The 540,707-nt window shown below is 47.8% G+C and overlaps 5 protein-coding genes and 1 long non-coding RNA gene across 27 annotated transcripts; 1 reads left to right on the top strand and 5 right to left on the bottom strand.

Moving 5' to 3' along the window:
• Nucleotides 1-7,017: 7,017 nt before the first annotated feature.
• Nucleotides 7,018-23,111, bottom strand: LIPN (lipase family member N). 2 transcript variants are annotated; one of them, XM_035706159.2, is made up of 11 exons: nt 22,957-23,111; nt 22,528-22,829; nt 21,779-21,897; nt 21,109-21,226; nt 19,891-19,990; nt 18,126-18,235; nt 15,502-15,638; nt 13,487-13,627; nt 12,365-12,436; nt 11,778-11,849; nt 7,018-8,950 (listed from the first exon to the last, which is right to left on the bottom strand). In XM_035706159.2, the coding sequence occupies exons 3-11, from the start codon at nt 21,884-21,886 to the stop codon at nt 8,717-8,719; spliced, it is 1,092 nt and encodes a 363-aa protein (XP_035562052.1). In that variant the 5' UTR covers nt 21,887-21,897; nt 22,528-22,829; nt 22,957-23,111; the 3' UTR covers nt 7,018-8,716. The 2 variants fall into 2 exon arrangements, with proteins under 2 accessions (XP_035562052.1, XP_035562051.1); XM_035706158.2 differs by having other exon boundaries at nt 19,891-20,089; nt 22,957-23,110.
• Nucleotides 23,112-37,757: 14,646 nt separating this feature from the next.
• LIPK (lipase family member K) lies at nt 37,758-80,516 on the bottom strand. Of its 2 annotated transcripts, XM_035706156.2 has the most exons (11): nt 80,332-80,515; nt 75,283-75,426; nt 62,036-62,151; nt 59,987-60,101; nt 57,001-57,199; nt 55,600-55,709; nt 54,283-54,419; nt 47,693-47,839; nt 45,603-45,674; nt 42,950-43,021; nt 37,758-39,607 (listed from the first exon to the last, which is right to left on the bottom strand). In XM_035706156.2, exons 3-11 carry the CDS (start codon nt 62,138-62,140, stop codon nt 39,368-39,370), a joined length of 1,197 nt encoding a protein of 398 aa, XP_035562049.1. In that variant the 5' UTR covers nt 62,141-62,151; nt 75,283-75,426; nt 80,332-80,515; the 3' UTR covers nt 37,758-39,367. The 2 variants fall into 2 exon arrangements, with proteins under 2 accessions (XP_035562049.1, XP_025297249.1); XM_025441464.3 differs by lacking the exon at nt 75,283-75,426 and having other exon boundaries at nt 80,332-80,516.
• Nucleotides 80,517-107,148: 26,632 nt separating this feature from the next.
• LIPF (lipase F, gastric type) lies at nt 107,149-126,452 on the bottom strand. The gene is made up of 10 exons (XM_025441457.3): nt 126,334-126,452; nt 123,393-123,508; nt 123,097-123,214; nt 122,076-122,274; nt 121,403-121,512; nt 116,717-116,853; nt 115,094-115,240; nt 112,873-112,944; nt 111,958-112,029; nt 107,149-109,997 (listed from the first exon to the last, which is right to left on the bottom strand). Exons 2-10 carry the CDS (start codon nt 123,495-123,497, stop codon nt 109,761-109,763), a joined length of 1,197 nt encoding a protein of 398 aa, XP_025297242.1. The 5' UTR covers nt 123,498-123,508; nt 126,334-126,452; the 3' UTR covers nt 107,149-109,760.
• A 28,102-nt stretch (nt 126,453-154,554) lies between these two features.
• On the bottom strand, nt 154,555-179,776 carry LIPJ (lipase family member J). Of its 11 annotated transcripts, none has more exons than XM_049102102.1 (11): nt 179,644-179,776; nt 170,721-170,838; nt 167,407-167,509; nt 166,709-166,826; nt 164,166-164,364; nt 163,426-163,535; nt 162,805-162,941; nt 162,065-162,229; nt 158,355-158,426; nt 155,848-155,919; nt 154,555-154,904 (listed from the first exon to the last, which is right to left on the bottom strand). In XM_049102102.1, the coding sequence occupies exons 2-11, from the start codon at nt 170,777-170,779 to the stop codon at nt 154,671-154,673; spliced, it is 1,269 nt and encodes a 422-aa protein (XP_048958059.1). In that variant the 5' UTR covers nt 170,780-170,838; nt 179,644-179,776; the 3' UTR covers nt 154,555-154,670. The 11 variants fall into 11 exon arrangements, 10 of the variants coding, with proteins under 10 accessions (XP_048958059.1, XP_048958061.1, XP_048958060.1 ...); XM_049102104.1 differs by lacking the exon at nt 179,644-179,776 and adding an exon at nt 175,592-175,685; XM_049102103.1 differs by lacking the exon at nt 179,644-179,776 and adding an exon at nt 175,300-175,585.
• RNLS (renalase, FAD dependent amine oxidase) lies at nt 179,489-452,826 on the top strand. Of its 10 annotated transcripts, none has more exons than XR_007406285.1 (8): nt 179,496-179,674; nt 182,144-182,249; nt 183,307-183,449; nt 188,729-188,887; nt 369,806-369,979; nt 394,595-394,770; nt 426,608-426,742; nt 431,163-431,824. XR_007406285.1 is itself a non-coding variant. In XM_025441411.3 (7 exons), exons 1-7 carry the CDS (start codon nt 179,557-179,559, stop codon nt 420,783-420,785), a joined length of 1,029 nt encoding a protein of 342 aa, XP_025297196.3. In that variant the 5' UTR covers nt 179,489-179,556; the 3' UTR covers nt 420,786-421,121. The 10 variants fall into 10 exon arrangements, 8 of the variants coding, with proteins under 8 accessions (XP_025297196.3, XP_048958068.1, XP_048958071.1 ...); XR_007406284.1 differs by having other exon boundaries at nt 426,608-426,770; XM_025441411.3 differs by lacking the exons at nt 426,608-426,742; nt 431,163-431,824 and adding an exon at nt 420,633-421,121 and having other exon boundaries at nt 179,489-179,674.
• Nucleotides 452,827-458,633: 5,807 nt separating this feature from the next.
• LOC112656254 (uncharacterized) lies at nt 458,634-478,032 on the bottom strand. Its single transcript, XR_003134216.3, has 3 exons — nt 477,686-478,032; nt 468,267-468,398; nt 458,634-459,576 (listed from the first exon to the last, which is right to left on the bottom strand). It is a non-coding gene; the product is annotated as an uncharacterized LOC112656254 (long non-coding RNA).
• Between the last annotated feature and the right edge of the window lie 62,675 nt (nt 478,033-540,707).

The raw sequence follows: 540,707 nt of genomic DNA, 5'->3' as shown, positions 1-540,707 counted from the left end.
CATATTTCTAAAAAGTTACCTGTCTCATCCGGGTTAGGAAAGCAATTTGCACAGATTCAAATGACAAAAACAAAACGAGTCGAGGAAACTAACAAAGAGATAGAAACAAAAACAAAAATAGACCCATAAATACAGATTGTGGGGAGGGGGAGGAGGGGCTGCATGGCTTCCAGTGATGGAATCAATAGGTCCTGGGAATAACAGACTCAGCCAGAGGCACCCGGGTGGCCCAGTAGGTGGAGCGTCTGCCTTCGGCTCAGGTCATGATCCCAGCTCCTGGGATCGAGTCCCACGTCAGGCTCCCTGCTCAGAGGGGAGCCTGCTTCTCCCTCTGCCTGCCCCTGCTCGTGCTCACTCTCTGTCAAATAAATAAAGTCTCAAAAAAAACCCACAGCACAGGAAATATAGTCAGCGGTATTGCAATAGCGCCGACAGGTGGGGGCTACACATGGGGGCAGAGCAGAGAGTAGACGGTTGTCCTTCAAGTCACCTTGTAGACACCTACACTGATGCAGCACTGTGTGTCAGCTGCACGGCGATCCAAGAAGTTCTTAAATGGCAAAGGTAGGAGTTACTGAAAAAGAACATTGGCCCCTTTATTTATACGTCCCAGAAATTTTTAACGATGGCACAGTATTGTCGTCACTCTTCTTCTTTTCATCTGGACTGGCTCTCTGGGAGCTGTGCTGATGCTGATGGAGATTTTGATGGGACGAAGGCCTGTCGCACCTCGATACTGGCTGGGGAAGTATTTCATCACCATGAAAGGGCGAGTTCCAGCCATGGGTTTTCACTGCACCCCAATGCACTTCTTAAGTCACAGCAGAACTCTAAAATGGGATGAGAACCACATCCACATTTTGCAATCCCTGAATATCAGATGAAGATAAGGGTGAAGTCAATGGAAACTCGGAGAAACTGACGTTTCCCCTCAGGGCGGTACGTGCAGCAGGTGTCAGCACAGACTTCAGCGCTGGGTGGGACGAACAAGTAATTCAAAAGAACGAACCCGAATGGAGTGTTTTCTACTTCCAAGTCACCTTGCTAAGCACTGAAAAGTTAAAAGGTAGAGCCAAGCCGGAAACAACCCAGAAGTCCTTCAGTGGGTAAATAGGTAAGTAAACTGTAGTGGGCCCATACCGCGGATATTTCTCGGCAATAAAGAGGAGCAGATGCGGTATCTGTAACAGTCGACAGTTTGGGTGACTCAAGTGAGTGAAACAAGCCAGTGTCAGAAGGTCACATACCGCAAGGTTCCATCTACAAGTTACGGAGACGGAGAACAGATTAGAGATCACCAGGCTCAGGTTCAGGGAGGGCTCGGGAGTGGTGGGAGTGGTTGCTACCTACACAGGGAAAGCTCGAGGGAAATTTTTGTGGTGATGGACGGTCCTGTATCTTAATTGTGGTGGTGGTTGCACAATCGACACGTGTGATGACATCGCGTTGAGCTACACACGCACACAGGGGTGCACGTAAACCCAGCGAGCTCGGAATAAGCTCTGTGGGTCGTACCAAGGTCAACTTCATGGTTTTGAGACGACACTATAGTTAGATAACATATTACCTTTGGGGGAAACTGAATGGAGAACATGGGGGAATCTCTCCGTATTAATTCTTGCAATTTCACACCCATCGCTATTATTTTAAAATAAAGATTTTAAAGAGTTAAAAGAAACGCATTAGCTCCTGTTCTCAAGCTACTGAAAAGATTAGGGAGATAAGCTAAAGAGATCGTTCAGGGAGCATAATACAAAGCGATTTAGAAGAATTAATAATTTAGGGGCATGAAGTGCAGGGAAATGTTTTCAGAGACGGTGGTGTTGGGGCCAGACCTTGGAAGGTGTCGACGAGCGACGAGCTTCAGCCAGGAGAGCAGGGAACAAAGCCTTGGGTAGTCAGGGAACTTCCTTGCTCTTGGATTAAGGACTCTCAGAAAGCCACTGGTTAGAGTCTGGTTTCACCTCCACGAAACTAATATACTCCCTGGAAGAAACCCACCAACCACTTTACTTTTGACATGAATTTGTATTAGAAATTAATGTTGTTACTTACCTTGTTCTAAACAAAATATTAATGGGATATTCAGGCTTGAGAGAGTATAGTTCCTGGGACGCCTCGGGGCTCAGTGGGTGAGCGTCTGCCTTCCGCTCAGGGCGTGACCCCGGGGTCCTGGGATCAAGTCTTGTATCGGGGTCCCCACAGGGCGCCTGCTTCTCCCTCTGCCTGTGTCTCTGCCCGTGTCTGTGTCTCTCATGAATAAATAAATAAAACCTTAAAAAAGAGAGAGAGAGAGAGAGTATAGTTCCCTAGTGCGTCTGTTATGGGGTAATGACTTTCTTGCTTTGTGTAAATGTAAGGGTGAGAAAAATAAGAGAAACATTGTCAAATTTTCAATGACTTTATACTACAAAGTCTATAACCACGTTCAGCATCGGTGGAACTTGCTAGATCCTATGCTTACTTGGAAGTGATCCTGGTATTTCCGACGTGATGAAAAAAATGTCTTATCATTGACCTGACAAGCGATCTTCTCCTCATCTGTTTTAATCCAGCTTTGTTGAGATACCACTGACATATAACATTGTGTAAGTTTGGGATACACGCTGTGGTGATGGGATGTCCCTACACGTTGTGGAATGTTTACCGCACATCCTTCATCTCACATAATTACTATTTTGTTGTGCTGGTGAGAACACTAAAGCCCTCGTAGCAACCTTTAAGTACACAGTATAGTCATCGTGCTGTGATAGGTCCCAGAACTTACCCATCTTAGCAAAACTTTGTGTCCTTTGACCGCATTTCCCTGGAAACCATCATTCTACTCAGTTTCTATGAGTTTGATGTTTTTAGGCTCCACAAATAATTGGGCTGATACAATATTTGTCTTTCTCTGCCTGACTTACCTCACTTAGCATAATGCCCTCGAAGTCCATCCATGTTGTCCCAAATGCCAGGATCTCTTCCTTCTTTATGGCTGAACAGTATTTTACTCTGTGTGTGTGTGTGTGTGTGTGTGTGTGTGTGTGTGTGTCTGCACCACATTTTGTTCATCTGTCGATGGACGCTTGGACCGTTTCTAGGTCTTGGCTGTTGTGAAAATGCAGCAAAGGACATGGAAGAACGTAGATTTTTTTTGAGATGGCAACTTCCACTCCTTTGGATATATACCCAGAGGTAGGATTGCTGGGTCATATGGTAGTTCTATCTTTTCAAGTCAATTCGATGGTTAGAGTTAATTAATTAATTAATTAATTAATTATTTAGGTGATTTGTATTTTTTTTTTTAAGATTTTATTTGAGAGAGAGGGAGGGGCAGAGAGAGATGTAGACTCCTTGCTGAGCAGGGAGCCCAACGCAAGACTCGATTCTAGGACCCCGGGATCATGAGCTGAGCTGGAGACAGGTGCTTCACTGACTGAGCCACCCAGGCGCCCCAATGGTTAGAGTTTATAAAAAACACAACAACCTCCCTTCCCCCAAAAAACCCCAAAAGAGTTTCTCATCTCTTGGCTTAATTTTCCAATTAATTTTGGTCGAGGGTAACACAAACATGACTTTCTCCATGGTGTCCCGTTGTCACTTACATACCCTTTGAACACTTTTGTGCAGATGTGTGCTGTCGGACATCCTGGGTTACAATCATAACTCTGGGACGCCTGGGGTGGGGGGCGGACCGTCTGCTTTCAGCTGAGGGCGTGACCCCGGGGTCCCGGGATAGAGTCCCACCCACATCGGGCTCCCTGCATGGAGCCTGCTTCTCCCTCTGCCTGTGTCTCTGCCTCTCTCTCTGGGTCTCTCACGGATAAATAAATAAAATCTTAAAAATAAATACATAAATAAAATCACAACTCCTTCACCTGTGCAGTCTTAGGAAAATTTGGCTTTTATGTCTCATTTTTCTCTATGTCTCATGTGACCATAGTTCCATCCCGTAGCCTTCTAAGTTTTAAATGAGCTATTTCCTGTAAAACTCTTAGTAAAAAAGTAAACTATTCCTCAGACCTGTAATAGTCAATGTATTTGCTACCAGATACAGAGCACAAAATATCAAAGTAGTGGTATTGGTAAAAACTGTTCTCCTGTACGTTGCAGCTTGTTGATTTAAAGCGGAAGAGCGTAGAGTATTTAAAACATACTTTTTTATTGCAATGTAACCCACAGAATAGAAAAAATGCACACACGGCAAAGGTCAGCTTGGTGACTTTTACCGTGGTGAGAACTCTTAAGACCAGACCTGCCCTCTTAGCAGACTTCCAGTTGTCACAATCATATCGTTCCAAAAAAAAAAAAAGTAAAAAGAATAGAATGAGTCACTCATCATGTTTCCATCCAGACCCATTATGTTGTTTCGGTTTTATATTCAATAAAGGCGCATCTGTGCCTACTGATAGGTGTGTGTGTGCTCACTGCCACGGACGCGCACGTCTTTGTCTGCGGCTCCTCGCCTATCGCTCCAGCACGGTGTCGTCCCCGTCCTCGCCTCCCACCTCTCCTGCCACGCCTACAGCTTGGTGGGTGCTAGTCTGGGGGCAGAGCGGCTCCAAGCGCCATCGGCCTGTGGGTGCGCGGGGGTGGGGTGTGCAGAGGGTGCAGGGGGTGCAGAGGGCTACTCTAGGGGGTGCAGGAGGCTACTCCGGAGGGTACAGGAGGCTACTCCGGGGGGTGCACGGGGTGCAGGGGGCTACTCTGGGGGGTGCAGAAGGCTACTCCGGGGGGTGCAGGGGGGTGCAGGTACTCCAGGGGGTGCAGGGGGCTACTCTGAGGGTGCAGGGGGCTACTCTGAGGATGCAGGGGGTGCACGGGGCTACTCCGGGGGGTGCAGGGGGTGCAGGGGGCTACTCTGGGGGTGCAGGGGGCTACTCCAGGGGGTACAGGGGGCTACTCCGGGGGTGCAGGGGGTGCAGGGGGCTACTCCAGGGGGTGCAGGGGGTGCAGGGGGCTACTCCGGGGGGTGCAGGGGGTGCAGGGGGCTACTCCGGGGGTGTAGGGGGTGCAGGGGGGCTACTCCAAGGGGTGCAGGGGGTGCAGGGGGCTACTCCAAGGAGTGAAGGGGGTGCAGAGGACTACTCTGGGGGTGCAGGGGGCTACTTCAGGGGGTGCATGGGGCTACTCTAGATCTGGCGGCGGCCGGCCTGAGAATTGTCTGTCTGGAGAACCCCGTGCTCCGCGGGCCTTGGTCAGATTTACGGATTTGCCCGCAATCCTCGGTTAGTCCCCTGCATCCCATTCTCTGCCCAGAAGCTGGAGTGATCTTTTCAAAGTATAGGGCTTGCGTTTCCATCAGGGAACAATCCCCCGGGGGTCGTCGTGGCTCTTAGGGCGAAGGCGGGAACCCTCGGTGTTCGGACGCCACCTCAGCCCGTCTCCCTCCGTCTCCCGCTTGATCGCCGACGGTGCCTGGTGTGTCAGTTGTGCAAACTGATAAGGCCCCTCAGAGAAACCCGTAAAGGGGGTGCTGCTGGCTGAACAACCAAGCCAAGCTCCCCCCCTGATTCTAAAATGACCCTAAAGTGAAATCGATTCTGCAGTGAAGTTGAGCGACGGCGGCGGTGAGGACGTGGCCCGTAGAGCCCTTCGTGGCCGAGAGCCCGCTCACCCCGGGGCCCCGCAGGACCGAGGTCTCCGAAGAAAGCGGGGAGGAGGGATGTTGGGACCCGCCCAGCAGAGGCAGGGAACTGTCACAGTGGCACATCCTCGGCCCGTTGCCACGGCAGCCCCAGGCCTAAGAAGGTAAGACCCTAAGGGAATCTCAGCTTGGCCCTGAGTTTTCCCACTGGCGGCTGTAAGGCAAGGAGACCGGGATGCCACAGGGGTCAGGACTCATTTTCACTCCATCTATCCCACCGCTGGCCGAGACCCGCAGGAGGCCCCGGGCAGGGACGACCGTGAAGGTGACGAGGAGGCCAAGGGGCCGGCCTGGGAAAGAAACCCCATAGTTCTCCCGGAGCTCTGAGTCCGTCCGCCTTGGGACACGGTGTTGAGAGCCGTCCTGAAAGTATAGCTTTTCTGCTGCCGAAAGTCAGTCTTATCACCACATCAAAACCCTTTTTATTTTTATTTTTTATTTTTTTTAGGATTATTTGAGAGACTGAGAGTAGGAGTTACATGGAGAGAGAGTCGGCTCCAGCATCCGGCTCCGTCCCAGGACCTGACATCGTGACCCGAGCCCAAGGCAGACGCCTCACCGACGGAGCCCCCAGGAGCCCTTGCGCTTTTTACTATTGGCAGTTTTTTAGACGATTAATTTTGTTTTCCAACACTTTGATGTTCTGACGGGCGTGAGGGCGGCTCTGCGTGGGCTGGGGATGTGCGAGGTGGGGGACGCGGTGACACAGCAGCTGCCTCGTGGGAGCTTCTCCAGCAGAGGGAGGAGGGGGTCACGCAGGGAACCAAGAGTCAATAGCACTGGGAGATCTCTTAGGAAATAGGGCGCAAGATTTTTGAGAGTTTCAGCCTCGAGGTAAGGCGTCTCTAATATTCCAAGATGAATTACAAGAGTTCTCTTTACGGCCGAGCGTTACGTTGATAAAGTTGCATTCACTGCCTTCCCACGGAAACCCAAACACTGCCTCATACCCGAAGCACCCAGGTTCTCCCATTTTGGGGACGGGCACAGCCACGACACTCCAAGCTCCACCTGTCACAGGAGACGAGGCAGCGTGCACACGGGGCCTGCTGTAGAGAGAGCGATGAGCTCCACTCGGGGCCTTGGACTGAGAGACCTGCGGTGGACGTCGCGCAGAGTCGCCATCGGCGGCCACCGGTGTGGTTTGAAGGTCACCAGACGCGTTATGACTGTGTTCATCCATCTGTTCTGTTCCTTTTTTTTTTTTTTAAGATTTTATTTATTTATTCATGAGAGACCCAGAGAGAGAGGCAGAGACACAGGCAGAGGGAGAAGCAGGCTCCATGCAGGGAGCCCGACGCGGGACTCGATCCCGGGACCCTGGGGTCACGCCCTGGGCCAAAGGTGGACGCTCAACCACAGAGCCCCCCAGGTACCCCCAACAATAAATTATTTAATGCATTTTTATTAATTTGGTTAAACGTGACTTTACAAGGCTGTACTGTTTGTACGAAAACTACATTTTACTCTTGAGAAGAACTCCATAAAAGTGCCCTGAAACTGATACAAATGAGTCTAATCTCGTTACATAAAAAGTATACAAATATGGAAAGATGTGCACCTGAAATTGCTTCCCAAGTGTTTTAAAACTGTCTTTCCTTTTTTTTTTAAATAATTATTTATTTATTCATGAGAGACAGAGAGAGAGAAGCAGAGACACAGGCAGAGGGAGACGCAGGCTCTTCTCTGGAGCCCGACGTGGGACTCGATCCCGTATCCTGGGATCACGACCTGAGCCAAAGGCAGATGTTCAACCATTGAGTCACCCGGGTGCCCTGTCCTTCCTTTTAAAGACTAAAACTGAGGTTAAAAAAAAAAAAAAACGATGAAATATGGATTATCTATTGAAGAATGGTCGTGCGGTGTCTGACATCCAAAAGACCCTCGTCCTCCATGCAAATATTCGGGAGCTGGTTTAGATTCTCCCTGTTTAGGTGCGTGTATCATTTCCTGATGATTCCTTGAGGATCACGAACGTTCTCCATTAAAGAAGGATGCACCTGCTGTGTCTATAGAGAAGGTTTGCGAGTTGGCAGCACTCGCGAGTCCGGGACGGACACGGGGCGCCGTGCTGGGAGGCCTGTACTGAGCCCGGGGGTCGGGGTCTGGCCTCGTTGAGGGAATGAGATGGGGCGAGGCTTGGACTATTCCTGGTGCCTTCCTTGCTGCTTCTGAAACAGGCTTTCTGGGAGCTGCTTTAGGTGTCGCCGGGGCGCGAGCCCGGGCGTGGGTTCCACTTCGACAATGAAGACACGGCGGGCGATCAGATGAACCTCTCTTTAGAGCAAAACGAGAGAATTACGTCCCGCGTGTTGTATCTGAAGAATGACCACAGGCTCCCTAACAGTCCCAATTTTCTCTCTCTCTCTGTTTTTTTTTTTTTTTTTTTCCTGGCATTTCCGGAATATGAAACTCAGTGAGGTTCTCCAGCGTGCGGTTTCCTCCCGCGGCCGACGTGGGCCAGCGCTTGCTCACGCCGTCGTGACCCCCGGGCTAGCCGTGCGACCGCAGCCACCCGCAGGATAGTCCCGCACGGCTGCCTCTACAAAGTCTTGCCTTGTAAGAATATTCCTAATTAGGGAAGAAAAAGGCCCCTTTTGAAAGGAGAGAAAATAAGTGGGAAATATCAGAAAGGGAGACAGACCACGAGAGACTCCTCACTCTGGGAAACGAACCAGGGGTGGTGGAAGGGGAGGAGGGCGGGGGGTGGGGGCGACTGGGTGACGGGCACTGAGGGGGGCACTTGATGGGATGAGCACTGGGTGTTATTCTGGATGTCGGCAAATTGAACACCAATAAAAATAAATTTATTTAAAAAAAAAAGAAAAAAAGAAAAAGGCCCCTTTTAACTCATCTCCCAGGCGTATATTCACGGAGGCGAAAAATCGGCCCCGACGGAGGGGAAGAGACCTGGAGGTTCCGGGGGCGCCTTTCTTGGATGAAGAGCAGCCCCGTTGAGACAGTTCCTGGTTGGGCCGCGGATAAGGAGCCTCCGCGGCCGCGAGGCAAGACCTGGCAGCTGAGCAGCCCCTCCCCGGGGCCTCCTGGGCTCGCCGGGACTTGTAGCCGAGAAGCAGGTGCGCCGCGTCAGGAGTCCGACTGCATCAGCTCTATGATCTTACTGTAGACTCGCCGCGGCGCGTCCAGGCCCCAGATGAAGTCGAAGTGGTTCCAGTCGGGCAAGAGGTCGAAGTACCGGAGGTTCCTGATTTGGGGGATTGTCCTGGCCACATCCTGGAGGGTCACAAGGACGTCATTGCCACCGGCCCATATGGCAGTAGGCACCTTCATGGCACTCAGGTCGTAGAGCGGGGGACGGCTCTACGGGAGAGAGAAGGAGCGTCCGTGAGAGAAGGCTCCCCACGCAGCCGGGGAGGCCGCGGGTGAGCCCCGAGGGAAGGAGAAAGAGCGCCTTCGACGGTCCCTGTCTTCAAGGGGGCAGTCGACAAACACTCGCCTACAAAGCAGCGTGCGTCAAGGGCCACAGGACGCTGCCCCCAAACCACGGGAGGTGGGCTAAGAGGAAGCGACTTCTGGCTTCGTGTGCGGAGGAGTCGCTCGAAATGGCCCTAGAGGGACCGTGGGACTTGGCCGGATAGGGACGCGGTGGGAGGGCTTCCCGGCGGGTGGCAAAGGCATGAACAGCACGCTCGGGAAGGCAGGGCGTCCCGGGAACCCAGGGAAGGAACTCTGAGCCAGACGGCGTCGATCTAGGGTTGGAGACAGGCAAGGTCCACACCCCAGGCCCAGGTGCTTGGACACCCTTCGGAAGCCGGGGGCAGGGGGCAGGGTCTTTCTCAGAGCTCAGTCTTGGGATGACTGCAGGGCCGTGAGCCCGGGACGCCGGAGGGAGGAAGGGCCAGCTGGAGGCCGACCCTGGACAACGTAGACGGGCGTGGCGGTGGCCCGGAGAAGGGACGATCGACGCCGTCGGGCATCGGGGTGGCTTACGTCCTCCAAGGGAGAAGTGTCAGAGGCGGGCTGACAGTTAGCAGAAAGCAGCGCGTGCCGGCGGGGTGGGGACGAGGGAGGCCGTCCAGAAGGGGACGTCTGGGTTGGGGACGCGGATGGCCACCCCACGTGGAGGGTTGGGGTCTGGGAGGGGGCCGTGGGGACCCCCAGGGCAAACACCTGCAGGTGAGAGCCGGGCCCTGGGTTCGGCGACTCACATAAGCAGCTGCAGCGGAAAGAGGAAGCCCCGGGGCCCAGCGCGGGGCCGCCAGGAGGTGGGGATGCTCGCCTCGGCCCCGCGCGCATCAGGAACGCTGATCAAAGGCAGAGGGTGGGTGACGGGGGACGCGTGATGGACTCGCAGGGTGACGGCAGGTGCACGTGTTTTGGAAGCAGCAGCAGGGGTGGGGGGGTCGGGCGGGGGTGGGGGGGGGCAGGCACACCCCGGCAGTCGCGGGCCTCCGTTTTCTGGGAGAGGAAGGAAGGAGACGGGCCGGGGGCTCTTGGGCCGCGTGAAGGGACGTGGGGAATGTCAGCCACGCAGCAGGCGAGGGTCCCGGGCGTGCCAGGTCCGCGGCTGGGTGAGGAGGGCCCGGCCCCAGCACAGGCTGCCCCTTGGGGCTCGCGGGGCCAGGAGAGCACGGAGATCACGGAGATCACGGAGAGCGGCTTCCGGCGACCGAGTCCTGCTCGGGGCAGGGTCGGTGGGGACCCGGGCACCCAGGCCGCCGGGACGCCAGGCACCTGCGTCCTTCCCTCCACGGAGCCAGGGGACATGCCGACCGCCCGGGTCCAAGGGTGCGTGGGATGCTTTGCCTCGCTCTCTCGTGGACGGAAGGGCCGGAAGCGACGGCCTCCTCCACTTCCCGACGGCAACCCTCCAACAGGCCTTGCTGCGCCTGCTGTTCGCTCCCTTCTCCTCCAGGCCCGGCTGAGCGCTTGCGGACACGCGTGTCCATGAACAGCCCGGTGCGCGGGGCAGGGGACCCTGTCGGGGGCTGACAACGGCCCTGTCCCGGCGGTGGCGCCGTCACGCGAACACCGTCTTTCTCGAAACTCATCGATTTGGAGAATCAGGGCATTTTATTGTATGGAAATCGCACCGTAAGCGTAAAAAAGGATGATAATATCCCTGTTTCTCTCGGTCGTCTCAAGGGCTGGAAGAGTTATTGTCTAACAATTCAGTCCCTTCGTGAGAAATCGGCGGGTCTGGTTGGCTGACTTGATGCTCAGAAACAACTTAATTGACCCACATTTGGATTAATAATTGACCTCATGTACCCGCCTGGGAAAACAATGGAAAAGATGAATTTAATGTGCTCGGTTCATATTGAGAAGCCCAGCTCCTGACTTTGAGGGAAAAATGGTGGCAACAGGATTAATCCCAGGCCCAGGAGGCGGAGTCTACAAATCCTGGTGTGAAAAATCAGAGCGGAAAAAAGATGCTGAAAGCTCGACTTTTCATGGGTGCATAATATTCCTTTAATTTTCATGGGAGCCTATTTTGTTTTTCTGCTGGTGCCAAGAACTGGATATTCATTTTCTCTGTACATTTTTAATAGATTTTCATAAAACAATTTTCATTATTACACAGTCAACAAAATCATGCTAAAACCCAGCTCGGCAGCATGGCTGGGTCTTGCCGTAACTGTAAGTGAAGAAGCAAGATTAAAAATTGTGCGCAAAAAAAAAAAAATAAAAAAAATAAAAATTGTGTGAAAGCAGCTGCACTGAGAAGATTGGAATAAATGCAGTAAAATGTTGATACACCCAGTGTGCTTTGGGTGGAGGGATTATAAATTATTCGCGTCCCTTAGGATATGCGTCTTTTGTTTCTATGCTACTTATTTTTAGATTTTTTTTTTACAAAGGGTGCATATTTAAATTAGTCAATTTTTCAAAAGCTCTATTGATCGATGAGAATGCCACCAATTACAGGTAGGATTCTTTTCACTGTCCAATAATTTATTTTTTTAAAAAAATTTTATTTATTTATTCATGAAAGACACACAGAGAGAGGCAGAGACCCAGGCAGAGGGAGAAGCAGGCTCCATGCCGGGAGCCTGACGCGGGACTCGATCCCGGGACCCCGGGGTCACGCCCTGAGCCGAGGGCAGACGCTCAACCCCGGAGCCCCCCAGGTGCCCCCCACTCTCCAATAATTCCTTACTATAATGTCTCAAAAGCCCCAGCTCACCTGATTGTAGTGATGCATGTTCTCAGCTTCACTTCCCCAGTCATAAGCTCTGAATTCATCAGATCCATAAAGCTGAAATACATGTTTTTTTTTTTTTCAAACATCATCAGAGTAAGAATCACAGTTGCTAACAGCAGATCTTAGACAACCACCGCGCAGCGGGGCCCCTGGATCAGCAGAAGGACATGCATCCACTTTTACCACCGGACGCACGCGGCCAGCGGGGGGCGGGGGGCATCTCCCTTGGTTTGGAGGAGCAGCTAACGGAAAACCAGGACCCCCTCGGGGGGCCTCAGCCGCGGGATGATGCTCTCTGGGGAAGTTTCCATCTGACGCCTTCCCGGGTCACCTCTTGCTTCAGCTCAGGGTCTGTTCGACAAGCTCCGACCTTAACGGAGCGCTCACCTATGTCTCCTGCCTGGTCTGCACCATCCCTTCTCCTTTCCCTTAAAATCTGGGGAAACCAAACCAGAGATGGTGACAAAGACACCCTAGAAGCCGCCTTGCAGCCTCCGAGGGTGGGGCTGCTGACTCCGTCCGTTCGGAGGTGCCGACATCGGCGGCCTCTCCCGTGGCGAGGACCCTACCTGTTTTATATGCAGTATGTTCTGTATTGACGATCCGGTGGGTGCGTGGGACATGTACACGTCCATTCGGCTCTGAAGGGAAAGAAGAAGACGTGGCATAGCAGCAGCTACCCAGAGCGGGAAGCAGAGAGCGACCGAGCGAAGGCGCAGCGGCCAATGCTGGGGGTCGGGACACGACGAGGCAAGGGCCCCCAGGTGAGTCACAATTCACACCAGGCGCCGGAATGTGGGCAACGAACGGGCTGCCTGAGAGCAGGTGTGGCCGGTGCGTGGGGAGCTGGTGCACGCCGTCCGTCCCCGACCCGTGGGGCGACCCCGCGTCGTCAGGACAGACCCTGTCAGTGACCAGCTTTGGCACCTTGGCCCAGGGATCTGACACCCGCGCGTGTCCGTACTTTCGCCTGCTAAACGAACATCCCCCAGATCACACCATGCCCGGCTTTCGCGAGGATAAGACACGATCTTGCAGAAGAAAAGCGACACGTCCTCGATTCCCGTGGCGCGAAAACAATCAAGGGAGCCGCTAAAAGGATCCGCTTTTGAAGAAACGGATCTGGGGCCGAGTGGGCCGCCCCGGGGAATGCTCAGCAGGTGCAGACCCCGCGTCCTGCGCCCGGAAGTCCCCCACGGGAGACAGAGACTTGATGAACCCACCTGCTCCTCTTTTGTGGGGAAGCGTCTGTCTCCATTCCATCCTGCCTCCTGCTTTCCAGGGTAAGTGAGGTGTTTTATCAGAGGCCAAAGTACCCCCCCAGCGCATGAGGCCGCGGGAAATATGTGCAACGCTTGTCTGCACTTTTTTTCTTTTCTGGGATTTTTTATTTTTTATTTTTTTTAATGCACGAGGCTGGTGGTAAAATCCAATTGACCCTCATAATGGTGGCCGAGAGTGAATGTGTGGAAGTCCCACCCACGCGGGGACATCGGCTTCCCCACCTATGGCGAAAGCGTGAAGCCACCAACCCGCCCTTCACAGTCACGGTCCATCGGATTCCCGACCTACGCACAGCGTGCGTGTCTACACCGCATTCGTTTACACGGCGTAACAGCTGCATCAACGTGAGTCGAAGGGAAGCTGGAACCTCCTAAAGCCTCAGATGCTCCCATCACCATCATACGTACCGTATTCATGTTCTTCTTGTTGGATCCGGCCCATAAGGACATAAATTCACTACAAATCACCCACAATATTTTATTGTTGCAGATTCTGATGGAAGGTACCTTCCCCGTGTTTAGAAAGAAACCTTTGGTACCGAAAAATCTCTGTAAGAATAAACAATAATTAGCGTCTCAAGAGCTGTTTTCGGACCCGTTGACATTCCCTGCCCACCCCCCCCAGGAGTGAGGGTCCTTGGACATCTACTTGCATTGGTCTTTGCTGTTTCCGCCAAGGAGACAAGTCCCCGGGGAAAGGGGGGAGATACGAGCTAGGAAGGCGTCTCTATCCAGGGGAGATCAACAAGCACGATTTGGAAGGGACGGCCCTGCCCTAAGGATCTTGGACTCAAGTCCACTCTCCTCGGTGAAGCTCCCCCGTCACGTGCAATCAGTAACTCCCGAGGTTTCTGATTTCTCATTCATTGGCCAGAAAGCCAGAGCAATTTCCCCGTTAAGGCCAAACACCGCCTTGACTAGGAAGGGAGAGCGGGGTTTTCCTGAAAACACCATCGTGTCCCAGCCGCGTCCCACCAGAGCCAGCTCTCGAGCCGGAGCGCGGAGCACGGCGTCCTGAAGGTCGGGACCCCGGACGGAAAACGCTGGATGTCACGGGAGGCGGCACGGTGCACGGTGGGGTCTCTGCTGGGAGGACTGGAGCTTCGGGGGCCCCAGACCTGAGGTGGTGGCAGGGATCAGGGACTGGGGCTCAGGGAGGCGGGAAATCGGGGAGCAGGGACCGTGAAACCGAGAGAAGCCTCGGCCCCCACCTCCACCTGCAAAGCAGTACGTATGCAAAATGATGCACTTGGAGGTAGATGTGTCCAACCCAGGATTTAATGTCACTAATTTGTCTGCTCGACTCTGCTCCAATGTGGAGAGTGTCCCAAACCAGCTGATGTCAACACACTTTGCGGCAGGACTATCAGCCACACAGAAGGGAGCCCGCCCCACTGAGCTTGCAGTAAACGGCACAGAGGAGCTGAAACCCACCATCAGGCTCCACGGAAAGTCACCCTGGCGTCAGCTCACAGATGGTGTTTCTTCCCATTCCCGTCACGTCACCCTGAACCAGGGCCTCGTTTTATTTATTTATTTATTTATTTATTTATTTATTTATTTATTTATTTTTTATCTATCTATCTGTTTATTTATTTATATAAATTTATTTTTTATTGGTGTTCAATTTGCCAACCTATAGAATAACACCCAGTGCTCATCCCGTCAAGTGCCCCCCTCAGTGCAGGGCCTCGTTTTATATACGAATCACTGTGAAACCTTTATCGGTCTCCTTGACTTCATTTTGGCCCAAATCCATTGTAGCCGACACGTTTAAGGGGCAATTTTGGCCAAAATACCATGTCTGTTGTGGCAATGGCGTTGTTAGAGAAACATAAAGCAAAGAAACAAACAAAAAAAACTTTCGATGGGTCAATCGGCCACCAAACTACTTTTTCGACCCTTGGAAAATAACCGGTCGATGCCTGGATGGATAATCGAGCTGGAAGACGTGCAGGTCTCTGGAAGCTAAAGCAAGCTCCCCGGTGGGAGGCCCTGTTATTCGGGCTTATCTGACATCGGAGTCTGAGACCTCCGGGATCACACGGAGCTTGGAAACTGTGCTTCCCCTTGGGCATTGTGACCAATCGACCGGCCCAGGGGATCAAGAAGGAAGCCAGGTAACCTGTGAGGAGACTTTGCGCTGACCCAGCACCAGCTCAGCACCCGCTAGACGCTCGGGTCCGCTCACGGCTGAGGATAATGACGTGTTTATGGGACTTGTGGCCACACACGTGGGTACGGACACGCACGCGCACACGGACGCACGCGCACACGGCACGCGGTCACAGAATCTGGTTTCTATAGATTTCACGTGAATTGCCTACTTTCCTACGTTCACTGCGTGATCGGTCTTAAAATAACAAGGGTCGACAACCCAGAATGGGATCCTCAGATAGGTTTTGGCAAAAATGAGAGCCTACCTTGATTACGGAATTCGGAAGTAGAAAAAAACTGGTAAAGATGCCCGTGGGGTATTTGAATGAGACCACGGGACCCAGGGCAAAATTCATTCTGATCCTCCGTGCCAGCTCAGGCATGCTGGAAAAGGCCACAAACCCTAAGAGAACAGGAGACAAGACGATCTCGTAAAAATCCGAAATCCCGAGGCAGCGTCCCTCCGACCAAAGGGGGCTGTGCTGTGACGTCTTGTCCTGTTGCTGCGACCCCGTGGGTGACCTGGGGCCCGCTTCTGCATTGCCCTGCAACGACAACCTGCCTTCCTTCCTCCTTGCTCTCAAGCGTCCATTTTTCTTGAATTCTGGACAATGAAGTCGCCAGAGGAGGGAGGGCCCGTGGCGGGGCTGCCATCGGGGCCCTGGAGCGCCTCCCCCCGCACGAGGGCACCTGCAGCACCGGCACAGAGCTCCCAGGAGAGAACCGTCGGCTCCCGGAGGTGCACCCATCAGCTCTTCGTGCAGCCTCATCCAGTTACTCCCCACTGATTTTCCTCACAGTGCAGGGGACGCCGTCCCTCCCGGGGCCGCACGGCGTGCTTGCCCCCCTCCAGAGTCTCCGCTGGTGTCCCTCCTCCTTCGCTGGTCCTGCCAAGGCCGCCTGCACTCGCTCTCACCTGTCAGCAACAGCAGAGCGTGCACCTCCTGCCCTGTGAGGATGGGGGTGGAGACCAGCACGCTGCAGGGGAAAGCACCTGGGGCATCTGTGTATTTGGGTTCCCTGAGAGGCCTTCCTGGGCCCCCCCACTGTGTGCGTGTGTGCATGTGTGTGCACGAGGGTGTGCACAGAGTTGTGTGTGGAGGCGTGTGCATGCACGAGGGTGTGTGTGGGTGCACACAGGGGTATGCATGGGGGTGTGTGTGGGTGTGCACAGGGGTATGCTTGGGGGTGTGCATGGGGGTGTGCATGGGTGTGTGTGTGGGGATGTGCACAGGGGTATGCATGGGGGTGTGCGTGGGGGTGTACACAGGGGTGTGCATGGAGGTGTGCATGGGGGTGTGCATGAGGGTGTGCACAGGGGTGTGCATGGGGGTGTGCACAGGGGGTGTGCATGGGGGTGTGCGCATGGGGGTGCGCATGGGAGTGTGTGCATGGGGGTGTGCAAGGGGGTGTGCATGGGAGTGTGCATGGGGGTGTGCACAGGGGTATGCATGAGGGTATGCATGGGGGTATGCATAGGGGTATGCATGAGGGTGTGTAGGGGTGTGTGCACGGGTGTGTGCACATGGGGTGTGCACAGGGGTGTGCACGGGGGAGTGCATGGCAGTGTGCATGGGAGTGTTCATGGCGGTGTGCATGGAGGTGTGTGTGAGGAGTGCCCATGCATGGGGGTGAGCATGGGGGTGTGCACAGGGGTGTGCATAGGGGCATGCATGGGGGGTATGCATGGGAGTGTTCACGGCTGTGTGCCTGGGTGTGTGTGTGGGGTGTGCTCGTGCACAGGGGTGTACATGGGGGTGTGCATGGGGTGTGCATGGGGTGTGCATGCCGCCATAGCAGACTTTTCTCTGACGTTCTCGTGGAACCACTGAAACCATCGCGGCCAGAAAGCGAACTGACGGTGTTGAGGGCCGCGCAGCTGCTAGAGGACTTCTCCTAGGACAGCTTCGGAGGCGTGTAGACGCGAGCCCCTCCGTGCCCACGCGGACTGGTGGGCAGCGGGAGTCCGGGCTGCTGACGTCTTGCCACAGAGGGTCCTGCCCACGTTACAGACGTTGCTCTGCCCAGGGCGCGGAGGAAGCTCTCTGGACGCTCGCAGGCCCAGGCGGTGCAGAGCAAGGCTGCTCGGGCGCGTCCTGTTCTCTGCAGACCGGGTGGGAGCCCACGGGCGTCCTGCCCACGCCTCTCGGGCCGCTCAGGCCATCCCTGCCCGGCCGCGGGCCCAGCACCCGCCCTGAGCGGTGGCGCCGACGGCCTTGCATCCGTGCCGCGTGTCTGTTTCCTCCTCCAGGGGTGGAAGGCGCCGCGGAATTGCGCTGACACTCCGTCGGTGCAGGGCCTGTTGGCCAGGGTAGGAGAGTGGCTGCCCGTCCGCGGCACGCTTCTGTCTGTCTGTCTCCCTCTAGATCTTTGATGTCCTTTGCGGCTTATGTCCTGCGACACTCACTGCCTGTTCCACGTGGAAACAGCCCGTCGCTGTCAAGCGCTGATAAATCCACGTCTGCCGTCGATGGCAATGGCCGTAGGGACTCTGCCGTGACAATGCTGTCCACTTTTTGCAGACTCTTGCGTGGTTTCGCAGGAAGGGACTCATCACCCTCCGGGGGTATTTCACGTCACGAGGCCGCACCTTCCTAGCTCAGCGCGGGGGGCCTAGAAACCCACGCTCTGGGATCACTTCTTTGGATCTGGGGCAGGTGGAGATCACATGGCGGGGCCAACGCGCTGCTGTGACCGGACATGGGGGAGCGACTCGGCCTACACGCCGCCTTGAATCCAAGGACACCACCCCGTAGGGCCGCAGGACAACGTGTCCCGCCCAGGACGGGGAAACTGAGAGCAGACTACATGGCGGCGACTCTGCTGCCGTCTGAGCGCGACCTGCCGCGAGGCTCCGCCCCTCGCAGGACACAGCCGTCTGTGCACATACCTATGGTGGTGCCCAGGGAGTGTCCGATGAAGTACAGCCTCTGCTGCCCCGTTTTGTTTACGATGAAGTCTATTATTCCTGGGAGGTCGTATCTGGCCATCTCGTCGAAACTGCAAAATAAAACGGGGGCTTGGACACCCTGGCGCCCGAGGTCAGGACTCGCGCATGTGCCTACTTTATTTCTTGCCTGCGGGGTTCTGCGGCGTCACCGCTGTGCACCTCGTTATTCACCCAGTTACGTGCAGGCTGGAAGGCGACAGGACTGGTTCCGGGCACGTGTGCGGCCTCCAGGCCAGTCCCGCCCCCTCCTTCCCTTCTCCCCCTGCCCGCCCCCATCTGCCTTGCCCGCCTCTCCTGCAACCCCCCACGGGCCACCTCAAGATCCTCGGGCCGTTTCGCACTCAGCCATCGCGACCCGCTGCGGCCGAGGAACTCGTGGCACGTTAGCGAGTGCCCTGAGCTCCAGTTTGCTCGTCCCTAACGAAGCCTGTGCCGGGGCAGGGCAGCCGTGGGGACCGATGGCAGGCGCCGCAGCGGGTGCACCTGTCACCGATGCCTCCTCCGCTGTCAAGATCTGTCCCACGTGCACCAGGCCGCACAGCAGCAGCTCGGCCGGCAGCATGCGGGACAACAGAAAGACCTGCGTGCTGTTTCGTAGGGCCGGGCCCCCCGCGCTGGCGCCTTGTTACAAGAACGTTCGAGGAAATCCGTGGGCCGACGCACCCGAGTGTGAGCCCATCCTCGTGATGCCTTATAGTAAACAAGCCCCGAGCTCCGGCCGAAGGCCAGTGGCACCAACTAGTCCCTGATGTTTGCCGCTGCCCGAAAGCTCTGGCCCTAACCGCCCCTTCGTCCCCAGCCTGTCAGTGGGAGCCGGGTGCCCCCTCAGTGTGGCAGGAATGCGCCGGCGCAGGCTTGCAAACAGGGCCTTAGCCTTGCGGGGGGCGGGGGCGGGGGGAGGCCTGCCCTCCATGACCCCGCGTTCACTAGCAGCAGCGGCCGTGGTTGCCTGGGTGGCCCCATTAACAGTCTGCCTGTGGATGGGGTCCCGGCCCAGGTCCTGGGATGGGGCCCCGCATGGCGAGGGTCCCTGCTCAGCCGGGAGCCTGCTTCTCCCTCTCCGTCTCCCTCCCCCTTGGCCTGTTGCTCTGGCTGCTTGTGCTCATGCCCCCCCGTCTCTCATCCTCCGTCAAGTAAATAAATAAAACCTTAGAAATAAAAAAAAAGAAGCAGGTAGCATGTGAGAAGATGGTTCTCCGTGGCCCGTGAGCGAGGTTTTAAAGGCCTCATGCTGGAGTTGCCCTGAAAACGGCGTCCGATACCGTCTCCACCGGGGCTTCTCCTAATAGAACCCGGGCCGGCCCGCTGACCGGCTGGCCAGGAGGAGACTCGCGGCAGCAGCAGGATGAACGCAGGCCCCGCAGGCCGGGTACCTGGCTCACGCTCGAGTGCTCGCCCGGCAGACACGCTCAGCACACGTTGGCCAACGGGTGCACGCCCGGTCACGGAATCCCCGGAACCATCCCGCGGGACGTGCCCGCACATCCTACCGGGGTGAACCGGGGGTTAAAATCACCCTGTTACCGCGATGTACCCGCTGGTGGGAGGGTCGGAGAAATCAGACCTCCCGCTATGCCTCGCTCGGAGCTCCCCGTAGAAACCGCAAGGACCCAGGTGACTCCCGAGGTGAGAGGTACCGTTGGCGTCATGCGCGCCAAGGAACGGTCTCCAACTTTCCCCGTGATGCGTCTTAGATTCAGTTTACCTGAAGGCCCAGAATTTTTCCTCGGTCGCTGAGAGCGTTCTGTGTCTCCTCGACCAAGTGTTCCCCCGACTGTTTCCCATCCAGACGTCGTAACCCGCGTCTGCGAGAAGGAACCCAAGGCTGCCGTTGGCGTAATTCTCAAGCCAGGAGGCGTTGTCGGCAAACAAGGCGTGCTGCAGGTAGACAACGGGCCGGGGACCTGGAAGGAGGGGGACGGGGGCAGGCAGGCGGCTCAGGTGTCTCGGCGCGCAGGGCCCTGCTACGGCCTCAGGGTTCCTGTGTCCCGGAGCTGCCCCTTGTAGGATCCCCGCTGAACGGACGCAGCGACAGCGCTTCTCGGCCGCTAGGAACCTCCCAGGGCCGCCCCGTTCCAAGGCGCAGGGCAGGACTCGAGCCCGAAGCGGGTACTAGGAGGAGCGCTCGCCTTTGCGTCTGTCCGGGGTCTGCTCGCGGAGGCACGGGGACCATCGCGTCTGACCGAATCCTGCGCCCCGTCCCGGCGGGAGGAAGGGCGAGCAAGTGGACAAGGACGGGCTCGTTCTGCAGCCCAGGCCCCGGCCTCTGCCCACGGACGCCTTGGAACCCCAGGATCCGTTCAGCATCCCCGTGACGACTGTCGGGAGCCCCCATTCCCGCGGGAGAGAGGACTGAGGGAGGCGAGGAGAACCAGCGCGCACATTTCCAAAAAGGCACCATAATTTGGGGCGTAAGGGACGGGCTCTGGAGCCAGGCTGGGTTTGAATCCTGATTCCATTGCTCGCCGGTTACGGAGCCCTGGTCCATCCCCGGCAAGACACCGACGTCCTGGGGATGCTCAGAGGGTCCCTGACGTGAATCAGTGTGAAGCTCTTAGAATAATCCGCTTAATACACGGGATGGGCCTTAATTCTGAGCCTCCCCGCGACTCTCCCTCCTTAAGTAAAACCTTTCCTGGAAAAACTCCCTCCTTCCAGGGTCCTCAGCCGCTGCCTCCCCCCAGGCCCCGTGTCGCCAGATTTCTCAAGGGAGACAAAGACCCACACAGGTGAAACGGAGACCGAGAGTAACCAAAGACGCGGGATGCCCTGTTCATCTGAATTTCTGATAAACGGCGAACACGGGCGTGTAAGCGCGTTGCCGCGTGGGGCCTGCACGGAGACCCGACCTGCTAGCGTCACCCGGGCGTCTCGTGCTTCCTCGGCTGCCCCCCCAAGTCCTTCTCGCAGAGGACAAGCCTACCTGCGCTCCCGGCCTCCGCCCGGCCGTGCGGGATCCTGTTGATGCTGAGGATGTACCCGTCCTGCGTGGTGACCTCATACTCCTCGCTGGGGTAGCCGTTGTAGGTGATGATCTCGCTCTGCCCGGGGGAAACACAGACGTGAGCTCAGCGCCGCCTCCCCAGGTCGGCACCCGGGCCGCGGGCGCCTCCTGGGGTGACTGATCTGAAACCTGTGGCCCCGGAAACGGTGCCGTCGATTCGCTGCGTAAACCCCTGGCCCGGAATCAGCAGAACATTCTCCGCTGTCTGCTGTGGGCAGGTCTGGGGTCGGGGGGCCGCGTGCGGGGCCGAGCCAGCCTTCTGGCAAAGCCGCGCGGTCACGCGCATTCCCGAGACCCCTTTCTGTTTGGTAGAAGGCAGAGTCATACATGTCATCCCAAGGGCTTAAAAATACAGATTTTTAACGCAGATTCAAAAGAGGAGGCCGCCCACCCCTTCTGTTTCGCTTTATGTTACTGGGAGGCGTCGCTTATTTGGCCAAACGGGAGGCTGTCCCTGGCTTGACTCTCAGAGCCGGGCAAGCGTCGCCCACGGCGTGTCTGGTCCCTCATCTGAGATTTCTTCCCTGCTCTCACGAGGCCACAAACCTGCCTTACGAGACGTCCTTTGGGACTTTGCATGATGACTTACAATATTCATCCACACTTCAGGATTCGCTTCGTTTTCCAGATCGAAGAAGCCGCCAGCATTCAGAGTTCCGCAGATCAAACAACAGGTCGTCGTTAAAAACAGCCACATCGTGGGGACGCCTGACGGAAGACGTTGAACGATCACAGATTAGTTTTCAGACATCAACGTTGACTGAGAAATGAAAATAGGGCGAAAGCCTGGCCGGAGGTCGCAGGAGCGGGTGGGGAGCGCGGAGGGGAGCGGGTGCCGCGGGCCGGGGCTGAGCCTGCGAGGATGCTCCTCCCGCAGCCTCCACCGCAACCGACTCTCGCCTCGTCGCTCACTAGGACCGAGGCTCATCTCTGGGTTTCCCTTCACTCCCAGGGGTTCAGGCCTGTTGAGTCTTTGCTCACCTGCGAATCGCCGGATGCCCGAGGACAGGCGTCCAAGCCGCGGCCCAGCGGCCAGTGCAGTCACATACCCGCCCTCCCCTTGGCTTCCCCCAGGGGAAGAGGAACGACTCGAGGACGGGCTGACACCCGGCTTCCAGGGACGGGATTATTGCTCTTGCAGACGCCCGGGGCCGGGAAGGACGGGGTAGGAGGGGGTTGTCACACTCTGAACCGCGACCGTTACAGCACCGTGACGGGCTCAGAGCTCCAGCCTTGCCACGGGCAGGCGCTCCGACCCCAGGGCAACTCACGTAGCAGCTCCGTCTCTCGGTTTCCTTGTGGGTAAAACCAGAATAATAACCTAACCAGCCAACTTACCGGGTTCCACTGAGGATCAGGCGACCCGACGAAGTCAGAGAGCTTTCGCTGCGACAGACTGACGACTGACTTCTAGAGATCTCAAGATTTACTTCTTGAAGATCTTACAGAGCTTTCCGCGCATTGATGTCTGGTTGAAGACGGTTTTACACCAGCAAATGTCGTAGGATTTAAAACGTTTTGAACGCTGGAGACAGCTAGCGTCTGCTGGCACCGAGCAAGAGTGGAGAAGGTTCCTGACGCCGCAGGTGTGTTGTTTCAATCTCAAAGAAACTCCGCGGAGCGGGTCCTGTCATCCTCGCCTTGGCAATGGAAAAGCAAAGCAAAGCAAACCAAAAGCCAAGGCTTGGGGAGGTTTCCGTCCCGCCCCAGGTCTCGGAGCCCGCAGCCGCCCCGCCCGCTCCCCGTGCTGGCCGAGCTCCCGCTTACCCCGCTCAGCCCCTGCCCCCCAACACTCCCTACAGGCTCAGGAACCTCTAAGCTTTTGCAAGTGGCGCCGGGCTGAAGAACCAGATGTGGCTGCAGTGACAGTTAGAAGAGGCTGGAGAGAGGAGAGGCAGGAAGCCGGCGGGAATGAGGAAACCCGGGGCCGCAGCACCGCCCAGGGCGTCTCGGTGCCGCCCCGAGTGCCCTGATGTGCTTGCAGATTGGGAAACAGTGGTCTGCAGCATGCCACGGAACCAGTCAGACGGACTCCCGCCCGTTCCCACGGAGCGCCTGCCCGGGCGGGAGGGCGCAGGGCCTCGCACAGTCGGGGAGTGGGCTCAGGGGCCCCGGACACGACCAGGCACCGAAGCATCGGCCCTGTCAACGCCGTGCGGGGGGGGTCGGATGGTGCCATGTGGGTCACGGCACCGACGTCGGTCGTGCAGCGTGGACGGAGGTGCCTGAGTGCGGCTAAGCCCAGGCGGCGAGGCCGGATCCAGAAGGAGTCGCGTGGCCAGGGAGGCTGACCCGCGTGCCCGAGGGACTCGGCCTGCCGTCGGCTCTGGCAGCGACCGTGCGGTGCCAAACCCAGGACCCAGGAACCTCTGCTTAAAGCAAAGGACAAGCAGGGGCGCCCGGGGGGCTCAGGGGGCAAGCGTCACACTCAGCTCAGGTCACGACTGCAGGATTATGGGATCGAGGCCCACGTTGGGCTCAGCAATCAGCGGGGAGTCTGCTCGAGACTTTCTCCCTCTCCCTCTGCCCCTCCCCACCCTGCACCCTCTCACTCTCTCTCAAATAAATAAATAAAATCATAAAAAGGAAAACAACCCAAAGTCGAAGCAGAGGCCAGAGGAGAAGGAAGACCATCCGGGCCCAAGCTCGAGTGGGCGCGAGCGTCTGGGGCCCCGACGGGTCGTGGCCCACCCGAGTCCCAGAGCTCTGCACCGCCGGCTTCCCGGATTCTCTCCTCCGCGCACTCAGCGCCCGGAAGGGAGTGAGAAGGAAATATCCCGACTTCTTCCTGGGCCTGTGAACACAGAAGCACAGCTCCCGCTCCACAGAAACTCACATTTTCACTGCTTTTTTTTTTCTCCCCTCCGCCTCCCCCCCCATAAAATTGGGTGATATTAGAGCTGAAACACCATCTTGGGCAAAATGCAGATAAGGGCGCGGCCTTTCCCAAGCCCCGTGGTATCTCGGGATCCTGATCCAGAGGCCGCTATCGTGGTCCGGGCAAGTGTCAGCGAGGGCGGCCCGGTCAGACCTCAAGGCGGCCGAACAGCCCGCGCTCGAGCATACGTAGGCGTGGACTCGGCCTCGGCGTCTGTCTGTGGCGATGGTTATTATTTTCCTTCCAACGTCCGAATTCAAAATACATCTGCTATTACGTTTCATCTTTATTTTGTTTGTTAGCTTCTTTCTCTCCAAAGACTGATTTATTTATTTATTTTTTATTTATTTATTTATTTATTTATTTATTTATTTATTTATTTATTTACTGGTGACCCGTGACTTTGCATCAAAGGGGGGAATCCGTCTTCCTTGAAAGCCACTCCAGGTTAAAAACAGAAGCTAACGAGAGTTTTGGAAAAATAAATTCTGGAAGCCTTACCCCCTGGAGACAAATTTTTGCCCTGGAATGAAGGCCTTTGCACGACCAAGAGCAGAGAACTGGTTGCTTGCTCACCAGGTAGCTTCTCCGGATCATTATGCATCCCCAGATCCAAGCAGGGCCCAGGCACGGTGTGCACGTGTGCACATGCGGACACGCACATCGGCTTTGGGAAAGGCATGGTGAGTTCCATTTCTAATTTCTTTACCCAGAACGCAGAGCTGGCCACGCTCGTGACCCTATAAGCATCAGCGCTGCTCCTGGAATCACGCACCGGAGGGGAGCACGTTCTGTTTCGCCGGGTCACTGAAGCCCCGTCAGCCCCCTTCGAACACGAGGCGGCCCCCGCCGGAGAGGCAGAGGAGACCGCGAGGCGCTGGGAAGGTTCTGTCATAAGTGACTGGACATGAAGGTTCTTGGAGGGAGGTCGGACAACACTAAGGGAACGCACGCTCATCCCGATGCAAGACGTGCAAAGGGAAGATCACTTCCTTTTAAAGAGAAGTTGTTCCCCGCAGCGCAGGTGCTGGCCCTTGACGACGGCACAGCCCGGAGCGGCGGGATCAGGACCATTTGGCGGCCAAGGTCAGAGCTCCGGGAGAATGGAGACGGGGCCGTGGCTTCCCACCCTCCAAGCCGGCCTCCTGCCCAGCTGCTTACCCGACGTGTGGAGTTCACGCGGTCTGCTCGAAGCTCACCTCGTGTTCTGGTTCCTGCAGGTCGTATGTTCCAGCGGAAACACTTCTCTAGGGACCCCTGGGGGGGCTCTGGGGTCCCGGGATCGAGTCTCGCATCGGGGTCCCCGCAGGGAGCCTGCTTCTCCCTCTGCCTGGGTCTCTGCCTCTCTCTCTCTGTGTCTCATGAATAAATACATACAATCTTTAAAAAAATTCTAAAAAAAGGAAATGCTTTTTGAGATGCACACACACACACAGACACACACACGGAACACTTGGCCAGAAGTTCAAGCTGAATCCAGTTTTAGATACAGTCTCACCAACTCGTGCGAGTGAAGGAACGGCAGTTGGAACCAGGAGCAAGATGACGTTGGCGGGTCTTGATACGAGCTCCTGTTTCTCTTCTGAATTAATGTTCTAGTGGGTTCCATGGCTGCTAAATCACCTCCAAGGGGCACCTGGGGGCTCGGTCGGCGAAACATCTGCCTTCAGGCCGCCTCAGGAGCCCAGGTGGGATGGAGCCCTTGACAAGGGCAGGTGCTTCTCCCTCTCCTCCCCGCTTGTGCTCTATCTCCTTCTCTCTTGCAAATAAATAAATAAGTAAACAAACAAATAAATAAATATAAAAATAAAGAAATTTTAAAAATAATAAATAAAAATAAAATAAAATAAACAGATATAAATATAAATAAATATAAAAAATAAATAAATAAGAATAAAAATAAATAAAAATAAATAAATAAGTATAAATAAATAAAAATAAATAAATATATATAAATAAATAAAAATAAATGAATAAAAAATAAAAATGAATAAAAATAAGGATAAATAAATAAAAATAAAATAAATGAATAAAATATAAAAATAAATAAAAATAAGGATAAATAAAAAGAATAAATAAATAAAAATAAATGAATAAAAATAAAGATAAATAAATAAAAATAAAAATAAATAAATAAATAAAAATAAATGAATAAAAAATAAAATAAATAAAAATAAAGATAAATAAATAAATGAATAAATAAATAAAAATAAATGAATAAAATATAAAAATAAATAAAAATAAAGATAAATAAATAAATATAAGTTAATATAAATAAATAAATAAAAATAAATGAATAAAAATAAAGATAAATAAATAAAAATAAAAATAAATAAATAAATAAAATAAATGAATAAAAAATAAAATAAATAAAAATAAAGATAAATAAATAAATGAATAAATAAAAAATTAAAAATAAATGAACAAAGATAAAAATAAATAAAAATAAAGATAAATAAATAAATATAAATAAATAAATAATTAAAAATAAATGAATAAAGGATAAAAATAAATAAAAATAAAGATAAATAAATAAATATAAATAAATAAATATAATTAAATAATTAAAATAAATGAATAAAATATAAAAATAAATAAAAATAAAAATAAAAATAAAAAAATAAATAAAACCTTTTTAAAAAATTGCCTTCAAATCTCCCTGACGCCCGCCGGAGATGGGTCCATGGCTTTGATTCCATCCCTCTCCTAATCACCGTCAACATCTAATGTATTTGCCGGGTGAGTGAATAAACGAATGACTGGATGAATCTAGAAGTCCAGAAAACATTTCTTAGTCACCGAGGAATAATAATATCGTCAGTCATTAATATAGTGAATTCTTAGGTATTCATTGAGTGTTGGCTCTGTGTTAGGTGCGTTACCTTGTTACTCTACCGGCTTGGCTATAATTCTACTGGATCTCTTTGCTCTTAAATATGCTTCAGAGGACATTCTCCTTAACACGGTTACATAGTAAATTTAGTAAGAGTGAGCTCATGGGAAAATCCAATCTTGTTTTGTTTTTGTACAAAATTGGAATAATTCCACCACTAGTCATAGATTACGTTACATACTAATACAATAAAAAATTGCTACTAGATAGTCATTTTTCTGCTATTGTTCAGGTCTAATGTATCCTTAAATCTATTATAAATCATATATATAAGATTATAATCTTAAATCTATATATCCTATAATCTATTATAGTGCAATCTGATAACTTTCACACAATCTCTCTAATTTCTCCATACATTAAAAAAAGTCTCATAAATGCGGAATCATTCAAATTTTTTTCTACAAATAACCAGATTTCTTGGGAGATAATAATCTAACTCTTTTTCTCTACTCCAGCAGTGTCTAATAGAAATGTGTTATGAACTATGTCTATCATTTAAAGTTTTTTATGACCACATTTTTTAATGTGTAAAGAGATTGGTGAAGTTAATTTCTATTTTATTTTTTATTTTATTATTTATTTATTTTTTTGTAGTTAATTTTTATATTGTAGTTAATTTAAACCAATAGACCCAAAATATTACTATTTCAACATGTAATTTAATAGTATTAATGAGAGATATTTATTTATTTATTTATTTATTATTATTATTATTTATTTATTTATTTTATACCCGGTCTTGGAAATCTGAGGATTCTGTGACACTCAGCACATCCCCATTAGGACTGACCACGTATGGGAGCTTAACAGCCCCATCTGACCAGTGTCCGTGTATTGAAGCGTATCCTAACGGTCTTGTGCTTATTCTTTTCTTGAGACTCTTTTCTAACCAGATCCTTAATTTTTCATAAGGGACTCCCCCAAAATGCATAGCCGTCATGTATCGGACCTGAATTCCATACCTGCCTAACCAAGCTTCCTATTCTCTGAACCATCAAACACATCTTCTCAGGTGCTCGGCCTCTGGTCCCCCACCTGAGCCTCAGTCTTATTGTCCAGCCAAACACTGTGCTCTCCAATATTTAGCTACAATACTTGATTAAAAGCACAATGATCCCTGGTTTTCTTGAGGTCACTACATCTACAGAGTTTGTTATACTGAGTCTACTCCAATAACAAATGCCAAACTATTATTTAAAAGGCTTTAAAGGGATCCCTGGGTGGCGCAGCGGTTTGGCGCCTGCCTTTGGCCCAGGGCGCGATCCTGGAGACCTGGGATCGAATCCCACATCGGGCTCCCGGTGCATGGAGCCTGCTTCTCCCTCTGCCTGTGTCTCTGCCTCTCTCTCTCTCTCTCTCTCTGTGACTATCGTAAATAAATTTAAAAAAATTTTAAAAAAAGGCTTTAAAAAATGATTTCATAATTCCTGGTAAAGAAAATGTCACGAAAGGGGCGCCTGGGTGGCTCAGTCGGTGAAGTGTCCCACTCTTGATTTTGGCTCGGGTCATGATCCTGGGGTCCTGGGATCGAGCCCTGGGTCCGACTCTGCGCTCAATGGGGGTCTGCTTCTCCCTCTTCTGCTTCTGTCTCTACCCCTGCTTGTTCTCCTTCTCTTCAAATAAATAAATAAAATCTTTAAAAAAGATAAAAATGTCACTATAATAATTATGCCATCATTTAAATTCATTTACAAGCTTGACAGCTTCCTGGATTTACCTCTTCTGGGCGTTGGTTGAATAAACAGCAGTTACATATGTGTGTGATTAGTGGAGCTTTTTTGAGAGATGTTTTGCTTTGAGACCAGGGGTATCAGCACAGATTCACTGATTATCCCTGAAACACAACTGAGTCCTTCATGTACACCTGAGAAAATATTTGTCCGTGCCTCGCCTTGTGGTTCCCGCTAGCCGTGGGGTAGCCGAGCAGCCTCACCCCCAGCGGCGATGTGAGAACCTTCTAGCTCGATTCCCTGGATCGCTCTAATGCCTCACTTGGTGGCTATTGTTATCCTTTTAGGTTGCACCCCCTAGTCTGTCTTAAGCACTCTTGAAATTAAAACTCTTTAATGGCTCAAAATTAAATTTGGAACTTAATTCAAAATTCTGTGACCTGGCCAGGAAAGCCCAGAGCGCGGCTCCGTCTCCAGGTCCCGTGCCCCCCCCCGCTCCCTCTCCCCCTGGCTCCCTGCGCTGAACTGTCTCCAGGAAGCCCAGCTCCTTGCAACCCCAGCCACCCCTGCCTGCGAGTCCCGAGGACTTGATGGGAGGTGAAATCTTGTTTGCTCAGAGAACACTTCTTTCCCGTCCGCCTAGCTGGGGTGCCCTTCCCGTTGATAGATTCATCACTATTATCGTTAAAGATTTAATTCCGTGACTACGCGGCTGTCACATATCCGCTTTTTCCACTCGTCTCCGTGTTTCACTCGGGTAGGACCCGCGTCTGCCTTATTGCTGCTCGTGTTCCGAATGCGCAGGTGGGTCAGAGTCGGTACTCAGAGCATCACAACAGAAAGATTAGGAGCTTGGTAAAGTCAAGATTCCAAATTTTGGAGAGCTGCTATTTTGGGGAAAGTTGCCCGATCTTCACAAACTTCAGTTCCTTAATCTCTAAAGAAGAGATGAGAAAAGTGCCATTTTACAAGACGGTTATGAAGATTAAACAAGATGATGGATGGGGTGACTGGACGTATTTGCGCGTGGGAAAGGCTCCGGGTACATGAGGGACCTGTAGGTGAGGGTTTTTGTCAAACCGTGTCCTTCTTCTGCGTTCTTTCCCCTGTGCACCAGGGTAACAATCGCTTACTAGGACTTGCTATGTGTTTTATTACAGGGAAAGAATAAAGAATTTCCCAATTTGGCCAAAAAGTCGACATAGTTCCTCTGATAGCTTATAGTTCTCAATGCAAACTGTAGACACAATGTCCTGACGTAGGTTTTGCATTTTCTTGTAAACTTCAGTCACGTGACTCAGCTGCACTAACGTGTTAGTGCTGACGTTTCTGGGACACCGGCGGGGTCAAGAGTCAGGATGTGCCTGCCTGATATGCCATAATCAGCACAGAGGTGCCTCCCTAGGAAGCCTTCCAGGGCCCTGCCGGCTGACCTTTCCCATGCGATACCCTCCCCTCCATATCTAAAGCTCCTTCACATATGACAAGAAATTCTTAAGAAATGAGTCTTCGCCAGAGTATACTAATTACGTGTCTTAAAAGTACCCCAATTCCTACAGGACCTAATCCAGCACTTGGAGGACAGAGAGGACACTCCTAGCCATTCGGCAACTACTTATTGCTGATTGACTTTGTGCAATCATAATGAGACACCTCCACTGCCATTAGGCAGCTGGGCTCCCGCCCAAGTTCATTTGGAAACCAAATGAATCTCTCATGCCCTGTCCCATCCTTTCTGTGGGTTCCCTCGCGGCTTCCTTTACAGCTCACACCATTCCTTTCCTCCTCCGGGATGTCCTCTCTACTCTCAGCCTTCTGTGATCTTTCCTTCCTTTGAGGTTCAACGACACTTTGTACCTACGGTTCACGGGGCACCTGACGTCTGTTACGATACGCAGCCAACCCCGTGTACACACGGTTACGTATCCACACGTGAAAACATATGGAAGTGCTCTTGGGGATTCGGGCAACCAGCTAGTGATTGGTTATTTGAACCTTGGGTACCTTCGTTAATGATTTCTGGTACTGACCTTCCCGTGCAAAGTGGGTATATCAGTATCTAAGTTGTCACCTACTATAAGGCTGGAGGGAGATCATGTGTGTCTGGGCCAGTGCTTGTCACATAGCAGGAACTGAGTAAGTACTAATCCTCATCCCCGTGTACACACTCCGTTCCTCTTCCCCTTCTCCCTCCATAGCATTGGAGAGTAGAGCATCAGACCAGGTATCAGAGATTATTCAATCGACCGTGTGAAGAAACGGGAGCAATTGATTGACAAATGCAATATGTTGGCAATACTACAGTGTGCGACAGCACTGGCTCTCGGACTGAGACACGTTGGGTTTACCCCCATCCCTCAAGCATGACTCCATCCCCTCAGGAGGTTATTAGCTTCACAACACTGAACGTTTTTTATCTGTGAAATACAGGAAACACGGAGTCCATCTGCAGGGCTCATATGCGAATCCAAAGAAAGAACCATATAGAAATCACCGAGCCTAGCGCTTGGCAAGGGTTAGTGTCGCAAAAAATAAGTAGAGACGACTTCTCCTAACGTTACTCGGATAAACGTAGCCGAGTCTCAAGAGGGCAAGGAAACCAGTCTTGTGATTAGATATGACTTCCCAGGTGCCATGTAACGTCTTGGTCTGCCTAATGCCTATGTGAGTTACGAATTCTACGCTTCCATTTAGGATAGAGGCCGTGACTGGAAACATGAAGCCTCTGTCTGTCCTCAGCACATTATAAGTAATAATATCTACCAACGCCTTTGTAGGGAACTGGCGTTGTGTTAAATTCCTTTGCAGTACCTCATGACAGCTCAGTAACAGAGCGCTTAACGATATTTCCATTTCACAGATGGGAAAAGTGTGGATTGGAGTGATTAACTCGTCTGTGATACGAGGACAACAGTGGAGCTAGGAACCCAACCTAAAGACGTCAGAGCCCATGAAGTGCTGTACTCTACAAATATGCTTCAGGAATGAGTGTCTATCTCCATGTTTTTTTAAAAAAAAAAATGAGAGGATTCCTGGGTGGCTCAGCGGTTTAGTGCCTGCCTTCAGCTCAGGGTCCTGGAATCGAGTCCCACGTCCGGCTCCCTGCATGGAGCCTGCTTCTCCCTCTGCCTGTGTCTCTGCCTCTCTCTCTCTCTGTGGTCTCTCATGAATAAATAAATAAAATCTTTTTAAAAAATGAGGAAATAGCTAGAATCAATGATAAATGACTTTTCCAGGGTCACACATCTAATAAATAGTGGTGTCGGCTCTGAACTTCCGTAGTCTACTGCTGCCGCGAGGATGGTTTCCATAGCAACTCCACACCATCGCCCAGCCAGGAGAAAAGGTAATTATGCCTGTGAAAACGCTGTAAAATTTATTTTATTATTATTTTATTGTGGAAGTAGAACTGCCACGCAATGTCACAGCAGCGTCCGAGGTTCGGCTCGTTGATTCGGTCATCGTGTAGGCGGCTCAGGGCTCACGGCGCACGTGTACTTTGAAAAGAACACGAGGTGCCGGGCGAATAAAGGCAATGTTGGGTTAGGATGATCTTCAGAACTGTAGGTCGTACCCGCGAGATCCTTGCGAGGCAGGGCCGAGAACTGGTTCACTTCGCTAAGCCGACGGCGTCCGTCTGACTCCTACAGGGCAGGATTCACCGGGGCAGGCGGGCCCGAGAGGGGGCCTGAGATGGAAGGCCGAAGCTGCGGGGACAGCCTCACGTAAGGGAGCTCAGGGGGAGAAAAAGGAAAAGCCTGTTCTTACGGAGGCTGGCAACATGTCAGGACTTCCAGCTCTCCCGACCAGCAGGGAGGAGTGCTGTGCCGGGGCTTGGGTAACCCTCGAGCCTGGCAGGGCCGGGCCGGCTGACGGGAATCAGAAGGCGTGGGGTCAAGGGGTGGCTCCTGGCTGCTGCCCTGAAGGCTTGAGGCTGTGACTCGGCCTTCGCAACACACCTGTCAACAGATTTGTCAGAGGAATACCAACCGGGCGGGCGAGCCTGGCCCTCCCTGCCTCCTGCCAGGCTGGTGTGCACGCACGGCGTGGGCAGCCTGTTCCCACTCTCCGTATGCCTGTCCCGGCCTGGCCGTACCCGTGGCCCCTGCCGCCCCGCGCCGGTCGGGCCGCCCCCTCTCTCTTGTTCCCACGATACAGATTTTGCTTTCGTTTCTCTGGACTTTAAATGCATATGAAATTCTGGCCTTGCCCACTGCACAGGGCCCCAGGAACCCCGGGACAAACAGGAGCCTCCCTGACCATGTCTCTTGGGCTGGCTCGTCCACGTCTCCGGGGAGACAACGAAAGAAGTGTTAAGGGGTGGAATCTGGATCCCGAGAACTCTAGCCTCAGGACCCACGGATTTGCTGCTAATTGGTCTGAGCTGGCGCACAAGTCTTCTGAGCATCTGTGGTCTTTAAGATAAGATGAGCATAGGAGCTTTATCACAGAGATAGGAGCAGGAACAGAGGGTTTAGGCCGGGCCTTGGCCCGAGAAGTGCGTGAGTGCTACACAGTGTTGGCTATTTTCATTGCTACCCTCATTGGGTTGAAACTCCCCAGCAAAAAAAAAAAAAAAAAAAAAAAAAAAAAAAAAAAAAGAAAAAAAGAAAAAAGAAACTCCTAGCATATTTGAAGCTCAGTATAGATCATAAGATGAGGACCACATTTTCCTGGTTCAACACCTCATCCTCAGCCTCTAGCATATAAGAGATGCAGAGTAAATTTTTAAGAAATCTTATTCAGGGAAGCCTGGGTGGCTCAGCGGGTAAGTGCCTGCCTTCAGCCCAGGGCCTGATCCTGGAGTCCTGAGATCGAGTCCTCACATCGGGCTCCCTGCACGGAGCCTGCTTCTCACTCTGCCTGTGTCTCTGCCTCTCTCTCTGTGTCTCTCATGAATAAATAAATTAATCTTTAAAAAAGTCTTATTCATTCATTCATTCATTCATTCACTCACTCATTTAGAGCATGAGGAGGGGGGGAGGCACAGAGGGAGACTCTCAAGTGGACTTCACGCCCAGTACAGAGCCTGTCTGGAGGCTCCATCCCATGACCCTGAGATCATGACCTGAGCCGAAACCAAGAGCCAGACATTTAACTGGATGAGCTGCCCCAGGTGCTCTGAAGAATAAATTACTTTAAATAAATGACTTGTAACTCCGAGGAGCTGTTTGAAGATTTCTTTGGCAAGGACCACAAAGACTGTCCCTAGAAGGAGACCTCTGAATGCTCCAGTCCTGCACAAAGTCAGCTGCTGGTGGAACCAAACAGTGGTTCCTTGTTAAAAGTTTCTCCCCTCGGGAAGCTGCCGATGTCCAGGTTCCTGAACATGTGATGCAAAACCAAACTAAACACATTACACTTATGTGATTGACGAGAATGTTAGTGATGTACCCGGAGGCTTCTACGGAAAACAAATCGTAAATTTAAAAAGAGTATTTTTACGATATGGCACTGAAGACAAGAAAATCCAACCTGATTAGGAAATGCAACATTGTGACTTAATTTTAATTGAATTCCATTCAGTTTAAGGCAAACAGTGTGGGCAGATCGTGTCGAGGAGAATGAGGAAGATGTGTGGGAAGACTTAAGTATATAAATCATATTTGAATAAAAGATGTGATGTACATCTGGGTAAGGAAGCGGAGGCAGATGTAACTAGAAGAGGATGTGAAGTCAGGTTATGGCAAACTTGAAATATAGCCGGGGAGTGAGGGTTTGGTGGAAGAAAATAAAAAAAACAGCAGAGTCATGGTAAGTTCTGGTACAGTGGTATTTCATAGTGAAAACACCCTTGGAAGGAGGAAGAGGGGAGATAATCAGAGGAAAAACTCAGAATTAAAGGTATTACGGAGAAAACAATAAAGCTTTTTAAAAAAGATTTTATTTATTTATTTGACAGAGTGAGCGAGAGAGCAAGAGCAGTAAGCAGGGGGAGTGGCAGAGGAGGAAGCTGAGTGGGGAGCCTGACGTGGGGCTCGACCCCAGGGCCCCAGGATCATGACGTGAGCTGACGGCCCTGGGCACACCAGCAATAAAGCTTTTTAGACAGGGCAGCCCGGGTGGCCCAGCAATTTAGCACCGCCTCCAGCCCAGGGTGTGATCCAGGAGACCCGGGATCGAGTCCCACATCGGGCTCCCTGCATGGAACCTTCTCCTCCCTCTGCCTGTGTCTCTGCCTCCCTCTGTGTGTGTCTCTCATGAATATATAAAATCTTAAAAAAAATAAAAAAATAAAGCTTTTTTTAGAGAAAAACTAACGCAGTAAAAATACTACATTGGCTCAGCATTTTGGAGGCATGGTTCCAATGCTGCATTACTCACTAACTCATACACCTTGGGCGTGACGCTCCTAAGAGACAATTTTAGGTAGAACATAGAGGAACTGTAAAATTCTTAATAGTTATGCTTTTTAAAAAAATGACTTTATGTTGAGTCACAGTAGCTCTGCATCAGCACAATGTTATAATCTTTAAAAAGAATTTTGGCTTTTGCTTCTAGCCACGAGGTCTGGAATCACCATCGTACCATCGACATTAGGACACTGGAGCCAGAGTGATGGACAACAGACTTCCGACAGTGGCAATCCGGCTGCCTGACGCTGGGACCGCCAAGACGAAGGAAGTGAATGGAGGTGATCTCCAGGAAAGCCTGAAGGTTCTGCCCACTAATCATTTCCAGATCACAGAAAAAGTTGGGGAACCCAAAGAAAGCTCGGTGGGAGTGGAGTAATGCCGTGGGTGCCAGGGAAGCCATGTGCTTCAGGGAGGAGCCCGAAGCGGGCCCTTTGGATCTGTGTGACCTGGGTTCTGCTCACACACACTCTGCCTCCAGGACTTCCTGCAGAGCCGCCTCCCAGGTGTGGAGGGGAAACTCATCAAGGAGATGGGGGGCCAGCCGGCTCACCTCCACAGGCTGGTGCCCCCAGGCCAGCTGGGTGCGTGTCTCTTCAATAGACTCACCCGATGCATAACAGGGAGCCTCCAGAACCCAGTAACCTGTGAAGGGTCCTCCTCACATCCCCCTGGTGCCACAAGGCTTACCGGGAAGTATCCAGAGCCTTCCACCTGAACCGAGTGGCAGCCAGTACCCACTGAAGGGCCCTTTGGACCCACGTAACCCCGTGAAGCTATAGCTGTTTCCTCGAGGGATGGATGGGCTCGGGAGCCAGAGCTGAGGAACAGACGACATGTGGGGGACAATCCAGGGACGCAGGGCAGGCTGGCTGGGGGTGGGGGTGCAGGTGGGGGGCGGTCTACAGGAAAAGTCAGGGAATTGGGGCCATTTGTGTGCAGTGTTGCCACGAGAAGCACGAGTGACACATGAGTATGTTTCTTCTCTTGTGGTGACTAGTGCTTGAGCTGTGACCGGCACGGGTCTCTCGACCTTCATCACCGTTCTGAGGATGGTGCTGGCGGGCAGGGATGATCCATCATCATATTAAAGCATAATGAGCTTATAATCCCTCCCAAATAAAAGCTTTTTAACCACCTTTAACCACCTTAGAGCGCTCCCCCAAGCCATGGGCCAAGTGGAAAGAGTACAAGCTTTTTGCAGCAAAAAAAAAAAAAAAAAAAAAAAAAAAAAGAAAGAAAGAAAAAAAGGAAAGAGAAAGAGACAGAAACAGAAAGGGAAGAAAGAAAGAAAGAAAGAAAAGAAAAGAAAAGAAAAGAAAAGAAAAGAAAAAGCAAGTCCCATGGTCTAGATGATATACGGAGGCAGAGACTGGACTTCAGAGAAGACGAGGACGCTAGCATCCGAGTCAGAAGACCAGAGAGAAGAGCGGTAGGGAGAGGAAGGGCTTCTGAAATACGCAGGGGACATCTCAGTGCGCTTCTGGCTAAAGAGCAAGGTGCCCACGTTAAGGGTAAGAGTCCCCCCGAGGCGGACAGGGTAACACTTTCAGAGAAAAAAACAATTGCCAGGAAAGAGGCAGAACAATCCCTAGCGTGTACATAGTGCACATAGGGGCTCATCTGAACTGCCACCTGCCGGCCGAGAGACCTTCCTGAGCACGCGGGGCCCAGGGAGGACCCGAGAGCGTGCACGCCCGGAGCAGGACAGAAGTCCCTTAGAGGAGACATCACGCTAGACCCGCCCTGAAGGAGACGGAAGACAAATCGGAAGCAAAACCAAGTCTCAAAACAATCAGACTTAGCTTTAAGCAAATGAACTGACTGCCGAAAACACAGTCCAACCCTATTGAAGACGAATAAAATAAAACCTAGCACTCAGTAATGCAAAATTCAACGTGTGGCGTGCAGTAAAAAGTTCTCAAGCTGGGCGGCCTGGTGGCTCAGCGGCTTAGCGTCACCTTCAGCCTGGGGCGTGATCCTGGAGACCTGGGATCGAGTCCCACGTCGGACTCCCTGCGTGAAGCCTGCTTCTCCTCTGCCTTGTCTCTGCCTCTCTCTCTCTCTCACTCTGTGTCTCTCATGAATAAATAAATAAAATCTTTAAAAAAAAAGAGGTTCTGAAGGATGCTTACTATGCTCAAGGATTTAAAGAAAAACATAAAGTAAGGAGGGGGAAAACAAGATATAAAAGAGCCCTAACTAGGATATCTACAGATGAAGAATATTGTCTCCAAAATAGAAAGCGCACCAGATAGGATTGCAGCAGACTAGACGTTGTATATGAAAAAATTTGCGAGTATGAACACCCTCGACACTATCCAAATGGAAGCACACAGAGGGAAAACACTGGGAAAATAAACGTACAAAAAAATAAAAATAAAAAAAATAAAAAAAATAAAAAAAATAAAATAAAGAAAATAAACGTACAACTTCAATGACCTGTGGGTTAATAGCAAGTGGTCTAAGGTATAAATGAGAGACCCAGAGAACGTGAAGGAACGAGTGACATTTGGAGGGGGAAAAAAGGTATTTGGAGAAATGAGCAAAATTTTTATGACTTTGATGAAAAGTGTAAGTCCTTAGACTCAAGAAGCCTGCTGAATTCCAAGCAGAACCCACAACAAAACCATCCCAAGGTTCGACGAAATCATATTGTTGAAAATCCACTGGTGAAAAGAGAATTTTAGAACAAAGGAAAAAACATGTGCAGTAAGTACGAAGAAGGAGTATGAGAGCTCTAAGGGGATATAGATTTAGAAGAAAGTTTATTTATTTATTTTTTTAAATGTTTTTTTTTTCTTTAAACATTTTTTTAAAATTTATTTATGATAGTCATACAGAGAGAGAGAGAGGCAGAGACACAACAGGCAGAGGGAGAAGCAGGCTCCATGCACCGGGAGCCTGATGTGGGATTCGATCCCGGGTCTCCAGGATCGCGCCCTGGGCCAAAGGCAGGCGCCAAACCGCTGCGCCACCCAGGGATCCCTAGAAGAAAGTTTAGAAATGAAGGCAAATACTTTCTTTACCAATCAATCTAGTTGGAGATTCTGGGGCCTCTCAAACCCGTTCTGAGGATGTACACGCAGCATCCCCGCCTCCTGGGGGACAAGTCCCACGGCCGTGCACCTTCTCCACTTGTCACTGACCGTCACGGAAACGCGAATCAGAACCTCGATGACATATCCCCTCACGCCCCATAATTCTACTAATAAGACAAAACAGAAGTGTTGGCGAGGGCGTGGAGACGTTGGACCACCGTGCACCATTGGTGGGAACGCAAAAGGGTGTGGCCACCGTAGGAAACGGCTTGGAAGTTCCTCAAAACATCGAAAGCAGAGCTGCCACGTGGCCCAGCAATCACACAGCCCGGTACATATTCAAAAGAATCGAAATCAGGATCTTGAAGACATACACGTGCCTCCCGACATGACCCACAACGGCCAAGACAGGAAACCACCTAAACGTCCACTGGTGGGTGAGTGGATAAGGAAGACCTGCTTCACGCCTGCCTGTAACGGCACGTGGTTCGCCCTTACGCGAAGGCAAAGCAAAGACTTTTTCAGACAGACGCTGTGAATCGATCACCAGCAGATCCGCAAATGTTTAAGGAAGTTCATCGAAACGAGAAATAAAAAAAAAAAAAAAAAGAAACGAGAAATAAGGACATAAAGGTAATGAGGAACGAGGTCTCCTCGTTAGCGACGGAGATGAGGTCAGAATCACAATAATGATAACAGTTTATTTTCGCTATTAAGGCTGGTTTGCCGTGGCTGCCAAGAAATCACAAACTTGGGGGTTCAGAAGGATGAACATCTATTTTCTCACTCTTGCATGGGGTCATCGGGCACGCAGGGCACAGCTAGTTCCTCCGCGCGGGGACTCCCCGGGTTGGCCAGGCTGCATTCTCAGCTGGAGGCTTTACGGGGCGTGGCGGGCTCCCCAGCTCAGGATTTGGATGTGATCCGTGTCGCGGGTGTGTGTTTGCTGGTTCTGGGCCGGAGGCCGCCTACAGACCCTACGAGGCACACGGGTTCCTTGCCATGAAGGCGGCCTCCCCACGCCTGTTTAGCTCATCAGGCCCACAAGGGGACTCTCTTCTCCAGTCTGTTTAGGCGGCTTCTCGTATGATATGGTGCAACCAGGAAGCGACGTCCCGTCACCTGCGCCGTGAACGCGATCTGCCCCGGGGGTGTGACACCGTTACCTTGGCCCGTTCTGTGGGACGAGGATGAGGCTCAGGGCCCTCCCCGACTCCACGGGGAGAGGACTGCACCAGCACACGGACGCCGGGAGGTGGAAGTCACTAGAGGGCTCACCTTAGCGTCCGTGCGCCCCGTTATTTCAAAAATCCACTTGCTTAGAGAACGGAGAATGCTATTTAATTTTGCAAATGTTCGTCCATCAGCTCTATGAGGTCTTGGTAGATCTCCCGGGGTGCGTCCTGTCCGAGGTAAAAATCCACGTGATTGTAGTGTGGGATCAGCTTGTAATAAATAAGCCTGGTGATGTTAGGGAGGAGATTCTCAACGTCCCTAGGATCGGCCACACGGTCACGTCCTCCACTCCACACGGCGGTCGGCACTTCCATCTTGGTCACGTCGTACAAGGGAGGCGTCCGCTAGTCACGGTGGGAGACAGAGAGAGAGAAGAAACAGTTTTCACAGGGAAGCACATCATGGAAGAAACACCAACGACCAGCTGTTAAGCAAGGTCTCCAAACGCGAGACGTGTGCGCTTCGAATACGCCCAGCGATCCGCGAGCCTTAAGATGCTAAGGGTGCTTGCAAACACTTCCGCGGGAGCACTTGGGTCGTGAACAGAAACATAAGCCCGTAACCGTCTCATCCCTGGTTTGCACTTTGGGGGGAACAGGAAAGAATCCCGGGGAAGGGGGCCCTTATTTCACGAGGATCGTCTTCCTGGTAGCCCTTGCACGGGGACTACGTCCCTTTCGAACAAAATATACGTATTTACGCGTAGGATACACGTAAATACCTCTTCCCATTTGCGGGAATCGGGGCAACGGGGATTATTGACGCTTGAGCAGACTCTCTGGGGAGCATTGAGGCCAATGGAGGACGACATCGGGAAAGGAGGCGAAGAAGGAGCAGCCCGTCCCCGAGAACGTGGCTGTGCTGTTGATGTCCGGCCCCTTCTCTCGGGTCCTGCGGCCTTCCTCGCGCAGACCCAGCCCATCCCGGCCCGTCGTCCCCCGGAGGCCCCGGGTGACCGGCAGGTGCAGCAGGCCCTTATGCTTCTGGCCTCAGTGGCCGGAGGACAGAGGCACACACGGCACCCCAGGCCCGAGGCTCCCTGCAGCTCTCCACCTGAGCCCCCGACAGACAGGCTGGCTTCTCCGGGACTGCGGCTCAAAGGACGCTCGCTATGAGCTAAGCACGTCCAGTCACCCCCTCAATGATGCTTTTAAAGTAAGCCTAAGAGGGAGGGGAGCGCCGAGGGCGGCATTTCATTGCCCACGTATCGTGAGTTTACCTCCACATTTAAAAAAAAAAAAAGATTTATTTATTTGAGAGCGAGAGAGCGAGCAGGCTCACGAGGGCTGGGAGGGCAGAGGGAGAGGGAGACTCTGGAGCTGACTCCCTGCCCCGCAGGCCGACCCCTGCCGGGCTCCACCGCAGGCCCTGAGGTCGCGACCTGTGCCGAAATGGGCCGGATGCTGCCCAGGTCGAGACCCCGGCGCCCCGGCCGCCCCACTTTTGAGGCCAGTGAGGCCGTATATGTGTTCTGAGCCCGCCCTAGAGCTGTCTTCTGCTCCCTGCCACCGGAGCATCCTGACCAGCACCGCAACCCGCAGAGCAAATCGCGTCTTCTCGGAATTCCCGCGTGGAAACCCTAAGTCCTGACTCGGTCGTAAGTGGGGATAAGGCTTTCCTGAGGGGTCCAGGCCGCAGAGCTTATAAGGCGGGTCCCAGGCCGGGAGGCCGATGGGAAGGGGAGGAGCGCTCAGAGGAAGGAAAGGCTCCGTGCGGGGCCTCCGCCGGCCTGGGAAGGCTCCTCGCCAGGACCCGCTGCTGCCCCCGAGCTGGGACCTCCGGCCTCCACGACCGCGGCCGATGGGTCATGTTGCGGCAGCCCCAGAGGTTCATGCACCTCCGCTGGGGCCCCGGGGGTGCGCTCACTCAGGCGACCAGCCCTTGGGTCCGGATGTGGTCGTGATCCCGGGGACGTGAGACCGAGCCCTGCGTGGGGCTCTGCACTCGGGTGGGTCCTGCCTGAGCGTCCCTCACCCTCTGGCCTCCTGCCGTGAGCTCCCCCCTCTCTCTTTCTCTAAAAACGAATACGGAAATAATGAACAAAGAAATCAGTAAAAAAGAAAATATATCATCATTCATTTTGGCGGCAAGATCAGGAATGAAAAGGTTATGTGGGGCAGCCCGGGTGGCTCAGCGATTCAGCGCCGCCTTGAGCCCGGGCCGTGACCCCAGGGTCCTGAGATCAAGTCCTGCATCGGGCTCCCTGCATGGAGCCTGCTTCTCCCTCTGCCTGGGTCTCTGCCTCTCTCTCTGGGTCTCTCATGAATAAATAAACAAATATTAAAAAAAAAAGTAAAGGTTACATGGACAAGGGGGCAGAGCTGTTGGCACCTGTCACCTTGGCCTGGAGGTTTCCTAGAGCAGGGGTGTGGGGGGCTGGGGGGGCCCGGCCGCCCCGAGGGCACCGAGCACCCGAGCAGGGGCTGAGCTCTGTCGCGGGGAGCTCACAGCAGGACGAAGAGGCTGGGATGGGGGTGCGGGGGAGGGACAGCCCGGGGACGGGACCGAGGAGCGGGCTCGGGGGTCTGGGCGCAGATGGCAGGCCCAGGGAGGGCAGCGTGAAAACAGACGTGGCAACCAGGATGCCGGCGAGACACCGCGGCTTGGGGCCAACATTTTTTTTTTTTTTTTTAACATTCTTAGTAGTAACGGGTCGGTGATCGCATCGCTCATCCCGCGTGCCCCGTTTGTGGTCACCACGTACGCTTGGGGCACAGGGGTTTGCTTTCTGCACATGCACGTTGTTCCCTCTCAGTCTGGGGCCTTCCGCGCCCCCCGGGGTGCTGAGCCTCAGGCTCGTCCGTGCACGCGAGCGGCCCTGCTTCTGAGGAGCTGCGGGCTCGGCGGGAAACCCAGAGGCGCGGCCGGCCCGGCGCACCAGGTGGGCTCTGCGGTCACTCGCTCCTGCCCGACGGGCTTTGGTTGCAAGGGTGGTGGGCCCTGGGGTGCAGGGGATGGGTCCGCGGGGGGTTGGTGTCCGGAGGGAGCCTGACCGTCCGGGGGCAAAAGCCAGGGCCGCAGTGCAAACGTGCTGCTGGAGTCGCCAGTGTCCCCGCCCCGACTTGACCCATGCGTCCTTGGTGACTGCTGGTTTCGTTTGGGCTCAGTCCCCTTGCACGGAGCCGAATCACGTATGGTTGGATCCCTTATGAACACGGGAAAGAAGAGCAACACACTTCACGCTGCCATTTAACACAGAACTCTGGTTCCGACGGCGTGGGTGACCGACACGCCGTTCCCTGACGGACGGCGGTACTTCTCCCCAAGAGTGGCATTTCTGTCCGCTTTATCTTTGATCATCCATAGATTGTTTGTTTTTTGTTTAAATGAGTCGTAGATGTCATCCCAAAGAATGGTCCCCAAAGTGCTGAGCTTCTTTTTTTCCATTTCTTTTCTTTTTTTTTTTTTTTTTTTTTGGAGAAGGAACAAGGGCAGTGGAAGAGGAATGGATGTAAAACCCGGGAACCCCTGGGTGACACTCTGACCCGTTAGCAGCTAAATACTGCGGACAATGGACTTGGACTTCTCTGCGGAAGCGAAGGCGGTGCCATTGGCCTTGTAGGGTCACAGTGAGGATCCCGGGGAACGACTCGGAACCCGGCCAGACACCCCGATGGACTCAAGTACGGGGCGTGGGGCCGCGGCTCAGTGGGCCGACCCTGCGTGCTTAGCGGCGCCACCTGTACCTGGTGGAAGTGCCTCATGTTCTGAGCGGGGTTTCCCCAGTCAAAAGCTTGGAAGAGACCGGAATTCGCAGCCTGGGGAAGACAGAAACAGAAAAGGGTCACGATGCTGACGTGCGAAATCCGTGAACGCAGAGGCTGAGCCACCGCCCACGGCCTCCGGGCACAGGAGCCAGAAGCCAACGGGATGGTGAACCAGCTCGCAGAGCCGCCTTCTCATCCCCCCGCCCACACTTCTCCCCCAAAAATGCTCAGACGGCAGCGTCTCTAAGGGACCCAAAGCTGTGCGGAGAGACGCTTACAGGGACGCCTGAGCCAAGGCTTCCTGGACATCATAGTTCCAAAAATTTTAGTATTTTTTCAAAAGGCACCTGCTGTGCATCTCCTGCCTTGAAAGGTGGCTGTTTTATTTTATTATTCTTTATTTTTTAAAAGATTTTATGTATTTATTCATGAGACACCCAGAGAGAGAGAGAGGCAGAGACGCAGGCAGAGGGAGAAGCAGGCTCCATGCAGGGAGCCCGAGGCAGGACTCGATTCCGGGACCCTGGGGTCACGGCCTGGGCCGAAGGCAGATGCTCAACCGCGCAGCCACCCGGGCGTCCCCAAAAGTGACTGTTTTAATGTACAAACGGCCTCCTTGTCAGGTGTCTAGGATGTTATGACCATATTCCCTACTCTCAACTATTTTTGTTGCTATTGAAAGGAACGTTGGGCTGAGAGCACCGTCGGGGCCTCCACGTGGGGCGGGCGCCGCTCCTCCCGAGGGGTCCACGCAGCTCGCCCCTGTCGCCAGGGAGGGGGCACAGGCCCAGCCTCTGACACACCGCGCTGCCCACTTTTGCATTTTAATGTTTAGACCTCGGCTATTAGGATGCAAGCGTTCACCCCGCGCTGCACCCGGGGTTCCTTCCACCGGGACCTGCCCCTTACATCGGAGGGAGGAGGCAGGAGACGTTCGCATGTGCCCCAGGCGCCTCGCGAGGTGATGCTCAGGCTCTTCCAAGGGGTTTTGTGGGTTTTGTTTAATTTTCAGTCTCAGATCTTTTTTTTTTTTTTTTTTTTTTTGCACGCCCAGCGATTGAATCCTGATTTTTAGCTTAAGACTCTCTCCATCCGGGTGTGACGGACCGAGGCAATAGTGTGCTGCGGCTGCAGTTCTGCAGGTTGGCAGCATCGGGAAGCAGAGCGCGGACCCGTCGGGCCGTCGGCTGCCGCAGCAAGCGGACCCGGAGTGAGCGCAGGCTTCCCGGGTCGTGCGTCTCTCAGCAAGTCACCTGTCTCCCGAGTTCTCGTCTGTGACACGGGAGTGGTAACATGCTCCTCGTGGGGGTGGGGGGCGGTCAGACAGGGTAACGCAAAGCAGGTAAAATGACACAGAAAGTGGGAACGCTGGGGACGCTCAGAACCCGTCCTCACGGATATGACCACTGCCGTCATCGTCGCCCTCGCCTTAGCCGTGTGCGTGGCCCGCGACCACATCTTCCACCTCCTCCCGACGCATCCTCCTGGTTCTGTCCTCAAGACGACTTCGTGTCACAGGAGGAGAGAGCTATTGAAGAGCAGCCCGCTGCGAGGTGCGTAAGGGACAGGCGGGGGCGTTTGTAGAACGGATACCCATGCCCTCCCCGGAAGCCTGTTTACCAGAATCCGGTGAGACCGAGTGAAGCCACCCGCATGAGTAGACGTGGAGTTTGAGGCCGTGCCCACCGCGGACTCCCTGCCTCCTCCCTGGAGGAGGCCCTACGTCCTGAGCATCCTCCTTCCTGCAGGAATTCGGAGGCTTACCTCCTGGGCGGGTGGGACTCGCCCCGGGGTTCGGAAGTCCTCAGACCATCGACAGCAGCGCCCCTCAGCCGTGAAGCACGGAACCCGCTTATTAGGGTGTGGGATAAAGTGCAAATTCCTGGGGATCCCAGGTGCACTCAGTCTCTGGAAAGATCTTTTGTCTCCCCTTCCCTGTCCGCTCCCCAAACACACACACTCATACTTGGCAACTCCAGGGACGCGTGGGGGGCTCGTGGTGGAGCCTCTACCCTCGGCTCAGGGCGTGACCCCGGGGTCCCGGGATCGAGTCCCGCATCGGGGGTCCCTGCATGGAGCCTGCTTCTCCCCCTACCTGGGTCTCTGCCTCTCTCTCTGTGTCTCTCATGAATAAATAAGTAAAATCTCTAAACGATAAAAAAAAGGCGACTCCAATTGGATTTGACGTATCTCTGAACTTGCTGGGTGTTGAGTAAAGCGGTAGGACCAGAAAAACCTCAAGCCGAGGGCACGGCCAGACACCACTGACCCAGCGCGGCCCCTCTCTAAGGCCTCGTTTGCTCACAGTGAAGCACGACCTGCACGGCCTGGAATGGCCCGCGGGGGTACGGGGATGAGCAGGTCCTTCCGGAGCCGCTTGTGTCATGGTGTAGAAGGTTCTCTTAGAACTGAGGACCTTCCAAAAGAGGACATACGAGCTTTCCCTAGAAAAGGCGGTTTGGGGCAAATCCGGAAGCCAGAGTTGGGTCGGAACACGCGGGAAGCAGCCAGTACTGAGGGCGACGGGGGCAGCGAGGAGGGCGGGAGGCGAGCGGGAGCGGCAGCGCGGCTTTGGGCTCTCGGAGCTGCTCCTCCGGCCTGCGCGGCTCCCCGGCCGGGAAGGGGCACCCACCTGCGCCCAGTGCAGCATGTTCTGGACGGACGTTCCCGCGGAGCTCTGCGCCAGGTAAACATCCAAGCGACTCTGCAAAGTAAAGAGAGGACTTGTCACCCGGAGCCCACCCTAGGACCGCGGGTGCACCTGAGGGTTCTCGCTCTCCGGGGAATAAGCACGTCCCCGCTTGGGCCAGGCCCGTCCTGTGCAGCCTTCACGGAGGCCCGAGGACAGCCTGCTGGTCGAACATGCTAACACCCCTTTTCTCTCCGGCCTCACCTCGGACAGGTCCCTGCGACCTTGCTCACCCTGCATCAAGTCCCCAAGCACATGGCAAGCGGGCGGTTTATCACGAGACATGGAAAAAAAGATCTGAATGTTTCCTTTGCTTTCTGGTTTAAACGACGTAGTAAATACTCCATGGGGCTCCCTGAAAGTTGGTGGAACATAATCCTCCCAGTATTACGACCTCCATTAACATTCAGACTTTTTCTGAATTAAAAAAAAAAAAAAAAAAAGGTTTTTTCACATTTTCCACTGCTTTTTTTTTTTTTTTTTTTTTTAGTATACAAAAGAGTTATATTTTTCCACCAAAGTGAGTGTAGAAACATCATGGCACTTAAAAAAAAAGGGGTGGGGGGATCCCTGGATGGCTCAGCGTTTTAGCACCTGCCTTCCGCCCAGGGTGTGATCCCAGAGTCCCGGGATCAAGTCCCACGTCAGGGTCCTTGCATGGAGCCTGCTTCTCCCTCTGCCTGTGTCTCTGCCTCTCTCTCTCTCTATGTCTAAAATAAATAAATAAATAAATAAATAAATAAATAAATAAATAAATAAAATTCTAAAAAAAAAAACAAACAAAACCCCACAACCCCCATGAGCTACCCAAGCCGACTGAATCAAGACCAAAATCTCTAGGGTTGAGTTCTGGACGTGTGTATGCCTTCAGGGCTCCACAGACTCTACGCGTGCACCCCTGCTTATCCTCCACTAAAATAAACATCCTTGCAGAAACTGCAATACCCCACAGGATGGTCCCCAACAGTGGGGGGGAAAAGAGGGCAATCTGACTGCACAAATGTACAACGGAGGCCCTCGGTGAAGGTTCAAGGGCGTCCTGACCCGAAGTCTTCCTTGAGCAGACTCTTAGGCCATGTCAAGAGGGTGCTTTTGAAATTGTCTCCATTGAGTTTGCTTACATGGTTTTTTGTTTGTTTGTTTGTTTTTTGCTTAAAGGTTTTTACTTCGCTTTGCCCACCTGATAGGCTTCCATCTAAGCGATGGGCGATCCCAACTGCCCCGGTGGCTGAGACCGGAGGGAAGGAACATGAAATCTGGTGCTAAGCCTAGCTTCCCATACACCGCCTTTTATGAATCTTGCACCAAAGCAAGACAAGTGTTAATCAGTGTTTTCCACTAACAGAGGGAGACGAGGCTGTGGGCAGAAGTCTGTGAGGGAGGCGGACACCATTTTTAGCTTTGTCCTGCTTCCTCTCTGGCTGGGGGGGGGGGGTAGACAGTGGCTCCCCCCTTCTCCCTCCCACTCTCTGGGTCAGCTCGTGGTAACTGGGGAAGAAAAGATTTCAGCTGGAGAGGACTCGCCAGGAAGCCCAGCTACTCCCCTCTCAGTGGCCCCTGAACTGGGAGCCCGTACCGGTCACTGGAAAGCCGTCCCTTCATCCCTCTGGGTTACAGAAGTAAGTGGTTCCCATGATGACTATTTCCAAACCACTTGTGAAAAAATGGAAAACTGGCTTAAAAAATACAGATGCCCGAGCTTACTCCCCGAAATCCCGCCTCAGTAGGTCTGAGCGAGGGCCTAGGTGCAGCGAGATAGATTCCTAAAGCTCAGCCTTTGGTAAGCAAGGGGTTTTCCAAGGGGGCACGTAGGCCAACAGCAAGCGTTGGGGAGGATGCTCAGGGCCTAGCGCTCTTCTCAGGTCCACCTGGTGGACTCCCCAGCGTTGGTTGGAAACCACCAACCCGTAACTTCAGTTCAGGAGACCCCAAAAAGGCGCTCGAGATGTGGTTTCCACGCGATTCAGGACAAGCTCTCCTCACCTCTGCGCAACAAAACAATCCGTGCCTTGGATCCAACTACTTACGCGTACCATGTTTAAGTTTTTCGGATCAAATCCACTCAACGCGAATAGGAAGTTGCTGCAAATGTGACGAAAGAGCTTCCGGCTGCACACCTTTGTGGCAATGAATTGGTCAAAAAACGTATGAGGGTAGAACATCTTGTCACCAAATAACGCCTGCAAGTTAATAAGCTACCGTCAGATCTCACAGATGTGGATGTCGAGCGGGGAAAGGGAGACAAGGACTGCACCGTGGTGACCCCTGCCTGGTGCCGGTCCTCAGTGACACACGGAGGCCGGTTAGATTTTGTCTTCGGTTTTCCCAACACACCCTGGTGGTCTTCCCAACTCTCCTCTGGATGCCTTTTTCCCAAGAACGTCTACTTGGGGGTGTTTTTGGAATGACTCCTGAGAAAGTGGTCCCCGTAGGAGATCGTCAGGGCTTTGGAGTCAGGGGTACCTTGCTTCGATTCTGGACTCCGTCTCTTAGGCCTCCAGGAAGTATTTAATTCCCATTATCCAGAACTTTCTCAAGCATGAAGCGGAAGATTAATACGCAGCATGTTGCACTGCTGTGAAGACAATCGGCCACGCTTCAAGGTGCCTACTGCAGTTTCTAGACCCTAGTAAACGTCCCCAAACAATAACGACTCTGATAATTGAAGAACGATACTAAATGAGCCACTTCTTCCAAAATCTTTCAACAAAGTCCTCCAGAGGCAAAAGCCCAACCTCCCCCAAACGGATCTCTACTAGTGGAGTTTCAGGCCACGTTGCCATTTAGTTGAACTTTACCTTCAAATTGGAACGTGAATTCATATCTAATTCCTGGGCATAGAAGACGAATCTTGCCTTTGTCTCACAATAACTAGTTTTATCATCTCGGGATAATATACCAGATACATAGATGAAAAGGCATATTTTATAATGATTTTATTTATTTATTAGAGAGAGAGAGAGAATGAGTGGGAGGAGGGCAGAGGAGGCAAGCAGACTCCCCTCTAAGCACAGAGCCTGGCGCAGCTCGATCCCAGGACCCTGAGATCCCGATGGGAGCCAAGGGCAGACGGTTAACTGACTGAGCCACCCAGGAGCCGCCCCTGACAAGATATTCCTTGATTCTTAAAACTTTTGGAAACATCTGTTTACTGTAATAAACACTGGCGTATCTTTCTCCTGGAATCCTTCATCGACAGCCAGTTACAACCAAAGACCAATCATAATGAGCATTTATCTTTTTTTTTTTAAATATTTTTTTTCAATTTTTATTTATTTATGATAGTCACAGAGAGAGAGAGAGAGAGGCAGAGACATAGGCCGAGGGAGAAGCAGGCTCCATGCACCAGGAGCCCGACGTGGGATTCGATCCCGGGTCTCCAGGATCGCGCCCTGGGCCAAAGGCAGGCGCCAAACCGCTGCGCCACCCAGGGATCCCTGAGCACTTATCTTTATTTGCGCTAATGCATGACAAGATCTCACCCTCTGTTAAACTCGAGCCAGTAAATTCCTACTGGGTATGGTTGGTGGAATTCCGAGTTTGAAAAGTGGTTACTCTATATGGTCAAAGGTCATCTTCATTTAACGGGATATTTGGTATCTGTGGAATATCGATAGAATCTACGACGTATCGTGACTTCATACGCCCGTTCCTGCCAGAAAGAGAGGCTGCAAGGTGTTAATCTAGTTCACACCATATTTCTTTAGGTCTGGAAGGCAGTAGTCAGCCACGGCAGACGTAATCTGAGTCATTCCGGCCTCTCATTCATTTTGTCACAATCACTGGGACCCTTCAACGATCTACTACATAATGGATTTAACCTACTTATCAAATTGTAACTCTCTGTGTGTAGCCGTCTACGTGATAATAATTAATTAGCAGCCACAGACACATGAAGTCAACTTTTTTTTTAAAAAAAGAATGGCTTCCTCTTCCTTTTTAGAAAGATTTTTTAAAAATTTCAAACAATTTTTCTGTTTTTTTTTCCATTCTACTAAGAGAATTTATTTATTTTTTATTATTTTTTTAATAATAAATTTATTTTTTATTGGTGTTCAATTTGCCAACATACAGAATAACACCCAGTGCTCATCCCGTCAAGGAAGGAGAGAAAGCATGTGCACGAGTGGTGGGGGGAGGAGCAGAGGGAGAGGGAGAATCTTTTTTTTTTTTAAAATAAATTTATTTTTTATTGGTGTTCAATTTGTCAACATACAGAATAACACCCAGTGGAGAGAGAATCTTAAGCAGATTCCACGCCCAGTGTGGAGCCCCCCGTGGGGCTCGATCTCACGACCCTAAGATACTGACGGGAGCTGAAATCAAGAGCTGGACGCTCAACCCAGTGAGCCACCTTAAAGATTCCATTTTAAAGTAACGTGGGGCTTGAACACACAACCCGGAGATCGAGAGACACAAGCTCTTCCGACTGAGCCGGCCAGGCGCCCCTGAACGTACCTTTCCAAAGAAAGTTTGCATCTATTCTATGTGCTCAAGTGTGACCATCTAAACAGGCTAGCACACGGGTAAGTGATTAAAATAGAAAGAAGGGTCTGATTCTAATTAGTGAACTTTTATTTTTCACCACCAGTATCTTCATCATCCACACTTGGCAGAAAATCCACGTGAGAGGGAAGTGCCAGTTTGTAGATGTGACCGACCATCAACGTACGATGTGAAGAAGGAGGTCACATCTGCCACGAAGGGCCTTTGCTCTTTGTCCTGGCAGCTGGTGGTGAAAGAGCCTGGAGGCCTCTGACTTCACTCTACCTCCACCCGTGCACGCGTGATGCAGCAAAATGACCACATGTCAACCCAGGACAGGTAATGGCTCCTTCATCCTTCCCTCAAGAGAGGGTGGTAGCGCAGGCAGCTGGCCACACATGGCAAGGTACACAGGACTTGGAGGCTGTGATTCCCAGTTAGATCTGGAGGGGGCGTGCTCGTTACGTACGATTCTCCCATCAGCTCTTCCAGTAGCTGAATTTAAGGTTTCCCTTCCTGGGTACGGGGCCCCAGGCCAGGTCACATGGCTTGCCAAGCAGAACATGGGCTGGATGCAGCTCTCAACGGCCTGCCGAGCTGGGCACCATGGATCCAAAAAGGTGGGGAAATAGCTACGTAATGGAAAGAGCACCGACCAGAGAGGGCCTGGCAGATCTGGGTTCAAATTCTGGCTCCACTACCCGTTAGCTGGGTCATGTGGGACTGGACGCTTAGCCTCTTGGAGCTTTAGGTTCTTCTTTTAAGGAATGAAGACAGGGCACCTGGTGGCTCAGTCGGTTAAGGGTCCAATCTCGATCTCGGCTCAGATCATGATCTCAGGGCTGTGAGATCAAGGTTCGCCTCAAGCTGTGCGCTGAGTGTGGAGCCTGTTTGGGATCCTCCCTCTCTCTCTGTCCCACCCCCTTCTCTCTCTTAAAAAAAAAAAAGGAAATGAAGACAACACGGACCATCCTTACGTTATAGATAACATGTAAAGAGCAAAGGGTCAAAGCAAGCTGTAGGTCAGAAAAAAGAGAAGAACATAAATGCCCAGGGGCAAACAAGGGGTGGGGGGGGAGGAGCAATTGGCAAGCAGTCCTGTTGGCACCAAGTTCTGAGCTTTTGAATCTAAAGCAAATTCAATGAATAAAACTAGACAATATTCACTAGGCACCTGCGATAGGCTAGATGTGATGCTTCAACTACAGCATCTCAAACATGTATGGTCTCAGCGAATCTCCCAAACCACTTGAATCGTACGCATCTTGCACTCATTCATTCATTCATTTTCAACTTTACTGAGGAATAATCGACACTGTAAGATGTGAAATGTCTAATAAATGAAAGTTGGTGCGCTTTGACCTACGTCTCCCATTTCCGCCTCCTGTAGCCCTCAGTGACCACCATTCCATTCTCCTTTTTGGTAAAATTATTATTTTTTTAAATATTAGATTCTACATGTAAATGATTCAGTACAGTGTTTGTCTTTCTCTGTCTGGCTTATTTCATTTAGCGTCACGCCCCCTAGTTTCATTCATGGTGCATGTGGGCTGTATTTCTTGATTTTCTTTTGACCTTTTCATGTTCTTTAAAATTTTCCATTTTAATTTGTCTATTCTGTTTGTCACAGGGGCTACACGAATTGGCATTTCTGCCAACAGCACATAAGGGTTGACTTTTCTCAACATCCTCGCCAACACTTGTTATTTCTTATCTTTTTTTTGATAATAGTCACCTAGTGAGTGTGGGATAATACCCTACTGTGGTTTTGGTTTGGATTTTCCTGATGATGAGTGGCATTGAGCATCTTTCCATGTACCTATTGGTCATTTGCATGTCTTCTTTGGAAAAATGTGCATTCTTGTCCTTTGCCCATTTTAAAATTCAATTTCTTGCTTTTTGGCCATTGAAATGTATAAGCTTTTTATATATTTTGGTTATTAACCGCTTATCAGATGCATGGTTTGCCAATACTTTCTCCCATTCTATAGGTTGCATTTTCAACATATTGATCGCTCCCTTTGCTGTGCCGAAGCTTTTTAGTTAATCCCGTTTGCTTATTTTTGCTTTTATTGCCTGTACTATTGGTGTCTTATCCAGAAAGCCTTTGGCAAGAACAACGTCGAGGAGCTTTCGCCTATGTTTTCTTCTAGGAGTTTTATGGTTTCATGGTCTTCAGTGTAAATCTTTAATCCATTTTGAGTTAATTTTTTTGAGTGGTGTAACATAGGGGTTCATTTTCATTCTTTTGCATGTGGCCTTCCAGTTATCCTACCACTATGTATGGAAGAGACTGTCTTTTCCCCATTGTGTGTTCATAGCATCTTTGTCAAAGATTAGTTGACCATAAGTATGGGTTTATTTCTGGCTTCCTATTCTATCCCACTGGTCTATGTACCTGTCTTTTAAAATTATTTTTATTTTATTTTATTTTATTTAAAGATTTTATATATTTATTCATGAGACACACACAGAGAGAGGCACAGACACAGGCAGAGGGAGAAGCAGACTCCCTGTGGGGAGCCCGATGTGGGACTCGATCCTGGGACTCCGGGGTCATGTCCTGAGCTGAAGGCAGATACTCAACCACTGATCCACCCAGGAGACCCTATTACCTGTTCTCATGCTAGTATGATACTGTTCTAATTACTATAGTTTTTAATAGAGTTTGAAATCAGGAAGTGTGATGGTGATGCCTCCACTGTTGTTCTACTTTCACAAGATTGGTTGGTCTATTTGGGGTGTTTGTATCTCCACGTAAATTTTAGGATAGTTTTTTTTCTATTTCCATAAAAATTGCCATTGGAATTTTGATAGGGAGAGCCCTGGATCTGCAGTTCACTCTGGGTTGTATGGACACATTAGTGATACTAATCCCCCCAATCCATGGACGCAGGGTATCTTTTTATTTATTTGTTTCTGTTTTTTTCTGGGTTGCATAGGTATGAGATTGAATCACTATAGGCTAATTTACTTATTTCTCACAAGCTAGAATCCCTGACTTCTATAAAAATGGTCTTACTTTCGTCTGGCTTAATTGAAGTCACTGGACACAACGATCAGTGTTAGCTGCCATGGGGGAAGGCCTTGTCAACATGTAAGAGGAAAACACACTAAGCCACATGGACCAATTCACTTCAGTTGAGTAACTGGCCAGATTAGTTAGCCGTCAGCTTGCAGAGAGAATCTGGAGTTCGGGATGTTGCCCAGATTTTGAGGAGCTGACAGGCTGAGCGTCTGTGAAGTGTGGGCAGTTGAGTAGGGTTGGACTTTCAGTGGGTGGTGCAGTTGGTTAAAGATCCGCCTCTTGCTTTCAGCTCAGGTCATGATCTCAGGGTTGTGAGATCGAACCCTGCATAGGGCTCTGTGCTCAGCAGGGAGTCTGCTTCACATTCCCTCTTCCTCTCCCTCTGCCCTTCCTGCTCATGCTCACTCTCTTTCTTTCTCTCTCTAAAATAAATACATTAATCTTAAAAAAAAGTTGGGCTTTCAGTGATGGGGGAAAGTATGTTCTAGGCAAACCATGACAGCAATGAGCAGCTGACATTTATTAAAAGCTTATAATTAAATATAATTTTATTAAGACCAGGTGCAAGACCTGGTTCTAAGGGATCCACATGTCTGAACTCAATCCTCACAGCAGCCCTATGAGTAGGAACTATCATTATCCCCACTTTAAGGATGAAGGAAAAGATTCACAAAACATTTATGATCTTGACCAGATTCACCCAGCCAGCTAGGATCCAACCCCACGCCGTCTGCTCCATGCTGTGACCTTAACAGTAGTTACAAAGATCCATATTGCTCCTCAAAAACCAAGGGCCACTAGAGAGAAACTTAACCTACTAGGTTAAACAAATCAATCAACTCAACATTTGCTTTCTCTGTGAGTTGTGGAATGACATAGGATGGAAGCCCTGATGTAGATTTAGACAACAATGTCGGATGGTATCTGAGTGAGCTCTCTGAACCCTCTTGGTAAAATCCCATCACCGGTAGCTCTACATGGACACCTTAGATCTGTTATAGCCTCAGAAGCATGTAAAATGTCATTTGTCTAAGGTTCTCTTCTCTTGAAATCAGTGAAAATAGAGCTCGTTTTAGTTACTACATATTTAAACTTGGAGAAGTCACATACCTTGACTACTTCCCTGGAAAGAGTTGTAAATTTTTTCAGAGGACTCTGGGTGTATTTCACTGTGATGACTGGAGCCAATGCAAAAAATATCTTAATCCTTTTAGCCAGCTCTGGATTTGTAGAGAATGCTATGAAGGCTGAAAGGGAAGAACACGTTAGTTTATAGATTTAAAACAATTCTTCATTCATCGTAAATGATAACAAAAGTAATCACATTAAGAACAATAATGACAGAAACTAAAAGAACAACTCAGAGTAAGTACCATTTGTAGGGAAGAATTTCCTAAACTTCTCAAGGATACAACTGGCTAATTCAAAACACAGTGACTTTCCTGTCCCTGGAGAATTTAAGTCTACTCGTAGACAGTGTTGCAGAAGGGGTTCAAATACGCATTGTGGGGCACGTCTAGGTAAACCCCGAGGGCCATGCTCCCTTGACCGTACTTGGTAATATCAGACAGCACTGGGTTGCAATTTGGGCTTCCTATTCACGGGCTGCGGGACGTCTCTTAGTTTTCTCAATTTGCACACGTGGAAAATAGAATCCTTAGAGGAGGATTCTTCTGAAGGTTGAATTACCCGTGTCTGTAACTGAAGGTATTATTTGGCGTTCTCACCATTCGAGAGGATTTCCAGATTCAGCCACTTGTAAGATGTGGATGATAATGGTCTCAAGTGCTTGTGGGTTGCAATGAGGGACACACGGAAGCTGCATGGCATAGAGACCTACTCTACGCCAGGAGCCTGATTAGGATCCAGGGAGAGAACAGGGACTGGTGGAGATGTTCTTGGCATCGTTGGGGTGGCTAGCTACGTGGGGAGCAGGGAAGGGAACAAATGCCTCACGGCATTGTCAGCACGGCCCACTGATCTCTAGCCCAACTCGATCCCCGTGCCTCTGGGAACTAAAGGAAGCATGGATTGTGGCATATGACCTCCATGCTTTGTCATTCTCTGCTTTCCTTTTGATGTCCTCCTCATTAGACAGCAAGCTCTTTAAGGGAAAGACCTGTATCATTTTTATCTCAGCCGTCCCAGCCTCTAAACGCGAGTCTGGCGACTATGCGTGTGTGTGGTGTACACACGCGAATCATTCCCTCACCCTCCGGCTTATCCATCAATTTCCAAATTCAGTCCTGGGACAGCAGAAATCCCTGTTGTCATCCTGGTTTTATTTACCCTTCGGAAAGCGGTCAGAAGAAATATTTTCCCAGCTCAAGTCTTCAAGCTAGAGGATGCCCAGAAAGAAGAAGTTTTGAGCCCTTCATGAATATGGAAGGTCCTGGGACACTCAGATCACCCCTGCCCCAAACACACCTATGGTGGTGCCTTGGGAGTGGCCCACGTAATAGAGTTGCTCTTGTCCTGTTTTCTCCAAGATAAAATTGATTGTGGCCGGGAGATCATAGTTAGCCATCTCGTCCAAGCTGTCAAAGAGAAAGAACAACACAGTCGGAAGAAGAAGAAAAAGGCAAAAGAACATCATCTCACTGTCAGGCCTGCGATGGTTAAGCACTTACAGCAGACAGAGATACCTGGCTTTTTGTTGACTTAAGACTAGAGTCTATTTAGAGCATTAGGCGTCTCTGCAACTTTGGAGGATGCCACCTTGATTGCAAGAGTAACATGGTTAAGAGATGAGAATTAGAAAAATCCGCTTTGCAAAGGCCCACAGAGGATTTTCCTACAAGGCTCATCATCATTCACTTAATTATAGATCAGATTTACCAAACTCCCTTGAAAAGAACAATACCTGCAGTGCTTATTTTCAAAGCAGATTTGTTGACGTCGGCCCAGACCCACCGAACCCGAATTTCTGGGGAAGAGGTCTGGTGATCCGTGTGTTTATCAATCACCTCAACTGCTTTGGTTCTGGTCACAGCCAGGAAATACTCTCCAGGGAATCAAGGTGATACTTGTAATCATGCCAGGACACGATTGCCCTGGGTGTGGACTTAGGAAATACCAAATGGCTTCTAGGAAGAAGGAGGGATGAAGTCAAGGCACGAGGGCTTTAGTGACCTTCCAGGCACGCTTCCCAGCTCTGGCGGCCCATAAGGGTTGGCCCCGGGATGCAGCAGGTGCGGCTTTTAGAGCAGAACCGGCCGGGGCATCCTTCTATGGTCAGGCTTTCTCTCTATTTCCCCAGGACCTGAGTCCAGGGACCCGTCTTGGCCCTGCCAGCCTGTGATTTACTCGCAACCTCGGCAGACGGACATTTGGGGCGTCATCTGTGCAGAGTCCCCCCAATCCAGGCTGACTCTTGGCTTATCATGAGCGTCTGGTTCTCAAAAATTGCACCCAGAACCTAGGTTCTGGTCCTATGTCCCTTTCAGTTTCAGTTTTCCTTTTTAGCAAGCACACCAGGTAAACGTCCTTTGGGGTTGACACAGGCAAAGCGGTTGGTATTGCTGGAAGTCACCTTTCTAAACGTGATCTTTGCTTTCGAGGCTCTTTTCCTTTGCACACACAGCAACAAGTGGGGTTTCTAAAATGAACAGCAATGCCACGAATAAGGGCATTTCTCCAGAGCCTGTGAAGAAAGCCTGGGTAGGGAGACGTGTGTTTCATTCTAGTGGATTCTACCGGTGAACGTGCGCAGGAAGGGGCAAGGCAGCGGGAGCTCAGCCACACACATGAACAATGCCCCTGTTTGACTGTACGCGACAACAATCGTATAAGTGGCGACTGGCTCTGTGTGAGTCCGGAGCTTCTTACCTGAAGGCCCAGTACTCTCGAGACTTGGGGGAAACCTTCAGGTGTCTTCTGGACCAGGTGTTTCCCCGGCTGTTCCCCATCCACACGTCATAACCGAAATCTGCCAGAAGGAAAGCCAAGCTGTTGTTGGGGAGGTTGCAGATCCAGTTAGTGGCAGACGCGATCAAGCCGTGCTGCAAATACACAACAGGCCTCGGAGCTGAAAAACACGTGGGCACCAAGAGCTTCATGACTGGACTCCTCCGTGTCTACAAGCCCCTCTCCGTCCCAGCTGCCTCTGCGGCAGAGCAGAGGGGATGGCTGAAATCGGCCCCAGGCTACCCTGCCTTTGCGTCCTGTGTCAACTTACTTGGGGGACTTAACTGTCTTCTCATGTCCTGTGTGTCTCTTTGTAAAATCTGGATTAATTATAATGTTTTATGCTGTGCTGCAGGCCCTGGAGTCGGGCCGTACTCGCTCAAAGTCTGTGCTGCGACACATCAACCCCTTTGTGCCTCAGTTAGCTTATCTGTATAATGAGCCCTAATAAGAAATGCTACCTCCAATGTAGTCATAAGAATTAAATTAGAATTAAAATCCATAGGGGAGCCTGGGTGGCTCAGTCAGGTGAGCAGCTGACTGTTGACTGTGGCTCAGGTCATCATCTCAGGGCCCTGGGATCGAGCCCTACGTTGCGCTCTGAGCTCAGCAGGGAAACTGTTTCAGGTTCTCTCTTTCCCTTTGCTCCTTTGCTCTTTCCCCCCTCATTCTCTCTATCTCTCTCCCTCTCTCTCTCTAAAATAAATAAATAAATATTTAAAAAGAAAGGTAAAAAATAATAAAATAATATTGTATCATGATATTATATCATAAATATAATATATTATTATATCATATTATAATAAAATAATATTAATAAAAATAGTAAAATAATAAAAGACTATCCAGCATAGTAAATTCTTTCTCTATTATTATTATTATTCATATCAATAACATTTTACTTCTCAAGAAGCATGTGATTACAAAACTACATTTTTCTCAAGGTAATAACAGAAACATTAAAAACGCCATTTTTGAATATCGACCGAGCGCCAGGCAGTGGGCTAGATTTTACACACGCTGCATCATTTAATTCACATTGTCAGAAAGCAGAAAAACAAAATGCAAGACGCTCAGTGAAATGTTACACAACGTAAAATTGTGAACTTTATATACAAAAATCCTGTTCACAATGTGGAATTGGAATAGCTGGACCGAGAAAGCAGGGAAATGGAGTTGAGACACAGGAAAGAGAGAGAAAGCGACCACTTTCCCGACTTTTACAAACGGTTTGTGGTGCTGGGCTGGCACCCAGGGCCCTCGGCTGCCTCGCGGGGCCAGCGCTGGAGGTCAGGCTGGCTACCACTGGCCCCTGGAGAGCCCTCGGCCACCCCGACGCAGGAACTGGGTCTGTGTCCATTCCAGGCACCCAGTGGCTCAGGGGTGGAGCGTCCACCTCTGGCTCAGGCCGTGACCCCGGGTCCTGGGATCGAGTCCCACATCCGGCTCCCCACAGGGAGCCTGCTTCTCCCTTTGCCTGGGTCTCTGCCTCTCTCGGAGTCTCCATGAATAAATATATAAAATCCTAAAAAAATAAGGTCTATGTCCATTCTGTCTACCTTTGAAGGAAATAGGAAGAAGAGCTGTTACCAATTCTGCTAAATTATCGCCCAAGCGCGGTCACCGGCCGTGGGCCCCCTGTGATCCGGGCCCCGCAGCCTCTGTCTATACCTCAGCGGGCCACCTCATGCCTCTTGGCAGCTAGCTGGCAGAGCTGGAATAGAAGTTTGGGCCAAGTTCTCACGAGGATGTCCACAGGCACTGGAGTTCTCCGGGGGGATGGTTGGTTCTATAAGGTCAACGACATCTCTCTCTCTCTTTCGGAATCTAGATTTTCCTCCTTACATGATTAACCATTCGGATGCCGGGAAGTTGTGTTATAAAGACTCCTAAGTGGCAGAGGGGCCAAGAGACGAGAGAGGAAAGCAAACAGTCCTTGCCAGGCGGATTCCCCTTTTCTCCACGGGGATCAAGCTGCATCACAGGAGCTAGAATCAGCTCATTAATTAAGCTTAAGTATAGCACTAATCAGATTTACTTAAAACCTGAAGTCCCGATGACTTAAGGACTAATTACAAATGAAGTAAGTTGGAAAGCTGTCATGGCGGCGGAAGCCAAAGAGGGTGATCATGGCCAAGCCTGAACTTGAGTAAAATTGAGGCCGAGAGAAGTTTTCAGATGAGAGCAGAACCTGGAGGCCAAGTTGAGAGATGTTGGCGATTGGCTGGATATAGGAAGCGAGGGAGAAAAAGACATCAAGATGCCGCCGAGGGCCTGGTTGTTACGCCCGAAGAGGGTATCTCTAGAACAAGACCAGGTTTTCCTTTGTGTGATTTTCTTTTTTGGAGGGACAAAGTGATGGAGGAAAGTAAGACTAGATAAACAGTGTACAGTGGACCTTTGAACGACACGGTCCACTTAGATGTGGGGTTCTTTGACAAATACAGTGCTATAAATGTCCTTTCTATTCCTTACGGTTTTCTTAATGGTTTCTTTTCTCTGCTGACTTCACTGTAAGAACAGAGTATATGATACGCATAACGTACAAGATATGTATTCATTGACTGTTTACGTTACGGATAAAGCTTCTGGTCAACATTGGGCTATTAGTAGTTAAATCTGGGGCGAGTCAAAAGTTCTATGTGAGTTTTCAGCTGCTTGCAGTAGGGATAGCGTATCCCTAACTCCTCTACTGTTTGAGCCAACTGCGTATCTAAACGCTTTGAAGACTCCAAAGGATCCCAGAAGAGAAATGAAGCAGGACCAGTAGAGGTGAAGAGTTTCTTCCTCTAGTGGAAAAGACCAGGCTCTATTTCAGAACGAAAGCTGCCCAGCTGCCCTCAGCACACCTAGGAATTATTCTGCTCTGCTTTAGGCGTTATTCTTTCCATAACGAAACAAACCCTACTTTTTCTTGGACATCGTCTTCCATGAGGAATCCTGTAAATTCCGAGGACATAACCATCTTCGGTCACGACGTCATACTCTTCATGAGGGTAACCCCAGTAGGAAATAATCTGACTCTGAAAAGAAGAGAGGAAAAGAGACACATCCATGATGTCGGCTCTTGGTTTTTATGCCTACGTTGCAATGTACTTTAAGTTGTACGACTGACTGTTCAACGATGTACTGGGACAGAATGTATATGGCAGGAAAATCAGGATCACTTGAGGAGGGTTTAGAAGAAGTTGCATGCAGAGGCATGGGGACGTTTGCCTGGCTTGGTATTATTGATGCATCCGGGTTTGTTCCCAAACGTTTGGGAAAAAAGTTGTATGGTCAAAATGAGGGAAACCGTGAAAGACTGTGAAGGACCCTGTGACTAGTAACAAGTTACATGCCCAACAAGCCTTTGAGATGGGATTACACCCATTAAAGTGGAGAAAACAGAGTTTCAGCAAGATGAAGACTCTACCCGAGATTGTCCACTAGGAAGAGAATATGACAACATCAGAGCCGAAATAAGTTCAGCTCCAAAGCTCATGTCTTTACCACAGGATTGTGCAGTTGCCCATGCAAGGTGCACGACAGGTGTGCATATATTACGGGGCTATTTAAAGGGGGTGGTTATGAGCCTAGACTCTAGAGACAAACCATATGGCATCGAAATCTAGTTCTTTCTCAGCTGCGCAACTTTGGGCAAGTTATTTAACCTTTTTGTTCCTCAACTGTAAAATAAAAATAATATGAGTATCTCTTCACAGATTTGTACTGAGGATTATACATAAAGTGTCTAGAATAATGCCTGGCACAAAATAAGTGCTCTGTCGATGTGTATTATTCTTAGTATCTTTATAGAATAGTTAAGAGCCGAAAAGCGCCCAGAACAGGAAGAAAGAGAATGTGTGTGAATATGAGAACAAGAGGGAAGTTTTGATATGGAGACATATCGTCACGGACTGTGGGTTCGGCACCGTAGGAGGTTCGGGGTACCTGCTGCTTACTGTGGAGAGAGGAACGACAGGAGACGCTAATTAAACTGTGACACTTTCATTCTTATGGTTCTAACACAAACTTGGCTTGGGGGGAGGCCAGCAGTGGTGCACCATGTATACAAGAAAATGGGATAGCCCGTTGGGATGAGGCCCAAGGTAGAAATTGGTCATTTGACTTTTCTTTTTTCTTTTGTTTTGTTTCACTTTTTCTTTCTTTCTTTCTTTCTTTCTTTCTTTCTTTCTTTCTTTCTTTCTTTCTTTTTTTCTTTCTTTCTTTCTTTCTTTCTTCTTTTTTCTCTTTCTTTTCCTTCCTTCCTTCCTTCTTCCCTCCCTCCCTCCCTCCCTCCTTTCCTTCCTTCCTTCCTTCCTTCCTTCCTTCCTTCCTTCCTTCCTTCCTTCCTCTTTTGACTAGCACTATCCCATTCCACTCTATTCCATTCCATTTTTTATATAAATTTTTGCATTAAGATACTTTCAGTTCAAAACTTCGAAACCATGTCTGGCTTATTAAACTAAAAAAATAAACCTGATACAACTCATAAATTTAAGAAATTGTTCTAGAAAAAGCTTTAGGGAGAATGCAAGGAAATTCTGTAGAGGTCATCTGTATGAACTCATGAAACTTCTGTTCAGGAAACCACCATCAGATGGTAGTTCAAACCACCAGAAAAGTGAATATTACTGCCCCAACTTGGCTCAAGTCTTTCAAAGTTTAAATTAGGGACCCCTGGGTGGCTCCTGGGGTCCCAGGATTGAGTCCCACATTGGGCTCCCTGCAGGGAACCTGCTTATCCCTCTGCCTGTGTCTCTGCCTCTCTCTCTGTGTTTCTCATGAATAAATAAATAAAATCTTTAAAAAAAATTTAAATTAGCAACTTTCAGCTCCTGGTTAGCCATGCCAGGGAATAGGGGAGCAAGCAGATTTAGTCAATGTAGAACTGGGTGTAGACAAGCACACCAATTATATCTAATTGATGACAAATTAATAATTTCTTAATGTTTTTTCTTAATGAAAGACTTACAATATTCATATTAGCTTCAGGATTTGTGATACTCTCTTTCTTGTGATAACCATATATAGGTCCAAGAAGAAGCATCCAGTATGCTGCTGCTAACAGCTGCCACATTTGCGGTCTGCCTGGGAAAGGAAATATTAATATATTTGTCATCAAAGAGAATTCTACAAATGAACTTTGATGTAATCATTCTATAATACGACTGCAGGAGAGAGTAGAAACATACTTCTAGGTTGTGCTTTAGCCAGCGATAAACTTAATATTCAAGACTCATTCCATGAAAAATCTGAAATTATGAATTTTAGTAAGAAAAGAAAGAATGAAGGGAGGAATGAGGGGAAGAAGGAAAGAAGGAAGAAATCAACATCAAATAAGTCTCTAATAGATAGCTGGACAAAAGAAGGGAATGTAGAATTTGCAGAGAAAGAAATATAATGGCCAATATATTAATAAAGCACATTTAGTATCTCCAGTTATCAAGTAAATTGATTCCTTTTTTTTTTCTGATCATGGGACTAAGCATTGACACAACCTTTATGGAGACAAATTTATTAACATGTCTTACAAATTTAAAAATATCCATACTTTTCACTCAATAATTCTGTTTCCAGCAGTCTATCCAAAAAGAAAAATAATATACATAATAATAAAGAAATAAATATTATAGAATCATTCCTGATCATATATCTTAAAATAGTGAAATTTACCAAGTAAGAGATTGATAAAATAAATTATGGGAGAATGGTATTTAGCCACCAAGTATAATGTTCATATGTGTTATGTGAAATCTCTATTATAGAATATTAAGGGAAAAGCAAAGTAAGTTGTGTACATATTTTAATTTCACTGACAAAACAAATGATAAAGAGGAAAGAAAAAGACTAAGTGTCACCTGCCAAGCCCCTCGTGATTGACCTCTAGAGCTGACCCTGACTGCCCACGTACATGTACCCACCTACTGTCGTCCCACATTTTCCTTAAGTTCTTTTTTCTAGGTTATCTCTTCACTCAGAAAAAAACATGAGGGGCACAGCATCCCATGATGGAAACCAGAACTACCTCGCAAGCAATAATGAGGGGAAGAGCTCTGGTGGCCTAGAGCATCCAGGCTGGTTTGAGCTCAACCACAGATCACGCCTGTGCAGATGGACCATGGAGTGACCCACAGTTACCTCGACCTCATTATAATACCAAAATCTCCTCCCGAGGAGGAGTGCAACCCTATTGACATAGCATGCAATGTGTGTAGAGGCATAGCTCCTTCCCGCCCAGCTCGACCTTACCCCTGCCTACACATCGGATGACAAGGCTCCTCTATCTGAATATTCATTCTAACCCCGAATAAAAGGAACCCACCCACCCACCTTTGCTGGGAAGTCCCACCTTTGGAAGTGGTCCCCCCGCCATCTGTTTATTTGCTGCAAATAAAGTTTCCTTCGTGCTACCACTCCAGGTGCTGTGGTTTCTATCTGTGACTCACCAAGGAGAACACTCCACATTAGGTCGGTTACATAAATGCCAAATTTTATTTACTTTTATTTTTTTTAAATGATGGTGAATATGTGGGTGATTATTTTCTCATTTTCCAGGACTTGCCATGCTTCATAATTTTTTTAGATCCAGTATTACGTTATCATAAGAAAGTTACTTTTCAAATAGAAAATTGTCAAATTATGGGAGAGAAAAGATGATTATATTCCCCATTTGGCTTTGAAACCACCTAAGTTTAGGAACACCTGGATGGCTCAGTGGTTGAGCGTCTGCCTTCGGCTCAGGGAGTGACCCCGGGGTCCTGGGATCGAGTCCCACATCAGGTTCCCTGCAGGGAGCCTGCTTCTTTGCCTGTGTCTCGCCTCTCTCTCTGTGTATGTCTCATGAATAAATAAAATCTTAAAAAAAGAAAAGAAACCACTTAAATATAAAAGCAAAGAACAAGAAAACGACCATAAATAACATAGGGTGACTCTTTGCAGGAGACCTCCCATTCACTACCGTCTTTACAAAGTGGAGATCTTCAAATTATGTTGGAAAACACACTCTAATAATGCATAATACTCTGCTAATACATTCTTTTTTTTTTCAATATAAGACATGGTAAGTCTCACCCTGTAGGAAATGGATTTTTCAGAAGATGCCTCCAGTATTGTTCTAGAAAATTCCACGAATTTCTCTCTTAGCTTCCTCAGGGTCATAAACTCTGTTGACCATGTGTATTAATATAATTAGCATATCATTATTAATATGATCAATGGAGTATATATACTTTATATTAATGTAATATATTTATATATAACTCATATTGATTGATAGAGCTTAATTCTGGTGAATCACATTGGTAGAGATAACACCACCAATAGTGATAATTATGATTACTAGTGCAACTATCCATTGGGCACCTATTATGTGCTAAGTTAGGTACCAGACACACATGACCTCATTTTAGTCTCAAAATGATCCCAAAGGATAAGAAATATATCTCCATTTTATTTCAAATGAGACTGGGTCTTAAAGAGTCAAGTCATTTCCCTGGAGTCTGGCTCTTGTTGCCAGGCTCTGAAGGAGATGCTCCTGAGAGTTAGGTTCTTAATCACTCGGTCCATCGGGAATAGGCTGACAGGGCCCTCTGGCTACTATGTGCCTGATTAGTGTCACATAGAACACAGGCATCATAATTACTCTAAAAAAACAATGAAGACGCTTAGAAGTCACCCCAGCCAACGTCAATGAGACTCTGTGGGGGCGTGGCCAGGGGTCTGCATTTTCAGCCGTGATCCCAAGTGATTCATGTGCATTCCAACCTGGGAGGAACAGCTAGACCGCCTGGATTCCTTGAGAAAAGAAACTTCTTATTTCTGTCCCTCTGAGAGCTAGCACGGGGGTTCCTATAGATGTCTGTCAAGTAAACAGATGGGTAGGAGACTGAGTGAGCACGTCACTTCATCTTAAAGATGACCCCAAATTGACTCACTCTTTTGCATCGTATCTTTCTTGCCTAGTTTCATGTTGTCAGCGAGCCCTCTTCCTCACCTGTAGACCCGCAGACCCCAACAGTTAAAACTAGACACACGCAGGACACCTCAACTCATACTCTAACTAAGATCTATTGTGCTTGTTCCTTATCACACTTTCTTGGGGTATTGATGAAATGTGCTCTCTGCCTGCGCCCCTGCACATACCCCCCCACCCCCAACCTCTCCTACAAAACTCCAGGTGTTCCTTCTGCTGTGAGGCTGGTTGTTAAAACAGGAGCATCCACCCTCTGCACCCAGTGGCTGGCACCCAAGATAAACTCTTCTCTCTTTTCTAAACCCGTGTCTCTTGAGTTATAGACTTCTCTTGAGCCGAGTTTATCTGAGTTTGTTTGGCAGCAGTGCTGGCAACCCAGCCTGGAGTATGCTTTCCTCTCCTCCAGCCCCTTGGAGTCCCCGAGAGGCAGCAGCTGTCAGGCCTTGCAGGTTGGTTTTCTGAGTCAGCCATTGTCATAGACAGGTTACTAACAACTTCACCCACTTATTGGTCCTCTCTCACAGCACAGTTTGAAGTGAGTATGTCCTTAATTCAGGATTATCTGACGGGAAGGTGTTGGGGAAATTTTTAAAAGTGGTCTTTCCCCTCAAAGCACTCACGACTCAGATGCTCTGGTTTTGGTGGAGTGGCCAGCGTTTGGGCCTCGGAGTTACACTCACTACACGTGAAGATTCCCCGCCTTAGAGCACATCCAGCTCCCTCTGTAACGGGCCCGCTGGAGAGCCTCTGGGCCTGTGCTGGCGCAGAGGGGCTAGAGCGTGTGCCGCCTGCAGGAGGAACTGGAGACTTGTCCCCAGGGATGCTGCAAGAATGGACTAGTCGTGGCTCTGTTGTGCGGCCCTGACTCAGAGCCCACTGGGCTGCTTTGTTTCATGCCTCTGTGTGCTAGATCCTGCTTTGGAAGGGTGACACGCCCAGGCAAGAGAAGCCTCTGTCTTCCGTGATTAGTGGTTCTAGCCAAACAGACTTTCCTCAGGCGTTTCTCATCAGGGCTGCACTGAGCTGCACGTTCCAGGGGTGGCCTTAGCTGCTCTTCCCCATCTGAGCCTCACAATATTCACTGTAATGGTCGGGTGAGGCTGACTCATTGAGACACTTCTTCTCCATGATACCAAGTGGCCTCTTAATTCTTTGCCCATTTGCCATGACAGCTCCCTGATGAGTGCATCTCACGCTGACATCCTGCTGGTGCACACGAATGCAGAGAAGGATGATAGACTAAGGCAGGACACATGATGAGCTCCGGAGGGCTCTCAGTCTTAACGATGAGGTCCCGGGGCCTCAAGTCTCCAGACTTCTTCAACATAGATTATATATATATTTTAGGTTTATATATACATAATCTCTATATACATAGATATATATATCTATATATACATATCTATATAGTCTCTCTCTATATATATAGATAAATTATATTGGTTTATCACTCTAAATCAGCATTTCACACTCCGTTCTATGAAACATGACTCCCAGAAGATGCTACTTGTTAGAAGAGCTCACAGGAAAGCATGTGTTAGACTATTCATAAATGCATAGTTTACATCTTATATAAAACTTATATACAATAGGGGTGTCTTGTGGCTCAGTCGGTTAAGCTTCTGCTTTTGGCTCAGGTCATGATCCCGGTGTCCTGGGATTGAGCCCTGCATTGGCTCCCTGCTCAGTGGGGAGCCTGCTTCTCCCTCTGCCCCTCCCCACTAGTGTTCTCTCCCACTTGCTCAGCTTTCTCTCTCTCAAATAAATAAATACTCTTAAAAATTATATATGATAGTATAGGTTTTTAAAATTATTTATTCATGACTGACACAGTGAGAGGCAGAAACATAGGCAGAGGGAGAAGCAGGCTCCCTGCAGGGAGCCCGATGCAGGACTCGATCCTGGGACCCCGGGGTCACAACCTGAGCTGAAGGCAGACACTCAAACACTAGGCCACCCTGGCGTCCCTATGATAGTATGTTTATCATCCTTGGTTCTTGCCCACTAATCCATTAGATTATACAAATATGCCTCCTTATCTTTCCAAATGTCCCCTAGGGTGAACAATACTGCTATCATCATAAGTACATATATATGTAATGACTTGCTCTGGGAGTCTTAGCTTACAATATTATAACTAAGGGTCAGTGTAGTCCTGCAATCCTGACCAGTTTTACTGTATTCTCATTTGCTCTTAAAATTTTATTGTTTGAATAACATCAACATACTATGGCCCAAATTTTCTAAGGAACACTCTTGGGAAATATATACACATGCATATATATATACACACACACAAATACATATAGATATATATTTTTTCCTGTTCACTACACCAAAAAAAAAAAAATTGTATAATCAAGGGAAGACTAAAATGACACAAGTAGCTCCAAGTTGGAACCTCATCTTTGAAAAGTTTTCTGCAGACAGATGCTCTCCACAGGGGTGAGACCTGCTACAGACTCACCCAGCTTTGGGTGGGAAAAGGTAACACAAGGAATGCGAGTACTTGTAAGACTGTCCTTCGTTGCTCAAGAATCTTTCTCTAATGCTTGTTTTCTGTCTTTCTCCCAAGCTAGGCAGCCAGGGAGAAAAGGGAACTTTCAAAAGAATATTGCCTTGCTGCATTTTCTGTTTCAAATTGGGTTTAAATATTTTATATCGAGTGCATGTGAATTATATGTAGGCAACTCTTGCAAGTAATGCATTTTGCACTCATGGACGCGTTGGTTATGACATCAAGGATACCAATTTCTAAACAAAAACATAATAGAAATAAATAGAGATGTTTGTTCCACTTTTCTCATTGCTTCATGATAGTTGCTGTCAGGCTTATCAAGCAGCCATTTAATCAGGGCTGACGTCAATGGTTGGACAGCATTCTCAGTGAATCCACACCCCAATTCTTAACTACACTGCATATACGGGGTGAGAATTGGCCAGAATATGCCAGTAGGTACAAAGACCCCGTCATTAGTGTTATTTTTCCATTGAGCAGACAGAGATTCATCAGAGCGAGACTTAGCAACTGGTCTTTCTGTGTTTCCAAAGCTTGCTTAGGAAAATTTTTGCAATTAAGTGAATAAAAATACTACATGTAAAATTAGTAATATGTAATATAATTATGTTAACTTATAATAATATAATGATGTATATTAACGTATTAGGAGAGAGAAAAGCTAACAATCAATACTGCAAGTTTCTACCTTATTAAGTAAAAAAAAAAAAAAAGAAAAGCCCATAGTAAGTAGGAGAAAAGAAGTAATACAGATAAGAGAATATAATCAATAAAATGAAAAAAAGAAACTAACAAACTCCAAAGTTGGTCCTTTGATGAGATTAATAAAACTGATAAGCACCAGGAAGACTAATCAAGAAAAAAACAGTTATATAAAGTATCAGAATCAGAAATTTGAAAATGAATATCATGGACTGTATCACAAATAATAAAATTGTAATAAGGGAATATGGGGAGAACAACATGCCACTTAGTTTAATAAATTACATTAACTGGACAAATTCTTTGAAAAACACAACTTCAACAATTTTCATTTCAAGAAAAAATAGAACATTTGATGAGTGCTATTCTATTAAAGAAATTGAATTAGTTTTCAGAAGCTTTTACACACAAAAATCCCACTTTTGAGTATCTTGACTACTAAATATTAGTCTTATCTGTTAAAAATTTTTTTTGAGTTGAGCCATGTTCTACTTTGATCCTAAAAAGACATGAATAGGGCCGCCTGGGTGGCTCAGTGGGTTAAGCTTCTGACTCTTGATTTTGGCTCAGGTCATTATCTCAAGGTCATGAGATCAAGCTCTGTATTGGGCTCTATGCTGGGCGTGGAGTCTGCTAGGGTTCTCTCCTTCTGTCCCTCTCTCAGCTTACACTCTCTCTCAAAAAAAAAATAAAATAAAATAAATAAATAAATCTTTTAAAAATATAATTTCTTTAAAAAAAAGACATGAATAATAAAAAGAAACCTCAATGGTTTCCTTACTGAGTATCCCATTTAACATTTAAGGAAGAAATTAAACCAAAAAAAAAAAAAAAGAATGAAAGAAAAGGAAGAAACTCTTCCCAACTCATTTTATGAGGCTCAAATAAATTTACATTATATTGTGAAGTGACCTAAAGAGCCAAAACATATTTGCAAAAGAAACAAAGTTGGATAACAAGTACTACTTGATTTCAAGATTTCCAAGCTATAGTAATCAACACTGACTGTGTGGTAGTGTCACAAGATAAATATCTAGTACAAAGGGATACAACAACTGGTGCACAAATATACACATACCCAGAATCAACTGAATTTGCACAAAGCTTATAATTCAGTAACAAAGAATCATATTTGCAAGAATGGTCCTAGAACTGTGCATAAAAGAAAAATAAGTCAAGCTCAACCTTTAACTCACACCATTTACAAAAGCTAAAAGTAAATTATTGGCCTAAACATAAGAGCAAAAACAGTAAAGTTTAAACAAAAACACAGAAAATCTTTGTGACATCAGGGTAGGCAAATATATCTTAGGACACAAAAATACATGAAAGACAAAAATGATAAATTGTATCTCACTCAAATTAAAAACTGTACTGCTAAAAAGACAACACTAAGAAATTTAAATATCAAGCCATTGATCTTAAGAAAATATCTGTAAAACAGAAATCTGACAGAGAAATTTTATCCGGAATATATAAAAATAGCTTGCAATTCAGTAAGAAGCCAAATAGCCAATAATAAAATGGACAAAAGTTTTGAACAGGAGAAGGCATGTGAATGGCTAATAAGTACATGAAGGGGTGCCCCATGCATTTCATCGTCAGGGAAATACAAATTGAGATAACAGTGAGATAGCGCTTCCCACCCACTAGAACAGCTGGGATTTAAAAGGCCGATGGTTGGCAAGGACTTTGAGCAACTGAAACTCCTGTGCCTGGAATCCGGGCACCTGGGTGACGAATATTTAATATCAACACTGATCTTCTGGCGGGCGCCTGGGTGGCTCAGGCGTGAAGCATCTGCCTTCTGCTCAGGTCATGATCTCAGGGTCCTGGGGTGGAGCCCTGCTCAGGGTGGAGTCTAATTCTCACTCCTCCTCTCCCCGTCCCCTATGCTTGTGCATGACCCCCCCCCCCTCCGCCTTTCTCTTTCTCCCTCAAATAAATAAATAAAACCTTAAAAAAAAAAAAAAGACTGGTCTTACAACAGTTACATGGTTTTATTTGTCAGGGCTCGTGCCTTGCACTTTTACAACACGGAATCACATTACAATATACAAGCCACACCTCAATGAAGTGTTGAGAACAAAAAGAAGCAGCAACCACAGTGGCCAATATCCTGGCCCTGTTGGTACCCTCCACTCCCTTTCTCAAACCTCATAATCTCAAATACTGGGGCCTTCAACCCTGTCTCCCAGAGAGTCTGATTCTAAGGTAAAGCAGAGACTCAAGAGCTGCATTTTTCTTCTTTTTTTTCTTTACTTATTTTTTTAAGAACTGCATTTTCAATTAGTGCCCCCAGGTGGTTCTCCGTGTAGGTGGCTCCAAATTCACACTTGGAGACACACGTCACTAGACAGATTTAGTCCCTAGTTCTCTGTGTCCTTGTTCCCCGCACCTGCGATGTCCCTACTGTCATCTCTCCGAACTCTCCCTCTTGCCTGGTTCAACTCTTTTGAGTCATTCTCTGACTGCCCTTTGCTCTGAAATCTTCTTCTAACAAATTTGAAGATGACATCATTTCCCAATGGCTTAATTTCTGTTGTCTCTTAAATTACACAGCAAGCTGCCTGTCGTAGCCCTCCTTCATAAACATTCCAAAGATGAATAGTACATAGTTCAGTAGTAATTGGGAAAAGCTTGAATTGTCAGCCTTTTCAAAGGAGATCCGAATGACAACGCCTGTAGAAATAACCCAACACTCCTCCGGAGCATCAGCTCAATTTGCTCTTTTGTTTTGCTTCTTGGCTGACATTTCTTTTTTTTTTTTAATTTATTTTTTATTGGTGTTCAATTTACTAACATACAGAATAACCCCCAGTGCCCGTCACCTATTCACTCCCACCCCCCGCCCTCCTCCCCTTCTACCACCCCTAGTTCGTTTCCCAGAGTTAGGAGTCTTTACGTTCTGTCTCCCTTTCTGATATTTCCCACACATTTGGCTGACATTTCACTTAACTGTGCAACAAGAAAATATCTTGGCACTCTGCTTTGTGTTTCACCTCTAAGTCCTCATTTTAAGGGCAGATTTCCAGGCTTCGTTTTTGAAAGAGAACTGATGATATTTGGCATATATTAGATGCCTGATAATATTGTTAGATTCTAACTCAACTGACAGGTCACAGAGCCAAGCTCATGCCATCTGCATGTGCTGTTATGTCATTCAAACTGATTTCTCTTTCAGATATAACCTTTATAGAGAAATCATAAAACCCTGAGATCATGACCCAAGCCAAAATCAAGAGTTGGTCATTCTGAGCACCCCAGGTGGCCCACTCTTGTTTGTAGTATGCTTCCTGTGTAATAATAATTTTTGAAAATAACTTTGGACCAGGAACTTTTCAAAGCAGTTTATATGAATTAACTTATTTAATCCAGAAAACAACTTTATTAGTGGGTCGTACAGTCCATCACTACCCTGTGCTGGAGCATTCCTTGGATCAGTTCATTTCACGACTATTGGCGAGACCACATTTCATAGAATTGTCAGTCATTTAATATAGAAAGATACAAGCGAAAAATTGACTTCAAAAGAAGTTGGTCACCTTGTCACTTCCTCATCCTGGCCCTGTGGTAAAAAATGGGATAAAATTCTTTGTTCAAGAGAAGGAGAAATTATTGATCATTGATGTGCACCACTCCAAAGGGTCTGCTTTTTCCCTCTCTGTCTCTTCCTCCTTCCCTCCTGCCTTCCCTCTCTTTTTCCTCCTCCTTTTTCCTTCTCCCTACATCATTCTCGTTCTCTCTTCCACCTTCCTTCCCACTGTAGCAGAAAGAATCACACTAGCAGTTAGGTTTTAAAGGGCTCTTAGGGGCACCTGGGTAGCTCAGTTGGTAAGTGTCTGACTCCTCATTCTGGCTCAGGTCATGATCTCAGGGCTGTGAATGGAGCCCTGCATCGGGCTTAGCAGGAAGTCTACTTGAGGATTCTCTCTCTCTCTCTCTCTCTCTCTCTCTCTAAGATTGATTAAATAAATAAATAAATAAATAAATAAATAAATAAATAAATAAATCTTAAAAAAATAAAGGGCTTTTAAAGAGGACTTTTCTGAGGCAAATAAACAGAAGTGTAAACTGCACAGGTAAATCAGATTTAGATCCCCGCCAAGGCTGTAATTAGGCTGAACAGGTGCTGTGGTTAATGGGAAGAGGAAAACAAACTTTAGCTCAAATGACTCACAGTGTGGGGTCTGGAATAATAAAAATACGCTGTCTGGCTTAATCGAGGATTATTCTGAGCAAGCTGTGATGTATTTACAGCAAGTACTTTATCTGTTCACTATTTACAGGAATTCAGGCCATTAACACGTGGCACCTGGTAGGCCCACAATATGGATTTGCTAAATAACATGAGATTGGTAAAGAGGTAAATGCAAATCACTTGCTTTTTTAATTGTTGTTATTGCTGGTTTTAACTCTTTTAGTTGAAAATATTACTGAAATGTATATTTCCCATATATTTAGAAAGTGACAAAAGAAAATTATTTTAACTAAAGAGGCTCAGCTGGAGTACTTTCCTTCCTGATAAATTGTTCTTAACCTTCTGGGTGGCTCCTCGGTACCCAAGATTATTAGAAGAATATGGAAATTAATCAAATTAGAAAATAAAAGATCAGTTTCAAAACTGGAAAATATATTTGACAAAACTCGACTCCTCTTCCTAACCAAAAGTAGAAATAGAAATTTCTCAATTAGTTGAAAGACTCTTACGAAAAATTCTCCAGGGACGCCTGAGTGGCTCAGCAGTTGAGCACCTGCCTTTGGCTCAGGGCGTGATCCCGGATTCTTGGGTTCGAGTCCCACATCGGGCTCCCTGCATGGAGCCTGCTTCTGCCTCTGCCTGTGTTTCTGCCTCTCTCTCTGTGTCTCTCATAAATAAATAAAAATCTTTTTTAAAAAAAGGAAAAATTTCCAGCTGTGATTATTATAATCAACAGTAAAATACTCAATACTTTCACTTTAAGAATGGGACAAAAGACAGGATATCTGCTCGTATCACTTCTCTTCAGCATGATGCAGCAGGTGATATTAAATAAAATAGAGTGAAAAATGAAAATGGAAAAACAGAAAAGCATAAAGATGGGAAAGTAGAAGTGGAACTATGTCTGCAGATGACATAATAATGTATTTAGAAAATGCTAACTAATGTGAACAAAAATTACTAGATCTAATGAGTAAATGCAGAAAAGTATCAGCACACAAGGTCAATATAAAAAATATGCTAACAAAAATATGCTTAGAAAACAAAAATTTTAAAATATGAATTAAATGGCATAAAAAACAAAACTAATAAGTAACAATTTGAACAAAAGGCAAGATCTTCACACTAAAAATTGCAAAGCTTTGAGAAACCTAAATAAATGGAGAGAAATCACCTACTTTATATATAAAAGACTCCATATTGCTAAGCGGTAGTTCCCAAATTGAACTATATATGGATTAAGTTCCAGGGACAATTCCTGCAGACTTGTTAATAAAAAATGACAATCTACTTTCTTAAAAATAAAAAAAAATATTTTTTAAATTTATTCCTGAGAGACACAGAGAGAGGCAGAGACCCAGGCAGAGGGAGAAGCAGGCTTCCTGTGGGGAGCCCAATGGGGGACTCAATCCCAGGACCCTGGGATCATGCCCTGAACCAAAGGCAGGCACTCAACAACTGAGCCCCCCCAGGCATCCCTGACAAGATGCTTTTAAAATTTATATAGAAATATAAAGACCATATGATAGCTCAAGCTAGTTTTAGAAAGAATAACGAAATTGGAGGACCTATATTGTAAAATTTCAAGAATTTGCTATGTAACCACTGTAATCAATGCAATGTGGTACTGGCAAAAGGATTGAGAAAGATCCATTAAAAGATTAGAGTACAGGAACAGACTAAATTACATGTGATCTAACAAATTTTGACATATGCTCTAGTGCAGTTCAATGAGAAAAGAAAAGTCTTTTCAATAATTTTACCAGAATAACTGAATATCAATTTTGGGGAAAAAAATACCCAACTTTGCTACATTTCTCTAACCAGGCATAAAAATATACTTGAGATGCATTACAAATCTAAACGTAAAAATTAAACTATAAAGCCCTTAGAAGAAGACAGAAGAAAATATCTTTATGAATTTGAAATAGACCACTAGCTATAAAAGGAAAAACATTATGAACAAGGCTTTATTAAAATAAGCTTCTGGCCATCAACAACACCATTAAGAAAATAAAAAGGCAAATCACAGACAATAGGAAAACACTTTCCTCAATATCTGGTAAAGCACTTAGGTCTAGGATTTTTCAAGATATAAGTAGTAATAAGAAATAGAATGAAATTTAAAATTAGCAAAATACTTGGACAGTCACTTCACAAAAGGATACATGAAGGACTGATACACACATGGAAAGATGTCCAATAGTGTTGGTCATTAGAAAAGTGCAAGCGACTACTTCACACCCACTAGATTGGCTGATGTTAGACCACTGGGGCTCCTGAGTGGTTCATTCGGTTAAGCATCCAGCTCTTGGTTTTGGCTCAGGTCATGATCTCAGGGTCTTGGGATCAGGCTCCACACTGGGCTCTACCCTAGGTGTGGAGTCTGCTTGAGATTCTCTCTCTCCCTCTCCTTCTGCCCTTCTCCCTCTTCAAATAAATAAATAAAACTTTGTAAATAAACAAACAAGCCAATAATAGTAAATATTGGAGAGAAGGAGGAACAAGTGGTTTTCTCATACTTTGCTGATGGGAGTTTATAATATTACAACTGTCAGAAACTGGCAATTTTTTAAAACCCCATTTTTTAGCTAGTTTGCTCAACATAAAAGAAAATACAAGTCTATATAAGGACTTGTTTGCAAACTTGTTCCTTGAAGCTCTATTCATGATAGTACATTATTGAAAATAACCCCGATGTCCATCAATAATAGAAGGGCTACACAGTTGTGTCATATACAATGGAACCCATTGACACGCACGGCATAGATCAATCTTGCAAACGTTTTGCTGAGTGAAAGAAGCCAAACACAAAAGAATACTTACTTGGTAATTCTTTGTCTATGAAGATCAAGGACAGGTAAAATGAGCAGCTCCTGGCTGGCTCAGTTGGCAGAGCATGCAGCTCTTGATCTCAGGGTTGTGAGTTCAAGCCCCACGTTGGGTGTAGAGATGACGTAAAAACAAAATCTTGGGGGGGGGGGAAGAACAGATAAAATAAATGTATTGTGGTGGCATTGACTGGAAAAGTACAAGAGCTTCTGGGTGATAGCAGGACTCGGCCTTGACCGGGATTGATTGTCGAGACTCACCGAATTGCACCCTTGAGATTTGTGCATTTTTATTGTATATAATTACAACATGATTAAAAAGAAACTGGAAACTATGTTGCAAAGCAGGTGTTCTCAATGATTACTAGTTCTGGCATAAATTAGTGCAATTCAGTTGGTAAACAGCATTGCTGCATTTACCAGGACTTCTTACGACCATTCATATCTTATGTCTCAGAGGTTCCACTTAATAAATGGATACCAAGAAAGTATGTTTTTCACTTGGAACGTGGGAGGGGAGTGGGGGATCTTTCTGTACAAAGTTGCTTTTGTGCTTGTTATTTGAAATAAATAAAACTTAAAAACAGAGGTTCAGTTGTAAAGCAGTGTTTAATACAATGTATGTTAATTAAATATATTAGATGATTAATTAAATATCATAGAGAAAGCCATTAAAATGTTCATGAAAACACTCTTAGGGTATTACATCAAGTGGGGAAAAAATGGTCAGGAGGAAGAATTGTGATACCAATGGTCTTTACTCCAGGGTATGCAACGACTTTCCAAGAAATACACAGGCATATAAATCGCTTTTTTAAAAATTCAGATTATAGATATTTGTCTCTTTTATATATTCTTTCCTAAAACTAATAGAACCTAAGAATTTCTGACTTCAAGCTGGTTCTCCTTTTTCAACTCTGCAAAGGGAAGGTCGACCTCTCCCATCTCCTGAATCTTAGCATGGTGAATAGCACAGAGGAACACCCGACAGCATTGGGATTGGGATTGGGGTAGCAGTCCTTTCCCAAGAGCGAGTCACCTCTGCAAATGTGTTGGGTTTTAATTCTTTGCTTTCAAAAGATTGGAAAAGAATCTCCTTGAGTTGTTTGGAGGTAGAGCACTAAAAATAAGTTTTGTGGATGCATCGCTATGTGATTTGTGGCACTGAACTTCAGAAATAATTCAAAGAACTGAACAGCATGAAATAAACATGGTTTTTCAGCACTTACATCTGTTAAATAAATGGAAAACAACTGAAGCTGAATTTTGTTTTATCTGTCAATGAATAATAACAACTGGGTGTATGAATTAAAAAGAGAAGTTCCATTCCTTTCATTAAGAGATTCACTGCTAATAAAATTTGGTTTTAATGCCTCATAATCATTCATTAAACCTTTAATATATTTATGATCCTTTGACCAATTATATACTAATAAAAATTACAATGGCAAGTCACTAAAAAATTAAAAGAAAATGCAACTTTATGATTATAACTTGAAAATGACTTAAATTTCAATACATATCTACTGTTTTAGTTTCAGAGAAGGGTCAATTGATCAATAAAAGACTCTTCAAGCATACAAATACATTAAGATATGTATATATTTATGGAAATACATAAAACACCTGTAGAAAAATAAGTGCAATGGGAATATGAATTCAAGGAATAAACAAACAATATAATTTTTTAATCCATTGCATAAGAGATTTTTTTTTTCCAGTGGATGATCTTAGGTTTCAAATCAAATCACTATTCTATTGGACATTTTTAAAAATTGTGTAATAATTTTAATTTAAGCTATCAATATTTACAATATGTCTTAAGGTGCATCCTTACAACTATTCAAAATTATAAAAATTTTGTATGTCAGCCTAAAAATGTGTGCAGTTATGGAGTTTTGCACAATTTGTCTGGGGGGATAGAGGCAGAAACTATTTTTAAGCAACTTACAGACACATTTAAAAAATATATATTTAAAATACCTCAAGGAAATAAACTAAAATGTATAATCTTCCAAAAGACTGGGAGGTTTACTCCAAAATGATAATGATTATATTTGGATTCTAGGGATAAAAACTTCTCTTTTTGCTTTTATTGGTTATACATTTTCTTCAATAACTTTATTAGGTTGAATTACTCTTATAATAAGAATATACTTAAGACATTTAGAAATAATTAGGTATAAATTTAAACCCGATGACCTCTGAGTAAATGCCCTAATGATATGGAAACAAAGGCAGAAGAGAAGTTATTAAACTTCCTCACCACTTAGAGCCCATTGACAAGTGCTTGAAACAGGCAGAGGGACCTTCCTCTAGGGACTCAACTGCCTGGATGTTGATATTTTACTAAGCGCAGGAGGCAATCTCAGCCCGACCCCCAGGAGCCTGTAGGTTTACTTTAATATATAAAAATTATTTTGGAGGGACGCCTGGGTGGCTCAGCGGTTGAGCGGCTGCCTTTGGCCCAGGGCGTGACCCTGGAGTCCCGGGATCGAGTTCCGAGTCGGGCTCCCCGCATGGAGCAGCCTGCTTCTCCCTCTGCCTGTGTCTCTGCCTCTCTCTGCGTCTCTCAGGAATAATAAATAAATAAATAAATAAATAAATAATCCTTTGGAAACTTCCCTTATCTCTATGCCCCAAGATATATGTTGGCAATCATCTCCCAAGTGTATGACCCACCGATATAGATCCAAAGGGTCTCACTGAGTGAGGGGCAGGCAGGGCGGGGTAGGGAGAGACAGGTAGGGGGCTACATGGCCAGGCTCACAGAAATACTGAGGCATAACAAAACCAGATCACCCTGCCCTGGGCATCGGCGGGGGGCTGGGGTGTGCCCCTTTATGGCAGGCACATTGTGACCAGGCCCCAAAGAAGAAGGAAGCCATTAAAGACGTTCTCGCCAGTCCTCGCTCAAACCAACACATCACAAGACTGATAAGGTCACAGGCTCCCTGGTCAGTTCTCAGTCAAAGACTGTGGGTGGGGGCCGACGTGGGCCACCCTGTCGGGACCCCGCTGTCCTCCTGAGAGCTCTCTCTGTGTCTTTGCTTAAGAAAACCCAACCACTTCGCTCGCTCTCCGTTGTCACAGAGATTCGTTCTTCGACTCTGTGAGACAAGAACCTCCCTGTCCTGCTTCTAGAAGTCTTCTTCTGGGGCAAAGTTCACAAGGTTTAGTATTTCTAGTTTGTAGTAACCGTATCCGCAGCCCCTTACCCCCCGCCCCCGTTCTAGTTTACTACAGGAGTCTGGGCAGTGATGCCAATGCCTGTGTCCCCCAGAAGACTTGTCCGTCAAGGAAGACATTCTGGTGTTCGCCATGTTTCCCCTTCTATCTGACATAATCCCTCCCAAACCAGTTGGGGTGTTCACGAAAATTTAAATCGTCTCATCATCTTTCCCTCCGCATCCTTCACGAAGCTCTGACATTCTTATCTCTTCCTGAAGAGGTGTGACTCACAAGGTGACACACCCTGGGTAGCCAGGCGAGTCAGAATCTGGATCTAACGCGGTTCTCTGTTTTCTGAATTCCTCCACCCACAGGGTGAAAGAAGGAATCAGGGAAGAGTGAGGACACTGTCATCAACAAGTGAATGGGAGGAAATCATTACACCACCGGACGCCCAGGCCCACAAATCCGGGATTCTTTGCGTCAAGGGCAGAAGGACTCTCGCAGCTTTGACAGGACCTGCAGGGGGTGCGGGGTGGGGGAGCTGAGAGGCCAAGAGTGGGCGCCAAGCCCCGGGAACCCCCACAAAAAAGACTTGCAGGCTGCAAGGGGAATGCAATGGTCAAGGGAGAAAAGGAAAAGCAGCCAACACTAGAGGGCATCGTATTTTCACGGCTCTTCTACGACATTGAGGACTAGGCCCTTGAACTCTGGAAGGCTGTTGCTTCAAAATTAAAAAAAAGAAAAAGAAAAAAAAGTAAGACAGACAGCAAAGGAGAAGTCGTAAGGAGATCTGGATTCCTCAGTTTCTTTTACGGAGTCAAAGGGACACGGAAGAGGTCGGCGAAGACGGTTCGAGCTAGTTGAGCTAAAGCGACTCCTTGGGCACCACAGTCCCAGCCCCACACTTAGTTCTGTGCAGTATCAGAATTCTGGTCTGAAGCGTTACGTGGGCTCAAGTGACTCTGTATTTGAGCAGCTATCTTTTCCCAAACATGAAAGTCTTATAACAACTTCCTTATTTCTGAAACCAGAAAATAATAGATACGTCTATTGTACGAGCGAGCAAATAAACGCGTGGCTTTGGCAGGTAGACCAAGAGGACGGCCACTTTTGCCCTCAATGCCTGCGGGACCTGAGTCCCCGAGGCCGACCCACGCTCACCGCCCTGGCGTCCTCGCAGGCCTGCAATTGTGAGGGCAGGGGGCGCGCCGTAGTCTTATATCAGCATCAGTAGGAACCACCTTTTCACTCCCCACCCAGTGAGACTATTCATTAAAAAGCAGCAGGAAAGGAGAACGACATGTCCCCACGAACTATCGGAAGATGCTCATAATTCCCATAAGCAGGAATGTCGCTTAGTACGGCGATGCCAGCCAATCACTTGGCCCCACACTCCCCCGCAGATGACCCTGCTCGTGAGAAGGAATAATCGCGTGTAAGGCCATTGGAATGGGACAATAAAAGGCTTTTTGAATATTCCGAAGGGTTTTTAAGACATCACCCGGACAGTATTTCCCAAAGCCCTAGACGGACAGTCCAAGAGGATGATCTCGTACATCCCCAGGATCTGCCACTGGCCTTTCCCAGGTGTGCACTTACACACCTCCTGTGAGGACACTCAGGCTGGGTCTGCTTCCTAAAGGCTGCAGCTTTCAGAACCTCGCTCTCACCTTCTCTGAGGAAAACTGCACCAGAGCTGCTCGGTGGCCACATGAGTCTCTCGCTGTCTTTGGCTCCACGAGGTAGCACCAACGACGGCGAGACCCTTACCAACACGTGAAGTTCCTGCACCTCCAAATGTTTCCCATGTCTCATTGAAATGCCAGGACGCGGGCCCTGCAAGTAGATCCCTGGCCCTGCAGGTCATTACCTGGTCCCCGAAGTGTCTGGCTGCGCCGCGGGCTGTGGGGTGTGTGTGCATCTGCCGTCTTCAAGCCCTGGGAGCTTCCAATTGATTCCAGCTCCGTCCGGAAGCAGTTGCCAGGAGAACACGTTCTGCTCCAGACAGCCCGGGAGATGTTGCAACCAGAAACTTCTCAATGCGAGGCAGATTAGTCATGGCTTCAAATATGACGCATGCCGCCCAGGCAGCCTTGCCAGGTGAGTTCCTAGCCAGGGATGAAAAAAGAAGTATTAACGGACTAAAACCTTGTGCCTGCCAAGCCGGTCCCAGGGTTCTGTGCCTCAAGGGTCAGATGCATTGGAAGCTTCTCGGCAGAACACACAACTGTCCATCCAGGAGAGTTCCACCCAACGATGGATGCCATGACCCGGTCCTACCGGCATCTGCATAAAAGGCCTCACTCCCCCTGTACCATCAGTTGCGACGCCTGTAAGGTCATCCAGGTCCCCATTCGAGGTCCTGCTTTGGCTTTCCTAAACTTCCCCTACCTTCTTATGGACGTTGAGTAGCAGGACAGGCGGGAAACAGAAAGTGTCTCCAATTCTTTCAACGGCGGCCTAGAAACACAGTGTCTCCTCCAAGATGTCCAGCCGGCGAAAGCAGAAGAGGGACTTGAGCTCCGCAGTGTCTTACCTGAGGCAGAGGCAGCTCCTGTGCCTGCCCTGGGAGGGTCCTGGTGGCACCCAACCTGCAGGGCACCGTACACCTGCTCGGAGTCCTGCTTTCTGTTTTCACAATTATGGGGGTGCAGGTCTGATGGGACACCATTAAACCAAGCAAACATCTAAAACGATGCAAAAACACTACGCTTTGAAACGCTTACAAGTCACCTGAGGGGAGGAGGACTATTCCCGAAACAGCCCCTGAATGGCCACCGTTGCTTCTGGCCTGTCTGAGGCCACAGAGTGCGGATATGGGTCAGACACACTGATGGGAGAAGCTGGGTGGCTCAGGGGTTAAGTAGCCCGCTCTCGGGTTAGGCTCAGGTTGTGATCTCAGGGTCGTGGGATCGAGCCCCACGTTGGGCTCTGCACTCAATGAGGAGTCTGCTTGAAGATCCTCTCCCTCCCTCTGTCCTTCCCTCCAACCCGTGCTGGCATTTTCTGTATCTCTCTCTCTCTCTCTCAAATAAATAAATAGATAGATAGATAAATAAATAAATAAACAAACATTTAGAGAAAACACAAACAACAACAGAACTTGCATGTTGGCAGTCAGGACTTAGTGGCATGAAGCTGATTTCAATACTGCCCAGTTCTCTTCGGATCGTGTCGGTTAGTAATTAGACTGGACTCGATTCAAAATCGCAGCTGGCAGTGGCTTTGCTTCTATTACTATACTAGTTTCGACAGTTAATTAAAATGGTTGTAGATGATTTGCTTTATTAGAAAAGTCTTACATCTCTGTGCTTTCAATAGGCAATTCCACTTACGCTGTAATACGTTCCACTGGCACATGCCATTTTGAGGCTTGAAAAGGAAAACAAGGCCCACTGGAAAGGTGGTCCATGTGCTGGCAATACAGAAACAACTGGAATCTAGTCTATGCTAGAAAATCAGATACTCTTAGGCAAAAAGAAGTGGAAAGGTGAAGTTTTCAAGCATTGCATAGTTGGTATTGAACCATCTTACCAAGTCTTCCGCAGGGTATCCTTCACCCAAAGGAAATCCAAATCACTGTTGTTTGGAAACTTACACTGAATGAGTTATTCATCCATGTAAGAGCCCTTTGTGGTTTTGTTTATTCTTCTTTAACTTTAACCTTTGTCTCTGATCCCCACTCCCACACATTTGACCTGCATTATACCCCAATCTGTCACTGTCACGTATCATTAAAAAGAATATAGTAAACAACCTTGCCGTGTGGTATTTTGTAATAAATCTCATCCTGTTTCCTACTTTACACTATTCTTATGAACAGGGCTCACTGCAGATTACGTGAGAGCCAGTGCAAGATGACAGTACAGGACCCCACGCTTAAAAATGATGAAGAATTTCAAGATACACGCAGCAGAGTAGTGAACAGTATGAGAACCTTCCGAACACAGGGTCCCGCGCTTTGCGTATGTGACATACCCATGGAGTCAGCTCTGCTTGTGAGAACACAGCACGTTCCAGTCTATATGTGGTTTCTTTTTCATTATTGTCCCACAGAATTCCACAATATTTGCTTTTTAAGTATCCAGTCTCCCCCAAGTCTGACACATGACTTTATTTCCTCAGCATTCCCAGTGTTGAGAACATCAGCATTTACAACTCCCCGTTATCAAATGTGGGAGAATTTCTTTGAGATATATTTCTAGAAATAAGATCTTTCATAGGTCATAAGTCATACAGTTGCTCAGTTTTACTATATCCTGCCAGATTGTTCTACAATAAGCTATGTACGCCCATCAACAGTGCTGAAAGTCCATTTCTCTACCTATTTTGCTGATTGTGCTGTTGTAAATATCTCTGCCAACATGTTCTCTATTCCTTTGATCTATGACTAGACTTGGTGAACAGAAATCCAACTCTGCTTACATATTTACTTTTACACTAATATTTGTGCTTTGGGGATCTTCTTTAAATGTATTTCCCAACCCCTAGATCATAAAATAACAGGGCAAAAGTGCTTTCTCTTTGCAGAGGGGGTGAGGCCCATCCTGCTCTTTTGCTTCTCTTTCCTGCCTTATGCTGGAGGGGTAGGTGTTCATCCAGGAACACTTCCTTCCTCTTTTGTCATGATTTCTAAAAGCACCAGGGAGGGAAAGAAGAGAGTATTCCCTGCTGGACTTATGCTATAGGCTCATATGGTAGTAAGTGTGTTTATTTAGTGACTGTGTTCCAGGCGTTAGGAAGGTCTTAAAGGGAATGTGACATTCAAAGTGGCCTAGAGCTGGGTCCCCATTCTGAACACATTTTAAAATCTGTGCCTTGAGAGGGTTTTTAGGGCAATGAAAATACTCTGTATTAGGCTCTACTGGTAATAGACTGGATACATATCATACATTTGTTTAAACTGCTAGAATTTACAACTCCCAACACCAAGAGTAAATCCTAATATAAACCGTAGGCTTGTGGTGATGATGATGTCTCAAAGTAGGTTCATCAGTTGTAACAAATGGACCACTCTAGTGAGGGAATAATGATGATGGGAGGCTGTGCACATTTAGAGACCAGTGATAAATGAAAAATCTCTGTACCCTCCTCTCAATTTTGCTGTGAACCTAAAATTGCTCTAAAAACATTGTCTTTAAAAACATCTGTGATTTTATGTCTGATCCAGGAATCTGGCATTGTTTCCTCAATGAGATTATATGCCGGGGATCCTGGGTGGCTCAGCGGTTTAGCACCTGCCATTGGCTCAGGGCGTCATCCTGGAGACCCGAGATCGAGTCCCATGTTGGGCTCCCTGCATGGAGCCTGCTTCTCCCTCTGCCTGTGCCTCTCTCTCTCTCTCTCTCTCTCTCTCTGTGTGTCTTTCATGAATAAATAAAGTCTTCAAAAAAAGAGAGAGATTATATGCCTTGGTGTTTGCATAATGTTGTATTGATTATATGCCTGGGGTTTGCATTGTTATGGATTGGTAGGGATCTAGGCCTTCTGTAAGATTCAAGATTTCTATTTTAGGGTATGTAATCCTCCAAAGTTGTGCACTGAATACCTTTTGTATGTGCCTATGTGTATATGCACCTAGTATCTTGTTGGCTGGAGCATATTGGAGATTATGACTCACAGGGAAACAAGACTCATGGACAAAACAAACATCAAAACTCATTCCTTCTTATAATTATTGTAGTAACTCATTAAGGCATGTGGATTTTCCTAGGGAGGGGTATTAAATTTGAAAAGACTGAAGATCATACAGGATTTTGTTGAATCTAAGATGTCCTCATTTGTAAAGTGTACCTCTCATTATATTATAGACTCCTAGGAAAGAAACACAACATCAGCCATACTTGTAAGACATCGGTTATGAGATGCATTCTGAGTACAGAGGTATGAAAATGTAAAAAAAAAAAAAAAAAAAAAAAAGTGTTTCAAAATCAATGAAGTATAGTTTATTATAATACAGCCACATTGAGTTAAATCACAAAGTTTAAGTCACAAGATCTTTGTAATAATTTGCTTCATGATTCAGATATATCTATGGGTTAAAAAACTTGCATGCTTGTATATACCATGAAGTGAAATCATCTAGGATTCTGCAAGCCCCAAAGATCTCCTTTTTAAATTTTGAAGGGGCCTTAAAAGACCATAATTACTGGGGAAAGGGTCCTGAGACAGGTCCACAGTTAAACCACATTCAATGGATAAAGGTTGAAAGCTTTTCCTCTAAGATCACAAAAAAGACAAGGATGCCTATTTTCACCACTTCTATTCAACATAGTACTGGAAGTCCTAACCAGAGCAATCAGACAAGAAAAAGACATAAAAGTCGTTGGAATAGAAAAGGAAGAAGTATAGTTGTCTATATTTGCATATGATGTGTTTTTACTATAGAAAATCTTAAAGACTCAATCAAAAAACTGTTAGAGTTAATCAAATTCAGTAAAGTTGCAAGATACAAAATTAACATACAAAAATCAATAGCATTTCTTTTCATTATCAACAGATTATCTGAAAAACAAATAAATAAAAATAAAATCAATGCCCTTTACAATGACATCAAAAACAATAAAATACTTAGGAATCAACCTAACCAAGTAGGTAAAAGATCTCTATTTTGAAAATTATAAGACAATGATAAAGAAATCAAAGAAGACACAAATAAATGGAAAAGTATCCCATGTTCATGGATTGGAAGAAATAATCTTGTTAAAATGTCAGTATTGGCAATAGCTATATGTAGATTCAATGCAATCCCTAACAAGATTCCAATGACTTTTTGGGAGGGGGAAGCAGAAAAAAATAATCTTAAAACTTATATGAGTTTATATGAAACTGCAAAAGACCCCACATTGCCAAAGCAATCCTAAGAAGGGAAGATAAAGCAGGAGGCATTCTCTATTTCAAACTCTACTATAAAGCTATAGTAATCAAAACACTATGGCACAGGATAGAAACAGAGGATAGAACAGAATCAAGAGCCCAGAAATAAACCCAAGTATATATAGTAAACTAATATTTGACAAAGGGGTCAAGAATTCTCAATGGAGACAACACAATTTCTTCAATAAATAGTGCTGGGAAAATTGGATACTTACATCTAAAAGAATGAAACTAGACCTCTATCTTACACATTCACAAAAATTAAGTCAAAATAGATTAAAGGCTTAAATGTAATATCTGAAATCATAAAACTCCTAAAAGAAAATATAGGAAAAAGTTCCTTGATATGGGTCTTGGCAATGATTTTTTTGATACGACATGTAAAGAACAAGCAACAAAACCAAAAATAAACAAGTGGACTACATCAGACTAAAAAACTTCTGCACAGTAAAAAAACAAAAACAGAAACAAAACTATCAAAGAAGTGAAAAGACAACCTATGGAATGGGAAAAATATTTGCAAACTATATATCTGATAACTATATATCTGATAAGCCAACTGGCCTTTTATTTTTTTATTTTTATTTTTTTAATAAACTTATTTTTTATTGGTGTTCAATTTACCAACATACAGAATAACACCCAGTGCTCATCCCGTCAAGTGCCCCCCTCAGTGCCCGTCACCCATTCACCCCCACCCGCCGCCCTCCTCCCCTTCCATCACCCCTAGTTCGTTTCCCAGAGTTAGGAGTCTTTATGTTCTGTCTCCCTTTCTGATATTTCCCACTAATTTCTTCTCCCTTCCCTTCTATTCCCTTTCACTATTATTTATATTCCCCAAATGAATGAGAACATACAATGTTTGTGCTTCTCCGATTGACTTACTTCACTCAGCATAATACCCTCCAGTTCCATCCACGTCGAAGCAAATGGTGGGTATTTGTCATTTCTAACGGCTGAGTAATGTTCCATTGTATACATAGACCACATCTTCTTTATCCATCATCTTTCGATGGACACCGAGGCTCCTTCCACAGTTTGGCTATTGTGGACATTGCTGCTATAAACATCAGGGTGCACGGGTCCCGGCGTTTCATTGCATCTGAATCTTTGGGGTCAATCCCCAACAGTGCAATTGCTGGGTCGTAGGGCAGGTCTATTTTTAACTCTTTGAGGAACCTCCACACAGTTTTCCAGAGTGGCTGCCCCATTTCACATTCCCACCAACAGTGCAAGAGGGTTCCCTTTTCTCTGCATCCTCTCCAACATTTGTGGTTTCCTGCCTTGTTAATTTTCCCCATTCTCACTGGTGTGAGGTGGTATCTCATTGTGGTTTTGATTTGTATTTCCCTGATGGCAAGTGATGCAGAGCATTTTCTCATATGCATGTTGGCCGTGTCTGTGTCTTCCTCTGTGAGATTTCTGTTCCTGTCTTTTGCCCATTTCATGATTGGATTGTTTGTTTCTTTGGTGTTGAGTTTAAGCATTTGACAAAATACAGCATCCATTCCTGATCAAAACTCTTCAGAGTGTAGGGAGAGAGGGAACTTTCCTCAACATCTTAAAAGCCATCTACGAAAAGCCCACAGCAAATATCATTCTCAATGGGGCAGCACTGGGAGCCTTTCCCCTAAGATCAGGAACAAGACAGGGATGTCCACTCTCACCACTGCTATTCAACATAGTACTGGAAGTCCTAGCCTCAGCAATCAGACAACAAAAAGACATTAAAGGCATTCAAATTGGCAAAGAAGAAGTCAAACTCTCCCTCTTCGCCGATGACATGATACTCTACATAGAAAACCCAAAAGCCTCCACCCCAAGATTACAGCAATTTGGTAACGTGGCAGGATACAAAATCAATGCCCAGAAATCAATGGCATTTCTATACACTAACAATGAGACTGAAGAAAGAGAAATTGAGGAGGCAATCCCATTTACAATTGCACCCAAAAGCATAAGATACCTAGGAATAAACCTAACCAAAGAGGTAAAGGATCTATACCCTAAACACTATAGAACACTTCTGAAAGAAATTGAGGAAGACACAAAGAGATGGAAAAATATTCTATGCTCATGGATTGGCAGAATTAACATTGTGAAAATGTCAGTGTTACCCAGGGCAATCTACACATTTAATGCAATCCCTATCAAAATACCATGGACTTTCTTCAGAGAGTTAGAACAAATTATTTTAAGATTTGTGTGGAATCAGAAAAGATCCCGAATAGCCGGGGGAATATTGAAAAAGAAAACCAGAGCCAGGGGCATCACAATGCCGGATTTCAGGTTGTACTACAAAGCTGTGGTCATCAAGACAGACACATAGATCAATGGAACAGAATAGAGAACCCAGAAGTGGGCCCTGAACTTTATGGTCAACTAATATTCGATAAAGGATGAAAGACTATCCACTGGAAGAAAGACAGTCTCTTCAATAAATGGTGCTGGGAAAATTGGACATCCACATGCAGAAGAATGAAACTAGACCACTCTCTTTCACCATACACAAAGATAAACTCAACATGGATGAAAGATCTAAATGTGAGACAAAAGTCCATCAAAATCCTAGAGGAGAACACAGGCAACACCCTTTTTGAACTCAGCCACAGTAACTTCTTGCAAGATACATCCACGAAGGCAAAAGAAACAAAAGCAAAAATGAACTATTGGGACTTCATCAAGATAAGAAGCTTTTGCACAGCAAAGGATACAGTCAACAAAACTAAAAGACAAACTACAGAATGGGAGAAGATATTGGCAAATGGCGTATCAGATAAAGGGCTAGTTAACATATAAAATATAGAAAGAACTCATACAACTCAATAGCAAAACAAACAGCTGATCCTATTTAAAAATGGGCAAATGACCTGAACGGAATTTTTCCGAAGATTTATGAATGCTAAACATGTGCATGAAATGATGCTCAGCATCATTACTCATCAGGGAAATGCAAATCAAACCCACAATGAGGTTTCACCTCATACCTGTTAGAATATAACCAAAGGAAACAAAAAAACTAACTTGGAAAGATACCGGTCATAGCACAGTCATAGCAGCATTACTTACCACAGTTAAGACATAGAAACAGCCTAAAAGCCCATCAACAAATGGATGGATAAAGCTCTGATTTATATGGTGCCTATCAGATTCATATATAAAATACTATTCAACCATAAAGAAATGAGGAAATCTTGGCATTTACAACAACATGGGTGGACCTGGATGGGATTATGTTTAGTGAAATAAGTCGGATGGAGAAAGACAAATACTATGTGATCTCACCTTTTGTGGAATCTAGGGGGAAAATACAGGCTCATGGAGAAAGAGATCAGATTGTGGTTAGCAGAGGATGGGAGGTAGGGGCCGAGGGAATTGAGAGAAGGTGGTCGAATGGTAACTTCCACTTCCACGCAAATAAGCGGTAGGGATGTAACGTGCAGCGTGATGACTTAGTTACTGCTGCTGTACTACTCACAGGAAAGGTGTTAAGAGAACGAATCCAAGAGTTCGCATTACAAGGACAGACATTTGTTCCCTTTTTTCCCATTTCTTGTTATTGTATCTGTATGAGAGGATGGACATTACCTGGACTTACCATGACTTACTGTGACAATCATTTCACAATATACAAAAGCCAAACCTCTGTGTCGTACACCTGAGACTCATATGGTGACGACAGTCAATTATATCTCAATAATACTAGAAAAACAATTTTGAGAAATTGCTCTCACCCATCAGGTGTTGCAAGTGTCAGCTTCTTCCTTTTGATGTGTGCCATTAATGTCTTCCTCCTGTTCATTCCTCTAGCTTCCTTTTATGTGACTCAGTTTAAGTACTTAAAAGTACCAACAACTGGGTTTTCTGAAACAAATTCCTAGTGACTTCCTGATTTCAATTTTTTTTCCCTTAAGGAAAAAATAATTTTTAAGAGTTTGAAAAACAAAAGAATGAACACACATATTTAAAAGCTTGCTCAAAAAAAAAAAAAAAGCTAGCTCTCTGAGGAAAAATAATTGTATAAAATAAAGAGAGGAAAGGCAGTATACAAGATTCAGAGTAAGAAAGGGGATAGGATTCTTTGTGCAGAGAAAATCTGAGAACAAATTTAAGGGGATGTTCTTAGACATGGTGTTAATATTTTCCCAAGTGTATAAATTAGAACAATAGCCCTCAAAAAGGTTACTTAAATAACAAGAAAAGTTCCCTGGTCAAAAACGTTTAAGATCCCTGTATGTTGTACTCTTGGAGGCTCATCATGCACATTGCTTCATTGGTCCTGGAGGAAATGGAAAACTTTATAGTGAAATATAAATGATTAACATTGACTCTAGATGCAATAGAAAACCTAAATAGATCTTAGGAAAAGTTTAAAAGGTGGTAAAAGATCCCTTCGTGAAAAAGGCATCATGCTTAAAGGAGTTAGAGATCATAGTTCTATCAAATCACAAAAGAACAGACAATTCTGCTCTCTAAACTATTACAGAGCATCAAGGAGATCTTTCTAATGCATCTGATTAGAATAATCTTTATTAAGAAAAGAAATTTAAAAAAAATTAAAGGCAACTACAGACCATGATTACTTACAAATTGAGATACATTAATGTCAAATAAAAAAATAGCAAATATAATACACCAAGTAGGGTTCATTCTAGCTATGCAAAAGTACATAATACAACAAAAACTTTCAATGTGAAAATGCATCTTAAATGCCAAGACTTTGGAACACAATAAAGCCTTGTTTAAGATGTGTGGACAAAGAATTGCTCCCCAATGGCATCAGAGTAATTGACTAAATATCTGGAACACAATGAAGCTGAATACTTGCATCATTTCAAATACCATAAGAAATTCCATGTAAATTAAATTTTAGATGTAAAATAAAATTTAAGAATTTAGATGTAAGATATAATAATTAAAATCAGAAGGAAGTGTAGGTAAATATTTTTATAATATTTGAGTGAGCAAGGGCTTTCTAAATATGATACCAAAGGCAGAAATTATGACAATAAATCATTCATTAAGCCATGTAAAATCTTAGTAGGTCTGCATTCCTACATGTGGCATAAAGAATCTTCAAAAGCAATGAATTTGGAAAAATATTTACAACTTATATAATGGTCAGAGTTAATAATCTTTATAAGGAGTACTTAGGAGGCAGCAAATGAAGTCAATTTGACAAAGTGGGAAAAGTTCAGATATAAAAAATCTCACATAGGTTAAATATAAAATACAGACCATTTGTATGAATGAAGGTTCAAATTTGCTGTTAATGACGCGGCAAAATCACACATGAAGAAATCACCAGTATTGGGGCAACTCCTGGGGGGCTCAGCGGTTGAGCATCTGCCTTTGATTCAGGGCGTGACCCCGGGGTCCCGGGATCGAGTCCCGCATCGGGCTCCCTGCATGGAGCCTGCTTCTCCCTCTGCCTGGGTCTCTCTGCCTCTGTGTCTCTCATGAGTAAATAAATAAAATCGTTTTTTTTTTTTTTTTAAGACTGCTTAAAAAAAAAGAAAGAAAGAAATCACCAGTATCAAGCATAATGCTCACAGGGTGTCAGAGGCCAAGGCAGAGCAGACGGGTGAGCTCTGGGCACAGCGAGGCTGAGGATTCCCAGCAGGTGCACGCACTACATGGGCAGCACCCCCCGGAGGGCACGTGGGCAGCGTGGGCCCCAGCTGAGGCCTAGGTGACCCGGCATCCTGGTCCTTCCAGCCGCGACTCGGACACGTGGGGTGTAAGTGGGCCAACCCCGCTCATGGTTCTTACCGCCTTTATGAACCTGCCACCTGCTGTAATTATTCCCGCCTGGTGCCAGGTCAGGAAACCCCCACAACTGTTCCAAAAAGTATCACACTCCAATCTTGATTTAAGATGAAAGTTTCTGTCCCTTCCCCACTTGGGCCCGTGTCCAACCAGCTGAGACCAAGAGCCTGCGAGAGGAGAGGGAGCATGCTGGGGGCACCCAGGGGCTCAGTGGGTGAGGCGTCTGCCTTGGGCTCGGGGCCCCAGAATTGGGCCCCAAGTCGCCCTTCAGGCCCAGCTGGGGGGCAGGCGGGTGCACCCCGTCCCCGGGGTGGACAAGGGCTGGTAGTAATGCACAGCATCACATGGACCCCTTTCTCCACAAGTCCGCCCCCAGAATCCACAATCTCTGACCTCTAGAGCCGTGGGGGTGCACTGGAGGCAGGCGGCAGGAGGGAATGGCTGGGTAGGTCTGGCCCCGGGCCCCCCCTCCCCCCCCGCCGTGTGCTTGGGCCTGGCCCCTGCTTGCCCCCTCCTGGCAGCTGCCCCGGAGCCCCGGGAGACTGCAGACTCCTGCTGCACCCCAGAAGACCTCTACAGCCACTTGGGGGGTTCCTGTGGTCACGCGGGAGATGACTCACTCCCGGCTGCGGCGTCAGTCTTGGAAAGCAAGTTGCTGGCCGGCGGCCAGAGAGCAGGCTCCAAGCTGCTGGCAGGACAGGCGCTCGGGAAGTCCCTTCCCCGCCTCGGCGCAGCTCTAGCTGAAAGGAGTGAGCTGAAGCTATCAACAAAGAGCCTTCATCATGTTTCCAGAAAAATCTCAAGGAAAAGCACTGCAGGCACCAGTGGCAGGTGTTGGATCAGGCTCTGGAGGGAAGCGTGGACGAGTCCCACCTGCTAGCGTGGACGTTGGGGGTCGTTCTCCCAGAAGAAGGGGGCACCAGAGTCGCTCTAGATGAGCAGGATCATTTCCTGTTCGGAGCTGGTGACACTCTTGCAAAGCACGTGGACCAACGACGGCAGCCCACGAAGTGGCCTCTTCCACCGGATTCTGAAATCTTTCATCGTGTAAAAGTTCCCATGTCTCTGTTTTGTAACAAGCTAATGACATCCGAAAAACAAACAAAAAAAATCCAACCAACCAACCAAACAAACAAACAAAAAAACCACCCCTGCCACCTGCCAATCTACAGCGGTGTCTCCTTGTCCCCTGTGTAGGGGACCCGTTCGCAAAATAAGAGTCAAATGATTTCTCCGACCTTTAGTGCAGGTCCCACCTGGGACTCTGGCCCTTTGTTCTGGAGTATGGTTCCCATTACTTAGGTCTCGATAGAAATTTCTTTTTTTTTTTTTTTTTTAAGATTTTATATATTTATTCATGAGACACAGAGAGAGAGGCAGAGACACAGGCAGAGGGAGAAGCAGGCTCCCCGCGGGGACCCCGATGTGGGGCTCGATCCCGGGGTCACGGGGTCACGCCCTGGGCTGAAGGCAGATGCTCAACCACTGAGCCCCCGAGCCGTCCCACAAAAGAAATTTCTATTTTACTCCCCGCTGCAGCTGTCACGCATCTGAGAATTCATCGGTTGACTTGAGCCCCTGCCACCCATCTGGGAGGTCTGAGCCCCGCGATGCCAGCCCGTGGATCTGCCTTGTGCGCAGTCACTGAGCTTGTGGGGTCGCGCAAGGGGAGGCTAACACTTGACGCACATGTCGCGGGGTCGTGAGCGCCTTAAGGGTCCCGATGTGGTTCCATTCAAGTGGAGTCACGTATGAAGGCAGGAGTGTGTCAGGTGTTGAGGTTTGTCCCGTGTGAGTTTACTACAGAAAGCAGGTGAGTGGGTACCCGGGGCTCGGCAGTCGCGTTTCGGCCTTGCAGCGCCAATAAAAATTAGTTCTCGCTTTTCTTTCTTAAATTATCTGTGTGTAAACTTCACATCAAGGGAGAAAGGAGGTTTGCTTCCGAATTGAACAGTCCTTAGGAAACTTTGACTTATTTTTCCTGGTTTCTCCCGTGTGTCTTCAGGCGCTTCATCAGACTTCTCCAGGGGCACCGTGTGCGGGGCTCCCGGGGTCCTGGGACAGTACACACTCCTCCGTCTTCAGGCCAAGAAAACTGGCACTTGTAAGAGGTTAAAATTAACTGGAAGCTTGTGTCAGAGCTAAGGCTACGGCTGATTGCGGGTTTGTTATTAATTTTGCTAAATTACCGTGTCCCGTCGCTGCAGGTGCCGAGGGATAGGACACGTGTGTGGACAGGTGCGTATCACGGTGCACACACACACACACACACACACACACTCAGAATCTCCACGGACTGTTCTCAGATTCTGGAGGTCGTGACAAAACCACAGACGACCGGGAGCACGGCAGCGGCTGCAGAGGAACTGCCCACCTTCCTCCCACGGCGGGTCTGAACGCGGAGCGTGAGGCATGTCCTGCTTCATAGCTCACGCGTGTTGCGTGTATCCTTTTGAATATATCCAGTCTTAGAGGACAACGATATTCTTGAAAGACGCTGACTCATTTAGAGACTTAAGAGTTTAGAGGTAGAAATTTAGAAATTCGAATTATTACAGGTAATCACGACAGGACTCACTGGTGTGGTTTGGGCCAGGCCCGTCTACGGCGGCTCAACGGCCGGGGGTCCCTCAGGAACCCTGGGTACGCTGGGGAGCGAACAGCCACCCTTTGAAGCAGAAATTCGTCTGTGGTCATGGGAGTCGGGGGTGTTACTCGAATTTGGGCATCTTCACGACGAAGGTTTTCATTTCCAAAGCGATCGTGAGGTCCAAGCTTTCAGACTCTCTCCCGCAATGCACATGGCGGGCTTGCCCATGGAAACCCAGTGCTCGGCAAGGAATGTTCTGGACACAGCAGCATGCGGACGAGCCCAGGCTTCTGGGGCCAGGGGCAGAGCAGTGCCTCCTTGCGCCTCAGTGTGCACGACATTTCTAATAATATCCCTCCCCCCATTTTGCCTCAGATTTCTTTACTCAGGAGACGTTTTCTGAGCTGCCACAATATACACCAGATTTTTTTTTTTTTTTTTCAGACAGGGGAGATCCAGGCATGAACAGATAAAAATCTTTACCCTTGTTGGACCGACATTGGAGACGTAGCCAAAAGCACAAAGCTCATTCTCAGCCTCAATCTAAGCATAACATAGTCCGCCAGACAAGCAAACAAAAAGCACGGGTTCCGCAGAGCTGTGCTTCTCAGGCCTTGATGTGAGAGAGAGCACGTGGGGATGTCGTTACAATGCAGATTCTGATTCAGGTGGTCTGGGTGCAAATCCGAGATTCTCTATTTCTATTGAATAAGAGTGAATGGGTGACGGGCACTGGGTGTTATTCTGTATGTTAGTAAATTGAACACCAATAAAAAAAAAAAAAAAAAAAAAAAAAAAAAGAATAAGCTACTGGGCCCTGGGCCCAGGCTTTGAGTAGCAGGGGTTAGGGTGAAGGCGATGAGGTTTGGGAAAAACGTGTCTAGATTTGAATTTTGATTCTGTCGCTTAAGCAAGCTCCTCTTGGTGTCTTTTTTGTTTTGTTTTTGTTCTTCCCTTTTTTTTTTTTTTTTTTTGGATAATGAGGACAATTATGGTCATTACGATGATCTAGCTACCATTTATTGAATACCAACTCTGGGGTAGGCACTGTGCTAAGTTTTTGACCTACATATTCTAATCCTCACCATAATCCCTGCAAAGTATAAATGATGGCTCTCATTTACAGACTGAAAAACAAACTGTGCTTGAAGACGTTAAGCAATTTCTTTAAAGCCACTCACCAGGCAGGGAGGGGTGGGAGCTGCGCTCTTGCTCTTTGCACAGGAGACTCTCAATTTGTTTGTAAGATGAGGATGAAAAGTAAGTGTGATGATGCGCCCAATATGCCTGGGATCGTGCTTGGTGTTTAGTAGGTGTTGAATAAATGTCAATCCCCTCTCCTCTCTGAGAAGCGTGTAGGTATCATCATGAGTTGACAAGAACCGGAGGAAGGGGACGTCCTGGAATCCCATATTTTTCCTCCCCACTAGATCCACTCCATTTGGCTAGAGATCGCTGTGATTGGTGGGCTTATCCCCTCACTGTCCAGTCCCCACGGATCTGCTGACAGTAGTTACCAAAAGGAGCCCAACCCAGCGAGCAGCTTCTTCCCTCCGCCCGAATCCTTCAGTAGAGTAACTGCTGACGTGTCCTCCGCTCAATCTGCGTTTCTTAATCCTCTTCTATTGCCAACCCTCCCCTCCGCTCCCACCACCACGAGCAGCAATACCACTGCCAAGTGCTCTGCACCTCCCTAGTGGGTGGAGGGAGGAGAAGCTCCATGTGGCAGCATACGAGCTCCATGTGTTTGTATTTGCTGGGGATCACAAAGCTGGGACTGCTTCTGTGGCCCAAGGAGCACCAGCGTCCCTGGGAGCTTGTTAAAAATGGAATTTCCTTGGGGCCTGTTCCAGATGTCCAGAATGAGCATCCTCGACTTGGGTCTTTGTGTTTTTTTTTAATATATATATATTTTTAATTTTTATTTATTTATGATAGTCGCACAGAGAGAGAGAGAGAGAGAGGCAGAGACACAGGCAGAGGGAGAAGCAGGCTCCATGCAGGGAGCCCAACGTGGGATTCGATCCCGGGTCTCCAGGATCGAGCCCTGGGCCAAAGGCAGGCGCCAAACCGCTGCGCCACCCAGGGATCCCAGGTCTCTGCGTTTTATCAAGCTCTGCAGGAGACTGTGGTGTAGACTGAAGTCTCAGAGGCTCTGCTAGAAAGCATCATTTTCGTAGAAAATGTGTTGCAAGTTCCAAAGGAACCATTTAGAAATCAGCACGGGAGACGGCCCTTTATTAGTATAGGCAGTGCTGGCTTTATGAAGAGAAGAGACAACCCCTTCTTTAGGTAGAGCTACGGACACTGTCTCCAAGGGCCAGGTCAGACAGGAAAGCCTCCCCTCCACCTCTTCCAACCTCAAGAGTCATGATTTAGCTGTCCATCCTTGGTCAGCATAAGGTTTCCATGTCCATCTGATTTATATATATAAATAAAACTAAAGGGAGGTTCAGAAATGTTGAAGTTTGACTCTTTTTTTTTTTTTTTTTCAGAATTTAGGTTTATTCCTGCCTTAACACCCTCCTTCAGCAATTATTTTCACTCACATGATGCCTCCGTGCAGGACAGACTATTAGCAGGGTTCATGAAAATGCACATACTTATTTCTGTTGCTGCTCTGTTTTCAGCTTAGCTCACGTAACCCAACCGTTCAGTGCCACTTCCTACACAAACCCCATTGATCAAAGGCAAATTCAGCTCTTTAGGTTTGTGCGTTCTTGAAGCATTCAGCACAGGCTTTATCACATGTGGTTATTCGCTGGTTATTGATTAATAGAGAAAATGCTTGAGTTTTATTTTAGAGAGCAAATTGCCCAATGCAAAAGAAAAGCTCTTAGAAGTAATTTAAAAAGTAATAAAGTGATTCTATGCAACAACAAACAAAAAGCAAAAACAATCAACCCATAGGTTTGTTTTACTTGTACTTAATATTGCTTCTCACTACTGATCCTGAGGGGTGATATATATAATTCATAAGTAAAATGGCAGGGGATGTATCAGAATCCCCGAGAGTCAAGTGAATATAGTTTGGAAAGAAACCAACAAGTGGTTCTGTGACTCCTGGGTTGATAGTCACAGCTCTAACCAGCAATAACTTGTTAGCTATATACTAGAATAGAATAAAGTCTAATTCATGCTATCCACAAAATCATAAGACTCCACTTCTTGGATAAGAAATGAGAGAGACCAAAACAAACAAACAAACAAACAAAAAAAGAAATGAGAGAGACCTATATATAGGAAACTATATACTTTTAGTATAGGATGTGGAAGACAGCTTGAAGAGAAGTCCAGAAACACTATTTTGAAAAAGATTCTGCTTGAAAAATTATCAATTTGTAAAGAATTATTGAAAAGGCTGAATGCATTTTTAAAAGATTTATTTATTTATTTATTTATTTATTTAATTTATGATAGAGAGAGAGAGAGAGGCAGAGACACAGGCAGAGGGAGAAGCAGGCTCCTTGCAGGGAGCCCGACATGGGACTCAATCCCGGGACTCCAGGATCACACCCTGGGCCAAAGGCAAGTGCTAAACTGCTAAGCCACTCAGGGATCCCCCCAAAAAGGCTGAATGTAATTTTAATAAAAATCCCAGTGATTGTTTTTGCAAACTTGCTGAAGGTGTAAATTCTTCTGAGGACAAGGCTATTTGAGAATATTTATTTAAGACTATTTACTTAAAATTTCAAATGAGAGTAACAAGATGGGTCTTACCCATCTATATATTTTTTTAATTATTTTTTTTTTAGTGAGCCTTATACCTAATGTGGGCTTGAACTCATGACCTTCAGATCAAGAGTCAAAAGCTCTACTGACTGAGCCAGCCAAGTGCCCCTCAACTGTATTTTAAAATGGGTTTTAAAGTCATTAAAAATTAAAAACTATGGCATAGTATAAGAATTGACTATAGATCTATGAAGCAGAACAGATAGGCCAAAAACAATTGTAAAATAGTAAAATATAATGTAAAATATGTTGTGCAATATGTAATAAGATCATATCATACAATCAGTGGAGAAAGAGAATACACGTCAAAGGCTAAAAGTACAAGTCCTCTTAGAACAAAAGCATTATGCTTAGCAAGAAAGAGTCAATATAAAATGTTTTCAAGATATTTTGAGATGATAGAAAACCTATGAAAAATAGACACCGTTAGGGGCCCCTGGGTGGCTCTGCCTTTGGCTCAAGGAGTGACCCTGGGGTCCCGGGATCGAGTCCCACATTGGGCCCCCCATAGGGAGCCTGCTTCTCCCTCTGCCTGTGTCTCTGCCTCTCTCTGTGTGTCTCTCGGGAATAAATAAATAGAATCTTTTAAAAAAATGGACACCATTAGTTATGAATTGGAATCTGGATTCAGTGCAGGCTCTGAAGCCTGTGTTCTACTCTTCCTCCTTACAATAAAGACAAAAAATAAATAAATAAATAAGAAATAAATAGTGGGAGAAGAAAATCTTATCAGCTCATGTTTATATCTTCTCAGCAAACCAACCATGGTTTTAAGGCCGGTAAATATTTTAAACTATTTTAATGGTCAAGATTCTCTTCTTAAGAGCTCAATTGTTGGTGCTATTTGGCCCAATCACTTCAGACGGACAGTGCAATTATCTACATTAAGTGCTCGGTAATCAGCCTAAATGAATTTCCTCATTGTGCTCTATACTGACTTCAGCTTCCAAATATAAGAGATCCAATATCTTGGATCATTTGCAAAATAGATACTTTTGAATGAGAAAATCTGCCCAATATCTTGGGAACACATATGAATAACCTTGGTTTGGTGTGTCCTTCAGGGCCAATGGCAGACAATATGCTTCTCAAGCAACCACCCCACCGTGTCCTGGATGATCAGAGATCCTCCCGACAGATTGGTCTTTCTGATTCCACCATACTGTTTATGCACAGGGGGTAAGAGAGGTTCCTAGTAGTCAATGAGGATAGTTAGCTCCTTTGGAGGTGGTGTAAATGAAATGAAATCCTGACATGGATAAAAGAGTAACCAAACAAGTCCAAGAAGAAAAACCTCCCCATCACATATTAATTACTCTTGAAGGCATACCTTGATATTTTGATAGGAGGGTGGAAATTCAGGGAATGGCAACACCTTCTTAAATATATCCTATCACGATGAAAAAAGACCTTTTCAACAGAAATTCAGAAATAAACTTGATTCTGATTTAGGAATTAAGCCCTCGGTTGCATTAAGTGAAATGCTAGAAGGTGTGAGAGGCTCCATATGTTGCATTTGATCCCAAGAGATGGAGTCACAAAATTAAGCCTTTTAGATATTCCGGCTCTGGCATGAGGTTGAAGATGGGAGCCTTGTGGTGTTGATGTGACGTGGGAGGAGACGATTGCTGGGAGGGACTCGGGAGTGGATTCCTATTAGGAGTATAGTGCTTGCATTCACTGAGTTTAATGTGGCCATTTGGGGAAAGAAGATAAACATTAAAAGTTAAAATGGGGATGTAAGTTGGACATACTTTGTGGTCTTAGAGGAAGCCTATTGCACTTGCCACAAGAGGATTCAATGTAGAGTATTCTCAAGGATGGATTACATTGTCTGGGTTAGGGAATATCATCAGGAAACATATAGGCATAAAGAAATAAGAAAATAGGAAGGAAACTGGTGTAGATGGAGTCTTTTTTTTTAAGTAATCTCTACACCCAACAGTGGACTTGAACTCATGACCCCGAGACCAAGAATCACATGCTCTACCGACTGAGCCAGCCAAGTGCCCCAGATGGAGTCCTAAGATACCTATAAACCAGAGGCAGTGTAGGGGAGTGTTAATCTGTGGTTTGGACAAACTATAAAAAACACATTTAGGAGATAAATATGGAAATATGAACACTGTGAGGATATTTGATAATATTAAGGAATTCATATTTGCTTGGTTTTTAGGGGGTGGTTCTGATGTTGTGGTTATGTTTTTAGACTTTTTAAATGTTTTATGTCTATGTGATAAAACATTTCCAGGTGAAATGATATGATGTCTGGAAGGTTGCTTTAAAACAACCTGTTGTAGAGATGAAATAAAATTGGCCACGTAATTTAGGCTGAAATATAGATATTTTGGCTGAGAGATACTTGGGGGCTCTACTACTTTCTAATTTTTTTGTGCCTGAAAAATTCCAAAATAAAAGGTTTAAAGTAAATTAGTAATAGGATGATGAGGCAAATCAAACTCAGGGCATTGTAAGTTTTGTGTCAAGTTTAGGAATACTTTTGTGATATAAGCCAATCCCAAGTGTGTTTGCTGTTTACGTGTGCTTTTAAGAGAAACTGGCACATTAAAGAAATGGATAGGTTAGCTACATGGAAAAAAATTAATTATTTGTTAATAAGCAATTAGTCCAGGTATCAGAGGAGCACATAATGATAAGCTTCGGCGATGAAACAAGAGCTCTCACGTGTCTGCTGAGCCACGCAGCAGAGAACAGACCATGAAAAGCAGCCCGGGGTTCCCTGAAATGACAGTTTACAAGTTCGAAGCAGTGATAAAAGCTCTCCCATGTACCTGCTGTAAAACCAAGAGGGAAGAGAGGTAAAAAGGCAAAAAATGTACTTTGTAACGTAGCATCATGCGAAAGGCTGATGTGTGTTAGGACTTGCTGTGTTGGTGTGGGGCATTGACAAAGTTGGGTCGGCCGGACCCGAATTCAAGTGCTGCTCCCACTATTTGCGGGGAGAATGTGCACACACAATTTATTCTCTGCATCCTTACTTTGTAAAATTGGTGTATTACCAATTTCGTAGTATTTTTGTGGGACTTGTGATGCCAGATATAAAGTGCTTAGCACCGTGCTAGTTTTCCTGCCATCTGTTCGTGAGCGGCTCTAAGACCTAAGGCCTGTTATTATTATCTTTTTTTGGAGAAGTTTTCCCAGTTTGTAATGCGAGGCCTTAACACGCTAAGTAAAATGGGCACAAGCGCCATCTTTTGATTAAACACAGTCAGTGCCTTGGATTAAGAGGGAAATCCCAAGCAAATCTACGAATCTACGTTCTGGTGGCAAATTTGGGTAATGAGATAGTTCCTACAAAATGTATTTGTTAAAATTGACTATGAATGTGAAACTATTTTAAATAACAGTGTTTTTCTCAGAGGAATAAACTGCATGTCTGTGTGCTCATGCAATTAATTTCATAGAAGAGTTGGATTTTAGAACTATAGAAACAAAACACTGCTAGATTTGCAATGATCCTGATCCAGCTGTAAAGCGTATTTACCTATTAATGGTATAGATTTGTGGACCTGTGCAATCTGAAATATCTAATGCTATTCGGTCATTTAAAGCTCAATTTTGATCTCAAAATTTTTGTAGAGCTGCAGTCACTGAGAGTATGTCGTAGTAGACGGAAAATTATCAGTGCCCTTTAAACAATGCCAACATCTGTGCTTCCGTCCGTGCGTCTTGTAGCTAAAATCTGGAATGTCACTGATATCGACTCTAGGCACAGGGTCACTATTAAGATTATCGAGGTAATTTTATAAGCAGGATTTCTTTTTCTCTATTAATTTAACTGTCTCCTTTGATTTGAGTCTGGAATGGAACTGAAAGGTCAGTGAGCTGAACCACGTTATAAGATAGGAAAATTGGGGATCCCTGGGTGGCGCAGCGGTTTGGCGCCTGCCTTTGGCCCAGGGCGCGATCCTGGAGACCCGGGATCGAATCCCATATCAGGCTCCCGGTGCATGGAGCCTGCTTCTCCCTCTGCCTATGTCTCTGCCTCTCTCTCTCTCTCTCTCTCTCTCTCTGTGACTATCATAAATAAATAAAAATTAAAAAAAAATAAGATAGGAAAATTGTTCCTAATAATTAGAGATACGCCGCTTACCAGATTTAACAGACAAAAGATCCCAATAGGCAGAAGCAATTTAGGGCTGTGATATTTCTGATTACAAAGCAGAGTGAAATGAAAGCAGATCAGGAGCAACACAACGAAACCCGGTCTGTTTAATAGACTTAAAACGGGGACTCTGGGAAGTATGGATTCCTGACCAGGAGTATCACCATCTCCTGGGACTTCTGGAAATGCCAATTCTGAGACCCTCCTCGGACAGACTAAATCGGGACCCCCCGGGGGTTAGCCCTAAGGATGTGTATTTGAACAAGCCTTCTGATTCTGATGTTTGTTAAAAGTCGACCTTAGGGGCCCCCGGGTGGCTCAGTGGTGGAGCATCTGTCCTTGGCCCAGGGCATGACACCGGGTCCGGGGATCGAGTCCCGCATCGGGCTCCCCGCAGGGAGCCTGCTTCTCCCTCTGCCTGGTTCTCTGCCTCTCTGTGTGTGTGTGTCTCATGAATTTAAAAAAAAAAAACCAAAAACAAAAAACAAGAAACAAAAGTTGACCTGAAGAGGCTCTTCCCCAGGGTATGTGTGCACGTCTCAGATCAATGTTGGTTCCAGATCCTTTGAAGGCTGCTTGCATAGCAAGCCCAGACCCTGGGCCTTAGAAAACAGGTGGTGTTTCTTTTCAGGAGAGGGGCAGGCTTGTCCCCTGTAATAAGGACAGTGTCCCTCCGTGGGGCCAAGACTGGACGGGATTGCTTGCAGTGCGTCCAGGAGCCTGGGCCTGCCCTGTGCTGGGGTTGCTCACCAGGCGGCCCAGGTACGCGGGGTCCCCCTGGGTAGGGGTCACATGTCCTGGGACCCGGGGACGAGGCAAGGTGCAGGCGGACCCTGCTGTGCGAGGAGTGATGGAGGCCTTGGCCTCTGGCCGGGGAGTCTCCTGGGTTTTGGCCGCGTGGCTGACACTGTGGCGGCAGGGGCCTAGCGTGCAGATGACCCCGAGGTGCTCAGGTCCTCAGCACTCAGGTCCACGGGGCCCCGCACCTGGGTCCCTTCTCTGTTCAGGCCTCACTGCCCCAGGGGAGCTTTCCTGGAGGCTCTGCTTACACACGCTCTGTGCCCGTCCTACTCCCCGACCTGCTACATCTCTATTTTCACTGATAGCTTTTTTATTTTTTTAAGATTTTATTTATTTATTCATGAGAGACACAGAGAGAGAGACAGAAACACAGGCAGAGGGAGAAGCAGGCTCCATGCAGGGAGCCCAACGTGGGACTCGATCCCGGGACCCAGGGTCACACCCTGAGCCACCCAGGTGCCCCTATCAGTGATGACTATTACCTGGTACCATAATATTTGTCCATTCACAATTTACTACCAAACTTTACTGCTAAAATGCAAGCTTTCTGGGGGGCAAAGTGTTTGTCTTTTTTTCCTGTACTTAGAACAGCATTGAGCTCTACAATTATTTTTTGAATATAAATATTTGCTAAATATCAATATAATACATTGGTTGTAATTTAAGCCTATTAAATTAATATAAATATTTTCTACAAGGAGTACAGGTTTAATGGACCAAGAAGCTTTTTAAAAAACTTAACCTAATAGATCCATTTTGGCCTGTTTTAATAAGTTCAGTTGCAAATTATGATGAGATGCTTCAAAATGAAGGCGTGAAACACAGAATCTTAAGGTCATAGAAAGAGTATATTAATGCTTGGATAATTAAAATTGTTTAGGAGAGTATTTATTCAAGGGAAAATAATTCTTTTCCTGACCATGTGCCTGTGTCTGCACACACACATTCTCAGTAGTACGTGTGTGTGTAAATATATGTATGATTTTATAGATGTTTGTATATTATACAAAGTTTATTAAGTACCAAATATATATTTATACACACATAAAATATATAGCATGCATTTGTAAATAAATATATTTATACTAGATATATACTTTAAGACACACATACAAGGTGCATATCCTCTCCAGTGTTCCATAAGTTGATCTAACATAAAGCTAAGGAGATGAGGATTCACAAACAGAGCCACTCAATTCTCCACGAATATTCTTACATCCCACCTCTGTACATGACAGGCACTGACCTCGCTCCAGTGACACAAATTGACCAATATAGTGACGGTGAGCTGGGTGGTCTGGCGCTACTGAATCTATTGGAATCCACGAATTGTGTTCACTTCAATAAAGACTAGTGCATTGTTGGAATTAGTCGGGAAACCTTAAATTGAGGAACTTTAAAAAAATGTAAGTGCTCCTCTTAAAGGCTGGGCTCACAGATACGGCGAGTTAAGTGATGGAGCCTTGGTTTGGAGAGCCAACCGGGGGATACAATAGATGAGAAGGTGGGAAGAGTGAGCAGGCCAACCAAATGAGTGCAGGAAGAAGAAGGAATTTTCTAGATGCTTTTCTGTCTGGGAAATACACCTTGAAATAGTTACACCAGAGGGTTAAAATGCAGAGAGATATAATTCATCCAGAAGCAAAATGCATAATTATTAAAAATGGAATAATCAGATAGAGGCCAGCTGGTTCCTAAGATTGGCTCTAACTTGGCTCCATAATTGTGTATATAGACGTTGGCTTTCTGTTTTTATTACTGTGACTTCATCAGTTTACTTAGAGATAATCAGGCTTTGAAGAACTGATTTATGCTAACCAAGATCCTAGAAAAGACCTGATAAACCAGAATATCAATGCTTTATGTGTGCAGAGAAATTATGTGCTATGTAGTAGATCAGGCACTGACATTGGCTGCTCTATGAACTTCTTTTTTTTTTTTTTTCTCTATGAACTTCTTACTGAGTAGTTATTCTATCTTGCAGGAGCTTTTTTTTTTTTTTACAAAAAAATTATTATTATTATTTTAAGTAGGCTGTGGGCCTAGTGTGGAGCCCAACGTGGGGCTTGAACTCACAAACCTGAGATCAAGAGTCGGACACCCAACCAACGGTGCACCAGTAGTTATTATATCTTGAAGCTAAGTTATTAGAAGAAGATTGTCTGGAACATAAGAGTAAAGAGAAATGATCTTAATAGATGGTGCCTAATAATCGGTGATTTGATTGAGTGCTACCATGGAGCATACACTAGGGATATTAGAATGTCTGGCATAGAGAAGCAGCACGATAGATAATTTGTTCAATAATGAATATAGAAATCCTTACAACTCCATGAAGTAAGTATTTTCATTATTTCCACTGGAGGAAACAGCCTTGGAAAGATAACACCTTTTTCCATAAAATAAATCGTTAATCTACACTTGAACCCAGGTCTCATTGACTTCCTAGTTCATGTGCTCAACAGCTGTGTTATTCTGCTTTCTTGAAAATGTAAATATTCTTCTCTACCGGCAAATCTCTACTAGAGTATGCTCAGTTTTAGGTTCCCAAATAGCCCTACTTACCGTAGACCTTATGATGTCACCATGTTATGATACCTTAAATTATTTTACAGTTTATTTTAGCTTTAATTTAATATCTTCGATGAAGTTTTGGACTTGCTGCCATTAGTAGCGCCTATCTGAAAACTACTTTTTAGGGAGGGATATTTGAACAGAGAGCTCATCTATCTATTTTGATTTGTTTTTTTGAGCACTGCTTTCAAAAGAAAATTCTAGAGTAACATCTCACTTGTATGCCTTAAATGTTTTTCCCTGTTAGCTTAGATTATATACGGCTTTTACGACCTTTGAGTTGGACTAGGACAATGCCCAAGTGAAATACAGCAAAGCAGGTGAGGTTTGCACCCGGAGGTTCAAATCCCTTCTTGTACCTTCAATATCTTGCTCTCTTGACTATTCCTTACCTTTATTTCTTTCTAATATATTTTTTGAAGATTTTATTTATTTGAGAGAGAGTGAAAGAGAGACAGAGGGAGAGAACGAGGGTGAGTAAAGGGAGAGGTAGAGGACGAGGGAGAGAATCCCAAGCAGACTCTGCGCTGAGCATGGAGCCTGACCCGGGGCTGGATCTCATGACCCTGACATCACGACCTGAGCTGAAACCAAGAGTCTGACGCTGGACCAACTGAGCCACCCGAGTGCCCCTCTTCTTTCTCGTCCTAATATCTATCCAGCTACTTCTACTTTCCTGCACACTTTCAAGGACCTATTACATTCAGCTGGCATCTTTCTCTCACCAGACGAGTGTAGAGTCTAGGAACTCAGTTATACTGTATTACCCTGAAGAATGCTTCACAAAATCCTCAGCAGTTCTCTTCATTTCTTCCCTCAGATAACTCTAGAAACATTTAATTTGGCAACACAACAGAGCTATTTATGTCAGCTTTGTGCAGCAAAAAGAGAAGAATACTTGGATTGGGTATGTGGATTCCAGCCCCGATGGTGCCAATTTTATGATGTTTATTAAGAGACTCAATCTCTGTGAATCTTAATAGCCTTACTGGAAGAAAAAGTGAGTAGTTGCTTAGATATTTTAATTTTAAAATACCATAGTGTTTAAAAATAGAGTCATATTATTTCTGGTAAGTTTTAGATGACAGCATACTTCTCTGTTCATTTATAACTCACATGCGAGTTATGTGCAGGACAGAGAAACCTACTTGCGACCTCAAAATAAATTAGGAAGGATTTTGGAGGGGAATGTGAGCAACAATATGAAGATGCAAGTTAAGAAGTATATTTGAGACATAAGAAAGATTATTTGACTAGAATTGAGGTTATTGGTTAAAGTATATGGAGAAGAGATATTATAGATAAGTAACTCTAGATTTATGAGGAATTGGAATGGTAGGTTGAGGAATTAGAGGTTAAGAAATTGAAGAATTTGGGATATCAAATACAGAGACTAGACAAAGGACAACCATTCAAGATGTTACTGCAACAGATCAAGGATTATGTGTTCACAGATATTATGCTAGAGAAGGAGATGAAGAGGGGATATTTTAAAAAAAATTGACAGAAAATTAATATGAACATCTGATGTATTTTTATCTTAAAGGTTTTATTTATTTTTTATTTATTTAGAGTAAATGGGGGAGGGGCAGAAGGAAGGAGAGAATCTCAAGGAGACCCCGCAAGGAGCACAGAGCCTGATGCAGGGCTCAATCTCACGATTCCGGGGTCATGACATGAGCCAAAACCAAGAATCAGACACAACCGACTGAGCCACCCAAGCACTCCATGATGTAGTCTATCTTTAAAAGATTACCTAGCTCTCTTCATGAAAAAAGCCTAAAAGCAATGGCCAATCCAGTAACAATGATCACCCTCACTAGCAGAATATGGCTTCTTTTTTTAAAAATTTTTTATTTATTTATGATAGTCACACACAGAGAGAGACAGAGAGAGAGGCAGAGACACAGGAAGAGGGAGAAGCAGGCTCCATGCACCGGGAGCCCGACGTGGGATTCGATCCTGGGTCTCCAGGATCGCGCCCTGGGCCAAAGGCAGGTGCCAAACCGCTGCGCCACCCAGGGGTCCCAGAATATGGCTTCTTAAAAGGAGCCAGGACTTCTTAGAGAAAGAATTGACCCCAGAGCAGGAGAGGCAAATGCACAAGACGGCAAGTCAGAAGGACATTGGAGCCATTCATAGAGGCTCTCACAAGCAGTAGAAGGGAATACTTTAATACCGCTACGAATAAAAATTGCATTGAATTGAAACACATCAAATATGCAAAGGAACATGAATTTATTATGAGACTAAAAGAAGGGAAATTAATTTTGGAAATTGAAAAAAGGAAAGAATCATACATTTTGGGGAGCCAAACAATACATGACGAAACTTTTCTCCTATGGAAGCATCCCAGCTAATAAATGAAGAGAAAAGTGATTCGGTTAGACTAGCATTGTTCCCTAACCCCTGGTGAACAACTGAATCTGGGTCCTGCAAAGGCATGGATGGCTACTGACATCCTGAAAGATGAGCAGTTCTGCATTATAATTTTCATTCTAGAAAAACACAACATGGTTTATGAAGTAGCTTTTCCAAAAAAGATCTCACCGTGATAAAGGTCATAACCTACAAAAATGGTTCTCAGCAGGGGGGATGGATGGTTTTTCCCTTAAGCTGATATTTGGCGATGTCTGGAGACATTTCGAGTTGTCACTAATTCTGTGTGTGCTGCTAACATCAGGTGGGTAGAGGCTGAGGATAAACCCTAGACTGCCCAGGATTATCTGGGCAAAATTATCTGGCAAATAAAATGTCAAGAGTGTTGGGGTTAGAAATCCTGGCTTATGGGAGATGTTAAATAATAGTACTGGAACATAACCAGCAAAATCTCGATGTTGTGAAACCACAGGCCCAAGGTACAGTCTCATTAACAACAATAACCAAAAAATTCAAGAAATAAAAAGAAAGGGGACAGATGACCTGTAGACCTAAGGAGGTAAGAGGCAGATCAACCAACAAAAGGTGAAGTGCTTCTTTGGGTTCATATTCAAAAAAACTGTAAAAAATGTTGACATTTATGAGACAATTGGAAATCTCAACACTGACTGGATGTTTAATGATCTAAAGAAAATTTTGGATGTGATAATGGCTTTATTATGTTAAAAAAAGAGAGCTGATCGTCTAGAAGCACATCCTGAAATACTCGTGGATGAAATATGTCATGTCTCAAATTAGCTTCAAATTAACGTGGGAGCAAGGGAGCAGCTAGAGAAATAAATCCTCGGAGGTCAGAGGTGTGTTGGCAGTTCTGATGTAGGAACGGGAGCTCTTGGCGGAGCTTCTGTGGGAGCAGATACATTTACTTGTGTTCAACAACTAAAACCAAAGCTGCCCATGATTGTTAAATGCAGACCAGAGGGTGGTAGTTCCCTGGAAAAGTGACTGCGCTTCTCCGGAGGCGGCCGCGTGGATGAAGCGTCTGACTCCTTGCCCAGCTCCACCTCCGTGGGTGTCACTCGTCTCTGAGAGTCTCCTGACTTAAAGGCTGCCAGCAAAGTTTGCTGAAGTTTTGAAGTAAGGACTTTTAAATGATCTTCTTTCAGCAATTTCTTGTTGCCACTTTAATAATAAAGGGGGTAAATAAACAAGAAGACTCCAGACGTTCTAGCAAAGCTCGAGGGGCATGACCGTGTGATAAGAATCCTATTGTCGTGACCCCTCACCATGCTCCGGATACTAGTGAGTACAAGACTCTCTCGACCTCACATATTTCATACGTTAAACCCTTCCCGTAGCATGATATGTGTGACCCAGAATGCTTAATCTATAAAACATGAGGTCACAATATTACAGGATTGATAGGATTTCTCAGGTTAGGCTGTGCTTCATGGAGATTCTGGAAGTTTGGAGGAGCCATTTTTTGAGGCGAGGGGCATGTACCCACTGGTGGCAGTTGTATCTTCCGACTTACGTGGTCAGCGGAATGCTTCTGGACCCTGTGGCTGCCAGAACGGTGGCAGGGATGTAAGCAATCTTTTGATTAGCCCGTTGCATGTTTCGTGGCCGAGGTCCAGGGATGCGGAGTGGAACAGCAGGAGGGATGGAGCATACACGCTGCACCCTAGTTTCCAGAACCAGGGCTGCCCTGTTGCCTGTTGCTCCTTTCCCTCTTGGAAGTAAAAGTGAGCTGACCTTAATTGAGCTGATAGCTTAATTGGATTTTCATGAGGTCAAATATGCAAAACAGCAAGTAATATCCCCAGTGCACAGAGGGGGAGGGGGAGCAACGTACTCAATCTCAGCCATGCACCTGGGGTGTCAGTATTCAATCCCAGGACCGTCTTTGGGCCACACCCGTGACTCAGGTCTCACAATCTGTGTTGGGTTTGGCAGGTAAATGGAATGGGAGGACTGGGAGAGACATTCCACTGCCCCAGGAAGGTGTACTCTCAAGTGTTTCCAGATTCATCTTGGTGAAAAATAAAAAATTTAAAAATGATTTTATTTTATTAAGTATTTATTTATTTATTTATTTATTTGAGAGAGAGAGAGAGAGAGCGCGTGTGCACGCACGAGCAGGGGGGAGCAGCAGGAGGAGAAGCAGACCCCCGCCCCGGGCAGCGAGCCCAGACACAAGGCTCCATCCTAGGACCCCGAGATCATGACTTAAGCCGAAGGCAGACGACTTAGCCGACTGAGCCACCCAGATGCCCCAAATTTAAAAATCATTTTAAATTCAAAAATTACCAATGGAAAGATTGTTGATGCTAACACATTTCTGAAATCAAAACCATGGGAACAATCACCGTGTCTCAAACATGATAGAAAACCACGTGTGAGAGAAGAACGTATTTTGGAACAATAAAAGAATAATTCCTTAAATCTAGAACTACTTATTATCTGTTCCCATCATGGAAACAATTTCATTGTAAACCGCTTGAGGGGCATCCATGGCCCAGATAAAGTCCAAGTGATTGTAAGGAGGAATCTTCCTGTGGTAAATGAGATTGGGGAGCTTGGAAAGCAAAAGGTCAACATCGTGAGGGTCGGCCAGCAAGTCGTTGCCACCGTTCCACACTGCGATTGGCACATGCATGTCTGTCAGGTTGTAGTAGGGAGGCGTGCTCTAAAACACAAGAGAGGGAAAAAAAATAAAACACAAGAGAGGAAGAACCCGGTTTTCACAGGTGACCGCACTTTAGACCCCAATACTTCTTCCTTGGCCAGAGGCTATGACATTGGCTGATGATTTTATTTTTTTATTGAGATGCAATTGACATAAACATTGTGCTAATTTCAGGTGTGCAACATAATGATTTAATATATGTATGTGTTATGAAATAGTCGCCGTAATGAGTCTAGGTGATGCCCGTCACCCACGCGTGGTTATAATGTTTTTGCTTGTGATGGGAACTCTGAAGATCCGCTTTCTTGGCAACTCCCAAATATACAATACAGTTTTGTAAGTTGTCACCATGCTGTACTCTACATCCTCAGGATGTATTTAGTTTATAAACTGGAATTTTGTACCTTTGGACCACCTTGACCCAGTTCATCCACCCAGTATCGCTCACCTGTGACAACCACTCATCTGTTCTCTGTCATCTATGAACTCAGCTGTTGTTTTTGTTTTCAGATAAGCAAAAACATGTAAGTGAGGTCATACAGTATGTGTCTTTCTCTGACTTATTTCACTTAGTATAATGCCCTCAAGTTTGATGCGCCTGGCATGGTCGAGTTTTCTAAGCAGATTCCTACCAGTGATTGCCCAGAGACAGTCGCCTTTATCCACAGAGCAAAGTAGCTGCGATAGGTTTTAGGTCAGCGCTTTTCAAACTTGAAAGCGCCTGTGAATCACCCGGGGATCTTGTTAAAATGAAGATTCTGACTCAGTACATCTAGAGGAGGAGCCGGGACTCTGCATTCTCGGTGATGCTGGCGCTGTTGGTCCTGGACACGCCTTGAACAGCAAGGCTTTCGATGGTAATTCTTACAAATTAAAAACTTAGATTTCTACCCAAGCTCAAGGAAGTGGATTTGCATGGGTCGTAACGGTAATAGACTGTCTCTACCCAGACACTCTAAAGTATGATCTTGAAATGCCTTGAGTCATTTATTTTGGCTTTGTATTGATTTACCAGTATGGTCAGTTGGTAGGCCAGTCAGTTCACTAAGGGGTTGTATTTGTTGAATGCTTACTTGATTTTACTAATGATCCGATAAAATTCCGATAGAAACTATCACCAGTCCCATTTGCTCTTTCTAAATCACCATTTACACATAAATTTTAAGGAGGTTTATGAAGCAAGACAAGGGAATAAGTAAGGAATCACCAATTTTACCGTTATCGACAGAGAATTTTGTTAGTAATGAGAATTACTAATCCAATATACTAAGTTTTCTATATTTCTATATTCCCATCTTATATAATAGCCAACTCGTCATAGCAAGATATTTCATCATATATAATTTTCCATAGTATTTTAACCCTTCACCATGGTGGAGGATATCCATAATAATAAACCTACTTTCCTTTATTCATGCTCCATTGTTCAAAGAGTTTTCTAAATGCTACCTTCTGGCTCTTAAATTAGTGTCACTGCTCAGTTAGTCGAAGACCATCCTGTGCTGTTTTTGGCTTGGCCGGAGGGAGGGTGGGCTTGGGATTTGTTATTCCAGGTCCTCTAAGATAAATGTCTCTGATTCCTGGTAGTAGAGCCCAGTAGAAAGGTAGATACAAAGAAAGTCTGTGTCTGGGGGCTTTAAGGAGGCGAAGGTTGGGGGGAAAGTGTTTTCAACAATGTTTGATCTGATGAGGTGTCTTTAAAGACATCAAAATGTCACAAAACTGGGGGGCTTGGGGGACCATCTTCTCTACACAGCGCAAAGCTGTGGGAGAAGGGAGACGGGCTGACATCTGCGTGATGAAGGGATTCCAAGGAAATTACCGCCTACTTCCTAATTGCCTTAAGGATGAGTCTGGGCACCAACGTTCCTTTGGAAAATATACGCATGGTCATCGTAATTTCAGCCTTTTATAGCTTTGCCTTTCAAAATGTGAACAACGTCAACGTGAAGAAGCTTACCTGATGATAGTGCATCATGTTCTGAACTGGGCTTCCCCAGTCAAAAGCTTGGAACTTCCCAGACTTAACAGCCTAGTGCAGAGAAATGAAGAACACGAGTAAATAAAACCTCTCCTTGCCATGTGGCAAACAAAATTCGAATCCTTCCGTTTAGTTTACTTGCAATTCAAAAAATTTTTGAAAAACATTCTTCCCCTTCCAAAAGCTAAGACTATTGTTCATCCAGGACCAGGTACTTGTGCAAGTTTAAATGTGGCTTTGCCTGAAATATTTTTTTTCTCATGGGCCGAGTCATAAAAAGTCCCTCATTTCTTTGCTGCCCAAAGGGACGTTTTCATTAGATTTTATTTGTATTTTATTAGAAAGAATTTTTTAAAGGATGAGACAGAGGGGAGAGGTAGAAGGAGAGGAAGAGAGAGAGAGAATCTGAGGCAGGTTCCACATTCAGTGCAGACCCTGACCCTGGGCTCCACGTCACGACCCCGTGATCATGACCTGAGCCGAAAACGAGAGTCAAAAGCTTAACTGATTCAGCCACCGAGACGCCCCTTATAGGATTTCCATTCGTGTGGATTGATAGTTATTTTCAGCCGGCAGCCACATACTAAAAAAATTCCCTGCACCTGGCACTATTATAAGACTGTGCTTTAGGTAAAGTGCCAGGGGCTCAGGCACATGGAAGAAATTTTATTTTATTTTTTTATTTTAAAAGATGTTATTTATTTATTCATGAGAGACACAGGGAGAGAGGCAGAGACCCAGGCAGAGGGAGAAGCAGGCTCCATGCAGGGAGCCCGACGCAGGACTCGATCCCGGGACCCTGGGGTCACGCCCTGGGCTGAAGGCAGATGCTCAACTGTTGAGCCACCCAGGGACCCCACAAAAGAAGTTTTAACAGCATTTGAGAAATGATACCTGGGACCAGTGGAGCACGTTCTGAACCGATGTTCCTGCTGGATTATGTGACAGATACACATCCAAGCGACTCTAGAAAACAAATGCACACGCAGATGTATATTTGGTTCCTTAAAAGCAGCTAAGATTTACATTTCTCTGGTCCAGGTCAAGTGCCTAAGGGTAGCATTTACCAAAGGACACGAGCACCACAGCTCCATGCTGCTTTAGAGCTCGCAAAGCACACGTGCCTGAGCCAGTTGGGTTTGTATCCACTCAGTGAGGACAGCTCATCACCCCTTCTATCAAAAATGGGACGCGGGGCTCTGGGAAGTTTAGAGAAACGTCCAATGCCATGCAGCTCGTATTGGGGTAGCGCCAGAGAGTTTAATCTGGATCTCTAACTTCTCAGCTTTCTCTCTCCTCTGCCCAGGCACAGAGTGCAGTAAATATAATGTCCACACACAAGCCTCTTGCTTGGCAGCCCTATACGTGCATATGTAATTATAGATACGTACGTACACATCGTGTGTGCGAGAGTCGGCACACGTGTATAGGACACGTACCATCCTAGTGCTACCCTGCTCTCCTAGAAGTGCCCTAATCCACATGGATCAGACTCCGGACGACAACCTGAAATCCGTCTCTGCTGTATAGACTAGTTCGTAGTGGATCTTGGTGGCTCTGTGTAGAGGATCATGGACAGAGTTGAACGAATTGACTATCATCGCAGAAGAACGAAGTATCTCTCCACAGAATCTTCATGCAGAAGGATGAAATCGCTAATCTCCTTGGCTCCTCTTGTCTCTATTTTACTATGATTTTTCCCCAGAAGGCTCTTATGGACGCAGTGCAGTAATCGGGGCTGCGCTTTCTTAGTGTGACAAGGGTAGACGGCTCCGTCCTTTCCACATACAACATGACAGATGTTCCCAGAGCCATGGAGACGGAGAGAAGGATGGGACTTTAATTCACTACCCAAAATAGAACCTAAGGAAAGTTCCCTTCGTTCATCTATGTTTTAAAATATCCACAGATTCTGACCAGCATTGGGAAGGAGAACGGGATGTCCTTGAGTTCCACGAGGGCAGGAACGTCTCTGCTTTCACCGTTCTGTTCCCAGTAGCCACAGCACTTAGGAACGCCCCATAGATACTGTTTAGTGAGGAGGCACCTGGAGGTAGCATAGACCTTCTTCTCAATAAACTTGGTTTCCTCAGGTATTCAAGGGTCTATAACTAAACCGATAATGTTGAGTGAGGGTCATTTTCAACGTATAATAGTATTAGTAGCAAAGCATATGTTATTACGACGAGCGATATGCTTTGAACTAGGTTCTATATGCTTGACACACATTCATTCACTTCATCTCCACAATAATACATTTCGGGGACAAGGAAACCAAGACAGAGGAGTCGTGACTCAGCTCCAAAGACAGGATTCGAACGTAGGTCCCTAACCTGAATCCGTGCTCTTAAACTACTTATGATACTGCGTTTTGTCATATATGTTTTATTTTTTTATTATTTATTTATTTATTTTTATTTTTTGTTATTTATTTATTTATTTATTTATTTATTGTCACATATGTTTTAAAACCCAAACCCGATTCAAAGCAAGTGAAACAGCCAGATAAAGTATATGGACGAAAGCTGACATCCATAGTTGCTCAGAAATAAATTTTATAAAATTTATGGAAATGACTATCAGCACTAAGAACATTTATTCAGTGCTCAGACATTGGTGGAGGAGAATGTCAAAAATATCGTTCCATGACTCCCCTCGCAGAATTTAAATGTTACACCTTAAGAGGTCAGGAGTGGGTAGTGCTCACTATCTACAATTTTTTTTTCTACATGCTGTTTACTTAGGGGGAACTTGGTGCCAGCATGGAGCTGGAGGGAACGAAACTGGGAGCAATGATGTGACTTCCCTTGGGCTTGAACACAATTCTGAGGCTACTTCTACTTCTCTGGTTGGTTTTTGTTGTTGGTGGTGGTGGGTTTTCTTTTCTTTTCTTTTTTTTTTTTAAGTAGGCTCCACACCCAGCATGGAGCCCAACACGGGGCTTGACCTCATGACCCTGAGAGCAAGACCTGCATCGGATGGTTCCCCAACAGAGCCACACGGATGCCCACTACTTCTAGCTGTTTAAAGTACCATGTCTAACTGGTGGTAGGACAAGGCATCGATCAAAATGTTGCTCAAAATATTCAGAATAGAAATGTCAATGCATACAAACCATGTTCAAGTTCTTAGTGTCAAATCCACAAATGATAAACAGGGCGTTGCTGCAGAGGAGATCCACCGTCTCGCGGGAGCACACCTCGGTGGCGAGAAATTGATCGAAGAAGTGGTGTGGGTAGAATATTTTGTTTCCAAATATAAGCTGAAAAATAAAAGCATTGATAGAGGTTTGCAAAAATCAACCGACGGAGAAGACCCATTAATTCGTCTGGTTGACCGGTTCAGGGGTGAATAGGCTCACGAGATGTTCATGGCTCGTCATGTCGCTTTGGGAATCCTAAATACGTCTCTTGTTTAATTCCCACAATAAAGTTGTGGAGTGGACAGGACAGATGATCGACTTTGAATATTTATTGTTCTGCTGGGAACATGGTGGCTCCCGGGAAGTGTAAGGCCCAAGGGGTTACAGTCTAGTCGGGCAAATAAGCGTCATGAAATAAGATCATGAAACAACGTGGGAGACATGTCGTGAGTAAGAGCTAGATGCGTGACGTCAGCAGTGGAACACGAAAGGATCCGGAGCAGAATGGTGAGTCTGCGCCACGTGGTCCGGAAGCCTCTGGAAAGACAATGAGCTGAGGTGGTCTGATTATTGAAAGCGTTTGCCTCAATTCTGTGACCCCATATCGCTCAAGAGGAGACAGGAGAGAGTCAGGGCCCTGTGCTGCCTACAACCGGCTGGGCGGTTATGCACCGTACAAGCCGGCATCCGGCCCCAGGCCCTAAGCTTCCGATCGAGGTCCAACATTTGTTATCACCGGCTTTGAACCCGCTGTGCACATGGCCCATCGCCAAAGCTGAGCCCAGTAGCGAATAAACACCTGCATCCACGCGACAGTGACTCCACCCAAGGTCATCACGTGCATTCACGCTTTGAACAAGAGCTTTACAAATGCGGTTTGACTGCTAGAGAGTCTCTTGGGTGCTCGACACACAGTCAGTTCAGAGTGAAAGGAAATGAATCGTCCAGAACCACGGGAGGAAAGGGCATCCTGACTCCCCTCAGCCCGCAGGACAACGGTTCCCCCAAAGGAAGCAGGGTCCCGGCCCGCGGTGCCGGCTTCGACAGGGGGAGAAGTAGGTGATCAGGTGCTGCAGAAGCACAGAGCATCCCCCCCACGAGCCCACGAGGCATGGCTTAGTGCATGCTCCGCACTCGGGAGCCCCACGTACAGGGGAGCTCGGGTGGGGGGAAGGCTTGCAAAGCCAAGGGCCTTCCAGGGGCCTCCCCGAGCATTGCTCCCCTCCTTGTCCTTCCCGTTCTTTTCTATCCTTCCCCTTTCTGGTTTCCTTGGTGCAGGTGGTTGAGGCTTCTTCTGTGACTGCTTTTGTTCCTCTCCCCGCTTCCCTGATTGTGGTTTCCATACAACTAGGGGGGAAACGTCGGTGAAGGGGAGGAGCACTCTGCCCCGCTAACCCACAGAAGTGGGGAGACGCAGAGACGAAGGGGGTCCCGCCCGCTGGACGGGGAGCCAGCCAAGGTCGGGGAAATAAAACACACAAGCGCACATCTGCACCTTCGGCAGTGGCCCTCCACCAGGTGTTTCGCTCCCTTTCCCTCACGGCGAGACACGCGGACAACTTGGGATCCGAGATTCGGTTACAGAGAATCACATACCTTGAAGAGGAACGAAGGGACGAGCATGAGTTTGTTTAACAGGGTTTCGGTGTACTTCACGGTGGCAACGGGAGCTAATGCATAGAAGGTTTTGATCCGTTTCGCCAGCTTGGGATTGGTGGAAAAGGCGATGAAACCTGAAACAGAACAACACGGGCCAGTGGAGAAGGCGTGTGCGCGTGTGTTTTCCGAGCACGACATTATTTACTCCGAATGCCCTGTGCGAAGGAGACGCTGACAGTCTCCGCTTGTTCGAAGAGATCAGATTTTAGTATCTTTGTTTTATTTTCGTAGATTCTCTCTGGGAACAGGAGGCTAGAACTTGTAAAACGTTGTAATAGACTCTTTCATCTGACTGTAGAAAATAGGCCAACTTTACGATTCCCACGGGGGGGCAAAACGCTATTTATACTGCATGTAGGTCTTGAGGAGTTCAAATTCATGTCATTACAGTGAGATAATTAATCGGCATTTACTATGAGTAGGGTACGGAAGTGGGAAGATTAAAAACGTTTGAAATCCGACCAACTGAGATTTGAATCCTGGCTATGTGGTTTATTAGCTTTGTGACCTTGGACAAGTCACCTAAAGGCGAAGAGCCTCATTTCCCTCATCCTAAATATGGGGCTAATAGTGAGTGCTTCAGTAGGTTTTTTTGGGGGGAACCAAATGAATTATGGAAGGTATTTCCCAGGACACTTGGCACAGCGTAAATGCTGGGTAAGTGAGTAGCCACAATAATTCAAACATTTCAAACATGGTGAATATATTCAGCTCTTGTCTGTAGTTAATTCCCCCCCTTTTTTTTTTTTAGATTTTATTTATTTATCCATGAGAGACCCAGAGAGTGAGGCAGAGACACAGGCAGAGGGAGATGCAGGCTCCATGCAGGGAGCCCGATGCAGGACTCGATCCCAGGACCCCAGGATCACACCCTGGGCTGAAGGCAGATGCTCAACCGCTGAGCCCTCCAGGCGTCCCTAGAGTTACGTGGTATTATGAACAGTAGCATATTAGTAGCCTGGGCTGTGAGCTAAGCTCTATATGGTCAAACTACATAGGGCAATCTCTCCCCACGGTTAATAACATTAATTAAGACATTAATTAATTAATTAATTAATTAATTTTTCATTAAGAATGTCCTGGGGGAAAAAAAAGATTTTCAAATGTAAACACCTACCTTGGCCTAATTCTACTTGAGGAAGAATGGTCTTTGTAAGAATCCTATGTTTGGGAAGGGATCCTTTGCCTGCTTGCCCCAATCTGCAGATTTTCACCCAAAAGAAACAAGAATCACACATGAAGAGTTTGCACGGGTGTCTAGAGGTCCCTGCACTGTCAGGACGGGTGATTCTCAGAATACGCTCGCTTGCTCCCAATAAACAATCCTCTTTGAGACGCGATTCTAACAAGGACACTCCTCCCGCCTCTCAGGACGCGGAAGATTCCGAGATGCGAATTCAGAGTGGAAACACCTTCCAGAAATCTATGCGTGCGGCAATAGCAATGACAAGTCCCCCGTCAGTGACAAAGAAGAACGGAATGTTCAAAGTTCAAATGACTCCAAAGAGTGGTAGTTTGGGGTCATTTAGTGTCAGTTCTACTCATCTCAGTAAATCCTGGGAAATTGTCTGCCTTGCGTCTCGAGTTTCATAACCCTGGATCATCGAGAGAAGTTTAAACTCTACTCGATGTGTGCTGTTTAAAAAAAGCAGCGCTGCGTCAGAAGTCAAGGCGGATTTCCCTCCAAAATGGTGACATTTTGGAATGGTTTGAGAAACGGAAGGAGTCAATTTTAGCAATCTAGAACATCTCCCCCTTTTTAATAAAGGATTGTGAGGAGTTCCTGGATGGCCTGTGGGTTGAGCATCCGATTCGTGGTTTCTGCTCAGGTCGTGATCTCAGGGTCGTGGGATCCAGCCCCCGAGGGGCTCCACGCTCAGTGGGACGTCCGCTTGAGATTCCCTTCCCGCACACGCACGCGCTCCCTCTAAAATAAATAAATAAATCTTCTGTTCTTTAAAAAAAAAAGGATTTTGAGTCAACCGTTGACCACGTGTGACTGATGCTGTGCTGTAACTGCCCAGATTCCTCTTCCTGCCTGAGGCCTTTGTCCAACCCCAGGGGCGGGGACGGTTGTGACTCGTCTCTGATTTCGCTTTTGCTCAAGAGGATCCAAGGTTGTCAAAGGATTCAAGGGAATCCCTTTCCCAGGGCACGTGTGCATCAAATGCTGGTCGGCAAGTCGGGAAAAAGGCTCGGCCGCCTAGTCCCAGTCAAGACTCTGAAGAGCCACCTCCTACAGCGTCGTTGGGGCCTTCGTGGGACGGTGTCACCTTCTCCCTCTGACTACTCTCGCTTCTCTGCCCTTGGCCCCAGAGGCGCTTGTTTATAAAACGCCCTGGATACCAATCCTCATCTCCCTGGGAACTGTGCCCAACCTCACGGACCTTTTCCTTTAAAATTCTATAGGTAAGGGACGCCTGGGTGGCTCAGGGATTGAGCGTCTGCCTTCCGCTCACATGGTGACCCGGGGTCCCGGGATCGAGTCCCACGCCGGGCTCCCTGCAGGGAGCCTGCTTCTCCCTCTGCCTGGGTCTCTGCCTCTCTCTGTGTGTCTCTCCTGAATAAACAAGTAAAGTCTTTTAGAAAAAATAGGAAATGATTTTTAAAATTAAATTAAATTTTATAGGTGAGAGGCACCAGTGGATCAGTCGGATCAGTCGGTTGAATGTCTGCCTTGGGCTCAGGTCTTGACCTCGGGTCCCGGGGTGGGTCCGGCTCAGAGCGGGGTCTGCTCCTCCCCCTGCTGGTGTGCTCCCTCGCGTGCTCTCTCCTTCCCACTTTACATAAGTGAATAAAATCCTTAAAGTCCTGTAGGTGCGATGCACACACCCAGCCGCCGCTTCACCTGCTTCCCTGTGTAGACGTCTACACGGGGCTGTTCTGAATGCTTGGCTTCCCACGGGCCGGGTCAGCAGCCACGGTGACGCCTGCACACACCCGGACACACGTCGTGGCTCCTCCCCGGTGGTCCTTCCCCCTCCCTCCGTCGCTCTCTCCATCATGCTCTCGGGCTCACCTGGTGCAGCTGTCACCCGACCGGGCCGTGCGGTTGTCCCTACACCCGACCCGCTGCCAAATCCCTCCCTGACTTCAGGCCACAGGACGCCTCGGCAGCCCCCTGCACAGTTGGCCTCCTTCTCCTTCTTAGAACTCATTCTCCCCCCGCCTCCACACCAGGTCCTCCGCTTCCCTCCCAGCGCTGTCACCATCGTGTCTCGCTTCTGCACCTGATTCTTTCCCATCCTCCAAAGTAAGGGTGGCCCGGGCCTTGTCCCTTGGGCTCCTCCTCTCTCCAGTCAGAACGCGCTCCCCTGGTCGTTGCATCCTGGCTCACGTACATTTCGGGGTTTTCAGTCCGGTCCTCTCCCCTGAACTCCAGATTTGTATCGCCACCCGACTGCATAGCCCTCCACTTCGATCTCCAACGGGTGCCTTGACAGCCAGCAGCCAGAAAACAGGGCCCCCGCCCTCCAGACCCTATAGAGCCCTTGTCACTGCCGACCCCTCGGGGCTGGGCATCCCCATGGCTCCGGGTGCTCAGGCCACAAGTCTTGTGTCATCCTGGACTCCTTCCCTTATCCCCTGAACCCGATGTAGAGGCAAGTCGTGTAGGTTGTACCTCCAGAACCCAACTGTGCACCCAGGCCCCACCCGCATCCGGGTCACTGCCAGGCCTGGAGAGGGTTACTCTGAGCCCCTAGCTGGTTCCTCTATCCTGGCCTTCATTCCTCACCAGCAGCTGGAGGGGATCCTGTCAATGGGGCCGTGTAACCTCTGATCCCATGGAGGAGCCTGAGGTCGGATCCTGGAACACCTGTCTTCAGAACTGGAGTTCCCTGTGGTCCCCTTTGCATTCAGAGTGAGAGCTGAAATCCCTACCACGGCCCGAAGCCCCGAGCTGTCCGGTCTCCTCGGCCGCATCCGCACCTCGGCTCTTGCTTTGCATCCGATGCAGCTACACAGTGAGGCGCTTCATCCATCTCCATCCCTTGAACAGGCTGCAACCTCGGAGCCTGTGCACCTGCTGTTCCCTCTTCCCAGAGCGCAGTCTCTCAGGCGTGCATGGTGCCCCCCGCCCTCCCGCCCCAGGGAGTGCTGGTGCTGTTCTCGTCTGCACTCGCTGTGACCCCTCTGACGCTCCCGAACTGCCTGTCCTGATTTACCTGCTTCCGTGGCATCACCATTACCTAACCTACTCCGTATTTTACTTTCTAACCCTTGTTACTCTCCGCCTCCCCCTAGAGCATACAGGGACAGAAAGCCTCATCTACCTTATTTATTGCAATGCTCTTAGGACACATTGCGAACACTCCATAATTGTGGTTGGGTGGATGGAGTAAGTTCCGCCTGGAGGTCGTGAGGGTGTCTCAGAGCGTGGGCTCGGGGGGCCGGTTGCCTGAACTGGTGGCTCAGCTACCCAGTCCGTCTACCTGCGTTGTCTTGCACAAACTATTCACTCTCCCATTTTGTTTCCCGTACGTACAATAGGAATAATCATTGTCCCTATGTTGTGGGACTGTCGTAACCGTTACTTTACATGATGAACGGAAGGCAGTTGGCATGGCCACTGGGAAGGGGTCCCCACAGGCCAGACCACCCGCATCTGCTGTTTTTACCCACCAATGGTGGTGCCCTGGGAATGGCCAACGTAGTGTAGCTTGTCCTGTCCCGTTTTCTTCAAGATGAAGTCAATGGTGGCGGGAAGGTCATATTTAGCCATCTCGTCAAAGCTGCAAGAAGAAAAGGGACAGAATACAAGTAAACACATTTCCTCGCTGTATTTCTAAAGGTCAAGCATTTCTATAGCCAAGCCTCTCTTTGGGAAATAGAAAACCAGGCTCTCGAAGCATCGCTGCTTCTAGGCCGTTAGTGTCAGGTGCTTTGGGCAGGGACTTCTTAGAACAGCCGATGTCATTTCTGAAGCAGAGCGTCCCAGCTACCACTGGATGCAAACAGGCGGCGTCTGTAGGTGGGGATTCTTTCCATTGCTAAACACGAAAGTCAGATTTAATGCTCCTGTGTGAGCCATGCCAGTGCCCCAGCAGGGGAGTCACATCTCCCTCTCATTCACTCCCCACACATCGCCTGGAACCATCTTTGGAAATGGGAAGCGGGCTTCTGCTATCCCCTTGTGGGAGACCGTTGAATCAGGATAAAAATCACCTGTTTTTTTCCTACTCAGCGTCATACGTTAAAACGGGACTGGAGTGGCGTTCGCGCTTGCGAATCCCCGTTCTTTTTCAACTCCATGTTTATTTTTAATTGTCCGTCTTTAATTGTCCCTTTTCTTTACCTGAAAGCCCAGAATTCGACGGAGTCGGGCGAGTAGTACAGATTCCTCCTGGCCCAGGTGTTGCCCCTGCTGTTCCCCAGCCACACGTCGTACCCGGCGTCGGCCAGGATGAAGGCCAGGCTGTTGTTGGGCAGGTTGGAGATCCAGTTTGTGGCTGATGCGAGCAAACCGTGTTGCAAAAATGCAACAGGTCTCCGGCCTGAGGAAGGAGATCGTATCCAAGCTTTATAAACTCATTTCTTATTCTCAGACAAACATGAAGACGGAAACGGGCTTTCGGACGAGTAGAGTTCATTTGCTTGATTGAGTTGAATATTTGGATCTATTATCTGAATTATGGGGGGTGGTCTCTCAAGTGACAAAATGTATCAGACTGTGCGTTTCAAACCTGTGCAGTTTACTGTCTGCCAATCATACCCCAGAAAGCTATTGAAAACCTTGTATTCGGAGGAAATTCAGCATGACGTCAGTTTCAGTGGATTGTGAGTGGGAAAGTGACAGGGATCCTGCTAACTCTGCTCTTTTAGATTTCACGATTCTCCCACAATGAGAAGAAGATACGTTTTTATTTAAATCACTCCATCTGTTTAGGAAAGGAGCCTCAAGTCGCCTCCCCATCCTTCCTACTGCAACGCCCGTCCTGGCTGACTTCCTGATGCCCCAGGACTCGGTGTGGTTATTATTCCTAGAGCAAGTTCTCCTTGCCCTCCACTGGCTGAGCTGGACACTTTTGCCAGAACTCCCGGTGTAATATCCTCTGTAGAGCCCTAGCTCTAGCGTTGCACTTATCACATGTTATTCTAACCATCTGGTCACGCAGCTCATTGGCTTGATGGTGATCTCTCTGAAGATTGAGATTAGGCTTCGTCACTGTTGCATTTCCAGAATGAGCAAGACTCATTATGTCATAGGGAGCAATGAAAGGAGGAAGGAAGGGAGGAAAGGAACATGGATGGAATGCAGGGAAGAAAAGAGAGAGGGTGAGAGGAAGGGAGAAAAAGGGAGGGAGAAAGGATTATACCTATATTCTCTGAATTTTTCCTCCCATAAGGAATTCTGTCGATCCCAAGGATATAACCGTCTTCGGTCACAACTTCATATTCCTCAGCTGGGTATCCCCAGTAGGTGATCATCTGACTCTGATGAGGATAAACAAAGCTTTCCGTTTTAGCTGAGTTTTTAAACGCATCTAGTAAGTAGATACTGTTAGCTGCTCTTGATCAGTCATGGAAAAGCTTCAACGCGCCACGATTCTAAGTCATGGCAGGAGCTCTCGGTTCTGTAGGATCCCCTCCCCCCACCCACCCGGGAACTTACTATATTCATGGTCACTTCAGGGTTTGTGGGATGTAATTTTCCAAATAAACCATGTGTGGTTCCAAGTGTAGATATCACACTCGCCGCTGTTAATAGCAGCCACATTGTGGTCTTGCCTGAAACACAAGAGTAACCGGTGCCATGGGTGTTAGCCCTTTACACTTTCATGATGCTTGTATTTTGTGCTAATTTGACCTTCATGCAAACTGTACAAAAGCGTAGGTTTGATTATATTCTGTGGGGCAATGAACTGGGACGGGAGGACGGCCGCATAGGTGTTTTAATGCCTCATGTGTTTTCACTCTACTCGATTCCTTTTAAGAATGGTTCTCACTTGGTTTTCAAGTCATATTGAACACATCTTAATTGATAAAAATATCTTCAAATTCTCTGGCACTACATTCTATTATATTCTTGTTCGGCCTTATTTTTTAAGGTTTTGGCCAACTTATTTTGCGAGCCCAAAGTCCTGGGGCAGGGGGCATTGTGCGAACATTTGATTTTCCTAGATTCAGTCTCAATATAACACCCATTCCAACCCCTCATGATGTTTTTAATACAGCTTATAAATATTTATTAATCTGAGGTGATTATATGGGACAATTCCACTTCTGGGTATTTATCCAAAGGAAACAAAAAACTACTAACTCAACAAGGTATCTGCACCTCCATGTTCACTGCAGCATTATTTGCAACAGCTAAGCCATGGAAACAAACTAAGTGTCTGTTGATGGATAAATGAATAAAGAAAATGTCACACACACACACACACACACACACACACACACACACACACACACAAATACTATTATCAACCTTTAAAAAGAAGGAAGTCTTGCCATAGAGGACAATATGGATAGACCTCGAGAGCATTATGTTCAGTGAAATAAATCAGACAGTGAAAGACACATACCGTATGGTCTCACTTATGTGTCACATCTAAACAAACAAATCCCTAAACAAAAGACAAACAGCTGAACTCATGGATACAGAGAATAGATTGGTGGTTACCAGAGGCAGGGAGGTAGAAAGGGGATGAAACAGGAGAAGGGGATTAAAAAGTATAAACTCCCAGTTATAAAACAGATGTCAGGGGGATATAATATACAGCACGGAGACTATAGTTAGTGTATTACATTTTTTAAGTTGCTAAAAGAGTAGATCTTAAAAGTTTTCATCTCAGGAAAAAATGATTCTGTATGATGATGGGTATGAACTAGACTTATTGTGGAGATCATCTTGTAATACATACAAATATCGAATCCTTAATGTTGTAGACTTGAAATGGATATAATGTTGATCAATCATATTTGAATTCAAAAATAAAAAGAAAAAATACTATAACACTCTCTCCCCAAAGAGAAAAAAGTGAAGCAGATACGTTTGTATTTATATGAAAAGTTATCTCAAATGGATTGTAAAAACAAGGCACAGAACACAGTTCATTTGGTAGATGCAGTATAGTGTATGCGATACCATTTATGAAACTAAAAGTGCATCATTTGAAAAGTAAAATGAGAACACCATAATTATTAGGTTTCTTGTACCTACAACATAGTACACCCCAGTGACAAAATGTCCTTGCTATAAAATGAATGAATTTTTTGCTTTGAGTTACCTGAAAAACTGGATTGCCCAACTTAAAATTGATCAGCCTTGCTTGTCAACATGTGGTCCTTGAGGCAGCTGGTCAGCATTTTCTCTTGGACAATAAGGAATTCCCCATACACTCAGACTTATTAGAACTAAACTGATGTTCTTTTCCATTTTTACCTCTTGATTGAAATTACAATTTTAAACTTTTTCCAAATGGGCACTTTTATGGCCCACTACTTTTCTGATCTTGTGATGCTAATTATCACTTATTTCTCAGCATAGACAAAATATTTGACATTAGATCCAGAACATCTAACCTCCCTTCTATATTGTAATCACCAACCACAAGTTTGAGAATCCTCAGATATTAAGTTGCTGAAAAAGCCTCGAGGGAGAAGAGATATTTTCCCTCAAATATTTGAAGAGACACCACGTGGAGGACAGTTTTAAATCAATTCATTTTTAGTGTGTAGGAAATAAGTCTTTCCATAAATATTTGCTAAGAAACTGCTAAGTGTTGGGGTCCTGAGTGGCTCAGTTGGTTAAGCGTATGCCTTCAGCTCAGGTCATGACCTCAGAGTCCTGAGTCTGAGCTTGGGGTTGGGCTCCCTGCTCAGCTTGGAGTCTGTGTCCCCCTTTCCCTCTGCCCCTCCCAACCACTCGTGCTTTCTCTCCTTTCTCAAATAAATAAATAAATAAATCTAAAAAAGAAAAAGAAACTACCAAGTATCAGGAACAATATTTGGTGGTCACACATGGAAAGATTTTAATTCCACATAGTGAAGAGCTTTGTAAGACTTGGATCATTGGACTCAAGTGGGAATCTTTGGAAAGAGGTGATTTCTCAGTTGCTGATGTTTCGACAAAGGCGTATAACCATTTGTCAGAATTCATATCGAACACTTAGCATAGTCTCCAACCAACTAGAAAACCAGACTGAAGCTCTCAAGACCTCAATCTGGCCCTCTGGTCCAAGAGTTTGGCCCCTTACTTAGTGTAGGATTAGATAAAATAGTGTCTCTTACAAATGGATTTTTAACCATGTTTCTACAAAGATATTTTAGAAAGGGACAAACTTGTACATGAAGGCCAACCAGCAGTTTTTCAACATTCAAAATGCTGAATTAATAAGCAAATCTGTCATCTAGTAATTAATAAGTTCACAAAAAAATTCAAGAATAAATAAGACCTTAGAAGAATGATCCCTAACTTAAATAGACACATTTATATTAAGATAAATATGCAACAAATATGAACACTTTTTAAAAATGCAAGAGTTGTGCTATAGGAAATAATGAGTTCAATAATTCAAATATGAATTTTGCCCAAAAGAAGTTATACTCACGGTCTCCTCAGAAACAAGATTATGTTTCTCTTGAAGTGTAGTGTTTTGGTCAACGTTGCCTTTACTTCTTATATACAAAACTTTCCATAATGGCCAGGATTACTCAGCCACTGATTACATTTCCATAAATCTTAATATCTGGACATAATCTAAGTATCAGAGGACAAACCTAAAAATCAAATACCACATTGATTTTCACATATTGTTGAGTTAGCACCTTTAACTTCTAAGAACCACAAATATTGGCCAAAGGAGTTATGGCTAAAAATTATTTAGGGAGCATTAAAAATGATTCTTGATAAGCTTAAACATATAGAAAGTGTTGAACCAAAGGTATAAGGCAAAAGATTATGGAGTGAAGCCCAGATAAAGGGATTTAAGATGACAAAGGGCCTCCTCTTGTTCTTTAAAAATACAGTGCATAAACGATTCTGACTGGATACTTAAATGACCGCCTGCGAATGAATGTAATCAGCAAGGATTAGTATGTTATTCTGGTCTTTGACCAGGGTCTCTAACTCACCAGATAATGATCTAGCTCATATATGAAACCCAGCCACTGCCCTTTAAAAACATATGGGTGGTGTCATTTTCTTCATATAAGATCATTATCTGGAGATTGAACAATGTAACTGTGTTAATAAATGACCCAGAAAATTAAAAAAATGAGTCCTTCAGAAATACAAGTGATCCTTTGCAACCTTCACAGGCCCCTGTACCTCACAGTGAGAGGGACAGGGAATCCTGCTTGGGCTTCTTAAAATAGTTTGCCGTGTATTAGGAATCACCATTTTTTAAGAAGTCCTTAAACTGCTGGCAGAAAGAGTGAAGGAATAACTGCTGCTGGAAAGCTATAACAGCAACTTCTCGCCAAGAACCCTCATACAGCTGACTGGGTTTGCTTGCTTTGAATAAACTAGGAAAAAGTTAGGGTTTATCAAACGCCACATGTATTTGCATGTTTTTATGTTTCTAATGTCTTGGCTTCACTGAACTCTGGTTGATTGTCATCTACGGTAAGAGATTTTCAAAAGGAGAAGACAGTGAGTGACACAGCCCATGAGGGCTGTCAGGGATCGGGAAGGTTTTGGCGGCTATCCTAATGTCGTCTGAATTTACCTCACCAGTGCGTGACAAGCAGATTGACCGTGTTTCTCATGTCCTAGTTCGTGTGCATTTGAGCAGGAGAATGCAGGATGCATTCCCTTGACCCTTTACTGTAGTTGGAAAGGATTTGGGGTCAGAGTGTGGGCATATATGAACACGAGCAGTCTTTTGAAGAGATCCGTGATTCCTGCCGTGACAGTGCAGCCAAATGGCCAAACACTTCTTGATAAGTGTGACCTTAAATTCTGATTGGTTAGGGGTAATCGTGGCAGTCTTTGAAACTAGGAAAGGGGAGTAGGTTTCCGTGTGCTGGGCACATGAAGGGCCATGAGGAAGCATGTGCCTCCTTGCTGCACCAGCCCCGCTACTCTCCCTCAGCCTGCTCACTGTCCTTTCAGCCTTGCAACTGTCTTTCACGTACACACAGTTCTCAGCACAGCCTTCATTTCCCTGACACTGTTTATCATCTCTCAGCCTTGGGCTTGTCTGCGTTCTGTGAGCGTTACAATGGAACCCGAGGGTTACCCTTTTTGTAGGACTTACTGATTGACAGGCTCTTTGTTAGATCTCTTGTCTTGGCCACAACACACACATGGAAACTCCTTAACTGTGGGGGTTCCACCTTGTTTAATCAACATTCTATCTCCATGGCCTACCCTTTGCTTGGAACAAAGTACATGATCCATAGCTATTGGATGAAAAAATGATTAAAGGAAGAAAAAGAATTGCCAAATCATCTATACACATGCATGAGCATACCAAATACACTTTGTGATAGTAAACTACCCAATGGAGCTTTAAAAATCTAGGGGGACTCCTGGGTGGCTCAGCAGTTTGGCACCTGTCTTCAGCCCAGGGTGATCCTGGAGTCCTGGGATCGAGTCCCACATCGGGCTCCTTGCATGGAACCTGCTTCTCCCTCTGCCTGTGTCTCTGCCTCTTTCTCTCTCTTTCTGTGTGTGTGTGTGTGTCTCATGAATAAATGAATAAAATCTTTTAAAAAATAAATAAATAAAAATCTGATTATTTCAATGCAAATCGAATGTAGAAGAGGATATTAAAATATGCATGAGAAAAATATACATGTATTAATTTATTGCTACATCTTATTTTTTATGCTGATGATAAAAAATTTTACTAATGGTAACAAAAGGCCATTTACAAGCTACTGAGATAAAACACGTGAGTTAAGAGTCATACAAATTGTTCTTTTGAAACCATCTTGATTCCACGATCTTGGGATGGTCATTATCAGAAACCAGTGATGCAATTAATGTTTGAGTCTTTAATTAGGACAAAGGAAAACATGAATCTGGTGTGAAAAGCATTTTTGGATGAGACTATAATGTTGACAGAAGAGGTCAAGGGCAGGAGGAATGGTCGTACACATACAACCGTATGTTGGGTGATTCAAGACAAATCTCATTCACTGGACCTTAGTTGTGTAATAAACTCTATACGATAACTATGTCCACCCAACTACCTGGTAGGTTTGTCACATAAATCTCCTGATTAACTTTTGTTGCTTAGGATCTTTTCCTCAAGATTCAGGATTCACTTCAAAGGTCACCTCCATAGGAATATCTGAACCTTCCTGCAGAGTTAACAGTTTCCTCTCCTTGTTGTTCTAGGTCCTTATTCGCCCTCCCCTGGTGCTTTCCATATTTTAAATATAAGCTGTTTTCCTGTCCAGATGGTGTGTGCTGAGTGAAATGACAGATGGGTAAATGAATAAACACATGAATAGAGATCAAAGAAATAATATGAAAGCAAATGCTTTGGAAAGCTTAAGGAGTCAGAGGAGCAAATGTAGGGTAGTGTCTTCCATAGGGTTTTGTGTTGGCCTTACTGAAGAAATGTAGGATCCATAAGGTGACATATGGATAGAGTCTGTAGGCGCTGTCCCGTATAGAGTGTGTGACTTGCTCATGCTTATCTCTGGACAGAGGAAAGTTGTGCGATACCTAAACACACAGCTTTAGGGTCAAACCCCTTAGTTCAAATTCTCGCACGGTCACTTGTTGCCTCGATAGATTTACATCGGTTTCAGCCTCTCACTTCTCCCATTTGTAAAGTCAGGATGACAGTGCCTACTGCTCAGATGGCTTTTATGAATATTAAATAAGATAATTGATACATCACAAAGCGTCAGGCATGGCACAGATACTGAGGAAATGACCCTTTATAATTTTCATAATGAAAAATTTGACCAATTGCTAAAGGCCTCATTCATCACTTATTCTTCTGAGCCCTTATCATATGCTTGAAACTCTCAGGAGCTAGAAATAAAATCTTAAAAGTGGTGAACCAGGATTGTGCTCTCCAGGAGCTTTTATTTGGGGCCATAGGGAGATGACACTGAAATGGATACAAGTCTTAGTAGATTGTAAAAGGGGCTTGAGGAAGTAAGGGACTCCGTGAAAGAGAACACCGTTTAGGAGGGACAGGTCGGGAAGGTTTCTCTGAGGACAGAGCTGGGACCAAGTGACAAGAAGGAACCAGTCTTGTAAAGAGTCTGTGGAAAAGCCTTCTGGGCAAAGGTAAGAGCAAGTCCAAAGACCATGATGTGCAAAAGGACTTGTCATGTTGGAGGGACTCTAAGAGGCTGCCAGTGTGGCAGGGATCTGATGAGCAAGGGTGACAGACAGGGTCCATTCACGTGGCTCACTGAGTCTGTGATGAGGATTTAACTGATTTCACTTGAAGAGTTGAAAGGCATCTAGCAAGGGAGTATCTTAACTTGGTATTGTTTTTAATGATCAACCAAGAGGTTGTGTGAAAGAAATTGGGGGAAGAAAGGAGATTAGGATGAGGACAGGAACACCAGTTAGACGCTTCTGCAATGCTCCAGGTGAGAGACGATAGAGTCGTGATCAGAGTAGTAATAGAGAAGGTTAAGAGCTCAAGAAGTACTCTGTGCTTAGAGACTTTGCTCACACATCAGATTTGCCAGAGGTCAGGGTGAAGGTAAAAGAGGAAACATGGGTGATCAGAGCTTCCATCTTGAGAGAAGGTGGTGACAGCTACATAGACATGAAGTGTAAGGAGGGGACCGATGGAGGTTAAAGGTTGAAGGACGCCAAGGCTTTCATTTCTTATACGGTTGACACGTCACGGATGACTACAAGTAGGCAATTGACGTTCAAGAAACACCCGTATTGGAGACACAAATGTGGGCATGATTAGTGTACAGATGGCATCTACAGATGGGACCACGCAGAAGAGCAGCTCTCAGTTTAGGTTCCACAGTGGAATCATCTGGGAAACTCTTAAGTGCAGATGGCCAAACCCCAGCCCCAGTCAACTGAATCAGAAGCCCGAGGCTGCTCACTAAGCCTTGGCATTTAAAAAGAAAAACAACACTTCGTGTTCATTCTGATGCATTTGTGAGACCCGAGAACCACGACCCAGGGAGAGATTGCAGAGGGGAAGAGAAGATGGTCCCAGACTGAGCTCCGAGGCATGGCAATACCTCAAGACTGGAGTCCCCCGCAAAGGAAACAGACACAGGGCAGCCACGTAGGCCTGAAAACAGCCAGGGTCAGGCCCCTCAAGGAGATTGTTGTGAACAAGTATGGCTAGCTGGTTTCAAGGTCACTAAGGGGTCAAATATGGTGAGGGTGGGTATAATGTTCTTATATTTATTTTTCATTGAACCATATATACATACGGTAATTGTATACATCTTAGGTATACATTAGATTATTTCGTGTATATGCACATGCTGCTGTAACCACCATCCAGGTCACAAAATGGGATGTTTCCAAAATTCCATAAGGATCTCTTGTGTTCCTTGGAGGTTCCTATCTCCCTCCCCCTCAGGAAGTAACTGCTTTTTTGACTTATCTAGCTATGGGATATATATATACATACAGTGGTTACAGCAGCATGTGCATGTGTCTAATGTATATTCCTAAATTCCTCATCAGTGGATTCTATAGTGCGTCCTTCATGTTTTGCTTCTTTTGTCCAACATTATTTTTGTGAGCTCCATCCATTGTTACTTCATACATGAGTAGCTTATTCTTTTTCTAATTTTCTAGTTTGCAATTGTACAAATTGACCACGGTTGGTCCATTCTCCTATTGGGAGATAGGAGGTAGATATTTAGGTCTCTAGTTTATCAGCATTTATGAATAAAGCTACTATACATGTCTTTTGATGGACAGGTTTCCATCTTTATGGGGTCCGTTCTTAGGGATGGAATTATAGTGTCATTAAGATACGTACACCCCCTAAATTAATTAGATCTTGACACAAAGTTTTACAAAGAATTGTGCCAAATGACACCTCCTTCAGCAATAAATGAGTTCTAGTTTTTCTATATTCTCACCAAAACTTAGTACAGTCATTTTCTATATTTTTTAAACATTCTGGTGTGAAATGATATTTCACTGCAGTTTTAATTTTCCTTTCCCTGATTAATAACAAAAGACATTTTTGTAGTCTTACTGGACATTTCAATCCTCTGGTGATGTTCTTGTTTCGATCTTTTGGTCGAATTATCTCTTTTTATTATTGGTTTGTGAAAATTCTCTCTGTATTTTGGATATGGATCATTTGTTAGATGCATTTTCTCCTCATTTCTCAGGGGTTTGCTTTTCCAGTCTCTGAAAGGCATCTTTTGGTGAAAAGACCATTCATTCTGATGAAATCTAACTTGTCAATTCTTTTATGGTGCTTCTTGTGTCATATATAAAAAATCTTTGCCTACACCAAGGTCACAAAATTCTGTTTTCCTCTAAAAAACTTTATTGGTTTACCTTTTACATTTAGGTTTGTGATCCATGTCGATTCAATTTTAATACTTGGGGAGAGGAAGAGTCGATCCTAACTTTGTTCTGAGCAGATGCCTAATTGACACAGCTGCCTTCCCACTGAATCACAGCACCACCCGTATCATTAATCAAATGTGGGCCTGCTTCAGGACTCTACTCGATTCCATCCTAACAAGTGGCCATAATCTTCCTTCATCTTCTGAGGGGTTTTCCTTTTATTTGTTGCCACAAGATGGTGGAAGTGAGGGAAGTGTGTGGCTTGTGATTCCTTCACACTTTCACTGCATATTAGTTGGATCAGAAAGTCTGAGAGCTTCCACTCGACTCTGACATCTAACTGGAATGAATACAATAGAATAGGACATGATTTGCTCCGGAGGCATCCATCCTCTCCAGGATATTTCAAATTCTTTCACCGCAGAGACTATGATTCTTGGTTTCCTCCCACATTCGCTGCCAACATTCACTGTTCTTATCCCTGATCTTTCCAGCTCAGAAGGGCTTTCAACATAGTATCTGAAGACTTGCACACATGTTGTAGCTCAGCTTTGAATCCAGTATTAAGTCAGAGGAGACTGATCTGTTTTGAGCTGGTTGACATGTATGAAACCAGTCGGGGGAGCTCCCAATTTGAGTCCAAAGTGCAAGCTCAATGGTATCACCTTTTTGCTTGAAAACGTGCAATGGCTCCCACTGTCCCAAGAATGGAGTTCAGACGGAAAAGAATGTATTTCATCAATGGAATAGGCATTTTTGGAGAACTCTTTTGTTCTGGAGTAGAGTGTTCCTAAAGTTCCCAGCCCCAATTGATGTCTCTTTTTCTTACGATTTTCTGTTGTACTTTGATGACAGTGAAGTTCACTTTAGCCCATATGTCTCCCCTGTTTTGTATTGCTTCTTAATGACTTCAGAGCATGCTCTATTAATTCAAGAAGATGAACTTCGTTAGAACACATATTTATATCACTATAGAATATGGTGAAGGGCTTTTCACTCAGCAGGTGCTTAGTATGTTAGATATTAAATGAATTAGCTTATTTCCCGCATCATTTCACAAATATATGAAGCAGCTCTTGGTTCTTAGGAAATGAATTTATTTGACTGCCCTCATAAAATCCCAAAGTTTTATTATCACTTGGGGGTGATAACATTGTCTTTACAACTCCTCTTAGAAAACTAGAAGTTTTCTCTTAGAAACCTCATTATGCTGAATAGTTGGCACTGACATTATAAGAGACAGATATTCATAACCTGGGGCCCATGTAAATATGTGCATTTCTAAGGTGAGTTGTGCCATGACTTCCATTAAATTCTCAAATTTGTCCTTCACCTATAGGAAGGTTAAGAATCATTAAGACTAGGTCATGGCTAACAATCTTTCATATGACAATTGCAAAATGCTCAATAAAGGCACATTCAATAAGACTTAATGGCAATGAAAAGCAAAATATTTACAATGACAGAAGGATTCCCTCCAGGTTGAAAAAAAAACATGATACAAAATGTTATTCAGTGTGTATTATGAATTCAATGTCAACATTGAAAAAAGTAATATCAGTGATAGATACGGTCCTGATTATTTCTGTAACTATTTTGTAGAACTAAAATATTACAGCCAAACTTAGAAATACCATGAAAGAATATGGAAAATAAATGTTAGCATTAAGGAAAAACAATTCCATGGTCAATTAAAAAAATCCCAGAATTTTGCATCTGGTAAGATTTTTTTTATATGGTGTCAATAATTTTGTAAATCTCATAGCTAATATCCTGAAGTACTCCATGGCCCCAGATCAAATCCAACTGATTGTAGGAGGTAGAGACAGAGGTGAATGAGGTTAGGGACTTGACACAGGACGTTGCTGACATCCTTCGGATCAGATGGAGGCCTTTCCCCATCCATGTCAGTCAGTACTGTCAGTCACATGGTACTGCGAAGAAGTCAGCTAAAAGAACACAAGGAATTTTCACAATCTCTCTTAGAAGTAAAACTGGGTCTTCGTAAAACTATGTTTTACTAAAAGAGAATGTGTATTTTCTTGATATTATTTTTGTTATTAGTAAAAGTGAATTGGTGATAAAATGTATAGCTTCTAGAAAAAAAGGCCACTTGTGCGTTAGCCAATGTAAAGTTCCATACCAGGGTAGCCCCACTATACCTGGCAAGCTTTGGTGCCCTTCTACACACAGACAGAGATTAGGGGAGAGACAATATTTTTATTCCTAATCCTTAAAGCAACAGAGAAATATTTGGTTATAAATCAAACCGGATCTGCTCTGTTGGCTCTCACAAAAAAACCATAAAAAACAAAGAGAGGTGTGTTTTAGACTTTCTAGATAAAGACCAGTCTTGGGTTCATAGCTATTTTCCTATTCTGGCCAATTGGTCTTGAATTGATCCTTTAGGTCTAGAGATATGGGTGTTGATCTACTCTCAGGTTCAACAAGTCCCTGCCCTAAACCTGCTGAGGTTTGCCCCTGCCCTCCTCCCGTGCTGCCACCACTTGGGTTAGACGAGTTTAGAAGAGTCCTTATCAACACGATGGAGGCAAGTGGAGTCAGTCAGGGGAGGAAAATGAGGAGGCATTGGCCGAGAGAGGTATTGGGATAGAATTATGGAGAGCTACTCTTGGATATTTTAACTAAGAAGTTACAAGCAGAATCTGCTGCCTTAATCAGCATCTTCATAGAGGACAGAAGGGTGAGAACAAAGTTTTCCTTGGCTGTGTTATAAGATGCTCAGGGCAGGTTGAAGAGATTAAAAAATATTAAGACTCCCTTAGCTTCAAAAAACACTTTGTATGTTGTATATACAACCTTTAGAGCCAACCTGGGAGACAGTCAGTAGGTATCGCCTCTGATTTACAGGGGAGAAACCTGCTCAGGGAAGTTCATTGAGTTAGAGTGCACAGTTAGTGACCGGAGAAGCTGGGAGCAGGGATTCAGGCTATAGGCGTAGTTCACCTTCCAGGTGACCGTGGGGGCTCTCTGGGCACCTATGGAAAGTCACTGCATTCACTTACCATAGTGGCCATGACGAAGTACCACAGGCTGCGTGTCTTAAACAATAGAAATAGAAGTTTGACATCGAGGTGTCAGCAGGGTTGGTTTCTTCTGAGCCCTCTCTCCTTGGCTCTCAGAAGGCCACCATCTCCTTGTGTCTTTACATCATGTTCCCTCTGTCCCTGTCTGCGTCCAAACTTCCTCTTCTTATAAGAACACCAGTCATACTGGACTAGGGCCCCTATAAAGCCTGCAGGTGTAAGTAGTTCACTTGCCAGTCAACAACTTTTGAGGAAGTTTCCAAGGCAAAGCAAATGAAAGGCCAATCTCCAAACTTGGCTTATAAGCTGCCTTCTTATTATCACTTAATGAGTCTTCTCAGTATTAGAAGGGCTGGCTCAGATACCCACAATCATGGGAGCCACATGGGGTGCCTGGCATTGGAGGAAGTTAGGACTCAAGAGCCTGTGGATCTTGGATTAGTAGGCTAACAGCTTGATTGGAAATTTCGTGCCTTGGAGGAAATCAGAAGATTGGAATCTCCACATATCTCGGCTCCATGGAGGGAGAAACCAAGGGCTGTCACGTGCACTGGAGCACTCAGCAGGTTAGCCGGCAGAATTTGAAAGACTAGGAAAATTCATTTTCTGAAATATTCTGCTGGGAACAATGGAATGCTGAATAAGCAACTTCAGAGCACACACCTAGTGAGATATTTATTAATTCCTTTGTTGTCAAACAGTCCTAGTTTTGTTTCTTGAGAACACCCAAATATAGAGTTTGATATTTAACATATAATGCCTTCAGCTATGTATTCTAACATTTTGTGATCACCAGAAATTGTCCAATATTTTTTAAAAAGTAAAGTAAAACAAATCATTCTTTTAAAATTCAAGAATTACATTTTTTTCTTAGGAAAGTGTCACAAAGAAATGACACTAAAGGACTCAAACAGAAAACTGAGAAATTATTGTCCACATAGAGAGAATCTCAACTTTCCGTTCTATATTTACTAAAAAGAATAAAAGTCCACTAAAATTTAGATGCCCTCTGGGGACATTAGGAAAATCCACACTTACCTTGCATGTAGGACAATGTACTTAAGAATAGGGAAGTCCAGTCACATCAAATTCAATTATAGAAATAATTATACTTACAGGAATGGATGCTATTTAAACAAAACTCAAGCTAATAAAATGCATTTCCTTTAAACTTATTTTATTGTATAAAATATATATTATTTGATAAAATAAAATCAATGGTCAGGTAAAGGTAAACTGATTATGTTAACATATCATATAGTCCATCAGTCGAATTTTGCCTCTATAAAATGCCTGACATACCAATATCTTGAAATCTCTGTGAGATATTATACCTGCAACGTTTTTAAAGTTAATAGTTAATTCTTGTTTGCTTTATTTGTCTAGAAGTTAAGAATTTAAAAAATTTATTTCTAAGTATGTCTGATTTTTAGATGTAGATGTGAATACTTAATAGATATAGGTGTGAATACTTAACTGTGAAAAGCAGAGTGTTTTCCTCCTGAGATATGGAACAAAGCAAGGATGCCTCCTTTCACCACCTGTATCAGCATCATCCTGGAAATCCTTGCTACTGCAATATAGAAAGCCACCCCCCCCCAAAAAAAAATTTAAAGATCCTAAGATTGAAAAGGAAGCTGCAATACTGCCTCTACTTGCAGATAACTGTCATCGTTAAAATCCCAAAGAACCCACCCCAAAAAGCTATTAGAAATAGTATGTGGGTTTAATAAGGTCATAGGATGCAAAGATATAAAGTATGTTTTTATATGTTAGCAAAAACAAATGGAAGTATTTAAAATACATTTATAACACTAGAAAACAGGAAATCCTTAACTATAAGTTTTAAAAATAGGTGCAATATGCTAGAAACTATAAACAAAAGAAAGAAATGAAAAAATACCTAAATCATTGGAGAAATAAATCATATTCAAAAATAAATATTTTGTGTTCACTGTATTGGATATAATTATCTTAAATTTAATCTACAGATTCAACACAGTCTTATTGACAAAATAACTCTAAAATTTATACAAAAAAGTAAATGAACTAGGAAAGACAATTTTTTTTTTGATTTGTCTCTCAAGATCATCATCACTTTTCTTTAAAAAAAAAAATTTTTTTTATTGGAGTTCAGTGTGGGCAGGGGTTTGGGGTGACTGGGTGATGGGCACTGAGGGGGGCACTTGGCAGGATGAGCCCTGGGTGTTATGCTAAATGTTGGCAAATTGAGACAATTTTTAAAAAGAACAAGTTCAACATTTACATGACATGATTTCAAAACATCAGTTAGAGTAATCAAGGCATTTTGGAATTGGTATAATGATACACAAATTGATCAATAGAACAGGATGGAGAGTCCAGAAATAATTTCATACCTCTATGAAGAATTTATTTTTTTCAGGCTTGCAAAGACATTTCAGAGAAAAAGACAGTTGGTTCAACAAATGTTGTTGAAATAAAGTCATTTATGTATGAAACTGAATCTTAATAGGTGACATGATACAAAAATATCAGCTCAAAATGGATCATAGATTTTTTTTGGATCATAGATTTAAATGTAGAACCTAAACTATAAAAATTTTAAAAGAAAATATTGTTTAAAAATGTGATTTTGGATTAGGCTAACATTTTTCAAATACAAATACCAAGAGGTGATCCATAAAAAGAAAAATTGATAAATTGATTTCGTCAAAATTTAAAATTGCTCTTCAAGAGACACTTAAGAAGCTATGATTCATAGTCTGGAAAAAATGTTTGCAAATCATATTTGATCAAGGACCTGGATCTAGGATCTATAAAGAACACTTAAAATGCAATAAAAGGAAAACAATCCAATTTTTTAAAGTAGGAAAAGATTTGAATAGGTAGTTTAACAAGAAGACATATATATTATATATATGGCAAGTATGCACAGGGACAGAAGTTCCAAATCACTTGCCATAGGAATATAAATTGAAGCCACAATGAGACACTACTACCTACATATTACAATGGCTAGAATTAAAAAGGACCCACCATACCAAATTTGGGCATAGACGTAGAGGAACTGGTACTCCCATATACTGCCTATGGGAACATAAACCATTTTGGAGACCAGCCTCAGAGTTTCTTAAATATTTCAATATGTCCCTCCCATATACCCTGACCATTCTGTTCCTAGATATACACTCAAGATAAATAAAAACATATTTCCATACAAAAGCATGTATAAAAATGTTCATTCTGGCTTTATCTACAATTGTCGAAAACTTGAAACAACCCAGATGTCTTTCACAGGAGACTGTAGTAACAAGCTGGTATATCCACACGCAGGAATATTGCTTAACAATCAAAAGGAATGAGCTATTGGGATGCCCCGGGGGCTCAGTGGTTGAGCGGCTGCCTTGGGCTCAGGGCGTGACCCCAAGTCCTGCATCAGGCTCCCCACAGGGAGCCTGCTTCTCCCTCCACCTGGGTCTCTACCTCTCTCTGTGTCTCTCTCATGAGTAAATAAATAAATAAAATTTTTTTTTTTTAAAAAAGGAATGAGCTATCAATTGAAGGTACAACATGAATGAGTCTCAAAATGATTATAACCAAGTGAAAGAAGCCAGAAAAAATGGTTACATATTCTGTGAATCTATTTACATAAAATTCTACAAAAAGCACTAATCTATAGGGATAGTAGCAGATAGACAGTGGGAAGGGAAAGAGGTAAGGAGGTGGGGGAAGGGTTTACAAGTGGATACAGGGAAAATGTTGATGGAGGGAGGGTTTCATGGGTGTATACACACTTTAAAACTTCCAAATTGTATATTTTACATGCTGTTTATTGTGTGCCCATTATACCTCAACAAAGATTAAAATAATGATAAAATGAAATTTCTAGAACTCAGAAAGTGAAATAAAAGAGAGAAATTAAGGATTATTACGTGTATTTCTTGCCTAGGTTAGGATGAGGCTGATGGTACCAACTTAAAAGTGTGTTAGGAAAGTCGATAGGTGGGTGAGGGGATGGGATATTGGGTGACGGGCATTAAGGAGGGCATGTGATGTGCTGAGAACCAGGTGTTAGATACGCAACTGATGAATTATTTGACACGACAACAGAAACTAAGTATGTAAGTATATGTTGGCTAATTGAATTTTAAAAAAGGAAAATGGATGGTTAAGCAGATTGTAAAAATCTTTTATTGGTACCTGTATAAATAGAGAACTACAATTTAAAATTCCTGAATTGGTAGATAAAAAAAAAACAAGTAAACAGGAAAATTTCTTAATCTAACAGACTCCAATAAAAAAGAAAAATGTAATGAAGTGTGTGAGTGTGCGTGTGTGCGTGAATTTTCTGTAAGTCTTGCTTTGCATCTTGATTGAAGAGCTACGCAAGTGACTCCCGGTATGTCTTAATTTAGTTTATACTCGTTATTCCAAGTCCTCGCTTACATCAAAACAACTGTATAAACGTTTAAATAAATCAAATTTGCCCTCCTTCTACCCTCGACCACAGCCTTAGACCATATTTGTGTGCCGCTGTCTGAACGGCAGATTATTTCATGATACCTACAAAGGATTGTAACACAAGGAAATCTTCACTTTGGGGGACAAGGTTCGCTCATTCCCTTTTCTGCACGTATTCGTATATGTTGCTCATTCCTTTTAATGCTAACTATCCGCCTACACATAGGGGAAAAAATAGAATCAAATCCAAGGAGAAGGAAATGTTGGGAATTGGGACAGGCGGATAGAGGAGGGAGCGATCATTTGGCATCGATGGCAAGGCTAGGGTGGGCAGGTAGCCGGCGGCCGGACAGGTGTCCACGCCAGCGAGCGGCCGGGCTGTGGGGCACTGGGCGGACTCCGACCTTCCTGAGGGAAGGAAGACGGCGGGTGGCAAGCCTGCCTTCTCCTCCGAGTGCAAGTGAACGCATAAGCCTGGCGGGCCCTTGAACCCCAGGGCTGTTCGCCGGCTACCCCAATCCTGCCAGGCCCGCCGCGTGACCCTGATCTAGGCCGCAGCCCGCCCGGCTGGCTTCCAGCCCCAGGGGAGGTGACAGACCGCAGGCACGGGCACCACTGGGGCCTGGGGCGGGCACGGGGGGAGTCTGGACCCTCGGGCAACTCGGTGGGGGATGGAGAAGGCCTGGAGGCAAGACTGGCGTCATGTGTCCCTCCTAATTCCTCTTTCCTGTTGGCTGCCTCTCTGCCTCCGAGGAGGGCCGAGCATCCCAGATGAGCCCCTGGGTGTCCCGAGAGGTCGTGGGAGTGTCGTCCTGCTGCAGGTGACACCATCGCCATGACACACGCAGGCTGAAGCCGGCTGGCCTGGTCATTGGTTGCTCAGGGAGCGGCGGGCCGGCCCACCGCAGAGGCTGCTGCCGTGACCACCTGGGGAGCCTGGGCTCCAACTCCAGTGTCGCATGGAGACAAGGAACGGCCAACACGGGGACGACCTCCTGAGCGGAATTGCCGTCCTCCCTTCTCCAACCGCGCTGCAGGCGGATGGTCGTCGGGGCCCCGAAAAGCACCGGTACTTGCAAGGGGTGGAGACCATCTTTCCCACCGGGAAAGGGCCATGGTTCCTTGGGCTGTGCCCAGCTGCCTCTTCAGGCCGCCCGGACAGTCCTTGCAAATTAAGCGTCCTTCGTTCGTCTCACGAGACTCATGAATTCTGCATGACTTTTATGATGTGTCCCAGAGTTGCAACGACAGACAGCAAAGTCAGGCGTTTTCAGCGGAGAATTGTAAATAATCCGTTGCCTGATTGTTTGACGCCCGTGGAAGGAAATAGGATTTGCACAAGACCTAATGCAATATACTTAGTTCATGAAATGGCCAGAGACGTCCCCTATGCTTGTGTTGAGAACTCACTGTTCCTTTTTGGAAGACTATTTTATTTTATTTTATTTTATTTTATTTTACTTACTGAGCACGTGTGGGCAGGGGTGGGGGGGCAAAGGGCGAGGGCGAGCGACTCGCAAGCAGACTCCAGGACGAGCATGGGCCTCCCGTCAGGGCCCCATCCCAGGACCTGTGGTCATGACCTGAGCAGGAACCAAGGGTCGGGGCCCGACCATCTGAGCCCCCGAGGCCCTGAGATCTCAGACTTAAATGGACAAGAAATCCTCTCTGCTCCGTTGCTCGGAGGGGAAGAAGCAGTGTCGGGGAGCCCGGAGATACTTCGGAGCTGGCCGGCCCGCGATCGGAGGTTACAGAGCCTGGACAGGTCTGCACCGTCCGCCCCGAGAATCCCTAACCATCAGCACAGAGGGGTGCACGCTGCCCTCAACCTGCAAAAAGACATTAGCGTCTCCGATTGCGTGAGAAACTGGAGTAGGACCAGTGACAGGAGAGAAGACACGACCTCGGGAGCGTCTGTGCCCAGGCCTGCGGGTTTTGAGGTTAGCTTTGCGCTCCGGCTCCGGCCTCCCTGAGAACCGGCCTCGCAGCTGCACGGTCGGCCAGAGTGTGAAAGGTAATATTTGTCCTCTGGCTTTGTCGCTGCGTCACATTCTCACCCCGAAGCCCCTTATCTCGGTCCTGGCGCGGACCGTCCCCTGTCCTGCCCTCCGCCGTGGCCTTTCAAGGAGTGTGGGGCCGGGCAAACACCCGTCCCTTCCCTTCCCCGCTGCACCCAAGTGCGTGGCCGCGGAGTCTCGGCTCTGAGCCGAAGCCCCGACTGGGCGGGTGACAACGGGCTCTGAGCTGGGCCCTGAGCACTCCGAATGCCCAGTGTGCTCGCTGCTGGGCCCAGCTCACCCCGAGGCCGAGGGGCCCTGGCACCTGCTGGCCAGGTCGCTGCCTCAATGGGCCTGACCCGGAACATTTCATTGGAAGTTATCACTGGCCCCGCAGCCTCACCGTGTCCCCCCGCAGCCCCTGTACTGTGGGCTTCCTCGCCTGTCCCTGTCCCTCGCCGTGAGCCCAGCATCCCTCGGAACAGGCCACCTGCCCCGCCACCTCCCCGGGCACAGCAGAGCCCCTGGCCCACCAGCAGCGCTCAGGACGTCACTGTCGCAGGAGTTCCCCATAGGCCGGGAGGAGCTGGCAGTGTCTCTGCTGTCCCACCTGCAGCTCTTTCCCTTGTACCTGGGTGGGGGTTGCATCCTCACCGGCTCACCTCCACCACTTTGCTCTCAGGACCGCCTTCCCTCCTCTTGAGTTTCTCCGTGACCTGGCGGCCCGGCCCGCAGGCGCTCCCCTCTCTGACCCCATGGGCCTGGCAGCCACAGGACACAGTCTAGTGGCCGGGACGGGCCAGCACCCATGACCCCACCCCCTGCCCAGGCCCCTGCGGCCTGGGACCCCTCCCCTGGGTCCATGGAGACTGAGGCGGTGCCCCCTGGACAGTCCTGCAGGGCCTGAGCGCAGGGGGCTCCAAGGTGCCCTCCCACCAAGCACTTTCACCCAGAAAATCAGCAAACCCTCCAAATCAGGGTGTTTGCTTTCCCTCCCAGAGGGACAGATGTGAAATCTCGTCCTGGCACCACTATTCGGAGCTGGATGCGGGACTCGATCCCAGGACCCTGGGTCACGCCCTGGGCCTCAGGTGGTGCTAAACCGCTCAGCCCCCAGGGCATCCCAGAGTTGGGCTATTCTCATGGGTGTGTGGTGGTATCTCACGGCTGTTTTAAATCGCATTTCCCCGATGACCCATGATGTGGAGCATCTTCTCATCTGCTTATTGGCCACCTGTGTATCATCGTGGGGAGGTGTCTGTTTAGATCTTTGGCCTGGTTTTACGATCAGATTGTCTTCTTATTGTTGAGTTGGAAGAGTTCTTTGTATATTTTGGATAAGACTCCTTTGTCGGGTGTGTCACTTGCAAATATTTTCTCTGAGTCTGTTCCTGTCTTCTCATTTTCTTGACATGGTCTTTCACAGAGCGGAATTTCTTAATTTTATTGGAGTGGAGCTTCATTATTTCCTTTAAGGATCATGCCTTTGGTGTTGTATCTCAAGACTCATCTACATACCCAAGGTCATCAAAACTTCCTCTGTGATAGTTTTTAGGAGTTTTATAGCTTTCCATTTCACATTCAGGTAGGACCTACTTTGATTTAATTTTTGCATCTAGATTTACAATGTTTGTGTCTAGATTTACTTGTGTGTGTGGATGTTTGGGCTCACACCGTTGGTTGAAATGAATCTTTGCTCCGCTGCATTACCTTTGTCCCCTTGTCAAAGATCATTTGACTACATTAAGTCTGTTCTTGGGCTCTACATTTTGTTCCATTGATTTATTTATCTCTCCCTTCTCCGATGCCACACTGTCTTGATTATTGTGGCTTTATTGGAGGTACAGCAAGTGGAGGTTGGGTAATGTTGGCCCTCCCACTTCCTTCTTCTCCTTCAATTTTCTATTGGCTCTTTCGCCTCTCCATATAATAAAACTTTAAAATCAGGTTTTCAATGCCTGCAAAACAAGTTGCCGTGATTTTGACTGGGATGCATGAAAGCTACAGATCAAGTTGGGAAGAACTGACATTTTGACAACATTGAGTCCTCCTATCCATGAACATGTGATATCTCTCCATTAATTTGGTTCTTTGATTTCACTCATCAAATGTTCTATAGCCTAAGATAGATCTTGTACTGATTTCGTTACACTTATACCTAAATATTTTATTTTCGGGTGCCATTTAAATTATATTATGCCTTTAATTTCAAATCCCAGTAGTTGATTGCTGCCGAAGAGGGAATAGATTGGCTTTTGTGCATTAACGTTGTATCTTACAACCTTGTTATAATTATTTATTACTTCTGGGGTCTTTTTAATTCTTTCATATTTTCTACATAGATGGTTATGTCATCTGCAAACAAACATAGTTTATTTTTTCCTTCCCAGTATGCATACCTTTTATTTTTCTGGCTGGTATAATTACATTAGATAGGATGATAATTTGCTTTTTTACACCTGTAAACTGCTTTCACCTTGGGAAGCCATCACTGAATGCTATGTTCTCTTAACTGATTTCCCTGCTTTCACTTGTGCCTTGTCCAGTCCATTCTAATGAAACAGCCAGAATGACCCTTTTTAAGACATTTTTAGTCATACTGGGCCCGTCCCAGCTACAACGACTACAATGGCTCCTCATTCCACTCTATGTAAGACTTACATTCTAACAATGGCTTGTAAGACCCTGCACCATCTGACTTACCTCCTCCTGTCACCTTGATCTTCACACTCTATTATCTTCTCCTTGTTCATCCCATAGGAGACATGCTAGGAAATTTCCAGCCTTAGTCCTTTCCAAGGCAGTCCTGTGTTATCTCTCTGGGAGTTTAGGAGTGGAGCATAAGAGATGGGTAGTTTTACAAGTAAACACAGGCTGCAAGTCAGCAGGGGATTAGGGAAATTTAACGCTTATTTTTAAAATAAGTGATTCTTATGTAGGTCTCTGGGTGGCATAGATGAGATGGTTGACATGTATAAAATACATTTACTTCAGGGTGATTTTGTGGGAACTACTCATACCATTTGATGGAAGGAAATGGCATTGTCTACAAAAAAATGATTGAAGATGCAAAAGGGAGATGATAAAATAAATAGAACAAGATCCTAGAAGAGAAAGAAAAAAGAGAAAGAATACGGGTACAGGTCTTAGAATCAAGAGGGACAGAGACTATAATTACTCAGAGAAAGGAGAGGAGGGAGGAAAGAAAGGATGGAGAAATGAAGGGATCCTACATTTTTGAAGAAGAGGATTAAAAAGTTTTCCAACTCTCAACATTCCCTACATTCTCAGTGAGGCAGCCCAGCACCAGGGCCATATGCTCAACCAACAGAGATCTTAAATAAATGTTTGAATGTAAGAGAAAATAAATATCTATGGAAAAGATAGTGGAGGAGTAAATGTATGAGAAAAACTAAACCAAATATAAAACAACCCCTATCAGAGCAGAATGCAAACACAAAGCCCTAATGGAGAAAGTTATAACAAGCGTAGAAGAGGAAAACAATGTGCATTTGTTATGCCTGCACATGTGTCGATATAGCTTCTTAGCACATGAGCAAATAGTCAATATTTCTTAAGATAGTAATGTGATTTCCTGGGCTGCCTGGCTGGCTCACTCCATAGAACCTTTGACTCTTGATCTTGGGGTTATGAGTTCAAACCCCATGTTGGGTGTGGAGGTTACTTAAAAATAAAATTAAAAAAATAGTATTTCCTTAGTTATTATTGACCATCCTTTATTAATAGGAGTTTTGTATAAGAAGATTATCATGTTTAAGTTCCTAAAAATTCTTTTGGCCACCATTTTCTTAAAACGAGCATTAAGGGTTCTTTATCTCTAATATTTCCCGCATCACCCCACCAATTAGTTAGCTACATTCCTATTGTAACCACTCATCCCCTAAGAATCACTTAACTGATTTTTTTCCATGATTATAATTAAGGTCCTTATTTTTTATTTTTATGTTTTAAGATTTTATGTATTTATTCATGAGAGAGACAGAGAGAGAGGCAGAGACACAGGCAGAGGAAGAAACAGGCTCCCTGTGGAGAGCCTGATGCAGGACTTGATCCCAGGACCTCGGGGTCACGCTCTGGGCCAAAGGCAGACACTCAACCACTGACCCACCCGGCTGCCCCAAAGGCCTTTATTTTTTAAGTTTTTTCTTATCTCCATGGTTGGTATCTAACACAAACAGTGAAAGGTACACATCACAAGTGCACAAATCAATGAGTTGTCACACATGAACGCAGCTGTGTAACCACCAGCCAGATCAATAAATACAACACTACTGACCCCCCAAAAAAGCTGGCCCCAAGCCTTGTCCCATTTGCTCCCAGCTTACTCTCCAAAACCTTCTCTAACTATCTCAATTCTATCACTACAGATTCTTTTTTGAAGTCTATATTAATTAAACCAGACATTCTTGTGTGCGGCCTCACTGAAGATTAGACGTCTGAGACTCCGCTGCGTTATTGTGGGTAGCAACGCTTCGTTCGTCTTCATCCCTGCATATCGTATTGTATAAATGCAACATTTCATTCACACTTTCTGTTACTGTTGATGGATATTTGTTGTTGTTTTTTTTTCCAGTCTTTGCTATTAAGGATAATGCTGTCGTTTGCCTTCGGTTCTGTTGGATAGGTCCTTAGGTACAGAGCTACAGGGTATGTGGATAGTCAACATCAGCAGTCAATGCCAAGGTTTTGCACACTGGCTCTAGCAGTTTATAGTCCTACCAACAACGTATGAATAACTTCCAGTTGTTCCACATCCTTGACCAGCACTTGGCATTTCCTGGCTTTTAAATTACAGTGCTTCTGTAATTTCATTATAGTTTTTATTTTGCATCTTTTCAAAGCTTTCAAAATGCGGAACATGTTTTGAAATGTTTAATGGCATTTTAGACCTTCTTTTTTTTTTTTAATTGGAGTTCAATTTGCCAACATTTAGCATAACACCCGGTGCTCATCTCGCCAAGTGCCCCCCTCAGCACCCGTCACCCAGTCACCCCAACCCCCCGCCCACCTCCCTTTCCACTACCCCTTGTTCATTTCCCAGAGTTAGGAGTCTCTCATGTTCTGTCTCCCTCACTGATATTTTCACTCATTTTCTCTCCTTTCCCTTTATTCCCTTTCACTAATTTTTATATTCCCCAAATGAATGAGACCATATAACGTTTGCCCTTTTCCGATTGACTTACTTCACTCAGCATAATACCCTCCAGGTCCATCCACATTGAAGCAAATGGTAGGTATTTGTCATTTCTAATAGCTGAGTAATTAGATTTTCTTTTTTATGAAAGTCTGTTCAAGTCTCTGGCCTCTTTTACTATTGGATTATCTGTCATTTCTTTTTTTTTTTTTTTGATGTGTGTTAGAAGTCCCCAAGGCAATGCTTAGGCTCAGTGTTTCACTAGGAGGATTCACAGGCCTCAGAAAAAGTTATATTATCCATACAGGGAAGGGTTACAGATTAATATCAGCCAAGGTAAAGGCTGAATGAGGGTGAAGTTGAGGAAAAGCCAGGTACAAGCTTCCAGATGTCTTCTCCCAGTGGAGCTCTATGGAAGCTAGATTTAATTCTCCCGGAAATAATGTGTGAAAATGCGTAGGCACGTGGGGCTTGCATGATTGACCTTAGCTACTCAGACTCCAGCCCCCGGAGAAAAACCGGCATCACTATAAATCATGTTGTTTGCACAAACTATCTGATCAAACTCATACCACATGGCTGAGGCCTCAGGTCTACAAAAATAGTCTCATTAGGTAGATTTTTCCAAAGGCTCAGGGTTTGGCTAATCCTGAAGACAAGCCTTGCTTGGGAATGTGCAATTTGAGCTACACAGGCCTGCTAGGTTAATCTTTGCCTGTACAGATTTGTAGAAATTGTTTATGTATTATAGGTTGGAGCCCACTTAGCTTACATGTGCTACAATCTTTATCTCCTACTACAGGGTGGGCTTTTTATTATCTTAACTGTTTTGATAAGCGGAAGTTCTTAACTCTTTTTTTTTTTTTTTTTTTTTTTTTTTTGAGAAAGCACAAGCAGGGCAGGAGCAGAGGAAGAAGGAAATAAAATTTTAAGCAGGCTCCATGCTCAGTGCAGAGCCTGATGTGGGCTCAGTCTCACTACCCTGAGAGCATGACCTGAGCCAAAATCAAGAGTCAGACACTTACCTGACTGAACTACCCCCCCCGGCCAGGAGTCCCCAGAAGTTCATACTTTTGTTCCATTGACTAAAATCTGAGCTAATTATTGTGGCTCTAGAATAAGAAAATTGACATTTTACAATATGAACGTCCCCAATCATTGCACATGGTATATCTATCCATTAACTCATGCTGTCCATAATTGATCTTTCAACAGTGAGAGACATTAGAAAAATAGTTTTCTCTGTATAGAGGTCTTATACAGCTTCTATTACATTTTTTCCAAGCTATTTGATGGTTTTGTAAACAGAATACTTTCCAAAAATATACTTTATGTTTATTCTGGTTGGAAAAATGAACTGGAGACAAAAGCATTTTTTAATAGTTTACTTGCAATTCATGTAAGAAATCAGAAATCAGAAGAACCAGCTTACCAAATTAAAAAAGCCCAGTAGGTGTCTAAAAAAATAGCAAGGTCCTCATTAGACTGTTTATGATGGGAAAATAGCTGCTTTTTCACATAATTACTACTTCCACAGAGATCGTAGTATTTTTCCAGATATTAGCATTGTAGAAATTATGGAGAAAGACATCTTTCATGAGAGTCCTTTTTGTCCTGGGTCAGTGATTCTTGCCTGGCTTGGAGTTAGGCAGTCTACCTCCACAAAGTAGTCAGCTTCTGCATGGAAAATGTGCTATATTCCTGATTCCAGGTCTTGGGACGGCCGGACAAGTGTCCGTTTGTAATGATAATGTTCACTGGCTGATGAAAGACCAGAACTGTTCATCAATTTCCCGTAGAATCAATGTTTAGGAGTCATTTGTGCAGCCCTTTCCTAAGGTTCTTTTTCACATTTCTTCCAGAAACAGTGATCCCCAGATGATCAGATCCTTGAGCCAAATTTCTTCATCTTTGCAACAATAGGAACATAGTTTTAGCCACATACAAATCGGTCTCTGAACCAGAGCTAGACTGGACCATAATCTGGAACCAAATTAGAGTTAAGGGGTAGAAAATAGCTAAGAGAAGGCTTGTCTCTATGTGGGGAGCCAACTGAAGGCTCGCTTGGCCTATTGCCACTTTCACCTCTAGGAGCTGAGTCTCTCTGGACATGGATGGATGGATCACTCGGAGAAAAATGAGAGTAGACAAGAAAACTAGGGGTTTTCTTTCAAAAAGAGTGGCAGTAATTCATTTTTTTTTTAATCCCGGGGTACAAAGCCATTTTTTTTTCTTTTCAGCACCAGATGTACTGTGTATGTTTATGGACAACGGTGACGGGGCAAAGTGTCAGTCTTGCTTCCATATACTACGGTGCATATAATAAATATAGTATTTTTTGAACTAACCTTAAGGCAAAGCAACTTTGCTAAGCTCACAGATTAATTCTAAGGACTTCTATGTAAAGCCCTTTCATTTTTCTATGTATTCCATCGTGTTAACTGAGAATCCTGAGCTTCGCTTGTCATTTGACCAACCTTCATACCTTGGTTTCCTACGCTTGCCATATTGTCCTAGCTACGATCTAAGCTGCCGTGTCAACACGAATACGTGATGGGACACAATTGTCCCTCCCCGTTTCAGCAGGAAAGCTTTTGATTCCTCATCAATAACTCTGATGTTTGCTGCAGATTTTGTTCTAATTACTCTTTGTCGGATTAATGAAACTTCATTATTACTTCAAGAGTTATTATCATAAAGACTTAAAATTTTGCTAAATACTTCTTCCCATTTATTAAAATGATCATATGGTGCCCTCCCTTCCCTCTTATACTCTTCACACAGTGATTTTCGTAGACTGGTTGTCAATATTCAGGTGCTCCTGTTTTCCTTCCTCTCGAGTGAATACCTAAGAGTGGAACTGCTGGGTTACATGTCAAATATATTTTTACTTTTATAAGAAATCACCAGGCTGCTTTGCAAAGTACGAAAGTTCTACTTATCCTGCAATCTTCCCAGTACTTAGCAAAGCCTCCCTTTTAATTTGCTATTCTAGTGACAATTAAGTCCCTCCTAATGTCTTAATTCATATTTCTTTGATGACTAATGATGCTGAAAATCTTTTCAGAGGCTGACTGGCCATTCCCTTTTTCCCGCCGCTTTCTTGAAGTATGATTGACAAAAATTGTTGATATTTAATATGTACATTGTGATTTTTTGATAGACGTATACACTATGGAATGGTCACCACAATCAAGCTAATTAACATACCTATCACTTCACGTAGGTGTCGCTTGTGTGTGTGATGAGAACGCCTGAGAACTACCTTCTTAGCAAATTTCAAGAATATAATTCATCATTAACTACAGTCACCATGCTGTACATCAGCGCTCCAGAACTTACTCATCTTATCACTGACAACTTGTGTCCTCTAACCAACATCTCGTTTCTCCCAACCGCCGGTAGCCATGGTTCTCCTTTCTGTTACTATGAGTTTCACTTTATTATTTTATTTTTATTTTTTTTAAAGAATTCATTTATTCATGAGAGACAGAGAGAGAGAGAGAGAGGCAGAGAAGCAGGCTCCCTGCGGGGAGCCCAATGGGGGACTCGATCTCAGGACCCTTGGGGTCACGCCCTGGGCTGAAGGCAGATGCCTAATGGACTGAGCCACCCAGGTGCCCCACGTTTCACTTTTTTAGAGTCTACAGATAAATGAGATAATACATTGTCTTTCTCTGTCTGACTTATTTCATTTAGCATAAAGTCCTCTAGGTTCACCCATGTTTCCATGTCCTTGTAAATGGTAGGATTTCCTTCTTTTTTAGCCTGAATTTTATATACATATATAATTATTATATAAATAATGATTATATAGAAACGTGATGCTAGTACATAAACATATATCTATATATACATCTCGATAGATAGATGACCTTTACCCATCCATCCATCAACAGACATGGGTTGTTTTCATGTCTTGACCACGGGGAATAATGCTGCAATGAACATGGGAGTGCAGACATCGCTTTGAGATAGTGATTATATCTCCTTTGGTTAGATACCAGGTTGGGAGATTATTGGATTATCTGGTTCTTTTATGTTTTTTTTTTAATTTATTTATTTATGGGCAGCCTGGGTAGGTTCAGCGGTTTAGTGCCCCCTTCAGCCCAGGGCATGATCCTGGAGACCCAGAATTGAGTCCCGCGTTGGAATAAATAAATAAAAATCTTAAAAAAAATTTATTTATTCATGAGAGACAGAGAGAGAGAGAGAGAGGCAGAGACACAGGCAGAGAGAGAAGCAGACTCCATGCAGGGAGCCCGATGCAGGACTCAATCCCAGGACCCCAGGGTCACGTCCTGAGATGAACACAGATGCTCAACTGCTGAGCCTCCAGGCGTCCCGGTACTTCAATTTTTAATTTTTCAGGAACCTCCGTAATACTTTCTACAGTGACGGTACCAACTTACCTTCCCATCAACAACATATGGAAGGTTCTCTTTTCTGTACATCCTTGCCAACACTTGCTATCTGACTTTTTGATAATAGCAACCCCAACCGGTGTGAGGTGATATCTCATTGTGCTTCTGATTTTCATTTCCGTGATGATTAATGATGTTGAGCACCGTTCCCTATACCTGTTTCATTAGCCATTCTTAAGTCTTTTGTGAAGACTCTGTTTAAGTCTTTGCCTTAAATTTTCTTGGGTTGCTTTTTGAGTTATAAGAATAATTTTTATGTATTTCAGGTAAACAGCTTTTGTCAGATATATTTGTTGTATTTTTTCTCGAGTAGCGGCTTGTCTGTCATTCTCTTAAGCGTCATTTGACAGAAGATTTTAACTGTAATTATCAAAATTTCTTTATAATTGCACATGCTGTGTTTCACCTAAGATATTTTTGCCTACCTCAAAGTTGCAAAGAATTTCTCCTCTGTTTCTTCTAGAAGTTTTAGAGTTTGGGGTTTTGGAGTTAGGTCTGTGTTCATGTCAAATTCAACTTATTTGTGATGTAATGTAGACGTCAAAGTTCATCTTCTATTTTGTAATCTCATCCACCTTTGAAAACACAATCTTTTACCCCATTGAAGACCAACTGACTACATATGTGTAGTCTACCTCTGGACTCTGGATTTTTCCATGGATCTATTATGTCTTTTTATACTAATACCACGCTGTCTTAATTAAGGCAGCTTTGTGATTAAAGTCTTGCAACTAAGCAGTGCAAATCCTTCAACATTTTTCAAATTACTTTGGCAACTTTGATTGTAATTCTACAGAAAATTTAGAATCAGTAAAACCATTTCCAGAAAAAAAAAAGACTAGTGTAATTTTGATTGCAATTTCTTTGGATATATAGATAGATTTGAAGCGTGGATATCTTAACAATATTGCCTTTCAACCTGAGCATATTTGTTTATCTCTATTCCTAAGTGTTATAACTGTCTGTAATACTGTAAATGGCATACTAAAAATATCATTTCACAATTATCTGACACTAATATATAAACACACTAGTTATTTTTGTATCCGGACCTATCCTGAAACATTACAAAATTTTAGCATTATTTCTAGCATCGTAGATGACTTGATCTTCCTTCAGAGAAGACTTACTTTTGCTTCTGACAGACGGCGAGGGCATCAGTATTCCCATATCATCTTTGCATATTAAGAATTCTTATGATTCAAAGGTGGTCTACAATTTCTGAAAGGGTGACCAATTTCTAGTATGACTTTATTCTTAGAGTTTAGTACTTTGAGGTTCCAACCCAAAGCCTGAGGATCAAGGTTTATCAGAGAAACTTTTCTTTAGTAAGCTGAATTACAATTTTTTATTCTCAACTAATTGTCTGCAAGATTTTAACTATATGCCTGGAATAAGAAGGCATTGCTAGGATATAAACACCTAAAATGCCAGGCTAACTTTCCTGAGCTTTTTTTTTTTTTTTTCCCACTTTGTAATTCTTCACTGCATTTTTAGCTCTCCTTGTCTTGAAATAAATGTCCCAGGTCTGAATTACTCAGTCTACCATTACCGGAAACTTCAACTTATTTTTTAAATTTCAACATGAGCAATTCCTCTGTCCTCTGCATAATTATCCTCTCACATTTGCCTTTTTTGAAGGATCACTTGAAAACTTGGAAATAACACTTATGCTGTGCTGTATTAACATTCTTGAACTTTTTTTTTAAATTTTTTATCCATGAGAGATACAGAGAGAGGCAGAGACACGGGCAGAGAGAGAGAGAAGCAGGCTCCATGCAGGGAGCCTGACGTGGGACTCGATCCCAGGACCCTGGGGTCACGCCCTGAGCTGAGGGCAGACGCTCAACCCCTGAGCCACCCGGGTGTCCCATTCTTGAACTCTTTAAGTGTGTATATATTCTCAGTGCTCTACTTTTTTGGTACCAAGAGTTACCAAAGAAAGAAAGGACTGACTCGTAGCCTCAACCGTGACCTTGAAAGTGATGCATCTCCTCTTAGATGCATTCCCACAATCTATGTATATGTTTTTTCTCACTATGCATATTTCACTTATTTTTTTGTATAACATTTTCTAAAGCCCATAAGCATGTGTGAAGCACAGAGTTAGCAACTTCAGAGCAAACCAGATTTGACTTGGTTTTCAACCTCCATTTTGCTTGGGGCAGGAAATTTAATTTTCCAGTTCAGGAAATTATAGATTTTTTTCCCCCTGTCTTTATGTGGTAAACTTACACTCAATTCTAGAATTCTTCCTTTTCATCTTGCTGGCCCCAGGGGTTAAGAAAAGCCCATGGAGTTCTGCATTATTGAGGAGTCGGAAGGACTAGGGCCTAAGTCCTTGTACGTGATGTGCCCTGTACTGGCTGCCGACCCCATCCCTCGCCGTAGCCTGTGGCTCCTCTAAATACCTGTTGCATTTACTGACAGCATCTCTTCAGCTCAAATCCTAGGCTTCTTCCCACCTCTGTTGAACACCTCTACATTTTTCTGGTAGTCTCTGAAGGAGACTCTTTCGTGCACTAAGCTGGGAGGCTGCCATCAGATTGGTTTACCTAGAAATATGCTTCAGCCATTATTACTCTGTTTATAATTTTTTTTTTTTTAGGATTTCATTTATCTGAAAGAGGGAGAGAGAAAGCGAGGGAAAGCATGGGGGGAGGGGGTGCAGAGGGAGAAGCAGACTCCCCACTGAGCAGGGAGCCATATGCAGATGTGGGGGGCTCCATCCCAGGACTCTGGGGTCATGACCAGGGCCAGAGGAAGATGCTTAACTGACTGAGCCACCAGGTGCCCCTACAACCATTGCTCCCCTCTACACATACCTGCTGGAAAGGAAGTGAGATACTACCCTTCGGTGGCTTTTACGCTCTACTTCTGAAGCTTGGCCAGAAGTGGGCGGAAGCAGCAACATTACACTGGCATCCAGGCCCTCCTTCTTCTCCTTTTCCTTCCTCAGACTCCTTTGCACAGCTCAAAAGTGTTTCTACTCTTCATTCAGCATAGAGAAAAATTAGCTTTTGTATCAGCAAGCTTTCTCCCAAACTCTTTTTATATCTTACATGCTCATATTTCTTTGAAGAAAAGAAAGCAGCTTTCTCAAAAAAAGTCATCCCTTGCAATTGAAAATGTTTCAGACTATGCTTTTAGTCGCTTATATTGCGTGTAGACATTGAACAGCCTGCTTTGGGCTGAGTTACAATCTGTCACTTCCCCCTTATGGAATAAATGCCACTGATTTAACAAATAGAAGGCCCAGGGCAGCAAAACGAATAGGGAAAAAATCCAGACTTTATTTAAATAACTGGGAAAACATACAGAGTAAGAAAAAAATGATTGGATTTTAAGAGAAATTTTATAGCTCCTTCAGCACCAAGTACCGTAGTTCTTTATAGACTGCCTCGGATAATGTCAATGATTTCATGGTAAACTTGCTGATATACATCTAATCCGAACAAAAAGTCAATATGATTGTAGTAAGAAATAGTTTTATGGTAAATATGGTGTGTAATTTCAGAAAGCAAATTCTCCACGTCTTCAGGATCGGCCACCAAGTCATTGCCTCCATTCCAGGTTGCTGTTGACACATTCATGTCTGTCACATTATAAAATGGAGGAGTGGCCTAAGTGCAAACGAGTAAAAATAAGACAGAAAATGACACATGGAAGGTGTTCTTTACTAATTTTTAAGTGATGAATTAATGCAATTATTAAATCAACTCAGTCTAAAATAATTACCACTATGGAAGCAATGCATTTGAAAGAATCGTTATTACGATTTTCTACTTAGAAATAGATCAGATACAAATCAAAACGAGACAGTTTGCTCTAATTCAGGGTGTGCAGACATTCCACAGAGATAATTTCACTTTTATTTATAAAGCATGAAGGTATTTTAATCAAAAGTTTCTGTGGCTGTGTAACTGGCAATATGCTTATTAATAAATGGCAAATATTGGCAGTCGAAGTTAAATCTGATCGTATTGATTTTGATCTTTCTACGATCAAAACTCTGGAGTTTTACACAAGCAGACCAGATCAGGCATGGAGTTTAGCGAAGGCAGAAAAGTATGGTGAACAGGGTAACTTTGAAGATGACAGACGGGTTCTAATTCTTCAAGATTTCGGTCATCCTCCTCATACAATTTTTACCACCTTCTCATTGACTTTTATCTTTTCCCTCATTATTATGGGTTTGTCTTATCTTCCCAAATACAGTTAATAGTTTTAGGGTCAAGAACCATATTATGCCTTTTCTTTCTTCTTTAGCCAACCACAGAGCTATGCATGTTATGCACACAGAGTTTCTTCTTGGGGGAGGATGAACTGCTCTACAGCCTGTAAACTTCCCCAGGCTCATCCAAGATATTTGTTGTTGAAACATACAGAAAACCTGGAAAAGCTCATTGGGTTAGATGTGACAATATGGATCCAAACCATGGCGATCCTCATCTGTTGGTCCTTCTCACTCTGTTGTCCTCTCGGACTTTACATGAGCCTTTTTCTGTAGCAACATCCTCTGAACTGATCAAAGGGATCATTTTTAGCCTATACATAATTATGTACCTGATTAAAATGAACCAAGTTCAGAGCAGGGCTGCCCCAATCAAAAGCTCTCAAGTGACTGGAATTAAAAAGCTGAAAGAAAAAAATTTAAAAGCAAGATGACACTCCTTTGTTTGTTACAGTGCAGCTGGTAAAGTGAGGTGCTCATTGGACGTGCGCCCCTCTGTCCCCGGCCTGTTGGTCTAGGTGCAGGGGGACCTCCTTGCTCCTCCCTTCCTCTGTACAGGGCAAGAACTGGGAGGGGTGGGAGGTAGGAGGAGGGGAATCTACAGACTATGACTCTATCATCTTTATATAAATGCACAAATCCCCAAGGCCTTTTACCCTGTTAAAGGGGGCCTGTGTGCTTAGGGCCTCATCAACCTTCCCCAGAAATCCTCAGCCCCACGCAGAGAGGTCAAAAGTGAGTGTCTACTGATGTCTGGGCGGCTCAGTCGGTTGAGCGTCCAACTCTTGGTTTCCGCTCAGGTCCTGATCTCAGGGTTGTGAAATTGAGCCCCGCGATGAGCTTGGTTCTCAGATCAGAGTCTGCTTGAGAGTCTCTCTCTTCAACTCCCTTTGCCCCTCCCCCTGCTCTTTCTCTCTCTCTAAAATAATAAAGAAATCTTTCCAAAAAAAAAAAAAAGTGAGTGTTGAGGACTCAGTGCCCCAGACTACAATGACACTTCCCTAAACACCCTTGCTTCAAACAACAGTGCTCCAGAGCATGTGCCAGAAGCTACCTCTTGTTTCACCCCCCATACTTATAGCCTCACCACCACTACCTGCTTTGAGCCTACTAGGTCTAATCTGATTGTGTCCATTTTCCCCCCTAATAATGTTTTCATTGCAGGAAGATTCAGAGTCTCAGGTTACCCATCTTCTCCGGGATTCTAATACACCCCGCATTTTACCTCCTCTCAAGTCCTCCCAACTCCTAAAACTCTCTCGACCATCTGGAATTCCATCGTTGGCCTGTATCTTAGAGCCTGCCTATGGGGCTCCTGGGTGGCTCAGTGGTTGAGTGTCTGCTTCAGCTCAGATCATGACCCCGGGGTCCTGGGATTGAGTCCCACATCAGATCGGGCTCCCTACGTGGAGCCTGCTTCTCCCTCTGCCTGTGTCTCTGCCTCTCTCTGTGTATCTCTCATGAATAAATAAAAATGAAATCCAAAAACACAACCCACTACCCAATATCCCAAATCTCTGTATCTTGCTTTTCCATAGCTTCTATCCTCTTCTAAAGTTTTAATGATTTATTTATTTGCTATGTTTATTGTTTACTATCTGTGTATCTGCTACTAGAATGTAAGCTTAAGGAGGATAGGAATATTTATTTAGTACACATATATATATCCTGAGCATAGAATAGTACAGGGCACCTAGTAGGTGCTCAATAAATATTGTTTAAGTGGATGAATAAATGCAAACATTACTTAGATTTTCCTGGCCTAGATATTGTCAGGAATGACCTAAATCTAAAGATAAGTTAAAGATTTTTAATTATTTATCTCAAACAATCACCTAGGAGATTTAAACATTTTTAAATGAGAAAGCCCTTAAAGCATATCTCAGTGGTACTTTAAATTTCTAAGTATTTATTAAGTTTAAATAATACTCAAAATCATCACCCTATTGAACTCTCATAATATTTTTGTTAGAGCATTATTGTTAACTCCATTTTTAAAATTAAGGAAATTGACTTCGTAAAGATTAAATGAGCTTGCCAATGAGGTTCAGAGAAAGGATTCAGTGTCTGATATTTTGATCTGAAGTATACTGTTCTTTCTAGGGTATTATCCTGGCTCACAACATTAAGATGATATTCACATTGGATTTTTTTCATCATCAATATCATTCAACAAACGTTCTTTGCGCAGAACTCTTGGCCAAGTACAAAAGTGAATAAAACTTGCTCATGGTCCTCATGGAGCTCATAACTTAACAGAGGAGAAAGTGTAGTCTAATGAGAGGCGAGGCACTGGGACACCTGTGTTCTAGTCTTAGATGTTTTTTTAAAAGAAATAGCTCTGAGTCTTCGGCCAAGTCAAACGATGAACATGGCCTTGATGATTCCTAGTCTACTATTCTGAATTAACATTTTCTCATTTGTAAAACAGAAAATAACTATATTGCTCTGATCATTGCTTAGGGTTAGAGGACCTAATAGATTATGATATTAACATAATTATACAATTATGCAATCATTTCATTTTTTTAAAGATTTTTTAAAATTTATGTATTCATGATAGACAGAGAGAGAGAGAGAGAGAGAGTCAGAGACACAGGCAGAGGGAGAAGCAGGCTCCATGCAGGGAGCCCAACACAGGACCCGATCCCATGACCCCAGGACCACGCCCTGGGCCAAAGGTAGGTGCTAAACCACTGAGCTACCCAGGGATACCCACAATCATTTCATTTTATCCTAAATTTATCATCCTATGGCAATGGCATAACTCCTAGAATGATGGCATAAACCATGAGTAGTATAAATAAAATCATACTAAAATGTACTTGAAAAGTTTTACCTGACTCCAGTGTACCATATTTTGAATAGATGTCCCTGCTGGGTTTTGTGACATATACACATCCATACGACTCTGAGGGGTGAAAAAATTATTTTTATACTTAGCCCAACCAGAGAAAGCATGATGTTCAACATTTACTATACTAAATAATTTCAATAAAATGTAAAATTCTTTTTTAAATAAATAGTATCAATAAAAAGAGATAAAATTTTATTTTAATCAAATACATTTATTTGTATATACAAATAAATACACTCATTGAATGTGTAATTTTTGTATTAATGTAGAAGCTATTTTTGGATTTCTAGGTTATGTAATTGTCATTCCATACAGAAATCAATCAAGACTCTTAGGACACACAGACACACACACACACACGCACTCCTTTTGAAGGCACTGAAGAACTGAAAAGATAGAAAGAAAATACTAGGAAAAATGGGGGAAAAAAAGAACCACTCAAAAAAGCAAAGGACTGAATCCAGTTTTTCCTTCAAGTTATTTGTCAATTGCTGAAGATCTGAAGTTTCATTTTGAGATTAGCTCAAAATCAGCCCAGGGCCTCCCAAGGGCAGTTAGGAGATTTAAAAAGAAACCCTCTCCATGATTAACTGGGGTCCGAAGTTCTACACACTCTCAGAGAAGCCATCAGCAACACAACAGCCTTCACTTCCATCCGTCATCTAGGTTCCTATTGCCTACAAGGTCCCTGGGAGCCTCCCTCAGTGAACAAGACATACAATGTCAATGTTATCCTATCAAAATCTCAGCAAGTTATCTTAAGGATATCAACAAACTGCTTCTAGGACAGAGAGGCAGAAGACCCAGAGCAGCCAACACAATATGGGAAGGGAAGGACAACGTTGGGGCCTGACACAACTTGAAGATGTGCTATGAACCTACAGTGATCAGGACTGTGGTATTGGTGAAAGAAGAGACAAATAGATCCACAGAATGGAACAGAGTGCCCCAAAATAGACCCCCCCCAAATATAGTCAACAGATCTCTGACAACAGAGAAAGGGCAATACAACAGAGAAACAATAGTCTCTTCAATAAACGGTGTCGGAACAACTAGCTGACCATATGCAATAGGGAAAATAAAAAACAAACAAACAAAAAGAATCGAGATACATACCTCACACCCTTCACAAGACTTAAGTCAAAATGGAACACAGACCTAAATGTCAATCTCAAAACTATGAAACTCCTAGAAGACAATCTAGTTGGCTTTGGGTCTTGTGATGACTTTTTCAATAAAACATCAAAGGGACAATCTAAGAAAGAAGTAACTGACAAAGGGTTTCAGAAGGGGAGAGGGGTAAGGGGATGGGGTAACTGGGTGACAGGCAATAAGGAGGGCACATGATGAGCACTGGGTGTTGTATTTTGTTGGCAAATTGAATTTAAATAAAATAGTTTAAAGAAAGAAGTAACTGACAAGCTGGACTTGATTAAAGTTAACATCGTCCACTTTACAAAACACAATATCAAGAGAATTAGAAGATAGGCCACAGACTGGAAGAAAATATTTGCCAAAGACATACCTAGGAAGGACTGTTACCCAAAACATACAAAGAACTCTTCAAACTCAACAATGAGAACACAAACGACCTGATTTTAAAATGGGCTTAAGACTTAGATGCTTCACTGAGTGGATATTTAGGTAGCAGATGACCACGGGAAGATGCTCCGCGTTATATGTCATCAAGGAAATGCAACTTAAAAGAACAATGAGACACTGCTACGTTCGTATGAAAATGACAAAAATCCAAAACACTGACGGCACCACATGCTGGTGAGGAGGTAGAGACATCATTCACCGCCGCTGGTGATGCAAAATAGAGCAACCACTTTGGAAGACGGTGGGGTGGTCTCATAAAATAAAGTGTATCCATAGCATACAATCCAGCAATCACGCGCCTTAGTATTTAGCCAAACAAGTCAAAAACTTATGTTCACACAAAATCTGCACGTGGAGGTTTATAGCGCTTTATTCCTAATTGTCAAAACTTGAACCCAAATGTCCTTTTAGTGAGTGGATAGGTAAACAGAGGTACATCCAGACAATTGAATATTTTTCAGCACTGGAAGTAAATGAGCCACCCAGCCATGGAAAGACACAGAGGAACCTTAAATCTTTGCTACTAAGTGGAAGAAGGCCATCCGAAAGGGCTACACACTGTATAATTCCAACTATATGACATTCTGGAAAAGGCAAAAATGGGGAGACAGTGGTGTTGCCAGGAGTTGAGTGGGAGAGGGATGAATAGGTGAAGCACAAAGGATTTTTAGGGCAGTGAAACTTCCTATGTGACACTGTAATAGTAGATACATGTCATTATACATTTGCTAAAACCCATAGAATGAAAAAAAATAAAAAAATAAAACCCATAGAATGTGGAAACCCAGAGCAACCATACTGTAAACAACGGATTTGGGGTACTCATGATGTGTCGATGTAGGTTCATCAGTTGTAACAAATGTACCGCCCTGGTGGTAACTGCCCAGCCCAAGCTCATCTAGATTTTGTCCTATGTCATCTTCTTGGAGCTTTCTAGTCTCACATTTCATCTTTAGGTCTATGATCCAAATTTGAGTTAATTTTGTGAAGTATAGGAATAAGGTTTGTGTCTGGGTTCATTTTTTTGCATGTGGATGTCCAGTTGTCCTGATACTGTTTGTTGTAGACGCTATGGTTTTTCTACTGCACTGCCTTTTGTCCTGTGTTGAGGATCTGTTGATGATATTTATGGGGCCCTAGATCTGGGCTCTCTGTTCTGTTCCATTGATCTCCTTGTTTCTTCTTTCACGAACCCCACACTGTGAGGTTTAGTAATAAGTCTTGAGGTCAATAGTATCAGTCCTCCAACTTTGCTCTTTCCCTTCAATACTGTGTCGGTTACTCTGGGTTTTGCTTCTCTCTATAAACTTTAGAAGTCATCTGTCAATATCCTTAAACTAGCTTGCTGGGATTTTGATTGGGATTGCACTGAACCTGTGGACTAAGTTGGTAAGAACGGACATCTTGACAACTTCTCTTTCTTTGAATGAATAAATTGGTTCTCGCTGAGAAATCATTAAATGGTACAGGTGCAGGAGCCAACCTGGAGTCTAAACGCCACAGCTGCTTCTGCTAAATCTGGGTTTTTAATTTAATGTGCTGAACAAGTCTTAGAATGAATGCCTGCACCTGTAACGGCATCTAAGCACAGGCAGCCCGTATGGCCTTGGGAATAGTAGCCTGAGTACCTAAACAGTCTCCCACTCCAGGAATCTTGATGAACGCTGGAAGCGTGTAAGAGAACCAGCAGGCACTAATGTTGATTACAAAAGGGTCAACAAGAAAAGGTACGAGTATTAGGAAGCAGCATATAAGGGCAGGACAACTTACATATAAGAAACTTTGGGAAACTAACACCCAATAGGAACGGCCAATAAAGATACCCATCATAGCACCTCTCTCTGTCCTCTACAGAGAAAAGACAGGTGTGAACACAAAATAATCCCAGAATGCTAATTCTGATTAGGTTCAGGGTGTTGGTCTAGTCACAAAAGCAGAAAGGCTAAGAATCTATTAGTGTATGTGGATAAATCATAAAAATGACACACCGGGCATGAAGTAAGTACTATTAAGAGTTGCTTTCTAATAATTGACAAAATACATTTCATTTTTTTTTGACGAAATACATTTCAAATTCAACTTGTTCTCACCATATTTAAGTTCTCCAGGTCACATCCATACATCATAAACAAGATATCACGGCAAATCTTACCAATAATCTTCAGCGGACACAGCTTTGAACCAACAAATCTTTTAAATGAGGTATTAGGGAGGAAGTCTTTGCTGCCAAAAAAAGTCTGCAAAACAGATTCACTCTATTCATATTTGGAATAATTAATTAAGAAATAATTAATCAAGAAATGGCGTGATGAAGTCATTATATTTATAATCAAATGCACTGTCTCCCATTAGTTTAAAACATTTAAATTAGGGAGGTTCCTGGGTGTGGCTCAGTCATTTAGGTGGTTGACTCTTGATTCTGGCTCAGGTCATGATCTCAGGGTTGGGAGATCGAGACCCAGGCCGGGCCCTGGGCTCAGTGCAGTCTGCTTGTCCCTCTCCCTGTCCCCACCTTCCTGTTCAGTCGTATGCTCTCTCTCTCTCTCTCGAATAAATAATTCCATAAAATCTTTTAAAAACCATTTAAATTAAGGACAAAACTTGAAAGCAGGAGATAGAGATAAGTTGACTATTGGATTTTCCTTCACAATGAGATGTCCAAAGGTATTATGAGTACTATCCTACTATTCCTTTGTAAAAACAAAGAATCCAGTGTCAATGAAACCAAAAAATTAAATTCATGTGAATATAGTCAAGACCTTTTATTTTGAAAGGACAAAATTATTGTCACTCTGGATTATCAACTATGAGAAGGAAAGGAGTAACATACCTTTATCAATGACCTCCACCTGTATGCCATTTTAATTAAAGGGCTGTTTGAGTTTTTAATAGAAAAAACTGGAGCTAAGGCAAAAAAGACTTTGATTCTTCCAGCGATCTTTGGAATTGTAGAAAATGTTATGAAAGCTGAAAGAAAATAAGACAGAAATGAACGATTCTTACGCAATCACTGGCATGTAAGACACGACATCATGGCAATTAAGAGCGCATTCGGTATGCTCCGACCAATTCATTGACTCATTCATTTCTTAATTCCCTTATCAAACAAGTGCCGATCGCCCAGCCTGAGACATGCACATTGATCACAACATGATGCTGATGATTAGTATTAAAAACAATGCCTATTTTTTATATTCCCCAAATGAATGAGACCATATAATGTTTGTCCTTCTCCGATTGACTTATTTCACTCAGCATCATACCCTCTAGTACCATCCACGTCAAGGCAAATGGTGGGTATTTGTCGTTTGTAATGGCTGAGGAATATTCCATTGTATAAAAAATACTGAAAGGGAATAAAGGGGAAAGGAGAAAAAATGAGTGGGAAATATCAGAAAGGGAACTCTCTGGAGCTCCCCACGCAGCGCGACGACAGTCCCCCGGGGCCTACCGATGCTGGTGCCCTGGGAGTGGCCTACATAAAAGATTCCCTCCTGTCCCGTGTGCCGCACGATGAAGTTGATCGAGGCCGGCAGGTCGTATTTTGCCATCTCGTCAAAACTACAACAGAAAAAGGGAAATTGGAATCCCCTTGCCACTGATGCGATGCTAACACCTGAGGGTCATGACCCGGGGAGGGAAGGAGAATAGGTGGCGCTGGGGCTCAGCCAGCTGGGCTTGAACTCCTGATAGCCACTCAGGCCGGCAGCTCAGGGTCCTGGGATCGAGCCCCCGTCAGGTCTGCACTGGCCGTGGGGTCCGCTGAGATCCGTCCTCTCCCTCGGCCCTTCCCTCCACCCCTCTTGTGCATTAATGTACCTACTGAATAAAGACCTCTGGGAGAACAGAGTCAAGGAAAGAAAATGCCTCCAAGGTAGTCTTATAAAGAGGCTGTTTATTCTACGTGCAGGGAGATAAACATATATTTATAGGTTATGGGGTGAAAGAAAACAGTTGGGGGGGGCCAACAAAATGATTAATGCCAATAAAAGTTACTGCTGAAAAATGAGAAACGCCCTAAAATCACACAAGTACTCTAATTTTCAAGCCAACACTTGCATAAGTCTGTGATGGTCCGTGAAAAGACCTGATGGAGAGAAGACACTTCTATTCTACTTTATTTCATTTGAAAGCAAAATGCAATATTTCACACACTTACAAGGTGAAAAGCATTACTGATATCATTTGTACCTGAAGGCCCAGAATTCTTTGGAATTGGTGTTTAGGTACGTGTGTTTCCGGGACCAGGTCGTCCCTCTGCTGTTCCCCATCCACACGTCATAACCGGCATCTGCCAGAATGAAGCCCAGGCTGTTGTTAGGGAGATTTGAAATCCAGCTGCTGGCAGATGTGAACAGGCCATGCTGCAAGTATACGACCAGCCTCTGAGCTAGGGGGAAAAAAATGCAGAAAATTTCTTTTTAAATTTTGTGGTATCTGCACAAGCATCTCCTCTGAAATTCAAGCTTCTAATACACGACGTTGGAAGCTTTAAAGAAAAATTTTAAAATTTTCTACTGTATAAATAGGGTGAATCACCCACGTTTAATCCCATCGTACGTCAGAGTCGGTTAGCACGGATCAATGAAGAATTTTTTCAAGCGACCAGGTGCACGATGCGGTCACGTTTCATTTCTCTCTCCCCCTCCCTCTGCTCGCTCCCTCTCTCTCTCAACAAAGTAAAATAAAATGAAACAATAAAAACACTCAGATGTATATGAGCGCCCACATTGCTGTCAGATATGTGATTATTCTAATCCTTAAAAGTTCACGTCTCTTCGCGGGCTTCTGAAAGAGAATGAGGAGGGGACGATATATTTGGGATTCCCGTGATCACGGGACGCCTTTTGTCGGTCGCAGGCCTGTGCCCTGGCAGCTGTGCAAGGACCAGGGCGTGACCGGTCAGGGGCGCAGTACCCTTCCAGGGAAGGCCGGACTTGCCCCATCAGGGGCGCAGCTGGGCGGGCGGCCACGGGTGGTGCCACCGCAGCGCTGGCATCAGCTGCAGCGGCTCATGTCGTTCTCTGTTCCCTTGGCCTCCCTCTTGTAGGCTTCCCAGGAACGGGGCCTGCCACCCCCGGTAGCCCTGTGCTGGGTGAAGCGAGCGGGATGTGACAGACCCAGGGTCCGGGGGAGGCAGCAGGTGCGCCCTGCTGTCCTGGGGCCGCACCTGCCTCCTCCCGGGCAGCGGGGCTGGGCTGGCTGCCCTGGGCACCCCTTCCAGGTGCTCCTCGGAGCTGCCCCTCCCTGTGCCCCCCAGCCAAGGGGCAGCCCCTGAACCCACCAGAGCATCTGCCCACCAGTGGCCTTGGGCAATGACTAACCCGTGCAGCGATGCCACCCGAGCGCCCCGGCTGCAAGGTGGGGCCCTGGGCCCGTGCCTCCTGCCCTGCCCTGCACCCGCGGGCTTTCTCCGACGGCACAGCCGAGCGACCGCAGGCGCCGGGATCCTGTCTCCGGCCTGGCTTCCCGACGGCTCCGAAGCACCCCGCTGTATCTTTAAAACTACCTTTCCACATGTTATTATAGTATTCGTGAAATCAGGTCAGACGCTGAAAAATGATGACTATGATTATGTCAGACCTAGGCGAACGTTTTACGTCCAGCCGCCGTGACCTTTATACGGACACAGAATGACCTTGATCGAAGTTGCTTCAAGTTAGCATCTTCCCTGAAATGCACTTTAATGTTTAAAACGAGAACTTAAAAGGGTATTTTATGCTACGAGAAACATTCTTTTCAGGGAGACAATCTAAAGAGAAAGCCTAAAATAAAATAAATAAATAAATAAATAAAATAAAATAAATAAATAAAATAAAATAAAATAAGAAAAGAAAAGGCTGGCTTTTATTTGAGCAATTAGATGAAGAGGCAAAAGGGATCAGGACGCTCTGTGCTGGGAAGCGGCCAATACTGGATCACAGCCCTAGTGACGAAAGGAGGGCCTGATGCTTGTGAGTGCACCTGCGGATGGGCCAGGGGAGCGCAGCTGCACCACCCGGGCCCCTCTGCCATTACTGGAGGAGCCGGGCAAGGCCAGGCCGGGAAGGACACTCTAGCCAGCCATTTATCAGACCTATGGAGACTGGGGCCGGGCACCACGTGTAACCCTTCGCAAAACAAAGAGATGGAGAGGATCCCTACGTGTGAGTAAAGTGGCCAGAGGACGCTTAGAACAGCTTGTGTTCCACGACGCTAAAGCCAGCCTGTCAACAGGAGGCCACGAGAATGGTCCCTCCAGAAGGGAGGCACATAGGGCCCCCGGTGGGCTCGGCTTCGGGCATCTGCCTTGGGCCCGGGGCGTGACCCGCATCGGGCTCCCCGCAGGGAGCCTGCTTCTCCCTCTGCCTGTGTCTGCCTGGGTTTCTCATTAATAAATAAATAAAATATTAAAAAAAGAGGGGGATCCCTGGGTGGCTCAGCGGTTTGGCGCCTGCCTTTGGCCCAGGGTGTGATCCTGGGGTCCCGGGATCGAGTCCCATGTCGGGCTCCCTGCGTGGAGCCTGCTTCTCCCTCTGCCTGTGTCTCTGCCTCTCTCTCTCTCTCTCTGTCTATCATAAAAAAATTTTTAAAAATCTAAAAAAAAAAAGAAAAAGAGAGAGAGAGGCCTGTAGAGACATGTCTGTGCACGTAATCTTTACATCCTTTTCTTCTCCAAAACTCACTGAGAGGAAATGGAAAAGTTAAGAACCCCAGGCCCAGGGAGTCGCCAGTTTGTCAGAATTGAATCTTACTTGAGTTGTCATTGTTTGTCTTCCCATAAGGAATTCTATAAAGGCCGAGGACGTAACCGTCTTCAGTTACAATATCATACACTTCATCCGGGTAGCCCCAATAGGAAATGATTTGGCTCTTGATAAAGAGAAAAAAAGAAGCTGTTTAGGATAAGATAGCTGGTCCGTAATGTAACCTGATGCCAATCTGACCTATTAATGTAATAATGGACCTTTGTATTGTCTCTCAAGCTCGGGATAATTTTTTTTCCTGCTAGTTCGCTGATCCGTTCAGTAGCAGCTATTTTAGAACACCTGCCAAACATCAGTCCTACACATTACTAGTTTTCTAACTACTGATCACTCAGACTTTGACCCACTCAGCCATATGCAATTTTAAAATATACGTTGACCCACGAATGTTTGCATGTCTATGCTCATAGCTGAGCTTAGATCTGAAATCTGTGTGTACGTGCATGCACGCAAAAGGGAATTTCTAAGTCCTCTATAAAGGTGTTTGAATATATTTCCATATATTTTCATCCGGGGATGATATAAGGCTGAAGGGGAACCTGGCAGCTACAGAAGAGTAATGGGGACTATTAGTTGACCCGTATGGAAAGATTTAAATGCAGGAATATATTAAAATAAAAGCCCCCTCCCCCCAATTAAGGAGTAGCGTTTCCCAGCAGCTTAGCATTTATTTCCTAGCAACTTACAATGTTCATGTTCACTTCGGGGTTCCCAGATCGAAAGACAGCTTGGGTAGTTCCCAGAAGGAAAACCAAAGACATCACTCTGAAAAGGAAGGACACGTGGGACCTACAGAGAGAAGGAGATGCTAATACTATTAAAATGGCAGCAAGTGATACCATTCGACTGTTGAACTAAATCTCTGAGTTAGGGAATATCTCCATTTTCAGGTCAGAAAGCCAAAGCTCTGAAAAATTAACTTGTCCAAGGACGTACAATGTGTAATTGGCAGCAAGATTCCAATTCATTCCTGCTTCAGGCCCAGATCCATGCTCTTCCCACTACCCTCTTTTGTAGCACAAACCCCTCTGTGGGGTTTCCATTGTAGACCTGTTTAGCCTAGTTCCAAAAGCCTTATCCTACATTGTAAGTTGATACCTGAATTAATGATGTAATAATACTTACCAGACTAATATTTATTTAAAATATATTTAAAGGTTGTTGGTTTTTTTTGGGGGGGTGGGGTGGGATGGGTGAAGAGATTAGGAAGCTTGGATGACTTAACTTTTATCTAGCCTCTCAGCATCTAGATTTTATTGCCTACAGAAATGGGAATTTTGACAAAATCCTAAATTCTGGGAAGCTGGTAAGTTCTTTCTAAAAAAGTAAGAAACCAGGGAACCACCAAGGTCACTACCCACATTCTCTCTCCAAAAACATGGATCTCATGACCTTGTACAATAAACCAGGCACTATACCTGGAAGGGCATTATGCAGAGTTTATAAAACGTCTGGCTCTGCCACTCACAAGCTTTGCGACTTAAAGGAAGTTGCTTAACCTCTCTGAGCATCAGTTTCTCCACCGATAGTATGTGAAAAACAGCTACTCCTCTGGGCTGTGATAAAACTTAAATTTGGTAAATGTGAGATGATGCTTCGTTAGTAGGATGCTAGTCACATAGCTGACATTTAATACATATTAGATTTCTTCACTTAAGAGAACAAACGAACACCAGCAACTTAGAGAAATAATTTACATACAAATAATTGTGTGTGTCTTTCCTATACATTTTGTTAGGTTTAGTCTCCAGTGCGATAATTTAACAATTTGCTGTAAAGTAGCTAGACTTGAAAGTTCTAAACTCCATGTATTTGCTAATTGAAAGCTTTCATTTATGGAAACTGGGCTTTCCCCCTTTTGGTCTAGGTTTGTATTGCATTTGGTATAATGTGTGCGCTCTTTAGGGAAGGAGAAAAGCAAATTTTAAAACATTATCACCAAGTTTTTCTACCAGAGAAGAGAGAGAAATTTGCTAATGTAAGTGCATAAGAAAAGCATTTATAACATCTGCAGCCACAATCTAGATACTCTTCTTTGGAGATGTTCTTGGAAAAGTGCTCGTCGGGTGGGTGGCAAGGCTACTTGGTTCTCCAATCTCTCTAGTTTCTTGGAAACTGTCCATAGTAAACCGATACTGAAGCTCACTGTGTATACAGGCCTTGTTTCCTAGCAGAGAATTTAAAGTTCTTCGCAGTGTGGCTGGAACAAGTGCAGCATTTATCATCCAGAATGAGAAACTTTTGAAAACGAATTGACATTAATAACTAACTTGAAAAAAAATAATTAACTTGGAAAACAGGCGTAAACTGAACTGTCAGAATATGCGGGGCTTATTTCTGGCTCTCTTTTCTGTTCCCTTGGTATGTGTCAGTATTTATGCCAGTAAAACACTGTTTAGATGATTGAAGCTGTGTGGCAAGTTTTGAAATCAGTAAGTGTGAAACCTTCAAGTTGGTTCTTTTCATTGGAATTCTTAACCCAAGAGATTAGTACTTTTTTTTTTATTGTTCCATCCCACTGATACATATTGAAAAATGCATGTGCTCGGTTTTCTGAAGCAGACTTTATAAAAAGTGTCATGGATACAGTTGTCAAAAATCACTCATATGCATATGCAAATGCTAAGAATGATGGTCAGCTTCCATAACTCTTGAAAGAAATAGAAAACAATGAGTCTTGTGATTTTTATCCAAGCTCATTCATTGAGTCATGGATGATTTTTAAAAGATTGAGTGTATTGTCAACTCTAATTCAAGACTGCCCCGAAATAAAATTAAAACTTATCAACTATCCAGTAGTCAAAAAAAAAAAAAATGATGGCAGTGTGCCTCAATCTTTTCTCATCAATATGATGGAGGAAAAATGCTCATTTATTACCTTATTAATGTACTACAAATTATGTTTAAGTGGAAGCTTTCCGTAATGCTTATCAATAATAACAACCTCATTTTCCTAACAGGAATCAATATGTGGATTTATTTCTAACTAATAGCATTATATAAAGTAGCTACAAAAAAAATTGAAAGAACCCTTTGTGTGATACTGATAAATTTAGAGTTTCTTTTAAACTCTAAGATGAATATGATATTAATAAGACTAATTAATGTAAGCTTTCAAATTAACTTAACTTTGGACAGGTGAATTTTTAAATTGATATACTACTTCAAAGTCAAATTAATTCTCCTAAAATTTTTGTAATTGTCAAAGTAGATGCAAATTTGTAAGAAAAATAATTTATTGGTAGTGAATTCGGTTGCTGAACAACTTTGAAATATGATTGAACACCTTGGATATGTGACATTACTCTTTTAAGCATGAATTTTATGAAATCTGAACACAGACCAAGTATGTCTGATAAAAAATTTAGCTCCCAAATTGACATTTTTATAGGAGTAAATTACACACTGGATTTTAAAGGCTTAAAACAAAAAATGTAAAATATCTCAATAATTTTGTAATACTTCCATGTTGAAATGATACTCTGAATATAACAGGTCACTATTAAAGTCACACAGATGTTGTAGAATTAGTAATTCCTACCCCAATAAAGTGTTACTGTTACCTGCAATTTTGTACCTAATACAGCGGATTATCATTATTATGTCATTTTAAGTCGATCACCATAATTTTCCATTTATGCTGGCTGTCTGGTGAAATACTATTCCGTGGACCAATCACTGGTGCTTTGCTCTGTTTAGGGCAAACTTTTATAAGATATTAAAGATGAAAGTAGAATGGAAAAATTGAGTTTTGTACAAGAACATTAAAATTCAAAGCAACTAAGACTTTAAATAATCATTTTTAAAGATTATCACCCAGTTAGCAAAAGTACTTAAAATATGAAGGTACCAAAATCTGTATTATTAATAACACCCAGCTATTCTAAATATAATTCCCTAAAAGCTGGTTTGAGGGTTATTTTTCTTCAGCCTCTGGCATTAAACTGATTAATTTGACTCTAGATCTACCCCACAACAATGAAAAACATTACAGCCATACCTCTCTGTTCTTGTTGATTTTAGGTGCTTAACATATGTATCTTCAAAGTAGTCAATCATAGCAAAATTTTAGCAAAAGTTGCTAAACAGAGTCATAAGGAAGCCAAAAAAATATTATTCTAGAAGAAAAAAATAAAACGAAACTTTAACTTCAGTGCAATATCAAAACCAACCTTCTATCATTTTTTAAGCTACTTTCCCATATGCAAAATGAGAGCATATTTACAATGGTTATTAGGGTAGTTTCTCACTGCCTTCAGTTTGAAAAAAATAAAATTACTAAGACATGATTCCAATGCTCTGAAAAACCTGAAATAGGTTTCTGTTCTTCCTCCTGGCAGTTACTGCAGCAACAGCAATGAGTTTTAAGTATATATGTATGGTTGGTGTAAAGCACATCAAATATAGAAGCAATAGTCTTAAAAGTATTGCTAAGTTTTGAAGATTTATCCCTATGGACAACATGAGCAAGTTTTTAATTTTTTACTCAAGCCATATGATAGGAAGAATGACATTATTTGAAGATGGGCTAAGATCATCTTAAAATGTATATTGTAAACCCTAAGGAGATCACCAAAAATGTCTTAAGAAGTATAAATAATAAGCCAATAAAGGAAATTAAATGGAATAATAATAAATGCTCAGTTAAACCCAGAGAAGTAAAAAGGAGATAAAGAACATCTAAGCGCAGCAGCAACTTGGTAGATCTTAATCAATAATCACCTTATATGCAAATGGTCTCAGTACACTAGGTAAAGACAGAGACTGTCAGATTAAATTTTTAAAAAGCAGGACTGAACTGTGTGCTCTGTACCAGAAATTCATGTTAAACACAGATACTTAAGTTAAAGGGTAGATCAAAATATACCAAAAGAAGGCTGGACTAATTATGTTAATTTCAAACAAAGTTGAATCAGAAAAAGGAATGCTAAAAAAAAAAGAAAGAAAAAAAGAAAAATGCTATTATAAAGAGGAAGTTTCCTAATGATATGGAGTCAATTCTCCAAGATGACACAATAATCCTAAATGTCTATATCTCTAACAACAAAGACTTAAATATATAAGGTAAAAACTGATAGATCTGGGAAGAGAAAGAGATAAGTCTGCAACTATTTTTGGTAACTTCAACTCTCCTTTTTTGGTAATTGGTAGAATGAGTAGACAATAAATTAGCAAGGATATAGATAACCTGAAAAATACTATCAACCAACTTGAGTTAATTGACATGTATAAAACATTCTATACAAGAGCAGAATACATATCCATCATCACTATACAAGAAACATTCACCAACAGTCTGCCCCATAGAAAAGACCCATAGAATCCATACAAAGTTCGTGAGCCGTAACAAAACTGAGCTAACAGTCAATAATAAGAACGAATCCTAGAAAGTACACAAATACTTGGAAATTAAGTAACACATTTCTATCTAAATAACCTGTAGTTCAAAGAAGAGCAAAATTTGAAAATATTTTGTATTAACTGACAATGAAAATACAGCACATCAAAATTTGTGAGATGCAGCTAAGCTGTACTTAGAAGACAATCTATAGCAGTGACTGCTTATGTGAGAAAATAACAAAGATAAGAAAAAATCAGTAGCTGAAGTTCTACAGAAGGAGTAGGAAAAAATGCCCAACTCTCAGTCTTCCCCTAAATGAGGTCTATTTGCATACTTCAAAAGCTTCAGCCTGAGGGTCAGGTTTCTAATTTAGCAGACGTGTAGGGGCTGACTGTATCCTCCCCAGAGATCATGGAAGTGTCTGGGCACCTCCCCTGCTTTCTCTCTAGCCCGCTGCAAGTAGCCAGTATCTCCCCAGAGGAGGCTGGGACACATATCTAGCACCCCAGCTCTGTGGTTGCCTCTTGAGGGACAGGCCTCTGGATTGTTTGGCTCTGATAACAAATGGGATTTACTTTTAAAAACCCCACAGGACAGTAGCAAACAAAGAAGAAATTCTTGATGGGCTCACAAACAACCCTCTCCTTTCTTATATACCCAGGCCCAGTGTGGAGGAAACAAGCAAAAATGCCCATCCACCAGTTTCTCCCTGGAAAAGGCCTAAATACACACTTTCTTAGTTGTTGCCTAATGGTCTGGCTTGTATCTGGGCACAGACTATGATCCTTCTCTTTAGGATAGTAATGGTTTTGGGATGGTCTCAACTACTGGGAGACACCACGAACAAATAAAGTGGCTTGGGTAATCACAAAGGATATTCAGAAGTATATGCTGGGATTATCGATGAGGTTCATCTCCTATAATGAGAGCACTGTGCCAAGACTAGGAGAGGCAGCTATTTCATCTAATGCACAGAAACCAATAGAGAGAGTCAAGGAAAATGAAGAAACACAGGAAAATATTCCAAACCAAAGAATGAGATAAAACTCTAGAAACAGATCTTAATGAAATGGGGATAAGTAAGTAACAGTCATTAAAAAAAAAAAAACAGTGATAATGATAAAGAGATTTCAAATTAAGTCATAAAGATGCTCCCCAAGATCAAGAGGACAATGCATGAACAAAGTGAGAATTTCAACAGACAGGAAACGTTAAAATGTACCAAACATAAATCACATAAAGGAAGAATATAATCATTGAACTGAAATATTCAATAGAGAGTTTCAACAGCAGGCTAGATCAAGTGGAAGGAAAGATTAGTAAAGACAGGGCGGTGGAATTCATCCAATCAGAGGAGCAAAAAGAAAAAAGAATGAGAAAGATTTAGGATAGTTTAAGAGTTTATGGGACACCAGCAGGTGGACCAATATACACATTATACAGGCCCCTGAAGAAGAAAGAGAGAAATGGGCAGAAAGCTCATTAAAATAATAATAATAATAATAATAATAATAATAATAATAACAGCTATAAATTTACATAATCTAGAGAAACAGGCATTCAGATCCAGGCAGCCAATAAAGTCCCCAAAGAGATGAATCCCAAAAGACCCACACCAAGGCACATTATAATCGAATTGTGATAAGTTGAAGACAAGGAGAGAATCTTAAAACAGTAAGAAAAAACTTGTTATCAATGATGGAATGTCCATAAGACTATCAGGAAATTTTTCAGCAGGTCAGGAGAGTGGCAAGAAATATATATTCAAAGTACTGAAGGAAAGAAGGAAGGGAGGAGGGAAAGAAGGAAGGAAGGAAGGAAGGAAGGAAGGAAGGAAGGAAGGAAGGGAGGGAGGAAGGAAGGAAAATAAGAAAACCAAATCCTGCCAATCAAGAACATTCAACCCAGCAAAGTTGCCCTTCAAAATTGAAGGGAAGATAGTTTTCCAGAAAGTAAAAGCGGAAGGAGTTCATCACTAGATGGGCCTCATGATAAACATTAAAGGGACTTTTTCAAGCTGAAATGAAAGGAGGTTACTAAGTGACAGGAAATCGCATGAAACTATAAAACTGATAAGGTAAATATATAGTTAAATCCAGAATACGCTAATGTTTCATGGTGGTGGGTAAATCTTGAGATTCCTTCTGTAAAGTTAGTAAGGAGCAATTGTGAGAGATACGGTTAGGAAAGGAGAGTCTGCTGGACACAAAGCTTTTTACAGACCTATCAGTAAAAATTCCTTTCAGCGGCCGAGAATGTGGAAATTGGCTTCCTTAAAATTACAACTGAGTTACCACTTAGAAAATCTTCATTTACTCATCATATGCAGTTGGAGGACTCCTGTGCACCCAGTTGGAGGACTCCAGTCCCATGCAATTCTTCATTTCCTTCTGCAATAGCCTCCCCCTCGTGCTCACCCAGGTTTTGCCTGAAGGCGTCCCAGGTGGAGAGCTACCTCATGCGGAAACGCATTCCATTTTAAATGCATCTACTTAAAAACATTCCTTAAACATCTTCTTTGAGTTAAATCAGAATCTACTTTCTTATAGTTTTTTTCCATGGACTTCAGTACGCTGATACGTCCAATTATTTTTGTCTCTTACGGTCTTTAACCTATTTGAAGATAGTCTTCATGTTTTCCTAAAGTTTTCTCCAGGCTAGAAATCTCTAACCCTCTTACCTATTCAAATAAGGTCATCTCAAGCCTGCTTACCATCTTGGACACTTTTCTTCGGAATGGCATCAGTTTCTGAATGGTTCTCTTAAAACCACTGAACGCAGTTTTCTAAATGATCTGGCCAGTGTACGTGGTGTGAGACCATCCCCTCTCTCGATCTGCACACGCTAATTCACTCTTCATGGCTTAGGTTTAGATCTACTTTTTGTCTCGACAGCTCTCTTCTGCTGTTAACTCATCATGAACTTAAGGCCAAGTAAAATTCTTTTTTTTTTTTTTCTTAAGTAATCTCAACACAGGGCTTGAACTCACCACCCAGAGTTCAAGACCTGAGCTGAGATCAAGAATCAGATTTTTTTTTTCTAAGAATCAGATGTTTAAGTGACTGAGCCATCCCGATGCCCGAGGCCGAGTAAAATTCCAAGCCCTCTTTCCCTGATTCTGTAGAATTATTTTCTAGATACAAAGGTAAGTGTTCTAATAACCTTGTCCGTTTTTGTTGCATGATTTAACAAAACTAAATAAATAGTGACGTCTATTGAAATCTCTGAAACTCCTCACCTTACACCAACCCTGTGAGGCTATTCATCTTGATTTGATGCCATCTAAAAACTGCTACGTTTGCCATCAATGATTATCGAAGTTATCAGTAACACAGCGAGGGCAGACGGAGCTGCGCCTCATAGAGTAGACATCCTTTGCGGACTGGCATGATATTTTCATACTATTACAGTCATATCATAATATTAAAAAAGCACTCTCTGAGAAAGTATTTTCAACACTGAAACTGCCCCCTCGGAATTACCATCCCGCCTACCCTGGCATAAGCCTGACCCTTGAAAGGCCTGTATACCTTCTAGGCAGACAGCCCGGGAGCTCTGTTTCTGGGAATTCTAACTCTGATTCTAGTTGTCAGGGTTACTCTGTTGACTCTGACAATGATGCTGCCCCTTGGTGTGGAGATTCTCGTAACAATACATAAGTAAGCAGGTAAGAAAGCAAGAGAACTTGTAAATGTGATCAACTGACATGCAGAAAACAGAGCAGGTCAGTGCACTAGAGAGTCATGGGGTGGTTGTTTTAAGTCAAGTAGCTTAGAGAAGGCGCCTTTTAGGTGACTTTTAAGTGGGTCTTAAATGAGAAGGAACAACAACAACAACAACAAAAAAAAAAAAAATGAGAAGGAGCCTGCCTCGCAAGGATCAGGAATAGAAAAGAGGAGAAAAGACCAAGGTGGCTAGGAAGAGTAAATATAAACACACCCGTCCTGGCTATTTTGCAAACCTACGTTCTTTAGTTGTCATTTCCAAATTTCCCAGAAAGATACAGTATCACAGTAACCAACCATGGACCCCAACCCTGCAGTTAGAGCTCTGCTAACCCATTCTGGAGGTTGGGGGTGCACGTGAAGGTGGGGGCTATACGGTCCCTACAGACTACGGTAATGAGAAGCATGCCAAGCCAGCATGGCTACCTCTATTCAATGGTCGTAACAACCCCAAATTCTATATAACGTTCTATTTTTTAATTTTTATTTACTTTTTTTAAAAAAGATTTTATTTATTCATGAGAGACACAGAGAGAGAGGGGCAGAGACACAGGCAGAGGGAGATCCCACAGGGAGCCCGAAGCGGGACTCGATCCCGGGACCCTGGGGTCACGCCCTGAACCGAGGGCAGATGCTCAACCCCCGAGCCACCCGGGGGGGCCCCTCTCTACAATGTTCCAAGAACATATTGTTGATCACACCATTAAAGGAAAAGGGTGAAGAACTAACGCCAATGAACAGCTCCTGGAAATACAAGTTAAAATTAAAAAAAGCATTTGCTGAACACTCCAGAACTGCGGGAGTAAAGGTTTAGCACCTTTGCTCATGCAGGAGCATCAAATAATTCAGTCAGCACAGGACACGTGACGACGGCCAAGAGAAGTCAGAAACGTAGGTTGGGGGGATCCCTGGTGGCTCAGCGGTTTAGCGCCTGCCTTGGGCCCGGGGCGTGGTCCTGGAGTCCCGCGTCGGGCTCCCTGCGTGGAGCCTGCTTCTCCCTCTGCCTGTGTCTCTGCCTCTCTCTCACACATCTCTGTGTTTCTCATTAATTAATAAATAAAATCTTACCAAAAAAAAAAAAAACCCAAAAACAAATAGAGAAGCAAGAGTCTTGAAAGTATTGTTAGGTTTTGAAGATTTATCCCTATGGACAACATGAGCGAGGTCTTAGTTTTTTACTCAAGCCATATGGTGGAAAGTATGACATTATTTGAAGATGGGCTAAGATCATCTTAAAATGTATATTGTAAACCCTAAGGAGACCACCAAAAATGTCTTAAGAAGTATAAATAATAAGCCGATAAATGAGATTAAATGGAATAAAATAAATGCTCAGTTAAACCCAGAGAAGTAAAAAAGAAATAAAGAACATAAGCGCAGGAGTAACTTGGTAGATCTTTATATATATATAAACTTACTTTTTATTGGTGTTTAATTTGCCAACATATAGAACAACTTGGTAGATCTTTTTTTTTTTTTTTTTACAACTTGGTAGATCTTAATCAATAATCACCTTATAGGCAAATGGTCTCAGTACAATGGGTAAAGACAGAGACTGTCAGATTATTTAATTTTTTATCAGATTAAATTTTTAAAAAGCAGGACTGAACTGTGTGCTCTCTACAAGAAATTCATGTTAAACGCAGATACTTAAGTTAAAAGGGTAGAGCGAAATATACCAAAAGAAGGCTGGACCAATTATGTTAATTTCAAACAAAGTTGAATCAGAAAAAGGAATGCTAAAAAAAAAGAAAGAAAAAAAGAAAAATGCTATTATAGATAAAAAGAATGTTTACATAATGATACGGAGTCAATTCTCCAAGATGACACAATAATCCTAAATGCGTGCTCCTTCCAGCTCTCTGTCTCTAAAAAACAAACTGTAACAATTGCTCGAATTTAAGAACACATCCATCCGGTGGTGATTCTGGTCAAAATGCTACGTGCCCACGAGCGTGCCCTAACGCAGGCCCCGTGGATGGTTTCTGGCGGGAGTGGAAGCCGGAGGTTCTGGTGTGCAACTGCACGGCCTTGGGCTTAGGAGACAAAGGGCAAGAGGCCAAACCCAGAGGACTGACAGTCTGGCAAGAGTGGGAAAAGGGAAGGAATTGAGGAGGACCATGAGGTTTCGGGATTCGGAGATGAGGAAGCAAGAGGCGATGGTGGACGGGAGCAGAACAGACTCAAAACCCAGGGGGAACCTGCGTGGGCCGAAACCCTGATGCCGGGTTTACGGGGCTGCAGTGCTGGTGGCACAGGGCAGCCGAAGGAGCCCCTCAGGTACCCTTTCTGGACAATTCCAAGATCCTAGAACGTGGCTGGGACACCTCTTAGATGGTCCACGGCTTTCAGGCAGGGACTGAGACGCTTCCAGCTACCAGATCAGCTTTACTTTCTTTCTTTTTTTTTTTTCAGCTTTACTTTCTTTCATGACAAATAAATCAATACAGACGGCCTTTACCAAATATCTGAAACTAATAGAAAAACGCAAGTGCATCTGCTTCCTCTCATGATTACCTAACACGGCACGGGCACTCGTCTCCACGTGTATCTACAAAACTCTGGGATTTAAACTCTGGGATTTAAACTCTGGTTTCGTAGCAAGTGTTTGAGCACCACAGAAGGAGTCATTTTCTATACATCCGTAAATATCCGAAGGCCTATTTCCCCAGCAGCTTCAGGGAGATGCTCGCACACCCATAATCCGGTCGCTGGAGTCCCTGCACACTCCAGTGTCCCCAGTACCATCGAGGTGGCCGCATTTTTACAGAAATGTCTATCTATTATTTTCTCAAGATCAGAGTGTAGGCCTGGTACGTCTCATTGAAAAGACCCAGTTTTAGGATTCTCGGAGTATTATCAGACGGTGCCCCAGTTTGCTCACTATTTGCCTTCTGTCCTGTGCACTTCGTACTACACAAGCCGTGAGCAAGGCCTGCCCCCAGCGCGGTGCTCTGACCCGGGGGGGCCGCACCACCTGGGCCCCACAGCGCCGGGATGGGGCGGCGTGACCGGGTCCCCGACGAGGCCCGCAGCGGGGTCCCCAGGAGCCGGCGCTCCCTCTGCCTCTCTCATGAAGAAATAAGTAAAATGTCAAACAAATATCGCCGCGGCTGTGACACGCAGACATCACTGCACCCACTGCGCAGGGGGGTCGCACAGGGCCCGGCAGGTGGCAGGTGGCAGGTGAGCCGCTGCGCTCCCGGAGGGGGGACCTGCACCCCCGCCTGCCCCTGCGCACCCGGGGCTGGCCCCGCCTCCCGGGTCCCCGCCCCCTCCCGGGTCCCCGCCCCCGCCCCTCCCGCCCCTTTTGAAGGTCCCCGCCCCTCCCCCACCCGGGCACCGCCCCCGCCCCTCCCTCCCTCCTTCCCTCCCTCCCGCCCCTTTTGAAGGTCCCCTCCCCGCCCCTCCCCTCCCGGCCCGGCCACCCTCCCGGGCCCCGCCTCTCCCCCTCCTGGGCCCTCCCCTTCCCTTCCCCCTCCCCCCCTCTCCCCGTCCCAGTCTCTCCCGGGCACCTCCGGCCCCTCCCGCCCCCTTACCAGGTCCCGCCCCGCCCCTCCCCTCCAGGGCCCGCCTCCCCGCCCCCGCCCCTCCCCTCTCCCTCCCGCGCCCCTCCTCCCCCTCCGCTCCCCCATCCTCCCGCCGCTCCGGCCCCCTTTCCAGGCCCCGCCCCGCCCCTCCCCTCCCGGGCCCCTCCCCTCCCGTCCTCCCTCCCCCCTCCCCCCTGCAGGCCGGCCGCCGGGACCGCGGGGGGCCCTGGAGCCGAGGCCATGGCGCGGGCGCTGGTGGTGGGCGCGGGGCTGACGGGAGGCGTGTGCGCTGCGCTGCTCGGGAGGGAGACGCCGCGGCCCGCGCACCTGACGGTGTGGGAGGAGGCTGCGGCCCCAGGTGGGTGCCCGGCGGGGGGGCGGGGAGGGCGAGCACCCGGTCCAAGCGCCCGCGTCCCCGGAGCCGCATGCGCAGTGCGCGCCCGCCCGCGTGACCCGAGCCTCGGACGGGGAGGGGGAGGGGGACGGGGAGGGGACCCCGGGGCGGCGGGAGTGGGAGGAGCCCCGGGTGGGGGCAGCGGGGGCGGGGGAGGAAAGGAGGGGGACGAGGGGGAGAGCGGGAGGAGCAGGGGGAGTGGGAGGAGTGGGAGCGGCCCGGTGGAGGAGGAGCCCCGGGCCGGCGGGGAGGAGTGTGGAGGAGCCGGTGCTGGAGGAAAGGAAGGGGTGGGGGAGGGAAGAGCGGGAGGAGCCAGGGGGAGTGGGAGGAGCCCCGCGGGGTCGGGGAGGAGCCCCGGGCTGGGGGAGGGTGTGCTGAGGAGGCCCCCGGAGTCCGGGAGGAGCCTCGGGCGGGAGGAGGGGGTGCGGAGGAGCCCCGCGGGGTCGGGGAGGAGTCCCGGGCTGGGGGAGGGGGTGCGGAGGAGCCCCGCGGGGTCCGGGAGGAGTCCCGGGCGGGAGGAGGGGGTGCGGAGGAGGCCCCCGGAGTCTGGGAGGAGTCCCGGGCTGGGGGAGGGGGTGCAGAGGAGCCCCGCGGGGTCCGGGAGGAGTCCCGGGCGGGAGGAGGGGGTGCGGAGGAGGCCCCCGGAGTCTGGGAGGAGTCCCGGGCGGGAGGAGGGGGTGCGGAGGAGCCCCGCGGGGTCTGGGAGGAGCCCCGGGCTGGGGAAAGGGGTGCAGAGGAGCCCCGCGGGGTCGGGGAGGAGTCCCGGGCTGGGGGAGGGGGTGCGGAGGAGCCCCGCGGGGTCGGGGAGGAGTCCCGGGCGGGAGGAGGGGGTGCGGAGGAGGCCCCCGGAGTCTGGGAGGAGTCCCGGGCTGGGGGAGGGGGTGCAGAGGAGCCCCGCGGGGTCCGGGAGGAGTCCCGGGCGGGAGGAGGGGGTGCGGAGGAGGCCCCCGGAGTCTGGGAGGAGTCCCGGGCGGGAGGAGGGGGTGCGGAGGAGCCCCGCGGGGTCTGGGAGGAGCCCCGGGCTGGGGAAAGGGGTGCAGAGGAGCCCCGCGGGGTCGGGGAGGAGTCCCGGGCGGGAGGAGGGGGTGCGGAGGAGCCCCGCGGGGTCGGAGAGGAGTCCCGGGCGGGAGGAGGGGGTGCGGAGGAGCCCCGCGGGGTCGGGGAGGAGTCCCGGGCGGGAGGAGGGGGTGCGGAGGAGCCCCGCGGGGTCGGAGAGGAGTCCCGGGCGGGAGGAGGGGGTGCGGAGGAGCCCCGCGGGGTCGGGGAGGAGTCCCGGGCGGGAGGAGGGGGTGCGGAGGAGCCCCGCGGGGTCGGGGAGGAGCCCCGGGCTGGGGGAGGGGGTGCAGAGGAGCCATGCGGGGTCGGGGAGGAGTCCCGGGCGGGAGGAGGGGGTGCGGAGGAGCCCCGCGGGGTCGGGGAGGAGCCCCGGCCTGGGGGAGGGGGTGCAGAGGAGCCCCGCGGGGTCCAGGAGGAGTCCCTGGTCGGAGGAGGGGGTGCGGAGGAGCCCCGCAGGGTCGGGGAGGAGTCCCGGGGTGGGGGAGGGGGTGGAGCCCTGCGGGGTCGGGGAGGAGTCCCGGGCGGGAGGAGGGGGTGCGGAGGAGCCCCGCGGGGTCGGGGAGGAGCCCTGGGCGGGAGGAGGGGGTGCGGAGGAGCCCCGCGGGGTCCGGGAGGAGTCCCGGGCGGGAGGAGGGGGTGCGGAGGAGCCCCGCGGGGTCCGGGAGGAGTCCCGGCCTGGGGGAGGGGGTGCGGAGGAGCCCCGCAGGGTCGGGGAGGAGTCCCGGGGTGGGGGAGGGGGTGCGGAGGAGCCCCGCAGGGTCGGGGAGGAGCCCCGGGGTGGGGGAGGGGGTGGAGCCCTGCGGGGTCGGGGAGGAGTCCCGGGCGGGAGGAGGGGGTGCGGAGGAGCCCCGCGGGGTCCGGGAGGCGGGAGCAGCGCCCCCCCCCCCCCCCCCCCCCCCCCCCCGGGCCGCCCGGCACCTGCCCGCGCGCCCTCGCAGGGCCCGGACGCCTGGGGGGGTCCATCTCCCGCCCACCGGGTGTGCGGGGCGTGCACCTTGCCAGGACCCCAGTGCGCTGGGCCAGGCCTTCCCAGGGTCTGGTTTACAGGATCCCCTTTCTCGGGAGGGCGGATCACAGGCGCGCGCGTGGGTGGGGGTGGGGGGTGGAGGGGCCGGTTCCCAGCTCTCGGGGCCTTTCCCGGGGCACCGGGTCCTGCTTCAGTGTGTGACCTGGGCCAGGCCCCCCGCTGCCCTCTTTACCGCATGACCTATGTCCCAAGGGTCGTAGAGGACCAAGCATAAAACTAAGAGAGGAAAACCCCACAAAAGCCCTTTTAAAGAATGCAGCTGCGAAGTAAGCTGTGGGCCCGCGGGGAAGGGACAGGTGAGGCGCCGGCTGCACAGGTGAGGCGCTGAGCGGTCCCGTCCCTTCCTGCAGGGGGGAGGATGTGCACGGCCTGCAGCCCGCTCGCCCCGGGGAGCACCGTGGACCTGGGGGCACAGTACATCACCCGCTCGCCCCAGCGGGCCGGGCCGCACGCACGGTGAGTGGGTGAGTGGGCAGGGCCGGAGGTGCCCCTCTGGGGTGGGGTGCGTGGGAAGGCCTGGTTTTGCTCTTGCAACGCAGAGAAGCTACTGTGCAGCTGAGGACCCTCTACAGGTGATCCTGACGTGGTGGGGAGCTGCAGGCCAGGCCTCCTCGGGCGGGGGGCTATGGGGTGGCAGGTCGGGGGTGTGGGCCACCCGCATGAACACGGCCCGGACCCAGAGGACAGCTCCCCGGGGAGTGGGGTGGGGGCAAGGCCGCCTCCACGAATTCACAATGACCCTTCTGCCTACTGTCCTGTCTACACTGACTTACACTTTGAGATACACGAGGAAATAGGCCTTCGACTGTCAACGAGAGATGTTTGGATTCGCAAACATTCCTGTTTTTCACCTGAGTTATGGTTTATTACTTTTTTTTTTAAAAGATTCTATTTATTTATTCACGAGAAACATACACAGAGAGAGGCAGAGACACAGGCAGAGGGAGAAGCAGGCTCCATGCAGGGAGCCCGATGTGGGACTCGATCCCGGGTCTCCAGGATCAGGCCCTGGGCTGAAGGTGCACTAAACGGCTGAGCCACCCAGGGATCCCCTATTTTTTTTTTTAAGGAAGTCCAGTGCGCAACGTGGGGCTTGCACGCCAATCCGAGACCGAGAGTCCGTCCTCTGCAGACTGAGCCACCCAGGGGCCCCTGAATTATGTTTCATTGACACAAAACATATACAGAGTTGATCCTATGAAGATTTCTAGCTTCTTTTTAAATTATTATTATTATTTTTTAAGGTTTTATTCATTTATTCACAAGAGAGACAGAGAGAGAGAGAGGCAGAGACCCAGGCAGGGGGAGAAGCAGGCTCCATGCAGGGAGCCCAATGCGGGACTCGATCCCGGGACTCCAGGATCACACCCTAGGCCGAAGGCAGGCTCTAAACCGTTGAGCCGCCCAGGGATCCCCGAAGATTTCTAGTTATTAGTTAAAATGAATTCTTGGAAGAGAATATATTAAGCTGACTGTGGTGTTTGATTATTTCCCTTGTATTGATCTATTTCAGGTTTTATGACGAATTGGTGGCTCTTGGCCTCTTGGAGCCTCTGACGTCTCCTATTGAAGGGATGGTGGTGAAGGAGGGAGAGTGTAATTTTGTGGCACCTCAAGGAGTTTCTTCAATTATTAAGCATTACTTGAAAGAATCAGGTGGGGATAGGATTTTCTCTGCTTTCTTTTAAAATTAGCATTTGAAGATAAAAGCTGTGTACACAATTAAGTGTTAATGCTCTAAAGAAAGTTGTGAGATAGATGCTCTCCTCTTCACTACTCAACAGCTAATTTTCTTTCCCTAAAGTAATCCCTAATAATAGTTTCCAGCGTACGCTTCTAGGAAAGTGTTTTTGCCTCTGTCTGTTGACTTACGTGGCTGTCTCTATTTATTCTCGTGTGTTTATATTTATTCTTTTTAAGTATACAAATAGGATTATTATTATTATAGGCCTTTCTACACCTTGTTTGATCTGTTAACAATAAATCAGCCACACACACGCCCATTATCTATGTGTCTGCCCCCTGTTGGTTCTGTTTCTCTGGAGAATCCTAATACATCATCATAGACTAAATCATATCTTAGGTCTATTTTCATATCAGGAAATTGAGTATGCTTCATGCTTTTCAGTGCCTGTTCAATATCACATTATACATTTATAAATAAATGCATTGTTTATTTAGGTATTAAGTTTCTGGTGAATATTTAGGCTGGGGAGGGCGGTAAGGGGTTGTTTTGCTAATGCCAGTATTGCTACCTGGTCTAACCCTGCCGCGTATGCATATCTGTACCCCAATTTCTAACAGGACAATAGCTGTGTCGAATGGTAAATGTGAATTTTTAGTTATACCAGGTAGTGTCATCTGTTCCTCTTAACGAATATCTCATCATCAAGAGTGAATGAGGAGCTGCCTGGGTGGCTCGGTCAGTTAAGCATCAGACTCTTGGTTTCCGCTCAGGTCACGATCTCAGGTTCTGAGATTGAGCCTCACCTCAGGCTCTGTGCTCAGCCGGGGGTCTCTCCCTCTGCCCCTCCCACTCGTGTTCTCCCTTTCTCTAAAATAAATAAATCTTTTTTTTTTTTAGGCATTTTTTTTAAAGATTTTATTTATTTATTCATGATAGTCACACACAGAGAGAGAGAGAGAGAGGCAGAGACACAGGCAGAGGGAGAAGCAGGCTCCATGCACCGGGAGCCCGACGTGGGATTCGATCCCGGGTCTCCAGGATCGCGCCCTGGGCCAAAGGCAGGCGCCAAACCGCTGCGCCACCCAGGGATCCCTAAAATAAATAAATCTTAAAAGAAAATTAAAAAGCAGTGAATGAGAATTTCTCCTTCTGCAGGTCTTGATATTATGAAGATTTTTAATTTTTGCCAGTGTGATAAGTTAAAGCAGCTGTCTTTTTGTGTTTTGACATTTATATTTACATAATCATGAGTGAGTTCATGCCTCCTTTTTAAGGCAGTTCTTTTCATCTTTTGTGTGTGTGTGTGTGTGTGTGAATTTCTTATTTATAACCTTTGCCCATTTTTTATTAGGATTTTCATTTGTTCTTTATTTTATGAATGTTTTGAAAATGATCTTTTTTTAAAAAGATGATAAATGATCTTGGATGATAGATGATTTTTTTTCTTTTTCTTTTTTTTTTTCTAAGATATAATTTATTCATGAGAGACACACACACACACACACACAGAGGCAGAGACCCAGGCAGAGGGAGAAGCATGCAGGAGCCCGACGTGGGACTCGATCCCAGGACCCCAGGATCACACCCTGGTCCGGAGGCAGGCGCTAAACTGCTGAGCCACCCGAGGATCCCAATAGATGATTTTTTTCAAACAAAAGAAGATTTCTTGATGAATCATAATTAAGTTGTCCAGTTCAAGATCATTGATGACAGGTGCTGAGAATTTTTGTTACATAAGCTATTTTTAGAATAATTACTATTTTGAACCTCTTCATCAAATACTACTTATTGAGGACCCCAAGAGTCCCTGATCTCAGGCAAGGGAGAGGTCAGTGAGATTGAACACACAACATGAGAACATGTGGTAAATGCAAATAGCATTCTGGTTTAAAGCATTTCTCAATCTAGGATTCAGCCTATAATGGTGTATTACTCAGGATTTTCCAGAGAAAAGAGCCAATAGGAGATTGATATAATAGGACACGTGTGTGCGCATATTTTATTAGGATATATACATACATACATGATTTATTATAAAGAATTGGCTCGTGGTTATGGGCGTTGGCGGGTGTCAAGATCTGCAGGATGAGTCGGCAGGCTGGGGACCCAGGAGAGCGTGAAGGCTAGCGGGCTCCATATCCCGGAAGAGCTGATTTTTCAATTCAAATCTGAATACGGGGGGGATAAAACCCCCCAAAACTTGTCCCAGTTTAAGGCAGTCAGGAAGATTTCCTCGCTTTGGGGAGGGTTACTCTTTTTGTTTTATTCAAGCCATTGACGGATTGGGTAAGACCCATCTACATTAGATAGAGTAGGTAATCTGTACTCAGTCTACCAATTTATTTTTTATTTTTATTTTTATTTATTTATTTTTTAAAGTGGAACTACCTTCTTTTTTTAATTGTTTTTATTATTTTTTATTTATTTATGATAGACATAGAGAGAGAGAGAGAGAGAGAGGCAGAGACACAGGCAGAGGGAGAAGCAGGCTCCATGCTGGGAGCCTGACATGGGACTCGATCCCGTGACTCCAGGACTGCGCTCTAGACCAAAGGCAGGCGCGAAACCGCTGAGCCACCCAGGGATCCCCTTAAATTTTACTCTTATCCAAAATCACCCTCAAAAACAGGCCCAGAATAATGTTTGACCAAATATTTGGGGACTCCATGACCCAGTCAAATTAATGCATGCGATTAACCGTTACAGAATGTGATACTGTTGGATTATCTTGTGGAGTGTCACCGTCGGCTTCATGCATTGCCACCAGGTAGCTTTTCAAAAATCTCATTTCCATCGTGATTCGGCCCAATTTAGGTGGCATGTTTACGGAAATCCTCAAGCACCTCCTGACTGTATCACGGATCTGTCCACGCACGCACACATGCACGCACGCGCACATCCACTCAGTAACCACTTACGGGGTGCTTAGGACACGCCAGACGCGGTGTTAGGTGCCAGTGAAACAAGAACCGAAGGCAGCTGACAGGGCAGCCTGCCCTCTCACAGCTGGTGTTCTGGCTGGGGGACTGTCCTGGAATACACGGTACCTACGTCCTCCCTTTTGGCAGGCGTTTGGAAGAATATATGTTTTATCATCCAATTTTGCTTTGGAAGCTCTTGGAAAAAGAGCTCATATTTAATTATTTGTGGCTCACAGAATTTAACAGTAGCCTGTACCTGGTAGGTAGGTATGGTGATAGATTTCCGTATCTGCATCCATCTCTATCATCTATCTATCTATCATCTATCATCTATTTATCTATCATCTATCTATCATCTGTCTATCATCTCTCATCCATCTATCATCTATCATCTATCTATCATCTCTCATCTCTCATCTCTCATCTATCTATCTATCTATCACCTATCTATCATCTCTCATCTATCTATCATCTATCTTATCTATCTATCTATCTATCTATCTATCTATCTATCTATCTATCTACATGTGTATATTGGATGTGTTCCTAAGTATATTTAAAAGAGCTATATAAGGTGATTATCACTTTTAATTTGACCAATTCTTAGTAAAAACCTGTTTATAGATTTTCAATTTAAAGAAAAAGTTAAGAGAGAGAGACTGTGAGAGCACAAGAAGGGAAGCAGCAGAGGGAGAGGGAGAAGCAGGACCCCCCCACCCAACCGCAGGGACTCGATCCCAGGACCCCGGAATCATGAGCTGAACCGAAGGCAGACGCTCAACCACTGAGCCACCCAGGTGCCCCTGTATTTTCAATTAGTACAGTCTCTTGAGACAATGATTTTGTAGATCTTTTATGGCTCTGTAAAGCATTATTCACTTCAAAAAAAAGTAATTCTTTTGAAAAAGTTACATATTACTGGTACAAAGTTTGGAAAATAAAAATAGCAGGAAAATGTCCAGTAAGTCCATTTTGTGGACTCCTTTCTGCTTTTTTCTTTTTTTAAATGAATTTTTACATAATTGAGTTCCAGGTCTATAAAAATCTATATAATATAAATGTAATTATAAATAATATATGTAATATTTAATAAAAATAAAATACAAATATCAAAAACATAGACTGTTCTAATAATAGCTTTGTAATACTTCAGGAGTCTTTTCCCCTCTCTACCCACATCTGTTGTTACAGGATTTATAGACCTCATTTATACTATTTAAAATTTTACAATTATATCCTTTTAAACTCCTGTAAAGCTTTCTCTCCACGAAAGTGGTTTAGTGTTTTCACAACAGAAGTGAGAGAAATTTTGGAATCACAATGACCTGGACTCAAATGAATGTACTGTCACCCCTTCCTGGGTGTATAATAATAGGAAAGTTTAAAAATCTATTCCCTGGGGGCACCCGGGTGCCTCAGTTGGTGAAGCATCTGCCTTCAGCTCAGGTCCTGACCCCGGGGTCCCGGGATCGAGTCCCTGGTCGGGCTCCCTGCTCAGCGGGGCGTCTGCTTCTCCTCACCCTGCTTGTGCTCTCTGTCTCCCTCAAATAAATAAATAAAATCTTAAAAAAATCAAAATTAAATAAAAATCTATACCCTGGTTCTTTCATGGGAAAAAAAATGAGGATGATAACAGTGCCCACTGCAAAGTTTTATCATGAGGACGGTGGGGCACAGTGCATCCGTGTCAGTCCAGCAGGTCACGGGCAGGTACGGGGCAGCCTCCCGATCAATGTTGGTTTAAAAAGTAACCTCCTTGAACGAGGCTGACCTTTGTAGGTCCCCAGTGCCCAAGAACCCAAGAGGGACGAGACTACTCAAAATACCTTGGTGACGAAGAAGAGGAAGTGCAACGGGAGGACACTCGACTGTATTTCTCTTAATTCCAGCTCTTAGTAAAGGCGGTTGATCTGCCAACGAGGGCTTGGGTCTCTGCACCTTTCTCAGGCTTAAAGGGACTAGTCCTGCTCGTGCGGCCGGGACTAGGACCCTTGACACCTTCATTAGGGCGCTTACCTGCCTTACGAAGATCACGAGCTTTAGTGGGGTGGATGTGGGGCCACATCAGGGAGCGGCATCTCTGAATCTGACCCCTTGTTTGTGAGATCCACTGGCGCCAGGGGTCTGCGTGCTCGCGGGGGCCGTGCAGGTGTGGCCGGCGCTCCTAGCAGTGGTGGCCGCGGGGGACGGCGTCCGGGGGTGCTGGCAGGAGGGGGAGCAGCAGAGACGTCACTCTTTAACTCACCTGGAAGGATCCAGCTTGCGCCTCTTTCTGGTCGTTCACGTGGAAACCCGGTGATGTGAACGTGACTTCGCTTTTGGAACAGGTGCCGACGTCTGCTTCGGACACCGCGTGACCCGGGTCGACCTGCGAGATGACAGGTGGGAGGTGTCCACGGAAACGGGTCGCCCTGAGCGGTTTGACCTTGTCGTCCTCACGATGCCGGCTCCTCGGATCCTGCAGCTTCAAGGGGACGTGGCCAACTGTAAGTCCCTGCGCGAATGCGGCGCAGCACACGGGGTGTCACGGGTTCCAGCGATTTGCACGTCTCAAGCACTGATCCCGGGGCCCTGTTCACCGTCTGAGTGAAGGTCACACCGACCCCATAGCATTTCTTTTAACCGGTTCAGCGTTGGACGATTTTCTTACGTCCTTGCCTTTATAGAAGCGGGCGTCTGGGATGGACATGCAGGCGTGTGGCCCGAAGGAAGGGCCGTCCCCGTGGCCATCCTGGAAATAGGGAGGTTTCCCTGACACGAGGACCGATCACGTCCACCCCTGGCACGTCTCATCCCGATTGTTCGTGCGCGGCTCTTGGGTGCTTGCTCTTGGGATTTGTTGGAGCGCCTTTTCCCTTTTTAAATCTCACTTTACTCTTTTTTTAAAAAATATTTTGTGTATGTGTTTATCTGAGAGAGAGCAAGCAGGGGAGGAGAGGGACAAGTAGATGCCACGCTGACCACAGGGCCCCACTTGGGGATCGATCTCATGGCCCCGAGATCGTGACCTGAGCCCGAATCCACAGCCCGACGCTTGACCCACAGAGCCTGCCCGGCGCCGCGGCCAGAGTCGCTCTGTAGCAGGGCCACGTACTGCCCCGGAGTCTGTGATCGTCGGGTCGCCGTGCAGATGGTCCACAGCACGCTGCAACACTTACCTCCGACATAGCTTTCGCTCCCTGTGTCCAGTTGTGTGATAAGTTATGTTTTCCCATTTTTATTATTGTTATTATTTTTATTTTATTTCCCATTTTTAAATACTAATAAATATTCATAAAATAAATATTAATAAATATTTATTTATAAATTTATGAATATTAATAAATATTAATTCATTTATAATATTTATATTATATTTAATATATTATACATTATATATACTATACTATATTTATAATACATTATATTATAATAAATGTTTATAATATTTATAATGTTAAAATGTTATTACATATTATTAAATATTATAGTATTAATATATATTAATATAATATAATAATATTGATACATATTAACATTATCAAATATTAATTATAAATATTTATAATAAACATTTAATATTTATTAAATATATTAAAATAAATATATAAAATACATATATAATAAATATTATATTACTATATATAACATTATTAATATAAAATATTTTTACATATTTATTACTTATTTATTTCTCATTTTTAAATATTAATAAAAATTTATAAAATATTAATAAGTATTTATTTATAAATTTATAAATATAAATATTTATTTATATTTAATATTATATTTATATATAACATATTATATTCATATTATAATTTTTATAATAAATATTAAATATTTATAATATTTATTATAAATATTTAATATTTATTAAATATATAAAAATAAATATATAAAATACATTTATAATATATTGTTATATATAATATATTATTAATAATATAAAATATTTTTAAATATTTATTACTTTATTTCCCATTTTTAAAAGCTACGTGGTTTTGTGTGTAAAGAGAGGCCCCTTAACGTTGCGCTGCGAGGGTAGTTCTCAGTTACCTGTATTACCAGCGACCCATGGAACATTGCGTCGGCGATGTCTCGGGCACGGACTGACCCAAGATATTTGAGGCTCCGCTAATTAACGACTTTGTTTAGATCTTCTGTATCCGTAGTCTTTTTGCGTATTTGAACTGTGCTGGGTTGAGAGATCACTGTAATTCCATTTTATTTCTGTCTTTCCTGGGGCCGTTATTAATATTTTTTTTTTGCAGTGTTTGCTCCGTGACGTTTTGATCCCGCGGTCCTAGATTCACGCTGCATCTTCATTGCAGGTCACACTCTTTCACTTAAAAAAAGTTCTCTCCTGGGTCGTCTGCGCTCTGTTTGGCCTTCACGTTGACCTTGACCCGTAAATGAGATGCTCATTCTTTTATTTGCATTTGTCCGGTCCAACCTTTTTACTTTTAACCTTTCAGAGATACTTTATTTTGGAAGCGCCTCTTTCGCTTTGTTCATCTTCGAGTCCAGTAGTTCCATGAAGACATACACGTGCCTTATTGTTCGTTTTTTTGTGGGGCACGTTGTCCACTTGTGACTTAAAGGCTCCGCTTTCCGCCCGCCTTCGGCATGTCCTTCTGCTTCTATACCTACTTGGAGGTTCTGTTTCTGTCCCACGTGCTGTGACCTCAGAGTATCTCAGGAGCTCGACAGGCCCCCTTCCCGCATCTGCCGTCTTCGTCTCGACTCACTCCCACCTTGGTCTCTGCGTTCTTCGTACTTCCGTTCCCGGCCTTCCCGGCTGGTTTTCCAGAGCATTCCTTTGGCTCCCTTCCTTGGGCTCAGGCTTCGAAGGGGTCATACGGCCCTTTCCCCGTTTTCAGGCCATCGCCTCAATATTTGTTGAACTAATCTGCTTCCGGCCAAATTTTTCTGACACGTATGTTCCATCAGCATATTTGTTAGTTATGTCACATTCTCCGTCTTCATTATTTTGTCAGCATCGGTCCCTCTCTGATGACTGCCCATCATTCCACGGCGCCGTTTCTGTCGACTTCATGAAGAATAATGCTGTCGAGGAAGGCCGGCATTTCAGTAAAAGTACGTTGCTAGTGATCGTAATGACTGGGTGCTAGTGATGATTAATATAATAATCTAATTTTTTGAAGATTTTATTTATTTATTCATGAGAGAGGCAGAGACACAGGCAGAGGGAGAAGCAGGCTCCCTGCAGGGACCCGGATGCGGGACCCGATCCCAGGACCCTGGGGTCATGGTCTGAGCCGAAGGCACATGCTCCACCACTGAGCCACCCAGGCGTCCCTATAATAATATTTTTGTTCACATGGAAAGATTTCACAATATTCTCATATTAGGAAAGGTACGTAGATGCATCTGTATTTCTTTTCCATCTGCCAAAAATAGTTTCACAGAAACATGGTCACGTTGTTATTGCTTGAAGATGATTTTCATGTTCTCCCTTACGGTTTTTTGAGTAGTCCCGACTTTAACAATAAGGAGAGTTTACTTTTACCCTAAAAAATGGTAATGTTGGCGCAATTTAAAAAATATACCACGCTGCAAAGCAAATAGAACGTTTTTCCTTTTCCTTGGTGTCGGAGGAGCGCGGTGGGCCGCGTAGGCTGCTGCCACGGGAGCCGTTTAGGAATGATGGACGTGCTGCGCGCGGCCGAGGGGGGCCGTCGGGCTTTGTATCAGCTCAACTCAGAATTGGACCCCGGGCAGATAATCCCGCTGGGTTCGTTGTTCTGAAAGAAGCCACCCCGGCTGCAAAGGGTGCAAACACGGTGTCCGGTGATGACCACCTACGGGGCCGAATCAAAGGGCGTAGTTATTTATCTGCTGTTTGTTTTTGAGAGAGGGAGAGAGAGGGGGAGAGCGAGCGCGCCGAGGGGCAGGGCCGGGGGGAGGAAGTCCTCGGCAGACCCCACCCAGTGCACAGCCTGGCACGGGCCCCGGTCCTGGACCCCGACATCAGGACCCGAGCTGCGTTCAGAGTGGACGCTCAACCCCGGAGCCCCCGGGAGCCCCTGAAACACCGGATCAAGAACACCTGCTTCCCCTTGAAGTCGCAAACCTCAACGCCGAGCGCAGCGCGGAGACCACACTGTCTCTCTCCGGGGTCCCAGCGCTGTCCATACCCCTAGGTGACCGTCCCAGGGCAGGTCGCCGGCACCGCCTGGGAGGAGGCCCTCGGTCTGCACGGCCCCGTGCTGCCACCTGGTGGCCCTCCGGGACTGCAGCTCCCTCCGGCCTTGGGAGCGGGGCCTGGGACCCTGAGGATGGGCGCAGCCCCGAGCAGGAGCACGCAGGGGCTTGGGACCCTGGGGAGGAGCGCTGGGCCCGGGGCACTGGACTCGCCTTGGCTCCCTGCGTGGCCTTCCCGTCTGCTCCCCGCACCTTGAGCCTTGCCCGTCCTCTGGCATCGATGCACGTACCATCCGCTATGGGAAGGGCCTCCCTGTTGAGTACGTGGTCTGGGGTTCCCCCGACCGCCGCCCTCTCCTTATTTTGCCTTTTACAGAAGACACAGAACTACTACTACTACTATTTATTATTATTATTATTTTTGTCGATTAGTTATTACACTTGTCGCATTATCCCAGGGGGAGAACAGGAGCTCTTTACGGCCCGTGTAGACGGCCTCTTATAATTCGTGGTTCACCGTCTGATGCTGTGCTGCTGTCTATGTGCTAATATCACAGGGTTCTCTCACTTGTCCTCACAATGATCTGAAGGCATTATTATTATTATTATTATTAATTATTTCCATTCTTGGTGGTGATGCTCGGATGTGAACCCGTTAGTGTGAAAGCCCGCTTTTAAGTTGGCGCAGTCTCAGTTCTTGGTCTTGAGCGAGGAAACGGTAGTCAGGGTGTCCGCAGACCCCTGGTCCTTATCAGTCAGAGTTGTGTGCCTACAAAAAGGCAGCCAGAAAAATCCTGTGGATCAGTAAGGATGCTGGGAGCACACAGGAAGCATGACTTTGCCCTTCGCAAAACAGTGGAGTGTTTGTTTCCAGAGCACCGTGGGGTCCCCTCGCGTGGGAACCTGCAGTAAGGTGCAAGGAACGTCTGTTTCATTGCTCCTCTAAGCCTACAGGTTCTCCTCTCCCCCCCATAGGAGACCCTCCCTAGTCATCATTAGGGCTTCCCCCCTGCTTTGGGGTCACAGGGGGAGTCCAGGCCTCTGTAGTCCCTGGGTACCAGGGAGGCATGATGCCCAAGTGCATCCCTGCTGCCCCTCCATGCAGGCTCGGCCCTGCCTGCCCCTCCGACATCAGGCGGGACTCAGGGTCGCGTCATGGGCAGCTCTGTGCTGACACCGGGGCGGTCCCCATGCTCTGCAGGCCTGCAGCCGTGCTCCTCGGGCATTCTGCAGCAGGGCACCCCTTGGGAAGTGGGACACGCAAGCAGGAGCCAGGTCTCTACCCAGACAGGAACCCCCCCCCCCAACTCCTGCCCCTTCGACATTTATGGTCCAGCCCCTACCTTTCCATTTTCAGGGATCCACCACCTTGATCCACCTCACAGTCCTGCAAGAGGAAAGACTTTGCTGCCTTCTGTGTGTGGGGTGCGGGTGGGCGTCATCCCGACCTCAAGAAACAGCACTGAGCATCGCTTTCCTAAATTGGAGAGTAAGGAAGGGAGGGTTGGTTTTCCCTAAACAACTCATCTTGGCAAATTCTTTGCTTTCTGGTTGTTACATGACGGCAGAGGTGAAACTACAGAAGATCTCGAGGAGGCAAACTGCTAAGCGAGGGATCACACGTGTGTAGGAACATAGGCTAAAAGAAATGAAAACTCCTTTATGGAGAAATGTAGGTCTCCCTATAGCTCTACCCTGGAGACTTCCAGCGGTAAAAAAAATGAAAAAATAAAAAAAATAAAGTTCTAGAATACAAGCGCCCAAGACGGAGCCTGAAAGTAGATACTTTCAGACTAAGGATACGCACTCTAATTCACCGTACGGAAGTTTGCCGTCCTGCAAAATACTGTTTTTTGAGTCTAAATGAAACGCTTACTTGGCTTATGTCTTAAAAATTATAACACGTGTTCACCCCAAATGTCATAGTTTAAAAATGTCTGTAAATTCACAAATGGTAGGTTTGTGATGAACCATGAAAGATCTTGGGGGTACATTTCTGACTTTGTAGAGATGCTCTGGCAAATATCCACTTTCTCCATGGTGACCTGTGGCCCGTTCCCAGACCCATTCCTCACGTCGGTGCCCCAGCAGGAAGCAGGCAGCCAAAACCCCTCCGGCCGTCCCTTCTCCTGTCCAGCCTCCAGTTATGCAGTCTGGCCGCAGATACCCTAAATGCTTAAGGTGTAATTTTAATATATCTGTTATATCTAGTATGTATCTATTAACATAGCTAATATTTCTATTAACAAAGCTGATCTTTCTTTTTTTTTTAAAAAAAAGATTTATTTATTTATTCATGATAGAGAGAGGCAGAGACACAGGCAGAGGGAGAAGCAGGCTCCATGCAGGGAGCCCGACGCGGGACTCCAGGATCACGCCCGGGCCAAAGGCAGGGGCTAAACTGCTGAGCCACCCAGGGATCCCCCAAAGCTGATATTTCTATCAATATAGCTGGCATTTTATTCTTTGGGTTTACCTTGATGTGTTCAGCCAGTTTGATGGACATGTAGCAGGTTTCCAGTTCTATTAAGGCGGCTCACGGGATGTTCACAAAGTGTCGTGAAGTGCAAATCTGAAACAAAGATGTTCTCCTCGAAGTTCCTTTGCTCGTGGAAAGAATTGATCCTAATATAGAGTAGACCAAGGCCCTCTTGATGATTTTTGTTCAAAGTTTTCTTGGCTAATCTATCTTTTATTGCTGTGTGCTGTAGAGTCAGGTTTCATTAAAAACCATTGGAATACCGATTTGAGTAACATCGAACTGAAGCATTGATTTAGGGAGAAATGACACTGTTACAATAGTGCATCTTTCTATCCAAAAAAAAAAAAAAAAAAAAAAATCCCAAAACAGTTCTATATTTATTTAGGAATTTTTATGTCTTTAAGTAAAATTTTGTAGCTTTTGTCTTAAAATCTTACGCATTTCTTATTAGGATTATTACAAAATCTTTTATGATGTCTGTGGAGACTGAATAGTATCACTTTTATTCATGTTTGCTTAGGCATTTCCAGAGAAAACCCCCTAGCAGTTTTTAAATCCACCATGAAAAGTCTGTTTCTTTTGATAGTGGAGTTAAACCCTTTTACATTTATGGGGGTAAATAGTGTGTTGCTTTTATCTTTTTCATGGATGTCTGTCATTTATTTAACTTTAGGGTTCCACCCCTTTTTTTTCCACTTTCTTCTTTTCTCCAACTTTATCAAGTGTCCCTTTTTCCCTTTCTCATCCTGTATTTATAGGATCTACAGTGCTTTGTCATTCCATGAATGGTTATCTTTTTATCCTTTATCCTATTTCATCTCCCTCCTACTCCTTTCTACCTTATTCTACAAATAATTTTTGAAGGCCTGCTGTATTAGATGTTGTTGGGTAAAGTAAAAAAACCCCAAAAAACTGGGTAGTCCTTCCCTTCTCCGCCCAATTTTTTTTTTTATCACTTTAAATGACAAAGCTGATCAGTAGTCTTACAAGAAATGAAACAATCCAAGGTTGAACTAATAATTCATTCCTTGCCCTGTCCTCCCTTCCCACTCCCCAGAGGTCACTGATGTTTGTGGTATGGTGAGTGCCCTTCCACACCTTGCTCCAAGCACAGGGTGCCTTCTAAATATATTGTTTTGAAATTTGCTCTTTAAATTGACATTTCTTCAGGGACGCCTGGTGGCTCAGTCTGTTAAGCCTCTGACTCTTGATTTCAGCTCACGTCGTGATCTCGGGGCTCTGCCCTCAGCAGGGAGTTGGCTTGAGATTCTCTCCCTGTGCCCCTCCCAACCCACTTCTGTTTTCTCTGTCTCTCAATAAATAAATGAAATATTTCTTAAAAATTTGCATTACACTTGTTTCTGGATATCTGTTTTGTTCTATTTATTCTTGTGGCAATGCCATCACTATTTGAGTTCTAGTCACTTTGTGGTTGTAAGTCATTTTCAGGGAGTCTGAGCTGTATGTGTGGGGTGTAAGTGTGAGAAGGCTTTATTGTTCCCCAGAACGGCCCTCAGACTTCCATGCGTGAACTCCACGTCTCTCAACAGAGTGAGGGCCTTAATGGCATCTTGGTCATTTGTTATAACTTTCTAGTCGGACCTTCGGCTGTTGGATTAGTCTCATGTTGGTTTTTAAGGCTTGGTCGTGATTATTTTAGTCTTAATTCAGAGCTCATTTGCTCCATCCCTAATGCCAAGGAGGCCCTGTCTGGTACCAAGGGCTGGAGCAGGGTGGATTTTGGGGTCTTATTTTGAATATCCATACCCCATCCTCCTTCAGACTCTATAATCTGTGGGAGTGTTGTTCCTGTGACTGCTCATCTGTGGTAGGAAGGGAGTCTTGGTTTCCCTGCAATTCATTCCTACGGTCTGATGCTTGATGATGAGTCTACATGTAGACGAGGTGGGGCATGTTTTCTTGGACTAGAGGTGGCGATGTCTCTCTGGGCAGCCCCACCAGCAGGGTTTTGCCTCAGCAAAAAGTGGAAAAAAGTGGAAAAATTCTAAAATAGAATTTCCTTTTTATATTGACTGGGTAGTGGGACTCAAGGTAGTAAGTGACTTCTTATTCAGTGATTTCTCAGAGCTCTCTCAGGGCAGTTGGTGAGGTCCTTTCCTGGTGGCCTCTTGAACTTCAAATGTAGCATCATTAGTGCTTTTGTCCCCAGCCTCAGAGAGACCCGGGGCAATAGGGAGACCTGTTGTTGCAGTTTCATCCCCGGAAGGCAAGAATTTCCTTCCCGTGCCTTTATGAATATGTCCCGATTTAATACTAACCATGTGCCCATCAGGAAGGCTTCCTTGTTGGCTTCCCCCTGCCCTATGTTAGCCTCCTGTCTTAGCAATAAGCTGGAAATAGAGGTGCTTGTTTTATGTTTTGGGAACTGAAAATAGCCTGGCTTGGGAGAGGAAAGGCTCCGTGGTGGGGAATTTGGAGAGATAAAGCTGGAAATGCGGACTGGGGACAGAATGTGGCTGGCCTCAGATGTGAACATTTATTGAAAGAAGTCCTAGTTCATCAGAAATATAGAATCTACCTTTTAAAACCTGACTGGGTACACTGAGTTGACAAAATTACCTATCTGGATTGGGAGGAAGAAAACATTTGCAGGACTTGGGGGAATGTTGTTTGAAAGGCTTTTAATCTTAACAGGAGCGATCTCCTTAAGTAGACACTTAGCACTTCAGTAAACCGGGCGGTAAAACTACGTAATCTCAGAATTTATCGTGTACTATGGAATAAAATGATAAATACTGCTCACCATGCACACCTTCCGTCTCCTTCCTACGACTGCTAGGATCTCTCATTATCTTTGATGGAAAAATGAGACCCTATTCTTTTTTTGCTAAAAGAAGTTTAACTCCTTCGTTTTTCTTTGACATTTGGTGAAAAGATTTTGATTAAAAGCACAGGAAACAAAGGTCCTTTATTCATCAGGTAACATGCTTCATTGCTTTTTCCAGCAGACCATCTCCACAGGAGGGGAGATAATTCAGTTTCTAAACATCCTTGCATATTAGCTGCTCTATTGCTGCCTGCACACTTATGAGCTGAGATCTCAATTTTTAGAAAAAAAAAACTATTACTATTAAATTCCTTTTATTTGTTATGTCTTGATCTTCACCTTTTATATCTACCACGTCTACTTGTCTTTCTTTTTTTTTTTTTTTTTGGCTGGTATCATAAATTTTTTTTTTTATTGGTGTTCAGTTTGTCAACATACAGAATAACACCCAGTGCTCATCCCGTCAAGTGCCCCCCCCCCAGTGCCCGCCACCCAGTCACCCCCACCCCACCCCCGCCACCTTGTCTTTCTTTATCATTATTTACAAATAATAATGAGAGTGGGGGTTGGTTCTTACTCCCCAAGAGGCAACCCAAGCTAATCTTTGCTGTCCTGCAGACACCCAGCAGTCAGCAGAAACAGGAGAGGCCTGCACCCACCTTGGAGTGTTGGCACCACTCTTTGTTATGCTGAATGCCCACTCCCAGCCCTGGCGGGACAGAGTGGGCTTCCCTACTTCTGTACGTGTCCCTCTGGGGACTGACTTCTTGTGTTGGAGAGAACAGTAAGAGGGGATCTAGGAGATGATGATAACGGTAGGAAAGCAGTTGGTACTACCTACATCAATCACTTGACCTTCATTGTTTCATTTATTCTTCACAGGTGCCTCATGCATTCATTATCCCCATTTTACAGTAGAGGAAAGTGAGGCTCCAAAAGGTTAAGTTAACCTGCGTGTCTGAGGTCACGGAGCTGTTGGGTGGCGATCTGGAATCCAGTCTTCCCCAGGCTCCCGTGACGGAAACCACGTACCTTTTTGCACCTTTACCCACCACCACTGTGTGTGATCTCCTCATGCTTGATATAAATGTGTCAGTGGTGTTAATATTTCGGTCCTTTGTTCTTGTACACATGCCGTTGGTAGCTGTGTAATGTCAGAGACAAGCCCCCTAGGTTGCCACTTGAACGCAAGAAAAGATCCCTTCCTAAATCTGCCTTACTGGCTGTGCACATCCATCAGGACCCGGAGCTCTACTTTCCACGTAGAGTTCTTTGAAAACAGAAGGACTTTAAGGAGAAATGTCACAACTAGATACGGGGTGAGATGAAAGAGTGGAGAGCTGGAATTTATTGAACTGTGTCATTATCACCGAGTCGGTCACCAGGTGACTTGAATTAAACTTTTTCCCTTCTGGGCTGGCAAAGGCATCTGGAAGAGAGAAGTAATTTGAGAGCTGAGATTTTTAGCTTTCTAGCAGAAATCTCTGAACCTTCAGATAAAATGTGCTACAGACGAAGAAGGTATTCCAGCCATCAACTACTACTTTGGAAGTAGGTTAAGACTGTAAGAGAGGAAGGGAAAGATTGAAATGAAGGAATACCAGCATTCTGCATGGATACACTGTCTCCTGAGCGTGTTTTTCTTTTTCACGAATGGATCTCGTTTAAGTAGTTTCTTATTAGTTGTACCAGATTTGCAAGACATGGCTCTATGCTGACCAGACATTTGGATCCTCTGTCATTCTTCCAAAACGCTGTGTCCAGAGTCTGACATTTGCTCATTTCGACTTGAATGTTTGCTTCTAGAAACCATGAGCGACATCATCTAAAAAGCCATTTTGTGTTTACCAGCATCGAAGTCTCTGTTGGTTTGAGAAGCTATTTAAATGTTGGCCTCTCCTAAAACTTCTCCCATGACAAAATAGCCAAGGAAAACCGCTCTAGCCAAAGCAGTTTCTTTCCATTTCTGTGAGTCGTTAGTTTTTTTTCTTTTGCATCTTATGGTCTTATTTGCCATAGGCCAATGAGATGGTGAGATTGTATTTCAAGAAGGGAAATTAAAATACAGTTTTTTATCTGTTAAAAAGTGGTAGTTGTAGTCTTTTATTTAGATGTTAAAATAAGATTTATCATCACACAGATATTTACTGAACTTTGACTATGTGCCAGTATCTGGACGCTTCGATTATAGCCGTGAACCGAACAATAAAAGCATCCAGGAGCTCTTCTTCCAGTAGAAGGAGACATAATACCTATAATATCCTAGTCCAGGGGGAGGAGAAGAAATAAAGAAATGTCTAGGAGAGACAATCATAAGTTCTGGGAAAGAAAATGAAGCGGGATGGGGAGAATAAAAAATGACAAGGGGAACTACTGTATGCGGTGTGAGCAGCTCTGGGACAGTGTGAGTTTTGAGCAGCAGAGACCTGAAGGTAGTGGAAGTGTGAGCCACGGAGCATCTGGAGGGATATCCAAGCAGAAGTGGCCGCGTGTAGAAGAGCCCAAAGGATGAGCAGTTTCTCAAGGAAGCCAGCGTGGCTGGCGTACAGTCTCAAGGAGGGGCCATGGTGGAAGGCGAGGGCGGAGAGGAAGCAAGGCCTAGCGAAGGAGGGCTTTGTGCTACGACAAAGACGTTGGCTTTTACTCTACGAGAGACGGAAAGCTGTTGAAGGAACGGCACGATCTGACTCAGATCAAGGAGATCTAATCTAGGATCAAGGATCTGACTTAGATCAGGGACACTATACCAGGATCGCTGGTGTGTCGGACTGGTTACCGTCCAGACGTACAAGAATCCTTACTTTTTGCATCAGTTCTGCTCCTGATATCAGATCTCAAGGGTTCAGAGAGTTAGGGAGAACAATCACACATTCACGAATGGTGCCAAGGAAGTGTCTGAAGAAAGAGGAAGTGGTCAGCTGTGCCAAATAGTGTCCACACTTTCGTTTAGGGATTGGCCATTGGAGTTAGGAATATGGCAGGCATGGGTGACACTGACAGCAGTTTACGGGGGGCCCTGGGGATGAAAAACAGATCCAAGAAGGCTTGAGAAAAACAGGAAGAGAAGGCATTGAAATCATGGGTTTAGACCAGTGTTTGTCAAACTTGTTTTCATTATTTTATTATTACCTCCCTTAAGGAGCTTCTTTAGACGTTTTTTTTTTAGACATTTTTTTTAATTGTTCTTCCCTCCCCTCGATGAGATTCTGGTATCACTGATATGGTTTATATTTGTTACATTTTATGTATATATATTTGATAATATATATTTGATAATATATATTTGATAATATATATGTCTGATAATATATATATTTGATAATATATATATGTATTTGCTTTATGCATAAAAAGAGTAAGAATTTTTCACCCTGTAAGAGCCAGTTTTTGCCAGTTTTGAGGGGAATATCACTTGTACTGGGAATGGAATGGTTTCAGGAGTTCTTTAGAGGATGTTTCTACTGGGGGGGGGGGTGTAGGCAAGGAATCGGGCCAGAGGCTACAGAAGGAGATTGGATTGTGTCTTGTCTTGTGTTTTTAATATAGCACGTGTGTGTCCTGATGGAAGAGTCTAGAGGAAGGAGGGACCTGAGGCAGACCAAGGTCAGGCAGTTCCGTAACACGGGGTCTGGAGTCGGAGGGGAGGAGGTGGAGGACGGGGCCTCTGAGGACGGCCGGCCGGTCCCCGACTGAACGGGGCGGAGGCAGAGCAGGGGGCACAGGTGGAGCTAGGGTGGCGTCTTCACAGGGAGGCCCATGGGTGTCCTCTGGTTGATGCGTTTTCACATTAAAACCAGAAGCAAGGTCATCGGCTGGGATGGAGGACGGGCGGCGATTTTGAAGGTTTGGCGGGGAGGAGAGGTATAGCGCTGTCATCGGGGAGCGAACCGAGAGGAGCGTAGTAGGCCAGCTAAGCGGCGCGCAGGACCGCTCGAGTTAGTGGTTCCCAGCTGGAGATGAGACCCGTCACACTTAGAGATTTTTAAGTATTGGAGTCAGCGGATCAAGGAGCAAAGTGAGTTCGTGGTGAGGTCATGCTGCCTAAGATTCTGTTCCAGTTACCACTTTTGCTGGTCTTTAAAGATACTTGTTTAGAACACGAGTGAGGGGAAGGGCAGGGGCAGAGGGAGAGGAAGGCTCCGCAGCCGACTCTCCGCGGGGCACCGAGCCTGCCGCGGGCTCCGTCCCGCAGCCCTGACATCAGGACCTGGGCTGAAATCCGAGTCGACCGAGCCCCCTGGGCGCCCTGTCCACTTAGATGTTTTTAATTGGGATATTTTATGCTTGATTTCGTTAGAATTAGGGACTTCCGGTGAGAACATAGGGTCCCACGCCCTCGTTCAGCTCTTCTGGTCAAAGTAACTAGAATCAACAAGGCGCTTTGGTGCCTTCGCTTTGGTTGATGCTACTGCCAAGTATGGGAAGAGGGGGTACAGGGGATGGATAGTTTTGAATCTTTTCCTATGGATGTTATTTTCATTAAAAGGGAGAGTAGAAGTGCATGGGGGTTGGAGGATGCGCTGGTCATTGTCTAGAAATATCTGAAGTTCTGAACTGTGCGCTGCATTCCTCCGTTTACTCATCCCACGGGGATTTTTCTCAGCCTCTCCTCCCTTATCAGGCACAAAAGGACAAAACGGGATCTGGCATGACCCCTACCCCGACGTGCCTTACGGGCGTCTGGACGTCGCACTGCCTTTGGAAGAAGCGTGCATCCTTTTCTTTAGAGGATGTGAAGAGAGAGCGGGGCTGATCCATTCAGGGGGCGCGGTTCCTGCGCAGCCTGCTCTGGTAAACAGAGAATACGAAATGTGTAAAATAGCAAAATTCGAACACACATTAGTGAATTCAATCCATCATGTCTGGCATCCTCCTGGTGGATCCTCTGCCCTCCCTACAGGCAACAATATGCTCCCAGGGAGAGCTCTGCGTGAATGCACCGGCGTGTTCCGCTGACTCCTAAGCAGAGATTGTTAATTCGTAAAGAATTACTAATTCTTAAGGTTGGCGCACGTCTCTTTCTCAAGGCCAGTTGGTGCTTCGGAGCGGGAATAGCTCGTGAACCCGGCCTGTGACTCATCCTGCCTCCGGGCCCGCGCCTGCAGGCCCCACGGATGAACAGCAGGTGACGGTGTTTGCACGCTGTTCAGAAGGCCGGTGCCGCGGGCCTCACACCATCCGCAGCCCTTCCCTGCCAGGATTGCACGCGCGTCCCGGGATTATATTTCTCTTTTATATTGCCATGTGTCATGCTTTGTTTGCCAAACAGAATATGGAAAATGAAGAGGCATTTTCCTGCACGGCTCGTAGTAGATAAACTGTCAGAATGAACTCCGTTGCTGAAGAAAAGCACAGACGCGGGTGGCCCCTGGATGTGGCTGCGGGGACGTCGGCGCCGGCTGGGGGGAATTTTGCTTGGGCCAAAGGGATGTCTTTCTTTGAAAATTCTCCCCGACCACGGCTCTCTGCGTTTTCCTAATGCTTCCCTCCACCCCGCAAAGAGCAAGCTCTCAGGTCGCTGAGGCTCCCCTGCTGGACGTGGGGCTGCACAGATCCAACGGGGCCGGGGGTTTATTTTGCCATGAATTTTAAGCGAGAGATGTGATTTGAATAAAAAGAAACGAAGCTGGGAGCACCTGGCTGGCTCAGTCTGCGGAGTGGGCGACTCTTGATCTTGGGGTTGTGGGTTTGAGCCCCATGTTGGGCACAGGAAAGAAAACTAAGGTTTAGATTCACTTTTACGACATTCGTGGAGAATTTTTTTTTCCATATGCCACACACAGCAGTGTGGGTCTAAGCCGTCCCCCAAATACGGAGGTGTGTGTCTACACGGGTGGATCCTCTTCATTGCTCGCTGCGTCTTAGGGGGATGCTGGTGACTGAGGTGACCCTGTAGTGGTGGAAAGCGCTTTGGACACAGTCCTCGTCAGAGATGGACGAAGGTCAGGGCCGTCCGTGCCTGCTGCTCCTCGAGCACGGTCGCGAGCCCTCCACCACTTGCATTTACTCTTCGGCACGAGGACTCCGCTTGGAGAGGAGCTGCTTCCTCGGCCACGTTGCCACCTGCATTCCATCATGACCCACGTGTACCCACTGAGCTGCGTCCTCGGCCACGTCACAGCTGCACCATCATGACCCACGTGTACCCACTGAGCTGCGTCCTCGGCCACGTCACAGCTGCACCATCATGACCCACGTGTACCCACTGAGCTGCATCCTCGGCCACATCACAGCTGCACCATCATGACCCATGTATACCCACTGAGCACTCACTGTGTTCCAGGGACTGTCCCGGACTCGGAGTTCACGGGGCAGGGAGCCCCAGGCCCGGCTCCTCGGGAGCTCGTGCTGGGAAGACTGTCGGATTCTCATCCCCACCTCCTGACACGGTTCGTTTTGTGTGCATTTGGGCTCAGGGCAACGTCCGGTCCTTCCTTCCTCGTCTTGGCCCTGCGGCTGGTTAGCTGTGGGACCGCGGGCACACGCCTGAACCTCTTGGACTCCCTGATGTCTCTTCTGTACAACTGAGACGACACTTCCCACCCCGTCAGGGCATCCGTTCGGGAAGAGTAGACCAGATAACGTATCCGAGCACCTCGTTGGCCGCTGGCACGTGCTCGGGGGCCGACGGGAGAAGCTACGGCTGCTGCCTTTCACCTTGCGCAGGTCACCTGGCCAGCGCCGACTGCGCGGAGGGCTTAGTTCACGTTCATTCCCTTGCCGCTCATCCATCCTTCAGGCACGTGGCTGCTTGGGGACTGAGAAGCACCGCGACCAGCAGGAGCCCCGAGTCCTGAGCACTGTTGACGGGCTACGGGTTTCACGTGTCTGCAGTCCTCGGAGCAACCCAGTACTGACTACCCTCCGCGGACCGGGGAAGACCCGGGAGGTAAGGACCAGTGCCTACAGCTGCAGCATCACCTACGAAGGACCAAAATACCCACTCTAAAGCCTGTCGCCTTTTTTATCCACAGTTTCCAAGGTCCCTTTTAATTCTAAATGCTCTAAAATTCTTTCTTTTTTGAAAAACGAGTTATGCGCTCGCAAGCAGTAGGATTTCATTTGCGCGCAGGCTCCCACGCTCAAAATCCGGATGCCTGATGATGTCATTAAGAAGCTAAGACGGAGAGACCTGCGTTTTCATAAATAAGCATGACGAGTAGTCCACGGACAGGCCCGCGTTCCCCGAATAGTTCTCGGCGCTCGCCATCTGCATCAGCTGATTTTTCCGTGCCAACTGGAAGTCACATTATTCTTAAAGGGGGCGCGAGAGGAGAGGGAGTGCTTTTCTTCTTTAGATTCCTGGAAATATTTAAGCATTTTTAAAAAAGATTTATTTATTTATTTTTATTTATGATAGACACAGAGAGAGAAAGAGGCAGAGACACAGGAGGAGGGAGAAGCAGGCTCCATGCCGGGAGCCCGACGTGGGACTCGATCCCGGGACCCCAGGATCGCGCCCTGGGCCAAAGGCAGGTGCCAAACCGCTGAGCCACCCAGGGATCCCCAATATTTAAGCATTTTTGGTGCAAGTTTGTCACTTTGATTTTTTTTTTATAAAGATTTATTTCTTTATCTCCTTATTTGAGAGACCACGAGAGAGATCACAGAGGCACAGGGAAAAGCAGACTCTCCCCTGAGCAGGGAGCCCGATGCAGGACTCGATCCCAGGACCCCAGGATCACGGCCTGAGTTGGAGGCAGACGCTTCACCGGCTGAGCCACCCGGGCGCCCCTGTCACTTTGGTTTTTAATAAAAGGGTTGTTTTGATATCTTTTTTTTTTAAATTTTTTTTAAATTTTTACTTACTTATGATAGTTACAGAGAGAGAGAGAGGCAGAGACACAGGCAGAGAGAGGGAGAAGCAGGCTCCATGCACCAGGAGCCCGACGTGGGACTCGATCCTGGGTCTCTGGGATCACGCCCTGGGCCAAAGGCAGGCGCTAAACCGCTGCGCCACCCAGGGATCCTGTTTTGATATCTTGACTTCTCTTGGTGAGCTTTGAGACTCTGCGTTGGCTTTGGTGGAGAAGTTCTCTGTTCACCTTGTGTTCCTCAGTCCCCAGGGTAGCTGAGGACGTGAGCCACAAAGAGATGAAGCACTTACGGAGACGGACGGCTGACCCCAGGGGCCTGGTTGCTCAGCCACTGCCTTTTGAGTTCAGCGTGGCAAGAGTTCCCGATTTGAGGAGGAGGAGCTTGTGGGTGTGCGTCCTCTGCAGAGAAACCGAACAGACTATTGCAGTAGAATAATTAGGGCTCTCTGTAGAGTTCTCTGGCTCAGCTTCTCTATGGTGACCTGGGGCACGTGCCAGTCTATCTGGACCTCACGTTCTTCCTCCGTAAAATGAGACCATTGACTCCCAGGTCTCCGGTGATCCTTCTCTGTGTAAAACGTAGTCTGCAATCCAATCTGAAGTGAATCCGCAAAAAGGCAGTCGTGTGTGTGTGTGTGTGTGTAACCACTGCTGGAAACGCGAGTTCCTTGAATGTGGCTTGATAGGACGGAGGTGTCGGAAAGTGGGTTTATCAAATGTTCAAGCGGGCGAGGGAGAGGGAAATATTTCATCGTTGTTGACAAACACCTTGGTTAGCAAGCTTGCACCTTTCTTGAATACATTAGGTTTTGGCGGGAGGAAAGAACAGGACTGCTCATTTTCAAACCAAGATGCAAAAAAAAAAAAAAAAAAAAATGAGGGCACCTGGCGGTTTGGTTGATGAAGCGTCTGACTCTTGATTTTGGCTCATGTCAGGATCGTAAGGTGGAGCCCAGGTCGCGCTGTGCACCGGGCGCGGAGCCTGCTTGAGGGTCTCTCCCTGTGCCCCTCCCCATCCCTGCTCTCTCTGTCCGAAGAAATAAAAGAAAAGATGGTTAACTTCTTTCTTTCTTTTTTTTTTTAAAGATTTATTTATTTATTTATTCATTCATTCATTTATTTATTTATGAGAGAGAGAGAGAGAGAGAGGCAGAGACACAGGAGGAGGGAGAAGCAGGCTCCACGCCAGAAGCCCAACGTGGGACTCGATCCTGGGACTCCAGGATTGTGCCCTGGGCCAAAGGCAGACGCCAAACCGCTGAGCCACCCAGGGATCCCCAACTTCTTTTTTTTATCCACTAAGCTTGAGTTCTTGGAGTCTTACTCTAGCTCTCCCACCTTCTGCTATTCCACTGCCCCAAATAATATTTGTGGAATGAGTGGATTATGGATTGAGTGACGAGATGCCCCGCGTACCGGATTACACGCCGCGGACGGCTGTGGGAGAGAGAGCCAGGCTTCCTCACCTTGGCCTCCACTGTCCCACCACCTACTAAGGTACAGGTGGTCTGTTGAGCAAAGACAAATCAGTTACCAAAAAGGAAAAGGATTTTCCTCTCAGCCTGCTCCCTCACTGACCTGTCATTAAAGAAAAGCAAGTGGCTGTATTTTTGATGGGGAGCTGAATGATTTTTTTTTGGGGGGGGCGGTTTACAAACACAGAATAAATAAGCTTTATTTCTATAAAGCAGGTCTACTTGTACAATAGAGCCTCTGAATGGAAGATAGCAGGAATTTGGGAAGATTTTTCCATTTACCAAAAAATAATCTAAAGCAATGATTAAACATAGCAACCGGGGCACCTGGGTGGCTCAAGGGTTGAGCATCTGCGTTCAGCTTAGGTCATGACCTCGGGGTCCCAGGATCGAGTCCCACATCGGGCTCCCTGCATGGAGCCTGCTTCTCCCTCTGCCTGGGTCTCTGCCTCTCTCTGGGTCTCTCATGAATAAATAAATAAAATATTAAAAAAATATATAGCAACAACTGAAAGACACGGACGTTTGTGGATTGTGTGTGGCTGAGTGGGTAGGTGGGTAGGAGTGGGTGTGAGCGCGGATAGGACACTGGAGGAGGAGTGGAATTTCAAGACACGGGTGTTTGTGTCTATTCTGAAGCACCTCAACAGTGAGTCGCATAGTAGAGAGTTTCAATATTAGTTGTTTCAAATCTGATAATGTTTTATACGTGGAGAAGTCCAAAAACGGGTTTTTAGCTTGTGAGTATACCAGAAAAAAAGAAAAAGGGATCAAAGTAGTTCTTTTTCTGGGCCTCGATGTCTAAGGTTCTTTTTAAATGATTTTTTTAAAGATTTTATTTACTTATTCATGATAGACACACACACAGAGAGAGAGAGAGAGAGAGAGGGAGGCAGAGACACAGGCAGAGGGAGAAGCAGGCTCCATGCAGGGAGCCCGACGTGGGACTCGATCCCGGGTCTCCAGGATCACGCCCTGGGCCAAAGGCAGGCGCTGAAGCACTGAGCCACCCAGGGATCCCCTATGACTAAGGTTCTTGATGCAGGAAACGTTCGCTGATTTTGCCAAGCGGCCGGTCCGTGGGACCCACACTGGCTGCCCCAGGGGGTCCCCGCCGAGGCCTTCCTCCCACCCCGCCCTTCCCTGCGCTCTCGCTCCCTTCCCTTTATCTTCTGAAACGAAAATATTTTTTTCCTTTCCTCCTTCGGAGCTCGTATTATGGAACCAATGTCAAATCACGAGCAAACTGGATACGTCTCCAATTTATATTTACAGGTATCGGGCAGTGTTTTCTGCTTTGCCATCCTCGGGGCCAAGTTTCAGGGGTGGGGCGGCGGGAGGGCAGTGGGTGTGGAAGGAGCCCCGCGTGGCCCGGGGGCCCGTGTGCGTGTGAGTGTGGCCCAGGCCCCGCGGCTGGTTCCCAGCCGGCCTGTGTCCGCATGGCTGTGCTCGCTGGCGGCCCGTGATGCAGGCGGCCCCGGAGCAGGCCCGGCTTCCTGGCAGGCTCGGGTCTGCACGTGGGGGAGGGGGTGCTCTTGTAGCCGCGGTGGGGGAGGCTCGGTGGCCCATGATGCTGGCAGCCCTGGAGCAGGCCCGGCTTCCTGGCAGGCTCGGGCCTGCACGTCGGGGAGGAGTCGCTCCCACCCGGCCGGAGGAGGCGGCTGCCGGTGTCACTGCTGCAGGAGGAGAGAAGGTGCGGTCGGCCTGCGTGGCGAGAGGGCAGCCTGCCTGCGCTCCGACGATGCCCAGGCAGGCCACCCGCGCCTCCGGCCACTGCACCTCGTGTCCCAGATGCGCGTCCCACTCCCGGAGCCTGGGCGGCGGCGCCGGCAGAGGGGCCTTTGCGGACACGGCCGAGGCTGGAGGGGTGGCGGGCGTCCGGACCGTGCGGGCCCCACAAGGCCCAGAGGTGGAGGAGAAGGGATGCGGGGCCGGTGCAGGGCCTCCTGCCCAGGGGGAGGTGCATGGGTCCGAGCCCCCTGAGGCCCCCGCACGGCCTCGGGACGCCTGGGCGTCAGCCCCCTGGACCCGTCTCCGACGTGCGGGGCCCTGCCCGTGGCCCTGGGAGCCCCCCTGCCCGTGGTGACCTGTCACAGCCCTCGAGGCAACTCCTATTCCCGGGAATCACTTCCACTAGGAACGGTGGCTTTCGGGAAGCTCGCTCCCGCATCTGAGCGCGCGGAGCGGTGGGGACAGGACCGCGGCCCAGGACTCCGAGGCGCCCCGGGGCTCCCGCCACCTGCTGTCCGGGCGGCCCGGGAGGACCTCTGCCACCTCACGGGCCTGTGAAGCCGGGTCCCGATCCGCTGCCCGGTCTAAGGAGCTTCGGAGCAACTTACGTGCCGTGACCTACGAGTTTACCTGGGCCTTCTGATGAGGCCGTGCCTTGATTTCATTTTGCTTTGTTTTACGGTGGAAGGGCCGGCGCCTCCACGGAGGGCTGCTCGGGGCCTTCCCGTTACTGCGAAAGCCAAAATTGCCTGAAAGTCTCAAAACACTGGTAGTTTGGAAGTATATGCACTTCCACCGAGTTAAAAATCTATCTTATCTGCAATTAATTTCACTTAGCATGTTGCAGGGATGTGTCCGTCAGGACGCTTTGAAAGACCCCACTAATTATTTGAAGAGAAATGTGCCTTCCCAATGCATGAGGTTCCAGGAAGCCCACCAGAGCTGCCACGCAGATGCCAGGCAAGCGCCTTCCCATCTGCTTCCTCCCGGAGCTCAGTGACCTGGGGTTTGGAATGTGCCCTTCATGCTGGGCGCCCTCACACGTCCACGTGACAGGGGAAGACAATTTTTTAAAAAAGATTTATTTATTTATTTATCTATTCATTCATTCATTCATTCATTCATTTTGAGAGACAGAAAGAGAGAGAGAGGCAGAGACACAGGCAGAGGGAGAAGCATGCCCCATGCAGGGAGCCCGACGTGGGACTCGATCCTGGGACCCCGGGGTCACACCCTGGGCCAAAGGCAGATGCTCAACTGCTGAGCCCCCCAGGGATCCCCAAGACGGAAGACTTGAACTAAAGACATCATGTTGCTGAAGATTTTCTCTTCTGATGCCCCATTTAGGACCATTGCTTCCGAATAATGAAGTGAAAAAGCCACCGCTCACCTGTCCTCGGCCCTTCCTCCCTGGAGCCCCCCTGCGGGCGCACACACAGCGGTTTAGTGCAGCTACTGTGGACCAGAGACAGTCCCCCCAGGCCCTTGCTCGTCCCATACGTGCTGCAGCCTGTTGTCTAACCGTCGTCTTGGTTTCTTGGTAAGAAACCAACTTAGGATTTGAAAGTTCTTGTTATCCTTGAAGTCACATTGTTGGATTTTCTCACGTTATGCGGAGATTTTATTTAGCCCACATGATGACAAGCGTATGGCTAGTCAAGAAGGACTGGTAACATTTCTTGCCTGGAAAATTTCTTGTTTGATCATCGACATATGATGTCCGTTTTCTGAATCACGGATTAGATTATAACATTTCTATTCGCCCCCAACATAAAGCCGATAATCGACTATTTCTTTTTTAATCAACTATTTTTAATCTCTATCGTTATCAGAAGGGTTTTTCAGTGCGGTGTTCATTGACGTGCTCATTCTTTCGTATATGAAAGTAGGAAAAATAAACAGGTCTCTGCAATAAGCACAAGGGGACAGCTTAATTCTCTTAATTATGCTCGACGTAAATCAGTGAACTCTGTCTTTATTTGAACTGTTCCGTTTTTAAAGTCACCGTTATTTATTTTAGAATTTTCATTTTTGGTTCAAGTAGGTGAAAAGATCAGCAAAGCAACTCAAAATGGATGAAATATCTAAGTGTGAGACAAGATTCCATCAAAATCCTAGAGGAGAACAGAGGCAACACCCGTTTTGAACTCGGCCACAGTAACTTCTTGCAAGATACATCCACGAAGGCAAAAGAAACAAAAGCAAAAATGAACTATTGGGACTTCATCAAGATAAGAAGCTTCTGCACAGCAAAGGATACAGTCAACAAAACTAAGACAACCTACAGAATGGGAGAAGATATTTGCAAATGACGTATCAGATAAAGGGCTAGTTTCCAAGATCTATAAAGAACTTATTAAACTCAACACCAAAGAAACAAACAATCCAATCATGAAATGGGCAAAAGACATGAACAGAAATCTCACAGAGGAAGACCTAGACACGGCCAACAAGCACATGAGAAAATGCTCTGCATCACTTGCCATCAGGGAAATACAAATCAAAACCACAATGAGATACCACCTCACACCAGTGAGAATGGGGAAAATTAACAAGGCAGGAAACCACAAATGTTGGAGAGGATGCGGAGAAAAGGGAACCCTCATACACTGTTGGGGGGAATGTGAACTGGTGCACCCACTCTGGAAAACTGTGTGGAGGTTCCTCAAACAGTTAAAAATAGACCTGCCCTGCGACCCAGCAATTGCACTGTTGGGGATTTACCCCAAAGATTCAGATGCAGTGAAACGCCGGGACACCTGCACCCCGATGTTTCTAGCAGCAACGTCCACAATAGCCAAACTGTGGAAGGAGCCTCGGTGTCCATCGAAAGATGATGGATAAAGAAGATGTGGTTTATGTATACTATGGAATATTCCTCAGCCATTAGAAACGACAAATACCCACCATTTGCTTCGACGTGGATGGACCTGGAGGGTATTATGCTGAGTGAAGTAAGTCAGTCGGAGAAGCACAAACGTTGTATGTTCTCATTCATTTGGGGAATATAAATAATAGTGAAAGGGAATAGAGGGGAAGGGAGAAGAAATGGGTAGGAAATATCAGAAAGGGAGACAGAACATTGAAGACTCCTAACTCTGGGAAACGAACTAGGGGTGGTGGAAGGGGAGGAGGGCGGGGGGTGGGGGTGAATGGGTGACAGGCACTGAGGGGGGCACTTGACGGGATGAGCACTGGGTGTTATTCTGTATGTTGGCAAATTGAACGCCAATAAAAAATAAATTTATTATGAAAAAAATAAAAAAAATAAAATGTTGAGAATAGGCAACAATGCCAGACTACTCCTCTGCACTTACAAATGACTTGACAATAAGGTAAATATAGAAAGCGAGTATAGAGTTTTATCTATTAATAGGGATAGGCCTTCGGCAGTCAGACGTACTCACGATAGAGATTGTGCAGGTTTGGATTTTTGTTTTCATCCTTGATGTGAAAGTAATTATAGAATTCTCCTGTCATTAAAATACGCCAATACCGAACACGTTCTGCATTCTTTATAATTACTTTTCAGTAACACTACATGCCAGACATGCATTTTTCCCCCAATACCGCCACACACTTAGGACCGTTCATTTCATGTGAACATATACGTAATTTTTAATTTAGTGATTATTTGTGAGATCAATAGTGATTCAAAATCTTGGAATACCTCAGAGTGATTATCTTAGTTGACTCTTATTGTTCATTAGTGCTACCGGTAAAATGTTGTTATTGAAAATTTCCAATTAGAGTGCGTACGTTTGGATATTTTTCCCTGAAATGGCAAGTCTCACACTGTTGCTAATTAGAGATCCATGTAGAGAGATACATCATGGCACAAACTGACAAAAAAAAAAAAAAAAAAAAGTATCTTTTGACAAAATGAACTTCCTGGGAACTTTCTTGTCAGCTCATTAGCACGAAGAGCCATAATGCAGGATTGTGCTGCTCCACTTATATTGAGTCTATGTGGTTATTTTTTTGCCTTTTTACTAAAGTCTTTCTCTAAGTTCTGGGTCAGTACTCTAGGAAAATGAAGATAAAAAATCCGGGCTAAGACCCAGGAACCTTCTTAGGGGTTTGCTGCATCGGAAGCACGTGGTCTTGCCGAATGGCTGCGAAGCTGTGCGTCCGGAGCAGAGGCCGCTGTCCTCCAGCAGCGGCCAAGCCGGACTCCCCGGGGTCGCCGGGCCGCAGACCCGGGATGCGGACTCTGCATCCCGCACGTACGACACGAGCAGCATATACCATCTTTCCAACTTTTATTAAAAAACAAAAAAGTCGAAAGCCAACGAAACCTGTCTTCTATGCAAGAGCATCCTTTCCAGCGTGGTATTTCCTGCCTCTGGCATGAAAGGACCCTGCAGGTCGCCGGTCACCCTCGTACACGAGGACGTGTCCTCGCGGTTGGACGTGGCTCAGCAGCCGCGCTGTTTCCTCAGACTCCGGCAGTAGGACGTCCCCGCGTCACCGGGCATTGTCTCTGTGCCACACTTGGCGCTTTAAACTGAAGTCGTGTGTGGGTCGTCAGCGCAGGGGGACCTGGGAGGGATCCTTGGACTCAGCACCAGGCAGGTGGGGTGGCCGGGCAGCCGCAGGTGTTTCCCGCTCAGAACCCGTGGAGCTGCCCTGCAGCGCCCGGAGAACTACCCGAGCACGCGGGGAGGCCGAGGACGGGCGCCGGCGGCCGAGACTGGCCAGTCGTGGTCCTTCCACCTGGTAGAAGCTGGAGGCGGGCGAAACCAGGGCGCACCGGACTGCACTCGTCTCTGCCACAGACAGTCAGAAAGGACAGAAATAGCACCCGAGGGCTCAGAGCCACGTGGAGCATCTGCCTTTGGCCCAGGGCGTGACCCCGGGGTCCTGGGATCGAGTCCCACGTCGGGCTCCCTGCAGGAGCCTGCTTCTCCCTCGGCCTGGGTCTCTGCCTCTCAGTCTGGGTCCCTCATGAATAAATAAATAAAATCTTAAAAAAGAAAGGACAGAAATATGCAGCCATTGGCCCTTTTTTATTCCATTCGGTACTTTTAAGTGAAGCAAACACAAGATATAGAGAAATCCTATTTCTCCGAATGAAAAAAGAGAAAGAAAAAACGAGGAGTAACTAACGCTCACATGGTGCTTCCTATCAACCAGGTCCTCTCCGAATATTTTAAATATATTAACTAATTTAATTCTAGCATCATCATCCTCACATTATTGTCCCCGTTTTCGTGATGAAACAAATACAGAGAGGTTAAGGAGCTCGCCCAAGGTCGCAGGGGTGGGAAGTGACCGGGCCTGTGCAAGGACTCCCCCCCGGGCTGCCTGGATACACCCCGCGCCGTATGGTTGTGCCTTGTGTTTGTCAGACTTCATGGAAAACACATATTTTGAGGACAGCGTTGGCTGAGGAGTCATGACTATTAATATCCATGACTTTATCCCAACAGAAACAGAACTCTTCTGGTGTCTCAGACACATGCTTTTTGGTCATTGGATTTCATGTGTTCAGTCGGCCGCTAAGACCTATTTTAGGAACCGGTTCTCGTGTAGACCAGCTTGTTGGAGCCCAGGGGTCAAAGATGCTTTCCGTTGTCATTTGGACCCATTCACGGTCTTTGCATTTCGCTGTGATTAATTTACGAATATTGTAGAAGGTGTGTGAAGTATGGTTATGTGCATGTAGTCCTTTTAACGGACTGTTCCGTTAAATACGCATCTTTGCGCATTTTAGGTTTGCTTTTCCAGAGGCATTTCGTCTACTGTTGTGTCTCTATTAACCAGACGTGATTTTCTTTTTAAGACTTATTTATTTGTCTTGGAGGTGGGGGGGCTGCATGGGGGGGGGGAGAGAGAGACTCTCAAGCAGACTCCATGAACACAGCCCAACACAGGGCTCAATCTCACGACCCTGAAATCTCGACATGAGCTGAAATCAAGAGTTGGGTGCTAATTGGGCCACCCAGGAGGCCCCAGACATAATTCTTAAAAGATAATTTAGATTGTACTGGGCAACCACCAGACAACCCATGGGTCCATCTAAATTTAAAATATATAATAAGGAAGTGTGAAGTGGCACTGGAGAAGCTTCAGAAGAAGATGGAGAATTTCCAGATAACCGATTTTAGTTTGGATTTTTTTTTTTTTTTTGTAGTATTGAAGTGAATTTCTTTACAATACGATTTTACTGTTTCTAAGTAGTCTGCACACCCAGCATGGAGCTTGAACTCACAGCCCCGAGATCAAAAGTCACATGCTCTTTGCTCTTTGGACTGAGCCAGCCAGACACTCCTTTCACATGTGCAGGTTTCCATCTTCCCTTTTAGTCGTCGGCGTCTGAAGTGTCCGCTTGGCAAGTGAGAAGAGCGAGGCCCCAGGCAACACCCAGGGGAGAAATGATCGAGGGGTGGGGGGGTTGGGGAGGAGAAAGGGCAGGTGACAGAGGTCAGGGCGGGGGGCCACTGGCCGCCACATGGGGTCCTCCTCCCATGAGGAGTTAGGCTGGAAATACTCAGCAAGGGATTGTATCTGAGGCTTGAGGACAAAGGGGAGAAGCGTGGAGAAGTGGAAATGCACAGGTTGGGGTCAAGGGAAATAAACCCACCTCTTTTAAAAGCACAGTTCAAATTGAACACCGATAAAAAATAAATTTATGAAAAAAAAGCACAGTTCAAAAATAAATAAAAATAAAATTAAAAAAATAAAAATAATAAAAATAAATAGAAGCACAGTTCAAGAATACTCCACCTGGAGTCATCTGTGTCGCCAACTAGGCCTTGCCTCACTTTGGGGTAACCGTCCTCATCGTCGTGTGCTGGGAAAGGGATGGTTTTCTATCACTCAAGGGAGAGATACTCGCAAGTCCTAGGAGTGCCCAGAGCATTTTTATTATATTTTGTGATTACAGTTGAAGATGCTGCTTATCTTATTTCTTGTAAAACTCCGAGGGAAGCCTTCCAAGGGCTTTACTGCTCTTGGGTCTCTCCGTAATCAAATATGCTTCTTCAGCAGTAATTTTAGCATCTATTATCGCGCCTGAGCCGCTGGCAGCCGGGCAGCCTCACAGCTTTGACATCACTTGTGGTTTGCAGACCGTCCTGCGGCGCTGTCTCGTGCTCCTGATAATAGGTTCTAAATGCGCCGCTGATTTATGCTGCCTGGAACTGTCCCATCTCTTCCTAGCAATTGAATTTGGCAGATTAATCATTTAACCTTTTCCGCCCCATGCTCGGGCCTCATTGGGAGGTCATTGGTGTCACACCAAGTAAGACTCCGCATTGACAGAAGAAGTTTCTGCCGCAGTTGTGACTGTCACCCCCTCTGGAGGATGTGCATGTTGTGATTTCAGATGAAGAAGCAAAAGCAAATAAAAGCGTATTTTCCCAAGCGCCCCGAGCCCACCGCAGAACCGAAGAGGGAGATTCGCGTTCCTCGTTTCCAGTCACGAGCTTGGCTCCGTGGGCTTTCTTTTCTTCTCACCAGAGCTCCTGTGCCTGCAGCGCAGTATAATGATGCTTAAATTCAGCCTCACACTGAAGTTCTCAGAGCCGATTCCAAGCTGCTGGGTTTAAGGACTTGGGTGGGAGAGGGGGGGACTGTCAAGGGGGTCTGCGTTCCTCTGACGTGCTAGCTCTCCATTTGCTGTAACCTTGAACTTTTATATCACAGGGATCTCTCTTTAATCAGGCCTGGTGATTAAGCAGAAACTTAGCGGATGGAGACTCTGCATGACTGGTCCCCCAGGCAAAATGCAAAAGTGTCTCTTCCCCCTTTGCTCCTTGCATCCCCACCTCTCAGAAAAGCCTCATCGAGTCCTTGGAATGGGCTGTGCACAGTTGTATATAATGCCCTCAGTCCCCCAGGCCCGCTGCCCCTCAGACCTCCATATCTCCATCCTCGCCAGATAGACACTTGGGTCACTGAGGCTTCCTCTTCCAGAAAGAATCTTCAAATAGGGGCATCTGAGTGGCTCAGCCAGTGGCTTTGGTTTCAGCTCAGGTCATGGTTTCAGGGTGTGAGATCAAGCCCCCGTAGGGTTCTGCGGTCAGCGGGGAGTCTGCTTGGGATTCTCTCCCTCCTTCTCTCCCTCCCTCCCCTCTTATGCTCTGTATCTAAAATAAATAAGTAAATAAATAATCTTTTTTTTAAAAAAAACCTTCAAATAAACATCATCAGCAGGCAGTTCTTGTTAGTTCCCTGCGTTGACTCAAAGTGGCGCAAGGATATTTCTCTTTGCCCCAGGGATCAATTTGACCCAAACTCAGATTAGACCAGAATATAGAGACATAAATTAGAAGGTTAACAAAGGAGGTGTTGTTAGGGTCAGTTGTCTTCTCTAGCTTAAGAAAGTTAGAATTCTTTTCTTTGAGAAACATAATTTTCCTGCCTTGATTTCCTGTGCACGGTAGTACAATGTGTTCTTAAGACTAATTCTTGGAACAGTCTAGAAGGTTCATGTGCTTCTTATTTTGTTGCTACTTGTCGAAGGCCAAAGGGGTTGAATGTGTCAGATGCATTGGGTCATTTGCCTAACACTCTACATATTTAATAAAAAAGGGTATGTAGAAATTCAAGGATATGTTTCATCTTGTTTCAGCATTTAATTTCAGATCGTGGCCAAGTATCTGTTTTCATTGAGAAAAGCAAGAATCTGCCAAAAGTCAACATGAAGCAAATGAATTACATCACGGTGAAAAAGAGTTAAGACTTGTACACACATTGCTCCATTCAGTTGTTATCAGAGTAGCTTTGTTTTTAAAAAGTATTACGCTTTTCGTTGCAATCTAGAAAACTTTTAGATAATTTATTGTATTGATTTACATTGCATTCTGAAACTGCTCACAGAGTATAAATATTTCCTTTCTATTTTATAGAAATGCTCATGCAGTTTTCAGAGTCAGCCAGCCTGATTGTGGGGGAGAATGCTCTGAGGCTGAACTACATTACAACGCTGTAGTAACTAAACCAGTATGGTATTGGCATAAAAGCAGACATATAGAGGGATGCCCGGTGGCTTAGTTGTTGGGCATCTGCCTTCGGCCCAGGGCGTGACCCCGGAGTCCTGGGATCGAGTCCGTCAGGCTCCCTGCAAGGAGCCTGCTTCTCCCTCTGCCTGCGTCTCTGCCTCTCTCTCTGTGTCTCTTATGAATAAATAAGTAAAATCTTAAAAAAAAAAAAACCCAGACATATAGATCAATGGAACAGGGTAGAGAGCCCAGAAATAAACTCACACATATACAGTCAATTAATTTGTGACAAAGGAGCTAAGGATATACAATGGGAAGAGGACAGTTTTTGAAATAAAAGGGTGTTGGGAAAACTGGACAGCCACATGTAAAAGAATGAAACTAGATCACTCTCTTACCCCATGCACAAAAAAGTAATTCAAAATAGATTAAAGACTTGAACATAAGACCTGAAACCGTAAAACTCCTAGGAGAAAACGTAAGTGGTGAGCTCCTTGACATAGGTCTTGGTGATGATTTTTTTAATCTGACACCAAAAGCAAAAGCAAGAAAAGCAAAAATCACCAGATGGGAATACATCATACTAAAAAGCTTCTGCACAACAAAGGAAATAATAAAAAAAAATGCAAAAGCAACCTACTAAATGGGAGAAAATACTTGCAAGTCATGTATCTGATAATAGGTCAATATCCAGCATACATAAAGGGCTTATATAACTCACTAACAACAGAAAATTCAATTTAAAAATGGGGGGATCCCTGGGTGGCTCAGTGGTTTAGCGCCTGCCTTTGGCCCAGGGTGCGATCCTGGAGTCCCGGGATCGAGTCCCACGTCGGGCTCCCTGCATGGAGCCTGCTTCTCCCTCCTCTTGTGTCTCTGCCTCTCTCTCTCTCTGTCTATCATAAATCAATCAATCAATCAATCTTTAAAAAAAATGGGCAGAAGCTCTAAATAGATATTTTTCCAGAGAACACATACATGTAAAGCTGCTCAACATTATTAATCATCAGGGAAAGGCAAATCGAAACCACACTGAGATATCACCTTACACCTGTCAGAGAGGAAATAACAAGTACTAGTGAGTATGTGGAGGAAAGGGAACCTTTGTGCCCTGTTGGTGAGAGTGTAAATTTGTGCTATGGAAAATAGTTTGGATGGCCCTCAAAAAATTGAAAATACAACTAACATATAATCCAACAGTTCCACCTCTAAGTATTTTTCCAAGCAAAATGAAAACACTAATTCAAAAAATATTTGCACCCCTATATTTATTGCAACATTATCTACAGTAGCCAGACTATGGAATGAGCTCAAGTGTCCATCGATTGATGAATGGATAAAGATGTGGGGTGTGTGTGTGTGTGTGTGTGTGTGTAATGGAATATTACTAAGCCACTAAAAAAGAATGAGATCTTGCCATTTGTGACAACATGACTGAAACTTGATAGTATTACACTAAGTGCAGTAAGTCACTGAGAGTCAAATACTCTCCAATATGATCTCCAATATGTTGAATCTTAAAAAAAAACAAAAAAACCTCATTGATATAGAGAACAGATTGGTGCCTACTTGGGGGTGGGGGGTGGAGTGTGAGACGTGAGTGAGGGAGGGTCTAAAGGCAAAAAGAAAAAAATGCAATTGATGTAAAACAGGAATAACAATTTTGAATCACAAACAAAATATTCAATATATATTTAGAGAAAACACAATGTGTGTTCTTGAGAGAGTTTCTCTGGGAATTTGTACTTTTACTATATAATTCTCAAAATATTTTGTTGGAATTTTTGGGAAGTCTTTAAAAGTAAAGTTATTGTCAACTCTTAAACTAGAACAAAAAAAAATTTTTTTTTCCCTCAAACTACATAAGCATGGATTTAAGGAATTTGGAGCCACCCTGGAAAAATTCATCAGATTGCTGTTGTAGCCACACATTCTTTTAGATACACACCTACTTCTCTAGCCATGGCCTGAATAATTTTTGACTCTTCTCAAACTGTTTTCCACTTTCAATGGAAAAAAGATTTGCTATCCTTGCAGATATTCAAAAGAATGAGCTGCGTTCTCTAAAAGTTCTCTAAAAGTTCCAGAAGGGGACTTCTCAAAATGTTTAGAATAATATTCAAAATGTTTAGAATAATAGTAACAACTGTGGCACAACAGCATCACCTTTGAAACAGTGCAGTTGTGTGGATGTGTGTTAATTCTTACGTATTTGTTTAAAAAATATACTAGTTTGTGGCTGCGTGTGCAGTACTGAGGTCATGGATGCCTTGTTCTGGAAATTTTCATTTCCTGGGACCCAAGTACAATTGCTGTCCTCCTTGCACAATCTCTAGTGAAGTGCTTGTCTTTGACTAGTGGAGAAATATGCGATCTTGTAAATTTTCAGGAGTCATGAGAGCACAATCTAGCATAGTCGCTCCACAAACATTTTTAAGAACTACATCTTTTAGTAGTGAAAACACGTTAACAAAGCAAGACTTCACAAAATAGGGAAAAATATATTTTGAAAACTTAGATGATTGCTTGAAGCATTTTTTTTATCACAACATACATTTTATATTTGAAATTATATTGATGTTCTGGTGGAGGTGGTATCCAATTTAACTCATTTTTATTTGTGGCTTATGTTTATTTAACTCATTTTTATTTGTGGCTTATTTAAGTTTGTGGCTTATGTCGTTAAAGCGATAGCAGTATTTTGTTCATAAATGATGGTTAAGAATCTACTGATAGAGTAAATGAATGTGACTATGGAAGATTTTGATCATGGCCATTTGATGCCTTAGGATATAGCTTGATGGAATATTCAGAAGTCAACACAGATTTACTTTTGTAAATCTTTATTTTGAATGATTTGACTTTTGAACGTGTTACGCTGACTCCGAGCTTACAGATCTGAAATTGGATTCAAGAAGGCATTGGGAAAAGAAAAAAGAAAAATAAAGAAAAGAAGGCATTGGGTATGTCCATGCTACAAAGCAAGTTAGATATTTACGGAAACCAGCCTATCCAACACACGCGTGCGGTGGTTCCCGAGGCCGCCAGGACGGCAGCCAGCACGCGTCCTACGTGTACCGGCCTAGCTCCAGCGACTGCGGGCTCCGGGGGGAGACCGAGCTGGGAGTCTTTGCAGCAACTCTGTGTTCTTATTCCAGATCTCTGGGCTCTGGAGGTGTGATGAGTTTGGACCCGTGGTCTCCAAAGTCCTCCCAGATTAGAACATATGCCGTGATTTTCGGAATTCTCCTTTCTTCTTGAACGACACAGTCCCACCCACCCCCAAACTCTTAGTATTTTCAATATGTGCAATTATATGCGGATGCTCTGTGTGGAAGCATTCTGTGACCTAATTAAATCTTTTCACTCCGGGGTAGTGTCGTTGCTCAACCTGGAAACGTGTGAGCTATAGCTGGGCAAAGGGCGGCGTGGACTCCACGGTTATGCAGATGCTGCAGCAGCTAATTTGAAAGCCTTTCCCCCCCTCTCAAAAGTTGGAGCTACTCTCGCCTGAATTAGCTGGTCAACGTAGCAGTGTCCGTCTCACTTAGTCTTTGTAGAGACCATTTCTAAATCCCATGAAACTGTAGTTTAGGTCCAGTGTGGTTTAGAGATGCTTTCTGGCAGGCCCAGGATGTGTCACCCCCATTAAAGGGAGACTCTCCATATTGTTTATGGAAACAGGGAACAAAATGAAGTCATAACTCTGGAAGACACCCTATTTGGCACTGCCTTTTGGGGAGAAGTAATTCCAAATAATTAAAAAAGGGCCAGTTAACTTTTTCCTTAAACATCTTCCAGCAAGGAGTTATAATTTCCCTCAGTACCCTAAGTCAGCAGCCACGTATTCTTCCTTAAGCAGGTTGCTTCTCCTTTTTTTTTTTTTTAATATTTTATTTATTTATTCATGAGAGAGACATAGAGAGAGGCAGAGACACAGGCAGAGGGAGAAGCAGGCTCCATGCAGGGAGCTCGATGCGGGACTCGATCCCAGGACCCTGGAATCGCACCCTGGGCCAAAGGCAGATGCTCAACCACTGGGCCACCGGGGCGTCCCAAGTAGGTTCCTTCTTGAGGAAAACTGGAACAAAGGACGTGATGACAGGATAATATCTAAAACCCACCCCTGCATCCCCCTCAATCTTCTATTGCTTGCTTTTATTTTTAATGCCTCGGCCCACAGTGAAGCAATGGAATTCACTGCAACTGAGCAAGCTCTAAAGCCTCAGAAAAGAAAAAAAAAAATCAGGCTTCACAATGGGTATAAAGTGTCTTAGTATTTCTTTCAAGTTCTGCCCCCTTTGCGCTTTTCTGGAAGCATCTCTTAAGGCAGGCATTGCGAGAGATTTGGAGCAGAGATACATGGTGATCAAACACAAGCATGGCAGGAATGTCTTTTCTAAGGGTCAAGGAGGTCACATTGTTTGTTATATTTTTTGAACTCTTAGAATACTTGTGGATTTTTACTCTGATGACAAAGTGCAGCTGTTTCTAGTCAACTCTTGAATAAAGTTCTTCCGTCGCGCATCTATTTCAAGATGAGCAGACCCTGGACCCAGAGTGAATCTTGCCCTGTGTGCACGTAAGACGTTCCCGTTGTTTGTGGGACTTAATCTCCAGGTTAATCTGCAAGGATAGTTTTTTTTTTTTTTTTTTTGTTTTTTTCCCGGTTGGAATCGCATAGAAGTAAATGAAGCCCCCACCTGGATCTCTGTACCTCAGGCTTGTCTGGAATTCGTATAGGAGTTCTTTATTTCCACACAGTTGTGCTGTGTTCACCAGCTCTGAACGTAAGTTGTATTTTCCACTGCTGAAATTCTCAAGTGACTCGACAAGTGCGTCTCTCTTTTCTCCCCCAGGGTCCCCTAGGGACCCGAGATGTGGAAGGAGTCACTTATACATCTGTCATCGTTAACACCATCTTGCCCCCCGCCTCTTATTTTCACTTTTACTGAAACACACATGTAGAAAAATGCATGTGCGTTAAGTACACGTCTTGATGAATTTTGGCAAACCGAACGCACACCCGTAGAACCAGGATCCCCGCCAAGAAGCAAGACACGCTGGTGCCCTGGGAGGCCCGCCGCTTGCACGCCTGTCCAGTCCCTGGCTCGCCCATCCTCCAGTAACAATCTGCCTGACTTCTAGCAGCATAGATTTTTTTTTCTTGGCTGTTTCTGTGCTACTTTAAATGGAATCAAACAGTACATGCTCCTCAGTGTTTAGCGACTTTCTCTTGCCATTTTTTTGTGTGAAGTTATCTTATCAATACGTGGAGTTAAGATTGTTTTTTCTTGCTGCTGTGTAGTATCACACCGTACAGACCTAGCACATTTTATCCGTTTCATGTCGATGGGCATCTGGGCAGTTCCCTCGTCGATGCTGCTCCCGTAGACGTTCTGTGGGTTTCCCTTAATGAGCAAATTGTGTACATCTGTCTGGACATCTACATTGGAGATCATCAACATCTGTTAGTTTCTCAAAATTATTTTTAAAGATTTTATTTTTTATTTATTCATGAGAGACACAGAGCAAGAGAGAGAGAGGCAGAGACACAGGCAGAGGGAGAAGCAGACTCCCTGCGGGGAGCTCAATGTGGGACTCGATCCCAGGACCCCAGGATCACACCCCGGGCTTCAGGCAGCACTAAACCACTGCGCCACTGGGGCTGCCCTAGTTTTTCAATTTTATTGATGAAAATACTTATATATCTGAGCATGTCTGAGCAGCATGAATCACCCAGAGTGACTGTGTAGAGTTGATATAATTTTTTTTTTTCTAAATCGCAGAAACTTAGCATTTTAGTAGCCAGCTTCCCTCTTGGTTTCAGTCATGCTGGTTCCATTCCCACCCTGTGCACGTCCTCCTCTTGCCCTGCAGCCCTGCTTCTGTGCACTCTATGCTCATGCTTGCTCCTCCCTCTTTGCTCGTACTTCTGTCTCCTAGGGTGGCCTGGTAATAAGACTCACAGTGATAAATAACCACAGCAGCTCTATATTGAGCAGTAAAAGTGAAAAAAAGTGACAGTGTTTTTTACGTTATTTTATTTGACCCTCACATCATTTTTGTGTTACCCAAATATTATTGTCCCAATCGATCAATAATTTTAAATTATGATAATCATGATTCAGATCTGCAGAACAAGGACCGAGAACAACAGAGTTAACCTTCGTGGACTCAACTCTCGGATTTAATTTGTGTAGAAAGTCCGCGAGTCTTGCCTCAATGTTTTCCTGTCCCCAAGATTTGGAATGAGGTGACTTGCTCGAGTCACACTATTGTCAAGCGACAGAGCTGCTATTGGAGCCCAGCTGGGAGGACTGGACGTCGGGTTAGCGTCCCCGTAACCTCTGCCCTCCCCCTCACACCCTGTGTTTATCTCCGGTCTCACCTCATTCAGATGGCTCTTCCTTGAATGATTCTATCCTGATTTTGCTTTTTCCAAGAATACCAGCCAGCATGTATTCATTTAACCAACAAATATTTATGAACCGTGTTTAGGTTCCAGGAACAGTGCTAATACCTCTCCACGTGTCCTCATCCCTCCTCCAGCCTGGGAGGGAGCTACCACTAATGACGTCGGTTGACCCAAGGTGACACACAGCCAAGACCTGCATCACCTGTGTAGTGCTGTAGCTCTGTGAGGCCCCCAGGTGTGTTAGCCTCGAAAGCCAGTGCTTTTAATCACCTCTAAAAGTTTGTTCACTGGAGAAGGAATGCTATATTTTGGGTTTTTTTTGTAATTGTCGTCAGTATGAAATGCCAGCTGGGCTCGAGCCCGTCTCCCAAGTGTGTGCCGTCTCCTGTTACATGGGTGAGGATGGCCATGCCCAGCGGGGCCGGGTCACCGGCATCGGGCCACGTGGCTGCTCAGGGGAGCCGGGGCTGGACCCTGAGCTTTACGACACCCGGTCTCCTGGTTAGGGACACTGTGTGTGAACAGGGCCTTCGAACAAACTTGAACCTCTTTTGCGAATTCTCCAATAGAACCATTCCCTTAAAGTCCACTTCCCCTGACATCGTCAGTACCTAGAAAGCTGTTCTCATTCTTCGCCCCCATTAATTCAGTGCCTCCTCCTGAAGCTCCTCTTGCCCAGCTGCTCTGGACCTGAGCTCCCCTTTTTTTTTCTTTCTAACTGCGATCACCCTTCTCTCTCCTTTGTAGATGGCTCTGCCCCCTTCCTCCTAAAATACGGGCAGTGCTCAAGACTTTGTCTTGAGCTCTCTTCATTTTCTTGCTTTCTCTGTCAGCCATTTCATTCACCCGTGGACTTTCTGTGCAGAAGACCTCAAATCCTTAGTTTTAGCCCTGATTTCTCCTTTGTGTCTTAGGCTCAAGCTGCCTGTAGAGTTCAACTTAGGCAAATTTGCTCTCCTCACCAGACTTACTCCTCCCTTTATGTTCTGTGTGGGGCCATCCCATTGGTTTGTCATTCTCTATGTCAAGACCCCATGGGCCGTTGACCTCTTGCCTGCACTTCTATAAAGGCTCTTCCTGCCCCTCATTTCTACTTTGACCCATCCTCACAACTGAAACCAAAGTAATCTTCTTAAGGGCACCTCGGGTCGCTTTCCTGTCCCGGGCAGATAAACTTTGAGGGGTTCCCCAGTACCTACCAAGTAAAATTGGCCTGTCAGTGTCCCCTTTTCTATCTGATTTCAACTGATCTTTCAAACCCAATTCATCTATTTTTTTCTTCCTGACGTATCTAAACTTTACCATTTCTGAATCTTTTCCTAATGCTGTTTCTTTTTTCTAAACCTGTGATGATGGACCAAAGAGAATCCACTGCAAATAGAGAATAGGACCAACATTTTATACTAGATAAGAATAAGAGGGGTGACTTGGGGCTTAAACTTGAAAAATGTAACTAAAAATTGTAAGTTATAAACATAAGCTTCTTTTCCTTATAATTAATAAAATTTAGGTTGTAACTGAAATTATGTGCTAATTCTTGGAATGTATGAAGAGCAATTAAAGGTATTGAGTTTTTGACATGATTTTCTGACAATTACAAGATAAAATGATTCAATCACATTGACTTTGACTTTTGTAGCACAAATATACATGATTTTTTTTTTAATTTAGAAACCCAGTTTTATTTAGAGATCCTTTTAATTTAATTTGGCTTTAAAGGCACCATGTCAATCTCTTATCACTTCTTTAATTACTTGGGTTCTCTTTACCAGATCCTCATTTATGAGAGTCTTTGCAAGGAATCTGAGTGGTTCTTCCCAACCCATACTTTCATTGAACTTTATGCAACTGTGCATATGAACTTTCAGTATCTACACTTTCTCTTAGCAATAGGTTACGGTTGATGTCATAATCATCAGATGATTTGGGAGACTTCCTGTGATTACCTGAAACTTTTTCCTTAGGTTTTCTCTGGTGTTTACCATGATATGGGTGTTTAAGTATATATCTCTTCTACCAGTTTTTAGGTTTCTTGCAAGATGAGAATAATGCTTTGTTCCTTTTTGTACCTTTGTCAGAATCCATGGAAATGTCATGTACATAGTAAAAATTTGATAAGCATTTGTTGAATTCTGTTTTCTATTGGTTCCCCCGTGGAACCAATTCTTTCTTGCCTTTTGCTGCATTTCTTCATTGGACACAATACCATAAAAGTAGTTTATGGGAAAATAGGCCATTTGTTTTTTTCTATGAATGCCATGCACTAATCAGGAGTTGCATTCCAAATCAAAGACTCCGGTTCAGATGTATCCCGTAGTGTATTATAAAAGGTATAATAACTAAAATCTTCTAGGATAACGTAAGTAAAACATGCATTCCAAGTCTTATAAAACATCTATCATGTCTGTCATGTATAATGATTATTTGTGTGTTACAATATGTACATAAAATGTAAATGTGTAAGTTGGACCATTTAACATAAGTGTAAAGACCGTCATAAACATCAATTAAGATTCTAATTGACAACATCATCTTTTCTGTCCAAAGCTTAGAAGGGGCTTTGGAAAATGATTTTTTTTAAAGGTTTTATTTATTCATTCATGATAAACATAGAGAGAGAGAGAGAGAGAGAGGCAGAGATGCAGGCAGAGGGAGAAGCAGGCTCCATGCCGGGAGCCTGATGCAGGACTCGATCCCGGGACTCTAGGATCACGCCCTGGGCTGAAGGCAGGCTCCAAACCACTGAGCAACCCAGGGATCCCCTGGAAAATGATTTTAATAACCTGATTCCTTTAAAAAAAAATCTCACTTGAGGGGCTCCTGGTGGCTTAGTTGGTTAAGCGTCTGCCTTGGGCTAGGTCATGATCTCAGGGTCCTGGGAGCGAGCCCTGCGTCAGGCTCTCTGCCCAGTGGGGAGTCAGCTTCTCCCTCTCCCTTTGCCCCCACCTCTGCTCATGCTCTCTCTGTCTGTCTTTCAAATAAATAAAATCTTTAAAAATAAATAAATAAAAATTTAAAATTCTCACTCAAGTGTGCCTTAAACACTCCTAAGTAAGTGGAAATTGAGTTTGGGAGAAGCTGACAATTCTGTTGACCTTGGATCTGCCTCATCTTATTTTAGGGGTTACTCAGTACCTGTTTTGGGACATGATAATAATTTTGTTTCTACCGCCAAGAGCTGAGTTAACGTTTTTCCCCCGTCACCCTCTTCCTATTCGACTTAAAGCCATTCAATCTGAGAACAAATAAATTCTGCACAAAAGCAACAAGTAGTTATGTCATCCTACTTGATACTTGATGAGAATACTGCACACACCATTGGAAAACCGTTAAAACTATCCCCAGGTCATTGGAATGGGCATTTTAAAGGGAATTTCTGGCCGAAGATAATGCCCTGACTTAGCATGTACTGTTATATGAAAATCAGTGCGTGAATAAAGGTGGCAAAAATCCAAGAATGGCAGGAAATGTGTGGCTATGATTGAGTGGCATTGCGATCTATGAAGTGGCTGGAGGTGGTGACCACCTGCTCTGCTAACATCTAACTAGGAAAAAAGAAAAAGAATTGCCTCTGTAACTTGAATGTCTTTGCTCTCTCTTACAAAGCTTTTATCTGTTAAGTGGAGCTGCAGTGTACCTAATCTAATGTGGGTTTTTCAGATCTTCTGATAAATATAATTTGTGGCCAAATTAAAATAGATAACTTATCCAAAAGATGAGTTAAAAAAAAAGAGATGAGTTTATAAACGATTTTTTTTATGCTTCCCTTTCTTCTCAGTACCTACGTCTACCCTTTCGCCTTCGAGATTCTCTTTGTTGCCCTAGCAATGCCTATTAACTAGCAGGGTCCTTAATAAAGAAGGCTGCCTTCTGATGCGTTTCTCGATCCCTCCATGTAATCATGACAACTGAAATCAGATGCTGTTGTGTGCTCCTCTGCAGATGTAATGTTTTATTTCCTTTACCTCCCTTGAGCCGGGTCAGGTATTAGGACTGATGACTTTAGGAGCATTTATCAAGAAACATTTGCTCACTTTGCCTCCTGTTAAGCAATGCTTAATTCAGACTTCTTTGGTTTTACCCTCAAACTTATTTTCCTGGCAAATTCTCATTTGAAACAACATATTAGAGAGTGGACCAACATGCATTTCTGGAAACCGCATGTTACCTCATTCGGCTTCTTTGATGGCCCTGCCTTGGTGCTCCCCTGTTTCCTGTGGACTCATCCACTCATTTATTCTGTTATCAGCACATACTTTTTCTAGGAAAGCTTTTGCTACACATGGCGTTATATTCAGTCAGAACCAAAGCCATATTTTGTGAGGAAAAAAAGAATGCATTTTTGGTTATCCAAAGACTGAGGGATTATTATTATTTACCTACAAACACTATGAGAATTATTAAAGGATATACTTAAGCAGGAAGAAAATCAAGACCAAAGGGGAAAAAATATGACACATAAGAAGCAGTAGTGGGCACAGAGGTTTGCAAATGTGTTTGTAAATGTAATTAACTGTCAACTGCAAACAAATCGCCTTTTTTTTTCTTTTTTTTAGACATTAAACCAAAATGCTAGACAACAAGGAGATTGTATAAACATATGTTCAATGGGTGGTTAAATTTGTGGTGCCAGAAAAAAAAAAAAAACTAGATAAAATGATAGCTTCTGAGCTGGCAAAGGGAAATACATGGGATTTAGGAAACGTTAGTTCAGCAAAAGTCAGGAAAAGCGAGCACATGAACAAAGGAAGAGAAAACACCGAAGAAGATGACGGAAATAAGCTCAGTGTGTCAGTAGGCGACACCGTGTGAACACGTCGGTGCCACTGAGCAGGGAGGCTTGTGGCAGGTGTCTGGTGTGTGCCGAGATGCTCCGAGTTCTCTGCCCTCAGTAGCTCGTTGACTCTTAACGACAGCCCGTGAAGAGGGAACAGTTATCCCCCTGGTTCTGTAAATGACGATATCAAGTGCAGAGGGAGGGGGTCTCTTGCCGGAAGTCACACGGGCGAAAGGTGGGAGCCGGGATTTGATTCAGGTCAGGTGCCCTGGAGCCTGCCACCAGCATCGCCATTTAATCGGTGGTGTTGCCGGGAAACGCGAGCTGCAGGACGGCACATCCAGTATGATGCCGCTTATTAAAATGTGAAAACCAATAGAACAGCCCCAGATGGCTGATACGTACGTGTACGTTAAGGGTTTTTTGGGAAAACACATTAATCAGAATGACAGGACGATGCTTACTAACTTCAGGATAGTGGTTACGTTTGGGGAGAGAGAGACCTCAGAGGGCTTCAGCTCCGTCTCTTGTCTGTTTGTAGTACATGGTCTGAGGGGCGCTGGGTGGCTCAGTCCATTAAGTGTCCGACTCTTGATTTCGGCCCAGGTCATGATCTCAGGGTCCTGGGATCGAGCCCTGCGTCAGGCTCTGCAGTCGGCCCAGAGTCTGCTCCCCTCTCCACCCCCTCCAAGTAAATGAATCTTTAAAAAAATGATATATGGTATGAAACAAACATGGCAAAAATGATATGATCTGTTAAGGCTGGTTCACGAGTGTTTTCATAGTATTTTCTACTCTTTTTTGTATGTTTGGAATACTTCACATGTTTAGCATGTTTCCTCTTAAAGCAAAGAAGCAGTTATAGGAGGGAGTCTTTTCTCTCCTTTATACTCTAGGAAATTAGCCATTTAATCCTGAATTTTACGTACGAGCAGTTTCTCTCTCTGCACATTGCTCACTGGGTAAAATACGCTGCCGCCCGCCTTCGCACGTGTACAAGACCGTAGCAGCGCCGATGTTTGCGGGAGCGACAACTAACAGACCTTTCCCGCACCCGAATTTGGAACCAAACTGAGAAAGAGAAAGGAGCCAGGTGAACGCAAATCAAACCGTCACCGTTTCTACTTACAAGACGTCCTGGAGGGCCTGTCGGGGTGCGGGGCCAAAGGGGGCTGTTCGCACTGAGCAGGCCTGGCGAGCAGTCGCGGCCGCCGTGCAGCCTGGTGGCCCCGGAGGGGGGCCTGCCCCAGGAGCAGGTGCCAGCCAGCGGCCAGCCCAGGCCTGGGTTTTCCTGCAGGATGGAGGAAGCCGCCAAGCCCTGTGACCCAGCCCTTCCCACGGCCCCTCCGCCTAAATTCATGACGTTGGGGAGTCCAGGGCAGGCGGGAAGGTTCTAGAGGAGGTGCTCCTGGTGGAAGTCTGAAGAGTACGGAAGGGATGCTCGCTAAGCTCCAGCCCCTCGGCCGCCATGGGGTCCTGGGAGTCGTCGGGATCACGGAGGCTCTGTAAGTGTGCCTCGAGCCCTCGTCTTTCCCCGCTAGGGCCACGGCTACCAGCTGGGCCTGTGTGGGGTCCGTTCCCGCCGCGCCTTCCCCCTGCACAGGGCTGGGGTACCTCTCCCGGGGGCTCCGACGGACGGGACGCGGGAGACGCACTTTTCAACCAGGCCCCTCTGAAAGCAGCTTCCTCTCACTCTTCCCTGCTGTTTCCCACCTTTGGGGGGTTTTCCTACTTTTTAAGGCTTCCCTAATATTATCCTTATGTCCTTCTGCTTAAATTCTTTTTACTTTTTTTTTTTTAAGATTTTATTTATTTATTCATGAGAGAGGCAGAGACACAGGCAGAGGGAGAAGCAGGCTCCATGCAGGGAGCCCGATGCGGGACTTGATCCCGGGACCCCGGGGTCATGCCCTGAGCCAAAGGCAGATGCTCAACCACTGAGCCACCCAGGCGTCCTATTTTTTTTTTTTTTTACCATTTTTCTTTTAATGTTGTGTCCTTTCTTATGAAAATAAGATATAATATCTTCTCTCGTCTGAGGATAAACTTTTTTTCGAGTTTATCTTTCCTCTTGGTTCCTGCTTTTTTATGTGTTTGCTTAGGTCTTTGCGCTTTGGGTGGTCCTCACGGCTGTCACCCTTGGTTGTCCGCGTAGACTTTAGGGGCGCGCTGCCAATGTGCCAGCTCCGAGTTCCCAGTGTGAGCAGTGGCAGGAGGTGACAGGTGCGCTGGCAGATGCCTCACCGAAGGACAGTCAGCGAAGCTCTGAGCCCTTCTGAGGGGCCCGTCCGCGGGGCTGAGCTAACCCAGCTCGCTCCTCCGTGTGAATTAGGAGGAGACACCCGCCCCCCCCCCCACCCAAGGACAGGTTCATGCCAATTAGTTAAAGGTAGCGCCCGCCCCGCCCCGCCCAGCAGGTAGGGTGACGACTGGTAAGTGGGGCGGGGCTGGTCCAGTAGCCACTCACCCCCTCAGCCATGTCCCTTGTGGGGAAAACCCTGAGAAACTGGGAGGGCCAGGTCCTAGGTCAGCGTGTTGTAGGCCTTGTCTCAACACAGACCCTCACGGTCCTGGTGGCGGTGGGCGGTGGGCGGTGGGGACAGGGTGCCGCTGCAGTGCCAGGAGCCGGGGCGGGGGCGGGGGTCGGGGGAAGGCCGGGGGGGGCACCGGGGCTCTGTCCGTGGAGCGTTGCCCTCAGCTCAGGTGTCATCCCAGGGTCCTGGGATCGAGCCCCGGGTCGGGCCCCCTGCTCAGCGGGGCGCCCGCATCTCCCTCTCCCCCCAGCCCTCCCCCCTCCCCCTGTGCTTGTGCTCTCTCTCCCTCTCTCTATGTCAAATAAATAAATACTCTTGAAGCCAGGGAGCCAGCAGGGAGGGGCGAGTGTCTCCCGGGGAATGCGCAGCCGGCCCTGTCCCCGGTGCTCCGAGAGCCACCGCTTCCCGGATTCCCAGGCCGCCGACTCCGCATCGCCCGAGAGCGGCTTCAGCCCCGCCACGATGGGCCCCGAAGCCCCCCGGCTCTCAGGGGATCCCTGGAGTCCGAGAGCTCAACCTCGCTCTTGTTTCCTTTGCCTTCACTCCCCGCTTCCTTCCGACGCACGAGTTCCGGAACCTTCCTGGCCTTCCGCAACCCTGCTGGCTCCCGCGGCTCCCCGCGTCTCAAACCTAGAGCCCGGGCTGCCTCTAACGGGCCGCGGCGCCTTCCCGTCATCCGCCGGCCGCAGGGCTCTCAGCCTTCGTCGCTGTGCCTCACCGACCGTGTCCTCAAATCTTGGTCTCTCTGCGTTCGTCCCGTCTTTACGTGTATAGTGTCACGTTAGTAGGAAATCACAGAGAAGCAGAAAGAAACGTGGGCGCCCAGCCTTCGTGGGGGTGGGGACTTCCTTTCCTCCGTATCGTGTCTGTGTCGCTGAATGTTTTGCATCTGCTCCTTCCGGAGTCAGTTCTCCGCTTGGTAGTTAGGGACGTGATGCCTTCTGCTCAGGCCTGTGCTTGTCGCGTTGCCCTCACTGTCCGGATCTTTTAAAGGTAATCGGGTGGCTTACTCCGCGGGGTCCGTCTCTGGTTGTCGCTGGCAGTGGTGGAGGGGCTGGGGTCCGTGGCAAGACCACCGAGGGGACGGTGCGGCTTGCGGGATGCGCTTGCCCCCGGGAAGCACGTTCGCGCGGACCCCGCATCATCCCACGGATCTCGATGGGCCCCTGTGGGTTTTGGGCTGTGTGTGTGAGTGAGTGAGGGTCCGAGGGGGCCTGGGCGGCTCACGCGTGACGGAGCCATGCCGGGGAGGGGTTCTGGTCTCTGGCGTCTGCTCAGACCACGAGTTGGCGCTGCAAGATGAAGACAGGGTCGTGCTGGGCCGTCTCACGTCTGCTCGCCTGCCTGGGCTGCACTGCAGCCCTCGGGCCAGGCAGTGGGAAGTAACATCCTTCACCACCCACCCCCTGACCTGGGTGATTGTACTTTGTGCGTGAATAGGCACTTGTAGGATCTTAATTACAAGGCTGAATAGCTGATTTAGTGAGATACAGTGATCCAGAAGGCTGAGGATTACCTCTTTCGTCGCAGGACCTGTTGGAATCCCCGTGAGAGCGCGCGTGTGTGCAGACGTACGTGCGCGGATGCGCGTGGATGCAGATACAGGCGTCTGCGTGCGATCACGTACGTGTGGAGCCGCACGTCTAAGCTGCGATTGCAAACTGAGGGAGCACCATGTGTAAACACGGCTCTTGTTAGCGAAAATAACTAAATGAAATTAAAAATAAAAACGAGGCTCACCAGAAATCTGTTTAGAGAAGACACCCGTCCCTTGGCGCTGAATGCCTGCTGCGTCGCTGCACGTTCAGCCGCCCGGACCGTCTCCTCACGTAGGTGTTCGATGCGGTTATTAGGACACCCCCCCAGCCCCCCGCCGCGGGGCCTTTCCAGATGCGAAGAACATGGATCACATTGTGGAAGGGGGAGGTTGACGGGTGTCTCTATGTTCTGTAGGATGCATTTCACAGGAGGACGGATCACCAGGATTTTACGTAGAACGAAAGAATTAATTATGATGTCAAGTCTTCGGTGCAAGTGTGTCTTCCTTACACACACCACCACCAGCAACAGCCATGCAAGCAACATCCGCTCCTCGGATGACTTAGAAAAGCCAACTTTCTCCTTGCTGATGCTTCTTACCATCGGATTGTCAGATTATCCGAAAACAGACTGTCGTGTGATCGGCTTTCAGGCCAGGGCGAGGGTTTTTAGTACTTGAAGGGCATCGGAAGGTTAAATACAGTCAGCGTTTGGCATAAGATTATCCAGAGAGCCAATATTGTGCTGATAAATTTGAAAATGGTCTGATCCACTACTGCCCAGAACTTCGTGACGATGAGACAATTCTATACCCCCGCTGTTGGCCATGGTAGGCCTACCACATATGGCTGTTGAGTACTTCAGATATGTATAGTGTGATTGAGGAATTGAAATTTTGTTTAATTTTAACGAATTTAAATTTAAACAGCTAGTCTTTTCCTCCCTGGCTCTGTGAAGCTCGCTCGCCCGCTGCCGTCAGGAACGACACAGTCAACTATCCAGACCAGGGAAATTCATGACCCACCGACCACTTCGGCGGAAACAAATGTTCATTGGATGCTCTTGCATTGGATGCATTGGAAAGGCAACAATACCTAAGACGAAAATTCGGGACAAAACTAGCCAAGACGAAGAAGACCACACAGATGTCATCTTTGTATTTGGATTCAGGACCCGTTTTGGTGGTAGCAAGACAACTGGCTTTGGCATGATTTATGATTCCTTGGATTTTGCAAGGAAAAATGAACCCAAACATAGACTTGCAAGACATGGCTGGTATGAGAAGAAAAAGACCTCAAGGAAACAGCAAAAGGAAACAGCAAGAACAGAACGAGGGGAGTCGGGGGGGGGCTGCAGAAGCCGGCGTTGGTGCTGACCACGGGGGAGCCGACGAGCGGACGACGGAGGGGGTTGCACAGCGCCTTTGTCCACGGGATACAGTACAGATTTCTCGGGAGAGGATTAGTAAATGAAGAGCTTAAAAAATACATTTAAATCACTATAGATAATAGAGTGTATTTTTACGATTGCCTGGGAATAGTTTGCAGAATATAATTATTTTGAGTCGCGGGTCTAGTCTATAAAACAGAAAATTGCCCGTCGCTTGCCTGTGGCGCGGGTCGTTCATCCACGCGGATGCGCGGACTCACTGGTACTTCTGCGCCTCCTGCGCTCTGCTCCCTGTGGCTGCCACCAGCCCCTCTGTTGCCGAATCGGTCCCGAAACGAGTGCGGCCTGGGAGCCGCGGCGTCCCGGTTGGAGGGGCAAGCGGTTCTGCTGCCGTTAGAGCAGGACAGGAAGAAGGACGCGGCCCGGAAAGCCACTGGCACCCTCCTTCCAGCCCAGGACACGGGCGACCTGAGTTCTTGCCATGTCATCAGTTCGAAGACAGACTAGATGGTCCAGCGTCCCAGGAGGTGGAGCTCAAGACGCTCAGACAAACGGAGACGGGTGGCCCGCAGCGCCGCGCACCGCTTCGGCCCGGGACCGCAAGACCTCCCGCGCCTCCCGCGTCTGAGACCGTGGACCGTGGGAAAAGGACCAGAGAGCGCTCGCTCGCTCGCTCGCCCTCTGCAGGGCCCTGAACCCACGAGCTCCGAGCTTGGGGCCTCCCACAAAGTGGCCCCTGGCTTCTAAGGACGAGAGGACCGAGGGGACGGCAATACAAGTGGTGCCGTCCAGGCTTTGCTTTCGAGGCTGACCCTGACGGGCGAGTAGTCCTTTCAGGAAAGTTGTCACTTAGGTTCAGGGGTCCGTGAACTCTCAGATTCGTGGGGTATTGGCGGTGGGGCCAACAGTAGACACAACTGGATACAGTTCTGGTCTGAAAGGCGCCGTGGGACCTGGGTGGGACCCGGGTGGGACCTCGGTGGGATCTCGGTGGGACCCGGGCCGAGCTGAGCGTAGCCAGTCAGTAACGATGTTAGAGACCCCTTTACGAGAGGGCCCTGAGGGCTCCGTGGCTGCTCAGGCCGTGACTTCGGGGCCCCGGAGCGAGCCCCATGTCGGGCCCCCACTCAGTGGGGTGTCTGCTGCCTGCCCCCTCTGCCTCCCCTGCTCCGGTGTGCACATCCTCTCAAATAAATAAATACATAAATAGAATCTTTACAAATACATCTTTATGCTAAGCTTCAGAACTCACCCTTTTAAGCATCTTAAGAAAAACTACTCCTGAGGGACTTCTTGTCACACCTCCTGATGCCCGGGTGTGTGTGAGGATTTCAGAGGTACAAAGACAGAGCAGGATTTCTGTGTTTCTAGGGTTTCTGCTTCTTCCCTGGATGGTTGTTTCGACCTATAGCTGTACCCTCAGGCTTAGGGGGGTCCAGGGAAAGGACTCCACCTCCTGTGACCCTCGATGACACGGCGCAGCCCAGTCCCCGCAGGCAGCCAGCTCTTGGGGGCAAAGCAGTGGTGCTTCCACCGCGGGGTCTCCAGCTGTAGCGGCGGGGGGTGGGGGGGGAGTGTTGTGCCACCTGCAGGGAGGCAGGACAGCTGCTTGCCCCACGGACAAAACACTTGAACACGATTCTTTGCTTACCAGCCTCCTCTTTTTATTTATTTATTTATTTATTTATTTATTTATTTATTATCTATCTATCTATCTATCTATCTATTTATTTATTTTAATTTATTTTTTATTTATTTATTTATTTATTTATTTATTTATTGCCTCCTCTTAGGTTAAATAAACCACATTTTTTGGTCTTTCTCTTTGGGGCCAATTTTCTTATCATTTTCTTTTTTTTTATTCCTTTAATCTCTTTGATCAGTCTACTTAGGATCCCTTCCAAATCCTATAGTTGTTTCCAGTTTGCAGACCTAACCCGGAAGCTGATCACTGCCCTTACGAAGGCTTGGCCGGTACCGAGCCTGAGTGGGGGGGAGGTTGCCCTCCACCATCAGGGACATGCTGAAAAGACTCTTCTACAAATCTTGGCCGGGAAACCATAGCACGGCATCGCTGGCTCATATTTAACCCTGTTTTTCGGGGGCACAGGTGTTTTGCATCACGGGTACTCAACAGCAGGCTTGCTAAGTCTTTGCTGGCTTAGGACGGTTTTACGTAGGAAAATCTGCACTGTTGAGTCTTTATTGTTGCATCTGTTTGCCAACTTCTACGCTGTCACTGCGATTGAGAATTATATTCAGTATTCCAGTTTCTACGCCCCGTTTGTGGAAGTTTTACACATTCAGGCACTTGTTTATTCCCTCAACATAGGTTTATTGAACTCAGATTTTTTTCAGGCGCGGCCTGTCCTGCCATGGGCATTTTCTTTTTAATGATAAATTAATTTTTATTGGTGTTCAATTTGCCGACATACAGAATAACACCCAGTGCTCATCCCGTCAAGTGCCCCCCTCAGTGCCCGTCACCCAGTCACCCCCACCCCCCGCCCTCCTCCCCTTCCACCACCCCTAGTTCATTTCCCAGAGGTAGGAGTCTTCATGTTCTGTCTCCCTTTCTGATATTTCCTACCCATTTCCTCTCCCTTCTGCCATGGGCATTTTTAATGTATTGATAAATACTTTGGAATCACTGCTACGGCTTTGTTGCAGCCCAAGGCAAGAGTGCATTGGCCTCATTTTAGGGAATCGTAGCTAATGAAGTATACAAAAGTCTTCATTAGAACGAGAGACTTCAAAGACCACACGAGTCCGGGTGATGTCCTGGTGTTGGAGCAGCCAGTGAGCCTGCCTGGGCTGGTCTGAGCATTTGCCCCGGAGCAAAAGTGAAGCAACACTTACTGTTTCTTGGGTAATTCCAATTAACAGGAGTTATGATGGAAGTCGCCCTCCCGCGTCCACTTACTGGCCAAAATCCGAATCTCCTTTTTTTTCACTTTCCATTCTGGTAACTGTGGGTGTTCCTAGGGTTTATTTAGTTCTCGATGTTAGGCTCTCTCAGTTCGTTCCTTTGCTAATATCCCGAGCTACAGTTTTACCTCTTTTTCTCAGTATTTATGTTTTTATCTTCCCCGTCCGAGCCTCAGTTCTGTACCATTCGTGATCTCAGACACCATTATCTGAAACGTATTTTATCTCAAATTTAGTGCATTTTCTCCTCTCCCAAATTATTGCCCAGTTCTAATAGCTGCATTTCTTTTGCCAGCATCCATATCCTTCACTTAAAACTTTGTTTGTTATTATTATTATTTTTTATATTCTGCTGGTCTTTCCTCCTGCTCGCTCCTGGAGATCACCTGCCGTGGTGTTCCCCCTTCATAGTCCATAGTAACCATGGGGATGGACTGAATTTCGTCCTCCCGCGCTTCTCAAAAACTTCCAGCGGTTCCCCATCAGCTACGGGATGAAGTCTCGACATTTCAGGACACACAAACCCGGGGACAAAATGGGGTCAGAATATGAGACCCAAGTGTTCTAGAGCCTTGCCCCTGTCTCTGCTCCCGACTCCCTTCCAAACCATCCAGTCAGTTCTCTGAAAGGCAGGATCTCGGAATGTCGGGACAAGGAAAGAAGAGCACCCGTGTGTGGTTAGGGTCAGAATCAGAAAAGACGAATTCGAGGATAGGTGATCTGGACAGAAAAGATTGTAAGCACATTTCCCAGCAAGACGTAAAGAAGACAATGCGCGTGGACAGGAAATGAATGAGGGAGAACTAGAGTGATGGAGGAAGAGGTGAAGCACAGATCTCTAGGCGGAGAAGGTCGGTGAAAACCCCCAGGCTGCCTGGTAAGTGAGCATAAAGCATTGTTTATGTGGAATCTTGCCTCCCGATGACCTGGCTTCCCACAACTCTCTCAAGCTGGTTTTCAGCAGGGGACGTGGCTCTGCTCAGGACTGAGAACTTTTTCTGTTGGTGGAAGCTTTCCTGCACCTGTTCAATAAGACATTTAGTCACCGCGTAGCCCTGCTCGGGGTGTGAGGCACAGAGGAAGGCCCGGGAGGCCACGCGGAGGAGCACCTGCTCTTTCACCACCTCGGTAGGCCCTTTCGTACCCTCGCTCATACTGGGAAGCACGTTCTTATTGACGTTGACCTCGTGATGGGCCCTAGGCAGAGCCTAAGGCAGGCCTGTTACCCAGATGCAGACGTATCTGGGCATGGCTCACTGGGCTAGCTGGTAGACAGGTCACGGGAGACACCGGTCACAACTTCTGGAGAGAGAACGCTTTCCCGGGACGGATATGGAGTCAGAGTTAGCCTAATAATACCCCGTTGGTGATGGTTGGGAGTGAACTATGTGAGAGCATCGCGGTGCCCGGCTCTTGGTCGTCGACCAGCCCTTCCCACTTGAAAGGCCAAGTGAATCTTACAGAGACGTGGGAGGAGGGAACTCGAAAGAAAAGCAGAGAGCCCTTCACTACAGTCGTGGAAACCTTTGGGGACAATGCTGCTCTAGTGCTCGTGTGGAAAAATACAACACGGGATCCAAGAGTGGGGTATCCTCAGCCACTTTTCATGCAATGTGCGGTAACTTTTGCATCTCGTGAACCTCAGAGAGCTCACAGCAACTTTAAGTCTTCCAAGGACTCTGGCTCATCGGCACAAAAGCACCTGGAGAATGTGGTATCCGTCGGAAGTGGGCAAAATGCTTGGCAGAGACAACAGCGTCCAGCAAGTTATGGTGGCAAAGCGGTGATCTGTCCGCCAGAGGCAGCTGATGAATAGACGCTGTCGAAGAGTTCAGAGCCTGAGTGTCAGACGTCGTGGGGAGGGGCGGCAGCCAGAGCCGACGGGGAAGACATCAGGCCCCATGTAGTAGCTCGCACGGCTTGTTCAGGGACACACGAGATCCACCTTAGGGATCATAAATATTTGTGAAGGGCTTTGCGGGGGCATCAGAGATACTGTTAGTAGGATCAGGAGAGAGCACGACATGAGTTCTTAAGTGTCTTGGGCTTAGAAGGAGGCTTTGCCCAGTCGGTGGGTTGGTTGGTTGGTTGGTTGGTTGGTTGGTTTGTTCAGGAACTCTTGAAGTGGACCATCATACTTGAAATTTTAAAGAGCGAGATAAAGTGTACGTTAGAAATCAGGCACGCATGTTTTGTTTTAATAAGTTTAAAGAAATGGTAACTGGGTCTCTGTAAGCATGGATCCAACGTTTACTGCCTATTAACCAAATGCGTATCTACGAAACCCTTTTATACAACGCCTGGCACTTCAGTAGATGTTCAGGAGGTATCACTGTGCATATACTTCAAATCCTCCCCTTTCAACCACAAAGATGTTTATAGTTTAGGGGAGGATAGGGATAGAACATTTGCTAGGTTTGGACAAGAACAGAACTTGAAGCCTGAATATGCATCAGATTCAACTGTGGAGCTTTTTAAAAATAGAAATGCCGGGGAGGATCCCAGACCTTCTGAATCAGGATCTCTGGCGAGGGGGACCCAGATACTTCTAAAATGTTCCTCAGATGATTCCGATGAGCAGCCAAACTCATGAACCATTGATTGGAGGCTGGAGAAAGTGCTGGTTTTCTGCTTTATAAAAACAAACAAACGCCAAGGGATTATCTTTTCTCTCCTTGAGGCTGCACCATGGTCAGATGGAGAGAGTGTGGGGCTGGGGTCTAGTCCTGGACCGAACTCTGCTACGGGAGAAGGTCCCCTCATCTCTTTTCCCCCAGTTTTTCAGCAGCTTGAGGGAGCCCCTGCTCCTTACTGTCCTGAGCTGGATGCAGGGAGAGAAACGAAGCCCCTCCACCTGCAGGAGCTGCCCCGTGGCGGGCAATGGCCATCACCTCTTCTCGTGCGTCCTCAGCCCCTCTCCCCAGGCAAACAGTCACTCTTCAAAACAAGTGCTCTAGCTCCCCGCGTCCACAGCCTGATGTGGGGGAGACGGGCCGCCCGCCAATTACACCAATATTCACCCAATTACAATTTGGTCAGTGTCACTAATGTGAACTACATGCTACAAGGGGCTCTAATGAGATGTTCGGGCCTAATCCGCGCGGGATGTTAGCCTTCTGCTTCCGCTACAGTTTTTTCTTCATTTTGAATGTATTGAACTAGTTTTTTCTCTAGTGTTAATGCAGGAGAGCTGATTGTAGGGAATAGAAATCCCTTATCCACGAGTATAAATGAATAAACACTGTGTTTTGCCCTTGGTTATATTTACATATGTATGTTACTCTCTGTTGTGGATAAAAACGGACACGCTGAATGCCAAGCTTTGTGAAAACCCTTTTTAATGTATTTTAATAAAGAATCTAGATTTTAAATGGTGTTTAAGCTGCTGGGTTAAAGTCAAGAAGACTGGTTCTCATTATGGTCTAACTTGGCCACAGTGACAATGAAGAAAAAAGCCCAGAGTCGGTTTTATTTGGCAACACTAGAAAGAGAAATCTCTCCTACCATGTTTTTAAAAACAACTTTCAATTAAGTTTCATTTGGGATTAGGGTCTGTCTTAGTTACATACTTCAGAAAATTGAGATTTATAACAGAACGGCCCTGGTGTCCCAACACCATCAGGGAGAACTGCAATCTGGTCATTGTTTCCCATTGTGTAAAATTCAGTATTCCTTTTCAAATGGCATGAGAATTGCCTCTCAGAATCTTCCGGCATTGGCGATCAGGCCTTGTTAGGTGGGAAAATCCTTATTCAGTCTTTCACTTTTCGTAAGGAACTCAGGCATTCAGACATCTGCGTCCCTAACAAATCTAGAAGACACCTCTTCGCTGAACGGTGTGGATGCCCATGCTGGAAGATTCCTTGTAGATCAGTAAAAAAAAAAGAAAAAAAAATTAGAAGAAGAAATGAATGGCTTGTGAAAAATCGCTTCTTAAATTTGTCAACTGGTATCATGTACGTATGCATGAAACAAAAGGCCATTTCACTCAGTTTATATTGTATGCGTGTAAGATAAACATCCAAGTGAACCTCTGAGACAACATCATAAAAATTAGCACATTTGAGGCATTTAGATTCTCATAGCATTGCTAAAACATTGAACCTTTTTAGATAGTTCTCAACCAAATATTATTATCCCCATTTTATAGCTAGTGTTACAGACATCCAAGGGCGATGTCGAATTTTGTTAATAAGTGGTGCATCAAATATGTGCGTGGTTAGAAAAAAAAGAGAACGTTGACACATTTATCCTTTCCTTATTATGTAAAGTCTGTTTGTAATAAAAAGGAGTTCTGTACATAGGGCAATAGATTTATGCACAATGAATTCATAATGATTTCCCAGATGTTCATATTTAACTAGCAACCATTATGAAAGGAGTAAGGCTTTCAAAGGTCATCTTCCTGATTAACAGCTTTCACCGTCCCTGGCTGGGTGATTTTATCGCGTCTGTCAGGGAGATTAACCATGTAGCCTCCGGATCGTGGCACCGTAGCAGAGACGACGTGCGATTCCCGGGCGTCCATCGCATCTGGAAGGGAAAACCAGCCGTTGCTTGATCTCCGTCATGATTTACGTGGTGCCGTCCGTGTAGTGACTCGCCCCAAATACGAAGGGAAATGAACAGTTTGTCAAAGTTGGCGTATAGTTTTAATACAGAATTACGGCCACCATCACGGGTGAAGCGCACGGCCACAAGAGCACTCTCAAGGACTGCACGTCCCATGATTAATTCTTCTTTTTGCACAATGCCTTTGAGTGTGGCAGGGCCTCAGATTCCGTTCTCTAAGGAAAGCATCTCTTTGAAACAAACCAACCCAGTAGGAAAGAGGGAACTACTAAATCTGAAAAATACCATTCCACTTTACAGCCGGAGTAAAAATTATAGTGATTTTTCAACGGTCCCAACAATGCAGGGTTGCTGCGAACGCGTGCACCTCCTTCAGCTTGAGTGGCTTATTATAATCAGACTAAATTCTCACACCATGTAAATCCATTATAGTTTATGACTTAAATCCGTGAGAATTATAATTGAGAGAGCCTTACCCAATCAAAATCAAATTTAATTATATGTTCGCATTATAATCTAGAGAACAGAGGTTTTAGTTTAAAATCAGCCTCGTCTCTTTGTTCTAAATGGAAAATAAAGAACCGCTGTTTTTTCCCCCTCAGTTGTGATATAGTCGCCAAGACGTATGAGTCTTCCCTGTGCCTCGAATGGTCTATGCTGTGACAGGCCCCAGAGCCTCCGGGGTGCCCTTGAGGGCTGTGCCTGAGTGTGCTCGGGGCCATTGTGATACTAGGTCACACACGGTGATACACGCAGGCCGTGGGACGGGAACAACAGACATGCACTCTCTCGCCGTCCGGGAGGCCCCTAGTTGCAGGTCAGAGAGTCGGGGGGTGCTCCCGAGGCCTCTCCCGGACTGGCCCACAGCCGTCGTCTTGCCGTGTCCTCACGCGCTCGCCTCCCTAGTTCTCTTCTTACAAGGACATCAGTCAGGTTGGGTTAGGGCCTCCTTCTACCTTGATCACCCTTTAAAGACCCCATCTCCAAATACAGACACGCTCTGAGCTACTGGTCCTACACCCCCGCCCAGCCACCCGTCCCCAGGTCGCACATGCACATGCTCTTTCTCCCTAAAATAAACTCTAAAAAAAATCTTTAAAAGGTTTTAAAAAACTAAGAATTTGATAATAGAAGTGTAAAGGTAAATAGAAACAGACTTGCCTGAGTCGCTGATGGGGGTGTCGATTGTTACCACCTCAGTAGAGGAAAAGTTGGCAAATCCCTGAAAATTATCAGCACATATTCCCAACAATTCGGTTTCTGCAGAATAGCCACACGCGTGTGAAGTAGTGTTTCTCCAAGTTTTCATGGAGGCACTAACTGTGATGATGAAAATTTACTACCTAATAATAAATGGCATGCATTAAATATTTTGAGGGAGGTGTAATGAAACGTGCAACATGTTTTGAAATTAATAAAAATATGAGAGGGATGGATAGAGGGATGAAGGGATCGTTAGGCATTTGATAAAGCCAAGTATATAATAAAATGTTATTTATAGAATCTAGCTGGTAAGCATATGAGTGTTTACTGTTAAATTCAACTTTTGTTTGTATTCGGGAACTTTTATAATAACGTATTTGAGAAAAAACATGACTAGCAATCTTAAAGTCTGTCCATGGGGGAATGGCTTATTTTACTGATAGTGCGTCTATATCATGGATCCCTACAGCTGCTTTATTTTTTCATTTTATTTTTAAAAAAATTTTATTTATTCTTGAGAGACACAGGAGAGAGGTAGAGACACAGGCAGAGGGAGAAGCATGCAGGGAGCCCGATGCGGGACTTGATCCCAGGACCCCGGGGTCAAGCTCTGGGCCTAAGGCAGATGCTCAACTTCCGAGCCTTCCAGGTGCCCCCCTACTGCTGTTTTTAAAAAAGAAGAAGATGAATGGTTGTGTACACACAGGGAACGCTCTCCAAGATACATTAGGAAGTGAGAGAAGAAAGACGTCAGTACCTGTGTTTCCACGCTTCCCTTCGTGTAGAGTATTTCCAGCAAAAAGTTGGAAAAGAAACACAGCCTCTGGTAGGGGAGCTTCCTCTGGGGATGGAGTGAAGGGAGATCTGTTATTTGGTATATTTTTGAGTTTTGAATCATGTGCGTTTACTATCTATTCAAAAGCAAAGTTTAAAAACTTAACAGCTAGTTATCGGCCCAGACACTTTTGACGGCTTACTTTACGTAATTGTCACCACCGTCCTGTGGGGTATGGATATCATTGTCGCCATTTGCAGATGAGAAAAGGAGTTTCTGAGAAGCTCAGTGATTTTTCAGGGTCACACAACTAGCACACGAACAGGGCAGGGGGGAGCGAGCTTTGTCTGATTCCCGCACCCTTGCCCTCGGCATCTGCCTAGCAGTGATAGATAAGAGCACTGCATGCCGAGCCCAGGGGACAGCCGGAGCTGAGGGCACTGCAGCGGGAAGGGGAGCATTTGCGGGGGACCCGAGAGCCTGCACAATGCATGTGGCTAGTGCGAGGGAGTGGAGGGGACACCACTGGCCAGGTTGTAAAGGACCCTGAGACCCATGTCAGGAAGTGTGTACCCGATCTTACAGGGTCCTGCATCATGTTTGAGATTCCTTACATGTGATCACGAGCTGAAGGGTAGGGAAGAGGAAAACCTGACAAGTTTGGGCATCTGGCTTCATGGGGGTTTTGGTTGCCTTTGTTTTCTGAGCGTCAGTCAAGGGATGGAATGGGAACGTTTGTGCACTTAGCACTTTTTATTGTAAATGGTCTTGCCTACACTGTATCTGCCGTACAAAGAAGAGCCTACGTAAGTAGCAATAAAAATCCCCAAATACAACTTCCACAATTTACTGCAGCAAGAATTATGGCCAAAGGGAATTTGTTCCTGACGTAAAAGGGTGCAAACACTTTGTTCTCTAAATCCCACTCTCCTGTAAAAAAGAAAACAAGAATTTAAAAAAGTAATAATAATAGCTAATAAAATAGTTGGCAGTATGTAGGGATGAAATTCTAGGTGCCAGAATTTCCCTAACTTCTCTGTTACAATATTATGACTATAATTATATAATTAGTATAAATATGCTATTTAATATTCAATCATAGAACTAAATATTATAATTAAGTAATACAAATGTGACTGATGCTTATGATAAATAATCTTTAGTAGCAACATTTCCCTTGTATTTTGTGCCACGTTCACATGTGGTGTGATAGTCCCGTGAACTCACTTAAGTACGACTGATTGGCATTCAAGGAGGACTTTGCTTTATTACTCATAAAAGTAAAAAATTGGAAATAATGTAAACATCCACAATAGCAATTTGATTAAATAAATCATTGTGCATTTATAGTAAAAGATATTACATAGGCATTAAAAATATAGTTTCAGGAGTACCTGGCTGATTCAGTTTGTGAAGCACGCAAGTCTTGATCTTGAAGTCATGAGTTTGAGCCCCGTGTTGGGTGTGGAGGCTACTGAAAAAAATATGATTTCAAAGAGTGTTTAATGGCCAATGGAAACAATAGGACAGAAAATGATATGTATAACGTGACATCAGTGATGAGGTTGGATCATAATCCAGTGATCAGTCATCAGCCTTCCTCCCACTTAACACCCCCCACCCCCGGTACTTGAGCGTTGATAACTCACTCCGTCCATCCTCAAAATGCTGGCTTCACTGGCCTCTTCCATCTTTCCTGCCTCTCTCTGCATTGAGCTATCAGTCCCTCTCCTCTCCTCTCCCCCGGCCTGGTCTGGGTGTGGCAGTGACCAGGGTGCAGTCCCGCGGGCCCATCTCTACCCTCCCCATCTGGCTTTGAGGCCCTGCATCCCAAGTGTGCATCTTCAGCCTGGGTCTCTCCCCAGATGCCACCTGCTTGTCTAGAGAGCAACTCAAACACAGCTGGTCCAAGGAAAACTCCTGTTTCTCCCTTTATCATCCCGTCCCTCCCAGTTTGCTCATCTCTGAAAAGGACAGTTCTGTGGGACTCAGTTGCTCAAGCCCAGAATCACAGCGTTATCCTTGACCCTTTTTTGTCACCCTCACATATTGGTCACTGAGAACATGAGAGAGCTGCTGTAGTCACCTGCGGCCAGTACGTCCCTGAGAAAGGAGGGCCTGAGTGTCTCTGTGAGCCTGCGACAGGCCAGGGGCCCACCACCAGCTGGCCCAGGTGACAGGCCAGGGCATACCACCAGCTGGCCCAGGTGATAGGCTAGGGGCCCACCACCAGCTGGCCCAGGTGACAGGCCAGGGGCACACCACCAGCTGGCCCGGGTGACAGGCCAGGGCATACCACCAGCTGGCTCAGGTGATAGGCCAGGGGCCTACCACCAGCTGGCCCAGGTGACAGGCCAGGACATACCACCAGCTGGCCCAGGTGATAGGCCAGGGGCCCACCACCAACTGGCCCAGGTGACAGGCCAGGGGCGCACCACCAGCTGGCCCAGGTGACAGGCCAGGGGCATACAACCAGCTGGCCCAGGGCCCCACCACCAGCTGGCCCAGGTGACAGACCAGGACCCCACCACCAGCTGGCCCAGGTGACAGGCCAGGGCTCCACCACCAGCTGGCCCAGGTGACAGGCCAGGGGCATACCACCAGCTGGCCCAGGTGACAGACCAGGGCCCCACCACCACCTGGCCCAGGTGACAGACCAGGGCCCCACCACCAGCTGGCCCAGGTGACAGGCCAGGGGTGCACCACCAGCTGGCCCAGGTGACAGGCCAGGGCATACCACCAGCTGGCCTGGGTGACTGGGACAGGGACGACACAATGTCCCACTGAGGCCACAGTTTAGAACAGACAGATTTTTCCCTCACCCTGATCCATATCTCCATGTTTCCCATTGTTTCCATCCAAAGACTCAGCATATTTTTAGAAGATGTTATTTATTTATTTTAGAGGTGGGGGAGGGGGTGTCCCATGCGAGCCGAGGGAGAGGGGTAGGGGGAGAGAGAGGGACAAGCAGCTCCCCTCCTGAGCACTGAATATCATGACCTTGAGGTCACGACCTGAGCCAAAACCAGGAGTCAAATGCTTAACGAGCTGAGCCCCCCGGGCGCCCCTAAAAACCTGTGTTTTAATCTATAAGGTGGTATAATAACTGTATATGCTTCCTGTGGTCTTTGACGTGGGTTAAGGTTTTAGGTGTTTGTGAGGTGCTAGTTAACATAGTGCTTGGCTCAGGGCGCCTGGCGGCTCAGTTGGTTAAGCGTCCGACTCTTGGTTTCCGCTCAGGTCATGATCTCGGGGCTGAGGGATCAAGCCCCGCACCAGGCCCCACACTCTGTGGAGAGTCGGCTTGAAGAGTCCCTCCCCCGCCTCTCCCCCCACTCACTCTCTCAGTCTCTCTAAAATAAACAGATATTTCAAAACTATAGTGCTGGACCCATAGTAAGCCCTTAATAAACATCACCTTGCTTACCTGTTACTTATTTTCGTCTCTAGTAACGTAGCTATGTCCTCTTTATTAACAGAGGTAGGGTCACCAGCTGTTAACTACAGGGTGAGGCGTTTTAGGGCCAGGAGATGTCTGGCAAAAGCCTGATTCTGAAGCTGCTTGTGGTGTGTGAGTCGGTGGAAATTTTAATTGACACTGTTCAGTAATCCCTTGCTAGTTCGAATAATTGAAAAAAAAAAAGTTTTAAAAGCCTTCTTTTATCTTTATCTGTGCTGTTTTTCTCACGAGTTTGTATCAGGGTGGTTAGAATGGTCTGCCCAAATGTTTCTGTCTTGGTTTTTTGCATGGAGCCCTCTGCAGTGTTAGACCAGCAGTTGTGTGGTGTCCCGTGTGCGCTCAAGTCGTGCGCACGCCATGCTCTCCCGATGGAAAAAAATACAGTCCTGCATCTGAGGCTCTGACATAAATTTGACATACTTTCACGAAATGTGAAATGGTGGGGACTTCCAATCCTAAATTATTCTCTAAATGTTCATTTATATTAAAAGCCTCGGCAGGCACATGTACTCCAAACGTTAATATCCTGGGAGATTACGCGCGATGGCCATTTGGACACAGCTAGAGAGGAGACGATGAAAAATTTATCAGCGTCGGAACGGGGCTGGATAAGCCATCTTGGCAGACACAGACCTGAATTGTTCCAGGCAGGTGAGTATCACTCCTCCTGCTTTGAAAGATGCTCAAGGAAGAAAGATCGTGCGGCCCGCTGGTATCGTCCCGTGGTGTGGGTCAGCCGTGAGGGGCTCCCTCCCCGCGGCCGTGGCCGCGCTCGCCTCCCTCCTTTCTAACCTCGTGCTCTTGGTAGGGAACAGCTCACCTAGACGGTCGCTTCTTGCATTTACTTACTTTTTAACGATTTTCTTTATTTAATTACGAGGTGCGCCTGCATGAGCTGGGGAGGGGCGGCGGGAGAGGGAGAGAGGGAATCTCAGGCAGAGCGCGATGCGGGGCTCCATCCCGGACCCTGAGACCGTGAGCTGAGCCGAAGGTGGACGGACAGCCAGCCGACTGACCCCCCAGGCGCCCGTTTCTTTAAGTTTCTGCAGGGCTTTCCCCAGGATACACAAGGTCTCGGATGGGCTAGACTTTGGGGAAGCAGTGGAGGGGATCGCGGGGACCAGCCTTCCCCAAAAGACAGAGCTCCGCCGACTGCTGCCCCGGTCAGCTTCGCACGACCGTCCCTGCGGCCGACTCACAAGCTCATGACGGGGAAATGCCAGCAAAGCCCACGAGGACCGTGTCTAACGGTGACGCTAAATAACGGCAGAAGCCGCAGCCCCGGCTGCATGGACTGAGCGCTTCCTGCAGGCCAGACTCTCGCAGATGCTCCGCACACCTGGCCTCCGGGACGCATCCCAGGCTGCCGGTGCGCTGGGCCGTCTGCAGTGGCCCCATGTCACGGGGGGGGAGGTAAAGGCACGGGAAAGGGTCATGGGATTCCCATTAGGTCTGCAGCTCGCAGGAGGTGGGCCTGCTCCAGCCCGGGCTGCGTGACCGCGGGGGCGCCTGCATCACTCAGGGCCCCTCCGTTTCAAGCTACCCCCCCACCCCCCGAGTCTAACGGAGACAGCTGGCAGCTGGAGACACCGGAAGAAGAGGGTTGCTAATAAAAGGCTTCAAAAGGGCGCTGACTTACAGTATAGAGACCATTCGAGATTAAAATCCAGATTTTCAAAGAGGGGTGATTCATTTTGCAGCTGCAACCTATCCACAGGCCGATTAACTCCTCTCACTACCGGCTGTTTGCCCTATTGTAAGGTTGCAGACATATCCAGTTAATCCCACAGTTACCAGTTGTAGAGACGTTAGATTTACATATAATCACAGCTCAACATCATGCCCGTGGACGTAATAAATGGTTACGTCCTTTCATCGGTGGGTTTAGCTTCCTGGTGGCCAGTAATTTTGAAATCGCGATGTGCGCTGCCCTGGAATCTAATATTCATTATGATCTTTTGAAGTTTTCGTTGGAAAGTACTTCAAACCCTATCGGTACATCAAATTATAATGCGTTGCTTCTCTCTCTTTTTTTTTTTTTTTTAAACCTGATAGTGGTGATCCTTTGTGAATTTTGCTCTTTACGATTCTTTCATCAGTGCAGATGTTAGCAGCCCACGTGGGACGGCTAGAAAATGCCTCCTCGTAAAAGCTGTGGAAGAAAGTCACTCATAAATCACCGTGCACTTTGAATACGGGGAGGGCGTCCTGCGTGGGTTGCCGAGCGTCCCCACCACAGGGGATCGCGAAGGAGGGCTTCGGTGCGGCCACGAGCAGGGCGCCTCCCTCACTGGTTTGCTTGCAGCTGATGGGACCCCTTCTTGGAAGGATGTCGTTCCAGACCTGCGGGTTTTGTGTTTTTCAATAGCTTTTTAGAACTACCAGGAAAAGGGGGACCCCTGGGCGGCTCAGCGGTGGAGCATCTGCCTTGGGCCCGGGCGTGACCCCGGGGTCCTGGGATCGAGTCCCACGTCGGGCTCCCTGCATGGAGCCTGCTTCTCCCTCTGCCTGGGTCTCTGCCTCTCTCTCTGTGCCTCTCATGAATGAATAAATAAAATCTTTAAAAAATAAAATAAAACTACCAGGAAAAATATCCCAAGGAAAATTCTTACTCTCGTTGTGCACGGGGTGGGGGTGCTGGGAGGCCCCCAGACTATGCGTTTTACTTCATTGCACTCGGTATTTCGCCTGGCGCTGCCTGGGCTGGACGGGTGCCCGACAGCAAAGCCCGCAAGAGCCCCGTCCTGGCCTGGCCGCGGCAAGGGCTTTCGGGGCAGCAGCCCGACTGCTGAGGCTGCAGGGGCGGTGGCGCGGTCTTGGGGCGACGCTGGACCTTGCAGCCCGCGGCCGTGCTGCTCTGCGTCCCGCTCCCTGCGGAGCACAGGGGGGCGTTGGAAGCACAGGACGTCTTGGTGGCCTCCGAGCGGGCGCGGGTGGCCGGGGGGCCCGGGGCACGCGGGGGGCACTGCCCGGCGCGCTCAGCTCCGCCGCTTTGACTGAAGCTTCTCGTGGCTTCCGGACGCTTCGGTCCCTCACTTTGCAGAAATGCGTTGGCAGAATTGCTCGCTGTGTTGGCTTCTCTGCTTCTGGTTTTTTAGAATCCCTCCCGTTTCTGTTGGTTCCTAGACCTGTTTTGGGTATGATTTTGGTTCGAGTTCTTAGGAAAATCTTCAGAATTGCAGAAAAGCTGAACAACAATAGCTCAACGACTTTTATATGAATTAACTGTTAGCGTTATTTCAGAGTGAGTTTTTGTTTTTTCTACATACAGATAAAAATACAGGGATTTTAATTTATCTGTTTATTTTTTTTTTTGTTTTTATTTTTCCCAAATCATTTGAAACTAAGTTGATAAGTCGCAGACAGCTGGACAGTTTTTTTTTTTTTTGTTTGTTTGTTTCTTTTCTTTTTAATTCAGGATTCAGTTAAAATTCACACATTGCGTTTGGTTGTTCTCTCTCTTCATCTTTAATGTAAAGCTGCCTTCCACGAGCCCTCCCAGGCTCTACTTTTTGTTTTTGGATCTTGGCTTTCTTGAAGAGTTCAGGCCAGTAGAAAACCTGCTGGTCTGAATTTGTCTAATTTTCTTCTCATTAGATGCAGGTGACGTAAGGGGTTCTCAAATTGTAGAGTGCTGTAGCATCATCCGGAGGCTTTTTTTTTTTTTTTTTTTTTAAGATTTTATTTATTTATTTGTGAGAGACGCAGAGAGAGGCAGAGACGCGGGACTGGACCCCAGGACCCCGGGGTCACCGCCTGAGCCCAGGCAGACGCTCAGCCCGACCACGTAGGTGCCCGACCGGGGCTGCGCCAGGGCTCCGGTCCCCAGGCCGCGTGGGGCTCCATCCCCGCCCGGCCCGCGAGGTCTCAGGGGGCGCTGGTGCTGGGGACCGGGGGCGACGTCAGGGATGCGGCCCGCGGGGGGCAGCTTGCCCGCCACCCAAGAGGAGCTTGGCCACTTGCTGGATGCGCCCACTGCTCAGTCCTCCAGGGTCTAGGGCCACTTCCTCGGGGTCACTAACCGCCGTCCGCGGGCCGGTGCCTGTAACTCGGGCGGGAAGACGGCACGGGTCTCCGGTCTCTAAGGAAGAGGCCTCCTTGCTCCTGCCCCGTGGGCGCCGCAGACCCCGCGCTCGGCCTCCGGCTGCGGTCTCGCCCTCCTCCCCGCGCACCCGTGTCCACGCGCACGCTCCCCACTGTCTCTGCCTTCTCGTCCCTCCCCCTCTTCTCTTCTCCTCCCACCTGCCCAGCTTCTGACTTTCACTTTGGATCAACATTTTTTTTTTAATTTGACACATCATCATGTATTACTTATTGTTATTATTTTGGAGTCTTAAAAGTTTGCAGATTTGCCCGGTAACAGCCCCTCCGGGGTCCTTAGGAAACGATGCCCTTACGACCAGGCCTTGCCTTGTTTGCTGGCAGAAGGCGCTCAGACTTGCACCTGCCGCTTCTCTGGGAGCCCCGGCCCCCTCGGGAGGCGCGGCCACTCCGGGCGCGGGGGTCCTGATGCTGCTGGAGACCGGGCCGTCTCTGTGGAAGCGAGGGGTCATGCTGAGGCCGGCAGCTCGAACGCAGCCTTGGGCCCTCTCTCACCTGCCCGGGTCCCCACTGGTACCCACGTTCATTCGCCGTGAAAACTGATGCTCTGAAAATATTTTTTTTTACTTCCCTCATTTAAGAATACACACACGCCCTTGCTCATGTGCTCCGGTACCTACAGCATAGGTCCAGAATTGCAACAGCGATGCTTTGACCACCAGTCACGGAACTACTAAGAAAATGAGATTTCCGTGTCCTTTTTTGCTGTTAGAATTTACTGCAGTGTCTGGTACTTAGTGCAATAAATAGTCTGAGTTCCATGCGCTAATATTTCTTAAATTATCTTTTATTTGTGTTTGTATTATCAGTTGCGTATACGGTCTATTGTAGCTGTTTCTGTTTTTATCCTGCTTTAGAGTTTTTCCAACTATTTTGACTTGATCTTACGTTTTGAATATGTAATATATTGACATGGCCCAAGTCAAAATTATTATATAAAAATTGAAATTTTAAGCCCATTTTTATTTCTTAGTCTCTGGGTTTTAAGCCCATTTTTATTTCTTAGTCTCTGGGTTTATTTTTTCGTTTCTTTTGACAAAAATAAGTGTGTGTACATTTCCCCTTCTTTCTTATACAAAAGAATATCATATATCTTCTTTGGCATCTTTTTTTTTTGGCCATATAATCTAGGAACTGCTCTAATACCAGTGTTTAAGGATTTTCCTCATTCTTTCTCAAAAATACATATACCCCATTGTGCACTGTAGATAGTTCGGTGTCTTATAGACGCGCATCTAGCTCCTTTCCAAAATTTCGTCGTGGTGAGGAATGCAGCTCTCTGCTGGCCCCATTCAAGTCTATCGAGAGGTTGCAGTCAAGCCATGGGCCAGTTATCTTATGGCTCAAGTGAGGCTGGAGAAGCCACTTTTCCCACGTAGTTGCTGGCAGGCCTTTGTTTCTTTCCACGTGGGCCCATCCATAGGCTGCCTGCGTAGCTCAAGACATGACAGTTGGCTTCCTCCTCCTCCCCGGGCCGCGTTCTGACACGATCGCTGTCTCCCTCCAGTATGCGTGATGACACGAAGCACACGCACCCAGCCATGCACCCACCCAAGGCAGAAACCACTGTCATTTTATAATGGAATACTGGAAGTGTCATTGATCATATCTTCTGTATTTTATTAAACTAGAAGTCAGTTGTGGACCCAGCCCATACTCAAGAGAAGGGGAATTAGCTCCACCTGTGGTGGGGGGGAAGGAGTATGAGAGAGAGAGGGACAAACCAAGGAACAGACTCGTAACGATGGAGAACACACTGATGGTCACCAGAGGGGAGGTGTTAGGGGGGTGGGGGAAACAGGTGATGGGGATGAAGGAGGGCACCTGTTGTGATGAGCACGGGGTGATGTATGGAAGTGCTGCCTCACTATATTGTACACCCGAAACTAATATTACACCATGTGTTAGCATACTAGAATTTAAAAATAAATTAAGTTTAATCTAAAAAATTTGTGGGCACCTGGGTGGCTCGCTCAGTTAAGCATCCGCCTTCAGCTCAGATCATGATCCCAGGGTCCTGGGATCATGTCCCAAGTCAGGCTCCCTGCTCGGCGGGGAGTCTGCTCCTCCCTCGCCCTCTGCCCCTCCCCCTGGTTCTGCACTTACTCTTTCTCTCTTTCTCAAATAAACTCTTTTTAAAAATTAAAAATGTATGAACGTATTTTTTAAACTACCACGCCGCCTAATGCAGAGACTTCATCTCTGTGAGAGCACTTGTGCTATATGATGTCATGAGCATTATCTCGCGGAATCCTAACGACCGTCATGTACTGCTCCAGAGCTTAGAACTACACGTCTCTCAAGTCATGACTTTATAGTTTTACTGAGTTTCCTGGTTGTGAATCAATTGCTATGACTGTACACCTTATATGACATTTTGATGGGTCATCTTACATGTCTGTGCGATGTAGTGTCTTAGTTATTGTTTTATGGTTTGAGGACAGTGATTTAAAAAAATAAGAACAGACAATACCTTGTTTAGCATGGGGAGAAATGAGTGGGACAATAGGTAAAAAAGACTATTAAGTTGACAATTGTTGAAGCTGTACGATAGAAAGATGCTTTGAGGTCCATTATACTGTCCTATCTTCTTTTTTAAAGTTTTTCAATATGAAAAGTTAAAGGGAGAAAGAGAAAAAAAGGAAACCTATCCCTTTTAATTTTAGTTTTCTCTCTTGAGATTTATTGCAATGAGGGAATGTACGTTGTTGATCATTGAAAAATTAAAAAAAAAAAAACAACACAGCAGACTATCTGTTCTCCTCATAACTGTCAACTTTCCTGGTCACCAGAAAGAGCTACAGGTTTTTAACATGTAGCCCTTCTTCTGTGACAGAGTTCCTGAATTTTACCATACACAAGAATCACCCTATAGAGCTTGTTAAAATCGCCCCAGTTCCCAATACCAGCAATTATCATTTAGAAAATTTTGGTAGAATAAAAAAGTCTGAATTTTAAGCACATACCCCTGGTGTTTCTGATTCCAGTGATAGCTGGGCCCCAATTTGATATACAGTCTTCTGTGGATTTACAGCAGGGCCCCTTTTACAAGTAAAGCAGTATGATAGATACAAAGATGAATGTGGTGTTCTTACAGTGTGCTGCATTTCCTAAAAAAAAAAAAAATTGCCAACTAATAGAGAAGAAAGACATGCATAAAGCATTATAATAGGAGTATAAAGAATTAGGCTGATTCCATATTATCCTACCAGCTTACCAGCTCTCGGTAAGGAGGGAAGTCATATAGGGGCAGATTTCTTCTTTGGATGAGCAGAGTATAATAGGAGCTCTGAAAATATAGAGGAGTGTATCATTGTTTGCTTTTCTAAAGAACAGATGTTTCAAGCTGGTCTTGTCAAATGGTGAAAATTGTTCATTATGTAGATGACATCTCTGATAAGTTCCAGGGTTTTAGGTTATTGATTAGAGAGGAATCCACAGGCTCTGAATATAAAACATGCAAGTGACAAAGGTAGTGTGAAATTAAATTAATATTGTTGACATTATTTTTTTTCTAATAGCCAAGCAGGAGCAAGACACTTCAAGATCAGTAGCATCGAAATAATAATAGTTAACTTTTATTGAGTACTTATGAATTAGAAGTAGTATTCAGCATATATAAATCCATCATATGTTGTCTCTTGAGTTAAGACAATAATCTCATTATATGGTAGCTGTTCACTGAGGTTAAGGAAAAGCAATCTAATTTGTCAGTTTGCTAAACTGAGTTACACTTTTATTGCATATCTCCCACTTAAAAAAAAGATTTTATTTATTTATTAGAGAGAAAGAGGTTAGGGCAGGGAGAGAGGCAGAGGAAGAGAGAGAAAGAGAATCTCAAGCAGACTCCCCACTGAGTGAGGAGCCCAACTCTGGGCTCGATATCATGACCCTGAAATCACGATCTGAGCCAACATCAAGAGTCAGTGGCTTCACTGACTGAGCCACCCGGGTGCCCCCCACTTGTGAGTAATCTCTTCAAGAGATGAGTAAAATCAGAGGAAAAGTATAGCAACCAAGCCAAACTCTTTGAGGAAGATAATGATTTAAAATATGTCTTTAGATTAAATCCTGATGATTGGATTAAACACTCACCTGAATTTTAGAGAAATGCAAACACTAAATAGCATGATATTCTTGCCTTAGTTTCTCTCAGTAGTTTGAAGAACTACTTTTATCCTGAATGAAACTACACAAAGATAGAAGAGGGGAAGTGTATCTAAGAGTCCAGGCGACCACAGGAGCATTAACAAATCTTCATGTGTCCCTAAACAATAGGCCAGAACTAACTCCAGTAAAGCCTTAAGTCGCTCTAGAGAAAAACCTCTAGTTTAGCAAATACACGTCTCTCAAGCACAGATGAGCTCATTCAGCTTTAGAATATGTCTAACCTCCGTGCTGGAACAAGTTCTATAATGGTCCGTCTAAATCCCAATGCCGACAATGAATCAATCCCAATACCCAGAGTGAGGCATGTGGCCTTCCTTACTGCCTACAGTGATGTGGGGGAGACGACTCCCCAGTGAAATAATGAAGTGATGGCCTCCTGTTCAGACAGGAGGTAAGTTATAGCTGAAGTATTTGAAAATAAGCCCTCAAATTTCATGTCCCATTAGTCAAAAGTTCTGATTGGCACATCAACAGAAACGGCAGCTTAGAAAACACTATTAAAACTGTATTCAAAGGCAGAACTTTGCTCCCTTTAAATTATTACAAGTTCATTGTAAAGGATATTTATGATTATACATGTTCATAGTTCCGCATGCCTTGTCTTGCTAATTGGAAAATCTCTGGAAATGTGCGTATCTTATGAATATATGCAAAAAGTTACTATTTCTCCCTTTTAATCTGTTTGACACTTTCTTTTAGACCACAGTGCATCTTTCTTGCTTATCTGCTTATTTATTCTGTGTACTTCTAGGATCTCAGCTGGATGATAACCAGAAACCACTGCTGGGCTTTAGGGATATGAGGGCAAATGTGCTGGGTCAGAGCTGTAGAAATTGATTGCGGAGGTGGTGAGGGAGAAGGCTGAAAAGCTATTTGAGAAATAACCAGGCTGTGTCCACTTCTGGGATTCATGTCTACCTGGTTATTGTGGGGCTGGTCCGAATAAATCTACTTACAGAGCCACTGAGAAGCCTCCTTTCGGAGTAGGTGGGAATGCAACATATGCCCCCCACCCTGCCTTCAAGACAAAAAAAAAGCCAGTCCTGCTAAGCAGTCACAATAACAATATATTTTTTAAAAGCTTGTACCCTGTTAGCTATTACGACCACAGTCCTAAATCCTAGGGAGAGAGAGAACTCTAAGGAAATGCTGAATGGCCATTTCCACAGAATTTTGGAACTCGCTGCAACCAAAATATCCTGCTTTAAAACCCAGAGTAGTCATCAAATGGGAGCCTTTGCTCCCTAGGGATCAAGACAGTCACTAGCAGAGAAATGCTGTGCCCCACTAAGGAACAAAGGAAATACTGAGGCTGGCGGAGCAGAACAGACTGGAGAATGCTGAGCTGCCGCCGCTCCACCCGTGAGCAGCGAGGGAACCCGCTTCACACGTGGCGCTTTTACTATCGCTCCTCCAGCTCCTCCAGCGCGTTTCCTAAGACTAAGAAGATCATTCTGCTTAAGCACGCTGCCAGCATTAAGCCTGAGAAAAATCAGTTATTATGTGATGTCCCCTAATATTTTGTCTGTATTCGGATTTTCCCAAATCTCTCAAAATATTACAGCTGGTTTTTCCCTCCCTGAACCAGGATCCAAGCACGTTTTGTGAATTGTTTTAGTTTTTCTTTTTATTCTAGGGAGTTTTTCATTGTTGATTCTTTTTTTTTTTTTTCATTGTTGATTCTTAAATAACTTCTGATTTAGAAAAAGGGTCACAAGAATAGGACAAAGGATTCCTATGTATCTTTCATTTAGATTCCCTTAGCACTTTACCCCACTTGTCTGTGTCTCTGTCTCTGTCTTGGGGGGTGTGTGTGTGTGTGTGTGTGTCTTGCGTGCACGCACTCTCCTCTCTCTCTCTCTCTCTATATATATATATATATATATATAAAATATGAAATTGTTATTTCCTTCTGAATTGTTTGAGAGTAAGTTGCAGAGCAAGGATACTTCATACCGTTAAATACTTGAGCATGTATTTCCTTAAAACAAGGACATTCTCTTACATAACCATAGTACAATTGTCAAAACCAGGAAATTAGCATGGATACAATATTATCTAATATACCGACTTTCTTCAAATTTTCCAGTTGATTCAGTAATGTCTTTTATAACAACAGAAACACATTATTCTTTGTGCTCCAAGATTCAATCCAGGATCAGATGTTACATTAAGTTGTCATGTCTTTTAGTTGGATTTTTTTTTTTTTTTAATCTGTAACAGTTCCTTTGTCTTTGTCTTTCATGACCTTGGTATTTTTGACAAATTGAAAAGTACTGAACAATTAATTGTAATACAGAGTGCCCCCTGATTTTGGTTTGTCTGATGTTTCCTCTTGATTAGATTTATGTTTTGGCTGGAAGTGATGTGTGTTCTCAGAACATTATGTTGCAAGCAAGGCACACGCTGCTGCTCTGCCCCTCACTGGTTAACTTATCCCATCACTCTAACTTGGTGATGGTAACGGGTGATGATCCGTAGTTAACAGGATGTTGTCAGATTTCTCCATTGTTAAGTTATAATTTTTCTTTTTATAATTAATAAGTAATTTGCAGGGAGATACTTTGAGACTGCGTAAATATCCTGCTTCTTTCACCCACTGGTTTGAGCATCCATTGATGATTCTTGCCTGAATCATATCCGGATAAATTTTATGCTTTGACCGGGACTTTTTGCTTCCTTCTCTCCTAAATGACCTCAAAACCACTATTTTGTAACTCTACTTTTTAGTCATAGTTTCTTCCAAAATTCTAGCTGGTTGGCTGCAGATATCTTTCCATGGTATGTTCAGAGACCAGGTGGTGTTGTGTCTCTTCCTTCTCACACCTTCCCTTTGGACAGGTGCTTGTTCTCTCCCAAACTTTTATTGGCTTAAGCCATCAGTTCGTTATGTAAGACATTTCACATGACATTTCTGCTTTGTCCTAGTTTTTCTCCTGCCTGTTCCTGGTTTTAAACAAAAATCTTTTTCCCTTTAATGCCCACATCCTGAAACACATCCACTTCGGTTTCTCAAGTTTTGGCATCCAACGTCTCCCTTCCTAAAAGACTTTCCCATTGTTAGTCACTGTTGCTTTATATCCACGGTTTTGAGCTTCCAAATCTTCCATTTCCTGTGTTGCGTCCTTCTTCTGCCTCTGCTGTTAGAGCTTTGGAAGATCACCTTCACCAAGCCTTTTAAAATCTCTCTCCATGTGGACTGAGGGAATCTGGAGGCTGCATCCCGATGGATGTCATCTAAGGTCTTGAAACACTCGAATGCAAAAATGAGCACATTCTGTACTGTTCCTACCTAGCGCCTCTGCTTCCAGGGAACTGACTTGTGTCCATTATCTGTATTATTAATCTTTTTCCCCTTACGCTGTATTTCTTCAATATTTTCACCAATTTCAGCTTGTCTTCTAAAACAACTTTGACTCACTTTTTACGAATAGTTTACTCATTTTTCTGTTTATCTCAGATTGCATATCCTTCCCCCACCTGTGTGGCTGCTCACAGGTTCATTCTCATAGCGGTGGGCTGGGGGTGCCTAACTCAGCTTTCCCTTCGTTTGCATTTTGATATGCTTCCCCGGGAAACAATATGTTCAGTGTGAGATCCTCAGCCTTTTGTGCACCTGTTCTTGCCTTCATTTTATAATGTCCTGCGCTATGTGTGTGTTCTTGCAGAAGTTCCATATAGTCTCCCTCTTAAGAAATACTAGGTAAATTCGTAGCTCTCCAGCTTGAAACCCTCCCTGGCTGCACCCCACAGGGAAATGCTTTTTTGAATTGCAGCTGCCATTTCTTGCACTGTTTAGCATATTTGCCTCTCCCAGCTTTAACCATTCCCTTCCATGAAAGCAAGCGTTCTTTAGAAGAAATCCGGTTTGTTGTGTGTTGTGTATGGTGAGGGGATGTAGCACACGATCACAGGTAGCCTCCGAAGTCCTTGAAATCCTGTGAAGACTTTTGTGCATCTCTCTTAGGGGAGAGGGTTTATAGTTTCATCAAATCCTCAAAAGCATCCTGCTTCCCTCTCTGGAGCTCTGGTTTAAGTTCATGTTCCCTAGTCTAGAAGCCAACCAGGCTACTTCTGCACTTCAGCGTCAAAAGAAGTAAATCATCAAGCTCAGAGTCTTCCTCCTGCATGCCGTCCTCGTCCTCGGAGTGGGTACCGGGGTTAGCCTTTGCCAGGTTAGAAATTCCAAAGAGTCCTCTTGGACTTTTCCCATCCTTTTCTCATCCTATATTCTCCCAACAGAACCCGGCTTTACAATTTGAAAATCCTGTCAGTTCCGGGATTCCGGGGCCTTTAGTTTCGGTCTCGGATTCCTGCGGTCTAGCCTGTAATCACTCTCCTCCTGGGCAGTTGCTCTCCTGTTTCATAGGCAGATGATTACAATTGGTTTTCCCTACAGGTGTCCTTCTGGGGTACTTTTCCAAGTTCCAGAAGCTGCGTCAGTTCCCTGCCCTCTTCCTTCCTATGTGCCTTCTGCAACCCATATGCAGGACTAAATAGGTGAAAAATGTTTGCCTCCCTTCCCTGTATTGTCTTCTGCATCCCCCACCACAGCTTTGTAGAATGACTTGCCTCTGGCCTGCCCTAGATTTTCAAGTACGCTTTTCTTCCTTTCAGAATGCCCACTTGAAGGTGACACTTATCAAAATCCTGAACCAAAAGAGAAAATGCTGAGATGCACATCTCTACACTCTCCCGTGTCCACTTCTGTGGCTCTTACCCTTGAATTCCTTTGTCCTTTAGCTTTGCCCTGGCTGCGCCCAAACCACGCTTTCCTAAGCCTTCCCTTTTCCGGGTCTCACTGTCCTCCCTGCTCCTTCCTGGGCACCTCCCTCACCCGCCCCCACATTGTTCTGCTTATTTCCCTTCTGCATCCTCTTCCCACGTTTCCCTCCTCCCTCACCTCCTCTAGCAGCCCCTCTCGACTTCCCTTCTTTGCAGTGTGCTCCACTCACTTAAATGGAGATGATTTGTTTTGACACCATCTCTGCAAGGTACTGAGAACAAATGTATTATATGCTCTGATTTATAAAGATAGTAAGCGAAGCTTGAAAAGTTTAACTTAGGTGTCTAACACCACACAGCCAGTTGCCACAGACCCAGAGTTCCCTTGTCGCACTTGTTTTTATCTAGTGGTAACAGAAAGAAACACGTAATCTTTGAATGTTGCTTATTATTCTCCAGAATATAGAATATAAGTGACTTTAGCTAGTGTCTTGGTGTCCTGAAATTTCTGCTTAATTGTTTAATCGAAAAGGAATAAGGGGCTGCCCGAGTGGCTCGGCTGGTTTAGCGCCGCCTTCGGCCCAGGGCGTGATCCTGGAGTCCGGGGATCGAGTCCCACGTCGGGCTCCCTGCATGGAGCCTGCTTCTCCCTCTGCCTGTGTCTCTGCCTCTCTCTCTCTTGCTCTCTCACTCTGTATCTCTCATGAATAAATAAATAAAATCTTTAAAAAAAAAGAATAAAAAATTAAGCTTGCCTAGAGAAACATTCATCACTGATTTTGGGAGGTACCTATTATGGTTGCCCCAAATTACGCACCTGACTCAGCAGTGGGACTGCAACCTGGGCCATGTTCTCTGGTCCCAGATCTGATGCTCTTCTTCTTCTTCTTTTTTAAAAATATTTTATTTATTTGACAGAGAGCACAAGTGAGGTTAGGGGCAGAGGGAGAGGGAGAAGCAGACTCCCGGCTGAACAGGGAGCCCGACTCAGAGCTCGATCCCAGGACCCTGAGATCATGACCTGAGCTGAAGGGAGATGCTTAACTGACTGAGCCCCCCAGGTGCCCCTCTGCTGCTCTTCGACATAGCTCCAGCATCACTGGGAATATTAGCCTTTGGAACTATCCCTCTCTCAGGCTAGCTTTTCAATATGGGACCACTCACCTTCAGAAAGACCTCACACGTAATTTCCCAATAGTCTTGGGTCCCTTACAAACAATGTAAGGACTACTTTTGAAAAGTAGGCAGAGCTTCAGATAAATGACTAAATACAAAAGGGATAATAAATACTGTTCCATTAAATTCTAGAATCTTGGGGCACCTGGGTAGCTCAGTCTGTTAAACATCTGCCTTTGGCTCAGGTCATGATCCCGGGGTCCTGGGATGGAGCCCGACATGAGGTTCCCTGCTCGATGGGGAATCTGCTTCTCCCTCTCCCTCTGCTGCTCACCCTGCTTCTGTGCTCTCTGTGTCAAATAAATAATAAAATCTTTAAAAAAAATTCTAGAATCTTCTGTTAATTTTATTCATTTCTGTTTAAGCTCCTTAGTTATCCCCGTGTTCCCAACTGGCTCAAAACAGAGCCTGTTTACAGCATGACTGGAGAAAGTGTTTTGTTGAGTGGATAGATGAACAAATATTCCATCTGTATGCTGATTATCAAGAAAGTGAAAGCCACAAAACTTTTTTTTCATATTTTCACTTTTTTTACGAACAAATAATGGTCAAACATGGTACCACACAACTTCCTGTCGTGGAACTTTCTCCACCCTGAAGCTAAGTGCAGTACTGTTCAGAATCTGAACATCCCCAACTCCTGCTTTCCAACTGTTCCTCTCAAAAACCTGTCACTGTCCCTGCATATATTTTAATAGAATCCATATGTTCCTTTTTTTTCCCTCCACCTGATGTTGTGTGTGTCTCCTGTGCATATCAGGCATGGGCACCCGTGTTGTACTATCATGACAAAGGATAATCCGTTTTCTTTTAGGTTAATGTCAGAGTCAGAGGTCAAGTTGTCACTTGAATGGCTTCCAGTGTTTTCCATCTTGCTTATGCTCTGCTAGCGCTCAGAATTGTTTGGGGATTTTTTTTTTGCGGGGGGGGGGGGGCGGGTGTTTTTATAACCCAGTCATCAGAAGTGGTAAAAAAAAAAAAAAATAGACAAATACAGCTTTGAGTGACTTCACATCCCACATCATATTGAAGGACCCAGTCAGGAGAGTTAGGGTCTGTGCCTTTCAGGGTGTTGCAGTTATAATGAAAAGAGGAGGCAAAAAAGAGGACAGGGAAGGAGAGGGAGAAACAGAGGGAAACTCTCCTCCCACAGTATGAACATTCCTAATGTCATAGGCATATCCCCGCAATAATGGGAGGCAGTGGTCTTGAGCTGGTTTATGAAATGGCGAGGGTTAGTAGAGTACTCATCATTTAGAAGATAAAGGCTCAGGGAAAAACCTGGAAAACTCACAAATTAGAAAGTGATCTTGGAGAGGACAGTCTGCCGAGTGTTACACAAAATCACAGGCGTCCTGATGTCATACTGTGGCTACTCGGTGACTAATGACTGATGTTCAGCATCCACACTTCCCTCTGCTCCAGGATAGCTCCTGTTAACATCAGAAGATACGATGTGAGGGAAAATCAAGATTACAATCTGCTTAAGCCCCTATTAAATATCCACTCACTACATTTATTATCTGCTTTGCCAGGCTATCAGAATATACATCATCGATGAAAAAAATTATAATACGTGTAACTCCTCCTAAAATCTCTCCGTTTATTGTCTTTTCTAACTGTGCATCAGATTATCATAATGGTTCGTTTGAAGCTGGTTTGCAGATAAACACGTGCCAAAGCCAGAGATGACGCATGCTGGTGAGACAGTGAAAAATGAGCATCGATTTAATTTCTCGTACAACAGAAAAAGTTGACTCATGTAAAAGGTCAGTTCCTGTAGGCAGCCCTCGTCTACAAATGTTCTGAATTTTACAAGATTTTTAAATGGTTTCATACCTGTTCACTTTCAAAAACCTAAATATCCCACACTCAGAACTTTGTCCCGTGTGGAAGGAGGGCTGCCGTAGATGTAGGGAGGGAGTGGGGAATACCGTGCTCCGAGTTTGGTTATTCTGCCTCCCTACTTCTAGAAACCATCGCCAAATCACCTTTTTGTGAATATTTGGGGATGAAGAGATTGGGAATCGGGGAGAAAACCGCACACACGCAAAACTGGGCAGGAGAGTCATTTTGGACCCAGAAAAGCAGGCCAATAATTTACATGTTACTACTGTAAATACCCTCGCAGCTTGTCTGCACGTCCCACCCCAGTGCCCACCTTTTGAATTTTTCTGATATTTCTTCAGAAGACCAAATGCTGCCTCAGACATTACCTTCTAAAGTGCAGGGGGCATCTTTTCCCTGAGGGAGCCCTAGGAAATGTTCTGCAGGCTGAGGGGCGGTGGGACGACGGTGGGCCGGGGACGGGGTGTGGAGTTCCTGGTAAAATAATATTGGGAGGTTCTCACATACTCTCTTTTCCTCTTGACACACACAGTGCATACGAGTTCATGGAAAGTTCTACCGTCAAGCAAATTGTTTAACCTTGTCTATCTGGCTTTTCTCAAATTGACCGACCTTTTATGTTACTTTATTTTATTTTATTTATTTTGTTTATACTCTTAACACCATGTAACACCTCCGGGAACTAGAAATCTCCCTTCAGAAAACACTGGACTGGCCTTCACGACCCTGGTCCTTCATCACCTCCTGTCACATCATCCCTCACTCCTCAAGTCCTGCAGTGCTCTCAGGGGTAATCATAATTAACACTCCTCTCCTTCCACGGATGCCATGGACACACGGGGCTGTGGATGCAGTACTCTCAGCACCATTCGATTATGATGAGGAAATCTTCATAAATAGCAGCTTAGTAAGAAATTAGTTTGATACGTTAAATCCAGTTTTGAAATATGGGCCAGAGTACTTGATGGGCTTTCTGGGAATTGTATGCTTGTTCGCTTGTTGGTTAGCTCATGTGTATTCAAGAGACAATGGGAAATGGATAGAATAGAGTCTGTTTCAATCAGGGTTTTGGGTCCACACCCCAGGAAAGTATTTACGACAAGGGTTGGGAATGCCCTAGAGCTTTGGTGGTTTTTTCCCCCTCCTGTTTTAGGCTTTACTATCTTATAACTCCTATGTACTTTGTGTGCTGCGGCTAAATTGCATAGCTGCAGTCATTTAAAGAATTTTTTTTTTCATTTAAAGAAATTTTACAGGAAAAACAAAACGTTAAATTTTGAAAAATCCCAGTTTTAGGTAAGAAGAAGTTGATATTTTGCTGCTGTATTTTGTACCACCTTAGAATTCTGAGAATTTGAACAGGCTGTGCAGCAAAAGAAATCAAGTTTAAAAAATAAGTCTATCCTATTTTTTAAATAGGCTGCTACTGGGACTTGCAGTTTATAAAGTTATTTCTGAGAGACCTAGAATATATTCCTTCTGGAAAAAACTGTGTTTACATTAGCTAAGCATAAACAGGATTCTTGACCTTAAAAAAATAGACAGCTTTCTATATTATCTGATCTTGTTCAGTAATTTATTGCCATAGTCATGGCTAATGTTTTCACTTTGTGTGTGCGCAGTTCTGTTATGTAAAGATTGTAGGAGCTCCCACTTACCAGCTTAAAAAAGTTCATAGATAAGAGTGAAGAAAATCCTTTGGTTCAAAATTACACAGTCAGGGATTAGCCACAATTAAAGTAACTGCATACTACGTGTGCCTCTTTTTAAAAAAAACCTCCGACTATTTGATATTTAATAAACTTAGAGATTAAATCTTAGAGAATTACCTCGAGGCATTGCAAAATAACTTCACTAATTCAGTTTCTAAAAGGTAAATGTTTTGCTACAGCTTACTCTCAAATCAGCTTAAACCATGTCCTTTCGATGGTTAAGTGAACAAATTGAAATCAGCATTCTTCTGCGGAGTTTCTTCCCCCCATAAAATCTGGCCAAAAATCCATACAGAAAGGTCATTTTCAAAAGAGTTTTAAGAGACTTTTAATGTTATTCTAATCAATTTTCCAATACAGGGGGTCCTCGTAGCCAAGCAGTGGGCAGCTGTCTCGCATTATCTCACCCCTAGCTGCTCAATACAGAAAATCGGTATTTCAGAAAAGAGTTTGTAGTTTGATCAAGGCCAGACGTTTGAGTTTTCCTTCTTGTCTCACAAGAAATTATAGCCTGAATCCTCTGATTCGGTATTCTGAATTGCTCAGACGTAGAAACAGCTCTAGAATACAGATTGACGGTCTTAAAATCTCAGATGCTGAGCTGAGTCTTACGGATCCACCAGACATGGCCTGTGGTTGAATCTGCTGCCGTGAACGTCTCCGTGACAAGCCCGATCCATCGTAATGGCCCTCTCGGCAAGGGGAGATGGGGAACTCAAATGGACCAGGTCGTAGCTATTAAGTTTCAATTTGAATAACCTTGGGAACCATAAGCTCCACATCCACTTTGGCCTCCTACTTGTTTACACAGAGGGAACAGATTCAAAGGACTCATGTCCTAGGCCTCATACCGGCCTCATCACGCAGAGCTGTGGGTTTGATGTTCTTGTTCTCAATTTATTGCTGGGGTCCGAGTACCCGGGTACCATGGTGATTAAGTGCCATTGAAATACATAAGTAATCAGTCAGCCTACTGGAGGATTGATTTCTCTCTTCCTTTTCTGAGCAGACAAAAGCAGTCTTCTTAGAAGCAATGAGAATAAGAGGACACTTAACATTTATGTTATGAGGACAGCGGTGATAAAGGCAAAGATGCTATTTAATTAATAACTTCACCTGGGCAGGGACTATCTCCAGGGAACTGACAGTATCGAAAACCCTAATTGGCCTCTCCCCATATAGAACACAGCCCTCTCTTTTCCCATTTTTAAATTGGAAGATATTTAAAAGGCAAATTATTTGCTCTCAAGCTGACTTCAGGTCCAGAATGGAATTGGGACCAAGACTCAGAACTCTCGGGCTTCCAAGCAGGCCCGCTGTGTCGGGTGGGTCTTAGTACGGGTCACGATCCTCGCTTGAATCACTCAGCTGGTCTGGAGAGCAAGCACATCGTGATTTAGAAGAGGCCGTGCAGGCTGAACTAACAAATAATACTTTTTTAAGTCTTTTAAGATGCATGTACTTCATTTTAAACGTGGGCAGCTTTGCCATTCACAACTATGACCCAAATTCCTCCCTCAAACATTTTAATTGGAGCCAAATTACTTCGCTCTCTGCTTTTACATAAGAATGTAGCACACTCCTTGCTGTGACAATAGTCATGGAAAATTTGGCTTCTGCTTCTTTTGCTTTCTCAGCCTCCAGCCTCTCCTTCTTCACGTTTAGGTCTCCTGTTCAATCCGTGTTCTCATACTTTAGTTTTATTTTCTTCGATTCATTTATTGGTCTTTTCCTTGCAGTAATCTCTTTGAAGTTTTTAACAGGTAACATTTAGCTATTTTTTCTTAAATTTATTGAGGTGTATTTGACACATGATAAACACATATGTACAACGGACAGTCTGGGCACGCCCGGGTGGCTCGGTTGGTTAAGCGTCTGATTCTTGATTTTGGCTCAGGTCATGATCTCAGGGTCATGGGATAGATAGAGCTCCACATCGCACTCCATGCTCAGTGTGGAGTCTCCTTGAGGTTCTCTCTCTCTTTCCCTCCCCCCTGTGTGCTCTCTCTCTCTTTCTAAAAAAAATGCATCTTTAAAAAAATAAAGTGTACAATCTGCTAAGATTTATGTATGTGTACACTCACAAGACCGCTTACAACGGTGAGGGTACCCACAATCCCCCCACATTTTCTCATGGTTCTTGGCAGTCCATCGCATCCCTGTCACCCCTTCCACTCCTGCATCCCTAGGTGACCACTGATCTGATTTCTGTCTAGAATTTCATATAAATGGAATCACGCAGTCTGTACTCTTTATTGACTTCTTTCACTCAGCGTAATTAGTTTGAAAGTCATCCTCGCTGTTGCAGGTGCCAACAGTTCATTCCTTTTTACTGGTAATTAGTATTCATGTATGGATACATGACAGTGTGTTTATCCATTTGTCCATTGATAAACAACATCTTTAGTTGTTTCCAGTTTGGGGCTATACCAAACTGCTATGACCATTCATGTCCAAGTCTTTGTATGAACGTGTATTTCCTGTTCTCTTAGTTAAATGCCCGGGAATGAAATGGCTGGATCATGTGTTAGATGTATGTTTATTTTTTTAAGAAATTGTCTGTTTTCCAAATGGTCATACCATTTATCATTCCTACCAGTGGTGTAGGAGAGTTCCAGTTCCTCTACCTTCCTGTCAACACATGGTTTGGTCTTTTTCATTTTAGCCATTCTAACAGGTGTGTGGGAGGTATCGTATCGTATTGTGATTTCAGTTTACATTTACCTAGTCACAAATGATGTAGAGCGTCTTCTCATGGGCTTATTTTCCATCTGCATATCTTCCTTGGCAGAGCGTCTATTTAAATCTTTTGTATATTTTTTATTCACTTGCTTTTTTTAAATTTCTGAGTCTTGACAATTCTTTATATAGATATTCTAGATTCAGGTTATTCATCGTATATATTCTTCACAAATATTTTGTCTCAGCTTGTGGCTATCTTGCTATTTCCTTAACAATACTTGCTGAAGAATAGAAGCTATTACTTTGAAGGAGGACAGTTTGTGAATGTATCCTTTGTGATTATATCTTTGATGGCAAGAATATTTTTCCTCAAACTTCACTTCAGGAAGTGTTAGGGACTTTAGGTTACATTAAGCCTATGATCCATTTTGAGTTAATTCTTATAGCTAGTGTGTGGTATGGAAAAAGGTCATATTATGCATATGGATTTCCAGTACAGTTATTATTCCAGAACAACTTAATGAAAAGTATTCTTTCTCCACTGATTTGCCTTTGCACCTTTGTCAAAAAACAATCACTTGTGTATGTGTGAGTTGATTTCTGGATCCTCTGTTTTGTTCCATTAACCTAATTGTCTGTCTTTACATCATTGCTACACTGTCTTCACTTCTGTAGCTTTATAATAAATCTTAAAATTGGGTAGTATCATTCCTCCAGTTTTGTTTTTCCTTTCAAAGTTGTTTCATCAATTCTAGGTTCTTTGCATTTCCACGTGAATTTTAGAGTCAGTTTTTCAATGGCTTGAAAACTTGCTGGGATTTTGACTGGAATTTTCTTGAATCCGTAGTATCAATTTGGGGAAAACTGACATCTTTAACAAATTGAGCCTTTTGACCCAGGAACAGGCATCAAATAATAAATGCATAGGGATAAATCTGACTATGATAAATATGACCTGAAACCACAGAACATTGCTGAGAGAAACTAAATGTCTGAATAAATAGGGAGATTCGCTTCAACTGACCATTTAAAAAATATGCCATGTTTTATTTGCCTTTTTTCCCCTCTCTGTGTTGCAGTCCAACTTTGAAGAAATTAAGATATAATAACTTTAAAGGTGTGCTGTTTGACTCTACTTTTAGTGACTAATGAAAAAATGATTGATGGAAAACTTAAAAAAGTAGTGTTTACAAATAAATTATTCAAGGACTCATTAGGTGCTCTGTGTATTCTCCAAGCACTTTGTTCTTTCTCTTATTCCATTTTTCTATGTTCTGGCACTTACACTTCTCATTAGCATCTTTTGGGGTAGTAGGATAGAAAGAGGAGTGCGACTGCACTCATAAATTCTTTTGTCCCTGTTATTAAAAGCCTTTATGGAAAAAGAGACTGAATGTTGCGGTTAGGGATTTCATTTATCTTTTTGTTCCCATTCCATGTCCTGCCTTTTCATAGATGAATGACAATCGGACACCACAGGAAAGTACAAATATGCACATGTAGCTATCAAATGATGCCTTCTGCGGCTGTTAATGTGCTTTATCAGTGAATACTCAGAACATATGTGAAGTGCATTTCTTGAGGGAAGCGTATCTTTTTAAAAGAAGATTTGTCATAATAAAAAATTAGAATTGGAAATCGGTTAAATTACCTAATAGAGTTGGGTTGGTAGCTGTTGAAATTAAAACAAGCTATTACTGAGAGCCCTCGCAAACTTTTGTGTTATTCATACTTCAGATTAACAAATCTTATGAAAATTTGCTTCAGATTCTCATCTTGTCAGAACTTGGTATAAGTTACAGCTAATGTATATATGTTACCAAGACATGGCTTTTAAGAATTGTGAGATATAATAAATCAAATGTTATTTATTAGAGTATCTTCAATAAGATGCAGTTAAAACTATGGTATTCCAGATAAAATAAGAAAGAAAATAATACATATTATGATGCAATATTCCTTATTATCTTTATTATACCCATTTGATTGTTCATTTGCTAAATAGGTAATCTGCAAAAGACACTCAGTTATTATTACCAATTTGTAAGGTGTTCATGTAATTTTACTTCATTTAGAGTAAAATTGCTTGCACAGTATGTAGCATGAGTTTATTAATTTTCTGGGAGAAATTGTTGTGAACAAAGAGAAGCAAGTAAAGAAGGGAACCCAGAAATTGTCAAGAAAAATTGTATTTGGTCTTTGAGAAGTAAAAATATAAAAAACACAACTGGAATAAGAGAAGAAATAGTTAAAGAGTACCAAGATCATCATTTTGCAAATATATATAGGTAACGAATCATCATGTTATACACCTAAATCTACACAACTATAAGTCAATTGTATCTCAATAAAACTGGGCAAGGTGGGGGGAGGTACTTAGAAAGACTAAATTTATTCAAAGAAGCAAGTTTTGTGAAATGCATCATATGACATTCTGGGAGCCTAAAAATGTCATCGTGGAATCAGTAACCATCAGTTTGAAAAATCACAGGTAACAGAAAATTTTCCATGTAATGCTTAGGAAATTTATCCACCTTAAAAAAAAAGGCAATTTAAAAAGTGAACCTCTCTGCCAACAGTTTCTGCAAGCCTACTATGTGTTAAGCCCTAAAATGCAGAGATGAAAAGTCAAGATCCTGATTTCAAGGACTTCCAACTGTGACCGAATGAGAAACTTGGCTAATCTTCTTCCTGACTTGAGCAGGAATGAGAAGGGGTAGATTGTATCTTGTTCGAGCCACTCATTTATGAATCCTACCACTACTAATCTAAAAGGCAATTATAAAGCTGGAAAAATATTTAAGTGCTGTAGAATCAACCAAAGGCATATAATAATGAGAAGCTTTATGCTTGAAAAACTATTTACTGTTGGATTTATTCATTAGAGGATGGAAACTTTACTAGCTCAAGATGTTTGAGCATAACCTCAGTCCAGTCATTTGTTGACCATTAAACTGTGCAGTCGCAAGAAATCCAGGCTTAAACATTTAAAATTAAGAAAAATTAAAATAAAAAAAAAGAATAAAAAGAAAACTAAGTGTGGACATCATTAGCTGTACTCTGTGGGGAGACACATTTTACAGAGTTAGCCCAGTCAAGCTGCCAAACAAACAGTAAAAATCAACAACCACCACTATCAGGGGGAGAAGTCAGAATCCAAAGTTGCTGCAATATATTATCTAAAATGTTCAGTTTACCACAAAAAGTTAAGGCGACTGGAAAGTGTGACAAAGAAAAATGCAGTCAATAGAAATTGTCTCTGAGCATCCCCAAATGTTGGATTTAGTAGACCAATACTTCAAAGCAGCTAAATGAAATTAGTTTTAAACAATTAAAGGAAATTATGACACTATGAATCAACAAGTGATAAATCTCAATAAGCAGATAGAAACTGGTTTTTAAAAAGATCCATGGAAATTCCGAAGTTAAAAATACAGGAGCTGAAATAAAAAATTTAAAGTGACTCAAGAACAGATTTGAGATGTCAGAGGAAAGAATCTGTGAATTTGAGACTGATCAATAGAAATTATCCAGTCTGAAGCACACACAAAAGGGACTGAAGAAAGGGGACATCAAGCATACAAATGGGAGTTCCAATAGGAGAAGAAAGAGAGAAAGCAGCAGAGGAAAAAGACCAAAAAGGTTGATGAAATAATGGCCCAAAACTTCCCAAATTTGAAAACTATCTTTATAGATTCAAGAAATTCAGTGACTCCTGTGAAGAGTAAACACAAAACTATCTACACCCAGCCATATTATAGTCAAACTGTGGAAAGCCAAAGAAAAAGAGAAAATCTGGAAAGCATCAAGAGAGAAACAGCTCATTATATGAAAAGAAGATTTGGTATAATTAATTATTGATTTCTCATTTGAAAGAACAGAATCCAGAGAGCAGCCAAAGGACATAGTCAAAGTGCTAACAGGAAAAGAAAAATACCAGGAATTATATATCCAGCAAAACTAGCCTTCAGATATGAAGGTGGAATAAAGTCATTCCCAGATTTTTTTTAAAAAAAAGATTTTACTTGTTTATTCATGAAAGACACAGAGAGAGAGGCAGAGGCTTAGGCAGAGGAAGAAGCAGGCTCCATGCAGGAAACCCGATGTGGGACTCCATCCCGAGTCTTCAGGATCACGCCCCGGGCTGAAGGTGCTGCTAAACCACTGGGCTACTGGGGCTGCCCCATCCCCAGATTTAAAAAAGAACAGAATGATGAGGAAATGGAACTCTAAAGGAGCCAATTTTCTATATTTTACTGCAATGAATTGACTGTTAGTCTGCAGTTGATTGTGATAAGTCAAAATGCTTATTTTAACCTCTAGAGCATCTGTTAAGAAAATAATTCCAGGGCAGCCTCTGTGGCTCAGCATTTAGCGCTGTCTTTAGCCCAGGGTGTGATCCTGGAGATCCAGGATCAAGTCCCACGTCAGCCTCCCTGCATGGAGCCTGCTTCTGCCTCTGCCTGTGTCTCTGCCTCTCTCTGTCTCTGTGTCTCTCATGAATAAATAAATAAAATCTTTAAAAAAGAAAAAAAGAAAATAATTCCAAATAAAATCACAGAAAAGTCAACACAGGAGTTAGAATACTACACTAAAAATATACAAACCAAGAAAGGCAATAAATGAGGAATAGAAAAACAACAACAACAAAAAGACAGGATGTATATAAAAACAAATAGCAAAATGAAAAAATATAAATCCAACCATGTACATTAAATATAAATGGTCTAAACATCTTGGCAGACTAGATTTAAAAAGTAGGATCCAACTCTATGCTGTGTACCAAGACCGCAAATTAGATTCAAAGGCACAGATTTATTCAAAGTAAATGATGAGAAAAGATGTATTATACAAATAGTAGCCATAAGAAAGTTAGAGTTGTTATAATGACAAAATAGACTTTAAAGCAAAATATTGCTGGAGAGGAAAAGGAGTATTTCACAAACACAAAAGGGTCAGTTGACCAGGAAGATATGAAATTATAAATACATACACATACGTAACAATAAAGACCAAAATACATAAAGCAAAAACTGGGAGAATTGAAAGGAGGAATGGAACACATCATGGAAGTGAATTAATTTCAATCAACTACAAACATATTTGGATATGACCAGTCATGGTTTTTTTTTAAATAATGTTATACTAGAGCAGTGTAAGTCCTGTTTGTAATATATGCAACACACGCCACACATGCACACAGGTACAAGAATGAACAGTTCCATGAGAATCTTAGAAAAGTGGGGACCCCTGGGTGGCTCAGCGGTTGATCATCTGCCTTCAGCTCAGGGCGTGACCCCAGGGTCCTGGGATCGAGTCCCTCATCTGGCCTCCCACAGGGAGCCTGCTCCTCCCTCTGCCTGTGTCTCTGCCTCTGTGTGTCTCTCAGGAATAAATAAAATCTTAAAAAAAAAAAAACTTAGAAAAGCATTAATTTGACTAAAGGTTTCCCCTAAATCTTACAGAAGTAGGAATTTGACTAAAGTCTCATAATAGTCTTTAGAGAAGTATGAATTTTACAAAAGGTTTCTCCTAAAGGATAATTACCTGTGATTAGGCATCAGCTTTGAAGAACCTATAAAATCCAGCCCACAGCCATGTCAGACAACTTGTGCCTGATTGATGGCCCAGGAAGCAGCACTCAGAACTTGCTTACCAGATTTAAAGGTCCTGTAAGAGGTGACATTTCTAATGCTCTCAAAGGGTGAATTAAAATTCAAAATATGTTATTAGTAGGAAAATGAGCCTACACACATTAAACGAAGTCCTGGCAAGGCAAGTACAGTAATGTAAGAATATTCTGGATCAAGACTGACTCATCATAAATTTAAGAGAAGAGGAGCGTAAATCATGGGTCAACACTTGATGAATGTAAAAAGCTGATATGATGCAAGAATACGGTTTTAAAAGTGTGACATCCAAAAAACAAAAAATAAAAAAATAAAAGTGTGACATCCACGTTTTAAAAAGGAATCTTTTTATTAAGATCTCTTGGTGAATTTTTCTCCATATATTCATTTTTTTCTATTATACCTTTAAAAAAAAGTAGAACCTAAAAGAACATACAGAGAAGAATGGCTGATATGAAAAGACAGTGGATGGGAAATAAGTCCTTCATAAGGGCAAATGAAAGAAATCTGGGCTAGTTTTCCCCAAACGGGAAAGAGTAGGAAATGGCAGCATTAGTTTAAAGTTCTCAAGTTTTAATGTTTGTGGGTTCTTACAAGGACACTAGGGGAAAGTCTAACCAAGGTAAACATCAGTCTGTGTGAGGCAGGTGGTAGATGCGTGGCCTCATGTGGTTCCACGCGTGTATCCGATGGACACGCGCTCTGCACCCCGGATGTGTCACATGGTGGCTCTGGAGCAGAGCGTGGGCACATCCCAGCTCCCGCACTGGAGGACTGTGTGTGCCCTGCGAGGTGCTGGCCCTCTGGGACCCGGCAGTTCCCCAGCTGTGACGCAGGGACGGTGGCAGTCGCCTGCCTCCCGGGACGGTCATGGGAGTTGAGTGGGAGTGATGCCGAGGAAGCCCTCAGTCCAGCGCCAGGCCCACGGGAGATGCGTGGGTGAGTCACTGCCGCTGATATGGACTCCGAGTCCCCATCGTCCCTGTCACCCCATTGTCCTCAGTAGCCTGTCCGCCATCTTCCGCTCCTTCACCACCGTCACCATCATCCCACTGCCACCCACTGCCCCATCGTTTATGGCCTCCCGGTAGGAGTCCCGCAAGGCGACGGGCACCCACTTGGTGCTCTGCGACCCTGCGAGTCCATCTTTCCTGTGAGCAAGGCCTGACTGTTACCACCGAGGAGGCAAATCCAGGCTTGGAACGGACCCGATCTGTCGGTGGTGGTTCAGGTCACCCTGTGCCGTTCTCCGCCTTGTGCTCTAATAATAGCTGGCTATCCATCCCACGCTGACATTGAGACGAAACTATAATTTGCTTGAGTTATTCTCACCGGGGCTACTCCGAGAACGCGAGTTCCATTTGTATTATAGCAAATTAATTGCTTGAAAGAACGTCACCCTAACATTGCATGCTTGCCTTTGGTGACAAAGGGACACAGCGGAAAGCACTTTCGGAGACGTATCCCTGTTCAAAAGAGATGTAATTAAATTTGAATTCGGCAAGCCTTGCCACTCGGCTTTGCTGTTTCACCGCGCGTCGGGCTCGCACATCCTGCGAACGTCGGTGTGCTGGTAAACACGGAACGACCCCTCTTCTCTGCCTCTAACTCCACTTGTGTAGGTTTTAAAAAAATTGATAACGGAAGGGATTTGGCTGTCTTTTCATCTTTGCTAAATATCTATGTCTGTGGAGAAAGGGATTCGTGTTGAACAACGGTTTAGGGAGGTGGCTTATATTTTTGCCCAGATTTCAGCTTTGAGAGGTCATTAGGTCATTGATTTAAGAAGCGGCTTTGACCAGGATTCCTCAAAGGAAAGGAGTAGTGTGTTTCCACATGTCACAGACTCAGGTCGGTGGGTGTGGAAGCCTGTTTTTTTTTTTTTTTTTAATACACGCCATTGTCCTCGTCCTGTGAGGTTTCCAGGTTTTGTGAGCCAGCAACCAATGTCATGAGTCTTGAAACTTCCTCTCCCCCAGACTCCACCACCCAGCATTTACCTGCTGTTGGCCCTTGATTCCAGGACCCCTTCTCCCTCAAAAGGGCCTGCCTTTGCCCCTGAGTTGAGATTACCCTTTTCCAGGGTTACTACTTATACAATGGATTTTTGATGAATAAAATTAAAATGTTGAAAAAAAAAAAACAAAAAACCCTGTGCATTGCACTAAAGTTAAGGGGCGCACGGTGAGTGATTGTGTTGCTCCTCATGTGGCCTAAGAACCAGCACCTACCTGTAAAGTGCTTGCTACCGCCTACGACAAGATACATCAGGTATGGAGAGTAATGCTTAGAACCTTTCATAGTAAAAAATAAATAAATAAATAAAAATAAAAATTAGAACCTTTCATAGTAAAAAAATAAAAATAAAAATAATAAAAATAAAAATAAAAATAAAAGAACCTTTCATAGTGACTGCACGTGGCCATGGCATTCAAAATCTATCTAGCAAAAATCTTAGTTGCCAGTCGATTGAAAGTTTGGGGGGAAAAAAAGGAAAAATGGTAACGATAAACCAAAATGAAAACAAAAAAATAAATTCTGGTCCTTTGCCATATTGGTCTACAGAGTTCTGTGCCATGTGAGTAGGATCGCGTGAAAGGGCAGGACGCCCTTGGGGAGTTTTGGGAGGAAGATCAATTAAGTCGGGTGAATTCCTGTCTTCAGGGCTCCTCTGAGACCTAGGAGAGGAGAGGCGTCGAGGAAGCCTCCGGTGTCGGGGAACCCTGGATTCGTAAAGCATCTGCACCGAGGACTGTCCCATGGAGGGACCTTCATGCGAAGTTAGCATTCCATAGCTGTCTTTTTTTTTTTTTAAAAAAAAAAAAGGTTTATGTATTTGAGAGAAAAAGAGAGGATGCGGGAGAGGGAATGAGGATCTCTGCTTGAGCCCTGAGGGGCTCGATCCCAGGACCCAGCGATCATGACCTGAGTGGACATCAGGAGTCGGCCACTCAACCCACTGAGCCATGTAGGCGCCCCTATTCCTTTGGGGTCTTAAACTTTGCCATCGCTCCTTAATGCATTAGTACAGCACCGTGATTTTTCAAACTTGATTTTTCCCTCTTTTTTTTTTTAATTTTTGAAACATGAACAATGATGTTACCATTGTAATCGTGTTACCATTTTTCTGATATCATGGGTTTCCTTACATTTAGTTAAAAAAAAACAACAACCCACAACTGACTAGTTGATCAAAGAGACAGAGTCCCACCTCCTAGGAACCAGAGACTCCACTTTTCCTATGATTTCTGGTCCTTCACAGAGAATGTGGAAAGAGCCCCCCAGATCATGGGAGGAAAGACTTGGCAATAATCGTGTTGGAAAATGCTTCTGGGCCCAGGGAGGGGAGATTAGGAACTGAACAGATACTGGAACGAATCAGATACGAGAAGGGTTTTTAGTGCTACTTGCGGGAGGCAGAGGAGGAAAGACTGGGCAGCCCAGGGTTAAAAAACAGAAAAAAAAAGTTAGTGAAAATGTACTTTAAAAAAACAAACAGAAAAGTGGTCCTTGAAACGCTGGCAGCTGTCAGCGCTGTGAGGCCAAGGCCTGATGGCCCAGCAGGTTGCAGGGAGGAGAGGCCTGGCTTGGGGTAGATGCCTGGGTGCACCCCTCCTGCGGCTGCACCCCCGCCCCCGCCCCGCTGCCTTTTCTTGAGCTTGGTCCCCTGAGGGCCTCGGCTGCTGAGCTTGGCCTTGGCTTCAGGTGGGGGGGTGGGGGTGGGGGCTTGTGGACTGTGACCAGGTGAGAAGCTGGGGACATGGGACATGGCCCCGGAGCACAGATGTGTAGCCTTGGTCTGGAGCCACCACCAGGGAGCCGGCCAGCCAGTGACTTCCTCACCACCTCCGTCACCTAGTGCCACCCCCCTCCCACCGTGGGTCCTCCAGAAGCCCCGTGTGGCTTTCACTCTTCTCTCCCTCACCTCCCATCCCCACGGTGGGGAGCCCACGGAGGAGGGGGGGCGCAGGGAGGAGCCCGGGGGAGTGGGGGGCATGGGGAAGTGCAGGGAGGAGTGCAAGGGGGAGCACAGGGAGGAGCCCAGGGAAAAGTGCAGGGGGGAGCACAAGGGGGAGCCTGGGGAGGAGCCCAAGGAGAAGCAAAGGGAGGAGCCCAGGGGGGAGGAGTGCAGGGGGGAGTGCAAGGGGGAACCCGAGGAGGAGCCCAGGGAGAAACACCGGGAGGAGCCCAGGGAGGAGTGCAGGGGAGGAGCACGGGGGAGCGCAGGGGGGAAGCAAGCAATTCTCACTGTCCAGCTACTTGGCACCCCCCTGCGTGGCCTCTCGAACAAGAGGTCTCCGCCTCGCCGACCCGTCCTGTCCTTCATCCCAGGCTGCGCCCTCCCCGCCCACACCCACCGCGGCTGCCTCGACTGCCCTGACTCTGCGCCGGCGGGTGCTCAGCACCCAGTACTTGGTGCATTCTTAGCACAACCCGGAGTCAGGCCTGGGCCCTACTGTCGTGTAGCCGGTGGGATGCTCGGCGGAGGGGGCAGCTTGCTCCTCGGGCCCCATGGACCCGGCCGTGAAGCCACCCGCTTACTCACCGGCACCAGGAAAACGCTTCCAGCTTGAAGAGCATCATGCTAACCCCCGGGGCGCCTGCCCTCAGCTCGGGGCGCCCCACCACCCCGGGGGGCACCTGCAGACCTGGAGGGGTGGCGGCTACGGAAGCTGCGGTGGGAGGGACCCTGGGATCTGCTAGCCAGGAAAAGCAAGAGCGCAGGCGTGGAAGTGCCCAGAACCACCTCCCGGAACCTTCGTCCTGCCCCAAATGCCCGTGATGCCCGTTCGGAAACTATGGTAATGGATGAGGATCTAGTAATGGATCCAGAAAGCCTCACTAACTTCCCCGAACCCAGAGCCATAAATCAAACCGAGCTCTGTCTGGCTCTAAAGCTCATGCTCCGTTCACTCTCTTCAACAGAACATTAAAATATTATGTATAATTTGATTTGCTCTCCGAGTGACCATATTTTATCCATAGCATCTCAAATATAATTTATTTAGAGAATAGTCAACTAATTTCCTGATTGAATGTTCTTTTAATACATTTAATGGAGATGGCATATATCATGGTATTCGCCAGATTTTCGGAAGGATGCTGAAACTTAATGAAAGAAGCATCGACGCTCTATTAGATTAAGAGAGCTGCACGCTCTGGAACATGCTGCCTTCTGCACTGTCGACCAGGAGGGGAAAGGACCCATTTAGGAGAGGAAGAGGATGGGTGGGAAGGGAGGAGAAAGCCCTGTAAAGAGGTTTGGAGAGGGGAAAAAAAAAAAAAAAAACAAACATCCGTGGATTTTTATTGAATTCGACTTACGTACTGAGCTCCGGGCTGTGGCTTGCAGCGTGCGTGTGCTTCCTCGGAAACTTCGGCTTCAAGAGTCTCCTTCGTAAACGAGGGTTGCCCACGTTTAAATAAAATTCTCTGCTTTCTCCGTATAAAGGCATCTCTTAAATGTGCTCATTTCTCAAATGTACGCCATGTATTTTTTGTAGCGGTCCTTGGTTGTGCTGGGCGAGGACCTTGTCACTCTGGGTACCAGGGGCTGGGTCACCCCCGATTGCACACGGGGCTGCCCACGTGCACGTGCCCCCCGTCTGCAGGTTTTAGCTTTCCTCTCCTAGCAGCAAGGATTATCTGTATATTTTTTAAATTTTATTTATTTATTTTTTTTTTTTTGCCACCCAGAAAAATGCAGTAGTAGTTTCAGCCTCACCTCCAACGCCCACCATGGAGATGCCCACCCTGGATGGCCTGGAGGAAAACTAGCCGGGCCTATTGCTCTCTGCAGTTTTTCTCCTCCCTATTTTCACGACTTGAGATACGTTTAAATCTCCACTGTAGGGGATCCCTGGGTGGCTCAGTGTTTAGCGCCTGCCTTTGGCCCAGAGCGCGATCCTGGAGTCCCGGGATCGAGTCCCGGGTCGGGCTCCAGGCATGGAGCCTGCTTCTCCCTCCTCCTGTGTCTCTAACTCTCTCTCTCTCTCTATCATGAATAAATAAATAAATAAATCTTAAAAAAAAAAAAATAAAATAAATCCCCACTGTACTCCCGGTAGAGGTGATCTTCTGGGCACCGGAGAGAACAGAGGATCCCAGACTTCAGTGGCAAGAATATCCGGGGAGCTTGTTCAAAATGCAGATTTTCGAGCCCTGCACTAGAGACTTGAATTCAGTAGCTCTCGGGGTGGGGGGGGGGGGCTCTGCTTCGTCGACCAGCTCCTTGGGGGACGGGGTGCGGGAGGGCCACGAAGTTAACTTAGAGGACGATTCGCTTGCCGCCTGGTAGTTGTCCGGGGCACTGCGGCCGTCCTGACGTTTCGTGCTATCGAGAGGCCGTTCCCTCTGCCGCGTGGGTGTGCAGCCCCGGACGACGCTTCGGCAAACCCTCACCTTTGCCCACCTGTGTTCAGTGACTCCGGAAGCTTTGCTGTGGTTGCTTCTCATCGCTGCTGCTGGCTCGTCCCAGGCCCCGTTGGCAGGGTCCCCAGGCTCCAGGCTCGCCCCTCCGGCTTGCCTTTAACACCACCCCACCTCGTTACCCTCACCCCCCTGCTTGTGCGCCTTGAACGCTCTGCACGATTTGGCCCAAGCTGCTTAAACTCGACCTCGCTCGCGTTCCTCTCCTTCCCTCGGACCCTACTGGGTTACGCTCTTGGCCCTGAGCGTGGATTACGCATTTCTGCCTTTGTTCTTGCTCCTACTGTCTCCCTATGGGCAGAAAGGGCTTAACTCAGCAGGCCCGTGTGGTTCAGACCCGGCCCTTGCCAAAGGCTAGCCCTTGGCCAGCTCCTGAGAGATAACCTCTGAGCCCCTGAAATAGCCGCCCTCATAAGACTGTTTTTATAGGGACGCCCGGCTGGCTCAGCAGTTGAGCATCTGCCTTAGGCTCAGGGCGTGACCCTGGGGTCCCGGGATCGAGTCCCGCATCAGGCTCCCTGCTTCTCCCTCTGCCTGTGACTCTGCCTCTCTCTGTCTCTGGGTCTCTCATGAATAAATAAATAAATAAAATTAAAAAAAAATGTTTTTGTATACCTAAGGCCCGGGACCGTGCTGTATTTAGAGGTAGACCCTATCTGTGTTTCATTTCACTCTTTGGAGTTCATCCTATAGAAATCACACAAGGGTAAACTGTGTGTTGTGGTCTTGTTTGTTGAAGCAAAAATTGGGAATCACCCAATCATCCAATGATAATATGAATGGAATAATAATTCCTTAAGCGTAGTCGTGATCGAGCTCCCACGTGCTGAGCACATTCTGTTCCAGCCCTGGGCTAGGTGTTTTACTTACAGCATTTCACCTAGATTTATAGCGAGTCTTCTGTAGGTCATCCCCGCTTAGACGAACGCCAAGACACCTAGAGGCGAGATGAGGTCATGGAGGTCACGTGGCCAAGATCCGTGTGACTCCATCCGTCAGTCCATACTAGGCTACGAAGGAGTCATTAATTAAATAAATAATCAATAAATAATTACTTAAATAATAGGGTTGTCGAGCCCTGTGTGCTGGCATGGAAGGATGCTGATGGCACGTTATTGAGCTGAGAAAGGAAAATCGTGAAATCATTTGCATGTTACCCTCTTGTGAGCCACGCGTGTATGCATATTGTGTATGGATTACGTTCATTATAGTAAACACGGTTTTTAGTCGTAAAGAATTTAGGAAATGAAGCAAAGCACAGAGAAGAACATCGCGATCCACGGCCCGACCCATTATTTCCCCAGAGCAGCGTTTCTTTTCTGTGTTCTGAGACGGGATCTTATCAGCAGACCGGAGAGACCTCCGTGCTCGCAGGTTTTCTCAAAGGAGAGCAGCAAACGGAAAGTTTTGTTGTTTAACGATACATTCGACAAACACCACGTGTCACATCCTCCCCTTGTTCTGGTTGCAGATGCGCTTATTAAAGAAGTCCTACAATAAACCCCTTCTTCATTCAGGATTTCTCAGGTGGTGTGACTGTCTAACTCTCGCACAGGTTGGCCGTCCCTACCTGGGCAGCCCACGAGGGTGAAGGTGGCCGTTGCTCACCCCCCTCCACGTCAGGAACCTGGGCTTGAGCAACACCTGTTTTCTCCTCTTTTCATCCAGAAATAAACCAAGAGCTTCAGTTTATTTGTCCCAGGATTTGTACATTCAACATCTGCAGGAGTGACCCTAACTGGCTCCAGCTGAGCCACATGCCCCCGTGGCCCAGGCAGCGACTGTGGAGAGGGGATTAGATGCCCTGATCAGTTGACCTTGGTCAGAAACTGTCGCCAGGGCACTGAGCTCTGTGGTGGCCCAAATGGCGTGACTCACAAATATCTGAGTGGGGAGAATTAGTTGCACCAAAGAAAGGAGAGGAGGGAAAAGATGACAAAATATAAGATGTCCTTAGGCGCCGCCTTGTTCTCTTCGGTTGGAGCTCCGCTGTGTTTCATAAAAATATGTATTATGGGTACATGCCATGTATTCCTTCTCATATTATGCTTTTTCAGTTGATATGTTATGAACATTTATTTTCCATTGACCTTAAATATTCTTCAGAAACGTGAGCTTTTAGAGCCGCACCATATTCCATTGTATGAATGAAGCGTATCCATTTCTTTTTGATTTTATTTCAAGGTCCCGTATAGTTAATGTACAGTGTGATATTAGGTCCGCGTGTACAGTACAGTGAGTCAGCACTTCCGAGTGTCACCTGGTGCTCAGCATAACAGGTGCACCCCTCATCCCCATCACCCATTTCAGCCGTCCCCCAGCTCCTCACCCCTCTAGTACCTGCAGTTTGTTCTCTATAATTAAGAGTCTGTTTCTTGATTTGCCTCTTTCTCTCTCAATCTCTCTCTTTCTCTCTCATTCTCTCCTTTGCTCATTTGTTTTGTTTCTTAAATTCCACATAGGAGTGCAATCCTACGGGGTTTGTCTCTCTCTGGCTGACTTCTTTCACTTGGCATTATACTGACCTCTAGATCTCCCTGTGTTGTTGCAAATGGCAAGATTTCATTCTTTTTTTATGACTGCCTGATATTCCAGTATGTATATCTACACCTCTGCTTTGGCCACTCACCAAGTGATAGACACTCGGGTTGTCTCCGTAATTTGGCTACGGAGGGTAGTGCTGCCATAAACATAGGGGAGCATGCATCCTTTTGAATTATTGATTTTGTATTTTTTAGGTCAATACCCAGTAGTGCAATTACTAGATCATGAGGTAGCTCTATTTTTCAACTCCTTTAGGACCCTTCCTACTGTTTCCCATGGTGGCTGCACCTGTTTGCATTCCCACCATCAGGGCATGAGGGTTCCTCTTTCTCCCCATTCTCACCAACACCTGTGTCTTTTTTGTTTTTTGTTTTTTTTTAAGATTTTATTTATTCATGAGAGACACACAGAGAGAGGCAGAGACACAGACAGAGGGAGAAGCAGGCTCCCTGCGGGGAGCCCAATGTGGGACTCGATCCCAGGACCCCGGGGTCATGCCCTGGGCCAAAGGCAGTCGCTCAACCACTGAGCCACCCAGGGATCCCGTGTCTTGTGTTTTTGATCTTAGCCATTCTGACAGTTATGAGGTGATATCTCATTGTGATTTTGATCTGCATCTCCCTGATGCTGAGTGATGTTGAGCATCTTTTCACGTATCTGTTGACCATCTGGGTGTCTTCTTTGGAGAAAGATATGTTCATGTCTTCTGCTATTTTTAATTGGATTGTTTGTTTTGTGGGTATTGAGTTGTGTAAGTTTTTTTTTAATTTTTTATTTATTTATGATAGTCACAGAGAGAGAGAGAGAGAGAGAGAGGCAGAGACACAGGCAGAGGGAGAAGCAGGCTCCATGCACCAAGAGCCCGACGTGGGATTCGATCCTGGGTCTGCAGGATCGCGCCCTGGGCCAAAGGCAGGTGCTAAACCGCTGCGCCACCCAGGGATCCCTGTATAAGTTTTTTTTATGTATTTTGGATACTAGCCCTTTATCTGATAATACATTTGCAAATATCTTCTCCTGTTCAATAGGTGGCCTTTTAATTTTGTTGATTATTTCCTTTGCTGTACAGGGTTGTTTTTTTTTTATCTTTTAAATATTTATTTATTTATTTATTTATTTATTTATTTATTTATTATTTATTTATTTATTTATTGAAGTAATCCCAATAGTTTATTCTTGCTTATTTGAACAAACTACATTTAACGAGTAAACTATTCCTTTATTGTGAGGCATTTAGCTTGTCCCTCATTTTGGTTCCAAAAAAGCTCTAGTTCATACATTCAGCATCAAGAATTCTTCCTGGTTCACAACCTGCGGCCTCACAAGACCACATTCAACAGCATTCTACTCAAAAGTGAGTAGGATGGCAGCACAGCTTGCGGGAAGGGCAGAACAGCCGTTCGTGTCCCAGAGGTGTCCTGCAGCGGTCCACGGAAGCCCGTGTGCAAAGAGCTGACGCGCACGTCAAGTAAGCACAGGAACTGTCCTGGCTCAGAAGCCTTAAGCCCCCCAGAGAAGCAGTGGCTTTTGCCACAATCTCGTAGGGACAGGTCTCAGGGTCCTTGCACAGGACACGCCCAGGTACGAGAGCGCACACTCAGCGAACCTCAAAGCTCTGCTTCCTGGCAGTTACTTCTAGTGCCGCAGTCTAGGTGCCACTTAGCAGCCCAGGGTCCGTTGGGCCGTAGGTCGTCTTGACTGGCTGTCAACATGCTTGATGTGCCCCCTCATTGGGTTACAGGTAAATGAAGGTCAAATTCTCATGCAGAAATAGGGAAAGGTTTTATAAACCCTTTACCCACAAACATTTTACATTGTCCAGATATATGCTTATTTTATTCAAAAAAAATATTAAAAGTGGGAGTATTGAGTCAAAGACAGTGAACAATTTAAGAACTCCTGATGCATACAGCTCAAGCATTCGCCAGAGAGGGAGACCAAACTAAAATAACATTGCTGGTACGGCCGTCACAGTTGGGCCCCCACCTGACTTTCCAACATCATTTCTTCCACTTTCTACCCAAATGTCTCTTTCCGTCTGGCCCCATGAGCCTCTTCACCGTTCTACTTGTTTCATGTTCTTTAACGTTTCTTGCTCAGCCTTGCCCTCTGACTAGAACATTCTATCATTTCTCTGCCCAGTACCACCTGATTTGCCTTTCAGAATATTCTAGAAATATCACCTCTTCTCGAGAAGGTCTCCAAACGCTGCTTCCCCTCAACTCCTTCCTAAGTAGAATTCTTGACTCACCCCTGTCCTTCTCATAGCTTTTTGTTCTGAAAGTTACCTTAACAAGGTTGTGTTATTACTGTCTTCTGTACTAGAATATGAACACTTTATTGTTAGAAACTACATTTGCGGGATGCGTGGATGGCTCAGTGGTTGAGTGTGTGCCTCTGGCTCAGGGTGTGATCCTGGAGTCCCGGGATCGAGTTCTGCAACAGGTTCCCCGCAGGAAGCCTGCTCCTCCCTCTGCCTATGTCTGTGTGTCTCATGAATACATAAATAACATCTTTAAAAAAAAAATTGTGATTTCCCCCCTCTCAGAACACTTTGAATAGTCTATAATGGCCTTTAAAAATGTTTGTAGATGGGCAGCCCCGGTGGCCCAGCGGTTTGGTGACGTGTGATCCTGGAGACCCGGGATCAAGTCCCACATCGGGCTCCCCGCATGGAGCCTGCTTCTCCCTCTGCCTGTGTCTCTGCCTCTCTCTCTCTCTCTCTCTCTCTCTCTGTCTGTCATGAATAAATAAATAAATTCTTAAAAAATAAAAAATAAATAAAAATGTTTGTAGAGGAGCATGAATTAGTTTAACCACAAAGATTTCTTGAACAGTTACTAGGGGGCAGGCACTGTTAAAAATACCCCATCCCCAGCACCTAGAACTGTCCCTACACGTGGCCAGGAAACACCAAACACTGGTTGAACGAGTGAGCGCGTGCAGATGGAGCGCCGAATTAATACAAGGTCCCTGTTCTCGTGAAGGATGAATTTTAGAGGGAAGAGAGAACAAACCAAGTGAGAAAAGCAACAAACAAGATTGAATAAGGGTATGAAGAGAATTAAAACGAGGATGATGTCCTCAGGTGCTCGGTGGCTACTTTAGCTCGTAGTCAACGGGGGCTTTCCTGCCAGAGTGATGAGCTGCGACCGTGTGTCAAGACGTCGTCGGCCATGCAGAGATGTGGAGAAGAGCATCCCAAGCCGAAGTAAATCCTAGGGCAAAGCCCCGTGAGGGCAAGAGTCTGGCATGCTTCAGGTGACGACAAGAAACGCTCTGGGGTGGGCCAACACAGAAAAATACGGATGATTCTGAGCGTACGTAATGAGGGCCGCAGGACGACCACGGATGAGTCCTAACTCCTTTCACCCACGGTCTCCCTCTCCCTCCCACCATCCCACTTTCCGGCTCTGCGTGTGTCCCGGATCTGGAGCCCAGACGGCGTTAGAGACACCCAGCCCGTCAGTCCCGCCCTTTTGTCCTCCTCCAACTCTGAGCGCATGAAAGACTGCTCCCCATCTAGACTTATTTCGGGGAGTGTCGGACGGATCACATTTTCGGAGGGTATTTTGGAATTCCTGTGGCACACGGAGGAGTCTGAGACTGTCAGGAAGTTCTTTGGAAAGGCCGTAGTGGAGGGCACGGATGCCCAAGCGTTAGTGCCCTTGGGAGTCCCCGGAGTGTCCTATTTTAATACCGATTCCGACTCCGCAGGTCTAGGTGGGGCCTGGGAGTCTCCCTAATACCGTCACAGGCGATGTGGGCGCTGCTGGCCCATGGCCCCCGCTGTTCGCAGAGGGCCGCGGAGCACTGGCTCTGAGCCTTGGCCCCTGGCTCACCACGAGGAATCTCTTAAATCTCTTGACGCCCTCCGGCTGTACCCTGTGCTGCTTGAAGCTAAACCTCTAGGGTTGGGACTCCGGCAGATACTATTTTTTAAGTTCCCCCAGGTTAATTCCAGTCTTGGGTCCAGTCCAGGGTCTCACCCAGGCCCGTTGGTCCCAGGCTAATTCTGTAGGCATTGATGAGGCAGCAGGTGCATGTTCCGAACACAGACCTCCTAGGAAAAGAAAACCTTACCCTGTCAAAGTCCCATAAGAAGTCTAAAGATAGTTAAGATTTTTTTAAACTTTGTGTTAATTAAGAGTGCATTTGTGTTTTCTCCCTTAAGAACAAGCGGGACGTCTCTCTCGCTGTCCTAATTTAAAACTCCTGTTACTGATACTGGCCTTATTGAAAGAACTTTTCTTTTTCTGAAACTTTTAGGCAAACTGGGCTATAAAGTGAGAAAAAGAGGAGGGACCTGTACACTGGCTCTTGCCGTACAGCCCAGTGGAATGAAATAATGGAGTCTGAGGTTTGGGATAAATATGGTCACGTCAGGTTGGCATTTTCTCCAAACTGATGAAAAAAATTATACCCTTTGGAGCCCACGGTAATTAACTCTCGGACAGCATTTCCATTATAAATCCCCCATTTTAAGAGGTTTGTTACTCAGCTGTAAAATTTTGCTGCAGGCTACGGCTTGGACATAGACAATTTCAGCTTGAAAGAAGCTTTAAAAAGAAGAGGTTTTGTTTTGTTTTTTGTTTTTTTCATTGAGCAAGTGAAGTGTGGTTTTTAAAAGGAATGAAATATCCACTATTCTCAGACATTCTTTGCATCTCTCTCTGTTTTTTTTTCCTCCAAGTGGTCTTGATTTCCAACAAATGAAGCCTAGTTATTCGCATATTTCAAACCCAGTGTTTAAGCTACCAAATGTTCGAGGGACTCTTTGAATTAAGGAAATGCATTTTGAGGGTCACAACTCAGTAAAAAGGAAGGAAAATGTTCTTTCCTATTTTTCAGATGTGCAGAACTAGGGTGGAGCAGAATCCTGTTCTTTGAAGATCCTCAGTCTGTTCATTTTTAAAAGGGGAGTTTACACAAGAAGAAAGCTGAGTTGAACAACAGGAAATGCATTTGCTACGTGCGCGCTTTCACTGCACATTTCCCAAGGGGCTTCCGAAACGTCTCTTTGTCATAAGTACACGTTAAGATGAACAGTGGTCAATCTCAGGATGGAAAAAAAAAATCTCGATTTCTGATTACTGGTGTCAGGGACTTTTTCTGGGGTGTCTCTCCTTGTATTCAGAAGGGGGCTGGGGGCTTTCCCAGGCTTCTGCGGTGCTTCCCATGGTGTCCTGAGCGGCACAGTCTGGGATTTCTCCCAACAGCCTCACCTGTTGCCTCCATCGCACCCGTCTGCTCACGGTGGGCTCCCCCCACCCCATCGCCTTGTGGGTGCATCACCCATCGCCTCTACGTCCTGCCTGACCGTCGGGTAACAAGGAGCCCAGCTCCACACTGTGGGGCACAGAGCGGCTGTGTCCTGGGGCGCCGAGTCCGCGCGACCTTCCCAGGGTCGGTACTGGTGAGCCGTGGCCCGCGGGGCCTCCTGCATCCTACAGACCTGACACGGCTGTGACTGCGGCAGGTCACTGCTTCTAAGCGTACGCTGGTCACCAAAAGGAGTATTTGCGTCATAGGGCGCCTGGGTGGCCAGGTCGGCTGCGTGCCCGGCTCTTGGTTTCAGCTCAGGTCAGGATCTCAGGGTTGGGAGGTCGAGCCCCGTGGGGCCGCCTGGGCCGAGCTCACCGGCGTGGGGCGTGCGGCGGGCTCGGCGGGCTCGTGGAGGCTCCGCGGCGTCCAGGCGATGCTTGCGGCCCGGGAGCTCTGGCGTCACCCGCTGCCGCTGCGACTCGACGGACAGGGGCGTCAGCTCTGGGGCGTTGGCTTTTGTCGACTCTCGTCTGAGGGCTGCCTGCGTGCGCCGCGCGGGACATGTGAGAAGCCGGGATGCTTTGGCGAGCTTGAAGAAAATAGACATTTTTCTCGTCGTCTCTTCCCGTCCTTGCTGCTGACGGCGTCCGCAGCGCTGTCCTGGGAAGCCTGCTGCGAGTTTTCTCTCACCCGGAGCATGGAAATCGAATTTTTTTCTCTTTTCTTTGCACACAGCGGATCACGGCCAGGACCACAAGCTGCCCTGACCCGGGTTTTGCGTGAGCCGGTGGCAATTTCAAAATGAAGCGCCGGGCCGAGGCCACACGGTGTGTTGGGGCCCAAAGCGAGGCCGGACTCTGTCCCCAGACACTTAATTCCGCGTTCTCTCCGTTGTTCCACACCCTCGCGGTTTCTTTGGTTGAAATAATGGGCAATGCTGTGCCTTTGCAAGGGAAGTTCAAGAAAAATTCACTTGCTAGAAGCCAATTATGCTGAGAGCTCAAGTCCTCGTAGATTCCAGCTCCCGAAGAAGAACACACACGACCACGAGAGGGCGGGAGGAGGGTGAACACTGTGTGTTACTCTCTGGCCAAACACTAGACTCACCTACAGTGAAGCTAAAAAAAATAAAAATAAAAATAAAAATAAAAAAAGAAGAAGGTGTATTGGTACAGTTGAATGCTCTTGGGAGGGGAGGGACTACGTAGGGAAGCGGGGAAAGCGCTGGCGATCTTCCAACTCCCTTACACTTCTTTGTCCGTGGCGTGTGGGGAGGCCAGCGTGGAAGCTTGCAACCTCCCTGGCCCCTCGTGACGTCCCCAGCAGGGCGCTCGGTCGGGGTGTGCCAGGGCTACCGTCCCCAAAGCCACAAGCTGAAACAGCCGGGACGTGATATCTCAGGTTCTGGGGGCAGGAGGCCCAAGGCCGAGGCAGCAGTGGACCCCGTCCGGCGGGAGCCTGCCCCCCGGCCCACAGATGGAGGCCGTCTTCCCACAGCTGGAGGGCCAAGAAGTCTCTTGGGGGGGGCATTGCTCCCCAACCCTGGGTGTTGGGACTTCAGCCTGAACTTTGCAGGTCGCATAAATACGCAGGTCATGACACCTCGGTGGTGGGGCTTGGTGACGGTCGTGGGCGCTCCTCGGCCGCTGGAAGCGTCGCCCCATTTTCTGTCCTCATCCACACGGCAGTCTCCCCGCGTGGAGGCCTGTGTCCACAGTCGCCCCCTCCCCCTTCCGTAAAGGGACACCGAGCGTCGTGGATCCATTATGACATCATCCTGACTAATCACGTCCGCGATGACCGTATTTCCAAATAGGGGCGTATGTGGGGTCCCAGGGCTCCCGCATACGAATTCAACCCGTGACACTGCCTGTTTCGGAAAAAGGTTCACCCTTCGATTGGCTTTCTCAGCTGGGAAAAACCCGAATACAGACAATATGGTTCCCCATCTACCAGGAAACGAAAATGTAAGTGGTGAGAATTTACTTTAATCGCTTAATACCATTAAACCCATCATTTACTTTTAAATAAAGTCCCTGCCATTCAAGACCACGCTGCCCGGAGATTAAGAATGTCATGACCAGTTTCATCACCTTGAGATACTGCTTGGTTTTTACAGGCTTCCCTCTTGTCCAATCTTTTTTTCTTAGCAGAACAAATATTTTCATTTACTCTGAGTGAATTCTTGATAAGTTCTCGATCCTCTGCGTCCAACTCCAATTTATTTAAAAGGTTATTTAGAAGACAGCATCCCCTTTTTTTCTTGTTTGGTTTTTTTTTTTTTGTATTTTTTTTTTTTTAGAAGACAGCATCCCCTTTTTTTCTTGTTTGGTTTTTTTTTTTTGTATTTTTTTTTTTTTAGAAGACAGCATCCCTTTTTTTTTTGTTTTTTGTTTTTATTTTTGTTTTTTGTTTTGTTTTGTTTTGTTTTGTTTTTTTAGAAGACAGCATCCTCTGATGCTTCCTGCGCAGGCTGCTGTTCCCCGTCTTATGTGCCATCCCCCCCCCCCGCCCGAAGTACACGTCCCCGTTACAGTATTTTGCAGTCATTAAAATAATATTCTTTGTTTTTAGCCCGTCTCCTCCGTTAGACTGTCGGTCATGACAGTTTTAAACATCATAAAAAAAAGCCAGCACTTTTTATAGGACAATCATCATTTGAAATTCTCAGAAGTCTAAAATGCGGTCTTTTGAAACCCTGTGATCTTTCAAAAAGTCTAAGCATTGTAATTAGAAATGATTACAAGTTGTCTGAGATTTTAAAGCTTTTGGAAAGTCTTCACCATGACAATTTAATCTCGCGTAGTGAACGATACCCACTCGAGTCTGTCCCGAGTGCCTCTCGGCCCCACCTCGGGCAGCAGCTTCATCTTTCGGGGCGCGGGGCGTGCGACCCGCCAGCCCCCGGTCAGGGCCACCTTCCCGCCTCCCTTCCTCCGACACGCACGGGCAGCTGGGTGGTGCACCTGCTGCTTCCCAGGATCCCGGCTGGAGGGCGAGGCTCGCTGCCTCAGTGGACCCCGGCTGTGGCCACGGGGACTCGCCCCCCGAGTGGCTGCCCGGGCCCGAGCGTGGGGCTGTGCCCGGAGCTGGGACTCGGGAGAGGTCACCCATACAAGAGACGCGGACTCCCTCCAGGAAAGCCTGCTTACTTTAAATGGTCTTCTAGAAGATTCGATTTACTTATTGGGGGAGGGCAGAGGGAGTCAAGATGGGCCGCTGGACCGACGGAGCCCCCGGTGCCCGCTGCTGCTTTCCCCGGGCGGGCGCTGCCTTGGGTGCCTGGGCGGGCTCACCGCTGCTTCCTCCGGGTCGACCCGGGCCGGCGGCTGCCAGATGGGGAGATGGGGGGACGGACGGACATGGGAGGGCGATGGACAGGGGACGGTCGGACGGGGAAATGGGGGGACGGATGGGGAGATGGGGGGACGGGGGACGACCAGGGAGATGGGGGACAGACGGGGGGACGGACGGTGGGGGGGGACCGCTGCTCAGAGCCTGCCTCCGCCCCTCGGCCCCCATGGCCCCGTGCAGGTGGCGGGCCTGCTCCTGAGGCCCCCTCGGTCCCCGGGTCCCCAGGCCGAGCCCTGTCCCTGTCACGACGGACCGCGCACCCCTGCGGCCGAGGGTGCGCTGCCGGAGCACGGAGGCTACGGCCACAACTCTGGAAGAGCAGAATTAAAAGAAAAGGAGAGAAAAGCCCTCTGCAGCTCGAGTCTTTTGGAAACAATCCTTCCCCCTCCTGTCCCAGCTGCCCCCTCGCCCCCGCCCCCGCCCGCCAGGCCACCAGGGAAAGGACACGAGCTGTCACACCAAATGTTTCTATCGAACGGTGGCTTCGTGAAAATACTGGAAGCCTTGGGTTCAAGTTATCCATCTCAGGGCCCATGCCCCATGCCCTCCCTCCACCCTCCCCCTCCTCCCTCCCTCCTCCCTCTCCCTCCTCCCTCTCCTTCCTCCCTCTTCTTCCTCTTCCCCTCCCTCCTCCCTCCCTCTCTCTCCCTCCTCCCTCTCTCTCCCTCCTCCCTCATCCTCCTCCTCACCTCTCCCTCCTCCCCGCCCTCCTCCCTCTCCCTCCTTCCCCCCTCCCTTCCTATTCTTCCTCTTCCCCTCCCTCCCTCTCTCTCCCTCTCCCTCCTCCCTCTCTTTCCCTCCTCCCTCCCCTTCTCCCCCATCCTTCCTCATCCTCCCTCCCCTCATCCTCCCCCTCCCTCTCCCTCCTCCCTCTCCCTCCTTCCCCTCCTCCCTTCCTGTTCTTCCTCTTCCCCTTCCTCCTCCCTCCCTCCTCCCTCTTCCTTCCTTCCTTCCTTCCTCACGGGAAAAGCCTTCTGCTGCTGGCTTTATAAGCCACATCCCAGTGTCCCCGGGGAAAGGTGTCCCTCGGTCTCTGCCAGGGGCTCCTGTCTAAAATATCAACCAGAGCAAAACTGGAACACTGGTTCTTTCCCAGGCTGGGTTGAGGAGCGTCCCTGTGGTTTTCTCGCCTCCATCCGTACCCAGATATGTACTGGTCCCCTGGGAGCCCTGCCGTAGTCTGTGGGGATGGAGAACGGGCGTCTTAGGCCGAGTCCCCTTTCCCAGGGGGTTTATAGCACATCGAACTCAAACCACCTGCACGGGAAAGCCAGTCGGCCCAGCAGCTGGTGTGTCCGGGCCACGAACCAGTTGTCCCGCGAGGTCCCAGGAGTTTAGCAGACGGGAGACGTGTTCTGGCTCCTGCAGCTGGAGGATGGCAGGAGCTCTCCCGAGGGGCTGGGCCCGGGGCCGCGTTCTGTGATGGGAGGTGTTGGGGATGGAAGGCCGGGGAGGATGCAGGAGGAGGAGGGGGGGTCCCACCGGAGGAGGAAAGAACGAGCACACCCAAGAGAAGCTCTGTGCCCCGCCTGCGATCTGCCCATCTCGGCGGACAGAGGAGCAGACTGTCTCCTCCGGCACGTGGTGGGTTCCACAGGGCCTGCCACACACGAGTGCCCGACCTCTGCGGTGTCGGGGAGGCCAGGCTCCTGGGTGGAGTTCTGGGGGGACGCAGCTCGGACGTGCTTCCTGCTTGGGAACGAATGGGCCAGGCCAGAAGGCAAGGCCTACCCGTAGGGGCGCAGGGACTCCACTCACTCATCTGCTGATGGATGACCTGGGAGTCTGGGCTCCCCAAGGGGACAGGGACTTTGCTGTGGCATCAGGAGACACACCCGAAAGGCTGAGGGGTGCCCAGAAAAGAGCTCCGGATGCTCCAGGACAGACAGTAGGACATGAGCACGTTTGTAGCTGCGTGACCCTGGAGGGAGGCTCAGCTCGGCGGGCCGGCCCCCCGCGGTCCGCGGCCTCTGCGCTCCAGTCCGCCTCACCTCCCTCCCTGCTGCTGGGGGGCTCAGGAGGCCACACTGAGGAGGACCCCGGACCCTGAAGGCTGACGGCCAGCAGTTCGTTCTGGGAAAACGCACCTCTGGGGGCTGAGGCAAAACCTAAACCCTCGGGTAGAACTTGCAAAGGATCCCCAGCAGAGACCCCAGAGACTCCGTATTCCTTGTCGTGCAGGGTACCTCCCAGCAGACCCAGCACATGCGGTGTTCGCTCGGCAGACAGTCGGGGAGCTTCTCGGGGACGCGGGCCGGGTGGGCAGTGCCGGCCTGTTCGTGCAGCAAGGAGCCGGCCCTTGCTTTGCTGGTTCCATCGTCATCGTCATCGTCATCGTCCTCCCCCCACCCCGCCCGTGTGGTGTCGCCCCCCCCCCCCCAGAGGTGGACGGATGCTGCAGGTGATGAGCTAGCTGAGTGGGAGATTTCCTTACATTTACCACCCCCTTTAGCCCCAGAAATCCCCAGACTCTTTACAAAAGCGTTCTGCATGAGGTCGGGTGGTGTGGCCACTGGGTGTGGAACCCCGAGAGGCCCCTCGGGGAACAGCGCCACCGGGAGGGCTGCCCGGGTCCTGCTCCCCACGCCACGGGTCCTGGGGCAGGCAGGAAAACATTGAGAGGCTTCCCCCCGGGCTTCAGGGGTTACAGCTAGAGCTGGGATTGTTCCTAAAAGTCATACTTTTTTTTTTTTTTTTTTTTAATGTGGGTAGAGTAGGGAGGCAGCCTGTATTTTGCACGCTGCTTTATCAAACCACCTAGAAGGCTTTGGCTATGTAAGTCCTGCAAGTGTGACTCAGTAGGATCTTTCCAGAAGCCACTGTACTGTGCAGGGAGACGGCGAAGAAGACATGGGACATGATAGGAGGTCCTGGGGTGAGGTGCACGGGCCAGATGCAGGGCCTCCCCCCTCTCTTGAGGAACCGACCCCGTAGCTAGAACCACACTGGCGGGGTCTCTGGACATCCTTGCACCTAGTCAAGCATCTCAAACAAGAATAATGAGGCTGTTGATGGGTTCCTGGAGGTTCTGTGGTTGCGGGAGTCGTGAGCACCCCCACTAGGGTATGCTCCAGGCCTGGTCCCCCCGCACTGTACTGTACACCAAAGGCTTCCTGTCCCCCGTACTGTGTGGGTGCCACCGTCAAGTTGAGCAGTACGCAGCCCTGCCTACCGTGCCGCCGACAGAGGACCTGGTTCCTTCACCTGGAGGCTGGTCCCAGCTCTTCTGTTTCCTAGCTCCTTGGCCTTGGGCACGTCATAGCACCTCAGTTTGACCTGGGCCATAAATCTTCCCCATAGTCCCCTTTATTTCTCAGCTGGTCTCATCATCATTTTTGTATCTCTCCTCCATCTGACAATATTATTTGAGGATTTTTGAATGTGGATTTCATAGTCATTACCAAGGGAGTAGTACATTGGGTTTTTTGTTTTGTTTTGTTTTTTAAAAGGTGGGGAGGGGCAGGAACGAGAGGGAGAGGGAGGGAGGGAGAGAATCTCAAGCAGACTCCCCGCTGAGCGTGCAGCCTAACGCAGGGCTCGATCCCGTGACCCTGAGATCGTGACCTGAGCCAAAATCGAAAGTCGGGCGCTCAACCGACTACCCAAGATAGTAGCACATTGTAAGAAAACACACACACACCTACAGCCACACGCATATGTATAGAGAGCTCGTCACGGAAAAATGGAATTGCAACAAAAGCGAGCTGCCGGGATCCCTGGGTGGCGCAGCGGTTTGGCGCCTGCCTTTGGCCCAGGGCGTGATCCTGGAGACCCGGGATCGAATCCCACGTCGGGCTCCCAGTGCACGGAGCCTGCTTCTCCCTCTGCCTGTGTCTCTGCCTCTCTCTCTCTCTCTCTCTCTGTGACTATCATAAATAAAAAATAAAAATAAAAATAAAAAATCATGGCCAAGACCAAAAAAAAAAAAAAGCGAGCTGCCGTATGCCTCAGGAGACCTGCAAGGACGTTAATTCTGCTAAAGCTTGGGTGCTTGTCCAGCCCTCCTGGAAACACAGTTTGGAGTAACTTGAGATTCAGGGCCCGGCAAGGGGGAAATTGCCATGGAAATAACCATTCCTAATTCAGTTAGTTGACACGGGAAATAAGAGAGTCCCCTGGCAGTAAAGCAAACAGGATTCCCTTTCCAAATTTTAACAATTCTGATTAGGGCTAGTTTTATCAAAGAAGATTCTTGCTGGCGTCTCGTACAGCTCCCTCCGTCGCTTAAGCCCGTCGGTTAAAACTGTTTCATGTTCGTGGCCCCTTGGGACCCACTAATGGAGGTGGATTAGTATTCACTGTAAAACAAAAAGACTCAATGATGAACGGGTGTGCATTGGGATAAAGTGATCTGGGGAGGCTTGTTTGGTTTGCTTTGGTTTTGATTTCCGGAAAATAACCGAGTCATTGGGAGATGTTTCTAACTGAAATGCAAACACCACGTTAACGGCCCGTTCCCAGGTTTTTCCTCTTGTGGAAAGAGAGAAAGGAGACAGATTAGAATGAATTATAAGGCCATCAAGGTACAAGTGATTGCAGGAATAATCCCCTCCCTGCATGGGTTTTAAGACACCTGAACGTGTTGCAACCCTGGAAGGTTTAGAACTTTTATTTCTAGAGAACAGTGGAGTGTCCCCCGTCCACTTGGGTATCCATCCCTCCATCCTTGCCAACCCACCAGGGCTAATTCCACTCCGGTCGCACTCCCGGTCTCCCTCCCCCCGGAGGCCTCCCCTGTCCACGGGCACCCTGTCGCTTTGTCCGCACCACTCCTTTGATGCCTTTGGATTTTTGTGTTTCTCTAGCTACCAGTCTGTGAAGTCTTTGAGGACAGAAGCCATGTTACTTATCTTTATTCTTATTTTTTCAGTCTTTTTTCTCAGTTCCTAAAATAGCGCCAGATAACAGCACCTCGTAAGTGTTTGGTGAATTGACTTAAAAAGAGTATTTACATAGACCCCATCGTTCAAATGCAAGAGGCATGTCTGGATTTCATTAACTAAGGCTCAGAGAAGTGGGCACAGGTTGTCTGTGCCTCTGGCTCGGATGCTCTCCACCAACCCCAGGTGCACCCCCACCTGTACCCCACACCTGGGAACCAGGCCTACCTCTTCCTTCTTCCGTCACGGGGGAAGGAAATCTGATAAACCTACTCGTATGGAGCCGTATTGACTCTAATACGTCCCCTTGAGTGACTTAACCACCCCTGTTTATTTGAGCTGGGAGTAGTTCTTGGCTAGGCTTCATGGCTCTCCTAAGGCGTTGACCTGGTGGGAGGTTTGAAGGTTGTAATCATGTACCCGACCTCTCTGATTTCTAACTGTTGAAAATAGATCCGGGGAGCCACGTGGGTATGAACGCATTATCCACGGACCCCCGATAGCCTCCTAAGGAACAGAGCCCCCTGCTGAAGTGAGACTAGGGGAAGCTGAAGGTGACGCTGCGCACTTACCTCTCAGACGTCCGTGGAGCAGCCACGTAGAGGAGAAGCTGGATCAGAATTGACTCGGAATCTGTTTTCTCCTGCCATACCACCACAGTGTCCCTGGAAAAGTCACCAGTGGCTTCCTAATGATCAAATCCAATAGCCCTTTCTTGGTCTTCACTGATATACAGCGGCTATCTGCCGCTGATGAATATGGCCTTCTCGAGTTTTCCTGTGCTCTAGGCTTCCAGGGTATTACTACGCTTCTGTGATTCTCTCTTCCTTCACCAACCGTCCTCTCATGGGCGCTCTCCGAGTTCCCCCCTGAAGAGTCGGCGTCTCTCCGGGTTCTGCGATGAGCCATCTACCTTCCCCTCTCACCCTGTGGAGAATCCATCGCCGATCTCATCCGCTCCCACAGCTTCTACTCTCGTCCGTCTTCCAACAACTCCTGCGAAATCTGCGTCATCGCTCCAGAGCACTACCTATAGTCCAGATCAGGTCTTCTTTTTTTTTAATTCCACAAATATTTATTGGCAAGTTGCTGTTGTAGTAAGGTGGCGGTAGATGGTGGGGCTACAGAGACAAGAGTCCCTGCCTTTAAGAAACAGACTAGTAGTTGAAACAGAGTGCAATGGTGATAATCCAAGAGAGTATTTTGGAAACACCAAACAAGAAAACTCAGATCAAAATCGGGAGATTTAGAGAAAGAACACAGAAAGGATGCCTCGAAGGATGCTCAAATGCTGCTTATCAGTGAACATTGTTATTAATTCAAGATTCCCTCCCCTCTTTTCCTTCTCTTTCTCCTGGGTGACGGATGGTCTGAGCGCCAAGGGGGGAATTGGTCTGGGCGCCTTGTCTTTCCTCGGTGACCTGTTAGTTTCACGTGGCCTGCAGGAGTCGTGGTCCTCCCGTGACTTCTAGCCTGATACCCTGCTGAGTACTTGCGGACCCTCCATGAAAGGCTCTGAGGTCTCCGAGCCGCTCTCCCTACCTCCTGCTGAGGTCGGCAGAGTTTTGTGAGCTTGACCTTAGGTCCATCTGCGGAGACATCGTAGGGTAGGAATTCTCTGAAATGCACAGGGTTTTTAGGCTTTACCCTGAGATCTTTTTGTAGAACCTACCTCTCCAACTTAATCGTACTTCTTTTTATCATCGGAGTCTAAAAGCCTCAACCTTGGGTGGGATGGAGAGCTGATATCTAGCACCCATGTCGTCCTCTTCTCTCTTCTGTCTCTCTCTCTCTCTGAGCCCCACCCTTTGTCCTGAGAAGGGTGTTGACTTCCTCTCTCCAATCTCTGTTCCTTGCATCAAGTTCTGTAGCTTTCCCTACTGCAGGATTCTCTATACGATGTCCACGTTTTAAGTCTTCCAGACTCCACTGCGACCAACAAGTATATTTTTCCTCTCCAAAGACCCAGATCTTGCACATCAAAAGCTCTGTGGCTTTCCAAACCCACGACTCTGCCATGAATTCCAAGGACCTCTTTGGAACCTCAAGGCCAAGAATTGGACTTTCTGTTCTTGATGCTGCTTTTGTGTCCTACCCTCCCTGAAGCAAAGACCTTCAATCTTCTTCAGTTTAATGTTAAAAGGCTAAAACAGCTTTTATAATTAAGAAAAAGAAAAATACACTGGATTTTGTAATACGATTTTGCTATATTGGTAGCCATACCAGTGTTCCATAATGGATTATATGCTCTTCCATTTTGTGATTGTCCTCTAATTTCTTAACTCTAGTATGAAAAATTTAAGATTATGCAGGCAGAGCAAAAATCAGAGATGTCTTTTGTATTCCTCAGAGCACCTGGGTTCATGTTTTCATTCATTCATTCATTCATTCATTCGGCAAACATTTATTGAATACCAAGAGCTGTTGACAAAAGATAAATAACGACAGTCTTTGTCCTTCATGAGTTCATGAGTTAATAAGAATTACTATTAGGTAATAAAGGGAAAGTGGAAAGTAAACCAAGATAACTCAGAGGAGAAGAATATAAATCAGAATGAGGGAGAAAACAAAACAAAACAGCTTCTCAGGGAAGGTGACACTTGAGCTGACTTTTGAAGGTTCAGTGAGTTAAACATTAAGGAAACTTTTATTCCATCCAGAGGGGCCTGTATATATGAACAAATGGGAGCATATTTGCAAATCACAAGTACTTAACTGTGTCCAGAACAGGTAAAAAGTCTTTGGTGGTCAGAGGGGAAGGCAGTGGAGAGATGGGGTTAGTATTCACTGAACTCATCGAGAAAGACCTTTCGTGCTTATTAGAAGTCTGAACTTAACTATGAAAACTACGAAGAATTACAAAAGGATTTAAGGATTTTAAGGAAATCCTTAGAAAGGATTTTAGAAAGGTCAATCTGGCCAGTATGGAAAATGCAGAGAATGAATTGCGTTTTTAGGGGAGTCTCACACCAGAAGGGATAAAGATTAGAACATTATTGCCAAATTCAGATGAGTGGTAAGAGCCCGAATACAGACTGTGAAACGTGGAAGAGAAGGTCCGTTCAGAGGATGCAAGAGGCCTGGTCCTCCCGCCTTGGAGGATAGAGTCGCTGAGCGTCTGTGAAGCATAGTCTCGGGCTCTTAGTTAGGGAAGGGCACACGGAGGGCAAATACGAAGTTGAGATTTGGCCTCGTTAAATATGATGTGCCCACGAGACTTGAAGGAGAGACGTCTGCTGGAGAGCTTCGCCTGAGGATCCGTGGCCCACACACGCGTGGGGCGGGAAGCGTTGGTGTGATCGCTGGAGGCATGCGTGTGGAGGAGTGAGGAAGCACGGAGAACACAAGGCAGGGCAGAAAGTCCTGTGGGACAGGGTGCAGGCCCTGGAAGAAGGAAGCCTCCGAGGAGCCATAAGAGAGCGCGTGGGCCGCGGGGCGGCGGGTGACCTGGCCCCGGTGAATTAAGGACGGAAGCGTCCTGAGGAAGCGAGCGGAGCGTAGGAGTATCAGAACTCCACGGCTTCGGGAAAGGAGAGGTCGTGAGTTCTGCTTTTTCTAGATTATTAAGGAAGAAAAGCAGGAGTAGGGAATCCATGGGGATTTTTTTTCTTTCCTCTTAAACCAGATTGTCAGCATTAGAACCTTGATCAGGTGAACGTCCAACCATGGTGTGAATATAAGGGAAACCCCCCTCAGTGGCGCATCCGTATGGGCACCTTCCTAAGTGAATAAAGTCTTGAGATCATATACGCAAAGCATCCTTAGGGGATAATGTTCGGCAGCGGCCAACTCTTCGCCGGCTCTGTTCCTCCCCCCCCAAAACTAAACAACAGCAAGATCCTGCAGAAAACTGTGCTACCGTCCATGTAAGAGAGTCGACGCCTCCTCATTGAGGACCCGCAAGGATGCCTATGCCCGGCAGTTGGCGAATTCCTAAGAAAGGTCCTCGGCCTCTTGCCACGTTACGGGAGCTTGTCACTCCTGTTGCAGAGACGCGTCTGGGAGGGTGGCACCGTAGTCGGGATGGAACTCGTTTGATCCCGTGGGAAGACAGCGCTGAAACAGGTAGTATTTGTGACGCACGCACGTTCATAAAACGAAGCAGGGATTTTTGTTTCCCTTCACTCAAAATTCAATAAAGATTTCTCTGAACTCCGCATTCCTTGTGCTCACGGGGAGTTTGAGGAATGGTCCTCCTGTTCCCCACCGAGCATCTGTCCCGCCTGCTTCCGTCTACACCGAACAGGCGTTCACCTGGTTACCCGGGCCTTCCCCAGGCAGCCCCCGTCTCAGAGTCAGTCTCGAATTTCCGAGGGAGCCGGAACCGGCCCTCCCGCAGTGCCCCTTGTGGGGTGAGGTGGTGGGTCGTGGGACCGGGGTTCAGCCCAGGGGAAGGATTTTGGTTACGTACTTGGGAGGGGGGTTGCGCCTCGTGCCGGAGGAGACCCCGAGGGAGGGGACGCGACACCCGCCGCAGGAAGATCCAAGGCCAAGACTAGAGGCGGAGCGACGGAAGGAATGCAGCCGAGGGGACGTGGTGCGGCTCGGCAAGTGGCCACGCTTGAGGCCTTCCTCCCTGTTGACCGCGCACCGTGTGAGAATCGATTTCCTCCTTACCTGAGCCCGAGCGAGGGGGCTCCTCTGTCCCTGCGTCTGAAAGCATCTCAAATGACACACGTATGATGAACCGTACAGTCAGCCCGCAGACCGTGTGCGTCACCGAGGCCCCGTCCCTGCTTGGATCGGAGGGGCACCCCGCCCCGTGTGGACGACCTTCTCCGCCGGTCTCACCCCAGACCCCAAACCGCAGCTGTTAGGCTGCTTCGGGCCGCAGCACTGTGCATCCCTGCCGGTGCCATCAGCTGCCCGCGGGGACGGCACATTGAACCACGCACGACTCCCCACCGACACTCGTGGGCATGCCTGTGTGCGGGGACATCAGGGTGACTCAGCCAACATTTATCACATAGGAAATGCCAGGATCGAAGATGAAATTGCAGATGAAGGGGAACCTGAAGGACTCAGTGGTGGAGTCTCTGCCTTCAGCTCAGGGCGCGACCCCAGGGTCCCAGGATCGAGTTCTGCATCGGGCTCCCTGCAGGGAGCCTGCTTCTCCCTCTGCTTGTGTCTGTCTCATGAATAAATAAATAAAATCTTAAAGAAGAAAAAAAAGGAATTGCAGATGAGTAAGACCAAGTCCTGCTGGCAAGACATCTCTGATGGCTTCAGAGCCTAAAATTGCTCTGAGGAAAAGAGAAAGGCATTTGTTATATTTCCTACTGTGCGATAGAGTCCCTTGGAATTGTCGGGGCTCCCAATACTAGCGGTGAGTAGATGACATTAAGTGGCAACAGCGACACCCGGAGATTAAGATTCCGTGTTCTTACTAAATATCCCCCAGCAGGCCTCTGAGACTTACAGCAGCCGGGGTAACAGTAACCGCCCACCCTTTTATGACCGAAGGGAGTTTGGAGCTTGGCGTGGTTCTATGAAGCTCCGAGTGGTTTTTGATACCTGAGAAAAGAGAAAGAAAACAACGTGTAACAGGGAGAAAACTGTTGTGTTCCCCTTAAGCATGGATTGGACTGACTTGCACATACCAGGACGAGTTCACTGTTGGGCTTTGGCGCTGAGAATAGGACCTCCCCGGGGACCTGGGCCAGTCCTCGCCGTCGTGCTTGGCAAGACGCAAAAATCAGTTCTGCTTCACGTGAACGGGAGTTTGCTGGGAGAACAGGGGTGTGTACGTGGAGGGCAGCCCAAAGAGTTAAAAAGAGCCCAGAGGACCGGTTTGCGGATGTGCAAAAACCAAGGGTCTGTCAGTGAGCCACGGAGTCGGGGGGCAGCCCGAGTGTTGGGCGCACCTCCGGTCACCATGGTTGCAGTAAATGCTATTCCCCGTAGCCCTTTCATTCTTGCATTAGCAGTTTAAGGCTAAAGGCAAGGAGGTGAAACCTATGTTTGGCCAAAATTCAGATCACCTGCCCATTCTCTTGACGTTCCCGGAGAGAACAAAGAAAAGGATCTAAAAATAATAATAAAAAAAAGAAAAGAAAAAAAAAAAAAGGATCTGACCTTTTTTGCTCCTGTAGGAGGAAGCACACTCTCACGTCCCGATTACCTCGACCACGTCGGTAATGAGCAGATTTCCAAAAGGGGGCATTAGGATGCGGAAGATGCTGCGCAGGCAAAAGATGGCCTGTGACGCATTGCTCCGTTACGGTACCGTCTGCAGTTCTGCGGGAGAACTGAATTTGGCCTCAACTTGAATATGGAGGGAATGTACTAGAAGTCCAGAGTTGGGGCCGTCTGGAGGCAGGTTGAATCGGCTGCTCTTGAAAGTCACCAAGTCACAGGCGTTTCCAGTTTCCCGTCTGCCGTCTTCAGTGGGTTGATTTTGGCCCCTGGCTGGAGAGGGCAAGGTGGATGCAGCATTTTCAGGCATCACAACCAGATATAGCGAATCTGGAAAAGGGAGTGAGACCTTCTTTTCCTGAGTTGCTTTCTCAGAGTGAAGAAACATTTTTCAGCAGCACCCGGCAGACTTTCCTTTATGTCACACTGGATAGATTCAGACCTCAGGAGCATCCACAAGCACAGGAAATGGGGTGGCTGTGATTGCTTAGGCTCAATAGCATCCTTCCCCTAGTTCCTGAAAATGGGGTGAAGTCAACCTTGCATGAGTCGTGAGTCACATGTGCATTGACTAGGTATTTGAATGGAGTCAAAGTTTTATTAGAATGCAGGGGGTGGAGGTGGGGCACCTGGGTGACTCAGTCGGTTAAGTGTCCATCTCTTGGTTTCAGCTCAGGTCACGGTCTCAGGGTTCTGAGATCCAGCCCTGGCATCAGACTCGGAGCTCAGTTCAGAGTCTGCTTGTCACTCTCCATCCCCTCACTTGGGCGCACTCTCTCCCTAATAAATAATAAAATTAAAATAAAATAAAATAATAAAATAAATAAAATAAAATAAAATAAATAAAATAAAATAAATTAAAATAAAATAAAATAATAAAAATAAAATAAAAATAAAAATAAAATAAAAAATAAATAAATAAAATTAAATTAAATTAAATGAAGTTAAGTTAAATTAAAATAATAAATAAAATAAAATAAGCATAAGCAGGGTATGGGAATGAGACTTGAGAAGACTTCCGCGGGGTCTAACATAGTCCATTACCCGGGGAATCTGGAAATTCTCTGTAGCAAACCGGCCCATTGGGTAAACTTTGAATTGGATTCGTCCCTAAGACGTAAACCTCCGATACAACGATTGCAGTAATTCTTACTATCATATCACTATCTTGATTTTAAAATAAATTATTTCAAACTGCAAATTTGAGTAACGCGCTCGATACAAAATTCAGCCCCATCTCTGTGGCGCTTAAGGTACAGTCTTTGGCGGATACCCTTTCTGCATCAAATGTTAATGAAAGGTTGTATAACTGGAGGCCCGAAGAGCACCGCCTGCCTTCTGGCTGCAGGCAGACTGATGCTTCTTTACGCCACTCACAGATTGAAAGCCAACGGTCTGTTTCCCGCAAAGATACCCCTGTTACAAAAACTAAAGCTAAAATGCCTTGGTTTTATAGCTGGTATTTTCTCAGGCGGGGCCTAATGTGCAATTTTCACTCTTGCTCATGAAGTTGTTTGGTGTTGTAAATTATGCATTAGCCTCCAAACTGCTGTAAGCATCACCTCTATTATTTGTGTGCCTCATCAATAAATTATGCCATTTCAATAATATGCAAATTTCTATCAACATTTTTTGGTCTTGAAATTACAAACCTCGAGCTTGTATAAATAATATATGGAAATGTAGATGGTATCTGCAAGCCGATTTTATTATTGGGCACTTACTGGTAATGAAGTATAATACTTCGTTGGATGAGTTCTTCATAAAATGTCTAGAAATGGGTCCCTAACTGTCCTGGATCCCTCTCTTAAAAATAAAGACATTTACTTAGCTATAGGGAGTAAATGATAACGTTCTGAGGGACGATGACCAACTTGAAGCCCAAAAAAAGAGTTTTAAAGAAACAACCCTCTTAAAAGGCACTTGGGGGTTGGTCTGCATTAGGGCTTTCTGGATGCACATAATAACGGTCGGTAGCCTGGCAACATTTCTCCCAAGAAAATTGAAAACTACTTTGCTGCCAATATTCATAGTAAGTGGTAGGATCTTTGATTGATTAAGAAATTATAATTGTGAGTGGTTTCATAACCTTGATGGAAATAAAATACAAAACCTTCTTACGTCTGTGGATTTGCTTATAGGACGGACGCCTGGAATTCTTGTTCTAATTTAGAATCTCCCTGGGAGATCCATCTGCTCCAGGGTTGTCTCTGATCTGTGAGCACCACGGGGATGTTTTGGTGGGCAGGGCACAGGAAGCTGTAGGATGAGTGGAATGCTGGCCTCCTAGGGGGCATCCGATGCGTGCAGGGCCTCCACCCAGCCCCTGATCCCATCACAGTATGGTAGGACCTAGAGCGAGCCCACAATGCCAGCCCAGAAGTGTCAGGTAAGGAATTTCTCTTTACCCTTCACGCCCCTCCCTTCTCATATTCACACCTTGCTTTCTACAGTCCCTCCCCTAAACTCCTTAGTGAGGGTCGTCACCCTGCCCCAGAGTCCTGGCTCCAGGTGTCCTAGCTCCTCCCTACCTCTGTCTTGATCTCAGCCTCAACACCATCAACGCCTCCGGGTTAGCTCTAGGACCTTGCTGATAGATCAACGAGAGAGACCTAATTTTAGTGTTAGTATAATAGGCAATAACATTAGTAACCAGGGATTTTGCAGTGTGGCTGTAATGATTACAATAACTTTTAAAAAAATAGCTCTTCATTGTAACCTTCCTGTGCGACATCTACCGGACGAAGCAATCTTACATGCTTTTTCTTGCTTGATACTCTGAGCAACACTGAAGGGGGCCACTATTATTATCCCAATATTATAACCCCTTGATACTCTTTTCCTTTTGAACTCCAGCTGTACCCCATTTGCTTTCTAGCCATCTCAGGAGACGCTTTTTATGTTGCCTGGTAATTTAAAATTCCGGATTCGTGCATTGTTTCATTTTCATAACAATCTCTTCTTATTCTGTGGCACTGCTATCCTCTAGATTCCCTCCTAGGTTCTTATTTTTAGGTAAATACTGAAGTTTTCTACTAGTCCTATTGGTTCTGTTTCTTTGTGTGCTCTTTTGGGCGTATTGTTTTTCGACCTTTATTCGTATTTTTCACATGGCTTTTAGTTTACTCCAAATATTTGGTACTTTGATTCTTGTCTGTTTGCTGTGTTTGAAAGTCTTTGGCGGCTGGGCTGGGGGGCTAGAGAAGATGCAGGGTGTGGGTGTAAGTGCTCACGAATGATGGGGAAAGGAAAGACAAATGTTTGTCGTGTTGTGTTGGAAACGTGCCTTCTGGTGGCACCTGTCCTTCTAGTGACGGGGCCCTTTCTCCCTGTTTCAGCCAATGGACAGTTGAGTAAGGGAGTAAGAGGACAGCCGATCCGGATTTCATTTGCCAGCGAATCAATCACACAGACTTGTATGTGTTTGCACTAAGCACAGAGCACGTTTTTAACCACTCTCTCCTTCTCAGGGAGCTCTCCTGCTTGTGTTTTCGGGCATGCTTTCCCCAATGCTAGTTTCCACCTGATTTCTAAATTTCAGGAATGCTTCCAAACCTCTGGCCCTTGGATAGCACAAATCCCTATTTCCACATGCTGTGTGGTTAATGTTTTAAAATATCTGTTCCGTTATTTCATGAGACATCATTCATCTGGGAGGGTAGAGGGACTCCTGGATTCAGTCTACCATTTTGATCCACTCTTTACTCCCATTTCACAGATAAAAGAACTAGAATTAGCTTAAAGAACGTGCCCCAAAAATCTGCCATCCTACTTATTCTAACCAAATCCTCTGATGTCACAGCTTGTGTTCCCAACCAGTATCTATTCTGATTTTCATTATAGTCTTTCCAATTTACATAAAAATGGCTCATTTGAGCCCTACAATACTATCTATAATGTATTATGACCACTGTTTCCAGTTTATTGATGAGGAACCAGACTCAGGAATGTAAAGTGGCTAGCCCAGGAACTCAAGCTATTAGTGGCATAACAGTAGCAAATAGTTCTACATGTGAAGCCAGTAATGCTTGGCACATAATAAGAAATCTGGATACAGAGAAAAAAGTCATGCCCCAACACCCCAGGACCTCACAGAATACAACCTAAATTAGGATCCAAGTTTCCTAACGCACATCCCATCTAAAAGCACCTTTGTATTAAGCCTCACTACCTTGATTTCCTTGGTTCTGTTGTTATCCCTCTTTCAAAATCACCTTGCTAACACACACGCACACACGCCCTTACCCTATTGGGAGATTGCAAATGGCAAGACCTGGCTTGTTTTTGATATGACTACATCCAATAACATATTGATGTTTCCTGCAAGTAAACATCAGAGAATTAGCCCTTAGGTTTGCAAAAGATTTCCAATATGACCTCAGTGTTCCAAAAGTTATGCATCTTTGTTTTAAGGTAGCTATGCAATGTGCTTGGAAATAAAAGAGAGAAAACTAGCTCAATCAAACAGAATACATTGACACATCAGAAGCTTACTGAATAATCAACTGGGGAGTCCAGTAGACCAGGCTGATTTCTAATAGTGCCAATAGACAGTTCAAATAACACCAAGCTTTCGTTAAGCAACCACATCGCACGGAAGATTTCCAAGAGGCTCATTGTTAACTGGAGAAAACCTAGCAAGCCTGTAATAAAACAATTATAAGCACACTACAGATATTAATTTGATTTTGGTACTATTACCTAGGCCACTATATTCCAGGTGGGAAAGTATAAAAGCAGAAAGCATTAGATACCAGCACTGACTGGCATGGCTGACGTGAAATCTCGTTGTCTCTGCTGAATAAGGGGGTTTGATCTAAGTCCTCACTTACCGCCTTCATGAGTGACTTGTTAATAACATTAGTAATCATGGTAGCCACCATATGTTCACAGAGCTATTGAGAGGACTAACTGGGCTCCAGAAATGGAATTCTGTTCTATTCATTACTGCCTAATTTCTGTGTCTTCACTAATGAAACACAAAGGAAATACATAATAAGAATGACAATTTACATTTGATATTGCTTAATTAATCATAGATAATTATCTATAAATTGCCTCTTTTTGTCTTCATCAAAATACCGTAAAATAAATATCATGATATTTAGGCAATGTCTAAATTATGATGTTTAGATAACGAGACAAGGAAACATTCTGAGAGGTTAAGTGATTTATGCTGGGTAGCACAGCTCCCCAAACACAGATCAAGTGATGAAATGAAAACTCATATTCCATTCATCTGTCTCTGAATTCCCATGCTGATGCCACACTGCCCTGCTTCCCTAGCACACTCAGAACAAGTCTGGACCACTGGGTTTTTCCATCCCTTATATGGAGATGTTCACTTTGTAGATATGCGGGGTCTTAGGATTCACTAACACCACAGACCCTTTGGAATTTCTCTGCTCTGCTCCCAGCTCAATTCATCACACCCACATATGTGTTCAGCAAAAAATCACAGGGATATGTAATATTTAATCTAGTGTTTCCCCCTATTTTCCTGAAATAATAATTTCCCTCCTGTGACCACTAGATTAACATGAGTTCTTAGTCAGTTATTTTGAGCGCCAGTTATTAATGTTTTGCCTGGGTAAACACAATTTCTAATAATCAGAATTTAGCATGAAATTCAGCATGGCACTATGGAGAAATATACATTATTTAAAAACAAGAATTTCCAGCTGGTTCCAAAGTCTCACTTCAGCTCTGTACTAGCTATGATTGAATTTGGTTTAAAAGCAGTAAAATGGGGATCCCTGGGTGGCACAGCGGTTTAGCGCCTGCCTTTGGCCCAGAGCGCGATCCTGGAGACCTGGGATCGAATCCCACATTGGGCTCCCAGTGCATGGAGCCTGCTTCTCCCTCTGCCTGTGTCTCTGCCTCTCTCTCTCTCTCTCTCTCTCTCTGTGTGTGTGACTATCATAAATAAATAAAAAAACTTTAAAAAAAATAAAAGCAGTAAAATGTATTCTGGCATTTTAGCTTCATTTAAAATATTATGAATTGCAAACATTCATTTCAGCTTGATCTTTTCAGCCCGTTCCTTTTAGTGTCTCTCCGAAAATTGAAGATGAGATACATAACCACAGACTCCTTGCAGGGGGACATATTTATATCCTCCTTGGTATTTGATTTGAAAACTTTAACTTTAAAAAAATGCTTTATTACCACTAAAATAACAAACCAAGAGTTATAGTTTAAAAGCCAACAAAGGAGATAAGATAGGAATCATTTTTAAAAAATTCAGTGAATCCAAAAGAAGACAGAAAAAAAGAGAGATGGAACAAAGAACAAATGGGAAAAATATAAATCATATAGTGAGTGATATGCCTAAACCTCATCAATAATGACATTAAATGTAAATGGTCTAAATGTCCTCATTAAAAAGCAGAGATTGTTAGATTGAATTTAAAAAGCAGGATGCAACTATATGCTGCCAAAAAGAAATACATTTTAAATACAAAGACATAAATGTATTAAAAGTAGGAAGTATGAAAGACATATGTCGTACTAACACTAATCACAAGCTAATATAACTGATGTGGCTATATTATATAGCTGAGTGGTAATATTAGCATTAGATGAAATAGATTTCAGAGCAAAAAATATTAACAGGGAAAGGAAGGTCATGTCATAACGATAAAGGAGCCAGTGCAAGAAGACAAAAGAATCCTAAATGCATATATACCTAATGAATTCAAAATACATGAAAGCAAAACAAACAAAAAACCTGATAGAGCTTCAAGGAGAAATGGAAAAATCCACAATAATTGTCAGAGACATCAATTTTTCTTTGTCAATAATTTATAGCAAAGAAGACACACACAGTAGAAAAAAGAAGGAAAGAAAGAAACAGAAAGAAAGAAAGAAGAAGAAGAAAGAAAGAAAGAAAGAAAGAAAGAGAGACAATTTCATTAATGATGTAATACACGTAAATGTTACTTATCCACCAACTTTATCTAATTGACTTACAGAACACTCCAGCCAACAGCAGCAGAATACACATTCTTTTCAAATACACATGGAAGATTTACTGAGAAAGATCATATCTTAGGAAATCAAACATCTCAGTAAATTTAAAAGGATTCAAGTAATACCAAGTATGTTGTCTGACTACATACAGTGGAATTTAATTAGAAATTAATAACAGAAATATCTCTGGAAAAGCTCCAAATATTTGGAAACTACATAGCACCTCTGAATAGGCAATGGGTCAAAGGAAAAATCAAAAGGGAAATTATAAAGTTTTTTTTAACTGAACGAATAAGAAAATGCAACATACAAATTTGGGCATACCACCAAAACGGTGTTTAGGAGGAAATCCATAGCACTAAAGGCCTGTGTTGGTAAAGAAGAAGGGTCTCAGATCAGGGAATCTTAGCTTTGACTTTAAAAAAACAAGGACCAAATAGAGCCAAACTTAGCAAAAGAATAGAAATAATAAAGATCAAAGTAGAAATTCATGAAATAGGAAATAAACAATAGAGAAATCAGTATGACCAAAAGTCAGTTCTTTGAGAAGATCAAATAAAAATCTCTAGCAAGATTGATCATGAAAATAGAAGAGAAGACATATATTAGCAATATCAGTAATGGGAGAGCTAACATCAGTACAGATTTTACAGATATGAAAAGGATAATAAGGAGATATTATGAGCAACTTACACCTGTAAATGTGACAACTTAGATGAATGGACACATTTCTTGAAAGACACACACCACCAAAGCCCACTCAAAAAGAAATAGAAAACCTGAATAGCCCTAGACACACTAAAGAATTTGAATTTTTAACCTTCTCATGAAGAAAACTCCAGGCCCAGGGAGTTTCACTGAGGAAATTCTACCAAACATTTAAGAAATAAGTAAAATCAATCCTACATAATTCTTCAAAAAAAAAAAATCACGGTGGAGAGAATACTTCCCAACTCATTGTATGAGACCAGCATTATTACCTTTATGCCAAAAGCATGCGAAGAAATTACGAGAAAAGGAACTCCAGATTTCTTCAACATTCCTGTTTAGGAAACTGCAATCTAACATTGCCTAGCAATCCTTTTTTTATTTTTTTCTTCTTCTTTTTTTTTTTTTTTTTTTTTGGTTTGAGTTTTTAAACGTAGCAGTAATGACTACTCTTCGTACAGCACTGTTCAAGTTCCACATGGATTTTCTACATATCATCTTAATTGTACAGCAACTTTAGGAAGATAGTAATGTTCTGTTTTATGTCCACGTTACGTGTGATTAACTGAGGCTCAGAGAGATCGGTCCCCTACTGAGGGTCACACTGCGAGAAAGTGGTGTGGGCCGGCTCGGACACAGGTTCCCTGACCTTAGAGTCCGGTCGTATTTCTCCTGTCTTACACGTTACCTCTCAATGCAGAATGGTAAACTGGACCCAGATCTTTAAAAAATAAGCTATTTCTTGGTAGATGAGAAGATTCGTGACAACATTCCCTCCCTCAAGACCCCAGGATACCGTGGTAGACTAGATGTCCGTCCTTTATCTTTCAGACCTGTCATGGCTGCCATCCGGGTCTGTAAGTGGAGGCCGAAGGGGAACGGCCCATGGCCAACCACCCCTTCCATTCTGAATAGAAATATATTGGCCTTAGTCTTTGATGACGCTTTGCCACGCTGTACTCAGGTCGCCGTAAATTTATGTAATTCGCAGAGTGACTACCAGAGGACCCGTGGTGTAACCTCTTCACCCAGTAGGATCTGACCCGATATTCCTCTGACGTCGTCTAAATAGATGAGTCACTTCAGGGAGCCTCCCCTTGAATTCAGTGCTCTTGGCATTTGCCCCAGTTCTTAACAGCCACATGCCCCAGGGGTAAAGTAACGGCTCTCTGGCAATCTGGCCGTCCCCGTGATTTCTCTTTCACATTTGTTTACACGTTTGTGAGTGTCCTCTGAGAATGGCACAAAGTAGAAAGGATAATATCCTCCTGCCATCCTCCCCGAGGGTCAACGCCACATGAACAGTCTTATCAGTCTCAGTCAGGCTATTCTTCAGTTGAGCTTCTAGACCCAGCGAAGCCCTTCGAAAGCTGAAGTAGTCTCGTTAACAGGATCAACCTGAGAGCAGTCGGCCTCTTGCAAGAGACAACGTGCGCGAGAGGCAAGTGAATGAAAGGGGCCTTCCGTACTGCAAACGGCTTTACCGTTCGGCAAGGGGTGCGTCTGGGGCGCCATCCAGAAAAATGCAACCTCTACTGTCTTCTTAGTCAGTGTTAGTAATTCGTAATCCCTTCCCCTGGAAGCTGTGCTCGGTGTCCTACCTGCATGTCATCCCAAGAAACTCACGGAGCGAGACGTCTGCGGGCCTATCCCTGGAAGTGAAGTGTTGGACTTCAGGCACCACTGACTCTCACCACAGCTTACGTCCTTTCTGATTTGCATCCTTTCTGCCTATAAACCTCTATTCTTTTCCTGTCGTTCAGGGTATTTTTGATTCTTATAACAATTCTGGGAGGAATAAGGAGTTCGTTTCCCTACTTTCTCCTCAGCAGAGGCAACATAGTTAAGAAAAAAAAAAAAAAGGCGTCGATGCATCTGAGGCGCGTCGGCCACTTGTTCATTGTCAGGCCTGGAGGGAACTTACCTAACGGTGCCGACGTTCAGGGACTTCACGGGTAAGACGCTGGCACCATCCACGGGTCCTCGTGAGAACCAGAGGAGCTACCGTAAGACGCGGGAAGACACAGGCCTCCCGAAGACCTCCAGTAAGCATCGTTTTGATCTTTCCCCTTAATGAGTTTAAGAAATGACTGATTTCTCTCTGCTCTAAAGCATCTTGATATGTGGCCCTTCCTTTGGGTCGAACAGGAGGTGAGTTCTTACCCGGCAACCAGAAATCTGACAGCTCCTGTCCTCCTGATGATGGTGGCTCTCTGTTCTTGCAGCTTGACACGACATGTGAGTTCTGGTTCCCTTTCCGGAGTTTAGAACTTAAAATGTGTCAGGTAGGCAAAGGACCCTTACCTCACGAGAGCGTAGTGAACAGGTGATTATTGCATGTTAGCTACTGGAAGGAGGGCCACAGCTCCAGGCCGTGGGGAGGCCGAGGCACGATCCTCCTATGACCTGCCCAAGCGGTTCTGGTTCCGAAATCCCATAAGGCACCAGCCACCCCATCAGAGAGATACGGGCCTGACCCCTCAAGGCACAGCAGGGCTTTGGGTTTCCTAACAGACTAAGAGAAGAAAGGCAAAGCCGGAGACTCCACCGGGCCACGGACCTGGAGGTACCACTGATACACAGTGTGACGGCGACGATGGGGCCGTCGTGCCTGCGGTCCAGTCTCCGCTACCCCTGTGCGCCGTGATAAAGATGGAACAAACCTCTCTCGGCTCAATAGGAGTTCTTTCTTTTTCTTTCTTCCTTTTCCTTTCCTTTCCTTTCCTTTCCTTTCCTTTCCTTTCCTTTCCTTTCCTTTCCTTTCCTTTCCTTTCCTTTTCTTTCTTCCTTTCTTTCTTTCTTTCTTTCTTTCTTTCTTTCTTTCTTTCTTTCTTTCTTTCTTTCTTCTTTCTTTCTTTCTTTCTTTTCTTTCTTTCTTTCGTAAAATGGTGATTATAACAGTAGCCCTGTGGAGTACCAGGCACCTAAGGATGTTCAGTCCACAGTAAATGCTACTTCACTTAGTTCCCTAAAAGAAACCACTCCCTATTTCCATTTCCTTCTAACCACGATGTTAGGAAATGGAAACAAAAAAATGTAAAAACCAAACCAGATAAATGTGGTTTTACAGCATTTGCTTCACCGATTCTAACGTTTCTTAGATTTGACCGATCTTTATTGGATCTCTTTCTGGAGTCCCCCCTTTCGCGGCAGGACCGCCGCCCGTGGGATCCCCGCCCGTGTGGGAAGGCGGTGGGCCGCGCTAAGAACGTGGCTGAGTTTGAATCTTGTGTGCTTCTCTTCCTGAGTCTGGAGCCTTGGGCAACTTTATTCAACCACTAGGACGCTGTAAAAAAGGGGAAACTATAGTAGCTGTCTCCCGGAGTTGCTGTGCGAATTCAGTTAATACCTCGGGAGCACCCGGAGCGGCGCTGGGCAAGTAGCAGGGGATCTGCAAGTGCCAGCTGCGCGGGGACGTCGGCGTCAGGAGTAACGCGCCGTAGGCACCGTTTCTCTTCATCTTTCCCTCTTTCTGTTGATTCAGGAGGCCTGACTTTCTGCTGTGAGGATTGTTTCCCTTGACCTCCTTTTGTAAAAAAGTTGTTATGTATTTATTCATGAGAGACACACAGAGAAGCAGAGACACAGGCAGAGGGAGAAGCAGGCTCCCCGCGGGGACCCCGATGCGGGACTCCATCCCGGGACCCCGGGGTCACACCCTGAGCTGAAGGCAGACGCGGAACCGCTGAGCCACCCGGGTGCCCCTCCCTTGATCTCCTTTTTGCCTTTCTTCCCAATAGTAAAAGAAAGAGGGCAAAGTGTTACCTGCATACAACCTGCAGCCCCCAAAAGTTGTCACTAGAGTTGTCGTGTGTTACAATATTGCAGATAAGAGTGACGAGGAGTCCCCTCCTGACTTCCGTCTGGGCATCCTCGTTATTCCCATGAGCCCACTTCATTAAAACAGGTTTAGTAGACAAATAAAGGTGCTCCAACATATTTTTTTAAGATGCATTGATTTATTTGAGAGAGAGCGTGCAAGTGTGGGAAGGTCAGTGGGACACTGTCCCAGGCAGACTCCCCGTGGAGCACGGAGCTGGACATGGGGCTCGATCTCACTACCCCAAGATCATGACCTCAGCCGAAACCAAGAGTCAGACACTTAACCAACTGTCCCCCCCACCCGCCGGCGCTCTGAAAGGTGCCCCAATTTTGACATGGCTACGACTTCCGCCCTGAGTTGTAGTTCACTTGTATTTCTCCATATTCCACATGAGACTGTCATCTTCTCGAGGGTAGTGGGCCACATCCTAACTTCTTACAGTTGTAGCACCGAGTATGTCCACAGCCAGTGACACTCAGTGAGCTGCTCCCTGACTGAATAGTGGATGGATGGATGGATGGATGGATGGATGGATCAGTGGGTGAATGGGTGGGTGGATAAATGGGTGGGTGGATGGGTGGATGGGTGGATGGATGGATGGGTGGATGGTTGAGTGGGTGGATGAATGGATGGATGGATAGATCGTTGGGTGGGTGGATGGATGGATGGATGGATGCATGGGTGGATGGTTGGGTAGGTGGATGGATGGATGGATGGATGGATGGATGGATGGATGGGTAGATAGGTGGGTGGGTGGGTGGGTGGATGGATGGTTGAGTGGGTGGGTGGATGGATGGATGGATGATGGATGGGTGGATGGTTGAGCGGGTGGATGAATGGATGGATGGATAGATAGGTGGGTGGGTGGATGGATGGATGGATGGATGGGTGGATGGATGCATGGGTGGATGGTTGGGTGGGTGGGTGGATGGATGGATGGATGGGTGGGTAGATAGGTGGGTGGGTGGATGGATGGTTGGGTGGGTGGGTGGATGGATGGATGAATGGGTGAGTGGATAGGTGGGTGGAAGGATGGATGGAATCACATTCAAAGTATAGTATGTGAGGCCTCTGTAGGGCAACAGAGGAAACTTCCAAGTTAGTTCAGGGGTGATCCGGGAACCGCCTTGCCACGATTCATTGTCCCCCCTCAAACATGACTTGTGTTTTCCTGTCTCCATGCCTCACTCGCATGTCTGGAATGCCTTTTCCTCCATCCCTACTTACCAGAGCCTCAGCTCATGCGTCCCTCAAACCTTTCCTTCTCCAAGCCAAGCGTTTCTCCTTCCTCTGACCCCCTGTAGCAGCTGTTGTCTGAACCAACTAGCTGTCCCTTAATCCAATCCTGTTGCATGTTTTTAGTTATTTTACAAGATAAATCCTTTACAGATTTTCGATCCCTGGCAGCAGTGGCCACGTCCTACACTTTTCTTCCCAACCTTGGGGCTCACACTGGGCGCACTAACAGCCACATGATGGTTGCTGGGGTCACTCGGCCTAAACCGCCTTCAACAGCCTGCAATGCAAACTGGAAGTCTGTGTAGCAGGATGACACATTAATCTGTGGGTAAACAGGAAGAGTTGACGTGTGAACCACATCGGGACAGAAATGTCAGTAGCGGGTGGAATTGGAGCTCGATTAGTTCCTTTTTACTCTCGTGCTTCGTTTTTGTTTGAGTGGCTGCGTCTTTTTATTTTTGTCCCACCCGGGCTTCGGGGCAGAGGTAGTGGGTGAGGGCGTGTGACTTTAAGTGTCGTCGCAGCACGAACCAATAGAAGCCCTACTGCATAATTGTTTATTTTACAACGAAACATTTCAAAACAAAATATGGGACAACTAATGCCTCTCTGCCATCTGTTCTGAAGAAGCGCGGGGAGGCGTAGATGGGGGTGAAGTGTTAGGTGCACCGTTGCCTCCGCCTCTTCAAACCTTTCAGGAACACGGCGCTGATGGCTGTGGTGTGGAAACCGCCTAAATCGACAGCGAGTGCCGTGCCTTGGAGCACCTTGATGGTGACCGTACGCAGACCCCAAGCCACGTGGAGACGTGTCAGCGAGCAGGGTGCTGGGGGGTCGTGTGCATCCGTGCTCCCGGCCTTAAATCCCCGTAGGCGCATCTTTTTAAAATGCAGGCGAAGGGGAAAGCATCACCGACCGTCGCTCCCGGTCTCAGGGCGGCCACCAAGGCAGAGGACCGGGTGCCAAGGACCAAGGCCGTCCCTGAGCCCACGTGTCCGTCCTCTGCTGCAGGTGCCAGGCGCGTCCGGTCCCCAGCGCTTTCCTTACTCTGCGTCCACGCGTCGGAATCCAGTGCGTGTCTTCCTTGTCTGACCATCATGACCTGGGAAGGCGGCAGCCCCCTCCTCTGTCACCCTGGTCACATTGGCCTCGGTTGCCTCGGTTGCCTCTGCAGAGGAGCCAGTAACGCCCGTTTGGTGCTGGCTGTGACGGGCCACTTGGGGTCGCACCCAGCCTTCCTCCAGGCGGCCTCAGGGACCCCAGGGCCCCTCCCTCTCATGCGTCTGCTCAGGGTCAGGCTCCCGCTTCCCATCCCTGGGTCAGTTGGCTTCCCGAATCCCGGGGACAAACTCAGCTGTTCTCTGCTCAGCCCGTCAGGCTCCTGGCGGCATCAGGGGAACCCGACGTGCTGCACCTGGGCCTCTGCTCCCGACCTGTCGTCCCGTCGTCCGTCCCTGCAGCCGCGTCTGTGGGCCCACGTGGTTGGTGCCAGGCGCCAGCTCGCATGCTGGTGAACAAGACAAGGTTCCAGGCCCCGCGGACCTTCCATTCCGTGCTGGGGGAGCTGGGAGGGGACCACAGGGACACGTGCACTCGTGCCACGTGGCCGCAGGGCCGGGGAGGCGACCAGTGCAGGGGAAAGGACAGCGGTGGCGGTGGCGGTGGCGGTGGGGCCAGAGGGAGTCCCGGGTGCAGGGGGGGCGAAGAATTGGCCCGAGGTGGCACCCAGGGCCTGGCCGAGCCAGCTGCCCCCCAGCCCGGGCCCCACCCCTCACCCCGTTGTGCTCCCCGCCCCAGGGCGTCCCAGAGTGGACCGCTGAGACTGTCGCCAGCACAGCCACACGGCGGCAGCCAGCACCGCGTCCTAGCAGAAGGTCACACGGTGCAGGAACCCAAGGGCCATCGACTGGGCCAGCGGACAGGGCCCGACATGTCGCCAGGAGCGGCCACACGGTCCCCGCGGGGCTCCCACTGTGTCGGCAGACTTGGACCAAAGCAGTGACATGAAATTCTATGAAATTGTTTCCGATTCAAATCCGCTGCAGTTAGAAGCCGCGTCCGTTTCGGGAGATTTAAACCCCAAACCTCTGCATCCCCCTCCTTCGGGTGCAGCAGGTGCTAGGCCCTTAACCGTCACCAGGTCGGGGAAACCCGCTTCTGGACAAGGGTCAGGGGCATGGGTTCCACACGGTGTCTGCGGTCGTGCATGTGAACAGAGCACGGCCTGGGGAGGGGACCCCGAGGTGCTGCCCGCGGGTGCATGGAGCCGGCTGTGTTCCCGGCCCGGGCGTCGTCGGTGCTGGCGGCACAAATAGGGGTGGGCGCCACGTGGGACGGCAGGCAGCGGGGGACACAGGCGCCTTATGTAGGGCAGAACCGTGTTGGGGTGCCCGGGGGCTCAGGCCATGACCCAGGGTCCTGGGATCGAGTCCTGCGTCAGGCTTCCCGCAGGGAGCCTGCTTCTCCCCCTGCCTGTGTCTCTGCCTCTCTCTCTGGGTCTCTCATGAATAAGTAAATAAATTCTCAAAAAAAAAAAAAAAAAAGGAGCCAGAACCAGTACTCACCGACTTTGGACTCGTCACCAGTGCCCCCGGCGCGTCATCCAGCAATCGATCCCCTTATACAAGCGCCTCGCTGGGAAACTGGCCGTCACCGTGTGAGGCTGGAAAAGAGAGAAAGTCAGCTCTTCCACTACCTTTTCTTTTTTTTTTTTTAATCTTATCTCTTACGGGGTTTGTGTCCCACAACCTGTCACTTAAGGAGGAAACTCAGTGGACCGGGAGTGTGCCCCCCACGGGCCGCCCTGTGTGCTGAGGTCACTCCAGGTGGGGACCCGACACCCATGACGCTGACGTGCTCGATCCTCAGGAATCTCCGGGGCCTGCAGGAGACCCCAAGGAAGCCGCAGATGTCACCTCTGGGCCATCGGGGCCCTGGTAACGGGCCGTGTCTGGTTCCTTGGGGGAAATGTGGAGCAGACCTGCCCTCCGCCCAGCGGTTCGCAGCCTGCCGACAACGGTCCCCGAACTAACGGTCTCAGGCAAGGCCCCGTGCCCCCGGGACCCCGTGTGGCCTCCAGGTTCCGGGTCCGTGTCCCCCAGCCTCCGGAAGGAAGTGGCCCCGAGGTCACACACGGGGCAGAGGAGGCGGGTACGGCCCATGTGGCGGGTCCGTGGGGCCCCAGGGCCTGGCTCAGGACCCGGGATTGCCTCCTCTCGCGCCAGTCGGGAGGTCTGCACGGATCCCGAGCGCCAGGGGACCCAGGGAGGCGTCGGGGGGAAGGTTCGCAGGAGACTTCGACGGCTGCACGTGTGCAGAGACATTGGATCTAATTGCCGGTGTTCACTGGCTCCACGGAAGGTCTTTTTCTCCCAGAGGTGAACGAAGAACAGCGTCTTTCGGTTCCCAGTGAAGAAGCCTCGGAGCAGAAGCAGCAGCACCCACGGGACCGCGACCCGGGGTGAGACACCACCAGCAGGTGCCGCCCACCCCGACTGCCCGAAGCAGCTGAGGGGAGGGAACGGGTCCAGTCCCCCTGCAGGTGCTTGCTGTGCCGCGACAGGGTGGGGGCCCAGGACACTGGCCCCGTCCTCATCCGGGGCGACAGGAGTGGCATCACTCCAGCTGTGAGGTAAACGCCTGCACCCCGTTGGGGCCCGGAAGTCCCCCCAATCACGGGTGAGACGGGTTTCAGCCACATGAAGCTAAAGCAGGGCTCTAGCCCGGCTGCGGGGCTGGGGGGACCTCCGGCCCAGCCCGATGCTCTTCCTACGAAGTGACGCGTGTGCCGCGCAACAAGAGCTCAGGGAAGACGAAAACACTTCTCAAAACCAGAAAATAGAGCAATTAAGTTAAATAGGTTTCTTTCTTTTTTTTCCCAAAAGGCATTTGAATGTTTGCATAGGCTTTTTCCATAGACGTTCCCCGTCTCCCCCTTCTGATTGCTGCGTCTTCAGAAACGCATAGAATCACGCGGAACAGGAACGGGGTCTGGAAGACGGAGACGGTGATTCGGGGGAGAGCAGAAGGGGGCCCCGCCTGGTTTTCCTGCTGCTCCCTCTGCCCCTGGCCCTCCAGGGGGAGGCCACAGAGAGCTCTGGGGGGGGGCAGCAGTCCTCCGATCCTGCCCCACGGGTGACCTCGGGCACACGTCCTGCTTTCTGCCCCGGGGGCTGCCCAGGCCGGCCAGGAGCTGGGAGCTGCAAGCTGGGAGCTGGGAGGAAGGGCTACCGGGCCTCCCTGCTACGGGCCGCGTGCCTAGCAGACCCTGGGGTGCGGCGGCCGCGGGGCTGTGGGTGCCCCTTCGGAGCTGCGGCCGTTCACCCCGCTAGAGGACAGCAGACGCTGAGCGACTGGCAGGCTGGCGGGGGGCCCGGGAACGTTCCTCCGTCAGGCCCGTGGTGCAGGTGCCAAGAACCCTCCTGGAGCCGGGCCGGCCGTCGGGGCGGAACAGCCGGCCTCCCCAGGAAAGGCGGCCCGGCAAGTGCTTTGAAAGGGGGGTGTCCCCAGTCCGCTTAAGGAGCACCCTGTCCGGGAGGCCTGCTTCCCTGAGGTCCCGCCGTTGGCCATCTCGTCCGCGGCCCTAAAGGTCTGCGCGCGTCTCTAACGCCTCCTGCCGGGAGCTCGGCCCGACGGGAGGTGTGAGCCTGGGGGTTCGCATGCAGCCCTGCATCCTCACGGGGGGCGGCGGGGGGACGTGTAACCGAGCACGTCGTGGCCACCTGCACGCCCCTGCGAGGACCTGCTGGCGGAGCCAGGAGAGGCACGGTGCCCGTGCCATCGTTACCTTGAGTGAGGACACAGCTAGCCGCTCGCTCGGGAGATCCCTTGGGTCGGTGGGGGAGCCTGGGTGAGACGCTCCGGACGCCCTACCATAGCCGACAGCCAAAGCGAGGCCCCGGGCAGAGCGCCAAGGTGGGCTCCACGACGCAAGCCTTCCACCGCGCCCCCCCGCAGAGCTCTCCAGGTGCCCCCGCCAAGCCCCGTGCTGCAGGCCTGGTGAGCACAACCCAGCTTTAGGGGTGGGCTCCGTCCCCAAACGTGCCGCACCCCGGCCCACTGACCTGGGCAATGCCGTTTCGCCTCTGAAGCCTTATCCCTTAACCGAGGCACAGATTGATCATCCTCACTTACCAGGGTTGTTGCAAGACGCAAACAAGACAGCCCGTGGGAGCATCCTGCACAGAGAGGTGGGCCATAAAAAATATCCCGTTGAACCACGGGCTTCATCAAGGCAGAAATACGGCTGCTGATTTCTGCGTCTCCAGCAAGGAGTTCACCACAGAACAAAACCACAAAAAAAAAAAAAAAAAAAAAAGAGAGAGAGAGACAAGGCTCATTGTTTCCCTGAATTTACTGGATGATTACTGAACCGTGGCTTCGTTTTATGTGGATATTTTTGTGTGTTTTAAAAGTCCGTGGATATCCATTCCGGATCACTGACTCCGAAGGGAATGTGGGTGATGACACAACACATGAATATAAAATGACTTGGGGATGTCAAATAAAACTGTATTATTCATATCTGCGCCTTCAAAAGAAGGCATCTACGGCACATAAAATCACGTGGGCAACAAAAAAGCCAAAAATCGTAAAGATTCCAGAGACCGTAACCTGTTGAGGCCCTAAGCTTGAAATTTCATGACGTGAAAAAATGAAGAATTTTTTTTTTTTTTTTTTTTTTTTGAGAGAGAGAGAAGGGGAGGGAGGGGCAGGGGAAGAGGGAAAGAGAATCCCAAGCACGCTCCATGCCCAGCGTGCAGCCTGACCCGGGGCTCCATCCCGCAACCCTGAGATCACAACCGGAGCCAAAGTCAAGAGCTGGCTGCTCAACCAACCGAGCCACCCCGGTGCCCTGAAAACGAGGAAGATTCTTGATGCACTTCCTGCGTTGCCCTTCTCCAGGGTAGGTCGTGGTGTTACGGCCGAGGGCCTTGGCGTGGTCGCAATAACATAGATATCGAAATACGCGATTTATAGTTCAGGATCTGGCCTCCGAGCCGTGTCAAGATACAAGGGTACCATTTTATCCAGCGCTGTTGGCACTTTGACCTTTCTGGAAAACCTGTATCCTCCTCCACACCCTACACTCTTTGTTTGCCTGTCGAGTCAACGCAGTTGACTACTTAGGGCTGTAGTGTGTAAAGTTCTACCCATAATAATTCCCCGTAAATTTGGGTTCTTGTCATTCGTAAAAGAACCACCTCATCAATCACAGGCCTTAAAGTCCTAATTCCAACTTGAATATGGTGCTTCTTAGCAAGATTTTCTGTAGGGGACACATAAGAAGACACATTGGTTTGAAAGCTTGGAGGATCTCTTCTCAAAGCACGCCGTGAAAATCCAAGTTTTAGGCTACCAAGCAGTGACTACCTCCCTCAGACCCTGCTGTTCAGAAGCCTTTGGAAATTTAGAGACATAGAGTCTTGATTCAGAAAGCACAACTTCCCCCATAAGAATTCAGCAGAAGATAAAAATAACCTAACTGAGCTCCCACTCCTCTCTCCAGACATGATGTCTAGGAAGGCCAGATTCTCATCCTATGTAATTCTGTGAGAATTCCCGCAGGGAAACCCGCGGAAGAATTCAGAAACCTCCCTCGCGGAAATTCTCATGGAGCTATGTAGGATGAGAATCTGGTTGATAAACAATAAACAGAAAATTCCTTAAGATATGATCTTTGGCCTCAGTGAAGCCCCAGATGGTAACTGGGGAAAGATAATCTTGGGGCTCCAGGACATTGTCTCCTGGGTTCTAGAGAATTCAGTGGGCTCTTCAGCAATTCTCTCGCCATAGAGGGACATATGAATATTTGTAAAATTGCCCCATTCTTTTTTAATCCAATTTCCAATAAGGGCGCATGGGACCAACCAAATATTAGGCAGGAGGGTAACGTATTTGCATATGTGGGGGGGTGGTATTTCAAAAATGACATAGGTCTGTTGTAAAACATTTAAAAAATAGAAATGCATATAAAGTAAAAAAAAAAATTTTTTTTTTTTTTTAGAAAGCCCTGAAAAAAAAAATCTAAAAGACTTTTCCAATTAATGCAATTCTCCTATTTCTCTTCGCAGAGCTAAGGGGAAAAATGAGGTCAGATTATCATCCGGTGGCGACTGAATAATTTTGAAACCTTCACCTACTTAGAATTCACTGTGGCATTTTCTCTAAGGAAGAGTGAGTGGGAGTTTTTAATGTGCTTCAGCTCATAAGGTGGAGTTGCTGTGATGTAAATACAGCAATGGGAATCCGGGTCAGGGTCACGGAAGGGCAGGGACGGGCTTTGTCATGCTAACCCTGGCCAGGACACGGAAGGTCCAAGGAGAGCGAGGCCAGGGGAGCCCCACAGGTGAGACTCGCAGGAGAACCAGGAGTCAGGCCAGTCAGGAGAGAAGACCTGGAGGACCAGGACGGCTGCCCGCGGGCCCTTAGTAATCTGATTTCCTCTCTACCCGTTCTAGGCTTTCTGGTCGGGGGCGGGGGAGATCGTCTTGGCAGGCGGTACTGGCCGACACTAACGGGGGCTTGCTACGTACCGGGCTCCCTTCTGAGGGCGGTGGTGCACGTGCCACCGAGTCCCCGTGCGGCTCAGCAGCCCCACGACACAGGACTGCTCGTACCCCATTGTACAGACAGCAGACCTGACGCTTGGGAAGGTCAAGTCACTTGCTCAGTCGTGTGACTGATGAATTTGTCTGAAGTCAGCTCTTACTCTTTGAGTCTTTCTCTGGACACAACGACCAGTGTCATGATAGTCGCCTTACTGATGGAGGGGTGGTGAAGAAAGCCATTCAGAAAAGCACACATGGGGGCACCCGCGTGGCTCAGTGGGTGGAGCGTCTGCCTTGGGCTCAGGTCGTGATCTCAGGGTCCCGGGATCCAGCCCCACATCGGGCTCCCTGCTCAGCGAGGAGTCTGCTTCTCCCCCCTCACGATCCCTCCGTGTTTTCCCGCCCCCTTCTCTCTCAAATAAATAAATAAAAATCTTTCGGGGAAAAAAAAAAAAAAAAGAAATGCACAGGTCATCTCAGCTTCCTAAAAGGCATGGTGGAGATTTTGATTATGACGTCATCAGTCCAGCCAGTCGGGTCAAAATTATTCATCTGTTGTTGGAATGTGAACAGAACCTCAATGCGCTCTTGAATTCCAGCTCTTTGGAATGCCATACACCTTTGCTAAGCTTCATAATGAGCCCGAGGTAGCTCCAACAGGGGTCGTTCATCTGGGGAGAGGTGGGAGCCGACGTCGTTAACGGGCGAAGAGAAGTAAGTCTTTTACCATCTTTTACCCGAAACCATCTCTCACAAGTTCATTTGCCCATATGCTCATGAACTTCCCTCCTGACCCCCCGTTGCCTCTCCATCAGCCTGGAGTGTCTGTGCTCAAGTGAGACCTTCCTAATTGCTCACACACACTTACAGCACGGGTGTGCTTTCCATCGGGCTACTTCTTGGAGGCAGCCTTGAAATCCAGAGATCGGGGCGCCGCGTGGTGCAGTCCGGTGAGTGCCTGACTCTTGGTTTCGGCTCAGGTCGTGATCTCAGGGTGGTGAAACCGAGCCTGACATCGGGCTCCATCCTCAGCGTGGACTCTGCTTGGGTTTCTCTCTCCCTCTCCCTCTAATCCCCCCACCACCACAGCATGCACTCTCTCTCTTTCTAAAATAAATAAATCTTAAAAAAAAAAAAACCAGAGAGTATTTTTCATACTTCTGCAGTCTCCTTTCTACTCATCTCCAGAGTTGTAACCTGATTCCTCCTAAGTAGTCCTCCCTGCCCAAGATTGAGCTTGAGAGTGCTCGTTGCAGTAGATCTGAGAGGTACAGAGGCGACCTCATAAGCTAATCCCCAGTAATTGCACTGTTGGGGATTTACCCCAAAGATACAGATGCAGGGAAACGCCGGGACACCTGCACCCCGATGTTTCTAGCAGCAATGTCCACAATAGCCAAACTGTGGAAGGAGCCTCGGTGTCCATCGACAGATGATGGATAAAGAAGCTGTGGTCTGTGTATGCAGTGAAGTATTCCTCAGCCATTAGAAACAACAAATACCCACCATTTGCTTCGACGTGGATGGACCTGGAGGGTATGATGCTGAGTGAAGTTAGATAATCCCAATCAGTTTCAAGGACAAGTTTGTGTAACCAAATAATTCCCTAATGGGCAGGTTGACTGGAGGGGTCATTTCTGAGCAAGGTAGTCTCCTCACTACTTACAGCCCCCAAGCCCCACCCTCTATGCCATCAAAGTAAAGTTAACGAGGTAAAGTAAAGGCCCACAGGGTTGCTAGTGGATGCACTCGGCTGTAAACTTCCAAAGAGCCTTTCTGCTTCGGTGATTTTCCCATACAAACAGCAAAACGTGCGCATATACTTTAGGATTTCACATCACAGTCAAAGCTGAGCCTCTGAGATCAAGTCAAACAGCAATGTGAACCATCTGGAAGGACCTGATAAGTGGAGTATACACATACACATGTGGCTGCCGCCTTGAGATCCGTGGTGGAAGCATTTGGAGAGCAAAGAAGAGAAACAACTATTTCCCTGAACCAGTCCTTTAAAAAACAACCTCATCCTTCCCCCCTTCCCTTCCAAAATCACAGGACTTGAATTCCCCAATCTCGACTGTCCCTTCAGCTCTGGGCCTTTCTAACCAGCCTTTTCCTCAGGCTCGAGGAAGGCTTGCTTGCACTCCACTGCTGCAGGGGTAAGGACGCGGCCTCGCAGGACAAATGGAAGACCGGATCCTAAGGCTTCTGTGTGCTCCTCCAGGTGGAGCCAGGTGGCTTGCTTCATGGGAACCAGGTGCCAAGAACAAACCAACGAGACGAACAAAGCTCCTTACAGTTTTTCTTTAAACTGGAAGGCAAACAAACAAACAAACAAACAAACAAAAAACAAACAAAACTGGAAGGCAAAACAAAACAAAAAAATAAAATTAAAAAAATAATAATAAACTGGAGGGCATGCAGGGCGCCTGGGTGGGTCGGTCAGTTGAACCCTGACTCTTGATTTCTGCTCAGGTCACCATCTCAGGGGTGTGGGACGGAGCCTTGGGTCGGGCTCCATTCTCAGCTCAGAGTCTGCTTGAGATTCTCTCTCTCCCTCTGCTCCCCCCACCTGTCTAAAATAAATAAACAATAAAGCGGAAGGTGTGGATATAGAGAACCAACCTAAATAAGAAAATGGCTTATGTTATTTGTACTCATTTCCTCAGGTAGGACGTATCTTCTACACATGGACACTGTTTCCTTTTGGCGCCAAGGATAAAATGAGAGGACCAAGATCAGGTCAGGCTTCTTGGTGGCTTTACCTATTAAACACGAACGATGAGTAGAAGATATGGACAGGAGGGAATTTTATCTGCACCTGCAAGAGGAGCAGAAAGCAGAACAGGTCAGGGCTGCTCAGAGAAATTGTCTGAAACCTCCCGGAACGTGAGAACCGACGACAACGCCGAGTCTGACTTGCCCACCAGCAAAACTGCGGAAGCACAGAGAGAGAGAGATCTGAAAAAGAAAGAGCCCCCTCAACCTCGGTGGAAAACGTGACCCACCTTCACCCCTGTTCAACCTCAGTGATGCTTAATTAATAGTTGGGGCCACGCTGCTGTAATTAGGGCAGCGAGCGTTTGGTTGGCCACTGGGAGGAAGGTTGTAAGTATGGGGCAGGGATGGCGTAAGACCAAGTAGATTGGCAGCTCGTACCAGGTGTCCCCTGCTGCTCGCCGATGTTTCCCTGCGCCGAGAGCTGTGCTGAACTGGTGTGTGTCCAACGAAGGGACGACGGTCAGGGAGTGTGGGGGGAGGAGGTCCAGTGTGCTCGTGGGAAGCGAACGGCGCCGTAGGCCCACAAACGCTCTTAACACGACCAGAGAGAAGAGCCAGGTTGGGGGAAGGAGAGGCCAGAGGCAGAGGCCAAGAAGAAGGAGGAGGCGCGGGGATGTGAACGGCCCCCAGACCTGTATCTCCTTCACCCTCTGCCCCAACCTGTTCCCGTGTGACCTCGGTGAGAGAATCCGCCGTCGTTTCTCCTGTAATGACAGGAGCTCGCGGTGTCTCCCGACCGTAACACAGCAGCGCGTGAACGCTTCCCCCGGGAGCTGGGGAGGCCCTCAGCAGATCTGTGCCCAAAGCACAGAAGTTTGGTCTTTCTGGTCTCTCGTCTCAACAAGTGCTAAGGATGAACATTCATTCATTCAACAAATATTGAGAGAGCCCCCGCGTGTGACCGGATCCGTCCTCAGCCGGTTAACGTGTTCTTTAGGTTGAATTGTTCAGGAGTCTGAGGATTAATATGCAAAGAGCAACTGAGAAACCACAGAGTGTTTAGAATCCCTTTTCCTTCACTATTGCAGAGTGTCTCGAGAGCGTGGTTGAGGAACGACGTGTTGAACCCCATCCCACCCCCCGGCCCTTCCTCCTTTCTCTTCCGCCCGCCCTCTGACCTCGAGCCTCCTCTAAGGTCATCCGTGACTGTCCAAACCTGCGGACGCGGTGCGGGTCTGTCTTTTTTCAACTGAGGTTGCGGCATTTGGTATTAATGATCGTTCCCTCTCGGCCAGAACGTCTGCCTTGCGGGGTTTTCCTAGCCACGGTGTCGTGTGTCCTGAATATTTATAAAGTGAGCGTGGAACCAAGGGGATGCGGGCACAGATCTCCCCTTTGTCATCTTGTGACCCTGAACAAATTATTTAAACCCAAGGTGGTTTCTGCATCTGCAAAAGGAGGTGCTTACAGCCGCCTTCAACACGCTCCTTACGTTGTGAGGATTCCATGAAGGTAAAGCAAGCAGGGCGCCTGGGGCGTGCCCGACATACGAGTTCTGTTTGGGTTTCCCTTGACTCCCTGTGCCCCGCTACTGGTGTTTGGTCCTCCCCATCTCCTCCCTGAGTCATTGCAGGGCCTCCTCACAGTCCCCCTGCCTTCAGGGGCTCATGGCTGCATTCCATTCCTCACCTGCAGACTTTCTCAAATGCAAAGCTGATCCTATCACATCCCACGTAATAGGAACCCAGTGACCTGAAGGATAAGCAAAGTCCACACTCCTAAGGGTGGCGTGAGCCAGGCTCATGTCTGCAGCTTCAGTAACAGCCACAGGCGTCTCCCACCCCTCTCACCTGGGCCGCATTGGACTACCTTTCGTTCCCAGAGCGTGCCGTGCCGTGTGCACACCTTCCTACCTTTGTACAGGACCCTTGCTCTACTTTGAAAGCCTTCGCCACCTTTCCTGGCTGGATTAGTTCAGTGTGTTCTTCAAGATCCAGTTCGCCATTATGTCTTTTTAAATTCTTAAAGCAGACATTGTTGACTCTCCCTCTACAGCGCTTCAGTATTATCTAACGCATACATCATGTTTTCACCATTTATCTTGCTTACCTGTCTTCCCAATCAGGTGTGTGCTCCATGAAGGACTCTCGCTGTGTCCTGTTCTTTTCATAGGGCCTGGCACCTAGTATGCTTAATACATGTTTGTTGACCTGATTACATAAACGATGAGTTTATGCACCAGGACACCTGTACCCCGATGTTTCTAGCAGCAATGTCCACAATAGCCAAACTGTGGATGGAGCCTCGGTGTCCATCAAAAGATGAATGGATAAAGAAGATGTGGTCTATGTATACGATGGAATATTCCTCAGCCATTAGAAACGACAAATACCCACAATGTGCCTTGACGTGGATAGAACTGGAGGGTATTATGCTGAGTGAAGTAAGTCAGTCGGAGAAGGACACACATTATATGGTCTCATTCATTTGGGGAATATAAAAAACAGTGAAAAGGAATAAAGGGGAAAGGAGAAAAAATGAGTGGGAAATATCAGAGAGGGAGACAGAACATGAGAGACTCCTAACTCTGGGAAACGAACTAGGGGTGGTGGAAGGGGAGGAAGGTGGGGGGTGGGGGTGACTGGGTGATGGGCACTGAGGGGGGCACTTGATGGGATGAACACTGGGTGTTATTGTATATGTTGGGAAATTGAACACCAATAAAAAATAAATTTAAAAAAATGAGTTTATGTTTTGGCAGGGACAGAGTTGGAAAAAAAAAAATAGAGTGCAGCATTTGAGCCCGTTTGAACGTGAGAGTGAGTCAACCGGGCGTCATGGGCAGATGTGCGGAATCCATGATGAAGGCAGCGTGGAACAAAATCGGGGTCTGCGTGACAGCAAACGTGTGTGTGACATGGTCCACCGAGGAAACCGATTCGACCTTTTCAAAAGCAAGGGCACATATAGGAGTATGTAGGTTCAGAACATGGAGTGATGATCAAATGCTCATATGTAAATTATTCGGAGCGCACAGAATAGGCGCTCACCTTATTCAGCCACCGTGGGGTTGGCCAGCAGGGTGCACAGTGACAAGCTCCCATTGAACTTGTTGACTGAGATGAGAAATAGCAGAGGGCATTGCAGGAAATCTCCTTGTGCCCAAGAATAGTGAGAAAGTAGCCAACTTTGAGGAGGGTATCTGAGCTTAGACACGTAAGAGCTCCAATAGAAGAACGATGCTGGAATCGTCTGTATCTGTGGGCGTTGGCATGCCCTGCCTCTGCGAGAGCCATCACGTATATGAACCATTGATTTCGGTTTCAAATGATTTAAATAGAGCCCAGAAAGATTCCCTTAAGCCACCTCAATATATGAGAAACAGCCAGTGATATTGGGTCGTTAAATGTCTCAAACTATTAAATTTTAGCACTGACCACTGAGCTTATGTCTTAGACCTCATCATATTCCCGTGGAAACTAGTTTAGTTTGTGACTTCCTGGAAGCAACATTATAATTTAGCCTCAGTCCTCAGGGCACCTTTCTTGGTTGAAGTTAGCAGCATAGTGTCTAGAGAGGACAACAGGCGACTGTAAATTTAACCCTCTGGATCTTTTACACCAATGTGGCCTGAACTCAAGTTTCTTCTTCTGAAATTACAATGAAAAAAAAAAAAAAAAGAAAATGAGAAATAATAAACAGATAAGTTATAGGGCAAAATCATTAACTGTAATATTAAATTATCAAAATTTCAAGTTCTCTGGTTTAATTCATTCGAATTCGTTTATCATTAAAATGACAAATGTTTTTAGTAACTTACTGAAAGGTCTTTGTGATCTCACGTCTAAGTGGAATCTTAAAAAACCAAACTCAGAGATACAGAGGACAGATCGGTGGTTGTCAGAGTCAGGGTTAGGGGTTAGGTGAACTGGGTGAAGGTGGCCAAAAGGCACAGACTTCCGATTATAACATAAATGGTGACAATGGTTAACAATACGGTATCGTATATTTGAAAGTTGCTCAGAGAGTCTTAAAAGTTTTATCAAAAGAAAGCAATTCGTAGCTATGAAAGCTGTGCCCACTAAATTTAATGTGGTGACCATTTCACAGTATGTACGTGTATCAATCATTAGGTTGTACACCTAAAACTAATGCAATATTATGTGTCAGTTATATCTCAATAAAACTGGGGAAAAAATAAGTCTTAAGAGAGGCCTTTGGATTTTTACTCCTTTATTAAACTTGGCATAGTAAGTTTCCTGTATTCTCCGCTGTTTCATGAATATTGTCATCATATGGACCAGACGTTGGCAAACTACGCCCATGGGCCAAATCTGGCCTAACTCCTGCTTTTGAAAATAAAGCTTTACTGGGTCGGAGGCACCCTGACTCATTTGTGGCTGCTTTCACGCTGTGACGTAACGAAGTCTGTACGACACGCAAAACCTAAAATATTCACCACCGACTCTTTGTAGAAGAAGGATGCTGGTCTTTGGCGTGACAATGGTTATTAAGCCAAATAAGTAAGGCCTGTTCTTTAGAGTGTTGAACCCAGAGCTCCTGAGCCCACAGACTCCAGGGCAGTTTATCTTAAAAAGTGAAAAATAAAAAGATCTCAAAAAAAAAAAAAAAAAAGCTACCAGCTATCAAAATGAATTTTTCAGCTCTACCAGCAATGTTTTTAAACCACGAGCCGTCAGAGTTCCTTGCCTACCACCAAATATGTTCAGAAGCCTAACGTAAGGGACGTTTTATGTGCCGAGTGAGCTATTTGGCTCTGTTACTTTATGTAATCCTTTGAAAACTGTTAAGTGGCATTCATTTTGAGATACAGGGGCGATGGCTTGCAATCTAAAACTGATTTCTTGTAAGAAAGTGGGGAAGATGAAATATAAAATCACTCTGTAACTCGGGGCCCTGATGACTCATAAAATCTTTCTGGGCTCTATTTAAATCGTTTGAAACTGAAATTAATGATTCATATATGTGATGGCTCTTGCAGAAGTAAGAAAGGAGTCATGATTCATCTAATATTAGTGCACGGGCTTTGTTCTTACGGCACAGGGTGGAGAAATGCATTTCCAATGGCTTGAGATGTGTGCTCTCGCACGTGTCCTTTTGCCTGATTTTTGGATACCGAATGGAAATGAGGCTGATTAAACTAACTTCCCCATCGCATTACCATGGAAAAATTCACAATATCTGAAAACGAGAGGTCATTCCTCATCTCTCTGATGGGTCATGGTGGCCCCAGTGCACCAGACAACATTGTGTGTGGATATGCATCTGTTCTTACACCAAATATGTTTAAAAAAAAAAAGGACGTAGCAGATAGTTTCCTGAACAGTTGAACAATTTGGAATAAAGCAACATTTTAGTAAGTTGGATTATGTTTTCCTACTGATTTAAATTGTATTGCAGAAATGGGTCTTCAAATAAGGTTTCCTTTCTCAACCCACACCTGCAATTAAAACTTAAGACATGTGGAGAAATCCCATTTACTAACAAGCCACTCAGGTCCTTTCAGATTCAAGGAGTCCTAAAAAAACAAACTAAATCAAATAGATTTCCAAATTTTAAAAATGCATTATGTAAAACATCAATTTGGAGAAAGGAGTCACTATCTAAAATGTGGAAAGAGAGAAGTCTCATCTCCCTGTGTAATCCTTACGGAATAAGCGAGAAGAAAAAAGAAAAAGAAAAGGCTCTCCTGTCTAATTGAATGACTCTTCTCATAAAGCCACCGTGATCTTCTTTTTTTTAAAATTTTTTAAAAAATTTTATTTATTTATTTGACACAGAGAGAGAGAGAGCGTGCACAAGCAGGGGGTAGGGCAAAGGGGGGAGAAGCAGGCTCCCCACAGAGCAGGGAGCCTGATCTGGGGCTCGATCCCAGGTCCCTGAGACCGTGACTGGAGCCAAAGACGCTTAACCGACTGAACCTCCCAGGTGCCCCCGTGATTATCTTTTGAAGATGTATTTTGAGGGTCTCGATACCCTTAGCCGAGGTGCTAACCCACGTAGCGGTTGCGTTTCTGGGATACGTGTCAACGGGGGACGGGAGTAAGGCGAGTAACACAAAAAACCCAGGAGAGCAAAGCCGAAGTTCATCCTAATCATGGGTCCCTGAGATGGGAGCCCGTTTCTGCTCCGCGTTGATCCTTGTGGCAAGTTGTGTCACCCGTGTCCTTCGTCCCCAACAGCGGATTTGGGCGCTGCCGTGGCTGCCGGGTGCTCTGTACGGACGACCCTGGCTGTGCTGCTCAGCCTGACCGTCCCCACGGCCCCGCGGCCCTGCAGTCTGGCAGCGAGGCAGCACAGGTCCTGTTTGCATTTTGCTCCGAGCACTTCGAAAATCCTTGTTGACCTACTAAAGGGGACTCGAGTTGGCCTTTCTTCGTTGATTCGTACTAACTCCTGCTGCTTTCCCTGCACCTGCCCCTACGACACGCGCCTGTGACCTCCACGCCTGGCCGCCGGCCCTCTGCTCGGTTCTGTCCTAAGGCCGCAGGCTATGTGGCCCCGTGTGGCCCCGGCAGGTGGCCCAGGTCGTGATTCCAGGTCCTGGCATCGAGCCTCTCCCGCTCCCTCTGTACCACCCCGACCCGTTCTCATATTGTCTCTGCTCTCTTGCTCCCGGATAAATAAATAAAACCCTAAACAATCACAAAGCAGAGCAAACCACAAGGGGCAGTGGAAGCCAGCCAGGGCCCGCCCGCCCATGATACGGGCTAGCACACTCCACGGCAGCCTAGAGCTTCGGAGGGCCTTTTTGATGCGCACGATTATGGTGGTTCAAGGGAGCAGGAGACTGAAGCAACGGGAGAGGGCAATGAGGCCCGATCTACGTCGGCCAGGCTGGTGTCTGCCGTCCACACCAGGGCGATTACTCTTACCCACGACTGTGAGATCTGAGCGTTGATCACGAGATGCGTGTCCCTCCGCTAACCGTCCCGGTTTCCAGGAGAGGCTGCCCTCGAATCAGCCGGAGGTGCTTGTCTCCCTGAGCTCAGAGATCCTCAGAGAAGGGACGCTGCCAGTCTCCCGGCGCCAGGACGTTTTCGCTCAGCCCAGCAAACATCCTTTCTTCTGGAACACAAGCCCTAACTGCGCAGCGAGCGCAGCGACCTGTCTTCGTCTGGATCGTATTTCTTGGCCCCGTGGTGGGTCGAGGTCCCAGACGGCCTCCTGGCCTCCCTACTGTGGCGACTTATGCACCTTGCGTTAGCGAGCCTGCTTGTCCATTGTGTTACCATTTTGCTATTTCCCGGTAGGTTTGGGATCCATTATGATCTTCGGATCTTTCCTCTTAAACGTGAGTCCTGTTTTCCCCTTTGTCTAGCTCAAAATTAGCTTTCCTTCTTGGGTAAAGGACTCTTTTATTTTTGAAGGACTTGGCCCATGACTTCGGGGTTTAGAAGTAGTTCTAAACTCCTACCTTTCTATTTTTTTTTTTTTAGGAAAATCCTTTCCTATTTTTTTCAGCAGAATAAAATGCCCAACCCCACCCCACCCACCCCACCCCTGCAAATGCCACATATAAGAGATAATAGAGGTCTAAAATGTAGAGAAGTAAGTCCAGCTCCTTCATTATACAGATGATGACACCAAGACTTACAGGAATTAAACAGTTTGTCCCGGACCTCGGATATTCCCAGGAGCAGGGGCAGGATTGAAGGCAGGATCATCCGATTGCCCCCGACATGCTCGTCTACACTGAAGCTTTGCAGCCGTGCCTTACGTCACACTCACAAGTTCACAGGAGAGGACAGCCCTGACGAGAAAGCTATGGAAATTGTAAATCCGAAGGAATTTCATAGAAAACTGCCTTTATTGTAAATAATCTTACGGATGAATAGTACGTGCATTATAAACTAGACTCTCATGCTATATCATACTGGAAAATTTTATGTATTCAGTTGGCCAGAACCCCCCCCCCAAAAAAAAATCTGCAAAACCCTCCAGTTAATCAAAATGGGTTCTCCCTCACTGGACTGGATATAAATATGTACAAATGTGTGCGAGTATAGACAGCACAGAATGGTGAATCCAGGTTCCGTAGTTATCAGTGTGTGGTCAAGCTCACTGTAGCTGTCGTCCCGATCTCCCCCGTGATTATTTCATGGAAATCCCGGCCTCTTATCGTCTCACCTGTAACTAGTCCAGGGTGAATTTCTGAAAGATGAAGGTGCCCTTCTAAAGGCACAGCCACAATCGCTATCACACCCACAAATATTAATAATCTCTAAATGTCGAATATCCAGGCCCAGGATTGCTTAACTGCATCAGGGAGCTGGCCAGTGTTCCTCTTTTCCTAATTTTCATCTGTGTGTGTCCATGTAACAGCTTGTGCACTTGATCGAGATCCAAATAAGGTTTTACGGTAAAAGTGCATGTGCCGTGTAAGCAATCGATGCATGTCTCTTCAGTCTCTTTTATTTTTTTTTATTTTTTTTTTTATGATAGTCACACACAGAGAGAGAGAGAGGCAGAGACATAGGCAGAGGGAGAAGCAGGCTCCATGCACGGGGAGCCCGACGTGGGATTCGATCCCGGGTCTCCAGGATCGCGCCCTGGGCCAAAGGCAGGCGCCAAACCGCTGCGCCACCCAGGGATCCCCAGTCCCTTTTAAACTATGGGTCCTCTTCTCTGCCCCCGCACGTCTCCGTCAAAGAGAAGGGGTTAACGATCTCGTATAGTCTCAGCAGTTTGCCTTTCGCTGAACGCACCCCCGTGGTGTCACTTAGCGTGTTCATGCAAACCTTGTATTTCCTATAGATTGATAGTTAGGGGTAGAAGATTGATCATGGTCAGACTCACTGGGGGCAGAGAAGGCCACTTCATAGGTGCAAATGTGTTCTTCTGTTGGGAGGTGAGCTCTTACCAGCTCTTGATGGTCCGTGTCAAGATCCATTAGTTCACTAGAGAATTTTTTTTTTAAGATCTTATATATTTATTCATGAGAGAGACAGAGAGAGAGAGAGGCAGAGACACAGGCAGAGGGAGAAGCAGGGTCCATGCAGGGAGCCCGACGCGGGACTCAATTCTAGGACCCCAGGGTCATGGCCTGGGCCCAAGGCAGACGCTCAGCCACAGAGCCCCAGGTGTCCCCCCCCCAGTTCATTAGAGATTTCAAAAAAATGTGGTATTTCACTTTGTTAGCCAAATTAGTGCAAAAGAACATTCATTCATGAACTTGTGGGTTGCTCTTCATTGCTCCTGTTCTGTTCCCTTAGAGATTATTTTGCGAAAGTATAGGTGAGCAATATTTCCTGAATTCTTGCAAGGTCTGTGGCCTTTTTACTTGAAGATCCTTTGCACTGGTTATAAAATCTGTGACTCACATTTTTCTTCCTTTGAGTGTTTTAAATGTGATACTTCAGGGTCCTCTGCAGAAAATATTACTGTCATAGAGTCTGATTATCTGAATTTCTTTTTCTTACAAATGACTTGGGTGGTTTTTTGTGGGTTTTTTTTGTTTGTTTGTTTGGATACACAAAAGATTTATTATTGTGTTTTTAAAAGAAACTTCTAGCTCAAAACTAAAGTCCCATAGTTTGACTAGAGTATGTCTCAGCAATGGCTGTTCTTGGTTGATTTCTTTTTAGGGATGTGATGTGCTCGTTCAGTACGTGGTTTCAATCATATTTCTCTAAAAAAGACCGTGCTTAGCGTTTGTGCTATTTCGTTGCCCTGGTTTTCTTTGACTTTCAGGCGTCTCCCTTGCGTGCCTTTATCATCTGTCGGGAGATTTTTCTGCCCCTTTTTTTGTCAAACTCCCGGTCTTTCAGGTCTCTGTTAGTCACCTCCCTGAGCCCTTTCCCAACCTCTATCCTCTTTACTGTCATAGTACTTCTGTTTTGACACATATCAAATAATGTATTTTTATGCTTGGTTTTTCTATCAGACCATGTTTCTCAAAGCAAGGACAATTTCGTGTAAATCGGCATATGCGTTAAGCATAGGACTTGGCGTCTAAAAGACATTAAAATGTATGTATTTTGAATGAATGAGTTTAATGGTTGATTATCAACATGCCATTGTAAGTATTGAGCAATCATTGTTCATTAGTTTAATTAATCATTGAACATTAATTATTAATTTAAATGTTCATTAACATTTAAACTGGGACGCCCGGGTGGCTCAGCGGTTGGGCATCTGCCTTCGGCCCAGGGCGTGGTCCTGGGGTCCCGGGATCGAGTCCCACATCGGGCTCCCTGCACGGAGCCTGCTTCTCCCTCTGCCTGTGTCTCTGCTTCTCTCTCTGTATGCCTCTCGTGAAAAAATAAATATTTTTGAAAAACAAAAAAAGAAAAATTCAAATTATGCTAGATGTTAAACTCCAGGACTTTTCCCCCAACTCTTTCGCCCTTTCCCTATTACCCCCACGGCCACCATTGACTTGTAAGGTAACTTTTACCTTTAGGAGAGACACTTATCAGGAGAAATGTTCTCCTGATTATTCTGAGAAAATCAATTGTGGAATCAAGGTGACAAAAAAATAAAAATCAATATGCTTTGCATAAACCAGAGAGAGCGATCTGCAGAGTTACAGAGGTTGGACAGGGCCTGGCATAGAGTTCAGCGTGACTAGAGCCGAGACTCCGAGAAGAGATGAAGCTTACAAAGGAAGGTTGGAGGCAAGTTGGGATTACGGCGTGTCACACTAGGGAGCCGTGATCTTGTAGATTGGGGGTTCTCAACTCAAACGAACCCCACGGTAAGCTGAATAGTGGCCGTGTAAGTACATGGGGTTTGAATCCCTGGAACTTGCAAATGTTATTTTATGAGGAAAAAGGGTCTTTGCAGATGCGATTGAGTTAAGGATCTTTGGAAGAGGAGATCACCTGGGTGGGTGGACCCTAAATCAAATCACAAGTCTTTCTAAGAGAGAGGCAGGGGGAGATTTGACATAAACTCAAAAGAGAAGGAGACAGTGTGACCCAGCGGCAGCCACAAGTCGCCGCTGGGAGCTGGAAGAGGTAAGCAACAGCTTCTTCTCTAGAGCCTCTGAGGATAGCACAGCTTTGCTGAGAAACCGCTTTGGGCCCAGTCAGACTGCTTTTGGACCCGTAGCCTCCAGAACTGCGACAAAATAAATTTGTGTTGTCTGAAGCCACCATGCTTGGGGTATTTTATTACAGCAGCCACTGGAAACTAATACTAACCTAACATCCTCCTTTATTAATTGAGTTAAAATTCACATACTGTAAAATCCACCCTCTTAAAGTTTACAATTCAGTGGGTTTTTTTTTAAGTATATCCATAAAGTCGTGCTTTTGGTTTGTAATCATTGCCATTTGTCTAATAATTTCAGAACATTTTCATTACCCCCGAAAAGAAACCCCGTGCCTATTACTTCTCACTCCTTATTCCCACCTCTGGCAACCATCAGTCCAATTTCTGTTTCTTTGGATTTGCCAATTCTAGACATTTCATAGGAGTGGAGTCACACAATTTATATGCTTTTATGCCTGCCTTTTTTTCACTTGACATTGTTCTCAGGGGTCATCTATTATGGATCCGTGCTTCATTTTTGTTTCTCACTGGATAATGTTCCCTTGCGTGGATAAACCACATCTGTTTATCTGTTCATGAGTAGATGCGTATTTTGGTTACTTCAACTCTTTGGCTATTATCGGCAATACTGCTGTGGATGTTCATGTACAGGTTTGTGCGTGAACGTATATTTTCAAATGTCTTGGGTGTAAACCTAGGAGTAGAATTGCTAAATCATATGGCAAGTCTGCGTGTAACCTTTTGAAGAACTATCAAATTGGTTTCCAAACCAGTTTCATGTCTGACATTCCCAAGAGTGTCAATGTATGAGGTTCCAATCCTGCCACATCCTTGTCGGCACTTGTTATTTTCCTAATAACCATCCCAGTAGGTAGCCATCAAGTCGTATGATCCCAGTGTGGTTTCCATTTGCATTTTCTGACTGACTAGTGATGTGGAGCATCTTCTCATGTGCTTGTGGGACATTTGTACATCTTCTTTGGAGAAAAATGTCTTTTAGGTTCATTTGTCCACATTTCAATTGGGTTATCTTCTTACTGAATTATAAAAGAGTTCTGTATGTTGTTTGGATAAAAGTCCTCTGTCACATACATGATACGCAAACAGTCTAGCATCTGTGTGTGTCTTTTCACTTCCTTGGTGGTGTCTTTTGAAGCACAAAAGTCTTTCATTTTGATGAAGTCCAGCTTTTCGGGATCCCTGGGTGGCGCAGCGGTTTGGCGCCTGCCTTTGGCCCAGGGCGCAATCCTGGAGACCCAGGATCAAATCCCACGTCAGGCTCCCGGTGCATGGAGCCTGCTTCTCCCTCTGCCTGTGTCTCTGCCTCTCTCTCTCTCTCTCTCTGTGACTATCATAAATAAATAAAAATTTAAAAATAAATAAATAAATAAATAAATAAAAAAGAAGTCCAGCTTTTCTCTTTTTAGTCACTTATGCCATTTGTGTCTAGCATTGCTTAAAGCTTAAGTCATAAAGACTTAACACCTGAGTTTTCTTGTAAGATTTTATAGTTTTATAAAAGAGTTTTATAGTTTTAGCTCTTGTATTTAGATCTCTGATTCATTTGGGGTTTATATTTGTAGATGGTGTGAGGTAGGGGTCCAACTTCCATGAACCATGTCTTCTTTTCTGTATTCTAATGATTGCCATCTGTGGCCTTGTGGACCCTACAAGACTAGCCAGTTCCTAGCGATAGGAAGCAACTCACCCATGAGTGTTTTTTCAAATGCAGACCAACCAGTCCAGTGGCCATACACCACTGGCCATATACAATCAAAGAGGCAGCCACCTCTTTTATTAGGTTCTCTCCCTCCAGGCCACTATTCACCTTTCCTAATTATCCCAGGGCCAGGTAGCAGACAACTAGGGACAGCCCCTATGCAACAGAGCCTGCTAAAACTATCCAACTATCCAATCCAAACCTGTTTACTCTGGCTCACCCCTTTTCTCCCATAGAAACCACAGTAAAGGCCCTTGCCCACAATGTTTTCCTCTCCCTCCGCCTCTGACTGACCCTGTTGCCTCCCCAGGTGGGACCCCATAGTGTAGCATGCCAGCTTCTCTTGGGAACTGTGAGCATAACAAACTATTTTCAATTTTAGTCATCTTTTGATCTTTTGACCTTGACATACCTAAATAATGATAAAAACCTATCGAACTTCTATTAAAACGCAACTTCATCCTTTTGCATGAGGCTATCGGGTTGTCCCAGAACATATCTGTTGACAAAACTCATTCTTTCCCTCGTTGAATGATCTTGGCATCTCGTCAAAATCAATTTGTCTTAGACATATGGGTTTATTTCTAGACCCTCAATTCTATTTCATTGATCTCTTTGTCTGCCGCTAGGGCAAGTACCATACCGTCGTGACTACTCTAGCTCTGGAGTAAGTTTTGAAACCGGGATGTGTGTCTCCCAACTTTTTTTTTTTCTTCTTCAAATTCGCATTAGCTATTCTATGTCCCTTGAATTCCCATATGAATTTTAAAATAAGCTTGTCAACTTCTGCAAAACAACAAAAAGGACACTGGGGTTTTGATGAAGATTGTATTGAATCTATGGATCACTGATTTTTTTTCTCTTATTTTTGTGTTTCTTCATTTCTACTCTAATATTTATTATTTTCTTTCTTCTGCCTCCTTTAGACTTAGTTTACTCTTCTTTTACTTTGTTAAGGTCAGAGTTTAGTTCATTGATTGGGGATCTTTCTTCTTTTTAATATAGGCATTTACAACCACAAATTTCCCCATAGGTACATCCCATATACAATTCGATATGTATCGTTTTGGTTTTTATTCATCTCCACATATTTTCTAGTTTTTCTTCTTATATCTTCTCCGACTTGATTATTCGGGTGAATATTTAATTTCCACATATTTGTGAGTTTCTGTTACTGATTTCTGCTTTTCTTCCATTGTGATCAGAGAGCATACTTCGTAAGATTTCAGTCCTTTTAAATATACTGACATTTGTTTTACGGTCTAACCTAGGCTTCTAATCTGGCTCCATGTCTACTTGAAGCATGTCCCCTTTGTCTGTGAGGTCCAATTAGTTTGTATGCTGTTCCCATCCACTATTTCCTTCCTAATCTTCCATCTGATAATTTTGTACATTATCGAAAGGGGTGTATCAGTGTCACCAACTATTATTTCTCCCTTCCCTTCTGGTAGGTTTTGCTTCATGTATTCTGGGACTCTGTGGTTACATGCAATGGTATTGTTATATGTTCTTGGTGGATTGATTCTTTTATTATTATAAAATGTCCTTCGTTGTCTCCAGTAACATTTTTTTTCTTAAAGTCATTTTGTCTGGCATTAGTATGACAACTTCAGTTCCATTTTGGTTTCCTTTTGCATTGTATATCTTTTTCCATCCTTTTAATTTCTGCCTATTTATGTCTTTGAATCTGTAGACAGTGTAGTGTTGGATCAGGCTTTGTACCCATTCTGCCAATTAATTGAAGTAGGTAAACCCTTTATACTTCATGTAACTACTAAAATGGTAGGATTCATGTCTGCCATTTTGCGGTTTGTTTTCTATACATGTTATTACTTTTTTCCCTCAATTCCTCCATTACTGTCTCTTTTGTATTAAGAGGATAATCTCTAGTGGCACCATTTTAGTGCCCCTCTCATTTTTTTAACATACTTTAAAAAGTTATTTTCTTAGTGGTTTCTCTGGGCTTATAGTTGACACCTTTATTTATAACAGTCTAGGTTGGATTAATAACAACTTACTTTCAGTAGCATACAGAACTTTTGCTCCCATATAACTCCATTCCTTTCGCCTTCCTTTATGCTGTTTTGGTCGTACAAACTACATTTTACATCATGTGCACATCGACACAGCTTTATGATTATTAGTTTATAATTTGCCTTTTTAAATCAGATACAGTGGTACAAACAAAAAGTATATTTATACTGTCTTTTAATATTTAACTCTATAGTTATCTTTACCAGCGCTCTTCATTTTTTCATCTGGACTTGTGTTACTGTCTAGTGGCCTTTCATCCTATTCTGAAAGACTCCCTTTAGTATTTCTTGTAGAGCAGTTCTTCTAGCAATGGATTCACTCCATTGTGTGTTTTGTTTATCTGAAAATGCTTGATTTCATCTTCATTTTTGATGGCTGTATAATTGGATATATAATTCTAGGTTGACGGACTTCTCTCTCTCTCTTTTTTTTTTTTTTGGACTTTTCTATCAACATTTTGAATATGTCATTGCCACTGCATTCTTACCTATGTAGGTTCAGATGTGAGGTCAGATGCTAATGTTATTGAGCATCCTTTGTACAGGATGAGTCAGTCATTCTCTCTTAAGACTTAAGGATTCTTTTGGCCTTTGTCTTTCAGCAGTTTGATGATGATGTGTCTACATGTGAATCTTTTAGAGTTTGTTGAGCTACTTGGACATGTAGATTAATGGTTTTCATCACATTTGGAATATTTTTGGCCTTTTTTCATATATTCCTCCTGCTGGTTTCTCTCCTCTCCTTCTGTGATTTCCATTATGATATGTTGGCACACTCGATCACGTTCCCCAGGGCTCTTATTCTGGTTTTTTTTTTTTTCATTCCTTTTTTTTTTTTTTCCCTTTCTTTTTCCTCAGTCTTGGGAATATCTGTTGATCTGTCTTCAAGTTTGTGATCTTTCTTCTGTCTCCTCACATCTTTCAGCCCCTCTAGCGAAATGTTCACTTCTGTAATTTTCCTTCTCGACTCTAGAATCTCCATTTGGCTCTATTTTATACTTTCTCTCTATTGGTCCTATGTATTTGCTGAAAAATCATTCTCATCCTTTCTTCTTTTTTCTTTCTTTTTTTTTTTTTTAATTTGGAGAGAGAGAGTGGTAGAGAGCACAAGTGAGGAGGAGGGCCAGAGGAACAGGGAGGGAGAGAGAGAATCGTAAACAGACTTCCTGCTGAGCATGGAGCCTGATGAGGGGCTCCATCTCACGACCCTGTCATCACGACCTGAACATCAAGAATCAGATACTTAACCAGTTAACCAGAATCAGTTATGCTTCTCTTGATTTGGGCTCAGGTCATGATCTCTCTGAATAAATAAATACAATCTTTAAAAATAAACAGACAAACCTTTGTTTAATAGGTACAATGTCTGGACTTTCTCAGGAGCAGTTGACTGCTGCTTGTCCTGTGTGGGAGCCATAATTTCTGTTTCTTTGTGTGTCTAATCTTTTTGTTGAAAACTTACATTATAAATAACATAATGTGGCAATTCTTGAAGTCACATTCACCCACCTCACAATGGTGTGTTGTAGTTGTTGTTGGTTGTCGGCTGGTTTGATTTTTCTGAACTAAATCTTTAACGTCTGACTTCTTTGTCATGGGTGGCCACAGAGTCTGCTGGCTACCCAGTGTTTGCTTATGACTGGACAAGGATTTCTTAAATGCCTGCAGCCAATAAGCCCCTCAGTCACTGCTAAGCGACCCTGCGTGTGCTTGGGGCACATCTTCAGCATCCTAACAGGCACTGTGCGACTCTGCCTTTGCTTTTACTTCCCACCTGCTCAGAGCCTCAAGGTGAGTAAGAAGTGAGAGTCTGGGTCCTTTTCGAGTCCTTCCTGAACATGGACATGCTCACATCCCTGTGCATGCACTCGGCCTTATAGTTTCCCAGTAATATGTCTTTGCTTTTCAAATATCCCTATGGACATATCTTTCCATAGCTTTTCATTTTAAGCTTTTGGTAAGTCTGTTCTTTGCCCGTTATCTACTGCCTCTGGTAACTGTAATGTTAAACAATTGCCTCTGACTTTTTTTCCTACAGACAATAGAAAATTGCTTCTATTGAGGAAAAGGCTGTTTACAATGAGTGGATGAGATCTGAGTCAAGTCACTTATAGACAGTGAGCTGAACAATATATCCCAAGGAACCACCAGACAGGTCAAATAATGACAGTCCTCTGGGAATGAGGCTTGGAAGAAGCTGTAGCCCTGCTCTGCCCCTCTTTTGGCTGCCAGGCTGCTGTTTTTTCATCGTGATTGCAGGCTGATGGTTTTCCAGGTTATTGCAGAGCTGGAGAGGGTAGTGATGAGAATAGAGCAAGGTAAAAATCAAATAAGTATCACTGTTTTTACTGATATTCAGCCACTTTGCTGGCATAAGAGCTTCCCTGATTGCTGCAAGCCTGTGGTTAATTTCCAGAATTCTGCAAAATACATTTTGACATTTTTTTTGCCAGTATTTTCATTGTTTTTATGGAGGACAGGATTTTTAGGGTTCCTCACTCTGGTATTTTTCACTACCACCCCAATGTCCTCTTTTAATGACAAATAATTTTAATAGCATCCGTTGCTATCCTAAAATGAAATTCATAGATAATATAACCCACCAATACACATAATTTCAAAACTATCAATATAATGACATAACTATAACATAAGGAAGGGAAGGATATGTTAATAATAATTGAAAACGCCCCAAGTACAATTACATGAGAAGACACAACGAAAGAGTCAAAGATTTACACCTATTGGTGGGATCTCTTTGAACTGGACGTCACAAATCAAAATGGTGCTTATGGTTCTGCTCTGGGAGTACTCAAATACTGTGTGTGGCCACTGATATCACAGTTTTAAAAAAAATGCTGGGCAATTCCAAACAAAACAAAATATAATCTTGCTTCCGTTTACATGGAATTTGCATTTCTGAAAAATTAAGACCTTGTAAAAAATAGGGTTAGCTAATGACATACGGGTTTTTTAATCTACATGAATGGTTGGTGGGAAGGTCTATCATGATACTGCTCCTGTATCCTTGGCCGCCATACACTGTATGTCAGTAAGGGTCTCATCATTCCACTCTTTGAGACACCCTCCCCACAGAAAGTGGTCCCAAAACACCCCCTAGGGGGCAGTACCACTCCTTTGAGAACTACTGCTTGGGCTGAGCTAGTAGTTGTTTTTGGTTTTGTTTTAATCTGAGGTATGTTTCAGAGAAACAAGTTTCAGAGAAAGGTCCCCACTCAGAAAAGCAGCACACTCGATAAGATGTAGTGTGCTCTACACACAACTCACCACTACTTTGCCCCATACCCTACTTTTCAAGAAATTGAATATAAAATGATCACTTAATAATTTGTTTTGAGATTTTATTCATTTTTTCATGAGAGACAGAGAGAGGCAGAGACCCAGGCAGAGGGAGAAGCAGGCTCCATGCAGGGAGCCCGATGTGGGACTCGATCCCGGGACCCCGGGGTCATGCCCTGTGCCGAAGGCAGAGGCTTAACCACTAAGCATGCCCCAGGTGCCCCAATCACTAAATAATTTGCAGGCATTTCGTTGGATTAGATGTTAAACACTGGTGGGTTTTTTTTTTTCCCTCCTCTTCGATTTTTATTTGGAGCGGTGTCTTATTTGGTGCACTCAGATGAACCAGAACAGAAGCTGATCTACACACAATGACACAGCTTCTGTCTTAAGACCCTAAGTCCTCAGAGAAGGGCTTTGTTTCTAACTTCCACTGGCATCTTTCTGTCATTGGCCGGTCCAATGAGCTAAATTCCTCGGGTAGGATCCCTGTGGTATGTAGATTGTGTCCAAGAGACCACGATTTTGTCCCCTCGTGGAGATAAGTGGAAGCTGCTTTATGAAGGAGTCACTGTATTTCAGGGCGACAACAGGGCCGAGTGGCGAACACCGTGACCCTTGCCATTCTGGTGGACGCCCTGTGGTTGTATCGACCCCGTAAGGAATCTAATGACAATGGTCCTATGAATTGAATCTGGGCTGGTTCTTAGTGAACTGCAACAAAATTCTACTTCCCTCTTGAGTTCATGACTATTGATGAGTAGTATTACAAATCCTCGAAGAGCTAGAACCTTCTTCTGACCTTCTGAACATAATACCTAATTAGTCAGCTCGCGTGGAGCCAGGTGATTTGAAATGCCGTGGCTCCTGGCCTTCGTTCTAATGATGTGGAGTTACACGCATTTTTATGACGGCTCCTCCTGCAGGCTGTACCTCCGGACTGGCCGGCACGCAGATATTCGGGCGTGTGATGCCGGCAGCCCCCCCCCCCAGTAGCAGGAGAGAGCCCCGTCTAGTTTATGGACATTTTTATTTCAAGTTGCCCCTTGCGTTGCCATAACGTGAAGTGATGCCTTCTCCGCAGAGGACGCTTGTTTTACAACAGGCAACTTTGATTCCACCAGAGGGCACCATGGCAAACGTCATTTTCAAAGGTACCCGAACGGGTCAGCTAAGGGAGCCCCAACCCTGAATACGGAAACGAAGGAAAGTGAAGCAGGATACCTTGATCAAGGTATTGATGCCACGGTGATTTTGAAGGCCCCACGGATGACTCCCTTTGCTGGGGATGCGTCCCCCGGGGCAGCCCCCCGAGGCAGACGGGCCCTGGGGACAGGCCGCAGCATGGCCAGCGGGCAAGCGCCCCCGACCGTCAAGAAGGCAGCACGGCTTCTGGATCTCGGGGAGGGGGACCTGCCTCCTCTGCTCTAGGAAAGGCGCCTGCCTTTCGGCACGGGAGTCGGGAGTCGGGGTCGGGGACACCGTTACCAGAGATTCCCATCGCTTCCTGCTCGGAGAAAGGAGTGAATGGATACTGTGCCCCGTGCCCCCTTGCAACAGGGCTCAAGGCCCTTCTCTAGAAATCACGCCACCGAGAGGCCCCAAAAGTGCCCAAGTGATGCCCGCTGCATTGGGGCTTGCGTGGGCCACGGGGTGGAGGAATCGGGGCACACAGGACCCGGTCAGGCTGAGGTGGCCTGCTGTGGGGTGCGCCCCGTTCTTTCCCCTGCAAAGCTGACGCCCACTGACCACTGGGTGGGCTCTGAGGAGGCAGGGACAGGAAAGGAGGTGCCTGGGCCTCCGTGGGGCTTGATGACTGCTGGGGACAGGGCCTGTAACAGGATGATAACAGGGAATCAGAGGTCACTGGGATCCCGGAGTGAGGAAGCAGAGGGGGGGACCAGCAGATACCCCGTGGGTGAGGAGGCGGGGGGGGGCCCAGTGGATACCCTGTGGGTCAGGAGGAGGCGGGGGAGGGGTGTGTGAGGAGGCCAGGAGCATGGCACAGGCCTGCAAGGACGTGAAGCGGGAGAACGGGCCGCCGTCGAGGCTGGGAGACAGGAGCAGTGACCTGCAGGCTCCACTGTGGGAAAGGCGGCAGGTTCCCTCCTTAGGCTGGGAGCCCAGGGTGGCGAGGACTCCCAGGCTGCTCCCAGGGCACGGGGAGGGGATGGGCGGCAGGTGTGTGGGTCAAGGGGGCAGCAGATGCAGGGTGGTGGCAGGTGTGCGGGGCGGAGGGAGGCAGCAGATACTGGGGGTGGCAGGTGCGCGGGGCGGGGGGGCCGGGGCATGGGGCAGGGGGGCAGCAGATGCGGGGGGGGGTGAAAGGTGCACAGGGCGGGGGCGACAGGTGCCAGGGGGGCGGCAGGTGTGCGTGGGTTGGGGGGGTGGCAGGTGCACAGGGCAGGGGGGCAGCAGGTGCGGGGGGTGGGGGCGGCAGGTGCCTGGGGGCAGGGGGTGCGGCCCAGTCTCGATGGAGGGAGCCGGCGCCTGACAGCAGCCGACAGAGGCCCGGAGTCAGGCCCGAGCACGCGGGCGGACGCCGTCCCGGTCACCTGCCGGGGGCTGAGTGTGGGGACAGAGGGGCGACACAGGTGACCTTCAGGTCCCGGGCTGGAGCAGCCGGCTGGCGAGTGAGTGGTCGGCCTAGCCGTTGGGGGCCCGCAGGGAGAGCAGCGCGGCGCCAGCACCCAGGTGGCAGGTGCGAGGCGCTGTGACCCCGGCGGCCGGGCCTTGAGCTGCTCTGTGGGCTGGCGACCCACCCGGCCCAGGGCACCCGGACCTGGAGCGCCCTCCCCCTCGCATCACCTGTGCCTACGGACCGTGTGGCCCCCAGCACCACCCCCTGGCACCCCTGTGTCTCTACAGCCCGCCGGCGCCCGGTGGCCGGGTGGCCCTGCAGGTCCGGGGCGGGGGGGGCGGGACACAGGGTCAGAGGAGGCACGAGGCGCATGGAGCTGCTGGCCTTCCCAGTGGCAGGTGCGGCAGGTGCGGCAGGTGCGGCCGTCCCCGTCTCCCTGACATCGCAGCCGCCGCTTGTGACAGTCTGCCATCGGCCCTGCTCTCCTCCCTCTTGCCTCTCACCCGCCTCGCCTGTCTCCTGTCCCTTCTGCCACATAAATTTGCTTTCCTGAAAAAGGCTGGTTATTTGGAGACATCATCGGCAGCCAATCGGAGCGCAGCGTGGCTCCGGCCGGGGAGCCAATCCGGCGTCACCCCCGGGTCCCCTCTCCGTGTTGCTAAGGCTGCAGGTCGCCTTCCAAGGGCTGCCTGGCTTGCTCTCCGCGGTTCGTCCTCCCTGTCCCCCAACCTCCCCCCTCCCTGCCCCCTCCCTCCCTACCTCCCCTCCAGGCTCTGGAGCAATTCCAGACACTTAAGCCTCCCGGAAGTTTGGGTTCGGGATAAGCAAGGTCTGACTGTGTATTTTTTCCCTTGAGAAATAGGGAACAGCTCGTCCGCTCAGTGCGGGAGCACGTGTCTTAGCAGCTTAATGTCCCTCGGCGGCGTGACATTCTAGTTCTGTTTCCCGCAGGGGTTTTTATTGTTTTCTTTTTGTGTGTGTGCAAATCAACTTTAATTCAGACGGACCAGCGCATAGCCTGGCATTGAATTTGGGATTGAAGACGCGCCGTGTGACTTCCACCTCCTTGGGCTTCACCTTTCATGCAAAATATTTTCAGGCTCTTCCAGTTCTTAACCGATGACAGGAGATGATAAATACCTTGTGGCCATTTCATGCTCCCGTTTCTTAGACTTCCCAGTGCTGGGCTCGTGGGAGAAAACCACCCACGGTGGGAGAGCCGGGACCTGGGAACTCCCAGCTAGTCGCCACCGACCGGGCTGTCCCCTCGCTCACTTCCTGCTTCTTTTGGAAGCAAATTACCCTGGGACTAGAAGCCAGGAACCCTCCCCACCCACCGCCCACCCGGGCCTCGTCGGCTTTAAAGGCCGCGTAGCTGCGGAGGTTAAGAAGATTCCCTCAACGCAGAACAGCTCTGCCTCCCAAAACCCTGAAGACATTTGATAAAGGAAAAAATAACTAACAAGTGGTGTCTTTCTCATAACCTTGGTACCCACTTAAACGCTCACGCGGTGCAAGGAGTCGCGGCTTCGGGTGAGCGGCGCGGGGCGAGAGCCACAGTTCCGTCCCGACGGCCTAGGGGGTCGCTGCCTGGGCCCGACCCCGGGAGCTGACCGGTTCCAGCCTCTGGTTGGGCTCCTTCGACTCCGGGCCTATGGGGGACAGCAGGCCCTGGGCACCCCGACAGCCCGCCCTTCGCCGGGGGCTTGTCCGACAACGGTTGGCCCCACACACAGCATCAACAACTGTGAATTTTTTTTTTTTTTTTTTTGCTAGAGTTTCGGGGAGGCCCTCAGCGCTACTGCATATCCTGCAGGTGAAATGCATGAAATCCGGTTAACATGGTAACGGCTCTAAAAATACCCAGGCTACGGTTTAACCACAGAGTTTCCTCCCGAACGTTCAAGAGCCGCCGGCGCCGCCGATCGAAAGCGCAGCAGCAGCACCGCGGGCCTGGTGCGGGCGCCCTGGGGGACGGGGCAGGGCCCAGAGGTCGGGCCACGGCCACCAGGCCACCAGGCCAAGGCGCGGGGCCCAGCCCGGCCGCAGGGGGACCTCGCAGGGCGGCAGGGGCGCCGAGGCACCCCCCGGGGCAAGCCGGGGCCCAGGGACCCATGTGCCAGGCCGCCCTGCTCCCCTCTCCCTCGGGGCTGCAGGGCCCGCAGGACGGTGCCCGCTCCCCTGGCGTTTCCAGTGCGGCCCTTGCAGCCCGCGCGGGACGGTGGGAGCCGGGCCTGCCCTCGACGCCTGGACAGCGGGAGACTCGCCGGGCCCCAGGCATCCCGGGCTGCCCCGTCCGGGTGGGAGCTCTTCCTGGCGTCTGAATTTTAGATAAACAATGAACAACTTACTCAGTAGAAGTACCCCCCCAACTCCACACACACCCCGCAGCGTCTGTGACATGCTCAAACGAGGGATTCTCTGGGTTTCTGAAATTCAGACCTAACGGGATGTGCTGTATTTTAGCTGCCAACCCCAGTAAGGCGCCTTCGGGTTTTGCTCTTAGACTCTCTCTGTCCTCCAACGCCCAGTCAGTAAGTTGAGTTTTGTTTGCTTGTTTGGTTGTTTTTTTTTTTGTTTTTTGTTTTTTTGTTTTTTTTTTTTTACCTTGGTTTGTTTTGTTGTTTAGTTTAGCTCCACTTCGTTTGTAATCTGTGGGTCAATGTAGAAAGGCTCCAGCTCGGGGAAAATGAACTAGCATTTACTGAGCTCGTTCTCATACCAACCTTACGTTAGGTACTTTTGATGCATTTTTCTTTTGAATCCTTACATTTCTGTATAGTGGACTATTTAATCCACGTTTCGCAGACGAGGATACTGAGGATCAGAGAGGTTAAGTGACTTGACCAAGGTCATACAGCTAGCATGTAGCAAGCTGGGAATAAGCCCGGTGAGGATGAATCCTGCACACCTTCTTAACTATGTTAGTGCATCTGCCTCGGTCAGATTTATTTTTTTAATTTTTTTTTAATTTTTATTTATTTATGATAGTCACAGAGAGAGAGAGAGAGAGAGAGAGGCAGAGACACAGGAGGAGGGAGAAGCAGGCTCCATGCACCGGGAGCCCGACGTGGGATTCGATCCCAGGTCTCCAGGATCGCGCCCTGGGCCAAAGGCAGGTGCTAAACCGCTGCTCCACCCAGGGGAGATAGCGCAGATTCCATAATAAATGAAAAGCTCTAATTGCCAGCTGAATTGCAAACTAGCAACTGTTTCTAAATAATAAACTATTTTATTGATCTCTTTCCTGTTCCTGGACCTCCAGCCCAGGTCATGACTGCTCTCTCCTGAAGCTGTTCCCCTTTCCACACATCAGCTTATTTAATGCCTAGATCAGGGCAGCCCCCGTGGCGTAGCGGTTTGGCGCTGCCTGCAGCCTGGGGCGTGATCCTGGAGACCCAGGATCGAGTCCCACGTCGGGCTCCCTGCATGGAGCCTGCTTCTCCCTCTGCCTGTGTCTCTGCCTCTCTCTCTGTGTCTATGAATAAAATCTTCAAAATAAAAAAATGAAAATAAACAATGCCTAGATCAACCCCATGCGTGACATAGGTGGTACTGTAGTTATAATCCCCATTTCACAGATGAGGAAATGAGTTTAGGGGTTAAATACCTTTCCCAAGGTCACATAGCCTGGGCTCTGCAGCCAGGAAGACCAGATTTAACTCTTGGTTCATGGAGGGAGTGCCTGGGTGGCTCAGTCAGTTAAGCATCCGACTCTTGCTTTCAGCTCAGGTCGTGATCCCAGGGTCTTGGGGCTTGATTTCGGCTCAGGTCATGATCTCGAGAGCTGCGTAGGGCTCCCCACTCAGAGTTCCCGCTCCCTGGGGAGCCTGTTTGTCTCCCCCTCTCTCTGTCCTTCACCTTCCCACGCGGGCACACATGCACTCTCTGTCATAAGTAAATACATCTTAAAAGAAGAAAGTCAGGGTTCATTCACTTAGCAGTGTATCTCCTTAGGAAAGGCTCTGAACTTCACTTTCTCCAAGAATTGGAAAGAATCGTGCCTTTCCCACAAAGGAAAAGCTTCACACAGGGTAAGCACTCAACAAACATGAGCTCAAGAAATGACTTTGAGAAGCGTCTTTACTCAGCTCCTATGACAGTAAGAGACATGAGAGACTGTTCCAGGTCAAGGATTAGCGACGTTTCTCTGTAAAGAGCCAGAGACTAAATAAATCAGGCTTTGCAGGCCAAGAGGCAAAGTCAAGGACATCATGTAGGCAGTTACATAACGAGAGGGAACAAATTTCCACACATTTTTATTGGCGAAATCGGAAATGTAATGATAATAATGACGGAGTACAATTTTCTGTAATGTAGGTCTACGAATAAGTGAATGGAATTCTTTTATTCTGGGGGAGGGATAACGTTTCCCTTAATTGGGGCTCAAAGTTAGTGTTTCCTATCATCAGCATTGATTGCACACGTCCATCTGTTAATGCTGATTCATAATGAGGTTTTACATATTTCATCTTTGAAAAATGCCTTTTCATACTGATAGGCACTGCCAAATAGTGGTGTCTGTCCGTGAAAAAATGATTGTAATTGAGCACATTCATTGCTTGGAAGGCACTTAAAGGATTCCTCTCAATTCCTCTCTTGGTGTTTGCTTTTTAGCATGTCATGAAATTAATTACTTACAATTGAAGGGTAGGTGGAAAGCTCCTCAACTGCACAGTTAAATGGATTTTGAAATGTGGAAATTTCACCTGCACTTGCATCAAGGTCCAAAAGAACACCACTGGAACTGTCGTTTGAGCTCAGAAAATATGTCTGGTACACATTTGAGTGGAAATGGAGGCCTTGCTTCTTGTTCTAACTTGAGACAACAGCACAGGAAATGGGTAAAGCAAGCAGCTCAGCGTTTCATGTGATTCAACCATTAGTTGTCATTGAAATGACTTTACCACAGTAAAAGTTTCACATTTAGGTTGTTTTGCCGTGTAATTTTTGGTCACATTCATTAAGAAACTATTCAGTTCGGCAACAAGTCTCATTTCCAAAACCTTAGAGTAGCTAACAGCGGCACATGTCATTCACAAAAATTTCAGCCTTGGCTCTCAAAAAAAAAAAAAAAAAAAACAACACAGATTTTAGCAATTGATGTGTGACACGGTGAGAAATAGAATATTCAGATTCTACTGTGACACACACACAATTGATGATGCCCAAGTCCACAAAAGTAAGTGAAGCTCGGAAAAAGAAAGAAAAAAAGAAAGAAAGAAAGAAAGAAAGAAAGAAAGAAAGAAAGAAAGAAAGAAAGAAGAAAGAAAGAAAGAAAGAGAGAGAGAAGAGAGAGAGAAAGAGAGAGAGAAAGAAAGAAAGAAGAAAGAAGAAGAAAGAAAGAAGAAAGAAAGAGAAAGAAAGAAAGAAAGAAAGAAAGAAAGAAAGAAAGAAAGAAAGAAAGAAAGAAAGAGAGAGAAGCTCGCCATTAGCACTGGTCCAACTGCACGTGATGGATTTGACTATTTCCCACAAAGCACCTGCTGGTGAAGAAGACAATGAGAATCCATAGGCTTAAAACGCCTTCTAATTTTAGCTAAGTCTTTTTTTTTTTTTTTTGTCTGATTAAAAACAAACACTTTTACCACCACGATCCGGAACACATCTTAGAAGATTCTCCTTTAGACGGAACTGAATTCGTGTTCCCTCAATTTCTTTGAAGATTTTCCTGCCTGCTTTGCAATGCAAACTGCCGACGGAGGCCGATTCTTCAGTCACTCCAAAGGTAGGACTCAGTCCTCAAATAATAACAACTGAGCAGTATCAGTGACAACTGTCAACTCATCAAGAGCCAAGGAAAACCACTCAGAATCATTTGCCTTGTTGCTTAATTGACTGACAGAGTTGCTTCTGACGCTGCGAACTCTTCAGGCCGCCGTTCTCACTGAAAAGCCAGTAGTCTTAAGCAGCCTTATTTTGCTGGGACAATTTCTCTGACCCCGACAGTCAAGCACCACGTAATTTACTCCCCATCGACAAACAGCTCTCCTTGCTTTAGAAAGCAAGTGAACCTCTTAGAAACTTAATTCTGTTGCGGCCTCATTTTTCACTTTTTATCTTTGTAAAAAAAAACCAAAAAAAACTGCTCTGATGAGATATCCCACTTATTTTATTTTTATGACCACTGCTTCCCTGAGAGTTGTGACGAGTGTTTAGGCCCACTAATTCCTATGAAGACAGTATTTGTGGCGCATAGCCATGGTGTCATTGCACAATAAATGCAATGCTTTGCCAGCTAATCTGATAACCAAGTCATCTATCCTCCCACCATACATGCCATGGAAAGTCTGCTTTTCTCTTCTGGTTTTGACATGATGGATATGCAGTGGTACTTAAAAAATAATATTAAAAGATGTCCCCGTACAGCATGGCACTTGAATCACAGTCTAATTATAACTGCAGGGCAGCCCCGGTGGCTCAGCGGTTTAGTGCCGCCTTCGGCCCGGAGCAGGATCCTGGAGACCCAGGATCGGCTCCCACGTCGGGCTCCCTGCGTGGAGCCTGCTTCTCCCTCTGCCTCTCTCTCCCTCTCTCTCTCTGTGCCTCTCATGAATAAATAAAATAAAATCTTTAAAAAATAATAATAATTAAAACTGCATCAGTGTCACTTGTGGTGCATCTACTTTGCAGGGCTGCAGAGCAACCAGAGAATGTATAGGGTCTACACCTCAGCTGCTCTGCTTTGCCTCGGTAGTAGGAAAGCAACCCAGAGATAATAAAAGAACAAATGAGCATGGCTGGTTCCAGTGAACCTTTATGTATGGACACTATGCTGGAATGTTATATCATTTTCATGTGTCACAGAGTATTATTCTTATTTTGGTGGTTTTGAGTCATTTAAAAATTTAAAAACCATTGTCAGCTGGAGGGCCATAGAGCAATGGGCAGGAGTCAGATATGGGGCACGGGATATAGTTTATCAGACCCTATTCTGGGTAACTAGATATTAAAGTTGATATAAAAACCTTGATGAAAATTTTTTTTAAGATTTTATTTATTCATGAGAGAGAGAGAGGCACAGGGAGAAGCAGGCTCCATGCAGGGAGCCCAACGTAGGACTTGATCCCAGGTCTCCAGGATCACGCCCTGGGCCAAAGGCGGCACTAAACTACGGAGCCACCCAGGCACCCCGATGAAAATGTTTCTACAATAGGTGACACAGGATCTGCATTATAAAACAGGCTCTGTTAGAAGTACGTTAATCTTTGTTTTATCACAGAAAGAGGGTGTAGAGTAGACATTAAAAACAAGGGCTTTGAAATTGGTCGTGCGGGGCCAAGTCTTGCTCTGCCATTTGCTACTTGATCGGGCTACACAATATATTTAAATTTGTTTCTTCATCCACCTAAGTGGGGTGGATCATTAGAATCCTTACTGAGGTCACAAATAAGACAAAGAGACTATTGTCATCCCTGCTACTTCACATAGTAAGGGACCTACCTTTCGAAATGTGGTCTGCACCACCTGGCACTTTAACGAGATCCTTAGGTAACTTGCATGCGCTTGAAGTCTAAGACGCGCTGGGGTAAGGAGACACTGGCTAATGCAGCCGTGCAAAGGAAAGAAATCGAGGGTACACATTTTGGAAAGGAAGAGGTAATTCTGTAATTGTAGATGACACGATGGCCATCTGTAAGTCAAGGGGACGTTTAAGGGGAGTCATTGAAACCCCTTGCAACTAACAAAGAAACAGAAAAGAGGGATCCCTGGGTGGCGCAGTGGTTTGGCGCCTGCCTTTGGCCCAGGGCGCGATCCTGGAGACCCGGGATCAAATCCCACATCGGGCTCCCGGTGCATGGAGCCTGCTTCTCCCTCCTCCTGTGTCTCTGCCTCTTTCTCTCTCTCTCTCTCTCTCTCTGTGTGACTATCATAAATAAATAAAAATTAACAAAAAAAGAAACAGAAAAGAAAGCTGAATATAAGGAATATAAAATATATTTTGATACATACAGATATGAAAACACAAATACACATTTCAGTAGTTTTATTATACTGCCTCAGTGGCCAATTTGAAAACATAACGTTAAAAAAAAAAAAACACTCTGTCCACCAGAGTGACAAAAACAGTAAACTAGGAATAAACCTAACAAAAATTGTTTATGAGTAGATGAAGAAAACTCTAAAACTTACTGAAGGGCTTAAAAGATGACCCACATAAGTAGGGGAATACACCAGACTCCCCTACAGGAAGACTCTATGCTGTATATGCCAGTTGGTCCCTCGTTAATCTACAAAGTCAAAGCTATTTTCTCAAAGTACTTGGCAAGTTGATGCTGAAATTCATTTGAGAGATTAAATGTATAAAATTGGCTAAAACGGGACACCTGACTGACTCAGAAGGTGGAGCGTACGACTCTTGATCTCAGGGTTGTGAGTTTGAGCCCCACATTGGGTGTAGAGATGACTTAAAATAGTAAAAAAAAAAAACTTAGGGGCCCTCGCGGGGCTCAGTCGGTGAAGCGTCTGCCATGGGCTCAGGTTATGATCTCGGGGTCCTGGGATCGAGCCCCACGTTGGGTTCCCCGCCCAGCGAGGAGTCTGCTTCTCCTTGTCTCCACCCCTTCTCTCCACTTGTGCTCTGTTTTGCTCATTCTCTCTCTCTCTTCAACAAATAAACAAATCTTTAACCAAATTTTTTAAATAAATGTGGCTAAGAAACTTTAGGGATGAAAAATAAAAGAGGCCGGGTTCCCTGCCCTATCAGATATCAAGACACACCAAAAAGGTATAAAAACTAAAATAGCATTTTTATAGAAATGGTCAAATTAATCCATGGCTCAGAATTGAGTCCAGAAATAGACCTATGTTAAAAAATTTATAAAATATGAATAAAAGAGGCATTTCAAATAAGTGAAGAATGGATTATTAAATACGGGATATAGAAACAACTATCTAGGGGCACCTGATTGCCTCTGTAGTGTGTGGCTCCTGATCTTGGGGTCATGACTTCAAGGTAGGGTTTGCTTAATTAAAAAAACTTAACAACGAATAAAGAAAAGTTATCCATTTTAAAAGAGTCTGATTTCCCCTACCTCATCCCATAATAATAAACTCATGATGAATTAAAGAGTTGTTCATAAATAGAAATATAAAAGAACTAGAAGAAAATGGAGATTTCTTGCCTTTTTTTTTTTTTTTGCTAACCTTCGGTTGGGAAAGTTTTTCTTTCAAAATGACACGATATACCAAAATTTAAAAAGGGGAACAATTGAAAAACTTGACTAGTAAAGTTCAAACTGTCCTAATGACCTGCCAAGCAACGGGTCATATGTGCGACAAGTGTAGGATTATATGCAGAACGTACGTGCAAAACAAAGACCCTGCAAGATCCACGTGGGCGAAGCTTATGAATAGGCAAACACAGAAGAAATGCAAATGACTGGTAAACCCATAAAAAGATGATGGGCCTCCCTGGTTGTTCCTGTTTTCTGTTGCAGTGTGACAAATCACCCCCCAAACTCAGTGACGAAACCACCATTGTATCACGTCAGGAACTCTGCAGTTGAGGAGTTTGGAAGCGTGACGACGGGGACAGTTTATCTCTGCTCCATGACGTCTGGGGTCTCAGCTGGAAAGACTCAAGAGCTGGGGCATGGTAGCTTCTGGAGGCATCTCCACTCACGCGGCTGTGGCTTGACGCTGGCGTGGGCTGGAGCTGGCGACCGGCACCCTGTGTGTCCTCCCCGGGGGCCCGCGAGTCTTCCTAACGTGGTGGCCGGCTTCCAAGCCCGAGGGTCCCGGGAGAACCAGGCATAAATCCTGGCGTTTTTATGACTTGACTCAGAAGTCACCAAGTGTCAGTTCCTCTCTGGGTAGAGACCTTACTTTTTTTTTTTTTTTTTTTAAGATTTTATTTTTTATTCATGAGAGATACAGAGAGAGAGGCGGAGACCCAGGCAGAGGGAGAAGCAGGCTCCATGCAGGGAGCCCGACGCGGGCCTCGATCCCGGGTCTCCAGGATCCCGCCCTGGGCTGAAGGCGGCGCTAACCGCCGAGCCCCCCGGGCTGCCCGAGACCCTACTTCTTGATGGAAAGGACGGGAGACGAGAATGGTGGGTGAGGGTGTTGGCGCAGCTCAGTGGGGAAAGTCGGCCTGCCACACGGTTGTCAGGAACACGAGAGTCCAATAACTCGAGACCATTTATCACAGGCCAGATCGGTTGTTTTCCCAGTGTCCGTCCGTCTTCAGAAGGGAGAGCAGGGAGGGGGTGAAAAGGAAGATGAGAAAAACAAAGACATTGGACTAACCTTTATCACATGTTTTTCCCCAGGGGCCCCTGGGGGGCTCAGTGGGTGAAGCGCCCGCCTTGGACTCAGGCCATGATCTCAGGGTCCTGGGATCGAGCCCCACGTCGGGCTCCCTGCTCAGCGGGAAGCCTGCGTCTCCCTCTCTTCCCCACTCATGCTCGCTCTTGCTATGTCTCTCTCTCTCAAATAAATACATAAAATATTTTAAAAATAAATAAGAGGAAAAAACCAAACGAAGGAAAACCTTGGTGTGCAAAGAGTTTCTTTTTTTCTCAAAATGTTATTAGAAACTGACCATTTTATTCGAATCTGGAAAAAAAAAAAGTCATTGTGAAAAAATCATTCTGCGTAAATACCAGTACCTTTTCACATTTAAATAAACAAAAGCCAAAAGTTCTCTTATTTAACTTGCTCTTGAACATTAAGCCATACATTCTCCTGAACATAAAATTGCATTTTTCCCCTGGAGTAGTTACTACATAGTTGTCTTCTACTGGGGGTTGAATGAGTAAGTTTAGAAGTAAATAAAAAATCCACTTCTATGTGTGTGCGTATGAGAGATGTGGAGAATACACCGTATGTTGTATTTGAGCTTTTTAAAGAATGTTTTTTAATTATATTCAAGAAAGTAAAGAACCTCAAGTGTAGCTAATTTTGTCTGATTTTAAGGAGCCATACAGATATTATTTTGTTCCAAGAAAATTCTCCGGTATTAAAGAATTCCTTAAGCTTATTAAATGATTTGTAATTAATGGGTTGATATCCCTGGTGAAGTGCAAGGTGTTGTTATATTGGGTTTTTTTGTCATGTGCTAAGTGCATCAGCCTGTAGGATAGTATTTTTACCAAGACCATTAAAACACAGAAAAATTTTTCCAATAAGAATGTAAGTTTTGGGGTCCCTGAGTGGCTCAGTGGGTGAAGCGTCTGCCTTGGGCTCAGGCCACGATCTCAGGGTCCCGAGATCGAGCCCCACTTCGGGTTCCCTGCTCAGGAGGGAGCCTGCGTCTCCCTCTGCCCTCCCCCACCTGCTCTCTCTTGCTCTCTCTCTCTCAAAAAAAAAATAAATAAAATCTCTAAAGAAAAAAAAAAAAGTTTAATGCTCTTTACCAAAGCCATCTGGGTTCTTTTCATATCACTAATATAAATGTATGGTTTTAGGTTTATTTACCGTACCTGTGATATTTATAAATGTTAATTGTGCAGCTAACTAACTCCACAGCTGAAATATCAGAAAGGGAGACAGACCATGAGAGAGAGACTCCTAACTCTGGGAAACGAACTAGGGGTGGTGGAAGGGGAGGTGGGCGGGGGGTGGGGGTGACTGGTGACGGGCACTGAGGGGGGCACTTGACGGATGAGCACTGGGTGTTATTCTGTATGTTGGCAAATTGAACGCCAAATTTTAAAAAAAATGTAAAAAAATATAAATAAATAATAAATAAATAAATAATAGATAGATAGATAAATAAATAAATAACTCCACAGCCTGCAGCAGCAGATTGTGCGCGCGTCTCACACGCCGCTGTGCAAATGCATAAGGCCACCCTGATCTTGGCACCTGCCACTGCAGAAATGACTATGGCCGAGGATTCGGGGACCAGCAAAGAACAGTCAAGAGTTGGCGCCTTCTCCAGCCTTGCTGGAGGAGGAGACGGAGCAGCTTCCCCCACAGCGTCATCTTTTTGACACTTGCAAGAGAATAATAGATGATTCTCCTGCAATTGCTAATAAAACGCAAACACCGAGTTAGCAAATTAAAAAGTTAAATTTCTCAGAATGGCATGGACTCATCTATATTGCATATAAGAAATAAATATTTTACTCGCCGCATCACTCCATTCTCTCTCAATACGCATTATTTGAAATGGAGGTGAATTAATATTTTTTTTACGGGCTGCCCATTCTGACTTTCTCGCGTTGCACCACGTCCCTGAGCCGATGCGAGAGGACGCCCTAGCACAGTGACATCGTGCGGAGCGCGATGCTGGAGCATAAATCAGTTCCCACTCTGGGCGGCTCCCAGGTCATAAACTCTGCTGGTATCTGCTGTTTCAAATTAGGAACGTGGTGGGCAACCCTGGGTGGCTCGCGGTTTCGCGCCGCCTTCGGCCCAGGGTCTGGTCCTGGAGACCCGGGATCGAGTCCCGCATCGGGCTCCCTGCACGGAGCCTGCTTCTCCCTCTGCCTGTGTCTCTGCCTCTCTGTGTGTGTGTGTCTCATGAATAAATAAATAAAATCCTTTAAAAAAATAAAAAAAGAAAATTAGGAACGTGAATGCCCACGGAACCCGCGTTCGATTCCGCTATCATGGGCTCGCCCACAGAAACTTATTGATCACGAATAAAATGGCTGTACTTCCATTTGTGCAAATAAAACAGAGGACGGTACTGAGGATCTGACTGCTCGGGGACCCTGGTTGTGTCGAGGAGATGCCGGACCAGGACGTGGGTGGGGGCTTCCGTGACACTGCGAAGGGGACTCTTGCAGGAACGATGCTCTAGAGCTTCTGGTGTCCGTGCCAGCTGTGCGGCTTTCCTTATCCCCACGTCACCTACTAGCAAAGCCACCTTCAGTTTGTTTGGGGGCAAGGACTCAGTGCATCGGGCTGCGGTGGTCGTGGCCCCGGGTGTCGCTCCTAAGGAGAAGGGCAGGGAAAGGGGAGAGAAGGCCGGGGCTGAGCTCACGAGACTCCTTCCTGGGGCAGCAGGACAGCTCGGTGAGAAGGAGGGCACGCGGGGAGGGGCGACTGGGGTCTGCAGCGGGGAAGGCAGGTGGCCTGCGCAAGCCATCCGGGGTGCATCCGAGCAGGACGGCCGGTCGGCTGCCAAAGCTGGAATCGAGGGCAGGGCGGGTGGGGGGAAGCTTGGAAAGAGGCCCTACCGTCGAACAGGCGTGCGCGTGGGGTAGCCGTGACCAGGCATGAGACCAGACGTGTCGGAAGAGATGTCAGTAGGTCACCCGGCGATTTGCCTCTACGTTTCCTTGTGACCCGTGGGACCAGCCCCATCAGGTGCCGCTAAGCAGACCCCGATGTGCAGAAATGTCTGCTCTTCGGAATTTGCTCTTTAAATCGTGCAGTGACACGATCCCCTTAGTCACCGTCGTGGAGATCACGCCCTGGCAGAGGCACACGTTCACCTGCAAGCAAGCGGGGGTACGCGGGGGTGTGGGCTGGGTGCGTCGGGGCAGGAAGGCCAAGGACGACTTTGGGTTTCGATTCCACAAGAACCATGGGCCGTAGCCGGGAAGAGGGCTGCTCAGCGTGTCTCAGGCTGTGGAGGTGCACGGGGTCCAGTTACGTGCTCACGCCCGTCGGCGACAGGGACCTAGGAAACACAGGGCACCTGGGAAAAAAAAAATTTTTAAAAATAAAAAAATTAATAGAATCAACTTTTCTTAAAAAAAGAAATATTTATTTGATTGAGTGCAAGAGTAAGCACAGGGCAGGGGCAGAGGGAGAAGCAGCCGCCCCGCTGAGCAGGAGCCGGACGCGGGGCTCGATCCCAGGACCTGAGGTCGCGCCCTGAGCCCAAGGCAGACGTGTCACCCACGGAGCCGCTTGGGCGCCTGAGAGTAAACTTTCTGATAAAATGGTATTTAGGTAACGTCGTCGGGTGGTGTGTCAGGAGCAAAAGGCTGGAGGCCACGAAATCTCTTGCTGGAGAGGAGCGGGGACAGCGGCTCCTTGTTGAGCGTCCTGCCTTCCTGCACCGGGCGAGGCTGTCTCGGTCGCCGTCCTTGCACGGGCAGCCACAGCCTCGTCGTCTTTTTATTATTATCGTTATTTGTCCGTGCTCTGGGTATCCCACATGTGTGTGGTTTCTATAGTAGGTGCCATATCAAATCCCCCATCCAGTCCTCCCCTGCGCCCCGGGAGCGAGGTCACCACGCTAAGCCGCCACACGCCGCCGCTCCGCCCTGTGTTCGCACATCGGGATTTCTGCGAGGCTCGGAAACGCGAGCGGCCGGCGGGGGACGACCTCCGTGGCCCTCGGGGCAGACACCTGCAGGGACCTAAGGGCGGGTGGACATCGGGAGGCACGACAAAGCCGGCGGTAAGGACGCTCAGTGCCGAAGTGCGCAGGACACCGGGACAAGAGCGCACGGGGAGGTCACTCTTTTGCTGCCCTGCAGACCGGGGACGGGCCTGAGGGATGTTGAAAGCGTCGCAAAGGAAAGATAATTGTGTTGTCCTCAGCTGGCGATCGCGCCGCTGGCGGGAGCGGCTGGTTTCGGGGCCGGGAACGGGCCACCCGCTGCCACTAGCGAAGGCTGGTGCCAGGCCGCGGTCTTTCCGCGCACGCCCGGGGGCTTGCCGTGGCTTCGGCTGAGCACCGTGGGGAGTGTCACCGCGTAGGCAGAACAGGAGCCAGCGGGCTTGCCAAGTGCCAGATGAGCGCACTTCTCGGCGGCCGAGAGCTTACACCACCGGCGTCTGACATGTTCCCTCAACCCCCTGCGTCCCCGGCCTTGCCAACGTTGCTGCTTCTGCGTCCTGGGACGCTACGAGCTTGGAGTCCGAGTCTCAGTCCTCCGAGCCGTTGCTTCGGTGCAAAGTAACCCTGGCCATTAACAGACAAACAGACACCTGGAGGAAAACACGAGGGGACGCGTAGTGAGGTTTTACTTATCACGGATTCTGGAACGACCGTGTTGCCCGTGAACGGCATGCCGCGCCGGGGTTGGGAACGGGGCCGTGGAAGATGCGCGCGATATTCCGTGACGTTTTGTATAATAGCGCGCGATGCTTTGCAGTCCCGGCCTCTGCCACCTGAAACTCAGCACTTGTCCCACGAGAAGTTTTGGGGTGCGCGGCACCGGGGCTAGCAGCCCGTGAGCGTGGTTTGGGGACTTACTGTCCATGCTGTGCAAAGACAACAGGGAACCAACTACACGTCTGTTCTGAAGTCCCCAAGAGAAGCGTCCTGAGGATGCAATGGCCGCGAGGCAGCGTGAGACTGTTCCACACCTCGGGCGGGTCTGGCGCAGACTCCGCAAGGTCGCTCTCCGGGGCCGGCCGGCGCGGGCGCACAGTGTGCCCGCAGGAGCAGCGCTCGCCCCAACCCGCCCCAACCCGCCCCACAGTCTTTGGGAAAACAGCTCCGGCGTGGGGGGTCGGGGGGGACGTGCTTATTTCCCTAACCGCGAGGCCAGAACCAGTTGCCGTGGAAACAGTCGGCTCTCAGCTTCGCGGGACCCCCACCCAGATAAGGACGAGGGCGGGCAGGCGGCGGGGCTGTGAAAGCAGCGGAGGCTTTAAGGAGAGGCAGCGACGGGCGCGCGGGAGCAGGTGCTCCGAGGCGCCGGGTCGGGGGCAGGACGGGGACGGGCGGCCAGGCTGGGCTCGGACGCCGCTCGCAGCACCGCACGGACGTTTTTCGGGTGAAATCTGCCCCTGGGATCAGGGGTCGCCTGGGACTTGCCCCGACGAGCCTCGTGCATCGTCACCCTTACTGGAAACAGTCAAGTCGGCGGCAGCTCCGTATTAGCGTGCTCTGGAAGCTTCGGGTGTCTCCATGTCCTTTTCTTCCCTCTTTGATCCCGTTTAATGCCTTGATCGTTAGGAGCCCCCCAGAGTCGGGGAAACAGCAGGATGACCTGGTCTTACTAGGGAGCGACCTAAGGGCCCTAACATGCTACTGCTCTCTAACGCGTTCTGACGAGTGCCGCCAACGCGCCCCGCGGACCGACCGGATGCCCCGGGCCCGTCCACGTGTGCGCCGGGTAACCGTCAGCAATCTCCCCAAAACGTGGGGGTAAAACCAGCTTGTAAGCCTCAGTTTTTGTCAAAGGATTTCCGCCAAGCGACCGGAAGACGGTACCAAGAAAGCTCTTCCCTCCTTCGGCACCTGTTATTTTCATAGGATCGTGGCGCGGGATGAGGATTTAGAACCTGTAACGCGGGCAGCCGACCGCAAGGATCCCCCAGAGCGTGGGTCTTCACTCCTCTCAGAAGAGACGCCTGTAAACATCGGGGTCCTGAGTTCGAGCGCTAAAGAAGTCCCCAATTTATGTTAATTTCCTTAAAATCATTTTTTTTTTTTTTGTCTGAGATGCTTTGGGCACCTTCACGACTCCTTATTTTTCTTTTTCTTTTTTCTTTTTTTTTTTTGGAAGATTTTATTTATTCATTCATTTTTCAAAATGAATTCATTTATTCATTTATTCAAAATTTATTTATTCAGAGAGAGAGGCAGAGACAATGCTTGGACAGATTAGGTAACTTGACCAAGGTCACATGGATAGGTAAGTCCGAACCAGAATTCAAACCCTAATTTTTCTGACTCCAGAGGTGCCTCTCAGGATGAAAAAACATATTTCCCCAGGGAAATCCTGCTTAGATGTAACTGCTGAAATTTGTCACCAGCAAACTCTGGATTTATTGCTCGCCAAAACTATATTTGAAACTGAGCTCCCAGGCTCGATGACTTCTCCACCTCTAGAGCCCAAGGGAACATTCGGTTCGTTTCAGGTGAAGTGGCATGAGACCGAGTCTGTGATGCTCTCACACAAAAAGGCGTGACTCCTGAACGGCGAAGGTTCAAACCCCACCCCGGCCCGTGAGGACAACCGTGCGTGGAAAACGGGCCTTTCAGCACCGGTTCTGTGGTCGCTTTGGGCAGCGAGGACCCAGCGAAGCTGGCTTCGGGCCCCGCCGGGCCAGGCCCCGTCTAATGTTAGGAGCTGAGCTGGTGCAGAAAATTTGCCCTTCTTGGAATTCAGCACAAAAGATTAAAAAAAAAAAAAAGCACCATGGGGGTGTTGAATTGCTGTACTGCCTGCTTGGAATGGAAATGAAAACTTCAGGGGCGCCTGGGTGGCTCAGGCGGTGAAGCATCTCCCTTTAGCTCAGGTTCTGATCCCCAGGTCCTGGGATCGAGTCCCCTGTGGGGTCAGGCGCTCAGCGGGGAACCTGCGTCTACCTCTCTGTCTGCCCCCCCACCCGTATTCTCTCTCTCTCTCTCTCTCAAATAAATTAATAAAATATTTTAAAATATTTTATTATTATTATAATAATAAAATAAAATTTATATATAAAATAAATATATATTTATTTTTATATATAAGATATATATAATATATATATTTTATATATTTTATATATAATATATTTATATTTATATATAAAATAAATATTATATATAAATATTTAAAATATTTATGTATCTAAAAATAGATACATAAATAAAAAGGGAAAGGAAGCAACCATGAATCAATCAAGCGCAGCTAGTGTCCCCTGATGCGGGGCTTAAATACTTACGTAAATCAAGTCGACTTCCTAATTCCAACGGTCTCTGAACTGAAATTCTTCCTGCCTAGTGGCAAATCAGGAAATCAGCAATCCCCGCTGACCGGCTTCCAGCAGCAAAACTTCTAGAAGGAGGTTGAGGCTTTGAGCACCAGCCAGCAAAGTGAGCAGCGTTTTACCATTGACCCCGGTATTTAGTGAGCTGATGGTGGAGGCCGAGTGGGCGCCAGGAGGTGCCCCTTGTACTAGCAACACGCGTACTGCGGCAGCCCGGGCCAGGGCCGCCCCTAAGCGGGCGGAAGCAGGGCGTCTGGGCTGGAGGCAGGCTGGAGGGCTGCCTGGAGGGGGCTTCGGGGGCTCGGCTCTACAGCACCCGGAGCGCGGGAAGGACAGGAGCACGTGGTGTCCAGGCTGCGGCCTGTCGCCCCACCGTCGCCCGCCCGCCTGTGCGTCTCATCGGCCGCAGCCCCCGGAAAGCAGAGCCCAAGGGGATTGGGCAGGAACCCGGGGCCCGAGCGGAGCAGAGGAGGGAAGGGGCGGCTGGAGGGGAGCGGGAGTGGCAGCCGGTGTCTTCATGTTTCACGAGCGAGCAAGCGAGGAGGGAGGAAGCTGACGGACGGTCGTGTCCACGTGCACCCTCCTGTCTCTCCGAACGATGCTCCGGGGGTGTCGGCACAGAGGGAAGCGTCGGCCACGGGCACCGAGCGCAGAGCCTCCGCGTCCCGTGAGCAGAAACCCACGTAATGGTGTGACGACTCGGAGGCCAGTCGCCAGACAACATGGACCAGGGATTTCCAAAGCAGAAAACACACGGACGAAGAATGGTTAGTCTCATCGGCTCACGCTCGTGCACGTTAAACCCAAGTAAGGTGGGTCTTTCCTGCTGAATCATCAAGAAACATAGCTAACGCCTCACGCGGAAGGGCCAGCGGGGTCTTTGACACGCTCTTAGGGTCAACTGGCGCAGCCTTTCTGAAAACCAACTTAATGGTGATTCTGCTTCCGATATTCCGTCTTAAGGAAACGCTCCAAAACACAGATAAAGATGAATGCACATCTTTTTTATCTTTTTCATAATAGACCGAAAAAGGAAACAGACGTCCCACGTGACTGCAAGTGTCGAGTGAATCACACAAAGTCCATCCCATCACATTTTGTAGGGGCATTAAAAATCCTGTTCCCGGGACGTCCGGGGGGCTCCATGGTGGAGCGTCTGCCTCAGGCTCAGGCCGTGACCCCGGGGTCCTGGGATCGAGTCCCGCATCGCGGTCCCCGCAGGGAGCCTGCTTCTCCCTCTGCCTGTGTCTCTGCCTCTCTCTGTGTGTCTCTCATGGATAAATAAATAAAATCTTAAAAAAAAAATCTGTTCACAAAGACATTCTTGACCTAAGGTGAGCAGAAATGCAATATGAGAAATCACATGTGTATCAGCACGACCATGTTCAAAGAATAAAGTCAGGAAAATGTTGAAGAAAAAATATCAAAATGTCAGTAATAGTTGCTTTTTCTCTGGACAATGAGATTTATGGTGATTATTTCCCCCTTTTGCCTCTTTATGGCTGTGTGTTCTCTCCAAATATTCTAAGATGAGGAGGCATTCGTTAATATTTATTGGATGCCCACATTGTCCCAGTCACTGTTGGGAGGACCTGGACCCACAGAGCTCTTGAGGCACAGCCCCTGCCTCCATTTGCTTCCGACCTAGTGATTTTTTTCTTTAAAAAGATTTTATTTTAAAAAAAGATTTTATTTTAAAAAAATATTTTATTTATTCGTGGAAGAGAGAGAGAGAGCAGGGAAAGACGCAGAGGGAGGGGGACAAGTAGACTCACACTGAGCACAGGGCAGGATTCGGACCCTGGGATATGACCCGAGCCGAAACCAAGAGTCGGATGCTTAACCGATGGAGCCACCCGGGGGGAGCCTCTCTAAGTGATTTATTTTTATCTTGTAACTTGAAAAACTAGAGAAGAAGAAGCTCTTGTTTGTAGGTCCAAAGCCCTGTGCAAGGTAAACCAACAGAGCTTTCAGAAAAAGTGAATAAGCAAAATATCTTCAAGGCTCTGGAGGAGCTAACGCGCCCTTAAGTAGGACACAAACGTGCTGACTACAGATGGGGAAAAAAATGGCACATTGTATTGAACCAAAATCCCAAATTAAGTTCTGTTCACGCATCCCGTGATTGAGAGTGACAGTGCAGGCCCCCGAGAAGGTAGCGTACAGTTCGCATGCAAGACCCCGTCCAGAATATGTAAAGAGCTCCTCCGTGGCAATAAGAACAAGGCAGACAAGCGGGGGAACAGTGAGCAAAGACCTGAACGGGCAGTCGCAGAAGGACACCAGGTCAGCAGGCAAGGATTCCCGACAGTAGTCCCCATGCAACGCAGACCACGCCCCGAGTGGCATCGCTGCACCCCCGGGTCAGGCACAGAGGTAGCGGCCAACACGGACGTAGGGGTGGGGCAAGCGGCCCCCCGTGCTGTGGGTGGGAGTGAGATTGGCACACCCACTGGAGAAGACACCTGGCGGGGTCCGGGAGAGCCGGGCGGGGACGTTCCAGCACCGGCACCCCCGACCCACACCTGGTATGTCCCTTACCTTACATCTGTCACCGCCAAGACCTCAGCCCGCCCAGCCGTCCATCGCCAGCGGAGGGAGCAGGAACGGGCAGCACGTTCGTGCCCGCGGCTCGGTCCCACGCGGCGTGGGCGACGGGCTCCCCACCGAGCGAAAGGAGCCAACGCAGGCGCGCACCGTGTTGCTCGGTCTCCGCGGTGCTGGAGGACGACTGCGCTAAGCTGTGGGCTGGAATCCAGGGCAGGGACCCCCTGGGCGGGAGGGCAGGGCGGCGGGCCCGGGGGGCTTCCGGGGTTCTGGTCTCCCCACCGGTGGCTGCCCCGGTGTGCTGTTCACGCGGATTCACCAGCGCATACTTTCGGGTATGAAAATCAAGAACTGGGAGACGCGTGTTCATGACCCTACGTGTGTAGCCGTGACACGTACACATACATGCACACGCGTGTATACAATCCCAGAGCGGTGTGCATGCATGTGCCTTCACCCCCACACACGCATGTGTATGCATCCAGCTGTAACCCCCCAGCTGCCGTGTTATCTCCCTTCTCACCTGACTCCGGTAGCTGTTGGCCCACTTCCTCCCCGGACCCTTTATCTGTAGCTGGAATAATGGTCTTGAAGCACAGGCTGGGCCGTGTCTGTCTCTGGCTCGTGACCAGTCGCAACTACCCACGTCAATCAGAATAAAATCCTCGGAGGAGGCGTAGATCCCTGACGGCTGATGTCAGACGGTCTCACCACCCAGACCTGTCGCTTTTATCTCTTTATCCTGCTTCATGTGTCCTGGTGGTTCTCCTCACCAGCTGACATACCCTTGACGCGGTTGTGGGCTCACAGCCGGCCTCCCCGTCGCTAGTGTGTTGGCCGCGTGGGACCGGGGACCCGGGCTTGCGGCTTCGTGTCTCTGCCGGCACAGCACGACGTAGGCAATGAGTGAAGGAAGGAAGGAGAGCAGCACCGAAGAATATAGGAAACAGCAGAACGTATATGTTCCACTTTCTTTTATGGGTTAAAACAAAACACAAAAAACAAAAAAAACAAAAACAAAAAAAGAAATTACTTACTTGATGTGCTTCAGGCCTGTTTCTCTCTCCCTCTCTCCCTGTTTTCTCCCCCATAACCCCACATGACACGTCCATGCAATGTCATTATATAATCCCAGTGGTTCAGAATTAAATGAGGGTGACATCCAGGTAGAGACCCATTATGCTGGAATTCAGGATTTTTAACTGAGCCTTGTTTTGTGGATACATGGCCCTTTTGAATACTAAAAACCCTATCATTTTTCTTGCTAAAAGTATCTGTGTTTGGGACCTAGGGATGCTCCCTTCAGCATTCTGGCTAAGAAAAATTTTCAAACATGGGAACTTGGGTGGCTCAGCGGTTGAGCATCTGCCTTCGGCCCAGGGCATGACCTCAGGGTCCTGGGATCGAGTCCCGCATCGGGCTCCCTGCATGGAGCCTGCTTCTCCCTCTGCCTGTGTCTCTGCCTCTCTCCCTCTGTGTCTGTCATGAATCAATAAATAAAATCTTTAAAAAACTCTTTTTCAAACAAAATAACACCATTTTGTTAGGCTTTACAACAATTCAAAACTTTTCAGACCCTGAGGATGAATTGTTCGTAAGGGCCTGTGTCCAGAAATTGAGGTTGTCTCCATCAGAACGCATACCTCCCTGTCCTCAGGATGAACCGGGGGGCTCCGGGAGCAGGCAAGGGTGTTCACAGTTCATTTCTGTGTCTGTATAGACTGGCCAGTTACCTTTTCACAGAGCCACCCAGTGGGGTGTGCCCCTTGGCAGGCGTCTAAAAACCGACAAAATGTGCAAATGTTGGCACAGGGAGGGAGAAGTCCAGTTTGGTTGTCAACCTGCTTGGCCCTTCAATTCAAGTTTTTTTTAAAAAAAAAAAAGAGTTTCAGGCCGTTTTGGTTACACATAGCTGACGACACAGTTTTGTTGCTTTGTTTTTTAGTTGGAAAAATGAGAAACCGCGATAAGGCCGCGAGTACACAAAATGTACTCAGCTGCTAGCGAGACTCTCCTTCCCCTCCTCCCTCTGGGAAAGCAATAAGCATAACATCGAGCCGTAACTGTAACTGCAGATCAAATAATAAAATGAATCCCAAGAGACACTGAGTATGACAAGGCCAGTGTCAGATCATTCGCTCATCAAGTAGTCCAATCTTTCAATAAGGCAGGCCGGGATGGCTAGGGGAACAATGATGCTTTTAGGTCGGAGTGAGTGCGAAACAACCGCTCCTGTCAGAGGAGAAGGCAATGCCAAGGTTCATGTTGGAGTCAGACTTACAGCTCAGGAGGGCAGAGCACGGAGTAATGAGGATACGCATGTGGCTCCAGTGTGGGGATTCTGGTTTCACTGGTTGCATGACTTGGAAGAGCTGTGTAACCCAGGGCGAGTTCGTTAACCTCTCTGAATATCAGCTTCCCGGGGGTGTAACATGAGGATGGTAAAAACACCTAATCTGCGGGGCTTTTGTGACGATCCAGTGAGGTCTTGGTTCCAAAAATATTTTATTTTATTTTTAAAGATTTTATTTATTTATTCATGACAGAGAGAGAGAGAGGCAGAGACACAGGCAGAGGGAGAAGCAGGCTCCATGCAGGAGCCCGATGTGGGACTCGATCCCGGGTCTCCAGGATCACGCCCTGGGCTGAAGGAGGCGCTAAACCTCTGAGCCATCTGGGCTGCCCCCCAAAAATATTTTATAGCCACGAATACGCTTTGATAATGTATAGGATTATTAGTGTGCTTGAATAATTCCTTAAATACCTCTTACTTCCTCCCTCCCTCCTACAGTCACGTCCGCAGGGTTTAGCTGAAGTACTCCCATCCCTGCGGCCTGCGTATCCCTACTGTTGTAGATGAGGATGGATTTCAGTAATTAAATGAAAAAGTTGTCTATGTTTCCTATCTGAACCATCCTGCCTAAGGCTTCAGAATAGAACGATGGCCTTCTCTGAAACCCAGATTATTAATGCTGCACATATATAAACAAGCGATGCCCTGGCGCCCCTGAGGGTAGGAAGCCAGATGAAGATTGAAAAGTGAGGAAAATCTCCTCCTTCCCCGTCCCAGATGGAACAACTGTTTTCTTCTCCTGGGATAGGAAAGGTGGCTACGTGGTGAACACATACCCTGCGCCAAGCACTGCGCTAAGCTTTATTGGACGTGACCCTCACAGCATCCTGTGCCGTGATTGCCGCCTACAGACACGAAGACTATAATTAGAATAAGTAGCTGAACCTGGGTCACATGGCAGAGTCAGGATTTGAACCCAAACCTGCCTAATTCCTTTCCTGGTCTTTTTCTGTTTGTGAGCTGATTGATGATTTACCTCCTCTCTTTGAACCAACTTTGTGTACCTGTGCTTGCCCTTCTGTCCCTTTATCCTTTCATTTTTTTGATGCCAGTAATGAGTAGGGCAGAGGCTTATGACAGAGATGTCTAAGGTGCGGCCGCCATGCTTAAGGAATTGTGATCCCCTGCAGGAAAGGGGACAGGCGGACAAATCCCTATACGACTTGGAGGAATTGCAGAGGCCCGTAGGGGATGGAGCGTTAGCCTCCTTGCCTGGAACGTGCAAGTAGCGCTCTGTCTACTTTACTCAGCTGTTGTCAGGGTAGAGTGACACGCCTTTATCAAGGGTCTGGCAAAGACCCTGACTCCTAGTTGAAACGCTCAGTACATGGACCCATAATGTTGCCAGGATAATAACTGGGATCCCAGGCTGGCAAAGCAACTTGGTGTCAGATCTCGAGAGCCTCAAATGCCAGTCTAAAGAGTTCGGACCTTCAGCTTGATAAAAACAGTTGTGTCAGGGTCAGTAATCGTTCTGAAAAGGAATGAGAGCAGATGCTCTTTCGCACCACCTTTCAAAATTCATCGTGAATGAGGTAGAGTTAAGGGGCACAGTTGGAACTGGTTTAGAGGACTTTTTATATTTGATGCACTAAAAGGAAAGATGATGTTTTCAAGTTTTTAATGCCCTGTACTTTTTCTCCCACAGTAATTAGTGAATGCCAAAGACGGCAACTGGAGTCTGTGAGCTACTCCTCCCGCTATGCTCTGGGCCTCTTTTATGAAGCTGGCACGAAGATTGATGTCCCTTGGGCTGGGCAGTACATCACCAGTAATCCCTGCATACGCTTCATCTCCATTGATAATAAGAAACGCAATATAGGTCAGTACCCCCATTATTCCCCTTAAATACAGTAACAATGGTGGGTGTAGATCATGAAAAATGCTGTTTAATTGAGTGTTGCCATTCTGAACAGAGCAAGCATTTAACTCCAAGCCACAGGGGATAAAATTTAATGTCACATTTGGCCAATAACAAAATACACAGTGAAACCAGCAAAGTTTTTCGGAAAATCATTCCCCACATGGTTTGTATTACTGAGTTCATGAATATAGTGTCAGAAGTTTTAAGATTTCAAAATGGCCCCAGTTCTATCGCTTTAATCTGGGCCCATCTATATGCAGAAGGATCTCTCCTCCTTTGTGGCTTGGTGGAGTTTGTTTGGCTTCGTTTCTGAAATGTGCTAAGTGCTGCTCTTTCCACTTCCCAGGCTGGAAATAAAAAGCGAATTGTACTATGTTATGAGAATCCTCCACTTCAATATAATCTTATTTATTTAATTTTCATCTCAAAGACTACATAAAAACACTTTCGTGTACAATATAACAGAAATGATAGGTAAAATGTTTCATAAGAGGTTCACTAGAATGGGCTAAAACCTACACGCCACCCTTTTTTGTTGAAGGCAGTCATTAAAATTAGATTTGAATCCCAAGAATAAACATAGCGCTCGTCTTTGGAGCAAAGGAGAAAGTGTATTCTTCTTCGCAGGATTAGAACAATCCCTGAGATGACTGCTTTTTGAAGAATAAATGGTAATGATGGAAAACGACTAGATTCTTGAAGGGAGTCGTCATCTCAATTTGTTACGGCGTTTTATGGCGCAGTGACGGTTTCTCCAAGCCGTTAGTTAGAAGTCTTTCTTGATAAAATCACCAACTAACGTCTTTTGGCCTGCCAGAGCTTTATAATGATAGAATTGGGCTGGAGTATGGTTTTTATATCAGAGCACATGATCTTAGAAAAATGTTTCTTTTATAACTTAAAACTCCCTCGGGGCTAGATTGTTTATGTTCACATGATACCGCATATATGTACAATCAGCAGTTCGTGAAACGCCCTGTAACAGCAATGGACTAACCATTTTTAACTCTACAACTGCTTGGTTCTGACAAAAGAATAGCCAGTCCTTGATAGGTGTGATATCTGTTAGGGTGAAGTCAGTCGTGTATACCACAAAAACCAATTTAAACTTGTTTAAACAACATAAGGTCATTTGTTATATTACCTACTGTGGACTGCGGCGCATCCCTCCAAAACTCCTGGGCCGAAGCCCTGTTCCAGGATAACTGGCGGCCTTACCAAATGAGCGCGAGAGAGTTCTCTCCTGTGCGTTTACCAAAGGAACATCATGTGAGGTCACACGAGGGTGGCGAGAAGGCGGGAAGGCAGGCGGTCTGCAAGCCAGGAAGAGAGGCTTTACCAGAAACCAATCGCCGGACACCTTGGTCTTGATCTCCCCAGCCTCTGGAGCTACGAGAAATCGATTTCTGTTGCTTACGCCATGCCGCCTGTTGGACTGCATTTTGTTATGCCAGTCCAGGCCGACCGACACCTTATCTAAGAGGAGGAAAGTTGGGGAGATGTCGGGAATGACCGATTCAGGACCTGAGCAGTACCTTCTAGGGCCTAGAATTGCCCTTTTCTGCTCTCTTCCACTCTTGAGGTGGACCTTCTCTTCCAGGAGGATTGGGAGCAAGATGGCACTAACCGTTAGAATTACGTGCAGACCCAACGACGTGCTCAGGAAGAAGAGGGACCATTACGTTTCTGTTTCTAGGAATCAGGGATTTCTCTCCAGAGCCCCCTCAGTTGGCCTCACCTTGTATGTCATCGGTCAGATTTGGGTTGCTTGACCGGTCTGAAATCCATCATTCGCTGGCAAGGGTGATGGGACTGCCACGATGAACTCGACAGATCAAGGTTTACTCCTAGAATCGGCGTTAGGATCATCTCCCTTTACCCATATGAGGGGTAGACTCCTGAATGAAATAGGAGGGTTTTGTCTGGAGGAGAGAAGGGAGTAAGTAGCGGACGCCAGGTCGGCCATACGAGACACCCATTATTTTCAAGTAGAGTCACATCGTAGGTAGGAGGTGAAGCTCTAAAGTTGACACGTAAGGAGAAGAATCGTGTAGATTCAAAATTATCTTTGAAGATCCTTTAAAACTACATGACGTTTTGGAGACGGAGCTACCTTTCAGTAAGCTCAGGATAGCCGTCTTTCCAACATCCAGTGGATTTCAGTTTCTTTGGGTGAGGCCGGATGAAATAGTCGGCTCGCATTTATAGGACGGAGTGATCTTTCCTACTGTGAGAGACGCACAGAAAGAAAGAAAGAGCCGTCGCCGTTCTCTCCTAACAGGTGAAATCACTGCACAAATGGAGTGGGGTGGTGGGTGATAGCACCCACAGTTGTGCAAATGCAAAAGAGCACAACATAAAGTCAAACATATTTTAATTTCTCACATGATTGGCAGCCTCTGAAATAAGAGAGACAATTTTTTTAAAATTTTTATTTAGTTTTTATTTCATTTTATTTTATGGTATTAACAACCACACAGTTTGAAAGCAGGAGGGCTGAGTGGATTGGAAACCATGTTTTTGCTACAGCTCATGGCAGTGCCTCTTCAGACAGCAAAGAAATGCCTGCCTTTCTTTGCCAGTTTTATGGAAAATTAATCTTGGATTATGTGAGTTTTAAGTTATGGGAGGCCTGCAGCAATGGCATCCCCTAACATAAAATCTAACTGCCTTGCATTTAAACTACTTTTTTTTTTTCCTCCTCACTATCTGGGGCCAGGGTGCTAAGTGTGTCTAGTTGAATTCACACAATATAAATGTCCAAATAGTAAGACTCCACTGTATTTTATTGGCATTAATATTTAAGCAGACCGGTAAGAGGTGTCTCTTTATGTTACTAACACTACCCCACACCCACCCTGTCCTTGGAGTGTTTGATTGAATCTAGAATTAATACTGTAAATACACACACTCAACTAATGAGGGAGAGCGTTTCTGCTCTGTCGAGGTAAAGCAGCAACAACATCAAAAGTAGCCGGGTTGAGTCCACAAGACCCAGCTGTGTTGTTAGGTCTTGGAGAGAGCCAGAGGATGAAGGATTAGTGGCCCAGACCAGACAAAGGTCAAGGAGTAATCATGTGTCAGGTGTTGGGGGAACCTAGTACCTGCAGAGAGCCGCCCCGAGAACCAGAACCTCCTTGGCAGAGGGGCTAAACTCTAAGGCCTGATAGACCAGCTTCAGGACCTTTGTTAGAGGTAAGAGCCACTGTACCCAGGTCTGTGTTCCCCAAAATGCATTCAAGGAACACCAATTCCTTTTTTTTTTGGAGGGAGGGGGAGAACACCAATTCCTTGATATGCTCCTTGGGAAGGACTCTGTCATCATGTACTTTTGCAAAATGCTACCGACTTTACGTCTCCTTTAGAGAGTTTCAGGTCATATTGCCCTATTAGAAGACATTCCTATATATATATATATATATATATATAAACACCACCTTTCCTCTTCATTTAATCTAGAATTTCCCAAATGTATTTGACCAGGGGATCAATTTTATTTGAGCACCATACCTGCTAATATCTGACGGAAACGGTTCCCCTGGACACCCTTGAGAAACCCTGACCTGACATCACCGTTTGTGCTTCAGCCCTGAAAAGGAATCCTAGGCCAATAAAGGGGTGTGGGGTGAGGAGTGGGGTGGCCAAGGCTGAGCTGGAAGCCATCTGGAGAAAAAATACGGATTTTTTTTTTTTTCAAGAGATGGAAGAAGCTTAGAGCCAACCTGGAGCCCACCAAGAGCCTCATTAGGACAAAAGATCCTTCTATCACTCAAGAATTCCAAGGGATTTAGGGACTCTGTGTTGGGAACCAGGATCAGAGACCAAATGTTAAAACAAAAGAGGTTTTCAGTGCTCTTACCACTTGGGAAATTATAAAGGTTTCAGGGGCGCTGTGCCAGGAACCAAGGGGAGAGACTAGTTCATCTATATTCTATTATTTCACGCCTCCCAAGGTCTCGGAGATCCCTCTCAAGACCTTATATTTGGAATTAGAATGGCCAGGAGTAACGTCTTAGATTCAGCTCGGTTCTACCTCTTTATAGCTGTGTGATCTTGGATGAATTACGTAAACTATCTGTTTACCGATCAATATGACGAGGAAACAATACCAACCCCAAGGATTTGGGGATGAAATGGCTTGAACGTATGAGGAGCTTCGTATAGCACCTAGCAAGCGACGGGCCAGTATCTGTGGTCCCTGTTATCACGACCAACAATGCCACTCTTGCACTTGGATATCCTATTTTCCAAAGCTGAAGGCATAAATATAAAAAGCCTGACTTTAGTGACTCCAACCCGCTGAAATCACTGCGGAGAGGAGGCAGGGTGGCCCTAATGAGTAAGACATATATGTGACCCTAAAAATGGTTGGTCACAATTTTAGCATCCTTCCCTGTTCGCCATCTGGAAGAGTATTAATGATAGTAAAGTGGCCAATAGACAGCAACCCGGGGAGATTAACGTAATCTGCAATTCTAGAAATGCGGCGGCCAATGACCAGAGTAACATGGCTTCCGGTGACTCATCCAAGGAATCCGTTCAGTTCATCCCAAGACGAAAACAAGCAAATGAATAAACTTTTCATCATACGGGATTTACACCTGCCGGTACCTTATTGTTGGGGATCCCTGAGCAACAAACACGGTGTAATGCATTCTGCCTCTAATAACTGTTTTACAAAAGACACACAAATGTGCCTCACAGAACTGTTTATTACATCAGCTCCTTATAGGAAAAAAACGGGAGCATGACACGAAATCCTATAAATAATTGGGATGAGCCTGGGGCCTTAAATCCATCTTGGGTTCACTTAGGGGGGTTTGTGACTGTTCCAGTTAAGCAGGGAGCCGTGCAATCGACAGCCCAAGGTGGTCTGCTTCAGGATGCAAACAAGTGAGGGAGCGTTTGCCCTTAAACTTGTAAGAAATGTACTTAGGAGAGGTAGCAATTGTTTTTTTTTTGTTGTTTTTGTTTTTTAAGATTTGTTTAGGGGAAAAAAAAAGATTTGTTTAGGGGTGCCGGGGTGGCTCAGTCGGTTAGGCGTTTGCCTTCAGATCAGGTCATGATCTCGGGGTCCTGGGATCGAGTCCTGCATCGGGCTCCCTCTCCCTATGCGCCTCCCCCTACTTGTGTGCTTCTCTCTCTCTCTGTCTCTCTGCCAAATAAATAAGTAAAATCTGTTTGGGATTTTATTTATTTATTTTAGAAAGAGCGAGAGAGCATGTGCGTGTGCCAGCAGGGAGGGCGAGGGAGGGGACAGAGGGAGAGAGAGGGGGTCCTCAGGCTGACTCCCAGCTCAGCACAGAACCCAACGTGGGGCTTGATCCCGGGACCCGTGAGGTCGTGACCTGAGCCAAAATCAAGAGTCAGTCGCTCAACCAGCTGAGCCACCCCGGTGCCCTAAGGGAGGGAACGCTTCATAAGGAGATCAAAAAAGGAAGAGGGGAGAAGGAAAGGTCTAGGTAGGAGGGGAAGGAAAGGGGAAAAGGGCTGTAATCACGGAAATGGTCCTGTTTCCCGTTGGGGCTTCTGTTGTCAATACCGGCTCCGGAGCGGCGCTGGCAGGGAAGGCGGCCGTCGTCGTCTCAGAGGAACCTGCGACACCTGACGCCCGACGCCCGGCTGACCCCCAGGAGGGGAAAGATGCACGTGTGTGTGCGCGTGTGCGTACGCGTGGAGCCCAATGTCTGTCTGTGGTCGCGCACGTCAGCGGGCACAGATCACAGCACAGACTGACCTCGCGTCTCGTCCACATTTGCCAGTTCTCGAGACAAAAACGAGAAGGAAGTTCCGCGGAGCCCATCTGTGAGGAGAACACGTGCCCGCAAGGCGACAGCAAGCAGCAGATCCCTTTCAGCCTCGGGCCTCCCCGGAGCGCGAGCCTCAGTGGGAAGGAAGGGTTTACACCCGAGACCGCGTTGCCCCGCCACTCGCCCAGCACGGCGACTCCTGGGAAGAGCAATGCCAGGGGCGGAGGGAGAGTGGAAAAGGAACTGAATATGCATCAAAAACCGACTTTAAAAATGCCCTGTGGAGTCTACTACCGGGAAAAATGCCGTTCGGCCGTTGCTTCCAGAGAAACCGAGCTCCCCGACCCTGGATTTCCACGTTTGCGGAGCAGGTGGTTACGAATATGCGTTCCCTGCCCCGCGTGCCAGGCTCGGGGCCAAGAGCCAAGCGGTCTCGGTGGCCCGTCTCCCGAATCGAAGGTTGTGGCTGGCTCGGGGGAGGAATTCTGAAGAGACACAGAGGCTCTGTTGGCCTAGTGACTTGGGGTCAAGGAACAGCCGTCCTAAATGCACACGGATGCACAGACACAGACAATGTAGAGACCATCAACTCACGCCTGTCCCCAGAGCCGGGGAGGGACGCCTGGGGGGCCCAGGGCGTGACCCCGAGGTCCCGGGATCGAGTCCCACGTCAGGCTCCCTGCATGGAGCCTGCTTCTCCCCCTACCTGGGTCTCTGCCTCTCTCTCTGTCTCTATGATTAAATAGATGGGAATCTTTTTTTAAAAATTAAACACTTAAAAAAAAAAAGAAACGTCAGGCCAGCCTATTATTTCACTTTCTCGTGCGGCTGCCGAGGAGCTCGACGCGGTAAGCCGTGCCGTGTCCGAGGGCGGGCGCCCAGGGAAAGCAAGCCTGGGGCCCGCGGCCTCCCGGCCCTTCTGTGCTGCGGACGGCGGCGGATCACCAGTTCGCACAGCGGCCACGCAAGGAAGCGGGTCCTAAAGCCCGAGAACCTTCAGTTGCTTTGGGTGCCGACCTTCCGCCTTCGTGCCCTGCGCGCCCTGCCCTCTGCGAGCCCAGTTTCCATGGGGCCGTTGGCCTGAAGTCACGGCGACGGGGCCGGGGACGGGGCTGAGGCCTCCGGGGACCCTTGGGTTGGCTGGATGTGGTCCCGACGCCAGGCCCGGGGCGCGGGGCCTGAGTGTGGTTTCCTACGCTCCTGGGGGGACAGGTGGGGACGAGCGTCAGGCGGGGCCCGCGGGTGGAGGAGACAGAGGCTGCCCTGGCCGCTGCCCGCGGCGGGAGGAAAGGCCGGGAGGACGGCGTGCGCGGGCTCCGGCGCGGGGAGGAGCGCAGGGGGGACTCCGCGGGCCGGGCCTGCCTGGGCTGTGCGACCCTCTGCCACCCGGGGCCACGTGCCCAGGTGGGGAGCTCTCGTCTGGCAAAAAAACCCGCTTCCTTAGACGTAATGACACCTAATTTTGGCGACTTGTGCTCCGGTCCCCGTAAAGGGTGGTTCCTTTGTCTGCTGAGCCCCCGGAGGAGGTGGGATGATGCCACCGGGGAAACGGGGAGAGCTAAGCTGCTTTGCCTGATTGAGGAGAAAAGCGGAGCCGTCCCGAGGCGGCGGGGAGGGCGGGGAGCAGGCCGGGGAGGGGAGAGCCGGGCTGAGGCTGAGCTGACCCGCAGGACGGCGGCGTGACGTGGGCGTCTTGGCCGGAAGATTGCTCCCTGCAGCCAGCCCAGCTCTGGCTCGAGCGGCGGCTCCAAGTCCGCGCTTGCTCCTTCCTGGGGACTTGCTGAGGAAGCCCCACAGAGCCCGCGCACCGTTTGGGGTACCGGGGTGGAGCCGATGGGAACCCCGAGATTCCCTCCCCGAGCGGGACCCGGGAGCACAGCGGGCCCACATCTGTTTCGAGAAACCGTATTTTGAATCGAGACAGAACTCGTCATCCTCCCGGCCTCAAATAAAGCGAGTCCAACTTGCCGGCTCCCTCAGACCTGCAACGGGGCGAGCGCGCGGGGTGGGCCGTGGCGAAGGCCCCCTCTGCGGGACTGAGCTGCTTCCGGAGGACCTCGGAGTTGAGTCGAGCCCGGGGTCGCCCGGGGTCTGAAGCTGTGGACACTCGGGGTCGGGAGCCAAGGCTCACGATGACGTGCTGTGCTCTGCTTCCCAGACAAGTGCGTGGTTTGCATCGTTCTGGGGGCGTCTCAAAGCCTCTGCGAGCTGAGAACAGTCTCGTAAGGCTGCGTAGACGCAGCCTGTGGGCCTCAGGCCCGGGAGACAGTGTAGACTGATGAGCCGGGAGAGAGCCTGGCAGGTCTTACCTGCGGCCCGTCCTTGTCTGGGGCTCTGACGACACGGACCCGAAGAGACGCAACCTCCCCTTTGCCCCGAGCTCCCTCAGACGAGACCTCCCCGTCTTCGCCCCTGTCGGGAACCCCACGTGAGGTCCACCCAAGTGTCTCGGGGGCTGAAGAATCGACATGCTGTTTGCAGAGCCTGCTGCTTGCTCCAGAACTAGACGTTCTCTCCCGAGGCGGGAGACGCACCACGGTCCTCGGGCCGGGGCGGGGGGGGTAGTTGCTGTTCGCCCCCTTGGCTCTTACGTGGCACCGCACTAAATCTTCGAGACAGACGCCAACATCGCGGCCCCCGGGCCCAGGGCATGGGCGCTCAGTGGTTTGCCGAGCCCGTCGTCCTGCGCGTAGCTCCCAGATGCCCTCCCCCGGCCCGGGCACTAAGACGTCAGTGACACTGAGAATCAGCGCTGCGGCCCCGGGCATGCACGGAGCAGGCCCGCCGGCCGGTGGTGCATCCCAGTCCGGGGCTCCGTTGGATCACGGAAGGCCACTGAGCTGTCTCCGTAATTCCAGAATCGGGAAGCCTTTGCAAAGCACGTGCGGGTTCTTGGCAACGCGAACCACCAGAAGCGTCTCGGGGAGGCCCTCCGTGCCGTTGGCGACACTGCAGCGCGGGGGTCCCGGAAAGACCCGGAAGTTCTCCAGGGCCCTGTCCCCGAAGGGGTGCAGGGGTCCTCGGCGGCGGTGTCACCCTGGCCTCTAGGGCGTGCACGTCTGGACAACGCCCTGCCACAGACCCCGATCTCCAGGGTTTCGCTCCGAAGGCTCCCAGTGCTCCCTGGTGAAAGGAGCTTCTCCTAATCCCCGGATACAGAACCGCCGCGCTCCGGCTGAAATACCGCATCAGAAGATACGTGATAAGCTCTGCAAACGTGTCATTTCCCTGCCACAGTCTAGCAATTATGTCTGTTTTCTATCCCGACGGCACTAAGAGGTCTTGCACAGGAACCGTGCCAGGCGCGGTGGGTGCACCCTGACCCCAGCTCGGGGAGTGACGCGCCCTTTACCGTACACTCCACGACTTGGTTTCCATCCTCAAGGATGCTCAGAAACGGTTGGCAGCGTCCAGCTTCGCTGTCACAGAGACCCGGCTTCGAATCCCGCAACTCGACTCTTCGAATGTGGTTTGAGCCGTTTATATGGCTTCAGGCTCAATCTCTGTGGGTTAACAACTGGTGGCACGCCGGCCCTCCCGGCGCGGTCCTGCCTCGCAGCGCTGGCCGGGAGCGGCTCCGTGACCCCGCCAAGCCTCGCTCACCTGCGCCGCGAGTGCGAGGTCAGTGACGTCCCCCGGGAACGTTCCGGGGCCCGAGTGCAAAGGCGGATCTGACAGCCCTAGTGGCACGCGTGGCTCGTGGCAGGCCGGTCGACGCTGTCCGCAGAGCCGCTGCCCCACGCAGAGAATGATTTCACGGTCTCAGCCCCCAGTTACAGAACCGTCCTCGATGCTGAGAAGGAGAAGAGGAAGCCGCCAGGCGTCCACGTCTAATTAGATTAAATCATCTTTATCGAAAAGCGCAACGGGCCACGCCTCGGTGGGTCCGCGGGAGCTCCGTCCCGGGCAGGGCGTTGACCTGGACTTGTCCGATGCACTTCTTCTGTCTCTCTGGGGAATCTCAGGTGACTTTCTGCAAAAGAATATTCCACGAAAAAAAAAAAAAAATGCACCGCAGCACCTCTGAGAGGAGCGAGACAAGTGGGTGGCGGAGGAGAGGGCGGACACAGGCCCAGGAGCGGGCTCCCCGGTCACCCTGCGGGTCGCCGCCCGGGACGTCGCTGTGCTGTTTCATCATCTGTTTCATCCGTCGTGTTTCCACGTGTCTGGAAGCGCCAGCGGTCGCTGCGCCCAGAGGTGACGCCAGATGCCACTGTGTCACCTTGGCCCACGGGGCCCGTTGGCGGGTCCCCGGGGACTTGCCTGTTGGCACGCGAGCCCCGCCGTTTCAGCGACTGCTGCCCTACAGGCTCACGGACGTGCTCGCTTGGAAGACGAGGGGCGTCTGTGTGAACGGTGCGGGCCACTGGGTCCCCGGCCTCCTGTGAATGAATATTAAACACCGGGATCTGAGAAGACTGCGTGGAAACCCCATTAATATTTATAACCGGTCTGTGGGACTAAGGGAATTCTTCGGTATAAAATATTCCGAATCCGTGTTTGTAAGAACGAAGCATCCTTGAATTTAAAATATAGTTTTCCTCGCCGAAACAGATTCCCGCTACGCCCGCTGAAATCCGGGTTGGCGGGGCTGCATCGCCTTCCATTATTTAATAGAGACGGGAAGGGCGTTTAGAACCTTGAGCTCCACCGAGCCTAATTCACTCTTTTATTATTATTATTATTTATTATTATTATTATTATTATTATTATTATTATTATTAGTGGCTCCTTTTCCACTGTCTACATTCATGATCATGGTTTCTCAAGAGTGGCCAATGATGTCATAAGGATTATAATCCCTTGGATTTAAGAGCTGTTGCCAAAACCCAGATTCAATCTCTCTCTCCCCTTTTTTTTCCTTGTTTCTGTCAAACATGCAAGAAGAACGATTCCACTGGTCTTATTGGTAAAGGAGATAAGAGTGTCCACGGTAAACCAGTACATTTCCTCCCCGAGAAGGGCCAGAAATACGTTGACGCCGTCATCAGCGTCAGGTACCCCCAAACCCAACACTCCACACCGTCCAGACGGACGCTTCCCGGGTCGCCCCCCGTCGAGCGAGAGCAAAGCTCTCGCAGGTCACATCCTGGAGCCCAGAGATCTGTCTCGTCCGCCCGCGGGATCCTTTGCAGGGAGCCCGACGTGGGACTCGATCCCAGGACCCCGGGGTCACGCTCTGGGCCAAAAGCAGATGCTCAACTGCTGAGCCGCCCAGATGTCCCCCAATAAAATCTTATTTACCAACAGAAGGACCTTAGCTGGCCAACCCCAGACCGGCCCGTGCCGGCTTGGCTCGCCCGGCCCTCCTGACCCACTCCAACCCCTGCCCCGGTGTCGCCCACCCAAGGCCACTGTCCATTCTGTCCTCCCTGCGTGGACGGTCTCACTGTAGATGTCACTTCCACAGAGGCCATTCCTGAATTCCTGACTCAATCAGGTTTCCCGCTGGCCCTTTAATAGCTGCCTGTACCGTGACTGTCGGGAAGTCGTCACGCCTGCTTCCCCTGCAGGTTGGGAGGCCCACGGACGCAAAGCCTGGATTCGCTTCGCTCCTCTTTGTATCTCCGGCACCCGGCCCGCGGCTTAACACACGGTCGTTTCTCAATGAAATGTTTGTTAAATTGAGAATGAAAAAAAGTAATTAATTAATTAAGAATGAATTAATGAGATCTAATCAAAACATGAAAGAAAAGAAAACAATTTGGGCTCAGATTCGAGATATGAGGTGCTGTAAGTCCATTCATTTCCAACGTATTTTATTTTAAAAGTTCTGTACTTGAGGGATGCCTGGAGGGGCTCAGCAGTTGAGCATCTGCCTTTAGCTCAGGGCATGACCCCGGAGTCCCAGGATCGGGTCCCACGTCGGGCTCCCTGCATGGAGCCTGCTTCTCCCTCAGCCTGTGTCTCTGCCTCTCTCTATCTCTCTCTCTGTGTCTCTCATGAATAAATAAATAAAATATTTTTTTAAAAAAGAAAGAAAAGAGGAAATAAAAACCAGAACAATGCGGTTCAAGCTTAGAAAACTCCATCCCCATAATCTTGATTAAGCTGCGCTAAGTGCTTTCCGCGGTTTATCGCGCCTCATCTTCACGACGACCCTGTGAGGTGAGCAGCATCCCCACTCTGTAGATGAGAAAGGAAGCAAAACCATGGCTCTAGCCTGAGCTTCCTTTGTCTCTAAATCATACTGGTTTTGATAAAAGTAAACACCTCTCTCCTAGAGATCCCACCCCCCTTCAGCACGTGGAGACTCATCCATCCCTAGAAACGCGATGCTTCTTTTTTCTATCCTTCCCCAACCTGCACTTCCTATCACACGGAAATAACAGTGGCTGTTAAAATTAATTTCCTAAAGATGAGGTTATAACACCAAACGTGTTATGTGAGGTTTCACTTGCAGCTCCCCTCTCCTTCGTGGACCCTCAAGGGCACGTGTGTGCCTCCAGCCCTAGCAGTGCCACCACCAGTCCCCCCCCCCACCCCGAGAACCCCGGACACGCAAGAACTTGGAAATTCTGTTTTCCTGCCATTGCTTCCATGACACACAACATTCACTCCCACATCACACTTTATGGGGGTAACTCAGGTTATTAGGAATCCCAAGAGGCCTGTGTTCTTTCACACTCAAGATCAGATCTATTGGGGATCCTTGAGGGGCTCAGCGGTTGGGCGTCTGCCTTTGGCCCAGAGCGTGACCCCGGGGTCCTGGGATCGAATCCCATGTCGGGCTCCCTGCATGAAGCCTGCCTCTCCCTCTGCCTGGGTCTCTGCCTCTGTCTGTCTCTCTCTCTGTCTATAATGAATAAATAAAATCTAAAAAAAAAGTCGTATCTATTGAAATACACAGTCAAGAGTAATGTCATTTTCAGAATAAGCTTGAATCTGTCTTAATATATGTTCACAAAGTGGAATATTCTCAATTCTGGGTATATTTGCTTCACTCTTACTGGTCACGCAGGATGGTCCGTAGAGCTGTGACACCTGAGAATCGTTTACCGTTTCAGTGCGTGAATCGGGTGTCTGTGGTGTGGCCAGAACTGTTGGGTGTTCTAGCAGAGGTCTAGGCCGGGATGGCCCTGAACAGCGCTGCGCCTTTTCTCACCAAACTACGAGGCGGCCCGTTGTGTTTAAGCTCACAAGCGGGATGGAGCTTCAGGTCCTAGACCACACCCAAGGGCTGAGAAAGCTCCAACGAAGGAAAGTCCCATCCCCTGGGTCCTGTGGATTCCCAGTTTTGGTCTCTGAGGACCAGGAATTTGTACCACGAGGACAGCAGGAGTGGCCGGGGAAAGCACGTGTGCCCGTCTCGCTGCCACTGCCAACCAGGCCTGCATATTGTAGACTCAGTAGAGAACTACAGCTGAACGGGGCCTCAGAAGAATGGAATGGGCCCGGGAAGAGTTTTTCCCATAATTACTTGGTCAAGCTTTTTTTTTTTATGAATTTATTTTTTATTGGTGTTCAATTTGCCAACATAGAGCATAACACCCAGTGCTCATCCCGTCAAGTGCCCCCCTCAGTGCCCGTCACCCAGTCACCCCCACCCCCCGTCCTCCTCCCCTTCCACCACCCCTAGTTCGTTTCCCAGAGTTAGGAGTCTCTCATGGTCTGTCTCCCTTTCTGACATTTCCCACTCATTTTTTCTCCTTTATTCCCTTTCACTATTATTTATATTCCCCAAATGAATGAGACCATATAATGTTTGTCCTTCTCCGATTGACTTACTTCACTCAGCATAATACCCTCCAGTTCCATCCACGTTGAAGCAAATGGTGGGTATTTGTCATTTCTAATGGCTGAGGAATATTCCATCGTATACACAGACCACATCTTCTTTATCCATCATCTTTCGATGGACACCGAGAGCCAGTCATTGTAACCAGTGGAGATGGATATCCTGATCCTTTGTCCGAGCTCTAAGGCGGGCGATAGCCCCCAAATCAAAATGTGGGTACGGTTGCCGCACAAGAGCCCGTAGATGCTGAGCAGGGGACGTTCATCTCTGTGATGCTCATAACTGTCGTAGCGGGCAGGCTCGTACCACACCTTCCTTGTAAGGCCCGGAGCTTCTTGATTCTCTGAAGTAGGTCACCAGGTGCAAGACTTTGACCCTTCATGAGCTCGAGCCCCTTTATAAGACCCAAAGCCAGTCCAATAGGAAAAGACATAGTGACGCTAGTTTGTGTCTGCAGTGGGTGCTTTTCTCCCTCCTCCGGGCCCATCTTCCACACCCGGCCCCGGGGCCATCCTCATCCCTTACAAGTCCCTTCTTCCCACCTTCACCTTGTCTGTTAGGAAGCCTTGCTGACTTCGAACACGTGCCTTCTCGCACCTTCTCTCTGCTCTCAGGACTTGGGGATGCCCGTCTAACGGGCAGCGGCCCAGCCCAGGCCCTGTCCCCACCCTCCCGACCGCATCTCAAAGCCTCTTGCTCCGGCACCGACAGGTATTGCGGAAACAGGCGAGAGATGGTTCATGTTTCAAGTGGCGTGGATCACTGGCGGACGTTATCATTTACCTCCTCGGCTGGCCGGGGACAACGGAGCACGCTCTTCTGCGAACGATTTTCCACTGTTTGCTGGGAGGTTATTTCCTGAATTTGTATACACTTCCTCCTACGGGAGCTCTGGGGCGACATCTTCCAGAATCAGAAGTATGAACTTGAGGGGAATTCTCGTTTTATTTTCAGTTCGTCGTGTGGGGTTTGACACACCAGTTTATATGTGACTAAATGCCTATCAGTACGGTCATCTCAGATGGGACTGTTGGGAGGACGTCTGTGTGTCTCGCTAAACGTAAGGAATCCAAACATACGGGCAGCCCGGGTGGCTCAGCGGTTTAGCGCCGCCTTCAGCCCAGGGCGTGCTCTCAGGTCCCGGGATCGAGTCCCCCATCAGGCTCCCCGCAGGGAGCCTGCTTCTCCCTCTGCCTGTGTCTCGGCCTCTCTCTGTGTGTCTCTCATGAATAAATAAATAAAACCCTAAAAAAAAAAATCCAAACACATGTATCCTGGATAACAGGGACGACAAACATACATATGTATCGGTTATAAGATTTCCCTTCTTCCCTTTATTTCAATAGAGGCAAACGCAGGCGTCCATAGGTACATGAGCACCTGCAGGCCCAGGATAAACAAGTCCAGGACCAAGCGAGGAGCAGACACCGGGAGCTGTGCTCATTGTTCTTAAAGCCAGTCCTTCCAGCTCAGCGAGGGAGGAGTCGCCGCTGTCCGCTTTGTGCTGTCGCCGTGCCCCGGGAGCTGACCCGTCCCGTGGGTTCAGTAGACGACAGAGCCGGCTCCCTGTCTTCATGCCCCTCCCGGGGCGGGCAGCCAGCATCGCTGTTACATCCCCCACCTGCTCACCCAGGTGTCCTACGAACACGGGGTGCTTGGCCCGAGCCGATCCCGAGGGACGGATGAGAAACGTGGAACACGTAACGTGGGGCCCACAGTTCAGGTAGCGTCAGTCTAGGGAGAAGACAGGCAGGTATGTACGGTGTGGCTGAGGCCGTGACCCCTCCCGTGACGCAGCTCGCCCCAAGGTGTGGGGCACGGCGACCCCTCGAGAAGGCTCCACAGCTCCAGGCCCCAAGGCGGCCTCCGGGGGGTCAGCCTCGAGGGGTGGGCTCTCCAGATGCACCTGCGGAGCACCGGCTGCCCGCCCACCGCGGAATCCGCGCTTCTCATGGCCCTCGTCTGGGCCGTGAGGACGGCACCGTGGTACCCGGACGGGCAACACAAGGCCCCTGGAGAAGACTAGACGAAGTGGGTCTCTATGCGAAAATACCGCTTTCACGGGCAACTAACTGGACTCCAAAAAGGAAATAAGATGCAGCAAAACTTAGGGCTGGCAGGGCTGTGGAGGCAGGAGGCTCCCCTGTGCTCCTGGGGACGGGGGTCATTTTGGAGGATCCTTTAGCTGTATCTGAAATCATTTTCATCGGCTTACTCTTTGACTCGGCAACCCCATTTCTAGCGATTTATCCCATCAGTGCAAGAAAGATGCATGAAGACATGTGCTCGTTACAGCGATCGTTGCTTGTCGCGGACACTGGAAGCAAGAAATATCCAGCTGAGGAAGACCGGTAGTGAGCCGCGGTGATTCCGTACTATTGCATTAAGCAGGCGCACGTGAACTGATAAGAAGTCATCCGAGATGTGTTAAATGAACAAAAAATAAATAAATGAATAATAAAGCAAGTTCAAACAATACATAGAATAAGATGGTATTTCCATTTTGAAGAGGGGAGGAGAAACTCAGGTTCATGTGTAGAAAATTCTGGAAGGATACGCGGGAAACCATCGACAGTCATTACCCTGCGGTGTGGGACTGCCAGGACTAAGACAGAAGCAATACTTCTACGTATTTTTCACTTTGTAGCCTTTCACGGTATCTGAGTTAACCTTTTTGGTTGGTTGTTGTTGTTTTTGTTTCCTTAGAGTTTTTTTTTAATTGAAATAAAAATAGCTTTAAGCTGCCAAAAATAATTTCCTACTTTTTTTTTCCTTTAAAGGATCACACTGGGCATAATCATATTAGGGACTCTAAGAAGTCTTACTTACTTGTGTTTAAAACAAGCATTTCAAAAATATGTTTGCCCAAAGAATTTCACTGTTGCTGCTCTTTTTTTTTTTTTTAATTTATTTATGATAGTCACAGAGAGAGAGAGAGAGGCAGAGACACAGGCAGAGGGAGAAGCAGGCTCCATGCACCGGGAGCCCGACGTGGGATTCGATCCCGGGTCTCCAGGATCACGCCCTGGGCCAAAGGCAGGCGCCAAACCGCTGCGCCACCCAGGGATCCCTTTTATTTTTATTTTTTGAGCACTGGGTGCTATTCTGTATGTTGGTAAATTGAACACCAATAAAAAATAAATTCATTAAAAAAAAGAAAAAAATGCATTTGAAAGACATTCATGCTCTGACTCTTAATATGTCACATGAGTCCTCCCGAGGCAACACTGATGTGAAGAAGCGAAGGACATCGTGACCGGCCTAGAGCCCCGCCGCCCGGCGGTGGGAGACCATTTCTGGCTCAAGACCCAAAGGTCAATTGACGTCCTTCAAAACCTGACGGTGCCGTCAGGGTAGAGCCGGGGAGCGGGCTCGTTCAAACCAAGTAAACCTTGTGCTGTTTCTCGGGGGGGGAAGAGCAGTCCAGAACTTTCTGTACCTCTTAGATGGTGGATCGTAGTTTCCTGGGAGAGCGAGGTGCTCTTTTCAACAGGGATGGGGGGAAACCCCACTATTAGAGTGGGGTCACGTTTGCTGCCCCCGATGTGTCCCACATGAGCCTGTTCCCTCGAACCCCGAGGGCTTTTCCTTGGGTTTCCAAAGCGGCTGCTGTTCTCTGTTCATGCAGCCCCTTCTCCCAGGGAGAGAGTGAGGGACACATAAGACAACGCTTCTCCTCAAAGGCGAGAGGGTAAAAATGAAGTAAGTGGAGGGAGGACTGGGAGTAAGCCCGTCTTTCCTCCATGCCCGGCCCCTTTCAGCCTTCTGTACTTCCAGAACCTTCCTCCTCACTTAAAACCATAAAACTGAGTATAAATTGAGTATAAATCCTACAAAGTCCCTGCGACACTTGCCGTTGGAGGCCCTGGGGGTGCCCATGTGGGGCGCTCCCGAGGGGGATATGAAGTTGCCTGTGGCATGGCCAGGGCGCTCAGAGGAGCTGGGCCTGGGTCCCCTACACATAGGAAAGGGGTCTTGGGGCACCCGAGGGCTCAGCCGGTGAAGCGGCTGCCTTGGGCTCAGGTCATGCATGATCTCAGGTCCTGGGATCGAGTCCCGCGAGGGGCTCCCCGCTCAGGGGGGCGTCTGCTTCTCCCTCTGCCTCCGCCCTTGCCTGTGCTCTCCCCAAATAAGTAAGTAAAACCTTTAAAAAAAAAGAAAGAGGTTGAGACTATTAACGAGCAAAGAGACCCACATGTGGCCTGTGGGGACGGTGCGGCCCAGCCTGATTCCTGAAGGGCCGCGGGTGCTCGGGCTTGTGTGGGCTGGTGCTGCCAGGGGCCCAGGAGGGGGCCCGCCCCCCGGTGAGTGGGGAGGCCCGTGGGACGCGGGCACCTGCTGGGCTCCCTGTCCTGGGGCCCCCGCCCCGGGAGGGGCTGACCTGTCGGAAGGGCCTGTGTGGCCGGGGGCAGGGGAGCTGAGCTTGCCCCTAACCCCATATATGGCTTCAGAAGTAGGACCGCAGAAATGGGGACAAACTCCGGTCACAAGCAGGAGGGGAACATCCCAAAATAATTCTTCTATATATCGGATTTTCTAGCACAACAGAAGAAATTCATCTTTCTCCATTGTTTTAACTTGTCATCCACTAAATACTTAATCTATTTTAGGATTTGTTTCCAGATATATCTATTTTGACTCATTGACTATTATTATCCATCAGTATTGGGCATTTTTAATCGCTGTGGCTCTAGAGTGTATTTAAATCTACGGCAAAGCAAGTCTTGACTCATTGATTTTTCATAAGAGTGGAACTATTCTCGTTGCTTTATTTTTTCCTTTAGGGTCATTTTTTTTCAAATTTCAAAAAATTCTTGTAGAATTAAGATTTCTTCTTTCTTACTAGTTATTGCTGGTATATATGGAAATCAATTTCATGTCAGAATTTTTTAATTTACTTGAAAGCTTTCATGTTGTGTCACTGTTGTTTTCAATTGTAAAATTTTCTTTCTTCCTAGTATTATAAATTTTATTTCTATTTTTTATCTTAAGACACTGATTAGAACAATATTATATACCGCCGGTATTTCTGAGCATGTTTGGTTTATGCTGATTTTACTGTGACAAATATCTATATTATTTCATTGTAAATATGATATAAACCATCAGTTTAAGAAAGATGTTTTGGGGACACCTGGGTGGCTCAGGGGTTGAGCGTCTGCCTTCAACCCAGGGTGTGACCCCGGGGTCCCGGGATCGAGTCCCACATCGGGCTCCCTGCATGGAGCCTGCTTCTCCCTCGGTCTGTGTCTCTGCCTCTCTCTCTCTGGGTCTCTCATGAATAAGTAAATAAATAAATATATTTTTTTCAAAAAGATATTCTATTGAATTTTGAGAAAGCAATTTTTCTCATGTTGTATATTTTCTCCAATGAATTGATGTTAAATGTTAATGAATGCCTTTTAAATATATATTGAGATTATCGGGTTTTTATTAATCATGTCTACTAATATAAAAGTGTACCTTCTAATATTAATAGAAAAATAGTTTGCAGTTTTGCATATGTATTTGTATGTGTAAATGTGATGTGTTTGTCTGAAATAAACATTGTACTAGCTTGACACTTTTAAACAAGCCGCAAGTAGAGCAACCAGATCCTGAAGTCATTTTTAAAAATTAACTTTTTGACTGTGTTTTCAATTTCTTTTATGTATTTTGGTTTATACTGATTTCCTTTACGTTGAGATCATTTTGATGACTTTTGTTTTCCAAGAAAAACCTCTCTGTTTCTTCAAGAGTTAAGAGTTTATCAGCCTGGGGGGCACCTGGGTGGCTCAGTGGGTTAAGCGTCCAGCTCTTGGTTTCGGCTCAGGTCATGAGCTCAGGCTGTGAGATGGAGCCCCCCTCGGGTTCTGCACCTGCTTCAGATTCTCTCTCTCCATCTCCCTCTGCCCCTCCCCCTGCTCATGCTCACTCTCCCACGCTCTTTCTCTAAAAAGAAAAAAATAAAGAACTTCTGTGTATCTGATACATCCTATCTGGCAGACAAAGGATTTTTCTGTGGGGAACGCTTGCCTGTCCTTGAGTGGGGTGGAAAAAAAACAAAACAAAAAAAAGAAATGAAATGTCTCCCCTGAGATGCCAAACCACATATCCACCCTCAGGCAGATTTGGTGCCAGAATTTATCCTGCCAGCATATTCCAAACATCTAGTTAAAGTAGTCATGGGCAGTATTGCCCCCAAGACATCTGGCAGAGATGAAAGGAAATCTCCAGAGGAACACTCTTTAAGCTTAGGCCTCAGAGAATTTCTCAGATGAAGTTGCTAGGAATTTTGGGCCTGGCAATAGGGAAAAATAAAAAAAAAAGAAAGAAAGAAATCACAAAACACACAAGGAAAACAGCATAATGAGCGTATGGCAGGAGCCATCCCAAACAACAAAAAGGGGAGTCAAACCCATGAAGACTGTAGATTTGGGAATAATCAAACACACAGTATAATACGCTATGTTTAAAGAAATAAAAGAGAAAGGAACAATCCAAGTGGATCATGCAGATTTGAAAGAAAGAGCTTTTACGAATGAAGAATAATGTAAATTCGAGTTCAATGGACAAATTAAACATCAGAGTAAACACAGATGAGGAGAGAACAGTAAACTGAAAGATAAATGAGAAGAAGCAACATAGACTGTAGTACGGGGAGATAGAAATGAGAAATATTAAAAAGAGACCCAGACACATGAAGATAGAATCAGAGCATCTGCTGTATCTATGATCCAAGTTCCACGAAGACAGAAATGGAGAAAGCGAGGAGGATGCTTTCCAAAGTTAATGACAAACATGAGTCTCCGGGTGCAGAAAACAAAGTCAAAGAAGGGAAGCCCAAGGAAACTCACACCTCGAGGTAGGCAAGTAACGGTGAAGAACCCCAAAGGCAAAGAGAAAACGATAGAAACGTCCAGATAGAAAAGAGAAATTACCCACGGAGGGCCTGACGTCAAACCGAGTTGGCTTCCTAACAGCACCAGTGAAAGCCGACCCATATGAGCAATAGTATCTTTAAAGGGCAGAGAGCAAGTATCTTCAATATGTCACCAAATGTCAAGGAAAACTATCCTGCGCAAAAGACATTTAAAAAAAAAAAACAAAAAACCCTGCAATAGAACCTCATAAAGGAGCTTCAACATGAGACCCCGTGGGAGAAGGAAAGTGACCCTGGAGACAAGATGTGAGGCCCATGACGGGAGCTATAGATGGAGAGATACACATAAACACGAACAAAACTGAGTAAGTGAATCCTGGATGAAAACAAAAACAAAATCCAAACAGAAAAACATCCAAAAAGAAGCATAAAATCAGAATTAAAGTCTTCAAAAGTTCTCATATTATTCTGGAGAAGATTAAGATTGACTTTAATTTGGATGCTTCCGTCCACGGGTAATCGCCAAAAACAGAAACCAAGTATATAACTTCCAAACTAGTAAAGAGGAAAAATGAAATAAGGGGTAAAAGTGGTTTAAACAAAAAAGAAAGCAAAAAAAAATTTTTTTTTTAAATTTTAAAAAGAAACAAATGTTGGAAAAGTGGAATGAACGAAAAACAAAATAAACCGTAAGGCATTTCCAAATGTAAACAGCCAGACACCGGTGACATCGCTTCAATGTCAAGCAAACATTGTCAGAACTAAAAGGAGAAATTGGAAGTTTTACCGTATTCAAGGACAGATTTTTAATCCATTTCTTTCAGTAATTGATCAAGCGGACTAAATTCATAAGCATTTAGATTAGATTAGATTAGATTAGATTAGATTAGAACCACCCAACTGATAAAATTGTTTGAATGGACTGATTAAAATTTAATTCAGCAGAGGCGCCTGAGGGGCTCCGGGAGTGAAGCATCTGCCTTTGGCTCAGGTCATGATCTCAGGGTCCCGGGATCGAGTCCCGCGTCGGGCTCCCTACTCAGCAAGGCGTCTGCATCTCCCTCTGCCCCTCCCCTTGCTCATCCTTATTCTCTCTCTCTGAAATAAATAAATAAAATCTTTTTAAAAATGTATTTTATTTGGGCTCCTGGGAGGCTCAGTCGGTTAAGCATCTGATTTCATGATTTCAGCTCAGCTCACGATCTCGGGGTCGTGAGATTGAGCCCTGCGTCGCTCTGTGCTGGGCGTGGAGCCTGCCTGGGATGCTCTCTCTCTCTCTCTCTCTCTCCCTCTCCCTTTGCCCCATTTGCCCCTCCCTCCCTTGTTCATTCCTTCTGTCAAAAATAAAATAAATAAATAAATAAATAAATAAATACGATCTTTAAACAAATACATTTTATTATTCGTAGCATCATGTCTTTAAGCCTCTGTAACGCGTTAGTGCTTATTTTTGTGGCTGCTGCGACCATGGATCTGAGGCAGCTAATATCCTTGTTTCAGGACAGACTGTGGCAGGACGCAGCTTTGTCAGTGTGTCCGTCGGGAGCCTTCCCAGGCTCGGGGTTCCGCCCACTGCGGACGGAAACGCTGCCCCACTGCTAATAGTGGGGCTCCTGCCGCTGTACCGACCGTCAGCGCCTTGACCCCACTCAAAACCATAAACTAATGGCGATTGTAACAAAGAGGATGACAAGCGTTGATGGGGATGCAGAGAAATTAGAACTTTCGTGCCTCGCTGGTGGGGACAAGGAAGCAGCGCAGCCGCGGTGGGAAATCGATACGGTGATTCCTCAAATGTTTAAACATAGCATCACCATATGGTCCAGCCATTCCCCTTCTGGGCGTACTCCCAAAAGAACTGAAAGCAAGGCCTCAAATAGATCTGGGTGCACCGAGCTCATCGCAGCATTATTCACCGCAGCCGGGCGCTGGGGGGAGGCATAAAGGGTCTGCTGGACGGCGCCCCAGCGCCTGCTGCATCCCGACGCTGGAATACTATGCGGCCCTAAAGAGGAGGGGGAGTCAGACACCTGCTGCCACGTGGGCAAGTCTTATCGTGCTGGGTGAGAGAAGCTGGTCATGAAAGGACAGACATCGGCATTCCACGGAATGTCTGAGATTCAGAGGGGGAAGAACAACGGTGGTTGACGGGCTGGGGCAGGGGGAGCGAGGGGTCAGTGTTTCATGGGTATGGAGTTGGGGGGTTTTGAAGATTTTACTTATTTATTCATGAGAGACACAGAGAGAGACACAGCTTCTCTCTGAAGCTCCTGTTGCTCCGGCACAGAGGTCAGAACGGGGGCCCGCGGGCGCGTCCCAGTCGTGTGGCACTTCACAGAGAGCGGTGTTGGTGTGTCCCGGCCCAGTCAGCCCTGGCGACAGCGCGTGGGGCAAGCACCGCTGCTCCTCATTAGTGACGCGGGAAGGGGAGGCCCGAGGGGCGAGGTCGTCAGGGGCCACGGGGCCGTCGGGCTTGCCTGAGCACCTGCCTTCCCGCTACCCGGGCGCGGAAGTGGTTGTGGGCTCGTGCGAGCTCACACTTAACGTGCCCGACGCCGAGTGCCGGGCTCGTGCAACCGAGTAACGAGAAGCACAAACTGACGTGGCTGCTGCCCTCCCGGTGACCGAGAATAGTGGAGCCGGTGACTCGCCGCCCCGAGTGCTCTTCACACGCCGTGGCTCGGGAGGTGCTCCACATCCAAGCCGTAGTCACGCACCACTGGGACTTCGGCTTCGAAAGATGCCCTTTAATTTGAGGGTGGAGGGAGCTTTCCCTCCAAACCCATTGTCGCAGGTTGCAGCGATTCGTCAAAATTCTGCAAAGTGTCTGATTCCGATAAAAACGAGTAGCCAGGTTGTTCGCTCATTATGCAAGAACGGTTTCACTTGGGGCCCTAAATTTCCTTTTTTATTGTTCTTCTTGGAGGGGATGGCTAATGTAAGTGGGAGGGACCTGGCAAGGCCCCACGGCTGCCCTTAGGCATTTTACGAGCCCCCCCTCTGCCCCCCGTTCCCCGCCCAGGACAAATGGCTGGGTCAGTGCAACCTTGAGGTTCTCAGCACGGGGCTGGTGTTCACCGTCCTCGGAGGCCCACCCCCCCTCAGTGAGCTCAGAACCCCAACCCCTGTGCTCCACAGTGTCGACCCACTGGCTTTCTGTGCGTCTGGGAAGCTGTGGTTCCTCGTTTGGTGTTGACACCCCCTTGTTGGGAGCAAGCCTCCCCGAATCTATTACCTGGTTAACAGAAGTAATGTTCCCTGAGACAAGACGGCTGATGGGGTTTTTTTTTTCCTCTTAAGATTTTTTTTAAAGATTTTATTTATTTATTCATGAGAGACCCAGAGAGAGAGAGGCAGAGACCCAGGCAGAGGGAGCAGCAGGCTCCATGCAGGGAGCCCGACATGGGACTCGATCCCAGGACCCCGGGGTCACGCCCTGGGACAAAGGCAAAAGCTCAGCGACGGAGCCACCTAAGCATCCCAAGACTGTGTCTTTTTAATGCCTTGATCACTTTGCATTCAACTTAAAACTTTACCCGATTTTCCGTATTCCGTGAAAGAGCGAAAGACACAAAGCTGACGGGCATTATTTGAAACTGAAAATATAGCAAAAAAAAAAAAAAAAAAATCCGTGGCAAATCAAAATGGGAAATAGTTCCTCGTTATAGGTGAGGTCTTACTCTTAACGCTGCTTCAAAGATAAAGAAATTATGAAGTCAAGCCTATTTTTAAAGAGAGGCTTTTTTTTTTTTTTTTTTTGAAAGTGAAGTTCTTTGATTGTGGCATTAATAGAACTGCAACAGAATGGTATGTGGTCCCTTTAACGTAAAATGAGTAAGTGTTTGCTGAGCGACTCCTTTGTTCTCAGACCGTGAGGACAGCCTGCGCCACGTACGAGACGCAGCCCCTGCCCCGGAGAGCGCACGGTTCAGTGGATGAGAGAAGCGGGACACACCGATAAATCTGACCGCACCCACGGCGGAAGCTGCTAGGCGTTGCTCTTCCCCCTTCCTCCGGTTCTTTGCAAGATCTGCAAGGGTCTCCTCTAAAACACCTCGGGACTCTGTCCTCCCCTTGGTTTCCAGTTTCGGAGACGGCCTAAGCTGGCGGCCGAGGGCGAGACTGTTTTCCCTGTAGACTTACTGCCTGATGATTGTGATTCATTCAAACCAGGTGGCAGGTGCTTCCCTTCAAGAGGTGTCTTTGTGTTCCTCTCACACCAGAGTCGCCCGACGTCGGGCCTTCCCTCGTGGTCCACACCACCGTCCCATTTGGGGTCACGCACATGGAGCGCAGCACCGAGGACGTGCAGGAGCTCATCCTCCAGCAGCTGGAAACCGTTTTGCCAGGCCTGCCTCGACCAGCGGCCGCCAAATGCCAGAGGTGGAGACATTCACAGGTAATCGGGGAATCCGGGGGCGAGGGCACAGTCTCCTCCGTCAGCGCTGACCCGGTGAGCCGGCCTGACTCCTCTCTCTCATCTCCGCCACTTCGTAGCGAAAGAAACGAGCGATGTGGTCCCGGGAATGACTCTTCGGTTGCCTCAGGTGCAACCGTACACGTCCTCAGGTCGTCTTAGCCCGTTATTTCTCAACGAGAGATGCGTGCAACGTTCCCCAGGGTTGTGTTCAAAGCATCGCAAGGCGTCTACACCCTGAAAATCTGGGGTTTCCTATGCAGGCAAGGCAGGTTATATATCAAAATGCAGCTGTTTCTCTGGGGTTTTTTCCTAAATCAGTACTGTGGTTATATAGAAACCACTGGAACCTCCCAAATTTTTTTGCAATATGTCAAAGTAACCTTGTAAGTATATTTTGCTACCACAATTTTCATTTTTATTAAGTTCCCACTTTGGTTTTGACTGCCGCTGGCAAAGCTCCTTGGGAGACAAAGATGAATATGTGTATAATTCAGCTACTTGAGCTGTTTTTCTGGGTTAGATAAACCTGCTGATTGCTCTCCTCGCTCAGACTTTGAGCTCTTTACACTAAGTAAATGTTGACTTTTCTGAAAATCTCTGCATATTCCAGCAGAAGTTTGTGGGTATTTGTAGAAAAAGTCTTTTGATCTGTAAACTTCGCCGTAAAGCCATCTGGGGCCAGAGGAGCAAAGGGCAGAAGGAGAAAATCAGCGGCGACCTGTCTATTTTTTCCCAAGATTTCCGAGCCCGTTGGTTGACCGAAGTATCGGCACAGCCGGTTACCCAACTTGGGAAGCCTTTTAAAAAGATGGTATTGTGAGAAATTGCAGCAGATTTTGTATATTTTACAGGGCTTCCCAAAATCAGAGGAAATGGCAAATTATTTCCTAAAATACTGCGGCATGTCTGTGTGTTTACCCGCGTCTTCTCAAGTTCAATTATACAGTGAACCTTTGGGGAAAATATTTACTTAAACGTATCATGGTCACTTTGGAAGACTTCACTTTTTCCTTTTAAAAGCATTGAAAAATCTCATAGCTAATGTCCTTAAGTGCTACTTAACTCAATTTTAGGTTGGCTTGAAAAAGAAGACGGGGAAATCATCCCGTCGATATAATTTGAAGCTAGATGTATTACGCAGCAAGTCATTTTGCAATTTATAAATATTCCTTTAAAAGAAACAACAGTTTGTGAGTTTCTTCTTGTGACTTCCGCAAAGTAAGTTAATAAACTGAAAAGATGGGTCTTATTTCTTCAAATTTAATGTGTTAATAGAAATAGATTTGTGCTCTAACCACAAAATGACCTATTCAAAGTTGTGCAATATCACAAAATTTAATAAAAAATATTTGAACACAAAGTACATCCAAACCCTAGCCATGATTTTTATTACAGTTTGGATGTTCTCTCTTGAAATCAACCCAGGGCATTTACAGCTCTGTTGTCACAAAGTCTACGTCAGCTGCAAAGTCTAAAAGGGAGTAAGTTGTTTCATTAAAACTTAGAAGTTTGCATTTTTTCAGTATTCATACTCCTCTTAAAGTACCTTGGGCATCATTCTACAGAGCAGAACGCTGTCATTTTTGCCAGAGATCTTGCCTACACTGGGAGATAGGGGATGGTGATGTCGGATAGATAGATGCTAGGTCAGATAGATAGATGATAGGTAGATAGATAGATAGATAGATAGATAGATAGATAGATGATAGAGAGATAGATGATAGATGATAGATGATAGAGAGATAGATAAGTGATAGATAGATGAGAGATAGATGATAGATGATAAATGATAGATGATAGATGATAGATGATAGAGAGCTAAAGAGAGATGATAGATGATAGATGATAGAGAGATGATAGATGATAGATGATAGCGAGATAGATGATAGATATAGATAGATAGATGATAGATGATAGAAAGATGATAGATCGATAGATAATAGATGATAGATAGACGATAGAGAGATGATAGATGATAGAGGGATAGATGATTGATAGACAGATAATAGATAGATGATAAATAATCTCCCACATCACCTCAGAAAAAGGAATAATGAATGACAGGTCCAGAGACATAATAGGATTTAACTAGTTTTCAGTTATTGTTCCCAAGAGAACATTTCTCCAGGGCTTTTCAAAGATCCATAGTGACCTTTGAAATTGGACATAAATGCATGCCGCCTCTTGCCTTGCCAGCCCAGAACACGTGCTCTAGCTTTAACAAGCTCATCGCGTGTGTCCGTGAATGCGGTCATGGGAGCGCGTCCACGAATATGGACATGGGTGCATGTCCATGAATATGGTCTACTACATGCATGGACTGAAGGGAAGGATGGTGTAGGAACAGGAACAAAAATGAAAGAGGATCGGGATCCCTGGGTGGCACAGCGGTTTAGTGTCTGCCTTTGGCCCAGGGCACGATCCTGGAGACCCGGGATCGAATCCCACGTCGGGCTCCCGGTGCATGGAGCCTGCTTCTCCCTCTGCCTCTCTCTCTCTCTGTGACTATCATAAATAAGTAAAAAAATTTTAAAAAAGAAAAAAAAAGATTAAAAAAAATGAAAGAGGATCAACCACCTGGTTTTGAACTTCCCTTCATTTCTGAGAAGAGGTGCAATCCCCATACTGGGGAAATCCCACCCATACTTTCTTCCAGCCTGGGTCCCACACTATGTTCCTTTCTTTTCCTCCTTCCCCTCTCCTCTTCCACCCCAAACGTCTCTTAGTCTTCATATTCCATCCCCTTTCGTTTTCTTCCCCCTTTCTGATGAACAGATGATAGAGCCCTTCAAACCCTCATTTTATGAAATCCTCATGTCCCCCACCCCCGGAAGCAATAGGTGGCGTGGATTCCCCATGCTAGATCCCTCAGGGATTGATTCTTTGTTTCGATTCGTTTTATTTTCCCCCTTTCTCTCTTCTTCTGGGATCCCTGCACTGCACCCTGGCACCCAATGGCTGCGAAGGGGAGGGGAGAAGAGGGAGAGAGCGACCAATCATGAGCACCCATACTGTGGCAGGTAGGAGCTGGGCCTTCAAACGTGTGATCTCTGGACATCGAAAGCCTGCTAAGGGGGCTAGCTTTAACCCACTCTAGCGATGAGAAAACTGAGGCCTCAAAGCCATGACATAAATCCCCTGAGGTCCCCGGCTAGTAATGACAAAATCAGGCGTCCCGCCTGCCAGTCCCTCCTGCTCATCACTGACCCGCTGTATGATGTGGCTGCTGCAACAAGCCACCACAAGCCACCACAAGCTCAGTAGCTCAAAACAACGTAAATGTCTCATCTTACGGCTCTGGAGATCAGAAGTTCATGACGGGCTAAAGTCGAAGGGCGAGCAGGCTGTATTTCTTTCTGCAGTCTCTAGAGGACGACCCAGGTTCCCGCCTTTTACATTTTTTAGAAGTTGCCCACATTCCTTGGCTCGAGGCCCTTCCTCCATGTTCAGAGTCAGCGATAGTTGGTCAGATCCCGTCATGCATCACTCTGGCCGTTGCTTTTGCCACTACTCTCCCTCGAGGACCTTGTGATTCCTGTGGACCTGCCTGGATATTCCAGGAAAATCTCCCGATCTTGGGTTCAAGTGATGAGCAATGTTTATTCCAGCTGCACCTTTCATTCTGCCTGCGACGCAGCCCTGGCAGGTGCTGGGGATTAGGGTGTGGACATCTTGGGTCGGGGTGAGGGGAACATGACTTCCGTCCCCGACTTCCTCGTGGGTTCCTTTAGAGGCATATCTCCCGCTATCCTCATCAAACCTCCAGAGCGAGCATCACCCCCGTGGACGCCCCTCTCAGCAAGTGGCCGCTATCTGGAAGGGGTCAGGGGGTATTAGGGGTGGGGGCCACTTCTGGTGCCCCGCTGCTGCTCTGCTGTGCCTGGGCTGCCTATAATGTCACTTACCCACGGTGATGGGAGCGGGGAGACAGATGTCCGTTATTGCTCATTTGCTCGCTTGCTGTGCGCATTTAATGATTGCCTGCGGTACGCCCACGACCCTGCTCACGGGACCGCAGGGGCTAAGATTTGCGGACGGCCTTCTCCCAAGGCACTCAGCTGAATTTTTGGTCTTGAGTAAGATGATGGTGCACGCTTGTGGGCGCGGCTCTGCTGGGAGAAAAGAAGAAGATGAAGGAGGAAGGCGGCTCTGTGCCTCCCATTTGGGTTTGAATAAAACGCTTGAGGAGGTGGATGCAAACTTAGCAAAGCGATGGCAGGTTTTCATGGTCCCCAGTCCTCCCTTCGGCGCTCTTTGCCCTCCATCATTTACAGGTTTATGCAGTTCACGTAACTCGATGTCTAAGCTGTGATGCGTCGCATTACGGTTTCTGTAACCCGTAGGAGAGTAACGGATGCAGAGATGCCTTTCCGTGACCCTCGACGGGACAGGCGATCAGTTCAACGACCCTAACACTCTCGCTGCTATTCGCTGTGCTTTCCCCCTGTTCGGGGTCTTACCGTGATGCCTTCCTCAAACTATAGTCAATGCCTGATTCGCTTGTGAGTTTAAGTTTCCCCACCTTTCTTCAGTCCCCGAAAATGCCAGCGGCCCCCTCCTCCACTTTGTGTAGCACCCTCATGGATTAATCTCTTTAAAATAAAAACAGAGCAATGAGCAAAAAGAAAATAACCGAATGTATTTTCAAATACCAAGGGAATCAGGAGAGGAGTTTAAGATACATCGGTATCTCTGGCAAGATAAATGGATCCGGACTCACCTCTTATGCTTTGCAGCACTAAGAGGAATCAAGCGTCTTCTGTAGTTACAGGGTTTTTTGGTGTTTGTTTTTACTTAGTCTTTTGCCCTGAGAGGCAGTCTGTTCGTATTTTGTAAGGGAAAAAAATCATGAACTCCTTAAGAATCTGATAGAAGCTGGGGCGCCTGGGTGGCACGGACAGTTAAGCATCAGACTCTTGATATCAGCTCAGGTCATGATCTCAGGGTTGTGAGTTCGAGCCCCAAGTTGGGCTCCATACTCTGCCCTCAGTCTACTTGAGATTTTCTCTGATCCTCCCTCCCCCTTGGCTCATGTGCTCGCTCGCTTCCTCTCTTTCTCTCTTTCAAATAAATATTTTAGAAGAAAATCTGATAGTAGCTATGAGCATGAAGGTTCTCATCATTTCAAAATATGCATGTACATGCGATCACAAAAATTGCATACAATTATGAGGATTTCTAAACAACCTAAAGTCTTCCCATGAGTCCAGCATCAAGAGTACCTGCTATAAATGTTATACTCCTATATCCTGTGCGATTTAAGAGCCCTTCACAGCCCCGTCTTGTGTTGCAGTCAAGGAAACAATTCCACAACCAAAAGAAATTAAAATACAGGCATATCTTATTTTATTGCATTTGGCTTTATTGCATGTCATAAGATATTGTGGGTTTTGTTTTTTTTGTTTTTGTTTTTTTTTTACACAAGATTTCTGGCAACCCTCAGTGGAGCAAATCTATCAGCACCATTTTTTTTACCAACAGAATGTGCTCACTTCATGTGTCTGGGTCATATTTTGGTAATTCTCACATTATTTCCAGCTTTCTCATTGTTATTATATTGATGACGGTGATCTGTGCTCAGTGGTTATGCCTCGCTGAAAGCTTAGACAATGGTGAGCACTTTGTAGCAATAAAAATATGTTTAAATTAAGGCATGTATGCTTTTGAAGACGTAATGCTATTGCACACTCAATTGGCTACGGTGTAGTGTAAACATAACTTTCCTGCGTACGGGAAACCGAAAGAATTCCTCTGATTCGCCCAATTGCAATTCTCGCTTTTTTTGCGGTGGTCTGAAACCGAAGCCATGGTATCTCCAAGGTAGGCTTGGAACTCCAGTCTTTACAAGTACCTTCTCTGAAACTTTGAAGAATATCCAAAATTTGTCATCCTCGCCGGTACTTTTGGAAGTCTATCTTCTCACTCTCTATACCTCCTGCTTCTGGAAGCTCCCACACCTTCCCTGTGCGGTCCGTACCTCTCAATTCCCCACTGAAATTTCTCTGACCAGCAGCCCTGTGGTTTATCTCCTCCCACCTGTCCTCCCTTCAGCCTCCTCTTCACATTCTTCACTTCTGATCTATCTTTTCCCCCCATTTTGGCTTCTTCATTACCTCAGTTGGCATAGTCCTCCCCATGAGTAGAAGGAATTACATGAGAAAAGAAGAAATGTACAACGGCTTATGGCCAGAATTTTCCTTAGTGGTTGGTGTTTGGTGGGGGAGCAAGTGCACACACCAAAGAGCCTGAGACCACCTCGTACTTACACTCTTCCCCTCCGTGAGGTTAATTTCGGGTGTGTGATTGTGCCTAGGTCAGCCCTGGAAGGTCAAGTGATAATTGATATTTTCAATTTTCTTTCATTCTTATGCATTTTCTATTATATCGCCCTCATTATCTTGTTTTGCGTAGGTTGGAACTAGAAGGCAGTGATTGTATAAACATGCCAAAATTACAAACCCAAAGGATTGTCCTCTTCAAAGTAGTCGGTCACCTTGATAAGCTACACCCTTATTCCAACAAGATGGCGCACCTCTTTCAGAGCCCGGCGTGTCTTCCTTGGCCAACCATTGATTGGATCAGGCCCTTGGAATTTGAGCTTTAATTCAATGTTTTAGGAACAAAGTCACTTGGACTTAAATCTTTTTAATTAAATAAATGGCCGATTCTGACACTTTTCTTAAATGGTACAGACTCACACATACAGCTTTCCAGTTTAAGTACTTTGAAAAAATAACCGTTGTGTTTAAGAGTTAAAGTATGCCCCGGGTATTGCCTGCTAGTTTATGACCACAGTAAAATTGTGCTCTGTTGATCATTCGGCCCCTAGCCCTGTGATTTTTTTCTCCCATATTTGTGCTCTATAATTTCTGGAGTTTTAATAATTTTTTAAGATTTTATTTATTTATTCAGATAGAGAGAGAGAGAGGCAGAGACACAGGCAGAGGGAGAAGCAGGCTCCATGCTGGGGGCCCGACGCGGGACTCGATCCCAGGACTCCAGGATCGTGCCCTGGGCCAAAGGCAGGCGCCAAACCGCTGAGCCACCCAGGGATCCCCAATTTCTGGAGTTTTAATAATGTGATTATGATCTTGGACTCTGGCATCAGACAGGTTTAGGTTCAAAGGCCAGCTCTCAGTGGGCCTCTGACAGGCCAGACTGGCACTCCAGGTCCCAAGGCCCATCCATGAACGGTAACAACTGAACCTCCCTCATAAGGCTGTGGTTGGAATGAAATGGGGCAACACAGTAGAAAACATTTACCACAGATGCTAGTACAAGGCAAGTTCTCAGGAGATATTACTAAACGGGGAGGAAGAGAAGGTGGGGCCACTTCCTAGTATCTGAGCTCATGTATCCCTGTCCCCTTGTTTTCTTTTTTAACATTATTTTATTTTTTTAATTTTATTTAAATTCAGTTATTTAACATATAATGTATTGTTAGTTTCAGGGTAGAGGGCAGTGATTCATCAGTCTTACATAACACCCAGTGCTATGACATCACGTGCCTTCCTGAATGCCTATCACCCCGTTACTCCATCCCCCCTCCCTTGCTTTCTTTTCTTGACTACCTCTCTTCGTGGCCACATGCTGTCCTACTTTTTTGCTTTTCTTACTCTCTTTTCAGAGTTTCTCTCTGTCGTGTTCTCTGCTTCACTTATGCAAATAGTTCTGGACAGGCATGTTTCCGAAGGACTGATTCAATGCCAGGGACTACGACAAGTAGTCGTATCATAGGGAGTGTTGAATAACATCAGAGCAAAGTGAAACCAAAGAGATGGATTTCTGTGGACACAAGGAACTCTTGTCAGTTGGTTTTTTTTTTTTTTAAGCTTATACATTTTTCAGCTTCTTGCTATTTATTCCCAGACTGACTTGCACATTTTTTAGTGTTTGGTAGTTAAACACATTTATGCCACTTATGCCATGAGTCAACATTTCCTGGCATGAAATTATGGCCGCAGGAGCGCTCTTGCCTATGTGCCATGAGTTTCCGGTAATGTATGGAGAGCCCAAACAGGCCCCTTGGGGATCAGTGGACTGTGGCATGAGCCAGTCCATCCACAGCAGGCCACCTAACAGGTGTCGGTACTAAGTACTCCATTGCGTAATCTCCCACCTCTTTGTCACTGGCTCATTACTAACGAGTTGTTTCAGTTTATATGAGGTAACTGCATATGTGTGAGATCATTGGCTGAGAAGTTCTGATCATTGAATTAGGGATGTACAGTCACAGTTTAATTGAAGTTTATATGAGCAGATATTTCCCCTTTTGACAAAATTCCATATTATGCAAACTATTAAATGTTTTAACACATAGGAATTTAATTAAATCATTTTTTTCTGCAGTACTCATGAGACTGGCCCTACCATGTATTCAGTATCACACTTTTTCAGAACTAATTATTTTGAACAGCATTACTTTATAGAAAACTTTCTCAAAGAATCTGTGTCATTTCTCCTGGACAAATGCTATATATATTCATCTGCAGTCAGTATTACTACTTAAAACTTGATGATGACTGTTACTGTATGGGTGTGGACACCCCAGGAGAAATAAGCCCTATTCCAGCACTATTCCATAAAGCATAAGTCTACTTGATCTATTCAGGGTAGACATCAGTATTATGCTATAAAACCAACAAACAGAAAAGTTCAGTTGACAAAGGCTATTTATATCCATATTAGAAATTAATCATGTATATTCATGTTTCCATTTTTTTTCATGTTTCCGTTTAACACACCTATATTGAGCTCCTACTCTGTGCCAGACATTATGCAGGATTCTAAAGATTTTATTTATTTATTTGAGAGAGACACAGAGAGAGCATGAGCAGAGAGAGGGAGAAGCCAGCTCTCCACTGAGGAGGGGGCCCAGTGTGGGGCTCGATCCCAGGACCCTGGGGTCATGACCTGAGCTGAAGGCAAACACTTAACCCACTGAGCCACCCCAGTGCCCCAACATTATATAGGATTCTAAAGACTCAAAGACAGCTCCCTTCTTTCAAGCTTCCATATAATCAGCAAAGCTAACCAAAAAGCAGATAATCATGATGTAGTGTGGTTTGCCATAAGAAAGTCATGTATAATATACACTGTGAACACAGAGAGCTGGAGGAGAGAGTGGTAGTACATAGCTTCCTAAGAGAGGATGTTACTTGAGCTAAATCCTACACACTGAAGTCAGAGAGGCAAAAGGAATGATGTTGGAATGATGTTCCAACAACAGGTGCAGTTCCAGAGGTGGGAGAGTGCAAGGTGCATTCTTTCTTTTCACCTTGGTCTTTGCACCTGGGTCTAAAGCACTTCTATAGACATGACCAAACACATCATCATTTTATCAGTGTGTGTGTGTGTGTGTGTGTATGTGTGTGTATTCATTATATATTCTCCTAGATATTCATTCTCTCTGTCTCAAAAATGCCATTTATTTTTTATTTATTTTTTAACCATTTATTGATTTTAGAGGGAGAGCATGCATGCGCCCATTGAGGGAAGGACAGAATTTCAAGCCAACTGCCCGCTGAGTGCAGAACTTGACACCAGGCTTGATCTCATGACCTTGAGATCAGGACCTGAGCCAAAATCAAGAGTCAGCCACCCAGGTGCCCCACAAACAATGCAATTTATTAATTCTCTAGTTTATGTAGCTCCCTGGGCTTTGTACTTAACTCGCTTCACCCTCCAAGCACTGTGTGGAGTGTCTACTCCTTCTCCATTGCACAGATGAGGAAGTTGGGAAGTAGATGCTCAGTACATTGCGTGAGGTTCTTCCAGTGGGAAGTGGCAAAACTGGAATTCAACCACAGGTCTGTTCAAAAGCGAGTGCTTTCAAACACTTCACTCTACTGCCAGTAATTGTTTGAGTTCTGGCTTTCCCCCAAGTATGACACATTCTTCTATCATCATCCTTTTGCTGCTGTCAGCTAGAAATAATAGTTAACATTTACGCTCTGATTTTAGAAAGCACTTTTATACTTCTTTTCATTTGATCCTCACAACAATTCTAACCGATCAGGAAGTAAATATTACTATCTTTGCTTTAAATGAAGAAACTGGGGTTCATGTTGCATGGTTGTTGCCTAACGTGACGCAACCAGTAAGTAGCAAAATAGAGATTGGATGTTTCATTTTAGATTCAGAAGTCCACATTTCACACTGTATGCAAAAATGAACTAAACATGGATCATAGACCATAAAACCTTAAACTATAAAACTTCTAGAAGAAACCATAAGAGAAAAGCTTTACAATATTGAGTTTGGCAAACATGTGTCTTAGATAAGACACAAAAAGCACAAATTATAAAATAATAGATTGATAAATCAGGCTTGATAAAAATTAAAAACAATGTCTTTGAAAGACACTGTTAAGAAAATAAAAGGACAAGACACAGACTTGGAGAAAACATTTGCAAAAACATATATCTGATAAGAGACTAGTGCCCAGAATATATAAAGAACTGTCACAAATCAGTAATAAGAAAATGGCCCAATTATTTAAAAGTTATTTGGAAGGGCAACTTTACTAAAGAAGAGGTATGAATTTAACACTGTAGATGTAATTCTACAATGAAAACTTTGAGACATTGTTGAAAGAAATTAAGAAAGACTTAAATACAGGAAAATACACTTTATATTCATAGATTTGGAGTTTTTGGGGCTTTTTAGGTAAACTCTGTGCCCATTGTGGGGCTTGAACTCATGACCCCAAGATCAGGAGTTACATGCTCTACCAACTGAGCCAGCCAACTCTCCCAGGAGACTCAATATTTTAAAGGCAATATTACCCAGAGTGATCTACAGACTCATTGTAATCGCTATCAAGTTCTCAATAGCCTTTGCAGAAATGCCGACCCCAAAATTTATATGGAGTTGCAAGGACCCCAAATAGCTAAAACAATCTCAAAAAAGAACAAACTAGAGGACTTACACTTTCTTATTTCTAAACTTACTACAAAGCTACCCTAATCTAAACAATGTGATATTGGCCTAAGAATAGACGTATAGATTAACGGAATAGAACCAAGCATCTGGAAAGAAATCTTATGTTAATTGATTTCTGATAAGTTTCCCCAAGAAATTCAATGGAAATAATAGTCTCTTTAACACATAGTGCTGATAACTGGATATGCACATCCAAAATAATGAAGTTGGTCCCTTAACTTACATCACATGCAAAAACTCACCAAAATGGATTAAAAATCTAATTATACAAGCTAAAATCATAAAATCTTGGAAGAAAACATAAGGGTAGATCTTCACAACTTTGTATTTGGCAATGGTTTCTTAGATATAACACCAAAAGCATAAGCAACAAGAGAAAAAAACAAATAATTTGGACTTCATAAAAATTCATAACTTTTGTGCATCTAGGATTATCAAGAAAGTAAAACAACAACTCATAGAATGGGAGAAAATATTTGTGAATCACTTAGCTGATAAGGTTCTATGATCCAGAATAGATAAAGAACTCTTGCAACTCAACAGGAAAAAAAAAATCAAACAATCCAATTTTAAAATGTGTCAAGGACCTGAATAGATATTTCTCAAAAAAAGAGATACAGGTGGTCAACAAGCACATGAAAAGATGCCCAGTGTCTTTTGTCATTAGGGAGATGCAAATTAAAACCACAATAAGATACCATTTCATACCCACTAAGATAAAGATAATTTGGGGGGAAAAATGAAAGAAAAAGGCAAAGAACAAATGCTGGTAAGTATGTGGGAAAGTTAGAATGCTCCTACCTTGCTGATGGGAATATAAAATAGTTTGGACATGTGGAAAACAGTGGGCAGTTCCTCAATAAATTATACATAGAGTTGCAAGATGACCAAAGTATTCCCCTCCTATATACCTAAAAGAATTGAAAACCTGTTCAAACAAAACTGTGTCCACAAATGTTCATAGTAGCACCATTTATAACAAGACAGGCCAAATGTCCATCATGGGCATGAATGGATAAACAAAATACGGTATACCAGAAGACGGACTAATACTCAGGCATAAAAAGCAATGAATTATACCTCAATTAAAACATCAGCCCCTAAGGGGGCACCTGGGTGGTTGGTTAAGCGTCTGACTCTTGATTTCAGCTCAAGTCATGATCTCAGAGTCCTGGGATGGAGCCCCACATTGAGTTGCCCACCCAGTGGGGAGTCTACCTGTCTCCCTCTCCTTCTTCCCCCCCCCCCGTTCACTCACGCAACTCTCACTCTCAAATAAACAAATAAATCCTTTATAAAAAAACAATCGTTAGGTGGGAAATATGTCTTCAACGTATTTCTAATAAGAGGACCCATGGGAAATTACATAGAAATACACATATTAAACATTTGAAGGACAAAAAAAAAAAAACCAATGAGATATTGACAAATGCTACGACGTGGAAAAACCTTGAAAACGTTGTGTGCCGTGAAAGAAACCAGACACAAAGGCTACATCTTGAACGATTCCACTTGTATGAAATATCTCAAATAGCCAAACCCATAGAGGCGGAAAGCAGATAAGTGTTTGTCAGTGGCTATTACTAATGTCATGTGTATTTTACCACACGCAAAAGAGAAGAGTTTGGATGGCAAGTAAGCTCACAAAAAATTGCTGAAGATCATTGGTCGTAAGGGAAATATAAATTAAAACTACAGTGAGATGCCATGACACAACTACTAGAACGGCTTAAATCAGAAACTCTGAAGGTACCAAGCGCCGATGAGGGTGTAAATGGAGCCTCACGTATCACTGTGGCAACGCAAAGTGGCACCAGCCCTTCTGGAACACGCTTTCACGGTTTCTTACAAGGTTAAATGCACACTTACCATCTGACCCAAGGGCCCCACACTTAGGGCTTTACCCAAGAGAAATGAAGACATCATCCACATAAAAACTGATCTGCAAATGTTCACAGCAGCTTTATCACTAATTGCCCCGAACCCCGGAAATAACCCAAATATTCATCACCTAGTAAGTGGGCAAAAGGTTGGATATCCATAAACGAAAATCTACTCAGTGACAAAAGGAAACAAGCTACTGCTGTTTGCGATGGCGTGAGTGACTCCCAGCAGCGTGATCTCGGTGAAAGGAGCCATACTCAAAGGCTAGCTACTGTTTCACTCTACCCGTGCGGCTTCCCGGAATAGGCAAAATTATAGGGATCGAAAATGGATCAGTGGTCACCAGGGGCTGTGACGAGGAGGAGATAAACTACGACGGGACACAAGGGAAATTTCAGGGGGTGACAGAAATGTTCTCTATATTATTTCTGTGGTAGTCAACAAGGCCGTGTACGTTGTCAAAATTCATAGAACAGTACGCGTATAAAAGGGTGACTTTCACTGTATAGAATTTATACCTCAGTTAAACTGACTTTTAAAACCACTTGTTTTTATCCTCCATTGTCGTCTCTCTGAGGAGCACAAGCATTGATTCTTTTAATTTCACAGGATTCGAAGTAGAAAGGAGGGTGTTTCTGGACCTGAAGACCAAAATGGCGGCCGTCTTTTGGCCCAAATCTCACAACGCAAACAAACCAAAAGCGTTTTTTGGCCCTCCGCATCCCACGATCCCACGCGATTGGATCTTTTGAACGACACAACATTTATATTGAGATGAAAATAAAAGGATTCCAGGCTGATGGTTCACCTCTTGAGGAAGAAGTGGCGTCCATCCCGCCAGCACCCTAGGCAGGCCGCCGACTGCTGGGAACGGAGTTGAAGAGCTAATGCATGAATATACTAAACCCCACTGAAGGGCAGGACATCTCCCACAAAATGAAAAGCTCTAAGGGGGACTGTAACACGACCATCGTTCTGGCCGTTAGGACCGCAGCAGTACTAGAGGAAATAGTCTCTCATCCTTCATTGTGTGCTTATGAACAACTCCTCGCCGGAATAGACGGCTCCAGCGTTCTCAGGACTGCAAAAGCTAGAATAGATCTAAACGGATTCAACGTAGACCTCAGGAATTGGATATACAATTTCAGCAAACTATGGCCTTCGCAATTCAAGCCCCACTAAAGCTGCTCCATGGATCATATAATTGATTTGTGGCACTTTCTGCCTGCATCTACCCCATGGCCTATTAAAGTGGGATAGACAAATAACCAATAAAGCGGAAAGCTCCGCCGGGAATTGACCAGACCGCATCACTCTCTTCACACCTAGGGTGTTCCGACCAATAGTAATTTTACAGCGGCTCTCTGTAGCCCCAGACGCAGAGCCCTGCAGCCCGGAGCCCACAACACAAGCAGGCCTTTCCCTAAAGCACGACAGAGAATCGGGCTCATGAAATCACCATTATATACAATAGAGCACTGGCGACGCGAGTCGAGCACAGGCAAGAGGACACGAGGAACGCAACGCTTAAGAACCAGTCAGCAACGCACCGTCTCCGCAGGAAAGCACCCGGTGTTGATGCAGCTCTATGTGGATACGAAGGACTACGACACGGGATGATTTTTAAAAAGCCTCAAACACCCGTGGCTGCAAGAAGTGCAAGAGTTTTTAAGGAAATATACCTAAAAATAGACCGAGTAGCGTAATCAGCCGTCCCGTGCATCATTATTACCCCAGTTCTCAGTATTGCTTATCTTCCATAATATGCAGCGTACGGCTAAGAACAGCCCATATCATCACTTGTCTTAATCACACAGCAAATATATTCCATACGTGTATGACTTCGGTCTGTGCCACTAAAGAGCGCAGAGACTTGACTGTTCTAAGAGAGAATCTGTAAAAGATACAGACATACATTGGCCAGGTCACCCGGAAAATGTGGCTTCTTATCTTCATGACACCTAGAACTTTCTAGAATGTTCTAGAATAGCCAGGAAAGAGAGTTATTTAAAGGATTCTTTAGACTTTCTGTTATCTTACTTTTCAGGATGTTCTTCACAGCACCATTTTGTGAGCTGAGGCTGGATTGTCTGGGTCGTCACTTGCTGTTTGAAATTCAGGCTAATCCAGCCTTTGCCTGGTTTCTACAAAAGGTGAGCCAGAGGCAGAGAATCCCACGTTCTGGAAGTCAGAAAAAGGAGCAAGGGCACCCGAAGAGTTGACTCCTGCGCGGTGCATGTGCTGGGGAGCTGAGTTAGGGTGGGCAGGTGTCACGTGCGATGACATAGGAGGCGAGTAACGTGATGGTTCCGAAGGCAAAGGGAACTTTAGAGACTGAAACACCAGAGAAACGTATTATCATAGATGGGGAGAAAAAAAAAGTTTCTCCACGTTTTGAAGGCCATTTGAACACTGAGAATTTGCAACTTTCTGAAGTTTGGATTAGTATTTTGTTGGCCCACATGCACACATCCTCCGAGCAAACATTTATTCAACACCAGCCGCGTACAATGGAGTTGGAGATGCTGGGAATATGAAAATGGAAGAAAAGAAGAAAAAACCTACCCCCGGAAAACAAAAACAACCCTCGTGGCCCGCTGTTTCTGAGGACTTATAAGGCTTTTAAACAACAAATACTTCTTACCAAGTTGCCATTTGGTGAGTTAAGTGTGGAGGAATCAGCAACGTTTTTATTGCATTTTCACTGGCCCCAGGGGGGCTTTTAAAAAGTAGAAGCAAGGGATAGAAACATTACATTTTTAATTTGGCCAGTGGAACACATTTTTTTTTTTTTTAACTCAGGAAAAAATGCTTAGGGGCTGATGGTACTTTTCGCTCCTGACCCATCAGTGAGGTCTCCTCCTTTCCGGAGCGCCTGGGCCGGAGCCCCATCTATAAATATGTAAACAGACATTTCCACTAACATGAGCACAAGTCCCGGGCTCCCCTTCGTCTGTTTACATTTCTCCCTGTTTTTGTAAACAGGCATATGATAGATGCTTGAAGTCAGTGCCTCGGGAACATGGCAGGGACGGGGAGATGTACACATGGGATCAGCGCAGCCCACGTTTCCCTGCAGCTTCTTGCGGTCCGGACGTAGGCATTTATTCCACATTGGATGAATTCTATGCCCCTGGTGCCGACGTTGCCCTACAGCCTTGTGCGTGCTACCGGAGGGTCTAGCCGCAGGTGAACAGACGAAGGGTGTGCTAGCCCCAGATTCTAGTTCTAGCTGGATTAATATTTGGATAGAAGGGGGGATTGCACAAGTTTCTGGGAAATGAGTCGTACACAGATTTTATTCCATTTAAAAAAATTGCTCATCCACTCACCGAGTCCAAACCAAGGTTATGCGGCGTTACCTGAGATTACTGGTGGTTTTTCAAAGCTGACCTCTGCTCCCCTGCCCCAGACCCCCCTTCATGGAAAACATTCCTCGGGCTGAGCATCTCTGTGCTCAGGCCACCTTGGGCGCCTCGCCCCACAGCGGTGGTTCCAAGCGTTCTTATTTCATGGACCAGTAAAATCCCTCTAAAATATTTGGAGAAAAAAAATAAGTAATAAAATAAATAAAATAAAATAAAATAAAATAAAATATAAAATAATGAAATATAAAATAAAAATAAAATAAAATAAAATAAAATAAATAAAATAAAAAATTAAATTAAATTAATAAAATAAAATAAAATAAAATTTGGGGAACCACTATGATATTGCCATCTTTGCATCCTGCGATTAAGAATCTAAAAAGCAAAAGCACAGACATAAGCATTTAATGGAAGGAAGAACCAAAAAGCAAAAAAATAATAAAAATAAAATAAGTAAAACTATGACCTCATAACCAAGTTATAAATAGGATACATTTAGCTCTGTGAAGAAAAGCTCGTAATTGTCCTTATTTTTTCTCTTCTTGCCATAGAATGGCTTCTGGGAACCACTGCCTTTGAGGTTTGCATAAGGGCTTAAAAGAATAAGTTAAGTCAACCGAACGTTCCAGTTCTGCTGCTTACGTAGCTCACACGGGTGGCCGCGGAGAGGAGGCGTGGGGACGTGGGAATGGGCCAGGCTTCCCCGCTGCTCCACGGCCGCGGGTCCCCACCCCCCGGGGCTCGGGCGAGCGCCCACGAACCGAGACCGGCCCGGTGCCAGCCGCGGTCAGGCAGGGGAGCAGCGGGCGCCGGGGAGGCCCCGGACTCCGGGAAGGAGGGGAGGCCAGCGTCACGCTCCGGCGTTGGAGTGGTTAGGGTCGGCTTCAACAGTCGGTGTGACTGTGGAAAGCTCGAGGCGGTCTCAGCCGTGTCCCTGGTCCTGGCCGGGGCGTGACTGTCGGGGACAAGGCCGCATGGGGCGGCCGTGGAATTGGGCTTTCGCGGCACTGGGGTTGGGGTCGTTCGTTCCTTAACGTGAATTATTTCAAATGCAACTAGAAGTCGGGGATCCGGGCCCGGGGGAGCAGGTGGGGCTCCTACACGGTCCTGTCTCTGGGGCGAGCCGGTCGGCTCCCTCACGAGCAAAGAGGAGGCCTTGGCGAATACGGACAGCCTCCGGGAGCCCGCGGGTCTCCAGGCCCCTCGCCCGGTCCGGTGCCCGGGGGGCGCTGCGTTCCCGCCGGGGGCCCTGAGCCCGCCTGCCAGGGCCACCGAAGACGTCCCGGCCGTCTCCTCCCTCGGAAGGACGAGCGAGCGGGAGGCTGCGGCCTGCGTACGTGAGGCTCAGACGCTGTCCCTCCGGAGCGGCTGCCCTCCAGGACCCTCACCTCGGGAGGCAGCCTGGGCCCGGCCCTGGCGCTGCGGGTCCGTGGGCCGCGAGTGGTCCGTGCTGCCAGCCGTGGGCCGTGGCGCCTGTGGCCGCCGTGCAGCCCGGGGCACGTGGCTCTGGCCTCCCGCTGTCTGTGCTCTACTTTCCCACGAGTCCCCACAGGAGCAGCTCCACGGTCATGGGACCGAAGCCAGAGCTGCAGCCTGGTGCTCGCCCGGGGGTCACGCAGTCACGTCGTGGGGGATGAGGTCACAGGGTTTGAGGCTGTGGGGGATGAGGTTACAGGGATGTGACCAAGGGGTCACAGCCTTGGGGGACGAGGCTGCAGGGGGGTGAGGTCACAGGGGATGAGACCATGGAGGTTGAGGGGGTGGGGGCCGAGGCCATGGGGATTGAGTCTGCAGGGGGATGAGGTCATGGGGGACAAGGCCGCAGGGATTGAGGCTATGAGGGTTGAGGCCACAGGGGATGAGGCCACAGGGGATGAGGTCACGGGGGAGAAGGCCGTGGGGGACAAGGCCGTGGGGGTCAAGGCTGTGGAGACGAGGCCATGGGAGGCCGTGGGGGGCAAGGCCTCGGGGGATGAGGCCATGGGGGGTCGAAGCCATGGGGGACGAGGCTGTGAGGATGAGGCCGTGGGGATGAGGCCGTGGGGACGAGGCCACAGGGTCGAGGCCGTGGGGGTCGAGGCATGTTGTGGGGAGGACACAGGGCCGGGGCGTTACTGAGGACGTCTGGATGGTCCTGGCGCTGACAGGTTTGGACAAAGGCGCTGCACCAGGCTACCCCGGCTTCGTGAGAGAAGGGGGAGGAAGCCGGTAAAGAGTATCCGATCCGCTTATTTCTGGTTGTGGTCCCACAGCTCGGGTCCAGGTCAGGTTTGCGGGCGCCTCCCGAGGGCCCGCCCCAGTGACCACCGCTGCCAGGTGGGCAGCTGCCCGGAGGAGGAAGGCCTTGGCCCCGGGGCCACCCAATGGGGGGACGAGATGCGGGGGCTGGGAGACGCCCCACGTGCTCCAGGATCCGCACGCTCACCTCGGGCAGGGGCCCAGCGATTCCCTGGCCACCCGCCTGGCGCAGCAGCTTCACCCACGGCTGCTCCGAGGGGACCGGGGCCGCAGGGGTCCCGAAGCAGCCACCCGCGGCAGAGCCGGGCCCGAGCGGCGTCACCAGGGAGCCTGGCTCCGGAGGCCCTGCCGCTCCTTGCCTTTGGGCTTGCCGTGCATTGATCCACGGTCCGGGCTCCCACACGTCTCCCTTACCCCGTTTCTACCCTAGTTTCGGAGAGAATTCAGTGATGGATCAGGTCCTGCGACACCCGGGCTCATCCGTCAGGCCCTCCTTACCGCCCATCACCTGGGCCCTGACCCGGTTAGCCACATGTCACGGCTTGTGAGACGCGGCCGGGTTGGCACCTACACCAGGTCGGGGGGCTACGGTCGGGGGGCTGTTTCCACGCAGGGGAGCTCGGCTATTTGGCTGGAGTACAGGGAGGGGGGGCTGCAACCCCTTGATATTTTAACCGACAAATTACTTGGGACCGTTTGAGAAAAGAGTGCGAGGCACGGTCACGTCTGAGACCCTCCGTCCCCGCCGCAGAGAAAGTGCACGACCTGAGCTTGCCAGACAGCTGGCTCTCCAGGCTCAGGGAGGATGCCAGCAAGTACCGTTCCGTGGGGCGTCACGTAAGAAGCGGCCCATGTCGCCCTTGCCCCAGGGGACCCCGACGTGGGGAAGAGCGTGGAGCGGGCCCCCCGAGTGCGCGGAGACGCTTTGGGGAAGGCCTAGCCGTGTTCCTCTCATATTTCCCTCTGTTTTTGCGGAAGGGCCCCCGGCAGGCCAGCCCTGAGGCTGCAACTGCTCCGGCAAGGAGAAAGCTCCGTGTCATTCTTCTTCCCCATTGGTGCCGCCTCCGGGGACGGTGCCTCAGTGGGATGCGACCATGTGCACGACGAGGGGTGCAGGGGTGCAGTAGCAGGAGCCCGGCTGTTTAAATGCCGCCTGCGGTTTTCTTCCGAGGTTGGCAGCGCATCGAGGACTGGAGTTGGAGAGGCCTCAGCCCTCGCCTCGCTCACGTGGCAACACGGGTGACACGGGGGGCCCAGCGGGGTCACAGCGAGAACAGAGCAGCCAAAGGACGGCCGTGCAGGCGGAGCAGCAGGAGGGCCCTGCGCGGGTGGGGCCCGGCGGCCGAGGGCTGGCTCCGCTGCGACGTCGCTGTGCAAGGAAGGACGCACGTGGTCGTTGTGCCGCGGGATTTTTATTTCATTTTATTTTTCCGCTGCTTATCACCCTCCCTCGGTGGGCGACCCCCATTTAGAAGTCGCTCTAGCCTTCTTGTGCGCTCGTCTTATTTTTCATCTTTGATTTCATTCTCACGCCAAAGGGACCTTTTGCGTGTGTCTTCACCGCTGATAATCAGGATACAAAGAACCCGTTGGGCTCCGCGGTGTGAAGATGGGCGACACCGGCCATCTGTGGCCTCGGGAACCAGCAGCTCTGTGTGGTTCCACGTCACACGTGCCCCACGAGCTGCTCTGGGCCGCGACCAGACGACAGCGCCGCACCGCTCGGCCCGGGGAGCATTCTCGTAACAGCAGCTCCTCCTCTGTTTGAGTTTCTGCCCAGTGGGAGCCTCCGAATAGCCCTTCTCGCGTAGATGGTTCTCTGCGAAGACCTTCGTCTGATCAACTGTGTGTCCAGCATTGCGGTTTGGTTTCTTTGTAGACTCAGCCCCCTCCCGCCCTGGATACGAGCCAGTCCCCCCGGCCGCTGCTCCTGGACACCTGCCGTCCAGGAAAGGAGGCGAATCCGGGCATAATTACGGTGCAAAGCGACGACTAAGCTCATAGGTAAAATAACACGCTGGAAAGGCACCTACCATGCCTGGCGGAGCAAGAGGATTCGGGGGCAGGTGACATCTGTGCTGCTCGGGGGGGCGGGAGGCTTTCCTTGGCAGGGAAGAGGGGGCGGTGCAGCATCCTCGTTCGAAGTCACAGAAACACGACAAAGAAGCACGTGTGGACGGGACACGTGGCAAAGGCGAACGGCAGCCAAGACACGGGGCTGGAGTAAGACGCGGTCACACGGGCCTTCCGTGTGGCGCGGGGAGGGTCTGTTCGTCCACAGGGGCCTGGAAGGTGCAGCACCCATTCCCGTGGGGTAGATCTGCTCTCTCTGCCTCCAATTCATCGCCGAGGCAGAGAGAAACACAGCTGAGCGGCCCCGGCTCCCGCCTGTGCAGCACTAGGCTTCTCGGAGCCGCCACTTCCCGTGGGGGCCGAGGCAGCCAGATTTCCGGTGGCGGCTCAGCCCCGCCGTCCCCCCGACACGGTCCCTGAGCTGCGGGCCCTCGCTGTGGCTGGAAGGGAGCCCGGGGCGGCGTTGCCCTGAGACCGTGGCTTTGGCACCCGCGTGCTCCCCGCGGCAGGCCCTCGACTCGGGGCAAGGAGCCTGGGGCACGCACTCCGCATCCATATTTTCGTCGTTGGGTGATTGCAAAGTGGGCGAGTGCACCTAAATGCAGCGGGACTCATGTCCTGCAGGCTGCAGGCTGGCTCCTCAGCAGCCCCGCCATCGGCCGTGTGACCCAGCAGCTGGCACTGGGCGCCCGCCAGACGCAACCACACAGCGCCAGTAGATTATCAGCTCCCCCCGGGCAGAACTTTGTCCCGCGTGCTCTCTCCTGCTTAATACTTATGAACATCCAGTGGTGTCGTGGTTTATCTGTACGGGGACATCAACCGGAATGTGTCAGGACTTCCACGAATGGAGATCTATGTGTGGGGGGGTCATGCGTAGACTCACGGGTGTGTGTACATGGATGCGTATGGACCCATCGCCCCATTTGTGTGAATTTCCGAGATGCATTAAGCTGCGAGACCATCAGACATTTTTGTCTTGTTTTAAAAATCACACATATGGGATCCCTGGGTGGCGCAGCGGTTTGGCGCCTGCCTTTGGCCCAGGGCGCGATCCTGGAGACCCAGGATCGAATCCCACGTCAGGCTCCCGGTGCATGGAGCCTGCTTCTCCCTCTGCCTATGTCTCTGCCTCTCTCTCTCTCTCTCCCTGTGTGACTATCATAAATAAATTTAAAAAAAAAAAATTTAAAAAAAAAAAAAAAAAATCACACATATATGCGTACAACCGTTATTTTGTGTTATGTGTACATGCGTACGTGTATATGTGCATGGACGAGTCACCCCATTATATGAATTTTCCAATCTTGGTACGTGTGCTGCCGAAGCAAGCACTTGTATGAATTTCCCAGATGTGTGAAACGATCAGTGATTATCAGACATTTTTGTTTGTTCTACTGAAACCAAGTCTTCATGGGAAACGTTTCTGGAAGCGTTGGAAGGGCGAGTTCTGGAGTCCACTCGCTCCTTTTGAGTCTGTCTTCATCTCCTAGCTCTCTGTCCTCGGGTGGGTGGCAATCTTTCGGAGTCTCTGTGTTCTCCTCTAATAAATGACAGTAGCAGTAACCCCCTCGTAGGGCTGCCGTGTTCACCAAATGGGCGCCCGTGTAACCCGACTGGTACGCGGTGAACATTGCAGAAATGCTGGTAAGTGATACCTCATGCATGTTAGAACTGGTTCTCGGACATTGGGGCCGTCATCGTGACCATTAGGATTGCAGGGAAACCTAGCTGGCATCCGCAAGTCCGATCGAGACTCAGAAAATTATTCGCCCCTCTATTCAGTGGCCCCCGACTCTCCAGCCTCTGCGTGGTTATTGTCTGGTCTTTAAATGTTCACGTAGCGCCCCTTCTTTGCAGACTATCAGCTATCACGTTCCAAAATCATGGTTTTCTTCTTCCTTTAGTGTTTCACTGACAAATCAAATAACCCAATTTATTTAAATTCTATCTAATGTAGCAATTTAGAGGCACCTGAGGGGCCCAGTCAGCTAAGAGCCCGACTCTTAATTTCGGCCCAGGTCGTGATCTCAGGGTCGTGAGATCGAGCCCTAAATCAGGCTCCACGTTCAGCACAAAGTCCACTTGGCCCCCTCCCTCCCCCCACTCGCACGAGCACGCTCTCTCTTCTCTCTCAAATAAATAAATGTTTACTATTTTTTGAAATAAAATAAAGTAGGGGGGCACTTGATGGGATGAACACTGGGTGTTATTCTATATGTTGGCAAATTGAACACCAATAAAAAATAAATTTATAAAAAAAATAAAATAAAGTAGGAATTTAAAGGCTCTGATTGAACATCCGAGTCTGCTTTAGTGTCGTGTCTGCACGCTGTGCTGTCTGTTTTAGCCACTCAAAGATCTTTTCAGCTAATTTCAAGAGTATTAGCTACGGAAAGACAGATACTGCATGAGCTCATTTATGCGCAGCATCTGAAACAAAGTCAGAAGCATAGGAGGGAAGGAAGAGGAAGGAAGGAAGGAAGGAAGGAAGGAAGGAAGGAAGGAAGGAAGGAAGGAAGGAAGAAGGAGGGAGGGATGGAGAGGAGGGAGGGAGGGAGGAAGGAAGGAAGGAAGGAAGGAAGGAAGGAAGGAAGGAAGGAGGGAAGGAGGGAAGGAAGGAAGGAAGGAGGGAAGGAGGGAAGGAAGGAAGGAAGGAGGAAAGGAAGGAAGGGAGAGGGAAGGAAGGAAGGAAGGAAGGAAGGAAGGAAGGAAGGAAGGAAGGAAGAAGGAAGGAAGGAGGAAGGAGGAAAGGAGGGAAGGAAGGAAGGAGGAAAGGAAGGAAGGGAGAGGGAAGGAAGGAGGAAGGAAGGAAGAGAAGAAAGGAAGGAAGGAAGGAAGGAAGGAAGGAAGGAAGGAAGGAAGGAAGGAAGGAAGAGAGAAGGAAGGAGGGAAGGAAGGAAGGAGGAAAGGAAGGAAGAGAGAGGAAGGAAGGAAGGAAGGAAGGAAGGAAGGAAGGAAGGAAGGAAGGAAAGGAGGAAGGAGGGAAGGAAGGAGGGAAGGAAGGAAGGAGGTAAGGGAGGAAGGAAGGAGAGAAGGGAGGAAGGAGGGAAGGAAGGAGGGAGGGAAGGAGGGAAGGGAGGAAGGAGGGAAAGGAGGAAGGAGGGAAGGGAGGAAGGACATTATGTGAGTTGATGGGTACATTAGCTTAATTATGGGGACGATTTCCTGGGGTGTCCGTGTACCAGAACACCAAGCGGCACACCTTAGATGTATATGATTTTTATTTGACAATCATAGTTCAATGAAGCTGGGGAAAATCAAATTGCAGTTGAACGTAATACAATTGTGGCATAATTTTTAAGTAGGCTCCATGCTGACTGTGGAGCCTAATGTAGGGCTTGAGCTCAAGACCCTGAGATCAAGACCTGAGCTGAGGTCAAGAGTCGGACACGTGACTAACTGAGCCTCCCAGGCACCCCCTGTGGCATAATTGTTTGAAAAAATCATCTACAGGAGGTGCCTGGGGGGCTCCGTGGGTGAAGCGTCTGCCTTGGGCTCAGGTTATGATCTCAGGTCCTGGGATCGCGTCCTATGTTGGGCTCCCTGGTCAGCGGGGGATGCTTCTCCCTCTCCCCCTGCCCCACGTGTTCTCTCTCTCCCTCTCTCTCTCTAATAAATAAAATCTTTAAAAAAAAAAAAAAGATTACCTACAGTGCGTACAAAAGACGCTGCTGCTATCAAGGTACCTCTGGAAAAGCGAGAAGATGCTCTTAAAATCTTACATTTGTTCCTGAGCAACGCAGGATGTTAAACGTTGGTACCTTTAGTGACTCAACAAAGAACTAATTGTACCTAATCTTTTTAAAGCCCAATATGGTTTATACATTTAAAAAAAAAATCTATGCAAACTTCTTCTGGTTTTAAGAAATCACAAAAGCACGTACTAGCTCAGCCCATCCAGAACCACATCTCAGCCCCTTGGTCAGACAGCGTGTGTTATGTTTCTTGATTTGGGGAAGGATAATTTTTTTTAATTTTTTTTAGGGGGGAGGATAATTTTTAAATAAACAAATCCTCATGGGCCTTAGCTCATTACTTTCCATGAAAATATCGTGTAAGAGACAGAACTGCCACGGTGTAGTCTCTGTGAACGGCATCCCCTGAAGCTGTACAGGGATATCATTATTCTTTTTTTTTTTTAAGTAGATTTATTTATTTTATGGAGAGATTGCCCATGCAAGTGTGGGGAGGAGCAGAGGGAGAGAATCTCCAGCAGACTCCCCACTGAGCACGAAGCCCTACGCGGAGCTCGACCCAGGACCCTGATCCTGCCCTGAGCCAAGAGTCAGGCGCCCCACCAAGGGAATTGCCAGGCGCCCCTCGGAAGTAGTAACTGTATATTTTTAGTGACCCTGTGTTTATAAGTATTATATGCTTTAATTTTGAAACACTAAGTGCCTCTCACCTTGCCTCTCCTCTGATTAGCGCCACCCTCTACCCCACGCACACAGTGTGACAGTCCCACAGTTTCCAGAACACACTGTGTTCTCTCTTACCCGTGGACTGTGGGGCCTCCATGCTTGCTGCTCATTCTCTTTGGAAAGCCCTATCCCTGTTTCTTTTTTCTTTTATTTTTTTAAAATATTTTATTTATTTATTCATGAGAGACACAGACAGAGGCAGAGACACAGGCAGAGGGAGAAGCAGGCTCCCTGCGGGGAGCCCGATGTGGGACTCAATCCCGGGTCTCCAGGATCACGCCCTGGGCTGAAGGCAGATGCTCGACCCCTGAACCACCCGGGCATCCCGCGTCCCTGATTCTTAGACTCGGATGCATCCATCAGAACTCAAGTGAAACGAGGCATCACCTCCCACTTGAGGCCTCTCCATGCAGGTGTGCTGGGCCAGGCACCCCCCGGGCGTTCCCACCGCACCCACAGGTCCACCGTGTCTTAGCCCTTACACACTGTTGTGTGCCTGCAGCCTGCGCTGAGCTGGACACTCCTCCAGGACACGGTCCCCGATCTCGTCTCTGTTCGCCTTGTCTGGCACGTAGCAGCGACTCCGTAACTGGCAAATGGTTTCATGAATATCTTCCCCCTTGTGAGACAACAATGATGACGATGACACCGTACTTCCCAGTGGTGGAGCGCACGTATCATGATCCACTAAGTTTGAAATTAATGTCAACATTTGGGAACGTCGGCGTAAATGCTTGGGCGAGGGGAGGGGCCTAAGGGCTCCCGGTGCTGTGACCCGTGTCGTTTTCTCCAGGTAGGAAACTCTTTGCAGGTGAGTGTTGACATCACAGGACAAGAAGGCAGAGAACGTCAACTGCAACCCTTTTGTGTTTTATTTTGCATCGTGTTGTTTTTTGTTCTGCTTTTTCAGGTCACAAACGCTGCTGCCAACTCCCACGGCCAGCTGACCCTTCACGTCAAGCCTTTCCTCGTGTGTGGAGGGGACGCGTTTACCCAGTCCAACTTCGACGGCTGCATCACTTCGGCCTTGTGCGTCGTGGAAGCTTTAAAGAAGCATATTTAGCACCTGTGTCTTTATCCTCTACATGAGCTTCGGGGTTTTGTGTTCACAGTTTCCCGTTATTGATTATTTCGCTTTCTATTTTGTTGAGAGAAGTGACTGGGAAGTTTTCCATATGGGGTATAAAATTGATTTTTATGATTTTGGTAGTTACAGCACCCCGTGCTAGGATGAAAACCCCTTGTCCCCTACACCTTTCGCGGCGTCTTGAATTGCCGTGACGACTCTTCGTTAGACGACTGGTCCCCAGGAAGCGTGTCAAGTCGAAGGAGCGGTTCATGCTCCAAAACCTTTGCTCTTTTGAAAATTTCCATTCCAAATAAAGAATGATTATTATTATCAGCGCCTCATTTTTAATCTTCAGATGCGTCCCGGATTCGGTGTGCCTGCCTGTCGCTGAGCTACAAGGTTCCCCCAAACTGTGGACAACAGAGTGTGAGCTCTGTCTCTCTAGTTACTAAGCGATCCCGAACTCCAGGTCGTAGATGTCGTCTCTACCGTTGTGGTTTGCAGGGCAACGGACCCACAAACCTCTCTTTGAATCTTCGCGACATAACCAGATGCAACTCGACTCTCCCAAGTCATATGGTGGTTTTTTAACCTTAAAAAAAAAAAATTCAGTCTTAACATGAAAGGTAAAAGTTAAATAGAAACCGAGAGAGAATATATCGATCCTCACCCTCTGCTGCCCGTTGGCTGGTGCGTTCCCTTCACGCGCTCTCCAGGATGTGCTGTGGCATTTCGACCGCGTCGGGCTTAATGAATTTAATACAACAAGAAAATTTACTGAACTGGAAAATAGATGCACTTAAAATAGTTCGATATTTGCCAACTTACTGGTTCAGCATATCACCCACATGCTTCAGTGACCCACCTGCTTCCCGTCACTCGCTGCCTGGACAGAAATTGATCTCCGGCCTTCTAAACAAGCTACTTGTCGCTAACGGAAGAGGGCACGGAATGTGACTTCTGGGATGATGAGATGAACAATATTGAGATTTCTTTCATCGTTTTGGCCCACATTGGATTAACATTTGTCTTCCTTTTGGCTTTACCCTCAACGCGTGGCAGAAAAGACATTCAGACGTGCCAACTGTCTTGTGTTGGACTAACGTAGCTCTGGAAACATTTGACCGAAAGCATCCCGGAGCTTTAAGAACAATGTTCTATTCGTCTCACGAACGCGCATCCTCCAAAGAAAAGAGCAAAAAAAAAAAAAAAAATACTTATGTGGGGTTCGGGGGCGAGTTACTTAAAGAAAAGATTCTTCTAGGTCATCACTGAGGACTTCTATTATCCACTCGTTTAAATGTGTTTCCCTAATATTTCTGCATCTGTTTTGAGAAATCTATGGCACCTACGGGCAAAGCCTCAACCGTGCTTAGTAGGTAAATCATTGGTACTGAACTATTTTAGGCATTTTGAAAAGTCATTTTACGCGTAGATCCACCTCGGCAAAGAAAAGGCCAATTTTCTGCCGCCCGGATAAGGAAATAAAATGTATCCAGTGCTTGCGTTCTTTATTTCCATCCACGCCTGTTCCTTCAGATCTTGGAATTGGCAGAAAAATATCTTGGGCTGGAAGGCATCCCAGTGGGCCGCGAACGTCGGATGGCCGGGATGCCCTAAGATACCCAGGGCCAGGGTGTCCGGCGCCCCCGGGAAATGGGGGTCGGCAGTGTTTGGAGCAGTTGCCGAGGAGGATGTACGTCAGCCCACAGGACCACACAGCACTGCGGTATTTCCAAACAAGAACTTTTATTAAATCAAGCCAGCCAAGGAAAGCTGCTGTGTTTTGAAAGGAGCGTATTTAAGTGAGAAACGGCTTGAGCAGTGGGGTGATTTAATACTTGTTAGCTGATAAATATAGCCTTCGCCAGAATAAGACTTTATGATGCAGCGTTGAAAAGCTTAATTACTGAAGCGTCTATGCAGGTCCCTCTTGCTCAGGCAGCCAGGGTGACAAATTATAGCCATGGAAGGGTATTTTTCACCGTTGGCATTTCTGAAGCGGAGAAGTATGTCTAAAAACATCGGGAAGGCAGTAGTAATCCCAGACCAGCTATTGCTGAGGGGAAGAAAAGGACCCTTCATTGAGTCACCAAGCTTTCTGTGCAAAATGCCACCATCCCCGCCCCCTGCCTACCCACCACCTTGGTGAGTAGAAGGAACAAGGTCAGTTGTACATTCATCTGGTGTTTTACACGCATCCAAGTACATACGTGTCTATATTCACCCAAGTAGGTGCCCACCACGTGTGTTCTGTGTAAAGGATATGCTCACACATACGTGCGTGTGCCCGGACGGGGACACACTGTGCACGTAATACACTCAACGGAAACGCCAGAGGCGGAGCCCTCGTGTCTGCAGGCCGCCTCCACTTCCAGGGCACCGCGCTGCGGCAGCGGCCGGCCCTCAGGGCTGGACTGGGGTCTTGGCTGCCGCCGGTCAGGGCCCACCGTGCGGCCCACCTGCCCGCCTTCGCCTCGGGAGCCGACACGCACGCTCAGGTGATGTTCGGTGCGTCTGAAAGGGGCTAAAGGCTCCAGAAGTCCAGGCTCCGCGGCTGATACTCCGCGATTCCCACCTGCTGGCTCATTCCCTCGCTCGCTGTGAGGAATCGCCGGTCCCGGGGATGCTGTGCACCTGTCCTGCCCTCTGCACACCTGTCCCCGCTCCCATTCCCCTGCCCTCTGTCCTCTCCTTCCCACCTCTGCTTTGCCTCCCGCTTCTCCCGCCGTGCCCAGTCCTCCATTCTCAGAAACCCGGAACGTGAGCGCAATCACGTTGGCATTCCTAGTATTTGCGGTTCCCTGTTTTAGTATTTTCCCCCCCTCCCCCTCCCCTAAAATTTTAAACAATCTGACTTTTTATTCGAGTTGGTCAGACAATCCTTATTTTGATTTTCAGAAGTAATGCGAGAATTTAAAGCTGACGATCGCTCCCAGGGATCTCAGTGCTAAGAACCCACACGGGTCTACGCAAAGCGTGGCTCCGGGCTCCGTGCTGGACGCAGTGGAGCATAGTCCGCGATGTCCACCCAAAGATTCCAGGTAGGGGCGGACAAGTGCCCCCTGGAGCGGCAGGCAGGGCAAACGTACACGCGCTGTCATCACAGGCAGCGAATAAGATCCTCTAGCTCAAGAAGCTGGGAGCCGTAAAAGAAAGAACTAGGTTGCCCTGGGAAGGGGTCCCTGAACGGATGCCGACGTGTGTCCGTCAAGCACGCCCTACAGCGAGCGGCCCTCCCTGCGCCCCAAACCCCGGCTGACCCGGCTGACTCTGGTAGTCTACGCTGCCCGTGCCTGCGGTGCAGACAGGTGAGTGCCCCCAGCGGGGAAGGGCCCCGTGGAACCCAGAGTGTCGTCTGCGGGAAGAAGACAGAGGCCCGGCAGACCTCAGAGTAGCTGCCACAGCCCCGAGCTGCCCGGCTCCCGTTGGGCAGGGGCCTGTGCTCCAGCCAGTGCCATCCAGCCAGGGGAGCCAGGGAAGGTTGAAACGTGCTACGGTCTTTGTTCCCTCCTCTACGGACAGTGGCGATGATCCGCGGAAGGGTTCCCAGCGGCCTGCGGCAGGTGGGCCTGCTCGGCAGACGGAGCCCTGAAGAGCGTGTCCATTCAGAACACACGGAGAAAATTAAATTAATTAATTAATTAATTAAATTTAAAAAATTAATAAAATAAAATAAAATAAAAAATTAATAAAATAAGATAAAATAAATAAATAAAATAAAATAAAATAAAATAAAATAAAATAAAAACAGTAACACACGGAGAGTCCTAGGAACCTGGGATGTCCATGTTTGGAGGGGCTCGGAGGCCACTTAGACCAGTTCGTAGCCCCCCGGGGTGTTTGAATCTTCATGAGGAACTACAGAAAGCTGTGGATCTTCTCCTGAGAGTGACAACAGAAATGCACATAGACACATAGACTCGTCGCCCTGTTCTGGAGTCTGCTGGCCAGCTGCCTGGTTTTGTAAATAAAGTTTTATTGGAACACAGCCTTGCCCATCCGTGTGCGTTGTCTCTGGCCGTGTTTGCCTTGCAACAGTTTGCCACAGAGACCGTATGACCTGCAAAGCCTGAAAGAGTTACCATCTGGTCCTTTAAGAAAAAAAAAATTGCTGACTCCTGTTCTGGAGGGTTGCAGGCCTCGCCATCTATTTTTAGACGCTCAGAGGTCTGTGAACCCCAGATTAAGAACCTCTAAATCTCAGCCCTATCACTTTATGTAAATACAGGCTTATCTTAGATCCACACATCTGGTCCATTGTTCCTTGATCCTAGGCCTCGTTGTAAAGCCTTTAAGGCACGCGGGCAGCTTTGCAGTTAAGAGCGCATCCTCTGGAGTTAGACAGATCCGAGTTTTAATCCAGACTTTGCGCCTCATTGTGTGACCTTGAGGCCCTTAAACAACCTCGTAGCCTGCTTCATCATCTGAGGAATGAGTTCAAGGATTTTTATCTCATTTAACTCCAAAGATTGTTGGGAGGCGTGAATATGCAAACAACCCTCGCAGGGTGCTGGACACACAGGAGGGGCTTAAAAAGACGATGGGAGGAGGAGAAAGGAGAAGCAGAGCCTCCTGGTGCTTGCAGGCTCCCGTGAGGGCCAGTGTCCTTTGCATTTACGTGGGACACGGGAGAGCTGACGGCAAGGCGAGCGAGCGAGCGAGCGAGCGTGCTGAGAGCAGATACGCGGCCACACACAAGCTGAAAAGCTCCGGGTTTCTTCAAACCTTCGGGTAACGGAACGGCGGTGTCTACCTGAGACCGGCTCCGGGCCACTTTCTCTCGTTCTGCTCCAGGTTGGTAAGTGGACCCCTGTCACTTGGGGGGATAAGGTGGCTTGCTCGATGCGGACTTTGGGAGGAAGCCGGGGTGGGCGGCTCCCGGGAGTAGGGCAGGGGTACAGTGTCGGCCCATTCTCTGCAGTGAACCGTGCCTTCTCCTCCGCGAGCCTGTGTGCAAAAACCTGCACGCTTCCACGGGATCCTTCAGATTATTTACTCTGAAATGCTGTGAAAACTGGAAGTGGGTTATTTTCACGTTCTTCACACGTTTGGCCGAGGATACAGATGCGTTTCCCGTCCTTGGCCTTCATTTAAAAATGAAACTCAATCCCTGGCAGGTTCCGTGACACTGTGGTGGCTCCATGACACGTCGAAACCATTGCTTACTAGCTGTGCGATCTCGGACCAGTTCCTTAGGTCTCTAAGCCTCAGGGTGTTCGCCAGTAAAATGAGGATACTAATTTTACCCACCTTAGGATTACTCTGAGGCTTATAGAGTATCAATGTAAGGGCTTTGGCTCGTGCCTTGCAGCTAGAAAATGCTCGATAAATTTGAGCTGTCGGCGTTACTATTATCATTAGTGAACTGTGACTTAGGAAAACAGCCATCTGGCCAACCACCACTGCATTTGCAAGTAGTAGAGATGCTTTAGACTCGGCTGGGGAGCCAGGCCAGTGTTTGTGAAGCTCACTGGGGACTGTGCTCAGGTGCCACTGCAAGTTTGGGCTCAGAGTCAGAAATCCTTTTTGTTCAGAAATCCTTGTTGACTCTTGAGTGAACGAATGCATCAATGCCCTATGGCTTCTTGCTGTGCTCCTTGACTTACGGGGCACCCGGCTTCCCTCCAGCCAATCGGCTCTTCCCGCCCTGTGACACCACTCGCGTGTGTACTTACTCATTTAGCATCTACTTGCCACCCAAACCACAAGACCCACAGAAGCGGGGCCTGACATACGGGAAGTACACAGTAAAAATCTGTTGATCCAGCAAACGAATGAATTCAACTAATTAACATTTCTTATTCTAATTTTAGCAAATACCAAAGGGAAACAGTGCTGATACAGAATGATCCCGTAGAACAAAATTGTACCAGCCTTGTCCCCAGTAGAGGAGGAAATCACGGCGGTACCGACCCTCCCCCAGCATCGCTCCTCTTCAGAGTCAATAGGTGATCTCGTACTTCACGCTGCCTGCCGGTATTTGGCAAGTCCTTATTTGGAGGTGGGAAGATGTGGGAGAGCTGCTCTACCATTTGAAACTGCCTAATAAACACTTGCGCTTCACTTCTCATCATTTTGCCTACTATTTAAAGGTTTCTGCCTACGAAGCCAAAAATTCGAGCAAAGTAATGAGCCAGATTACAGAAGCCTGCTGAGTCTGTTTTTAATATCCTACCTGAAAAGCTGGAGACCTATATATTGGAATTCATTAAGACTACAGATAATTGAATTACCTGGAGAGGGAGCTTATGTGAATTTCAATTTAATAATTATTAAGCCACAAATCCCTTTTTTTGTACCAACTTCTACACTGATGTCTTTCCAGAATGCTTGGTTCACTTTTTCTTTTCTTTTCTTTCTTTCTCTTTCTTTTTTTTTTTTTTTTTTTAGTGCCTATACATCACATATTATGGTATATGGTACACGTAGCATATGAAAGTTGAATAAATCTTGCAAAGCTTTAGAACTGAGATTTCATTAGAATATAGCAAGCTCCATGAGGACCAAGATTTTTGTCTTTTTCCTTCACTATGGAATCCCCAGTATCCAGAATCATGCCCGGCACATATTGAATGACTAATTCAAGAACATTCAGACCATCAGCAATTAGGAAGCTAGATTATATACTTAAAACATGTAGCAAAGGAAATGGAAAACAATTCATAAATTCTGACAAGGTACAAAAAATGAGAATGAAAAAACTTTGGGTCTTACTTAGGAATATGTAAGCAAGTTCTGTAAGGATAGTGATCATGTCTAAATTATCTAAAATATTTCCCCAACACCTAGCATATGGTAGGTCACATAGTAGACCCTGAATATATTTTTGTTGAATAAGTAAATGATTAAAAGAGCAAAATGCTTTAGGGGCAGCTGGGTGGCTCAGTGGTTGAACATCTGCCTCTGGCTCAGGGCGTGACCCCAGGGTGCCGGGATCGAGTTCTGCATCGAGTTCCCTGCAAGGAGCCTGCTTCTCCCTCTGCCTGTGTCTCTGCCTCTCTCTCTCTGTCTCTCATGCATAAATAAATAATCTTTAAAAAGAAGAAGAAGAAAATGTTTTAGTGAAGATGAGCACTACATTCTAAAAAAGCCAGAAGGAACTTCTGGAAATACAGCATTTACAATGGTCCATCTCTGTGTAGTTGGTGTGCTTGCACCAGAGTGGGGGACGTGATGCTTTCCCCATGCAAACAGCATAGCTCCCATGGCAGCGAATGCTGCTACTGTGATTTATTACCTACCTGCAACGGACAGTGAAAGTCTGTTGGCTTACATTTTCATTTTCTTGGTATTCTTTCATTAGAATTGATTTAAAGATGAGAGTTAGACCTAGTGTAGTACTCACTCCTGTAAGACAATCACAACCTCAAACGCACACACCGTGTCTTAACCACTACAACAAGCCATGCTTATTTACCCTTTGGAAAACAAACTATCTGATGCAAACCAAAAGATGGCCAGAAAACAAAATGTTAATGGTACAGGGACCATGGTGGAGAAAAGAAATCAGCAAATGTCACTTAATTGAGAAAAGTAAGTTCTACGTTATAGAAAGGACCTAACAGGGTATGCCTGTATTTAGGAAATCCATTCATTAAATTGGGAAGAAGTCAAAAACCCTCACATCAGCGTCTTGAAATTTCTAAGGATTGCATCAAGGCATGGAGCATAGTTTTTTGTTTTTTTTTAAATGTGACCATATGGAAAGAAAGACAAAATAGGGGCCACCTGGGTGGCTCAGTCGGTTAAGCTTCTGACTCTTGGTTTCAGCTCAAGTTGTGATCTCAGGGTCCTGGGATGGAGCCTCACCTGGGGCTCAGTGCCCAGCACAGAGTCTGCTTGTCCCTCTCCCTCTGCTCCTCCCTCTGCTCTCTCACTCTCCTTCCCTCCCTCCCTGTCTCCCTCTCTCATAAATAAAACAATCTTAAAAAAAAAAAAGGAAGAAAGACAAAATAGTTAGATTTGCCATCAATATGATTATACTCCTAGAAAATTCAGGTGAACTAACTTCTGGAATTAATGAGACATGGCTAGGGATCCTGAATTACATATATTCAAAGATCTGTAACTTTTCTAGACGGTATGATAATCAATGCAAATATATCTTGTATATATTGTTATTAACAACAACAAAAAACCAGAGAATACAAAGGAATATCTCTGAGAAGATATATCCAGAATTTATACAAGGAACTGTTCTCAAAATTTTGCCAAATGATATTTTTTAAATATTTGAATAAGTCGGAAGATATACCATATCCATGAAGGGGAATAGTGAATATTATTAATTTTTCACTTTCCTCTAATCAATTTATTAATTAAACATAACAACAATGGACCTTTTTAAGACAAAAAAATAATTCTAAAGTTCACCTGGGAAAGATGAACAGGTGAAAATAGCTAATAGTTTTTGAGTAAGAAGGTCATATATGTGGGACTTATCAGCTCTTAAGATATATTGTAAAATTGGATAAATAAAAAAGTTGACCATTGGTTCTAGAATTGACACAAATCAATGAAAATAATGGCTGTAAAAGCATTCAATGTGAAAAGGGAGCATTCAAAACCAATAAGGACAAATTATTTAACAAATGATTTCAGGAAATTTGGTTATCTCTTTGGTAGAAAGAAAGAAGGAAGAGGGAAGGAAGGAGAAAGAAAAAAAAAGAAGTCAAACGTGGTTCTATCCTTATACCATGCATTACAATAACTTCCAAATGCATTAAATGGGTAAATATAAACAAATATGCATCCCCCCTAAAAAATAGAGGAAGACATAGATATTTAAAACTCTTAGAAAAAGATACTAAAGGTTTACAGACCAATTATTAAAATACCACTTTGAAATGATTAATAGTAAAAGTATAATATCTTTAATATAGAGAAAACTCCTTACCAAAGGTTAAAATTTTGGTATTTTCATTTTATTTTTTCAGGAATTACAAATTATACAGATAGAAATCCTGTCTCTATTCCCTTTTAGTTGCTCTCTTCCATCACAAGGAAACTACTCCCATATTTTAAAATTGTATCATTTTATTTTTTATTATTTATATGTTTTTTTCAAATTATGTTGGTACTTTTAAATTATGTTAGTATATTTATACTTTGCTTTGTTTTCATAAAAATATGGTAATGTTCTTTTAGTTTCTAAATTACAGCATAATCTATATAGTCATTTAGAACTTTCCCCCTCTGTTATATTTTTGAAATTTTTCCGTGTTGATATGCATAGATTAGTTTATCCACTTTCATTACTGTAACACTCTTCCATTTTATGAGTCTATGAGTTTATTTTTCCATTTCCCCATTGATGGACATTGAGTTGCTTTAAATTTTTACTATTGCAAACATCATAATAAATACCCTTGCATGGGTCTCTTTTATGCTTGTATCTTTTTTTTTTTTTTTGCTTGTATCTTTTTTTTAAGTTTTTTTTTTATTTATTCATGAGAGACACACAGAGAGAGAGAGAGGCAGAGACATAGGCAGAGGCAGAAGCAGGCTCCATGCACCAGGAGCCCAACACGGGACTCGATCCCGGGTCTCCAGGATCGCGCCCTGGGCCAAAGGCAGGCGCCAAACCGCTGAGCCACCCGGGTTGCCCTGCTTGTATGTTTTTTACAAAACATGATGTTAAAATGTATTAAAACTGAGTTGTGAGTTCAAGGGAATATGTTGCATTTTTTTCTGTACCCTCTCTGTCTTAAATAATAATTTGAAAATTAATAAAAGAGAAATATTATGAGACTCCCTTAAAGCCAGTTGATAAAGTGTTCCCATGATTAAAATAGGCGGGCCCAGGTTGGGATGAGAGTGAGATTGGAAAACCTACGTGATGAGAGACCCTCAGGGAGATGGCCAGGCCCCTGTAGAGCCAGAATCCTGCCTACTTCGTCTACACAGCTTCCCTGGAAGCCAAGAGCCTCTGAGGGTAGACAGGGAGCTGTCAGGTTATTGTGGTGGTTTTGAGTTAGAGACCATTCCTCTAATTTCCCAGCTCCAGGCACTGGTATGATTCTAGAAAGTGGGGAGAGCAATCTCTACAACCTCCCACCAAATGACGGATTGAATTTCCCCTCTGGCTGCTGAAAATCAGGGCAAGCTGTCATATTTTATTTTATTAAAAAAAGAAAATAACCACCATGAGATGCCACCTCACAGCCACTAATGGTTGTTATCCACAAACATACCAAAGCAAAACATACCAGAAAGTAACAAGTGCTAGAGAGGACGTGGAGACATTGGAACCCTCGTGCACGCTGGTGGGAGCGCGACGCGGGGCAGCCACGGTGGAAACACATGGTGGCTCCTCAAAAATGTAAGCATAGAATTACCACGTGACCGAGCTGGCAATCTCTCTTCCAGGCATATGCCCAGAAGAAGAGGAAGCAGGGACTCGGGGAGATGTGTGTGCACCCAAGTCCACGGTGGCCTGAGTCGCGGTAGCCAAGAGGTGGAAGCTTCCATGACGGATGAAGGCGCGAAGAACAGGAGGTGCCCGCGGACCACGGACTGTCTCGGAGCCTCCAAGGGGAAGGAAATGCTGACCCAGGCACAGCGTGGCCAAAAGCTTACGCTGGGTGCAATAAACCAGTCATGAAATATGTGCAGTCCACCTAGACGAGGTGTCTAGGGGAGTCCAGTTCATAGAGCTGGACGGCAGAACGGTGGCTGCTGGCGCTGGTGGGGAGAGGGGACGGGGGCTGGCGCTGAGCGCGTGCACAGGCTCAGCGAGGGAAGATGGAAGGATGGTGCCCATGGCTGCAGGACAGCTCAAGTGCGCTTCCTGCCACAGAGCCGTACGCTTGAGGGGCGCCTGGAGGGCTCGGTCAGTGAAGCATCTGCCTTCGGTTCAGGTCATGATCTCGGGGTCCCGGGATCGAGTCCGGCGTCGGGCTCCCTGCCCAGTGGGGCATCTGCTTCTCCCTCTCCCTCTGTCCCTCCCTCTGCTCGTGCTCTCTCTCTGTATCTCTGTGTCAGTTGAATAAATAAAATCGTTTTTTAAAAAAGAACTGTACACTTAAAAACGGTAAGTTCGGTGTTGTGCATATTTTACCACAATTTTTTTTTAAAAAAGGAAAGAGGGCAGCCCCGGTGGCCCAGTGGTTTCGCACCGCCTTCAGCCTGGGGTGTGATCCTGGAGACCCAGGATCAAGTCCCATGTCAGGCTCCCTGCATGGAGCCTGCTTCTCCCTCTGCCTGTGTCTCGCCTCTCTCTTTCTCTCTGTGTCTGTCGTGAATAAATAAATAAAATCTTTAAAAAAAAACACAAAAAAATAAAAAGAAAATAAAAAAAGAAGAAAAGAGAAAAAATTGATATTTCTTACGAAACCGGGAGAAGGCCATTTTTACAAATCTATGAGAGTGAGGCCCCCTTTCATTATGTTTCTGTTCTACTTAACATCCGATTTAACAGAAGTGGCCAAAAAAGAGGAACAAGATACACACACAAATAAATATATATAAACACGTTTTGCCTAGTAAGTAATCAATATATATACACATGTGTATGTGTATATAGAGAGATGTAGGTATGTGTAAACATATACTTTATATACAAGTTTATATAAATAGTATATACTCATATATATACATAAAATCACGTTCTGCTTCATGAGTAAACAAAAGCATGCAGGTTAAAAACCCCAGTGAAAGGCAGATTGGCATCTTTTTAAAAATTACTAAATTCTAAAAAGAGATCAAAAGTGACAGAAGTTAAATTTTTCACAGCCTCTCTGCGTCGTAAGCTGGGAGTACGTATCCAATGTGGTTTCTTAAGCATGTTTTTTGACTCAGTAATCACACTTCTAAGAATCCGGCTCAAAGGAATCATCAAGGATGCAGACAAAGACGTATTTGTAATATGTGTAATTCCAGTATTAATTATAATAGTAATAGTCTAAGTCAACACTACTAGGTTGAAAAAATTCTGATAGATCAAAGCAGTGGCATGGAGGGCAGTCACTTGAAAAGCACACTTGCCCATCCGGAATAATCCTTACGATGTATTGTTAAGAGAAGAAACCCAAAATACGTAGCATTCAGGCCAGAATATATTTTGATCTTCATTCTTCTAAAACATAAGGTGTGTGTCATGTGCATTTGGGTGTAGATGTATGTGAAGAAAGGAAATATCCTGAAATCCCAATGATGGTGCTCACGGTGGTGGGATTTTAGGCGATTTTTGTACTTTTTTTGTTTTCTATTTTTCTATTTTATACTTTTTCTATAGTTTTACTATGAACGAACAGGCAGCTAATGGACTCTGTTTTAAGATGCCTCCGAGGGCAGGCCCAGGCCCAGGAGCAGCAGGAGAGCAAGTGAAGCTCGTAACAGCTGGGAGGGAGGCGGGAGTCACCAGAGACCAGCCTTGCCCACCGGGCCTCGTCCTGTAAACCTGCAGGAGAGAAGGTCTAGCTTCTTAGAAAATACACCCTGAGTAGAGTAAATGGGCGTTTTGTCCACAGTGAACTGAGATGGCTCAGAAAAAAAAAATATTAGGCCAATAGGTAGGGATAGATACATAGATACACAGATGGATGATAGAAAATTGATAGACGATAGATAATCGATAGATAACTAAATGGGGGGGGTGGAAGGGAGAGCGAGAGTATACAAAAGGAGCCAAAGTAGAAATTTTGGTGAGAGATAACTGGGGATCTTTGTTCTACTGTTGCATCCTTTCTATGAGCTTGAAATTATATTGAAGTAAAATGTGACTCCACAAAAATAAAAAAAGAGAGAATTAAAGGCCTGTCAAACCCAGTGATGATGACTAAGGCACGAATCTAAATCACCAGGCCTGCTTCTCCGTCCGCTCATTTATTTAACCAGCATCAACTGGGGGCCTGCTCTGCGCCAGGCCCTCCATTCAAACACTTGGGGACGCGCAGGGAGGAAAACCTGCCGTCACCGCGGTCCCCAGGCCTAACGCACGGGTCTGGGGCCCCGAGACTGAGCTAGCGTCTCCGGGCCCTGGGGTGCTGCTTATCTGCACGGACGCAGTGTCGCTCTTCAAAATACGGCCTTCGACTCAGAAGTGGTTTGTGACAGCCATTTGTGGGCCAAAAAGTGGCTTCATTTTAATTAAAATGACAGAAAGAGAAAGAGCGGGACTGCTGACGCCTGCTGAGGAGCGGCCCTCCTTGCGTGACACGTTGGCCCTGGCGCCCTGGGTTTCGCGCAGCACATCCTGCCGTCGCCCTGTTCAGCCCCGTGCCCGACGGTCTCACCCCGTCCCACGCCGGAGGGGCCGAGAGGCTGGGGCAAGTGGGCTCCCCAGAAGGGCCGGGTGCCTGGGACTTCTCCCGCCAGCGCCCAGGCTGCCTCTCCCACAGAGTCCCCCGACGGGCGTGCCCGGGCCTGTCCTCGGGGCAGAGGGGCGCATGTGCCACCGGGTCCCGGACCGGAGGGCTGCGGGCTTGGCGCAGGCCCGGGCAGGTGAGGGTCAGGTGCAGCCCCGCTCTTCTGCCCCAGACCACGGTGCCGGCTGTCCGCAGCCCGCGTGAAGCCAGCTGAGCCACGAGCCCGCCAGCGACCGGGGCAGGGCCGTCCCGCCGTGGGGCCGTGGGGCCGTGGGGCCGTGGGGCCGCGAGCCCCGGGGAAGCTTTGCCGCAGCCCGGGGGTGGGGGGTGCAGAGCTGCGCCGGCCCGTGAGCTCAGCGGCCTCCCCTCCCTCTCGAGCCCCAGGAGTGTCTCCCCAGGAACCGAAAGTGGAAGGACTCAAACGAAAAACTGCCAACCTCACCGAGACGACGATTCCTGTCCGGACCCGAATCTGGGAAGCGCCCCCGACGAGCCCCCAGACATGAGGCTGCTCGTCAGAGGAGGAGAGAATTAGCTCCTCTCAGATTTACTCAGTGACGCTTCCGAGCGCTGGAGGCCAACCCTTCGCCCCAAACCAGAGCACCGAAAGGCCCGACTCGGTGCACTCGCGGTGGAAATGCCTGCTCTCCAAGGCGGGCTCCGACGCCGACACCGCAAGCCAAAGATAAATAACAGAGGAAATCCTTGAGACCACGACCTCCCGGTGACCCCTGAGAGCTAAATCTTTGCTAGACCTCAGAATATCAAACAGGCCACCAGCCGGCCAAGAGCAGTTTGCGCACGAACGGCCTGGAGGCCACCTCGGCACGCAGGAGCCTGGCTCTCTAGAAGCCTGAGAAGAGAAACTCCGAAGGAATTTTTGTTGTATTCCCCAAAACCAAGGTTTGACGTTTAGGGGAAGAACCCCTTCCGGGAGATGAGCTCATTCCTGGGGCTCCGCTGGGGTCATCGGGAAAGGTGTTTGCTTGGGTGCAGGGATGGGACCTGCCCCTGTCCAGTGGTGAGACTTTAATCAGTATTTGAAAAATGTGGTCACTCGCCAACTGGCAGGATGTCACAGGGCTCCTCGGCCTGGAGGCGTGGGCGCCGGGTTCCAATCAGCAAACGGGGTGGAGCGTTGGCTGTAGGACCAGTCGTTGCACAGAGAGTCCTAGGGGATGCTGAGCCCCCCAGGCTCACCACGGGGGGCGCACGGAGCCGGTCAGCACATGGGTTCCCCACTCAAGACAGCTTCTCCGTTCACAGCCCACGAAGGAGACGCTTAGCTCCCCACTTCCAGTTTAGGAACCCCTGAGATCCAAGACAGTAACTGAGGCAGAGGGACACCAGCCTGCCCTGGGAGGGCCCGACCTGAAGCCTGCGGCAAAGCCAGCGGAGTCCCCAGAGCGACGGTGTGGGGAGAGGCCAGAAGACCACACCTGACCTCGGTCCGGTAGACGGGGTCCTGGCAACAGGAGGGCTCAGACAGGCCGAGTTTGCATCCCTCCGTGAAGACTCACCAAAGAGCTCCAAGGTCAACCGGTAGAGGTTGCATACGGAGAAACGGACGTCAGGGCGTGTCGGGCCCCGCTGTCCTCTTGTCGAAGACCTCATCTCTGTCCCAGAATCTGAAAACGGCCTCGAAGTTTGGAAGGCTTCTGTCTTCAGCGGGTGTCGGGGCCCCTCTCTCAGTCCTTCACCAGAAACATGAAGGGTTCTAGTGAGGTCAGAGGACGTTACGGAACAATGTCTACTGTCGTGGATGTAAGTCAATGTCTTCCGGGAGGAGCACCTCTTCAGGACACAACAGGCCTCCCCTGGGTGACCTGTTGTGAACACCCCGCGGACGTTCGTGGCTTCTGTCCCTGGACCTTTGTGGGGCAATCACGCAAACGGCGTATCTGACCCTGAGGACCCAAAGTCCCCCGTTTCGGCGCGAGCTAGGCCAAGCCTCGGGGTGATGACAGGTGAGAATGACAACCCAGACTTGGCCAATGTCACCATCACTTTGGTTCTCTGCCACCGCGTCCAACAAGCAGTGAAAAAAATGAGTTGAGAAAGGAAGAAAACCTTCATGAAAAGCTTTCAAGCCCAGGCCCTTACCTCACACCCTGGTCCTATTTACACGCACGGAATCCGTCCTCGGGAATCCCGTCGTTTATTTATTGGGAGAGCGGTCAACTCATGGCCATTCTTTGTGAAGCCAAACGAGGGTCTTGTGCGTGGAAACGTTTTTTTCGATCTCACGGTTACCATTATTTTTTATTATTTTTTTATTTTTATTTTTTTTACCAATATTTTTTAAAGTGGCCCAAGAAGTCTGATATATTTGACGCACCTGGAGTTTGCATTATATTGTTTTTTTCTCCAAGGAGGATATGGTTCCTGAGGTTCGCTCATCTTTTATCACAGACTCCGGCAACTCGCGGACTCTAGTGAGCATTTGTCAGTATCTCCCCGACCTCGACTGTGTTCCCTTCCGAAGGCTTCGCTTTCCCTATCCCAAGTCTCTGTAGTGTAGAGCGGGCTGTGCCCTGGATGAAGACAGGGTGAGTCCTAGGCCTGAGCTCATCAGCGCTTCCCACGGGCTCGGCCACGCACCTGGTGTAGGGGTAGGATGAGCCTGAACTCATTCTATCAGGTTGAGGCTCAGGGCCTTGCAAGAGTTTCCCACCGGACTTAAATTGGGGAAGAGCAGCCCCTGGAGCTGCCGTAGCTGCGCCACCATGTAGGACAGGCTTAGAGCTGGTGGGGGCCCCACAGGAAGGGCAAGGGTGTGGCCAACAGAGTGGACGGTGGAGCCAGGAAACGGAGATAAATTCTGACCCGAAGACATCATTCGAGCTTTGAGCCCTGCCCTGGCCTTTTAAGTTCTGCAAATTGATAAGTTCTTGTTTGGCTCATGCCAACCTGACTCAGTTTATTTAAGTCTCTTGAAATTGGAACGCAATGATTGTTCTAATTTATGCAACAGTCGTGGAGCTATTCCCAGAAAGGAAGAATTTTTGCCTCTGATTTCCGTAGGTTTAGGCCACTAGCAATACTGTAGTAATAACGGCAGTGGTGGTAGCAGCAGTAAATCCTACTTATCGAAGACTTTTGCCCCCAGGCACTACGCCTACAGCTTCATGCACATCATCTCGTTGGTGCTCTTTTTCTTTTTAGATTTTTAATTTTATTTATTTATTTTAGACAGAGAGAGAGAGAGAGCCTGCATGAGCAGCGGAGGGGCAGAGGGAGAGAGAATCTGACGCCGACTCCACACTGAGCGAGGAGCTGGACCTGGGGTCGATCCCACAACCACAAGATCACAACCTGAGCCAAAACCAAGAGTCGGGCGGTTAACCCACTGAGCCACCCAGGTGCCCCTCATTAGTACTCTTATCTCCATTTTACAGACAAGAAACAGACGTGACTAATGTCATAATATCTTGGAAAGTGTCAGAGATGGAATTTAAACCCCAGAGCACCCGATCCCGTAGCCAAGACCGGCTGTTATATTGCAGGTGCCACGTAGGCACGGAGGACAAAAGTGACATATGTTGTCCTTGTCCTTCAGAGACTCTCATTCCAGTGAGAAAGAGAGAGGGATCGAGGGATACAACATGTGGGGGCCACGGAGTCAACCCTTTCCCTGCCCCGTGTCATATTAGGACCTTATCTGGTCAGTGGCTGTTGCTTTTTTTCCCAACCACATGCCTGAAGCAGGAGAGAACATTCGGAAATGTAAGTTCCAAAGTCTATGAAAAGCACTTAATAAAAACATGGCGCCATCGCCAGTGCCTCCCGCTGCCAACCATACGTAGGACCGTTCCCGCTTACAGGCAAATCTCACACCAAAGCTTGTCCCTGTGATTACCAACCCACAGGATTTAGTTTCCCTCCCAACTAAACTTAAGATCCAAGTTTCTGGGGGCACCTGGGCGGGGGGGGGCTCTGAGCGTCTGCCTGTGGCTCAGGTCATGGTCTCAGGGTCCTGGGATCCAGCCCCAAGTTGGGCTCCCTGCTGAGTGGGGAGCCTGCCTCTCCCTCTCCCTCTGCCCCTCTTCCCCCCGCTTGTGCTGTCTCTGCTCTCTCTCTGAAATAAACAATTAAAAAAAAAACTCAAAAAAAAAAAAAGAGAGAGAGAGAGAGATCTAAGTTTCTGCAAGAACAGCCCGGTCCTGGCTGGCTCTCATCCTTTCCAATGATGCCCTTGAGCCCCTTGCAGGGATACCGGATCACGCCTACCCTTCCCAGTCTCCAGATCCAGATCCTCTATGTCCCCCTCTCATCCCCCCTTCTTTTTTTTTATTTATTTATGATAGTCACAGAGAGAGAGAGAGAGAGAGAGAGAGAGAGGCAGAGACACAGGCAGAGGGAGAAGCAGGCTCCATGCACCGGGAGCCCGATGTGGGATTCGATCCCGGGTCTCCAGGATCGCGCCCTGGGCCAAAGGCAGATGCCAAACCGCTGCGCCACCCAGGGATCCCCTCATCCCCCCTTCTTATGTCTCCTTTCCATCATTGGTCACCCTTTTTAAAATGTCCTCAAACCCAAAATGTGAAGGTCTGACTGTACCGTTCAAATACCTACAGTTTGGAGGGTGTATGGACTTGCTACTTAGGGGTAGAGTAGATGCCGCTAGCGTTTCCTCCGGGACCCAACCCCTCCGCCCAGCACAGCCTCGCCTCTGTGGTGCTTCTTGGGTTTGCAGCATCCTCGACTAGCTCTCCGACTGCCAGGCTCTTCACTCCATGAGATTTGCAGTTCATTAAAAATAGGGTGCGTGGTGCATCGGTTTGGCGCTCGGAAAAGCAGACACTGAGATGCGATTAGATGTGGAAGGGCCATGCCCGTGAGCGATAAAGAGCGCCGGGGGCAGATGCAAGCCTGGAGAGCGTCAGCCAGGGGTGCAGGTGTGACAACTCTGAAAGGAGCGGAGGAGAAGGAGGATGGGGCAACCTCGAGGCGGTGTGGGGCTGGCCCCTTGCGCAGCAGCGCAGACGTCTCGGTGGGAGGAAGAAATGGCCCTCGGGCCGCGGTCTGCTCCGTGCAGCGCCCGGCCACCGGCCACCCGCCTTCCCCGAGCAGCTTCTGGAGGCCACACGTGGAGGTGACCCCCCGGGAGGCGACCTCCGGCCCACGCGGGGCCTCTCGGCTCACGGTCACGCAGGCCCTCGGGGGGCCAAGAAGCCCCGGAGCTTCCGTAGCCTCCGAAACGCCACCCTTTCTGCGGCGGGAGGTTTACCCCGTGATTCTCTAACATGAGCTGCGGCTGCTGGGAAACGCCGGGAGAAGGATTCAAAGGCAAGGTGGGCGCGACGCGCGTCCTCCCGGGACGGCTGACAAGCCCTGCTCAGGCCACCCCTGAGCCCCGGGCCCTCCTCCAGCTCCAAAGGGGAAGAGAAACCAGTGACGACTGATACTGACCGTGCAGGCCACGTGGTGTCACCTTGTAATGAGAACAGCCCCGTCAGGACGGTATTTCCACGACCCTTGCTGGAGAGACGAGGCCACGGTGCCGAAATAATTGGCTTAAACTAACCCAGGCAGCAAGGGCCGCTCCGACTTCAGAACCCGTAACCTGCCCCCACGTTCCTATCACCCAATAGGTGATCGGGGCGATCCCGTTGTCGGGGGGCCAGAGGCTTGTACATTAGGGGGCACGGCCCTCATTAAAAATAAAATAAAATTTTAGACGGGGTCCTCGCCTGAGGAAGCCCGAAGCTGATGCTCCCTTAGCTGCCATGCATCCGCTTTGACTGTGAGCATGTCCTCGCCAACAGCATTCGTAGTAAGAAAAACAGCCACGCTTCAAATCCAAATGTATGAAAACTGAGCCGGTGCAGGATTTTAGAGCCGACTTTGATGAGCAAAGCTGTTGCAGGCACGCAGAGACCCGCGTGCCCCCCTGCAGCCTCCACGTGACTCACCGACCCGACGCCCCTGCTCAAACTCAAACTCTCCCCGTGCGATCCCTGCGTCTCCACTGTGCCATGTCACAGCGACTTCTTAACAATAGTGTGTTCGTAGCTGCTGCGTCAGGCCCTGCTCGGAGCCCTGTTCTCACTGCTGGTCGAAGGCCTCGTCCCACCGCCGCTCCTCAGATGAGACAGCCGGGCCCTGCGAGATGCAACGTCGTGTCTCTGGAATGCGCTCTCTGCATCCCTGCAGCATGATGCTTCACGCAGCCCAGGTAAGCCAGGCATGAACACAGGCCCAGAATAAAGTAGAAGAATTGCAACGTCGAGGTTTTTTTTAAAGACTTTATTTATTTATTGGAGAGACAGTGAGCAAGCCAGAGAGCACGCATGAGCAGGGACAGAGGGAGAGGGAGAGCAGGGAGCCCAACCTGGGGCTCGGTCCCATGACCTCGAGATCATGACCTGAGCTGAAGTCAAGAGTCGGGCTGAACCGACGGAGGGCCCCGGGCGCCCCTCAGAGTCTGGATAAGGCCTCACGCACGGAGGCTGGGTAGGCGTCTCGTCAGTCACAGACTTAATGCTTAGGTCAGACCCCTCTTTTGGCACCTGTGAACAGTGCAAGAACAAAACCGTATTTCACGTCAAATCAGCAATTCTGAGATATAGAAGACCTTGACACTGTGTGATTTAATGATAGGAAGTAGCTGTTTCCCCCCCAGATTGCAAATGTTGAAGCCCAGAGGATAAGAGGGACAGTGTCTGAACTGAAATGCTTGTCCTAAGCATTACCCTTCTATAGCCAAGTGTGGGTACCTGAGAGGTGTGCTACCCCTGAAAAACGAGAAACCCCCCAGGAACGGTGTCTGGGGAAACCAGGGGGGCGGGGGGTGGAGCACGTGTGTGTGCGCATGTGTATGTGTGTGTAAGATCACCCGGGAAACCGGCTCGGCGAGGCATCCTGGCCAGTGCAAGTGTGAGTCACGTTCGCTCCTCGAACTCCAATGTTTGAAAGAACTTCCAAAGTTGCCCAGTTCCAGGCCTTCACTTAGAGCCGTGGGCAGCGGGACCCGAGGTACCAAGGGTCACAGAGCCAAGGAGCATCGTGCACAGAACAAACGGACGGAGGACTCGGCTGCGCCACGCCGCTCGGTGACCAGGCCGGGCCGCGCGCAGCATCACTCGGCCTGCACCGGGAGCACAGGTGTGTGCACGGCGTGGACGCGCCCGGTGGGCACCGGAAACCCTCACCGTGCAGCCCCGTCTCGTCGCGGGCTGCTACCCTGCGATGCAGAACATCGTAACCCGGCGTCGTAGAAACAAAGGAAGCAAAGTTTATTGCTCAGGGTTCTGGGGCGGGCAGTCGGCGACCAGAGGGTCAGCGTGGTTGGGGGCTGATGGCAGCGTCTTTCACCCCTTGTTGCTCCTCACGAGGTGGGAAGAGGGGCCTGGCTCTCTGGACTCCTCCTACGAGGGCACTAATCCTGTTCATGAGCGCGTCCTGCACCTCCAAGGCCCAGTGACCCCCCTGCAAGGGCCCCACCTCCATGCGTCATCCCACTTGGGATCAGGGCTCCATACATGGGGAGGGGGACACACACGCTCATTCCACAGCACCTGTCACGGCTCTGGGCCTCTGGGTAAGCTCTTGTCTCCAGCTGCAGTGCTTCTCTTCTTGTTGCCACCAGACGAGCTCCTTCATTCGTCGAGACTCAGAAGCATCACCCTCATAAGGAAGCTTCCGGTGAAGGCCCCTCGTCCCCCACCTGCCCTTCCAGGAAGTCGTAATTCGCTCCCTCTTCTCTTTTCTCAGGGCCCGGCTGCCAGGGCTTTGGGCACGCACACGTTGTGTCTGGGTCCTCGGTTTCATCGTGTTCCTTCCATTAAAATCTGAGCTGTTCAAAGGCAGGGGTCCGGCGCTGCTCACTTCTCTAAGCATCTAACGCCTGGCCTCTTGCGAGTACTGAAAAAACGAGAGGAATAGTGATAATTAACGTCTAATCCGTGCAGTAATCCTAAAGGGAACGCGTGGCGTTGCCAGTGTCCACCGAGATCTCTCGCTCTCCCAGGCAGGTGTGGCCGCGTGACCCGCCGTGACTGATGAAATGGAGGCGGACGCGAGCTCCATCCCGTCCGTGAACGACGGTCAGCGAGCACCGGCTCGTTCCTCGGCAGAGGCGGGCCCTAAGGCCTAGTCTTGGGCGGGCAAGGTCCCGAGGCGGCGAAGGCTCAGTCACCCTCTGCTGACCCACGTCGGACGCATGGCACGGACGGGAGGGCTGTCTCTGTCGAAAGCGACAAATCACTTATATTTTATGTTCGCTACTGCAGTACAGCGAGGCAAGTCCTCCTCCGACTCCTCCCCCCACCCTCTGATTCATCCGTTTCCTAATCCTACCTCGGTGCCGGGGTCTGTTCAACAGCAACCCTGGAAGGTTTTTACGCATTAAGCATTTGTCTTTTCCTAAAGGCGATAAAGACCGTCAGCGGGGTGTGCGTGTGCAGTAAGGTTTTCTAAGGTCATTAAAACAGTTCTTTTTTTTTTGCTTTCTGCTCAGCAAACGCGGTATCTTTCACTGAATGTCAAACGCAAATGCTTTTTGTCTGTTACGGTTCCCTTTCTTACGTCTTTAATTCGTTTTTATTGAGCCTGATCGATTCTTATCTGACATAACGTCGTACAACGTGTCGATGTGACACATTCGTGTATTGCGGCGCGATCACGGCGGCAGTGTGAGCTCGCATCTCGATCATATCACGTCGTTGTCGTGTTTTGTGTGTGGTGGGCGTAATAAAGACCCAGCCTCTTCGCGAGGTTGAAGTCTACAATATTGTCGCCCATAGTCACTACCCTGTGCATTAGACCTTCAGGACTTGTTTATCTGCACATAGCAGATAAATAAATAACATTTTTCCTACTCTCCCACCCCCCAGCCCTCTGTTTTTATGAGTTTGGCTGTTTTAGATTTCACATCTAAGTGATATCCTACAGTATTTGTCTTTCTCCGTCTGGCTTATCTCACTTAGCACAATGTCCTAAGGCCTGCTCTGGTTTCCTTAAAGAAATTTTTATTTGAAGAAGAAAAAAAATTCTTTTTTTTTTTTTTTTTTTTTGCAGTGGTATCAATGAGTTGGTAAAACACTGAAATCAGGTTGGATGAAGGGAACAGAAATCCAAGGCTAAAGAAAGGACCATTGTCTGTCTAACTCAGCCCAAGGACCCTTCCATGAAGGCTGGAAAGTACAGTGTTCTCCAGGTTGGAAGTCAGGTTAGTACGAGCTAGTGCTTAAGAGCACGGTTTCAAAGCCAAATGAGTCCCAATCCAAGCTCTGCCTTGTTCTAGGACTGTGGCCACATCCCTGCACCTCTGGGAGTCCCAGGTTTATCATCCGCAAAATAGGCCCATAATAGCTGCCTTCATATGGTTGTCATATGGGTTACATCCTTCCGGGAGTTCAGGTTGACAAAGCCCTTGCCATGGTTGCGTTGGGCGAAGAGAGGTTTTACGCCCGCCATAAATAACACCTGCCCGTCTGCACAGCTTGGGTGAGAGAAAAATCACAAAGGTATCGCGAGGAAGTGGTGATACTCAAGGAAACCAACCCGCGTTCGCTCATCTTTGTAGTTCCTGTTCTTTTGAGCAAATCTGTTGCTCAAGAAATTAGAAGGTGACCAAGGCACAGTCGGAGGACGTGTTCTTTGCGCTTGGGGGTCAAGGATTAAGGTACAGTTAAATACGTAGTAGACATTGTCTAGGCCCCAACCACTCTCGTTCTCCTTAAAATTCTTGCTTACATTTCTGCCTCATCTTTTTTTTTTTTAATTTTTATTTATTTGTGATAGTCACAGAGAGAGAGAGAGAATGAGGCAGAGACACATCTGCCTCATCTTGTGTACACTCCGTGCCTGCATTTTTATCCCCCCATACACCTGGGGGAAATTAGCATACTCAACACACGGTTAGGTACCTGGCCTTTCATTTCAGAATGTATTCAGTTGGTAGCTGTAGATAAAAGTATAGAGACCTGGGGCGCCTGGGTGGCCCATTTAGTTGAGCATCCTGCTCTTGGATTCAGCTCAAGTCATGATCTCAGGGTCCTGGGATAGAGCCCCGCTTTGGGGTCCACACCCCACTTGAGACTCTCTCCCTCTGCCCCTCGCCCTGCTCACACTCAGGAATGCATGCACTCTCTCTCTTTCTCAAATAAATAAATAAATCTTTTTAAAAAGCGTAGAGATGTTCCTTACTCAGTTTACAGGTAGAAACTTCTGTGCAGATGAACCATGATTCATTCACCTGGTTTCCAGAGACACACATTTAAGCCGTTTCCATGTAGGACTTAATGCATAGCCTTTGCACCCGTAAGTGCACATCCTGAAAATCCGTTTAAACTGAGAAAATGAACAAAAATAATAATAAATAATAATAATAATAAACTGAGAAAATGTGTTAGGTTTAGCACTGGAGGTTACTCCTCTGTGGTGATGGTAAGTCAAATATTTCCTTTTCATCTGTGGAAGTATTCATTTTTCTGGCTCTGATTAAAATGTAAAGTAATGACCTGTAAATATTGGTGTGATGACTTCTGCCAAGTTGCAAATGGAGATTGTCTTCTTCACTCTGCTAGGGGTGGGTGGGAATCTTTGGAAACTCCTTTTTTCCTTGGTAACTTCACTTTACTGACTGGTCATAAGGGGAGACCCATGGACGTGATTCCCAGCCCGTTGTCTTAGCCAACCCCTCGGTACTTTAACAAATCAGTCCTTCTGTAGATGATGCGCTCCACACTGTACTTTAACGCTAAGTAGGAAGGAATCATTATCTAAGAGCTTTGTGGACTGTTACCTTTGTATTTAGAATTAGAAAAGGGGGGTCCCTGGGTGGCTCAGCAGTTTAGCGCCTGCCTTTGGCCCAGGGCGTGATCCTGGAGTCCCCGGATCGGGTCCTGAGTTGGGCTCCCGGCGTGGAGCCTACTTCTCTCTCTGCCTCTCTCTCTCTCTATCATGAATAAATAAATAAAATATTTCAAAAAAAGAATTAGAAAAGGAATCAAGTCCACAAGACGAATGTCCAGGAGAACCCGGGGCATCCAGAATGCACTTTAGCTTGAGGGATGTGAGCTCACCAGTAGCAGAGCACTAGAGACTCCACTTTCTTTTCCCATTTCCTCATGATTCCTGTGCCAAGGGACCCTAGGTCTCTGGTGAGAAAATGATCCTATGTTCTCAGACATTCAGACATCATAAGCCCCGAACACTCCTAAGGTAAGAGTTACATCAACAGAAGTTCGTTAAATGGTTTCTATTATGACCTAATGGCCAGATCTTAGGCCTGGGATTTGTTCCTAATCATCACCTCACTTCACCTGGCAGCTTTGAGTTTATCATTTCCCCATTATCCAAGTTTGCCCATTGGTACAAAAGAATGAATATTTGTGATCATCAATAACTGCACTTCGCTTAGAGATCCCCCAGTGAAGTGAGTGGCCATGATTCCCATACGTAGCAGGGTTACACAGTGAATACCCATCATATGATGTCTGTCTCACTACAGCCCTACGAGGAAGGCTAATTATTACATCCTCTGTTTACAGCCAAGGCCTTTGAGGCTCAGAGAAATTAACTAATATTCCCAAAGGAGTCAGAACAAGTGAGTTGTGGAATCAGGATTCAAACTGGACTTTAACGACTGTGCTTTCCAAAGTCAAATTAGATTTTATTAAGTAGAATCCTGAATGCATCGTCGTAAACATTTATCTTCAGTGTCCAAAGTCTTCTGAAAATGTATGCATAAAAGACTCTCTTACAGGAATTACCGTTAATATCACAGTCAGTCAACAAGATTTATAAACTACCCTTTATGTCGTACCAAGAATAATGGCAGTAACATTTTGCATTCCAGACTCCCTTTCAGCTTCTCAAAGTACTGTCTGTGTCTATTGATGCATTTTATTCTCCCAGAAATACTACGATTTCTCAGAGGTGAGGTGAGAGAACTTGCCTAGTCAATTATATAGTTTCCTGACCCTTCATCCATTGAAGTTTCTTTTGGGAGGAGGCCTGTGTTTATGCGCGTGTGATTCAATTATTTTATTGAATTTTTTTTTTTTTTAGGTAGAAGAATAAGTTTTTGTTGTAACAAACCAAATATTCTAGATCTGTTTTTTTGAATTAATCACTTGCCTCTTTCCTCCAATGTTTCTGAAGTTGTTCATGCTAATGGATTCGTATGTAATCTTCCACTCCCGACTATGGTAATCCATACATCAAAGACAACGTTGTAGACTGAGTCATGTAGTAAAAGGTACCTTCTCCAGGAAGTCAGGAAGTATAGTCCTCACAAATTTTGGCATAGGAACCCATCCAAGGGGATCCCTGGGTGGCTCAGCGGTTTAGTGCCTTCCTTCGGCCCAGGGCGTGATGCTGGAGACCCGGGATCGAGTCCCGCGTTGGGTTCCCGGCATGGGGCCTGCTCCTCCCTCTGCCTGTGTCTCTGCCTATCTGTCTTTTTCTGTATCTCTCATGAATAAATAAATAAAATCTTTAAAAAAAAAAAAAAAAGGGAACCCATCCGAGATTCTCCCACTGGCCCTAGCATCTAGTCCTGCCTTTCTTATTCATCCTCTGCCTGAATTCCTCTTCCCAGAGAGACGCCTCCCATCCTGACCATCGACAAAGTAGGCTCCCAGGATTAATGGGCACTGGATGAGTTTGCTATGTTCCCAGTTTGTCACGCACTTGACACACTATCTGTTCAACAGAGCACATGAAAATCGTGAGCCAAACCCACTCTGTCACCCGAGCCACTTGCCCATCAATTTCTACCAATGATATTTTATGGCTCATAAGGATGACTTTATAAGAACCCGAAGCTGGGAGTGAAGTGTTTGCGCACACAGTACTCCCTGATACAGATGGAGCACACCTTCTTTTACTCCCTTCCTGCCATTCCCCTGACAGCGTAACAGCGTCTATTGGGCTCTGTCCTAAAATCGTTTTACCATCATTTAACTTACACCCGCATCACATCAATTTTGACATCATAATGTGATTTGCATTGATTCGAAGCTGCCATCGCGATGAGCTCACAACTATGTCAAAACCTCTGTTGAGTAAATAAAGAACTGATTTTGAGTGTGGGGAATGATGTAGGATGGAAAGATCACGGAAGGAGACCAGAAACAATACAAGCTCAGTAGGGAAATTTTAGACATCAAACGTTTTTTTTTAAAAACACACACACACACACACAAAATACCAAAGGTCACTAGTCTCCCACATCAAATGCACAGACAATTCTTTTTTAAACAAATCCATTTCAGTCTGAGTCTTGAAACAAGTCTAAAATATGTGATTTTGTTAAGAAGATTCTAGGATGATTTTAAATTTGTTGTTTTTAAGAAGCGAAGGAGGAACTGTTTTGGATGTCAGAGGAGGGAGGGGAGAAAGAATTTCTTCTCTGTCCCTCCTTCAGCACATGAATTTCAGCTTCCCCCAAGCCATGGACGCCTGATCTTGAGCTGAAAAATTCCAAAATCATTCTCATTTGCAGACTTAAGATGCCACCAGAGGGACAAAGTGGGCTCTAAAATGTGGCTCTGTGTCACTTCTTAGGGGGCTGACAGCCCCTTTCCTCTCAAGGAAGGCTGGCTGGGGCACCCAGAACTTGCCCAACATGCGACATCTGCATTTATGTTGGCAACAGTTCCACAAGGGGGTGAGGTTTGGGCAAAGGTGGGTGGAATCAGCAAAGCAAACGTCACCCATCTCATCCTGTCTGAAGAAGGCGGATGGAGACGGAAGGTTTTCAGGCTGAGTTCCCGCCGACCTTAACTGGAAATAACTTGCTCTCTTTCACATCTGCAGCTGTGTCCTCCTCAGGGAGTTGTCCAACTCGATGTGATTTTAAACATCTGTCAGCTAAATCAGAGCTCCAAATTTAGCACTCGGGAACATTATGTGGATTTGCGATGCTCGCTGGAGAACACGGACCCATTAACCAAGCTCACATGAGACAGCCGGGTGGTATTCTGGTTGGCAGTTTCATCTATGACACATTTAATTTGCCCGCACATTTATGAACATTATGTAAAGGGAAAGAGTGACCATTTCCCTGAAAACGGCTTCCGAATGGCCGCGAGATCAATACCCGAATGGAAAGTCTTTACACTGGGAACACTCACTGTTTTCCTATCCAATCACTTGCCTGGAATTAAAAAATATTCCCAATGGAGTCATTTTATCTGCATTTCCTGACACTCTATCCTCTACCCTGAGCTGCCTTTCTGGTCCAGCTACCACTTGGCTCCATCCTGGAGGGAGGTAACTTCTGCATAGAGTCGTGGTCCGTGGTTGCCATCTCTGAAGACATCCAGCAAGTGGAAAATCATCCTTTTCCTCCACTGGGCTGATGCTTCTGAAGACACGTGCTGTTGTTGGAGAGTCACGAAGCGAGGCCTTTGTTCCGAGACTCTCTTTTGGGCTGAGGGCGATACCCCTGAAGGATTGCCTGCCAATCCTTAGTCCAGAGGGGGTTTGTAACCCATCCCATCAGGTCCTGAGATCATGGCGCCCTTGAGGGCAAGACAGCCTTGCGGTTCAGTGTGGGCTCCCTCCAGGTGATCTACCGCAGTGGACTAAAGCTGGTGAGTTCGCTTTCCTCGGGTTAGTACCACACCTCACAGCTTCCAGAGTCCAGTCCCGCAGATGGAGCTCGTTACCCCCTCCCCGAAGCTCCCCAGACAGCTGGCGTGCCTCTCATCTGGTACCGACATGTGGTATCGTTAGGGAGTATCCTCAGATGCCACTGAGCACTCTCAGGGGGGCAGAAACGGCATTTGATGCATCGTGCATGCCCAAGATTAGGGCGGTAGACGATGGCCAACTGACGTGTTATAGACAGACGACTGGCACTAGTCTGAACAGCTTAAGAAGATAATGTCTGGAAGCAAGGAAAGGTGGTCTAGGCACAGGTGAGCGGCAGGAGGAGAGGCCTCACAGAGGCGCCCTGGACCATCCCAAATGGATGGCGGCTGTTCGGGGAACTGGGTCAACGCTCAGTTCTCTTGCTACTGGAGGGAGGGCAGTCCTCTGGCTGAGGTGCCCGAGCCCAGGTGCCGGCAGTTCGGGGCTAGGACACAAAGAGAAGAGCATCCCCACGTGGTTGTTTGAGGGGTCTGAGCAGGTGGTGGTTCCCACTTCCTAATGTCTTCCTTTTGCCCCCCTGACCCGGACACTGGATTGGCTGATGTGTACTCCTTGATAGAGGAAGGCCTTGAGTCTTCCCTCCACTTGTCCACTTCTGGGATGACACGCGCGCCCCACCAAGGTCGTCGATAGTTAAGGCCGGAGACTGTAGCATGAGACGGATCGGGGTTCAAGTCCCAGTGAGGAAGTCATTAGGGTGGACGCTCCTGAGGTAACTGTAAGGATTAAACGAGCCCATGTGAGTAAAGTCTCTGGGCAAAGGTTCCGCGTAGCCTCTCGATTATCATCGTTACTGTAAGTAGTTTGGACTCTAGTTTGCAAGTGATAAGAAGAAGCCCACGGGCTTCATCAAAACATACGGGTGTGTCTCCTGGACACCAGCAGCGGGGACGTACCCGGGCCCCGGGGAGGCATGGTCGCCTCCGCCCTGCTCTGCATGTCATTGTCTGGGGAAACCGTCCTCTCGGCTCCTCAACCGACAAGGTGCAGATTGAGCTGCCCCCAGAGGAGCCCAAGACGAGTGTTCTTTTCCTGGCGTTCCTCTGTCGGGGGAAGAGGGAGGTTGGCTCCCCTTGAATCCGGCTCTAGTCCTGCTCGTTCAGCTGCAGCCGTGGTTAGGCACAGGTGGAGACGAGGTCACGGCTACCCGGAGGACCCCTCCCCCGTAGGCCCGCTACTGGGTCGGGGGGCGGTCATCACAGGGTGGGCAGATGCTGCAAGAGCTCCCCTCAAGCCATCACGAGGATGGAAACGGGATATTTAGAAATGTGTGAAATGGACTTCGGCGCGGGAGGAAGAAACCCCGGCGGAGTATTGCATGTAGGTCATAATCATAACGACATTCATTTCTGAGGGTGAAGAGTTACAGGGAGCATAATAAAGAAATGGTTTTCATGTTATGGTGATGAGTTTTTAATGCCCTTTGAGTTCATAACAAAGTTTTGTTTAACGTGCAAAGCTCCCACAAGGATTAATAACCCTGGAGCCTTTGCCACCTAACACCTTAGTGAGGATTAGCTGGAGCTGGCCCAGAGCCAGGCCCCGGGGGACAGATCCAGGCCTGGACGGGAGGACGCGGGAGCGGCGAGGACCAAGGGCACCGGAGGCAAGCTGCCGTTCTTCTCAGGGTACGGATGCGAAGGCCCCTGCTCCTGGAGAGGCAGGAAGCTGACTCCGAATTCGGCATCCTCGGTCGTATTTTCACAGGATGTCGGTGAGTTCCGGGCCGGAGGAAGGGCAGCTAGCCACCCGAGAACTCCTTTGGGGATCAGAGGGCACCAGGGGCATCACGAGAGGATGCCGCACGGTTTTCAGGGCCAGGCGGCTGCCAATTTCCAGAGGTCCCCCCAGACGTCCTATGGATCCACATCTACGATGCAGATGCTCCCCAGCCCGGCACAGTGGAGCCCGTGAAGAACTCTGGGCGCAGCTCCCACCTCTGGATGCAGCGGAGAAGCCGGGGACGGTCTGTCCACGTGGCCCTTCCTTCAGCCAGAACGTCAGTGCGCTGCTCCTTCTAACGCCTCCCTCGGGGATCGGGGAGGACAGATGGCCACGGTCATGTTCAAGCCAAAGACGGGTGAAGCAACTCTCGCCCCCTACCCCAGAGACAGCCCTGCACCCCCGGCCTGGCCGGGCCGGGCTCTGAAGTGAGATCATCGGCAGCCCGGTCGCGGAGGAGAAGCGCTCTTTGTGGGATTGCTCAAGCTGGCTGTCCCGAGCCATCGCCCAGATGCTGCCGTAAACACTTTTATCTCCAGCAAAGCTGTACGCGGCCAGAGCTCCAGGAGGATTCAGGGCAGCCTGAGGGCTTTGGGGGAGCGTTCACGGCCCAGGCGGGGGAAGACCCAGCGTTCTGGCGCCAGAGACCCTTCCTTTCTGCTCCGCCCGTGGCTGCGGTCGACGCCGCTAACTCGTGTGGTCTCAGCAGTGTTTGGCCACAGCCACGGGCCCGCGGTCTGTGACGTGCAGACCTGCCGAGTCCTCGGGGGCCGTCGTCTCCTTGAAGTCCCCCGTAACCAGGCCCCACTTGGTGCCCACCACTGGGCTAGGAGCGGAGCACAGAAGGCGGACTCAGATCAGTCCTCACCCAAGGTATGTCGAGTCCAGACAGGGGGGAAATGCCCCAGGAGGCAACGACAGCGCAGGGGGCCCACGCCCATGGGGTTAAGGACAGGGTGCCGGACACGGCTCATGACACTCAATGGCATCGTAACGGGCCAGAGAAGGTGTCTCGCAGCAAAGGCCAGACGTGCAGAGTCCTACAGGAAGGTGCGGCGGACGTGGGCCGGTGAGGGTGGGAAGCAGACCCGCAGGCCGCAGGCCCCACACGGCCTCGGGCCCACCTCTGTCCCGACGCCCGGCCGCCCCTGGGTGTCCCCGGGAAGGGCGGGCGCCGTGGGCAGCTGGACACACAGAAGTGAAAACAAAGGCTTTCGTCCAGGGATTATTACAAAACCTGACTCTCTGGCGGCTCAGAGGACCGTGTGAGCTGGGTGCTGGAACTCTCCAGAGCCACCTGGAGAGCGCTTCGGATCCCGGGGGCCTATCGCGTGCGGGTAGACGGGAGGAGGGAGAAATTCAGCACAAGAGGCCAGAAGGAGAAGAGGGAACAGAGGGGAACAGGTCTGCAGGGGGAGGTGACGGAAACGGGAGGAGCCCCCGAGCGCTGATTCAAATGTGGAGGGTGGAGATGCCTCCAGGTAGTGACGTCAGCAGCCGATGCATGACGTCATAGGGGTTCCCCTATGATTGGAACCCCTGTTTGTAGGATTGCAGAGCTGCGGCCAGAGAAACGAAGCGAGAACCTGACTACTACGATGCCGGGCATGTGCCGGGTGTATTCACCAGGATAATAAAAGTTAATAAAAGTGAAGTGACTGTTTCAAATTTCTCTGGTTACCCGTAAAGGGAGCAGAGACACGCAGGGCTTAGATGAATTGTCCAAGGGCTCACGGCTGCCTCGTTCTTCCCCGTACGACCCATGAGGCCTACCGCATGTCAGGCGTCGTGCGTGGGACACCGGCAGAGCCAAACCCTAGACGGCGGTTATCCAGGCTTCGTTTATATTCTCTTCCGTACGTAGGTCAGAGGCATCGGTCACCGTCACCTTCAGGAGGGCCCGGAAGAGCGTCTCATCTCCAGATAACGGTCTGATCTCTTCCTCGAATATGCAAGCATTTGATCAACTGCAAAATATGGAGGAAATAGTTTGTCCTCAAAAGATAAAGCTCTTGTGGACTTCAGGTTTGCAGCTTTTAAAGCAATCAAGGCTGGCAAAACAAAGCAAATTGAACGAGGTCGAGTGTATTTTACTATGTTATCCTCTGAGATTATCGCCTGTTTTGTTAGACTCGTTAGCATCTAGCTAGTTAGCAAACTTACATGCCTCCCTCACAAATTATATTTTTAGGACGATGATCTTGGGTCATTGAAGTTTGGGTTAATGAAGTTGCCTGAGGATTATTCCCAAGGAACTCTAAATCGGAGGATACAAAGGAGCCGTTCTCGACGAACCCCACCTTTGGTTATGTTTGGTTTGGCTTGCGCGCCGTTGGCCCACACAAGAGCCTTAAGACTTTTGAATTAATCCACCACACTTAATAATCAGGAGAAAAAATATATATATATTATCTTGATTATATATATAATATAATATATTTATATAATTGTATTGTATTATAATATATATTATAAATAATATGATATTTTCAGGAGAAAATATTTATATTATCTTGATTATATATGTAATATATTTATATAATTGTATTATAATATTATATATTATAAATAATATGATATTTTCAGGAGAAAATATTTATATTATCTTGATTATATATGTAATATATTTATATAATTGTATTGTATTATAATATTATATATTATAAATAATATGATATTTTCAGGAGAAAATATTTATATTATCTTGATTATATATGTAATATATTTATATAATTGTATTGTATTATAATATTATATATTATAAATAATATGATATTTTCAGGAGAAAATATATATTATATTGATTATATATGTAATATATTTATATAATTGTATTGTATTATAATATTATATATTATAAATAATATGATATTTTCAGGAGAAAATATTTATATTATCTTGATTATATATGTAATATATTTATATAATTGTATTGTATTATAATATTATATATTATAAATAATATGATATTTTCAGGAGAAAATATATATTATATTGATTATATGTAATGTATATTATCTTGATTAATACTAATATTAATTAATATATTATATATAATTAATTAATATATCAGTATATTATATAATAATTGATTAATATAATATAAATTAATATAATATATTAATTAATAAGATTAAATTATATCTTGATATATATAATATATGTAATCAAGATTCTACTTAGCATAGTACTTCCTAGGTCCCAAGTGAAATAAATCAGAGAAAGACAAATACCATATGACGTCACTTATATGTGGAATCTAAGAAGCAAATAGATAAACAAGTAACAACACGAAACCAGAAACAGAGTCATAAATACAGAGAAGAAACCAATGGTTGCCAGAGAGGAGGGGGTCAGGGCGACAGGCAAAATAGGTGAAGGGGATGAAGAGGTTCGAACTTCCAGCCATAAAATAAATCAGGCACGAGGATCACAAGCGCGGCACGGGGAATACAGTCAACAATACGCAATGATACTGCGCAGTGACGGAAACCACACTTACCACGGCGAGCGTATTGTAACGTATCCGGCGGTCGACTCCCCACGCTGTACACCAGAAGCTGATACAACATCGAGTGTCAACGACACTTCAGGTAAAAGTTTTTTAAGATTCCCATGTGCGTGTAAAAAATAAAATTAAAATCGTACGCTTTTCTCCCGTTAAAAAAAAAAAAATTAAGAATGCAGCTTCTCCTACACAACCCGAGGTTCTCAGGGTCTCACTCACAGGCAGCCTGGCCTGGCGAGGGCTGTCTAGCTGTATACAGGCGGCGTCTTCAGGGAGAACGAGCCCACGTCACCACAGCCCGCCTCACCCCCTGCACCCACCTGCTTCACGTACTTACACGCACGAAGCCTTTGCTGGCATTTGGGTTCACAGCCTCCGCTCCCTCCCAGGGGTCACAATCTTTGCCGAGCGGTGGACACTTCCAGCCACTTGTCTGCAGGCGTTGGCTCCAGCGTGGTTCTGGGGGTCAGTGGATTCGAGTAAAATGTGCGCCCCTCGGCCGAATCTGCAACCTTGCCCCCCACGCTCCCGGCGGGTCTGGGAAGGGAGGACGTGGATTTCAAATGGGTCTCGGCCCCTCCGGGACCCCACGGCCCTCGCCAGGGGCAGAAGCTTGCAAGTGATGACAACGGTTTGTCCGATTGTTATGGCGAGTCATGGCAGCACGAAGGTGGGGGCCACCAGTTCTAGACTGGGGGCGGGGGGGGGCTTCCAGGAATGTAATAGAGCAAACGGTAATGGAGCTGGATGCTCAGGATCCAGCCAGGAAAGCAGGAAACACTCTAAGTCGGGGAAGTGGAGCGGCTTCGCGCTGCAGGTTGGTAACCTGGGGCGCGGTGGCTTCGAAACGGGACCCCAAGTTTCTCTGAGGGTGGTGGCCTGCACCCCCAGCTTCCCCACACCCCGGATCCAGACAGGGGGGTGAGTGTTTCAAGCAACAGAGAAGGTGGAAAGTGACGGGTACACGGAAAGTGAGGGGCGCGGGTGGGCTGCCATCCTCTGGGCCGCGGTGCCTGGGAGGCGCAGGGGCTCGGGTGGGCAGTCCCCGCTCTGAGCCAGCCCGGCCCCCGCTGTCCCGTCTCCCCGGGGATTCGCCTTCCCCGCTGAGGCCCCGCCGACCAACCACCCTGGGCCTTTCCAAACTCCTGACGCACAGTGGCGGTTTGAAGCCACCGAACTGGGGGAGAATTAGTTACCGAGACACAACGGCAAGAACGGTAAGTTACGGTAAGTTACGCAGTTGCTAAGAAGCCAGACAAGACCGGGGGGCGGGGGGAGCCCGGGGATCTGCAACAGCAGGGAACACGGTGCTGCTGTCTCCGGGCCGGAGGGTATGAGTGAGCCTCGGGGTTCAGGGTCGCCAGCAGAAGGCAGAACCAGGCAGGCCTTCCAGAAAGAAGAAACAGCCAGGACTGAAGCTACTACCCAAGGACCAAGGGACGGAGTAGATCGCTGTCTTCTGCCTCCACCTCCTCTGCTACGGCCTCCCGTTGGCCTAACGCAGCCAGAAGGCCAGAAAAGCCAGCCTGCTGGGTCAGTCCTTCCAAGACAGGACAGAGCAGAGGAAGACAAAAACAGATGAGCGGGTGAGCGTAGGCCTTGGGCTCAGGGCGTGACCTCGGGGTCCCCGCAGGGAGCCTGCTTCTCCCTCTGCCTGGGTCTCTGCCTCTCTCTCTGGGTCTCTCATGAATAAATAACATCTTTTTTAAAAAAAATGAATGAGGGGAACAGGCCCGGGATTAGCACACTGGGTACTGAAGACTGAGTAGAAGGTCACAAGACACCTAAAGAAGGATGACATTTCAGACAGAAGGAGCAACAGAGGCACGAAGGCGCATGCCCGTGCTCAGGGAACTTCCAGGAGCTCCCGTGGTTGAGATGCACCTTGCATTTGGGGTGGAGTAGAGTCAGTAGAACTTCTCATCCCTATTGTATGGACAAGAAAACGGAAACTCAAGACTGTAGATGGAATGTCTGTGTCCCTCTCCCCAGATTCATAGGATGGTGGTGGGAGGTGAGGCTTTGGGGAGACAATTAGGTCATAAATGTGGAACCTCCATCAGTGCAATCAGGGCCCTTATAACAGAGAGCCTAGAAAGTTCCTTTGTCCCGCTTGCCACGTGAAGACAGTGGAAAGATGGCCATCGTGATGACACAGGAAGCAGGTCCTCACCAGACACCGGCCAGCCCCTTGATCTTGGACTTCGTGGCCTGCGGAACTGTGAGAAATAAATTTCTGTTGTTTAGAAGCGACCCAGACTATGGTCTCTGTCACGGGCCCCTGAATGAACCGAGTGTAGTGGACATTTGTCATCTGGGGAGTTATCTGGGCCCCAACACCTTCTTCTTTGCATAGGTCCTGGTGGCAGGCAGAGTGTAGAGTCTGTGAGAGCCGTGGGAATCCAGCTGGACTTGCGTCTTCAGCGACACAAGGGCAGGGAGTTAGTCAATCATCCGCAGACGCAGGGGTGGCCCTGGAGCCTGGTATCTCCAGCGCCGAGTGTCCCGGGGCGGCCTCTCAACCTTGCCGGCTTTGGCTCTCTTGCCTGATTCCCGATCTTTCTCGACTTCTGCTCATTTTCTGAGTCTGATCCTCCAGCCTTCTGGTTAATTCTGGGAACTACTCAATATCTTGCCTACAGATCCCTTTCCTGCTGCAGGTAGACGGTCGGATTCTGGTGCTTGTAGTCAGACGGTGATACAACAGCCTCCGTGCTCTTGACTGCTCTGTGCAGCGTTTATCCTGAGAGCAGTAGGCAGGTGTCGCGTGAAAATGGATCCACTGGAGACGCCGGATACGTAAATGTGATGTGGATCCCTCTGAAGTCCCCCCTGAAGGATAGTACAGGATCCTCATAAGGGATATCACTTGATAAGGGAAAAAATCCAATCACTGGCCAACATCAAGTACCCTAAGTGTTTCCTGTGGCTGCGTAACAAGGGACCACAAACTCCGTGGCTCAAAGCAACAAAAATTCATTATCTTACAGTTTTGGAGGTCGGAAACCCAAAACAGGCCCCATGGGGCTCCCATTAAAGCGTCAGTAGGACCGTGTTTCCTCCTTGAGGCTCTGGTGAGAGTCCACTGTCCTGCCTTTAGCTGCTCTGGAAGCTCTCGTATCCCTCGCCCTGAAGGATAGTGGGCCCACGTACGAACGGAGTCAGGATAACGTTCGTCTCTTAAAGGTAGCGGATTAGCAAACGTAATTCCCCCCTGACATGGACGCAGCATCCTCTCAGGCTCCGGGGATTCGGATGCGGACATCTTGAGGCGCCAGAGTCTACCTCCCGCAAGTACTGATCGCGATGGTTAATTCTAATGGGTCAACTTGCCTGGGCTAAGGGGACGCCCAGATAGCAGGCGAAACGTTATCTCTGGGTGTGTCTGTCTAGATGTTTCAGGAAGGGTTTCGACTCTTGTGGATCACTCGACTAAGGAACGATCACCCCCGCTCATACACATGAGCGTCATCCGATCTGTTGAAGGCCGCATAGAACAAAACGGTGGAGGAAAGGCAGATTTGCCCCCTCTGCTTGAGGTCTTCTCCTGCCCCCAGGCGCCGGCAACCCCCACCCCCCGTTGTCAGGCTTTCAGACTCAGACCCGGATTGACATCATCCCCTCTTCCCTGATTCCCAGGGCTTTGGACTTGAACCAAATTACACCGCTGGCGTTCTGGGCTCTCCAGCTTACAGATGGCGGACTGGGGGACTTCCCGTGGCTGCCCATCACCGTAACTAATTCCTATAAGATATATGGTTCTGTTTCCCTGGGCAGCCCTGATACTCTTAGTAAGTACAAAGCTTTAACAGGTTTCACTTTATAAGTTTTCGAGTGATGCGTCTTGGGCCACGCGATGGGCTTCAGGTCCACGGTCATGAACATTAACGAAAAGTTCCTACCGGGCTGTCCGGGTGGCTCAGCGGTTCCGCGTCGCCTTCGGCCCAGGTTGTGATCCTGGAGACCTGGGATCGAGTCCCATGTTGGGCTCTTTACAGGGAGCCTGCTTCTCCCTCTGCCTGTGTCTCTGCCTCTCTCTCTCTCTCTCTCTCTGTATCTCTCATGAATAAATAAATTAAAAAAAAAAAAAAGTTCCTACCTATCCCTGTGCTCTCTGCATGTCCTTTCCTCTGTGACCACCGGGGTAAAGGAGGCTGATTGAGAACAGGACTCGGTCGTTCTCGTGCCCCTGCCCAGAAACCATCCTCATCCCACCACGATTCGCAGCAAAACAGTACAACGGAGCCCTGTTTGGGTCGACTGCTTATCGTGTTTGCCTAATTACCATACAGGGGGGAAAAGTTAGTCGCAGCACGTGTCAGACTAGCTCGTGTGAGCTTTATTGGATCACAACAGCAGCCTCTGTTCTGTAGGTAACCTTCGAGGCTGGTTACACATGTAAAACGGTCGTCTGCTCACAACTTCAGAACATCCCGGGGAACACGGATATCAGAGGCGTGGTAAGGTACCCGGTGCCTGGATCTCCTGCTGTAGGGAGCGGTTACGGCCGGGATGGGTGTTTTAGATGGTCTGTGTATGTTCTTACTCTTTGCTCCCAACGTCCTAACCATGGGAGGGGGCGGGGAGAGGGGAGAGGAGAAGGAACAGGAAGAGGAAAAATGGGATTTATGTAAACATGACAAATCTGTTATATTCCCTACATCACACACTGGACATGTTCTTTTTTTATTATTTTTATTTTTTTCTGGACATGTTCTTAAAAAAAAAACAAACCACCCAACCTCAGCTCAGAGCAATTGCTGCAAATCACACACCCCTGGTTATATGGCACTATTCCCAGCGGGAAAGCCAGAAGTAGTGAGGGATGGATTTTTGGTATGTCCTATGCATTTATTTATGGTGCAGCACATCATCAAACAACACTTCGCAGGCTCCGAGCTGGCAAACCGGAGGGCTTTGAAGAGAAATAATGAGCTGAGAGGTTCATGACACGCCGTTAAAAAGTTTGTGATTGGACTTGGAAAATCAGATGGGTCTCCGAGGAAAGTGACCATTTCTGAGCCATTGCACTTAGAATATTTTTGAGCCCCAGAGCAGATATTTATGGGAAGGGAGAGTTGTTTTTGTCTTGGGTCCAGGTTCTGACTCTGATGTACAGCAGGAAAGTCACTTTGTGCTGCAGACCTGAAGTCCTGGAATAGCCATGATGTCACCTTTTTCTACTGACCGGCCACCGCTGCACGGAGGCGGGAGGCGCGCCTCCAGCTCTGTGATGTTCGGCTCGATTCTCCCATATATGGGCTGCAATCCCAGCCAAAACAAGTGGGCAGGGGAGTGGACGGCCGCGCAGCGCCCAAGGTGGTGCGGCTCAGTGGGACGGCGGAGATGAGGTCAGAACGCAGGCATCATGAACAAAAGCGCGAGAGAAAGCAAAGGCGGCAGGCGTGGGGTGGGATTCGGGCGCCTGGCGTGCGCCGTCCAAATCAACCTCCGCTCTTCCACCGGTGCTCTGAGGCTCGGCGTTTCCACCTTTGAGATGCTCCCCGCCCCGCGGGCACAGGCACTCGCCGAAGAAAGCTCCCTGTGCCTCCCTGTGCGGCCCGACCGTGGAATCCCTCTCAGTGAATTAGGAAGGCGACGTTGGAGGATGGGAGCTCATGAACGAGAACAGTCCCTGCAAAGGAGGGGAAAATCACGCACACACGGTGACACAGAAGTAGGCCAAGGCAGGAGGAATCTGGTGAGGCCCTTCCTCCCCTTGCAGATGACACTTGACGCTTGGAGGCCAGGGCCCCGCGACCCGGCAGCTCAAGCCGCCGCCGGGCATCCCAGGGCCACCGCTGGAGCCCGAAGGCCGAGTGACCCGGGTCGGGCCCCGTGCGCCGTAGCAGGACCCGTCACCCGCCCGTCGTCCTCTCCTTCCTCCCTCCAGGGACGTGAGGGCACAGGCCCGCGGCCCTCGCTCCTGAAAGACCTTTCGGATCCAGCGAACAGTGGGGCGTGAAAGGCTGTTTGTGATCATGGGGGGACGGGGGCGGGGGGCGGGGGGAGCAGCGTGTTATGGTAATCAAGAGCAGGAACTGCTGCTCCTCCAGCTTTCTTCCCAAAAGTCACATGAATCAGGGTCAGGGGACATGTCCAAGCTGCCCCAGCAGGACTCCGACACGGACAAGGGTTTGTGTCTCGGGCAGGGCTGTTCTCTCCTCCTCCCCCTCCCTCCCCCCTCCCTCCCCCCTTCCTCCCTCTCCCTCCCTCTGTCTCCCCCCTTCCCCTCCCTCCCTCTCTTTCCCTCTCCCCTCTCCCCTCTCTCCCCCCTCCCCCTCCCCTCCTCCCCCTCCCTCCCTCTGTCTCCCCCTCCCCCTCCCTCCTCCCCTCCCTCCCTCTCTTTCCCTCTCCCCCTCCCCCTCCCTCCTCCCCTCCCTCTCCCCCTCTCCCCTTCCTTCTCCCTCTCTCCCTCCCTCTTCCCCCTCCACCCCTCTCCCTTCCTTTCCCCTTTCCTCCCTCTCCCTCCCTCCATCTCCCCTCTCCCCTCCTCCCTCCCTCAGTCTCCCCATTCCCCCCTCCCTCTCCTCCCCTCCCTCTTTCTCCCTCCCCCCCCATCCGCCCTCTTCTCTCTCTCACTGTGGGAAAATGAACTTATTTTCCGTGACCCGTGACATCTGACCACTGGGCTGATCACGAGGACACCGTGGTAAACCACAGCTCAACTTGAGACGATCTCCTCCCGGCGCGGTGCCTGAGCTCGGGATGGCACCATCCCGGTGACCCCGCGGGCGTCTGGGCCGCGGTCCCGTCCTCGCTCCCGCCATCCCCTCGCAGGACTGCTCCTGCCCCGCCGTCCTCCCGCTGGGCGCATCCCAGGCGAGGCGCCAGTAAACCAGAGAGCAGTTTGCGCAGCCGAAGCCCTGGCCGCGGTGCTCTCACATAGCAGCCTTCCTTCTAAAAGCGGAGGCTGGGGAAGCGTGCAGACCTCAGAGATCCTAGAAAAGAAACAAAAACAAAACACTAGGCCCCCGGATTGCTGTCGGGATGGTCCAGCAGGGACTCTGCGTTCATCTCCCTCTGGTTTGAATCCTCTCGGTGGGAGTAGCCGGTTGATGCCTCCAGCAGCCTGCGTTCGGCCCACTCCAAAGAAATGCAGCCAAGCATTCCAGAAACAAAGTCTGCAAGGAAAGAATTTTGAGCAGACCCAAGAGATGGACTTTTCTGGGCCTCCCTGGTCACTGCTGGGCTCCTGGAGGGCAGCCCCGAGGTTCAGGCCAGGAGGTGCTCACCCCCCAGCAGCCCCCTTGCACCCGGTGGTGCCCGACGAGGGAGACCCAAGTGTGCAGGTCGGCTGTCCTCTTAGCTGAGGAGGAAGAGGAGGAGGAAGAGGGAGGAGGGGGAGGGGAAAGGAGGAGGAGGGAGCAGGGGCATCACCCTCGGAGCTGCTGCGTGTCCGGGAATATAGGCTGCATCCTGGGCCCGACTGGAAGGTGCAGACCGTGGCCTGCACCCAGTTCCCTCCCTGTGTTCCCACACCACCCCCAGGCCCAAAGACGCAAGGAGGCCCCCAGGACCCACGAGCAGAGTGGGGAGGTGGACAGCGAGCAGAGGCCCCCACAGTGCAGGGAGAGGGGAACCAGGCCCAGCTGGGGCCGCCGGCCCTCCGGCCTCCCTGGGCCTTACCCTCAACCTTGGCTTAGGTAAGCTGAGCGGGTCGTGTGCAGGAACACGCGAGGGCGACAGGGGCACCAAACGGCCTCCGGTTTCCCAGCCGCCGCGGTGGAGGCAGGACGGGTGCCCAACAGTCTGCTTCCGAAGGCCCCAAGGAGAAGCTACCCCTGTGGGGGGCTGGCCCTCGCTTCGGCTCCGTTACTGGGAGCCCCACAGGTAGCCGGGGCGGAGGCCACCCCGGAACAGGTCTGCCTTGCGACTTGAAACACCGACGGCCCACTCGGGGTAGGGAGGGAGGCCCTCGGTGCCGAGGGGCGGGAAGGAGGAGCGGAGCCTCCCAGGGTCCTCGGCGGGGCTACAGACCCAGGCCCAGACCTCACCGTGCGGCCGATGGGCGCAGCCGGCGGCGAGTGTGCACGGGCTCCAGTGGCGCGAGGCTTCGGACCCCAGGGCCCACTCGAGCCCTCACACTGAGCCGGCCACAGTGAAATGGGCCAGCAGACGATGCTGCTCCAGGCCAAAAAGTGTGGAAAGCCAAAGGAGCCTCCCGGAAAGTGGGATTTTCTTTAATGGGGTCCCTGCTGGGTGCCTCCCTCGGTCACGGTCACGATGCTGTCGGGGAGAAACTAGCCTTTGCACAGTGGGCTTAGTCGTGGTTCCTCCTCATGCAAGTTACAGTGAAATGCACGGAGTCTCGCCGTGCTCCGGGCACCGGGCGAGGCATTCCTCACTGGCTCCGAGACCCGGCCCTCGTGGGAACCTGGGCGCCCTGTGTCTTCCTCCCCATTGTCCACTGGTGGGAGCCCCCCCCCCCCAGAGTGAGGGTGCGGGGCCAGGCTTCCTAGCTCCCGTGCCTCGAGCCTCTCAGCCGCCTCCTCCAAGCACCATCCTATCCGGTGCAGACAAGCCTGGGTTTGTGGTTATAAAGTTTAAGTTCCCAAGTGAGAAAAGCTATGAGCTAGGAAGGTCTCTTTGAATGGCCTTCTTCCACTCTTTCACCTCAATATGAAGGTAGTGGGGTTGCTCCCAAGTATCATCACTCTTTGTCATCAAAAAGTGCATAATTTTAGAAATAAACTCTCACTGAGAAGTCATTAGGTAGCCCAATTCAGATCTCGTCTGGTATTTGAAGTGCATTGAAAGTGAAACAGCTTGGAACTTGTAAGAGGAAAAAATTGCCTTAAAAAATGGGGAAGGTTAAAGACATGAGCAAATAGGTGAACCGATGCTACGTGCATGTTGACGAAGCAGGAAGAGGGAAGTTAACTTGGTTTGCATCTTAGTTGGACTGCTTGGTCCCTGACCTCTCGTAAAGTGGTGAAAAAGGACATAGTGTAATCCTGTCTGTACTTTTTATGTCTCTTGTTTGAAAACGGAGTGATGCGGGGCAAGAGAAATAAGCTAAAAGTGGCAGTAATGAAGATGAAAAAGAGACTGCACCTACCCTCAAGGATTTCAGGGTCCAGAAGCAGAGGCAAAGCGGTAGGAATGCATACAAGGCCCAACGCTGTGCAACAGAGGAAAGCTCCCGGTGGAATTTGAAGACTTGGACCAAATGAATAATTTGGGGGAATGGGGCAGGGGGGAGGAAAAAAGAGCAAAAGCACAGAGCATGAAAGGAGCTGACGTTTGGGGTCCCAAAGGAATCCGACGCTGCTGGAGGCTCCGTGTGGAGACATGAGCTGGTGAAGTGGCCACGGGTCACAGCCTGGATGCGGGGCGACCAACTGCCGATGGGTCTTCAAACATGGATTTGAGGTCACTAAAAACTACTCTCGTGGTGGTACCAACGTTTGGTCATCTGATCAACCCAATGAAAAGCTGGTTGTTTCCAAAAAGTAATTAAAGAGACAAACTCCTGGCATGATTGATTTTTTTTTAAGAGGCAGAAATAAACAGCACTAGATATGAAAAGAGACATTGAAACAGAAAGAGTAAATATTTAAGAATCATGAGATAATCACACGGACAACTTTGGGCCAATATATTTGAAACTTTAGATACACGGTACAATTTTTAGAAAGCATAAATTATGGAAATTAACTCAAGAAGAAATTGACACTGAATAAACCCATAACCAGAAAGAGGGGGAGAAATTAACTCCATAGTCAAAAATATACCACAGGCAGTACTAGCCCCAGAAGATTTTTGCAGTTTTTTTTTTTCCCCTGAAATTCAAGAAAGAAATAACAACCCCTAACAAACAACCATTCTAGGGGATAAGGAAAGGAGGGAAAAGTCTCCAACACATTTTTTTTTAAGATTTTTAGTTTATTTTAGAGGAGGACAGAGAGAAAACACCAGCAGGAGGGGCAGAGGGAGAGGGAGATTCTCAAGCTAACTCTGTGCTGAGCACAGAACCGCACAGAGGGCTTGATCCCACCACCCCGGGAGCATGACCTGAGCTGACACCAAGAGTCGGGCGCCCAATGGACTGCGCCACCCAGGCCCCGCCCCCAGCATATTTTATAAAGCTGTTATAATCCTGATGTCCAAGCCAGACAAGGACAGAATATGACTCAATCTCACATATAAACAGAAATCCGAAAGTACTGCATAAATATAAGCAAGAAATCCAAAGGGGATGTGTGCATGAAATAGCCTATGAAATGTATTTTATATGGCACGCAAGGATGGCTTAACATCAAAAAAAAAAAATCCATCATATAACTTACCTCATTGGCGTATTACAATAAATAATGGAACACATTCAGCAAAATGCGACACCTAATCGTAATTTAAAAAAAAAAAGTCTTTGCCAATGGGTTTGAATCGTAACTCCATGACTTATTAGTCACTGTGCTTTAATTCAGATGAAAATTATCTAAGCTTGGCATGAGAAAGGACAAGAATGGATGAGGAAAGGAAAGAGGACGCAGGCTAAGAGAGCAAAAGAGCAGGTCATTTAGAAGCACCCCGATGTTTCTAGCAACAACGTCCACAATAGCCAAAGTGTGGAAGGAGCTCGGTGTCCATCGAAAGATGATGGATAAAGAAGATGTGGTCTATGTATACAATGGAATATTCCTCAGCCATTAGAGACGACAAATACCCACCATTTGCTTCGACGTGGATGGAACTGGAGGGAATTATGCTGAGTGAAGTAAGCCAGTCGGAGAAGGACAAACAGTGTATGTTCTCATTCATATGGGGAATATAAAAAATAGTGAAACGGAATAAAGGGGAAAGGAGAGAAAATGAGTGGGAAATATCAAAAAGGGAGACAGACCATGAGAGAATCCTAACTCTGGGAAACGAACTAGGGGTGGTGGAAGGGGAGGAGGGCGGGGGGTGGGGGTGAATGGGTGACGGGCACTGAGGGGGGCACTTGACGGGATGAGCACTGGGTGTTATTCTGTATGTTGGCAAATTGGACACCAATAAAAAATAAATTTATTATTTAAAAAAAAAAGAAGGAGCAAATCCGAGTAAGACGCACAGGTGCGGAAGGCTGGAGAAGAGTCCGTGCAGAGCCCCAAGGGTGGACTTCTTTGCTACCCAACACAGAAGACCAACACGCTGGTGAGCGACTGTGGAAGAGAGTTGTAGAGAGCAGACCTCCAGCATTCCGGACTAGACGGTTGTGTGGACGCTAATTCAATTCATCAGAAGAGAAAATGCAACGTGAGGCTTGTGTGACATCAGCAGGGCTCTCTTGCATGAGGGGGAGGTAACCGTTTAAGAGAAGCAAGAGCCAGCACCCTGAAAAAGAGCTCGGGCCCTCACTGGACTTCAATTAATATCAGCAGAGAGAGAGTGAGAACATGCAAAAGAAACATGATCCGCTTTTAACATTATCTGCCCAAGATACTACAGGGCCTGGCAAAGTCACCACTTGATAAATGTTGACTGGACTGAGCCAACGCTCCCAGCACGTTACAGAGGGTATGGGGAAGTCAGCAGTTGTGGCTTCGGAATACTCGGAATCGCAGCTGGCAAGAAAAAAATAAAGTTTATCTTGGAAGTCTACAGTAAATCTAGGGTTAAGGGGTACCTCGTGATGGTAAAGTTAGAGGTAAAGAGCACTCAAGACAACAAAGAAGAAAAGATGTTTCTATATTCTTTGCTCTTAGTCTATCGTACATTTTGTTATGTTTTTATAAACAGTGATGACACTTTTGGATCAAAAGTTCAGCTTTGGGGGCACTTGAGTGGCTCCGTCAGCTAAGTGTCCAACTTTTGATTTGGGCTCGGGTCATGACCTCAGGGTCCTGGGATGGAGCCCCGTGTCGGACCTCAAGCTCGATGGGGGTGTCTGCTTGAGATTCTCTCCCTCTCCCTCTGCCCCTACCCCTGCTTGCTCTCTCTGTCTCTCTCTCTCTCTCTCAAATAAAATTAAATATGTTTTCAAAAAAAGTTCAGCTCTGCTCACCACGGGTTTCGTTTTTATAGAAAATAACAAAACATAGTATCTTGGTCCTCAACGATCCCTTTGTCCCCGAGGCACTGTATCCACATGTGGGCAGCGACCGGAACTGCCTTTTACTCCCCGCTTCGTTGCCTGTGGCCTCCCAACTACGTAATATCCATGCACGTCCACTCACTACTACTATGACCTGAATATATGTAAAAATCTGTAGAAATAAAGCAAGCCAAGTCACCCTTTCACCAGGTGTGTGCAAAGTGTGGAGAAAGGTATGATCCGGACATTTCTGCCCAGCCTGGGGAAAGGACGGACAAGACCATGGAACATGGAAGTCAGCTTTGAACGAAATAATATCCCATTGAAGGCAGCATCGGGCGGCTGCCAAGAGGTCTCGTTAATAGCAAGACCGGTCTTCCCCCAAGACGATTGAGAATGACGATGACTTCACTTGGCTTTAAGGAAATTCATTCAGGCCTGAGTTGGGCGGACGGTGCTGGAAAAGCGAGTGGCCCACCTAAGAGCTTGGTAATTGTTTGCTGACTGCCTGGCGCTGAAGTCTCCCCGCTTCGGGACTCCAGATTACAGATGGCATTACCCAGGGACCCAACCCAGATCAGAGGGAGAATGTACTAGAACCCTCTGCCGGGAGCAGTCTCCTGCTGATCTGATGCAAGTGGCAAGATCCACAGCAGGACAAAGGAACTTTTGAAAAGGACTTGAAAAGAGCTCACTTGCTCTGCGGTTAACCCATCAAAGGCGTCTTCCTGTAACCCGGAGGACAGCAGGCCTCGACATGTGCTGGCCATTTGGAAACCAGATTCATATGGAGTAGATCAAACATTTCAGGAGAGCCCCTTGCCTTGAAAATATGGGGCCTTATGAAAATCATTAAGCAATTCATTGATATTTATTTGCTTACACTGTGCTTCAGCAGAGCAAGCTGGAAGAGGGGGATGAGAACCATTGACCCGGTTTCAGAGGCCCTAGTTCAAGAAAGAAGGATTCCCTTACATGCCTGATTTTAAAGAGCCTTTTAAGAAGACAGCCTACCACACAGCTGGCATGGAAAGGCCGTCTTGGCTCCCTTCAACTGTGTATTAGGTTAACAGCCACCTCAAGCTTCTTAGAAACCTAGAAATCCCCAGGCGGTTAGAGGAATTCCACAGGGCTAAGAAAACCCTTGCAATCTCAGAGCTTTAAGCAGAAAAATATTTCCCAACGTCTTCGTTGGCCGGCGTGTGCACTTCGTGTGGAGCACTCCCGGCCTCACCGGGGCGGCCCTCGGCACGTCGCACCCTCTGTCCTTCCTGATGGGCCAACTCCTTCATTCGAGCCTGGGCCCGGCAGACCTGGAAAGGAGCGAGGAGCAAGGCCGTATTTCCACCCGGGAGTTACCGGGTCACGGCGCATGGGTTCCTCCTCCACTGCCTGACTCGGGGAACTTCGCTTCTTTAAAGTTCAAGGAAGTAGCCCCTCAAGATTCATCAGCCTCCTGGCCTCAACTTCCCTGTAGCTCAGATGCAAAGTTCCCATGAGTGCAGAAAGGCTCAGCGGGATGCCATCATGCTCCCCTTTGGGCTTTCAAATGATCTATATGAAGGCGAAGGTGGATGCCAAATGCATAGCCTCGGAGAAGGACAAACATTATATGGGGAATTCATTCATTGGGGGAAGATAAAAAATAATGAATATAAAAATATATATAAATATATACTTATATTTATATAAATATAAAAAACAGTGAAAGGGAATAAAGGGGAAAGGAGAAAAAATGAGTGGGAAATATCAGAAAGGGAGACAGAAGATGAGAAACTCCTAACTCTGGGAAACGAACTAGGGGTGGGGGAAGGGGAGGTGGGTGGGGGGTGGGGGTGACGGGCACTGAGGGGGGCACTTGATGGGATGAGCACTGGGTGTTATGCTATATGTTGGCAAGTTGAACACCAATAAAAAATAAATTAAAAAAAAAAAAAAACAGAAATGCATAGCCTCTGAGGCTCTGGGAAGAGAGGGGGAGGCTGGCTCTAGGGAGCTAGGCTCAACTTCCAGAACATTGCAGAGGTTGAAAGTCTGTCCTCAAATATTCAACACATATGTTTTGAAAGTCATTAAGTTCCAAAATTTAAAAAAAAAAAAAAAAAAGACAAATTTAAAAGATCCAGCGCTGGTTCTTGCACAAAGCAGATACCCAAGGAATGCTTGTTGAAGGATGAATTTGTTAGCTGATAAATACGAGAGATACAGTCTGTTTTGCACCACATGGCAGCTGAAACTGCTAGGAAGACGTTTGTCCCTCGTTTGTCATTAGACGAGTCTTAGAAAATGAGTCGCCTAAGCCCTACCTGTGCTGGAGAACCAGCTTCCTCCACGGAGCCCTCCCGGCACGGTCTCCTCTTTGTCACGACCGAGAGAGACAACCATCACATGGCTTTGAATGGCCGGTTAACTTCTTGTGATCCCCGCAGTCATGGTCCCTGAAGGGAAAAAAAAAAAAACCTTATTATTTGTTTACCTAAATCTGGGCGGGGGGGTAACTCCCTCGGGACCCCACATGGATTCTTGGGAAATGCACAGACTCCAGAACTCTTTGGGGACTGATTGATCCGCTCACGAACACGTATCAGACATGCAGTACTGCTCGCACCGTATGGCAGTCAAAGCTGCAGCGCACAGAGCGCGTCGATCTCTGCTACTTTTTTTTATAGTCTGCACTTAGAAGAAATGTTGTCTTAGAAGATCTTTTCTCTGGTCTCAAGTTAACCTTGGACAATCAATATTTAAGAAGGAATAATGTGTTTTTTATGCAGCAAGATAAGATAGCGAGTGCATAAATACCGTCACCGCTAAGGTGGCAACACTGCAGTGACATTTTCTGTTGGTTGACAGAGATATTGGTTCTTCTTTTTTCTTTTTTTTTTTTTTTAATTGGTTCCTTTCTAATAGGACTATGACCGCTACTTCCCTAGTAGATGGAGGGAGCCTTAGTCATAACAGGCCCTTTGTTGATGAACTAATTAGACTTTTCAGAGAATAAGATCTAGTCTTTTTTTCTAAATTTTATTTATTTATTCATGAGACACACAGAGAGAGAGGCAGAGACACAGGCAGAGGGAGAAGCAGGCTCCCTATCAGGGGAGCCAGAGGTGGGACTGGATCCCAGGACCCCAGGGTCACGGCCTGCGCTGAAGGCAGGTGCTCAACCGCTGAGCGACCCAAGCATCCCAAGATCTAGTCTTGGTACTTTTCATAAGGAGGAGGGGAGGGAGGGAGGGAGGGACCGAGGGAGAGACAATGAAAGGTAAAGAAAGAACAGAAGAAAAAAGTCTGTTAGGGGATCCCTGGGTGGCGCAGCGGTTTGGAGCCTGCCTTTGGCCCAGGGCGTGATCCTGGAGACCCGGGATCGAGTCCCACATCGGGCTCCCGGTGCATGGAGCCTGCTTCTCCCTCTGCCTGTGTCTCTGCCTCTCTCTCTCTCTCCCTCTCTCTCGAATAAATAAATAAAATATATATTAAAAAAAAAAGAAAAAAGTCTGTTAAAGTACCCGCCTACGTGACCTCACCACTTGTAACTACCGCCAAGTCCACATACATAGCAGCTATGTCGATGCAGGAGAGTCAAAAAAGAAATTCCAACCTTAGGAATCTAATTTGAAAAATCTCCCCCCCCACCCCCCATGAACCATAGTTATGAATGAGGAGGACTTTACCAACCGCGTCTTGCTACCAGGCCTGGGAAGAGCTCACTCTGGGGTTGTACTCAAACTTTGGAACTTCAGAGTAGCACTCTACTCATCGGTGCTTCACACGGGGATGTTCCTTGAAAGATGCCCAAGAAACAGGCCCGCATAGACACTTGCACTTCTCGGAACCGGGCCAGGAGCCTCCCTGAAGCGTGTGCGGGCTCAGGGATCAACCCTGGGAGGCTTAACCGCTGAAGTGTCTGCCTTCGGCTCAGGTCATGATCTCAGGGTCCTGGAATCCAGTCCCACGTCGGGCTCCCGGCTCAGCAGGGCATCTGCTTCTCCCTCTCCCTCGCTCATGCTCACGCTCTCTCTGTCTCTATCTCTCTCTCCCAAATAAATAAAATAAATAGACCTTAGAAAACAAAACCTCAGAGGGAAGAAAAGAGCAGATGAACGGCGTCATGACACCACGGAGGAAGGCCTGGGTGCAGGTGGCGGGCAGATGGGGTGGGCTTGAGCGAACTGACTTGACCTAATTCTGAATCTTGCAACTGAGATGATGATATTGCCCAGGAATATTACTCATCCGGAGTAAGAAATTACCGGGTAAATCAGCTAACGCGCAGTCTGACACGTGGGCTTGGTGACGTGTCCTGGCTGTGCAGGCCGGTCACCGACAGCCGGTGACACCGTTGATGCCGTGCCGGCCAGGGCTTCGGCAAGGCGAGGGGGCGTCGTAATAAAATTGCTCGTGCTCAGCAGCCCTGCGTGCTGCCACTGGTGCGGGCACGCTCGCGGCTGCGGCCATCCGTGTGGGGCCCGTGTTGGGGGTGCACGGACTCCAATGCGAACACGACCAGATGCTAATTGTCAGTGACGTCGTCCCTCCAAGCCACCCCCAAGAGAACCTCCTGCATCACCAAAGCTCACCACCTGCGTCACCTTTCTCCGGACTCTCCTCCAAGTCAACGTTTTCGCTCTCTTGAGCATCTTAACAACTTTGCCTTTTCCCCTTCTGGGTCCTCAGAATCCTCATCCGCATTGCATCACACACGGTCGCTGTCTGTTTGCCTCGCCCCCTATTTGATTTTAAGTCCTTTGAAAGCAGAGATCGGCCTTATCTTTGTTTCTTAGGGGCCGAGTGCAGGGCGTCGGGCTTAGCAGCTCAATAAAAACATGTTGGGCTGCAGCGAATGGGGACCCCCCCCAGCCACCAGGCCCTGAGCACGGGCCCTTCTGCCTCCCGTGCGCACACCCACAGACCTACACTGCACACCTGGAGAGCTGGGGGCACGCAGCTGCCTGCCTCCCCCCTGCAGGGCCCGCTCCCCGGAAGGCTCCTCGCTGTGCCAGGTGCCAGGAAAGCACGACGGTCCAAGTGGGAGAGTCTCGATGCCAAGAGCCTGCTGATGAGGGGGCAGCGGGAGCCCCACGATGGGCCACAGCTCCTGGCCTCCCGTCCCCTCCTCCCCCTGCACCTGGCCCTCTGGGGGCCGCCACCTGGCTGCTCTCGATTACACAGCAAGGGCCCCACGCAGCCTCCAGGGACTCCGGCGGGAGACTGACCCCCGCACACCCTCAGGACAGCTCCAGTTCTCAAAAGGACTATTATCGTTGCTGTAATATGACTTATAGAGCCCGCATCATTTTTTAAGAGTGTCCCTACAGGCAAACAGAGTACGCGTGAGCTCACAGCTTCTAGAACCTGCCCTGAGGCTCTGCTGCCTCCGGAGACGGACCACCGGCCTGCTGGGATCTGGGGGGACACAAGGCAGGAGGGCTCGGCCTTCTCCTGACGCCCTGCAGGGTTGCCCTGTGTGGCCAGTAAAAGCCCGGTTCAATGTGAACTCCGGGCAAACAGCGCCCGCCGGTTTCGTGGGAGCGTGTGCCCACCCCCGTGGGCCATACGGACGCTGACCAGCTGGCCATGGGTCTGACTCAAGTTGCACCGATTATCCTGTATTTTGTGAGGAACCCGGAGCCCGGGCAGAGCCAGGAGCGTGGAGAGGCTCGGCGAGTAAAGCTTCTTTAAAGCCCTGGCTGGATGGCGAGGCCGTTGTTGGGCCCAGGCCCCACGGGGAGTGGGCTCTGGTCGCCGGCAATCAGCTGGGGGGGGAGCGCGCTGAGCGACCACTGCCTTGCCCCGGCCGGTGGCAGGTGCCCCCCTCGCCAGCTGGGGAGGGAAAGGCCTGCTCCCTAAGGGGGCTCGCCTTCCGCAGGTGGCCCGTGCCCTGTTCCTTGGCTGTGCCGGGCGCCGGGGGCTCCTCACCTGCAGACGCGGGCGCCCCGGCCGCCATCCGCCTCGGCCGTTCCCCGCCATGCCACGGGCAAGGTGCTCCCCTCTCTGCTCCCTGATGAAGCCAGGGGACCCCCGGGGGCGGAAGCGGGAGTGGCACTTGGCGCTCATCGTGGCACCTGACCGGCGCGGGTAGCCTGTTGGCGTCAGTCATTGCTACCCGCGTCGCCGTCTTGGGTGTGTGACACCACGCAGGAGGCACCTGGAATCGAGTCTCCTCAAGCCCGGACCTGGGAAGTGCAGGAACAGGGACGCCAGCAGGTCGTCAAGGCCCTACACCGGGAGGTGTGACCTGGGGGACAGATGACTCCAGCGCCAGCCCTGCGGCTGGGACTCCAGTCCCGGGGCACCTGGCCCGCCGAGCACCTGCCAAGTCAGAGCGCAGGTCACCATGTGGACCCGCATTAGTCACCGCAAACACGTGTTGGGAGACTGAAGTCTGCTTTAAGAAATGAGAGAGAGAGAGGGAGGGAGGGAGGGGAGGGGGGGATGTCAGGGATTTCTTATGAGGAATCAATGAAATCGTCTCACCGAGTGTTAGAGCAGGGCAGGCCGGTAACAACGGCTTGACTGAGGTTAGCTGTTATCCTGCGGGACGCCTCAAAGAACGGGCAGGATTTTCAGTAAGAGAGACGGGAACGTGTAACTTAGAAGAAAAAATGTTTGACGTTAGGATGAGGCCGACTCTCAGTGTGTGAGTGATGACTGTGGACCTGGTTCTCCAGGCAGCGTCGCGTGGAAGACTTTTGAACAGGGCTGTGATGTTTCCAGTGCGCGGCTGCCGTGAAAAGTTGCTCTCACCCACGTGTGTGAGGCGGACACCGCGGGAAGGCTGCGGTCAACTGGAGGCTCTTAGGAAAATAGCAGATGGGCAGTAACATGACCATGGGGTTGAGGAGGGGCCAGAGTGGTGGGAGGGACAGGAGAGGGAGGGAGGAGGAGGCCCCGCAGTCTCAGATACACAGGCCGGGGGGCTCTCGGGTGCTCAGCCAGCTAAGCGGCCAGCTCTTGATTTCAGCTCAGGTCATGCTCTCAGGGTTGTGAGATCGAGCCCCATGTCAGGGTCAGGCTCTGCGCTCAGCTCAGAGTCTCTTGAGAATTTTCCCTCTCTCTCCACCCCTCCCCCTACTCTCTCTCTCTCTCTCTCTCTCTCTCTCTCAAATAAAGAAATAAAGAGATAAATAAATAAAGCTCAAAAAAATGCAAGCCTGGGTACCAACTGGATACCACTGGTCAGGAAGATGAAAGAGCCAAAGTTTCAGGATTAAAAAACTGTTGGTTGTTGCCCACAGCAGACCCTGTTTTTCTTCTATTCCACATTCCCCATCACTCCTCCCTTCCGACATTTTGTTCAAATATTCTCCTGCCTCTAAGTGGCCACTGCTTCAGAGAAGACTCGCCTATCTTCAGCCCCCAGGGGTGCGGGTGGGTGTTCCTTTGTCCAAGACACCCAAGTGGCTCCATCTTCTTGCCAGGAATCAGACTGAGCACGAGCATATGGCAAAATTCTTGGCACAAAGAAGCCAATGAGTGGAAACAACCCAAATATCATCAAGTAGGGAATGGATAAACAAGATGTGGTATGTCCATACAACAGGATATTAAGTGACAATAAAAAGAGAATGAAATACGGATTCACGGTACAAAAAGGAGAGGCATCAAAACGTTGTACCAAGTGAGAGAACTCACACACAAAAGACCACCTGTGACTCCATTTAAACAGAATGTTCAGAATTGGCAAATCCATATAAAGACAGAAAGTAGGTTAGTGATTGTCAGGGGCTGGGGACGGAGGATCACAGGGAGTGACTGTTAACGGATACAGGATATCTTCAAGGACAGTAAGTCTTCTAAAATTAATTGTGGTGACGGCTGCCAATTCTGTGATTGTAGCAAAACCCGTTGAATTGTACACTTTCACTAGGTTAATTATTTGGTAGGCAAATCATATCTCAATAAAGCTATTGTTGATTTTTTCCTTCGAAATCCAAAAGGAAGACTTCTAGGGAGACTTCAGGAAAACATTTCATCATTACTCTTAAAGAGAAACGCAAAGGAGAGTTGGCTTCTCTTTCTGGAGGCTGATGTATCTGGATATGATCACTGGAGCTGTTGTGGGTGGCTGCCGACCACGACAGGAACCCACGCAAGTCAGAGCTGAGCCACAGGGTGGCCAGAGCCCAGAGAAGCACCTAGGCTTCTCATTACCTAAAATAATAAAATTTACTTATATTTTAGGCCAATTGATTAGAGCTGCTCTGTCACTTGTAGCCGTAGCATAACAGAGCTTTCTAACTCCTATGGTTCCATTAACAGAAATTTTAAGGTCAGGAGAAAGGTTGGTTTTTCAGAGAAACTATGAATTTACATTAATTTAGAAGTACAAGTGTAATGCAGGTGAAAATTTGTTTTTTTTTAAGATTTAATTATGTATTAGAGACAGAGAGAGAGAGAGAGAGAGAGGCAGAGGGAGAAGCAGGCTCCATGCAGGGAGCCTGATGTGGGATTCGATCCCAGGTCTCCAAGATCACGCCCTGGGCTGAAGGCAGCGCCAAACCACTGAGCCACCCGGGCTGCTTTTTTTTTTTTTTTTTTTTTTTTAAAGGCAGGTGTAAATTTGAAGCATAGTTCAAGATCTGGAGAAAGGGATAGATGAATGGAGGGAGGGAGGGGTGGGTGGATGGATGGATGGGTGGACGGATGGATGAATGGATGGATGGATGGATGGATGGATGGATGGATGGATGTCTGGATAGATGGATGGATGGACAGATGGATGGATAGACGGATGGATAAGTGGATGGATGGATGGATGGATGGATGGATGGATGGATGGATGGTGACTGGATGTGTAGATGGATGGATGGATAAGTGGATGGATGGATGGATGGATAGATGGATGGATGGATGTGTAGATGGATGGATGGATATGTGGATGGATGGATGGATGGATGGATGGATGGATGGATGGATGGATAGACGGATGGATAAGTGGATGGATGGATGGATGGATGGATGGTGGATAGATGGTGGATGGATGTGTAGATGGATGGATGGATATGTGGATGGATGGATGGATGGATGGATGGATGAGTGGATAGATGGATGGATGGATGGATGGATGGATGGATGGATGGATGGACAGATGGACGGATAGACGGATGGATAAGTGGATGGATGGATGGATGGATGGATGGATGGATGGATGGATGGTGGCTGGATGTGTAGATGGATGGATGGATATGTGGATGGACTGGGGAGATACTTAGAGCAGAAAGCTGAAGCCCAAGGAGCACAAAGACAGAGAGCAGAGAGGAGCCTCCTGGACTTCCTACACTGAACAGGCAGGAGAGCAAGGGAAATTAGTGAAGGAATCTGCAAACAAAGAGGATAGAAAAGGACATGGGGGAACTGGAAAATGCTGTAAATGCTATCACACAAGGCAAAAAGAGGATTGAAGGAAGAAGAGGATTGAAGTTTGGGTCAAATTCTATAGACACCAAAGAAGAAATAGTCCAAAAAAGTATGTTCAGATATACAACTAGGAGGCCAGTATGAGAAAAGATTGTTTTTTAAAGGAATTGAGTGGAGTGATGGTGACACGGGCCAGATTTCAGAAGATACGGGCTTGGGAGCAGGAGAGGGATGCCGCAGTGAGTGAACAGTGAGGAACTTATGACACCATGGAGGCACCTCCTTACAGGACATTGGTCCCGTGGAAAGCATCACTGAACTCACCAGTACCTGGTTCTGCTCCCCCTCCCGGCACGTGCAAGATGGTGCTTCTCAGGGTCCTGGCACTTGGGAGGAGACGTGTGACAGCTCTTTGGTGAAATGCACAGTGGGTCACTTCTGAACTAGGGCAGTGGGAAGCACATGCCTGACCTTCCCACATCTCTCTCCCCACTACAGCGGTCATAGAGGGGTCCTCGTTGCATAGATGATAAAACCCGAGACTGAAGACCCTTGATTGTGAGTCACTAAATGGAGGGTAACTCCCCTTGAGGAGAGTCCGTTGCTCTTCTACAGGCAGGAAGAAGCTATACATTCCTGTCATGCCACCCAGATGGAGGGGCCGTTGGTCATCATAACCTAGTCCTCTCCTTGTTAACAGAGAGACTGCAGGAAAGAGAACAGCAAAGTCGAGGAAGGAATGCTTTTATTCTGGGTTTTGATTTTTCATTTTTTTAAAAAAGGGTTTATTTACTTATTTGAGAAAGAGAGAAAGAGCACAAGTGGGGGGAGAAGGCACAGGAAGGGGGACAAGCTGAGCTGGGAGCCCGATGTGGGGCTCGATCCCGGGACCCCAGGATCATGACCTGAGCTGAAGGCAGACGCTTCATCTACTGAGCCATCCAGGACCCCTGATTTTTCATATTTTTAGGGCATGTGAGACCCAAGCAGGTTAGGAAGATGGAAAAAGTCTATAGGGAGGAAGAACCCAAAGAAGACAAAGCAGCATCCTACAGAAAGCAGGAAACGTGGCCACGCACAGGCCCAGCAGCGGGGCCGGGCCCTTCTTCTCTGGGGGAGAAGTACAAATCCAGGCCCAAGGTGAGTACCGGGCCAGTCGGGTTGGAGGGGGAAGCTGAGGGAGCCTCTGCACTCCACTTCCGGGACAGGAGAACAGAGGTGGGAGCCAGGAAGCCTTGACCCCTGAAGGATGAGCGGCAAGGACAGTCACTGAATGCACTTCATTCTCGTGCTTTAAATCCTCTAGGCATTTCCCACACAGAATCATCATGATTTAAAAAGTCACTCAAGTCAGGCCCAGAAAGCGTTAAAACTGCTTTGTTCCAAGTTCTACTCTGGCCCCCACCTCTACTGCTTCCCAGTGTCCTTTACCCAAATTCGTTGCTCCCCTGGCAGGCCAGCCTGGTCCCCCACAGAACAACACATGCTGTGCTCCCCGTGAGCGCACTTGTGATGAACTTTGAGCCACACATCTGCTGCAGACAAGGAACTCTATTCCCAAATGGCTGACACGAGCCGAAGATTCTGGGTTCATCCCCACCGTAGCATATTTTTATTAGATAGGCCGCTGGAGAATCAGAGGAGTGAATTTAGCTGCTACGTCCATACCTCGTGGCAATGCATGCCCAGCTATTGTTCTTTTCATCAGCCTGATGTTATTCTGACTCTGTTTCTGCAGAGTGAATATTTGGGTGGAAACCAGTGTCCATCCTCATTTACCCTCCGAGCCGTTGTTGTATCTGGGCTAAGGATGTATTTTCACGATGTCACCACTCCAAGCCTCTTTCTTTGATTTAAAGCAGGGGTTGGCACACATCATGTGTAAAGTCCCAGAAAGTAAATATTTTTGTGGGACATAACAATCTCTGTGGCAGCAACTCAGCTCGGTCATGGCTGCGTGAAAACAGCCAGAGAAAGCACTTACGTGAATAAGCACGGCTGTGTCCCAATAAAACTTTATTTACAAAGAAAGTGGGTGGGATTTAGCCCCTAGGCTATACTTTGCAGACCCTGCTTGAAGTACAGATTAGCAGGAAGACATCAGGCCAGCCGATAGATTAAAAACCAATATCCTTTCATGTGTTTGTCTCCAAAGAGAAAAAAAGTAACTAAAATGCTTGTTGGACATTTTATTTCTTTAGCAGACAATGGAATGACATACCCCCCCCTTCTAATACATTATATCTTAAGATTTTAGATTTCTTTCTCACCAAAAAAAAAAAAAAAAAAGTTGAGAGAAGCAGTAGAATTTGATTCAGGGAAGAGAGGGTTAAATGGCTAAAACTTGTGGGGTGAACGTATCGCTTACCGCGGACACAGCCTCTTCTTCAGACACTGATTTGCTCCGTGGAGCTGACGAAGAGAGATGCAAAGTAAAAACAAATTTGCTGACCTTCATTTCAGAGATCAAAGGTTAAATTCATACCCCGTAGGATGGTTCTGTTAAATCACTCCCAAGCTGCCTGGCAACATATTTTCAAAAAATATTTCTCTCCAGCCTTATCAAGTGTTCTTTGTGTTCTGGAAACATGATTTGAAGTCCCAGCTAGAGCTGGGACGTCGAGAGTCTTCACTGAAATTCTTCTCCAACTGCATCCAGAGGCCTACAGTTAGTTGGCACAGACATTAGTCGCAGGGGTTCATGCCTCTGGGTCTAGTTATTATTCATCAAAGATGGAAATTGACATTTTACACTGAATAACCAAGGATGGGATAAACCACGAGTCGATATACAGGTAAAAATATCCACTTGGATGTCCTTGTAATTGGGCTGAACAAAGCCATCCTAGATTGGAATGGCCAATCAGGAGTGTTCCCAATTTCTTCGCCTCAGAGCAGAACCCCAACGGTTCAAAAATTAGGAGACCTGTGTGAACAAATTAGTCCAACTCGCAACACATTTGTTAAAAAAAAAAAAAAAAAAGCAAATGTCCTGTTTCTTTAATTGTAAGATCACACAAAACCTTTCAACAGCGATGGTCCACACAATTTATTTCACGACAAAGTTTCATCCGTCCAGAGTGAGGTGAAAAAATTAGGACACTGGCGTAGGTATTTTATAGACCTACATGCATTTCATTTAAAGGGCCTTCCCCTAGTCTATTCTCATGTTACTTAATCAAATTTAATCAACTTTAATTAAATAATTAGTTACTTAGTAAAATAATATCAAGAGCCCTCTATTGGTCCCCAGTTGTTTTAAACCACTATTGCTATGGATTGAGTTGGGTTCCCTCCACCAACTATCTGTGTGATGGTTCTTAGAGATATTAGGTCGTTTTGTCGGATTTTTTTTAAAGGTTTATTTATTTACTTTAGGGAGGAGGAGGGGAGGGAGGGGGAGATATAGAGGTGGGAAGCAGACTCCCCGCTGAGTGGGGAGCCCGAGAGCAGGGCTCCATCTCATGACCTTGAGAACATGACCTGAGCCAAATCAAGACCTGGCCACTTAACCTACTGAGCCACTCGGGTGTCCCCAGATATTAGGTGTCTGGGAGGCAACTGGAGTTAGATGGGCTCATGGTGTGTGGGGGACCCTCATGATGGGATCTGTGGCCTTACAAGAAGAGAGGAAAGAAGAGACGCACACGAGAAGGTGACATCGGTAAGCCAGGAAGAAGGCCCTGACCAGGAACCAGATCAGCCAGGATCTTGATCTTGGACTTTCCAGAATGGTGAGCAATAACTGTGTGCTGCTCAGCCTCCCAGGCCATGCTGCTCTGTTATGGCAACCCGAGCTGACTAATACAACACTTCTATTATTTAATGAGTAGGGAACTGAGAAGCTAGAGGGCATTGTTGAAACCTTAATTTCTAGCATTTGCTGGCTCAATAGAGAGTAACAAATCTGGATTTTCTTCCCCAGAGTTCAGAAGGTAGGTCACCGTTGGCGGGCCTCTGAGAATCTGGAATGTACTAACTAAGCTGAGGGCGCGTGTGTACACTCAGGAAGAGGTTGTGTCATTGATGTTGTGAGAGGGGCAGGTATCAGGATACCTGCTTTGTTGGGCGGAAACACTGAGAATTGATTTTTTCCTGCTAGAGGAGAGATGAAAAATTAAAATTAAACCTAAGTGTCCTCCCCAGTGGCGCTCCATTCCCACACCACACACTTCCTAGCGTCGCATGAGTCAAATCAGTGACAATTTAGCAACTGAAATTTCCAATAAGATGCCCATCAGGTGACTTTGGATATGTTCTTTATCCTTTCCAGGGCTTCTTAACCTATGAATGGGGATAATAGCTTGTCCAATCTCATGGGGGTGCTTGGGGGAATAACAACGCATGTAACACACTGGCTTAGTTGGTAGCATAAAGTAAGTGCCCAGTAAATGTTTTGTGCTGTTATTTGGATTATACATTAAAAAGACACAAAAATAGCTGATTTTATTCTTGAAATTGCTTTCTCAAATTTTGAAGCTGAAATAGAAAATAAAATTGCTTAGATCATTATCAGTTAAAGCCAGTTGAATGGTTGGAAGACTTCCATCTGAGACTTTGTGTGTGTGTGTGTGTGTGTGTAATCCCTAAGGATGCTTAAAAAAATGCTAAACTATTCTACTGAGAGGCAGAGATATCAGATGGAATCTCGACCTCTAAATTCTCTCCTGCTAAAAAGCCATCACCAGTGAGATCCAAATAAAGGAATCTGGCAAAGAAAGACTTGATCACACCCTAGGTTTCTGCCCCCATCCCCTGACCCCATAAGGCTCAGACCCATGTACCTGTGAGGATTTGTTTGCCTGGGACAGGTAGACGTAAAGGCCCCACCTGTCCTCCAATATCTTCCAAGGAGGAAGAGGCTCAGGGGTAACAAGTGTCAGCCACACAGATCACCAAGTGTGAGAAACGACACGGGTCCAGCCCAGAGGGCCAGGTCCCCCAGGAAGAAGTTAGACCTTTCTGTTTTTTACTGGTCACATGAAATGTCCCCCTGGTCACAACATGGCAAAGCTCTTCCTTCTCAAGACGGAGTGAGCAATGAGTTGGGGCAAAGGAGATTCTTACATTTCCTCTGAAGTACACATTTTTCACTTTGGCGGCACTGGGGGCAGCACAGACCTGTGTGAAAACCATCGAAAGCAAACTCTCCCCTACACACACCCCAAAATAGACACTGATGTAGACACAGAATCGCATGTATAATTTGGGAGAGTAATTAGATCTCCTGGAGCCCATCCACAAACCCCCATCAAGAATCCGTGCCTTACTGTCATTTTAAACAAATACTCAGCGAGCACTGAGTGTCAGGCACCGTGTTGGGCACTGTTATAGGTGTGCATCCTTAGATCTGAAAACATCCCTTCTTTGCAAATACTATTGTCTTGCTTTGCAGTCGGGAGACAAAAGCTAAGGAAGGTTCAATGGTGCGCCCAGCTCTGGGTTCTCGTAGCGGTTCTGTCAAGTACTGCCCGCGGGGACTTGCATCAGATCACCTGCTCCTACTCTCATTCTTAGTTTCTAGTCCGTAAGCTCAGGTTACAACAGTCGTGGTGGCTGACGGTCATGTGTACGACGTTGCGTGCACCGACCCAAACTGGTGTGTGAATCAAGGAGATAAAGAACTTATTAAATTCAACGGCAAAAAAACAAACCATCCAATCATGAAATGGGCAAAAGACATGAACAGACACTTCACCAGGGAAGACATAGACGTGGCCAACAAGCACATGAGAGCATGCTCCGCATCACTGACCATCAGGGAAATACAGATCCAAACCACAGTGAGATCCCACCTCACCCCAGTGAGAATGGGGAAAATTAACAAGACGGGACACAACAAATGTTGGAGAGGATGCGGAGAAGGGGAACCCTCCTGCACTGTTGGTGGGAATGGGAACTGGGGCAGCCACTCTGGAAAACTGTGTGGAGGTTCCTCAAAGAGTTAAAAATCGATCTGCCCTACGACCCAGCAATCGCACTGCTGGGCACTGACCCCAAAGATACAGATGCAGTGAGACGCCGGGACCCCTGCACCCCAATGTTTCTAGCAGCAACGTCCACAGCAGCCACACTGTGGAAGGAGCCTCGGTGTCCGTTGAAAGATGATGGATAAAGACGCAGCACATCCTTTTGCACAGATTCTGGAACAGGTTAAGCACACAGTAAACCATCACATTCAAAATGGAAATAGGAACAGGTGCCTGGTGGTTGGAACGAGCCGCCCTGCCTGTGAGCCGGAGAAGCTGCGGTGGCGCTCGCAGCCCCTTGGGCCCGCAGCAGCCGTCCGCGCAGGGTGGCTCGGAGAAGGGGAGTGCCCCCCCATAATCCTGCCGACGAGCGGTGTGCCTACGCTCTGCCCGGACGGGGGCATGTGGCGACCCAGACGTGGCGTTACAGGCCATGGTGGGCTCCAGCTTCGGGAAACGGGCCCCCGTACATCCCGGTGTCCAGGCGGAAGGAGGGGTGGATCGATAACGGTCCCTGGCACTCGTGTCCCCACGTGGAAAAGCAAGCTGGAAGCCGTGTCTGCTCGGAAGGAGCATAGCCCTGTTTTCTTTCGTAAAAGGGCAACATGCAAACCCCTGGTTTCACAGTGTGTCCAAGCCTTTTGGGAAACCCGTCCAACAGTGGTTTGTGCCTGTTTCATACTTGTTTTATTTTATTTGGCAGCAAAATGAAGACCATGTTTCAAATAAAAGCCGAGTTCTGTCCCTTCCACGTTTCATTAAGCATCATAAGCCGTTCCTGTCCTCTGTTTCCACAATCACGCCCGGGCGTGCCTTGCGGACTCCTTTTGTGGGACTAGTTTTGCTCGTTTTTACATTTATGGCTCCTTGTAGGCACAAAATAAACCTGACATTTGATATGGGTTGGAAAGCTTGAGGAAGATAAAAGTCCCTTATCGGCACATTGTTTACATTAATAAATTGATAAAACTGCTTTTGCTTGATGCTGTTTAGAAAAAGCTGCCGGGAAACCCACCCCTGAAATCTGTTCCTGGAGAGGACAGGAAGCAGGGGCGCTGGAGGAGACAGCGGGGCCGGGGGTCTGAGCCCGGGCTCTGCTCCTCACCAGCCGTGGGTCCTTGGACAAGTCGCATGACGTCTCTGGGCCTCGGCCTTCCCTCGTGAGTCACGCTGGGGCAACGCTGCCCTGGGCTGGGCTCACAGGTCCGTGTGAGGACCCACTGACATGATGAAAGTGCTGTGTCCCCACTGACGCGCTTGCAGGGCCTGTGAATATGCCCCAAAACATGGAAGATGATCATTAAAAGAGCAAGATTCTCCTGAGCCCAGAAAACAGTCTCGGTTCCTCCCCGGCCCCATCATTCCCCTCGGCGGTTTCTGGTGGCCTCGGAGGCCGTCGGGTCCAGGCCCTTTGTCCCGACTCTGCCCCATTCAGCTCCCCACCGTCCTGTGGACCCGTCTGGTCCTAAGCGTCGTCCTGGTGGCTCTTCAGTCAGTCTTCAGAGGTGGATATCTCCCCTCTGAGGGTCATTTAGGAACGAAATGTGTCGCCGTACGTTGGCGCCCCACGTCCTCAGCCTTGTGCTGGGATCTTACAAGAACGAGAAGGCAGGCTGCCTTGTGATACGGGAGGCGACGACCGTACCTGGGGTGCAGCACGAACCCACAGACGGTTCCTCTTCCCCTGCTCCTCGAATGAAGAACCGGGCAGAGGAGTCAGGCAGCTTCGCAGGGGCCCGACCACCTAGTAGGGGTGGCATCGGGCTGTGCGGGCACGAGGGGCCTAGAACTTCCTCCCTGATTGCAGGGGGATCAGGATCTGCTGGGGGTCACGCTTCACGTTGCACTGGCCTCAACACGGTGACACGTGCCAGCCGGGCTGTGGGCCGGGGGCCCAGACATAGGGGCCACGAGGACACGGGATTCGCCGTCCGATGCAGCACCGATGCAGTCCCCGCCTGAGATCTGGTCGCTGCACCCTCCTGTCCCCGGGGAGGTCCCCTCGCAGGCTGCGCTCTGGCCCGGATGGGGGCAAAGAGGCTGGGGACCGGACAGACCAGGCCGTCCTGGGTGCGAGTTCGGAGGAGAACCGCACAAGCTGGAATAATCGATGCGTCTTCACCGCTTCAGACACGCCGGCTTTCGTTTACTGTTTTAATCTCAACAAGTCGGTGAGGCTGAACCTAAGTCGGATTTCTGCCCCCGCCCCCGGCCTGGGTGCTCCTGCCAGGAGGAGCTCGGACGAGGCTTTAGAGGGAGCCGGGGCCAGCTCTGTGCCAGGGAGGTCAGGCAGCCCCACCAGGTGGGCCCAGGCCACCAAGATGCCGCCGAGACCCGACACCCAAGGGGCCGCAGCCGCGGGACAGCACGGTGGGTCTGCAAGCCGAGGAGGCACGGGGCCGTATTTCCAGCACCTTCTCTCCGCAGTGAGGCCAAGCCGTCGGGCAGGCTCTCGGGCCCCGAGCAGATGGGGTTGAGATTCGGAGGGTGCTGTGCCGGGCTGGGGAGCACTCTCCTGACCCGCTCTTTTCCTCGAGGAACGGGAAGGCTTTAGGCCTCTGCAGTTTGGTCAGTCACTCAGGCCCGTGCCCCGCACGTCCTGATTACAGACCTGGGCTCACCCTGTGACAGACGCAAGAGGCCAGCGAGTCACGGTCACGCGAGGGGTAAGGGTGTGCCAAGAAGAAAGAGGAAATGGGGCGCAGCTGGTCCCCCACGGAGCAGTGGGACTCCACGCCGTGCGAGCCATCTGCGGGGGGACGGCCCCCCAGAGCCGGGCCCTCGGGTCGGGGCAGGGCGTGGTCCCAGGGAAGGTGAGGCAAAGCCGGGAGGAGAGGCAGAAGGAATCATCTGGAGGAGACGGGGACGGGCCCTGGACAGATCAGGGTGGAGGCTTCGGGGCCCTCCTGGAAGCAGGTGTGGGCCCACGGCCCGGTCGGCGGGTCGCTCCCCGCACATTCAGGACCAGACACCTGTGGCGACGCGGGACGGGGAGAGGCGCCGAGGGTGGAGGGGGACAGGCCAGCCGAGGCCGAGCGGGCCGGGGCCGGGCCAGCAGGGCCGTCAGCACAGGGCGCGCTCCTCAGGGCCCGGCCGGCCGTGCAAGCAACGCCGAGCACGCGGGGCCCCGGGCTCCAAATCCCTGCTCGTGCCAGGAAGTGGATGCTTTTGGTGCCTAAGGGGAGCCCAGAGAGTAGAACCAAACCCCAGGAACGTGTGCTTCCCATCTGCAGCCCACATCCGCGGCAGCCCGCCCACCATCGTGGAAAGGAGGGATTAATGAGCTGCAGATCGTCCAAGGCCTGGGCTTATATTATTCATTTTTCTTGGAAATGTCTGAGGTTCTGTGATCCCTCTCTAATCCCATATGCCATACTTAGCTTATATTTTGACAGGCACAGGGCTGGCTGCTTTGGCCAACGTCCACTTGAGGATGGAGGTCCTGCCTCTGGTCCACGCCGAAGGCCAGCCTCCGTGGCTGGGGCACCCGTTCCCACCCAGTGGCTTCAGTCCACCCCCAAAGCCCGGCTCTCTGGCGCTAATCACAGAGCAGAAAAGTAAAAAAATAGGGTGTCTTTTTATTGTTTCTCTTTTCTGTTTTTTTTTCCTTTTTTTTTTTTTTTACTTGAAAGCAACAATTTTTTTTCTCTACCATCAAACCGGATTAAGTTCCTGAGTTAGAAAAGTCCTAAGAATTTTTATTTCGCTGCAAGTTATAAGAATTTTATGTGGAGCGCCTCCACAACGTGGGTTTCTCTTTGTAGCGAAGGCCCTCTATTTTATTTTCCTGGATGGCCTATAATTTATTCTATTATCCTGTACCCAGGATCCCCTGCTCCAACCAAAGGTTTCTTGGCTTTCTACATCAAATACCGCTCTCGGAGTGAGGATCACTTTCTGCAACTGGGAACGCACGACGTTTCTTCGGGTTTTGTTATCTTTCTCCTTTGTTAAAAATGTCGAAACATAAACCACAGATCTTTTTAACATTTTTACCCAACCGATGGAAAAAAAAGTGATTTCTGCAAAATGTATAAATACTTGTCCTCTCGGAAGACCTCTAATTAACTCAGTGCCACCCACGTCACTCCTGCTCCTGCCTGTCCTGTAGCGTTGCTGTAGTTGGCCGCTTCATGCTCATTTGCTAGTCACTGGTGACAGTGGGTGTGATCCCTCAATGTCACGTCTTGAGAATGTGGCCCAGCGGGGGCCCGCACAATGCTGGCCTTTTAAGTGTTCTAGAAAGCTTATTTAATAACCACCCAACTAGATGTCTGAAAATCAATCTGGTCTTCCTTGGGACTGATCTTCTTCTCTCCCCCCATCCCCTAATTAGGACCCACGCTCATCTCCGTTATGGGAGCCTCCAGGCCTACTGGACCCCAGGAGCATCCAGAGCACTCCTCTGCCCCCCTAACCCATGCCTGGCAGCAGCCTACAGGCCACACCTTCTCTGCTTGCTTCACCACCCCATTGGGTGCCCAGGAGCACAGTATTCTGGAATTGGGTTTATTTCCAGATGGAGAAATTGAGTTCTAGACAAAAAAACATGGTGGACTCTTGGGTTGGTTTGTCGGTTTGTTCTTTTGATCCTCCCTCTCAACTTTCTTTTGGAAAACCACCTTTCTCCACATTTCCAGAATTTTCATGGGAGGCTTCATCTCGCTCCCATGCTCCAGAGGAAAGCAAACAATCCAGGCCTGGCCAGTTCTCTTGCCCACTTTCAGTAATGGGTTCAGGAGGTGGGTGTGTGACTCAAACCAAGCCAAACTGTCACTCTCAGGATTTGTGCTAGACGTCTTAGGAAAGGGATACGGTCTTTCTCCTGGGTTTGAAAACTGATAGATTATAAGCATGAAGCTTCTGGGGGCCGTTCTATCACTGGAAGCGGAGAACCTTCTGGAGTACTAAGCCAAGAGACAGAGTAGAGATGGAAGGCACAGAGACACGCATGTCCGGTGGCTTCATTTAAGCCTGTAACCCTACTTGTGCCTGAAGATAATTATGAGTGAACTTTCCAATTATGCTGAATAAATTCCCTTTCTTGCTTTAGCCAGTTTGAAGGAGGCTGTAGACTTTCCTCCCGATGCCTGGGAACTTTGAGCCTCCTCTTAATGGAAGGCCTCCTGCTCTTACTGACTCGTTGATGTCCAGGAATGGATCGATTCCTGCTTCCTCTTCCAGTGGGTAAGACACAACATAGAAATACAGCTTTTATGAACACTGCTATCATTTCCAACCCATCCTGACCAATACCCTTAACCTGTTCTTTCCCAAACGTGACAAGGTAATGATGAAGTAGCAGCATTTGCAGATGGCTTACCTGGGTGAGGACTGACAGATTAACGAAGGTCCGGAGGTGAGGACAGCAACATAGGATGTGCAAAACTGTGTCCGGTCCCCAAAAGGTGACCGTGGACACATTACACACCAGACAAGTGAGGCCTGCTCCAGAGTCGGCCGATGAGAAGTGTAAGTACTTCCTCTAATCAGAACACATAGTAAGCACTCAATAACTGGGAGCCATCATGAGCGTAACTATTAGTAATAGTAATTATAATATTAATGATCACAGCGGCAGTAGGAGCTTCCTGACTTCTATTTAAATTTCATGTGTGGAAATCAGGCCTATCAAATGGCATGAAGAATACTCACCACAGAGAGACCTTGTTGTCCTCTTAGCCTGGCACATGAGGTTTAGGGGAAAGGAGCTGCAGGAAGGACATTGGGGGCAGTTTTGCTGAGACCAGTAGAGAGTACTTGACTAAGCCAAATTTCTCAAACACTCACAGGCTCTTGTGCACTAATCTCTGCTTCCTTTCAAGGCAGTCACATTTCAGATAAAGCCCCCAGATCTCTGCTAACAGCTGAATTATATGAACCTCATAAAAGCTACCACAAAATACCATGTATTTTGTTCAGCGCCTACCACTAGCATCCGAAACGACATATATTAACTCTTTCAAAAGAGGAATTTTGCAGATATACTCTAGAACACCCACTTCCAAATATGGCAGAAAATGGAAAGCAAACTGAAGGTAAAAACTGGAGAGAAAAAAAAATCACAAAAACCACCACACAGAAGATGAAGTGACGTCAACCTATGTAAACAGAACATACACGTGTATGTATGACTGTGGCCCCTTCAGGCCCTGGTGACTGAATTTTAAATGGTTTTACCGTGTCGGCTTCTCTGTAAACCCAGCCCTGGATCCTGTGGCAGGCAAAGAGGGAAGAGAAAGAAGGTCATGGTCCCCACCGGACTCAGTTGCCCATGGGCAACTGTGTCTCTTCTTTCTCTTGTGTTCAGGGCTCTCTGCCCAGATCTCCTGCCCTCCAGGATGTTCTACACTCATCAGCCTGCCCCTACACAGAGCAACTGAGTCAGGGATGGATGGGTCTCGGTCGAGAAGAGTCAGGTTCAGGATTCCACTGAACAGCGAGGGCAGAACCCCCCCCCCCTTTCTCCATAGCGCCTGAGAAAAGGTTGTGCTCTCTATTGCTGCAAAGTCCTACTACTCCCGCTCTGGAAACGTGAGCTTGACGCCAACCCTCGTGGAAAGCAGAGCTGAGAAATGGTGAGAAACTGAATCCCAAAAATCCCCCTCTGAACCCTGAATCCCGTCTAACTGTGCCCCCTGCACGTTCCAGTTTATGTAAGCCACTGCCTTCCTTTTCTGTGTAAGCCGGCGTAGGCTAGGGGTTTGTTACTTGCAAGTTAACGTGGCCTAATGATATAGAGAGTCAGCATCAAAAACAAACAAATGAAATCAAACATCTAAGTTTAGATTAAGCATAAGCAAACCAGGAAAATTTCTTGGATCACAGCTGAGGTTAAGACCCAGGACAACAGCTGGTTGAACCGAGAAACTTCTGATCCATAGACTCATAATTTGCCTTGAGATCAAATAATTACATAAGACATTGGATTTAGGCTGTGTGGTCGTGTCTGCCCCGTTGGGGAGTTTCAAGAGAGAAACTCGGGGAAGTATCAGAATCTAAGATGGTGGCTCCGGCCAGAAAATGGACCAGGGCTGGGAAGTCCCTCCAGGAAATTAGCTGAGGAGTCAGACGTTTTCCAACATCTGCCTTGGTCAGGAAAAGCAATAAGGAGCTTGCTAAATGCCGAGGAGGGATGCTTGCAACAACTGCATTATTTAGGGCTTCTGTGACTTCAAATGAGAGGCTTTCCCAAACTTGGGAAGGTGCCTCTAGGGCCAGAAATAAAGGGGTGTGACCCTTGTAGCGCACAAGCAAAAAGAACTCAGACAAATGAGGAATTGTAGTTTTTATGAAATGGGGACTGTACAAAGCAGATGCATTAGGAATTTGGAACCAGCTTAAGACAGTACATTGTTTGTTCAATTCCTGGTAGAGCTCCTGCCCCCCAAATTATTTTTAATCGTATATGGCAACCTCTTTGCCAAAAACAGAGCTTTGATGCAATGCTACAGTGAAAAATCACTTAAAGCAAGTGCAGTTCAGAAGAATCTTGGAACTCAGAAGCTTCCCTCCCAAACCACAGTTAATTCAGTGCCCATCCTTGGGAGGGTGGAGGGCAGGGTGACTGCAGCCTCAGAGCTGGGGCAGCGCAGGGGGCGAAAGCCAAGATTTTTCTTTACATTAAGAACTTTGCATTAGGACCCCACATTCTTCTAATTCATGCATTCGTGGAGTGTCTGGTACTCTTTAATTCTCTTTCAACTGGGTAAACATCAGGAACTATTTAAAAATCAGGGCAGGATTAACTCAGCCCAGCACCCATTCAAATACCAAAGTTTGAGTCCCTTGGGCAAGACACTTGCCAACTGCAGGAAAGCTAGGGCTCCACCTGGAGAGCCAAAGGGATCTTTCCACACCTCAGCTCCTTCCTGTGCTGTGACTCATCTGGGTACCACGTGCTCAGCCGGGCTTATAGCAGAAAAACATCCCCAGTACTCACGATCCTCATTTAATATGGCAAATGGGACAGGGGTCCTGGCCCTGGGCTGAGAAACACAGTGTCTAAAATGAAAGGGACAGTTCAAGAAGAGGCAGAGAATTGGCCCTAGAACGGTGCCTGAGACACAGCAGGCACCTAGTAAGGATATGTCGAGTGAACGAAGAGCGGCATAGCAAACGAATGAATGGATGAATGAATGAATGAATGAATCGCTAGATTGACCCATTGATTGTGCCCTTTAAAATGAGACCTGCATGAGAACAACTTGCAGGATGCTTGGAAGTGGAGCAAGATCTCTGGTGGTTAGTGGACAGATCGTTCTGGCCCATCCACGTCGCAGGAGCTAATGTGGGGCTTTCTAAGGAGGAGGGAATAGAAAGAGGTACTGACTTGGTTTCTGCTCATGATGTTCGTCACCCGCTTGAGAAAAGAAATCCGTGATGAAAACAAGAAGCGACTTTGTAAATGAGCTCTTGTGAAATAAGGGGCACAGAGGGAAAGAGCTTATGAGCATTTATATGGGTTCCGGGGGTTGGTGGTCAGAGAAGGCCTCACGTAGAGAGGAGCCTTATGTAGTGTGGGCAGGATTTGCGTCTGTGGATAAGAGCAGGGGAAAGTATGTATGAACACCAAGACGTGGCATATTTGGAACCAGCCTGACGCGTAAATCTCTAGTCTGTTCACATTTCTTGCACTCTCGGCCATGTTCCTATGTCACCTCTTGTCTGAATTACAACTTCCCGTTGTTTATCTTGCTGTCTTCTGATCTACTGTCTCAAGGAAGCAAGAGTGATCTTTTTAAGAAGTAAATCTTAACAGTTTCCCTCCCCTGCTCAAGACCTACGATGGTTCCTCACTGACCTTAGAAGGTCTAGCTCATCAAGCTTTCAAGCCCCACAGGACCAGGTCCCTGCTCTCTGGCTCTGGTGCTCACCCTTGCAGCTCCTGGCCGACCCCTCTCTTCCCTCTGGCTCCACCGTACTGACTTCAGTTCCTGAGCGTGCTATGCTGTCTCCCTCAGGTGTCATACATGCTATTCCACCCACCAAGGAAGCCCTCCCCTATCTTTCACCTGGGTGACTCTGATTCACAATCGGGTTTCAGGGGAGACATCACTTCCTCTGCCAAGTATCTCTTGGCCTCAGAGTCTGGGTCACATGTCCCACCTACATCCTCTCACAGCACCCATGCCTCTCATGGAATCAATGAATGTCATACAAATTGGGAAGGGATTGAGGAATAGGTGGGCCTTGAATGATAGGCCCAGGATTCTGAAATTTACCTTGAAAACACCTCCCTATTAAACAATTTTGAACGCAAAGCGTGACAAGACAAGAGATGATGGAATTGATATTCAAAAGAAAAGATAGATATAGCTGACTCTATAGAAAAGGAAAATTGGAAAATGAAAGAAGTCAGAGATTTTATTTCACAAAAAAAAGAGGGGGGTGGTTAGAAGAAGGAAGCATGAAATCAAGTGTCTAAATATAGAAATGCTTCTTATAGAATTTACTAGCATTTGGGGGACTTTTAAGACTGAATTCCACCCGAGGCTGGTCCTCAGGACCAGACACAGGCCTTCTTCCCTTAATGCCATGTTACCACGTTACAAACCCTGGTGCATGCCTCACCCGGACCCACCACATGTAGAGACAGAGCAATGCAAAGTCTCAAGGGCAGTGTGCAAGTAGCCCAGTCTACCTCAGATGCCCCCGTCTCTCTGACGGGGGATGGGGAATGAATGATAAAGAGTCACAGTTGAGTAGGGGCGCCGGGCCCTCTCAAGCACAAGTCCACTCGAGGGGAGTGCCAGCAGGCACACAAGGTGGTCCTCCGCCGACCTAAACCGCAAGGCCGAGCTGGTCCTTCTCCACAAGATTTTAAGAAAAGAAAGGAAAATGGCATCATTGTTCTATTATGATGCATGTGGTGAGTGCGTGTAGGCAGTGGACGGACAGAAAGCCCAGCCAGTCTGCAAATACGGGAAAGGTCACAACAGCCGACCGGCTGCCATGCGTGGTCTTAGGACTCACTGGGCTGGGTGGCTCCTGAGCCTCGCTCTGGTTCAGAGTCAAATATTGTTTGGATTATAATATTAAACTAGGACTAACAGGACCCACACAGTTAAGATTATTAGAAGAGTGGAAAATTGCACAACCGAACATTTTTCTTAGTCTTCAGAGCCCGAGGGTCGTAATTTGTAGGGATCGCTGGGCGGCGGGGATACTGATTATTTACGAAGCGCTGACAGCTCCCTCGGTTCCGCAGGAGACGGCAAAGGAGCCCGGGCTCCCCTACGGCCGCGGCGATGCCAGGCAGGCAGGCCGGGCACCCGACGCAGCGTGGGCGCGCAGGGGCTGTGAAGTGGGAGCGGAGGACTTTCTAAACAAGCCAACAGACACCAGAGCTCGCCGTTCAAGGGGACTTTCCTGCAGATCCGTCACCTTGGGACCTGGCGCGATTAGTTCAGAGGTAGGCCGGCTGCCCAAACAGGAAGTCATCCTCGGACCCGGAGACACAGTGTGGTGTAGGGACAGGGGCAGAGGCACAGACCAGTTTCCTAAGCTGCGAACTCCTCAGACTCCTTCTCCTGTGAAACGGAGATAAGACGCCGAACCACAGGTGCTTGAGGACCGACGGGATGATGCTCAAGATGCTAAGTAGCCTCGGAACGCTCACCGCCAGGGACAACCATTACCTGGTGTGTCATTTAAGTTTGGTGTCAGGTCTATAGGATGAATATTGTGTTTGGGAAGTGATAATGTGTGTGTGTTTTTCGGGGGGGGGTGTGAAAGGGCAGAGGGAGGGGGAGAGAGACAATATTAAGCAGGTTTCACACCCCGTGCAGAGCCCAATACGACACTTGATCCCACGATCCTGAGATTGTAGCCGGAGCCAAAATCAAGAGTCAGGCGTTTAATCAACTGAGCCGGCCACATGCCCAGTCATGGTGTTTTTTGACCAGAAGCAGAACTACTAAGCTTGATTGCTCCTTCAGGCAGGCAGCTCAGCTCCTATATTAGCTTCCTAGGCCTGCCATACCTCGTGCCACAGACCCAGTGGTTTAAACAACAGATATGTTTTCTCTCATAGTTGTGAAGGCTAGAAGTCCAAAATCACGGTGCTGGCTGGGCCCTGTCTCTCCCTAAGAGCTCTAGGGGAGGATCCTTCCTTGCCCTGTCCTAGCTCTGCTGGTCCCTAGTGACCCCGGCCATTCCTTGGCGTGTAAGCACAGCACTGTGATCTCTGCCTTCATCATTGCATAGCATCCTCCCTTCTCTGTCTCTGTGTCTCTTCCCTTCTCTCCTCTTTACAAATTTGCCAGTTATAGAGGGTGTGGGGCTCACCTTACACTGGTATGACCTCATCTCAATATGTCCGCAAAGACTCTTTCCACAGAAGAGGCCACATTCTCAGGTTCCAGGTGGGTGTGGATTTTGGAAGTCCACCACTCAACCTAGAACAGTGCCCAAAATCAAAATACGAAACACAAAGAGCTTTACATTATTGAAGACATTCAAAGTAATCGAATGCGGGTTTTATTAAATAAAGGTAGCAGAAAGGGGGCACCTGAGTGGCTCAGTCGGTAGAGAGTCTGACTCTTGGTTTCGGTTCAGGTCACAATCTCAAGGTCATGGGATTGAGCTCAGCAGGAAGTCTGCTCGAGATTCTCTCTCCTTCTCCCCCTCCCCCTCTCCCTCTTCCTCATGCTCTCCCTTCTCTCTCTCTCTCTCAAATAAATAAACAAATCTTTTTTAAAAATAGCAAAAAGAAGAGTTCCAGATACGCCACAGACAGTGGCAGCTGGCAGCTTTGTTGGAAAATGTGGCTTGGCCACAACTGTGATTAATTTGAAGTCATCATCTCTGACTTTCTGTGTGTGTGCTTATGATCCTAAAACTTTACTTAAACCACACCCTTTTGTCCCTCCATAAATGTAGAATGGACGGTGTGCTCGTGCACGCTCGTGCTGACCAAGTGTCGCTCATCCCAAGGCACTAGCACAGCTACTCCCTCAAAAAGTAGTCATCATCCCAATAATAATGAAAGTGGCATTCTTCCTCTAAATTTGATGTGGCCAAAAATAGATTCAAGCTGAGTTACTCCCTTCCCACCCCCAGTCTCCAAGCTCTGTGTAGACGTACAGTTTGCATTTGTAGAAATAGCGCAAATGTCTATAGACAGGCAGCACTCCGCTTCTCTTGAGGCAGACAGAAAGTCGATGATGTTCTCCAGCCTCAGGGGAACTCCTCCGTTGAAGACGGCAGATTCTGCGGGGAGGCCAACTCTGGAAGACTGAGATCACTACGTAGCCTTGACTTTCAAAATGGTAGGGAATTTCCCTGTAGCCAAAACAGCCAAATCAGCTCATTAGGAAAGAAAACCCAGGGCTTGGGGACCTGAAGGCAGAGGTATGTGAAGATGGCAGGGGCTCCCAGACTCTTCTGAAAGAGGAAGCCAACAGCAAGTTAGCACCAGTGTAAGTGGGGAGCGGCCCTTGAGGAGGAGCCACAGAATTCACACGAATGTTGGAGGAGGGTTTTCAACCACTTGGTGAGCTGCCAGCCTGGGGTCTAGATGGAGCTCTGAGCTTCAGAGGGCTGGGCTGCTTGGAGGTGAGCAGACACGGTGACCCCATGCTGGGGCCTCCACATCTGCTGTTTATGGCCACGCCTCCCTGCCACAACCAGAAGGCACAGATCGCCAAAAAGGGAAGTCCTAACCTGCCCCTGGGTAGCGGGAAGTGTTATAAGTATTGCCCAGATGAGCACAGGGATTCCTGGCCTTCCTGTGCCGAAACCCAGGGAGTCCAAGGAGACTTTGTCGGATGCCCTGGTGACGCAGACAGGTCTTCTCGAAGCGGCCGCAGAATCAGGCCAGCTGAGTCCCAGCTTGTAGAAAATCTTCGAACGAGGACAGGATGGTCATCACGTTGGGGAATGCCCTGCTCAGCTTTTGAGCCCTGTGATTGTAGCCATAGAAGATTATAGAAGCCTTATCAACTCTTCTCTTTCAATAGAGCAGCCCTTTGATTCACGCTAGCCAGGGTTATTTATGAGCTGAAGAGTTGCAATCAGCCTCCCGAGCAGGCAAGGGAACGGCTGTCAGGTTGCTGGTGGGAGCCCAAAGAAGTGTGTCGCGCTCACGGGGGTCCCCGATTCCCTCCCGTCATCGTGGTCTTTGACATCGGGCTCACTCTAGAAAAACTTACCTAGCGGGAACTTAATGTGGGAAGCAAAGACAACATTTGAAGACTGAAATGCCTGCGAGAGGCGTGGCAAGCCTGAGGGATCTAAACTCAGTGCCTGCCAAGGCCAAGCCGGCAACTTCACTCCAAAAGAGAAGTGGAGCTAGGTTAGGAGAGCAGCGGACACAGGAGGGTGCCCTGCCAAACGCGAGCAGGGCTCCTGGCTCCAGCCTCCTGGTGTCACGTCATACAGGAATACAGGCCGGCCCCCCGCCCCCTGCCCCAGCTGCTAAGTTTTTAAGAGAAATGTAGCATCCCAAAAATTCATATGGGAACTGTCCATTTTCAAGTTTTACTGCAATATAATCGACATATGATAATTGAACATATTTAAAATGTGCGACCTAATAAGCTTACATGCACGTTACCAGAGCCATGACGGAGATAGTGAGCGCACCCGCCAGGCCCCAGAGTTATTTTGTGTCCCTTTATGATCCATCCTCCCCACCCTCATCACCATTCCTGGGCAACCACAGATCTGCTTTCCGCTGCCATAGATTTATATATCTTTGCATTCTCTAGCATTTTATATAAATGGAATCATACAGTATGTACTTTTTTCGGTCTGTTTTTTTGCACTCGGCGTAATTATTTTGAGACTCATTCATGGCGTGTGTGTATCAGTACTTCGTTTCCTCTTATGGCTGAGTCGTAGTCTACTATCTGCGTACACCACAATTTTGTTTATCCATTCACATATTGACGGATATTTGGGTTGTTTCTGGTTCGGGGGCCCCTAGAATACAGTTGCTATGATTATTTTTGTGTAAGTCTTTGGACATATGCTTTTGTTTCTCTTGGATAAACAGGAGTGGGACAGCTGGGTCATACCATAGCTAAATATTTAACCTTTTAAGAAACAACCGAAGTGTTTCCAGCATGGCTCTACCACCATACCTTCCCGCCGGCAGTGTGCGCGGGCTCATCTGCCGTGTGCCCGCTAACACTCGGGGTGCTCGGGCTTTTCAGTTTTAGTCATCTCCATAGATGTGCAGGGGTATCTCACTATAGTTTTACTTTACATTCCCCTAATGACCAACTCAGGTGGGCATCTTCCTGTGTGTTTATTTGCTGTCACTATATGTCTTCTTTGGCGAGGAGTCTACGCAAATCTTCTGCCTCTTTTTTTTTGTTGGGTTATTTATTTTCCTATTGCTCAGTGTCGAGGGTTCTTCACTGATCTGAAGGTGCGTGATCTTCAAGTAACTTCTCCCAGTCTGTGACTTGTCTTTCATTGCTCTAAGAGTGCTTTTCCAAAGCATAAGTTTTTACTTTGGAAACGAAAAGTGCAACTTTTCTTTTTTTTTTTTTTTCTTCTTTCCATGGATCATGATCTTGGTGTCCTGTCTGAGGAAGTCTTGTCTAACCCAAGACCATAAAGATGCTCTCCTACATTTTCTTGCCTCCCCACCTTCAGAAGCTGGAGATCATGTTCAATGCTATGAAAGTTCTGTGTAGGTCAAACCAGACACGTTTAGGACGCCACGCAGCCCAGAGGGCACCTGTTTATAGCCTTTTACTGGCAACGTGGCCCCTCTTATCTCTGACTTTGTGTTATGCAAAGCCAACAAGGCTCTTGTGTAACTTTTCCACAACATAGCACCTTTCCCAAGAAACTGGGATGAGCACTGGGTGTTATTCTATATGTTGGCAAATTGAACACCAATAAAAAATAAATAAATGAATAAATAAATGAATAAATAAATGAATAAATGAATAAATAAATAAATAAATAAATAAATAATAAAACTGGGAAAGTCTTGCTCAGAGTTATCTTTTCCTTACACTGAAGATCAATGCCTTTTTTTTCTTTCTTTTTTTTTTTTTTTGCCTTTTTTTCTTTTTAAGATGTATTGGGATACCTAAATGTTCTTATTGAGTACTAAGGAGAAGAAGAGACAATGGCTTAGCTCTGCTGAGCTTGAACTTGTGTGGACTCTGGTGGGATGAGAATGACTTATTACTAACCCTATGGGTTTGCAGCCTACCACCCCAACCGACTACTGCTGAGCTTCATCGAATGAGAAAATTGTGGATGGGGTGGGGTCAAGCGGAAGGGGCAGAGGGAAAACAGACTTTTCTGCTTAAATGTCGCTTTCAGGTAAGTAGGGTCAGTGCCAGCGGGGCCTTTTATTCTTTCGCTCTATCTCTGAACTCCAAACGATGATTTCAAAAGCATTTGACTAATTAAATATCCTTCCTTTAACACGGACTCTCCAGCACAGAGTTTTTAATATACTGAGAGAGAGAGAAAATTCTGGCCCTGGGCAGATGTTAGAAACATTTTTTGTAGTCAACAGAGAAACGGTATTCTCAACCCCTCTGGCATTGCTCTGAAAATCCACACATGACGCAGGAAATTAGTTGTCTCATGTCCAAACGCTGTTCGCAAGGACAGTGTTTAAAAATGTGATCAGACGCTAGTGAAATGCAGGCAGGGTGCAGTTCAGAATATGTGATGGGTACTGAAAGGGTAGACCCTTGGGAGTGTCCCTGGGTATGGGCAGTCCGTAGACGAGGGGCAGCGGGAGTTGCGCAGATATTTTTATTGGGGAGAAGCTTTGCTGGATCCTCTGACACCACTTCAGGAACTCAAAAGGAGCAAAAACAGCTGCCTCGGCCCCCGTGACCGCATGGTACCTCCATAGCAGCTGAGATGCTGGCTCGGATCAAGGAGCACAGACTTACAGTGCAGTCTCTGCTGTCCTGCTGACGTCTCCACGACGTTCAGAAGCAGTACTGGACTCCAGTAAAAAGCGTTTTCAGGGAAGTGGAAGTTTTCCGTTACCCTTAAAGACTCCTGCTTCTGAACCACCATCATCTCCTCTTTCAGGACATACGGAGTATTCTCAAAGCAGCAGGACAGTTTATTCTTCCTCTGAAGCCATTGCACGTAACTGCGCTGATTTTACAGAAAGTATAGAAAATTCAGAGTACCAGCAAAGGGTCAAATGTCCCCAAAACCTGCAGTGGGTCAGCAGTGAAGGCCTGAGGACCCAGGAATCAGCAATCAAGTTCATTAGCCTCTTGGCATTTCTTTCTGCATTGAGTGCTGGTCCTTGATCAGTGCATCACAGCCCCAAAATGAAGCTGGTTCTTGCTATTAATCCAACGTGGGCAGCTTGGAAATATGGACTGAGGAGTAAGTAGCCTAGTAGAGCCATTAGAACAGAACTTGAAATAACAATCAGGGGGTCTGTTGATTATATTAAGGGTTTTCCTCCAGGTCCCTCATAGAAAGAATCATCAAATACAGGAATTTGGGACATTTTCCCCCCTAAAGTATGTAGAGGGATGAGCATTTGGCTAGGAAAAAAAATTAACTCTGTTTTACTTAGTAGGAAACACATTGTCTGGGAGCCCAGGGGGTAGCGGTGAAGATTCACCTGCACTTGGAGAGCCAAGCGAGGTACCCGGGGGTCGTGGCCATCACGCCGCTGCTCTCAGAGCACCACAGACTCTACATAGCGTTCCCCACAGGGTTTCATGATTGCTTACTTCATCTTCTGACTCTGCCCAATATCCTGTCGGGGCAAGGACCGTGCCTTGCTTGCTCACCTCTGCATTATTCACCTGACACACCTAGGACAGAGGAAGCATTCAATTAAGTGTTCTTGGAAAGAAAACAAGAAGGAAGGGAGAAATCAGTTGGCTAGAATAGTGATTAATTGATTAAAAGCACAGATTTTGGAGTCAAACTGAATTTCGAATCCAAACCGTGTGACTCACGAGCTGACGGAGTTTGGGCAAGTTTTTCAACTTTCATCAATAGAAAAAAAGATAATGATCTGCCTCAAAGAGTTGTGCTAAGTGGTAGGGGATTATTTTGCAAAGGGTTTAGCATAGTGCTCAGCACATGGTAGGTACTCCATGTATATTATTCTATTTTATATTATATTATATTTTTATATATTATATTATTATATAATAGAACTCATCATAAATCTGATCGACACTTTGCAAGTGCTTGGTAACAATCACCTCGGTCCTTTTGCTGGAACAAACTGACATGGAAATCATGCAGGAATGACCTTCTGCATCACTAGAAATAAGCTGTAAATAATCGGCACTAACGTGGGGCCACCTGCAGGAGACACTGGGCTGCCGCTGCCATCCGCAAGCCTGACCCTGTCGGGGTGTGGAATTTTAACCTGTTCAACAGACTTGTGCATGGCCCAAGGCTAAGGCTCTCGGCGTAGACCCTGTTCTGACTCCCCGGACCGGCAACTCGTAACTCACTACAAGGAAAAGCAGAACATGGTCAAGTGCTCCCACCAAGGTCTGGACCCAAGGGAGTGAGGAAAGTGACCTGCTGGTTAGGAGAACAGGCTCGGGTGCAAACTGGGGTCTAACTAGTTAGTGGCTGACAGAGGCTTTATCCCACTCACAGTGGGAGCGCCTCGAGCATCTACCTTATGGGAAGGCGGGAAGCATGAAATGATACTGCTCGGGGCAGGCTGGGCATCACACCCGGTAAGTGCTCGATAGATGTCAGCCATTCCTGCTGTGACAGTTACTCTTCTTCCTTTTTTTTTTTTTTTTTAAGATTTATTTGAAAGAGAGAAAGCATGAGCAGGGGGAGAGACAAGCAGACTCCCGCGGAGCAGGGAGCCCGACGTGGGGCTCCATCCCAGGACCCCGAGGTCATGACCCGAGCAGAAGGCAGACACTTCACCGACTGAGCACCCCAGGCGCCCCTGTGGCTGTTACTCTTATCCACCTAGTATTATTTTACCTGGATAACAGTAGTATTATTATAGGTATTAATATGTAGGATAGTTGCTAGCACATTAAACTAGTATATTATACCCATCTCTATGTTACTGTAGGTAAGATTATAACATTAATTGGGATAAAGCTGAGACCATAATGATGCTATTTGTAGCATCTGGTCAGTGCTTCATAGAGAATTTGGCATTTGCGTTAAATCTTAAAGAACAGGTAGCATTTAAGCACTGTTTGGCTATTCAGTGTCTAAAGAACGAAAACAGGTGTTTCTCACCTGCTGCTTTTCCAAGTTTCTAATCAGTTGCCGGCTTTATATTCTCCAGCATGTAGCACCACGTGTGGGAGGCTCCGTTCCCAAAGGGTTAATGAAGATGAAACCTGTCAGGGATGAAGGGGACAAAGGAATACACGTTCAGCACAAATTCCCCCGGTCACCACTTTCCCATATTTCGCCTGAATTACGTACCCTGATGTCCCCCAAGACAGCAAGGCCAGTGGGGACCAGAGCACTCAACACTATAAATATTCACCACACAATCACTGTATTATTAGTATTTATGTTGAAAACAAACTCCCCTTTGGGACTCCAGATCGACTCCATTGGCACCTGGGGGATCCTTTAATATTTAAGCTCCTCTGTCTTCAAAGATTCACATCAGAGTCTTTCCTAAGGCTGAGGACTGCATGTTCTTGCACCTGGGAATTTCCCTTGTGGCCAGAAAACCTGAAGGGGGGGATGCTTCATGCATAAAAGAAACATTAGAGGGGAGAAGAGAAGCCAGAGTGGAGGGGGCTCTAAAAGCCACACGTGAAGATTTAAACGAGCCGACTTCCATCCTCTTCCTCTCATTCCACTAGAAGCTTACAAAACACTGTGTGTGCGCCTGCCCATGTGTGTGTGCCCATGTGCCCTGTGCGTGTGCCGTGTGTGTGTGCCCTGTGTGCGTGCCGTGTGCCTGCCCGTGGCCACATGCTCATGTGCACGTGCCAGTGTCCGCGTGCCCATGTGCCCTGTGTGTGTGCTGTGTGTGTGTGTCCTGTGCGGGTGCCTGTGTGCACCTGCTCGTGTGTGCCTGCCCATGTCCATGTGCTCATGTGCACGTGCCAGTGTCCGCATGCCCATGTGCACCTGCCTGTGTGCGCGTGCCCATGTGCACCTGCCCATGTGCACCTGCCTGTGTGCGCGTGCCTGTGTGCACCTGCTTGTGTGTGCTTGTCTGTGTCCGCGTGCTCGTGTGCACGTGCCAGTGTCCACGTGCCCGTGTGCACCGTGTGCACCTGCCTGTGCCTGTGTGCATCTGCTCATGTGCACCTGCCCATGTGTGCATGCCCGTGTGCCCGTGACCGTGTGCCCTGTGTGCGTGCCTGTGTGCACCTGCCCGTGTCCGCATGCCCTTGTGCACCTGCCTGTGCCCGTGTGCACCTGCCCGTGTGTGCCTGCCCATGTCCACATGCCCGTGTCCGCGTGCCCTGTCCACATGCCCGCAGGACACGCAGGTATGACGCAGGTAGGGCGCAGTGCGCCATAAATCAAAGCTGAGACTTGCGTGACCTCCCGGAGCAGGTCTCACCGAACCTGCAAAACGGATCTGAGGCTGCGTCCCCAGACTCGGTGAGCGCGAGGAGCGCCCGGAGAGCTGCCGAAACTGAATTCCACCCCCACGGAGCCTGGCTCCAGGGCCCCGACCTGCGCGGGGATCTCTATTTTCACAAGCATCCCTGCACCCCCGATGCAAACGGGTTCTGACCCGCTCCGAAACGCCCGGCCCGGGGTTTCCGTTCTTCGTCTTTAGTTTTCTTCTCTCCTTGGTTCCTCTGGGGATGACTTTTACCCACTTGCCCCGGGTCTCACTAAGGGTAACATCCCCCTCATGGGGGCAGGCGGGTCCCCCCCACACCCCATTTTTGGGAACTATTCACCCTCTGAAAGCAGAGTGACTCTTTAGGGCGCAGGGCCCGGGCCCACGGGCGGAGGGATGCGGGCCCTGGACGGGGCGGGCGCGGCACAGGGCAGGGGGGTGTCCTGGGGGCTCCCCGGGAGCCGCTTCCAGCTGAGCAGGGCCTGCTCGGGGTCGCCCTGTCCCGGGGTCAGGGATCCACCAGGGTTGGGCGCTCCGGGGCTGCTCCTGCAGCGGAGTGGGGGGCGGGCCGCGGCGGGGGGGCGAGCGGCGGGGGGTGGTGACCAGCGCCTGGCACAGGTGAAGACCAAGGGGCCGAGCTGGGAAGATGCACGAAGCCACCCACCCGAACGGCGGGGAGGCCCCCGCCCGCCCACAGCGCTGAGGGTGCAGGTCCTCGTCCGCGAGACGACGGCGTGGGGGTCGGTGCGGCCCGCGCCCCTGCGGCTGTCACGGCGGCAGCGGGCCCGACAGGTGCCGAGCGGCTCTACCAGGCTTCCGGGACCGCCGGGTGCAGCAGCGGGAGCGCCGGGGCCCAGTGCCCTGCGCGGGCGGCACCCACGGGGGGACGTGCACCCACCCCGTGGGGAACTACTGGGAAGAGCCACGGGGCCTCCCCTCCGCCTGCGACGGGCGCAGCGCCCATCCCGGAGCCCGGGACCCGCCTCTGCACCTGTGCGATGCCGGGCCCCGCTGCGCGCCCTCCGCGGCCTCACCTCCGCCTCCCCCATCTCCGCGGCCCAACCTCCGCGGCCCACCCCTCCCCCGCCCCCACCTCCGCGGCCCACCCCTCCCCCGCCCCCACCTCCGCCCCCACCTCTCCCCCGCCCCCACTCCGCGGCCCACCCCTCCCCCGCCCCCACCTTCACTCCCCCCCTCCCCCGCCCCCACCTCCGCGGCCCACCCCTCCCCCGCTCCCACCTCCGCGGCCCACCCCTCCCCCGCCCCCACCTCCGCGGCCCACCCCTCCCCCGCTCCCACCTCCGCGGCCCACCCCTCCCCCGTCCCCACCTCCGCGGCCCACCCCTCCCCAGCCCCCACCTCCGCGGCCCACCCCTCCCCCGCCCCCACCTCCGCGGCCCACCCCTCCCCCGTCCCACCTCCGCGGCCCACCCCTCCCCCGCCCCCACCTCCGCGGCCCACCCCTCCGCAGCCCCCACCTCCGCGGCCCACCCCTCCCCAGCCCCCACCTCCGCGGCCCACCCCTCCCCCGTCCCCACCTCCGCGGCCCACCCCTCCCCCGCCCCCACCTCCGCGGCCCACCCCTCCCCAGCCCCCACCTCCGCGGCCCACCCCTCCCCCGTCCCCACCTCCGCGGCCCACCCCTCCCCGCCCCCACCTCCGCGGCCCACCCCTCCCCCGTCCCCACCTCCGCGGCCCACCCCTCCCCCGCTCCCACCTCCGCCCCCACCCCTCCCCCGCCCCCACCTCCGCGGCCCACCCCTCCCCCGCTCCCACCTCCGCCCCCACCCCTCCCCCGCCCCCACCTCCGCGGCCCACCCCTCCCCCGTTCCCACCTCCGCGGCCACCCCTCCCCCGCTCCCACCTCCGCGGCCCACCCCTCCCCCGCCCCCACCTCCGCGGCCCACCCCTCCCCCGTCCCCACCTCCGCGGCCCACCCCTCCCCCGCCCCCACCTCCGCGGCCCACCCCTCCCCCGCTCCCACCTCCGCGCCCACCCCTCCCCCGCCCCCACCTCCGCGGCCCACCCCTCCCCCGCTCCCACCTCCGCCCCCACCCCTCCCCCGCCCCCACCTCCGCGGCCCACCCCTCCCCCGCTCCCACCTCCGCCCCCACCCCTCCCCCGCCCCCACCTCCGCGGCCCACCCCTCCCCCGCCCCCACCTCTCCACCTCCGCTGCCCACATCGCACACCCTCCAGCCCTCACAGGCCCTGCAGCCTCGGGGCCAGGCCTCCCGTGGAGCCTCAGGGCCCTGGACCCAGGGACAAAGCGCTGGTCCCTCGAAGGAAGGCCCTGGGTCCTGCGTGTGGAACACCAGCCAACCCACTGTGGGTGGAGAACTGGACCCCACTGGTTGGGTGGGAAGAGCTGGGGAAACCTCCTGCGGTCCCCAACCCGCCACAGCCGCGTCCAAGTAGAGACTAAAGGTGTCACGGTCGGGAGCACTGATGGAGCCTGGCTCCAAGTGCAAGCCCACGTGCCTGTGTGGCCGTCCCTGACCGTCTGTGGCACTCTGCCCCATGCCGCAGGCGCTCATCCTTCGTGTTCCCGGGCCTGCAGGACCCACGGTGTCATTGCTTCCCAGTGGGCCTTGAAGACAGCATTTCTGGCACGTGGTTCCCGGTGAGCGCCCACTTCTTTCCTCTCAGTAGCTCAGTCTTGGGTCCTAGAAGCCACTAAAGGGAGCATTTGCTGCACTAGGTCATTCAGAGTAAAGAGTCTGCTGCACCTGGAGTGACAAACACAGTGCTGTGTGTGGGCAGCATGGGCGGCACCTGTGTCCCCCGCACTGTCCCCAGAGGTCCGGGCACCAGGCTGCACCCCCGGGTCACCAGCGCCCTGTGGCCTCAGCACTTCCCCATTGTTCTTCCTAAATCGGCAAGGACTCCGTGTCTGCAGAGATGAGTGCGTGACACCAGAACACCCGCCTTGCTGAGGCTCGGCTGTCGCTCCATGCGGAGGAAAGCAGGCCCCTGGACTCCAAGATGTCAGCCACCTCAAGCCTCCTGGATGTTTCTAGCACACAGCCCCGCCTCCGCCTCTCGCTCACCAGCCCAGGGGTCAGGACTGGGAGTGCACCTAGCAGGACGCAGGGGCGCGGGCATCTCCAGCCATGCCCTTTCCAGTGTTCCCAGCCCCGGGCCTCACGGCAGTCAACTAACCACACTCCCAGCCTCTCCCACGGGGCAGAGCCTTCCCGACGACGTGGGCTCCCACTTTCCACACTGCTCCTTGCCCAGGGCCTCCTCTGGGCCCCATGGTGGCAAGGGGCAGGGGGAGAAGCCAACTTGTCCCTGAGGGAAGATAAGCAGAGGTCTTGCAAAAATCCTCTATTGCACTTATTAATATTTATAAATATCATATAGCCAGCTACCTTTGTGATGCCAGGCAGAGACCTGATAAAGTATGCATCGAACGGAATCACACTATAAAGAATTTATTATGACCCTAAAAAAAAAAAAAAAACACCAACAGACCAGTTCTTTGGAGGGGTGCCTTCCTTCTAGGTGGACTCCCGACGGGTGTCTCCTCGGCCCGTCTAGCCAGGAGCAGACTCCCACTGTCTTCCCACTGAAGCCGGAGCCGAGAGCCGGGACGTGAGGCCTTCCACTGCCCACGGCGGCCCAAGGTGGCCCAGAGCCCGGGGACCCAGAACCGCAGGGCACGTCCAGCGCAGGCTCTGCTGCGGGGCTGCGTGTGGGAAACTGGCCCTCACGGCTGCTGGATGTACGACCAAGGCCACTGACATCTCTGAGTCTCAGCTTCTCCACCTGCAAAACAGAAGGGTGACAGTACGGACCCTGCTGGGAGCAGCGTCCACCAGGGCTCCCCTAACACAATGTTGCAGACGGAACGGCTGAAACCATGGAAATGTATTTTCCCGTAGCCCTGGAGACTGGACGCCCGAAATGAAGGGAGCAGGGTGGCGGGTTTCTGCAGAGGGTGCTCCCCTTGGCTGTGGGCAGACAGCCTCCCTCCCGCCGCGTCCTCGCGTGGCCTCTCCCCTGGGCACAGGGCGGGCGGAGCACGAGACCAGAAAGAGGGGAGAGTCTGTGTCTCCTCCTGTCTCAGGACAGCAGCCCCTCGGGTCGGGGCCCACCCTCGCGGCCTCGCCAGCCTTAAAGACGTCCTACAGGCCCGGCCCCGGAGGCCGTCACAGTAGAGGTCACAGCAGAGGTCATGGCAGGGACCGGGGACAGAGATGCAGCCTCCAGCCCCCTGCGTGGGGGACGGCCGGGTGTCCCGCTCGCACCCCCTCGGAAAGGAGTAGGGACGAGGGAGGGAAGGCGCCGAGCACCGGGCGCAGCGAGGAGCCCAGGGCAGCTGCCGAGGACGGCAGGGAGGGAGAGGCGGTGCCCTCTGAGGGAACCGGACCCCCCGCGGCCGGAGGTCCACCTGCACCGACCGACTCTGCCCACGCGGCACCTGCCGTTTCTGTGCCGCTGACTGCGGGCTGGGCCTTGAAGGACGGCGTCTCTACTAACCGTCTCCCCACGACCCCAACAGACGGGAAGGAGGTTCAGAGGAGGTAAGCGGCCTCGGACGCGGCTGGCAAGGGGCAGAGGCTCGACGCAATCCCAGTGCTGGTTGGATCCTCTTCTCCTGGGCTGGGCTGTCTCGGGGGCAAACTGGGCTTCGGACGCACAGATCGGAAGACATCCCCCTCCCCAGAGATGGTCTCTAGCAAAGTGCTGTCGCTGAGGCCCATGTGTGGAAGCAGCTCTTCTCCTCTTCTCCGTTTTGAAGGGACAGGGACATGCAGCCATCTGCCCCAAGACGCGTTGAGCTGAGCGTTCGTCTATGCACTTGGGAGAGGAAAGGCTTAAGGACGCTGCATCGGTTCGCTCTGATTTATTGCTGCGGAACAAGCGGCTCACTCCGAACCCAGGGCATTAGAGCGCAATCATCTTTCTCGCTCACAGGTCCCAGGCCGCTGAGGCCTCCAGCTGTGGGTCTGGCTGCGCTCGGCCCCACATTCCCTAGGGATCCTCTGGGCCGCGGGCTCACAGGATGCAGCCACCTGGGGTGAGCTCCTGTCCTAGACCTGGGAGGGCGATGCTCGTTCCGGAAGGCCAGGTGCGGAACCAGCATGTGCCCACCAGGCCATCACAGCCACCGCCCAAAGCAGGTCGCCAGCCAATGGGAAGCTCACTCTGCCTTGGGTTGGGGGTGGGGGGCTGCTAGGGCGCACGGCAGAGGGGTGGATAAAGAATTGAGGCCCACCATCCCACCTGCCAAAGACGTTTTCTGATCTGGGGGGTGGCTAATGGAAGGGGTGGAGGAGAGGGAGTCCATGAAACCCCAGCGGCTTTCAGAACATTCGCGGGAAGAGCGTTGATCTCTGAATAAAACAGCACAACTCCCTGTCCCTTCAAACGAGATACTAAGAGAACCCCCTTCCTCGCCTCGCCCCCTTCCTCTTCTGAAGAAGGCTACAAACTTGGGGCGCCCGGGGACTCCGTCGGTGGAGCACCTGCCTCTGTCTCAGGTCCTGATCTTGGGGTCCTGGGGTCGAGTCCCACATCAGGCTCTGTGCTCAGTGGGGAGTCAGCTTCTCCCCCTCCCTCTGCTGCTCCCCCCTGCTCATGCTCGCCCTCTCTCTCTCTCTGTGTCTCAAATAAATAAATAAATAAAAATCTTTAAAATAAATAAATAAATAAGGCTACAAAACTGTAAGATGCCAAGTACTGGGCAAGCCCAGCCGACGAGCGCGATCCCTCCACCTCGAGCATCTATGAGAGTAGCATTTGGCAAGTGTCTGTGAAAAAATGCGTCCCTGTGCCCTTGGGTCTCTGCGTCCATACTTGGTATTTCATCTACACCCCTGTGACCGACAGACACACAGACACTGGCCTAAGCGCCTCACAAACAGGAACGAGCGTGCTGACACGACGGGACGGACGGCCCCCAGAACCACACACGCGAGAGCACGGGGCCAGGCTTCCCTGCGGGAACCCAGCGTAGGCCTCCGGTGGTAGCGCGCCCGGGGATGCTGTGGCCACATTTCGGCCGCTGGCTTGGCAGGCAGGGATGAGGCTGGTGTTGCACCAGAGGCCTGGTTCCGACGGAATGTGGGTTGGCCTGTCTTTCCAGTACAGATCTCCCCTGGCATCATTTTCGGTTTTCTCTCTGAGCCAGACAAGCCCCGGGGTCCTCGTTATTTCAGTCCCAGGAAGCAAGGACCCTGAGGGAGCTCTCTTCGGAGTCCGTGCGGGGACTGGGGACCCTCCTGCTCCCCACCTGTTAGGAGCCCCAGGAAAGTCCCCCGTGTGGCTCAGCACGCAGATCAATACCCAGAGGCCTCCAGGGCCCGGCGGCAGGGAAGACTGCCATCGGTGGGGAGTTCACGCCTCCCCACGTCGAGCACCTGCGCCGGCCCCGGAGGGTGGCGAGGGAAAAGCCAACGGCTCATACTCTCCGCTCGGAGATGCATTCAGTAGGTTCGGAGCTGCGGTGACGTTAACTGCGATCCGACTGGGGAGCTGGAGGTTGAGAGTTTAGGGCTTCCCTATGAGAACACAGACCCCAATCAGATAAGATGACTCTTTTAGAAGCAATTACAAAAAAAAAAAAAAGAAGAAGAAGCAATTACAATGCATCTTACCCTATTCTTTTGCCTAAAAACTCCTTATCAGAGATTGCTTTCCTTATGTTTCCTTCTAGGCCTCAAAAATACCTCCTCCAGGATCAGGAAAAAGCAGCACAGACCACGCAGGCTGGAAATGGGAGGGACGATGGCTCTGGTCGCCCCATCGCACTGAAGAAGCCACGTGGATCAGGGTTGGGGACACTCGCGTGTGCCCGACCAGCCTCACATTTGGGGCGAGCAGGGATGGGTGAGGTGGCGGATTTTCTTTTTTTTTTTTTTCCACGAACATATGGATTGTGTTAGTGTTGAGGAGGCAGTGAAGTTTATAAAGGAAAAGAGAAAACAAAGTTAAGGTACAGCACTTGGTATTACATCAAAGCCGAGCTCCATCTTCCTGCGTGCGTGCTATTGATGCACTGTCTCTGCTTATTTAAAAGTAAAGCGTTTTTTAAAAGATAAATAAATAAGCATCGTTGTCTAATACTGTAGTCCTTTGCCTGGGGGTGCATGAGAATCCCGCTGGGAGCTGTTAAAAATCCAAATTCCCATACAGCGGGCCCAGAGGACGCCCGGGAATCTCCATGTTTGGTCCTTTCTCTGAAAGCTGTGGTTCAGGCACAAGACGTTGAAAAGCACGGATCTAACCACCCCGCTGGTCTTCCGTGGCTTCCCCGACGTCCCTCGTCCCATGATCTGTTCCCGACCTCCCAGGGAGCGGAGGATGGCACGCTGCCTAGTTCTGCTTGTGAGAAAGCCCTGGCCTGAGCCCGGCCACGCTCGCTTGTCGTGGCTTCCAGAGGAGGGAGGTCTCTCCCGAGTGGTTCAGGAAACCCTGCAGACCTCTGGGTCACTGGTTCTCACCCAGGCGTGAGCTTGCCCTCCACCTTGGACGCTGTCTGGACACGTTTCTGGTTACCGTACTCTTGGTTGGGGGGCAGGTGAAGAGGATGCTGCTGCATCTGGTGGGTAGAGCGGGGAAGCCACCGAACATCCCACACAGAGCAGCAAAGAACTACCCAGCGCGGAACTGGGACCAAGCGGAGGTTGGGGAACCCCATGTAGATCCAACTATTACTCAGAGGGAACTTGGAGGGTTTACACCCCTTCTCCATCCCTTCTCTGGGTAAATGAGCCCAGAGGTGGAGGATCTTGGATTCCGTTCTTATGCATGAACACGCTGTTCCGGGTGAGTAAGCGTAGAAGGATAGGAAAAATCACCTGTGCCTGCAAAGCAATTAGCCCCGAGGAGACCAAGTCCTGATTAAACAAGACAGATTAAACAGCCCTTAGCACACCTATGTAGGTTGCATGAGGCGTGATTAGGAAACCACATTATAGACTCTAATTGACTTAGCAAAAATTCGGTGGGGGAGAATGAACCCATTAAGATGTGGCTGGAAGACGTGGGTAAACACGGCACAGTCCCTGCCCTCGAATACATTATTTCCCATGAGTGGAAATCACTTCTACACCAAGAGCCAGGATGTGGAGCAGAGAGAGAGGGATGGACTGAGTACAGGGCATAGGGGAGCAGCGTGAAGGAAGAGGGCAGCCCCGAGTCTCCCGATGGGCAGAGCGGAGAGGGGCCCTGGGGAAGCCTCGGTGATCGTCTTGAGTTTGGTCTAAAGACTGGAGGGATTTTGACAGAAGGCACGAGAACAAGGCTATTCAAGCAAAGACCCAGAGGCAAAACAGTGCGGGGTGGCATTGGGGCAGGGTGGGGGGTGGCAGGTGCCCCTGGGGCCTCTCGAGGGCCCGCGGAACGGTGCACCGGGTGACGGGTGAAAGCGACTGGCCTAAGCACGAGGAGTGGGGCACGCGGCTCCCGTCAGCCCCTGGAGTCGGGACCGCCCTCTCCTTCCCCACGGAGCAGCACTCGGCTCTCAGGTCGGGGACGGGCAGGGGAGGGTAGCTGGGCCGTGACCTCGGGTCGGCGCCTCTGGAGCTAACCCCGTGTCAGGAGACGCTGGTCTTTGGTTGCTTCTTCTAACCGAGCGGCTCCTTCCGAGCTACCCTCAATCTTTGAAGTTAGTAAGTAACTTGTCAAGTCGAGGTGTAAACACTAAAGGCAGCTCTCCGATCGACGTGGAAGGTGTAAACGGAAGATGGAGCCGTGAGTGGTGGACACCCCGGGCCAGCGGAGCCTGAGGACGAGGCCCACAGAAGAGACCTCTGGTGGAAGTCGCAGGTGCCGGGGAGCAGGTCCTGTGGACCTGGGGCTGCATGTCTCCAGCTGGGACACTGTGTCCGTGAGACACACTCGAGTTCCCTGAGGCAACATGACGTGTTTTCCAGAAAGACATCTCCATCGTTAAGAAAACTTGGGAAATCTCAAAAAATTCCGCGGCCTCCAGTGAAGTTTCAAGAGTCCCCCGCAGAGCATCCCACTGAGCGTTTAGGATACTAAGGCGAAAAAAAAAATGCATTTGACTTTGATCAACCCAGATTTTTCCAAATAAACTTATTTTACTGGGGGGACCTATTCATTTCCTCTTTAGTCGCTTACCTACGCTTCACGGGTACACGGGCGTTTTACAAGCACTCACCGCGCAGCGGGTCTTATTCCAAACCCTTTACAAAATAGTAGCCCACTTGGTCCTCATACGGCACCTACGAGGTAGACAGTATTGGTTTTTATTTTACAGATAAGAAAACTGACTTTGGAGGCAGGGGGGCGGGGGAGCAGGGAGGTTGTCTTGCCCGTGTCGTCCAGGCAGCAAGCCTCCACAGCTGAAGTTTTTGGTTTTTTTGTTATTTTTTTAAGATTTTATTTATTTATTCGTGAGAGATGCAGAGAGAGAGGCAGAGACACAGGCAGAGGGAGAAGCAGGCTCCATGCAGGGAGCCCGACGTGAGACTCGATCCCGGGACCCCAGGGTCACGGCCTGGGCCAAAGGCCGTGCTAAACCGCTGAGCCACCCAGGAGTCCCTGAAGTCTTTAAACCAATACCTGGAACATTGTGTGGAAAATACAGCGTCCTGGGGTGTCTGCCCAGGGAGGAACGTGGAGGGAACCCGGCTGTTTTGTTGAGGAGCGCCCTCATCTACTCGTGTCCCCCCTCCCCCCGGTATCCCCTTGGTATCTCTGCTCCGGTTCAACCAACACTCTCTGCCACAATGGACCAGAGGCAAAGGTAGAGAAGGAGACACACTAGCCGGGCCAGGCTGATAGGGCCAGCGGACGCCGCCAGCAGGGTGTGCAGAGCCAGGGACGGTGTAGACTCGGAGGTACGCTGAAGCCGGAGCCAGCATCCTAAGTCCCAGACGGGTCCCACGGATGAGACCTCCAGGAGCACGGTCCGTGCATCTCCTTTTACACCCAGGTGAGAGACCTGGACCTGAGAGAGTGCGTGGCTTGCCCAAGGGCCCACGGTCACAGCTGGGCTCCTGCTTCCTAGTCTAGAACCTTCTCCCACGAGAACTCCATTGCTGCCAACTGTAAAGATGGAGAGAGAGAGGCGCCCGGGGCTCAGTCGGTGACACGTCTGCCTTCGGCGCAGGTCACGAGCTCGGGGTCCTGGGATGGAGCCGCGCGTGTTGGGCTCAGGGCTCACGGGGAGCCTGCCTCACCCTCTGCCTCTGCCCCTGCCCCTGCTTGTGTTCTCTCTCTCTCTCTCTCAAATAAATAAATAAATTCTTAAAAAAAAAATAAAGATGAAAAGTAGCTTAGACTGAGTCACTCTGATGTCAGAAGCAATCAAAAGGTGGTCTCCACTGACACGGAGCTAGCACAGGACGCCTCAGCCAGAGAGCACTGGCCCAGCTCACCTATCTCCTGGCCCCCTAGTCTCTGCATCTGGTTTCCTAAAACGAGGGGGGTGGGATCAAAAGAACTGGCCTACTTTTCTTAAAAGCAAAGCACTTTTCACCCTGTAGAACTCCCTGTGACTAAGATTCCAAAGCCCAGGACAGGCTGTAATTTCTTAATTTCTCCAAAAATCTCCCACTTGCCACAGCAGGTAGACGCAGTAAGCAAAGCTCATTGGGGGACGGGAGCTGCTGAGCCCATGGGAGGTAAGAGATGAGCCCCCTGTGAAGCTGGCACGGATGGGAAGACGAGGGAGCCACCCCCGCAGCCGCAGGAGCTGCCAAAGTCCCTGGTAAAGGAGCACATGTCCTGCCCCCACACATGTCACTGTCACCGAGCCAGGCCTGCCAGGTCTAAGAACAGGAGCTCTTAGAGAAAGCTCCTGGCACTGGTGCTCTGCATCCCCTTCCAAGGCCTGAATCAGACCAGACAGGGCCAGGGCAGGCTTGCCACTTGGCCCCGCGAGCGAGCGTTCCCCGGGCCTGGACCGGACCCACCCTGGACCTCACTCTTCGCTATGTGACGTGGACGGCTGCACGCAAATGGCAGGCACGGCCGACTGGATTGCTCCAACTCCGAGACGGGCTTTCTGGCCACGAACTCTGACCTGAAAAGATGGAATATAAGCAAGCACAGATGTGCATGAGCAAGTGAGGAGACGGAGGGAGCACACAGAATCCTAGGCCCGACCAACGCAAATCACAGGAGGTTCAGAGCAGGAAAATCTTCTAATATACGGAAACCAGAAAGGTTGGTGGGAATTCAAAGAGCCTCGATATTACAGCACACTGAAGAAATTCCGTTTGACTGCATGCGGGCTCGTGCAACGTTTCTACAGCGGGAGGCGGGAAGACAGAGTTAATCCACCCTTTAAATCCCACCTCCCCTGAAAAACCTTCCCCGATCCCTGCAATCCACACGGACCTCCCCTTTCTGTGCCATGGTCTCCAGTGGCATCGCCTGGGTTTGTCTGGTCTCCGTGGGTCAGGTCAGGGTGTAGACAGCAGAAGAGTGTACAGCCAAGGATCCAGACCTGGCTCCAAGTCTCAGTTGAGTCGCCAAGATCAGAACAGATGGTGGATGAGAAGTCCAGGTCTGAGAAAGAGAAAGAATAAGCCCTGCTTCTCTGTCAGAGCAGATGATCGGCTGAAAATCTGGGGAGACAAATACATCCTGAGGAGTTAAATGGGAATCTAAGATGAAGGCAGGAAAGATCCGGAGCCCCGCGGGTCGGAGAAGTCAAAGCAAGAGCACCAAAGGGCGGGAACACCAAACTTAGGGCCGACTCTAGCGAACCCCCTTATCCTCAGGCCTTTGTTTAGGATCACACGTCCTGCCACCAGTCCCCATCCTTGGCCCAGAGGGGGGCAGGCACAGGTGTGGTTGTGATTACGTGACGGGGGGTTGGGCAGTGTTGAACGGGCAGCAGGGCGCGGTTTTAAATCTTCCCACCGCTCTTGATTGCGACACCTGTAAAGATGCAACGAAGGACATATTCCTTATGCCCGAGGACGGGGTCAGGGCCGTAAACCTGTCTCCCCTGGCGCCTTGCTGCATGCTGGGCCTGATCAAGGACGTGTGAGCAGGTGAGGGATTTAAAAACAGGTGCTGGGGATCCCTGGGTGGCGCAGCGGTTTGGTGCCTGCCTTTGGCCCAGGGCGCGATCCTGGAGACCCGGGATCGAATCCCACGTCGGGCTCCCGGTGCATGGAGCCTGCTTCTCCCTCTGCCTGTGTCTCTGCCTCTCTCTCTCTCTCTCTCTCTGTGACTATCATAAATAATAAATAAATAAATAAATAAATAAATAAATAAATAAATAAATAAAAATAAAAACAGGTGCTGTGGAAGGCAGTACGGCGTCTCCTCAAAAAATTAAAACTCGAACTACCATATGCTTGAGCAATTCCGCTACTATTTACCCCACAGAAAACGAGAGCATTGACTCAGACACTGGTTCACCTCTGCATTTGCTGCCGTCGATAGCCGGAGTAGGGACGCAGCCCCCGGGGCCGTCGGTCGATGAATGGATAAAGAAGAGGTACAGTAGGTGCAATGGAATATCACTCGGCCGTGGAAAGGGTGGGGTCTGCCGTTCGCAGCCACGTGGGTGGACCCAGAAGGTATCGCGCTGAAGGAGAAAGTCGCGGGGAGGGAGGCACAGGGAAGTCTGTGATCCCGCAGTCACGTCGTGTGGCGACAGATGGTTCCTGCGCTTGCGGCGAACACAGCGCGACGGTCTGGAGTGTACACCTGAAACCAACACCACAAATTTAGAAAGAGACTCCAAAGGTGTGATAATTTTAATTAGTAAAATAAAGAGCAAATGAAACGACCAATCTTCACGTATCCTATTTACTTACGTCGTTCAGCTGGCGACTGTAGTCGTAACTGTCTCTATTGTGCATTTCCTAGAAATTGAAGCTGGCTTTTTTGAAAGCTAAGTAATTCATCTTGAAATAAACCTAAAAAGGCAAACAAACTACTGTTTGGACCGTAATGATGTGAGAGCTCCTATACAGTGCATCCTTGTAGCCTCGCGCTCTCGGGGTTAGGTCCAAGGGGACAAGCCAGGCAGCCACTGTTTCTGCTTGACCATCACCTGCGGTTGAATACTCCGCTTATAATGCCTGATTTTATGAAACAGCTGCTGTAATGGAATATGTCTGACATCAGAAATGTCATAGTAAGGGCTTAGTTGAAAAAAAAATCCCTAATGCTGCTATGGTAAGAAGGGGTGTTCTCAACGATAGATGGAGAGTTTATCGAAAAGAATGAAATCTACTCAGTGTCAAGTAGATCAAAGCGCATTGAAAAAAACCTTTTTTAAAAGATTTTATTTATTTATTCATGAGAGACAGAGAAAGAGAGAGAGAGGGAGAGAGAGAGGCAGAGACACAGGCAGAGGGAGAAGCAGGCTCCATGCAGGGATCCTGACGTGGGACTCGATCCCGGGACTCCAGGATCATGCCCTGGGCCAAAGGCAGGTGCTCAACCACTGAGCCACCCACGGATCCCCTGGAAAAAACTTTAAGACAGAGAGACAGCTGAGGATTTATTTCCAAGTAAAGAACCAGGCACGCAACCAGCAGAGACACACAAGTATCTCAGGCCCGACACTGCCAGGGTGTGTATTTGTTCTTACGTAAACTTAGTATCAAATGTAGGGTCTTATCATCCACGTGAAAGGATTGACTGAGATCTTTCTAATCATAACCCTGTATCTTAAGGGAGAGAACGTCAGAAGCGATGAAACAAGAAACATCTCACCAAAAAGTGAGATGTTAGTCACAATTATTCAAGTTCCCCAAGGACAACAGTCACTTCAATCCTGTGTGTATTGGTGTGAACAAGCTAGGTTGTGCTGCAGGAACAAATACTTCCCTAAATCTCACTGGTTTAACACTTACCGATTTCTCAACCCCACGAAATCTCTGCCTGTGCAGAGATCCTTCTGGGCAGCTCAATGTGCTTGCACCTAATAGCTATGAAATCTGGGGCATGTAGTTTCAGGGTCACCATGGCCCCGGAAGAGAAAGCTTGAGGTTGCACATCAGCTTTTTTTTTTTTTTTATTTTTTTGATTCTATTTTTTAAAGTAATCTCTACACCCAACATGGGGCTTGAACTCACCACCTAGAGATCTAGAGTCACATGTTCTACCAACTGAGCCTGTCTGGTGCCCCAGCACCTCAGCTTTTAAATACATCAGCCCGTTGGCTACGTACTTACAAGAGGGCCGAGAGATGTGAAAACATGGGATATTTGGTGAGACATGAGCATCTGTCCCACCATGTAGCCCTACCTGCTAGGAGATGTTGAAGATTAATCCCAAGGGTTCTCCTTAGGGCGTTTTCTCCAGCCACCTTTCAATTTGTTAGACTGTTAATGCCACACACATGCTAGAAATTAATTATACCCACAAGGGATTACTCAGGAGCCTCTCTGCCTTCCCCAAATGCTTGCGTCCTATCTCACTTTTGAAGATCCTTCTTAGCAGATGTGAGTGTTTCTCCACCTGCAGAAGGATTGGGCTGCTAGGCGCTGGCTGGGTGGCAGCTCCCATGGCGCCTGCACATCTCCCAGCCCGGGGCAGTCCTGGTTGGCCATTGATGAGACCTGAGTGCACAACATCGTCAAAGTTTTTTGTCTCTTCCCATGCAGAAATCGCTTTGTCACCTTACTTCCTACTTCGGGACATGGTTTTGCTGGCATCAATTGGATGATTCTCTCTAGGAATGAATACCTGCACCGTGCAAGTCTACCTTCCTAGTTAACAGCCTCGGTCAAGTAAGGTTGCTAGGGCCACTGCCATTCCTGGAAAAATGGGGGTGGCAATATTCTGGGCTTCAGATCTTATTCATTTTTGTTTAAACTTTGCTTAAAAAAAATCCCTTCTTTTTTTTTTTTTTTATTTTTACCGTGGAGAAATCTCCATATAATATTTTCCAACAGAGTTCGCCAAGAACATATCTTCAGTGGGAAGCACTACATGTGTTACCATTTAACACTGATATATCACTTCAACATGCATGCAATAGCAATGCGCCTTACCCAGCTGCGTGAACTCATGCGGGTGGCACCGGATGGGTGCCTTGGGTTCCCTTCCAGCTCTCAAGTACTTTCATCATGCTGTGACCTTGACTGAGTCACTCAACATTGCTCTGGCTGGGTTTCCACAGAGAGGCGAGAGATGAACAGAGATGGCATGTGTAAATACATGTTCTTTGAGGAAAGGGAGGGTGTTATGTGAATTTAATAGTGCGGCGTGAGGACTTGCCTGTGCACACACGATATATATCACTCGTGGGAGATGTCAACTCCATCCTCGTGGTTTAGAAAGAAGATGGGACAAGCAGATTTACTCTATTCTGCGTAACAAGAGTGGTCTTCAAACATACCATCAACCCCCAGAATCCCATATTCCATTTCCCAGTTACTGTTCCTTTACCAAAAGGTGATGGTTTTTTTTTTTTTCCCAAGTCTGCTTAAACCCACTGCCTTTCCAATCTAGCTGGAAAATCTTTTTCTCGTTTTAACAGCTGATTTAATTTTATTTATTTACTTTGGGATTCTTCAGACTATGACTTTCCTTATCTCTGCTGGTCTTCACTTACAATCTCTGGGCTCGTTACATTAGAAATGCACAGTTGAGCAACACTTTCCAGGAAAGAAGAGTTTGGGACCTGCTTCCTGGAAATATTAACAGACCCTTGGTGAGAAACGACTCTTCCATTAAAATTGATTAGTAAAATCAAGACCAGAAGATGCTTTTGGCAATGTTTTTCAATGTGCTTGCTAATATTTCATTTCAAAGGATATTGATTAAATTTGTATTGTTTTTGTAGCCCAATGAGGCAGAGTTAATAGTGTATTTTTAAGAATTACATTTCTTTGTTAGATTAGGCCTGACATTTCTGTTTGCTCTAATGCCTCATCACATAACAGTTCTTGAAAAATCTGGGGTAACACTGACATCAAAATATTTGATTGACTCATACTTAGTCAAAGAATGTGTGCTCTGAGTAAAGAAAACAAAATTCAATCTACACTGTGTCCTTACATGACAAAACTGACCAAATAAAATGTGAAAGTTGACTTGGAACCACATCATGGAAAATACTGAGGACCGTGATGAGGAGTTTGGAATGTGTTAAGTAGAAGATGAAGATCCTCTAGAAGGTTTGCAGCCATATATCATCTCATTGTTGTAACAAAATAATCTCGCCAGCATGAAGAATGGATGGAAAAAAAGAACATGAAGGAAAGAAGACCAGTTAAGGGGACAGTAGTTTAAGTGAGCCCAAAGCCAGTTGAGTGACAGTGAGAATGAGGGGGACGAAGTGATCAATGTCTCAAAGGCAAAATGGTCAGATCTTAGTAACCAATGGGGTAGAGACAGTGGGGACTGAAAAGTGACAATCATAGAGACTTGAAATCAAGTGACTTGTAAATGGATGTGTGTGGCATTGATGGCAAAAGGCAAAACCAATACTTCTAAATCCCCTCCCGCTCCCGTACTTCTTTTTGATGGCACACCCAGTCTGAATTTATTGGATCACTGACAGTCTCAGTCTTTATTACCTATGACAAACTCTGAGGCCAGGAACCATGGCCCCAGTATCTGTATTTTTGGATCGGCTGATGCTAAAGGAAAGGCAAAGCAACAGGAGATTTAAAAAACAAAAAAAAAACAAAAAAAAAAAAACCCTACTTCCTCTCTTATCTCAATAGCCCACACACTGAAAAAAGGGCAGGGCATCAATATACGAAAAACGGGATTTCTGAAAACACTCTGATTCTGCACCATAGGCTCTGAGGATCTGTCATTGGTGACCAAAGAGCCATCGGACCACTTGAGAGCTGCAGAGCCTCAGGACTGCAGAGATGCTTCTCAGGGGAGAGCACTCTAGAGAGCCGAGCTTTGGGGATAAACTGGAATATACTACTGATTTCTATTTGACTCTGCATATCACTAAATTGTCTTGGCATCTCATTCATAAATAAATAAGAAGAACTTTACAGTTTATCCTCAACTAATTTGCAGTGTCTGAGCAATCTTCTTAGGCATCTTCTCAGGTAACCTATTGACCCAAAAAGATGGGTTATCTTACCTCAGTGGACTGAGCTCACCATTATTTATAAGAATGGTTCTCATGAATGTTTAGGAGGACCTCGTAATGAAGCTCAGTTTTTTTCTTGGGCATTTGGCTGAGAAGGAAAGAAGAGAAGGGGACCTATCTGTGTTCTCTAGCGTGATTATCCAAGACAGGCTTTAAGAAAAGACACATAGGGATGACTCCATTCCATTCTCATTCCAATGAACAGTTGCTGAAAAACATGGAAGATGCTGGAAGGATCAGAAAGCAGAACGTACACTCAAAGAGCTGAGTGACTGTTCAAGGAAATAAGTTCTAATTCTCAGTAAATTACAAGAAGAGTGTTCCTGGGTCATTGAATTAGGGACCATCAAGAAGCTGGAACTTACATGAGGCCTTCAAGGAGGATAGTTCTTCAGCAAGGAAAGAAGCAGAGAGACAGTATCGAGCTAGTGAGACGCATGATGTGAAGCAAGAAAGCCTTTGCGTTGGTCAAGAGGAATAGGGCTGAGATGGGAGGGAGTGCACTGCTCACGTCACTGAAAAGTATAGGATTCCATCTTTGGAGACTCGTGTGCCACCACCAGAACATCATCCCTCCACCTGTCAGCTCTGCCTTTCTGTGTGTTGACTTGGTAGTAAGAAAGGCTCTCAAAGGTTGCAAAAAAGAACTGCCATGGGCTCTAGGCTCCCTCCACCTCTCCTCCGCTGCCCCAGCAGAGCCGTGGGAAACACTTCTTTCCAACTGATCCACTTCAGGATTGCCTGCGATTGGACCAGCGCAGTTACCTATCCTCCCGTGGTCAGAAGGATAAAATACACAGATTAGTCAAGTCTGGGCTACATGCTTACCGTGGGTCCAGGGGATGGGGCCAAATATAACTGGCTATTGTTGGATATTGCTGAAAAGACGAAATGAGACATTCGCTATAGCATTAACGCACCTGGATGTGGTGTAGATCAACTTGAGATCAACAAAAAATAACTTACTGGAATTGCGAAAAATACGGTAGGAGGAAGTACTGAGGTACAGTCAGGAAATAAATTTATTTTTTATTTTTATTTTATTTTTATTATTTGTTTCTTATTTTTATTTTATTTTTGTGGCAAAACACGGGAGATGCCTGAATACTTTTGAACAGGGTGATACTGTTTGGGTTCAAATGACACTCCGATTTCAAATATCCAATTAAAATGCTCGTTCATGGAGAAGAAAGTTTATTAGATGCATTAAGATTATATATTTATGGGAAAGCCATGTTTAATTGAGAATGTTCATATATAAGCAAGTAAGGAGGGGTTTTTTATTTTATTTATTTATTTATTTATTTATTTTTATTTATTTATTGAAAGACAGAGAGAGAGTGCACACATGCATACACACAAGTCGGGGAGGGGAGGTAGAGGGAGAGAGAATCTCAAACAAAATCCCCACTGAGCATGGAGCCCAGTGTAGGGCTTGATCCCAAGACCCTGAGATCATGACCTGAGCCTCAACCAAGAGTCAGACGTTTAACCCACTGAGCCACCTGGGTGCCCCATAAGTAAGGTTTTCTAAACATTTATGAAATTATATAAAAGTGTAAAAGAAGGCTTGATTTGTCTGATAAGTTAATTCTATCGGAGTAACGTCACACCTTGGCGGCCATGAATGTAAGATCAAGAGAGGCCCACATTTCTTTTATTAATTTGCCTGTTCATTTATTATATTCCTCCTCTACATGCAAGCCATTTCAGCCATCATGGCTTGGATCCAAAGAGAAATATGGATTTGGCCCCGTGCACCTGAATATTAGTATGGAATAAGAGAAAACTAACCCGTACTTCTTCAGTGAATCCCAAATCTGTACCCAGGTAGTGAACTAAGCAATACACATACTCTGCGAGGTGAATATTGTCTCCCTTTTAGAGAAGAGTAAACTGAGGTTCAAAGAATTTAAAGAAAATACCACTAAGAAACACGCCTAGTAAATGCCAGGGGTGTAGACTTCAACACTGGCCTGTGTTCCTTCCACTCTACTGGACTACCTTTCCACATCTGAATTTGCCAAGGTTAGTGTCTCTAAGTCACTGGCTAGAGTCCCGATTTTATTTTATTTCATTTTATTTTATTTTTAAAGATTGTGTTTATTTATTCATGAGAGACACAGAGAGAGAGAGAGAGGCAGAGACACAGGTAGAGGGAGAAGCAGGCTCCACGCAAGGAGCTCAATGTGGGACTCGATCCCGGAACCCCGGGATCACACCTTGAGCCAAAGGTAGACCTTCAACCACTGAGCCAACCCAGGCGTCCCAAGAGTCCCGATTTTAAAAGAAGAGAGATTCACTGTTGATTCAGACACGAACATAACCGAGGAGTCTTCAAGCTTTATCCCCATGCGTTCTGAATAAAAAAAAAAAAAAAAATGTGATTGGCCTGTGGCTCCAGACAAGAACAAGCTGCCAAAATGTTAACCACGTTATCTGAAACTTAATGTTTCAAACTTGAAGCCATCCTGAATATGAAAGATGGGTGCTGGCTCAGAGCCGGGGACATAGCTTAGGTGACACCCCATCACCCAGGGTAACACTTTTTCCTGAATGCTTCGCCTCTATCGACAGCCTCCCAAGCGACAAGTCTAAATTCTGATGTGGTTCAATGTATTTGAGCACAGCCATCCTAGAGGCTCATAAAAGGCCTCGTTAGCCTCTGACCAACTCTGTCTAATATTTATGGAGAGAACCCCATAAAACAAACATACTTCCGGTTGCTTGCCCAGGAATGGGTTTTGGACCTACCCCCCACCCCTCCCTAAAGCTAGCACAAGTGGGTTTTTTTTTTTTAAGATTTTATTTATTTATTCATGAGAGACACAGAGAGAAAGAGAGAGGCAGAGGGAGAAGCAGGCCCCATGCAGGGAACCCGATGCAGGGACTCGATCCCAGGTCTCCAGCATCAGGCCCTGGACTGAAGGTGGCTCTAAACCACTGAGCCACCCGGGCTGCCCCCACAAGTGGTATTTGAAGAGCAAGGCAAATTCCATTTTGACTCTGAAGCCTAGTCTGATGCACTTTGACTAGTGTTCCAAATTTTAGGGGGCAGCTTCACCGCAGAGGTCTTCTCGCACACCCCTTGAGTTGGCCATGAATCCGTGAATGTAGGAATGTTTCAGTCTACGTGGAAAACACAAAGGCACTGCGGCCAGCTCAGACCAAGAAAGAGTTGCACTAGGACACACTGGGCAAACCAATGGACAGCACCACTAGCTGAAGGAAAGGTGTGGTGGCTTCCATACTCCTTTGTCCCACTCCCAATCTGAAGATTATGCTCTTCCAACCTGACCACGGATTGCACATCAAAAGCCTGAAATTTTCATATACCACTAACCCAGGAATTCCCCTTAAAATAAACTTATCTTAGAGAAAATAGCCAAAGCTACACTTCAAGGTTTAGTGACAAAGAATGTTCATTAGGGCATAATTTCATTAGTGAAAACTTGACAACATCGTAGAAACCCAACAGTAGGTGTGTTGGCTGTGTATTGGTGCTGTGGACAACCCGCTCAGGGCCACAACGACACAAGTCCATTATTTCACAGTTTGGTCGAGCGGGCTCGGCTGGTTTTCTGCTTGGAGTCTCACCGAGCTCCAGTCAAGGCGTCCGTAGGGCCCTATTCCCTCCCAGGGGCTGTAAGGGAGCATCCGTCCCCGTTGCCTTGCCGTAGTAGAACGGACGTCCTCATTTTCTTGCTGGCTTTCAGCTAAGGCCACTTCCGGGTTCTAGAAACTACCCACATCTGTGGGTTCTTGGCTCCCGTCCTCCATCTGCGAGGCCGGCCACAGTGGGACCCGCCCGCCCCCACCCCCGCCATATGTCTGTGACCTGTGCTTCTGCCTCCCTCTTGCTCCGTGACGTACCCGTGTCATCACACGGGCCGGCCGACGGCCCGAGACAACCTCCCTGTCTGAAAGCGGGACCTTAATCCCATTTGTAAAATTCCCTTCGTGCGGTAACATCACAGTCGCAGAACCCAGGGACTGGGGCACGTGGATCTTTGGGGGGGCCTACCACAGACGGTGTCGGTTGGCTAAAACCGGGGACGTGCATGAACCAAAATGGAATATGAATAAAAGTAACGGTGTGGAGAAATATTCAATGGCATCTGGAAAAACGCTAAGTGGAATATCACATTGAAAAATGTCGAAATAGGGATCCCTGGATGGCTCAGCGGTTAAGCATCTGCCTTCGGCCCAGGGCGTGGTCCTGGAGTCCCGGGATCGAGTTCCGCGTCGGGCTCCCTGCAAGGAGCCTGCTTCTCCCTCTGCCTGTGTCTCTGCCTCTCTCTCTCTCTCTCTGTCTCTCATGAATAAATAAATTAAAAAAATCTTAAAAAAAAAAGAAAAATGTCAAAATAGAAGAAAAAAATGCATGTTCCCCAGTTGTATGGACGGTTTCAGCTCATTTTTTATAGGGTCAACATAATCTGTAGTTGGATACGTCTCAGTATCAGTCTGTATCTCTCCGTGTATTCATCGATCAATCCTTAAAAATCTGTGGAGGCGCAAAGGTCTACCCAAGAATGCTGAGTGGTTATTCAGCAGGGGGATTGCTGGTGAATTTCTTTTTTTTTTAATAAATTTATTTTTTATTGGTGTTCAATTTGTCAACATACAGAATAACACCCAGTGCTCATCCCGTCAAGTGCCCCCCTCAGTGCCCGCCGCCCAGTGAATTTCTTGAGATGAAGACCTTTTTTTGGAGTCTTTGTCAATGATTAAGTGCGGCGTCTGTAACACACACACACACACCATAGTATTTTAAAAATCAAAACCTTCTCTTGGAAGCAGAGAGCCCTTTGGCCAGACAGGTGACCCTCCCCAGCACCGCACACTGTTTCCCCCAGGGATAGTCTCATCCCCGTGGGACTGAGCTGAGTTCCCACAGGACAACCCCAACCCCTGGAAACCTGCCCCAATTCTGAGGAATCCGGGGTCTTCGGCCCCGCGGCCCAGTAGCTGTGGAACCAGGTTACAGGACTAGAGCCTCGCGATCGTCTCCAGCTGCGCATCGCGTTGCTTCCTGTCATCTCGGAGACATCCTCTGACGTGGAGCCGCCTGAAACACCCACGTGTCCTTGTCGCGTTTGGTTTGAGTTTCAGATAGCTAAAAATAAGTCCTTCCCCTCCTTTTGGTTTTAAAGTGTAAGCAGATCTAGCTTTGGATGCACCACGCTTATAAACGAAGCAGCTCGCCGTCCCCACCCAGAGACAGCCAGGGCAGCCCCCGAAGGAAGGCTCCGTCCGGAACAGTCTACGTTCCAGTGTGGTTTCCGCGCGGACCCGCTGTATACAAACTTTGTTCCTAAGGTTATTTCTACGGGTGCCAAATTGACTTCAATTCACAAAAATCATGTGGTGCGTTCCCATGTAAGTTGGATGCTCTGCTCTAAAGAAAACAGAGGGTTGTTGGGTTTTTTTTTTAATCCTCTTCAGCAACCACTCCCGTTTATGGGAGATCCACTTCCGCCCTCGGGATCATACTTAGATCAGCCTCCAAATGGGGCTTCATTCTTGCAGGACACAGCGAGACTCGCACCCGCACCTAAGACGCTGCGGGCTGCGGCCGAGCCGATGGGTGGAGTGGCCCAGAGCGCGAGGGTTAAGTGTGGGTCCCCCCAGAGCCATGGGGCAACACCGTCCTGGGTCTGAACCTTGTCTCTGGCCTTCACCAACTGTGTCACCAGGGGCCGGTTACCCAACCTCGCATGCCCCCATTTGAGAGATGAATTCGATGGTATCGTGTGTGTTCTAGAAGCTCTGTGAGGCTTCCGTGAATCAGACACATAAGGTACTCAAGACACTGCCCCGTCCACGTGGGCTGTAGCACTTGCCATGGAGGCACGAAAGGGAGTAGCAGTATCGGGAATGGGATTGATCATTGAGAGGAGAGAGAGAGAGGAAGGGAGGAGGGGAGGAGGGGGGATGGAAAGAAAGGAGGAAGGAGGGGAGGAAGGATGGAGGAGGGAAGGAAGGGAGGGAGGAAGGAAGAGAGGGAGGAGGGAAGGAGGGAAGAGGGAAGGAAGAGAGGAGGGGAGGGAGGCAGGACAAAAGGAAGGAGGGAGGAAGGGAAGGAGGAAGGAAGAGGAAAGGGAGGAAGGAAGGGAAGGAGGAAGGAAGAGGAAAGGGAGGAAGGAAGAGGAAAGGGAGGAAGGGAGGGAGGGAGGGAGGAGGGAAGGAAAGAAAGAGGGAGGGAAAGAGGGAGGGACGGGAAGAAGGATGGAAGGAAGAGAGGAAGGAGGGAAGGAAGGAGGGGAGGGAGGGAGGAGGGAAGAAGCTTCTTCAAGAAGCTTCAATCAACAGCACAAGAAGCCCCCCCCACCCACCCAGGGGAGGCCCATCCGTGCACCGCACAGCTCCGAGCCTGCGGTCCCAAGGGTCCCGAGCTGCCCACATCAGGGCTCAAGGGCACCCCCCCTCCCCCCCACACACACTGATGGAGCCCCAACCGCAGAGGGCACTGGGGGTCAACCTCCCGTGGGGACGGCCAGTGTGGGGCACGGCCGGGCACCAACCCAAGCTCCCATCCCGAGTCCTCCACTAGATCCTGCGCCTGCTTCCCCCGCGGGGACCTGTCCAGTCACATGAAGCGAGCGCTGAAGGGCTCCCCGCTCAGGGTATTTGGGGGATTGGGGCTGGAGGGATGGAAGAAGAATGACAGGCTCCGGCTGTTGGGTCCCCGTTGGTCCCACGTGTTTGCAGGTGCAGCCCCAGAGCTCCTCCAAATACACCGGGGCTTTGTGTTTTTAGGGGTGATCTTACATTTACTCTCTTTATAGTCCTCCTCTCCCTCCTCTCTCCCCTCCTCCTCCCTCTTCTTCTCTCCCCCCACCCCCACCCAGCCCCCTTGGGATCATCTCCAACAATAGGTTTGAGCTAGAACACGACCCTCCTAACCTGATTTTCTCCTGTGGCTCAAGCCCCCGTATCAGGACCAGGACTCGGGTGGGAAGCACCCGGCGAGGTCGCGAGCCTGTAACGCCATCGCCTGCTGGAGCAGCCCCTTTAGAACACAGGTCGGCTTCGGCAATTCGCCCCAAGTCGTCGACCTGAAAGTGTCGGGAAGTCTCTAGAACCCCTCGGCGTGCCAGGTTTCCCAACCAGTGTCACTGAAGCCTCCGGGCCCAGCACCACGCACGCGCACTGCCTTCCAAGATTTTATTACGTATAATTTTTCCGGATATTTTTGCCACAGCGTGACGGGAACCGCCAGATTTCCAGTTTGCAGGGTTTCCCTTTGCTTCTTGCAACCCAGCCAGCGCTGAGCCACTCATTTTCGGTCTTGTTAGGGCAGCAGCCCAGTAGGTCAGAGGTAGCATGAGCTGCTGTCACCAGGGGACCGACGGCGCCGTGGCTTACGCAGGACGGACCTATTACATTCTAATGATTTCAAAATACGTGGTGTGTGTTTTTTTTTTTTTTTCATTTTTGAACAACTCTAGAATGGGACTGCGTCTTGTAATCAACAGCATCTCGGCATCGTGTCCTAATTGGTTATGTGTGTTCTCCTTCCTGAGGTTATAGGACAACATCGCTCCACGATCTATGACGTCTCGGGGGGATCTTTGCCCCATACCATGGCCCAGATGCTGACAACCCAGGACTGGTAGGAGGGCGCCAACGTCCCCAACACGTGACTCCCACACGGGGGCCAAGGTGCTGCTCCATCACCTCCTGGGCAGCCAAATGTGGGGAAAGAGCCAGGGAAGCGCATGTCCATCCCTCCTAAAGGCACCGCCTAGGAGTAGCCTGTAGGGTCTGTACTGTATCCTCCGGCCCACCTGACACGTGTGCACACAACGTCCATCAAAAGACACTTAAAAGCATAATCTCAGCCTGGACACGATGTTCCCAGCTTAGACTCAGCAGCGTGTTTTTAGGAGAGGAAAAAAAAAAAAGGAGTGGATATCAGGATTGACCCACAGCCTTGCCACACCTCTGCCTCCGAGTCCGCGCCCCCTCGGCTAACCCGTTGCCTTCCCACTCATCACCCCCGCACACCCGATCAGTTCCTTGACATCCCAGAGGCACTCACGTGGGCCGTTGGCATTTATGCAGGTTGACTTACTGAGGCCGTGGCTTGGGGATGCAAGAGCTACACCCCGACGGCAGATGCAACCTCAGATCCAACGGGGGCCGTCTCTGTCCCCGTCTTCCTCCGGCCGTCGGCAGCCTCAGTGCGGGGACCTCGTCTAGTCTCCTCTCGCTGTCCCCTCTCACCTCACCCCTTCTCCGCACACCCTCTCCCTTTCACTCACTCGTGTGTCAGCCCACATCCAACGTAAAGATTGATTGATTTGGGGTGGGGGGGGCAGAGGGAGAGGGAAAGTCCGAGCTGAACGGGGAGCCCGGCTCGGGGCTCGATGTCACGACCCCGTGATCATGACCTTCGCCAGAACCAAGAGCCAGACTCTCAATCAACCGAGCCCGCAGGCGCCCAGCTCACACCCCATGGAGAGCCGGCTTTGTCCCTCTTCCCTGCCTTCCAACCCCGCAGCCCGTGCCTCCGAGTCTCTCATCACCGAGCAGAATTTTCCTACAGAAACATAGACACGGTCCCTACGAGGCCCTCCGTAAAGGCGATGGTGTCATCATGCTGCTTCAGTGGGCCTGGGGGACCCGGGGGAGGGTGCGGAAATCAGGGCCAGATGCCCCACTCCCCACCCGACGTCACCTGACGCGAATCTGACACGGGGAGAGGGGGGCGCAGCACATCCGTAGAGCCGAGCATCGTCTGCACACACTGTGGGTGGTCTGGAGAACGAGTCTACACGTCAGAGGAGGCATCTCACCGGTTGTGAGGCATCCGGGGCGCCCAGCCCCACGGCCCGCTCTCGGCCCCCGCCTCCCGTGCCTACAGCAGCTCCTCAGAGGCTCTCCCTGGGGCCTGGGGCCTGGGGCCTGGGGCCCTGCCGCTCACGTCTGCTGCCCCCGCCAGCTACCGGCCTGACATCACGTGAGCCCAGCGGGCAGTCCCAGTCCCGGGCCGAGCGCCGTGGGACCTGGTGTCGTCCCGTGGCTCCGGCCGGCCTTCCCAGCGTCTGCAGCTCACTGCCCCGCTCGAGCTCCCGAGTGGGGCAGCCCCGGGGCCCAGTGGCGTCCTGGACAGATGGGGCAGGTTGCAGCCCACTCGGGGCATCGGGGGGTAGAGGGGGGGACAGTGGCTGGTGCAGCTCGTTGTCAGCCTCCAGGTTTGGGTCAGTTCCCGTGAGTCTGGGTCGGTTCCCGCCGTGCTTGAATCACACGAGTGACAGCCCGTCTCGATGGGAGGCAGGCCTGCGGGTTCTGCTTCCGTGGAATTACACGCGGACGCCTCATAGGGTCCAGAGAAGGGAGCCCTGCGCGCCGTGGCTGGGCGCTGCGAGTGGTTCCCGCTCTCCCTAACTCTGTCCAGATGTGGATGCTCTGTGCCCATGCAAATTAGATGGCTCGCTTTCTTTTCGGCCTTGTCGAGAAGCTGCACTCTGACTCACACAGAAAGAAAAAAAATGGAAAGAATGTGCGGGAACTACATACACACAAGACATGCTATTTTAATAGGACCGGCTCTGCTGAAGGGAAAATCAGGGCTTTTGTGCTGCAAACAACAGCATTTGCATTTGGAGGGGCTAGACCCCCCCCAGCTCCCCCCCCCAGTAAGAACCAAGGACGGCCTTCCCTCGTCTGGGCGTCCGTCCGCTCTTCCCAGACTCGGCTTTCTGGTTTGGGTTCTAAGTCTTCTGGACCCGGAGCCACATCTGTTCTCTGCCCCCAGCCTTGCTGCGGTGACTCTAAAAGGGAAGAATTATTCCGAGATAATGGGCCCTCTGTAGAGCCTGCAGCCGTTTCCATTCTACTCCTCTCTCTCTCTCAAGTAGTGAACTGCAGTCAGGCCAACGTGGGCATCAAAACGCTCAGCACAAAAAGCGATTCACAGGGCCCGTCGTGTTTTGTGCGCCACAGAGTGTCTCATTTAAAACTCGTCCCGCTAAAAGGCCCATTTTTACTAAATTCGGCTCTTACAAAACGGGAAAAATAAAGGAGAGAAAGGGGAAAAAGAGGCAACGCGTCCCCCTTTTCTGCCATCCTGGTGTCGTTTACTGGTCGCCCCCCGGGGAAGGCTCGTCCTGCGACAGCCGGAATCCAGATCATGTTCGTCCACCCCCACCCCAAATCCTTCCTCCCTCCTCTGAGAAGGCACAGGGGGAGGCCCACGGATACGGGGGGGCCGTGGACCCCAGAAGTGAGCACACAGCCGTGTCACGTGACGGCTTCCCAGCAGCTCCCCTACACTCAGAGCGTGCCCGGGTCACAGACCGCGGCCTCCACGCACGGGTGTATGCACCCTGAGGCAGAGAAACGGGATCCCGGACAGAGTAACTCACGGCTGAACCCAGGTGTCCCCCTCCGTAAATGCCTTAGAACCTCTCCCCACGCTCTGAGCATCTACGAGGGGTCTCCGGGCCACCCCACGCTTGACCCTGCAGCATCCCAGCGGCGGGCAGGCCAGCTCAGCTCCCCAGCATCTCCAAGCCCATCCTCGGGGACACAGAGGTTCAACCACGGCCTCTGTCCTCAGCCCCCGCGTCTTCCAGCCACACCGTCACCAGACGCCTGGAGAAAGTGTCTCCAGCCTCTGACTGCCTAACCGGTTAGTGTCCCGAAATCCCAGGGGATTTTAGGCCTGGAGCTTATGTGGCGACAGGGAGGCCTCCTGTCCCCGTTTGCCTGGGACTCGGCACTGCAGGAGGCCACCCGGGCAAGCGGCGGCAGCAGCGGGGATGGGGACGGGGTGGGGGGTGGGAGGACTTTCATCTTCCTTAGTTCAAAGTACTTGTCCTGGGGGGCACCTGGGGGCTCCATCATGAGACATCTGCCCTCTGCTCAGGTCGTGATCTCGGCGTCCTGGGGTCAAGTCCCGCATCGGGCTGGCTCCCTGGTCAGCGGGGAGCCTGCTTCTCCCTCTGCCTCTCCCTCTGCCTCTACATCTCCCCCTGCATGTGCGCTCTCTCTCTCTCTCTCTCTTTCAAATAAATTAATTAATCTTAAATTAAAAAAAAAAAAAGATGAGGGACTCCAAAGGGCCTGATGTGTCGATGGCACCCGCAGGGATCCCTGGGCCACCCCGTCCTGCAGAGCCACAGGTCCCAGGCTAAGCAGAGGGCAGTGCTCTGACCCTCCGATGCCTCCAAAACCATCTTCCCAGGCGGCCAGAGAGCAGCCCGCCCACCTGGCTGGCCCGAAGCCCCAGGCAACCGTGTGACTGTGGGGAGGCTGGCAGCCCGAGTGGGAAGGAGAAAATAAGAGACTTGTTTGTGACTTTCCCCCCAATGACCTTGAGCTCTGTCCTGATGCTTGTGTCACTGCACTGGACAGAGGCCTGATGCAGACACTCTTATATAACGTGTGTGCTGGATGCCCCCCCCCCCCCCGCCCTGCTCAAGACAGAAAGAACGGGGCCTCCAGTCGCCCCGCGTTTGCCGCCGAAGCAGGCCTGGTCCACTCACGGCACATCAGGCCAAATGCAGCGGCGTGGATCGAGGTCCTTAAAAACATTTCCATTCTTGGGCGCAAAAATCTTATTTTGGGGAATTTTAGCATAAGCGACTATCAGGGATCTATAGGTTAATGATCACCAGAAGTTCATCGCAGCAGGGGTATCGTCTCTCCAAGCTCCGGGTACTGCTGGGGGTTCGGGGAGATCTGAGCACAAGTGGTAGCCCAGCCCCAAGGGGACCTGAGCTGAGCAGGGCACAGTGGGGCTGAGAAGGAGCCGGGTTTGTGGGGACACTCAGAGGGTGGCCAGACGTGCACCCTAGGGTCGGCGGAGGGGGGCTGCTGCTTTTCAGTGAGCAGCTGCAAAGCATCCTGGGAAGCAGCTCACCCAGAGGTAGGGAGCCGTCCCTGCAGTAAAGGCTTGGACCTTAGATGCTGAGGCAAGAGAACGTCACTCCCCAGCACCTGCCACCCCCCAGGACCTCAGGGGCTGTCTGAGGCCTAGGAGGAGGGAGGGTGAGGAGGGGAAACCAAGTCATGTCACTGAACCGTGCGACACTGTGGGGCCAAGGGACGCGGCCTTGGAAAGTTGGGGGAGAAGGTAAGTCCCGTGGACAAACGGGCTGTTCCTCCCACTTTGCCTCAAGACCTTGCGCAGCTTCGGCAGCAGGAGGGGGCAGACAGCCGCCGGGCAAGCAGGTGCTGCGCCCGGAGCAGTGGGAGGGGCTGCAGGTCTGCGCAGGCCACGCTGAGGGGCCCCCGGCTGGCCAAGGCGGCCGACATAGTGCAGGGAGCACAGTGCATGAGCAGGGATGAGGTCAGCTTCCAGGGCTGCAGACAAAACCTCAGGCACACTGGGGGCGGGGCTGGCGTCAGGTCATCCGGGTGACTGATACGCCAACTGTCCAATGGAAGAGAGAGCTTGCAGGGAGGACACGGCTATTGCAGGAAATACTATGTTAGCATTAGAAATGGTGTGCTGGGGGCACTGGTGGGCTCAGTGAGGTCACCCCCCGGTCACCCTGGGGTCCTGGACTGTAGTCCCGCACCGGGCTCCCCGTCAGCCAGGAGTCTGCTTCTCCCTCTCCTCCCAGCTCCTGCTCTCTTTCACTATCTCTGTTGCTATCTCTGTCTCTCTCCCAAATAAATAAAATCTTTAAAAAAAAATGGTGTGCTGGTACAATATTTAATTACCAATATTTACAATATTTAATTACCAAAAAATGATTACGGTAAAGAAAGTGCATTAAAAAGTCAGCAATGGGGCAGCCCGGGTGGCTCAGGGGTTTAGCGCCGCCTTCAGCCCAGGGCCTGATCCTGGAGACCCGAGATCGAGTCCCACATCAGGCTTCCTGCGTGGAGCCTGCTTCTCCCTCTGCCTGTGTCTCTGCCTCTCTCTCTCTCTGTTTCTCAAGAATAAATAAATAAAATCTTTAAAAAAAAAAAGTCTGCAATGCACGCATCTGTTTCTATACCATACACAAGTATCCCTCATGACGACACTCACAAGTGTCCCAAGTCCAAGTAACCACCTTCATTACCATTATCGTCATGATTAAATGTCTCCCCATCTCTCCTACTAGAGCCTTATCTATCTTGCTCACCTTGAGAGTCACCTGGAGAGTCTTAGAACCCGAAAGAATGTTTGGCTCATGGTATGTACTTTATCAGGTAAATGGTGGACCATCAAAACCCAGACTCTTGTCAGAATTATTTCTAGAAATTGGGCCCTCCCAAAATATTCCCCAGGAACTTAGGGGTGACTGCGAAGGAGTGTCTCGTATTCCCACGTGGCTCAGGCCCAGCATCCCCCCGTTCTTCCTGTGTTGGACCCCTGGCCACACTCTCTGACCCATGAAGCATCACCAGCATTGCTGCCTACAGTCAAAATGCTGTCATCTGCACCAGAGGCTCCCTTCCAATCCTTGCGGCAACCAGACACCACTGGGTCTGATTCCGAGGTTGGGAAATCAATCCCCTCTCCACTCCTGTACCTCGCGTGGTCACTAGGCCCCAAAGCAGCCCTGCTCGGCCCAAAGACCAGCACTTTCTTTGAAAGAGTTCTGTGATCTGGGACCCACATTCCTCTGACCACAGAAGTTCAAGTCCCAACAAAGGCTGGGGCAAGGGTGAGACCCTCTGCTGTTCACACCAGCTTTTCTGCTTTTCTCCATCAATCCAAACACTCCACTGGTTCACCGAAGGTAGAACACAGCTCTCTGTGCCGTAATGTGCAAATTCCCAGGGCAGGGAGCAGCAGGGACCTGTTTTTAGCACCAGTTGCATCTTGTCCTCAGCTCAGCCAGTCCGGCATGCCTCAAAGTGAGGGACAGAGCAGAGATGCTGGTGCTCCAGGGGGAGTAACCAACAATTCTCCCTCCTGCTGAGTTCAGCACCAGGTTCCAGGCAACCCAGGAAAGGAGGACAGATGAAGACTCAGTTATCCCCTGCGCTGCTGCAAGGCCGAGCAACAACTAGTTCTCTTCCTATGTTGGAGCTTATGTCTTTGAGTGAAGGAAGTTTCTAGTTCTGAACTCCTGGTCAGCCAGCTATAACCACCCGGCCTCCCACCGATCTCCCGCAGACCTACTGCTGAGCTTGCTGCATGATCAAGAGCAAGCGGGGCCACGAGTCCTTGGCAGGATCACACCCCAATACACAAAGAGAAGGAGGAGCTGCGCCACTTAGACCCAGGTGCTCTCCCAAACTTGCCAGTCCCGGAACTCTCCACTGCCCTGGAGGCGAGCCAAGGGTGGGATAACAGTCCGCGGCTGTCATGACCAAAGAGTGTTCCTCAACACAGAAAGAAATAGCAGAAATAGGAAATAAATTTCTCTCTGACGACAAAGACAGCTGCACGAAGGTCAAAGACCCCAGGTCAATAGTTGTTCTTCCTGGATGGTGAAATTATGGGTGAGTCGTACCTTCTTCCAGGAAGACATGGAGTGTGCATGTGTGTGTGTGTGCGTGCACGTGTGTGATTTCCCATATTTTCTATAAGTACGTAATATACTTGAAATCAAACTGGAAAAGAAAAGTAATTGTTCAGGATTATATTTCAAATAAAACAAAGGAAAAGAAAGAGAGAAAATCTCACAGCCCTCTCAGCTCCTGTCTGGAAGACTCACGTGCTCTAACACCCCGTGGCCCTGCACCTGGATCGTGGCGCTGCACCTGCCCACTTACATCACGGAAACGAATTCTCTGCCTCAGTCTCCGGGAAGGAAGAGGCCCAGAAGGTTGCAGGCTGAGGACTAGAAACCCAACAGGAATAGGTTCAGTCGGGGCTCTCCAAGGACATGATGAGGCCCCATTGACACACTCTAACCAGTTACTGGCGATTCCAAAGAGGAGAGAGGAGTTGACCAGACTGTAAAGCCACAGGGGAGGATTGTCAGTGTGAGCACGTGGCGGAGGAGAAACTTGGAACGATAACTCGGGATCACAGAAGACGGTAGCTGGGAGAACCCTTGGGTACAAGAGGGAACCCGGGACTCTGCCTCCCACGATCACTGCTGCAAAGAACAAACGGGAGGGCTGGGCGGACGGGTGAGGAGCCCACAGTCCTGCAGCAGCATCAGGGCAGCTCCAACTCTCCTTCCCCTTTCCGTTCTGCAAGAAATTATAAATGCCATTTGCCAAGAGGGGAAGGATTGAAATCTTAAGAATTGACTTGTGAGAAAGAGGCCTGGCCTTTAGGAGGAGAACAAGCCTCTTCCTAAACACAACCAGGTGGTCACGTGGTCCACAGGGCCGGAGGAAGAGTCACAGCTACTTCCCCCCACGTGATCAGCGGGGCGCCCCCTCCACGGAACAGAAAGAGCCACTATATGAGGAGCAGGGGGCAGAGGAATAGCTTTGAGAAAGATTGGGTAAAGCCGTGTTCTCAGTGTTTCTGGCCGCTTGTATCTTTGTGAATTTGTGTCTCAATTGCCTTTGGCCATAGAAACGTTACTTGGCTATTGTGCAGATGGCATCAGGCTAATGCTGGGGGAGAGGGCCACCACCTTGGGTGAAATCCATGATCCGTTCAGTGCAACCACAGCTAGGTTGTCCACAGCTGCGGCCTTCCGTACAGAACCCTTGGCCTTTCCCAAGAGAGCCAGAAATTCTACTCAGGTAAGCACCTGTACCGTGATCTACTACATGGCTGTCACCTTGCTCCATCATCCATAGCACAGACATCTTACTATTTTTTTTTTCGCTTTGTAGGAGATACAATGAAATGTCTTCCTAAAACTTCAGCATTATTTTGACGGTAAGCTCCTCTTTGGATGGACGATGGAACTATGCCCAATAAGGCCGAGAAGAAAACCAGTAATGGCTGACACAAGGTCCAAGGCGGGAAATAAATCAAACAACCTCAATTTGAACAATATCTGTTCAATCACTTCTAAATGATAACACTGTAAGAAATAGCACTGAGCTATCGGTTTTATGGGTTTTGTTGCTTTTACATTCAAAAAAAAAAAAAAAAAAAAAAAAGATGTCCTTGTTAAATTGGAGCCCGAAAAGGTATCTGTCACTGGGATAAGCAGTGGCACCTTTGCATGGAGAGAGGTAGGTGGTGAATCAAATGCTATAGAGATATGTGATCTCGTGGGTGGATCTGGCCCTTGTGGGCTGTTTTCTTAGCAGCCCCTAAATCACAATAAAGAAATAGACTGTGCAACTGTGATCTAAATTACCATGAGGATCTGCAGACCCAACAGCTAAATCCAGATACAAAGAGAAGCCAAGGCCAATGAGTTAAGACGTAGAGATGACGTAGACACATTCGGTCAAGAATAAAGAGTGAGCGCCACTCAGGCCGCTTCGTGACTAAATGCCTCCCTTTGTTTCAAACCTATTTCTAGGTATAGGAATCGTCATGATGAATGCAACTAAAAATATATTTTTAGCAGCCTTGCTAAGGTTCTTTAATGTGATCCGAAGACCATTTCAAACCCAGGACCATCTGTGATGTAAGATCCTTTTCTCCCTGCAAGAAAATACCACAATCCTTGCCCTGAAAGTTAATCACCAACCAGTGGTCCCATAGACGGAGCCCAGGGCCCGTGAGCCCAACGACCACAAGAGGAGGGATACGAGTGTTCGCGTGCAGCTGTGTGTGTGACACTTCAGGTTAAACCTTGGCGCTCATCTGCAGTAGGAAAGAGCAAGCAGCAAACGATTTCAACGAATGCCTCTCTCTCCACACAGTTTCAAGACTTTTGTCCTGCGTTTCTTAGATTCCTCGTGTTCCTTAAATTCCCCTAGTCATCACCAACGGAAAGGGCCGTGGTGCCCCGCAAACCTTCTATTTCATAAACAGGGGCCTGTCTTAGCGAATACTTTCTCGGGAGGCCATAATTAAAGAAATATTTATCCTTGAAAGTAGAAATGTCAAAAGCAGCATAATTAATTAATTTCTGAAATTTCTCTCCCCTGCTGTGAAAATTAGTCTGCATTTGCTTTTGAGAAAGGGCTTTTTTTGATTTTGCCCGGGGGCTGGAGCTGAGTATGCAGCGCACAGAGGCGTGGACATGGTGGCTCCTTCACGGCTGTAGGTTGGAATAATAGCTATAAAGGCAGAGAGAACCCAGAAGAGGAAGGGAAGAGGTAGGGGGATTATGCCTGAACCATATTCCCCTGTTATCCCACATCCCGATCCCTATTGAGGTGACAGGCTCAGATTCTAGATGTTTCTTGAAATTCAAGCTCTGGTCCCTTTTTATTCTTAAAAAAAAATTTTTTTTTTTTATTTACTATGAAGTGACAATAGTAGTCTACAGCCAATAGTCCCCATGACATACACAGGTGCATGTGCGGACCTCTGACGGCGGGACAGAGAGAGAGAGAGGAAGCAGAGTAAGAAAACCTGCCGCTAGCTGTGATGAAACCCTTTGGATGAAAACAGATGATCGGGGGCGCCCAGCGGGGCTCTGCCTGTGAAGCATCAGCCCTCCGTGCAGTTCGTGATCCCGGGGTCCTGGGATCGAGTCCTGCGTCAGGCTCCCTACTCAGCTACTCAGCGGGGCTCTGCTTCTCCCCCTGCCCCTCCCCCTGCTCATGCTCTCTCGATCTCTGTCTCTCTCTCAAATAAATAAATAAAATCTTTAAAAAAAAATCATGGGTTAATGAAGGGACCAAAGCTCCACAGCAAAGACAAGTGGGGGAGGCCTGGGGACACAGCTGAGGCAGGGCTGGGGATGAGGAACTTGGTACGAGCCCCCCAGACCCTGGGACTCTGAGACTCAGCTTCTCCAGGAACCACTCTGGACAGATGGGGACCAGCACACGTTCTGCTCAGTGGAGAAACCAGTACACTGTCCCGGGAGTGACCCGTGCAGCCCCCTGAGATGTACACCCATCCGGGGGGTCCTGCTGCAAAGACCAAGGGGTAGCAAGTAAACGCCAGCCCCTGTGAGCATGACAGGACTAAGAGAAGAGCAGGAGAGAGCAGGACAAGCAGCAAATAGGCCTGTGGGGAAGGTGCCCGCGTCGTGTTCACGTCCCAGTGCCCGGACTTTGGGAGCCCATTAGCCATCATTGTTCCTAAATTCCTGACCCTGGAGGCCTTCTGTGCAGGAAGATATGACCTGTCCTCGTGTGTCTGGGCAGTAGCTCCTCTCCCGGGCATTCTCTCCACTGCCATGCAGTGCCTTAAGCCCTAAGCCCTTGCTTCCCATGAAACCACAACCTAGGGCAGCCCGGGTGGTTCAGTGGTTTAGCGCCGCCTTCAGCCCAGGGCGTGATCCTGGGGTCCCGGGATCGAGTCCCACGTCGGGCTCCCTGCATGGAGCCTGCTTCTCCCTCTGCCTGGCTCTCTGCCTCTCTCTCTCTTTCTGTGTCTCTAATGAATAAATAAATAAAATCTTTAAAAAAAGAAAGAAAGAAACCACAGCACTAATGTTACATAAGATTTCCGGGTCCTTGCCCTCCTACGAGGACAAGGCAAAAGGCACGGTTACTGTGTTATGTAACACAGACAGGTTTCAAAACTAAATATAAGCCATGCCCTGCACTCGGCAAACGCCAGCCCATTGAAACACGAAGAAGTTCGTACAGCCTGTTACCGCGAGACGAGATGTTTTCATTTTGTTTGGTCCACGTCCCAAATCACATTTTGTTTTAGATTTGTTCTTTTCCTTTGTCTGTAAAGAACCACGTAAGGCTGAGTCTCAACGCCTTCGGACGGTCTGGTTCCAAATGAATTATTGATTCGAGAAAGAGTGACGCTATCATGCGGATGCCTTGCTTGCTTCCCCGGTTCCAGCGGTGGGCTCTGTGTGCGCCAAGCTCCTCCCAACCGTGGTCTGCGGAGCAAGCGTATCAAGTGCCAGGCCGGAAGGAGCAGGACTCGGCGTGGTGGCACTGGACTGTGATGGACGAGGGTGTAGGGCGGATGGCCTCCAGTCCCGATGCTGTTGCAGGAGGAGCTGGCCGCCACGGTCAGCAGGGTCCTCTCCCGTCAGAGGCTGGCGTGCTGGTGCTGGCCCAGCACTGGGGTCCCCAGAGGTCCTGACTGGTGGAGGTCAGAAGAGTGTGAAAGAAGCATCGAGCACATTCACTGTAGCTGTGCCTCTGTGCTCAGAGAGGAAGTCATGCTGAGTGTTTGGGGTACACAGATATTATGTACGGTGTAATGATAACCTGGATCTTGCACGTAATGGATAATACCTGATACAGAAGGAAAAGAAGTAACTGACGCTTAGGAGCTGCATGAACCCGAATAAAACTGAGATACTCTTGGACCGACTCACACGGCAGGGCAACGATCAGTGGAACCGACCCTTGGAAGGAAGCTGAGCATGGTTTCCTTGCTTCCGGGCAGAGCAAGCATGGGGGAAGCAGACATTGGCACAGAAGGGGCAGTCCCGGAGCGGAATGGCAGCGCCGCCGAGCCTCCATCAGCCTCCATCAGCATGGCACTCCCCGCCTCCAAGTGCCAGGGATCAGGTGCAGGGCAGCAAGCGCCAGGTCTATCTGAGGTGGGGCAGAGGGAAGGGGAAAGACCGATAGCACCCCCTGAACGTCCATGAGCGGGGTCACCCAGGTCACTGTGATCCCAGAAGCCGAGTGCCTGCATTCCCCAGGGGAAAGAAATAAAGGGGAAGACAGGATGTGTGCTTCCTGACCACAGGTCTGGGGAAGCCTGTCTCCCCGTCAGGGTCAGGCCAATACCGGTGATACGTCAGAAACAGTGACGTCGAAGGCTCGGATCCCAGAGACGATCCCCAAGAGCCTGCAGTCGGGGATGCCCGTGGGCCAGAGCTGTCAGGTTGAAAGGCGGAGGCGGGAGGCTGGCTCTAACGTGGTCCTGTCACATAACCCAAAGGAGAGCGTTGATCTCACGGGTCTCTGAGACCTTTACAGCCTCCCACACACTCTTGTGGCCATTTACAGGTGTAGTTTCTGGACTCAGATGTCCGGCTTTCAAACCCAGCTCCCACTAAGTCTTAGCTCCGGTCTTCTTGAGCCCGTCACCTCCCCGAGGGGAAGCATCCCCATCCACAAAACGGAGATAGTAGCGCTACTGACTTCCAAGCACTCGGTTAAATGGGTTAATGAGGGTTAAATGAGGGGTTAAATGAGGTTATATAGGCCAAGCCCTTCACAGCGTCCCTGGAAAAAAGGGTAGGCACTCAATGCTTTGCATCTACTATTGAAAACTATTAACAAACCTCACCCTGGCCCTGCGAGGCACCCAGAGTGGGAACCGTCACCCCCAGGTAACAGGCGAGGGAATTAAGGGTCAGGACATGGGTGGTCTCAGAGGGAGACCAGAAAATGCACTGCACAGAGTTCACGGCGCTCTGAACAGCGGCGCCCTGGCGGTGCCCATCCGTGTCTGCACCCCGTCACGCCTGGGGAAGGGTCAGAGGAGCAGATGAGTTTCAGATTTTTAAACCAAAGGAAAATTTGAGAGAATATCTTCCAGTGTTTACTTTGCATCCCAGACTCGGAACCATTGTGACTCCCACCCAGAAAGGTTGAGGTTTTACAGTCAGGAGGGTCTCAGGAGACAGCCAGAGCCAAAAAAAGGAAGGGCAGCGGGTCATCCGGGGGCAGAAAGACACACCACAGAAGCCCAGACATCCTTGCTCTCGCACGCGGGGCCTGGTGAGAACTCCCTCCAACGAGCCAGCAGGGCCAAGAGCATGTGGCTGCCCTTTGGTCACATCTCTGTCCTTCTACCATAAAATATCAACTTTCTGGAAGCCCCGTGGATTGACTCATCGTGGAGGGAGCTGAGGACTTGCTCCTAACCCAAAACTTAAAAAAAATATATATTACTATTACCACTGTAATGAAAATGTGTTAATGGATCACAGACATCTCTGCCTTTTTTAAGCAGAGGACACGGAGTGTAACGTAGGGTTTCCCGAGGACACCGTCATGAACATCCATTATTTACTGGGTTGTACGCAGTCATCCTCTCGGGATGTTTTGAAACGCATCTGAAAGGAGTTGCCACTCAACGAAATGGTTCCAGATTATTGGGCTTTCTTAGGACCCTGTCTCTCCTCCCATGAGCACTATCGTCTCCCTTCCCTGCCCAGCCTGTCTCGGGTTCAGTTGCCTTTTCTCATCTATTATAGACAGCCAGGCTTCGTAAAATAGGTTGCAAGATAAGCACAAATAACACGTTTGAAGGGTAAGTTTTATGATATGTGAATGGAATCGCCATAAAGCTATTTTTAAGTGAATCACAGCCTGTAAAATCGTACAGAAGGAGAGATACCGCATAACTCCTTTTATATTGGTAATAAACTATTTCACTCTTACTTAAAAATATAAAAGCACAAACAGGCTTTGAGTGAGGACACAGGATTCCCCCAGAAGTAATATCCCCAAGAGTTCACATATGGTCTTTAGGACATCGCTTTTTGTTTACTTAGGTGATTTTTCTGGCACAGTTCTTAATCTTATAATTGAGTTTATTTTAATAAGATGTCCTATGACTGTAGTTTCTTTGTTGAAAGCCTCCTCCCACATCCTTTGTTCATTCATTTGGCATTTGGGGATGGTCTCCTAGGCACCAGGCCCTAGAAATAAACATGAATTTCTGAGCAACCCGGGTCTTCCTTGGGTGGATGTTTGGTGCGCATCTCTCGGAAGCAGGAGTTTTGATGCTTACTCGATTTGTGTTCCCACAGTAACTCCACAGGCCCCGGATCCAGAGTCCCCGGGGAGGATCGTAACCAGCCAGGTGGGAGGCTGGCCGGTTGTTGAAGAGCTGGCCCGTGGAGTGGTGGTCCTCGACCAGACGAGACTGCAGAGAACAGAACAGAGAGCTACTGTCAGATGCGTGCTCAGGTGCTTTTCCACGCAGCCTCTAGAACCGCGTTACTCAAAGTGTGACTGCCCGGACCAGCAGCCTCAACATCACCTGGTAGCTCGTCAGAAATACAGGATCTTAGGCTCCACTCAAGACCTATTAAATTAGGGTCAGTCTTTTAAAAAGATGCTCTGGTGACTCATCTGCTCATTAAATTTTGAAAAGCACTGAGCTGGATAAGACCACACACCGGCGTGCCTGAAACCCCTGGCACTCTACCCGCTGCAGTGATCACCTCTTTCAGAGCCCTCGGGTGAGCACTGCCAACCCCGAGAGGCCACCGCTTGACACAGAGGCACATCCCTCTGGCCGGTAGGCAGAGACGGTCCTGGGATGCTGTGCAGATGCTCAGCACGTTCAGCAAGCCGTCCAAGATCACTGCGGCTCTCCTCACCATGCCTGTCAGGTTCTATAACTCTTCTCCGATGACTCATCTCTTCATACACATGTGTTGCAATTTTCTTTAAAGACCAGCTTGTCAGCAGCATTCAAAGCTAGTTATTTGTCCTTTGTTGCAAAACTTCATCCCTATTCCTGGAAACACCCCCCCGCCCCCACCGCCGCCACCACCACCCAGACCAAATTCAACTCTAGTCCTTGACTCGCTTTGATTCATTCACTCACTGGCTGGACAAGTACTTGCCGAGCGTTTACCATGCGCCCGGCCCTGCCAGCCTTCCCTGCCCTTTCCGTTCAATGACCACCATGTAAACGTTTGCGTACTTTCTCCGCCATACAGCTTGCTTGCTTGCTTTCCTAAAGGTTGACTTACTTTCAACCTCTTACATAAAAATGGAAACGTATATTTAAAGTAGAAAACATGACCTCTAGCCTAAGAGAACCAATACGGTAATGGAAAAGGCAGGCCATATCACTTCTAAATGGGTAAAGAGCAGATGTTCAAGACCCCAAAGAAGTGACACCTCTGGACTAGAACAAGCGTTGGATTGTGCAATGAGTCAAGAGGGTCAATCAGTCAGGTTCTGTTTCCTCCATTAACCCACTTGGACAAGTCTCTCTGCCCCTCCAAACTTCAATGTTCTCAAATACTTTAAAAAAAATTAAATAAAAAAAATTAAATAGATTTAAAAATTAT

The sequence above is a fragment of the Canis lupus genome, chromosome 26, assembly GCF_003254725.2.
Source record: "Canis lupus dingo isolate Sandy chromosome 26, ASM325472v2, whole genome shotgun sequence".
Classification (NCBI taxonomy): domain Eukaryota; kingdom Metazoa; phylum Chordata; class Mammalia; order Carnivora; family Canidae; genus Canis; species Canis lupus.
Note: the sequence above shows the minus strand (reverse complement) of the source record. Positions and strands in the feature narration are given on the sequence as shown.

What these genes read in the sequence shown, in the direction of transcription:
- LIPN (XM_035706158.2), bottom strand. Translation starts at nt 21,886, where the DNA reads ATGTGGCTGTTTTTAACGACGACCTGTTGTTTGATCTGCGGAACTCTG. An exon ending in GGCGGAGGCCGGGAGCGCAG is followed by an intron (nt 20,090 to 21,108) that starts GTAGGCTTGTCC and finishes CCCTCCTTCCAG; the next exon opens with GTCCCCGGCCCGTTGTCTAC. An exon ending in GAAAAATTCTGGGCCTTCAG is followed by an intron (nt 18,236 to 19,890) that starts GTAAACTGAATC and finishes TTTATTTTGCAG; the next exon opens with TTTCGACGAGATGGCCAGAT.
- LIPK (XM_025441464.3), bottom strand. Translation starts at nt 62,140, where the DNA reads ATGTGGCAGCTGTTAGCAGCAGCATACTGGATGCTTCTTCTTGGACCT. An exon ending in ATCCGAAAAACTTAAACATG is followed by an intron (nt 45,675 to 47,692) that starts GTACGCGTAAGT and finishes TTTACTTTGCAG; the next exon opens with AGTCGCTTGGATGTTTACCT. An exon ending in ACATGCTGCACTGGGCGCAG is followed by an intron (nt 43,022 to 45,602) that starts GTGGGTGCCCCT and finishes TGTCTTCCCCAG; the next exon opens with GCTGCGAATTCCGGTCTCTT.
- LIPF (XM_025441457.3), bottom strand. Translation starts at nt 123,497, where the DNA reads ATGTGGCTGCTATTAACAGCGGCGAGTGTGATATCTACACTTGGAACC. An exon ending in TTCCCAGGGCACCACCATTG is followed by an intron (nt 116,854 to 121,402) that starts GTGGGTAAAAAC and finishes GTTCTGTTTCAG; the next exon opens with GTTTCATCGCCTTTTCCACC. An exon ending in TCCCTTCGTTCCTCTTCAAG is followed by an intron (nt 115,241 to 116,716) that starts GTATGTGATTCT and finishes TTTATTTTTCAG; the next exon opens with CTTATATTTGGAAACAAAAT.
- LIPJ (XM_049102102.1), bottom strand. Translation starts at nt 170,779, where the DNA reads ATGATTGACTACTTTGAAGATACATATGTTAAGCACCTAAAATCAACA. An exon ending in GACAAACAATGACAACTCAA is followed by an intron (nt 164,365 to 166,708) that starts GTAAGATTCAAT and finishes TTTTCCCCCTAG; the next exon opens with CTCAGAGGCTGGTCGTATAC. An exon ending in GGTGGAGGTCATTGATAAAG is followed by an intron (nt 162,230 to 162,804) that starts GTATGTTACTCC and finishes AAATATGAATAG; the next exon opens with AGTGAATCTGTTTTGCAGAC.
- RNLS (XM_025441411.3), top strand. Translation starts at nt 179,557, where the DNA reads ATGGCGCGGGCGCTGGTGGTGGGCGCGGGGCTGACGGGAGGCGTGTGC. An exon ending in TCAAGGGGACGTGGCCAACT is followed by an intron (nt 188,888 to 369,805) that starts GTAAGTCCCTGC and finishes TTTCTCCCACAG; the next exon opens with TAATTAGTGAATGCCAAAGA. An exon ending in AGAGGTGGAGACATTCACAG is followed by an intron (nt 394,771 to 420,632) that starts GTAATCGGGGAA and finishes CTGCTTTTTCAG; the next exon opens with GTCACAAACGCTGCTGCCAA.